This window comes from Panthera pardus, unplaced genomic scaffold (genome assembly GCF_024362965.1).
Source record: "Panthera pardus isolate Hobbes unplaced genomic scaffold, ASM2436296v1 HiC_scaffold_8, whole genome shotgun sequence".
Lineage (NCBI taxonomy): Eukaryota > Metazoa > Chordata > Mammalia > Carnivora > Felidae > Panthera > Panthera pardus.
The window spans coordinates 26,516,469-27,033,773 of NW_026527013.1; the positions used below are offsets into that span (position 1 = coordinate 26,516,469).

Sequence of the window (517,305 nt, forward strand, 5' to 3'; positions counted from 1 at the left end):
TTATTTTTGAGAGTGGGGAGGGGCAGAAAGAGGGAGAGAGAGAATCTCAAGCAGGCTCTGTGCCGACACAAACAGTGAGATCATGACCCGAAATCAAGAGGTGGATGCTTAACTGACTTAAGCCACCCAGGTGCCCCTGGGCTGCCTCTTATGATGGGCAGTTACTTATTTTTTCTTGGCCATAGTTTCCACATCTTGATTGTTTTGAGATTAAACTCAATGTTCTTTTAAGATTTGATAAATTCCATGTTTAAAAAGTTTCTTCATCAACCTTGGAGCTGACCCTGCTCTAAATGTTTTGGATGTGATTATTTTATTTTATTTTTTAAAGTTTTAAAATTTATTTTGACAAAGAGAGAGAGAGCACACGCACAGCAAGCTGGAGAGGGGCAGCGAGAGAGAGAGAGAGAGAGAGAGAGAGAGATCGGAATCCCAAGCAGGCTCTGTGCTGTCAGCATAGATGGGCCCAACTTGGGCCTTGAAGCAGTGCTCTAGGGAGGACTTGAACTCACAAACTGTGAGATCATAACCTGAGCTGAAATCAAGAGTCTGACACTTAATTGACTAAGCCACCCAGGTGCCCCATGATGTGATTATTTTAATTTGTTGCACCAAACTATTCAATTCTCTAGCTAAAATTTTTTTATTTTGAAAAATTTCAAACCCATATAAAACAATATAACGAATCCATATGTACTTAACACCCAGCTTTAACAATTATCATCTCATCTTTCCCTATTCTTTGTGTTTTAACTTTTATTTTGAAATAACTTTAAGCGTGCCTGGGTGGCTCAATTGGTTAAGCATCCAACACTTGATATCAGCTCAGGTCATGATCTCATGGTTGGTGAGTTTAAGCCCTGCATCAGGCTCTGTGCTGAAAGTGTGGAGTCTGCTTGGGATTCTGTCTTTTCCCTCTCAAAATAAATAAACTTACTTTTTTTTTTTTTTTAAAAAGAAATAACTTTAGACTTTCAGAAAGTTGCAAAAAAATAGTAGTTTCCATATAACTTCCCTCAGCCTCCTCCAGTGTTAAATCTTACATAACCATAGTGTAGTTATTGAACCCAATAAATTAACACTGATCCAATACTATTAACTAATCTTCAAAAGTTATTTGAGTGTATTGGAGGGTCCCCAAGATCAATCTCAGGTTCAATGCTTTGCAAGAAGGACTCTCAGAACTCAGGAAAACTTTTATACTCGTGGTTATGGCTTAGTACAGCAAAATGATACAGATTAAAATCAGCAAAGGAAAAAAAATATGTAAGGTAGAGTCCAGGAGGGACCAGACATGAGGTCCCAGTTATCCTCTCCCAGTGGTGTTGTAGGGATAGTTTTTAATTCTCCCTCCATGAGAGCACACATGAAATGCTGATAACCAGGGAAGCTCATGCCAGACTCAATGTCCATGGTTATGGGCATCGGTCACAGAGGAATGGAATGCTGGTTACTCAGTCACTTAGTTACTTAGTACCTCAGTTACTCAACCCCTAGCCCTCCAGAGGTCAGACTGACATAGCGTGGCCCCATGAATCACATTGTTAGTGTCAACTGCCTGGCAAGGCCCAAGGCCCTGGGTAGACAGAGACACTGTTCAGACAGGCCATTCCAAGAGCATAGAGCTTATCTCACGGGGGCTGTGAAGGGTCAGTCCCTTCTTTGGAATGTGCGGGGTTTGAAGTCCTGCTGAGCTAGCCATTTACTGTACATTGAGTTTTGCCACTTTTGCCACTAATGTTCTTTTTCTGGTTCAGGATCCAGTCCAAGATCTTTCATTGCCCTTAATTGTCTTATCTTCTCCAACTTGTACAGCTCCTCAATCTTTGTCTTTTATGACCTTGACATTTGATGAGTACTGGTCAGGTCTTTTCTTAGAATGTCCCTCAATTTGGACTGGGGTGTGAGAAGGTATGGGGTGACACCTCCCCAAAAAGGGGGGTACTGGGAGAAGCAACGGCACTTTGGTTAGCCAGCCACGAGGGAGGGATGGATGCTAGACACGCTTAGGGACTAAGAGAAATGAATGAGTGGAGACATGGCTCGAAGATCAGTGACAGATATGACCAAGTAAGCTAGCAGGGAAATGGAAGATGAAAATGAACTTTTATTTTTCATTTTATTTTATTTTATTTCATTTTATTTTATTTTATTTTATTTTTACCAATGGAATTTATTGTTATTTTTGTTATTTTCAGCAATATAAGTAGCTTTGATATTTTCTGACAAACAGATCACACTTCAAGTGTCTCCTTTTGATAAAGCTCTTCTGTATCTTTCTTTTTTTTTCTTTTTAATATAACTTATGGTCAAATTGGTTTACATACAACACCCAGTGCTCATCCCAACAAGTGCCCTCCTCCATGCCCATCACCCATTTTCCCCTCTCCCCCACCCTCCCATCAACCCTCAGTTTGTTCTCTGTATTTAAGAGTCTCCTATGGTTTGCCTCCTTCTCTGTTTGTAACTATTTTTTTCCCTTCCCTTCCCCCGTGGTCTTCTGAAGTTTCTCAAGATCCACATATGAGTGAAAACATATGGTATCTGTCTTTCTCTGACTGTCTTATTTCACTTAACATGATACCCTCCAGTTCCATCCATGAATACCTTCCAGTATTCCATTGTATATATAAACCACATCTTCTTTATCCATTCATCAGTTGATGGACAGAAAATGAACTTTTATTGAGTGCTGGCCATGTGCCTGCACTTGCCAAACATTTTTTAAAATTTTTATTTATTTATTTACTCATTCATACAGTCATTCATTCATTCATTTAGTAATCTCCGCACTCAATGTGGGGCTCAAACTCATGACTGTAAGATCAAGAGTCACATGCTCTATCGACTGAGGCAGCCAGGTGCCCCGTCAGACATCTTATATTTGTTAACCCAGTCCTGTCAGCGACCCAGGAGGCTGGCACTATTGGAACCCTTGTTTAACAGACAAGAAACTCAGAGATGTTAAATAACTTGTCCAAGGTCACCCATCTGGCAAGTGGCAGACATGGATCCCCCACGTGCCAATTTGAAGTCTGACTTTGTAGCTTGGACTCTTAACCAGTCATGCTGTGCCACCTGTCAAGATATCCTTAACGGGGAGAGTGAGAGAGAGGAAGAAGGAACTTCCATCCCTTGAAATGAGCCAGGCCCTGGGCTAGGCACTTTGTGTCTGGTCTCTCACATTTTAGGACCTGCCGGGCATACGGTCAATGCTCAATGCGTGTTTCTCTCTTTCCTGCTCCTTCACTGAACTTCTTGGGCCAAAGGCAGGCATGTGAGCCCCTGTATCCCATTGGCCACTGTCTTTTCTCTGAGCTGTGAGTGGGGTAGGCCTGGATTCTTGTTCCTGGGGCCCTGTCTGCCAGATTGGTGCGGGCTGGGCTACCTGCTGTCAGGGAAGGAGAAGGAGGAAGGCCACAGGGCCTCAGCATGCTTGCAGAATGTTTCTAGCGACAGATGGGAAAACTTGAACGTGGGTGCTTTGCAAAACATCCTCTGCAGCCTCCACCAGCAAATGCTGCCAAGATAAATGTGCAGACTCTGGTCAGGCAGACGTGGGTTCACATCTCGCTTCCACCACCCGCTGATTGTGCGCCTTTGGGAGGTGGTTTTGCCTCTCTAAATTGTGGGATTCTTCACCTGTAAAATGGAGTAATGACAGTCCTGGGGGATTAAATGAGAGAATTTATATGAAGTACTTATCCTACTCCCTGGCACAGACACTGAGTATTCAAGAAGTGTAGATACCATTACCTTTGTCACAGATGTGGAAAATGTGGTCCAGCAAGTTGTCCAGGCTTGTGACAAGTAGGGATTGTCACAGCTGGGGCTTGAATATGGGTCTGGGCACAGGATTAACCTTTTTTTTTTTTTTTTTTTTAATTTTTTTTAGTGTTTATTTTTGAAACAGAGAGACAGAGCATGTGTGGGGAAGGGCAGAGAGAGAGGGAGACACAGGATCTGAAGCAGGCTCCAGGCTCTGAGCTGTCAGCAGAGAGCCCGATGCGGGGCTTAAACCCACAGATCATGAGATCATCAGCTGAGCCAAAGTTGGACGCTTAACTGACTGAGCCACCCAGGTGCCCCAGGATTAACCTTCTTTACAGGGCAAGCCTGGGTCCATCCTGGGAGGGGGAGCCCTAGCTCGCTTGACTGTTGCTAGGCAGCCCAGGAGAGTTATCAGGGTCCTTCATTAGGAAATCCTGCTCATCTCTCTATGAGTCCTTTCTGAGAAGCAGGTGGGCACTCAGTGACCTTTCTGGGTAAATGCCCCCTAATCGTCAACTCAGATCATCATTTGACAGCTGAGATGAGGGCAAGTAGCCATTGGGAGGTACAGGCTTCTGTTCTTACAATGCCAGCAAAAGGGGCACTGTGAGGCAAGGTCCAGGTGGGAGCAGGGCAGCTGGGGGTTAATGGGTCTGGGGTCGGGTCAGGGACACTGAAATTGGCTACTCCTCAACCATTGGTCCGGTCCTGCAAGGGGGCAGGACTCCCATCACAATGGTAGGTTCTAGCATGTTGGTTGGCCACTGAGACCGGTTGGCTTTGGAGGTGGGGGCATGACATGTAGGCATTCCTCACCTCAGAACTCACATCAGTCTATGTTAGCCTGAGTCTGTTTTTATTTTATTTATTTTTGAGAGAGTGCAAGTTGGGGGGTGCACAGAGAGCGGGACAGAGGATCCAAAGTGGGCTCTGCTCTGATAGCAGAGAGCCCGATGTGGGGCTTGAACTCACGAACAGTGAGATCATAACCTGAGCTGAAGTCGGATGCTCAACCGACTGAACCACCCAGGGTCTGTTTTTATAGGTGGAGATCAGATCCCTCAAGTTCAGACAGAAAGTCTGAAAGTGAAGGTGAAAATAGGTCCTTGTATCTCATGGCAAAATGTCAGAATGGCATAGGGGCTCTTTCTAAGAGCAAAGTCTAGCTATATTGGAGAAAAGGCAGACTTTGCTGACAGACAGCTCTGTGGGAATCTCATCTTTCCCCAGGTATTGTTTTGTGACTTCTGGCAAGTCTTTTAATTTACCCTTTTAATTTACCTAAACCTTGGTTCGTTAGTCTGCAAAATAGAATGATACTGAATTGTCATGGGCGGTAACACTGCTGGCCTTCCATAAATGCAGATATCGTAACTGACACCCATTCACAACTTTTTTGTTCTAAGTTTATTTTTGAGAGAGAGAGAGAGAGAGAGCGTGTGTGTGGATGTGTGCATACCAGCAAGGAAGGGGCAGAGAGAGAGGGAGAGAGAGAGAATCCCAAGCAGGCTCTGCACTGTCAGCGCAGAGTTCGACATGGGGCTCAATCTCATGAACCGTGAGATCATGACCTGAGCCAAAGTCAAGAGTCGGACACTTAGCTGACTGAGCCACCCAGGCGTCCCAGCATTCACAATTTGGTTGGTACTGTACTGTAAAGGTACTGTAAAGGTAAGCACAGACAGGGTCCTGCCCTCATGGAGCTTAGAGTGAATATAATCTCAAGTGTGGTGAGGCTGCCCAGTGAAAACTCCTGGGTTCTTAGTGCTCCCCTGGAGTACATAATCAGGGAAGAATCAGGGAAGGAGAATCAGGGAAGGAGGGTCCCTTCACCTCCTGAGGTCTTCTGTCTGTCCCCCAGGTTCTGTATTTAGCACTGGTCTGCCACTGCAGAGGGCTCTTTCCAAACCCAGACTGGGACTTGTGATCTGGCGGGCGTGGGAGAGGGCGGCCTCCTGTGAGAATGGGTTTGCTGCTCTTGGGTCTCCATTTAGGGCAGGGTCTGATGTCAGAGCTACTGCAGCAGTGCTTTCCTTCTCCAGGGTCCCCAGGACTGGGTGATGGCCTGATCTCGGCCTTCAGGGATGATCTAACCCTCTGGAAGTCCTGTGGAAGTCCAGAAAGTCGTGTGTCCGGGCCACACAGCTCCAGTGTTGGTCTTGTAGGCACAAAGGCGAGTAAGGCCCAGGAGTACTGTCAAAAGCCCCAGAGGCCAAAGGAAAGCTTCTGGACTGAACTGACATCTCTGGGCCAGGGTCAAAACTGTGGAGGAAGGCGGCAGGCAGGTGATGGGGGGTGGGGTGCTGAACCTGGGAGGAGGCTGGATGTATCGCTGTGGGAGAAGGGGTTTCCCACTTATTCATTCATTCAACAAACCTTTATTGAGCACCTACTCTGTGCCCTATGCTCCATGCCCTATTTTTTAAAAAAAATGTTTATTTATTCTGAGAGAGGGAACACGAGCATGAGCAGGAGAGGGAGAGAGAGAATCTCAAGCAGGCTGTGCACAGTCAGTGCAGAGCCTGATGTGGGGCTTGAACTTAGGAACCGTGAGATCATGACCTGAGCTGAAATCAAGAGACGGATGCTTAATCCACTGAGCCACCCAGGAGCCCCACCCCATACCCTATTTGGCCACGGCCTTTTCTCAAAGCCATAAGTGGGATGGGGCTGGATTCTTGTCTGTGGGGCCCGTTCTGCCAGATTGTCACAGGCCGGGCCACCTTCTGTCAGGGAGAGAGGAGGAAGGATGGCCATTTGGGATGCAGCAGTAAACAAGACAGAAAAAATCTGTGTCCTCATGGAGCTGACGTTATTGCTAGGAGAGACACATAAGCTAAACAAGTAAAATATGTGTTTGATGGTGACAAATGGTGAGGAGGAAAACTCAGGCAGGGAAGGAAGGGATAGGAGGGGTGTAGGAGATGTTGAAATTCAAATGGGTTGACCAAGGAGGACCTCATTTAGAAAGAGCATTAAAAAAAAAAAAAAAAAAAAAAAAAAAAAGACCTGAAGACAGGGAGAAGACTGTATGACTCTCTGAGGAAAGAACACTCCTGGCTGGGGAACAGGAGGTGAAAAGGCACTGTGGTGGGGTGTGTGTGGTGGGTATGAGGAGGCCAGGCAGGCCGGGGCAACATGAGTGAGGTGGAGGGCAGAGGGAAGTAGGTCAGAGGTCACAAGGAGCTGGACAGGCAGGGCCTTCTAGATGGCAGGAGGAACTCTACTGAGGGCCAAGGGAGGGCTCTGTGCAGAGGCGTGGTAAGACCTGCCTTAGATTTTAGCAGGATCATTTTGGCTGCTCTCTCGAGACTAGGCTGTAGGGGAAGGGCAGAAGCAGGGAGACCAGTAAGGAGGAGGCCACTGCAGTAATCCAAACGTTTTGTTTCCCACCGTGCTCCTGGCACACAGCATACTTCCTGGCACAGAGCAGGCACTCAGCAAATCCTTACTGAATGATGTGTGAATTAATGATGCCCAAATGGTGCGTGGGCTATGTGGAGAAGATATAGAAAAACAGATCTCAGGCATTGATTGCTGCTGGAGATCCTAATCTAATTGGTTTCTAATGGGAAAGAGGAATCTGGATTTTCAGTACAGTCTGTTGGTAATGCTGGGCATCGGGGCTGGCCTTCTGTGTCAGGAATATTCTAGCTGCAAGTAACAGAGACTGACCAACAATGGCTCAAACCAAGAGTTTTCTTTTTATTTACAGTTATATTCTGGAGGAGGATGGCTGCTGGCATCGGCTTGGTCAAATGATAGGGTCAGTGTCTCTGACATTGTCTTGGCTTTTCTCTCATTGTAGCAAGATGGCTGTTGTGGCTCCAGGCATCACATCCTCAATCAAGGCAGGAAGAATGGAGGGGCGGGGAGGTGTTACCCATGTCTGCCTCTTTTATCAGAGAAACATAAGCTTTCCCAGAAGCTCCTGTAGACTTCCTCTTAAATTTCACTGGCGCACCTGGTCACATGTCACCCCCAGCTGCAAAGGAGGCTGGAACAGTGGGAATTGGGATTTACAACCTCTACAGTGGGAAGAAGCTAGGGAGAAGGGGTTGGGACTGACCACTGGGGAGTGGACGAGGGTGTCTGCCATGGCTCCGCCGGATGACGTGGTGCTCGAGGTCCTTCTACTTCCGGGACTTTGTCTCCATGCAGCACCTCTGGGGACCAGTGAGTGGTCTCTCAGTGGACCACTGAGAGAATCCAAGCATTATCCCCAGAGGGGCCTACTCCATCCTAGATGCTCTGTCTTTTCTTCATATGTCTGAACGGCACATAGACCACTGGTGGAGACTTCTTTGGGGAAAATGGTGGTCTTTATTTGGGGGTTTTGCTTTAGCATAGCTCTCACCTGGCAGGCATCTAAAATAGCATCACCATGTTCTCACTAAGACACTCACATTCAAGACCCTTTTAGAGCCCAGCTTACACACACGCAGACAGCATGTCTGTATTTACACTGGCCCTGGCACCCCACCCAGGAAGAAGGCTGCATCTTTGGTCATCCTTAAACTACTCAGGTAGGAGTAAGACCAGGATGACCCCTTTCCCCCCAAATGTCCCACTTTTGGTCCAAGAATGAAATAGCATTCCTGTGGCAGCTTTTTCTGGCAGTTTTGGGGGGGGGAGGTGAAAGGAAATGCTTTTTTAGCACTGCCCTAGCACCTTAAATGATGGGTCTGCAAAGCCAGAGGCAGGGAAAAGCAGGGCTGGTTTATTCTATAAATCTTTCAGAATGGGATAGAGGCAAAAGGTTAAAACATTTGGTCTCGTGTGGGGAGGGATTTTTAGGAAGAACGGGTGAGTTCACTGAGGGCGGTTTGGGTGGTAGAGACCACGTAGAGAGTGGGTGCAGAGGCTGGAAATGGGGACTCAAAGGAGCCAGTCTGTAAGGGTAGCAGTGGGGTCTTCAAACCACGGTTTGTATTTCCAGAAGCCCACTGGAAATCACTGTATATTTGCTCTCCATAGGCTTCAGGAAAAGGTAAAACAGAAACAATCTTTTTTTTTTTTTTTTTGGCCAGAATTACATCAAAACAATGTGGTAAGAAAATGCAGATTGGCAATTATATACATCTCCAGTGACGACAGTTATACCGACACAATTTGCTAGGCAAATGTCTTCCCAGGCCTGGGGTCCCTGGAATGGGGTGGGCAATAAGGAGCCCTTGGGGCTCCACAGTCAGGGTAGGGAACCCCCAGGGCAAAGGTTCATGGCAATTGGGGGGGCAGAGGTGGCTTCAGGGATGATGTTTCCAGTATTTACCAGCCCCTGGCTGCTCGAGCCTGCAGCCTAGGGGTCAGACCAGCAGCCTCGGAGCTTGTGAGACATGCAGAGTCCCAGCCCCCACCCCAGATCTACTGAGTCGGAAGCCGTATTGTAACAAGATCCCCAGTGATTTGTAGGCACAATAAAGTTTGAGAAGCACTGTTCTAGACTTCTGGGAGCAGGAAGGCTGCAGCCCTGGTTAGATGTGGTTACAAGGCCCAAGCAGGGAGGCTGCGGAGAGGAGAAAACAAAAGCATGGGTGTGGGGGAAGCTGGCAGACTCTAAGAAGCCGTCCTGGTTAGTACTCTTGCAACCTGGCATCACATGACCCCCAAGGCCACCTTGTGGGTTACCCTGCCCTTCATCACCGAGGACAGCTACCCTTGAACCATATTCCCCTCAGCTGGCTTTCAAGGCAGGTGTTCTGAGATGCTCTACTTAGCTGCCCCACACCTGGCTAGGACGTTTTCTGAGACCTGGGAGCTGGGCTGCCCAGAGAAGCAGGGCCCCATGGGGCCTGGGCAAAATGGAGGGATGGTCAGGCCAAAGAGGTGCCTGTCTCTTCTTATTCAATTCTGCCAGAAAGATCTCCCTAGAGCTCAGAAGCCCCTTCAAGGAGAAGTGCCTTGGGAAAGTTTCCCCCGCAGTAGCTTCCTCTTGGAGCAGAAGCAGTGAGTGCTGAGAAGGAAAAGCCTGGGTCCCAGCTTTTGGTGGGCGGGAAGGAGGGCCCAGGCTCTCTGGGGCATTTTTACAAGAGCAAGCATGAACATCGCAGAAGTCCCCAGGCTTGGGGCCAGGAATGCTAGATACAGAAGGGCTGGAGGAGGGTGTGGGGGCCAGGGGTGGGCGGCGCGGGCTGGAGTTTCAACAGCCTGCTCTACAGCGCTCTCTCTTCACTGGTCAGCGTGGCGATTCTCCGCAGGTTTTCCCTGACTTTGATAAATTCGGGGGCGTGTTCCTCTTCCTTTTCCGGTGGTTTTTCCAGCTGAAGGAGAGAAGAAGCAGACGTGTGAAGTGAGTGGGGCTAGGGGAATTTCTGTTCCCCAAAACCAGTGTTTGGGCCAAGGATCCTCTCTGGGGAAACAGAACCCGGGGATCAGTCTTGCCACCAGCCTAGTAGCTGGAGCGACAGAGCCTGAGACTGCATTCTCCCTGTGAAGCCCAGTGCAAACTGTTTGCCTCACCTGGGCCTCAGGATGCTCATCTCTAAAATGGGAATGCTACCTGGCTCACAGGCCGGTATGAGAGTGAAATCAGGATCCGGCATGCACTAGATTGGGCTGATCAAGAAACTGAGGTTCAGAGAAGGGAAGCCACTGGCTCAAAGCCACACAGCAAAGTGCATGGCAGAGTGAGGACTCAGGCCAGCGGTGGACTGCTGGTTTAGTCCTCATTTTGTTTCATCTCCTCCCTCTTGCCAGCGGTGGCCATATGCAGACGTCCTCCCTGGGCCAGGAGACAGTCTTGTAGGAGGCTTGGGCCAGGGCTGGGTGCTCCCCACCCACCTGGTTCAGCCTCTGCTGCCGTCTCAGCAACTCCTGCTCAAAGGGGCACTGCAGCCGCTTGGCTTCTAGCTCTTCCTTCTTCTTCTTGATGAGCTGGTTCCGCCTGCGGTGCTCCAGGACTCGCTGCAGCTCCGGCTTGCTGTCCACGCCCAGGCCTCTGGTGCGGAGCAGGGGACCTGTCAGGAGACCTCAACTCCACACGCCCCCTGCCCCCAACCAGTCTCAGGGTTGCACCCGCTAATGACACCAACCTATACCCTCCTGGCAGCCTGGGAGGTGGAACCATTCCTGGCCCATTATACAGAGATGGGAAATGAGGCTCCTAGAACTTAAGACACCTGTCCAAGTCACAGCCACAAAGGGGCTGAGCGATGAGCCCACAAAGGGGCACCCAGGCCTGTCTGACTGCAGAGACCAAGTTTTATATTATTTCTGGTTATGTTCTCAGGATAAGTGTTCTAGAGGTGGAATTGCTGGGTCAGACCCTTTTAAAAGATTTTTAAATCTTTTCCATCTGCCCGTTAGGAAAGGTTATTCAATTTGTACTCTGTCATCAGTGTCCGAGAGCATCTATCTCTCCCCACCATCACTATCCAGTCTTTTTGTATTTGAGAATCTGGTAGGCAAGAAATAATATCTGGTTTTCATTTGTGTGTCTCTGATTATTAGTTCTTTTGTGAACTAACTATACCTATATTTTGTTCATTTTACCCTTATGGATTTATAAGTAATATGTACATATTAATTTTTTATCTGTATTTATATTGCAGGTGTTTCCTTGATCTGTCTTTAGGCTTTTAAAAAATTGTGGTGGTGTTTGTTGACATTAAAAGGGATGACTCTAAGAAAAACATCTGGAGAAAATGCACAAGATATACTAAGGAGGAAAAAAAGAATCCACGGAGGATACACACAGCTGTAAATAGAATGAAAATCATAGCCCTAGCCAATCCCATAACAGGCCAGTAGAGGGAGCTGCAGAGACGCCGCTGCCTTCCTCCTGGTGCTAGTGAGCTGGGAGGTATTTCCCAGGCCGCCTCCGCGTTCCCTCAGTTACTGAGTCCTGGCCCTGCCACCTCGAGCCTGTCTGTTTCATTGCATCCCTGGCCTCCCTGCTCCACTCATGCCCCCTCTGTGGTTGTGACACCCCTGCTTGAGACCCTTTCCAGGTCAACACATCTCCTCTGACCAACCTCAAAATCTATGCTCCAAACACCCTGAGCTACTTGTGTTTCCTGTCTATTTGCACATGCCCTTCCCTTTCCTAGGAACAGACTTCCTTCCACTAGCAGATTCCCACCTCCTAGTCTGGCTGACTCCTGCCCACCCTTCAGGCTTTAGCTGAGGCATCCTCTCCTCTCTGGGGCCACCCTGGACCTCTCCTAGTTGCCTCCTCTGAGGTTCCGGGCCCATTTATGCCCCCCTCATACCACCTGGTTATGCATAAGGGCAGGACTGGGCTCTGGATGCAGTGTCTGGCACATAGTAGGTGCTCAGTAAATATAGGTGGAGGGCAGGCATGAAGTGGGTAGCTGGGAGGGAAAGCAGGGCTTTTGGGGATTACTGGGGACTAGAACTTCACGGTTTCTGCAGTGACTGTGGGGTACCCTCTGCCCTCCTCAGCCTCCAGGAGACCCAGCACTACCATTAGCCATGCCTTCCACAAGGGGCACCTCCTCAAGCCGCAGCAGGCCCACTGGGCTGAGGCAGCCGAGCTCCGTTCCTACCTTCTGTGGTTCATGAGCAGCTCTCGGTGCAGCTCCTGGTGGCTCCGGGATGCCTTCACAGGGTTCAGCAGCTTCTTGGGCTTGATGAGCTCTGGGTTCCACTCTCTGTACTCGGGCCGGGCCATCAGGCCCCCGATGTCTGCCCGCTCCCTCTGGATCTCCGAGTACATTGACGCTGTAGAGACAGGCAAGGGGGCTGGTCAGAAGGGGGTCCCCAGTCTCACGCATCCCCGTGGGGCACAGTTGGAGGGCAAAGGTTTCCATGCTAGATGGACTTCAGTCATCTGCTGCTATACCGTCACGGGCAGACTACCTGACCTTCTGAGCCTTGGTGTCCTCATTTTCAAGATGGAAATAATTGAACCTAGGCACAGGGTTGTTGGAAGGATTGGAGGTGATGTTTGCAAAGCGGGCTGTAGGGGTAAAATGATACTGGGTTACAAAATACAGGTTGACACATGCATATGTTTTTAGCCTGACTTTGTAGAAAACAATATCCTATAAAAAGAATTAGGAGTTTCTGTTTTTCAGGGAGCTTTTATCAGAAAAAGAAAAAATATTTAAAAAGAGCAGTATATATTTGTTAAATTTCGATAAAGGGTAGTGATCAAAAGAACACATCGCCCCTTATTGTCCAGTTTCCCTATTCCTACTTCCAAATTCTCTGTGGAAGTGTCCATCTGTGCACGTTCTCCAGATCAAAGAGGAGAGTATGAAATCCCAGGATGGCTGTGTCTCTAATTACAAAGTGATGGTTGTCACCTTCAATGCAGGTATCTGGTTTCTTGATGGCCTTACTTCTACCACAGCAGCTTAAAATTTGTCAGTTTACCTGAAATTCAGGCAGAGGGGCTCCCTCCTCTACAAGCTGGCTCTGTATCCTTGAAATGCCCAAAACCAAGCAAGCATGTGTGCATGTGTGTGCGTGTGTGTGCATGTGAGGGGGTGGGGGGACAGAGACAGAGACAGAGAGACAGAGAAATACTTCATAAGGAAAAGTCTCAACAGGGGGCACCTGGGTGGCTCAGTTGGTTAAGCGACCAACTCTTGGTTTCAGCTCAGGTCATTCATTACCTCACAGTTCATGAGTTTGAGCCTCTCATCGGGCTCTGTGCTGTTAGCACAGATCCCGCTTGGGATTCTCTCTCTCTTTCTCTCTCTGCCCCTCCCCGGCTTGTTATCCCCTCCACCACCAAATAAATAAACTTTAAAAAGCTTAAAAAAAAGTCTCAATGGGATGACACATCCTGGCATGGACATCAGCTTCTTGTAGTAATTAAAGTGAAAATTGAGGCATTGGCTCTGCTCCCTTCATGAATCCTGCTTTCCTGAGGTTGGGCCTCTACTATATGCCAAGCCCTAGTAGTGTCTGGTCTGGTACGTACTAGGTACTCAGTAAATATGTTGGTAATTGACAATTAAACTTTTGAGATTGTACAGATGAGGAAACTGAGTCTCAGAGACATTGGTCCTGGGGACCCAGTGCCTTAAGTCATGTGGTTTTCATGTGGCAATTAAGGGGAGTGTGTTCCCTCTTCACGCACAAGGCTCAGTCCCCTCTCTTGAGGACCACCATGTTGCTTAGGGATAGACCCTCAGTTCTCTCTCACTGTCCCTCCCACTGGGAAGTGGATGAAAGCCATTCTCTGGTGAGTGGGGTTTTATGGACAAACAGGAGTTCTCCAAGTGAATTAGATAGCGATGGTGGTTTGTGCATATTACCTACCTGGAAGTAGGTAATAGCTCAGTGGGGTTGGAAAATACAGGAGGAGGGGGTTTTATAGGGTGCAAATTGCAAGGCGACATGTCTGGGAACATAGGCATCAAAGGGGAAATTATGTTTTGCGAATGGTGGCTCGCCAGACACATGTTTGGCATTTCTATTATTACCCATTTCAGGGTGCTATTCAGAGGATTAAGTGAGACCACGTTTGTTAAGGTGCCGTGTAAACTGGAAAAAGTGTTAATTGTTACAAGATATTTTGGAAGTAGCCAGATGAAGTGTCAGAGCATAAAAACATATCTGCTAATTTTTTTTCTTGGATTCACATTCTCAGAACTGTTTCTAAAATGAGAATGCTAATTAATTCCCCTTCTTCTCTTTTTTTCATAAGGCTGTTTGTTTTCAGGTTATATCCTTCCCAACTCTTTGGTTTTTGAAAGTTGTGGTAGTATTGAAAGTTAGTTAAAAATAGATACTTGACAAAATAAACAGTTGGCTGTATTAACTCCCTCATCTTTTAAAAATGTGGATGTTTTCCTTTTTTTTTTTTAAGTAAACTCTGTGCCCAATGTGGGGCTTGAGCTCACGACCCCAAGATCAAGAATCGTATGCTGTACAGACTGAGCCAGCCAGACACCCCTAAAAGACGTGGATATTTTCTCAGTCTGTGAGTTTCAGTTGTCTGGGAGCTGATGCTTTAGAACACCTTGCTCCAGATTGCAATTTGAGGAATTTTTTCCCCTTCTGCTGCCACTCCTGTTCCCAAGTCCCACCAATCCTTTATCTGAGCGGTTTTCAGCTTTACTCTTTACTTCCTGTGTCCTCAGCTCTCAGCCTATACAGTAGGCTGTTATCACACCACACTGCTGTAGGTCCTTGACTATTCATCCTGCCTCTGTCCCTTTGTGTGCCAAGCCTTCCAGAACTCCACAATTTTCATCAGTCACACCATCTCTAAAATAACGAACTCTATTGTCTGTTACCAAAGCCATAAAGCAGGAAACAAATAAGTTGTATAACTTTAGGAAAGGAGAGGGCAAATTAATTTGCTTAAGATATCACTATTGACCCGGAATTCCCAAGTGGATTAACAGAAAAGCATTTGGAACCAATGAGAGCATTCAATAATGTGGCCAGATACAAAGTAAGTACACAAAACCAAGAGCTCCTGCATAACAGGAATGACCAGGGAGAAAGGACACAATAAAAGCATTCATTTATTCTACAATATATTTTGAGTTCCTACAATTTTCCAGGTATGGTGATAGACACTGGACACACAGAGGTGAACTAAGCAAACACCAGTTCCTGCTTTCCCAGAGTGGACATTCTATTAGGGAGGCACACAGTAAACACATACACAAACCAGTAAAAATAAATGATTGCAAATTGCCAGGAGCCCACTGAAGGAACCAGGGGGCCTGGATAGAGACGTACAGGAAAACCCATCTTCAGTCAGGTGCACAGGGAGGGTCTCTCTGAGGAGGTGACATTTAAGATCTGAGGGTTGAGAAGAAGGAGGGGGGCTGTTTGGGGCAGAGGGAACAGCATGTGTGACTCATGTACCTTGAACAAGCTTGGTCTGTTCGGGGAACAAAAAAGCATAGTGTGTATGGAGTGGTGTGAGTGAGCGACAGGGAGAGTGTTTGGTGTGAGGGTGGACGGGTGGGTTCAAGTCAGGGAAAGATCGCATCTCATTCGATTTTTGAAAAGGTCATTCTCTCTGGTGTCGGGGCGGGGGGAAACTGTCAGCAGGTTTTGGGAAATTTTTGTACGACTTTGGTTTATTTCACTTCCAACAGGCACTCTCTGCCTTTCCCTCCTGTTAAATTCCAGAGGAAAAACATCTTATTAGCTAGGCTGAGAATCTTCACCCCATAGGTCATCAGCCAGCCAATGGGCTGGCTGCCCCCGGCTAGGCCCTACCGCAACAGCAAGGCTCTTTTAGGTTGAGTCTTGCTTAGAAGAGGGGGTCCTGCATATTTTTATAGCCAGTCTTGCACCCAGGTCCAACCAGTGACCAGCCCTGGCTCCAGGCTTTTTTTTTTTTTTTTTTTTTAAGTGAAATCAGCATTTAGCTGTGGGGGATGGTGTCTTCCTGAGGCTAGAGTAGTGTGGTGGTTCAGGCAGGGGATCCTGAAGGATGTGGCTGGTTCTTCAGACGGGAATGCAGGCTGGGAAAACAGCTGCCTTTTCCAGTTAGTGTGCCCAGCTCCAGAAATGACACGTGTGAGATCTGTGGACACACGTGTGGGGGCCCTCCAGGGCTTAGAGAGCTGCTGGGATAGCCTGCCTGCCTTTTAGTTTAATTAAAAGAGGTACCCCGTGCAGAAGAGCTTCACATAGGTGCTGGAACAACAGAGGCTGCTTGACAAAGCCCAGATGCTAGGCCAAGAAAGTACTGGCCGCCCTGGGGGTCAGGTGGGCCTCCGGAGCAGAGGTGGGGGTCCAATCCCACGGCTGCTCTGGCCAGGTCTCTCAGGTAGCTGGGATCCTGAGAGATCAGAGACTTTCAGGGAAGTGGCCATGATGGGGCAGAGTGTTAGGTGGTCTCTGAAAAGACAGAGATGAATGCCCAAAGGAAGAGGAACAGGCTAATGGAGAAGAAAGTTAAATGGCTAGTGAATATCTTTCAGTGGTTGTCAAAGAAATGCAGAATGAAGCTTAGGTGTATGGACACTGAAGCGTTGTGGACCTGGATTTGGATGTTGGCTCTACCTCTTCTTAGCCTTGGACGAGTTTACCTCTCCTCTGCAGCAGGAGTCCACAAACTAAGCGTTTGGACCAAATTCAACCGCTGGAACACAGCCATGCCCACTCGATACTTACTGTCTATATGGCTGCTTTCTGCGACAAGAGCAGAGTCCAGAAGGTGCAACAGCTGCTCTTGTTTAGCACCCTTCTTCATGACGTTGTTGCAAGATAAATGAGGGGACACATGCATGGTGCTTGGCGAGTGCCTAGCACAGAGTTGAAGACTCAGTACGTGCTGCTTATCTGGGCAGCCAAATACAGCAAGGCAGGTTGTGCACTGTGTGACTCTAGGGCCTCACTCCTGTAAATTAAACTAGGAATGGAGCCCCCAGAATTGCACAGGGTGGCCATCCCATTAGTTGTTATCAACGATTACTACTAATAAATCCCAGTCCAAGTCTTGGATGGAGCTTTCTCATCCTCTTTAAAAACTGTACTGATTCAATCAGTGGCTCTTACCCCTGGCTGCATATGGGCATCACTAGAGGAAGTTATATAGATAGTGATGAAGTTTATATATATATATATATATATATATATATATATATATATATATAAACAATAAACTTAAATATATATATTTATTTTGTTTTATTTATTATATTATAATATATATAATATAAAAAATATTATATTTTTGTATTTATTATAAGTTTATTTATTTTGAAACAGAGAGAAGGGGGAGAGAGAATTCCAAGCAGGCCCCACGCTGTCAGTGCAGAGCCTGATGCAGGGCTCATCTCACAAACCGTGAGATCATGATCTGAGCCAAAAATCAAGAGTTGGACGCTTAACCAACTGAGCCACCCAGGCACCCTCATCAGGGGAAGTTTTAAAGATACCAATGCCTGGGGGCACCTGGGTGGCTTAGTTGGGTTAAACATCTGACTTCGGCTCAGGTCATGATCTCACAGTTTGTGAGTTCAAGCCCCGCATCGGGCTCTGTGCTATCATTTCAGAGCCTGGAGCCAGCTTCAGATTCTGTGTCTCCTTCTCTCTCTTCCCCTTCCCCACTCATGCTCTGTCTCTCTCTGTCTCCCCAAAAATGAATAAATGTTAAAAAAAAAAAGATACCAATGCGTGAGTTGCACCCCAGGGATTCCAATTTAATTGGCCTGGGAGGCAGCTTGGCCTGTGGTATTATAAAAAGCTCCCCAAGTGATTCCAGTAGTCAACCATCTTTGTAAACTGTGGAGTTAAAAAAAAAAAAAAATCAATGTTTGCTTTGGAGTGAATGATTTCAGCTGACTGACTGACCTGGTTATCAAGGGTAGGTCTGGTTAAGGTCATAGTTCTTAGCAGCTGTGTGACCTTGGATGGGTCTTTAAACTCGAGGACCCTCCTCCTCTGTAAAATCATGATGCTGTGAAGACTGGCTGAGCTGGGCAGGGGCAGATGCACCCAGTAGGTGACAGTTAAATTGAGTGTCTTGCATGACCACAAGATGGGCAAGTAATTCTTGCTTACTCCTCAGACTATGGGACTGACTTCATCCCTGGGGGCAGGGTGGAGCGGGTAGTAATAGGTCAGGGGAGAGATGGGGAGCTTCTCCCTGGTTCTTCCCTGGTTCTGCTGATAACCCAAGAGGTCCCACAGCTTTCCCCCAGGAGCTCTGTGGACACCAGCCCCACACCAGGCAAGGCTCAACTGGCATCACTCACTACTCCCAGGGTGAGCTCAGCAACCGCTGGGGCGTGCCTGGCTAACGTTAGCGTGGTGGCTTTGAAATCAAGCAATGGTGCCCACCCTGACCACGGAAGAGCAATGAGGAGAGACTGAAGGGAAGTGACAGCGATGGAGACTCAGTTCCTAGGTCATCCTGAGACCTGCAGCACACTAAACTGTTGAAGGCTTTAATGTCCTCTTCTTCTGCCTCTCTGCCCTGGTGGCTCTGGTTCTGTCTCTGATGGCATCAGTTATAACAAATGACATGTGAGCCACTAAAGCAGCATGGTTAAGGCAATGTTTTGGTGGAGACAGACTGGGTTTGAATCACGGAGGCTCCCCTTACTTGCTGTGTGACCTTGGGAAAATACCTTAACCTCTCTGAGCCTCTGTTCAGTGGGGGAGAATGGCAATACCTACTCGTGGGGCTGTTTGGAGGGTGAAGTGATGTCATGTGCATGATGTGGTTGGCCCACGTCTGGCAGAGGGATGCTCACAGAAGGCAAACTGTGGCTCTCCTTTCCTGAGGGGAGCTGTGATCAGCAAACATTTGGTGAGGGCTCATTCATCTGCATCTGGACCACATCATTGCCCCGGGAGGCAGTCAGCGGTACTGTGCTATTGTTCCCATTTTGTAGATAGGAAAACTGAGGCTGAAAGAGGCCAAGCTACTTGTCTCAAGATACACAGAATAAATGGCAAAGATGGGACCTTTAGACTCCAAATTCAGTGCTTTTTCTCCCATGCTCTTGTGTTGTCATCCAGGTACAAAGTGTCTTTCAGTTAACAAAGCAGGTTTACATCCCTTTTCCCTTTCTGGATACTCAAGAAACCCAATGAAGAGGCAGTGTGAGCCCACTTTATAGATGAGAAAATGGAGGCCTGCTAACTGGAGAACTCCTAGCCCAAATGGAATACAAACTTACTGGGGGAGCCCCAGCCCAGTCCTAGCAGCTTTGAGCTGGAGCCAGAATGCACAGGTCTGTCTGCCCAGGGGCTGGTCTTTGTTTAGGAGGGGACTAGGGGTGTTGGTCAGTCTTCACTCCTCCACCCGCCCTCCCCGCACTCTGGTTCCTCATTACCATTCAGAACACACCTGGGGCCTTCTTGGTTCAACATTTCAAGAGGTTTGAAGGACAGAGGAGAACTTTTTAAATAACCACTGGCAAAGGAGAAAGAGGCATTCAGTGAGAATGATAAGCCTGGCCACTAGATTTCCCAGCCCTTCTTGCTCTTTTCCCTCCCAAGAGGGAAAGTGCCCATTTGTATTTCACCAGTCAGCGACCAAAGAACAGTGTTTATGGGAGCCACCTCCAGATCCACCAGAAGCCTGTGGCCGATGCCTAGAATCAGAGCTACTTGTCCATTCGGATGCAATCTCCCCACCCCACGGGAAAATGGCTCAAAAGTCCTAAACATTTTGCCTTGGGTCCACTGTGACCTCCTAGTTTGTGAGAAGATCTGGGTGGGCATTCAGGGTTTTGAGTCAATTCCATAGTGGAGTCTAGAGCTGGCCATGGGAGGTCCTTAGCAAGGTTGGTGCAGTGTGTTATGCAAGGAAAAAGTATCAGCAGACCAGATATTCCTGCTAGCCCATCAGTGCACGACACCAGCCATTCCACTTGGAATACGCCTCCAGGGGGACGATCCGGCAGGTACTTACCATCAGCGGAGCTAAGAGTCACTCAGGATCCAAGCCACTGAAGACACAGGTACCCCGTGCTGCCTCACAGCAGCCGTGTGGGGCGGGGGGGACCAGCCAGGTTTGGCAGCATTTCCAAAAACTGATACTGTAGCCCCTGATTTCCAGCAATCTCAGACTTGCCTCTTTTGCAAAGTGCTAAAGCCAAGTTCCCCGGAAAGGCAGGCAGTTCACATGTTAACGTGCACCATGTGTCACATACCCTGCTAAGCCCCTCACAGCCATATCTCATAACATTCTCACCACAGACTGAGGAGGTGGGTACTATTGTTACCCCTTTTCATAGATGAAGAAATTGAGGCTGGGAGGGGCCATCTAATTTCCCCAAATCACACAGCCAGTAAACGAAGGAGCTAGAATCTAAGCCTAGAGTGTCTGATGCCAAGATGTGTCTTCTCTCACTTGTGCCCTGCAGCACTCTGGCCTTTTGTCTTTCAGTAATGAGGAGGATTAAAACCGCTCTACCAAGTGGTAGTGGACTTGGGTGGGGGACACAGGCCGGGACCCAAGCTCAGACAGCTCAGCTCCCCTGACAGGCTGCTCCACAGCTCTCCTTCCCTTGCACCTCCTCCCACAACTGCACCCAGCTCGACAGCCCGTGAAACAGAAGAGAGATGGTCTTACTTCTCAGTTGCGTCTTCAGGAAGGGACCTCGGGAGCAGTGTGGCTGGGTCCCTCGCTCCACTGGGAAGTCCCAGGCTAGCACGGAGGGCCGCCTCTGAAGGGCGGTTCTTAAACCCCTGGGGATCGCAGGCGACTGCAACGTGCCAACGAGAGTGAGGCAGCTTTGCATTCCTGTTTATTCTGGTATCAATAAAAAGGAACTGTTACTATAGTAACAGATATTTCACTTGGTGCGTGGCCACTTCCACAATGCGGAACACCGTGGCCAAGCCACACGCTCCGGAGGCACAAATAAATACCTATTTTGTCAGACTGCTGAGGAGTAAGGGACATGCCAAGCTTTGTCTGAGCTAGGCGGCTCTCAGAGAGGCATTTCCCTTGTTCCTGATGGGAGGGTCAGCAAGAATGCATTCCAGCACTTGGCCCCGGGAGGGAGGGAGGGAGGGCCAAGCTTCCTGCTGCAGTGGCCAGAGAGCACAGGCTCTGAGGTGTGAAGGGAGGGGGAGACTACACTGGGTCAGCTCGGGGTCTTTCACTGATGGGTCAGAATCTCCAGACGCGTCCTGTACTCCTTACTCTGAGCTCCATCTGAGCCTCAGAGAGGAGCAACAGGGCCACCGTGCACAGTTGCGAGTGTGTGGATAACGGACGTTGATGGGCTCTGGGCCGGAGCAGCCCCTTCTGTCAGCCCCGCTGGGCTCAGGCACCAGCCCTGTCGGCAGCCACTCAGTGGACCTCATTCATTTCTGTGTTTGTCAGATGTGGAGAATAGCCTGGTGGTTGGGAGATAAGGTAGTGAAATAACATTAGTGAAACCATGTAGTCAGCGCTCAGGAGACAGGACTTTTCCTGCAGAGATGGCTGGGCCCTATGTGACCCGAGGCCAGGGCCCCAGCATGTGGCATCATGCCTGGCCGAAGCTGTGCTCCGTAGATCCTGGCTCAGTGTGTGAACGTGGGAATGTTCTGCCCACCTAGAACACATGGAAATGCTGAAGGCTGCCCCGGGTGCATACAGATAATGGAAACATTCTCCTGATTTCAGAACTGGTGTTCACTTGAACATTTGGAAGTGTTTTCTAGTTTTATCATCATCCTTAGTCCCCTAGTGAGGAAGCTGGCACGTGCCAGTTAAACTCGGCTCTCTTCCCACATTTACCTCCTCGGGAAGGGTCTTGGTTGGCTGGAAGGCCATAAGGCCCAGGACGTACATCAACCACGGACAGGAACATTCAGAAGACAACCTGTGTCTTTTTTGGCCTATGTTAGTAATTTAACCGACATTTATTGAGTGCCTACTGTGTTCCTGGCAGTGTTCCAAGTGCTGGAGCTATGGTGTGAATGATATCCTAGGGCTTAGGTAACCTGCATTCACGGGTGTGGGGAGCCAGACAAAAAATAAGGAGACAAACAAGAAACCTTGACCTGTAATGAATGCCAGGCTGAAAGTAAGACTGGGTGAAGTGAAAGGGAGGGGCTGAGCTGGGGAAGGGTGGACACTGAGGAGGTGACCTTTTAGGGAGGCTGGGTGATGAGAAGGAGTCAGCAACATGATGTCTGTTCCCATACAAGAGCATTCCAGGGAGTGGGAAGAGCCAGTGGAAAGGCCCCAGGGTGGGAATGAACCCGATATGGTGGAGGAAGGCCGTTGGGGATGGAGTGTTGGCATGAGGGGGGACATGGGGCTGGACAGGGAGGCAGGGGGTGGGCCGTGCCTGGCCTGGGAGCCTTGAGCAAGCCGGCCATCCTGGAGCCTCTTCAACTTGGAGGGTCACCAATTCTTGGGTGTAAAACAATTTTCTAGAAACAACATGTGTTCCTTTTTGTTCCTTCTTCCTAAATTCTGCTTCTCTTGAAGTACTTTGAATGGTAGCCTCCCCCAGCTTCCCATCCTGCCTCGGCTTAATTTCACTAAATTCTGATGGGTGAAAGACTACCACTAAATTCTTGCCAAACCACTCTTGGCTGCCACATGGTGTTCTGCTGTGCAAAAGACTCTTCTGGGCATTTCCCAGGGCCCACAGTGGATTATTTGAACCAATCTCAGTGCCCTCTGACAGTGGGGAAATAGGAGGGATCCTGGGGAGCTGACAGCTTCTGTTTACCCCTTGGAGAAGACAGAACCCCCTCATCCAGCTTACTCCAGAGGAGCAGACTCTGAGAGTCCCCGTGCCAGTAATGACCTTCATCTCCACTTTCTTTCCCCTTTATTGGAAGACTCTGATGGCAGCCCCAGAGCAATAGAAAGCCAAGGAGAGCTGGGCAGGCATTGGCTGAGGTTGGGCACTATTTTCCCCAGGCCACTTTCCGCCATTCTTATACATCTTCCAGTAAAGCTCTTCTCACAATCCAGCCTGTGTAAAAACCCATCAGGCTCACCCACCAGACTGCCAGGCTGATGGCTGAGGTCTCACCTTATCCTTCTTAGTATTCCTGTCTTAGTACCAAGGTGCTCAATAACTATTGTTGACTTATAGATACCAAAGACATTGATACTTCTGAGTTTGTTGTAGTACGATCTTGATGTGTGTGTGTGTGTGTGTGTGTGTGTGTGTGTTACTGTTTATGAGATCAACAGCTACCATTTCCCAAGCCACACCCATCCGTAAGAAATGATGCTATACTGCATAACAGGATGCAGTCAATAGCATGTCTATTTATTGACTTAAAAAGATGTCTGGTACATGTTTGGCGAAAAATCAAACTTCAAAATCACATATAGAATGATTCTTCCCCTCCCTTTTTTTTTTTCAAGATAAAAAAGTTAGTATAGTACCTTTTAGTAGAGGACCAATCTGGAGGCATATATCCTGAACTGTTAAAAGTGGTCAGTTCTAGGGGCGCCAGGGTGGCTCAGTCGGTTAAGCGGCCGACTTTGGCTCAGGTCATGATCTCGCAGTCCGTGAGTTCGAGCCCCACGTCGGGCTCTGTGCTGACCACTCAGAGCCTGGAGCCTGTTTCAGATTCTGTGTCTCCCTCTCTCTGACCCTCCCCCGTTCATGCTCTGTCTCTTTCTGTCTCAAAAATAAATAAACGTTAAAAAAAAATTAAAAAAAAAAAGTGGTCAGTTCTAGATCAATGTATCTTAAATGTCATTACTAGCCATTATTTGTCAAATGCGTGTTAAAATGGAATCAAAATGGGCCACACTCCTGGATTGATGTATTAGAACCTATGAGAGAGGGGCCCACTAAAATCTGGATTTTTAACATGTCCCCCTGGGGATTTGTTTATAGCTGGGAGTTTGAGAACCATTATCCTACAGCATAATATTACAGGCCCTTCTCCTTTAGTCACAATATTTCTGTGATGTTTGTGGCTTAAAAACAAAACTAAACTTGGGGTGCCTGAGTGGCTCAGTCGGTTAAGCGCCTGCCTCTTGGCTGTGGCTCAGGTCATGATCTCACGGTTTGACAGCCGCACTAACAGCATGGAGCCTACTTGAGATTCTCTCTCTCTCGCCCTCTCTCTCTGCCCCTCCCCCTCTTGCTCTCTATCTCTCTCTCAAAATAAATAAAAATGAACTTAAAAATAAAAACAAAAACAAAGCAGGCATTGCATTTGCTATCAGAAAACAATAAAGATTAAAAATTTGAGAAAGAGCAACCTTTGCCAACCAACTATAGTTACGGTTCCCATCTGGTTCAATCATGTCCATTGCGCATATTGGAAAACAGAGGCCTTCTGGGCAAATGAGCCTTTTAGGAGTTTACTCCAGGTAATGCCCAAATTCAGTCCCACTTGCTGCCTCCTGCCTTGGTTGGTGGAGCTTTCCCTGGGGACCTTCCCATTCTCCCAAAAGGATGGACTCTGGAACGCCAGGGGCCTGGAGGTCAGAGTTCTTGCTTGGCCCCACTAGAGCTGAAGGGGGATCCCAGAGGTTGAACACACCCCTCCCACACTCCCTTCTTGTCCCTTTGAAGTTTGTCTTCTTGGGAACTTAGAGGAGCCAAAAGGAAGGGAGATGGTGAAGACCTGGAGAGGCAGTCAGGAGTGGGAGCTGGGGAATGTTCCTGCATCCATAGTGGGCTACGGCTGCAGCTTGCATTAAAAAAAAAAAGAAGAAGCCGCCTCCAAAAACATCTTTCATTTCATTTTTTCTCCCCTTTCTCCAAGCTCACAGGCGCCTGGAGCAGCTTATCTGGGCGCACAAACATCAGACAAGAAGTTCCCATGGCAACTCAAAACTTCCTCCTCGGCCCTGTATTCAGTCTAAATCTCCAGGGTCCCTTTTCAAGGCCTCAATGAGGTTTCTGAGAAGCCACCCACAAAACAACCTTAGGATCCAACCTCTTCCCCACCCCAACGCTCGGCTGAAAGGACACAGAGTGGGGGGAGAGACTGTATTGGCAGAAAAACTTGTCATGGGATCCACGGAGAGATTATAAAAGGAATGAGAGTTGCCTTTACAACAAGTTTAAACCAGGAAGAATTTACCCGGTGGAGGGATTTCAAGTGTGCAAACAGGAAAGCACCAGGGAGTGGGGAAAAACTAAGTTTTGTTTCAAAAAGCTGGCTCTCCACTCAGCTGCGGTTAGGCATGGCGAATCTGGTCTCTTAGCTGCAGAGGGGTCCTGGGGTGCCCCCCATCTCCATTTTCACTCACTTGTAGCCAGATAAAAGAAGGACAGCATATCTAGGGATGGGGAGAGGAGAGTGTGTGTGTGTGTGTGTGTGTGTGTGGAGAGAGAGGTCCTTGGGCAGATGATAGCTTGTCAAGCCAAGCAAACTTCTATGACTGCTGGTTTGGGGTTCCCAGATGTAGCAAATAAAAATGCAGTATGCTCAGTGAGATTTGAATTTCAGATAAGCAACGAATAAGGTTTTGTATAAGCATATCCATACAATCGTTGGATTATATTTACACTAAAATATTATTCATTGGGTATGTGAGGTTTAAATGTAACTGGGAATCCTGTATTTTAGTTTGCAACCCTGCCTGGCAGGCAGGGACGGAGGCTATGGCTGCCCTCTCTGGCTGCAGGGAAGAAGCACAGTGGCTGATGTCCATAGGCACCTGGAGTAGTGTCCCTCTGTCCCTGCTGCAGAGAGATGCCTCCCTTCCTGCTAGGAACCTGGCCTGAGCTCCAGGTAGGATGTAGGTAATGAACCTCAAGTGGGCCTTTACTACAGCACTGCGCAGCTTACCAGGTATGGCCAAGCGTGAGTTATTCCCCAAAGGTGACTCTTCCAGCTCAGTGGTTAAGAGCATGGGCTGTGGTGTCGATACAGACACTGTTCCTCGCTCTACTGTTGGGACAGCTAGGTGATCTTCAGCTTCTTGTTTCCTCATCTCTGATATGGGGCAGACAGTCTTGTGAGGAATAAAGGAGCTACAGCATGGGAGGCCCTTCACACTGACTGTCACAGAGTCTGGGCTCCAAAGTGGTAGCTGTTACTTTGATAATCCATTTAGAAGCAAAAAGATTTTGGGTGCCTGGGTGGCTCAGTTGGTTAAGTGTAGACTCTTGATTTTGGCTCAGGTCCTGATCTCATGGTTCAGTTCATGAGATGGAGTCCCACAATGGGTTTGCGCGGACGGCACAGAGCCTCCTTGGGATTCTCTCTCTCTCCCTCTCTCTCTGCTCCTCCCCCCTCCCAAATAAAGAAACATTAAAAAATAAAAACAAAAGGATTTTAATCCACGTGAAAAAAGTGGGATTGAAGACTAGAGTTGGCAGGGGTGCCTGGGTGGCTCAGTTGGTTAAGCGACCAATTTCAGTCATGATCTCATCGTTTGTGAGTTCAAGCCCCGCATCGGGCTCTGTGCTGACAGCTCAGAGCCTGGAGCCTGCTTCAGATTCTGTGTCTCCCTCTTTCTCCGCCCCTCCCCCACTCACACTCTGTCTCTGTCTCTCTCTCTAAAAATAAATAACCATCAAAAAATAAAAAAAAAGACTATAGTTGGTACAACCTCAGTGATGTAAAACAATGTAAGACAGGCACAAACTATGCATAGCAAAGATAGGAAGGAGACATCTCCAAATGTTATCAGTAGCTGCTTATGGTTAGTGGGATTGTGGATAAAACTTCCCCTTTGCTATTCTCAATTTCTCAAAATATTAATGGTGAACATGTATTACTTTACCATTAAAAATTATTTTAAATAATTTGTGATAAAAATTTTCTAAAAGCGTTATATTACTTGGTGCATAGGACTTGAGGCTACTGTAAACGAAGATGGCTACCATCTTGGGTTTGACTCTATGATCCCATCCGTGGGGACGTCTAAAGGAGGGGAGCTCTTCTTGCCTATCACTAAATGCTCCAGTTAGATCCTCACCCCAACTCTTACTTCTTACTTTTCCTTGTATGAGACAACCAGAGTAGTGCTTCTACAGGCACATGGCCCTGGGGTTGAATCTCAGCTCCACCCCTGATTGGCTGTGTGACTTCAGACAAGTCATGATATCTTCTGAGCCTAAGCTTCCTCACGTTTAAAACAGGAGTTAATACTATGTACCTCCCTGAGAGGAGGGACATATCTGTTGCATTTATGAGTACATCCCTGTGCCTTGCATAGGGCTGGTGCGTAATAGTGGTCAGTAAATATTGGTTGGAGGAATAAATGAATCAAGTTGACGAGATGACAGATATACAGCATTTGGCAAAGAGAGTGGCAATAACAAGTGGCCAACATCATTTGCTATCATTGTTACTAGTCTCAGGAGGTGTGCAAACTGTGGCATAGATGGGACTAGGTTCGCATGTGTTTTCTACCCCATAGTGGGACGGAAAAGTTCTCTTAGGACCATGGGCAAGCTGCTTAACCTCTTTGAGGCTCAGTCTCCTCATCTGTTAAATGGGGATGACAATCAGCAGTGACCTTATAGGGTTTATTAAGACGGAATGAGCCAGCAGTGTTTGGCACAAAATAAATGCTCCCTCCATGAGGCCCCAGTCCAAGGCCTTGCTCCCTCCCTGGCTTGTAGCTGTGTGTGGCTTGGGCAAGCATGTGGCCCCTGAAATGACTCTGATATGCCTGCTATTCTGAATAGGTTGCAGGTGAAAGATGCTGCTTTTGGAATGAGGCTAATGGCTGCGGCTCCAGGTTAGAGGGAACACAGGGTCTTCAGATTAGACAGCCCCTCCTCATCTTTGTGAGAAGACAGGAACTGGCTGGGAACCCTTAGGAGGAGTGCTCTGGTTTGCAATCAGATTGATCTCTTCACAGAGCTCCTCCCTTTCCGCCTGCCCCAGCTCAGCCAGATTTAAGACGCTCCCCCCAGGAAGGCGCCGCTAGTCCTGAAGTCTTGGCCAGTTCTTGCTTTTGGACTTAAGAGAACCGTTGTTTCAGTGTCCCCAGCAGTAGCTCCTCAGTGGGGAACTCCCGGGGGCGGAGCCAGGCTGAGTAAGAAAGGCAGTCAGTCCCAGAACGGACGTCGGGCTGGGGCAGAAGCTCCCGCCAACGGCTCGCCTCGCACCTTCGGCTCCAGGGGTCTGCGGGCAGCACTGCTGGGTGGGGGCGTGCTCCTTGCCCATGGCCCATCGTGGCTGTCCCGTGGGCCCGAGTCCCTTGACACTTTCTATTCCCGTACCCCCAGCTGGCAGGGACCACGTTCGGGCCCGATTTTCACCTTCCCTAAAACTCTTTCCAAGCACAAATCTGGAAGGAAACGCTCCGAACGCTCACTGCAGGCATTGCTTTTCTTTTTTCTACATCTGTGGTTTTCCAAATTATTTTTACCATGACCGTATACCACGTTTGTTTCATTTTCCTAAATAACAAAAATCTCTTATCGTCCTGGGCAGGAAAGTAGTATGTGCTTCTTGCAAATAAGTAAACAAAAAGACAAATAGGAGAAAGAGGAAAAAAACCCCAAAACAACCCAAAGCCTTGTCATCCAACGTTTATCCTTGAAAATAACCACCCGTGTGTTTCCTTCTACATGTTTTTCTCTTTATGCGCATATATAGAGAAAACCGCTTTCTCACCTTCCCCTCCCTTGGCTCTCTCCTGCCCTTCGCCCGCCAGCGGGATACCTCGCTGGACGTCACCAGCGGCTATGCCTCTGTGCTTCTTCATGCGGGGCGGCGGGCCACCCGGGTCTCACTCATTTTCCACTCTCCCACGCCTCCACACCCTTCACGAGCTTAAGAGACCCGCCAGGGGGTGGAACGTTGCGGGACTTAAACAGTTGGGAAAACGAGTGAGTGTGTATGGGCGGGCGCGCGCGCGTGCTCACACATAGGAATGAATCTACGCGTAGGTCCCCAAAGGGAAGAATGTGGGAGGGAATGAAGGACTGAAAGGAAAACAAAAGTAATTTAAACGAATGAAACAAGGGAGGAAGGCAGAGAAGTGAAGAAGGACGGAGGTGCCCGGCGGCGGGATGGCCAGGCTGGGCGCCCGACTGTCCTCGCTGAGTGCACGAGGTGGGGGCCGGGTGGCCTTGCCCTCACTTACCCGACCTGAGCAGCACGGCCCGGTAGAGCCCGGTGGCCTCGGCGGGGCCCCGTGCCCGCTCGCCCAGCCTCTGCGCCATGCGCCCGCGCGCCCGACTGCGGTGCCTGCACTGCGCGGCCGCAGCGCAGCGGCGGATACTACTTCGGGGGCCGGAGTGTCTCCGCGCCGGTGACGCGAACCGAGGCCCAAACCCAGCCGCGGATCGAGTTACCACGGCGGCCGCAGCGTCCGGCGAGGAGGCGCCGCCGAGGGAGGGACAGGGCTCTGGGGCAAGGGCAGGTATCCCGCGCGCGCAGTGGGCAGGGCGCGGGTCAGGGTCTGGGGCCCAAGGAGAGCCTATATCCTGATTTCTAGCCTTGGTCTCCCACTCAGGCTTCTCCATTTCCCTGGCCGCTGGCCTCCTGGAACACTACAAGCAGGTGTGCGTTTCTGAAGTGGCACCCTGGGATCACGTCCTAGCGCCACCAGTTTATAACTGTGTGACCCCACCATTTAATTACCTACCCTCGCAGAGCCACAGTTTTCTCACCTGTAAAATGGGAATAGCCACAGTACTTATCTCACAACGTTGTGAGATATGAGATTATACATCTACAGTATATGATTATATGTATTATATATAATCTTAGAACAGTGGCTGGCAAAGAAAAACACTATATACTGATTGATATATATATATATATATATATATATATATATATATATATACTTTTAAAATATATATACTGGCACTGGTGAGTGGCACTGAGAAGCAGGGGCCTTTACTGTAGGAGGAAGGTTGTGGTAGGGCTCCACAAGATTGATTTTCCCCAATTTGTACAATCCCTTTAACAGCCAGAGATGGGAGGACCAACCAAAGGAGTCCAAAAGTGGAGATTTGGAAGATATAAGAAACTGACAATTTTAATTATCTACTCTGTCTGGTGCTGTGCTAAGTTCCTTCTAAAATAAAAACTGTTTATTGTGTGCTTCATGTCCTCTTTCATTCTATCCTCACAACCCTGTGAATTAGGGTCTATTAGCCTTCCAAGTTTACAGATGAGGATACTGAGGCTCAGAGAGGTTAAGCAATTTATCTGGGATCACACAGTGTGGAGCTGGAACACAGACTCAGGTATTTTGACCCCAGACATGGGCCACCCTGCTCTACTACCCCTCTGTTATCTCATTTACTCTTCACAAAAGTACTGAAAGGTAGGTATTATCTCCAGTTTGGAGATGAAGACATTGGGGCTCTGGAAGGTGAGGTGGCTTGCTCGTGCTCACACAGCTAGTTGGAGGAACCAAGACTCAATCCAGTTCTCCACCTGCAAAACCAGTGCCCCTGAAATCTACAGACCCCTGGAGCTGTCCAGAGTACCAGATGGCCTCTGTTCAAAGCTGTGCCTGTGTGGGCCAGGGAATCTTGAGCTGGCTGTCGGAGCCTCTATCACATGGTACCGTCTCCCTGTGCCCCTGTGTCCTTTCTAGCCTTGGTGCCCCCTAGACCAGCTGCCAGCCAAGTGCTCTCTGGCCGGTCCTTTGCCACTTCCCAAGCCCAGCTTCTGTTGGGACTTGGAGATTTCTGTACTTCTCTGCTCCTTTGTCACCACATGGGGTCCCAAGGATCCAAGTGACGCACTTTGATCTTTGGGGACGTCACTGATTGGTCAGATTGGTCATATGCCTCATCCACAACCAACCACCATGAGTGCCAGGCACGATTACAGATATTTACTATTGACTATTCCATATCCATTCTTTAGAGGATGAAATTATATACAAGTTATTATTCATCTCCTTTAATCCACTCTTTGATCAAGTATGGTTATGCTCCTTTTAGAGATAAGAAAAATAAGTCTCAAGTGACTTGCCCACAATCACATAACTAGTTAGTAATGGAGCTGGAATTGGAACCCAGGGGATGACAAAACTTTGCTGTGGAGGGGAAGCAAAGACAGCCGTTGAATAAGGTGAGGATTCAGGAAAATTGTGATGAAGTAATGTGATTTTAAAGAGCAGAAAGAAGGATTAATTTTGGTTGTGCCCCTGAGGAATTCTAGGTGGGTCTGACTTACCTTGGCCATTTAGTCTCTGCTTCTCATTTTCATGATGAAATATGGCCTGAGGAGAGTATTCTTTCTGTGAACAGAAAGAAAGTAGGTAGAGGTGAGGACCCTCTCTTCCCTGGCAGGGGAGGAATGAAGTGATATTCACAGGGTTGCTGAGTTCCCACAGGAGGGACTGATCAAGGTTGAAGTCCTCTCCAGAGAAACAAATTACTATAGTCCTTGGAGTGTGTGTGTGCGTGTGCGTGTGCGAATGTGTGTGTGTCCACACACATGTTGAGGGACATTTATAAGACATGCTCTTTTAAAAAAGTTAACTTTTTGAAGAACAGCTATAGATTTAGGGAAAAACTGAGAAGATAGTATAGAGAGTTCCTTACATCATGCATCCAATCATTCTGTTAACATCTTATATGTATGTCGATGTACATGTATGTAGGGTGGCAGGTGTGTTACAATTATTGAGCTAATATCAATATATTATTATCAACTGAAGTCCATACATTATTCAGATTTCCTTAGTTTTTACCTAATGTCCTTTTTCTGTTCCAGGATCCTATCCAAGAAACCACGTTATATTGAGTTGTCATGTCTCCTTAGGCTCCTCTTGGCTCTAATAGCTTTTCAGACTTTCTTTGTTTTTGATGACCTTGACAGTTCTGAAGAGTACTGAGATCCATATTCTTTTATGTTGAAGTCTTATCCATGCTGTTGCCTCTACCTGAACTACCTTCTCCCTACCTTCCTGGCAAACACCTCTTCCTTCAAGGGCCAATTAAGACTTCAGGGTTTGGTCCTCAAGGTCAGTTCTTAGACATCTTCTCTTCTCTCTCTAAACTCTCATGACTTTTTTTTTTAATGTTTATTTATTTTTGAGAGAGAGAGAGACAAAGCATGAGTGGGAGAGGGGCAGAGAGAGAGGGAGACAGAATTCGAAGCAGGCTACAGGCTCTGAGCTGTCAGCACAGAGCCCGACATGGGGCTGGAACTCACAAACTGCGAGATCATGACCTGAGTCGAAGTCAGATGCTCAACCGACTGAGCCACCCAGGTGCCCTTAAACTCTCATGACTTTAAGAACAACTCTAAGCTGAAGATCCCCACATGCATATTTCCAAACCAGACTTTCACTCTGAGCTTAAACTTTGGCTAACACGCTGCTTAACGTATCCACTTGAAAGTCTAATAGGCCCTACTCACCATGGCCCAAACAGAACTGTTGATCACTCCAACTTCCAACATGTTCCTCCCCTGTCCCCCCTCTTGTCAAGTGACTCCACTCTGGCTCTGTGGCTCAGGCAGGATCCTGGGGGGTCCACTTTGCCCTGTCTTCCTACAAGTGCACAGTCCTCAGATCACCAAGGCATGATGAATCCACCTGCTGACATCTCTTCAATCCATCCAGTTCCAATGCCCCAATCCTACCCCAGGCACCACTGCCCTGAATGCCTACAGTAGCTTCTCTTCTTTCAAGCTGTTCACCACACAGATTCCAGGGCAAGCTTTTAAAATGTAACTCAGACTCCACTCCTGCCCTACTGAAAACCCTTTGGTGCCTTCCCTTTGCATTTCGGGACACACCTTCTTCTAGCCTATAAGGCCTTCTCAACCCAGACCCTCCCTGCCACCCTTTCAAATCCCAACAATCTGTTCCTTCAAAGGTTCAAGGGCTTGTGATGGTTCAGGTCCTGACACACAAAGGTCCTGACCTTGTGAAGCTGGCATTCTAGTGGGGGAGCTAGACAATAAGCATAATGAATAAGTAAAGTAGATAGAATGTTCCAAGGTGACGGATACTGTGGAAAAGAGAAATGAGAATAGGCGGGGAGAAGGTTAGTGGTAAGTGGGGGAGTAGGGGTAATAGGTGGCTGCCCAGAGGGTCTCATTGAGAAGGGGAGGTGTGAACACAAACTTGAAGGAAGTGGGGGAGTTAGCCAGACAGATATTTTGGGCAAGAGAGTTGCAGACGGAGGGAACAGCTGGAGCTAGGGTCCTGAGGCTGGAGTGTGCCAGAAGGTTCAGGGAAGAGCAGGGTGCCAGGGTGGCTGGAGTGGAGGGATGCAGGGGTGGTCACATGAGGGAAAGTCAGCGGAGAACGGGGGCCACCTTCCTCCACACCTCACACTCCAGCCACTGAGAATTCTGCTTGGGTTCCTGAAAGCCCTGCTGTTTCTCACCTCCTGCTTCTGCATAAGCCATTGCCTCCACCTGTGCACATTCCCCAGCTCTGCCCAGTTCCTCCTGCTTATCCATTAAATCTCAGCTGAAATGCCATTTCCCCAAGGAGGCCCCCTTCGATCATGTGCTCCAGTACCCCAGACTTCACTTATATGACTCCTCACCACTGAGTTATGATTGTTCGAGCCCCACTTCCTCCACCAGACTATACAAGACTTAAGGGGGAAGACCAGGTTCACAGCTGTCTCCCCAGGGCCTACTCCAGAGCTGGGCTTGGCTTGGATGTGGGATAATGATTTGTTGAAAGAATGAATGAAGTGAATGAATGAATGAATGAATGAGTGAGTGCATCCACACAGGGAGCTCTGGTCTGTATGGAGAAAGTGGGCAATTCCAGAGAGTAAGCCAGGACCAGAACCCAGGGAAGTCCTCTGCTGTCTGCTCAAGGATTATTCAGGGTGCACAGAAGGGGCTGGGGTCCTGATATTTCCCCAGGGTGCTCCCATTTTGAACTCTGCCACCCAGGAGGACATAAAAAAGGGAGGGTGTCTGGGATTTGGCCAAGCTTCTTTCGTGGTTTTTAACAAAGGGATTAAGAAAACAAGTAACTTCATCCATGGAAGAAAACTCCAGAGGGCTTGAAGGGGATCTGAGCTTCTTCCCACATCTTCCTACAGACCTGGGAAGTGGGGCTGGGGCCCAAGGGCAACCTTAGACTTACACAGCCAGGATTTTATCAGCAGAAGCTCTAAGACCTGGAGTTCAAAGAGTTGTCCCTTGCACACTCTCCAACCTCCCTTGCACGAAAGACTTGTTGGAAAATCAGGCCATCACGTGTCCAGTAACATGTGATGTGATCCAGGCAGATTCCTCTCTCCGTTCAATGACTAGAGTTCAGTGAGCAAGAAAACACTCCACTTGCATGCAACCCCTTGCAAAGGCAAAGCTGAATCGAAAAGCTGCTTGGATCTTTTGCTGATGCATTACTGGTAACTAAGAGTCTTTCCCAAGGACTGTGCTCATAAATACAGCCAGTTCTCATTTGCTCACACAATTTAGGGACTGGAAGATGCTGGCTTAGTTATAATTTTGGTTAGTGAACATCAACATACATGATTGCCAGAGGAAATACTATTGTGTATGGAATAACATACCCAACTGTGGCTGGGCAAACTCAGTGTGTTTGCATTTGTACTTCTCCTGACTTCTCCGTTATCCCCACCTGCTTCTTTTTCATGTCTCAATTGTTGAGAGAGTTTTTTGGGGTTGGTCCCTGGGGACGTTCAATGAGCCTATCCTCCAAAGTTTCCTCTTCTCCACTTTGCTCTGCTACTTTCCCTGAAGGCTGATTCCTCTATTTGAGAAGTGCCAAGGAGACTATGGACCCATCACACATCCTGCTTAGTGTTCCCCATAGGATACATGTACCAGGTAACACTTAAGTGACCTTGCTTTGTTTGTTAAAAATCGAAGTGTAGGGACTCCTGGATGGCCCCGTTGGTTAAGTGTCTGACTCTTGGTATTGGCTCAGGTTGTGATCTCGTAGTTCGTGGGTTCCAGCCCTGCACTGGGCTTTGCCAGCACAGAGACTGCTTGGGATTCTCTCTCCCTTCCCCTCTCTCTGCCCCATCCCTGATTTCTGTCTCAAAATAAATAAACAAACATTTTTAAATAAATTGAAGTATAGCACACATACATAAAATGCACTAATTTCAATTGTGTGGCTCAACAAAGTGTTACATATGTGTTCACCCACAGAGCCACTCCAAGATTGAGATATGAAACATTCCCTGCACTGTAGAAGACTCCCTTGTTCCCCTTCTCAGTCAATGCCCACCTTTTCCCAGAGTAAGCACTAATTCTGACCAATATCACCGTAGATTTCTCTTATTCTAGAACTTCATATGAATGGAACCATAAAATTTAGTCTTTGGGACCTGGCTTCTTTCACTTACCAGCATGCTTGAGATTCACTAATGTTGTTGCCTGTATCAACATCTCATCTGTGATGGACATTTGGGTGGTTTTCAGTTTAGGCTATGACTAATAAAGCTGCTCTGAACAACTTTCTATGACTTTTTGGGTAAACACAGTGCTTGTTTCTGTTGGGGAAATACCCAGCAGTGGAATGGCAGGTCATAAGATGGGTGAATGTTTACCTCTTGTAGATGCTGTCAACCGTGATTGTATCAGTTTCTGTGTTGTGCTTTTGACATCTTCACGACATAGATTTTTTTTTTTTAAACACCTTGAGATCACTTCTGTGCACAATCTTTGGGATCGATGGGGGAGCGGAAGGAGGTATCAACAAAATTGCATCTTAGATGAACATAGATGGACCTAAATTTTGCCTTTGGAAGAGATGAGGGTAGGACCTCAGAGTATTTGTCCTTGTAACCTGGAGTGTATCAGGTGTGTGTGTGTGTGTGTGTGTGTGTGTGTGTGTGTGCCTGTGGGCATCCTTTTTCATCCCCCCACTCCACACCATTAAACTCTAAACACCCTGAGAAACAGGAATGTGACTTATTCAGGAATATGTCTTCAGTGTCTAGCATACCCTGGCACATAGATAGGTGCTTAGTTAAAAAAAACAGTTTAATAATTGTTGCAAATATTTATTGAGCATGTCCTAGAGCTGAATGCTGTGATAAGACTTTACCAATATGGCTTCACTTAAGCCTCATAATAGTCCTCTGAGATTCGGTAAGAGTGGGGCTCTTGTTTTATGGATGAGGAAGGAAGCTGGGGCCTTTAGCAGCTAGGATACAAAGCTGGCAAGTGGCAGTTCTGCAGTTAGCCTGGAGGCAGTGTGAGTCTGTGGTCTTTGCCACACTCACAAACTGAATGTGTGTGTGCTTGCGTGTGTGTAATGGCAAGAGCCTGCACCTCATTGTGCAGAAGAGGAAACTGAGGTTCAGAGAGGTTAAGGAACCCTTCTGCATGGAGTCAGCTGGGCCTGCCTCCCTGCCACGCTTTTTTAAAAATATGTTTTTTAATGTTTAGTTATTTATTTTGAGAAAGAGAGAGTGCAAGCTGGGGAGGGGCAGAGAGAGAGAGGGAGAAAGAGAGAATCCCAAGCAGGCTCCACACTGTCAGTGCAGAGCCTGGTGTGGGCTCAAACTCACGAACCCTGAGATCATGACCTGAGCCAAAATCAAGAGTCGGATGCTTAACCGACTGAGCCACCCAGGCACCCCTGCCATGCTAACTCTTAAAGGTGGAATTTTTTTTAATGTTTATTTATTTTTGAGAGAGAGAGAGAGAGAGAGAGAATGAATGAGCAGGGAAGGGACAGAGAGAGAGGGAGACAGAATCTGAAGCAGGTTCCAGGCTCTGAGCTGTCAACACAGAGCCTGACGCAGGGCTCGAACTCATAAACCGCGAGATCATGACCTGAGCTGAAGTTGGAAGCTTAACCGACTGAGCCACCCAGGCGCCCCAAAGGTGGAATGTTCTTAACATGGACCTTTGGCTTCTGCCCCCGACTCCCATTCCCCACTCCTGAGCTCATGGCCACTGGTTGTCACAGGACCCTCTGTGAGCCTCTGCCTTAGTGCCTCACTCTCACAAAGTCACTGTGCTGTGTGAGGCAACACTGGCCTCCTCCTTGTCCTTCATCCCCAGGGACCAAGAGAATCAAACCTGGCAATCCTTCCTTTAAAGTGCTGGGCACTGCTTGGAGAGGGCCAAACCCTGGGACTCGCTCCTTTCCAGGGGTCCACTTACATCACACTGGTGTTGGGTTCTCAGCTGAGTGCGGTAACCAGGGCACTGTCTTCCATCAAAGGAAGCCTCCGTGGTTCCGGTCTCCAGGGTCTTCTCACTGCTCCATTCATTTCAACCCCTCAGGCCTCGGAGGCCTGGAACTCTGCCGCTCCCGGAACCCAAGCTAAGGCATTGGGCCAGGAGCACCCCCTCCCCAGCCGCCAGAAGAGCCTTCCTCTCCTGGCCTGAACTTGGTGGCTGGGCTGCTTAATTATCATTGAAAGCTCTTAATGTATTTAAACATTTGGAATAACCTAATTGCACATGAGTTTAAAAGTAGCATTTCTCCTTACTCCCCCTTCTCAAGCCCCATCTCACCCCTTCCCCAGAGTTATTACTGGTTTTGTTTTTTTTTTTTTTTTGATGCTGTGTGTGTCTGTTTTGGTCATTTTCCTGCAGATTGCTTTTTAAACTCTATCATATGTCTTCTAGATATTTCTATGTCAATACACATAGATCCTCTCGACTATTTTGATCCACTGCGGTGTATAATACAGGGTGATGCCTACAGTTGTTTGTTTGTTTGCTTGTTTTTCCCCAACAAATCCCTTTAGTTGGACATGTAAGTTGTTTCTAATTTATCACCATTACAAACAATTCTGCTCCAAACATCCATGTGTTTACCGCTCCATGCAGGGATGTGGGCGTTTCTCTAGGGCAGACACTGAAGTGTAAATGCCAGGCCAATGCTAAATTTTAGCAGGTGCTACCAAATCACCCTCCAGAATGGCTGTACCATTTCACACGCCCACCATCAGTGTCTCAGATTACTGGGTTGTCTACACCCTCACTAAGTCTGGGTGTTATGAATCTTTAAGTTTGTCTACTGAAAATGAGTCTATGATATTAGTGGTTACTGTTGTGGGAGGAGATAGTGGTTGAGAAGGGGCACGAGGGGGCTTTTGGGGTGCTATTGATGTTCTGTTTCTCGATCTCAGTAGCAGCTACACAGATATTTTAAATTTCTCAAAATTCATTGAGTGGTACACCTATGATGGGTTCACTTTTCTGTATGTATGTTATTCTTCAATAAAATGCTCAAACTGTTTCCTCCCTCCCCCAGTCTGATTGGTGACAAACAGCATCCCACAATCATTTTTTTGGAGGTTGTACCTTCTTTTGTTGGTACATGGGCCTTCTGGATCCCTTCTGGAATATTTTAGTTCTGGGTCTTAGAGAATGGTTTTTCTGACAGAAGAAAACCCCTTTAAGAAAGGGGAAAAGATACTTGACCCTCCCTGAGCACCAACCATATGTTTTAATACTCACAGCAGACTTTCAGGATAGATGCCATATACCCCAGGAGGCTGGGGCTCAGAGCAGTGAGGTGACATGCCCAAGGTCATGAAATTGTCTGACTGCAGAGTCCTACCCTCCTTGTTACCCTTTAAACTGCCTAGGTGACAGGCATTGGGCTAACCATACAACAGGCATGATCGCAAGTAATCCCTGCAACAGCCCAGTGAGGTATCTATATTGTCATCCCATTTTACAGATGAGAACACAGAGGCTCAGAAAGGTTAAATAACTTGCTCAGTTCATCCTGTTAGTAAGTGGAGGAGCGGGGTGAGCCCAGGTCTGCCTGGCTCTAATGCTGTGATAAGGAAGTTCTATCCAATAGAATGTTCTGAAATGATGGAAATGTTTGATATCTGTGCTGATGATATGGTATCCATGAACCACAACTGGCTATTTAGCACTTGAAATGTGGTTCATGCTTCTGTGGAATCGAAATTTTAGTCTTATTTAAATGTCATTAATTTAAGTAGCCTGTGTTGGACAGTGCAACTTTAGAGTCAGGTCAGGAGAAGGAGAAAAACTGTAGGGTGTAAGTGCAGATGACCAAGCAGCTGCCCTTGTGGGAAGCCAGCCAGCCCACCGGGAGGGACCCCCTCCTAGTGGTCCTCACAAAGCCCACACACAGCTACTTCTCTTTTCAGGCACCAGAATCATGCTCTGCAGCAAGGGCCAAAGCTTTGTAATCAGAAGTGGCTGTAACACAATGGAAAACAATGAAATCTTGCCATTTGCAACTACATGGATGGAACTGGAGGGTATTACGCTAAGTGAAATTAGTCAGAGAAAGACAAATATCATATGACTTCACTCATATGAGGACTTTAAGATACAAAACAGATGAACATAAGGGAAGCAAAAGTAATATAAAAACAGGAACGGGGACAAAACATAAGGGACTCTTAAATATAGAGAACAAACAGAGGATTGCTAGAGAGGTTGTGGGAAGGGGGATGGGCTAAATCGGTAAGGGGCTTAAAGAATCTACTCCTGAAATCATTGTTGCACCATGTGCTAACTAACTTGGATGTAAGTTATAAAAAAATAAATAAATTATAGAAAAAAAACCAGAAGTGGCCATAACAAACCTCTCAACCTAAGACTCCATTTCCTCATGTATTAGATGGCTATCAGAATAGGGCTAGTTTTAAGATTAAATGAGAGAATACATAGTGCCTGGCACATATGTGACATTCAATAAGCTATTTAACAGTTATGCTATTATCATAATTATTGATCACAGGCTCACTTGTAAGGTTTTTCATTATATAATGGTAAAGCATGGGGCGCCTGGGTGGCTCAGTCGGTTAAGCGTCTGACTTTGGCTCAGGTCATAATCTCATGGTTTTTGAGTTCCAGCCCCGCGTTGGGCTCTGTGCTGACAGCTCAGAACCTGGAGCCTGTTTCAGATTCTGTGTCTCCCCCTCTCTCTGCCCCTTCCCTGCTCATGTTCTGTCTCTCTGTCTCTCAATAATAGATAAACGATAAAAAAAATTAAAAAATAATGGTAAAGCATATTCATGCTAATAATTTAAATAATGCAGATGGGTATAAAGTGGGACCTAAAAATCCCCAAATACTTTAACCCCAAATCCCCCTCCCAGATGAAACCACTGTAAGCAGTTTCTTACGTGCCCATCCAGGAATTATTTCCACTTTCATAAACATCTAGAATAATTCTGATCTATCCTTTTGAAAAGTACAAAAGGGATCACATGAAATGCACTATTCCATTACTTGCTTTTTTTTATCACTTTATGATATCTCAAGGGCGTTTTTCCACACGTGTAATTCAGATTCACAGCATTATTTCACTGTCTGCACAATGTTTCCTGGTAAATGTCGTTCGTAACTTATTTTGCAGGTCCTTACTGATGGACATTTAGGCTGTTAGCATTTATTTTGCTATTGTGAGCAATATTTCAATAAGTACTTTACACATGTCTTTCTGTATATGGGTAAGTGCACCCACCAGAGGGAAAATTCTTACCAGTGGTATCCCTGGGTCAATGGTTGGGATATTTTCAACTATGATAGATCTTGGCATATGTAAAATCTCTTTTTAAACCTCTCAGGAGCACTGGTATTTAAAAGGAATGTTCTAGTAGTTTCTTCTGAAAAGATTCCTTAAGCCATGCTAATAATCACCCCTGGAATGTATTTGCTGGGTGGGTTTTGAATTTTGGAGAAATGTTTTCTTTAAGTAGATCTAGTTTGTATGGTCTCTGTGATGTAGGATCATGGACAAGGCAGGAGAGGGGACTTGGCCAGGGGGCACCCGGGAGGCAGGGAACTGGATCCCCACTAATCCCACCCCCATCCTCTGGCTGGCTGCTGGAGCCTGAGGGCAAAAACTCTGCCTTCCTGTGAGACCAATCCTATAGGAAGCAGGGCTTTGCTGCTTCTGAACTGACACTCTAGGGGAGCCACTGAGCCTGTGGGTCTGGTGGGGCAGGGGGAGGAGAGGAGACACCTGAAGGGCCTTGCCAAAGATTGGACAATGGTGATTCTCAGCAGGTGAAATCCAAACAGCCCACAAGTGTAAGAAAAGATACTTGGCCTCCCCAGAAACCAAAGAAATGCACACTTGGGGCAACAATGCAGTATTTTTCACCTATCAGATTGGCAAAAATTAAAAAAAAAAAATGATACCTAGTATTGGAGACTGTTGGGATACCTAGTGTGGGGAAACGGACACTGCTGCACTCCTGGAGGGAGTGTTGGTAGTACAGTCTTCCTGCAGGGAAATGTGCACATCCCAATATCTATACTTTTCCATTTCTAGAGATTTGTTTTCAGGAAGTAACTGAACATATGCACAAGGATATGTGCTCAAGGATTTACTTTAACCAGCATTATTTATTCATAATAGTAAAAAGATTGGCAATAGGGTGACTGTCTAGAGATAGGGGATTGATTAAACAGTGTTATCTCCATAAAAAGTAAAACAATCTTTGGCCAGAACTGATGCTACAGACTTGTGTTTACTAACATGGAAGATGCCCACTACCTCTATATGAAAATCAAGTGGAAAAAAAACAGGTTACAAAATAGTATTTGTAATTCCATTTTTCCTGGTAACAAAATTGGTTATATGTATATTATTACATATGCAGTATTATGCTATGGAGATAGCATATTAGATATACACATATGTTACACATATCAATTATATATATGTTTACATGTATAGATATGTGTGTAAATGTGTCTACATATGTACATTATGTGAATTTATGTAGGAAATGTTTAGAAGGATATGAATGAAAATGTCCCCAGTGATCATACTAAAAGGGTGGGAAATTTTATTCATTCATTCATTCACTCATTTTTGTCATTCTCTGCATTTCCTGAGGGGTTTATTCATTTTTTGGCAATGAGCTTGTATTGTTTTTATAATAGGAAAAATTATATGTTAATATTAACTTATTAATATTAATTAATCAGCAAAGTAAGATGATAAATTTGTCTCAACTGTGTTAGCCAGTCTAAGTGCAACTATCCTCTCATACCAAGACAGTCCACAACTCTTCTCCACTTTAGAATCCCTCTCTGATCCCAGGACTGTCTTTAATTACAATAATAATAATGAGGAAGAGGAGGATCATGATGTCCATTTATTGGGCACACACTGCATGCCAGACATTGGCTGGTACTTCACATGTATTCTTTCATTAGAGATATAGATACTCTCATGTCTTTGGATTTCCTAGGAGAGCCTGAAATGGGGACTTTGTGCAAGTGATTTATTGAGGGAGGGCTCTCCTAGGAGGTCTCCGTGAAGGAGTAAGGGAGGGAAGAGGATGGGGCAGGGTAAGTTCGGCAAAGATGGGGGTTCAGCTGAAGTCTAGTCTCAGTCTGACCCCACGAGGAGGTCTGGACTATATGTGGTACTACGTTGTCCTGCTTTGAGGCAAGAGGACTGGCCTTTTATCCCTCTACATTAGTTGGTCATTGGTTGTAGGGCAATGGGAAGGGATAACCAGGCAGAAGGGCTCAAGTTCCCAAATACCTCAGGGAGAGGCACCTTCCATCAGCCAATCGTTCTAAGAGTGCAGCTGTTAGCTGCCAACGCTCACAGTACCTGGCGGCTGGGTGTGCTGGACTACTACAGGGCACCTGGGTAGAGCACTGACCTACATATTATTATCCCCATTTTACAGATGGGGAAACAGACTCAGAGAGGTTGAATGACTTGCCCAAGGTTATTCAGTTGGTAAGAGATGGAGCCTGGTTTTGAACTCCGGTCCAAAGCTCTTGCTCTGAGCCCTGAAGCCAGACTGCTGGTAATTTCACTACCCCACCATGGGCCCCCTCCACTGGCTCTCCGTGCCTCACATTAGCGTCTCTGCCGATAAGCAGTTCCAACCTGGGCTTTTGAAGGAGGGAGCCACAAAAAGCCTTTGTGTTTCTGCAGAGGTCCTTGAAGGTTGTATGTTGGTGGAGCTGGTTGCTAGGAGACATTTCTCAAGAAAGTTTCCTTTGGAAAATGAGCTCAGGCTTTGCCCATAGCCTCACACTGTTATATCTGGGAGAGAGACATCTCAGCCTGTGTTTCCTCTATGGTATTAGCTGTGGATCCGATTCCTTCTCCAACTGGTTTTTCCAGGCCCCAGCTCAGAGTGTATCCTGGCTGAAAACGGCTCCTTGGCCAGACAAACTCAGAATCATGGAGAGAAAGAGCCCTTTGAGATGACCTGCCTGCCCTCCCCATTATGCAAATGGAGAAACTGAGGCACAGGGAGTTGAGGAGCTCACCTTGTGAGCTAGTGGCAGGGTCATGATTTGTGTCTGATTATGGCACGAGGCAGCCCCCCCGGTGTCTGAACCCTGTATGGTGAAGACAGCAGGAACTCTGTATGTGAGGACAGGGTGCATTTCTCTTCATTAATCCTTGGGTTTCAAAGCCTTCTGTGGACAAATGATTACTTTGCTCAAATGGAGATGAGCAGCTGGCATTAACTGGGCATCTACTCTGTGCCAAAGCCTAGAGTAAGTAAGTGCTTTAAGGTCTTTATCTGCTAAATCTGACCTCTAGACCACCTTGGGGTTCATTTCTACTGGCTGTTTTTTCCTTGACTAGAGATCATGTTTTCCTGTTTCTTTGCATGTCTAGAAAATTTTGATGGTATGCTGGATATTGTGTGTGTGTGTGTGATGTGTTATAGAGACTCTTGATTCTGTTTCCTATTGAAGTGTTAAGTTTTGTTTAAGTAGACAACACAATCACTAGCTGATCCTTTTGAAATCCCATGCCCTTCATTTTATACTTTATTAAGGGAGATTCATGCAAAGCTCGAGGTGTTTCCCAAGCCTCCCTAACTTGCAGGACTCAACTTTAAACTCTGGCCTCTGAGGATATTGAAGGATTTGGCTTTAGCTTTTGTTAGGGCAGGTCTAGAGGGGTCCTTACACTAGAGCATGGTCCTCACTGCGAGGGCACAGCCTTTCCGGTGTCTCAGCTCAAAGCCTGCAGTGAAGGTCTCTCCAATGTCTGCCAGCACTGCTTGACCGGCAGGATCTGTTTGCTCTCCACTCCCGTAACAGCTGGTCTCTGCTAAACCTTGGATGGTTTCATGCTGTGCACGCACAGCCCAGCCTTTGGGCAAGGACTTGTGGGGTGTGGGGGACCCCCACATAGACTTCTGGGGCCCTGCAGCTATGCAGCTCCTTCCTCTCCAGTCCTATGATTCCTTTTTTTTTTTTGTCTCAGTTGCCCAAACTCGAATCCCTGCCTCCTGAGCTCAGAGGGACTGTTGCATTCTGTTTAAGCTCCACTGCCCTGTGCCATGCCTGGGAGATTGTCCTAGGATGAGAGCCCAGGTGATGAGGGGCTCACCTTGTAAACCCCACTCCCTCAGAATCACAGTGTCTATCGTCCACTGCCTGCTCTCTGAAGACAACTGCCTCTGATTTTGAAGTGTTGTTTTTGGTGGGAGGGCTGGTCTGGCACCGGGTCCTTCATTATGGCTGGAAAAGGAAGTCTACCTCATAGCTGGACACTCTCTCTCTACATTTGTCTTGGAATGTTTACTAGGAGCCTGAGAAAAAGGGCTAATTAGCATCATTTAATAAGCAAGGAAATTGAGATTCAGAAGGGTGCAGTAACTTACCCCAATAGCAAAATAGGCCAAGTTACTGAAAAGAGTTTGCTAGGGGCACCTGGGTGGCTCAGTCTGTTAAGCAGCCGACTCTTGGTTTCGGCTCAGGCCATGATCTCAGTTTCGTGAGTTTGAGCCCCACATCAGGCTCTGTGCTGACAGTGCAGAGCCTGCTTTGTATTCTCTCTGTCTCCCTCTTTCTCTCTCTGCCCCTCCCCTACCCATGGTATCTCTGCTTCTCTCAAAATAAATAAATAAGCCTAAAAAAAAAGAGTTGGCTAGATTTCAGAGCCCATATTTTGTCCTTGTACTTTCAGTGGAAAAGATAAAATAAAAACTAAATTTCACAATTACCATCACCAAAACAGCAGCGCTTTCTGAGCCAGTTCACCTATTTTCCTATATCCCATCTCTCACCATGTACCTTTATTCCTGTTTCTGCCACTGGCCCCTGTTCTGGCTGTTGTCCCCTTTCACAGGGAGGATTCTAGTTGTCTCCTACGGGGCTTCCATTGTATTCTTCCTAGAACACTTTTGCTGTCTTACTCTCTTGCTCCACTGACTTCAGTGGCTCCCTATGACTCATGGCCCTTCCCAAAGTGTAGAATTGGGACCTGCACCTTAGGGAATGCTACACCTCACAGCTCTCCTCTTGGAGATTCACGGCTGGAAGTGTGAACATGAAGAGGCTCTGTAGGAAAGAAACCTGTTTAATTGGGCTTCACCCAGTCTGTTGATCCTGAAACCTTTAGCTCATCTAACCCCTATTAAAATCTTGTGGAACATATTAGAAAACTTTGGACCACAGAGTAAAGGCTAGTATTTTCTGTCTGCATTCCAGTCCTACATTTCAACCTACTCTTTCAATTTCATTTTCCGTGACTTCTTGTCACAAGTCACCCTCCCCCCGTACCTATTTCCCCCTCCAGTCTTCATACCCCTCTAGCTGTAAGAATGATATAAGCCTGCAGCTGCTGGGAGTTTCCCTGGAGGAGGACTGGTCCAGCAATGAGGTCAACCAGAGGAAAGTGGAACCATGAGGAAGAGAGGGACCAGGTCCATTTAAGACCCTGGATGCAGCCTTGCCTGAAGCCATTTCTCCTAGACTTTCAGTTATAAGAACTGATGAATTATTTTTCTTTCCCTCTTGACTCCAGACTCCTGCAACCAAAAGAGCAAACAACAGCCTGAGAATCTTATGCAGGGCTCTTTCCAGAACAGCTCCTTCCTCATGCCTTAAATAACAACAACTAACCTAAGAGCCAGGCACCTCACCTGTACCAAACCTGCAAGGTGATAAAAATATCCCCAATTTACAGATGAAGAAATTGGGGCTCAGGGAGGTTGAGCCACTTGCCCAAAGTCCCACAGCTGGCAGGTGGGAGAGCTGAGATTTGCTTCCTGCATCTGGAATGAACCACCTAGTCCACAGCATGCAAACCTGGCCTGGATTCTACCTCCCCAGACTCTCACGGAAGTGGCATGGGAGACACCTGGGCTTTCTGGAACGGGGCAAAGGCAAGGAAATCAGCAGTGAGACCTGGCCTCAGATCCCATTACGCCAGGGGAGATCACGTTTCCCCTGTTCTGGCGCCATGAGCAGGGCAGAGAAGCGGGCAGGCAGCCACTTCCCTGGTTATTCAAGTAGAAAATTACAGGTGCCCAAAATAGCCTGGGCATTCTTTTATTTATGAATAAGCAGCAACTCTGTGAAGCTGGAATGGGGGCTTATATGTATTTCTTTCCTTTGACCACCTTCCTGAGATCTGCAGAGATCCCTAGTTCTTTCGGGGGGCTCTCTCAGGAGTTGGGGGAGCTGGCAGGATTGGGGTGGAGGTGTTTTCAGGGTACGGTGATGAAAAAAGGAGAAATGAAGCCTCACCGTGCAGGGGCTGGGGATGCCCCAGTCCTGAGGCTTGAGTTCCCAGAGGGTGCAGGGGATGGGATAGCAGACCTAGGTCTGTCCCAGCTATCCTCATCTTGCTGTGTGGCCTTAGGCAAATGGCTTATCCCCTCTGGGCCTCTATATCTTCTTCTGTAAAATTGAATGAGTCCTAAATGCACAGAAAAGTGTATTTTCTTTTGAGCATAAAATTAATACTTGCTCATTGTAGACAATGTAGAAAGTGCAAAAAAAAAAAAAAAAAAAACACCAAAAAACAAAAAAAACCCAAACCAACACAACCCCACACAAAAATGACCATTATATCCCCCATTGTCTCTCCCTAATTAAGATAATCAGGATTAACCTTTGTTATATATCCTTCCAGTCTTTCTTTCCATGCATGCATTTAAAAAATGGTTGGTAGAGCACAATACCTGAGCCACTGTGCTCTGAAAATGGAACCCTCACTTATATTACAGTCAACAAATATTAGTCAACAGACATTGTTGAGCACCGTCCTTGGCCCTGGGTGGCTTGGAGACAGTTTTACTCCAACATCCCCTACATCCTCTTTCTGTTTGTCCAGCCCTCTGGCAACAACCCCAACCCTGGGTCCTCACTCAGAAGCACCTGAGGGGTTGGTGAGGCGGGAAAGTCATTTTGCAGGTCTCAGACGTGGATGTGGGGCCCAAGCTGGGGCCTACAACCTGCTGGTGCGGACATCTGTGACCTTGCCCTCCAGCAGGCCTGTGCACAGAAGGGCTGGCCTGGCCATGGCATCTGGACCTCTGACTGTCCTCCCTGCTGCCCTCTCCCGGGGCTGTGTGTTGACTAGTTGATATGTAAAGGGTGCCTGGCACATAGTGTACAATCAATAAGTCTCAGCTGCTGATAGGACTGTTACATCATTACTATTCCTAGTGGGGTCTAGGCAGCCTGAGGCCATTCCCTCTCAGAGACTCTGGTTGGTAATGAATCTGAGGAGACAGCTGAGTCACTTGCAGGATGGAAATAACAAGAGCATTAATGACGACCGCTTCCATTTATCGGGGCAGCACCTCGCTGAATCATTCCATTTGCTGCTTACAGCCACCTGAGTAAATGAGTGTCATCAGTGCCCACGCACAGGTGAGGAAACCGAGGCTCAGAGATTTCAGTTAACTCTCCCAAGGCCACACAGCTGGCAGGTGGCAAACAGGGACTTTATGCTAGATTTGTCCTGTGCAGGATCCCTGGTCCCTGAGGCTCAGCCTGTCGGGATGAGGAAAGCCTGGTCTCTGCCCCTGGGGCTCTCACCTGCTGGTGGCAGACGCCCTGATTTGGAACTTTAAGTTCCCTGTGTTTGCTGAGGGGTAGAGGGAGCTCCGGGGTCAGAGGGAGCTCTGGAGCCCAGCTCTGGCTGGGGGCTCCGGGGCCAGACGGCCTTCGTATAGATTCCTACTCCGACACCTTTGAGCTTTGTCACCTGCCTAACTTCTCCCCACCTCAGTTTCTCACCTGGAAAGTGTGGATAATCAAAGCATTGGCAGAGGCTGGAGCTGGATGACATGAACCTCTTAGCACAGGTGTGGGGCGTAGTAAGTGCTCAATAAATACAGCTGTTAATCACTTTCTCACTGATGTTATTCCCAGGGGACTTACTGAATTTCCAAAGGCCACCTTCCTTTGCACCAGAGTGGTGGGCAGGGCTGTGGCTGGTGTAGTTCAAGGAAACCCCAGCCTCCCGCCGGCACTTGGGGTTGGCTTCTTTGTGCCAGATGCTGCCCTCGGGCTGGGCTACTGCAGACACGAGCCCCAGTGTGAGAGGAGGTGGCAGGAAAGAGGGGTTCCTGCCCAAAGGCTCCCCTTCACTCACTCTACTTCCCCCTCCCAATCTGGAATCAGCAGAATTTTGACAGCCAGCTTTGCCCTCCAGAGATGGTGCTGTTCTGAGCTACGGCGCTGTAGCAGGGCCAGCCACGATCGTGATGTTTGCCCACCCTGGATGGCTCCTTCAGCCCGCAGGCACTCTTGATTTTCTGCAGTGCGTGTTTATAGGTGGGACCCTGACACGGGCTCAGCCCAGAGAGCCTTGACAACCTGACGGAGAAAAGCAGGGGAACTGCCGCTTCCGGGCTTGATTCCCGGGCTCTGGGTGGCCCACGCATGGCCCTGGGCGGTGATGTTCGGGCAAGTGTGTGGTTCAGACGGTGGGCTCTGAGGCGGCCTCCTGGGTCCGATCCCTAGGTTCACCACTGACCTACTGCGTGGCTTGGAAAGGCCCCTGACCTCTTTGAGCTGTTTCCTGTCTGTAAAATGGGGGTAACTGCAGCACCAACTTAATGGGGTTGTTGTGAGATGGTGCTGTGTAAAGTACTCGGATGGTGCCTACCACGTGATGATTAACTAAATGGGAAATGATTATTTCCTTGAAATGAAGTTGTTGGAAACCCTGTGGTCCGAGGTGCCAAACTGCTCTGCGTGAGAATGAAGAAATCCAGGAGACAAGTCACACTGTGTGGGTTGTGTTTCCTGCAGCAGTGATTCTCGACTCTGGAAACAACCTCCCATAAGGGTCTGATGGCCACGTTCCCCCTCGCTGGAAAGTCTGTCTGTCCTCACGTACACACAGCGTTTTCCACCCAACTTCATAGAAACCCACCTAGGAGCCTAAATGTGGAATTCATCCCAGGGAAAGGACATAGGATGTCTATCAGGGCGTGGAAGAATAAAAGAATAACTTAAATTCTCTCAAATCAAAGATTGTTCAAGCAGATCGTGGCATGTCTGTATCAGGGGAATACTATGTACCCATGAAGAAGGGATTGACATGAAAGGATGCCCTCCACCCCAGGGTTGAGTGCCCCAGGGCCATTACCTCCCTGTGAATGGGGGAGGGAGGAAACTGGGAGGAGGCCCTGCTCTCTGGAGACCATCTCTATCCAGCCCTCCCAAGGAGCTCAGCCTCCCATGACTGTCGAATCCTCGCTCTGGGGTTGTGGAGCCTTTGCTGGGCAGGTGGCAAAGGCAGGAAAGTTTAGCTCTTACAGCCGGTCTGAGGTCTACATGTCACGCCTGCCGCACACAGCTTGCTGGCTCGGCTCCTGCTGCGCTATGGCCCAGGGAGGCAGCCCGGAGGCTCCTGGCTGCAGCACATCAGGCTGGGGGCAGGCAGAGGGGTGCCCGCAGACCACGGTGCCAGTGGGCAGGACTGGACCCATGAAGTCACCCCAGGATGTCTCTCCCTATCTCCACTGTTAACCTGGCTGAGACTGATGAGACATCCTTGGAAAAACTGCCACTGGAACTTTCCACTAACCTGGCTCTGGAATGACAGGAGTTGGAGGAGAGGGAAGCCCATGGCCATTTCATGGCCAACTTCTTAGCTGACTGTCTGTGAGTCAGACGACACTCACAGAGAGATGTTTGTAGTGCACAGGTTAAAAATAATTCCAGTGCCTCCAGGCTATGGGATCTGGGAGTCCTGCTTAGAATTTTTTTGCACCGATATTTATGAGTGGATTGGACTGTGATTTTCTTTTCTTTAAGTGTCCTTGTTTAATTTTGATATCACAGTTATTTTATCATAGGGGCACCTGGCTGGCTTTCAGTAGAGCATGTGACTCTCGGTCTTGGGGTTGTGAGTTCGAGCCCCACGTTGGGTGTAGAGATTACTTAAAAATAAAATCTTTGAAAATAAAATGCAAAAAGTTATTTTATCATAAAAAAGGTGGGAAGTGTTCTCTCATTTTCTGCTGTTTAGAAGACAGAGTATAAAACCAAACTGATGAATTACTTTAAAGCTTAATAGAACACACCTATAAAAATGATGATCTGATGGTTTCTTTATGGGGAGATTAACCCATGGCTTAATTTCTTAAAGTGTTACTAACTACTCAGTTTGCTTATTTCTCCTTAAGCCAGTTGTTCAGCAATGTTTTCTAGATGTTTCTAGAGAGTTTAAAATTTTACAGGCGTAAAGTCAGCTGTATCATTTTCTGCCATCTTCTTCAAAGAACCAACTTTGAGCCATACTGATCTTTGTTATCACATATTTGTTTTCCAGTTCTTTAATTTCTGCTCTAATTTTTATTTTCCAGTTACTTCTGGAAACTACTAGAACTACTTCCTGTTACTAGTTTTTTAGATTGGTCTGCTGTTCTTTTACCAACTGCTTAACTTTGACATTTGGCTCATTAAATCTCAGCCTTCTTTTCTATCTGCTTTTAAGGTTATAAACTTCTCCTTAAATACTGGGTTATCTGTGTTTTGATATACAGTATCTTTATGACCACTGAGGTCTGAAGATTTTCTTGATCTCTTCGTTGATCAATCTAGAAGTGTTTCCTATCTTCCAAATATATTTTAGTTTCTTTTTTGTTTATTATTGTCCTTTAATTATGTTGTTGACCTATACCATGATGGGTAGGATACAGATGCTTTGGTATCCGGATTTGTTTTGTAACCTAGAATGTGGTCAACATTTGTAAATACTCCATGAGTGCTTGAAAACGTTTGGTAGGTTTCTAAATATATCTTTTAAATCAAATCTGCTTTATAAAAAAAAAAAAAGAAAGCAAAATCGTAATGAGACACTAGTATCTATCCATCAGGGTCACAAAAAATTAAAAAGCGTGAAAAGTAGAAAACATTGGCAAAGATGTGGGGTAGTTGAACACTGATACACTGCCTGTGGGCGTGTAGTTTGCTGTAACCGGTCTGCTTTATCTAGAAAAGGTGTGAAGGGCGGCAGCATAGGTGACCCCAAACTATGCCACTTTGGCATAAGGATTATTTTGAGCTAGAGACACTTGAAAAACAGCGGGTACAAGAAGGGTACTCTGCCCCCACCTCGTCTTCATGAAAGCAGGAGATAAGACTCCGGTGTCAAAGATGCCTTCCCTACACCAGGAGGAAAAAAACATTTTTATCACCAGAGACGGGATGGAGCAGAGAGAAATCTATACAAACAGATCTTGTTAAGATAACCCTTGTCTTCCTTTAATCTCTCCATATGTTTCAGTCACTTTCCCACAATTGCTATTTTTTGTTCAACTTGGTATAGAAGCACTTGGGTCTGTGTGCTTCTGGGGGCTTTGTTTTCCAATGCGGACTCTCATGAACCTGTGAAAATCTCTAAGCTTTTCTCCTATTAACCTGTCTTAGGTTGATTTAATTCTCAGTCCTAGCCAGATACCCTAAGAGGGTAGAGGTAAAATTTGCTCCCTCGGACTTAGTGATCCCACTTCTGGGTCCACAGCTGAGGGACACATGGGTCCCCTGAGACAGAGAGAGAAAATTCACAGCAACATTAGCGTAATGGCACTTGATCGCTTTGTGGAATACCAGTGCCAGTTCAAGTCCTGAACCTGTGGTTGGCAGAAACATCTCTATCGTTTTGAGATCTTGTTTTTTCTTCCTCGGCTCTGGGGCTGTTGGGGGTAGAGGGCTTCAGGGGTAGAGGATATTAGGACATCAGGAAGGGGGCTGTTGGTCTGTGGGGACATTTCCATGCTGGCATCTCAGTGTAGTCATTTGTAGATAGCATAATTTGAATTTCTGATTTGCTGGCAGCTAATGGTGAAGCCCTGTGAGGAAGGATGCCTCTTCCTAATTCCTGTCAGTCAGTCACTGTGGCATGTACTCTCTGTCTCCCTGAGCACACTGTGACTGCCTCAGGCCTGACGCAGCATCTGGCTCGGAGCGGATGCTCAGGAAATATTTATGGAATGAAGGAGTGAGTTCCCTCTATGACAGCTATGGATTCATTCATTTATTCACTCATTCACTCATACCTATCGTATGTCCGACCTGCACTAGGTACTGAGCCTCCAGAATGAGTGACAGGTAAGGTCCCTGCCCTCAGAAAGCTGACAGGCTGGTTGGGAAAGCCAGGTATGAAACAGTTAAAGAAATAACCAATGAAGGTGATTTCAGATGGTGGTAAGTTCTGCGGAGCTCCTACAAGACTGGAGACAAAGATGGGGGTACTTAGCTAGGACGGGGGGTGGGGGGCTGGGGAAGGCCTCTCTGAGCTGAGCCCTGCACAGTCCAGCCCTGGGGAGAGCCAGGGAAGAGTGCACCAGGAAGGAGGAACAGCAGAGGCAATGGCTCTGAGGTGGGGAAGAGCTTGGTGGGTCGGAGAAACACACAGAGTCAGTGTGGCTGGATTAGAGTGAGTGAGAGCCAGTGTCACAGGAGGCCACAGAGGGGGCCACATGGGGGTCACAGAGGGCCTGGTGGTTGTGGATTTCCATGTATCTGCTCTCCAAGGATTTTACCCAGGAGAAGGGAGGACTAGGCCTGGAATCAAAATGACATGTGGGAAGTCACCCCACTGGACAGGAGCTAAAGGGAACTGAGGCCCCAGGAGAGCTGCTGGCAGAGGATGGATGGGTTCCAGCTATGCTAGTGTATAACTTTAGATGCATAAGAAGAGTAGAGGTCCAGTGGGGTGAGGGTCACAGTTATGGGTTGAATTGTGTCCCCCCAAAGAGATATGTTGGAATCCTAGCCCCTGTACCTGTGGAGGTCACCTTAGTTAGAAGTAGGGTCTTTGAAGACGAAATCAAGTTAAAACGAGGTCATTAGGGTGGGCACTAAGCGAGTATGACCGGTGTCCTTATAAGTAGAGGAGACAAGACACAGACAGACAGGAGAATGCCACGTAATAGTGGCAGTGGCAGAGACTGGAGTGATGTATTTACAAGCCACAGAGCAACAAGGGTGGCTCGCAGCACCAGAACTAAGAGAAAGGCAAACAACAGATTCTCCCCTAGAGGCTTATGGGATCACAGTCCCTCCAACAGCTTGACTTCAGGCTTCTAGGCTCTGGAACAAATTTCTGTTGTTTTCAGCCACCTAATTTATGGCAGGTAGGTGGTCGGGGCGGCCCTAGGAAACAAGTATGTCCCTCCACGGTCCCCGGTTGTGACCACAGCGTCACCATGGGCCCTTCACAAACTGACTGCTTTGGGGCCTGCTGATGGCAGGATTCTCCATGAACATCTGCCACATCGTATACCCCAATATGACCCCGAAGTGTTCCCAAGAGTTCAGGTGCATAAGGAAAAACTCTTGGGTGGGTCCCCCACACAGCATCTCCATCTGGTTTCTGGCCGAGTTCTGTAGGTTCTGGGTATGACATCCCTTGTGGGACACCCCATGCCCTATCTGAAGCTTCCATGGGAGCAAGATGTCGCTAAGACCAAGCCAGGCTCTCCCGGCTTCCCTGGGGCACCTTGCTGTTTTCTTTGGTCTTGTCTTAGATTTTAGATGACAGAAGGAAAGTTCCAGCTCCTTGCCCTTTCCCTACCCTCCAGGCCCTGAGATCTGATCGCTCACTTAAACAAAGCCCCTCGTTCATGTCAGCTTAGGAGACACAATGTTCTGAAAGCAGATCCCTGGGGCCCAGGGAGGGAGCTGCCTTTTTGGATTCCTGCCTTCTCAAAAGCCGGCTTTTGATTTGGCCCCTCCTGCCCCACCTCCAAGCCCTTTCATGAAGGAAATTAAATTCTTCTGAACTTTAAGGTCGCTCTTCAACCCAGCTCCCAGTGGGACTGGAGCCACCACCAGCTAGTAACTCTACCCAGCAAGGTGAAGATTTACTCTGGCTTGAGCATCACGGTTTCATCCAGATACTTGAAAAACAAGTCAATGAGCTGTGGAGCCAGAGGCATCTGGGTTCAAGGCCTGGTTCTGGCCGTTAATGGCTGTGTGATCTTGAGCAGTGAGCTCAACCTCTCTGAGTCTGGGTTTTTACCTTGGTGAAGTGGGGACATACATATGTATGTGGCCGGGTTTGCAGTGAGGATTCTGTGGGAGTTCAATGACTGGAAAGCATTCATATTTTTACCTTCAAGTGATGCCCATTTTACAGATGAGAAGGAAGGAGGTCTGAGAGGCCTGGTGACCCCTGAGACTGCTGAAGCATGTGGAGTGGATTCAGTTCAGCTTATGGGTGTAGGCCAGGGTTGGCTGTGCTGTTCAAGGTCTCTGCAAACCTTTGGCTTCTGGAGCGTGTGGGAGGAGCCTAAGGCCATCTTGCATTACGATGACTTCCTCTGACCCCTTCAGGGCTGTGAAATGGGGGAGACAACCCAGGCCGGCCTGCAGAGAGGGGCTATTGCCATCGTGTACGTGGGGTCCTGGCACTGCATCCTTTGGGAGATGCATGTTCTCACCTCCTCGCTTCTCCCTGCCTCATTTTGCCCCCTAAAGCAGTGAGTTGCACAGCTACCAACCCTGCATTGACAAGGGAGGAGTGTGGAAGCCCAGAAAGGGAGACCATCTCGCCCAGGGTGGCTCAGGGCCTTGAGGTGAAGGTTTTTGCTTGCTGGTGGATGAAAATTGGATTAAGAGGATGTGAGTGATGTAAGGAAGGAATGAAAATAATGTCCTGCCCTCTACTGTCCTGGAAGGATTTGCCCCTCATGGTCTGAGCATGAGGTGAAGCCTGCCATCTTGGGTCCTTCTCCCTTTTTCCTGTCTGGAGGCATGAAAACACATGGGAGTGGAAAAGAGGCCCAGAGGGGCACTCAGAGGGTGTGGGGAGCAGAAGGGCAGAGGTTGGGGAGAACAGGCTTGGGGTCTGCTCATTCGGCTCCCAGCAGAGTTTCTCTTGGTGATTTTCATCACTTGTGTCTTTGTCTCTCTTTCTCCCTCTCTATCTCTCTTTCTCTTGCTTTGTTCTCAGCTGTTTTGAATACTTGAGCAAAATAAAGGAGAGAAAAAAAGAATATTCTGCTTGATCAAAGAGGCTGAGGAAGATCCATAGTTGGTTTTTGGGGGGAGGGTGTTACTATAAGGAAGTAGAGGGGTAGGTGGGGCAGTGGTGAGTTAGGGCCTCACTTGACCCAGGCCCATGGCAGGTCCCAACCCCAGAATCAGGGGTCAGGACACTGTGCTAGGCTCAGGAAGAGTGGCTGCAAACCAGAAGATTCTTTCAGTTCCTGGATGCACCATGCCTCTTATACCTCTAGGCCTTGGCAGGTCCTACTGTGTCCCTGGATGTCTCTCCTGGCTCCTAGACCTGCTTATCCCTTCTTCATTCTTTGGATCACAGCTTGGGCCTCTGGGAGCTTCCCTGGCCTCTTCTTGCTTTGTGGACCTCCTTCTGTGCCCCAGCTCCTCTGTGTTTCCCTTATCAGGGCACCTAGTACCTGCTCTGTCATCACCACTGACTTATTTCTCTCTTGCTGGGCTGTGCAGGGACGGGGCCAGAGTCTTGTTCACTGGTCTGTCTCTGGCGCCTGGGATCCTGGTACCCAGTGGTGCCCAGTCAGTGCTTGTTGGATGAATGGTGAAAAAAATGGTTGGATGAATGGTGAAAAAGCCCAATGAGGGATTTTGCATTAGGCCAGGAAGTTGTGCAGGTGGAAAATCTGTGTGTGTGTGTGGGGGGGGGGGGGCAGCTGGAGGCAAGGTGGTGAATGTGGGAATTTGGGTGAGAGTCTTAAAGCTCTTGGAAGGTAAGAAGGGGATGTGTGGGAGAAATTGAGGGACTCAATCTATGTCCTTCCTCCCAGCCCGAGTTCTGTGTGGATCCTTCCATGAATTTGGCCTTCAGCCCCACCATGGAGTTACCCCCATGCAGACCCAGCCACCATCTCTGTCTCTCTCTCTCTCTCTCTCTCTCTCTCTGTCTCCCTTCCTCAATCTGTTGGGTACTTATTATCTGCTAGGTGCTGGGGACACAACTGTGAGCCACAAAGTCAAACACAGTCTCCCTCCTTGGGGAAATCACAGAACTAAATCCGAGATTACAGCCTCGATCAGTGTGGTGGGGAGAGCGTGGGGAGCATAATGGGATTTGCCCTAGTCTGGGGAACTCAGGGGGAGTGGTGGTGCCATGGGGTGTCTGAGGGAGCTTTACCCCCTTCTAATCTCTCTGGCCCCTTCCCAGCACCGCTGGTGATCCTCCAGGCTTAGCGAAACCTGCAGCCTGTTCCTGAGGATACGGCTCTGAGACAGGCTTGCCCTGCCATCCTCGTCTTAGCCTCTAGCCCTGCATAGACATTAGAGATCCACTTGGGCCAGGCTTCCGAGGAGAAGTGTCAGCTGAGCTGGCATCGTCCTTTCTTTCTCCTTCAATGTCTTTCCCCCATAAGCTGGGCTTCCTGCCATAAGGATGGACAGGAGAAGTTTTAGTCTTGGAAGAGGTGATTGCAGGACTGTAGGTGATGGCACTGTGCAATCACAAAGCAGCATTCCTTCCTCTGGGCAGACCTAGTCAACACCTGGGTACCAGGATCTGCTGGTAGAGAGTGGGCTGGATTCCACCCCTGCTCACCCATCCACTCATTGCTTTTGTGCATTGCCCAGCCTGTGCATCTGTTCGAGGCAGCCCAGGGCATTCAGCTTCTGAATTCCATCTTGGCTTGGGGAAGCCAGGGGCAGAGGAGGAGGAAAGCCCCATAGGGAGGCCTCAGGGAACAGGAAAACTGCCCTTTCCCTGCCTCCAAAGGTCACTGTGCCTACTTTCAAATGCCCCTTTCAGTTGTTGCCAGTACATAGCCCTACAGCTCCCAGACCTGGCCCTCTGTCCTTGGGCTTTCCCAGGGAAGAAATTTTAGCTCCAACTTTTTCAAGCGTGCCAGGCGAGGCTATTCTGAGAGTAGAGGATGAGGTGGAGAGGACAGTTCACAGTGGAGGGGAGCACGGGGTGTTTACCGGTTTGCTCAGGCTGGGAAGGAAAACATTCAGGGGCTTTCAGATCCAGGGGGTGAACAGATGGAGTAAAAGGGGGAGCCTGGACCTGAATGACAAAGTCCAGGGTTTGGCAAGCTGCTCACAATGGCAGCATTTGTGCTAGTGCCTAATCCCAGAGCCCCCGGGAGTGTGCCCTGCATGCCCAGATGAAGCCCCAGCTCCCGTCAGGGAAGCGGTCAGAGGCGGTGGGCAGGGGTGGGGGGGGGCGCATGGCATGGCACGGGCAGCGGGCAGTGAGAGCCTTCTAACGAGGTCCTCCGGCCCCACTGAGCGGCGCCGGGGAGAGGAGCCATCCATCATCGGTGGGGATAATTGTTCAGGGAGCCAGTGGGGCCCGGCCAGATGTGCACCTTTCGGACTCCATAAGAACGAACACTCCCTTTCAGGCCATTTATCAAATTTAGCTGGATCTCTCCTCTTTTATTCCTTTTGTTTTAGTCAAGGAAATTTCCTTCTAATGAAGACGAATACAAAGCGACGAGTGACTTGGCAAATATCAACAGAGTCAGAATGTAGGATTCATTCAGTGAAAAATCTGGGTGGTGCTGAGTTTGGAGACAGGTCTTGCAGCATGCTGAGTGTTGAGGGCTTCAAGGGGTTCCACTGTGGGTCTGGGGGCACAGCCAGCCCCCTCTCTGCTGAAGCTCCACCTTCAGCTTCCAGAGCAAGGGTACCATTGTGTGCCACCGTTTCTGACACCGACTCTGTGCCAGGCACCTCTGCTCATCCTAGTGTGGAAGGGGAAATCATGATCCCATTTAGCAGATGAGGAGACTGAGGCTCGGAGAGGTTAAGCAGGTGGCCCTGACAGGGGTCCCAGGTGGGATTCGAACCCTGTTCTTCCTGCTCCAGAGCCCACCTTCACACACGCCAGCAGTGGGGTTCAGTGGTCAAGGCTCCTTAGACCGCCTGCTTCAAATCTCGACTCCACTGCTTACTGGCTGGGTGACCTCGAGCCTCTCATTTAATCTCTCTGTGCCTCTGATTGTTTGGGTAATGAACGTATCCACCTCAAAGAGCTGTGGGCATACTGAATGAGAGAATCTTTGCTGAAGCGCAATGCACATGGGCTGTTATGAGTAACGTTTTCTTTTTAGTATCAGGGTATCATTTAGTATCTGTATTTAGCATTGGGCGCTTTAAGGGTAGAAGTAGGATCATGCCTGGGGTGGTAGACTTGTGTGGGGACTGCCTGTAAGAGCCTGTGGGCCTGTGCCCTTCCTTGGGGGAGGGGCACTGGCTGCTGAGTGGAGGCTGAGGACAGAGTGCCCAGACCCCGGTCGTCTGGTGTCCGAGGGCCGTGAGAGTTGCTGTGAGGGCACGTATGCCTTTCCCTCCTTGGCCCAGCTCCCGGCACAGGTGCCCAGTTGATGGGTGTTTATGGGAAGCTGGGCTGGGAGCCAATGAAGATGTGACAGACAGTTATATACCAGGAGAGAGTGCACTAAGTGGGCAGGGGTCGTCTCCAAGGGGCGGCTTGGTCCTGCCCTGCATGGTGCTGGGGAAGGAGACCCGCTGCCTTCCTGTGTGCTTCTGGGGCTGGGCCTGGAGCTGCCAGGCCTTGTGGAAACGGTCTGACCCTGGCTGCATGGCCCTGGCAAGTCCTCCCGCTCTCTCAGCCTCAGTCTTCTAGCTGTACAATGGGGAGAGGATTGGAGCACATCACCAGGGGTTTTCCAGAGCTGTTATTTTATAACTGTGAGTAAGCCACCAGCGTGGGAGGGGTCTGAGAAGCCCCCAGGGACAGCAGGGTGACCTTTATAGGACAGGCCAGTGGGTGCTGGACATCATGTTCTGCATGGCTGGGCCTGTCATAGACATCCCACAGAGGCAGCTGGGCTGTTTGCCTCCAGAAATGGAGACAGAAGTAGGCATATGGGGGGTTTGGTGGGGTGATCCATGGTTGGGGGAGCCCCACAAAGGGCCTGGCCTGGGCATGCTCATAACCTATGCTCCAGGCCGGCTCTACCACTGACCAGCTGGGGGAAGTTATGTTTGCTCATGACTCAGTTTTTTCATCTGCTGTTGGGTGTGATATTAATGCCCTCATTGGCTCAAAGGGAGGACACAGGTGTGAGAGGATCAAACGCAGAGAAGAGAGAACGTTGACTGAGTACCTATTTTGTCCCAGGCATGATATCATTTAGGTTTTATGACAATGTGAGAAGGATTATTATCTTTAGTTTATCGAGGCAGAATCTAAGGCTCAGAGAAGTGTATTGTCTTGTCCAAGGTCATAGAGCACGTGGAGGAACTGACTGAGGTCTGTCCGACCCCAAAGCCCATGTTCCCAATCACTATGCTCTTGCTGCCTTCTCCCCGGGAGGCCTTTCCCTGCAGGGCTGGAGAAGGAGCTGGGCTCAGGGTAGGCATGGCTTTCAATGTGGGGGCTAGTCCTGGCTGACTGGTGGGGGAGTCCTGGGATGCTGTGCTGAGGGGGATTTTGAGGCCATCTACACTTAGTGGGAAAGGGTACTGGGATCCATTGGTGATGTCTGTCACAGGTGGGGGAAGAGAGGATGGCAATATGTGAGCTGTATTTGCCGTTGCTGCACGAGACCTTGTCGGGGTCTTTTCTAGGCCTGCTAAGCTATTCTCCAAGGTGACTCTCAGCACAGGTAAGATCTAGAGGCTGAGCTCATTCCCCCTTGGGAAAGGAGAGGAGCTGGAAGACTGTTCCTGAAAGAGGGGATGGGTGGGGCCAGGGCGCAAAGCGTGGCTGGGACGGCCGCTCTGGGCTGCTCAGATAATCTACCTGTCCTAACTGCGGGCTGGCTCGAGGGAACACTGCGGGAGGGAGAAGGGACAGCCACAGGACATCAACCTTGTAGGATAATGCTGCTGGGGTTGCTGAGGGGCGGCAGAAGCTCCCAGGTCTGACTGCTTCTGAAGCGAAGGAGGTGGGAAGCAGAGGCTGGCACTAGGAGGCCCCAGGGGGTTATCTAACCCAACACTCATTTTCCTGATGGGGAAGCTGAGGTCCAGAAAGACTTCCTCCATCAGGTCCATGATGTGTTTTAAGTTTGAAAAATGTGGCATGGGCTGGGTTGGCAGAAAATTTGGAGCCAAGCACAACCATGAGCTGTTTGAGGATTAGAGCCCCTGTTTACTGGGCCCTCTGGGTGTTAGGCAGTGTGCTAAGCACTTTATAGGTATCAGGTCATGGAACCTCCCAGGAAGTGGGGACTGGCCCTACTTTACAGGTGAGGAGCTGAGATCCAGAGGGGTTCAGCTCCTTGGCGCAGTGGGTAGATGGGGGAGCTGGGACTGGGCTGCCTGACCACACCATTGGGATCACTGTCCTGGACAACCTGGGCTGAAAGCATGCAGGAGAATCCCCAGGGAGCCCTGCCTCCCCTTCTCCTCCATCCAGGAGGTCTGGGCCGGCCCCAAGAAGGCTTGTGGAACAAGCCCCCTCACATGCCCCATCTCTAATGCAGACACAGGGGGTGTATCGACCACATTTTCAGAAACACGCATAGGCTTTGCTGTCTACAGATCCCCTACTGGGAGCTCAGATGTAGAAGGTGATGCATAATAATATGAAGAGAATTCTATAATAATATATAATAATAATAATAATAATAATATATAATACAATATAATAAATATATATGTATATATGTATAATTCATTTAATTCATTTAATATTTCACTGAGGTAGTGACTATTGTCCCCATGGGGAAGTGAGTTACAGAAAGCTTTGATACCTTGCCCACAGACACTCCCCTGGTGCATGCGGAGGGGTGGCCACAGAGCCTGTATGTAGGAAAGCAGAGAGGCATATGTATAAGACCAGAGAGCCCGTGAGATTGGGCAGCCCCAGGTCTGTTCCAGAGATGGAGAGATCAGATGGCTTTGTCTTAAGCCCCAGCCAGGTTTCTAGATGCAAATCTTGGCTGTGAGCTCAGGGAGGGATGCCAGGGGGCAGTGGCTGGGTGAGGCCCCCCAGAGCCGGTGGGTAGGTGGGTGAGGGCTCCCACTTGGTAAATGCAGTCTCCCTCCCCACATTCAGGGACCCAACAGGACCCTTGGGGGCTCTTACCTTCTTCCCCTGGACTGTTCCCATGGCACAAAGTAGGCACCAGGCCTGGGTGGGCCTCGGGGGCCAGGCTGGGGGTCCTCCCTGCTGATGTTGATCTCAGGAGCCGGGGCCCAAGGGGTTCCCCGGGCCAGGGCCCCCTGTCCTCTCGCGGCTCATTCTCCTCAGGCACAAAGGAGGCTTTCACAGCTGTTCCTAAGCCCAGAGCTCCTCAGGCAGGCTTAGAGTGATTGATCCTGTCAGAGGCGCACGGTGTCCGCATGTGGCCCACACGTCCTGTGGTCCCTGTAGCTCCTCACTTCCTGCACCCCTGCCTCTCTCAGAAAGGGAAACTGAGGCATCCAGGGTTGGGGGGAGAAGCAAAGCAGTCCTCTCACCATGCAGCCGGCAGCTTGGGTGCGGCGGGTGACCTCTGGCTGGCCTAGCAGGCAGGACTTGGCCTTCTTGCCAGGCCGGGCACCAATCCGCAGACAGGGCCCAGACAGTGGAGACTGTGTGGGACAGCTGGGGCATGGGGCTCAGGGCAGGCTTGTGTGGGCACATAAACCTCGGGCTGGACAGCCCCATTAATAAGACACTTGGGGGCAAGGGCTGTCCCAGAGCAGAGACTCTGAGAGCAGAGCACTTCATTCAACAGGACAGTTACCCAGGCGGGGAGGGTAGGGGGGAGGGCTGGTCTGGGCTCAGGCCAGGAAAATATCTGGAGGCTGGATTCCAGGCCCAAGGCCAAGTTCTCCAAGTTACCCCAGCAGTCACCCTCCTTCTCACTTGCTACCACCTTCCTTTTTATCACCAGCATGGGGTGAGGTTAAGGCCAGAATCACTTTGGGCTTCCGTCCTAGCTCGCTCTTCACAGTTGTGTGACCCAAGGGGGCATGATTTGGCCTCTGGGAACCTCAGTTTCTTCATCTGTGTGTGTGTGTGTGTGTTCCTATAATCACACTGCACAGTGTTGCTCTGAGGGCCAAAAGAGGTAGGTGTGTACAGCCAAAGCCATTGTTCTGTTAAAACAAATCAGATGATGTCATTCCCTGTTTTATCGTCTCCCACTTGACAGAAGAGGGACATCAACTGCCCCACCCCATGGGGCAGTAAGGATGAAATCTGGTGACTTGTGTAAAGCTCCGAGCAGAGGATGTGGACAATAACAATTCTCCAGAGAAGTTTGGTGCTGCTGTTATAATGCTGTTAATAACACTGATGATAAAATCACTGCCCATTGGCAAGTCCCAGGTAACCAGTTTGATTAAGCCTAACACCCTTTCTTAAGAGGTGGCTGGGCAGGGAAAATCTTGCCACCCTCACTTGGCTCTAGTATGGTGCCTCACTGGGAAGTGGTGATGATATATGACACAGATGATTTATGAAATGGTAGTTGGCAGTGAAGGCTCAAGGATTAGGCATTCTAGACCCAGCTTTGCCCACAGAATGAAATTCCTCGTGGCCTAAACTTCTGATCTATCAAGTTTTTCTTGCTTCTTGGAGATCATTTCCCATTCCCTTTTCTCCTTGACAATTCCTGGATCATACCACCTTTCTCCTCACCCCAGGACCTTTGCACTGGTTGTTCTCTCTGCCTGGAATGTTTCCCATCTCTCTTCCTCAACTCCATTTTTTAATCCTGCACAATTCTTTTCTTTTTATTCAACAGACTCAATTATCTCCTCCTCAGATAAGCCTTCCCTGACCCTCAATGCAAACTAGCTTCCTGGGTTCTCTGTTTATTATTTTTTCATTGTTCAGCTCCTGCACCTGAATGGCAGTTCCACAAAGCCTGGGACCTGGTCTGTCTTGTTTATTAGTTCACCTCCTGGGTCTAAGATAGAGCTTGGCACATTGAAGTCTCTCAATAAATATTGGAGGAGTGGGTGAATAAATGATGGAGGATGAAATGAAATAGTCTAAGTACGTAGAGTGCCCAACACAGTCCTGACTCATTGTAAGAATATTAGTACTGTCCCCTCTAGGCAAGCAAAAATGTGGCTTCTTCCTTTGCTCCTTCTTCTGGTCCAGCCCCTGCCTCAGCTGCCCCCCGTTCCTTTTCTCCCTGATTCAGTCATGGCTGGCATACCGCTTCTGATTTCCTGCAATACAGAGAGCATTCACGACATTGTAAAGGGCAGTGACTAAACTGGCCGTCAGCCAGAGCAGTAAAAATGCCGTAAGTCAGCCCTGAAGATCAAACTCCTTTGGCAGCCACCCCATAATTATCTACCAGCTTGGCTCTTGGTGGGATGGGAGGAGAGAAAAGGAATTTTACCCGCTTATTAATTTTTCCCCATCTGCTTGGAGTCCTGCTGAAATATGACTTATGAGCTGCACTAAAAGCTTGGTTGCCTGGAGGTCTTGATTGGCTGAAGGTCCGAAGCCTGGCTTCTGGCAAGATGAGGGTCTGAAATGCAACATTTGGACCTCATGCCATGGGCAGGAATGGGGGTGGTGGACCCAGAACCTAGCACAGGTCTTGGCACCAAGGAGTGCTTGGAATGCAGACACAGATGATTTATGAAAAGACGGTTGGTGTTGCAGAGTCAAGGACAGGGTCTAGACCTGGCTTTGCCTTGTCTCACTGTGTGGGCTGGGCACAGCTCGTAGCCTCTCTTTCTCCATGTGCAAAATAGGCTGCAAACATCTGTTCCTTCCTGAATCACAATCTTGTAGAGGGGAGCAAGGCTTACAAAATGTGGGACGGTTTTGAAAAGAGGAGTTGCATATCACTCAGACCGACTCCCTCATCGTCTCTCAAAGCAATGATGGTGGATTTTGAGAATGTTGACTCAGAGGTTCTGGGCAATTTTCAAAAGTCTTCAGAGGCATTCAGGAGGAGGAGGAGGAGGAAGGGGAAAAGGAGAAGGAGGAGGGGAGGGAGGAGGGAGAGAAAAACATTGTTCATCCCTGAGGAGTTTTAGGGCAAGTATTTCTGAAGGATTTGTTTCCTATAGTGACGTAGATGGACTGGGATTCCAATCCTTAATCGGAAGCTTTTTAGGTGTGTGACTTTGGACAAGTCCCTTGGCCTCTCTGAGCCTCATTTTCCTCATGTGTAAAAGGAGGTAACAATGGTCCCCACCACATAGGGCTGTGAGGATGAAATGAGGTAATTCATAGAAACCTCTCCACAGAGCCTACAGCAGCAATTCCTAAAGGGGTTGGGTGCTGCTCTTATGCTGCTATTAGTGTAATAGTAAATTGACTGCCCATTGGTAAATCCCAGGCATCCTATTAAGCGGAGCGCCTTTCGCCAAACTGGGTGGGCAGAGGTAACTTTGCTACTCTTCCCCTTTCTGTCTTGGTCTGCCACCTGCTGGTGAGGACTAGAATTACAGCTGCTGGAAAGCCCTCCCCCTTACCTCCCCTTACTTTCCCCCTCCTCAGTCTTGGGAGAGAGGAGTGGCGTCTAGGTGGCGAGAGGGTAAGGAGATATGAGCCCCAAATTCTGAGGCCACGAGAAGCTTGCAGAGATTCCTAAAGGCTTGTCCACCGCAATGATGAGAAAAATCAGTTCTCATGTCTTATCCGTTTTACTTCCCGAATAACTGCTACTGTTCCCCTTTGTTCCATCCCTCTGCATCTCCTGGTCCAGGCCACCTCTTGGGATGATACAGCAGCCTCTTCACCCTGGCCTCGCTTTCTCCACACGGCATCCAGGAGGAATTCTCAAAAACTGCAGATCTGGTCGTGTCATTCCCCAGCTTCAATCTCTCAGTGTGTCTGCACAGCCCCTGGACAAAGTCCTAGCCCCGTCCCCCAGCCCACAAGGCCCTTAAGGCTGTCACCCCTGCCTGCTCAGCCCTTGTTATTCATCTCTTCCCCTCCCAGGCCTCTCCAGCTTGCAGGCCTTGTTCATGCTGCTCCCTGGCCTGGCCTCCTTCTCCTCTTTGCCTGGGGAACTCCTGCAAACTCCCAAGGCTCAGTGTGGATGCTGCTTCCTCCAGGATACCTTCCTTGATCCCACAGTCTTTCCCAGCATAGTCCTTATCAAGTCATATTGTCTTTTTATCTGGGTTCCCCACGGGGACTCTGAGCAGGGACTGTGCCTGGTCTTCTTCACTGTGGTATCCCCTGTGCCTACCCAGTCCTTGATGCATAGTGGGTGAGTAATGACTGATTCAACTCTCTCCAGCCATTTTCTTGGACTCTCTGTCTTGCCCCAATCCTGAGCTGACCTGGAGGTCCCTGTAGTGGCCACAATGCCCTGGCAATGATGTTAAGAACCTCATGGGTGTTTGGCATTTTGTGATGCCCACCCCAGGGGACCCTAGGGGGGCTGGTTCTAGAATGCCATCTCCTTGGTGGGTTTTGGTGGTACGCCTGATGGTCATCTGGGCTCCCTTTCATCATTTGGAGGATGTGCCAGCAGAGACCTGCCCCTGGTTGAGGAGGAGGGGAGGCGGGAGGGGGCATGTCCCGTAGTCTCAGCCTCATATTCTCCAGTATGCAACAGCACATGCCCTTTATTCATGGAGACCTGACCCTGTGGGTGACAATTCCTACATGCTGGGTGTCTTGTCTCCTAGCCCAGGCCCAGGCTCAGTCCCATCCAGTTGGCCTTGGCCGCTGCCTCTCTTGGGATGGTTCCCCCAGAAGCCGACTTTGGGGTGAGGATTCTCATGCAGGTGATTTAAAATTTTTTTTAATGTTGATTTATTTTTGAGAGAGAGAGAGAGAGATAGAGAGACAGAGAGAGGCAGAGAGTGAGCAGGGAGAGGGCAGATAGAGAGGGAGACACAGAATCTGAAGCAGACTCCAGGCTCTGAGCTGTCAGCACAGAGCCTGATACGGGGCTCGAACTCAGGAGCATGAGATCATGACCTGAGCCAAAGTCGAATGCTTAACTGACTGAGCCACCCAGGCACCCTGCAGGTAATTTATTAAGGATGGGCTCCCGGGGGACACACGTAGGGGAGTGGAGGAGCAGGACAGGAAAGGGGAAACAACCAAGCAAAGGGACACTTTCAGGCCAAGTTCCAGCTCTGGTTCGATCCCATGGGGAGCCCTGGAGTGTAAATTGCACCTCATTGCTGTCCTGCTGCAAGACAGGGAGCTGGGCTTTCTGGTTCCCAGCCAGGCGGTCAGGAGCTGTGGACCATCCTGTAGTGATGTGAACTCCCACACTTGCTGGCCTCTCTTTTCTGCCCCAGTGAGCAGAGGAGGTATGAATAGCCTGAGGGCAGTTCTCCAAGAGGAGTGCAGACTGGTGGAGGGGACCTGGGTGGGGCACCAGCCATTCCAGTGTGCTGCCTTTCCAAGCTCCCCCTCTCCAGGAGACGCTGTCCCCAGTTCTCTGATTCATCTCATTGACGTTTTCTCAATCTTCTTTAAAGTGCTGTGCGAGACAGCTTTTAGAAGAGTACCACGAATCTTCTCTCACAACCAGGTGGCCATCCCATGTCCTTTTATTTTTTTATTTTTATTTTTTAAAGTTTATTTATTTTGAGAGAGAGAGAGAGAGAGAGAGAGAGAGGGAGAGAGAGAGAACACAAGCCAGAGAGGAACAGATTGAGAGGCAGAGAGAGAGAGGATCCCAAGCAGGCTCTGAGCTGCCAGCACAGAGCCTGATGCAGGGTCTGAACCCACGAACTGTGAGATTGTGACCTGAGCTGAAGTCAAGACTAGGCCCCTTAACCAACTGAACCACCCACGCACCTCCCATATCCTTTTAAAATAGGGACCACTGCCAAGAGCTCTGCCTAGCCCTGTTTCTGGCCATAGACTTACTTTAGAAGTCCTGGGGTGCCGGGGTGGCTCAGTCGGTTAAGCGTCCGACTTCGGCTCAGGTCATGATCTGGCGGTACATCAGTTCGAGCTCCATGTCGGGCTCTGTGCTGACAGCTCAGAGCCTGGAGCCTGTTTCAGATTCTGTGTCTCCCTCTCTCTGACCCTCCCCCATTCATGCTCTGTCTCTCTCTGTCTCAAAAATAAATAAACGTTAAAAAATTTTTTTTCAAAAAGTCCTTATTGTTTTTTTTAAATAAAAAAAATTTTTTTAATGTTTTTATTTATTTTTGAGACAGAGAGAGACAGAACATGAGCAGGGGAGGGGTAGAGAGAGAGGGAGACACAGAATCTGAAGCAGTTCCAGGCTCTGAGCTGTCAGCACAGAGCCCGATGCGGGGCTCGAACTCATGGACCGTGAGATCATGACCTGAGCCGAAGTCAGATGCTTAACCAACTAAGCCACCCAGGTGCCCCTGGTTTTTTAAATTTTGTAAAGTATTCTGTGAAGTGAGTCAGCTAAGCGAAGAGGAGTGGTGCGGTCAGGGTCCAGGGCCTGCAGAAAACCCGCATTCAGCTGGCCTCAGTCAGTCCTGGGGATGCGGAAGGAAGGGCGACTGGGTTCAGCGGGAGCCCTTTGTTAGCACTGACTGTCAGGTGTGAACAGAAGGCCCTGCCACGTGGAACAAAATGGGAGGAGTTGGAGCACATCCAAGCTGCCAGGCATTCTCCACCGGAAGAGTCAGTTGGTGGCGGTGGGGGGGGGGGGGGGGCACCTGGGTCGCTCAGTTGGCTGTGCATCTGGCTCTTGACTGTGGCTCAGGTCACGATCTCCAGGTTTGTGAGTTTGAGCCCTGCCTTGGGCTCTGTGCCGACAGCACAGAGCCTGCTTGGGATTCTCTCTCTCTGCCCCTCCACTGCTCATGCTCCCTCTCTCAACTAAACTTAGAAGAAAAAAAAGAGTTAGGTGGGGCCACCAGCAAACTCCCGCTTTAATCCCTGAAGAGTGATCTGCACTGGGAAAAATGGGGGAATGGGATTGTGTGGTGGGGGTGGGGGGAGCGGTGCCTGGCTGGGTCCCCTCTTCTGACTTCCTCAGCCAAGCCTGCTCAAAGTTGTCCTCTCAGGCTTTGAGCTCCGATCTTCACCCTACTGGGACTGCAGCCCAAGTCCCAGCTGCCATGGCTCCTGGCCGAAGGTTCCCACACTCTGTCCCCTCCACCCCAGGCTCTCTTGGCTCATTTGAAGCCCTGCTAACCCCAGGGCCCCCACCACTGGTTTACACAGGACTTGAGCTGCTGCTGGTCTGCTGCATAGGGTGTTCGCACCTCTCCGTAGGTTTTGCAGCCTCTCCAGTTCACGCTCCGGGAGCCAGGGTACCAGTGCTTTCTGCTCCCATGACCCCCGCCCAGGATCTGGTCTAGGCACTCCCTGCTTGGCCCTTCTCAGAGACCGAAGGCAGGGTCTTTGTACATGTCCCTTGGGCCTTACCACCTCAGGGGGCTCCAGTGGCTGGTATCAATGCCTCTGGGCTAAGGACTCTCTGCAGAGCCACAGATGGCCACTCTGTCCTCTGTAGGGCGGACAAAAAGTGCTCAGGAATTCGCATCAGCCCCAACACGAGCAGCACCCTCCCTAGCAGTGACTGACAGGACTGATGCAGACGCATCTCAACCTCGCCCTGGCTAAGAGATCTCTGGTGTGTGTATTCTACACGGATTCCTGGGGATCCTTGTGGGACTGAGCTCCACTTACCCACAGCTGTAGCAGAGCCGATAACACACCCTTTACTGGCTACCTTCCTCCCCTGTCTTACTTCCACACCCCCATTGGTGTTTTCTAAAATCACTTCCCAAATAAGTCTCAGGGGCTGCTTCCGCAGAACCACTCAGAAACAGCCAGAAGGTCTTTCCTGCAGCCTGCCTCTTCCTCCCAGTCTTCCTTAGGAACCCCCCCTCCCCCGCCCCTGCCCGCCCTGCTCCGGCTCTGGATTCTCCATCTCTCATTCAAGCAGCAGATCAAGGCAACATGCTCTGTGTCCGTCCTCTGGCTCTCTCTAGTCCTGTGGGTCTTACAGCTTAAGCTGAGAGCAAAGGATTCATTTACCCTTCAGCAAAATCTCTATGAAACCAACCTCCTTTCCAGCTGCCTAACCTGGTGCCCGAGGCTGTCATCGACCTGTCCCAGCTTGTGGGCCAAGCAAACCCGGCCTGGGCCAGTTTGATCTCAGGGAGAAACACTGCAATTCGGAAGGTCAGAACGTTCATTCAAAGTCAGCAAAAATAAAATTTAATTGTGCGCTGCAGGTATGGGCAGTCTGTCCTTCCTCGGGGGTGACAGCCAGCCTGTTCTCTCCAGAGCAGACGGGCTCTGGAAGGATCCCTGAGTCTGGCCACCTTGGGTGAGCCGCCTCAGCCCATGAGAGGGGTCTGCTTCCAAACAGGGGAGGTGCACAGTGCATGGGGATTCCCCCAGCACTTTCCACAGGCCTCTTGGCCCCCTTCTCGTCGCCGCAGCCAGCTCTGACTCCTAGAGTAGCCAGGAGCTTCTTTGGTCCACAGCTACCCTATGGTATCTTTCGGGGAACACAGCCTTCCAGCTCCAGCAGCTCTGGCCAGCCCTCGTACTTGTTTGTGTCTGGGTTGTTCTTTAAGAACTAGAGAGAGAGAGAGAGAGAGAGAAAGAGAGAGACGTGGCCCACAGGGGAGGCTGTTCAGAATTCACACCTGAATTTTCATTGTGCTTTTAAACCTCATGCCTTCACTCACTTTGTTCTGGCTTTGGCCTCATGGGGAGGTGGTGGTGTTGGATATAACTAGCCCATTTCATAGGAGGGGAAACTGAGGCTCAGAGGGACTACAACTTGCCCAAGGTTTTACAGAGGGGATCAGAGCTCAGTCATCCCTCAGTGCCTTGGGGGTGGGGGGCGGCAGGGAGCATCAAGCGTGGGAGGTGGGCTTGCCGAGCATTAGCTCCTCTGCCAAATTCTCTATCAGCCCCTCTAGGACACCCCCAGACAACCAGAACAATGAGAAGAAGCATCCTAGCAATTCGTGAACACTTGTCCTATGCCAGGCACAAAGTACCTTATGTTTTTATTCCTTATGGTAGCCCCAGGAAGGGCATACCATTATCATCCCATTCTATAGATGGGGAGCCTGAGGCACAGAGGCCCAAAGTAACTGCCTGTGGCCACTTAGTTGGTAAGTGGCAGAACCACTTTGTAATATTAATTAAAAGTAAATAGAATAAAATCAGTTAAGATTGTGTTTAAAGTGCCTGGGCTTAGTTTACGGAAGAAACGAATGTAAGTGGCAAAGTCTACCAGTGGGATAATCGTGGCTCACCCTAGGGAATAAAGTCATTCTAGATGCTGCTTCTCTAACGCCCAGCGCCCCGTGTGTGGGAACAAAGGACTAGGTGGTTTCGATCACACCGTGGCCTCCGATTCATTTCCGGGTGATGGGTCGACTTGCGTGCTTCTTCTTTGCTGTCTTGGCCCGGTTTTGATGGGTTTGGAAGCTGGGCTTTATGAAGAACCGCGCCTGTGGCCTGAAGCCTCTTCCCTGCCTCCCGCCCTGCCCCCTCCCTGCACCTCACACAGGGATGCGCTGGAGCCCCCGTCCCGATGTCTGTGGTCTTCACCCAGAGGCTATCAACAGAGGGCTCCCTCCTTTTCTCCTCCAGCACAAGCTACTTTGTACAGTCATTTTTAAAAAGTAATTTCTAACGACCTGAATTCATTCTCTTAGAAACTCACGCATACAAACAAGGCCAGCATTTTCTAGACAGGGCAAAAACCGTTGCAGCCCATTGTGGTCCCCCCCAACCTGGAGTTCAGCCTCCTGACGCTGTCCCTCCCTGCCACCCATGGCCCCTTCCCTGCAGGCTGCTGTGCCTCTTGTCTGATTGCTGCCTGGGCCTCCTCCCTGCCTTCTCCACACTTCTCCGTGCTCAGCCGGGGAGGCTGTGCTAAAAGCATCAGGACGGGAAATCTTTGTGGAGGCAGGCTGACCTGATGACAGCTGCATCTGCATCGCTGAGTAGCTCAGACCTGAGCAAGCTGGTTAAAACCTCTCCATGCCTCCGGATCCTGGACTGTGAGATGGGAGGATAATTGTACCTGCTTCATGTGGGAATCAAAGAAGGCGCTGCAGGTAGCTTGCTCAGCCGAGCCTGCACGGAGCAAGTGCTTGCTGAATGCTAGCTAGTCTTTCTTATATATCAATCTGTGCTTGTCGCTTTCCTGCTTAAGCCTTCCATGGCTCCCCACTGCCTTCGGGATAGAATTCACTCACCTCGCTAGACCTTTATGCCTGAATCATCGACTCTTAGCTGCCTTCTGGGCAGAACTGAATGTTGTCACCTCCAAAGATGGGGCTACTTCATGCCTGGGGAAGATCTGGCTAGTTCTCCCACATTTTGGAACTGCTCTGAGCTGGGGACGCACAGATGGGGGACAGGGAGAGCAGGTGCAGCATTTCCCTGCGGGTTCCCAATGCTGCCTTAACTCCCCTTTCCTCCTCTGAGCAATCCTGAGACTCCATTGCTGGGGGGCCTCCCAGACCCTGCTTGGGGACACCCCTGGGTAGTGACCGTAGAGCCACATGTCATGGACCCCTGCTGACCCCTCCCATATCAGGTGGGCTCTCCTGTGTCCTCCTCTTGATGCAAGTTTACTCTCTCCACAGGGAGCTTAGAAGGGGACAGCTCCTCTGGTCCAAACCTCTCTCTTCAGGTGGGGAGCCTGAGCCCTTGGGGGGAATAGGGGTGTGGCTTAGGTTTCCATTGGGACCAGAAGCTAGGCATCCCCCCTTCTCTGGGCTCCCCTCTCTGCCTGTCATGCAGGCTTCATCTCTACATTCCTTTCTCTTTTTTTCCATGTCTCTCTTGCCTTCATCCTTCTTTTCTCCTTTTCCTTCTCTTTTTTGGTACTTATCCGATAATTTATTATGACCCACCTCCTTGCAAAATAGTCAAGGCCACTTCCTGCTGGGGGATTACCCAGTCAGGCCACTCTGACCTCTAGGGGTCCCCACACCATTCTTCCAAGCCACCCCAGTCCTTGTCCATCTATCCCTGGCAACTTCCCCCCACCCCACCCACTTCACTGGGATGGGATGCGACCAGGAACCCACCTGCTCAAAGGGGCTTTTGTCCTTGAGGTCTTTGGCTCCTAAAAAGACCCAGCTATCTCTGAAGCCCAGCTGCTTTGCGTAAGAACTGCCCAGGCTGGAGAGGAGCTTCCTGGTCTCATCATTCAGTCTGCAGAGGAGCAGAGAACAAGGTGAGGTAGAGGGGTGGGGGAAGGGTCAGGTTCTCAGGCCCTTGGCCTACGAGCAGAGTTGTGTTCAGGAAGAACAGGGCTGAGTGGCAAGGACTTCTCTCAAGAAGCCACTTGGAGGGGGCTGGAGAGGTGTTAGTACAATTTTGCTTCTGTTTACAAATATACATGTTTATTTGGAAAATATGGAACATCACAGAGGAACTAAAAATTAGAGTCTCACCCCGCTTGACATAATCATAAAATTTTAATATATTTCCTTCATGTCTTTTTTTCCCCCAGGTACTGTGGGATCATACCAATGCTTTTACAAAGTGCTTCTTTTTTTCCTCTTAATGCTAAAAGGTGAGCATTCTTCCATATCCTTAAATTATTTTCTACATCATTTTTGATGCAATATATCCATATATATATATATATGTATATATATGTATATAATATGTCACCTACCAGCATGTGTCATAATTTCTATAACTAGTAGGTCTTTATTGGACAGGGACAGTGTGTCCAGTTTTTTACTGTTGTAACCAAGGCTGTGATGGGCCTCCTAGAACATGTACACTTGTCTGGTTATTTCCCTAGGAAAAGTTGCCAGAAGATAGAGCCAGCAGGAGAGTGGGAAAAGGCACTTAGGGCTTGGAAGCATTTGGTTTGCTATGGCCTGGCAGGTAGAGGTTCCCACTTACCTGGTTCCTGGGTCATCATAGGAAGCCACCAGCACGAGTGCGCCTTCTGGAATTTCTTTAAGGAATTTCACCAGCAGCTTCACTTCTGCGGGAGGAAGGAAAGGAGGGTGCTGGTCATTTAGGGGAAGTGGCCACTGGTCATTCTCATTCTCTGCTACTGCTCTGATGAACCAGGAGTGGCCAGCGGCAGGCTGACACTGAGCTCCGTCTGAAGCTCTGGGGCCGGTAGGAGGTGGCATCCGGGGTGGAGCTCTCTGCAGCCCTTGTCCAGGGGAGAGCAACGTGCACAGAGCAAGGGTAGCCTCATTCAGGTGGTTAAGCGTGGACATTGGAATTTGAAAATTCCACAGGCAATTCAGATGTGCAGCCATAAGTGAGAGACATTGCCCTAAGGGCCCTTGGGGACCTACACCCAAGGTATGGAGGTCTTTGGCCCCTAAGAAATCATCTCTCAACATCTCTGGGCTCTTTGCATACCCTCCACCACCTCCTTCTACACTAGTTAACCACCTAACTTGTCTGTCCTGACTTTAGAGGATAGACCCACTGGACCACAGGCAACTCGGGTCACTGAGAGAGAACATTAGTGTCCTACAGATCCCAGCTTACACCAAAGAGCAAGCTTCCCTTTGCATCTTGAACACCGCACTGCAGGTGCAAAATCTGTGCCTTTAACAGAGACAGGCCTAGCTGCAGCACGTTGGGGAGGGATCAGCACCCAGCTGGAGCTTATCTTTATGGCCATCTTTGCTGCATAAAAAGTGATAACTTATGGCAGCGATATAGGTTCCTTTTTAAGATTATTTAGGTTAAAAAAGTGAGCTGATTCAAAGGAAAATACTAACAATTCAGACGGTACCCTGGACATGGCATAAAGTATGCAAGGGGCTCTTGAATGGCTGAAGAAGTATGGACAAGACTGGCCTAGTGGGAAAATCAGGGCTGTATCTGTCACACAAGGGTGATCAGTAGCACTGCCCAGAGAATTTTTGTAAAGAGCAAATGTGATGATGACTCTGGGGCATACAGAAAGTGCACTATAATGGAACTGCAATTCTTAGCAGCATCTGTAACATAATTTTGGGGGGCCGGTGCAAAACGAAAATGTGGAGCCTTTTGGGGCACCAAGCTGGCTCAGTCGGTAGAGCATGTGACTCTTGATCTCTGGGTTGTGAGTTTGAGCCCTACGCTGGGCATAGAGATTACTGAAAAATAAAATCTTAAAAAAGACAAGGAGACTTTTGTTAAAAAAATATTAAGAATTTCAAGATGGCAAAACTAGAGCATCAAACCAAACCTGAATTCGCTCTAAGCACAGGGCCCTGTATGGCCACTCCACCCATAGGTCCATGCCCATGAAGACAAGCCAGTTCTTATATTCCCTGAGGATCCCTTGGACCTAGGGGAAGAATCAAGTCCTGAAAGCCAAGGTCAGCTGTCAACCAGCTCAGTAACACAGTGGTCTGTGTAGTCCATGACCACAACCTGTCCTCAAATGCTTCTGTTTTTGGGTCCCTGTCAGTCATGGTTACATTCAACTTGACAATAGGGCAATATAAAATTTAGTTTTTTTTTAAGTTATTTTTTCCCCCTTTTCATTCTGACAATGACCTCCTTGCTTCTGAGTCCTGTGGATGGAGTGAGGGAGAAGGGAAGGGAAGGGAGAACACTGAATGAGCCCCCCAGGTCCTTTCTCCAGCCAGGCAGGGCCCCTCCCACTGATTAGTGTGGGTTACCATTCAATCCCCATGTCAGTCTCATGAAGTGGACACTGTGTATTCCCTCCATTTTACAGATGACAGAACTGAAGTTCAAGAGGTGTCATTGCCTCACCCTGAAGTCTTTGACTCCAGAGACTGGACCTTGTCCATAAACCTGGCCCCCGGCTACCCTGAACACCTGGGGGGGTCCTGGACAGAGAACAAATGACATCCTCTGGCCCTCGGCCAATAGTCTACCCCACGTTCTTCTCACCCCTGTCTTAGCTCTGTCCCACACCAGGAGGGGACTTGCGTGCCTGCATGTGGACACCCCCAGTCTGCTGTTCGAAGCTCTGTCCACACCACCCTCCCCTCCAGAAACTGCCAGGCCCTGGCCAACCTTCAGTCCTAAAGGTGTATCTGTGGCTTCTGCCCAAGGGGGTCACACCTCGAAGACGTCTGCGTGGGCCCTGATGCAGGCTTCCAGTCGGCACCTCCTCTGGCCTTGCAGACCCTACCTGAGAGGTGGGACTCAGGTGGAGGATGGCCATCATAGGACCCATGGGATCCTCTGAAGCCCTGGGCACAGGACAGGGTGCCGGCTCGTGTCTCTAAGTGTGGTTACCTTGCAAACATTCGCAGCTGTGACTTCGGGCACCAGACTCCCATTTCAATGCCTCCTTTTTTTGCAAGGCCAAGAGGGCTTCCCACTTTCTTGCTGCCTGGCTTTGTCTCCTCTTGGGCTTGTGCAGTTAGGTGGGCACAGTAGGGGAGTGAGGCCCGAGCCTGGAGCTGGGCCCTGAGGTTGCAGGCACAGGGGAGGGTAGCCTAGCTGAGCTGGGCTCTGAGAAGGGGGGGTGAGCTCAGTTCACCTATCCTGATGAAAACCGGCTTTTGCAGGACCAGGACTCCTGCTGCCTGCAAGGGGCCGCTCAGCTGCTTTTCCAGTTCCTATTGAGGCTCCTGTGTCAGAGGGAGGGAGGTGGGTTGCCAGCTGGGCAGTGGGTGGCATAATGGGTCTGGGACTTATTCCACCATGTTTTGGAAGATATCGGGATTGTTGGGTGAGAGTCCTGCCCCCACCATGGCTTTGCCAGTCAGCCTGTGGGCGAGGAAGCTGCTGGTGGGAAATTTCAGCCCAGGTAGGTCAGTGTCCTATAAGGCAAGGAGGACAGTGGGGTGGCTACATGTACAGAGAGGTTCAGAAAGCATGCCTGTGCACAGAGAGAAGAAAAGATGTCTGTAGAAAGATGCAGAGAGCTTGGAGCCTCAGAGATATCCTTTCTGGACCTTGGGAGGCCTTGTCCTGTCCTTGGGCCCAGTGGAGACCCTGCAGCCTTAAAATATAATACTCTTCACCCAGCAGAGCAAACTAGGCCGTATGTCCTTGCCCTAAGCACTTCAGGGCACACATGCCTGGCCTCCACCTGCCAGCACCGGCATATCTTTGCCTGAAGGTCTTCTCCCACCTCCAGACCTTCCTTTGTGCCCTGGGGCAGGCCAGAAGTGTGGGAAGTGCCAAGGAATTAGGGGCGGGAGCACCCCAGCTCCCTTGCCCCTTGAGACCTCTCTGAGGCATGTGTTGGACACTGGCTCCTGAGTTCCAGTTGCCCGCAGCGTTCAGCTTGATGACACATCGCACTGGCTATCTTCCTTTCCCTGTCTCACTTCCCGCTGATATTTTCTGAGGTCACCTCCTTCCAAGTCAACCGCTGCCCTTGAATCCTTGTCTCAGGCTCTGCATCCAGGAGAGGAGTTTCAAAGACAGCAGGATGGCGTCCCACCCCCACCATGCTTCTTTCTGGTTGTTTCCTGCAGAAACCAGAGCCAAGCGTCTTAACACCCCATGGCTCTCTTGCCACAGGAAGCGGCTCAGCCCACCCTGTGACCTCAGTGCCAACAGAGAGGTGCCTACCTCCGGAGTACATGTCGAAGCATTTCTGTGTTAGCACCATTCCTGTGGTTCCTAGGGATGAGAGAGCAAAACTGTGATTTCCTGGAATGTGTCATCCTGCCTATCGTTTTGCAGAAAATGGTTACTCTTTAAGGTCTAAAAATAGAATAATAATGGAGTAAAATCAGGTCCTGTGGAAAGCATGCAGCGCTAAGTAGGTGCCCACTAACCTTTGGGCTGATCTGAGAGGTACAAGAACACAATGGTGGAGGATCTCTGGAATCGAACGGTATCCAGCTAATCTGGGTCTGTGTTTTGCCTTGCCACTTCCTAATGCACCACTTAGTATTTGGACCTCAATTTTTGCATCTGAAAAATGGGCTATGGGAACTAAGCAAGATGTACTTCAAATAGGTAGTAAACACAACAAGATAAATTTCAGCTGGAAAATAGTAATAAAAAGAACTACATCCGTCATCATTATTCCTACCTAAACAGGAAACCTGTAATTTGAGTCCTCCGACTCTAGAAGGCAAAGGGACTTGCCGTGGGCTGAACTGTACCCAGTGCTCGGAGTCTAGTAATCTGAATGGCGTTTGTGGGTTTTGCAAAGGGTCCAAGTCCTACAGAAAACCAGGTGTTCTGGGGAAGTCGCAGTTCTCACGCTCCGCCACTAGATGGGGGTGTTGCAGAGGGGATGGCAGATCTACGTTTTCACCCCTGGTCCCTTCCCCCTTGCGTTAGCTTGTGGATCCGGGAAGAGGGTGGGGACAGGGGCCTGGGTAGTGGAGGCTCTCCTGCTGGGTGGGGGAGCTCACAGTGCAGCCCTTACTGGACTCTCAGAGCCACTAGTGTAGGGTCCTTGGAAGGGGGGGAGGGGTCTATGTACACATGAAACTATGATCATGTGCGTTTGTGGATTTTTCTGGAATTAGGGGGAAAAGGTGCAGACTGAAGTTTCTTAAAGGAATCTCTGCTCCCTAAAAGGTTGAGAACTACCAATACTTACCGATCTTTTTGATGGCTTATTATACAGTTGAGACTGTGAAGCCCTGAGAGTGATTTGTTGGACTTCCCCGCAGCTGACATGCAGTAGGTGCTACATAGATGTTTGGAGAGGATTTTAGTCTAGGGAAGTAAGTAATTCAGCTGGGTGATTAAGACCTGGAGTCAGCCAGATCCGGGTTCAAATCTATTGGCTGTGTAACCTTGGGCAAGTTGCCTAACCTCTCTGAACTTCCATGTCTTACCTCCATACAGAGTCCATAGCTCCATTCTAGCATCGGGGTGAGGCTGAATGACATAGCACATAGTGAATGCTCTGTAACAGCTCTTGGTGTTACTGATGCCTGTGTTCATCTTTGGGCTTTGTGAGGGGAGGAGAGGGAGGCCCCAAGCTAAGCCTGTCTCATTGGACACTAGTCATAGAGGTTGTCTCCTGCAGTGGCCCATTTCAGGGAAGAGAGAACCAGCAGGTTTCAGCCAGATGGGCTGCAGCCAGGGCCAGTTCCTGCCCTTCCCACTGGGGTGAGGGGTGGGGGTGTGTGTGGAGATTAGGTGAAACAGGCCCTGTAGACTGAGACCCCTACAGTCATCTGCCGGCATGCCCTCCCTGTAGGAAGCGGCCGCCAAGGCAGTGAGTCAGGTCTTGCTCTCCTTCTCAAGACTGGAGGAGGCGTGCCCTGCTCGGCCTCCTGCCCCTCCCAGGCCCCGCTTTTCCTGGGCTGCCTTCTGACCTCCCACTCTGGGTGAGGCTCCATTTTTGCTTTAGGCTTTGACCTTTCCCCTGACTCAGCAGGATTTCTTGGCAGAAGGGGAATGTCTCCCTAGGAGTCCCATCCTACCCTGTCACTTCCTAAGTGTGTTCATGTGGTCATGACACACACAAGCTTGACCTTTTCCTTCCGGAGCATCTGCTGTGCCCTTTTTTCCACCTGCCCTGACCTTTGTCCCAGGAAGTAGCTCTTAGATTCAGGGAAATGGCCTGCGCTCTCCATCTAAGAGCCAGAGGCAGAGAGAGAGGAGGGTCTTGGCTGGGGCAGACCACCTGGTCCTTACTCCGCCCCTGTAAACCCACCCCTCCTGAAATGTGTCCCTGTTTCAGCCATGGCTAGAAGTTGGTCTTCCTGCTGGAGATGCAGGGTAGTAAGGCTGTGGGCCTTCCTCCAGGTCTCCTTGCCCCCAGCCTCCCTGCTCCAAGCTGGAAGGAAGTTTCTGGAATGCAGGGCTGGACCCTCATGCCCTCCTCAAAGCCTTTCTGAGGCTCCCTATTGACTTTAGCTTCAAGCTCACACTTCTTAGTAGAAGGCTTAGCCCTTCATCCTCTCGCCCTGCCTGCCTCCCCATCTGTACCTGTCATCCTGCCCGCTTCTCTGTGTAGCCAGGAAGACCCTGTGTGGCCCCCAAGCCCTCTTCCCCGCTTCTCCCTTCTCTGCTTCCTGTACAGTGTTGCCCCTGCCTCGAAGGAGCCTCCCCCACTTTTTCCCTGGTCAACCCCCACGATCCTTCAGGCCTCAGCTGACCAGCACCTCCCTCTGGAAGCCTCCCCTGACTACCCCCATCCCCAGCTGTATGTCCCAGTTCTCAGAGCTGTGCTTCCTCCTCCTTCATAGATGTTCACCACATTGTAGTGGTTGTCAACTCCATGGACAGGCCAGGACCTGTCCTTCTAGTTCATGGCTGACCCCTAGTGCTTCTGTACAGGGCCTGGCCCATAGTAGCTGCTGACAGTATTTGATGAATGAGTGAATGAAGGTGTGCAATCAGCTCATGATCTCACATTGTTGTTGGTTGTCCCTCAGGGTTTCATGTGTGTTGGCTTAGGCCGCATGGATGGGCCTTGAGGATGGGCTTATGTTTCATAGGAGAAGTGTATCTTCCTGGGATAGTTGCTCACGGTGGGGGCCTGGTCAAGACTCTGGTGGGTGGGACCAGGTCTTTTAGACCTTCTGTCCCATGGGCTTTCCCTCTGGAGCACTGCTGGATGGCCCCAGGTGTGTAGTAGGAGCTGAGCCAGTGTTGGTTGAATGAATGTGTAACTACCTCCCCCCGCCCCCGCCCCAGTCCTAAGAGCATGGAGGGGGCTGTCTGGGGGATAGGTCAGCAGCTCACCGTTCACCAGGGCAATATTCAGGCCTCTGCCCACGTTGTTTTTCACAGGACTCATGATCCTGACAAAGAAGAAGAGAAACAAAATACAACAGTTGGGCCCAAACGTGGAACGAACACTCTGCTTTTGTGACTCGGGAACTCCGAGAGGGCCCACATGGCACTCTGCAGAAGCATCAGGAAGCACACAGAATAATTTGGGCCATCTGTTTTCTCCTGGAAACAAGCGGTGGGCTGGATTCTCTGAGGAATTCTCATGGCATGTTTGGACCAGAACAGTCTGCTCAGAAAAGAGAGAAGGTCCCTGCCTGGGGCTCTGAGGTGTTGGAGGTGGGACCAGGCTACCTCCCCAAGCAGTGAAGCCTGGCTGCTGGGAAGAAGGCAGAACCCAGAACATTGCTGCTGTCCTGCAGCCAGGGATTGCTGCGTAGAGCCCAGCTGTGGCCCTACCTGCCCAGCATCCACACCCCAGTCCTCTGGCTCTCTTGGGAAAACTGTCCTGTACTCTCAGACCAGGTAGTTCTTGGGACTCAGTCTCCCAGGTCTGGACAAATAGAGCATACTGTGCCCCTGGTCACAGTGATTGAGCCTGGTATGGTCATGTGACCCAGGCCAGCCAATGAAACTCAGTCTTGGGCCTTTTGCAGGGATAATTTGGGTGGGAGAAAGCTGTCTTCCCAGTGGGGTGCCAGCCTGGGCTAATATGCCAGCCAACCAGTGGCCTCCCTCCTTTACATGAAGCAGCCCATTCTCATGTCCCAAAAACTGAATCTAACAGAGGAGAACAGAACTAAAGATGGTATGAAAGGGACCCTTGATGACGTGGTTTGAACCCCTGGATCCAGCTGGTCCTGAAGCCCGCTGTCTCTGGCCTTTTGTATATATGAACCACTAAGTTCTGTGTTTTGCCTGAGTTGGAGTTTGGTTCAGAAACCTGACTAAAACATCTGTGTCTGGCTTCTTTAGTAGGATAAACTTACCGTCCCCAGGGCCTTTACTACCTGGCTTGGATAATGGGTACACAGTATTTCTCTTGAACCTAAGTAGAAGTCTTGGCACCTGCTGCATCTGAACTTTGGTGCCTAGATCTTGACTTTGAACCTCCCCAGAGGCATCCCCCTTTATAGGAAGCCCAGCAGTCTGGGTATCACACAGACCTGAGTTCAAATCCTGACTTTACCACCAGTTAGCTGGGTAATGCTGTCTGTGCCTCAGTTTCCTCATCAATTATAGTCCCACCTCTGGGAGTGTTGGGGGATTGAATGAGATGAAGCCACAAAGCATCTCACAAGGTGCTGGCAGATGGAGATGCTGCTGGGACTATTGTTATTTGTGACTCATCCACCCAGAGTAAAAGGAAGCCAGTGGAAGGTATGGGCTGCTTTCAGGGCCTGCCCTCGCAGCTTCTGACTTTGTGAATGAATGCATGAGTGAATGGAAAGAAAAAAAAAAAACACAAGACACTTACACTTGGTTTTCGAAGCACATGGTAGGGCCCACGACGTTAGCAGCCCCGCTGCTGATTTTAAAGGCGAAGAACTCTTTTGGGCAGGGCTTAGCGAGGCCACACTTGGCCCTCATGACTGCTGTTGAAGGAACAGAACAACTTTAGCATTAGCAGCTCAGGAAGGGACCCAGGAGGAGGAGGGGGAGGGGCCCGGGATCAGGCGCAGGACTGAGCTCAGAGGCCTCCTCCCCAAGGAGCCTTTGCTGACGGCCCGAGTCTGGGGGATTTGCCCCTGTGTTCCCATGATGCCTCCAACAGTCCCCGTCAAAGACACAGGACACTGGTCGTGTGGTCTGACCACCCTAGAATTCATTTTCGGGGTTCCCATGGCAGCTCTAGCCCCAGCCCAGTGCCTGACTCAGCACACAGCACCCCCAGAACTAGTGTGGAGGAACGAGTGGTGGTTAATTACCACCCTGGTTATTACCAGGGTCGCTGTGATGAAGGGGTTCTCTTGAGAACCTCTCTCTAGGGCCACAGCAGCCTTTTGAGCTCCCAGAGGCCCCCTGTTGGCAACCTCCTGGGGGCCCCAGCATGGTGGGTAGGACGCCTCACCAGCCAGGTTCCCGAGTCTTCAACTTCCTTGCGTATCAACATCCTTATCTGTGAAATGGGAATAATAGGGTGCCTTTCCCACTGGGTTCTTGTGAGGAATAAGTGGGCACAGGTTGAGGCTCAAGACATATTGGGTAGTCTTCTTTTTTTGAAAAACTTTGTTTTAATTATTTACTGATTTTTGAGAGAGAGACAGAGAGAGAGAGAGACAGAGAGAGAGAGAGAGAGAGAATCCTAAGCAGGCTCTGTGCTGTGAGCATAGTCTGTGCAGAGCCTGATGTGGGGCTCGAAACCACGAACCATGAGATCATGACCTGAGCTGAGATCAAGGGTCAACCGCTTAACCGACTGAGCCACCCTGGCGCCCCTGGGTATTCTTCTTATCACTCATTTAGTGATCATACTGAACACCTACTATGGGCCAGGCCCTGGGATACAATAAGGAACAGGCAGGTGGTTCTGGTCCTCTCCCACTCCATGCTTAGAATCCACTGAGGATTCAGTATGTGGCACCTCTGATTATTGTGGCTGCCATTAAGACCTGTGCCTTCCCTGCGTGGGCCTCAGAGGGCAAACCCAGGGAGGGTGTGAAAGGCAGGAAACATATACAGGACCCCCAAACACAGCCGCTGAGCCACTCGGGCCTCAATCGACCCTTTGTGAGCTGGGACATCCGTCACCTGTGCTTTCAGCCTGGCAGGCTTTAATTTATATTAATGCCTTGTGTTTTTGTTTTTTTAATACCATCTGACAGGAAAATACCTTTAGGGAGGGCTGGGTAAACACGGACTTAGAGAAAGTTCACCTGCAAAAGGAAGGCGGTGATTGGGCAGCCCCTCTCCTTCAGCCCTGTGCCAGGCATCTAGCTGAGCTATGGCAGTGCCTGCTTGGAGCAAACCCACAGGCTTCCTAGGAGAAGCTGGCACATGCCGAAGGCTTGCTGCGTGCTGGGCACTGTGGCAAGCACTTTACATTGATTATCTTGTTAAATTGTGCCTATAACTCCTGTGCCTGGCATATAGTAGGCACTCAATAAATATTCACTGAATAAACCCATGGAGCATGTGGGCAAGGTGATTAGGGGCTCCAGGGCCCTTGGCAGCCTAGAGGGAGCCTTTATGTGTATCAGGGCAAAGGGCCCCTCCGGAGGAGACACAACCCACTGGCACAAGGCTTGGCAAGCCCATGACACCTCTAAGTAAGTAAATGTGCTCCTTCCTAGGAGAGAATGCCACCCAACCCAGGGTGCCCTGCTGCATTTCAGCTCACACGCCTAGTGGGCAGCCCTGGAGGTCTGAGTGCAATGCCTGTCCTAGGCTCCCTGCCCTGCCCCCCTGCCCCAACCCGGAGTTTCAACACACCCAGAGCTCAAACCAGGACGTTGTCCCCAGAGTGAGGGCCAGGGATGGAGACACCCACAAGGGGCTGTCCAGGCCTGTGACTCAGGACAGAGAGGGCTGGAGACGTGGACCCGACTCCCTTTCCCCACCTCCTGGAGGGGACCCTTCTCAAGAGGCCTAGTACCTGCCTGCGGGGCTGGCTGAGGATGAGGCGGGGGAGGGGTCCTCCTCTCCTATGAGTCTTGGGGCCCAACCTCTGGCCCCCGGGCCCCTCATGGGAAGGCCAGTTTACTCTTGAGACGAGAGGTTCTCACTTATGCTGGAGGGATTGTTCCAGGCCCCGGCCACCACCCTAGAGTGTGCCCAGAGCCTAATCAACTGCAGCTAAGTCTGATAAACCTGATGTCAACAGGCTGGCTTAAGCAGGCTTTTCTGGAATTGATTTTCTGACCATCCAGCCTTCACAGTCAAGCTACTGGATGAAAGGGATGATGTCCAGGGGTCTGAGCCACCGGGAGGCAGGGGATTTGCTCTCTGGGTTTGGGCTCGGAGGTTGCCCCCACCAGCCGCCTCAAACCCTGAGGCCCGAGCCCTCTGGGAACCCCTAGTGCTGTTGGTGAGGTCATGGAGCTCAGCCCTGGAAGGGGAGCAGTCAGGAACTGTGGGCTACTCTTCAGTAATCTGCGGGGCGACTTGCCAGAAGTCTCTCCCTTTACCTTTGCTGACTGTAAAATTAGGAGTTGGTTTAGATCAGGGTTGTCAAATAGCTTTTCTCTTTAATGTCAGTGGATCTGCTGTTAGAGGCTTAATGATAAAGCTGTAGAGGCTGCCTGTGGGCCTGGAGGGAGAGGGTGCTGGGATTGACCGGTCATGTCGACCAGGGGAGCGGGCAGGGCGGGAGGCAGCACGTGGGCCTGGATTTGCCATCCTCTAGCAGGTGACGCCTGAGCGTTTGGACCAAGGTGTCGTGACACTGTGTCTACTGCAGGATGTGACTCAGGAAGTTTCAGGTCAATGGAGTTGAGGGTGTGGGGCAAGTGGTTCGTGTTGGTCCATACGGTCTTTGCTCTCTGTAATCCCACAGTGCACCAGGGCTCTTCTGTCCTTCTCAGTCAAAATTCTGTTCCTGGAACTACGTCCCTCTTCAGTCACTACTATGTCGAGGTGCAAGAAGGTGGGCCTGGGGATGTTGCCTCTCGCAAGGAGGTGTTGAGACCGTGGGCTCTGGACCACCACATACAGCTGTGTTGCCTTGGCCAAGAGATTTCACTTCTGTGAGTTTCAGTTTGCCCATCTGTAAAATGGGGATGATTATACAGCACCCACACAAGGCTGTGGTGAGGATTGCAGGAGATGCTTGTAAAGCTCTGAACATGGGGTCTGGCACATAGTAGGCCTTCCATCATGGTACTATTATCATCATCATTACTGTCCTTACTCCCACCTTCTCTACTCTTCGGGAGCTTGGGTCCTGGCCAAAGCCCTGCTCAGATGTGTGCAGTGTCCCACATTTGGGGCCTCAGCCATGGGCTCCCCTGCAGCCCCACACATTCCTGCCTCTAGGCCTTTGCCATTCCCTCTTCTCTGATGCCTTCCATGACCCCATCTCATTGGAAGGGGGCAGCCCTCCTGGAGCCCAGAACACTTTGCCCCATCTCTCTTGGCATGTTTGGCACTTCTACCCCAACGGACAATCAACACCCACTTCTGTTTGCCCCTGGGGGCCTCTGTAGTGCCCGACATGGCCCCTTATACTTGGTAACAGGAACTGTGAGTCAAGCCTGGGGTCCCTGCATGATGATAATAAGCACAGCCCCCATCTTCTGGCCCAGGGGCCCAGTGGGGAGGCGGCTGTGCTCGGCCAGGTGCCATGACGGGGAGGCAATCCAGACTGCAGGGCGAGGGGACTGGGGAAGGGAGAGTTGAGCCATAGAGTTGAGAATCTATCAGTGGGCCACAAGGCTCGGGGGCTTCGGAAGGCAACATTGGGCCATGGGAGGAGAGAGCTGGGCAGACTCTGGACACAAAGATGTTTCCAGGACCTGCAGGGCCAGGAATAGCAGCCCTGGGACATCTCACCCTAAAGCAAAGGCAGGGTTGGGGTGATACTCACGGATCTCCTTGGTGACCAAACCTGCCGGAGAGAAGACAGATCTGGTTGGAGAGGAAGTGCTTTGGGTGCTCCCTGCTGGAGGCTGGGGTGTGGGGTGTGGGGCATGGCATTGGCCTGGCCAAGGGATCCTCCTCCCCTGCAGGATGTCCCGCCCTTTCAGGGAGCCCTTGCTCACTTGCCACTGCTACCCCTTTACACACACACACATACACACACACAGCACTTCCTACTCTAACAGAGCATGTTATTAAATGCATAAAATAAAATAGATTAGAAAGGAAACCAACTGTATATCAATACAGAAATAAAACATTAAAAAATAAATTTGTGCTGTGGTAATATATGTGCTTCTATATTAATGCATTAAATAATAAGGTGGGGTGTGTGCAGCCAGGCTAGGAACCCCTGAAGACAATGAATGTTGTCTTTCAGTGGCTGAACATTAATGGTTTTCGATGACCACTGTTCCCACTGGTGACATTTTCTGTCACCGTAAGCATTTCTCGAGACTCTGGATCACGTTAATGCACTTCTGTGTATTCTGTAATTAAGTCTGTTTGTCTCCCCAACTCAGACCATGAGTGGGGGCCACATGTTAGGTCCCTGGGACCTAACACGGAATAGTTGCTCCATGATTGTTGATTGGAGGTATTGATTTACCTCAGGTAGCTGAGTTCTGGGGTATCCTTTCTTTCTTTCCTTCTTTCTTTTTTCAAGTTTATTTTCTTTATTTTGAGAGAAAGAGAAAGGGAGAATCCCAAGCAGGCTCTGTGCTGTCAGCATGGAGACCGACAAAGGGCTCAATCTCACAACCGATGGTGACCTGAGCTGAAATCAAGAGTCGGAAACTTAACTGACTGAGCCACCCAGGTGCCCCTGGGGTTTCCTTTCAAACACTGTTCTCTTTCTCACCTCAGGCTTGGGCTGTCTCTTCTAGAGGACACACCTGATCTCCACTCCTGCTCTGAGCCTCCTGTACTGACCTGGGCCCATCCCTTCCCAGGCTGTCGGTACAGCCAAGTCAATCTGTATGAAAGCAGTGTCCGGGGACATGTTGGCCACCATGAATCTATATAAATCATCTTGACATGGGTGTGAGCCATGCTTGACAAGAAGTGTATGAGGTGAGGGATCTCGGAGACTCCTCTGTGGGATGACTGGCTTCTTACAGCTGTGAAGTTGTGAGCTAGTCTGGGCCACTAGAGGTTATTATGTTTGATTGTGTCAATGGAGGTGGTTCTCTGAATCCAAGGAGAACAAATGCAGAGGAATAGATAGCTGCCTTTTCTCTCCTTCCTTAAAAGAATTTGGACCTGTGAGACCACAGTTCCCATTCCTCCTGACATCTACAGGGAGCATTTGGGCAAGTTTCTTAAGAAAAGAAGGAGATGAGGAAACTTACACCACACCATGAGGTCATGTATGAGTCCACTCCACAACCAAATCTTGGATCACCTCATGGGGCATTTGTGCAGATTATATGAGATTATTCATGTAGGTAACTGGTATTACTTACTCATCCATCATCCCCCCCATCCATCATCCACTCATCTGTTATCCACCCGTCCATCCATCCATCCACCCATCTGTCATTCATTCATTACCCACCATCCATCACCTATCCATCCATCCATCCATCCATTCATTTTTCTTTCACTCATCAAATGTTTACTGAGTATCTGCTCTGCACCAGGTGCTAGAGAAATGGATGTACACAAGATAAAATCCTTGCCTTCAGGAAGCTGACACTCTAGGGGCTGGTGATAGGCAACGACCAAGTAGACAAGTAAATAAACACTGGTGAAGCTCTAAAGGAAACGGGCTGACATGAGAGGCAAAAGTAGGACAAGGGGGTGTGGCTGCAGCTGGGGTGTGCAGGAAAGGTCTCTCTGAGGAGGTCACATCTGAGCAGAGACCTGAAGTCTGAAAGGAGCTGGCTGCAGAGAGATGTGCAGAAAGAGTGTCCCGGGCAGAGGGAAAGCAGCTGCAGCTGGAAGCCACAATGCTCAGTTTTCTCCCTCTTGGCCTCCCTCTCTCCCTCCCTCCTTCCTTCCTTCTTTTCTTCCTCCCTCTGTCCTTCCTTCTCTTTCCTCTTTCTTCTTGGAATCACATTTCCAAAATGACCCCTTGATGTAGGTGCGTGTTTTGGCCAGGGCCTCGGAACACTTCCATGTTCCCCGTGGGCTCCAGCCTTCCCGACAGCCTCCACCCCCACAAAGGCTGGGATCCCAAAGGCAGCCCACACCATGCCATATCTGGTGGCCCATCTCCTGGGCCACCCACGGACAGAGGGAGGAATATATCCTTGGCCCCGTCCTGGTCCATAGGCCCTACCCCCCAGGAGTGGGCCCCACTCACTCAGCCAGCGGGGCAGACGGATAGTTTTCGCGTTTAAGCTGATGTAGCTGCGAATAAAGATCCATGTGGAGACCAGGGCAAAGACGAGGGCCAGAAAGCGAAGCACACCTGCAGAGCAAGGAAATGCTGCCATGAAGCCACATCACAAGGCCAGATAGCAAGATTCTTACCAAATCCCCACAGTGAGACCATGCCACGGGACCCCACTGAGGGACCCTGTGTTGTAGCTCCAGGTCAAGGCCCACACCTTGGACCGGTTCAGGGGACCACGTGGTGAGACCACGTGTGAATCCACGCAGTGATCAAGTGGTGAGATCACGCTACAAGATTACATGGCAATATTTCCCAAAGTGAAGCCACTGGGAGGAAAAGGTAGAAATGCACCTTCTGGGGCTCCGCTTAGCCATCCAGAGACAGAATCATTGAGGGTGAGGCCTGGAATCTGCACTTTGGAGGCTGGAGAGGTGTGTTGTGAAAGCAGGAGGCAACTTCTACTGCAGACAGCCCTAAGAGGCGAGCCTCCCGGCCGGACGTGGGAAGGCTGCGTCCAGGGCCCCAGGCGGCCGGTGCTGCTGTGTGATGTTGGGCGGACCTCAGGCTCTTTGGGTAGGAGTGCCTCAGTCAGAGTGAACATGGTTCAACACCCTTGCCTCTGAGCCTGCAGCTTGTCGGGAGGGATGTGACAGTTGTCCCTGGTAGGCAGCCTCCAGGGTGGCTTGGGGCCGGCCTCCCACACTTTCCATCACTCCCCCTGAAAGCCACCACAAATAACCACACAATGCTGTCTATAGAAATACACATGGCCTTGCTGCCACGGCTTCCCTGGCCTCGTGGCCAGATGGCTTCCGCATCAGTGGGGAGCAACCCCACGCACAGGACAGACCCCCACCGCCACCCCCCACCCCTCTGAACTCCGTGTCTTGTCTCTTCCCTTACTCTCCCATGAGGGTTAGAAGCAGGCTCCACTATGCCTCCCAGCTCAGGGACCCTAGTGGCCCTGCTGTCATCAGGCCACGTTTCTCTAGCTCCACCCCTGACCTCCATGTGGCCCTGAAGTCAACTCCGTGGTCTCATGCTGGTTTCTGGCTACTTGGGGGTAGGGGAGAAGACTCCCTGGATCCTGGGGGGCAGGGCTCAGGTCTGTGGGAGTCCCTCATCTTCTGGGGTGCAGTGTGACTGTAGGCACCCAGAATTCTCCCTGGGTATTATACAGTCATTTTGTTAGGGCACCAGGAGAACAGCTTTTACATACATTATTTCAGTTCATCCTCACAATAAACTTCTCTGTTACATACTATTGACTATCCCCATTTTACAGATGAGGAAACTGAGGCTCAGAGAGGTGGTCACTTGGCTGGTAAGTGACAACGGTGGGGTTTGAACCCAGGGAAGTAAGCTGGTCACTTGGCTGGTAAGTGACAATGGTAGGGTTTGAACCCAGGGAAGTAAGCTAACTCTAAAATTTGTGCTCTTCCCCACAGCTGTTTGGGAATATGGATGAATTGTGTCCATTTCTTACTTGGTGCCTCAGTTTCCCTATTTGTACAGAGTATAGCATGAGGGCGTGGATGAGAAGGCAAAGGCTACTCCTTGTGCCCAGCCCCGTGATGTGAGGATTCTAGAATAGCCCTCCTTGAGACAAATATTTTGTCCCTAATTTCCTACCAGGATCAGATATTTCCAAAACAGGGTCACTCCCTGTGATCCCAGCCAGATGGGGTCATCGTGCCAAGCTTCTCTGGTCCCTCAGCCTAGAGGCAGGAAGTCTCCTTTTCCCCTCTTCCAGGCTCCCCCTGGATGGGTTTCCTCCTGGAATTCTGGCCTGACCATTTGAGAGCACATATGGCCAAACAACCTGGGAGTCTAGGACTGCCTGCACTGCTGATCGAAAAATGATTCCCAAATCGATTTCAGACCTCAGCCTTGAGCCTAAGAATCCTTAGAGCCTGACCCTACCTGACACTCTCATCTTGTCCAGGTGAGGAGTGGCTTGGGGTCAGTGTTAGCCTGTGGAGAGAAGGAAATCAAATTGGAAACTGGCACCTGGGGTCTGAAAACAAATAAGGCTGACAATTAGGGACAGGTACCTCGAACAGAGGAGATCACAGACCTTTCGGTTTGGTTCCTCACCATCTGCCATCTGTTCCCTCTCTGCCTCCACCTCTCCTTCACTTTTGTCCCTAGAACTTTATTCAATTCAGCATGTCTTTTTTGGTGCAGACATTGGCCAGTGGAGGAAGGTGAAGTCTGCCAGCCACTGTCTCTTGGAGGGCTGGCTTATTCACTCATCCATCCATTCATCCTCCCTCCCTCCCTCCCTTCCTTCCTCCCTCCCTCCTTTCTTCCTCACTCCCTCCTTTCCTTCCTTCCTTCCTTCCTTCCTTCCTTCCTTCCTTCCTTCCTTCCTTCCCTCCAGCTAGCCAAGAGACATTGAACTTGAGCTAGCTAGCCCTAGTCAAACCAGCAGGAAGACAGAAGCTCGAGTGAGCTCGAGTGAGAGTACCAAAATGAAGAGTAATGAGGACTCTCCCATGACGGCTGAGTTTGCACAGGGCGCTATATATGCAATTGAATCCTCCTTGAATTCTCACACTCCCCCATTTTAAGGGTAGGTAGACCAAGGCTCGTTATGGTTAAGCCCAGGATTATTCAGCTTGTAAGGATCAGAGTCAGAATTTGGATGCAGGTCTCCACTGCCCAATCCCCACAGGGTCCCATTGCCAGTGCTTTTGTCTCAGGAGAATCGAAATTGGGGTTTCCTCCCTTCTTGAGCCCTGGGCAGGGGTAGGGTTGTCCTTGGCCCCTCCTCCTTTCCCCTGTGCCACCCCCCAAGTGCTGGGCAGTTACCAGTGATTTGGCAGCTTTGAAGACCCCCAGTAAGTCTCTAGAGACAGAATGGAGGGGAGGGCAGGGCTGGTGGTAACTGTTCCACGTCTGTGACCCGCTGCAGCCAGCTGGAGGGGCCCTGACCTCAAGGACTACTCCCACCACTCTTCCTGCCCCTCCCATCCCAGAATCTTCTTTATCCTAAGAATCTATCTCAACAGACGTGGTCTCCAAAGTCCAACTGTCAAGGACCCAGATAAGAGACAGGAGGCTTGAGGTCTGCCACTGAAGCAGTGGGCTGGGTCAGTCCTTGACATTTAAACAAGAGCAAGCTCCAGTGCAAATCTGCATTTCCTTCTGTTAAGCAAGTATAAAAAACGCTCCCCTCCCCCCACTCTGGCCCCGCCTTCCAGGTCCTTCCAGGTGAGAGAAGTGAGCCGTGCCTGACACCACCCACAGAGATTTTGTGGGACTTTAACTTCCTGAAATTCAAATTACCACCGCCCCCCTTTTTTTCCAGATACAAAAGCATGTTATGCTTTTGAATGTTCATAGGATGTGACCTACAGTGAACAGCGACTTACAGAGAGCCCAGGCCAGGGATGAGGCTGGCAGGACATTCTGTGGGATCCCCATATGTGGAGGCTCCAGGAGAGCTGGGGGCCCAGCCGGATGGAAGGAAGTATGAGGACAGGGTCAGATAGATGAGGTGGCACAGATGAACAGATACTGATATTCGCGGACAGCGAGTCAGAGAGCTTGGAGAGAGCAAGGACAAGGGGACAGGGAGACGGCAGAGATATAAAGAGAGAAAGAATGAGACAGGGACAGAGGACGAGAACAGATAAAGGGGCAGAGGTAAAGAGCAAATACTCACAACATGCACTTACCCAGATTCAAAGGGAGAAAGAGTGCCATTCAGAAAGACATAAGAAAGATAGGACAGAGGCTGGGGCACATACCTGGGCAGGGGGCTAGCTTCTCCCTGGCATGCCCATGCCAAGCAGGGTTCTGGCTTCAGGGTGGGGGTGGGGAGGGGCGGGGCAGCGACGGCTCTTCCAGCCGGACGTGTCCACTCTGCACCTGCAGGGCTCTCCAGTCTCCTGAGTCCCTGGCCGGCTCACCCTGGCAGCCCGTGGGTGCTCTGGAGACTCCAGCTCCAGAGTCGCGGGCTCCGGGACTAGACTGCTGGGGGCGGGGAGGGAGGAAGACCGGCCCTTGGGACAGGTACGCAGGGTGGGGCAAAAATTCCCTCTGTAGCCACCCAGACCCAAAAGTCTCTTTCCTACCTGTTCTTGCGAGATTTGTCTGTCACAACCTGTTATTCAGGTTACGTAGCTGTGGGGCAAAGGTGCAGGGAGAGAGGTCTTCCTGCCCTGCATAATGGCTTGAGGCCTAGGCATACATATGGTGGCTCCAGGGTGGTAGGTGGTCACAAGGTCAGCGGGGTGGGAGGGTGGAAAGTAGGGGATGGGGGAGGAGAGGTGCGGAGTGGGAGGGCAGAGCCCCTTTTTCACCCTCGAGGTCCTTGAGCCTCTCCCTTTGTCCTGCCCCTCCCCTTGAGCCCCTTTGGACTGGTTGTAGTTCTTTTGCATAAGCCCCAAGCATCGTTTTCTTTTCCAAGACAGGCCTTATCTCCTGTAGGTCTAGGGCAATGCTGAGCACGGAGGAGGTGCTCCGTGAATATTTTGGGACTGAATGAACTCCATTCTTGCCTAGTTCTGAAAGGTTAGGACAGTTAAAGTTCAGAGAGGACAAGTGACTTGTCTAAGGCCACACAGCCAATTGTGGATTTCCTTTCTGAAGCATTCTCTGAGCACACATGGCAAGGCAGGCTGTGCATTAGGCAGGGGTGTATGGCTACGAGCAAGACACACTCTGGAGTGTTCCTGGGCCTTTGCACCCCTAGTCCCTGTCTGTACACCGTTCCTCTGCCTCTTTGCCTGGAACACTCCTACTTATCCTCGGGTCTCAGTGTAGGAGTCACTTCCTCTGGGAAGCCTTCCTGGACCCTCCACATCAAGGTGAAATACCTACATGTGGTCCTGGAGGAGGGACACTTGTCATGGCACCTCACCCTGTCGTAAGGGGCTGGTCAGGGAGAGCACTGTGATTTCTTTGTGATTGGTTCAGAAGGGGGCATGTGACCCAAGCAAGACTAATTAGAGTTTTTCCTGGGACAGATGTGTGGAAACTGGGGAGAAAGAAGCTATTTTTTACCAGGTTACTCTAAGCTAGCCATCTGTGAGTCTGGGGCCACTGTAACACATCACCCCCTGCTGTGGGCAAGTCCCGCCAGAAGGTGTAAATGCCAGGGCTGAGTAGTGGGGCATACTTGAGAGAATCAGGGAGGAAAAAGTCTGTATTGTCAGGAAAGAGGATGGACTTTGGGTCCATTGGACACACCTGGGTTAGTCACTCAATACTTGTGTGCTTTGGGGCACATCTCTCTGGGCCCCAATTCGTCCTTTGTGAAATGAGGGTGATGCTATCTACGTGTCCCGAAAGGGGTGTCAGGCAGGGAGGCTGTCTGCCTACAAGGGTTTTGCTGGCCTGTTGGCCCCACTCGCCCTGATGCTTCCTCCTAGCACCCTCCTTGGCAGGATTCTATTCGGATGTTTACTTTTCCTACGAAACCAAAATGTCATCACAGCCAGCTTGTTTGTGACATTCCTTAATGGCCCTCTAGGAGCTGAGAAATCAGCTTCTTCCTGTTTCCTGGAGCCCTCTTTACTCAGGTGCCTTGGAGCTTAACCTTTGAGCTCTGTCCCAGAGCCCAGATGAACGGAGAAGGGGTTACTCTCTATCCAGTCTAGGAGGGTTGAGGAAAGTACCTTAATTGGAAAGCACTTATTTCAAGTGGGTATTTCCCCTGCTTAAACCTGGTCTATGGTCCCGAAAGCTCTCAGGATGAAGGCCAAAGTATCTCACATGGAGGCCTTGGATGATTTTAACCCTGGCACGAGATTAACCTTGCCAAGCTCATCATCTGCTGTCCCCACTTTGCTTTCTGCTCTAAACACTCAGAGCTGCCCTGAATGAGGCTCTCTCTCCCCCTCCAGCCTCACACATGCTGTTCTCTCTATGTGGACTGCTCTCCCCTGACTCATCCACTTGGGCAGCTTTTCCTTGTCCTCAGGTCCTTACCCAAGCAGCCCTTTGTCGTTGGAAAGACAGAACCTGGAAGCTGTTTCCTAGCTCATCCCAAGGACCCAGGCTCAGCCAACAGTCACTCCTGAATCAGCCCTGAGCCACAGGTAAAATGGAAAGAGCTCTGCAAACAGCGCTCTGCATTTTCCCTGGCTTGGGCGTTAGCCACGGGTTCAACTTCACTCTCTGATTTTCAGGTCATTTCCAAGGAGGCATGAACTTGAGGCCAGATACGGAGCTCGGAGAAATCAGATTGCAGTTAGCACCAACTGTTGCTTTATGGCTGCACTTTTATTTGCTTTAGCCCTTCAGGTTTTCCGGCACCTGCTGGCAATCAGGTTTCCTCCTCTCTGCCCGGAACCATACCTCAAATTGCTGCCCAAATTCTGGAGCAGGGAAAAACCCGTTTAGATACACCTGGGAGAAGAAATGGCGAACACATGGTGTGTGCGCGGCCTCTCATCCTCCTGTGACCGTGGAAGACATCAACAACCCATACTGATCTCGGCTTCGGAGTCTTTTCTACGTGCGGGGCACCTGGGCTGCTCAGCCGGTTAAGCGTCTGACTCTTAACTTTGGCTCAGGCCATGATCTCATGGGTTCATGAGATTGAGCCCCACATAGGGCTCTGAGCTGACAGCCTGCTTCTCCCTCTCCCTCTCCCTTCTGGCCCTCTCCCACTCACACATGGGTACACACTCTCTCTCCAAATAAACTTTTTTAAAAAAGAATCTTTTCAATGTACTGCTTTAAGCAGAAGCAATTTCCACTGCTGTCTTAGAGATTTACTGAAGAAGAAAACAGCAGACACTCGCCATTCTAGGAAATACTGTTAGTGTGATACCCCACCTGAGGGGTTTCTCTTGGCCCCCCTGGGTCAGGCTGGGAGAGTCAGGGAGTTAATTTCCCTAGGAGCAGCTCTCAGCTAGTATGGTTGAGAGTCTGAGGATCCTACCCTGGCTTTCTCATCCTAGGTATTTTTTTTTTATAAATCTTTTTTTAAGTTTACTTATTTACTTTTGAGAGAGAGAGAGAGAGAGAGAGAGAGAGAAAGCAGGGGAGGGGCAGAGAGAGAGGGAGTCAGAGAATCAATCCCAAGCAGGCTCTGTGCGGCCAACACAGAGCCCGATTCGGGGCTTGAACCATGAACTGTGAGACCATGACCTGAGCCAAAACCAAGAGTTGGAGGCTTAATCAACTGAGCCACCCAGGTGCCCCTAGGTGAGTACTATGGGTTGATTGTGTCCCCCGCAGATGTATATGTTGAGGTTCTACCCCTCAGGACCTCAGAATGTGACCTTATTTGGAAATGGGGTCATTGTAGATCTAATTAGTTACGGTGAGGTCAATAGGGTGGGCCCCTAATCCGATAGGACTGGAATTTTTCTTTTTTTTAATGTTTATATATTTTATCTTGAGAGAGAGAGAGAGAGAGAGAGTCCCAAACTGAAAGTGAGAAGCCCCACATGGGGCTCAGACTCATGAACAGTGAGATCATGACCTGAGCCTAAATTGAATCAGACGCTTTACCAACTGAGCCACCCAGATGCCCATGACTGGAATTTTTCTGAAAAGGAGAAATTTGGGTGCAGAGATCCACACAGAGAGAGTGCCGTGTGAAGACTGGAGTCACACTGCCATATGCTGTGGAACTACCAGGAGCTGGGAGACAGACTTGGACAGCTTCTTCCCAAGCATCTCCAGGGGCAGTGTGGCCCTGCCGACACCTCGGGGTCAGACTTCCAGGCTCCAGGACTGGGAGGCCCAATACACTTATGGCAGCCCAGGCTGTCTCAACAGGGGCCATATCCGAGGTGGCTCCCTGGCTGTCGCCCATAGTTCCACTAAAGAATGGGGCCTCAGTGGCCCATAGTAACCTGTTGGACACAACACCCTTTATGGGGTCCTTCCCTTCCCTGTCTCACCATCTGTCCCATCCCCTGCCAGTGCCACCTGGGAGCTCTCCCCAAATAAACTACTTTCCTTGAATCTTTTTCTTAGGGTCTACCTCTGAGGAAACCAACTCAAAATGGTGTAAGATGGACCTGTCCTTCCCTCCCCTTGGGCTTACCTGTGTGGGGCCTCCTGGCTCCCCACAGCACCACCCTTCTCCCCGCTTCTGACCACGGCTCTCCCAAAGACCTAGCCCCACCTGTGATGGGGTCTCTCTTCCTCCTCTTTCAGGCCCACCTGGGCCTTCTCACCTGGGAAGCCCCCTCACTTTCCCATCACCTCTGCCTGGGAGTGACAACCTGTGTCATCCTACCCCAAGGAGGGCGAGCCCTCATCCGGCCACCTCCACCTCTTCCTGGAAGCATGTTTTTCTGACTTTTCTTCTTGCCTTAACCCCAGCCCCGGGGGAGCCCCTCTGTCAGGAGAGAGGGGCCAGATTTTTCTCAGTGAGCTCTTGAGAGCCAAACTTGCTTGAGCTAATAATAAAAATAATAAACTATCAACAAAATAACACAACTAGCTACCATTTATTGAGTGCTTACTGTGCAGCTGGAATTAGGCTAAGAATTTTATGTATCTGTCTCGCCAAATCTCCATGGCAACCCTGTGAGTTGGACACTACTGTCTCTTCTTCTCAGCGGAGGAAGCTGAGGCCTGAAGGGGGTGGGTGATGTGCCCATGGTCTCCCAGCTGTGGTAGCAGAGGGGAGATCCACACCATCAGCTGCAGGCAGCAGATGGTGACAACACCGGCGTCTGGCAGGCCTCAGGCAGGCTCACACTCACCAAATCCCAACAAGGAAGGGAACTGGGTCCAACGGGGGTTCTGTGTGCCTGGGACTAAGGCTTGACTCAAGAAAAGGAGGTATTTTAACTGGAACCCAAAGGATAATTCTACACCAGGAGAGGGTCCTAACCTCAGGCCACTGAGGGCTCACATTTTCCTTCATGTGAGTAACTGAGTCTTTGGCGCAGGGAGGGCATGCACGAGCCTTTGTGCAGCCACTCTGACCTCCGTCCATGGCTGATCTAATGAAGCAAGCACAGCATTTTTCTGGCTAGTAACAGAGGGGGCTCAGACTGACTCCCACCAGTCGCCTGGGGCTGGCACATGAGATTTGTCATCCTTGGAGTGGGGACTTCTCAGTGGGGGGCAAGGGCCAGCCTGATTTGGAGCTGGGTCCTCTCCACAGCATGGGCCTTCTGGAGCCAGAGGAGACATACTGGATGTGACAGAAGCCTCTCTCTTCTCTCAGACAAGCCTGAGACAGCACACGGTCATGAGCTGAGCAGGTCTGAGGCTTCTGAGTCTGCTTGGTCAGGAGTTATTTGGGGATCTCTATGACATCTTTTTGTTTTTAAAAGCCAACTCAGTCATTCATCCTACATTTCCTGAGGCTCTCTTCTGTACCATCACAATGCTGGGGGGGCCTGGGACAGAGCAGAGAACCAATCAAGTTCTCGCCTTCTGGAAATGCACAGCACAGCTGGGAGGGACAAGTATGTGGATGGTTACAGTGCAGTGGGCTAGGTGCTCTGGTAGGTGTTTCTCCAGGGGACTTCCTGGCTAGGAGGCTATCAGAGAATGCTTCCTGGAGGAAGTGGCATCTAGGCAGATAGACTTCCCCTGGAAAGTGTTCCAGGCAGAGGGAGCAGCATGTGCAGAGGCTCAGAGGAGAGGTAGAACCTGATACTCTGATGGTAGAGACCAAAGTGAAGGGGGAAGGGGAATATTCATTAGAGCCTTAAGGATGAGACTAATGTAATGACCTTGGGCTTTGTTCTCAGGGTCATGAGGGGGCCATGGGAAGAATTAAACGGGGCCAGTGATAAATCCTCAGCTCAGTGTGGAGAAGGTAGCACCTCCTCCAAGAAGCCTTCCCTGACCCCTGGCTCCTGGCCTTTCAGTGGAGAATCCGCCATAAGGCACCTTGTCATGCTTCATGGTCAGCCTGATTTGGAGGCCATCTTCCTCTCTAGGCTGTGACTCTTGAGGGCCTTCCTCATCAGGTCCCCGGTGCTACAACCAAGGCATAGCAGTTGTGCAGTAAGTGTCATTAGAAGGAAGTGAGTGGCTTTCTGTTTGAGAAAGAAACTAGGGGAGAAACCATCCCAAACACACCAGAACTTGCTCCCTCCACCCAGCTGTCTTCGTCCTTTACCCCACACTCAACAGTGCTCTCCAAAGTGAACTCTGTCCAGAGGATGGGCTCAGACTTTGGAATCTGCGTAGCCTCTTCTGGCTAAATGCAAGCTCAGGCTATTTTCCTCGTCATCCTTGGAAATTCTGTGGAGTTTGTCTCCAAAGGCAGGGGGCGCTAATTACTCTTCCAGGGCTTCTTTCTGTTCGCCCATGGGGGCAGGATTCCTCACAAGGGACAAATTCCGCATGCTTGGGTGTGGGTGGTGGACGCTGCAGGGGGACAGGGGTCACAGGGCCTGAGGGAGACACTCAGCATGTAGACAAGAAGACTGAAGTCGAAGGACATGATGGAGTGGAAAAGAAGCAGAGACACGAAGATACTGAAAGTGACAGACATATTGACAGACACACATGTACTAGCATGTGGTCATTCGTGTGTGTGCACCCCCCCCCCCCAATGAGTCAGGTGCTTCTAAAAGTCCCACCTGGAACCAGGGGACATGTGTGGCCCTGCCCAGACCTGGTTGCCACTTGGCCTGAGTTTCCAGTCATCCCTGAAGGCTGTCCTGAATCCTGACCACGAGGTCCAGGCCTGGGAAAGGTAATCAAAGGAACCAGAGGCTGCCTTTCATCCTCTAAATGGTCCTTCTTGTAAGCCTCCGGTATTTATAGGCAATTATTGATCATGTCACCAATACGGACGGACAGAAACCACAAATAAATCTGTAAACAATAAGGACGGTGGCTTGAGTCATTTGTTCCAGTGACATTTATTTCAGAAGGAAATAAACCCATTGTTTCCATTATGGCCTGTTTTAATTTTATTTATTGATTTTGATGGTCTTCTCCAGCTCCGGCTGGTGCTAGAATTACTGGGCCATGCAAGGCTGCAAAGCAGGAGATGCGAGAAGGTGTGAGGACACACAGGAGGCCTCTTACTCCCCAAGTTCCTGGGATGTTTCCCAGAATAAGACAAAAACACATGTGCCGGCAGCTGCTCTGAGGTTTGTGTATTTTAACTAATTTAATCGTCAGCAGCTTAATGAGGAATTTGGGGAAACCGAGGCACAGAATCTCAGGTCACAGCTGGTAAGAGAGGAAGAAAAGGATCCCAGTGATGAGCTCAGGAGCCCTTTTGCATCACTTTGACTCCTCTAGACCAGGGTTCTGCAGTTTTCTGCAAAGGACCAGAGGAATTATTTTGGGCTTTCTGGGCCATATGTTCCCAGTCACAGCTACTGGACTCTGCCATTGTAGTGGGAAGGCAGCAGTAGGAGCAGTATGTAAATGAATGAACGTGGCTGTGTTCTAATAAAACTTTATTTATAAAAACGGGTGGCTGCTGGATTTGGCCATGGGCCTTAGACTGTTCGACCCTGATCTGGGTGTTGCACCCTCTTAGCCCAAGGGGGACACGAACCTGGAGCTCCTGAGCTTCAACCTGCCTGAGTTTGGCTCAACCATTAGTGGTGGAGAAGGAAGGTTTCTGTGGGATAAGAGACAGTTCCTACAATTCTGTTCCTCCTACCCAGCAGCCTGTGTCCTCCTCAAGAGTGGATCCACCAGCCCCCTGCTTGCTTAGGGCCCAGCCGCCTGTCCTTGGACTTTCCTCCAAATTCACCCGACTGGATTATTACCTAAGGTGCTTTGTTCAGTGCCCGGCACTCAGGAGGTACCCAGGAAATAGCAGCTCTAGCCATATTTGCACCTTCAGGTTTGCAGAGGCTTCATCTGGCCCCAGGGATTTCGAGTCTGTATAATATGGTAGTTGAATGCAGGCTTTGGAACCCCAACTGCGCTCTGTCATGGGCTGTGGATATAGTCCTCTCAGCTTTAGTTTCCTTATCTATATGTGGCCACCACAATCGCTAATTTAGTAAAAATTAAATTCAAGAATACACCCCAAGCACAGTACCTGCTATGGACCCTGATGGTTATTGAGCAAGTAGGCCCCCTTGCACTCTGCCTTGGGGATGCACCTGTGCCTCCATCCTTCCTCCCAAGGAGGCAGAAATCCCTCCAGAACGAGAGAATAGTGTGCTCTGGATAGGGAATGGGTTCCTCCAGGCCCTGATAGAGCAGCAGGAGAAAGGAGGAGGTCACCTGGCCAAACATGTAGCCCTTCCCCTTCTTCAAGGGCGTAGGGTAATCTCAGGTTGTGGGGCCCTTCCCTCCTCCTCAAGGGGGTGGGGTAATCTCAGGCTGTGGGGCATCTTTGGGTACGTTAGCCGGAGAGGACAGTTTGTGCCACCAGAATTTCTCTTTGCTGAGAGTCTGGCTGTATGTCATTGGAGAGAACTATTGTATTAGGCTGGGACTGTCTGGAGCATCTGGGTTCATCCCCTGAGCCATGGCAGGCTTGCTGGTGGCCTGTCTGAATCTCTTCAGCAGGTCAAGCATGACAAAACTCACCTCAGACCCAGTGGGCAATTCTAATTCTTTCCATGAGAGACAGCTGGGTCTTGGCCTGTTTGATTAATCAAGATGGTGGCCTCCACAATGAAGTCAATGGGGTTTTGGGAAGGCTTTGGGAGATAAATCTTCCCGAGAGATGTGTGGGATCCAGACATCTCTAAAGGAGAAATAATCTTAATAATAATCATAATAATGATTCTAATAAGTATTAATACTGTTAGTTGGCCAGTTTGGAGCCTGGTGTCCTTCCACTTATTCTCAACAATATTGTGAGGCAAATTCTTTTTTTTTTTAATGTTTATTTATTTTTTAGAGAGAGTGAGAGAGACAGAGTGTGAGTGGGGGAAGGGCAGAGAGAGAGGGAGACACAGAATCCAAAGCAGGCTCCAGGCTCTGAGGTGTCAGCACAGAGCTTGACATGGGGCTTGAACTCACGAACTGTGAGATCATGACCTGAGCCGAAGTTGGACGCTTAACCCACTGAGCCACCCAGGTGCCCTGTGAAGCAGATTCTTTTATTGACTTCATTTTTACCAGTGAGGGGCTTAGAGAGATTGAGTGATTTGCCCAAGGTTACCTGAGTGGAGCGACTGATGCAATATTGCCATCCATGACTTTACTAACTGTGATGAAATGAAGTAGGGGTGATTGGAGCTAGACTGTGGTGGATGCCTGCTGCTTTGGTCGTCTTTCCAGCATCCGTTTTCCCTTTATCTGGCGCTCACCCTGATTTTCCTTTGGGAATCAAACTCCTTTCCTCTGCTGTCTGCTGTGCAGTTGGCTAGGGCCGGCCCCATTCCTGGCTCTAAGTGTGGCCATGTGGCCCAAGCCTAACTCCATTTCATGGTCACAGAGATGGGCAGGCAACCCAGGCTGAGGAGATCAGAGCCCTCACAGGGCTTTTGACACACTTACCAGGAAAGAGGATCTGCCTTTCTGCTGGGATCACTGACTTGAGACGACTTAGAACTGGAGATATTGATGGGTATCTGCCACTGTGTGGGAGCACCTTGCCTGAGAACAAAGCCATATGGAGGAAAGGATCCCAGAGATAGAGTCAGAGTGCTGGGGATGTAACCGAGCCTCTAGATCCAGCCTTGCCTGAAGGCGGTATATCTCTGGACTTTTCCATATGTGAGCCAATATACATCCTTCATTTGTTGGGCTGGTTTGAGGGTTTTTGTTTTTGTTTGTTTTTGGTTTTTTTGTCACTTGTACCCAGAAGGGTACCACCTGATACACAAGGATTTTCTCATTTTCAGCCAAAGTTACAACCACAGACAGGTGAGGCAACTTGCCCAATGTAACACAGTCAGAAGAAAGGCAGAGCTGGGATTCAAACTCCAGAAGTGGTGCTCTTTCCACGACATCTACACCTTTGTCTCCCCGTGCTACGCCCTTGGGGAGCAGACCTTGACATTCCCACCTCTGTTTCCCAGGGCCTCCCAAAGCAAGGGATTGGCACCAAGCATAGCAAGTGTCTGCCCTTTCCACGAGGCCCACCCTGTGGGACACCAGGCCAGCCGGAGGCCGCCACCCCCCTGCGGGCTGGTTGCTGCCCAGCCAGTATTAGACAGGCTGGTCTCACGTGAGAAGGAGCTGCCCAACCCAAACACATGCTGGCAAAGCATGGCTTCCAGCATTCCCCACCTGAGGAGATAACCCTCAGCCTTGCAAGCTTCCAAATTCCTATTGGAGCCGTTGGGCAGGCTGTGTGTAGACATGGAGGTAAGCTCAGAGAGAGGGGCGTGAATGGTGACCGTGTGACAGAATCTGTGCCTCGTCACAGGAGACCGGCCCGTCTCATACTGGCGGGCCTCGCACGGCATCCAGTGGGCAGTGGCCAGCCTGAATGGCGAGCTGCCGGACGCACCAGGGCAGACAGACAGAAGGACAGACTAGGGCAAACACTGGGTAAAGCCAAACTCCTCCTCACAACTATGCTCAGCCTGGGCATGAGCACCGGGCCATCCTCACCTCCCTTTGCCAGCGCCTGCCCCCTCCCTGCAGGACTGCCCCTCCTCGCCCCTCCTCCCTCTCCTCCTTCTCTTAAATCCTGCCAAATGCTCACCTCCCCTGCCCTCCTGCTCTGGCTGGCATTCCTCAGCAAATTTATGCTCAGAGAAGTCTGTCCTGACTCCTACCTCCTTTATGGTACACGTCCAGAGCGTTTTGAAATGACTGTACAAATTGTTTTTTACCGGATGACTAGAGCCATACCTGTTTTTTAAAAATCCTGTCTTGTTAATCATCGTGTCCTTGTTTAACTGCCATGTAGGAAGTGCTCAGTTAATGCTCACTGAGTGAGCCTCCTGTACCGGCTCTGTTCCAGCCACGGACTTTGAATCCACCGAAGCAGAGAGGCAGTGGTACCTAGTGCCGGGGGCATACATTTTGCAGTGACATTGCTCAGGCGAGTTTTTGAGTCTTTCTGTGCCTTCGTTCCTCATCTGCAAAATGGGAGTGATAATGGTGCCTCCCTCACAGAGGTGATATGAAGATTAGATAAGCCCTAGATAGGACACAGAGCCTGGCACATAATAGATGCTCTTTTATGTGTTTTTGTGATTATTATCCTAGATGCCTAGACAGAGAACTACAGGGATTAATAGGGGATAGCCACACTTTCACTCCCATTTTACAGATAAGAAAACTGAGGTTTAGTGAAGGGAAGAGACTAGTCCAAAATTACACAGCTAGAAAATTTATCAAGACTACAATACCTTTGGGGCACCCAGGTGGCTCAGTTGGTTTTCAGTGTTCGACTCTTAATTTCGGCTCAGGTCAGGATCTCAGGGTCGAAAATGAGCCTTGTGTCGGGCTCTGTACTGAACATAAAACCTGCTTGAGATTCTCTCTCTCTCTCTCTCTCTCTCTCTTTCTCTCTCTCTCTCTGTCTCCCTCTGCCCATCTCCCCACTCGTGCACTCTCTGGTCTCTCAAAAAAAAAAAGATCACATACTTTGTTGTAAGTTTTCAGATCATTATTTTCAGAGAAAAATGAGATTTGGGGCCTTCTTTGTTCATTCCTCGAATACTGGTGTGAGTCATGGTTGATACTCAAATGTTTTTTGAATGAAGAGATGAACGAATGAATGAACGCCAAAGGGCTCCCGTGGTTGAGGAAAAAAGCCTGCGATGCAGATGATCAGATCCCTGGCTTCCATGTCTTGTCTGCACGTTCCTTATCTTCCGTCTGCCCTACTTCTATTTTCGTTTCTGTCAATAATGTGGAACCCAAAGTATAGCCCTTTCCAGGCTGGTGAACATACCTGAGGGTTCAAGGCTCCCACGTCCCTGCGTCAGTAGAGAAGATGAGATGTTCCAGCTGGTGCTTTGGGTCCTGGACCCCAGCCAGCCAACCCCCTGGGCCGGCAGCTGAGGGAGGCCAGCCTGCTGGTTCTTGGAGGGGCTGGGGCCTCCCAGGTGGTCTCTCTAGATCTAGCAGGCCCAAAGGTAGGGACAAAGTGGCTCATGGGCTCTTGGGTGGGCTCCCCCTGGTCCTGCCCTGGCCCTGCCCTCCTGTGAAGAAGCCTGTGAAGAAACCCTCCCTGCCCTGTTAAACAATCTTCCCCGGAAGGAGGAAATTAATCTAAGGGCTCACCGGGAGGAAATGAGTCCAAAGTCTTGCCTGGTTGAAGAGCCACTTGGAGCCCTGGCTTAGGCCTGCGTGTAAGTAGGTGTCTCTTCCCCACAGATATCTCCTGGCCTTGGCAGAGGAACTTCGGGTGGGGATTTGAGCAACTCAACCAGGAATGAAATACCACAGTCACTGTTTGAGAAAGCAACACAAAACACAGCATGGCACCACGGCCCAAAACAAACCCACCCCATGCTGGCACCCTTTCCAGGCCCTGAGGGTGACAAGGGGACAGTTCAGTGAGGCAGTGGAGTGCTGTCACCCGCTTTGAGGTTCTAGGCCAGGCTGAGCGCTGCTGGAGAAAGCAGGCGTGGGGAGGAGGCACACACCGTGGGCGGGGGAGGTAAAGGCTGCTGAGCCTGGATGATGGACGAGGGGCCTCCTCCACCAGGCGCAGGGAATGGTCTGCAGAAAAGATTCTGGATTTGGTTTGGGGCACAAGTTACAAGTTGAAGCCAGAGAAAGAAGGAGGGAGGGGAACAGAGAAGGGCCAACAGGTAGTAGAATTTCAGCACAACAGTGAGCGCAGCGTTAATCGTCTTTCTCTTTCCCTGGGACTCAGTGTCCCCCATTCCCCATCCCGCACCCCCAAGCTTCGCTACTAGTCATCATCCTCATCCCCAAGAACGTTTCCTCTTAGGGTGAGTTCTTTCCCGGCAGGCACCGCGTTCCACGTAGTCCCCTGGGGGTCTTCCTGTTTGCTGGCAGATGGTGTTACTCTAGTTGGTGGTTTCCACCCTGTTTCCGAGAGGATGTGCCGCCCTCTTGAAATGAATATCCAAGGACATGAGGTCAGATCGCTGGTCAGAGGATAAAGACACATGTCCAGGAGCTGCCACGAAGGAATGGTGGCGGTGGCTGCTGCGTGAGGCGGTTCTGGTGCCCAGCGGGTCCCGGGGGGAGCAAGTTGGGGTGCGCTTTCCTGCATCCCGACTGGTTTTAGGCCTGGCCTTCTGTCTGCTCCTGCCTTCTGTCTACTCCTCTCAGGAGAGTAGTTCTGGACAGTTCTGTGCATGGCTGGTGTCTTTTTATCCTTCAGGCCTGACCTTCCCTGTGGAGACCCTCTGCCTTGCCTCCCAAAGTAAACAAGTGAGTCATTGAATTAAAATTGTGGTAAGTTCAGTGAGGGAAACTGTAACAGCGAATAGTAAGGAGCAGGAGAATAGGAGAATGCCTCCCAGCAGGTGGTCAGGAGAGGCCTCTCTGAGGAGAGAACTGGGAGGCGCTGTCCTATATCCTAGGGCTGCTATGGAACCAACAACCACAAACGCAGTGTCTTTATTATCTTTCAGTCTGCTAGGTCACAAGGCTGATGGGTCTCACTGGGTTAAAATCCAGGTGTAGGAAGGACTGTGTTCCTTTTTAGAGGCTCCATAGAGATTTTGTTTCCCTGTCTTTTCCGGGTTCTGGAGGTGGCTTGCTTTCCTTGGCTCATGACCCCTTCCTCCAACTTCAAAGCCAGCAGTGTCTCATCAATGACGCTTCTTCCTTCTCTCTCTTCTGCTTTTCTCTTCCACTCTTAAGGATCCATGAAGACATTGGGCCCAGCCAGATACTCCAGGACCCTCTCCCTGTCTCAGGGTCTCCTGATTAGCAACCTTAATTCTATCTGCAACTTTAATTGCCTTTTGCCATATAACTAAGGGCACATGTTTGCAAGGCTCTGGGTTTTAGGACATAGGCATCTTCGAAGGCTGCTAACCTCAGGCGCAATCCTGTTTGAGTTTCTGTGTAGCACTTACAACAGCCTGAAATGATATTTCTTTTTTCTTTTTCTTTTTATTTAGAGAGAGCGTGAGCGGAGGAGAGGCAGAGAGAGAGCGGGACAGAGGATCCAAAGCAGAATCCATGCTGACAGGAGAGAGCATGATGTGGGGCTTTGAACTCATGGAGCCTGAGATTGTGACTGAAGTCGAAGTCAGACGACACACAACCCACTGAGCCACTCAGGTGCCCCTGAAATGATATTTCTTAAATATTTGTTCACTTGTCACCTGTCTTGCTTTACTGGAAAGTGAATCCCACTAGGGCTGGGGCCTTGGTGGTTCTGCTTACTAGAATAATGCCTGGTGCCCAGTACATGCTGAGTAAAGGTTTGCTGAATGAATGAATGAATGAGTGCCAGCTCATTTCTGCATCGGTGTCAATACAGACAGCCCCGGTCCACGGGCCAGAAGCTGTGACCCCTACTCTACTCAGAGCATCTGTGTGACCCTGGGCCTCCTCTCCCCTGCTTTGGGTCTCAGACATCCTTGCAAAAGCCTTGTGACGAAGAGAAGGCCCAGAGCAGTCTCCTCAAGGGCTTCACGTCTTGGAGGGGTTAATAACTTTCAGGAAATCATCCTTTCATTTTCCCTCCAATGGCAAACCCTCACTGAAGCAGCAGCCTGAGCAGGCCTCCCAGGGGACATTCTCTCCAGTGTTCACTCAGAGAGGAACCAGCCGGGTCTCAGCACTGGGGCTGGTTCCTGTGTGCACCAGGGACTCCCCCGCACGGTCCGCGGTGCGGGTGGAGAACATGGGCTCCGACTCATACAGGCCTGGGTGTTACCTGACTCTGCTCCTGACCTGCTGGGTCCCCTTGGCAGGTGCCCTCCCATTTTCAAGCCTTGGTTTCCTCTTCTATGAAGTGGGATAGTTCTTGTGTCACAGGATAGTTATGAGAATTTGTTTGAAAAACGTGGCCCATAGTGGATGCTCAGTGAACTCTGTGATTATAATTACTTCTTTGTGTAATATCATCTGTGAGGTGGACTTTCCTGAAAGAGCCAGGATGCCTTCTCTCTCTCTCACATGTCGACACTGGAGGATTGGGGATCAGTGTCAAAGTCTGGATTCAGGGTATGGGAAGGGGTCTTAAAAGCACAATTATTGTTGTATGGCAGTTGATTCACTTCCTTGGGGAGTGTTGGTGTGAAAGGCTGACCCAGTGACCAGGAGGGACCGGTCAGCATTCCTCCCATTGCTGACAGGTTCAGGGGACTGGCTCTGCCACCAGCACGTCCTCAGGGGAGCAGTTGTAACACAACAGCTTATTTCTTTTATCTAATTATAAAAATAATATGGTCCCATCATGGAAATTTTGGAAAACACCGAATAGTGTAAAGGAAAAAATATCAGGCAAGTGTAACCTCTCTTGGGAACGATGTCAATATTTTGCCCTTTTTCCTGCCCCTGATTGTTGGACGGAACTCTTCCTGTCCATCCGGTTTGGTGTCCTTCTTTTTTCACTTATCATTACAGCTGAGGTATTTCCCACGTTGCCAAAAACCCGTACACGGATTTCCTAACGACTATCGCCTGTTGCAGAGGGCTACCTTCATTTACCCTCCTCGGCTGCTGGGTGTTTGATATTTTCTGTGTGTGTGTGTGTGTTATAAATACACTGCAATGAATTTTTACAGGTATATCTTGTGACCTTTGTACACCTGTATTTCCTTTATTTTTTAAATGGGAACAATTAATTCTAGCCTTCCTATCCCACGAGGTTTTATGAGGCAAAAAGGGGAACATGGATATGAAGGGGCTTTCAAAACCATGGGGGAAAGGAGCTGTCCAGATAGAAGGCCAGGTTTTGAGCATTGTCTCTTCCAGCACTGTGTGTTCAAGGTGTGTGCATGCGTGCGTGAGTGTTCCTAAAAGGTAGGAGGATTAGACGAGTGTGGGTCTAGGGCTAATAGCCACAGAATCAGCATTTATGCGGCATTTCCTATCTGCATGGCACTCCATTAAGCAAGGTCCATGCATAATCCGAATTCATCCTGAACAGCCCTCAGAGGGAAGTCCTATCATTAGCTACAGCTTCTGATTGAGGAGCCTGAGGCATAGAAAGGTGAAGTAATTTGCCCCTGACAACACAGCGAGTGGGAAATTGGGGAGTGACACACACACACCACCCACCAGCACCTCCAAGAGCTTCGGGGGCTCCAGAACAGAAATGCAGGGCCCCCCAGCATTTCCCCAAATAAGGCGCTTTTTAAAAATGGAACATGGCCCTGTGTTCCTGGCAGACAGAGAAACTAATCTGAAGATTATTTCCCCAGAGCTGGGGTAGTTTCTGAATTAGAATGCTTTGTTCAGAGAGGAAAAGTCCAGAGGAGCAGAACCCACCCCTGGCATGTCTGAGATAAAACAGCAGAGCTGCGTCCCGGTGTGTGTGTCCAAGTGTGGGTCCCCATCATGTGAGTGCATGTGTCTTGGGTACCCATAAGCATGTGTGTGTGCGTGCACAGGGGTAGGCAGATGTGTGTGTTTGTGTAGGCTGTATTTAGCTTTCCGGGTGCCCAAAGACAAAAGAGTTGGTTTACTAATGAAATAAATGCTCACCGCACCAATTTTTCTAGTTCTGATCTTTGAGAAGAAACTGGACCAGGACCTAGGTTGGGATTTCTGTGTATTCCCTTCAGCATCAAATCACCAGCATGTTTTCACAGCAACCACAGGGCCTTGATAACAAAGGCAAGCCAGGTGTGTGTCGAAGCCAAGGGGGAAAGGCACAAACATTACTATGCCAAGTGGTGCCACCGGAAACTACAAATAATTTACAGTTTTCCGTAGCCTCGTTAATTGACCAAATCCAATGTAGCCACATGTGCCTTGTGCCTTGATCTGCTATGTAATAAAATCAGTGCCTTGGCATGAGAGGCTCAGCAAAGGACAGAATACTAATAGAGTTAGAGATTCTGTTTGCAAGCATTAATAATTCATTCCTTCATTCATTTCTTTTAGTGCTGCGGCAGTTCCTTTGAACAGCAGCAACAGCAACAAAGAACCATCCATGCCAGGACTGGTGTGGGCAGCTGGCACAGAAGCTCGTCGGCTTGGAGCCCTAGGCCTGGGCAGCCTGGCCAAACTGCATATCTCGGGTCTGTGGCTCTGCATTGGGGGGCGGGGAGGACAGCGGGATCAGGTTAGAAGTCTGACATGGCTCTACATCGGGGGTCACAGAGAGACATCCCTTTCTGGAGGCTGCTGGGGGAAATTTGCCTTTTTCCCTTTTCCAGTTTCTAGAGGCTACTTTCTTGGCTTTTGGCCCCTTCCTCCTTTTCGCATGTCTTTCTCCGACTCTCTCCTCCCCTCTCCCACTTAAAAAAAAAATGTTTATTTATTTTTGAATGAGAGATGGGGTGCCTGGGTGGGTCAGTCAGTTAAGCGTCTGACTTTGGCTTGGGTCATCATCGTCTGTGAGTTTGAGCCCCGTGTGGGCTCTGTGCTGACAGCTCAGAGCCTGGAGCCTGCTTGGGATTCTGTGTCTCCCCCTCTCTCCCCCCCTCCCCCACTCCCATTCTGTATCTCTCTCTCTCAAAAATAAATAAAGAAATTTATTTTTGAGAGAGAGCAGGGGAGGAGCAGAGAGAGAAGGGGACAGAGGATCAGAAGCAGGCTCCACCCTGACGACAGGCAGCCCAATGTGGGGCTCCAAAGCATGGAACCATGAGATCATGACCCCATCTGAAGTCAGTTGTTCACGTGACTGAGCCACCTCAGCACCCCTTATTTCTCCCCCTTTTAAGGACCCTGGTGATTAATTACACTGCCCAACCCCCCCCCCCCCCAGATAATCCAGGATACTTTCCCTATTTAAAAAATTTTTTTTAAATCTTTATTTCTGAGAGAGACAGAGTATGAGCAGGGGAGGAACAGAGAGAAAGACACAGAATCTGAAGCAGGCTCCAGGCTCTGAGCTGTCAGCACAGAGCCTGATGTGGGGCTTGAACTCACGGACCACGAGATCATGACCTGAGCTGAAGTCGGATGCTTAACCAACTGAGCCACCCAGGTTCCCCTAATTTCTCTATTGTAAGGTCAGCTGATTAGCAACCTTAATACCATCTGTAGCCCCAATCCCTCTTTGCCATGTATTCATAATATTTGAATTCATAATATTTGTATTCATAATATTTGAGGTGGAAAAACACTTCAAATGTTTTAGGAGTTAGAAAAGGCTCGCTCATGGTAAAATATTCGAAGCAGTGCAGAGGTGATAAAATGACCATTTAAAGGCCCACTTTTACCTACTCTTCAAGATGGATCTACTGTACACAATTTCTAAGGATCCTTCTGGAACATTCTATGCACACACAAGCATATATGTGTGTCTTCTTTGTTCTCTGTCTTTTTCTTTCTGTTTCTCTCTCTGTTACTCCTCTTTTTTGCCTGCTTATCCAGATGGTCATCCATCAATCCACTCACTCATCCACTCAGCTGGTATGAATTTTACTCTACACCACAGGTATAAGAATTGTCATATTTCTTTATTTTTCTAAATCAAGTTGAATTTCACTCCAAACCACTTGTCAGGGTGGTGAGAATTTCAGTATTAACCATAATTCAACTTTAGTACCAACCATAATTCTGGAGCTCCCTTCGTCATTCCTGGTTGCCAAAAAATAGGGGTGAGGAGGGGCTTAGTGATGTTGCAGAAACAGGATCTGGCATCTCCTTTTCTTTCCACATAGTCATAGATTTCTAAACAGTATTCTGCAAAGGATTTCAATTAAACACCATAAAGAAATAGACACATATAGTTGAAAGGCTGCAAGAAATTCAGCCAAGTACCAACAGTGCTGTCTCTCAGAAGTGGGATTACAGCAATTTTAATCTTCTTGGCCCATCTCTTCCCTCACCTCCTACATTTTCTATACCTAATAGATATTACTCTATAATCAGCACAATAAAGTTTATTATCAGTACCCTGTGTTGCCCCTCCACTGGCCTTTTCTTTCAGTTGAGTGTACCACTCCTCAAGACCATGGAATCCTCCTTAGGTGGGGTCCTCCTTGGGTGGGGGAGAAAGTTTAAAAAGCAGATAAATCCTTGCAATGCAAACTGGAGGCTGCCCTGATTTTTTAGGCTGTGGGGTGGGCTTGGGTGGAGCAGGGAGTCTGATGGCATATATGGCCACCTCATCACTTTTTTATTGGGGTTCACAGCTATTGTCCTTTCATTCCAGAGGCGAGGGCTCACCCCTCCCAGCTTCCAGGCAGCCATATTGGCTCAAACCTGCCCTTCTGCTCTGGCCTCTGCTTCTTCAGGGACCATGGAGGATGTGGGTGTGAGAAGTAAGAGAGATGATTCATTTTCAGAAATACCAAATAAAAACTTTGCTGTCTAGTTAATGATAGGCTTACAACCTATTGGAAGTATATATGAACCCTCCCCACAATGGAGTCCCAAACCCTTAGACACTTCACTCCCTGGTTCTTCTTCCCCTCCCCATTTAGCAGGCTTGTTTTCTCGGGCTTTGCGATGAGCATATGCCAAAGAATAAAGGGAGGAGGGACTGAAAGTCTCTGTGTCACCTCGGGGAATGTACGTTTGTTCCAATCAGACTACTTTTTGCCTTACATGGGAATAGGCACTGTCTGGGTCAGGCTTTAACCTGTGTAGTACTCAGCTAATGAGGAACCAGGGGAGGGACTTATGTGCTAGGAGATAAATTGTCTGCTATAACTGCCCTGAGTGTGCCTGTCCATCAGACACCTGCTCTTGCAAGAACGTTGATCCCTCCTTTGACTGCGTCAGTGGGCTTATTTCTCTCAGGGGAAGCACAAGTCCAGGGAGCCATGGCATGAGGAGGGTGACCTGGAGCTTCCCTCCCAGGTACTGGGCTCTGAGTGGGTGCATCCATCAGGATGTGGGCTGGTGGGTCTGGGGAAAGCAGACACTGAGCACATTTGGGAGTTTCTTCATTCTGATTGTCTCCAGCACCTTTGGAATGGGGAAGGGAAGGTGGTATGATCACCCCTTATGGCATTCATCCATTTAGCTGTTCACCCACAAATATTCAATGAGTACCTTCTCTAGACTAAACACCAGGCCTTGAGCGCAATGAAAAGCAAAAATATATCTACTTCCTGACACGGTCTGGATGCTGAAAGAGGGGCTCTGCCACTTGTTTCCTGCTGTCTTTCTTCTTCTTTGCTGTAATTCCCACCCCTAGAATATACTAGGAACTCCATAAAAATTTGTGAAAACAATGAAAAATTTGTTTCTTGTTAGCTGAAGGAGGCAATCTAATAGCAAAGAAATCTGAGAGCCAAATGAAATGGAAGAATTTTCTCCCCAGTTCTTATAGATGCCTCATCGTCATCATCATCATCATCATCATGGATATGGATGAGGCCTTATGTTCTCCATGTTTTCCTGTCATGTTCACATTTTGTCTTCACTAAGATAATGGTGGGGAAAAATCCAACCTCGCCCATCACTGTACTGTGCACATGGTCCATTTATATGGGTTCAAATCCTGGCAGGGTGAGCATGGTTGGACAGGTTACTCCCTTTCTCTGAGTCCTGGTGTCCTCCTCTATAAAATGAGGTTGATAAGGCAGATGTTCTCACTGGGTTGTCATGAGGATTAAATGAGATGATGCAGGTAAAAATCCACATGGAGCCTGGCTCAGAGCAGAATGCTTCCTCCCTGTCAACTGATGTCTTTCTTTGTGAACCCTGAACTACACTGACCTTCTTTGTAGGAGGTCCTGATGGATGCTGAGGACTTGCTGCCTCAGGGATGTGGCCCTATCTCCCAGGCCACGAAGAGTTCTGGAATTGGGACTCCGACAGGGAGCAGCAAAGGGAACTGACAGCTTCTAAATGCCTTTTTCTATTGAGCTGCAAGGAGATGCAATGTCGGGCCAGACAATGCCTAGGCTGGGGAGAGGGTGATGTGGGGAGCTGGTGTCTTACCTTAGTCTTTGAACTACACCCTTCCCAACCTAGTTGAGAACAGTGACCAGTGTCAGAAATCACCTCTCACACCCTTTTGGTTAGAGAGAGAAATCACTCCCTGCTACTGCCTCACATCTTCATTCACACTTTGACGATTGCTTTGAACTCACTGATAGTCATCTGTGTCTGTCTCCACCAGCTGATGTGCTGACAGAAATTCACAACCAGCTCTTCAGAAAAAAATGTAGACATATCTACACATACCTAGGTTTATTATATTGCATGATATAAAGGAAAATAAATACACATTTACTTTTTTTAAGTTTATTTCTTTTGAGAGAGAAAGAGAGAGAGAGAGAGAGCATGCATGTGGGGGGGATGGGCAGAGAGAGAGGGGGAAAGAGAGAATCCCAAACAGTTTCCGTACTGTCAGCACAGAACCAGATGTGGGGCTTGAACTCATGAACCATGAGATCATGACCTGAGCCAAGATCAGGAGTCAGATGCTTAACTGACTCAAACACACATTGATTATTACATAAGAACAACATATACAATGTTCTTTCTTATAAATTTCATATGGCCATTGACTCTCACAGAATGCCTTCATCCATTTTTGCCTACTCTTGTTTTAGCCAATTTATGGTTGCAATTCAGGCGTGATGTGACACAATTTGACTATGAGTATGTACTTGATCACTTTCTGATTCAGCAAAGAGGCTTTCATGTCATTGAATGAGCAAGTGTAGTTCTGTCATGAACTTTGATTGATATTTTCATTTATGTTAATAAGTAAGATGAAGGTAAGACACTAAAGACGTCTGTCAAAACTTCACTTGATTGTCAATGACATGAGTGAGTTTTTTGCTGAATTAGATAACAGTTTTTGAATGCTGTAAGAACATTTCTTTGATTTTTTGTTCAATTTAAATGCAATGGCTTCAGCACATGGCACACTTAATGTTTGCTGCATGGTTTTTTGTTGTTGTTATTATTTTTTTTTTGTTGTTGGGGGGTGCAGAGAGAGTGTGTGTGTGCATGAGCAGGGGAGAGGGGCAGAGGGACAGAGAGAGAATCCTAAGCAGGCTTCGTGCTCAGTGCAGAGCCCAATGTGGGGCTTGATCCCATGACCCTGGGATCATGACAGTTCAAATCTAGAGTCAGATGCTCAACTGACTAAGCCACCCAGGCCCTCTGTTTGCTGCGTTGTTAACATTTCTCCACCACTTTCTTAAGTGTAAATCAAGCTCAGATTTGTAGTGGTTGCCAATTTCTGTGGTGTAAATACACACACTATGGTCAGTTTGAAGCTGTCATTGTGAAATCATTAACTGTGGAGCTGGGAAGACACACACAGTAGCACACCGCTGTGTAACATTTCCACCATACATCTACAGTATCTGCCTACTGCTTCAAGAGCATAGATAGAAGTAAAGTGTAGAAAGATAATTAGGAACTGCTGAGTTTTGAGTATTACTGTTTTAAAATATAATTTATTTAATTCATAAGTTGAAATAATTTAACTTTTCATAATGGCTGTGTTCAACAATTGGGTCACAAGATTACTGGAAATTGAACAGTTGGCTCTTGTGAGCCAGGACAAACTGGCTCCAGCTCTCCATAATCTGAGTGACACTTCAAGCTGAGCAGGTCCTTGTCCGTCTCTGGCCACAGCACTTAGCCACTGTCTGCCACACTGGCAGATCTCTGTAAACATGAGCTGATAAAGGAGTGGCTCGCATTATCTGTCCACCTAGCCTGTAAGCTCCTGGAAAGAAAAACAATATTATCGTCACTTTGAATCCTCATTCCCCAACAAAGAGAATCATACATCAGGGATGTTGTGACCGATTTTACACCCTGAGGAGCACCTGAAATGCTTTGTCTGGGAGCAGAAATGACCCACCACAGGGCCCTCAAGCAGGGCATACAGAGGGTGGGTATTAATGAATCTCTAGTTACTATTTCCTGGGATTAGCTCATGTCACTGCCTGTGTTAGTTGTCTCTGCTAACAAATTACCACATACTCAGTGGCTTCAAAAAACAAATAGTTATTATCTCAAAGTTTCTGTGTGTTAGGAGTCTGGGCATGTTTTAACTGGGTCTTCTGCTCATGTTTTATAAGACTGTATTCAAGGTGCTATATGGGTTGCATTCTCATCTGAAGGCTCAGTTGGGAAAGAATCTACTTCCAAGCTTATTCGTGTTGTGGTATGCCTGATGTCACATATTTCCTTGAGGTTTTGTGACTAAAGGCCCCAGATGTTTGCTGGCTGTGGACTGGAGGCTGTCCTCAGGTCCTAGGGAATTCCCACAGTTCCTTGTTATGCAGGCTTCTTCACCACAGTACTTCATCAGGCCAGCAAGGAGAATCTCTTGCCTCAAGGAGAGTAAAGTCTGTTTTAAGGACATTCACTCAATTAAATTACACCCACTGAGATAAGCTATCTTCTGATTAAGTCAAACTGATTTAGGACCTTCAATCAGCAAAATCCCTTCATTTTTGCCATATTCTTTTGGCTAGAAGCAAATCATAGTTTCCATCCACACTGAGGGTAGGGATTATACAAGACATGAATACCAGGAGGTGGAGGTCACTGCAGGTCACCAAAGGCTCTGTCTGCTACACTGCTTCGTATCCCTGTCCCCAACCCTACCATGAGGGAGGACTTTAGCTCTTGAGAAGAGTCAGCCAGTAATCCCTGCATTTTCCTGCCTTAGAACATTTTACCTTTCCCTTGTTGAGGTGGTCAATCTATGTAATTGTGGTATTTAATGATAAATGTCTGATGTTGGACACATGGGAGGAACCAAGTGGTTTCCTTGGTGCTAAGTCTAGTAAACCCAAATACTTCTGTTCCTCTGAGACAGGTCTTGAGTGTTCTATGATGTCAGGAGGCCTCAGGGAAAGAAGAGATCATCAAAAACAAACACCTCAGGCTTAAGAATGAAGGTCACAGTGGCAACGAAACTCTTCCCTCTGATTGGGCTGTCATGATGAAGAGAGAAAATTGTGAAATAATGCAATGAGAGGGGTGGGCTCCATAACTTCACTGATATGTACTCCAATATCAGGAGGGGAGGAAACATCATTACCTTACTCCCACTGGGCCACTGGAGAGGGCTTATGGCATCAGTGAAATCATCCCTCTTTTGAGTTCCATTGGTTTGAATTTTTTTAAAAAAAATTTTAAACGTTTATTTATTATTGAGAGACAGAGAGACACAGAGCATGAGCAGGGGAAGGGTAGAGAGAGGGGAGACACAGAATCTGAAGTAGGCTCCAGGCTCTGAGCTGTCAGCACAGAGCCCAATGCAGGCTTTGAACTCACAAACTGCGAGATCATGACCTGAGCCGAAGTCGGTCGCCTAACCAACTGAGCCACCCAGGTGCCCCGGTTTGAATTTTTAATAGCAACATCCTCCAACATTAAGGAGGACAAGACCTTAAAAAGGCGGAGTTGGTATCACTCACAATTACTATAAAATTTGGGGGGGAGGGTTGCCACTTTATCCAATGTTTCTGCAGTAAATACTTATTGGTCCCCAATTCTATGCCAGGCTCCATGGGAGGCAACACTAACACGGCAGAAAACAAGGAGTTTCCAGTCCGGTAGAAAGTCAACTCCTCAAGGAGTTTCCAGTCTGGTAGAAAGTCAACAGAAGAATTATATAACAAGATAAAGTGTGAAAAGTGCTTTGAAGGAGACAACGTGAAAAAAAGAAAAATAATATAGGGAGTGCTGTTTTAGATGAAATGTTCTGGGGAGGTCTTTAAGAGAAGTGACTTTAAAGATGAGAGCTGAAGATGAGAAGACCCTAGTCATTCTAAATTTTTTTTTTTTAATTTTTTTTCTTAGGAGAGAGAGAGTGGGAGAGAGAACATGAGCAGGGAGGGGCATAGGGAGAGAGAGAGAATCTTAAACAGGCTCCACGTTCATTGTGGAGCCTGACGTGGGGCTCAAGCTCATGACTATGAGATCATGACTTGAGCTGAAATCAAGAGTCAGATGTTTAACTGACTAAAGTCATCCCCAGTCACTCTTAATGGGGGGAAGAACATTCTAGGAGGGACCGGAGTATGCAAAGTTCCAGACTGGCAAAGTTCTGAGCACAGTGATTAAGAAGGAAAGGAGTGCTAGGTGAGGGAGGAGGTGTCAGATAATGAAGGTGTATTTGGGAGACAGGATTGAGAGCATTTGGCGGATTGGAACCGGAGAACAAGAGGAAGGCATCTATCATGAATGGCTCTTGGATATTCCCATGAGAACTGAGTGGAGCCAGATACTGAGATGGCTTTCCAAACCCCACATTCCTGCAACCTTCCTTTGCTATAAACCGGTGGTGTGTTTGTTAACAGGTTCCCTGCTCCTTCCATGAGAAGCCCTGATTTGTAGCATTTGCTGATTTCTATGCTGTACATGCTCTCACCATGGCCAGCTTGGAGCTAGCAACCAGCTTGCAAGAATCGTATATTTGATTTTAGAGCTGGTAGGAGCCTGCTCCAGAACTCACAAGCCACTACTAGGTCACAGCACATCTTTCTCTAGGGAGCATTTCACGAGGTGGTGGCTTTGAGGCCTGCAAGAGCTCCTTCCCTTCTCTGTCACCTCTGTACCTGTTTCTGTATATTTTCTCACAGCCACCTGACGTGGCAGTCACAAAGGAAAAACACACCATCTCATTGCTGACCGCTCTCAGGGAGCTGTTCCATAGGTTTAACGACAATTGTCTAATTATGTCTTAGACGCTCGTTCCAGTAAAAGCTGATAGATAAATTAACACAATTAGTTGGTCTTTACAGAGCATTTAGGAAAACCCAGGCTGTCATAAGAAGCCCTAATGTAGAGAGTCTGTCTAGTTGAACCTGTTGTGAATGGAAAGAAGCAGGAAGGAATTGCAGCCTAGGAGTAAGCTGAGGTCAGCTCCTGAATCTGCCGAGCTCTGCTCCTTGAATTCCCTTGGACGCCCGGTGATCCTTTAACCTCAGCCTCAACATGTTCCAGGTCAGACCCATCAGCATCCTCCACAAATCAGTTTCTCTTCAGATTTACCCCTTCTGTTGAGCACCCCACCATCATCCTGGTGTCTAAAGCTCAAGATCTTGGAGGCAACTTTGACCCAGCTCTCTCTCTCTTGTCCCCGACATGGTTTCCACATTGTGGTATTTCTTGTGTCTATTTCTTTTCTTTTATTTATTTAAATTCAAATTAGTTAACCTAGAGTTTAATATCGTTTCAGGAGTAAAATTTAGTAATTCATCCTTCACATATAATACCCAGTGCTCATCCCTCGATGCCCGTCACCCATCTAGCCCATTCCCCCAGCCCATGTCCCCTCCAGCAACCCTCAATTTGTTCTCTGTGTTTAAGAGTCTCTTATGGTTTGCCTCCCTCTGGTTTTTATCTTATTTTTTCTTCCCTTCCCTTATGAGTGAAATCATATGCTATTTGTCTTTCTCTGACTGACTTACTTCACTTAGCAAAATACATTCTAGTTCCATCTCATGTCTGTGTCTTCGTTGTCAGGCTCATTGCCATTCTCAGAACTTGAAGTCTCCAATCTGTCACCGGGTCTATCCCCACTTCTAATCCATTCTCAGGACCACAGCAGCCCAGACTTCCTACATGGCCTGCAGGGCCCTGGGAGGCAGTCCCACCTCTCCAGCTTCAGCTCATGCCACTGGCTCCCATGCTCTTGCTGCAGCCGGAGGAAATATTCAGTTCCTCCAAGTTCCCTCGTTCTTGCCTTTGCACATTCTGTTGGCCCTGCATAGAACACCGTCTCCTATTGGATCAGTTAGGATATGAGGTGATAATAAATTAACCCCTAAATGTCAGTCACTTAACACACTGAAGTTGATGTCTCACTCCTGTGAGGTGCAGTGTGGGTTGGGTGGTCCTTTTCCCTCTGGAGGGTGGCTCCCAGGTCATCCCCAAAGAATAGAAGTTGGAGGAGGTGCTTATCTTTGTTTTGTTTTTTACTTATTTATTTTGAGAGAGTGGAGGAGGGGCAGAGAGAGAGGGAGAGAGAGAGAATCCCAAGCAGGCTCTATTCTGTTAGCACAGAGACCGACCTGGGGCTCGAACCTACGAAGTGTGAAATCATGACCTGAACTGAAATCAAGAGTTGGACACTCAACAGACTGAAACACCCAGGTGTCCCCCGAGGCACCCGTCTTTTAACTGGCTCAGCCTAGAAGTGTCACAGGTCACCTTCGCTCACCCTTTATTGACCAGAATTGGTCACAGCTCCAAGCTAATTGTAAGGGAGGCTGAGTAATGTAGAGGAACACATGGAGGCTTGGTGCCAAACCCTTCTCCTTTTCTGACCCGTTCTTCAGGTCATCGTGTCACTTTCTCTGGGAGGCCCTCCCTGACCACCCAGCACTGGGTCAAAGTTTCCTCCTATGTGTGCCCTATACACACCATTACCCTGGCACCTGTTCCCCTGAATGGTCCAGTCGGATGCCGATCCCTTGCTCGGTCGGCTGTGAGCTCTGCGTTGTAGGTACCTGGTCTGTTTCTTACTCGAGGCCACCTTCCTCCTGGTGCTCAACGCGGTGCCTGCCATACAGCAAGGGTCAGTGCCTGATCCTGGAGTGATTGACCAGTCCTTACCCCAGCAGCCAGGGCTTTCTAGGTTCTGACCTGGTCCATGCACTTCTCTCTGTGCCTCTCACCCAGCTGCTCTGGGTTTTAGGTCTTTCGTGTACAGTATGGTGCATAAGCCCTCAGGCTTTCTGACGGGCAGCTCTGAATCAGCCCTAGTATTTACTGGTTACGGGACCCTAGATAAATTACTCTACTGCTCTGTGCCTCAGTGTCCTCATCTGTCAAACGGATTTCATTATACCTATTTTGGTGAGGATTCAATAAAATATTGCTTTTAAAAGGCATGATCATTAGTACACAGTATGGCAAATGCCATACTTCACGGATTCTCAGATGCACATCTTTTTATTGCCTTTTAAAACCTATCTGAAATCGGATGCATTTTAACAGTGGTTGTTAGGAAGACACTGCGTCATTGTTCAGTTCTTGGCTTTTGCTCTTTCTTGGTGGTACATGAAATACTGGTGTGGCTTAGATTCCATGACACATGAGAGTTAATAATAAATCATTATTAACTATTATTTTTGCCTCCTAAAATGACCTCCACCACCGGTAAATTTTTACCAGTGGACATTTCTCTCATCCTTCCAATCCTTTGGATTAAAATGAGTGTGAAAATTTGAGAGGGTATCTTCTTCTCAGGACCCTCTAGTGGAGCAGGTGTTGTAAATTTTGCAATTAAGGTGTCTCCTCATCCAAGAGGACTCCCTGCTTCTCTCACAAGCAACTCTCTTCCTTTTGTATTCCTCACTGAGTAGCACTAACCAGAGTCCACCTTGGACTTTACACAAAATTAATCTACTAAAATTAGTCACACCTAATTTTTAAGCACTGACAATGTGCTATGTTCTATACAATGTCCTGAATCCCCACAAACTATGAGACAGGCATTATTTTTAAGATAAGAAAATTGAGGCACAGAGAGGTTTGGTAATGTACAAAAAGACACACAGCCAGTGAATGGAGGAGCATGCTTAACTGGGTTCTATCTTATGGGAGACTCCACTAAACAGCCTTTCATATGTGCCTGATTCATCTCTTCGTGGTCTATGGTCCACAGCACAGAGCACCAGGAACACCACACAGCAGGTACTCAAATTATCTTATTTGCTAGTGAGCAGCCGAGGTCATCTGGGCTTGGCATCTTACTACACTTAGTGTAAGACCTCAGGTCTCCCTCTTGCACCAAAAACTGTATTAGAGCCCTCTAACCTTTGCCCCAAAGAGAAACGTTCTTTTTTTTTTTTTTTTTTTTTACGGGGTTTGCCCTTCCCAAAGCCATCATTTGACCAGTGTTCCCACTGTTCCCTTTTGAATAACCCCCACCCACACCTAGTATGCAATCACTTTATGTCTTGCCGCTCCCATTCCGGGTAGCCCAGCAGACTCTCTGAGACAGCAGCTGGTGCTACTGTACTGGATGGCTGCCCAATAGCACGATAAAGGAAGAGCACGCTTACAGTTACCGAAACGCTTAAATGTACCATTCAGTCCCCTCCCCAACATATGGCAGGAGCTGCCTCTGAAAGCCGGATGGATACAGCTCCTAGGGTTGTTGGAGAGGCTTTTAAAAAATCTGTGGCCTCTTCTCATGCGTTTGTGAGCATAGAAAACCAGTCTTTGCCCATGAGCAGTGAGAAGGTGCTTACAAAACTGGGAGATGATGCCAGATTCTCTCCTCGGGGATCTAGTGGTGTTGGTACACTTATTAAAAAGTTGGCCTTCAGGCGAGCCTGGGTGGCTCAGTCGGTTAAGTGTCCAACTCTTGATTTCGGCTCAGGTCATCATCTCATAGTGTGTGAGTTTCAGCTCCGTGTCGGGCTCTGCATTGACGGTGCGGGAGTGCTTGGGATCCTCTCTCTTTCCCTCTCTCTTGGCTCCTTCCCCACTCATGCTCTCTCTCTCTCTGTCTCTCTCAAAATAAATAAAATAAACAAAAAAAATTAAAAATGGCCTCCAGCTGCAAGTCTAATGGGGACGCCTACATATCTTAAATGAAGCCCACTTCCCGGCAGGCCGCACAGACGAGGTCTCGGGGAAGAAGGGGAAACAAAGAGAATGAGCATTCACAAGTACCTTTGCCTTTCATGATGGCAGCAAGCTGGTATAGGAACTAAAGGCTGTGGTCTCAGGACTCTGTCAGGAGCCCTGGATGATCTGTTGCCCAAACAGGCTGTGGAACTGAACCTGTGCTTCCAATGGCCAAGGCTCTGGGCTCAGGCTGAGGCAACATTGTCACTTCCTTCCCTTACTATTCCTTCCTTTTCCTTATTTGCTCCTTGGTCTTCCTTGGCCATTTCTTCAGGAATTTTCTGTAGGGGAGAGGTAGCTATGGCAGGTCCAGGTCCCTTTGGAGCAGGTTGTGGGTTTAACTTTGCCTGAGGTTTCCCACTCCGGATGGAGCCTTATGATTACTTCATAATTTTAGGGCCCATGAGAGAATGTGTCTCTACTATGTTCCACTACTCTCTGGGTGTTGACGATTCCCAGGGTGTTCCATGGAAGGTGGATAAACTCTGGATAATACAAAGAAATTTCCTGATGTTGGTGGAGGATTGGGAGAGAATGAGATGGGCTCTGGGTCCTTCCAGACTCTGACTTTCTATTTATTCACTTGTTTCTTACCCCGTAAGATGGTGTTGCGTCCGACTATGACGGAGATGAGTGTTTCCTGCCTGTCTTTCCTGCTAAATTCACCTCTGACCACCCTGATCTGCCTTCTTTACATTTGACACTTTCTCCTTTTCCATCCAGGATGGGTTCTGTGTTTGCTTTCCCCGTTCTCAGAAATTTTGTCATATATACTGTCAAGAAAAGGTAAGGAGAGATTGCCAGAGAAGAAAGGGAGAAGGATGTAGCTGGAGAGGCTGAGCTGAAACATGATATAACGGGCTGGGATGTGGGTGAAGGAGGGAGAGAGGAAAAAAGTCCTTGAGGCTTGGTTGGTTGCGGGGGAGGGTAGAGGTATGGAGAGGTTGCCTGGAGAGGCTGCTGGCTGTGACAGACTCTGGGAGAAGAGGCATGAATACTTGGGGGTGATTAACTGGTGCCCCTCTCAGGTTTCTTGAGAAACACAAATAAAAAGATTTCTTTAAAAATTTTCTCTTACATGGGGCACCTGTGTGACTCAATTGGTTAAGCAGCTGACTTCAGCTCAGGTCATGATTTCCCGGTTTGTGAGTTTGAGCCCCACATTGGGCTCTGTGCTGACAGCTCAGAGCCTGGAGTCTGCTTTGGATTTGGTGTCTCCCTCTCTGCCCCTACCTTGCTCTCACTCTGACTCTCTCTGTCTCAAAAATAAATAGATGTTAAAAAAAATATATTTTAAAAATTTTCTCTTAGAAGCTGGACCATGCAGACTTGGGTCGGACTCTGCAGATGGGCAGGGGAGGTCCCTGCATAAACAAAGGTTACAAAAAAATTTCATTGCCTCTACTATGCCAGAGTCTGTGCTAGGCAGGTGCTGGGGAAGCAAATATAATAAGAAATGATCCATGCCCTGGAGAAATTTTTGGAATTCATTAATTCTAAGAAGCTATGCTTCCAAGATTCTAAAATTTTAGAATCCTGTTTTGCTGAAATTCTCCGAAATTCCCTCAAGGGGGCTGGGCAGTACATTTCTAGCACTTGAGGCAGGGAACAGAATTTCTGGGAGAAAGGATTGGTGTCCCCTCTTCCCTCTCTTAGGAAAATCCTGGGCTTTGCAGAGGTTCTGACACCAAAGCCCAGTTGCCTTTGGGATGATCCTTGTCTCCGACTCAGAGGATAACTTTTCCCAGGACAGAGAACCCCCTGTGGCTTACCCATTGCTCTGGCTCCATTTCTTGTCTTTGTCCTAGCCCTATCTTCCCTCTTGGCTGCTTCTCTATGCACACTTGGCCACCAACACACAATGCTTGAAATCCACTGCTTGGGCCAACCTTGACCTACATCCATAAAGAGCTGAGTAAACTCATTACCTTGAGTCCTATTTAGAGTCTCTGTTGAAGGATGATAGCTTTTAGCTTAACTAGAACCCCGGACCTTGATGAGAAATGTTGTTCAGAGAAAATATTGACTGAGGTTTTGTCCCTGTTAGACAAATTATGTGTATACAATTGGCCAACACTCACTTGTGAGTCTTAACCTTTCAGGGAGCAGCAAGAGTGCAGAGATCTCAGCAGATGGGCAGATGGAACCTGAATGAATGGGTGTGCCAACTGTCTCTTTTTTGCTCAACATTAATATCTTTCCATTTCCCTGAAGTTTCCACTCATCTGTCAATATTTTGGTTTATGTCACAAACATGTGTATACAACACTGTTCTGCTTTGGACTGTCATTTGCTAGAAGCAATGATCTTAGCCTCTGTAATTCTGTTGGTGATTAATAATAAGAATTAACAATAGCCATTCCTGATATCTGATTATCACTTTATGGGTAGCACAGCAATTTCACTTTGTATCACTCAACCTGACCCCTGTGAGGTGGGAGGTGGCATGGCCTGGTGGTTAGAAATATAAATTTTGGGGTCTGAGAGACCTGAGACCAAATCCCAGATTGACTATTGGCTAGCAGTGGGATCCAGAGCAAGTTGTTTAACGTCCTCACCAGCTTTTAGGTGTATTTAGTGTAACTGTATTTAGCCTGCTGCCTGGTGCATGGTTGAGGTTCACTGTGTAGGAACTTCCCAGGATCATTGTTTCTATTTTACAGGTGAAAGTGAAGTCAAAGGACTTGCCCAAAGTCAGACACTCCCAGTTCAGGGTTCTTTCCTCCCTGTGAGGCTACCTGACATCCCTCCTTGGAGACAGGCAGGCACCAGGGATGATTGAAACTCTGCTCAAGAGATGAGGTCAACACTCATCAGCGCTTTGAGGGGTTATCTTTTCACGCTCCCCAGTGAGATGAAATACAATGTCAGGTGATGCATAGATTTTGCCTTTCCAGGCCCTGGCCAGTGGTTTAGTTTATCCTCACCTCCTGCCAGCTGATCAAGGCCAGCCAGTGCTTACGGGGATCCCATTCCTTACACCATGATTGGGAGTGAGTTCTCTTGCTTCCTGTTCTGCTCCCTCTATCTCTGCCCACACCTACAAAGTGTAAACACTAAGAGCAAATGTTTGAGAGGATGCTTGTTCACAGACCTGGATGGTTTCAGGTAGCAGGAAGTTATCATTATTAAATATAGGTTTGTCATAATTTCCTTATATCAAACACATGTTTTATTGCTGTGTTTATTCTCTTCTTCACACACAGCCCACCTATAGCATAACTAGGGGCCATCCAGGTTTTCACAAGGGCTTAGCTTTCCGCCCTGGCTGCCAACTTGCACTTTTGCTCCCGGAACTGAAGCAGATTGAGACAGGAAGAAACCAATGATGTTTGAGCAAGGGTAGGTTTTCTTGAAGCTTTTTTTTTTTTTTTTTTACAGGCTGGACTCTTCTGAGGGGATGGGAGGCTTTAAAGGCCAGGTCTTCTGGCTGAAAGCAGTATGGGGAAACTTCCAGGCATGTTTGCCACTGGGTGGGAAAGTGCTGGTTGAGCCCTCATTCAGACCTACATGCGGTGAGGCCCCCAAATCAGGCTTCTATCTTGTCCAAAACACAGCTTAATCCAGGTGGCTTTTCACATGCCCAGTATGTTTTACACTGTACAAATGGGCTTCTGGAAAATATTTCCCTTCATCCAGAACTATTTTTAAAGAAAAATATTTTCATCTCTTTTTTTCTCCTTCATAAAACAAGACATAAATTGGAATTTAAATGCCTAAAGGAGATTTTAAAAACTACATGACCCTGCCCTCCAGAAAAATACCACTGTAAACCCACCAAACTGTGTCCCCTTATCTGGGCATTTATTCCACACATGCATGCTTGAAACAGAAACGGGCCAAGTTGAGAATTTTAACAAGCACAGTGCTCAGCCACATTCGGATATGTGCATGTGCCTGTGGGCTGATGCGCATGTTAGATGTGACCTTTTGGTGATGAGAGATGGGCATCATTTCTTTCAAAGCATGATTGGCATGTGCTCACTTAAAAGGATTCTACTGTTTGACCTTTGGCAAGGCCAAGGTCACGGCCAATGGGAAAGAGGAAGATGAAAGGGCCGAGAGGAAGGGAAGTTAGGAGAAGTACTTCCTGTCTCCATGAAGAATACCTGCCCCTCATCTGTTATGAAAATAAACTCCACTTAAGGAGCGTTAGCTGCCATGGTCAGGTGAGGCCCCAGAGGCTCCAGTGCTGTCTTCCACCTGCCCGGAATCACCAGGGCAGGGAGGAGTTATAAGTGCCCTGACAGCTGGAATACCTGTCCCTAGTGACTCAGGACAGTTCATTTAATGACCATCCAATGGGGTTTTATACTGCCCCAGGTTGGCCATGCTAGAGTATGAGTTCTCTCATCCAGCATAATGGAGATTTGCAGTGGGAGGTTAATCAGAACATCAGTTCAAGTGGGGAATTGGCTGGAGAGGTCAGAGAGCACCCTGAGAGCCGTAGAGAATGTTTGGAAAGCCATGGGCAGTCATCGCTGTGCACCCGAGGGTATGACTTAATGGAGTGGGCTGGGTAAGGTGGGTCAGTGACCAGAGTTTTCATGGTATTATTATCCTCATTTGACGGATGAGGAGACTGATGTTCAGAAAATGTAAATGGACGCTTAAGCTCAAACACCCCTGTCCATTTTAATTTAGCTCTTTTTCTTAGAACCATGTCTTCTCTTGTATGGTTCTTTCTATCCTTCCTTCCTTCCTTCCTTCCTTCCTTCCTTCCTTCCTCCCTCTTTCTTTTCCCTGAAATAGAGGAAGAAACACGTCATATATAAGTGCCTACAGTGTGCTTGGGAACTTTAGACATTACGTTTCTAATTCTCACATCAGTGCTAAATTTGGAACAACGTTATCTCCATTTGCCGGTGATGAAACAGAAAGAGACATTCTGTGACATGGCTGAGGTCCCACATTTAGTAAGTGTATTAATTTCCCAATTGCTGCTATAAAAAATTACCGTAGACTTGATGGCTTAAAACAACACAAATTTATGATCTTACAGTTATGTAGGTCAGAGGTAGAACACAGGTCTAAAGTGAAGGTTGGCAGGACTGCACTTCTTTCTGGAGGCTCTAGGGGAGAATCTGTTCCCTTGCTTTTCCCAGCATCTGGAGATCACCTGCATTCCTTGGTTCACGGTCTTCTTCCTTCATCTCCAAAGCCAGAAATGTGGCATCTGGCTGATCCCTTTCCCGGTCCTCATGTTTTTCTTTCTCTGACCACTGCTGGGAAAGGTTCTCTGCTTTTAAGGATTCACATGACTAGGTTTGGGCCCGCCCAGATAATCAGAGATAATCGCCAGCCTCCAAGTTCTTCACCTTAATCACATTTTCAACATCCCAGTTGCCATACAAAGTAACATGCTCACAGCTTGTGAGGAGCAGGATGTGGACATCTTTGGAAAGGTATTATTCTATCATCATAGTAAGAGAAGGAGTTGGGATTAGAATGGGTTTGGGGTGCCTGGGTGACTCAGTTGGTTAAGCATCTGACTCTTGATTTTGGCTCAGGTCATGATCTCATAGTTCTTGGGTTTGAGCCCGGTTGTTGTGCTCTGCACCGACAGCATGGAGCCTGCTTGGGATTCTCTCTCTCCGTCTCTGTCTCTTCCCCTCCCTCAATCATGCTCTCTCTCTAAAAGTAAATAAATAAACATTTTAAAAAAATGGGCTCTGTCCATGTTAAAATTTACTATACATCTTCAAACACTGTGGTATCAAAGGAGGGACACATAGATTAATTGAACATAATAGATTCTAAAAATAAGTTCACACAAGTATGGCCAACTCATGTTTGACAAAGGTACAAAATGGCAGGATAGTCTTTTTTATAAATGGTGTTGGTAAAATTAGGCTAAATAAATAAATAAATAAATGTTGACCTAAATCTCATGCCTTATACAAAAATTAATTCAAAATGGATCCTGGATCTAAATGTAAAGTGTAAAACTATAAAACTTTTAGAAGAACATCTTTGTGACCTAGGCTAAGGCAAAAAGATCTCAGACATGACACCAAAAGCAAAATCCATAAAAAAAAAAAGAATTTGAAAAATTGGACTTCATCAAAACTAAAAGCTTTGCTTCGTGAAAGTCCCTGGTAAAGAGATGTAAAGACAAGGAATAGGAAGAAATATTTGCAAGTCACATATCTGACAAAGGACTTATATCTTAGATGTATAGAGAAATCTCTAAACTCAAAAGTAAGGAAACAAATAATCCCATTATATATCTACAAAAGACTTGAACAAACATCTCACCAAATGGGGGTACAAATGTCAAATAGGCACATGAATATATGTTCAGCATCTCTTGCCATTAGTCAAATGCAAATTAAAACTATAACAAGATATTACAACACACCTGTTAGAAAGGCTAAAATAAAACAATACTGACAATACTAAGTGCTGACAAGGATGCAGAGAAAGTGGATCACTAACACATTCCTTGTGGGAATGAAAAATGGTACAGTCATGCTGGAAAACAATTTGGCTGTTTCTTATAAAAGTAAGTATATATTCACCATGCAACCCAGCAATTGCCTTGCTGTGTATTTATCCCAGGAAAATGAAAACATATATTTACACAAAAGCCTATACCCAAACGTTCATAGCAATGTATTTGTAATATCTGATAACTGGAAGTCACCCAAATATCCTTTAGCAGGTGAATGGGTACAAAATGGTGTTAAATCTGTACAACAGAATGTATTTAGCAATAAAAAGAAATGAAGTGTTGATACAGGCAACAAGTTGGATGGATCTCAAGGATATTATGCTGAGTGAAAAAAAGCCAACCACAGGAGTTATGTATGTTTACATTTATATAACACTCTTTTCTCATAGTTTTGCCATAAACTCTTTTGTCACACTTCTGCCATAATTTATATGACAAAATTTTAGTGATGGTTGCCAATGGGCTGGGAACGGTAGAGGGTGTGATTATAAAAGGAGAGCCTGAAAGGGTTTCTTGATGGTGACAAAACAGTTCTGAATCCTGATTGTGGTGGTGGTTGTGCAAAACTGTCCATGTGATAAAATGTCATAAGTCTATATACCAAAAAAAAGTGTATGTAAAAACAGATGGAATCCAAGTAATGGTTTAATAGTGCACCAATGTCAGTTTTTTTTGATGATGTGGCTATGTTAGATGTTATCAAATTATGTTAAGTATACATGGGAGCTCTGTACTGTTTTTACAATTTCTTGTGGATACTAAAGGTTTTTTTTTTTTTTAAAGTAAGCAAATAAATAAAACTAAACAGAACACCTTGAGTCTTCTCACTCCATGCCTGAGGTCCCTACCTGGCAGGTCACTACCTGGCAGTGATGATCGCATCCAATCTTCATTATTTGCCTTTACCATAAAATCTGAACAGAAAAAGAGAATAAATCAATATTTTGGCTGAAACAGTATTTTTCCCAGAAGGTTCCGTTGAACACTAATTCAGCAGCATTTCACGTTAGGCAAGAATAAACACTCTGTGTCCAAGCACATTTGGGAATTCCTGGGCTAACTAGGTTTCCTTAATGAAAGGCTGCTTTGTAGGACATGAGCATATGTTATGGATCTCCATGAGGGGGCTACAGAACACAGTGATTCTTTAACTTTTTGTCCATAGGACATACATATTTTTTTCCTCCTCTGGGAATCCCAAGAGCCTAGGGATCCATGCACTTGAGAAATAGTGAGCTAAAGCATTTGTCAGAGAAAAGAAAAGCAAGGAGCATGGCATCATTTTCACCATGGAGCCAGGCGTTTGGCTTCAGGCACTGGATTCTCTCAAGCCTTTTGCCATGTGGTGAGTATCATAACTTATAGGAGATGTGTTGGAAAGAAAGAGGGTCAATCCTCATTGTGTGAAGGGTCTGAGTTTTATTTTTTGATTTTCCACTTTGAGTAGAGACTTTGGAGAAAATTCTTCCTCTCTTTTCTCCACTCTTAGGGTTGGAGGTCCTATTCCCCATCTGACATTGGAACTGGATGGATGGAGAATGGCTAACAATCCATTCTGGAAGCCAAATGTGAGGAGATGGGTCTTTGGGCAAGTGGGATTGAGGGGAGGAAACAGATCTAGGAGGAGAATTTTCTGATGATTACAGGGTTGGCCATGTGGTGAAACCCTAAGTTTCTAAAGAGGCCTACTCATTAGGAATGAAACTTGGAGATGGAGAAGACACTTTGAGTAGACTGAAGAAGTCACTCCATATCTCTACATATCTGTGCACTCTTTCATATGGATTGTAACATATCTAGTATATTAGTTACCTCTTACTGCATAACACATCACCCTCAAACTTAGTAGTTTAAAACAACAATAAAATGACTATACTCATCATTGTGAAAATTGAACAATGTATAGAATTGTTGAATCACTGTGTTGTATACCTGAAATTAATATAGCATTGTATGTCAACTATATTTCAATAAGTTTTTAAAAATTGGTTAAAAAAACAGTAATAAAATTTATTACCTCATGTAGTGTTTGTTGATAAAAAATTTAGAAGTGACCTAAATGGTTCTAGGTCATGGTCCCTCATGATGCTATAGTCTTCTAAAGTTTTCTGGGGGGCTGGAGAATCTGATTCCAAGATGGCTTACTAGCATAGCTGACCTGTTCATGCTAGATGTTGGCAAGAAATCTCAGTTCCTCACCATGAGGACCTCTCATAAGGCTGCTTGAGTGTTCTTACATCATGACTTACATCTTCCAGAACAAGTGATCCAAGAGGGATCAAGGTGGAAGCTGCAATATCTTATGATGTAGTCTTGGATGTCACATGCCATCATTTCTGCATTACCCAATTATTTATACATATGAGCTCTATTTAGCTCTATTCAGTGTGAGAGGGATTACACATGGCATGAATTCCAGCATGAAAGAATCGCTGGGGACCATCTTGAAGGCTGGTTACAAAAACCCATAAAAGAAAGAAATTATTGAATGAACATCTTTAAATGGATGATAAGTGTTCTTGAATGGCTAAGTGCGTGACCATTTTTAGAGGTTGTACCTCTCTTCCAAAGAAGAAGCATAATTCTGGGGTCACAACTTCCCCATTCTTTCAACAGATATTTATTGAACACCTACTATCATCAGTAAGGAAACTAACATCAGTTTCCTTAGGGCCTTTGCAGGGGGAGCCTTGCTAGAGAAGCATGTCCTGGAAGCACAGTCAGCAAGCACATTGTCAGATAGATAAGCTCAGGCAGAAGTACTGTGTTGATTCATGACCAGATCAGCATATTTGCCATTCATCCTAATCATTCTTTTAAGTAGGGGCCTCAAAAAATTGCACCAGCATGAATAGCATATCTACCCTTTGTTTGTTTTTTGGATAATGACTTCATTTCACGTGCTTTGCTTAAACGGATTGCTCTCTTCTCCCTCCTCTCTCTCTCTGGTCATAATTCTTTCTGTTCCCATTTCAGGTGGAGACAGGTGCCCTCCAAACTACACTCCTCACATTTATCAAAGCTAAATGGCTTCCTGCTGCCTTCTCCCATCTTTTTAAAAGCAAGCTCCTCTTACCTTACTTACTCAGAGAGCCTAACCTGAGGAGGAAACTTGATTAACGCACAATTTATCTCTTCCCTCAGGTTATTTATGCCTTACTCAAAATTCTTCGTTGCCAGCAAGAAGCAGACTCTGGTCATCTCCAGCATAAAGGAATTTATTAGAAGGACATTAGAGTTCTCAGAATTGATAGGTGGCTTGAAAACCAACCTAGGAAATGAGAACCAAGGGCTTTCTGTAGGTCCAGGCAGCAGGGGCAACATGGTCAGTGTGCTGTTGTGGCCACTGTGATAAGGCACCTTCATTTGCTCTTCCTTTCCTTGCTTCATAGCTTTAAGGTTCAAAATTCTGGGAAATAATATCAATTTGGCTTGGCAAATGTCAGTGCTGGTCCCAGGCTCTAAGAATGGGAACAAGCAAGACTTGATCCACATTGTAAAAAAAAAAAAAAAAAAAAAAAAAAAAGGCATAGGTTTCTACAATTCACTAATTGAATTCACTAATTCTCTAAAAGGCTCTGGCTGATTTGTCACCATGCCATTCAAACTGAAGCTCTCCAGTGCTCAATAAGGAGTCAATTACTTCACAGTCCTTAGGATCCACCCAAGCCTTGTATTTTCCGTAAATGAGCCCTCCAAATTGGCAAACACTCTTGGGAAGTGTTTCAATTGGATATTCTGTTAATTTACCAATAATCATCTCCTAATGTCATTTATTACAGAAAATTAGATGAATGTAGCACGAGCAGAAAAATATTGATTGCTGCTCTCTGAATTTTTAATATGAATATTTGATTTATAAATTAATTCTTCATTTTATTAATTACAAGAGTGAGGCAGTTTCCCAACCCAAGCTATGATGCTGAGGATTATTGTGACTTTCTCATCAGCAATTTTAGGTAATGATTCATTAAAATGAATTTCTTTCCAGGTTTTGTGTCCTGCTCTTGCAAGGTGCCTCACACTTGCTTGGGTTTGTGGTTACCTTTTTATGGTCCTTCCCTAGCCATTTTTTCTCAATCTATTTGCCCATTCTGGCCAATTTTTTTCTGAGCGTTTTCCTCAGGGGGTTGGCCTGGTTGACCTCTACCATGCCCCAGGATCCTATAACCTCATTTAGAAAAGCATTTGGCTCTAGTTGGCTCAAAGGGTCTCTGAGTGTCCAAATGTCTTTCCCCAAAACCTAGCCACAGCAGGCATGTAGCAGGGGCACCATTACTTGTGGAATGACTGAAAGAATGAGCAAGTGAACAAATGCTTGCCGTTTTTTCAAGTATCTTCCACAGTGACTCTCCTGGTCCATGTTTTAAAACAAACCCCAGATATGGAGAAAATGCAGCCTTTTTGATTAGAATTTCAGGTTCTGGAGTCAGACAGAATCCTTTCTTTGCTATATACAAGCTATGTGATGCAAGGCAAATAAACTTACCTCTCTGATCCTGTTTCTTCATCAATAAAATGGGCATAATTAGATTCTCTATATCACTGGGTTTACCTTGTGGAGATCTTGTGCAGAGGACAGGACCAACCTCCCACAACCCAAAATTGGTTGAGATGTTGAGATTAATGATGTCACAGATGTACCAAAATGGTATGAAAATATTTATTGCATCATGAAATGGTCCACGGGAGGACTGGGCAGCTCCTAAATTGGTCTGAAAGTGGCTTGAAGGGCCAGTGCCTCTGGCTTTTCCTGTGGTCAGGGGATGGGACTAGAGTGAGTTTCCATACATGGGCAGGAGTTCTCATGGTTTAAATTTCCCTTCTGGACCAAGGGATGGAGTGTCTGAGCCCTACAGTGTAGGGCTCAGTATTTAATAAATGGATTATTAATGCAATGGTTGATTTAATCCTTTTAGAAACTTTTGCATCTACTATGTATTTTCCTCTTTATAACAGCCCAAGAAATTGAGAGACTGGGTCCAAAGTAGAAGTTGTACAAAGGTCAACAAATGGTAGCTGCTGACCTCACTATTGCTATTCCCATAATCTTCACCTGCCTTGCCATCATCACCATCACCATCACCATCACCATCACCATCACCATCACCATCACCATCATTACTATCACTATCACCATCACCATGGCCATTATTACCATCACTATCACCATCGCCATTACTATTGCCACCTCCACCATTACTCCACCAAATCTCCAGGCAGTAAGTACTATTGCCATCTCCATCCTTACCATCATTGTCGCTGTCATCACCATGGCCATCATTACCACTGCCATCACCATTGTTACCATCATCACTGCCATCACCATCATTACCAATGCCTCTGCCACAATCATCAACAGCATCATTGCCATTATCACAGTCTCCACCGGCATTGTCATCCCTATGGTCACAAGATTTCTCTTAGACTATCCACTTTCTTAGGTTGGAGACCTCTATTTTCTGCCTTGTTGTGGACCAAGTGACATTAGTTAAGAGTAACAAAAGCCATAGGGTCACCCAGCTTAAAAATAAGGACTTTCATCTCTCAAGGAGATATAAGTCTAAGAAGGGTGGTTCCCAGGGGCTCAATGACATCTTTAAAGACCCTGGTTCTTTTCTTCTTTCTGCTCTGTCATCCTCATTGCGTTTACTTGGTCCTTGGCTGGTTCATAAGATGAAGGACAGCAGATCAACATTCACACACAGAAATGTGCGTTTGGTAGAAAAGGGGACTGTTTCTTTCATTAGTTGTTTTGTTTGTTTGTTTTTTATTTATTTTTATCAGCAAGTAAAATCTTTTGCTCCTTTACTGATATCTAGTGGGTAGAGGTCAAACATGCAGCTAAATATTGTCCAATGGTAGGGCAGCCAGCCCACCACCACCTCCAACAAAGAATTATCTGCCACAAATGTTAGTAGTGTCAAAATTGAGAAATTCTGATCTAGATAATTAACTGAACAAATAAAACAGGCATGCCTTTCAACCCTATCTCACAGGGGATGTTTACTCTCCCTGTTTCTGTCTCTGTCTCTGCCTCTCTGTCTCTGTCTCTTTTACACAGTCTTTTTTTTTTATAGTGTCACTTTATAAGTGGAGAGAATTATGGCAGAGACTGAAGAGACGGCATTTTATTTCACTGTATCTCTGTCCTCTAACACCTCAGTGCTCACAGCCCGGGGCCTCTGGTGCCCCAGCATAAAATCTGTGAGATTTAAACGTATACTATGAGATGCCTTATAAAACATACAAAATATGATCTGACAAGGTCCTTTCCCAATGCCCTCTTCTGCACAAAATCTCCAGGCAGTAATTCAATTTCAGGGCCTTTCTCCTATTAAAATAGGTGTGTGACGTCACCCAAGCCCTGGACCAAAGAGCAATCTTACAGTTGGCACTGAGCATTTCCTTCTTTGGGTAATGGATTTTATTTTGCCAAAAATGAGCATTAAAGAGTTTCAAAGGAGACACCATTGTTTTTAGATGGTTTTGTTTGCGTTGGAAAATGTGAGACGTCACTGCATGATAACAGCCATTAAGTTCGGGTTTGTTCTGGGGTTAATGGATTACTATAACGCTGTGGGAAATTATTTTCCAATAAATGTTAAATTTCATTTTTTTCTGAGCCTCTCTCTTTGCCACATGTTCAGTGTTTTTTTCTTCTGTGTTAAAGATGTGCAAAGCCCCGAAAAAGGGGCTGATAAAACCTGCTGTTTTATCATTTCTGTCTCTCTCTTTTTTAAAAAAAATTTTTTTTTAATGTTTATTTATTTTTGAGACAGAGAGAGACAGAGCATGAACGGGGGAGGGTCAGAGAGAGAGGCAGACACAGAATCTGAAACAGGCTCCAGGCTCTGAGCAGTCAGCACAGAGCCCGATGCAGGGCTCGAACTCACGGACATGAGATCATGACCTGAGCCGAAGTCAGAGGCTTAACCGACCGAGCCACCCAGGCGCCCCCCTCTCTCTTTTTTTTAATATCCCACGTTAATTATTAGTTTGCCTTGGGGAAAAGGAATGGTACTAAGTATGTTTCCTCAACAGAAGAAGCTTGGTGAGCTTTGTGGATACTTATTTCTGTGGGGCTCACATGCATCGAACATTGGCTGTTTCCACAAAATTCCCAAGTTCATCCTGGTGGATTATGATCGTTTCAGTTACCAGTGTGATCCTTTTAAATTCATCCTTTATTACTGTGGTGGCAGAGAATAAATCTGTTAGGCTGACAGGACTGCTTCAGAAGGGCGTTCGGCACAGGTCTCTCTGTCACATTGCCAGCAGTTTCGGGGCGGTGGCTTAAAGTTTTCAAAATGGGTTTGAGGAAATACACAGCTTTCCACATGACTTCTTCCCCTTATCTGATTCTTCCTCCTGCTCTCTGAGGTGTAATCACCCACTGCTTCTGTTGAACAGCCGGAGGCCAAAAGGTCAGTTTTTAGGATGAAACAACCTGCATTCACTCTGTGAACGTTGATGGAGCACCCAGGACGCTCCAGTGCACAACCCAGAGACACCCTGAGGGTCCTGACCCCAAGAAGGTCACTGTCCATATTCTCCCAGAGTCTCTACACCTCAAACTCTCGCAAGCCCCAGGGTGCTGAGATAACACAAAGACTGGAGTCAGACTTGTGAGAATCCGAGCCAGATCTTTCCTAGTATCCAGCTTAACTGACAATTTAAGGACACAAGTTATTGCCAGGCACGGGGGAAGCCGGGAAAGGTCAGAACCCCCATGGAGTCCCCAGGCCTCCCTCTTGCCACAGTAGAATGCTCCCTCCTCCAGATGTAACAAATGAAGTCTCTGAGCAATGCCTGTGGGGACAATGCTTACATGAAAAAGCTATTTTGTTCGCGAAGCATTTCTATTTTACACTCCAGTGAGCACAAAGGTTACCTGACGTCTTCTGGGGGAGGTACACCCCATAAATCCAGGGATTTTGGATTTGTTTGCTGTAAGCACCCCAGATACCTCAGGTGCATCCCGCTGAAAGCACTCCATGGGGGAGGACTCTCTCCCAGTAAATACATCATCTGTGTTTTCCAGGTCAGTCACTGGCATGTTCATGAGGGGATTGCCTGGGTCACTTTCCTTGCTCTGCCAAGGCATTCTCTGAAGAGAGAGAGAACAGATTGCAGGCATTGTTCATGTGTCCTCCCAGGAGCCACGACTGACTAGCAGGGTCTGGTGCAGGTGCTTGGGGACGAGCTTGGGTGTGGCAGCAAATGTGTGGCTCTGCGCTCCTCTGAGCAAGCCTGTCCTGTGCATGCGAGGCCTTCGGAGCACAGCCAGTTGCTGAAGGTCTTTAACTCAGTTTGGCAGAGAGAAGAGACTCAAACCAGGGTCCCGGCGCTCCAAGGCTTTCCACCAGGGTTCTTGTGTATCCCACTGGATTAAAATTCAGACTCTGGAGTGAAAGCACCATGCACCCTCTACTCCTCACCAGCTACAGTCTTGCTCACCTTTCGAAATCCAGAAAGGTGAAGGACATTGCCAGTCTCTTTTCAGGGCTTATTCTGGGCCAGATGCTGGGCTCAGTGCTTTATGACTACAACCTAATCAAATACTCCTCGCTCTCCTATGGGGCGGGCCCCCTCATTATTCTCATTTTGCAGACAGAGAAACTGAGGCCCAGAGAAGGTTAAGCGACTTAGCCATGGCACATATCTTAAATGTGAAGAGAAGATAGTCAAAGCCGGACACACTCTTGACCGGGGCATTTCAACCACACACTGCGTTTGATTAGAGAGGATGTCTTTGCAAAAGTGGGTTCATCAAATTGCCATTTGTCATTTCCAGCCATTCTACCTCCCCACATTAAACAGTATGAGTTTCCAAGGAGCCCCTCTTCAGTTCCTATCCTGTGGAGTGTGAGTGGTTGTTAGAAGTAGAAAGCGAGGGCTTTCAAACAAGTTGAAGGAAAAAGTGCTGAAAGTCTAAGCAAAGAATTGAGAATGGGTTTTATGTGCCAGGACCCTGTGTTGTGGCAACACTTATTTGAGTTTGTTGACAAAGATCCAACGTTTGTCGGATGGCCATCAAAATGCATGGCGCCACTCCTTGGTCAGATCATATAGCAGTAACAGCAGCATAGGGAAAATAGAGCAAACTCTGGCCTCCAAACCTCTCAGGTCATCTGTGACCTGTCTTTACCTGCTTCTCTCCTCCTTAGGGCTCCTTTTCTCTACCTACTGGATGAGACAGCCTCTGAGCAGGCCAGCTCAGTCCTGCCAGCTCTGACCTGTATTTGGCCAGCCACTTCCTCCATGGAACTTCTGATAGAGTCTGAGCATATTGCAAACACAGATGTCTCACAAACATTATGGGTGGTGGCTCTTTTATCTTTTTGGATTCTTGATCCCACTTGGGAATCTAATCACATGGGAAACCACAGATCCTCTCCCTAGCAAAATCTACATATACCCAACATTTGGCACAATATCAGAAGATCCTTCCTCCAATGCCCATGGATCTTAGGCTAAAACCCCCAGTGTTAGGCAACAATATACTTGCAACTTGGAGACAGAAGCGCAGGAAACTGTGTTCAGAAATGTAATTCATGCATAGAACATGAACAGAGTTTCACAAAACTCCCCATTGTGGTAGGCAGTTATTGGATGGCTCCCAATGATCCTTGCTTCTTGGTACTCATGCTCTTGTGTGATCCCCTCTGCTTGAGTATGACCTGGTCTCAGTGGCTTGCTTCTGATGCATAGAATGTGGCAAGAGTGAAGGGATGCCACTTTGGAGATCAGGTTATAAAAAAACTCTGGCTTCACTCTTGCTCACTCTCTATGTGTGGCTCTCTCACTTGCTCTCTCTAATGGACACTGGCTGCCGTGCTGTGAGCTGCCCTGTGAAGACATGCATGTGGTCAAGAGCCAGCCAGAAGTCTGTGAAGAACTGAGGGTCTTCATCCAATGATTCACAAGGAATGAAATCCTGGCAACAATGATGTGAGTGAGCTTGGATCCGGATCCTCCCTCAGTCTAGTTGTAAGATGAGACTGAATTTGAAACTGTAGTTCCAGCTGGCACCTTGGTTGCAGCCTTATGGGACACCTTGAGGCAGAGGCCCTTAGCTAAGCTGTTTCTCGATTCCCAATCACAGGAATGCTTATTTTCTTAAGCTTCCAAGTTTTGGGGTAATTTGTTACACAGAAATAGGTAACAAGTACACTCACAGTCTAACTCCAGGTGCAAAATATGACACAAAAGCCCACGAAGCCTCTGAAAGGGACACTCGGGAGACTCGGTGCCTTTAAGAAGCATGAAAACAGCAGCCATGGGATCCCAGGCTGGGGAAAGTGAATGACCTTAACTCCATAGGACTCCTATGCCACCCAGCCACTGCCAACGCTAGGTTTCTCATGGTATCTGAGGCCTCCTGGCTTTGCCTTCTTGGGTTCTGGGTCTTTTTCACAGACAAACAAAATAGGGAAAGAAAGTTGATTGGCTCTCATCATAACGAATGATGAAGTGGTCATCAATTCATTTCTCCAGGGCAGATGTTCTGTTGCCACAGAGAAGGGGTGACCTTTGCTCAACCCACAGATAAGACATTATTTTTTTTGGCTCCCCAGTCGACGCATGGGAGTCATGTCACAAAAAGCCAAGAGGCTGTGGTCTGGACAAATGGCTCTGGGCAAACCGGCAGCTGTGATGAAGGGCAGGTCATCCAGAGGTTGGGCATGCCAAGCTAGTTAACCATCAGAGTGCAAATCATGCCAGCAGAGAGACATAACGTCAGCCACCATAAAGTAAGGAAACTACCAGCAAGGCTCATGCAGGATGGAGGTGGGCTGGAATGGGGAAGGCTTGCCTGAGGATGATAGCAACAGGTAGGCTAAAGAGGCTTAAGACTCCATTAATATTTAAAACTTTCTGGCCCTGGGGCATCATGCACTGATAGGAAGGAAGGCATTTTCCACCTCATTGTCTGGATGTCCTGTGAGTAGTAAGAAAGCCCAGTTGGAGGAAGACTAGTGAAGGAGGCGGAGACACTGGGTACCTCCCTCTAGTTTCCTCCAGGGTACCTGCATTTCACCAGGGGACTCTTCCGGTTAGGGAAAAAAAATTCAGATTGAAGGCAAATGAGCTGCAGAAGTTGTGCTCTATTCATCACTGTCTCTACTCTTGGTTCTAGAAATTACCATCCCTCAGAGTTGCCCGTGCCTCAACTAGGAAAAATGGGAGGATTACTTTGGAATTCTATTGTGCCCCGTGCAAAGAAACCTGACCACAATGCTTACCTCGATGGAACTGAGGTTCTGAACCTTTTTTTCAAGCCATGACCTTCTTTGGCAGTCAGGGGAGTCTTGTGGAAGAATATTTTTACATGCATTAAATAAATAAATGAATAAATAAATAAATAAATAAAATAAAACAAATGTAGGACTACAAAGGAAGCCAATTATTAAAATAGTTATCAAAATAATTTTAAAAATCCAAATTTGGGATATAGTGATAATATGTGCTTTTAAATTATGCATTAAATAACTAATAAACCACCAGGATTTCAAAATAGTGATAACTGTAAATGATAAATCAAAATAAGGTCAACAATTGTAACGTTAAATGAAAATGTCTGTGATTTTTATTCACAAAGTCACAGGCATTGTTGATACTCTTCTGGTCTGTTGCCCACACTCACAAGGGGTAGAAATGCAAAATGTTAGAGGTTTATAAAAAAAAGTGTAACTTTTCCCCTGCAAGTTTATGAGACTCTAAATGGTTTCTCACTATGATTTGGGATCTGTAGATTCAGAAAAAAAGATTTATTCTTCTGATGGGGAATACGTTTTGGGAGTGGCAGTCCAGGGCTGGTGCAGCTGCTCAAGGAAAAATCAAGGGTTCAGACTTCCGGCTTCTTGTTCTGATATCCTTAGTATGTGACTTTGGTCCTCATGGCTACAAAATGGATGTAGCACCTCCAGGCTTTGCTTCTGCATTTCAGTTAGGAAGAAGAGGGGAGAGGAAGAGGGAAAAGGTATGTGCCATCTGAGTCTGTTATCAGAAAAACAATAATTTTCTTGGAAACCCCTTTCTGTTTTCTTCAGTTGACACCTCCTTAGCCAGAACTGGTGACTTGGTCACCTCCAGCTACATGGGAATCTGGGGAGAGAGTATTCTAACTGGGTACAATGCTGCCCAAATGAGGGTGGTGTTAGCAAGGCTAAGGGGAGGGGACATTGGGTAGATTAACCAATGTTGGCTACAACTATTGTCTAATTTTTATTTATTTAATTAATTAATTAAATTATTTTTAATGTTTATTTATTTGAGAGAGAGAGAGAGAGAGAGAGAGAGAGCGCGCGCGCAAGTGGGGGAGGGGCAGAGAGAGAGAGGGAGACACAGAATCCAAAGCAGTCTCCAGGCTCTGAGCTGTCAGACATAGCCTGACACAGGGCTTGAACTCACAAACTGCCAGATCATGCATGACCTGAGCCGAAGTTAGAAGCATAACTGAATGAGCCACCCAGGTGTCCCTAATTTCTTTCTTTCTTTTTTTTTTTTTTAAAAGATGTGTTTCTTTCCTTTTTTTTTTTTTTTAAGTTTATTTACTTATTTTGAGAGAGAGAGAGTGAGAACGAGAGAGACAGTATGAGCAGGGTAGGAGCAGAGAAAGAAGGAGAGAGAATCCCAAGCAGGTTTTATGCTGTCATCATGGAGCTCGATGTGGGGCTTGATCCCACAATATGTGAGATCAAGACCTGAGCCAAAACCAAGAGTTGGATGCTTAACTGACTGAGCCACCCAGGCACCCCTGTTGTCTGATTTCTTGACAAGTTTTCTCCTCATAATCTTCTGATTTCCATCATTCCCATTTGGATTAGCTGTGGAGGGATTCAAGGTCAGCCTCATTCATTCATTTATTCATTCATACATTCATTCACTGCTTATTGAAGGTCCTGCTAGGCACTGAATCAACTATGTTGAACAAAACAGCCGTGATCTGGAGTTCTCATGGAGATGATAGAAAATGTAGTGGGATTAGAAATTCATGAATGGTGAAGAAACACAGCTTCTTTGTTTCCTATAACTTGTCCATCCTACCTCTTAACCTTCTCCTGCTGGGAAGAGACCAAGCTTAAAGGAGCCAGTTAATAATATCTCAGGTTCTTATGGTTTCAACGGTCTCTTTTCAGTTTAAATATCCAGTGTGTTCAAAGTTCACCTGCCTCCCTCAGTTGGTCCCACTCCAGAGCACATGGAAATAGCAGGGGGCCGCCATATGTCCCTGAAAATGGTGGGAGGCTTGGGAAGCCAGACCCCTGCCCTGATCCACCTTGCCATGTGCACCCCGTACACGCTCTGCTGCATCTAGTGCCTGTGAATTGGGGCAGATGATTCTGGACGAGAGCTGATCCCACCAGCGCAGTGAATGTGAAGTAGGCAAGGCCTCTGCCATCACCTGCCTAAGACACCTTCTCATCCTGGGGCCTTGGCTCCAAGGGCAAAGCTCCACCCCCGTCTCCCTATCTGTTCCCTTCGCCACTTCTCAGACGCCTGCACCTGTCTCATTTCTCCCTAAAGCTGGCAATATGGGAGTCCTCTGTCCCCTCCACCCGTCTGCTTGGTATGTGAAGAAAGATCATATTAGTTAGAAATATTGGTCTCTTCTACCTGCAGAGACAAGCTAGCAGGTCAGGTCAGTTTTTGCTTTCTCAGTAAGATGAATGTACTGACAGCCAGGATCTCGGGAGCAGGATTTAGGTGTGTGTGTGTGTGTGTGTGTGTGTGTGTGTGTGTGTGTTTAGATGTGTGTGTCCATGTGCATTGGTGGGAGGGGGTGGGGATGGGGATTAAAAGACATTCCTTTGTTATTTGCGGTCCAACATCCCTATTACCCAAAGAATTAATGTTTAGAAACTGAGTTTTTTTTATGGTTATGCTGGACCGGCACTATAGCTTCTAATAAAAATTTAATCAATCTATAAGCAAGGAGGCAGGGCAGTGTTTTGATTAATTCTCTGGTTAACCAAGGATTAATTTAAATTCCTGCTTTGTTCCAGAATTGTAATGCAAAATCCTTGTAAAGTGTTAGTGTCCTCCCTTTCTCTCTTCCTCTGTTGACAATTGCTAGTGTGGACTCTGAAGTCACCGCCCTGTAGGTGTACAGACGAAGAAAATGCCTCAGGGCCACAGCTTCCAGAAGGTCTTGGAAAAGCTGTTATTTTGACTCCTTGCTGGATTTAAACTCATTTTGCCATGTGCCCCTTTATCCTGAGTTAGGGTAACAAAATTATGTTCCCTGTGAGTCAAGTTCTAGTGCATCGGGGTCTTAGGAGGCTGTCAACTCTGCAGGGATGGGGGCAGTGTCTATCTCGTGTGCCAGCTTGCAGGGCCTGCCTGGCACACAATAGATGCTTTATGATATATCTAAATGAGCAAATGACTCTTGTTAGCCAACGGTTCACCCTGCAGGCATTAATATTCCCTCTGATCCTTCAGGCTACCCCCTGTGAAAGAGCTCTATCTGATAAAGTGGAATCTCACCTGGCTGGGGGTGCGATAAAGAATGCGTGTCATCCAGTTCTCTTTCCTCCATTGCATTCCTGGGAAACTTGTGTCTTCCCAGAAGAGCTGGAACTCAGCGCTTGGCTTCTCTCTCCCTGACGAACCAGCTTAGGCTCCCCCACGTTGTGTCCTCTGGATATGAGGATGTGAACCGCAGCCGTTACGACTGTGGGCTCTGGGACCAGACAGGGCCTGAAGTCCACGTCCTAGTAGAAAGACTGTCCCAGAACCTCCCCTTCCATCACTACATTCAAGTCGCTCTGGCCTTCTCCATGCCTTTGAACATGCCAAGCACTGTCTTGTCTCCAGGCCCTTTGCTAGTGGTTTTTCTACCCAGAAACCACTTCCCAGAGTGGCTCGCTCCTTAGCTTTCAAACCTCTGGTCAAATGTCTCCTTGGAGGGGCTTTCTTGCCAACACCAGTCTTATGAAAGGAGAAGACAGGATTCAGTAGGCAGACTGGGAAATATTAGGGCCTGAGGTCCTGGGGTGGGGAAAAACACCTATTTTGGAACAATGCTGGGAGTGTCTGACCACAGCAAACGCCCTCAGGCGTAAGGTTCCTCTTAAGAATGTAACAGACCCCACCTACTCCCCCTCAGGTTTCCCCTCAAGAATTTGACAAAAGACCTAAGTAGGGCCAGAAACCACCCTCAAACAATGGAAACAAGCCAATCAGGAGTAGACAACCCAGCACTTACAGCTATAAAGCTGATAAGGGCAGAACCTGAGAAGGAACTAGGGGGCAGGGGTGGGAGAGGGCTGACAAGAACCCTATAAAACAAGGACCCTTGCTTGTAGTCCTTGGGCAGGGCATTCACTTTCGAATGTCTCCTCTCTGTAAAGAGACCTTTCCTACTATTCTTTCTTTCTTATCTTATATTCTAATAAACTTCTGCCTGATGCTCATTTTGTGTCCACCTCTTTATTCTTCGAAGCAGTGAGACAACGAATCCCGGGTATTGTGGTAAAGAATCCTGAAACACTCTCAAGCAAGTCCTCCTTCCCTGCCAGTTCCCTTGCGACGGACTCCCTGCTTTATTTTCTTCTGGCACATTCCAGCCTGTGCGGTTGTCCATGTGTTTATGCAGATCCCCCACTGGAATGTCAGCGTTATGAGGACAGGGGCGTTAACTGCCTTGTTTTCTGTTGACCCCCACTGCTCAGAACAGGACCTGATACAATGTAGACAGTTGAGATCTATTTGTTGCAATGAACAGAGGAATGAATAAAGTCGTCTAAGCTTGCTCAGACTCGGTTTCCTCATCTATCAAATGGCTATAATATCTTCCAGGTTGTCATGAAGATTAGTTGAGATCATGCGTGGAAGTGATGGCCTTCATAGGAGCTCTTGATATAAGATGCTGAATTTGAAGTCTTCCTTGGCCACCGAATATGTTCTGGGCTCCAAGGATCAGTAAGGTAACTCCAGACCTTATTAATTAATAGCTCTGACTTTTAGCTCTGCTGTGTGGACAGGTAGAAGAAATATCCCTGCAAACAACGAAATTCCTTAAAGCAGAACACTGCCACCTGGCACATTATTGTTATTTCAAAGCTAGTGCTTTGAGGCGTTTGGGAGCAATCTCCTTGAAGGCATTCCTCTAGCTAAGGCATTAGAGCTCAGACTATAATTTCACTGTAAATGTGTCTTTCCTCTTTAAGCAGAGGGTCATTAAGTTTAATAGTGTCAAAGTGCTCTCTGTATTACATGCAACTTAATTAGCACACCCGGAATTATTAAACAGCCCGTTCACACTGAGAAATATATTTATACTTCTTTTTCCTTGGCTTATACCGATTTATCCGGCAGCACACCGTAAATGTAAATTACAAAGGAGTAATTATTTGCTCCTAAAAAGGAGGAAAGAAATTGAAATGTGGACGGGCACATGCTTGGCTGGATGGGGACTCAGGGGGCATGCGGTGGGAAGGAAAGCTTGGTGGGAATCTCATGTCTTCAAGAAAGGTTTCCTCAACTCCAAAACTGGGTTAGGTCTCCTAGTTGTGTCTTCTGGAACTCTTCTTCCTCAACACATGTATCCCATAGGTTTCTCTGTTTACCATCTGTCTCCCACTCTAGATAGGAGAGCAGAAGTGCAGCTGCTTCTTTATAAAGCAGATCTTTATTCAATACCTGCTCTGGGCCAGGGATTTTGTCATTGTGTGTATGTGGGTTGGGGACAGGGTTACAACGGTCATCAAAAACAGAGTTGCTGACTTTATGGAGTTTACAGCCGAGACGGGAAGATGGATATTAAATATAAAAAAAAATTACAACCACAATAAGGTATTTAGTGCTATGAGTGTCTATTTTGGAAGTTCGACCTAGTCAGGGAGCTCAGGAAAGTTTTTCACAAAGAAGCAATGTTTAAGCTGAGACCTCAAGGATGTGTGGGCATTAACAACCTGAAGAGGGGAGAGAGAAAGCAAAAGCAAAGGCCCTGAGGCAGAGGAATCCAGGGACAAGCAAGAGAAACCTAAAACAGGCCAATGTGGGCGTCAGTGGTCCAGATGAGTCTGGAGGTGGGGGTAGGGCTACACCACATAAGACTTTGAGGCTTGCTCTTCTGGAACATTTGCTCTCGTGGAACATTTGCTCCTTCCCTCTTGGGAAGGCCCAAGCCATGTGGAAAGGCCACACACAGACACTCCAGTCAATAGTCCAGTTAAAGCTCAGCCTTCACGTCACCCCAGTCCAGGCACCAGACCTCTGCATGAAGCTTCCAGATGATTCCAGTTGCCAGATGTCTAGTCACCTCTGCCCATTTTGGCCCTTCCAGCTGAGGCCCTAGACATCGTGAAGCTGAGGTAAACTATCCAGCTGATCCCTCTCTGAATTTCTGACCCTCACAATCCATGAGCATGCCATCATGGGGGTGGTTTTACACCATGTAGGCTTGGGTGGTTTGATATATAGCAGCAGGTAACCAGAACATGTGTCAAGGAGACAGGATGGGCAGTTTTGCCAAGGATAGCAGGTGGCAGGTACCATCACCTGTTCTACAGTCACCTGTTCTGCTTCCAGGACCTTCTTCTGCGGGTGATGGGGTGGAAGACCTGGGACGTGCCATCTTCAATGCAAGGGCTTGCCTCTTCTCTTTCAGGGAGGAGAGGGAATTGAGTGGACGGGTTACTCCCTCAGAGTTCTTTTTTTTTTTTTTTTACCGTTTTCCAGGTGTGAAAGTCACACGCTGGCTGTGATTATCTGCCTGAGTCCTTATTTAATTGTTATTTTGGGATCAGTTGTTTTTGAAAGATCCCCCAGCTGATACACATTGCTGGTGTTTTGCCAAGAGAGATAAACAGTCTCAGCTTGTACCGCAACTGGATTCAGTGTGAGCAAAATATAGCAGCTGTCTCCCAGCAGAGCCGGCTGCCCTGGAAATACCTGGGTGGCCTGATTCAAATTCACCTTTCAAATCTTTACCTTGTCAATTTTGGTAATGCACAGATGCTCTGGTCCTTCGGGACCGCCTAATCAGGTTTCTAACACCTCAAACAGTTGCACTCCCTGAAAAGTGTACTTATTCTATTCAACCAAAATGGAGACATAAAACCCAGTGCTGAGCAAATGTTCACTTCTGTGGTCTTTAAAGAATGTTATGAATTAAACTGAAAATTGAAATTACTCAGCACAATAATAAATGCTTACTGAGTGTTGTTATTTTGCACATCAGGTGGTAAAACTGTAACTGTGAATAAATTGCTCATAGTAAGATCCCCCCCCCCCCCCTTAATGTTGTAGTGGCAGATGGGCTAATAAATATGCAACACTTTGTACCGACATTTGCAATTTCAGAGGGGTAAAGGCTCCCCCTCCCCTTCCATACAAACAAAATGCACAATCATCCAATATTGTACTTTTTAATGGAAAAACTTAACTCATGTAATGTAAATAGCATTCCATTTTCAACAATTTTACTAGTTTAGCAACAGTTATAATGTGAAAGAACACATAAGCTGGTATTTATGTTCTTTCCTTGCAAGAGCATTTTCTTTCTGTATGGGACTTTGAATTCAGGGAGCATTCTTGTACCTTAACTGGCAGTTAAGGTGGGGCATCAGTAAATAAGCATTTATTATATGTCCCGTTTGCTTTTAGTTGACATGAGGCCATGTGAATGATGGTCAGGAGCAGGCTGCGGTGACAGGCAGGCCTCTGACCCTCCTTAGCTGGGTGACCTTGGGAAGATCCCGTTCCCTCTCTGGTCCTCAGTTTTTGCATCTGCCACTTGGACTCTAAGTTCACATTACCCCTTAGGGCTAGCATGAGGCTTAAATAATGCAGGTAGTCCCTGGCCCGTGGTCTCGCTCAATGACCGTTTGCTTTTATTATGATGGAGGTGGCTGAGAGAGGTAGAGTTAATAAAAACCTTTGTTCTGAGGAAGGATGACTACAGTTAAAAATATACTAGTGACGGGGAGCCTGGGTGGCTCAGTCAATTGAGCATCTGACCCTTGATTTCACTGCTCAAGTCATGATCCCAGGGTGGTGGGATTGAGCCCCATGTCAGGCTCCACACTGAGGGTCAGCCTGCTTAAGATTCTCTCTCTCCCTCTCCCTTTGCTTCTCTCCCTCACTTGTGCTCTTTCTCTCTCTCTCTAAAAAAAAAAAAAAAAAAAAAAAGCACACACACACACACACACAATTGTAGCAGGGGAGGTGCCAGGACTCTTAGAGGTCCAAATAATTGCTTTAAAGAGTCATCGCTTTCAGATGAAAACAAAGTCATCTATATTTTTATCACAGACATGGGGGGAGACTTTTCTTTCTAAAATGTGCTCAACTTCTTTTATTTGTAAGCAGGGCAGAGGAGTAACATTGCCTTAGCTGTTCTGGAGAGCTGGGCAGGGTGCCACTGTCTAGGGGCTCCGGTGGGGTTGATAATTTCAACACTGTTGTAGCCACCGGATTCACTAAGACACGTGACATCTTCAGAGAAATAATTGCATAGGGCAGATCGATGGGGTTTTTCCAGAGATGAGATTCTTGGCTCCAGCAGTGTATCGGTGAGAACCAGCTTATGCTGCAGAAACACACAACCCTCAACTCTAACTCAAAACAACAAAGGTTTATTTCTTGCCCATACTGCATGTTCTTGCAGGTGGCAGGGGGTCCTGCTTGTCACAGTCTCTCAGGGATCTAGGCTGACAGAATAATGCAGGTGTCCATGCTAGAAGGAAAAAAGACATCTGGAGGGCCTTTCAATGGAAAGCGAGAAAAATGCTCCACAGGATGGTGACCCGTCACTAGCACTCACAAGTTGTCTGTAAAAGAGATGACTTTGCTTCACCTAACCTCATTGGGGCTGGAAGTAGAAACCTACATGTTCTGGGAGGCAAAGAGCTGGAAATTTGGTGAGCAGCATTTATGGCAACCACAGTACACTCTCCTTCTCACGAGGTGTTTGGTCCCTACCTCATTCTGCAGTCAAAATGTCCTCACCCTCTCCCCAGGAGAGATGCTCCCCAAGTCCCTTCCTGTTGTGCTGTGCAGCTTAAATGGCAGGATCTTGGGATAATGGACCGAGGTCTCTATATCAGGTCTAGATATGGCTTCTGTTAATCCAGAGATCTATGAATTAAAAAGACAAGTTGCAGACAATAGCCAGAATGCAAAGGTGGAAGAAGGACAGAATAACTGCAATGGTGATGGAGGGGCCTCCTGTCCATGGCGATTCTGAATTTTGCTGGCAGATACCCCTGCCCTGGGTCTGGGGAATACTGCTGGATTTAGGGCTGGGTTCTGTGGCTTCCCAGTCCATCTGGATCCATCTTCTGGGTGTTTTTTCTTTACCTTTAATCTCCTAGGCCACATCTGAAGTCAGCTTTGGAGAACATGCCTCCTTGGGAGCCAATCAGCTTTCTCAGCCTGCTTCCTGCCTGAGGAAAATTGGAGCTCCAAAGGTGGTTTTAAATCTTGAACAGCTGTAAACATTTTTAGTCCAGATGCCTGGTTTCTCTGGCTATACAGCTCTCTCAGAAACTTAATTAGTTTCTTATCTATTTGATTCTGATCAGCTTCATGTGCCCATAGTTATACTCATAGATTTTTTTCAAGGCATGACTCTCTCTTGATTGGAACCTATTGGTCTTGACAAGGAAGCCATGCTCCCTCTCTTTCCCAGGGCCATTTTGATCTCCTCATTCCAGCAGCCAGGCCGATGGGGAAGCCAGCACTTTGAACATTGCAGTTGTCCAGGCAGAGGGGAAAAAGGCAAAGTGCAAAGAACGTTGCAAAGTTGTCCAGGCAAGTGGCAAAGTGTGCCCGTGCTTCATCTCCCACCTGGAAGTGGTGCGTAGCACTTCTGCTCACATTTTATTGGCTAAAGCAAGTCATGTAGCCATTCCTCCCTCCAAGAGGGCAGCAGAGTGCAGAGAGAGCTGGAATATTTGTGAACAGCCCACATGACCACACATTTTTGCATTTTGGTGAGCATGTAGCTGCATAACCAGAAAGTAAGAAGTGAGATTAAACTATAGAAGCCATTGATTATTCTGGTAAGTAGGCCAAGTCCAAAGTAGCATGTTTATGAAACACAGAGTACCAAGTACCTGTCTTGAAGGTTTTGCCTGGGAAAATATTTGTGACTGTCCCACTGAGGAGGTAGTTGAAAGAGGGTACAAGTCCTCATGATAGAAAAACAACTGGTTAGAAGGAGGGATTCTTGAAAATTGGTTGTTCCATGGAATTTATGTTAATCACTAAAGAATTTTGGTGTTTCTTTGTGTTATTCAAAACTTCTAGGTGGATTATAAAAACTTGTTCACATGGACTTGAGAGAAGATGTCGTCCCAGATATTTATTAGAGTTAATGAGGAAATTGGATATGACCATGTGATGAAACGAAAGAAAGACACAGACTCTTAATTTTTGCTGAATTAACAGAGAACTAAATCAGTAATTTGAAAAAGTTTTTAAATGTTTATTTTTGAGAGACAGAGAGAGAGAGAGAGTGTGAGCATGAGTGGGGGAGGGGCAGAGAAAGAGGGAGACACAGAATCTGAAGCAAGCAAGCTCCAGGCTCTGAACTGTCAGCACAGAGCCCAATGTAGGGCTTGAAACCACGAACCGTGAGATCATGACCTGAGTCGAAGTCGGACGCTTAACCGACTGAGCCACCCAGGCACCCCCTAAATCAGAAATTAAAAAAATTAATAAATGACAGTATTCCACTGATTTTAGACTTCTGATGGTAGAGGAAATTGCATGCCAGAGTTTTGATAAACACGTTGACTCTACACATTGTATTGGAGAGAACTGACATCGTTGTAATATTGAATTTTCCAATCCATGAACATGGAACATCCTTTCAATTATTTAGGTCTTTGTTGTATCTGACTTCAAAGATGACTCCTGCCTCCTGAGATTTATGCCCTTGTGTAGTGTCTACTCACATTGACTCAGAGTTAGTCTGTGTGACCAGTAGAGTATGGCAGGGATGATGGTGTGGGACATCAGAGGGTAGGTCATAAAAGACATAGTGGCTTTTACCTTGGCTTCTTGTATTATTTCTCTGGGGGAAGCCAACTATAATATTCCAAGGTCACCCAAGCAGCCATATGGAGAGGCTCATCAGCCTTCAGATGCCTGCAGCTTGAGATAAAATCTTGACTGCAAGTTCAGAAGAGCCCCTAAGCCAAAACTGTTCATTTAAGCCACTCTTGAATTCCTGACCTAGAGAAATTGTGAGAGAATGTTTAATCTTGTTTTAAGCAGCTAAGTTTTAGGGAAATTTGTTATGCATCAATAAATAACTAATGTGGTTTTTAAATTAGCACCAATAAATGTTTATCATTTTCTGTGTAGAGAACTTCCACATTTTTTATTAGATTTATTCTTAAGTATTTGATATTTTTTGATGTCTTATAAATAGTAATATATTTTTTATTTAGTTTTCCATTTTTTTGTGTCTGTTATTTAGGAAAACAATTGATTTTCATGTATTGGTTTTTGTATCCAACAATAGTAATTAATTCTCACAATTTTTAATAATTTATCTACAGATAAAATAAGACACTGTAAATAAATTTGTTAATTTTAGTAATTTATCTGTAGATTCTCTTGAGTTTTCTATGAATACAGATAATACAACAACAATGTCATCTGCAAATAACAACAGTGTTGTGTCTTCCTTCCTAACTCATACATCTATTATTTCTTTTTCTTGCCTATTGCACTGGTTCAGACTATCAGGACGATGTTGAATAGAAGTGGCAACAGTGGGCATTCTTATGACATTCTCAGTATCAAGGGGAGATCTTTCAATATTTCAGCACTGAGAGTTTTGCTATTCATTTCTGATACCACCTATCAGATAACGGAAGTTCTCTTCTATTCCTAGTTTCTAAGAGATTTTATCATGAATGAATGTTAAGTTGTAGCAAATGCATTTTTACACTGAAGTGATTGTACAATTTTTTCTTGTTAATACAGTGAATTAAATTGATTGATTTTTGAATGTTAAACCAAACTCACATTCCTCAAGTAAACCTGACTTCATCATGATGTTGCATTTATTCCTGTTTATATATTACTGAATAAATTTTTTTTGTTGCTAGGAGTTGAATGTTTATGTCTTCTCCAAATCCACACCTTGAAGCCCTAATCCCCAGTGTGATGATACTGAACGTGGGGCCTTTGGAAGTTCACGGAGGTAGAGCCCTCTTGCTGTGATTCGTGCCCTTATAAGGGGATGGAGAGATCAGTGGTCTTTCTCTACCAGGTGAAGATACAGAAAAAAGATGAGTGCCCACAGACCAGGAAGAGAGCTCTCAATAGACACTGAACCTGTCAGTGTCCTGATCTTAGCCTTCCTAGGTTCCAGAACTATGAGAAATAAATGCTTGTTGTTCAAGCCACTCATTCTATGATATTCTGGTATGGCAGCCTGAACTGAATAAGACAATTTTTTATTTTTTTTTATTTTTTAGGCTTTTCAGTTGTTCCCAATGGGAAGCTTGTTCTATACCAAACTAGTCAACCAGTATTGGAAATAAAATTCCCTGGAAGGTTTTGAGCAGATGAGTGACCCAATATGTCATATTTTTAAGGGCTCATTCTGGCCACCATGTTGAAAATAAATTGGTGGTGGGGTGCTGGGGCAATGGTTGAAGGAAGCAGAACAGTGAGAGAGAACATTTGTGTCGGTCCAGGGTGATAGAGGTGAGCATGGTGAGAAGTAGTTGGATTCTGGATGCGTTGGGGGTAAAGCCTGTGGGATTCCTGATAGTCTGAAAGTGGAGGGTGAGAGAAAGGGGAGAATCAAGGTTGCTTCCAGGTTTTCTGGTCTCGGCAACCAGAAAGATGGGTTTGTCATTGGTTGAGACAGAGGAGACTGTGGCAGGAGAAGGATTATGAATAGAGCTGGTTTGGTGAATTTTGAATGTTTACATTTGATATATTAACTCTTTTAATCTTCCCAAATGACAAATGCAATGTAATTGAGGTGTTCATAAAATAAAGTTTATTTTTTAAAAAGTATTTCACCACACACTACAAGTGAGGTGGTTCAGTAATACGAGTTCATTTTGAAGATGAAGGATGACCATTTTCTTTGCTGTAAATGTGTGTCTGACCCCACTCTGAGATGATCACCTTTGTGATCATGAAGCCCAGCTCAAATGGGATTTTCTGCTTTTGCTATGACAGGCCCTGAATATAGACTTTATTTGATTATTGACGTGTCAAAAAAGCCTTGTCAATCCTGTTCTGGAGAAGGAAGAGTTAGAGCCATTTTAGTATAATTTTTTTTCGTTTATTTGTTTTATTTTCAAGACAGACTGAGCAAGCGCAAGTGAGCAGGGAAAGGGCAGAGAGAGAGGGAGAGAGAGAGAGGATCCCAAGCAGGCTCTGCACTGCCAGCACAGTGCCCAACTTGGGGCTCGATCCCACCGGCTGTGAGATCCTGACCTGAAGCTTCACCGACTGAGCCACCCAGGCGCCCAGAGCCTTATTAGGGAACAACAAAACAAAACAAAAAACAAACCCCAAACCTGACTTTAGAAAAGAAAAGTTTCTGAAACTTTCCTTTCTTGGATGTGAGTGTATCCTGGGTCAGTTACAGTTTCATCATGACAGAAGCAGGGGAAGGTATAGGGCATATGAAGGAGCCGAGGTTGACTCCCCAGATCCCAGCTTGGTTCTTTTTATTAGTTGTGGAGCTGAAAGCTGAATCCTACAACACTGCATTTCCTGATATTTTCACTCCTTTGAACATGCGAGTTTAACTCAAGAGAAGAAATGCTTCGGGTCCTGTTAAACTTACACACTATCTGTTGTGTTATGAATTGAAGGGTGCATTTCAGAAAAAGTGGAGGACTGACTATAAATGATCTTTTAGTGCCAACTGAAAGGTGGTAGTGAGGGTGCCAGGTTACTATAGAAACACCAGGGGGATGAGACAAATTAGGCCTTGTGGAGAAGAAGCAGATTTTTGAAATGATACCCTGTATGCCTTGTCTGACATTTTCCTTCACAAAATGTGTAGATAATAGGAAGGAATGCTCCTAATATGCAAAAATATCAATAATCTTAAAATGTATTTAGATATAGATAGTAAATTTCTCAATGACTAGAAAAAAAAATTTTAACACCCCCCCCCTTTTTTTTTTTAATGTTTATCTTTGAGAGGGAGGGAGATACAGAACATGAGCAGGAGAGGGGCAGAGAGAGGGAGACACAGAATCTGAAGCATGCTCCAGGCTCCGAGCTGTCAGCACAGAACCTGATGGGGGGCTCAAACTCACGAACACTGAGATCATGACCTGAGCCGAAGTTGGATGCTTAACTGACTGAGCCATCAAAGTGCTCTTAACATAGACTCTTCTTTTTTTAAGTATAAAATTCAACAAATAAACAGAGAAAATATGTCTCAAGCTGCAGCCATAGTGATAGCACCTAATCAGGAAGCAAGGGGTCAGGATGAACAACTTCCTTCTATTCATAAGCATACAGATCCCAGCCACCATAAGAACCATTGCTGGTCTGTAATGTTGCCCACAGCCAAGTCATGGGATTTGATATCAGCCAGTCTGAGAGATCCTTGTGTACTAACTCTGGGGAGCTCTCGAACCTGTGTCTCAGTTTCCTAATTTGTAAAGTGGGCAAATGCCTATCTCAAAGAGTTGTCAAGAGCATTAAATGAGATGCTTGGGAACACAGTGAGAGCTCAATAAGTGGTTGTAGTGATGACAGCATAGATGGTGAGGACAATTGCCAAGGAAGTTATCTGCACCCCATGATAATGGAATTTCTGGGGCAGAATAAAGTACTGAGTAGGGTCATAGTCCAAAGCCTATCCTAATGAATCCTTAGATTAAATGAAAAAAAAAAAAGGGGGATAGTTTTCCCTTTGCTTTGTAATCTGATAGTATTTGTCAAATTTAAGTCAGTAGAAATGCCTTCAGAATACCATAAGAATGCATTTTAAAACCACAGAGTTTTTGCATATAAACCAGAAGCAGTACTTGTTATGATAAAGATGTAGATGTAGATGGTTATGGAGTGTGATCATGTGGCAGAGTGACACCAGAGCCTCAGGTGGTCTAGGATGAATCAAAGGATGCTTTAAATGCCCTTTATCCCTTCAGATGGATGAAGTTATAACTTCCAGAAAGCATTGTAAGAAATTTACCGTACCCACTGTTTTAGAGGCTGATGGATACTTTTATTTATTTATTTATTTATTTATTTATTTATTTATTTATTATTTTTTTTAACTTATAGCTCAGTATTTGGAAATAGGAATAAAACCTGATGGTGCTGGAATTAGCAGGAGAGTAAAGACAAGAGGAAAATGGCTTCTCTCGCTAATGGGTTTCTAACACCCAACATGGAATGAAAGCCTTGGTGAAAACAGCCACCAATGGTGGGGGGTGTGAATCTCCCTTTTCTTCTCCATGGTTGAAGGCAGCAAATGTCATCAGAAGGATGGGAAACTGGGTTTTGAAGAAGTTGATATTTCTTTGGTGGACTGTTCTGTGTCTATAATTTGTGATAAAGTTCTAGACAGAAATGTGGGGAGAGACATTTGTAGATGATGGCTGACTTTCCAAATAGCAATGAAAGGAAAAGCTGGAGTGAATATTTCTGTAATTTCTTCACATAATTCACTCAAATATTAGAAAAACTTCATTAATGTAGCCTAAGGAGAAGAATGCCAGACTGAAATTATATAAAATCTGGATTACAGACTCTATTTAAACAAATATAGTTTAATTAATTCAAATACTTTTCATATGTCTCAAGATACAAGATGTTTAATAGGTAAAATGAGAGAGTTAGAAAGACTGCTTGGAATAATCTATACCATGACGAGTAAAAGTAAAAGCCTTTAACATACAGGAGCTGCTTGGCTTGGAATTGATCATTTGTGAAATCTTTATTTTGAAAAGGAGCTGTTGATTTGGGAGGAGGAAGACTCCAGAAATTCATAGGAGAGTCAATTATTGCAACCATATGGGTCAGACCCAAGTTATTACAGATATTGAATAAATACAGGTTTGAAGACTTGCTGGAGTGTCTATTTTCCAATGACAGGTATGTACCTCAGGCATTAAATCTGTAATCAGTGTTGGGGTGTGTGGGTGGCTCAGTTGGTCAAGTGTCTGACCCTTGATTTTGGGTCAGGTCATGATCTCACAGTTGGTGGGATCCAGCCCTGTATCGCTCTCTGCACTGACAGCATGGAGCCTGCTTGGGATTCTCTCTCTCTCTTTCTCCCTCTCTGCCCCTGCCTCCCTCAAAATAAATAAATAAACCTAAAAAATCTGTAATGAGTGTCAGTGCTATTTCCCCCAATTCTTAGGAAATTAGTTTTCTTTATGGCTTATTGCATGAAGCTAATGCTCCTGTTCTTTCAGAGTACTGATAAAACATTTTTTTAAAATGTATTCTTGTAACAACATACAAAATTCTAGCTTACGTACATGAAAGTATATACGCACCATTCACACTGTCAGGAATAACACCATAGCCATGCATATCACCAGAGATCCAAATCTGAGAACCCGTTGTTCACCAGACCCAGGCATAAATAGTAATCACAACAGCAAATATTTACTGAGTGCTCACTTTGTATTAAGTGCTTTTTCATAGGTACTTTGTCTATCTATCTATCTATCTATCTATCTATTAAAGTTCATTTATTTATTTTGAGACAGAGAGTGCACGTATGTACATGAGCTGAGTAGAGGCAGAGAGAGAGAGAGAGAGAGACAGAGACAGAGACAGAGACAGAGAGAAGAGAAAGAGAATCCCAAGCAGACACTGGGCTCCCCTGACTTAGGGCTTGATCCCATGAACCATGAGGTAACCTGAGCCAAAATCAACAGTCAACACCTAACTGACTGAGCCATCACCTAGGTGCCCCTGAGGTACCTCATTTATTTGCCTCTTGTATGTCTCTATGTTTTCCCAATTGCTGGGGTCAAATTGTCCTTTAAGATTCCAAAAAAATTAAAAAAATTAAAAAATAAATAAAAAAAAAAACAACCCCCAAAACTAACCCATAGTTTCATCCGATTTACATTCTGCAAAGATCTTTGGGCAAAGGGTCTAGAGTCTTCCAAGTCCCATCTCTGACTTGATAGGAGGCGTTCTGGTTTCTTGACCCTCATCCCTTCCTCTTCTCTCCCTCTCTGTTCTGCACATATCACTCCATGATACAGCAATTTTCTTAATTCCTTCACAGCACAAAATACCTCCCATTCAAGGCTGTGTACACAAACAGACCTTACAAAAGATGTATGACTCTTAAGGGAGAGATATAAGCACATCTTTAAATTCCCAGGGCTTCTCCTGTAGTCTCATATTTAAAGATATGCCATATATATAGGAGAGTGGAAAACCACTGCTCTACATCTTTGCTCAGATTGGGAAAAATTTTCTATTTTTATATGAAAGAAAAATACATCTGACTCACTAGGAGCTACTATAAATGGAAAGACTCCAAAACTTCTTCACAGTATTTAACTTAATGATACCAATTCCTGAATGGTTTTGTGAACTGATGGATTGTAGTTATAAAATACACACTCAGACATACGCACACATGTAATTCAATAGCCTAAGACAGAGGCTCCAATCACACATAGTCACTCGACATTCTTCTTTTGATTTGGAAACTGGAACCCAGGTACATTCATTAACATAAGATATAATCTGAGCCAGGAAAGAGAATGAGGGGTTTAGCTTGAAATGTATACTAGTCAGAGTGAAGAAAGCAAAACAAAACAAGCTATATTTTCCATTCTAGGGGTCATCAACCACATGAGGCTAAAGCAAGTTGTTAGAAGATTATTGGATTGCCCACAGATGAAATCCATCAAGTGATGGTTAGTTTGTTGATTGAAACTGTTGAATGTCACTGACACCACATGCCCTTGGGAATCTTCAAACTGCTCATTCTGGCACCACAGGAAGTAAAGAGGAGAGGTAAAAACAAGAAATGAGAATGGGTTAGGCCAGAGGGTCTCAGCCTTGACTTCTCTGAAACACTGCCATGCCTGGGTCACAACCCAGGTCAAGGAGGTAGGAATCTCTGGGGCTGGACCCAGGCAGAGCATTTTTCCTACTCCCAAGATGATGTAATATGCAGATGGTTGAGTTTTCAGATAAGCCTGAAATCGTCAATTGGCCAAACATGGAAAGGGATCTCAGAAATTATGAGAATGCAGTCAGTGATACCCCTTTGAAATTAAGGCTGTAGACATTAACAGGGAGCTGCATATGCTGATCAGAGCAAATTGTAACCGGAATCTCTGGAATTCTTTTTTTGTTTATCTGGACAGTGAAGCATTGGTAGATCCTTACATTTAGCTAGCAAAAGAAGCCATGATTTTTTTTTTCTTAAGTCAAATTTATTTTGATAATGGCAGATGTTCTTGAAAAGTACCTGATCTAAAGGATTAAAACCTTTTGATATAAATGAATTCAAAGGGGTTATAAGTATATTGTGCAGACCTAGGTACCTAGATGAATTTTAGAAATATTTAGATATCAGAAGTCAAAGAAAAGACAAGAATTAGGGGTGAAAAGACATTCTGCTTACTAGAATTAGCCCACAAGAAGAGGCTATGAATTTCTTTTACCAGTCAAAAGGTTTTAAAAGAAAAGAAAAGCTCTTTTCAACTGACTTGGCTAAGAGGTTTGTAAGTTTCCAGGGTTTGAAATGTATGAAGCACTTTTGCATGTAGTAGGAAAACCAGAGGGCGAAATTTTGACTGATTTTAATTAAGATAATCTTGAGTTTAGGAAGCTGTAAAGCAAAACTGGAAATGGTTTAATCCCATCTCATGATTTATTTATAGATTATTAAAACTCCATCATTAATAGAAATTATATTTCAGAATGGCATATTATCAGAAATAAACAAAGAGTGATTTCCCTCCTGGACTTCTTAAGCCAGATATGCCTAGATGATTTGGCTTAGCTCAGTGATTAAGGTCTCAGGGGTACCCTCCCCACAACTACCATGCTTTTGCAAGTATCCTTTACAGCAAATAAAGATAATGTTTTCTGATGTAGAGACTAAAACATTGGCAATACTTATTACTATTAGGATCAAGTTTATATGCTTAAATCTTGCCAGGTTCAGCACTAACATTGACAATGATAAGTTGGGCTGATGAAAACCAATCAATACCATTTCCCACACTTCACTTCTGTAATGCCTCACAGAGTTACAGGTGATTAACTACAGAAGAATATGTCATCAGTAAAAATTAGTGTTATCTTGGCCAGTGTTTATTGGTTATTTAATTCTTATAAGTCAAATTATTTTGACTTAATGTGATTTTAAATTATATTAAAGCCACACAAACCAGAACCAAAATATTCATTAAGATGTAGAGCTCCAATATTCATGATGAATGGACTTTAACTTAGATTTATTCTTTGTCGTAAGTTAACTGTATTACCTATGGTTATAAGTTTGCATAATTTAAAACATGAGAAAGAAAATTTCTTCATCTTAGGTGACCAAAGTTTCTGACTTAAACAAAGTTCAGGCGTCAGCATACCTTGTTTTAGATAAAAAGTGTCAAGAATAATCCTATTGTGTGGGGTGCCTGAATGGCTCAGTTGGTTAAGTGTCTGACTCTGGCTCAGGTAATGATCTCACCGTTCGTGGGTTCAAGCCCCGTGTCTGTGCTGACAGCACAGAGCCTGCTTGGGGTTCTGTGTGTCTCTCTCTCTGCCTCTCCCCCACTCTCGCTCTGTCTCTCTCAAAAATAAATAAACATTAAGAAATTTTTAAAATAAAAAAAAAAATCCTATAGTGTGGTCAGGGATCTGTATGAAATATCGGCGCAAAACAGAAACAAAAAACAAAAAACCCACTGCTACCACCAAACAACACACACACACTCTACCAACCAACCCACCAACTCTGGGAGACACATTTCTGGGCGTTGTGTTGGAGGTCAGGGCTCACAGGCCTGGAGAGGTGGAGCGGTGGAGAGGTGATCTTCTGCAGCATTTCACAAAGGAGGTTCTGTGGGTAGATAAACCTCTTCAGATACTCTACCGCAAAAGGGTTCTGAGGACAAAGAAATTTGAGAAGTGCTACCTATTCCACTCCTTGGACATTCCCCCTGCATGTTAATTTATTAAAGCCATTGAGAACTTCTCCAGTTAAGACAAATGACCATTTCTGCTTCTTTAGCACTGGACAGTATTATCCAACAGTGTTTGACCATGGGCTTCTTCCTCAAGCCCATAAAGTTTATTAACATTGAATGGAATTTGTTTCTTGAAACACACTTTGGGAAATGCTGATCCTTGAAGTATAAAGGCTGTCAATGGAGGGAAGAAAGAATCTGCACAGAGCAAAAGAGACGAGACCAGAGAGCGCAAGCTTCGGTTGCCAGAGAGCACTAGGGCCCACTGTAAAGTCTGTGATGTCCATCTCACTCTGTCATTTGAATCCTCATCTTAATTCCCTCAGGGTGGAAATAGAATTGGGTTGGAAGTGAGGAGTCATAGATTCCATTCTCCCTTCTGCAACTGAGTGTCTCTGGATAATTAACTTCTCAATCTGAGTCTCACTTCTCTCCATCATAAAATCAGAGTTTAAAGAAATCATCTCGGGGGTATCTGGATGGCACAGTCTGTTAAGCGTCCAACTCTTGATTTTGGCTCAGGTCACCATCTTGCAGTTTCGTGAATTCGAGTCCCACGCTGGGATCTGCACTGACAGTGTGGAGTCAGCTTGGGAGTCTCTCTCTCTCTTTCTCTCTTTCTCTCTGTCCCTCTTCTCCTCTCCTGCTGTGCTCTCTCACTCTCTCTCAAAAAATAAAAAAAATAAACATTAAAAAAAATGAGGAAATAATCTTGATTGTTCTATCTAGGCCCAATTAATGATTCTACCTCAACTATTATAATGGGAGAAAAAGAGAAGATAGGATTTGCTTGGATTCTCTCCATGACCAACTTTTCTGGAGTGCAAAAGGAACCATGTATGAAATAAAAATCCTATAGTACAACCATATGTGGATAGATGATTCTTATTCCTTCTTATTCTGGGTGTTGTGATTGAAGGTTAAGAGTCACAGGACAACCTGGGCTAAAGCTAGTTTTAGTACTGTACTCACTGTCATTCAACAGTTTCCACCCCCATCTCCCCCCCAAAAAAACCAACCAGTCCAGAGACTTTCAGCAGCTCAATCTTTAATTAAAGCCAAAGGGCAAATTTAAAATTAGTTCTTTTAATTAATCGTCCTTCAGGTTGTACAATCTGTGATTGCACTATTCTTGGTTATTAAGCACAGTTTGCTCTTCAAAAAAAATCAAGATGTGATTGAAATGACTGATTTAAAATGAAGCTAATCTAAAAATATGGAGAAATACAACAGGGCAAATTATTATGCAAAAATGTTTATGCATTTTGCATATGCCAGTGTTTTCCTTTAATATAAAATAAAATAAAATTAATTGGAGAGAGAAGTTATCATCACCAGGGAAGCTAAATCATTGATCTGATGCCAGTTATTAGCTGACTGTTGTTTTTCCATAATTCTCATTACCTGGGCTCTGTAATTAAATAATAATTTAGAGACTGAAGACTTAAAGTCACTTGCAAGTTGCATCCCAAATTATATGAAACACTCTGAGTCAGTCCCCAAACTTATATCAAATTATCTTAGGATGTATTTTCATAGTGAATAAAACTGTTTTCTCAGGATCCCTTTGTAATAGTCATTTTCAGATATAATGCTCAGTACACATTTGATTAGAAAGGTAGAGATCAAGGTCTTGAAAATGGAAATTAATGGATTCCTCCCCATCGATACGTCTGCCATCAGGCAAAACTTCCGCCCTCTCTTCATGCTGGATCTGATCTTCTCAAGCATTATGACACATTAGACTTGCCAGGGGAGGCTTTAAAAATTTCCAAAGCCCAGGTTGCACTTGTGACCAATCAAATCAGACTCACTGGTGGTGTAACCTAGGCCTCAAAATTTTTATAAACTTCCCAGGAGATTCTAATGTGCAGCAAAATTTGATGACCAGTGAAGCAGTATAGTCCAGTCAGTGAATTTCCAAGTTAACTGGCTGTACCATTTTGGTTCAAAATAGGCAGCATGAAGCCCATCTGTTTTTATTTTTCAACTCTTCAACTTTTCTGGAGCATAAAAACCACCTCAACAGACATGAAGCTGCTCCTTTACAAAAGGACAAATAAAATGTGAAAATTGGATACTAACAGCTTGTGGTAGATACATTTTGGAGTGTCCACTTGGTTCATGAGAAACTCTTTAGCTGCCTTCCTCTCTCCATCCACACCAGAGGGTTCTGGTGGCCATTGGACCAAACAGGCAACTTTAATGACCAAGACTGGGATTTTTGAACTGAAACGCAGAGTTCATATTTCTTTGTGGATGGATGTATGTGCTGTGGAATGGCTGAATGTTCTGGAAGGTGAACAGTAGCTTAGAATTATGGGGAGAGAGAATTCGTTTTGCAAACAAGTCAGAGGCAATGCTTCTAGACTCCCAAAGTAGACATCTGTTGTTTTTGCTTGCTTGACATCCCTCTTCATTTTGTTAACAATGCCTTCTTCTTTAGGGGCCTCTCATTCCTATTCCATGTGGTCCTGGGGATAACTGACAAGACAAGCCTACTAGCCTCTTGCTCCTGGAGCAGAGACTCAGGGCAAAAAAAAGCTGCACTGCCATTTTTGTGACCATTGTTGGGAGAAATGGTTAGCTCCTACTATAGGATCCCTGGAGCTGCCCGGATTCCTGTGCCTCCTGGGGCCTGACCAACAAGTCTCTATATTCTGAGATCAAAGCTGCTTGCAATTTAAGAATCCCAACACAGATTTTTAGGTCGTAGCTCAAATCAATGTGGAGGTTTGTAGCATTCTGTTTTGGGGTTCATGAGGCACTCTTGCATCCTTAAGTATTGTTAGGTCATGGTGTTTCCGATATTTGTAACTACAAGTCTTAACTGGCACAGACCTTTAATTGACTCCATTTATGCGGATGGTCTTGAAACTGGCTAAAGTAGGATCAAGGCTCTCCAGGTTCTCCAATCTTCAAGGTCATAACCAAGATAGCCGAACTATTTTATCATCTTGTATGCTTTCTGAAGCCTCAGTTATTTGTTTGCATTTTGTAAGTATGAACATCTTGGAGAAAAATTCATAACAAAGGTATACTTTGTGAACAATAGGATTAAAAGCTTATCAAACAGAAACATGGTTTTAAATAATGTATGATCCTTTGAACAGGAGCCCGAATCTATTCCTGAATAAAGAGCTCTTATTTCCTCTATCAAGCGACATTAAATGAAATTATAGTACTGCCATTAAATCCAATTGTACACCAATAATTTTTCATTTCCAATGGTACTCTTCTTTATTAAAAAATCTTTATTAAATAACAAAATATTCCAGCTAATATAAGTACTTCCTTGTGCTTAGTATTAATATACTTGGCACACAATTCGAGGCCATCTCCTCAAATTCAGGAAGCACATGATTTTTGCCTTGTGGCGCAGTAAGTAAAGTTACAGTGATCGCTTCCTCCATTTCTCCAGGCCAAGTCACAGAAGCAGTGAGGTGTGTAGGGTGTTCAAATGGATGGCTTCTTAAATCTGGATCCATGGAGCTAGATTTGAGTATTATTAGAATTCAGAGATCATTGGTAAAAACATTTTTTAGAAAAAGCACAGCACAGAGCTAGGCAGCTTATGTGATTAACAATGTTGTGATCTTTGGCAAACTCTGGATGAACCTTTATGTGATCATAAAATCTGACCAGTGCACAGTGTTTCCTTTTCTAAGAGTCTAAGGGAAGGGTAAACATTATCTTGGAATATTCTGGTAAAAATGCAAGGTAAATAAAAGGAGGCAGTTTAAAAGACCATCATACTTTATTTTTAATACAAATAGGTAATAAAACAAAAGGTACCCAGATATCTTTCAAATAAGAATACATTTTCTGTGTATCAAGCCATCATTTACAGATTAACACTGCAAAAATTTTGAATTAATAACTCTTAATTTGTTTCCATAAGATTATAGGAGATTAAAAAAGAATTCTATGTAGGATGAGAACGAACAAACAAGAACCAATTCGAAGTCCTAAAATCTTGTCTCTGTATTAATTGCTTCGCTGACAAAAAGATCACACGCATCTACAACAAAAGCGTAGGCATCCTTAACGTCGAACGTTATTTACAGAATAACTTTATTTCTCTCAGTTACTTTGGATTCCATGGGCCTGCCAGGCTCTGTGGTGCCCACGCAGCGGAGTCACAAGTGCTCTCCTGCTCGCCAGGCAGGCTGGGGGATCTTGGCTCTGGAGGGAGGCCTCACACCAGCTCATAGTACTTCCCTGTCTGAGGATCAAAGTAACAGTTCAGACAGGGGTCATAGAGCAGAGTCAGCACTTCCTCGTCCTCTTCCACTTCCACGCTCGGATATTCTTCACCTATGGGGACGGGAACCACAGACACGTTAGCTGCCTGCATGGCCAGGAATTCCTGAACTGAAAGGGCAGAAGGGCCAGGAGGAGGGAACCTCCATCCCTCCCGGGAGATGCTCTTTCTGTGGGCAGAATGGCAAGGCCTGAGCCGTGGGGGAGCACCGCAGGCCTGTGGGCTCAGTACTGCAGCGTGAGACTCACCAGCTTCTCTGTGAAGGACAAGAAAAGTTGAGCGTGGAGAACTGGCGGGGAGGGAGACAAGAGAGCAGCAGGGCTGAGGGACTAAAGGGATCAGGGATATGGGTGGGAGTCAAGACTTGGGGGTGACAGTTCCAGACTTCATCATGGGCCAGAGCTGTGTGGATGCACCCTAAAAATGCTACCAAATAAGCCTGAGTTAAAATGATAATGTTGTTTAGTATGGAACACATATGGAAAATTGTCGGGTGATGAGTGATTTTATTAGTGGTAGGAAGGTCTTTCAAGTTTGCTGGTCACAAGGACATGGCTTCACGTTCGTCCCTTGTGACAGCCAATTAGACGGTTTGGAGGAACTCCTGTTCTTTATTATTATTTTTTAAATGTTTATTTTTGAGAAAGAGAGAGAGCACAAGTGGGAAAGTAGCAGAGAGAGGGGAGACAAAGGGTCCAAAGTGGGCTCTGCGCTGACAGCAATGAGCCCCACGTGGGGCTTGAATCCACGAACTGTGAAATCATGACCTGAACCAAAGCCAGACGCTCAACCGACTGAGCCACCCAGGTGCCCCACTGCTGCCTGTTAGTAGCAGGTTTGGTTGGTTTCCAACACATGGCATGGAATGAAAAAAAAAAGGCTGTTTTACTAAGATGCTTCCTGAGCACCTTATATGTGCCAGTGTTGTGCTAGGTACTTGTACACTTGATGCTATCACCAGCAAGTGAGTGCCCCCCGAGTGCTTCTGAAAACCACGTAATGAGAGCCCAGAAGTCGGAGGCAAGACCTCCCTGAGCTGGAGAGGATCCGAGCAGGCTCAGGGAGGAGAGGTGAGTAGGACAGCGCTCCTCTCTCTTCCTTAGCACAAGCTCCTCAGGACCAGAGAAAACCCAGTCTTTGGGCTGTGAGCTCACCAGGGTTAGTTTCAGAAGGGGCAGGGCTGGCATGTAATGGAGGCTCAGTCAATACTGGATGTTTTGGGAAAGGATGAATCCATGACTGTGAAAACAAAGTCTGTGCTAGTAAGTGTCACCGCCCAGAGTACGAGAAGGTGGTGGGACTCCATCTTTTGCAGCCAAAATCAGACCAAGCTGGTGCATGGATGCCGTCGGGGCAGTGACAAACTGGAGTTAAGTCCCAAGGAGCGGGGCCCGGGTGGTGGAGTGGGGGTTTGAGACTCTACGGCAGCCATCCGTCTGACCATCCAAAGACACATAAGATGATCGTCCCTGCATCAGGCACTGAACGAGGTGCTGGGGATGAGGCGGTCTAAGAAGCAGGCCCTGTTCTCACGGAGTGTGCATTGTCTTGGGCAAAACACGGAATCAGCCGACTCCTTACGCATATGGTGCCAGCAGTGGAGTAAAACGTGGAGCTACCTGGGAGGAATGAGGACCTCTGCCTTGCTTGCTAACATCTCAACTGGTGGAGCCCTCCATGGCCAAGAAAGCACTTGCCCATGCAGAAGCTCTGGATCCTGTGAAATAGAAGTTAATGTGTCCATCTGAAGGACAAGGGAAGCCGGGTCTGCAGAGTTCACCAGCTCATCCGAGGTCACTTGGTGAGTCAGAGGCAGAGTCAGGGGTGAACTGGGGCTTCCAGATTCTCAGTTCCATCTTCTTTCTGCCATATGGGCACCATGCTTTTGTTAAGAAGGTGATGTGGCCACATTCAATGGGGAGCTATTACATTATGGGCATTTAAACATGGAAGAGAGTAAAAAAATTGTAAATGTGTCCTCCATTTGAAAACCTCAGGTTTGGAAACAAAAGAAATTTCATCTCTCATATTTCAAAAATCACAAAGATAAGAGAGTCCATGTGGGAGGGCAGAGGCAAGATCTGGGCTTATTTCGTCTGGAAAAGACAAAGCCTGAGGTTACAGCAGCCTGTCTGGCTTCAAGTAGATAAAAGGTGGTAAGTGAGAGAGAAGTTAAGAAGATTCTGTGGGGTTCCAGAAGGAAACAAGAGGCTCAACGGGGGCAAGTTACTAGGAGCCAGATTTTGGCTCAGCACAAGGAAGAATTTTCCACACTGTAGAGCTGACCGGGAAGTGGAATGTGGATCCTGGAGAGGGTGAAGCAGGGACCGAGGCGGCCATTTGCGTGAGATTTTATTGTGCACAGGGTGGCACCAGATCCAATGATCCCTGTGGTGCCTTTGATGAGTTTCTGGGACTCTTTGCTATAGTGGCTTATGTCCTTGAAGTATGACAGCACTGTGCTAATGGCCACGTTAATGGTGGTAGCTGACCTGAGCGCCCTGCATGGTTTCTAATTAAGAACAGGAAATCAGAGAAGGCAGGCTGCTTTTCCTTTACTTTCTATTGTTACCTTAAGAGTGGTCCCCAGGGTCCTGCCTCCACCTTCTTTCTCCATCTAAGTAGGAGAGATTGGGAATGCTTTTCAAGTTTCTCATGGAAGACGACCCCCTTTAGGTCACTTCTGCACATCAAAAGGAGGATGGGCATGTCCTTTACCTTCAGATATTCAATCCATCATCCCTTTCTTGTTTGGGCTACTTCAGAGAACAGAACCAATGAGTAACTAATGTGTGCCTGCTATGTGATGACATCTATTCAGTCTGTACCATGTCAAGGTGTGGATGGGACATTCACACATGAAACAAAAGTAGCTACTGAAGATTAGTGATGGGGTAACTGGAAGTTGCAACTGCAGAGTGGCCAAGAGCACCAGGGGCCTTAGGATTGGCAGATGGGACGGATGGGAGATTTGCTGTTGACTGCCCAAATTGACTTTAGGGCACTCACAGGCTACTTTGCCTCACTGGATCCTCGTTCCCTCATTTATCAAATGGGAATAACAAGGCCTATTTCATAGGATTTTGTGGAAGGCTAAACTGGACACTAGATAATATGCATAGCCCAGGGCACATAGTAGTTGTTCAATAAATGATCATTATTATTACTGTTAGGGATAATGACAATATTGAAATAAATCATGAAGTATAGGCTGTACATTTTTTTAGTCAGTCAGAACAGGAACAATTGATAAAGGTTAAAGTCCTAAGAAAAGGCTTCATAGAGAGGGGCAGTATGACATTTGGATAATGGAGTCAGACAGACCTGGATCCAAATCCCATTTCTACCACTTCACAGCTGTGGGACACTCGGAAAATTCAGCACTTTGAGCCTTAGCTTTCCCCTACATAAGGACAGTAATACTGCCTGGGACAGTACCTAGGGGAACTAAGTAAGATACCCAGTTGCACTCCGCACACATAGTGAATACTCAATAAATGTTGTTACAACTGTCATCATGAAAAATGTAAGATACATGAGTTGGACACAAGAGGGGTATGCTCGCTTACATCTTATTTCCTACCCCCAAACTGCACCTGTTTGATTTTTTACTACCAAAAGAAAAAAAAAATAGTGGATTTGAACAAAACACAAAGCCCCCAACTAGTTTTACAAAGTACATTATAATAAATTCATCTTCAGATAAAAAGAGTTCTTACACCAAAAATCATGTATTTTTCAAAAAGTAAAACTAATTTTTCCATCCGGTGTAATGTTAAAACCACCTATCACTGAGGTAAATGATCATGAGTCAACATATCTCAGGGGTCTGCTGTCTGATGCTTTGTTTAGATTCCATCCACACACTGAGGGAAATTCTGACCTCCGGCACGTCATCTAATTGCTTAGCACACTCTGGGCTGGTACTTTCCAAAAAGATAAAATTTTAAGCTGGCGCTATTAAGTTAGAAAACTCAATACATTTTACGACCAGTCAGGAATCTTTCAAAGATGAAAATAACAGTTGTAATGGGCCATGGGTCTTTATCACCAACTGCAAAGGGACCGAGGTGGATCTAATTCATTAGTAGGGGTTTTGCTACATAATGCATCCAGACTGAAGCAATAACGGCTATATAAATGCATTCGTTCCAATACATATCACTGTAGAGCTGGAACCTCATGCGTCATGACCACGGGACTAAAGCGGGTTTTTGTGGTTTTTAGTACTAAAGCTTCAAATGGATGAATTTTAAAACTGTACCAACAATGACACTCGTGCAAAAATTGGGTGACATTATGTATAATTTTACATTGAAGTAAGTGCTTTAAACTTGCATAAAGGGTTTTGTTTTCATTATAACTTAATTTTCAAAGCCTCCAATTTACATCATTTTGAGCCATTGTAATCCCTACGTAATGGAATTATAATATCATTAAGCAATTACCACTATGATGTCAAGCAATGGGAAGTGTTTTGAAAGGTAATTATTGTGCATGGATATGGGGTAATTTTCAATTATATTCTTGGATGGTGCAGGGTTTGTTTTTCCCCCCAAATGCTAAATTGCTCTATTTAAAGACTGGCTACAGAAACTGTAAAAGGACAAATTAACAAATAAAACCATTCTCTGCTACCAGACTAAGAGCATCTGGACAGGGGTCCAAATTACATTTTTACTCTTCACCACATAATAAAGTCATTTCCAGTGAAGTAAAATTGCCTTTCAGATAATAATCTATTTACAAACTTCCAGCTTCATCCACTTTGAAATTGGTTAACAGCAATAACAGAAGAAAAACCAACGGAGCCAGACCAAATGCAGCAGTATTAGCTGCCCTCCCCTCTGTTAGATCAGCTCAGGCAAACAGTTCCTCCAATTCACCTTTTGAAAGTCTATTAACATAAATGCTTAATTATCTACATTTATTGCATTTTAACCACAGATAATAGAAAACCTATATGCACAGGCTAAGTCTTCAAGCTTGAAAACCAATGATGTGACATCAGTTTATGAGATTTAAAATCTCTGAATCAAGACACTGCACCTGATTTTCGATTTTCTGACGTTGCCATCCAGAATTTTTTTTAAAAAAAAAATGCATTTTCTCTCTTATAGATCTTGAGAACTGATTGACTGTATTTTTATGTGCATACCAATACACTATTGTTTAAACAATTCAATGGGGAGGGATCTCCATTCCAAACAGTCAGCCTTAGGATCAACGAAGATGACATTTTAGATAAGATCCTGCAGAGCACCAGGTACTTAGAAACTCTTCCACCAATGCCTCTCACAGTAGGGCTAAATTAACTGGTACTGAGAAAGTCGACAGTGAACTGCTGAATTTTGGTTTTCGGCAAAAATATGTCCTCAGATGGGAGAAAGATAAATGACTGACAATGGGATAAAAAGGACGAAAAGGGACTTTCTTAGAAAACTATATTGTTTCTTGGAAGGCAACTAACATGCTATGATTACAGTTCAGGTTTCATTGGGGAAATAAGTAGGTCAAGCCCTTTTGCAGAAACCAGTACCTACATTTTACATGGAAAATGCCTTTTGAAGCAACATGTTGGAGGGTTTGGTTGATTAACTGGGAATTACTGCAGTTTGGTTATTTACAGGTAGTCTCTACTTGTGAATGTGCAGTGACTCAATTGTGCTTGTATATCAAATCATGGAGTTAAACTTACACAGTGATACATCTTAAACTTACACAACGTTACATGTTAATTTTATCTCAATAAAGCTGGGAAAAAAACCTACAAAACCATTGTGCTGCTTGGAAATGTGCGGCTTACAACTCTGAATGCATTTTACTACACCCCCAGGGGGTCCCTAGCCAGACTATTGAGCTTTGAAGCCTACAGAGCTCACAGTGTCTCAATGGCCCGATTTCAGGCAAGGCAGCAACACTGCAGCTGGGGGAAAATGTATCCCAGTTCCAGCAAGGGAAGCTGAAGTCCTGGACCAGGACCCCATCTGGGATGCATCTGGGGAATAAGTAGGTAGGGATGGTTCTGGAATAATAGAGAGAGCTTCAGACACCAGCAATGTGTCTAGTATTCTACTATAGGGCTCACTTCTAGGACTCCAAAAAGAAGGCATATCTTTGTGCTAGTGAGGGTGTTGATCACCATTCTCCCACCCCCTCCCCCCAACCTCCTCTGTGCAGAAAAGACACCCCTGGGATCCTGATAGCTGCATAAGAGAAAATATCTCCCATCCCCAAGGTTAACCTGAGAACAAAAGGCAACTAACTACTTGCTTAACAGGGGAAGGGGTGGGGACTCTGGACTCAAGAATATCATAAATACTAATGAATTCATTATACAAGCTGAGCATTGAGGTGGGGATGCTATGGGTCTAAGGAGAGTACTGAAGAGAATACTATTTTGTCCAGAAAGCTTCAAGAAAGAGAACTTCCTACAGGTAAAAAATTGCAGTGGACATTTCAGTCGTATGGTTCTAACTGACCTAAAGGGAATTCTGCAGTCCTACAGCAGCATGGGGGTTCAGGGTGCAAATCGCCTGGTCAGACAGGCTTGGGTCAGAGTCCAACTCCACACTCAGTGGGTTTGTGACCTAGGCAGCGACCTTAATTCCACCTGAACAGGGTGAGACATAACAGAGCCCCACACCTGGGAATGTAGGGAGAAGTCATCGTGAGGTAACACAGGAAAACTCGACACTGGCAGGCACATTATTACTTTTACATTACCAATACTGCTTTTTGGGGGAAAGTCTCCTATGCACCTTAAATAAATCCTGAAGATACAAGGAAGATCCAAAGAGTAGACCAAATCATCCTTCTGTTTCCCATGATTCATACATTCACAACTCATCAAATATTTATGTAGCATTTACTGTGTCCTAGGTGCCAAGCCAAGCCCTTGGGGATACCAATGGTTGTTCCATGAAGCATAATGTCTGTATGATCACTAATAAAACAGATTTTAGAAGACTGCTTTTAGACTTGGAGTATTAGGTGAATGTCAAATAATTGTGCTGCAGGAAATAAGATTCTGGAAAGACTCCCTTGTTGGACCCAGAGCAGACGGCCAGATTCCCCTCTCTCTGGTTAGCTTCAGGGAACCATGAGGGTTTTCTAAATTCTTGACTAGTGATTTGGATATTATACCTATAAAATGAGCATCTGTTGCCTATTTATGTCTCATGGGGGATTAACCTGTGTTCATAAAGGAATATCCTATGTGGCCTTGCCATAAAAAAGGCACAAGAATGTTATTTTTATGAGATTCCGGCAACTCGAAAAGCACTTTTGAATGTCTTTCTTACTCAAAATCTATGTAAACGGCAGAAGAGGTTTTGCAAGCCTGACGAGAGAGGTCATTACTATTCTGTTTTGGAGCTGGTAAGCATGAATAATTTAAGGGTCATATCTGTAAAGGAACAAATGTCAAAAACAAATTGACAACTATTCTTCGAGCAAAGTCTGCTTTATTTTCCAAAGGTCAGTTTGGTAGTTCTCTTGAGTAAGTTCTGAAATCGTAACTTCCCATTTTTACATTTTACACGCACTCCAGGAAAACACATTTTTGGTTAAGTGTTAAGGGCTCGAGTGCCATGGTAATTGACATTCAGCAAGTGTGCCTCGGCCCGGGAGGAATTATGGAGAGCTGCCCATCTCTCCCTCCAGTCGACTGGTGCGGAATGCGATGCTGTTCCTGCCTGCTGGCTGGCTCTGCTGGGAGACGGGCTGTGTACTTTAAGGTGGCATTTATGCACTTGAGGTGTTCTATCTGAGCAGAAACTGTGGGTGTGACACAAACTTGTACCGAATAAAGGAGAGTCTCGGAGGCCAAATATAAGGCATGCGTGGAAATCAGTGCAGGGAGACCTCACCTGAAACGGAGTCAGGAAGCCCAGAAGGGGGGGTGCTCATCATAAGCTTTCTGTGGCAGCTGACACCGCATGCCTGGGCATAAAGAAGTTCACTTTACTGCCCCAGCAGAAGGAAGAAAGATTTTCTCCTTGACGAGCAAGAGTCTAGCCAAAGAGAAACCATTGCTACCCTGAACCCTTGCTTTAGACTTTTAGACTTGCAAAGACTTTCCTTCAAAGCAGCCTCTCCCAACTCCCTCCTTTTTCTCTACCAAGTATGGTTCCTCTCCTTTGTTCTCCAGGCTTGGCTATGCTTCGCCATAGCTTGTGTGTCCTGAATTGCCATGCCTCTGCTATTTCTAAATAAACTCATTTTGCTGGTAAAACACTTGCTCTTTTGTTTTTAAGGTTAAAACACGCACTTACTTTTGTGTGGCAACGTTTCCTAGGGCCATGTGTTAGTCAGGCCATCGTTCTCGCTGTTCATCTACAGTTATGCCTCTAGCTCTCTAGCTCTACAGATACATCTCAGCTTCTCCACTTGTGATGGAGCTGTGGGGGGTCAGCACATCACTTCCTGGCTCTAAACCCCAGTGTCCTTGTGTAAAAGATGGGCAATGACAGTAGCTACACCTCAGTAGGCTATTATGTGAATTAAAAGGCACTGGCAGGTGTGGGTCACAGGAAGGTGAAATAAATATTAGCTGTTATGACTTTCATACTAGACATCTGAAGATGGAAGATCGCCCTTCCCTGTAAGCCAGCCCCCAAAACCACCTTCACAGGTTCTGCAGAAAGGCATGGATGTGGAAGAAGCCTGGGTCCTAATCCTAGCTGGGGCTCTGAGTGGGCACTCGACCTTCCACAAGGTCAAACAGAGGTCGGTGGACTGCATCAGTGTTTTTAGCTGATTCATTGGAGCCCCAGGGCAGGGTTCTGGGTCCCTAACTGCCCCCTTTAGCCAGACCAATTCTGGTTTCATCTCTTTTATATGTTGGCATTTCATATGGAATTCATTTGAAAGAAAAGTTCTCACTGCCTCACAATAAAGTTTAAGAGCCACTGCATAAGGTGACCGTTTTTAGTTGCTCAAATGCATGGGTGTAGGTTCAATACTCCCACTGTTGAATTGTTAGAAATATACCTAAGATACTAAAAAATTGGAATGGGGGAAAACTGAAAGTAAGATTTCAATGGATGACTCATGTTTTCCCCCCAAGGTTGGTATAAAAAATGATGAGTTGAAGAACATTTCTCTCTCTCTTTTCTCCCCTTTCTCCCTTCCTGTCTTCCTACTAACAAACATATACAGAGTATCTAATAATCAACAGAAAATGTGTAGGGTACTTAGGATCCAGGAGTAAGCAAACTGACAAAGTCTCTGCTTTTAAAAACTCACAGGCTACGTAGCAAAAAAGACATTAAACAAGTAAACAAACCACGAATTACAAACTGTGAGAAGGGCACGAAGTAAATATAACAAGGTGAAGGGAGACTGACCTACTTAGATAAGATTGTCTAGAAGGGCCTTTAAGAAGGTGGGTGACAAGCCAACACCCAGGCCTGCCAGCTCAGCAATCGGGTGATCTTGTCTCTCAGTCAGCCCCTTAGTCCCTTAGATCTGGTCTCACAGCAACGTTGCCCCTGAGCCTCTACTCCCACTGGGAAAATGTGGCCACTTGTCATTTTTGACAAGCGTGGATGGGAGGGGTAGGCAGGTTCAGGGCTGAAACAGGGAACCAGAGGTCTGCTTTTTTTTTTTTTTTTTTTTTTTTCTTTTCTTCCCCTTTAAAGAACTTAGCTGGGGCACCTGGGTTATCAGCCCGTTAAGCGTCCAACTCTGATTTTGGCTCGGGTCATGAACTCAGAGTTTGTGAGTTCAAGCCCTGCATCAGGCTCTGCTCTGACAGTGTGGAGCCTGCTTGGGATTCTCTCTCTCTCTGCCCCTACCTTGTTAGTGCTGTCTTTCTCTCTAAAAATAAATAAATAAATTTTTAAAAAATTAAAAAAAAAAAAAAGAACTTAGCTACTTAGCCCTTGAGATGTTTTGTTTTTTCCTGTAAATGAGGAACTGTGAATAGAAAATTTCAATTCCTGATTTTATGTATATTATTTTTGAAGTAGGTAATCTAGGTACTTGGTTCAAAATTTAAAAAAAAAATTATAAAAACAGTGGTTGGGCTCTGGGGCTGGGCTGTTTGGACTCCAACCCCAGCTCTGCCAATGACTCATTGTGTGACCCTGGAACAAGGTATTCAAGAACTCTGTACCTCAGTTCTCTCAGCTGTAAAAGAGCAACAATTACACACGCACAAAAACAGTGCCTTCCTCACAGCGTTGCTGTGACAGCTAGATGTTACAACTTAGCACAGCATCTGGCAGATGGCCCTAAATTAATGCCATTATGCAACAGAAGCCCAGGAAGAAGCCTGGACTGCCCACAGCCATGTCTCACTTTTCCTTCCGATGTTACCAACTGGATACTCGAAACCCTTATTTTTCTCTGACTCTTTCTAAGAACGCTATCTTGGCATATTGATATGTTGTCTAAAACTAAGCCAATAACATGTAAAGATTAACCAAATAGGAAACACTAATTTTTGATGCTATTAATTAGCTACAAACCATTCAGGCATATCAGAAAAGGGGAAAGGGACAGCTGATAAAAACCTAGGCTGCCAGGCAGGAGGGGGGCCAGATCTGGTTAACACTGGCTGGAACATTTCTATAACCCTCTGAATTTAATTTGTTAATTTGCCCTCGATGGAAGTTCTCTTTACCTTCAACATGACTGAGCTCCTGTCTGTCAAAACGTCACTTTGCAATGGTGACTTTAAGACCTCCTTTCAGCTACTTATCACTAATATATATCTTGGGTGCCTTTGCTCAAGGACCATGCTCTCTGTTCCTGTGGTTTATTTAGGACACTTAACATAACATATTATTTGTTCTCTCATGGCAAGGTCTCCTTCTGACAGCTGAGATTCTGTTTTTCTGTCATAAGTAATTATAAATGTACATCTCTAAAAAGATTCCCAATTTGGGGGGCATAATTTATTTCAGACAGTAAATCATGGAGACATCTCCATCCCTTGGGCAGCCAAAATGTACACTTCAGATGTATGAGCTCTCACTCTGAATTCTCCATACCTGAAGAAAAATGGGATGCTCCCCTTTCTCCCTGGGGCAGTTAGGGGGAAAAATGTGGCACCTTTGCTGGAGCAGTTTATATTGGCTTCAGTTTCTTTATTATTATTATTATTATTATTATTATTTTTAACCTCAGATGTAGTGTTCCATCTTCAAAATTCAACTCTGAAAACCATCTCAGGGAGCCCCACTCTGAGGTTATTTGCCACTGCAGCTATGCACGTTAGACTTTCCCTACCCCTTCCATCTCAAGCCCTCTGTTCCCACCAAAGATTCTTTTCCCTTCCTCCTCTATGCACTCCTGACAATCATGTTCCCTGCTCACAACCAAAAACTAATGATTCATTTCTAGGACTCTGGCCAACAAAGGGAACCCAAGGCAAATCTTCACTCCTGCTTCCTTCCCATTCTTCCATTGCTACTTGTTAGAACTCTGTGCCAGCCTTATCTTTAAAGACAAGTAGCCCTGTATTAGTGAAAACATGTATCTAGTGATGTGGGAGTATCAGATCTGCTTTATAATAATATGAACAGCTAATATTTGGTAGGTGCTATTCTAAATGCTTCGTGTACAGTATGCCTTAGTGAATCTTCATGAAAAGCTTTCAGGTGGACATTATTATCAGTCTAATTTTACAAATGTGTTAACCAAGGGGTGCCTGGGTGGCTCAGTCGGTTGAGTGTCTGACTTCGGCTCAGATTGTGAACTCGCAGTTTGTGGGTTCGAGCCCTGCATTGGGCTCTCTGCTGTCAGGGCAGAGCCCACTTCAGATCCTCTGTCTCCTTCTCTCTGCCCTTCCCCTGCTTGCTCTCTCAAAAAATAAATAATTAAATTTAAAAAACAAACAAACAAATGCAGTAACCAAAAGTCATACATGTCACACAGCAGAAATTGGTAGAGCTGGAACCCAGATGAAGGTCAATTTGATACCAAAGGACTTATCATTCTATAAAATGAAAGCACAGGCTACCTCATTTTGGGGGTGCAAGCCTAAATGGTTAGCATTTAATAAAAACAGCGGCATCTCAAAGTGACTGATTTTCTCTATTTGTAGTTAACTATTTTAATTTTTTTATGTATAGCATTTTTCATATTCCTACCTTGAACACTAAAGCTTCCAGAAGAATCCAGATGCTGTTCTGTTGGCTGCTGACTAGGAGGAACAATCGGTGGGCTCAACATATTTAACCAGTCCCTAAAAAGAAAAGAAGAAAGTAAATAAACAACAGGTCTACAATTTCACATATAAGTTTCATCTTTCCCCTGGAGTTTTAATTTCCTGGGGCTTCCACAAAGAAACATTTTTTTCCTTCTTTCATATTTCAGAAGGACAAAATGTCTAGAAGTTAATATTCAGTTCTGTAATCGAGTAATATAATGTCAACCACTGAACTAACTAGTTGTTCCACATATACATCAACTAACGACAACTACTCCTCTTGAAAGATTATCATTGTGGCTCTCACACGGTACACAATCCCTCTCATGTAAGAAAGTTATTTCAGTGACTCAGAAGAAATGCGGCAAAGACAAAGCTCCTTATGACCCTAAGAAAGCCTGGCAAAGTCACATGTCACTCCATGACAACACTCCAAAAGAGAAGGAGGTCTTGGAGCGGTCAGAAACCAGCCACAATGGTGGGGTCCGCAGGCATTCACTAAGTGCCTTAGAGCAGCAGAGGGCAAAAGCAGGAACAGTGAGGGGAGCTGGGTCCCTGAGTGACCCGTTCCTTCAGTTCTCCCACTAAGAATGGGGGCAAAAACCACTCCGGAAAGCCCCTCCTACATTCCATCTTTCTGCCTCCAACTGCCAACCTCATTTCCCAACATTCTTTACTCCCCTTCCTCCTTCTTTCTTTCCCAGTCCTCCAGGTCCCCCTAGGAGGTAGCAGCATGCGTGTGATGCACGTGGGTGACCGCCAGAGGGTGCAAGTCAGTGTGTGTTCTACTTCAAGCCTCTCTCCTCTCTAAACTCGACACAGCTTCTTCAGGGGAAGGGAGCAGGAAGGGAATGTGAAGGATGTTCCAACGTGAGCTCTACTGCTTGCACTGATTTTATTTACCTTATTGTTCACCTTGCATCGGATGTTTTACCTTATTCTTCTCAAGAGGAGCATGTCCTCATGACTAAACAATGTCTTTCTAAATTTCTGTATTGCCTACTGTCTTTACCTACAATGGGAGACAGTCCCAACAGTAACTAAGAGCACTGGCTCTCCAGGCCAATCTCAGTTCCATGTTTCCTCACGTTGAGAACATGGCCAAGCCACTTAACATCATAAGCCTCTTTTCTAAAGAGGAGTAATAATAGTACCTTGGAGTTTTATGTTAGGATTAAATGAAAAAAAAAAAAAAAGGATGAAAAAATTTTGGCATGGATCTGGGTATAGAATCACATTCAATAAATTTCAGCTATGACCACCATTGTCTTTATTATTGATGAAAATCATAGCACGGCTTTACCTACAATGATAAATAAACCATGGTAGGAGGAATTGGATTTTGTTGGAATTAAACCCAAGGTGATAGAATGGTTACAAGTCTCTACAGGAGACGTTTTCCATGAAAGCCCTTTACTCTTCTAGTAAAAAAAGTATCTCAATGTAAAAATTACCCAATTCCTATTTGTAATATTTTAAGACACTTCTCACCTTAGCTATCACTAGATTATGGCTAGTGAAATAAGGTGAACACAGTGTATAATTGAATTTCATAATAACACATTAAGGACATCAGAAAGGATTTGTCACAGACTTCCAAGCTAATGGGACATTTTCTGATAAGCACCTTTTATTTAGTCCATTTCATTACAGTAGACCAAAAACTCCTACATTATGGAAAATTACAAGGTCACATACAAATTACCAGCTCCAGTGACCTCATTACTCAGTAAGAGTGTTGGAGAGCAAGGATGAACAACAACAAACAATAATGTTATCATGTGATGACATCCCCAGTGACAAATCAGAAGACATTCTGCACTGGCAACAGTAGCTCCTACTCATGGACCATGGACATGGGGAAAATGTAGATGAGGGTTGTGTGACTATTATAAAAGGCAAGACATTCACTTCTTAGGCAAGTTATTTGATTAGTATTTTTCCTTCTCAGAAGTAGCTATGAAAAGTACAGAGTTCTTCCTTGTGTGATTTTTTTGATTGTTTTAAAATAATTTCAGATTTACAGCTTTTCTGTAAGAAATACAAAGAATACTTCTTTGCAAGAAGAGTGTAAAGAACTCCAATATATCCTTCCTCCAGATTCCCCCATTTAAACACTTTATCAATTTGCTATCTATCTATCTATCTATCTATCTATCTATCTATCTATCTATCATTTCTCTATCTAAACAGGGTCTGGCAAACTATGGCCCATGGGCAAAGTCTGGCTTACTGCCTGTTTTCGTACAAGGCTATACAAAATAAGAATGGCCTTTACATTTTTAAGTGGTTGGGAAATTAAAACAGTATTGTTTCATGACATATGATCATTATATAAAACTCAATGTCAGTGTCTATAAATAAAATTTTATTCAAATAAAGCCATGTTTGCTTTTTATGTATTGTCTATGGCTGCTTTTGTGGTACAATGACAGAGGTTAAGTATTTGTTATTTGGCCCTCTACAGAAAAAGTCTGATGATCCCTGGTCTATAACTATAGGCTCATTTCTCCAACACTAACACAACACCACAGATTCATTCTCATCTCTCCTCTTGCCATAGTTGTAACTCTTTTTGATGGTGAGGTACATGGCTCCCATTATCCTCAATAAATTTACTTATTTTCTAAACTATAGGACATACCAAAAGTAGTTTCAGAATTGCTAGGCAAACAAAACAAAACAAAACCCCAAACCTACTCTCTAGAGTTCTCTATTTAGGTTTCTTTTTATCCCTTAGTCAAAATACTATGCTCTAAATTTACTTGGGTTAGTTCTTTTCCCCTTCCTTTTCAGCGTGGTTGTATTATTTGTTTTAAATATAGCTAGACTCATCCACTTGTGTTTGTACTACATTTTAGGCATTTTTTTCTCCATTAACTGGTTTTTATTATTTTTGTTGTTGTTGAGTATGTAAAATGTTAACAGTTCAAAGTCAAAATATGCAGAAAGTCATATTCAGGTAAGAGTTACATTTCCCCCATGCCTCCTAGACTGTTTCCACCCCTTCATCACTTCTATGCCATCCTCACTCACCCCTGTATAAGAAATCCATTTCATTAGTTCTGGTATCTGCTTTCTATGTATCTTTTTGCAAAAATATAAGCAGCTACACGTCTAATGCAGAAGGTAGCATATTATAATGACTCTTGAACTTTGATTTTTTCAACTTAAAATATAACCTGGAAATCACTGATTCCCAGCTCACAGAAAGCACCTCATTCTTTTTCACAGCTGTGTAGTACTCCACACATGACTATACCATCATGTATTTCATCACACTCTCCTATGTTTGGGCATGTTTTCAATATTTTGCAATTATTTCAATTAATGCTGCAGTGAATAACCCTGAGCTATCTATTTTTGTATACTTGGAGATATATCTTCAAGGTAAATTCCTAGAAGTAGAATTCCTGGGACAAAAGGTAAATGCATACTTGGTTTTGTTAGATATTGGCAAAAGCCCTCCACAAGAGCTGTACCACCTGTGTTCCCACCAGCAATGCAGGACAGTGCTAGTTTCTCTATAGCCATGTCACAACAGTATGTTGTCAAGTTTTTAATGCTTTCCAGTCTGAGAGATAAAAACTGATATATTAAAGTAGTTCTGATTTGTATTTGTTCTCAATATGAGCATTAGGAGTGGAGTTGACTGTCTTCATTTGCATAAGGCCATGTATGTAACATACAAATATATGCATATATGCATTTTATATCAATAATTTAGGTCTGTTCATTTCTTTGCCCCTTTTTCTATCAAGTAAGCCCTCACTTTGTCATGTGTCTTTGGTTACCCTGGTTTTTTATTTTTTTTTGCCATGCAAAAATTAAAAAAAAATCTTTCTGTAATCAAATATATTAATCTTTTCTTTTATTGCCTCTGTATTTTGAGTTATAGTATATGGTGTGAGTTTATTCTGGCATAAAGTGTATCTAGTTTTATATATATATTTTTTAATTTTTTTTTAATGTTTATTTATTTTTGAGACAGAGACAGAGCATGAACAGGGGAGGGTCAGAGAGAGAGGGAGACACAGAATCCGAAACAGGCTCCAGGCTCTGAGCGGTCAGCACAGAGCCCGATGCGGGGCTCAAACTCACGGACCGCGAGATCATGACCTGAGCCAAAGTCGGACGCTTAACTGACTGAGCCACCCAGGCGCCCCTAGTTTTATCTTTTAAAAAGGACTGCAGAATTTTCTTGACAAGTGATGTTATTTTAACTTAAGATTTAGAAGATTTTATACAATTAAGAAATTTTGATCAGAGCAATACACTTGTTTGGCTTTTTACTAAGTATGCATTTACAAAGTATATTTTCAAAAAAAAAGAAAGAGTTCTATGTTAACTATAAAATCAGGACTTTTCTTGCAGGACTTTTGAGAACTTTTAACACACTGAATCTCCCCAGAGGAGGACAGAGTATATACAGCACTGCCTACGTGCGTGCACCTGGAACATCTCTTCAGATCATGAGTCCATAGACCACACCTTGAGAAACGCCGCTTCAGGTTATACCATTTTCCCCATCCGGGTGCCATTGTTTTTGTTTGTTTTGTTTTATTTTCCTTTGTATATATTTAACAATTTCATTTTCTCAAGAGCATTTTTGGGTGGCTTGTTTTGTTTTTTTTTTTTAATTTTTTTTTTAATGTTTATTTATTTTTGAGACAGAGAGAGACAGAGCATGAATGGGGGAGGGTCAGAGAGAGGGAGACACAGAATCTGAAACGGGCTCCAGGCTCTGAGCTGTCAGCGCAGAGCCCGACGCGGGGCTTGAACCCACGGACCGAGAGATCATGACCTGAGCTGAAGTCGGCCGCTTAACCGACTGAGCCACCCAGGCACCCCTGGGTGGCTTGTTAATAAGCACAAGTACGTAGTCTAGCATCTGTATCTTATATGTTTATATTTTCATATGGAATATTTAATGCTAATCAACTTGACCCTTTATCAGCTTCTTTAAGCATGCCTTCCCCACAGGAAGCAGCAAACATCTGAGGAAGCGGGAGTTTTGCTGAGGCACACTCACAGAGTGCCTGCCCGGCTGGGGCAGGAGATCTGAAGGGGCTCCCTGGCCAGCTCTCACCCCAGCCCAGCTACTGCGCTCTCGCTCTCGAGTTGGCTCTTGCTCTTTGTTCCGCCACTTTCATACTCGCCTTGTCTTTTGCACTTGATACTCTTGTTGCTTTTCTGAGCTCTGATTATAACCCTTTTCTCCCAAGGACGGACTCTTGTTTTATGAAAGCCTCTAACTCCTTTGGTGGATGGATACCCTTTCCAGTCAGGCCTGCCCTCTGAACATGCTCGGGTGCTGCTGCGTCCTCTCCCCTCCTCTCCTGGGTTCAGGCAGCCCCCTCCCCCCCAACCCAGCCTCTCTTCCTGAAACTGGAGAGGAAGGACTTCCAGGCATGCTGAGCACTGTCACCGGAAGATGTTGTTTTACCTAAGAGTCAAGACAATGGATTCACATTAAATACCACATATAAAAATATAGTGCAGATGGAGAATAAATACCATCTCGTGCATTTTCACAATGGCCAGATTTACCTAATATTAAAATCTTGGCCAAAAAAGAATACTACACTGTTTTCCTCCCACTTGCATGCCAGATTTCTTCGAAGCACTGAACATTAAATGAATCAGATATTCTTACAACTGAGGATGCTGTCCTCAGTTAAGACAGACTATGGTTTCAGTGCCTTCATTTAAAAAGATTTTTTGGGGGGACGCCTGGGTGGCTCAGTCGGTTAAGCGTCTGACTTCGGCTCAGATCATGATCTTATGGCTCATGATTTCGAGCCCCGAGCCCTGTGTGGGCTCTGTGAGGACAGCTTAGAGCCTGAATCCTGCTTTGTATTCTGTGTCTCCCTCTCTCTCTGTTTCTCCCTCACTTGCACTCTGGCTCTCTGTCTCTCTCTCTCTCTCAAAAAAAAAAAAAAAAAAAAAACACAACAAGAACAATTTTACATACATTTATTTCATTAATGTGTTTCCTATAAATACATTATATGTGTACATATATATATATACATATATATATATATATATATACTTATATACAAATACATTATATGAAGCCAACAATTTAGCTTAATCATCTCTCTACATATTTGGTAACCATTTACTGAACTCCTGTGTGTCAGATCCTGGGGAATCAGAGAGCTCATAGTCTGACAGATGAAGCATTTTCGCCAGCAGAAAATGAACTACAACATGAGCTGTTCACAAAGGTTGCTGTGGGGCTGATCAGATCACCTGCTTGTTCCCTTCAAAGACGTCTCTTGTAATGAAACTTCTACAGTCTTGTATACACTGAAGTATTTATTGGGGGGAGGGGGTAATTACTTGAGAAATCTAAAAAAGATCTAAGAGATCCAGACACATTTTTCATCTAGCTTTTATTTACACCCTGAGCTACCTGCTGTCATAAAGCCCCGGGTCAGAGGAGCCAGCCAGTGAAATATTTATATGGGAGATCTTATAGCAGGAAGTTAGCAATTTGCAGCAACTTCTATCCAATACCTAATGATATTTATCATGTGGTGCCAGGTCATTTCTTATTCATTGAGGGAAATGTGGGTTTTAACAATCTTGTTATGGCCAGGGAGTAGACTGGGGACAAGCCTGGGAAATATCTTTCTCTGGGGAAATTCACAAATTTGTTTTAAAAGCCAGTGAATACTGTTTTCCCAGAAAAACATACATAAATACCAAATTTTACTTCCAATTTTAGGAGGTCATAGATCATCCAAAGCCCAGTCATGGACTTCTGGACTCCCAAGTTAGGTACCTCTACACCTTGCAATATCGTGGGGGTGGTGGTGTTTCTGGTGGTGTAATTTCCAAGGTTGGCAAAGTTTTTCTGTGAAGGGCCAGACAGAAAATACAGTGGGCTTTACAAGCCAAGAGGTCTCTGTTTCAACTACTCAACTCTCCTGCTGTAGTGTGAAAGTACACATAAACAGTAAGTAAATGAATGGGCATGGCTACATTTCAGTAAAACCTTACTTAGAAAATATCATGCCATGAGCATCATCTGGCCCGCCGGCTGTAGCTGAATGACCTCCGTGTTAGAGCAAGGAGCTGTGAGGTGAAACATTCTCAAGGCTCTAATGAAAATTCCTGTCGATTTTCCTACTACATGTGTTTGTAATCCGACTTTCTCACCAACTCTACTTCTACTACCAACGCCCATTGATGACTGTGCCTTATGCTCTCTGCAGCAAAGGCTTTTAATGGACCCCTCACTGCCATTCATTCTGGCTTCCCTTCTCTGTTGTCTACACTGGAGCCAAAATTCCTATCTGATTATGTCAATGTCTGGTTTAAAACCCCTCAGCATCACTGGGAGGATATTGTACTTGAAGGAAAAACCCGAATCTTTATGCTGGCCTTTGAGGCTTTGCATAAACGAGTCTCTATGTATTTTTTTCTAACCACATCTTGCATTATTCTCCCTCTCATACACTTAGTTCTAGCCATGCTGGTCTTCCCTCAATTTCTGGAATACGCCATGTTCCCTACTATCATGGGACCTTTGGCCAGGCTGTGCCCCCTTGTCTAGAGCACGCTCTCCTCCCCTGTTTTTACCTTTCCTTGGCCTGGTAAAGTCATACCCAAACTTGTGATTTTAGCTGAAGCATCACTCTCTCAGGAAGTCTTGTCCAACACACCCTCTCCAATCTAGCTGAGTTGCTTTGTTACTCCTTCTGATAGAGCCACTGTGATCTTCTCATTAAGAGCTCTTATCTCAGCTCATAATTACATTCTCATTTGTTTGATCATTTGATATATGTATTTTCCCCCAATTGCTTCTTACCAAGCAGGGTGCCTGGCACAGGGTAGGCACTTCCTCCATATTTATCAAGGGCATGACTATTGAAAGAGTCTCTTTGGCAGTTCAGAATACTGAGTGCCACTCATTGTTGAAAGTTTCCCTAACAATCGTTAATACTGTTGCAACACTCTCCATATTTTCACTCCATTTTGTTCCTTCTCCACCTTCCAGGAGCATGCTACTGGTTCTTCATCATGTGCTTGGCACACACAATTTGGGGCAAATCTGGAGACACACATCTTGTCTCTTTATAGCCATGACAGAAAAATTTAATTTTCTGCCTTAGAAAATAGAATGTTGGTTCAGATACATGTTTACTAGGATAAAAAAAAACAACAACTAAGAAAATATGTTTCTTTCTTTCTTCCTTTTCTTTCTTTCTTTTTTTTTTTTTTTGAAAGCTAAATAGCTTTTATCCATAGGATTTCTCTCCCACTTGAAGTAAGAAGATCAAATTATAAGTTGGGAACTCTTTCGTATATCTTTTAAGATGAACTGGAATAAGAATTAAGATGCTATTGTGTAATTCTGGTTCGTTTTCCACAAGAATATTCTAACCTCAGTGTTGGATTCTTAGTGTTTGAAGGTTGCCTTCTATAACATTCCCACAAAGCGATGATCTAATCTATACCTGGGTATCAGTAACTGTGTATGTACTTTAAAAAGACCATATTTCCTTTTCAAAAACTTTGACTGTTAAATGTTTTTTCTCATGTTGAGGCAAAATCTGTTTTCATCACCACCTATTTTTCCTTTCTTTCCCCTTGGCACTTTCAAGGAACAGTTGTAATCTCTCTTTAAGGCACAGTAGAAGAGAGCTAAGGGACTGTCCAGAACTCCTTCCCCTGCTCTCTGGAACAGCAGCCTGTAACCACATGGCCTCCTGGGAGTTATCATGTGAGCCTGCAACCTCAGTTGACTGGCCCATTATGTGGACACCTGACTTAAACTGGGCCAACTGTGTTTCCCTAGAACTTTTGAAACTGGATCTGAAAAGGAGAGACAGTCTCAAGTAAAGATGGATGCCAAAAGAAGCAGAACTCACATGTCATTGGTCACCATATTTCCTATCACACAGAGGAAGCTAGTCTCAAAAGAGAATGAGGAAGCTTAAAGTCTGGATTCTGGAATGAAACAGTGTTGGTACCATTGAATGAATATGGAACCTGGGGAGAAGAAACCAGTTTGGGCAATCCAGGATTTTGGTTTAGCACATGAGGAATCTGAGGTCTTGGTAGTTTCTCCAAGGGAAGATGTGCTGGAAATACTTAGGGATCCATTACTAGCCCTAACCTTGGATCTTGAATATGTTGGCATATCTCTAGTACCCACTGCACCATCTTAGTCAATGTTTCTAGAATCTCTCTTTTGTTCTTCCCCCACTCAATCCGGATTCCCACTAATCCAATCCAGAGTGAGTTTCTAAAAATTTGCTCTTAGGGAAAAATTCAAAATCACCACATTGGCCTAAAGCTTTACATAGTCTGGTCCTATCTCTACAGAGTATTTTTGTGCCTTCCCCTCACTCTCACCATCATGCTACCTCCAGGCTTCAGAAGGAGAGCCACATCCTTAATCTCTTTTCTCATAATTGCCTAGTGCTATAGAGTGAAGGTCTGTATCCCTCCAAAATTCTTATGTTGAAAACTAATCCCCACTGTGATGGTATCTGCAGGTGAGGCTTTGGGAAGTGCTTAGGTTGTGAGGGTGGAGCCCTCATTAATGAGATTAGAGCCCTTTTAGAAGTGATCCTAGAGAGAGCCTTTGCCCCTTCTGCCGTGGGAGAACACAGTGAGAATACCACTGTTTCTGAACCAAAAAACAAGCTGTGACCACATTATAAGCTCCATCAGGTCAGGCAATCATGTCTGTTTTCTTTACCTTGGGCCTGATGCGTAATAGATGCCCAACAAATGTTTGTTGAATGATTATATTGAAGTAAAAAAAACATGTTTGTTGAATGAAAACTTGTAGGAAGGACCGTCAGGGCTATAAGAGAAGGACCTCCAGGTGTGAGTGGGGAATGGAGGAGTTCTTGAGAAACACCTGATAGGGAGGTTAGAATGTGCTCTGAGAGTGGCAGGAACAACAGCACAGGCCAGGAAAGGCAGCTGGTTCAGAACAATATGGGAATTATTTTTCCCAGATCTTTCTTCTCCTCCCATCCTGAAAGTGCTCAGAAGATGTTTACATTATGGTGGGATTTGGAATAGGACTACGTTTCTTCCATAGCAAAAGCTGGGAAACACGTTGCATAAAGAAGGACTGTGTTTTCACCTCACATCAACCTATGTTTATTTGGCGACATGCAACAAACAGTCACACAAAGGGGAAATCATACTCTTTCTTCTTCTGGCCTCTGCAAAATCATCTTTCCTGCCCATGCTTGTGTCAGAAAATCCATAAAATGGGGAGAACCCAGCTCCCTCCAAGTGCTCAACACTCCAACAAATCACAAAAATCATTAATTCTTCTTCCTCTATTAAATATACTTTATAAGTTCTCTGTAGAATTGAATCTTTCCTGTTTGGCAGTATTTCCCCTCAGGCTAAAAAAATACTAATGATACAGCATCTTGGGACCATTTTACAGACACTGACTCATTAGATATGGCAGATAATTCAACTCTAGAGGCACAAATCCAGGCATCAGCCATCAAATTCAACTACAGTATGTGAACAGTGATAGTGATAGCCCATCTCCTTGAGACAACATGGAGAAAGGCTGAGCCCTTCTTTGCCTTCTTTATACTGTTACCAGCATAGTTGCTTTATGATTTCACATTGAATAGAGGTTTATTGAACCTCCGGACTGTCTCAGACTTTATGCCGGGTACTGAGGAGTAAGACATGATTCTGCCCTTGAGGAATTCAGTCCTGTGGAGACGGATTGTTAGACCAACATTTAGGAGAAGGTTTCAGGTAGGGGTTTCGGAAAAAGTGATGAAAGGGTTGTTCCTGAAGGATTAGGAGGAGGCAGCAAGACAGGGAAAAGATGGAAGGATATTCTAGAAAAAGCAGCATGTTCTATATCAGAAAGGTGTGGAGAGCTGGGAGCACCCCTACTAGTGTGAAATGATGGGCACCGGGCATACATATGTATGCACTAGATGATGGGACTGTAGTCAATTGCTGAAGAAGGCAGGGGTCTTAGGTGACAAACCGAAGTGGCAAAAGTTCTAAAGTTTCAGGAAACTCAGTGTGAGCTGGTAGGAGTGCAAACTGGTGAAAAATCTGGTAATATCAGTCAAAGTTACCTTTGGACCAAATAATTTCACTGCTGGGCATTTATTGTAAACACATACTTGCCCAAGCTCACAAAAAATATGTGCATGAGGATGTTTATCACAGCACTGTTTACAGTAACAAAAAGTTAGAAACTATCTAAATGTCCATCAGCAGAGAACTGGCTGAATAGATTATGGTACATTAAAACAATGAAATAACATCCGGCAGTTAATGAAGAATGTGTTCACCTGTATGTGCAAATTCAGAAAGATGTCCAAAATCTATTCAGTAAAAATCTAAAAAGCAAGTTATAGAGTCTTATCTCAGGTATGTTGAAAAAACATACAAATAAAACATGCAATTTCCTTGTAATAGGCACTGAAAGTTTCTGAAGGGTGCACAAGAAACTGTTAAGCATCAGCATACCTGGGAGTAGAAATGTGGGTTTGGGGGTGGGTGGAGTAAGACCTGTTTCTCACTTTCTATCTTTCTGCTCTGATTGAATTTTCTTCTACTTTCCTTTTTAAAGGCAGATTCTCTTTCTTCAGGAGCTATTAATTTGATGACATCTGTAAGAAAACTTTTCTGAAACACAGCTTCAAAGTATCTTTTAAAAAGCATTTCAAGTGATGAGTGCTAGGAGAGAAACAGGAGTCTAGGTTGGTCCCTCAACCAATAGGGGAGGAGAGAGGAAAACAGTGCGTTCCTCATGCCAACATGCACATCTGAGCTGATCCTAGCAGCCTTCCCCATTGGAAATACGAACTTCAATGATGAAAGCAGAACATTTTGGGTCTTTATAAATGTTGGTAATGTTCCTGGAAATTGTCAAGTTTTCATTTGCATAAACAACAGCTGCTTTATTTAATGCTATAGATATGACTAAAAAAAATAGGTGGTGGCTTTTTATTATTACTTTTTTTAACACATCATCCATGATCCTGATTATTAAAACAAAATTGTTCCTGGGCTGAGATCTGAACTGTCATGTCTGACAACTCAATGAGATAACCTGATAAAGAGTGGTTACAATCAGAAAGCTGGAGGATGCTGTGCAATAGGCCAGACTAAAAGCTCAGAGGGAACACACAGACTTTTTCATTTTAGAAGATGTATTCATGGAAATATGGAAAAAGAAGCTTAATATAATGTTTTAATCTGCTTTTCAAAGGATCCCTCCCTCCCTTCCTTTTTCCTCCCCCCTCCCTCCCTTCCTTCCTCCCTCCCTCCCTCCTTCCCTTCCTTCCTTCTTTCTTTTAGTTGCTGTAAGATTAAAGGTCTCAGTGTCATGGAAAACCAAGCTGACTCACTTATCCTTTACCTTTCACTGGAGGGGAATCATTTTGGGGTGAAAATTCTCAAGGAAGTCAGTTTATCTCCTCAAAACAGAAAAAACTAATCAAGCATTGTCTGATTAATTAGAGACACTTGAAAAAAATGCTATCAAGGCCTACAGCTGTAATCAATTCAATCAACATGCAGAGAGCCAATCTGGTTTTCTTGATTAACAAAGCTGAATGTTAAACAGAGAAGTGTGACATTGTAGTGCCATTAGCTAAGGCTACAAATTGTGCATTTTTCCTACATGTTCAAAGTCAGGTCAGGATAAAGTGAAAACTCTCTTATGATGAGGGTCATGGGCATGAACATTGCAATTCTCCCTCTTGATATTTCCATGTCAGAAGAATAAGTTTCATCTAAGTAGTAGAAATGGGTAGTAACTTCAGAAGGCTTCAGTGCAGACACACAAAAAAATCAAGTACTTGAAAAGATAATACAATAATAAAACAAAGACAAAAAAAGTGATGTGAGATTTCTCTCAGTTTAGTGTCACCCAAGTTGGTTATGGAATTCATCAGAAACAGACATGCCAGGCATAAAGAGATAAAATTTTTCTTACTACATTTTTAAGATGTGGATGTGAAATGCATCTATATAGTGGCTGATGAGTAAATTGGAAAATTCAATTTGCTTATTTTATTTGCATGAAGTCAATTTAAATGTCAAGATGTCTAACACAAGATTGGTTTATTAATGGTTTGTTTCTTGCTCTTTAAAATCAGTTATAACTATAAAGTGATGATTATATTTTGTGTAGTCGATCTTTGCAACACAGTCTGGAATTCTGTCTGTGAAAACAGCAATTCTCAATCTTTTGGAGATAAAAAATTCTCTCTCTCTCTCTTTTTTTTTTTTGTGCTTAGAATTTAGTAAGAGCACAAATAAATACTTGCTAACTAGTGTATTGCAATCAGATACATTTGTTGCATGTAATGTTACCAAAATAGTTTAATTATGGAAATATGGAAATAATTTACATAAAAAGTAAATTGAAAAGAATTCAAGGTAATACCAATATCATTCTCATTCACATGTTTTCTTGAAGAGAGGTGGAAAGAGTATGCATGGCATATAGAAGTCACTCCATAAATACTTCTGGAGGAAACTCCTGAAGAGTTCAAGCCTGCCCACTAGTAATGTATTGTAGTACCTGTGATTTTGGTTGGCCACTTTTCCTCTCCCTCTTCTGAGAATGTAGCTTTTCTTTCTTATGGGCAACCCACTTCATGTGGTTTGGGGGAGTGCTAAGACCTTCCTTTACTCTCAGTATGGGGGCAGACATGAAAACCAAGGTATGCCAGAGGCCACTCTCAGACTTTTGCTGGGTTTATGAACAGGGTCCTGACTCATGTCCACCAAAATGTATACATGCTAATGGGTATCTACTGAGTATATTTTCCGGACAGAAATTGAAAGGTAGAGGAAAACGATATGAAGCTGTGATATTTCTTTTTTTTTTTTTTAATGTTTATTTATTTTTGAGAGAGAGAGAGAGAGAGAGAGAGAGAGGGGAAGGGGCAAAGAGAGAGTGAGACACAGAATTGGAAGCAGGCTCCAGGCTCTGAGCTGTCAGCACAGAGCCCGATGCTGGGCTTGAACACGCAAGTGGGGAGACCATGACTTGAGCTGAAGTTGGACACTTAACCGACTGAGCCACCCAGGCGCCCCGAAGCTGTGACATTTCTTAACAGGTCCTTCCGAAACCTTACATTTCTATGGGAGACAAATACTGTTTTACCCAGCAGAAGGATGCACATAGAGTAAAGACTTCTCATTCAAAATAAACACATCTTTGGGGATGCAGGGCAAACAGCTGTCTCGTGAAACAACAGGTTTTATCTTCATCTTTGAAGAAACATTAAAAATAGATCTGAATGCCTGCTCTTGCCACTTTATGCTTTTGTTCCAAGTATTGAGAATAGAATGGTGACCAAGCCACAATCCCCACTCACAAGGAGCTTAGAGTCTAGAGGTGGATACAGGTAATAAATAAGTATACAGAGAAGTGGTGGGGTTCAGAATATACCATCCCAAAAGTGGCCAAAATGCCACTTTGACATAAGGATTATTTGGAGCTGAAGGCAATGATAAGAAGTAGACACAAGAAAAAGTCTTTGTCTCCCCTCTCTCTACCAGGAAGGGCTGGATGGTTTTTACTCACTGGAGACAACTCTAGACTCTTACCAGACACAACACAAGAGGAATCTACATAGCAAACCTTACTAACTTGCTCTTATCTTCCATTGGTTCCTACCATATATTCATCCTTCCACAATCTGCCACTTCTAGAAGCTCAAAGTCCCTTTCCTTTGTCTTACCACTTTTCTACAAAATAGACTTTTTTTTTAAGATGCTTTATGAGCCCAAGTTCTAACCATTCTTTTGAGTTACTCATCACTGAGAACTTCTGTGTGTATGCACTTTGCAGGTGTTAATAAGTCTCTGTTTTTCTTTTGTTGTCTTTTGCCACTCTAATTTTCAGGTGAGCCTGGAGAGGTAGAGGGAATAAGGTTTTCCTCCCCTACAGAAGGAATATTATTTCAGATAGCAAAAAGTATTCTACACATCTATAAGTAAAATTAGATTTAATAATTTTATTAATTAAAAATTAATTAAATAAAAGACTATTTGATGTTAACAGCTCTAGCACAAAGTAAAGGTGATAGGTCCTCATAAAAACTCCAACCTGTTTCATACAGACTGGTCCTAAACACACAGGGAGAATGGGAACCACAGGATGGCTGATTTGAGATCATCTCCCAGAGACGGATGTTTCTAATATAACGAGCCTCTCAGATGAACAAGATAAATTCATATTTAAACCATGTTTACTAAGAGACTCTTAAATACAGAGCACAAACTGAGGGTTGATAGGGGGTGGGGGAGAGAGGGGAAAATGGGTGATGGGCATTGAGGAGGGCACTTATTGGGATGAGCACTGGGTGTTGTATGTAAACCAATTTGACAATAAATTATATTAAAAAAATAAACCATGTTTACCTGTCACTATCACTGAGAATCCATAGATATTTTCAAGCTCCTACATGTGTAGAGAACTTTACAAGGAGTAATGGGGAGGAATGAATCAGAGAGAAGTCCATGACTTTATTTATTTATGCATTTTTGAGAGAGAGACAGAGAGAGAGTGAGCAAGCATGAGCGTGCACAAGTGAGCAGGGGAGGGGCAGAGAGAGAGGGAGAGAATCCCAAGCAGGCTCTATGCTGACAGCATAGAGCCTGATGTGGGGCTTGATCTCACAAACCATGAGATCATGACCTGAGCTGAAATCAAGAACCAGGTGCTGAACTGACTGAGCCACCAAGGCACCCCAGAAGTCCATGACTTTAGACTGACCACCTCAACTTCTAGGATCAATTTCCTAAAACCCAGGAAGGCTTGACTGGTCACAACATGGAATGCTAACATCTTCCTATGCTGTGTATCTGGATGAACAAGTGGCTAGGGGTGGGACTGTAGCAATAGCAATAACTACCTCCACTGCAGCAGAAAATACCTCAATAATCCAGCATGGAGCTGGACATTAGACACATATTTAGGGTACCAACATACCATAAAACTTAAGTTGCACAGTTTTTGATTTGAGCTTACATTTCCTTTTAGGCTTGCAATCTTTGGGTTAAAGTGTGCCTTTTTTCCTGCCTGGAATATGGGAATACTACCCAGGTTGTCCCAGGGATTAAATGAAGCAATAATAGCCTGTGGAAACTCTCCCCCCTTGGGGCCTGCTACAGAGATGGAGCCAGTAGGTGACAGATTTGGTAACAGTGTTAGTAGTTACTAGTGTCTGAAATTACAGAAAAACTTTCACTCTTAAGCAACTTTATACAACACCTTTTCTGGAGTTACAAGACAACTACATGTTAAATGTATTATAACTAAGTCATTAGCAAATCGAGAGCAGAAAACTTTGCAACCTTCTCTAACTTTAACTAGAGAACAATTACCTTAAAATCAGAATACAAAATAAAACCATCTAAACCATTTCTACGGAATGATGGGACTTAATGCTGCAGAGAGAGTAGGTGGAGTTTAATTTAATGCTCTAATTCAGCTCTCTGGGCTTTTGTAAGGAATACCTACAGGATATCATTTTCATCACTAAGTGTGTCAGATTATCAGATGCCATATTTATGTACTGATTTCCATTTTCCTTTCATAGTTTGGTTATTCTTTTATGTTTAGTAGTCAAATAAAACAATGATATGCTAAAAAGAAGCCTCTGTGAGGTGAATGACAGTTTAATTTTTCCCCAATGTTGGCTGGTTGCACAAGAAAAAAAGAACTGGGGAAAGTTGACAGGATCTTTAGTTGACTAGATTTATTTCCCAGAAGTTTCAGGGTGTGTTAATTGTAACATTTTGGTTAATGAAAAATATTGTGAAAGAATGCTGATAATGGGCGATAAATGGACTTTTGAACAAATACGATGGTAAAATGTTATTTTTAAAACATTGGGAGGTAATCATCAGAATTCTTTTGCTGCTTGGACCATTCTAGTGAGTAAACTGGGCTTGCCAGAAAGGACAATAGTTCTTTCGCATCCCCAAGCTACCATCATCATCATGATTGTTTATGGTGTTACTCCAGCTTCTATTTAATTTAAATATGGTCCTTGTTCTAAAGAAAACTTAACATGGTAAACTGCTAAAAAGGCAGGAAGATATAGAAACATTAAAGTACCAGAAAGAGCAAACTGACTATATTAGACTAAGAATTACACTAATGGTTCTTATCGATCAATTCTTTTATTTAAGTGAAATATACACATGGAAAAGTGCACAGATAATAAATGTACAACTCAATGAATGATCCCAAAGTGACTGTAATCACCACCTGGACCAAGAATAGAAGCTTCCCTCACTCCTTCTCCTGATCATTACACTTCCTGCTCCCCAAAGGTAGCCCAGATGGTAACTTCTAACACTACCAACTAGTTGGCCTATGTTTAAATCTTTTCTGAATGGAATCCAACATGTATTCTTTAGGTGTCTAGTTTCTTTCTCTGAATATTACATGTTTGTGAGAGTAAATAGTATTCCATTGTGTAAATATATTACAAATTACTTATGCCTTCTACTATCAAAGGGGATTGGGTTGTAAACAATTTGGAGCTATCATGAATGTGCTAATGTTGAGAGAAAAGACTTTTCCCTTCCAACTTTGGTCCGGGGGTTGAACTGCAAATGAACTGACAATAGCCAGGTGAGCAGGAAAAAAGACAAAGTTCATTTCCATGTGCACACGGGAGTTGCTCATAATAAATAACTCACTGAATAGCCAGAGATAAAAGTTTATATGCCAACTTACCAAAGGGGGTGGGTTTAATGGGCAAAGTATGGAAGGCTCTGTCTGGCTTTTTATGCTAATGGGAATGAGCAGTCAGTCTTCAAGGCAGCCGAATGGCAGCTGTATTTTCTGGAGGCTCGCTTTAGTGAGAGAAAGGGAGTAGAGATATGATTTCTTTCTGCATCCTCTGCTTTCACTGTAAAATAATCCTTATATCAACTCTATAGGTCTGAGTGGGTCCCCACAGTTTACATGTTTTTGGGTGCACATATGTATGCATTCTACTGGCCATACCCCTAGAAGGGTAACTTTTGGGGAAAAAGGTATGGTTATGTTCAGCTTATGTAGATGCTACCAAACAGTTTTCCCAAGTAGTTGTATCAATTTATTCCCTCACCAGCAGTGTGTGAGAGTTCTAGGTCCTCCAGATCCTCACCAAAATTATTGATATTCTGTATTTTAGCCATTGTGATAAGGTGTAGTAGAATCAGTGTTCTTTTAATTTGCATTTCTCTGATTTTTAAAATGGCTGTGTATACTTTCATGTTTACTGGTCATTTGGATACCTTCTTTTGTGAAATGTCTGTTCAAGCCTTTTGGCCGTTTTTGTTTTCTTTGGAGTGCCTCTTTTTTCTCACTGATTTGGGGTTCTTCATATATTCTAGACTTATATCTATCCTGGAACCTTTCCTGTGTTGCAAATATCTTCTTCCACTCTTGTGACATGACTTTTTACCTTGTTGAGTAGTGTTCTTTATTAAGTTCCTAATTTTAATATAGTCCAATTATCAATACTTTCCTTTATAGTTACTGAAATTTGAGACCTACCTTAAGACCATGAAGTTATTCTTTGAAATTGCTTTCTAGAATTTTACTGCTCAATATGGTAGTCACCAGTCACAAGTGGCTACACAGCACTTGAAATGGATCTAATCTGAATTGAGATGGGCAGTAAATAGAAAACACACACTGGATATCAAGTACTTAATATGACAAAAAGAATGTAAAGTAGCTCATTAATACAATGTTTTATCCTGATTACGGAGGGACCAACAACCAACCAGAATGACATAAAGACTCCTTTAAGTTGTAAACATTTGGGCAAATAGCACACACAAAGAAATCTCATCTGAACTTCCTTTATCTGACTAAAGCAGAGCTTTTCAAGAATCAGCTGCTGTTAATCCCCCTATTCTGGGGAAGTCTTCGGTCAGGGAGGTGACTGACCTTTAGCAACTGGACATTCCAAGAAATTGCATAAACAAGCCTTATCAGAACCTTCCATCCTTTCCCACTGAAGCCCCAACCCCTCCCTGACCCCATTTATTAAGCTGATGTATAAACCTTTACCCTTGGCTGTTTGGGGGTGTGGGGTGTCTCCTTATAGAATGCTTCCACATGCATGCATATAAAACTTTTCTCCAGTGAACAGGCTGTCAATAAATTCACAACCCTCACTTCCCACCAGTCACTCAAACCTAAGTTAGTAGAGAAAAAAGCCTTCCTCCCCCAAATGACATCTGAAATTATAGTATTTTGGATATACTGGGTTATAATGTAACCAAATTAATTTTACCTTTTAATTCTTAAATCTTCCTAGAAAACTTTAAACATGTGGCTCACATTCTATTTCAATTGGACAACAGTTCTAGTTGATGTTTTATTCCTCTAGATGTGATTCTTTTGCCTCTGGCAGGCAATGAGCTTAAGGTCAGAGGGCTATCGGCAATTAAGATGATTCAAAATAAATGTGTCTTGAGGCGTGTGGGTGGCTTAGTAGGTTAAGCCTCTGACTCTTGGTTTTGGCTCAGATAGTGTTCTCACAGTTAGTGAGATCCAGCCCTTCACTGGGCTCTGTGCTGACAACACAGGGCCTGCTTTGGATTCTTTCTCTCTTTCTGCCCCTGCCTCGCATGCGCTCTCGATCACGTTCAAAAATAAATAAACTTAAAAAAAAAATGTGTCTTGAATTCTCCACAAAGCTGGTCTATATCTGGTTAACTCATTTACCTGAAGTAAATCATTTACCTGAAGCACTCTGGGGTTTACTATGGCCCCTTCTCTTCAAAGATCCAGAAACTCCAAAGTTTTCCCCTTAAGCCGATGAGGCTGTTGGAGGCTATTCTTGGCTCCTCAGCCTCTCAGCTTCTGCTTTCTGAAGTGGAATTTGTCCTGAGAAAAGTGCAAGGGCAGGCAGGCTGCCTCTCCTGCTTCCCTTCTCTTCTGGAGCAAGGCCCCATAAATTCTCACTACCCTGGAAGCTCTCCAATGGCTTTAATCAGATGATTCTCATATTTTGTCTGGCATTTCTGGTTGTTCTCAGAGGGAAGTTCAGTGTGAAACAACCAAGTCTGCCATTGCCAGAGGCAGAACTCCTATTAATTAATTAAAAAGTATGTCATGCATGTTATTTAATGTTGTAGGATTTTAATCATGGTTGATGTGGAGAATTGAGTTCAGAGTTCTGAAGAAGGAACAGTCCTAATTTCACTTCAGTCAAGTAAGGTTTTACAGAAGAGCAGGGATGACTTTTAGAGTAGGAGATACAGCAAGGTGGTAGTTCCAGGGTTAGGGAGTGTCATGTAGGGCTGGGAATAGATTCTACTTGATAACCTCACTGACTAAATGAATAATAGAAATTCTAGCTCAAAGAAGACACATGGATTATAAATCTCATGCTAATTCTGATTGGTAGTATTGCCTGGAGTATGTTATAGATAAGGATTTTAAGTTTGTAGTGGTGCTCAGTGGGCAAGAGGATTGCAGTCCACTGGCAATGTCTACATTGGACAAAGGACAGGGGATAGCTGCACATGAGTGTGAATCATAATATTCCAGAAATCATATGCTATGATTGAATGATCATGCATCACAAGTATACTCTGGAACAGTTTGTAAATTAAAATAATTTAGATTCATTATGTAAAGTTTCTGAATATGCCACACCAAAATATGCAGCTTTGGCAAATTGATTGTTTTGAAGACACTTGAGAAACAGTAGATTCAGGAAGGGCTCCCTGACCTTCCCCTTTCTACCTAAGAAAAAGGGCATAAAATTTCCCAGGAGCAAGGTGCCCTTTCTAGTACAAGGTACAGTTCAATCACCAGACACACCAATGACAGGAATCTACAGAACAAACCTTATTAACACAACCCTCATCTTCCAGTAGTTTCCATTCAGCTATGACCTATCTAAGGTTATAATGAAGGTCATGCAGAAACAGCATGCTTTGCACATTTATGGAAAACACTGGGCCAAGAGAGAGAATGGTTTGGGTGACAGAACTGAGATTCAGAATGATCTTGATAGTCAAGAATATTGGTTCAGATACCAGTATTTATTCCACAGCTATCTACCAAGATCCATTTTGTGTCAGATCCTGGCACAATTTTTTTTTTTTTTTTTTGTAGAGTTCCTGCCCTTTAGAGCTTATAGTATGGAGGGTGAGACCAACATCAATCAGATAATCACACAGAAATGAATAAACACTGTGAAGTTAAATGGTGCTATGAGAACACATGAATAGGGACTTGGGGGTTCCCTATGGGAAGTGGTACTTGAGAGGAAATCTAATGGATGAATAGGTATTAACCAGGCAAGGTGGAAGGCAGGGTAGGGGAAAACATTCTAGGATGGAGCAGCAATGTGAAAAGGCCCCGAGGTAGGCAGGTTTGAGAAGAGGAAAGGAGGCCAATGTAGTTAAAGCACAGATCTCCAGAGGGGAAATGATGCAAAATAAGGTTGGCCCAGTAGGCATGCACCAAGTCACCTGACCTTGCAGACCACTGAAAGATTTTGGTCTTTATCCTATGACCAATGAGAAGCCATTGAAGGGTTTTAATAGGGGAGTGTCGGGGCGCCTGGGTGGCTCGGTCGGTTAAGCATCTGACTTCGGCTCAGGTCATGATCTCATGGTCCGTGGGTTCGGGCCCCGCGTCGGGCTGTGTGCTGACAGCTCAGAGCCTGGAGCCTGTTTCAGATCCTGTGTCTCCCTCTCTCTGTGACCCTCCCCCGTTCATGCTCTGTCTCTCTCTGTCTCAAAAATAAATAAACGTTAAAAAAAAAAAATTTAATAGGGGAGTGTCACAGTCAGATCTGTGTTTAGAAAAGGTTGCTCTGTAGGGAATGGGTATGGGTTGTGGTGAAAAAGCACATGTGAATATATAGAGATAACAATATATAGCTTATACATTATAAGGTTATAGCAATGGTCCAGGAGAAAGAGTGATAGGTGACCAAAAAGCCAAAGATAAGCCATTAGTGGGGTATGGATAGTAATAAAAAAATGAATGTGATTCGAGCCACACTGGTACATACTATGTCCTGGTCAAAGGTCTAACTGTAGTCTGAACTGTCATAGTAGCCTGTTCAATTTAGAGAATCCCAATCTGATAAACTCAAAGGTGTCCAAAGGAATATCAGGACTATATCAGGACTGGGAATGGCAAAGTAGACTTGAAGCTGGAGAAATGAGAGATTGAAGGAGAAAATGGAACATCCAAAAAGCAATATTCAGAATTCAAGGGGTATTATGTAAAAGTGTGATGACTCAAATTATTGTTCTGGAAAGAGAACTAGGACCCAGAGGGAGAAGCTATAGGGAACCCACGTCAGCTCAGTATAAGGGCTGGTTCAGTAATGGAAGGAGCTGCCTTATGCTGCACTGAGCCTGCCTCCCTGGTGAAGACGTGCAGAGGAAATTTTTGAAGAGACACTGGGTTAAATCATCCTTGTAATCTCTTCAAACTCTCTAGGATTCTCAGATTCTCTCAGAGTGTGAGCTTTTTTTTTGAAAATTTTACATTCCTAATATTCCTATCAACACCTCTACCATCACTATCATCCCTTTTTACCATTTAATGAAAACACACATACCAGGCCCTGTGCAGAACACTTTCACATACATTTCATTTAATCTTTATAATAACACTGTAAGGTAGGTAGTAAAATCCAACCCCTATTTTTTAGATAATTTAATCTAATTTCACAAGAAATTTCAGAAGTAATTTCAGAAGTAATTTCACAAGAATACAAATCTAGCATTTTTATTCCAGAGACGGTGCTTTTAACCAATGTGCCACATCACTTCCTAAAACCACTTATTCTACTATATGCCAATGAATCCCATACTGACCTCAACAATTTTAACCAATTCCTAAACCTTCAAATGTGAAAGTATATGAAGCACCATATTTCCTATGACAAAATATATTCAATGTCAAAGCTAGTAATTGTCAGATAGAATAAGGCTGTTATGCTTCGTAACAAATAACCCCCAAATCTCAGTGGCTTAAAAACAACAAAGGTTTGTTTCTTGCTCATGCCAAGTGTCCATAAGCAGATGAGCAGGGGAACTGTTTATCAAAGTCATTCAGCGACCAGGCTGACATGAATAACCACCATCTTGAATGTTGCTGGTAAGTGTCAGAGGGAAAAAGAACTCCTCAGGATCTTACACCTACAATCAAATATTCCAGCCAGGCAACCATATGGGCCATTTTGTCCACCATACATTGGTTAGAACTGTTTGGTTAGTTGGCTCCATTCCAAACCAAGTGGACTTGAAATACAGTCCAACAATGTGCTTGGCACTGGGAGATGGGGCAATAGCTGGCAAAGTGTGTTAGTCACTGATGCAGACAGTAAACACGCAAACTGCCTTTGTCTCATACATTTCAGAGTTTCTACCAAGAAGAATATTGACTATCTCTTTACATTGGCTTGATTACTTACTCCAGGTTGAGAGTATTAATATATTAGAAGAGGGGAAATGTACAAAACATGCCGAATTCTGGTAGAAGTCTTCACTGTATATGTAAAACATAATTCGAACCATAATCATGTCTGGGATTCAAGCCCTTGGCATGCCATGTTAGTATGCTCATTTTTGTACTTGGGTTAGATACAAGTGCTTAGGCAGAAAATATAATAGTTTATTTACTCTCTTACAAGTTTCACTGTACCTAACTATGTCAAGCCATCACTGGTGAACTGAGAGAAGATAAGAAGCAGTTCAAGCCTGACATTAGGTTTTGAATATTAAGATGTTAGAATAAAAATCATTTAAATGCATTATAGATATGTTATTCTGAAAATTCTTGGCCATACCGGTCCATCATTGTCATATTAACTAAACGTGTGCTCCTCAGGTCCCAATTTGATTTATATAAAAATGCAAATCTCTTAAAAATGTTTTGCTTTCTGGTAAATATCTATAATAATATAAAATAAAACAAATAACTCATCTTACTTTTTGCTATGACTCGGAGTACTCAATTTAAATCTGAACAACTTTTACCTGCTATCTGTAAGCCCTCTGTGATCTCAACTACAGAACTAAAAACCTGCAAAGAAAATATGAAGACAAATCAGTGGCATCTATGAAGCATTTCACTGGAAACGGTTGTTAAGGAGATAACAATTTCTTGTTGTAAGTGATTCAAATGCTCAAAGAAAAAAGTAAGAGTGGTGTTTGTGTACTTAAAAACATAATTAAAATTTGTATTACAAATGCTAGTTTAGGAAAGAACTGGTTTTAAAAGGCAATTTCCTGTAAGGTCATTGCCGTGATATTTCAGATGGTACCTTTTTTTTTTTTTTTTAAATTTTTTTTTTTAATAGATGGTACCTTTTTCTAATTTTGAAAGCTATATATTTTAATAGAGAATGGTCCAAAATGTTTTTAAGGTCAAACTGGAAATATGTTGATGATTTAAAAATGCAAGCAAAGTGCTTTATTATATTATACTACCAGTGTTATTGTAGTTTAAAAATATCATTAAATCAGCACAAACCCGCACTTATCATTTCCTGCACATTTTTCACACTGAGCTGCCTTCTGACTATGAGTAATCTGTTAATCTGCTCTTCGCCTCACAATCCGTCAAAGTGACAGATTCATTCCCTTCTCTAATACATAATATCTTCATTTACTGTATGCCTTGCTGCGACTTGCTTTTTTGCTAGCACTGAAATTTAGAAAATCACAAGCAAATTTAGAGCATGTCACATGGGTGGTTGTTCTTGTTTGTTTCCCATTTCTTCCATTACTCCAACAGGAGAAACTACAACTTTTCTGGACTCTTAATGGGAGTTAATAGTGTTTCCAAAATGAAGGCAATCTCAGGTTTCAATAAAAGTGTTAAAGAGGTCAGATGAGGGCAAATGGTAAACACAAGGTAAGTGTACCCTTCGCCACATGAAGACACTGACCATAGTGGAATTTTCTTCCAGTGCTAGTGGACAACAAATAGATTTTCACCTTTGAGCCTCACCCCTAGGCGTAAAAAAAAATATATATATCATTTACAAAAAAAAAAAAAAAAAAAAAAGAAACTGACATTCATTTAGTAGTTAAGGGATGAATTTCTCCCTGCAAAAGACAGGCCTTCATTAGCATAAACACCAGCATTTACTTGAAGGCCACATTGTGATTTTATTTAAGCTGAAACCTTCACTTTTTATCATGACGTTGACTGACCTCAGACCAGGCCAGATCTCAGGTTTCTTGCTCATTGCTATTTTGATAATACAAACGGTTCTGCTGTTTCAAAACTGTTCCCTATTAATTCAACAAAATAATGCTATGCTCCCCTTTTCCCTTGCTTTGGTTCAGTTGCTTATTACTCTATAAATTCTGCAAATAGAGTGACTTAAGGACTGAAAAATAGGCGAACATGTAAAATTCCAGCTAGTTTCATCTTTAAATAAGAGATAAAGTACATCCTCTACAAATCACCCTTCAGCTTCACTTGTTACTGATACAAGCATTCACACACTAAAACAAAGGTCACTACTGTTAATCTCAAAAGTCAAAAGCAAGGAAGATGTTTACAGCAAAATATGAGCAGTAGCCTTCTAATAGGTTCTGTTTCAGCACAGACATAATTTTTTTTCCATGCGTTTTCATCCAACACCCAACAGCACTTTCTTGTCCTGAGCACCAAATTGCATCTGATTTGTCTTAATGGATGGCAAGGGAGCGAAAGGCTTTTAAAAATCAATGGACAAGAAAGAGTCAATAGAACAATAATGTTAGTGTTAATTCAATCAAATCAGCTGAACATTGTTTGCCTTTTCTCCTTTAAGTCATTTTGAACGGGACGGACGTTTGACTCGTGGTATTTATCATACTGAGTGAGTTTTTATGTGGTAATGAACAGCAAAATATGAAGCTGTAAACTCGGGTAAACATAATATATTGTTAGAGTGAAAATGTGTGTGTTTTAACATTAATCAATTTCAAAGTGTAATGTTTTTCATTAACAAGTGAAACAAAATAATTACTGGGAAGAAATAGAACCCACTGCCAACAAAAACAGTTTGTGAGTAGGTGCAGGTTTGGAAGAGCTGTGACTTCTCCGTGACAGGCTAGGGGCTCACCCCCACACATAAAACATTCACACCCCGCCTCGAGGACATGCAGCGCTGGGGGGCCATGACTTCATGGAGGGCATGAGAAAATCGCCTCTCCAAGGCACTGTGGACATAGTAGGTGCACGTGAATGTTGCTGAAGGTCTGAACTGCGCATGCTTTCAGTCCTCTCCTACTGTAGTAGGGTTCCTTGTAAAATAACAAGGAGAGTATTCTGCACTGGGTTGCAAGATGAATGATGAGACAGTGAGTCTATGGATGTGACAGGCTATGGCCATTTAACCATAATTACGGTCTTCCATTTCTTCAGTTCATGTCATTACCCTGGACCTCAGCTTACAATCCCCTCCCTTCCCCCTTGGACAGAAGAGAGGTGAATGTTATAAACTGGAATTAGTACTTCGACTTTTTAAAGGTGCTCATTACTCTAGAAGGAAAAGCTGAATCTTTTAATTAAAAGTTGAAACGGTAACATGTTAGAATGGTAAATAATTGCTTTGGTAATTACCTTCTTTACATTGGACCCTGGGCCAAAGGTAATCTGAGTTCATCATCCGGATGGATAACAGTGACTGGGGAGGCCTGGGTGACCGAAGGAGTTCTTCATTCCGCTAGTTAAAAATGCTAAGAGTCTTCAGGGATCCATCACTTCAGGATTAATTTGGGGAGGTGAGGGGTAGAAGATGCAACCTGTTGTTCTAGACTCTTACGGAAATGGGTTTCTTGAGTTTGCAATTTTGGAAAATACGACAATTACTAAAATGCTGATGAGTATTTCCCCAGCCCTCATGACTTAAGATTCTCTCATGGAGTACAAGTGAACTCAGGTTGAAATGCCAAGTCCCGTGGGCCCAAGAGAGATCTGGTCTGAGAGCAGGCAGACATTTCAACTGAGAAACTGAAGAATGGGGTCGGCAGATGCCCAGGCAGGCAGGGCCAGAATGAGCAAGCAGAGCCAAGTGAAGAAAGAGAAGTATTGTTCAGATGTGCAGGGGTGCCAGCCAGTTAGGGCCTGGGACAGGGTGATGGGAGCAGGTATGCAGTCTGAGCTAACAGGCTCTGGTGGGATAATAATGGTCAGAGCCAGACTCAAAGTGGGCTGGGCATGTGCCAAGGGAGGAGGAAGGAGAAGTGATGGGGCAGTGGACCACCAGTTGCCCAGCTCTGTTAGTGAACTGCTGGAACCCAACGGGAAGGGTATCCCCGAAGTTGTGCCTAGGAGTGGCGCTAGGGGCAGAGAGGTCAAAGGCGAGAAGCAAGATGATTCTCAAGGGATTTGGCTTACTACCAGTGCCTTTAGCTGGACTGTTCTCCAGGGTAGGGCCACTCTGAGCTGGGCCTTTGCTGTAGACCAAGGAGGGCAGGGGCCCAGCTGGGTCTCTTTGTATCATGTGTTTTTTTTTTTTTTAATTTTTATTTATTTTTGAGAGAGAGAGAGATTGAGAGACAGCAAGAGTAGAGGAGGGGCAGAGAGAGATGGAGACACAGAATCTGAAGCAGACTCCAGGCTCTGAGCTGTCAGCACAGAGCCTGATGTGGGGCTTGAACTCACAAACCTGTGAGATCATGACCTGAGCCAAAGTCAGTTGCTCAACTGACTGAGCCACCCAGGTGCCCCTGTTTTTAAAGTCTGTTGTAAAGCTTCAACCAGTGGACTGAAAACCTCTTGGGGAGCAGGAAGGGCAGGAGTCCCTTGAATTTAAAAGGCACAAGCTCCATAAGCTCAAGTCCTCTCTCTGTCTGTTTCTCTATGTACCTTTTTGCTTCTTTTCTGCATACATGTCTAGATTCAGTTAGCCTGGTGAGGATTAGGCACGTCTTCTGCAGCAGGGGGCAACCCAAGCACACTTCTGGCAAGTGGCACCTGGCTTCACAAAATCTGTATTTGTGTAGGCAAATACAGATGAGCAATTTCCAATAAGAATACAGAAAAAAAACACAGGAGTTCAATTTCAGAAAACTGTCTCTGTTGAAAGGTTTAAAATGATACTTTATTGGAGACTTTAGATTGTGGCTATCTTCTAAGGGCTCATCTAAAACAATTTCATGAGATTTCATTTACTACATGTAGGAACAGGGCCAGGTCCCACTGGCCCTCAAGGGAGGAAAGTATGTAGGTGTTTCTTTCTGGGTTCCAGCTAGTAGTTCAATCCATGGTGAGGCAGCTGGTGTAGGGAGATGGGGAAATTCATTCTTGTGAGATTCAATACGTATTTCTTGAGCGTCTCCTCTGTGCTTGGCACTGTTTGATGAGCCAGGGATATAGTGAGCAGGAGAGATAAAGTCCCCAGACCCAAGCAGTTTACATTCCAGTGTATTCTGGAGGTGTGTGTGTGTGTGTGTGTGTGTGTGTGTGTGTGTGTAGACAACAGGCAAACAAGCAAGAAGATACCAGGTGGTGAGGAGCACTGTGGTAAAAACAAAAACAAAAAAGATGATGTCATGAGGCTGACAGGACAGGGGCTATTTTAGGTTGGCTGCTAAGGAAGGACCTCTCTGAGGTGATGGCATTTAGATGGAGCCCTGAATGACAGAAGGAAGATGCTATCTAGGGTCTTTTCTAGCGTAAGGGAACTCCAAGCAGAGGGGCCATCTCATGCAAATCTCTTCAAGTGGAAGCAAGCCTGGAGTGTCCAGGAAAAAGGGACATGGCCATGGTGTTTGATACACAGTGAACACGGTTCACAGGGGTATGAGACATGGTCTGGGTGGTGGGCACTGAGGGTGGGGAGCACGATCTGATCCTAAGGGCAGTGGGCAACGTTTGGGAGGTTTTGCATGAGGCCATGCTTGGCTCAAGTTTAGATGTGATGCCACTATTCTGGCTGCTGAGTGGGGACAGAGTGTAGGGGCTGAAGGAGCACAGAAAGCAGGTGGGAAGCCATGGCATTTGTCCAGGTAAGGGGTGAGGGCAATGGGGGCTGGGATTGCAGCAGTGGAGAGAGCGGCTGGGTCTGGTGTCGCTTCGGTGGAGGGATCACCAGGAAACCTGCTGGGGAAGGACATGGAGTGGGTCAGGGTGAGGAAGCAGGGAGCACTCTTGGTTTCTGCCTTGAGTAAAAGGGGGATGATGGTACATTTTCTGAGATGGGGAAGAAAAAAAAAAGATGTGTAGAGGGAGAGAAAACCAATGCTTGGATTCGAGGTATGTGCTAGAGATGCAAGTGGATATCTGTCAAGTTGGCAGCTTGGATAGATGAATCTGGAATTCACGGGAGGGTCAGGGCTGGACATATAACTTTCAGAGTCATTAGAATATGGAAGGCATTGGAAGCTATTATTAAATAGCTTGTATAAATAATACCTAGTATACCACATATTAAAGATTAGGGCCTTTCTAATGGTTATCAGTGTCTAGGGATCTCTGGTCAGCAGGGAGTGGAACACGCATGGAAATTAGATTTAAACTCTATCCAAACAAGAACCTCTCCTAAAAACACAGTGTTATTCCTGCTTATGAATAAAGTAATACCACTGTCATCCTATTTTCAGGAGAGGAAAGGGTAACTCTTGCCAAGATGTAGGGAAAAAATTTGACATTTAACTTGCCAGTCCGGCTGAACAGCACCAGGAGAGAGAACATGATGCCATCCTGCCCTCAGGGAATTTGGAGCTCCAACAGCAATGACGGTCAAGGAGCTTCAACCAGTCTGGGGGCTCTAAGGACCCAGAATCTCTGTCCTCAGATGAGCGGGTGTGAATTTCTGGGGATGGGGGTATGAAATGAGAGTCGCTGATACGGACAGGTTTTCTGAAGCTAACAAGAGTAAGGATGCAACTAAAAACTGGTGCCTTTGGTTTTATCCACGGATCCTTAAGATGTAATGCAAAAATGCAGATAACCGAAAACAACGGTTAACACAACTAGTTAGAGAAACTGCACAGCTAATCAGGAAATCCTTTGTTGTGCTTTGGTCTGAAGGAGGAACATTTGCTAAAAATCCGATTTACTTGTTTTAAAATGATTCAAACTTAATCATTTGAGGAGAAACATGGCATTCAAGTTCTGTATTTAATTTTATTTATTTATACATTTTCTCTCTTTTGTGTTGGTGGGGAAAAAAGGCTTAAGCAACAGAGCAGCATATCAGACGTGAGTCCTGACAACTGGAGAGAAAAGAAAAATGAAGCCACTGCGATCGGTCCTGAGTAGTACTTGTAGGTTACGATGACAGGCCAGCTTGCCTCAGTCAGGCTGGCTGAGCCAGCGTGAACTGCGGTCAGTGGTTATTAATCATTTGTCAAAGTCCGCAGGGCTTTATCATCTAATTATAGTTATAAGTATGTTTATATTACACAAACATGTGGCAAAGCTGCAAAGGATTCAAGCCTTAACACAATCGGCAGTGACATTTAAAAAAAAACAAAAACTACAGATAGGCGATAAATCATAAAGCAAACACTTCAGAAAACCATGCCATTCATTACTGTTTGGGCATTCAGGAATTATTTTCTAAACTGTTTATTTCTATAAACATTGAGAACCTTACAGAGCCTTTGACTACCTTCCCTCCTCCCCCTAATTTTCCAATGAGTTGTAAACATACCAAGTACAATCATCATTTGAAATGAAAGACTGGTTATCGACTCCATCCACATGAACAGACAACCAGAATATAATCACAGCTTATTTTATAAAACCCATTTCTGAACACAAATATCTCAAACTGTTCTGAAGAATCTACATAAACACATAAATGGATGTGCCTAAGGGACAGCTGTAAACCCCACAAACCAATAGATGGCATTTTACAATAAATGACTTAAGGTTGCAAACAGCATTCGTTTGGTAGCAGGTAAGTTTACATGCTAGGAAACATTTCTCAACATGAATGAACTGTGAAATTGTTTCCTCCTACCCAACACGCCTCTAAACTGTATTAGATTATGTTAGCTATGTCTGCACCTTGTCATAGAGGCTGTCACGGTCTCAAACGGCAGTGTGGGTGGACACTGGGGGCGAGGGCCCCAGAAGCTGAGATGCTGCCTTTAGGAAAATCTAGACACAAGGGGATAGGATGAGGTGAACCATGTGTATTTCAATTCCTAGACTGTGAATTTCTCAGGAAATGATTACCATTGTATCCCCACTCCATCCAATGTCAAGCATTGCCCTGTGAGTGCAAGTAGATTCTTATACTCTGAGGAAAACAATCTATGAATATATGTAGTGTTTTAGCTATTGGCATCCTAGAGTCAACTCTTCAAAACCCAAATTTGTCTGCTTTGTGGACTGCATGCTATCTTTAACCTTAATCAGAAGCACATAAAACTAAGAAGGTAGTTATGTTGCAGAGATAAGAATCTTCCCAGAGCAAAATGTAAATGAAAGATTTTGGAGATATTGATCATTCTGTTACATTAATTAAGCCAATTGGAAACTGACTCTCTAAATATACGTATGTGCGTGGGTATGGGAATGAGTGTGGGTACAAATCTTAGGTTCTTAGGTCTCTGGAGTAGTTGCAGATAGGTCACTGAAGCTGGTGTGGCCACTTCCCCTCCCACAGGGCACCCGCATGCTCTCTCGATGCACCTGCATCCATATATGTCCCCTTCCCCATCATGTTTGCATTACTCTGACCACAGCTGCACTTAATTCAGGAAATGAAGAGACTACTTGCCTCTTGTGTGTTGTTTAGAGCCTTTGCAGGCAGAACTTTCAATCTGGGATTCAGGTTAGATGCTTGTTTATCCAAGGGGCAGACTTGGAAACTTGTCTTTTCATTTCTTACATTTTTTTTTTCCATCTTCACTATCAGTATCATTTAAATTTAAAGTTTAATTTTAAAGTTTTGTGTTTAGGGTCTAGGTGTGAGATCTATTTGTAAGAAATGTAGCAAATACAAACCTTAAAAGAATCATAGTTTTCTATTTTAAGTTAAATTACATGTATTACAGGGGCGCCTGGGTGGCTTGGTCGGTTGAGCGTCCGACTTCGGCTCAGGTCATGATCTCACGGTCCGTGAGTTCGAGCCCCGCGTCGGGCTCTGTGCTGACAGCTCAGAGCCTGGAGCCTGCTTCAGATTCTGTGTCTCCCTCTCTCTCTGCCCCTCCCCTGTTCATGCTCTGTCTCTCTCTGTCTCAAAAATAAAAATAGGGGCGCCTGGGTGGCGCAGTCGGTTAAGCGTCCGACTTCAGCCAGGTCACGATCTCACGGTCCGTGAGTTCGAGCCCCGCATCAGGCTCTGGGCTGATGGCTCAGAGCCTGGAGCCTGTTTCAGATTCTGTGTCTCCCTCTCTCTCTGCCCCTCCCCCGTTCATGCTCTGTCTCTCTCTGTCCCAAAAATAAATAAACGTTGAAAAAAAAAATTAAAAAAATAAAAATAAACGTTAAAAAAAAAATTTAAAAAAATAAATTACATGTATTACAGGATTCAATTTATCCCATTTTTATATGATCATCTATGCTGACCTTATAATTTTATCATTGTCTTTATTTATGGTCCAATAATGTCTTTCTGCCAATTCTTCCAAGCTGATGGATTTATGGAGCCAAGTGCCAAACCATGTAATCTGCAAGTTTTTTGAACAACTAAACAATAATTTTCTAGAAAACTGTTGGATAACCTGCTGGCAAATGGGGTTGGCAGCATTTTACTTTTTGCTTTGGATTTTGGCTTTTTATTTTATTATGTAAAAATGTAAATTAATTTTCCCTAAATGAATGAACATTTAATTGGCTAAATAAAATATGCTGTATGTTAGGTTGGTGAATTTTCCTATATTATATCTTTGGGAATCAAATATTAAAAGAGATGTTTAAGGTTATATATTACTACATCTAAACACTAATTAATCCAACATTATGAGATGTATTTTCTATATAGGGCAGTGTCCCTCTGATGGTAGAACTGGGTTTCTTACATAAAGTCTATAATGAATCTCATCAAAGCCACAGAATCAGGAACCTGGAAGTGACCTAAGAGAGCATGTAACTCAAATCCTTTCTTTTAAATACGTGTTCATATTATTGGTGAGGTCTGAGTGGGTTGGGAGGCTTGTCTGAGATCATATGGTGGGTTAATAGCAGATTTAGGATGAGAGTTAGGTCCTCCTTCTCCTTTTATGGAAACAAAAGCCTCCACTTTCTAACACGCCTTAGTCTCACTTTTCATTTGTTCAGATTTATAAATTCTGACTACTTATAATTTGGATTGACATTGGATTTCCAGTTACCTTAAAAGTTTACTCATACACAGAAAAAATGTTTATGAGCTGAAGGATTGTAAGAGACACATTTTACATGTCAAGAGCCAACTGATTTTCAGAATGTTAAAACATCTTTTTATATACACTGAAATTACGACCTCAATTTTGAACTCTGTATTATATCTACTTATGATAGTGGCAATTCCCCCTACTAGATAACATGAGAGAATGACCAGATCATGTGTATAGATCAACAACACTGAGAAGTGATTACTAATGAAGAACATTTGCTCTGCCTATGTCATAATATTCTGGGCCCCATTAAAAGTCCTATGAACCATGTAGGTGGTCTCCTGTCAGTTTTACATGGCTTGGCTGGCTGTTCATTGCTGATTGGACCAACAGTGAATACTTGGCCCAAGCTAGGCCAATCACATTCTCTCTCCTGGAAAGTAGGAATTGTCAGGCTGGGCATGTACTTTGAACTGTACTTTGAACTGTAATACATAAACTCAAGAGCTGTCAGACAGCCCTATGTGACTGGAAACAGAGAAAGCTGGTGCTTTGAGACCAGAATGGAACAGACAGGAAGAAGCAAGCAGAGATGGAGTGAGGAAATGCCTGGCTGCCCTTGGGTTCCAGGAGACAGCCCTGTATTCTTACTTGAAAAATCCTCCCTTTCTCTGTCTTTGTCTGTCTCTCTTTTAATACTAGCTAAGTTGTTTTTGATATGTTCAACCAATGAGTCTTAATTCGGATACTCTGAAATAAACTTTACACTTTAGAGCCAGAGCTACTGTACTATCACTGGTGTTTTGGTCCATTCCATGGCGATGGGACCTCTTACAGTATAGGTGAGAGGGCTTGATAATGAGATTCGTTATAACAACCAAGATCCTGTGGGTAGAGCTCAAGATAGACTGACTTTCAATAAATCCCTAATATTTAACAAATAGTGATAAAGTGATGAGGATTTGTACTGATAATTTTTTTTTAGTTTAGAAAATCACTTAATACTACATATATTTCAAAACACAAATTCAGATTTGCTTGTCTTTAGTGAGCCTAAAATAATAGGTTTTGAGAAAGAGAGAGAGAGAGAGAGATATGTGCATGTGTGAGCATGAGCGGGGAAGAGGGGCAGAGAGAGAGAGAGGGAGACAGAGAGGATACCAAGTAGGCTCAACGATATCACCTCAGAATCTGCCGTGGGGCTTGATCCCACCAACCATGAGATCATGATGTAAGCGGAGCTCAAGAATTGGACGCTCAACCAAGGGAGATACCAGATGCCCCAATAATGAGGTTTTTCTATATTGACAAATGATGCATAATGTCAATGACATTTTTGAAATAATGAAATAGTTTTGAGATTATTAGCTTTTGAAATTTGAAAACAAGAGAATGGCCTTTGAACTGATATAAACTATCTTGATAAATTTAAAGGGACCAGATAATACAAAAAAATTCATGCCTAAAATGTACTAAACATTACATACCAATTAAAATCAAGTATCTATGCAAATAGAATAATATGAAATAAATTAACATTTAAAGAGAGTTCATTGTGTGCCGAAAACTGTGCTATGAATTTTTCATGTATTCATTCATATGATTATCCCAAAAGTATGGGGTAATTATTATGCCTGGGTGACCTTGAGTTAAATGGCTTGCTCAAAAATCTTACAGCTAGTAAAAGGCAGAGGTGTCACTTAAACCCAGGTAGATTGTTAACCATCATACCACATTCTCAATAACAAAAAGTAGATTGAACTTAGACTCCTAAGGAAAAGAAATTTGGAAGTTCTTTGGAAGTTTTGGAAAACAATTTTGGGAAAACAAGAAAAATGCACAATCTTTAAAAAACATTTTTTTAGTGTTTACTTATTTTTGAGAGAGACAGAGAGAGAGAGAGAGAGAGAGAGAGAGAGAGAGAACAAGCAGGGGAGGGGCAGAGAGAGAGGGAGACCCAGAATTTGAACCAGGCTCCAGGCTCTGACCTATCAGCACAGAGTCTGATGTGGGGCTTGAATCCATGAGCTGTGAGATCATGACCTGAGCTGAAGTCGGATGCCGAACCGACTGAGTCACACAGGCACCATGCACAATCTTTTAAATAATTTTTTTAAAGGACACTTAGCTTATTAATGATTCTTACCGGGGATTAGAAGGAGAAGGTGGATTCATTTCTTGCTGATAATGATGACCCTGGTTGACGGGCTGTAAAAGGAAAACGTTTGTGAGGTGCTAATCAGTGTTTGTTCTTTACATATACTTTCACATGCACTCTCAGTGCTGTCATTTTTTCCTGAGGGACGATCTGCAAGGAGGGGCTGTTTATTTTACAGAAGACTCAAAGGCTGTTTTGGGAGATCCAGCAAATAACACGGTGGTACACATGAGAAAAACACACGTCATTTTAATGGCCAGTCACTGCACTAGATCGCATCTATGGTGTAAAATTCACACGTGGAATCTTCCTCCCTGTGGAATTTTTACGCTGTTAACATTCATTGATATTTCCAGCTACAGTAAAATAGAAGATATTTCATGGAGCTCATGTTGCACAGCAAGTATCAGCAATAACTCAGAGACCCAGAGATAGGGAATATATATTTATATCTCAATGTTAGCAAGTTTGCAAGGATAGCCTGAATGTTCACTAATGGAATTACACAGGTAAATCTTAGGTCAAGGTGGTCATTTTCCCCAAGTGCATAATAAAACCTCAAGCACTAATCAGTAAAGTGGAAAAAAAACCCCAAAAAACAAAACGGTGCCAATACCTAAGAAAAATATGAAATCTCAACTTTTCCCTCCACAAGAAACATTTAAGTTACTATTTCAAAGCACCACTAAACTACCACATCCCCAAATAAGCCTTAAACTTTTGCCTCCAATGGAATTTGATGTTTTTCCTTGGTTCTATAAAGGGAGAGAATTCCACTATATCTCTTTTTAAACATCAGCTTGCAGTATTTTTCTCATGTGGTTAACAACCATGTAATTCTAATACAAAAATCATTTTTTAACATTCTCATTTTATTACAAGCTGGAATTTGGTATATATTTTTGAATTGCATTTAGAGGATTTCCATTACTTCCTTACCCAACAGCGTTGGTGTTAAGCCTTTTTCACCCATAATGTGGCCCCACAGGGCTGACTCCAACTGAGGGAAACAGTATGGCAATGGTGCCTGTACATACAGAGCACATATTCCTTATTTTCCACATACTTCTTATTTTAACGGGTCCTAAAATATTAAAGATGTGGGTCATGGGAATTCTTTGGAGTAAACTGTCTCCCTCTATAAATAATCTCTTGGAAGTGTTCCTTTAATTTAAATCAAACACCCTGTCTGATAATCACAGTCACTTAGCCTGACTCTCTGTGATGCACCATGAATTTAAATGCACTCAGATACTTTGGTAATTGAACCGATATCAATGCATCACCATCTCAGTAATAAGAAACAACAGCTGGGAAAACAGTGGAAGGAAAAACATGTCATAAGACATATTTGATCTCACTGGAGAAATAAGACTTCCAGCAATTTGCAAGTGAAATTTAGTTTTATGATTTAGGCTTTATTATTTCACAGCAGAGAAAGGAATTAGCAAGCAAAGGGCCTAACGGGTTCTCTAGAGCATCTCACATGGTTGCAGAAATACTCTTGATAATCTGTTCATTGGTATTCGTCCAGTATTTCAGCTGTACTCGGCCTCCAGTGAATGGGCCTCCCCTGATTCACTTCCAGAGGCCTTTCCATAACTCTCTAAGTACCACAGTGCTGATATTCAGCAAATTTCCATCTTCTCAATTTTATACCATTAATTCTATTTACACCTGTCTCCAACCCCCTTATTCCAAATGACTTACTCCACCCTCTGGAGAATAGAAACGGCTACAGAATCCTATCTTGTTTGTGACTTAGCTCTCACTTAAGACTACACAGACTGACCCTTTCCACATCTGCTCCTGTCTATATAAAAAAACTGATCCAGTGATACAAGGAGTGAAAAAGAACACAGTCAACAAAAGATTCCCATGAATAGTGGTTTCTTAGTGTTAGAAAACAAACAAGCAAAATAACCAGTGGAAATGTTTTGAAGTAGTAAAGATTGCTGATGGGAATGGACAGAAAGGTAAAGGAAAAAATTTCAGTTAAAATAATTGTAGGGTGATGGAACTCGGTCTGAATACCTGATTCCTTAATTTAACTTTTAGTATTGAAAGCGAATTACCAAGTTGTCACCCCTAGATATTTTATTCAATAACCAACTTCAATTTAGTGATGGCATATTATGGCAGAGCATTCTGACTTACACACATAACTGCTATTAACTGACTTCTACACCCCCAACGCTAGTGACTCCGTCTGGGAAGGAAGAACGTTTTATTTTGGGGTGGGTCCCAAAACCAGGTGGCCTCAATTTCCTTTCTCTGTACATGTCTCCCTATTGCATGATCAGACTCAGGGACTGGAAGGGATCATGGCAATGATGCAGCTAAAAAGCCCCTCCAAGATATTTCAATTCCCATAACTTTGCTTTGATGCTTTGAAAGGGCAGTGCTTTCACTAGCGTGAGGTCTTTTTGTTTTCCTAGATCCAAATCAGAATGAATGAGAACGTGCCTAATGGTTTCTAAAAGCTCTCTGAATGTGATGGGGTGGGGTTGGGGGAAGTGTGATGGGCTGTCTGAAGCCACATGTCTCCATCCACAAATGGAAATAGGTATGTTTCGATACATATGCAACAGTAAACCTATTTGCACTATTTCTAGGTAGGTAATATTCTATGAAAGCACAGGTTAAAAAAATAAAATTGGTTTTTTGGCTTTGGAATTCAGCCATATTCAGGCTATTAACACCATAAGAAGCAGCAAAAGAATAGCAACCAATACCTACCAATAACTATGACAATAAGAACAGCACTAGCTGATATTCACTGAGCACATACTCTGTTCCTTGCAGCAATTCTGTGAAACAGACAGGATTAATGACTATCCAAAAGAAGAGGAAATTCAGGCACTGGGTGTTCACCCAAGGTCATGCCAGCCAGGAAATAGTGGAGTGAGAATGTGAACCCAGTTTAGCACAGTTTACCCTTTTAACCATTAGGCTGTAGTGCTTACTCCAGCTCACAGGTTCACCTACAGTGGTGAATACCAAAGTTGTTGAAAACAAATATGACAAACTCAGTTCACCTTATGGCAGAAAAAAAAAAGTGGTCTGAGATATTTATCTGACGTCTAAGACTACTTCCTCACCGTAAATAAAACTCATGTGATTTCTTTCCTAATGAAATGTCACTTTATGTTTAAAATGAAAGAAAACAGGGATGCCTGGGTGGGTGGCTCAGTTGGCTAAGCGTCTGACTTAGGTCATGAACTCATGGTTCATGGGTTCGAGCTCCGCATCAGGCTCTGTGCTGATAGCTTGGAGCCTGGTGCCTGCTTCGGATTCTGTGTCTCCCTCTCTCTCTGCCCCTCCCCCTCCTCAAAAATAAAATAAGCATTAAAAAATAATAAAAAAATAAAATTAAAGACAATAAGTTTTGCCATATTGTTAAATTTGGGACAAACATAAGATATAATAGATAACACTCTGAGAACGAGGGCAGTTTATTTCACGGGGTGACTTTCATAGTCACTAAACACAGAACTCCTCACACATTTCAGTGTTACACTGACTCCAATATCAGTTTTCATATATCATTTCTATAGTGGTATAAGAACATCTGCTCATCAGATTTATCTGCAGCTTAGCACAACCAACTCCTTACCTTTTTTAGTTCAAGAGAATTAAAAGAAAACTCATTACACCCAAAGAGAATTGAGAAGTTAATGAATGTGTAGATCAGAACAAATTAAGAGCTATTAAGTATAAAGAACCTGAAATGCCAATATATTATATATTGGACACGTAGCAGCGAGCAATCATTACGTAAAACGCTGATATGCTGATGAGCAAAGAAATGGAACAGATCCTAGAAACGCAGGCCCTGGTCCTTTTGGTGGCGCTGTTGCTATGCACTAGTGTCAGGAAAACCCAAATTCCTAAAATTTGCCAGGAGCACAAGAAGCTTTGCTTCCCCATGATCAAGCTGCTAGAAATTCTGGGGTGAGGGAGAGAAGAGAAGGCTAAATAAAAGAACAGGAGATAAGATAATCCTGCCATGTTAAAAGGTAAAGACAATATTTTCATGTTGTTATGTAAAACCTATGAAAATGGCAAAAATGTTGCAAGGTTAATCAAGACCATAAATAACTTGTCTGAGAACCTCACCATATGCTTGTAATTTTATTAAGTGCATTTTGCCTGGTTTCTCCAAATAGTATGCTCTGCAATGTGCCATGTTGATGGATGCATGCGATGAGCGTTTTTTTTTTTTTTTTTTTTTTTTTTTAAACAAGCTGAGGAGAGTTATGTGCTTGATATTAGATTATGGGAATTCTTAACTTGAAGGAATGATGGCTTTAGGGTATCTGCCTACAGGGTAGCATGCACATGAGGAACGCTTTTCTTGAATCTAGGGTAAAGGCAGGACAGAGAAATAATGAAAGAGTGAAATAATAAAATAACGGAAGGGTTTATTTGTAAAGCTCTGAGGGGTAAGTCTGGATTTCAGTGGTTAAGCTCACATCCAAACAAGCATAGTAGAACCTCTACCTATCCTTAGAACCCTCAGCGGTCACAAAAAAGGGAAATGTCCTAGAAATCTTTTCTGATCACTCAGGTGGCCCTTTGAGGAGAATAACTTTGGGGGAGCAGCAGATAAGAGCTGTGCGTGTACTCTGCTAGGCACTGGGCATGTGCATTCCCCATACCCATTCAGTTCTCACCACGCCAATAAAACGAAGCCCTTTTACTACTCCTAAGTTTACAGGCGATCGTGCCAGTAAATGGAAGAGCTGAGATCTGAGCTCAGGTTGGCTGATGCAGGGTCTACATTCTTTTGGCAAGAAGCTGCTACCATTAATAGCTACTCTTTTTCCTTAAAAAGAAACCATACACATACCCACCTACCCATGACACGGTTTTATGCTATTGTCAATCAAAAGCCCTCACCAAAATAAAATTCATTTAAGAATCCATCATAAGCAACTCCTAACTCCCTTCCTAAGGCTTCCCAGAGCCAAGTTTTTAAATAAATCTCATGAGAGCTACTCCTAACGGAAACCCTCCAAAATTGATTACTTGTAGCCTGGTTTCCACAGAAGTTGTAAAGTATTGTTTTAATTGAATTTGGTTCTAAGTTAGAAACTTTGAAAAATTTGTCTGTCAAAGGCCAATGGATTTCTCAGTAGGCTTGATTTATTTAGCAAAAGATGCCTACAAAAGCCAATTTGCTATGAGAAATATGGTTACATTTAATTACACTTTTAAATGACTAATTTATTATGTCTAAACACCTTTTAAACAGTACATATTACTCTGAACTGTACAGATGCTGAGAAAAGCTGAGGAATCAAAACTGGTAGTAAACACAATAGATTTTGCTAAAGACTCTTCATTTTACTTTGCATAGGCTTTTGGGTTTCAGACTGCAGTGTGTGAAGTAGTTACGTAAAGATGCTAAATTGAATGTGACCTGCTTAAATCTCCTTTTTAAACCATTGGTCATCAAGCCCTGAGAGATTTCTTTCCTTTGTGTATTTAATATCCATTTATCAAACTTGAATGTAAAATATTACCTGCATTGGTCAGGGTTTATTTAAGCAAAGCCAAGTTGATGTTTATTTTGGAATTTTGATGAAAATTATGCTATTGTAGAGTAAAAAAAGAGAACCTTTTAATACTTCTGGTTTATTCATTCAATCTGTGACCAACAACCAGTGATTGAAGGTGACCTCATGCCAGGCACTGGACTCAGCACGGTCCTGCCTTCTGAGAACTCACAACCAGGCCTGGGGCACACTGCTAACAATGGTTCCCTGATGTGGTAAATGCTAACACTGAGCCTGAAGATAATGGGAACCCACAGAAGGAAGCAAATAATTCTGTGCAGGGTGGTTGAGGGTCAAAGAGGGTTTCATGAAGCAGTAATGTTTGAGTTGGGCCTTGGAAGACAAGGGATGCTCCAGGTAGAGGAGAGGGGTGGAGGGTCTCCAGGCAGAGGGAAAAGCATGATGAGCAATGACACAATTGACACGATCTGGACAAGGGCATCGCATGATCTGTGCAAGCTGCACAGTGTAGCCAAAGTATGGGGGAGTTCTGTGTGTCTGCTGGGTAGGGGTTGGTAGTGATGGTGGGATAAGCAAAGAGTTCTGTTTAAGGTGATGGAGAAACAAAGAGATTATCCTGTTAAAGGAGAGACTCCACCCTCACGTCCATAGATGAAATTCTGTTCCTTTCCAGAACTCGGAATTCCTTTCCCCCTCTTTCCACATGGTGAGCGTGCACTCATTCTTCAACTCTGGCTTAACTGTAGTCTTCTCTGTGAAACAGGTAGAATTAATTGTTCCCTCTGATGTGGGTCTCTCTTCTGTATCTATTATAGAACTCTTTATTCTCTTATCACTACTGCCCCGACTTACGGGTAGCTGTTTACTCTCTACCTCCCTCCAACCCAGTGAACATCTCAAGGCTGGGTCAAGCCTTATTTGTATCCCCAGCACAGTTCACAGCATACTGTACCACTCAAAAACAAAAGCCAAAGCAAAAAACAAATATGTGGAATGAATTAATGTGGGACAGATAAGCTAGGTTGAGGTGAGAGTATAAGAGCACTCTAGCTGGTCTTAAGGGCTGCTTCAAGTTAACACACTCCTTACTTGCTGCCTGAAGGCCCCTGATCTGTAACAGAACTAACATACTTTCTTTGAGATTTGCAGACCACTGGTCTTGAGGAGTGAAGGACCAGAACTTTCCCAGACCACAGAGGCCAGCAAGTCTGTCTGAAGTCACCTTGGCTTTCCGATTAGCCCAGCAAATTTTGGCAAAATGTTTTTCTTTTTCAGGTCACACAAAAGATTTTACTGACCTCCCTCTGTGTAGCTGTAGAACTTGCCCTCCTTTGTGGAAAGAACAGTGCTTCTTTGCATCATGAAACAAGAACTGGACCCCCTCACACAACCCCTGAGCCCTGAGAGAATGTCTGTAGCTGGCACCATCGAGTCTGCGTGTGATCAACAGATGTTACTGGCCACCGCACTCACTCTGCTGATTAACTGCCCTAAACTCCTTTAAAAACTCCTGGGCCATGCAGAAACCTTGGAGTTGCCCTTTGGCCAAGGGTCTGCCTGCTGGCCTCCTGAATAAAGCTCAAACTCCTTTCCTTTCCTTTTTTTTTTTTTTTTTAAGTAGGCTTTCACGTCCAATGCAGGGCCCAACATGGGCTCAACGTGGGGCTCAAAGACTTGAGCTGAGATCAAGAGTCAAATGCTTAACCAGCTGAGCCACCCAGGTGCCCCTACCCTTTCCAATCCAAACTCATCTCTCGAGTAATGATCTTTCAGGTGATGGGCAGGTGAACTTGGGTTCGGGAACAAGAGTGTAATGGAGATATTCCTGTCTGTTAGTAGCAGAAAGGAAGGTCTCTTACAATGAGGCCTTGAGAAGCTACAGCAGGCTTTAGAGCTAAGTCTGAAGAGACAATCAGGTATGAGGTACAAGGATGTGTGCAGAGTGTGTTCTGGAAGTTATAACTTGGACCAAAAGTGTGGAACGAAAGCTGAGGAACAGTGAGAGATGAGCCCAGGGAGTGGGGCAGGTCTCAGATCATGGGGGGTCTTGTATTTTGCCTAAACAAAGAGGCAATGGGAAGCTAGGAAAGGCTTTATGCAGGGAAGAGATAAGATTAGATCTGGGCTTTAGGAAGATCACTAGTGTGAATAATAAAGATAATAATGACAACTAACCTTAATTTACCAAATGCTTATTATGCCTCAGATACAGTGCCAAGTGCTTTACAAGGTCACAGCTTGGATTTGAACCCTGGCAATTTGTTCTCAGAGCAGAGGCTCCTCACCATCAGGCTGTGGTGCCTGGCCTGGAGGCAGAGAGGTAGCCAGGAGACTATGGAAGGAATGTGGATGAAAATAAAGTGCCAAAGCTATGGTGTTAGGTAGTGAGGGGATTTGGAAATGAAGGGGTGGGAGAAGTGGAGGTGTCCTCCACATTTCTGGTTTGAGTGCCAGTGTGGATGGTGGCACCACTGAGATACACAAAAAGCAGGAGACCATCATGATCAAATTATGAGTTTGTTCTTCTTTTTCACCCTCCCTGTACAACTTCTAAAGGGAAAGGCATGAGCTCTCAGACCACAATGGTTCTTGCAAATTGCTCTATTTAAACTCTGTATGAACAACAAGATGCAGTGTTCATTAAGAAATGCAATTTTCCATTTGGTGATAGTTCCAATATTGAAATAGGCTGAATTTGATGCAATAATAAACATATCTTATGAATACCAAAGGTAGGCTTTTCAATTATTTTCTCTGTCTAAAAAATAGACTGTTTTCAATTTCTCATTTGGTCAAATGGAGGGGTTATTAAGTTCATTACCAACGATGTTATTTTTGGCCACGCACTTTCAGAGCGGAGCAGTTGTTGTGCATGAGGACTTCAGTCCTTGCCAGAACAGGACAGGGATGAGAACACCGTATCCAGGGCAACCAAGAGCTCAGCCTTTTCAGTCCATAAATAATCATTCCTCAGTTTGCCCTTTGTAATGCTGGTCTCCAAGTTACTTCACTACAGAAAGAGCTTGTTTAGGGGGCCACTGCTCTTTTTCTTACTTTCCATTTAAATGACTGCTAAGGATTATTTTATAAGAAAGGCCATATTTCAATTCCATTCTAAATTATATTGGCAAAAGTCTGCAACTTCTTTTTTTTTTTAAGTTTATTTATTTATTTTGAGAGAGAAAGAGAGACAGAGCATGTGTGCATGCAAGTGCACACACAAGTTGGGGAGGGGCAGAGAGAGAGGGAGAGAGAGAATCCCAAGCAGGCTCCATGCTGTCAGCACAGAGCCTGACGAGGGGCTTGATCCCACGAACTGTGAGATCATGACCTGAGCTGAGATTAAGAGTTGGACATTTAACCGACTGAGCCACCTAGGAGCCCCTGCAACTTATTCTTATGTTCTTAGCTCTGGCTCCAAGGATACTCTGAGTAACCAGCACACAGGGATATTTTTCTTTGGTGTGGGGAGGGGGGGCGGCGGGGGGGGAGGGGTAGATACTTTGGCACCAAGGCTGCTGGAGGAGTTATACAGGCCTGATCATTCAGTTTAATGAAAATATAACTAAGGCAAGAGAAGCCTGCCCCCACGTCTTGTTAGAGCCAATCTGAATTCGTCCTCCATGAACACTTGTTAAGTACTCTCCAGAGCAAAAATCTCACCTTCTGCTGGATGTAGCACTTATTTGGCAAATTAAGTCCCACATTGAGAAGTCACTTTATCATGGTGGTTAGAAGCTCAGACTCAGGAGTCCTGCCAAGCTAAGGCTGAATCATTTCACTCAAGAGTGTCAATTTTCCCATCTGGAAATGGGAACTCAACAGCATTTACCACACAGGACAGCAGTAAGGAATGGATTAGATAACACATGTAAGGCCTAGTGCCAGAGCATCTGAGATTTCTAAGACCTACAAAGATGCTGGAGACTTGGGAAAAAAAATTTCTTGGAAGGAAAATCGCAAAATTAATGAATATTTAATTCAATACTTAAAACATATGTTATCCACTGTCAACTACACTTGAACTCAACCTTTATATAATTTTATATAAATATAAATCAGTTACTCAGTTTTATATTCCCTTTCAAAAACTGTATAGTAAAAAAGTTGTATTTATTGTTGGATCACAGTGTATTTTAATGTTTGATCTGATGTTGAATGTGACCTTATATGTAAATATAAGTAAACTACAAGTAAATTTCCTTGGGCCAATGGAGGTCTTAAAATGTCTCTAGGTACTTAAAGAAATGGTAGCTCTAATTACCACTATTATAATAATACTGATTTTATTATTCTGCCTTATGGCGTTTTTAAAGCTGTATAGGACTGTTCTGTCAGTGCTTCTGCTTTGTCCTTCCAATTCAGCCTTAAGATCCTTGAGGACAGTATCGGGGAAAATGGACTGAGTCAAAACACTGGGTTCTTCTCTGGTTCCACCACTCACCAGGTGTGGAAGCTTGGACCCAGGATAGGTTAGTTTCTTCACCTGAAGAATAGGAAGGCCCTGACCTGATCCAGTTTCTTGGCTGGCCTATAGTGAGGATGGTGGGCCATGTTTAAAAGGGCTTTAACTGTATAAACGTACGGGAAAATACAAGCTGCTGAAGCATCTGCAATGCCTACCATGGCTCTTAGACACAGGGAGGAGTAAACATCCTTCTTTTTCATTTACTTAATAAACATTCATTTAACAAATATCGACCCTCTTCTGTGTGCCAGGGCTTGTGCTAGGAGCTGGGGATACAGTGAGATACCCAGAATTAACAGTAAAATTACTCTTTTTTGCTTTCAATGTATGTTTGTATATATCACCATACAATTACCTGAAGGTAAGACAATTTAAGAAAAGACAGACCTAAAATGGGCTCTGAATATTTTTCTTTTTTTTTTTTTAACAATTTTTATTTTTAAGTATTCTCTACATCTGACCTGGGGCTTGAACTTACAACCTCGAGATCGAGAATGGCATGTTCTACTGACTGAGTCAGCCAGGCGCTCCTGAATGGGCTCTAAATATTTCTCATGGGGAGTGTTCTCATGCTGGCCCTAGTTTTCCCAGGCAAGGCTGGGCTTTGTTAGAAAGAAACTTACTTGCCATTAAGGCAATAAACAAAGATGCAAATCCCTAGACTCACAGGTGGCAGGCAGGAGTTCCAGGTGGTTGTGTCGTCACTGCTGGTGCTAATGCTGACATTACAGTTGTCCACCTGGGAAGCACTCAGGCCATAGGAAGCCCCCATATCCTCCAGTTCTTCATTCTGTTGCCGCCGCAGGCTGGCCAGCATTTGCAACTCAGATTCACTCATCTGGCTGGGCTGATAGTTCCTCCAGTCATATTCCTGACCAAGAGAGAAGAAAGGACAGAGCAAAGGGTTACTTGGCTATTCTTAATTTATTCACTACCAACAGATGTTACTCTACAGCCTTAATCCCTTTCAAGGGCTCTCCACTGACTGATGCCCTGACCCTTAAAGTGCCCTTATACAATGCCTACCCCACCTGCCTCACTTTGTTTGCTCCCAGCATCAGCCACACTGTCTTTCATTAAAGTCCTCAAGAGCATCAAACTCATGTCTGCCTTAGTGCCTATGCACATGCTAGCCTGTGGCCCCACGTACTGGCTAACTCCTAGGTGCCCTTTGGGTCCCAAATTGTGTCATCTTCCAGGGAAGCCTTTTAGGACAAACACAAACTGGGTCAGCCCCTCCACAGTAAGTGCTCTCATGGAATCATAAGGTGCTCATTTTTTGGCATTTATCACAATTGCAGTTATGCAATCATTTATGGGATTCACAGGTGGTCTACAGGCTCTACAAAGGCAAACACCATTGCCTTACACTCATTGTATTTCTCATGTCTGGTGCTTGACCAGTGTTTGACTACAAAAAAATTCAAAAAGTTTTTTTTAAAAAGAAAAATCACTTTCCAGGTGAAGATCCAGTTTACAAGAATACTGATGAATTTCATCACTGTAAACATTATGACCAAATACATTCAACTTTCAGTAAGATTGAGAATGACTGATGCTAATAAAAGCCATCAAATAAAATATAATCTTAAGATGGGAACAAGTAAGTTCTGAAAGCCATAAAGACCTCATAGCTATAACAAACACACTGAACTGGACTTTACTATATATATACATATATATAATACTATATATATATAATACAGATTACATGCAATCTGTCCGGTATATTTCTCCCCAAGAATACTACTACAAATCTTTAGAGGCTAATGGGAATATTCTTTCAATGTACAGGGAAGAAACTGTCATACGGAATTTTCAAAAACCTTTCTTTCTCTGTGGTCTAAAACCAAGTTTGATGGCAAAGGTTAATTTTAACATCGCTAAAATGTTAGCATCACTTGTGAGTACTGATTTACATCCGGGACTGCCATATAACCTAAAAACAATCTTGGAATTTTCTTGCCCATCTGCAAACACTGCTTGTACTCAAAAAGGTTTCATGATACACTAGAATTTTTTAGATACTCAAACCTCTATACTTACTTTCTCGGAGGACTCTTTGAGACAGCTACTGCCTTCTCTTCTTTTCTGCCTCATAGGGATGTAAAAAATTAAGGAAATATAATTTAAAAAATTCTTGTGTTTCTATGACATTAAAAAGTTTTAAATAAAGTACTGTCATTATCATAACTAGGGGATTATGAAAGCTTGTGATCTAATAATGTGATGTAGACATTTTCTGGAAAGTTGCTAGTGGAAACTCATTTAAATTTTTATAATTTGTGGCTGCAGCAGCCTGGCACCCTGAGAGACCATGCAATCTCTAACAGGAGATTCCATGAGTATTTAATAGGTTTTGAGAGTTCTTGAGACAAAACAGGTATCACAAGAAGAAAAAAATTTATACTCTAATGAGTATCTAATGAGTGTTTTTTCTAATGAAAAATACTAAAACAAAAGAGAAACAGAAATAAATGTAGAAGAAATAGTTGGGGGAACAATAAACATAAGAAAAGATGCTCAGCATCACTGTCATTAGAGAAATACAAATCAGCACCACAATGAAACACCATTCATACCCATTAGGGCTGTCATTATACACAGTTGGACAGTAACAAGTGTTGGTGAGGATGCAAAGAAATTGGAATCCTCACGAGTTGCCGGTGGGAATGTAAAATGATGCCACCACTTTGGAAAACAGTTAGGTGGTTCCTCAAAATGTTAAACATGGGCCACATGGCCCAGTAATTCACTCCTGGGCACATACGCAAGAGAAATGAAAACAGATGTTCATACAAAAACTTGAACACCAGTGTTCACAGCAGCACTATTCATAATAGCCAAAAAGTGGAAACAACCAAATGTCCATCACCTGATGAGTAGAATTTTGCTTACCCACACAATGGAATGTAATTTACCCATGAAGGGTCATGAAATACTGACATGTGCTACAACATGGATGAAACTTGAAAATATTCTGCTAAGTGAAAGAAACCGCAGACAAAAGGTCACAGATTGTATGATTCCATTTGTATGAGATGTTCAGAACAGGCCTATCCATAGAGACAGAAAGCAGATGGGCTGTTGCCCAGGGCTGAGAGGGCTGGAATGGGGAGCGACTGCCAATGGGTATGCAGTGTCTTTTGTGGGGGATGCAAATGTTCTGAAATTACATGGTTACAGAATCTCGCGAATATGCTAAAAACTGAACTGTACTCTTTAGGAGGCTGACTTTTATGGTATATGAATTATATCTCAATAAAAACAAGGTAGTTCAGTACTCAGATGTGAAAACTAGACTCACAGCTTGACTGTGGGCTCAACAGTGAACATTGCGACTTGCTGTGCTTTGCTTCAGTTTTTCTGTCAAAAAAAAAGGAAAAAAAAGAAAAAAGGAAAACAAAAACGGAATGAAAGATTCTAATGTGTCACCTAAGCATGTTATGTGGCTTGTCATTGCTAACACATACTTTTACAGTGAGAAAGGAAATTCTGTTTTCGTCTTTCTTGAGAAAGCTTTAATATGTACTCAGTGTGATTAATTCATCCATTCCTTTTATTTATTTAATCCACAAACCTGTACTGCGCCTCAGGTACAACCATAGGTGTTAGGGCAGAAAACCAAGAGACAATGGGCAGTGGTTAAGCCTGACAGATCTGAGTCTGGGCCCTTAGTTCCATTGATTAACAGCTTGATGTGACTGGGCAAATTACCTAACCTCTCCTTTCCTCAGTTTCTTCATCTGTAAAATGGATACCTCATGCATACCTCATATATACCTCATGTATACTTCATGTGATTTTCAGTGGGCTGAATGAAGTAATGTATGTAAAATGCTTAACGTAGTATCTGACAAACAGCTACACTAAGGGCCCCCAAACTTAGGCTTTGTACCTCTATGAAAAAATGTTTGAGTATGTACCTTCTCATATATGATTATTTATAAATTAAACAATGTGTGTGTGTGTATATATATATATATATATATATGTAGTTTTTTAAAGAGATAGGAGTTTATTGAATATACCACAGGGAGTGGTGGGCAGGACAGCATAGGAGAGACTGCCACATGTATAGCTATATTAAACTAGTATGCATAGTATAAAACATATATAAAACGGTGGAGCTTAACAAAAATGGAAATAGCTCAAAAATTTTCTCCTTCAATGATCCCAATGGATCATTTTTGGTGTACATCTTGGGTGAGTACCTCCTTCTTGAGGACCGCAGAGTTGGCAATCAATACATACGCTTCCTGTTATTACTGTTCTTTCCTCTCCCCCCTCCACCCAGTGGGAGTTCATCTATTCTGTACTATGCCAGGAGCTGGGAGTATAAAGAAAATAAGACACACCTCTGTCCTCATGGAGCTCATAGATGAGAAACGGGAGACATAACAGGCATTATAAATCAGGGTATTATATGTACTGGGATCAATACTACAACAGAGATATGACTAAGATGCTTGAGGAATGCAGTACAGCAATGACTAACTGCCCAGCAGAATTGGAAGACACCTCACAGGGGTCCAAGGTGACACTGGATAGTAATTAAATTTGTTGACAAAGGGAATGAGTGGCCTTCAGAGGGAGTGAGCTCTCTCTACCACCGGAAGTACTAAAGCAGAGGCTGGGGAAATGACACCTGCTGGGAATATTGCAGTAATCTGCAGTGGTGGAAACGGACCAATTGATTCATTCATTCATTTACTCTACAAATACTGAGACCCTATTGTGGGCCAGGAACTGTTGATGCTATGCACTCTGAATTTCCATGATTTTATTTCATACAATAGTAAAACGTGTTCTGACAACACCCTGGAAGAGGCAGCCAAAGATGAGCAAAGAAGTGACGTTCTCCAGGGTCATGAATAGAGCAACTGGTGGCAGAGACAGGTAATTAACTTAGTCTCCTGATACATTCTTGATTTGTAATCTCTTAAACCATTTCAAAATTATCAGAAAGGCTGAATCATTTATTCATATATATATATATATTTTTTTTTTTTTTGAAAGAAGTCTTGCAATAAAGTCTTCACATGAAAGGGGACTCAAGCACAAGACACTATCTAACTAAATTATACAACGCTTGAGAGGCAAGTGCCTTATCTAATTCTATCTCTGAAAGGCTCAAGATGTTATGTATAACCCAATTTTGCCTCAAAATATCCTTGGAGGAAAGAAGGGGGACATTGATATATCAGTCAGATTTGTTTCAGGAAGGAGGTAATGGGCTCAAGGCTATATACAATTCTGCTGTGCTCAGATTCCCAGGCAAGTCTTTCCCTCGTGAAGCCATTCAAGCCACTCATTTTCATTGATCTTCCTTCAGACATTTCTAGAAGCCTAACACAGTGAAGCCACAAAGACAAATGAGATGTGGCCCCTTAGAATCTAGTAAGGAAATCAAGAGCTAGAAAAAAATGAACATAAAATAAGGTAGCATACACCTGAATGTAGTATTAATCAGAGTCTTAATCATGATTAAAAGGAAAATTGATAATTCCAGCAAAATAATAAAACACAACAAACAAAAATAACCTTATAACTTGATGCCCTTCACCTAATCTCTCTTCTCAAGCTAGTAAGGCAGAAGAGCTTAATTGATCAAACACGTGCCTATAGAATGTTGTGAGCCTCAGATAAGAGCTCGTTTTACTGAACTGTTCTAAGTTCTAAGGCTAAGTTCACAATGGTGGTGTAGAGCCAAAATGAGACACGGCCCTGGGTTAATAAGATCAGGTGAAGAAACTCATTCCATTCTATATGGATGGGAGAGTAATAAAATTGGGAGAAAATTGGGCCGTTATTCTCATTCTGGAACTGATAAAACCTCCAAGACTCTTTTTCTGAATCAGGTTTGCATTGTAACAGTGCCTGAACCCACAGCATACGGAACATCATGTTGTAAAAAAATCTTAATGAAAGGTCTACCAAACTATTCCTGGCTCTTTGTATTCTTTTAAGCTACACCAAGATACAAAAACTACTACTACAAAGGGACGGTGCCTGTTAGAGCAGAATATAATGTGAAAGGCAATGTGAGGAAAGGAGTTACACCAAACAGTCTGGCATTTCAGAAAAGAGAGAAGTCACTTCTTGTAGGATTGGTCAAGCTTCATGGAGGAGATGGTCTCTAAGCTGGACCTCGAAGGATAAGAAGGGTGATACGGCAGCATATTCTAACCATCAGGCAGGAAAACATACGGCAAATTAGAAGTATCGAGCTTATGTTCATAAAAAGCATTAAATACACTAGAAATACTTAGACATACTGTTTCAGAAATGAAATCGGAAATCGAGTTCCAAAAGAACAAGGATGGAAATGCCTAGAATTTAATCTAAACCTTTTATGACCAAATGGCTTCCACTGCCATACCCAAGTTTATTAAAAGTCTATGATTCTAGGGGCGCCTGGGTGGCTCAGTCGGTTAAGCATCCGACTTCGGCTCAGGTCATGATCTCGTGGTCCGTGAGTTTGAGCCCCGCATTGGGCTCTGTGCTGACAGCTCAGAGCCTGGAGCCTGTTTCAAATTCTGTGTCTCCCTCTCTCTCTGACCCTCCCCCGTTCATGCTGTCTGTCCCTGTCTCAAAAATAAATAAACGTTAAAAAAATTAAAAAAAAAGTCTATGATTCTATCAAAGGACGTATTCTTAATTGGATTATATGATATCTCTATTATTTAGTCATTATTATTATTTTTAAAGTTTATTTATTTTTGACAGGGAGAGAGAGAGAGAGAGAGAGAGAGAGAGCTAGGGAGGGGCAGAGAGAGAGGGAGACACAGAATCCGAAGCAGGCTCCAAGCTCCGAGCTGTCAGCACAGAGCCTGACGCGGGGCTTGAACTCACGAGCCATGAGATCATGACCTGGGCTGAAGTCGGACGCTTAACCAACTGAGCCACCCAGGTGCCCCATCTATTTTTTATTTTTAAGGAACTGTCATACCATTTTCTTACTAAAGAAAACAAAAACACTAATTTGAAATTTTTTAATGTTTATTTATCAAAAATACTAATTGGAAAAGATATATGCACCCCTACATTTACTGTAGCATTATTTACAATAGTCAAATTATGGAAGCAGCCCAAGTGTCCACTGAAAGACAAATGGATAAAGAAGATGTGATACACACACACACACACACACACATAGACATACACACAGGAATATTAGCCATAAAAAAGAATGAAATCTTGCAACAACATGGATGGACCTAGAGAGCATTATGCTAAGTGAAATAAGTCAGACAGAGAAAGACAAATACCATTTGATTTCACTCATGTGGAATCTAAAAGAGAAAACAAAGGAACAAACGAGCAAATAGGGAGAAGAAACTGATGGTTACCAGAGGGGAGGTGAGTGGGGGATGGGTGAAATAGGTGATGGGAGTTAAGAGGTATTGACTTCCAGTCATAAAATAAGTAAGTCATGGAGATGAAAGGTACAACCTAGGGAATATGGTCAATAATATTATAATAACGTTTTATGGTGACTACGTTTGCCATGGTGAACATTGAATAATGTATAGAACTGTCAAATCTCTATCATACACCTGTAACTAATGTGTTGTATGTCAACCATATGTCAATAATGAATTTAGAAAAAAGAAAGAAAAAAGGCATATTCTCAGTAGCTCTAATCAAAAGAATGGATAAATAAGTGGTATGATAGTGGCACAGTAGGACACTATATAACAATGAAATAAGTGATACACTGAATCTCACAAAAAAAATGCTAAGAAACCAGGCACAAGAGGATGGAGACTGGTAAAACCAGTATGGGGTTTGGAGGAAAATCTGAAGGGATAGTGGCAGAAAGGGATAGTGACAAGGAGGGAGGGGCTCCTGGTGTGTTGGCATTGTGCTGTTTCTTGATCTGGATGGTGGTCACGTGGATTTTGTTCAGTTGGTGGAAATTCATCAAAGTAGGTACTTAGGATATATGTACTTCTCCATGACCAAAGCTGGCAAAGAAGTCCAAGATTCAAAAAAGATTTCCTAGGAAGTAATTAGTTGTTAATCACTCGCACTTTATTCTGCACTGTCTTAGCAGGGGCAAAAAAAAAAAAAAAAAAGAAAAAAGGAAAAAAAAGGCATTTTGTAAATGCTGAAGAGTCAGTATCACTGGTAGGTTCAAATGTGTATTATTAAGAGTTTTGAAGTTATCACTAGAAAGTTTTGGAACCCAACATAATAGCAAGAAAAGTAGTAGAAATCCATTTTCCAAAGCTAATTTTAAAGTTTATTTTTTTCTTTTCTTTTCTTTTCTTTTTTTTTAACGTTTATTTATTTTTGGGACAGAGAGAGACAGAGCATGAACGGGGGAGGGGCAGAGAGAGAGGAAGACACAGAATCGGAAGCAGGCTCCAGGCTCTGAGCCATCAGCCCAGAGCCTGATGCGGGGCTCGAACTCACGAACCGTGAGATCGTAACCTGAGCCGAAGTCAGACGCTCAACCGACTGAGCCACCCAGGCACCCCGCTAATTTCAAAGTTTAATTGGCATTTTATTATGAAGATTAATCTCCTCTCTATTGCTATTGGCAGACAGTGTTTAATGTCTACATTGATGTTTTAAATAATAGCTGATGGTAAATTAGTGTTCAGGCATCTGTTCACCAACTAGCACCCCCTGAAGACTGGTTTCAAAGTCCTGAGCATGTATCCCACACAAGAGTTTGCCCTGATTCACTGGGGATGCAGACCCACTAAAGATAAGAATGAAGGGAAGACAGAAGCCTCAGAGATGAGCTGCAAGTGACACATACGTGAGCAAATAGCTCTTTCACAATATATGGTAGCTTTTGGCATATGTCTTCACCATGCAAAGGGGTAAATCAAAATGTAAACAGCAGGCCACGGTGCAACTTGAAAAACTTTGCTAAATCGAAGGGATGACCTATCAACTGAACACAGCAGACATCAGAAGGCGGGCTATTTAAAAGAAACAACTCAGAATCTAGACCGTGTTTTGTCAATGGCATTCATGTTGACCTAGGCTTAACCAGACCCAATGCCACCTCTGCAATGTCTGTCACAAATATTTTGGCTTGTAACCTGGAGACACTTCAAAACCCCTGACTCAATTTGTACTTCATCATCTATGCATACTAACCCCTTAGGAATGTCTCAGGTAGAGAATTCTCAGGTAATTTAAATGCAATAGTGGCAAAAGTCTTTGCAAAGAGGTTGCTTTGTATGTCATAACATATAGCTCTCTTTGGCGGGGCAGGGGTGGGGTGGGTAGAGGGCATGAAAGTATTTTTTTAATTGTTTTTTTAAGTTTATTTATTTATTTTGAGAGAGACAGAAAGCAGGGAAGAGGCAGAGAAAGAGACGGATAGAGAGAGAATATCCCAAGCAGCCTGTGCACTATCAGAGCGGAGCCCAATGTGGGGCTCGAACTCATGAACCGTGAGATCACAACCTGAGTAGCAACTAAGAGTTGGTCGCTCAACTGACTGAGCTGCCCAATCACCCTGCACCAAAGTATTTTTTTAAAATGATGCTTACATCGATGGGCTAAATTTGTATAGAATACCCTTTTATTCCACGACTTCCACACAATATACTTCTATCCATTTTGCCTTGGAAGTCAGCCTGCTAATTTTCAGAAAGAATTCTCGGACAATCATAGCTGAACTCTAATAACCTTAAAGGAAGTTGATAAACAATTTCTAATTTTCTAGCACCTATCTACTGAGTTCAAGGTACTTCTTGAGTTTAACAATCAACTATAGACTAGAAGGCAGTTAGTAAAGCTAAATGGAACACGTTTTATTTTTTTATTTTTATTTTTAACGTTTATTTATTTTTGAGACAGAGAGAGACACAGCATGAACGGGGGAGGGGCAGAGAGAGAGGGAAACACAGAATCGGAAGCAGGCTCCAGGCTCTGAGCCATCAGCCCAGAGCCCGACACGGGGCTCGAACTCGCGGACCGCGAGATTGTGACCTGAGCTGAAGTCGGACGCTTAACCGACTGAGCCACCCAGGAGCCCCAGGAACACGTTTTATATTATATTCAAGGATATGCCATCTGTAAGGCAACTGTAGCCTTGTACATGGGCTAAGCACAGTAGTCATTCAATACACGGTAGTTTAAGATATTATTTAAAGAACCAGGAGGAAAACAATTACTGAGCCTGCTTATAGAAACGAAAATAGCAAAGCCAACCGATGTTTCTAGAGTGGGAAGATGATAACTTTAAGTTCAGATGTCAGTTTGGCTATACTGTAGTAATGACAGATACACCAACATCTGTGCATGCTTCTGCATATTAAAATACTGTAAAGCTTAAAGTCCCAATGGAAGTTAAGTTGCCACGTGATCACAGAATTTTTCTAGTGGCCTTTTTCTGGGGGTGGTGGTGCAGTGTAGTGGAAGGTGAGCCAGCTTTTCTGGCCAAAGTTCTAGGGTTTGATACTCTGCTTTGTCACCTACTAGATGTGAACTAGCTAAAACCTCTCTGCTTCCTGTTCTCTCAAATAGGAATAAGCCCTCTTGTGAGGGTGGGAGATGAAGACTGGACAGGAAGTGTGGGGCACCTTGTAGAGGGCTTGGCACACAGCAAATACGTACCCCAAAACCTTAAAGTCGCAAACAAGGTTCTTGAATCAAAGACCTTGAGCTCAATGTGTCTAGGAAATACTGTCAGCCTGAGGCTTCTTCCATAAAACCGGGAAATGGCAAGCAATGACTTGCTCCTTTAAAATTAGGAAAACTAAGCCATCAAAGAAGATAGATTTCTTCAATAAACATTTGACTAGTAAGATGCTAACCTTAGCATTAGAATATTAGAGAACAGACAGTAAAAAGTTACAGTGTGTTGGCTAAACAACTAATGTGTTTTCATCGATTCATACTTCTGATAGTCTCTTAATTTTTGCCCAGTCTTTCTATCTACCATTTCTGAAATTCCTGAGAATCTGAAACTGCTCCTCTTAACCGAAGTAACTGGCACATTGTTTGCATACCTAGCTGTTTAGAAATGGAGATACTAAAATGTCCTACTTCTTTTTGCAATCTCATATCATCACCCAAATTTTGGTCCACATTTCCATTTTTAACTATTTAAACACACTTCTACTCTAGACCGTTTTGTCCACAATTAAATTGGACATGAGATGCAAAGAGTTTGTTTACTCAAAAGAACAAACTACTCTGTAGCATCACAAGTATTTGGACTGAAAAAGATACTCAAAAATTAAGACAGAGGGCTAGGAGCAAGTTCCACCTGGGAAACCTCGATGCTTAATGCAAATCCTTTTGCTAGTGGCACCAATGTTATTTAAGCACCACATTCTGTAGCTTCAGTGATACCCCCTGCAGTGCATTGACAGATAAACTGAGATAATGACTCTTTTTTCAGAGGCAAGGAGAGAGAGTATAGTTTGGACAAAACAGGAAAACACACTCTTCTCCAAAGGCTATTAATTGGTAGGAGTGTCCAATGTAATGAATGAAGTGTTCTCACCATGGCTAACACTATGGTTTATAAAACTGCTGTTAGTCCTGTCCAAGTTAAACACTCCATCAACCACGAAGCTGCACATCTATAATTCAGCTCTGGGAACAAGGCAGGCGCACAGAGGGTACTCTCTGGGGAATGACCGGAAAGACATCAGGTTCTGCTTCTAAATATTTTTCTCTCTTTGTTGAACATTGAGAAAACACCAACATGTTACCTGGCAGAAGTGACCCATTAATTCATTCTTATGTTAGCACTTGATTCAACTATTAACAGAGGACAAGAAGCACATATAGCTATCACTTATTGAATAGTACCAATAATTAGTTTTTGGAATTCTACTGAATTTGAAAAAGTTTGTTTTAGAATGCCAGGCACACTGGTTTACATTTCTAACTACTCAGAAATAGGTACAAGAAAGCATATTTGTGGATTTTGGACTAAGTGTTCTACATGTACTATCTCATTTAATACTCATGATGACCCTATGGAATAAGTATTATTATTTTCTCCAAGTAGATAGATGAGATAACTGAGGTTCAAGGAGGTTAAGAAATGTGTCCAAGGCCACATAAGTTAAAAGAAGCAAAGCCAGAATTAAAATCCTGGTCTGTCTGATTTGAGCTGGGTGCTCTGAGGCATAGTGTCTACTGCTCTTGACTCTCAGAAGAATGAAAATGTAGATTGACATGCATAGAATTCTCTTTGGGGAAGGCCCTGAGGGTGGCAAAGATGAAGGCTGTCTATCAGGTGGCCCAGGAAAGCATGAGGCCAGTGGGCACCTGTAGTGGAAGCCTTGGAAGGAGGGAGAGTCACCGGGTGAACTTGCATAGTTGGGCCAGGATGATGGACATAATTACAACACGCAGAGCAACCTGACCCCAAAACAGGTGTTTTGCAACAATGGAATATTGTTGTAACCGAAGAAAGTCAGAGGTCAGAAAGACATTTATGAATTCTTTAAACAATGGGGTATTGTTGGAAAGACAGCTGCAAATGGCATACTTGAGTGGCAAATTCAAAGAGACAGATGGCTTCCCTTTGAACAAAGAGTATTATTATATACACTAGAAAATGCAGAACTTCATGTAATGGAACAGTGGCTTGAAAGCTCTAAAAATTTACAAAATCATTTTCCTCTAAGTTTATAGAGTACAAATTGCAAAGGACAGTAAACTTCTATTTAAAAAAAAAAAAAATGGGCTCAAGTTCATCAGGGAGGCAGTGAAAGTAATCCCTTTTCATTATCCAAAGGAAATGGCTTGGCAATTCAAAAAAATTATACCATGGCTTTTAAAAGTGTCCTTCCACAATTCAGTTTTGATTTTTTAAAAATGAAAATGTGAAAATTAAACTAAAAAATTATATGAGATTCATTTTACTTTTTCCTTATAAAAAGCCATGTTTTTTTTTTTTTCTAAACAGAATACCTGAATTTTTTTTTTAAATTTTTTAACGCTTATTTATTTTTGAGACAGAGAGAGACAGAGCATGAACAGGGGAGGGGCAGAGAGAGAGGGAGACAGAGAATCTGAAACAGGCTTCAGGCTCTGAGCTGTCAGCACACAGCCTGACGCGGGGCTCGAACTCACGGACCGTGAGATCATGACCTGAGCCGAAGTTGGACGCTTAACTGACCAAGCCACCCAGGCGCCCCAAGAATACCTGAATTTTTAATTGGTAGCATATTTTGTCTTGTGACAATAACCATTCTTCAATAAGCTCAAACTTTTTCTGGAAACACAAAGCCTGTTATATACGTCTTTTTTGTTTGTTTGTTTAAAGATGCACATAATGACATTTACAGGTTTAAAATGTTTCATTCAAAACTGTTTGAATGCAGTTATACATGTGGAAAAGTTTAATTACCAGCTATCTGCATGGTTGCGATATTACCCAGAGGGCTGTACTTGTTTCTTAATTAAAAATATTTGAACTTAATAATAGGGAACTCTATTTAAATATGAATAAAACATTGCAAGGAAGAAGTTTACCAAGTAGTTAGCAAATCAATTTCAGTAAGCGTTCCTTAAGAATTACTAGTCCTCTGTCGTATCAGGGGATGTACCTCCGTTTGTAAGAACCTTTAATTTTCCCTTGTCATAGAGTCACCTCTCGTTGGCACTTTGGGAGATCAGATTTTCGATGGGGTGTCCACTTAGAATTCTTGATTGCAGTACCTTGATGGCTAAGTGGATAACTCAGGTCTCCTTGCAGTCTTCCAGAGCCCAGTAAATTACATGACCATCCTCCTGGTCATTCAGGACACAAACCTGAGAATCATCCTTGATTCTGCCTGTTTCCTCCTCCCTTTGGCCCCCCCCCCCCCATTATGCCAGGAATCTGCCATTTTCTTCCTCTCCACTCTGATCTATCAGACTAATGCCTCAACTGTTTTCCCTGCTTCTATTCCTGCCTTGTTGCATCCATCTTGACACTGTGAAATGGAAGTTTTTGAATGTACATGTCATCGCCTTGCTTCAAACCCTACAAAGACTTGCCATTGCATTTGGAATAAAGGCCACCTTCCTCACCATGGCCTTCCTGACCTTACATCATTTGAGTCCTATGTACCTCTCTGCCCTCATCCTCTACTACCTTCCCCTTGCCCTTATGTCCCAGCTTTCTGACCTCCACTATTTCTCATAGATGTCCATTTCGGGAGCTTTGCACCTACTGTTCCTGATATCTGAAACATTATTCCTAGGTTCTCTGCATGGCTAGCTTCATCTTAAACTTTAAATCTCAGCTCAACTGTCACCTACTTTGTCAGGTAGTATATAAAGTATCCACCATTCTGGCCAATGCTGTTCTCTATTACATCACCTTGTTTTAGTCTTCCTGCACCTTTATCATAGCGTATGATGACTTTGAGTATTTTGCCTTCATGTCTTCATTGTCTGTGTTTCCCAACAGATACAAGCCCCCTGTCTGTTTTGGTTGGTGTATCTCTGGCACCTGGGGGAACACCTGCCCTGACAGGTGCTCAACAAAAGAGATGATGCTGTCACTTATCCAGAAGTAGAACCAGAACAGCTATAATTCATCACCTAGAAGTCCTTTATGTTAGAAACCCAGCCTAGGTGGTAGAAACCACCATCCATGTCAGCACTCTAAATTTATGGACTACAATGCTAGCCACCAAAGCGAAATTTCATACCTGCATTCATATAAGATTAGATGGACTTCTAGCCCCAGGATAATTGTCAAACTTTCTCTTGCATCAAATACATTTCCTCTGAGTCATACCAGTAGAATCCTCCTAGGTCTGACTGAGCTTATCATATCTCTGTTAGAATTCACTACTAGGAAACACTAGTTGAAGTATTAAATCTTAAATATCTTGAAGGAAAGCTTTTCATTCAAATGAAATCCATTTGTGGGGGCAATTAGGAAAGAAAGAAATAAAAGACATCCAGATTGGAAAGGCAGTAGAACTATTTCTATTTGCAATGACATGATCTTGTATATAGAAAATCCTAAGGAATTCATAAAAACACTATTAGAACTAATTAACATTCAGCAAGGTTGCAAGATATAAAAAAATCAATATAAAAATAAACTGCATTTCTATGAACACTAGCAATGAACAAATAAAAAATAAAATTAAGGAAATAATTTTATTCACAACAGCATCAAAAAATTTACTTAGGAATAAATTTAACAAAAGAAGTGCAGGACCTGTGTGCTGAAAATTATAAAACATTGCTGAAAGAAATTAAAGAAACAAACAGAAAGATATCCATGGATTGGAAGGCTTAATATTGTTAAGATGTTAAGATATTCCCCAAATCGATTTAAAGATTCAATGCAATCCTAGTTGCCTTTTTTTTTTTTCAGAAATTGACAAGTTGATCCTCAAATTCCTATGGAAATGCAAAAAGAATCCAGAAAACAAAGCACAAAGTTGAAGGGGTCACACTTCCTGATTTCAAAGGCCTACTATAAAACTAGGAATCAAGACAGTGTGGTACTGCATAGAGACAGACATATAGATAAACAGAATAGAACTGAGAAGTCGGAAATAAACTTTTACATGCACGGTCAACTGATTTTCAAAAAGGGTGACAGACAATTCAATGGGAAAAGACAGTCTTTCAACTGACAGTGCTGGCACAAGTGAATATTCACAGGCAAAAAAATGTAGTTGAGGGGCACCTGGGTGGCGCAGTCGGTTAAGCGTCCGACTTCAGCCAGGTCACGATCTCGCGCTCCGTGAGTTCGAGTCCCGTGTCAAGCTCTGGGCTGATGGCTCGGAGCCTGGAGCCTGTTTCGGATTCTGTGTCTCCCTCTCTCTCTGCCCCTCCCCCGTTCATGCTCTGTCTCTCTCTGTCCCAAAAATAAATAAAAAACGTTGAAAAAAAAAAAAATGTAGTTGAACCTCTATTCCCACTGTAGACAGAAATCAGCCAGAACTGGATCATAGCACAAAATTTAAGAGTTAAACTATAAAATTCTGGGGTGCCTGAATGGCTCAGTCTGTTAAGCGTCAACTTTAGCTCAGGTCATGATCTTGCAGTTCGGGAGTTCGAGCCCCACTCTGGCCTCTGTACTGACAGCTCAGAGCCTGGAGCCTGCTTTGGATTCTGTGTGTTTCTTTCTCTCTGCCCCTCCTCTGCTCATGCTCTGTCTCTCTCTGTCTCTCAAAAAGAAATAAAACATAAAAGAAAAAAAAATTTTAAAAAGAGTTAAACTATAAAATTCTTAGAAGAAAACATAGGAATAAACTCTGTGACCTCGGATCAGGCAACCATTCTTAGATATGACACAAAAGCATAAGCAACAGAAGAAATAAATAAACTAGACTTCACCAAAATGAAAAAACTTCTATTGCTTCAAAAGATAGCCAAAGAAATGAAAAGACAAGTTACAGAATGGGAGAGTATACTTGCGTATCATGTATCTAAGAAACTGTATCCAAACTCTTAGACCTGGATACTACAAAGACAAATAATTCAATGAAAAAATAGGCCAAAGGTCTGAATAGGTGTTTTTCCAAAGGAGATATACAAATGGGCTGATACGTGTACAAAAAGATGCTCAACAGCTTTAGTCATTAGGGAAAAGCAAACCCAAACCACAAGGAGATGCCACTTTACACACTAGGATGGCTGAAATGAAAAAGGCAGACGAGTGTTGACTGAGATGTGGAGAAATCCCCCAACCTCGCTTTGCTGGTGGGAATGTAATACGGTGCAGCTGCTTAGGGAAACAGTTTGGCAGTTTCTCAAAAGTTAAATGTAAAGTTCCATATGACCTGGCAATTCCACTCCTAGGTATACACCCAGGAGGACTGAAAACATATGTCCACACAAAAATGTGCATATGAATGTTCATAGCAGCATCTTTCATTATAGCCAAAGAGTGGAAACAACCAACTATCAACTGATAGATGAATAAGCAAATATGGCACACCCACATAATGGATTATTATTCAGGCATAAAAAGAATGGAAAGCTACAACATAGAAAGAACTTGAGAACATCATGCTAAATCAAAGAAGTCAGACACAAAAGGGCACACTGTGTCTGATTTCCTTTATAGGAAATGTCCAGAACAGGCAAATCCATAGAGACAGGAAATAAATTAATGGTTTCTGGGAGTTTGGGGGAAGCAGGCAATGGGGAATGACTATTAATGGGAACAGAGTTTCTTTTGGGGTGATAATAGTGATCTAGGATTAGTGGTCATGGTTGCATAACTCTGTGAATGCACTAAAAAAGCTGAATTTTGTATTGTGTGAAGTAAATATTAGTGAATTATTAAAACAAAAGTCACCACCATGGTTTTCTGGGACCTGGGGAAAAAAATCCTTTCGCAGAGTTAGCAACACACAGCACTCTTGAGGAAACTTGTTTTCACAGATTCTTAGCTGCAGCTATTAAGTGGAGAGAACGTCGGGTATTAGCACCCTTTCACTATGACCATGAATTTCCTTTTTAAAGGAAGAACATTGGAAGAACACTCCACTCCCATCGTAAATTCACCCTGAAATGGGGCAAGGTGCCTATGCCTTCAATAATTTTACACCCTATTAAATTGAGGTTACCACATTCACAAATGCGAGCCGCAGATTGCAGTGATCATGTGGGTTGTAGAGATCACATTTTATTAACCTGAATTTTGACACGGAGGTCAAACCTCTCTGCACAAATGGTAAGCAGTGCCTTTGTGCCTTGATCCCCTCAACAAAAGATGAAGCTCCTTCCCTCTTTGATCCTCTTGAAGGGAGTACTCTGTCAGTCTCCTTAGCTGTAAAATGGAATAATAAAAAATGGAATGCTGTACAGAGGGCTCCCATGCAGAAGGGACATGTGTCAGGTTTGTGCTTTGTAATTGGCAGTGAGCAGCTGTGAGAAGGGTCTCTTGAGACAACCGAAATGGTGTCTGCATACTGGTTTTTCCTAAAAGCCTCTTAAATTAGCAGGATGGGTAAGGAAAGTGCCTTACTCTCTCTCCAACCTTTCATTATTCCCTGGTATTATCTTAGAGCGCTATTTTTCAGACAGTGGACTTGGGTGAGTGGCCAGCTACTTAAAGTCCATTTGTGCCTCCAGTTCCCAAGGTGCTTTTTGTGCTCTGGTTTTATTTCCACAGAAAGATGGAAAGATAAAAAATAAACAATCTTTTGGCTATATTACGATGACAGATTTTACCTAGTAGAAGGGTGGTGGCAAAAAGATTAGGGGAAAATGGACTGGAAGACTTCTTCAAGACTTGCTTTGGCTCTGGTTTTTGGCAGCCCAGCCAAGTGGAGCACCATTGTAGAATAAATCTGTCAGGTTAGTTTATTAGCTGTATTCCACTTGTTAGCACACCAAAGAAAAAAAATTACAGTTAGTAGAACATTTGTTTTGGAACTATTTTCAAAAAAAAAAAAAAAATGAGAAACATGCAAAAATAATCCTGACAACTTTTATCCTAAACCACCATACAACAAATCCATTTTCATTATGTTAGGTGATTTACTACTTTCTTGTGTGCATGCATGCACACATGCATCAAATGTGGGAAATAAGAGGAATGCACATTCCGGTTTTATCTGGATCTTTCTTGAGGAGTGGCCACCATTTAGAGAAGAGTCAGCATGTATTTATGTGGCCCAGAGTGGTGGACACAGGCAGCATTTCTGGACTCAGCTTCAAGTTCTAACTCGTCAACTAACTAGCTGCTGCCCTTGAACACAGTGCATAACCATTCTGAACTTCGGTTTCTTCATCTGGAAAACGAGGATGAAGGTCTTCACCTCTCTGGTCATTGTGAGGATTAAATACTTCAGGAAAAAGGGGCTGGCATGGTCAATGCTAAGAAATATTAGCTGTTTCTATTTTGTTAATGATGATGTACGTGTGTGTTCCTTGTGTGAGTGAATAGTCCACCCTAAATTGCTTAGAACATAATTGAGCCAAAGCTTTACAGTATAACACATACAGAATACTTAGGATATGACAAATAGAGTAAACCTTTAATGTTTAAAAAAAGTGAAATACTGGGGTGCTTGGGTGGCTCGGTGGGTTAAGCATCTGGCTCTTGACTTCAGTTCAGGTCATGATCTTACGGTCCAAGGGTTCAAGCCGCACATCGGGTTCTGCCTGGCTGTGCAGAGCCTGCTTGGGATTTTCTCTGCCTCTCCCCTGCTTGTGTGCTCTATGTCTCTCAAAATAAAGAAATAACCTTAAAAAGATGGAATATAAGTTCATTTGTTCTGCAGAGCTTCATTTGTTCTCTGGTTTCTAAGTGCAGCTCTGGGGGGGTTGAAGGAAGAAAAGTACTAACATAGGAAGGAAGAAAATCAATCTGATGGACATGAATATAGCCACCAAACTAGCCTAGGGATTTCTTCAATGACACTACTCTATGGTTAACCTTCACTCATGCCATTTATTATTTGGGGGAACTGCTGCAAAGAGACCAGAAAGTGAATAGAATAATGATGTTTTTATGGCTCCTAATGTAGATTGTTATCGAAAATCTGTCAATTTTACTGGCAAGCCTTTGGCTCAAAAAATAAGATCTTCGTTTGTAATTTGCAGGCAGTGATAACTAAAATTATGAGAAGTAACTGGGAAATAAAAAAATAACTATGATGATAATTATCTTTCTCATTAAAAACAAGAGGCATTCTATTATCACTGGGATGTGCAATATACTCTTTTAACAGCTGCTGCTACTGAGCTACAACACATCCGAATACGAAGGCAAATACATTACTGATCACCCAAATGATGAAAAATAGGTACTGCTGAAAATGTGTGCAAAATGGAACAGAACAGAAACACAGCAGGATGTGCTGCCGGCCTCTGCAGACCAGAGCGAAACCACTTACAGCTACTTCAGGAATCGGTCTCAGCTTTTCTCCCGAGATTTCCTTTAGGGACGTTTTGTTTATTGAAGTTGGTACTTGATGGGGTGGTAGGTCCTTTGCTTTGATAACAGCATCTGGAGTTTTCTGAGAGGATTCACTTCTTCTGGGGGGAGAACGGCATGGTGTAGGCACCAAACTCGTTTGAAAGTCTTTTCTATCTATCTGCTTCGCCAAGGAATTCTGGCTTTCTGATGCTCTTGCTTCTGCGTAGACACTTTTTAGAGGTCCTGTATCTGTCCGCCTTGTAGCCGTCCCCCGCGTGCTCTCTACTGTTAACTGAGTTAACCCTGAAGGGCTAGTTGTTGGGCCCAAGGAACCCTGGATACTGTAGTTACCCTACGTAGGGGAACAAAGTGAAACTATTTTGAGCCAAAATTTATGGTGAAGAAGCTAGTGAGAACAGTTTTTAATAAGTTCACTTATTCTCTGAACAAAAGCAAAAGTATAGCTATCCTATTTTATTCTGCAATAAAAATATAAGTAACTAAAAACAGCAATGCAATGCAAATAGGTATAAATCGTTTGCTAAGATACCCTGCTAGATGGTATCTGGTCTTGATAAGGCATATAGGAAGTAGTCACCAAAATTATAGGCGTTTCAAGAAAGCATGTGAAAGAAGAGGATCCATAGGAAGTTACTTTAGAATTATATACTTTGACTTTCTAATAAGCTAAGTCCATGGGAAGAGAAAGAGCTAGAACTAATTTAGCTTATTTAGGCAGGGAAATGTTACTCTAAAAACAAATTGGCCTATCAAAGTACCTTTTTCTTATACTATTGTAGAGAAGTTTTATTCTTCAAGAGCAACAGGTAATAAACATGTTTTGTGAAATATTTTTCTTACATGAAAATTTCAATTATAGCTATTTTTTTTCCATAAGACATGAGCATCATTAAATACAATTATTTGGAAAGCTAAAAAGGAAAGCAACATGAAATTTACAAGTATGTAGTTCTGGGGTTATCCCTGGGAAAGCAAAAATTAAAAATTTTAAATCTGAGAAAGGACGAACTGCAAACATAAAATCAATGGCTGTGAAAATAAATAATGGAAATGAGAAATTCAGGGCTATTTCATTTGGTAGATTTTTCTGCTATAAAATAAGAAATTTAAAAACAAACTAGTGCAGGGGCACCTGGGTGGTTCAGTCGGTTAAGTGTCCGACTTACGCTCAGGTCATGATCTCACTGTTCATGGGTTCGAGCCTCGAGTCAGGCTCTGTGCTGACAGCTCAGAGCCTGGAGCCTGCTTTGTATTCTGTGTCTACTCTCCCCCCCATCCCTGTTCACGCTCTGTCTCTCTCTCTCAAAAGTGAATAAACTTAAAATAATTTTTTTTAAAAACAAACTAGTGCAATCATTGCTTATACGTGCCATGGTAGATTTTTCCAATTTGTCTTATTTATTTAAGTATTTAAATTATGTAGGGGCACCTGGGTGGCTCAGTCGGTTAAGCCTCTGACTCTTGATTTTGGTTCAGGTCATGATCTCATGGTTTGTGGGTTCACCACATCGGGCTCTGAGCTGTGCAGCCTGCTTGGGATTCTGTCTCCCTCTCTCTCTGTCCCTTCCCCACTCACTATCTATCTCTCAAAATAAATAAAAGTAAACTTTAAATATGTGAATATGCAATAAATAGATATTAAACATGTAAATATGTAATAAAAGGATATTAAAATGATAAACTGAGGACAGAAAAAAAATCAATAAAAGCAGAGTACATTTTAAAGACATTATGTGATGTCTTAGAATATGTATCTTACATTCAGTTTCAGTAAGCTATTCCCTACTCTTCCATTTGTAGCCACAAAGAACCAAACATCTAGTTATTCCCCAAATTTGGTATTTTTTAATCTTTTTTTTTTGTTTTTAATTTATATATATATATATATATAGAGAGAGAGAGCTTAAGCAGGGGAGGGGCAGAGGGACAGAGAGAGAGAAGTGTGGATCCCAACCCTGGGATCATGACCTGAGCCAAAATCAAGAGTCTCACACTCAACCATCTGAGCCACCCAGGTGACCCTGGAACAGATTTTAATTCAGTCTCGCTGCTAGATAGTGCTAACTCTTCTCTAACTTAAAAAAAAAACAAACAACAGGGGCACCTGAGTGGCTCAGTCGGTTGAGCGTCTGACTTTGGCTCAGGTCATGATCTCACAGTTGGTGGGTTTGAGCCCCTTGTTGGGCTCTGTGCTGATAGCTTAGAGCCTGGAGCCTGCTTTGGATTCTGTGTCTCCCTCTTTCTGCCCCTCCCCCACTCACACTCTGTCTCTTAAAAATGAATAAATGTTAAAAAAATTAAAAAAAACAAAAAAAACAACTCTTGTTTAATTTTCTATAATTGTTATATACAATTGGCAGTGGGATTTCTTTGAACAAAAGACCCTCTACTAATTCATTTCCATCATATTTCAATAATAAAAACATGTACCATCTATTTAAAACAGATTGGCCTTAAAAATAGGTTGGTTAAGCACAGAAGGTATAATTATGCATCTTTGGGCCACAATCTTTGGATCACTCTGGGATTCCATTTTGTATATGACATGGGCAGAAGTTAGGAGCTTTTGCAATAAAATATTTATTAAGCTCCTTCTATGAGGAAGGCATTTTCTAGGCACCATATAAGATACACAGGTAAGAACATGGGCACTGACCTCGGGAGGCACAAAGTCTTAAAGGCAAAAAAAGCATAAAGCAGAGAGATAGATACCTACAAAAGTAATAATTTCATAAGGTAGAAGGCAGTAAATATCATTCCAAAAGTTTCAGATGTACTATTATGAGAATTTAGAGGGATGCATCAAAAGTTAGATGTTTGCTACATCATTTTAAAAACACTTTAAAAATAAAATTATTATAAGAAGTCTATTTTTTGCACCTGTGGGTGGGTCAGAGTACAGCCTTTTCTTCCCCCCCAGTAGTTTACTCAGGTGTAAAATTATTTCTTTTTGCTTGGCATGAGTGGTGATTACATACACAGAAATACTGATGAGCTGTGTATGGACATTCATCTCACATTTTTCCTAAGATATGCCCTGGTTGGGAGATGGGCCGAGGAGGACAGATTTAGCTGTATTCCCTGGTGAGCATTCTCCTGGTTGTACTGTATTTCCACGGTATTGTTTCTATGCTATTTTAAATATATGGAATAGATAAATAACTGGAGAATCTGGGCAGAGTGAAAAAGGCTTGCTTACTTTGGCTGCCCCAGAACCAATTCTGGTTTACCCCAGATTCTGAAAGGGAATTAGGATAAACGAGAAAGGGAAGAGATATAGGAGAATAATACTTTGATTTAAATTGGGTCGGCTTCTCTTTTAGGGAGGAAATAAATAGAGAATAAAACCTAGTAATGTATTTTCTAGGAGTGGTACACTGGCAAAGCCCTATTCCTTTCTTTAGCAACACTTTGATTTACTAAAATAGATGATATACATATAGATGATATTTATTGATTTCGTAAATGTTAATACCTTTGGGCTCGACATGCTGTTTGATTAATTTTTTCTTATATAACATATGCATTTGTTATATGCATTAGAAGTTAGCTTACTATGACCTGATTGAAAAACAACCACTCTTTCCCCTTTGGTTTATCACTCAGCTACTGAAAACCTGTACAGCAATTGAATATAATTTGTCAGAGTGGTAAAGAAATTGTCATGCCATTTTCACATTCCAATCATCTGTTCATCTGTTTCTCAGAAGAACAAATACAAAATGCTTTTGATTTAACTTAATATATTTTTTTTAAAAGTCCCAAATCTCTTGAACCGTTTGTCTTCTGGGCTCAGAGGCATTTGTTTGTTAAATATTCAATCACGCCCCAGTGCTGGGAACATCAATAGAGTTTGCCTGATTAACTGTAGCACAGCATATGTACGCCGAAGATGAGAATGATTTCCCCAAGGACCAGCACTTCCTCTGCTGAACTATGTTTCTTAAAAGGACATGCAGATGGGCATTTGGACAATAATTTCTGGACGCACAGAATGGATTGTTCTTGCTGAGCTGTAATTTTAAAAAGATAATTTTAATGACTCTTGAGGGCCACCTACTTGGAGCAGATGGGACCCAGGCTCTTTGTATCAAAACTTTAATGTTGAGTGAGTCAGGATGGAACTCTGTTTTAGCCTTTGTGAAAGTGGATAATCATATTTATTTATATTTCAATTGATTTTTTAATTCAGCCCACCGTGAAAAAACACCTTCTATAACATTTTTAAAAGTTCTATAAAAAAACATGTCTGCAATATTCCAAACACACCTTTGATGGCAGTTCTGAATTTGTAATTGAGGTGGAGTCAGCAGGAGTTTTTACTTTTGTCCAATGTTTTAGTGACTAAATGTATGAACTGACAGCATCTTTTAGTTGGGACATTAGCGCTAGCAGCCAATAGAGATGATATAGGTATATACTTCCATTGTCACCTAAAGAGCACAATTATTTACATAGATACAGTTAAAGACATGAGTCATAACAGAGTGAGGAAAATAATTTCTTCTTGGGGCACCTGGCTGGCTCAGTGGGAGGAGCATGTGACTCTTGGTCTCAGGGTCATGAGTTCGAGCCACACGCATGCAGAGATTACTTAAAACTAAAATCTTGGGGCACCTGAATGGCTCAGTTAGTTAAGTGTCCAACTCTTGATTTCTGCGCAGGTCAAGTTCCCACAGTTCGTGGGATGGAGCCCCATGTCAGGCTTTGCTCTGACAGCATGGAGCCTCCTTGGGATTCTCTCTCTCCTCTGTCTCTGCTGCTCTCTCTCTCTCTCTCTCTCTCTCAAAATAAATAAATAAATAAAGATTTTAAAAAATCTTAAGGGGCACCTGGGTGGCTCAATTGGTTGAGTGTCCCACTCTTGGGTTTCGGCTTAGGTTGTGATCCCAAGGCTGTGGAATTGAGACCCTCATTAGGCTCCATGCTGAGTGTGGAGCCTGCCTGCAATCCTCTCTCTCTCTTTCTCTCTGTCCCCTCCCCCTCGCTCTTTCTCTCCTCTGCCCCTCATCCCCACTCGTGCTCTCTCTCTCTCTCTCAAATAAAAATAAATAAAATCTTAAAAAAAGATTATTATCTTCTTTGATGATAATAAGATTGACCACTCAAATGTATCTTAAAGGTCTTCACTAACAACCATCCCCAAGAAGTATTTTTACTTCCACCTCTTGAATTTTACAGGAAACTATTAAAGTAATACAGTTCTCTCTGGGTGGCAAAGATAACTGATAGTGGTAACTTATAATGCATTTTACTAACTAGTTTATAAGGAAGTAAAACGAAAAGAAGATGTAAGTGTTTCTAACAGGTAATTAATCTGCAACATGCTTGATATTAAAAGGGGTTGGGGAAATTATTTTTGTAAATATCTTTACCTATAGCCAATGATGCTTCACAGACAAATCATAGCAGAAGTTAGAAGGACTCTATGGGATGGGCAAACACCATCATGTGAATATTTGGGGAAAATGATGAGACTCCTTTGTTTAAGACAGAAACATATTTTTCTATAAGTTAAGACTTCATGCTCTTTTAGCTGATAACAATTTAAAGATTTCTTGTGGAAACTCTATCCACAATCAAATATTTACCTGCAAGATGTTTATCTTTTAGCAAAAGTGGCATAATGATATTCTAAGCAGACGAGAGTTTTATAATGTTTTTACTTGCCTACAAAAATGAAGAACCAAGTCACAAGAACCAAGGGACCTGTGACTTCTGCAGAGAAGAAGAGAGCTTCAAAAGATAATAATAAAGACATATAGGGGCTCCTGGGTGGCTCAGTCAGGTAAGCGTCTGACTTCAGCTCCGGTCATGATTTCTCTGTTCATGAGTTTGAGCCCTGCATAGGGCTCTGTGCTGACAGCTCAGAGCTTGGAGCCTGCTTTGGATTCTGTGTCTCCCTCTCTCTCTCTGGCCCCCACCACCCCCTGCTTGTGCTCTGTCTCTCTGTCTCTCAGTCTCTCAAAGGTGAATAAATGTTAAAAAAAAATTCTAAAGATAATAGTAAAGACATATAGATGTGAACAGCCTTAAAAAATTTCTCATGCAAATTAAGTATTAAATTTGCCTGGTAGGTTTACAGAATATGTTATGTTGTAATTCATAATATACAGGAATAAAAATGCAAGGCCATATATTCAAAATAGAGGCCTTCCATTTTTTCCCCAACACATACATTGACATTTAAAAGTTTTTAAAGGCTACACAGAATTATAAGCAGCCTCAAATGGAGTAAATATTCTTTCTATTTTGTGTATGTATGTGTGTGTGAGAAAGTAATTCAAATTCATTAGTTAAGTGCACAGGGGTGAATGTTTTGTAGACGAACTCAGAAATCTAAACTATCAGGAAAAAAATAGAACGAAACAGCTTAACTGCTGAGTGTTAACAAAAAAGTACCTTGAAAGCAAAAATAATGGGAAAGCTGACAGGGAGGACTAAAAGGGTCCTTTTATGCCGTTGTTGGTGAATTTGTTCTCTGCAGCCCTCTATGGAGTTAGATGGGGAGAAGATCTGGAAGCTTCCGCTAATTTGAATTCTCTAAGTAGTCAGTCTACATAATTCATATCCAACTATGGATAATTTTTTGGTTTAATGTTCCAATTTGGATTGTGATACAGGACAAATTACCTGGCCTTGCAAGTATCTACTTTAGTGTGTGATACACAGCCAGAGTTTTGGGGAAAAAAATGATGGTATTTCCAAATGAAAAATTAAGTTAGGGGAGTAATAAAATATTAATATAAAGCTAACTATCTCAAGTTGTAAACCAGGCGTATACTCAAAGCCACGTTGGGAATAATGGCATAAAATACAATGTAGAGATGATAACAGTAACAGGCTTTTTTTCCTTTCAGATGCTGCAATAGTGTGAAAGGAGCTTTCAAGGATAATTCACTTTACATGGTAGTCTTGATTTTATAGCTATATATTTCCATAGTGTGCTTTTCAAATAAGAAGTACAAACTCAAAATTAATTGAGTATCAGAAATATTAGTATACATGGCTGCCTAGGGAATAAAATATATAGTACAGCAAAGAGAAGAGCATATGCAAAAAAAGAAAACTTATAATTTTGAGGCTCTCACACTAATGAAGATCTCAGATGTGAATTAATGAATAGGCACTTAAATTACAAAATCAATATATCACTGAAAGCTTATTTTAATTAGCTTTTACTATTGTATGTGTACTTTCCCTCTAGCTATCATAATAACACGATTTGATTTTGCTTAGTTTACATACTACTGAATATACCTAATTTCCCTTTAAAAATACTCAATGGTCTACCATCAAATAAAGTCTTTTAACTACAAGTTACAAACCTAAAGCATAGTAAGTAAGTAATTATACTCATTTTTCCACCGTTATTTATAACATAACATTGTTTTCCTTAAGTATAATTATGTTACTCTAAGGATATAACGTTCTCAAATAATTCAACTAATATAGTAAGGATGACTAAACTAACCGAACTGATTTTTCTTCGAAGACTATATGTAAATAAACATTTGAAATATGTAATCCAATTTCCCATTGACTTACACAATTAATAAATGGGAGAAGTAATCCTACAGAAAAAGAAATGACCAAAAAAGCCCCAAACAAAACAATTTGATAAAGAAGGGATCATCACAAATTCTAGAACTCATTTAAATACAACCCGACATTTTTGTTGGTCATGTTTTCTATTTTAGTTTGTGTCTTGTTCTTGCCTCTAACAACAAACCCTAAAGCCTGTATATGACAAGGCTTCTGCCCTTCTCTCTGGCTGCCACTGTTAGCAGGCTCCCACTAAAGGTGGGCCAGGACCAGTGTTAGCAATGAGATGGTCCGAGTATAGGCTCTAGCCGTATGCTACTGGTCATTTTGATGGTCATGGCACAGGGGTGACCAGATAGCTTTGCCTCGCAGAGCTTGGGTAATGCATGATACACTTATTTTCGATTTTGTATAGTTGGTAATTAGCATATGTCTGCATAATAAACAATGAAAAATGTAAGGAGTAGCTAATAGCAAAAGAAAGCACATAAAGTGATAACAAGTTAAAATATTCAGAACTAGTATTCATTTTCCCATGAAGCTCTATTGCTTCTTGTCAAGACTTTTCCTTCATACAGACAGAAGAGGTAAGTTCCTCATGTCGTGATATTTAAAGGGCAGTTTCCCATAAAACTTCTCTCAAAGTTTTCCAGGGAAGGAACTAATAATTCCCACCTGCCATGAAATTTCCACCATTACAGGAATTCTTTTGGTTTAGGTAAGAAAGATGGTGCTGTGCACATGGGAAAAGGATGGGCTATCGTGTTAATGAAATGATATTAATTAACTTATCAGACTAGCCAATTAAGACTGCAGAAGAATTGACAGCTGGGATGGAGGAGATACTAGATGCTGACGGCAAATCTCTATTTTATAATTTTTATACCTTAACGTTATTCAGGGTGAAAGGGACAAAGACGTCCTGAGCACAATTTGATACGCTGGCATCAAATATAGTATTTATGCAAAAAGGGATTTATAGTAGGTTTGTTTGGTATGACTAATAGTTTCACCACACTCAGAAGCACATATTATAGAAAAAGGATTCCCCCATGCACTTTGCTATGGAAACTCATTAAAAGTTGCAAAACACCATAGTTACTGCCTGAATACTCTCATCACATTCTCAACTGGCTCTGAAGGTAGGAGCTCTGAACCTAACCTGCATGCTACTGTCCGAATGGGGATCCTTGAGTTATAACTTGAAAAAAAATTTTTTTTGTAAGCATACACAAAATTTTTTTCTAATTATTATTATATAAGCATTATATTACATATAATCTAATATATTTATATTTATAAATATATTTATTATATAATTTATTAGATATAATAATTATTATATAACTTTAATATAGAAATGATTTGTATAATTTCTCTAAACCGTAACTTGACTGTAATCTGCTTTTAAGATAATTATTTTTCACAGAAAATATGAATGCCTATCATTAGAGCACAAAACTAAAGGAACTTCACAAATAAATTCATTTTATATGGGGAAAAAGAGTTACTGGATTAAGTTTTAAGCAAATGTTTCAGAACTACTTTCCATTTGGTCTATAACGAGTTGTTTTTTTTTAAACTTTATGTGAATTTACCAATTTGTAAGATATGTTTGTATTCTAAATAACCGCAAACAGAAAACCCTGGGTAAGGCAAGTCCCAGCACTAATCCATGATTCATTATCTAGACTTTAATTGGCACAACTCTTGAAATTCTGGGACCATATGGAAAATAATGAGTCCTAATAGGTCTAAGGTGGAGAGATGGCAGGGGAGTAAGGAAGCCAGAAAACTGTCAATTCAGAATGCTTGGCCACTGCAGCACAATTCCCCCAGAGAGCCAGAACAACGTGTTCTCAATGTCTTACTGGTCTCGCCATCATACAACTAAACTGCGTGTTACTTCTCATTCTGTGAGGCAAAAATTAAAGCGAAAAAACAAAAACAACCCCAAAACTGGTTTCCATAATTAAAAATGAAATTGGCTGACTGCTAATAAAAAAGGCAGCAATTTAGAGTTACCATAACAACCTGAGGCAACTGTTGACTGACACTGCAATCTGCTGCATTTTTATAAATAGCAGTTGATTTCTCCTCTTTCATTTCAACTGGTTTTAGCGCTCATTGGAGCTAATGCAACAACTGCGTTTTAAAACGACTGCACTTATCAAGCAGTGTTACCTCTTCGCTGCTGTCACTGCCATAAAAATCATCCTCCGATTCAGTGTCTCTCCTTGTCACACTGGTATCCTCTTTTAGATCCAAAATAAATGGGCACCCCTCTGGGGACAGAGTTTGAGTTTTTCCATGAGGTGCTGATCGCGGTCTTGATGAAAAAGTGAAAATGTTCTTTGGAACAGCCTGGGTTTCCTCTGCCAGTTGGTCACGTTCACTTTCCTTGCTGGCTTCTAGCCACAGGTGTGAAGCGTGGCGGGAGTCCTCATCTAGAAGGAGAGACTGTCTGCTGGACGCCGAATGGGAAATGTGATCATTTTCAGGAAATATCCACTCATCTGACATTTGAAAAAGATGACAAAAATTAGAGGAGTGTTCCAGAAGTGTTATATTAGGCAGGTGGTTAGTTCAAAATTTCTTGTGTTGAAACAGGGATTTATTAAATAATGCAGAAGTCAAGGAATGCAATCTATCCACATCCTGTAACCTGCTAAACATTTAACCCCATAGATCAGAGCCTACAGCTATGGGCAACTCATTTGCACTTTCTCTCCATCTGAGTTGAAGTACCGGCCGGGAAATTTATAAGTCTGAAATAATTATCACCTGTCTTGCAGCAAGCTCTTTATAGCACAGCCTCATCAATTTGATATTCCAGGGGGGAGGAAATCTTCCAAATTTAAAAGCGTTTGAGTAACTAATATCTTCTTTTACCTGTAGGAGGGCAGGGCATTTAACAAGTTTCTTTAAATAAAATACCTGGGCATTGTTCAGATTATAAATCATGGAGGAGAGGAAACCATGAAGAGGTTAACAGGCTTTTCTTTTCCCTTTCACTGACTGAAGCGGGGGCAATTCATAGACTAAACTGAATAGACTTTTCAAGTAATAGTAAATCCACAGAAATACTTGTTAATGTGACTGGTGATTTCTGCTGGTGAAAAAGTTCTTTATGTTTAACTATAGGAGGGAATGTTTTCATACAAAAATCTTTTTGCACAACATTGTTTTTGTTAAAAATACTGAATACTACACCACTGAGATACATTTATATCAAAACTTTAAAAAATCTTTTAAAAAGTAGAGTTGATGTACAATGTCACATTAGTTTCAGGTGTATAACATAGTTTAATCTTTTTTGTAACACTGAGGTAGATTTTTATAGCTATGATCCAGGCAAATTGGAACAAATATTTACAATGAATATCATTAAAAGCATGCTTATTTTCTTTAACATGATGGCAGGAAAAAGTCACATTTTCTCAACTTAGTCTATTTTCCTTAAAATTTACTTTTTTCCCTCCTACATTATGTCAATGGTGAAAATCTTACAAAAATCTGCGTTCAGCAGAACCAAAATGTGGACATGGTCATTTTATCCTGACTCTGGAATCTGGCTACATTTATCTTCACAAGGAAAGTAACCAAGATTTGCTGACTTGAAACTCTAAAGCCTACATCAGGAAACCAACAAAGAAAAGACCTTTAATAAAAATAACATTAATGGCACAAATGAAATTGTATTCAGCATAATGTATTCACTGGTTGTGTAACTTAGCACTATCATTATAAAACATAACTTGCCTATAGAAAGAGTAACAAATGTACATTTCTTAGGGAACTCCTACAAGGGACAAGGCTTTCACATTTTCTGTAGGTAAATGGCCAACAGCAGGCTGAATCTATGTCATCAGACCACATTCACAGGGGATGTGGAGACTCCTGGGTCAGTGTGCCGTGAGCAGGTGAAATAAACAGATTCACTGGGCTGTCCTCTTTGGGACAGCAAAGTCTTTCGCGTGGTGCTAAGAACATAGCACATGCTTTGTAAACTCTGTAGATGCTTTATTAATAAGTAAATGTTGAAAAAGATTTAAAAAAAACCTAATGTGTTGCATTACATACATGGATCCGTAAAGAAAATTGGAGGAAAAGATACTGGGAATCTTCATTATGTAATTAAACAACGTGCATGACCTATTGCCAAACATATTATTAACTGTCAAAAAGTCAAAGTCAAAGGAGTGTTTTTACACCAAACGGACTCTAATTATCTCACCGCCACATGCTTTTTTGGAATTTGTAGTTTTACCTCAAAGTATTTCCATATCAATTGTAATGAATAATTTGGTGTGTTTTCTTAGGAAAATATGTAAATTACTGTGTAATCACAATATTGCAGCAAACAAGATAAATGCAAGAATGATCACCTAAACATCTAATTAGTTTTTCTACACAGTCAGATTTATGCTAGAGACACTAATTGCGCCTAACATTTTAATGAAGGTTTCAACATTGCATAAATAAGACTGACAAACTACAAACAATTTTCATTTATTTTCCCTTTTCCCTTGCTCAGAACAATTCGCCTTTGTAAAAGTACCACACACCTGCTAGGCAAGATATGTTGATGGGCTCAATGTGCTAGACTCCAACCATCTCCATTATAAAGAGGATGGGGGACTTGTAACAATAGGTAATCTTTGGGGATGGTGATGATGTCATGTTAAAACTTTGGAGTTTCAAACTTTCCTTCTGATGCATTGAAACTTGAACATAAAAATACCCTTTCATCCCTCAAAGTCTGACATGCAAGTGGGGTTAAAAGGAGATTTATGAAAAATGATAGATTTTTAGCAAGCGACTGAATCACAACTTTTCAAAATGACTGGGTTTGAAATGTTCGACATACTTAGATTTTATTCATTATTAACGATTCTGGGGTGCCAACCTGCTTGATCAGGAGACTGTGGTGCTGGAGAGCTTGGGTTCATCTCTGCTTTCTGTTGGGACACACTGTTGAGGGGTGTTGTCGCTTTATCTTCATTCCTGTTATTTCCTGAAGAACAGCCTTTATTGGAATAAATATTTTCCACTATGTTATTTTTGATTTTTTAAAAAAGTTATTTTCAAAGAACACTATTAACATGGGGTACTTTTCTACATGACTATTGAAAAGCACATCAGAGGTGACAATACAGATTATATGCAGTTTTTTTTTTCTTTTCCACTAGAATGTTTTAAAGATGAACTCAGCTGCATTTTTGTAGCGGTTCATCTTTAAACTCCTTGATATTTGCATGGGGGACATTTTAGATTTAAGTTTTACAATATGCAATAAAAGGAATTCCAAAACCCGTATCATTTTTAAAAGGTCTATATTTTCCCCTTTGGTTCCACATAAAATGGAGTGTGTTTACTTTAAATTACAACTCTTGCTGAAACAGACTCTTTTAAACCAAGCTCTTTCCTTCAGCATCTTAAGAAAATGGACACAATTAATTTTTCTATCATTTTATAAAAATAACACAAATCCTAACAAGTTGAATTTCAGCGTATCCAAGAACCCTACATTTTTGAGAAATTATGGTAGCAGATGAGTACAAGACATACTCTGGGCTTGACTCAGGGTAACTACTGCATGTGCAGACAAATCTATCCTTGCATTACCTCAAATCCAGTATTCAAAGGGATAACTATAATAGCCATCTAAATTTATCTAATGCTTTACTGGTTGCAAACAGTTGAAATTTTAACCTACATTATATCAGATGGCATAGAGTCAAAAGGGAGAGACAGTAAATGCAAAAAAAGATGAATATGCATATCTGAAAAGGGCTCAATTTAAAAAGAAGAGATATAAATGAAACATGAAAAATTACGAGTTAAGTTCAATTTTAGGAAAGTCTGCAGGAAGAAACCTCCCCTATCAAATTTGGGCCGTTTCTAAAAAACAGTAATTTAAGCTTATTCAGCCTTTGAGAGTAGAAAGTAGGAAGTCCTTTATTTCTGCGGTACTGTCTATTTAATCCAGCAAATCTCCGTTAGGGCTCTAGAGCAATTCTTTTGCAGAAAATTTGATTTCCATAATCCCTGTAGAAAAGATATTTATATTTTAAATGAATTGGTTCGTAATCCTTTGAAACTTACAACCTGCAGAGAGAGATTCCATTGTTCTGAATAATATACAGATATAAGATAGTATTGAATTAGGGTCGTACCTCGGTGTGCCTCTGTCCTTTCTCTGTTGGTGCTTTTTAATCGTAATCTTCTCCTGTTATTATTCTTATCTGCTGATGGTTCTTGAGGGGGATGTGGGTGCATAACATGCAGATCAGCTGGTATGTTTTCATATCAAAGAACAAAAAGCCAGAACAGAAAGTAGTATATGGTTTGAAATAACTCAGTAAATATAATTAGAGCCATAATGAGAATGTTCTCGTATCATTTTGACATCATGCAAAGCTATATCAAAAGCATAACTTATTCCTTCATGGAAAATAGGTATTTATTCCTACTCCAATATTAGGATCATATGAGGCTTTCAAAATTACTAACACATTTTATTCTTGTAACATAACCTTACAGAGAGCTATAGGTAATTTGGTTAATGTTAATCACACAACACGCTGTATTAAAAAACATAAAAAATGGAACTGATAGCTAATACAGAAAAATAATTTCTTCCTTTAAAAGAAGAGGTAGATAAATTTCTAAAGAACCATGGAGAACTGAGATTAAACCTGAAAAATAATTCTTAAGTGTAATTTAATTATGTAATAGTAATAATAATAATACTCATAGTAGCACTTAATAATAACTGAATGTTTAATTTCTTGGCACAATATGGTGTATTTGACTGATTTTTCTTCTTGAATCCTCACAAAGACCATGTGAGGCAATCATTACTACTATAGTGCCAGCAGTAATTTTATCCCCATTTTATAGATGAGGAAACTGAGGCCCACAAGGTTTGGGAAATTTGATTAAGGTCTCACAAATGGTGGTAGAGTTGGGACTAAATATCTGTGTTATTCATTTCTTTATCTCAGTTTTGTATTGCATGGGAAATATAGTCTGTAATAATGATCATTAATCTCTAAAGCAAATAAAATGAACACAAGTGCCCCTCTTTTCAACTCTCACAAAAGTCAGACATGCAAGAATGGAAAAACTGACAGTGAGTGGTAAGCCTTTGGTGCTGGTCTCAATCCTTTCCAATGATTACAAATTTCAAATCACTTTGCCTCTTTGTTAGCCATGAACCTTCAATCTATAAAATGGGACAAAAATCTCCTCTTCACCAACAGGGTTCTTTTTATATCAACAAGAGAAAATAAAAAGCACTTTATAAATGGAAGAGATTAGTTAAAAGATATAATTAAGAAAACTTAAAATGCAGGTGGAGTTCTCAAAATATAGTGACAGTAGAATGCTATATTATTTCCTTGCCAATCATCATAAAATAAAAACACAGGGTACTGTGGCAATTTGAAATAGTGGAATAAAGAGAATAATAGGTTCTAGATGATAATATATGTATAAATTTGAAACATACTTCAAAATCCGCCATCTTTTTCATTTTTATTTATTTAATTATTTTTTTTCCATATTTTTCATTTTTAAATGATAATTCTCTGGATGTAAGATCTAGTCAAGAATATAACTTCGAATTTATCTTCACAAGAACATTTCTAACTGTTTTCCCCTAGCTATCAAAACTTATGCCTGGTGGCTCAGTAAGTTAAGCGTCTGACTTCAGCTCAGGTCATGATCTCATGGCTTGTGAGTTCGAGCCTCGCATTGGGCTCTGTGCTGACAGCTCAGAGCCTGGAGCCTGCTTTGGATTCTGTGTCTCCCTTTCTCTCTGCTCCTCCCTAGCCTGCACTCTCTCTCTCTCTCTCAGAAATAGATACACATAAAAAAAATTAAAAACAAACTTATGCACGATTCTTACCATGAATAGGTACGGTCTGCTTTATTTGGCGAATATTTTCTTTATCTCTTTGCTCCTCCGACTCAGGTATCAGTGAGGCTGACATTTCTGCACTGCTAACACAGTTCTCTGCCATAGACTGTTGGCATGATCGGTTATTTCTGGACCCAATGGATCTTATTGTCTATAAGGAAAAGGAATTATCTGCACATTTTTAAATATGGGAATTGCATTTATTTCCTGTAGAATATACACAGATTAATAATATTTGGGCAACTAAAATGTGAGGAAAAAAAACTAGAGGAAATGAATAGATTAGAAAGTTGGTGGAGAGGAAAATTATAGTAGAAAATTGGAAAGGAATGGAAGGAGAAATATAACATGAGATAAAACAGAAGTCAAGCGCGTCTTCTAGACACAAGTTAAAATGTGCTTATTTGATACATTCCATCTTTAGTAGGTAGGCGGTGAGTTGAAAATTTCTGTATATGTCTGAAATTCGGAGGAAATTAAAAATAAAAATATAACATTTGAGAATCTGGTTGTTGTAAGGTGTCTGGTGATGATCCAATTCCTTTTTGAAGGAGAGACCATAAAATGTGCTCACATATATTTGTCTTTAAGTTTTGTGAACACAGTTAATGAAAAGAATACTCAGAAATGTTAATTGTGTTGATATGGCAAAAATAAAACAGTTTTGAGGTTTTTTTAAAAATCCAGAATTTGTTCCAAATTTATTCAAGCCTTCTGCTTTTGGCATGTAGTCTGTCTCCTTCTTCCCCAACCCCCAACCCCTGCACTGGGGAAAAAACCCTTCCCTTCCCATGCCTCTCACGCTTAGATGAGCTCTTCAAATCTTGCTCCTACCTCACTGGATATCCTCATGTTATTTCTTCTGCCAGAGAGTGGAGGTGGTCCAAGTACTCTGGATCCAAAGGCGATATGACAAACATCGTGATTTTTACTGGTACGCACACTGCCTGTTCCCTTGTTAATGAACTGATCTGTTTTGTTTAAGGAAGGCAATAATAGTCCATTAATGGATATAATGACTAGTACCATGTTGCAATGTTTCTGAAAATACAATCCAGGTGTCACATGATCCAAATTCCACTACAGGGCACTTATAAAAAATGCAGATGCTGAAGCCTAACATCAGATCTACCAGATCTGTAGAATTAGCATCTTAGGGAGGGGAGGCAGAAATCTATAATTTTAACAAGCTCTCCCAAATAGTTCTTATGCTCACAGTCATTTGAGAACCACTGCCACAAATATTTTGCCTCAAAAAAAGAGAGGAGGAGGGAGAGAAAAGAAAGAACAGTTACTAAAAAATACATCCTAGTAAGAAAGTAGTTTAAATAAAACGAAGTCAAGTGAACAAATATTTGATTGAGCACTCTCTTGAGCACATACTAGAGGTTATCAGGGACACAAAATAGATAAGATATACTGCTTGCCCTCGAGGAGTCTGGAGGGAGGTGATAGTACAACAGGTAACCGTAACATAAAGCAGACCAGTGGGAATGAAGAATAAGTGACCTCTTATACCTCAAATAATTAAAATTAGAATTACCCTACAATCCAGTAATCACACTACTGGGTATTTACCCCCCAAATACCAATACATTAATTCAAGGGATACCTGCACCCCTATGTTTATTGCAGCATTATTTACATTAGCCAAACTATGGAACTATGGAAGCAGCCCAAGTGTCCACTGATAGATGAATGGATAAAGAAGATGTGAATTATGTATATATATATATATATATATATATATATATATGTGTGTGTGTGTGTGTGTGTGTGTGTGTGTATACACACATATATATATACACACATATATATATATATATACATATATATACACACATATATACACACACACACACATATATATATATATACACACTAAGTTACTAAATATTTAGTGTTAAAAAAGAATGAAATCTTGCCCTTTGCAACGACATAGATGGAGCTACAGAGTATTATACTAAACAAAATAAGCCAATTAGAGAAAGACACATACCATATGATTGCACTCATATGTGGAATTTAAGAAACAAAACAAATAAGAAAAGGGGTCAGTAAAAAAGAGAGGGACAACCAAGAAACAGATTATTAATGACAGAGAACAAACTGATGATTACCAGAGGGGAGGTGGGTGGGGGAAGGGTGAAATAGGGGATGGGGATTAAGGAGTGCACCTCTCACGATTAAAAAAAAAGAAAAAGAGTAAGTGACTTCTTGAATGGACCTTGAATGACATAAGATTTCAAGAATGAAAGATGTGGGGTGCCCTAGACAGAAAAAAGTGTCTGAATAAACACAAGGAAGAGTGAACTGGTAGGGTATCCTTGGGGAATGAAATTACCAGTTTAGCTGGAAGGATGAGTTTGGGTCACAATGAACAGAGCCTTAAAATGCTAAGAGCCAATTTTAAATTTGGTTAGGCAACAGGGTATCATTGAAAGTTTTGTGGGAGAAAGAGAACAAATTGGTTTCACCTCCAGGATAGGGCAGATGTGATTACCAACCCTTGCTGTCTTTCCCTTCTGGGCATACAGCTACATTACATTTTGAGCCTTCTCTGCAGTTATATGGGTCATGTGACTGAGTTCTGGTTAATGAGACCATAAGAAGTGAAACGTGAGAAGTGTAAACTAATTCCTGGCCTCTAAAACCCCCTGCATAATCCCCAGTAATCTCTCTGCCCTCATCTCTTGACAAGATGAAGAAGATCCAAGGGAGGACTTTAAGGCTCCGAGAAGAATCATTGCATAAAAGGAGCCTTGGTCTCTGAATGACCACATGGAAGGCTGCTGGAGGAACTCCTGAATAGATGAGGCTGTGGGGCTCTTTGTGACTGTAGGTAGGCTTCCCGGACTAAAAGAGCAGGTGAGGGTGATGGTCCTTAAATCAAAAAACTGCCTGCAAGCTAGAAAGTCTTCTGCTCTGCTCACTTGCAAGACAGAACCAACTTGAATATTATGATGTCGGCTCCAAGTAAGTCCACGTTTGTCCCACAGTCCTGGATATACATGAGCTATTGGCCACTTTCTGTCTGATCTATTCCTTGAAAAAATTCCTATAGTTAGCTGGGTGGTCTCTTTAGCCTCTGCTGTAGAGCTATGATTTTACATGTGCTAGAGTTAAAAACCACTCCCCTGAGAAGGCATGAGAAAAGGCACAAAAATTAGTGAAAGCATGCCACGCTTGGGAAGCTCCAAGTGTTTATTTAGATCTGAGTGGAAGCAACATGTGTGGAAAGATGCGTGTTCTGGGTCTGGTTTTGTGTCTGCAACAGATGAAGCTGAAGGGTTGGGCAAGGGTCAGATTGCTGACATGATATGAGAGAATGTTTGCTGGACAGAAGACTAAAATGGCTGGCAAAGTGGTGAGCAGCTGTACTGTTTCAGTATTCTTCAAATTCTTGAAGCCCTGTTTGGTAGAAGAGAGATTCCATTTGTCCAAAGGGCAAGAACATAACTAATGAGAAGAATTTACTTCAAGGTTTTACTCCAACATAAGGAGCATCTTTCTTTAATTAAGCATGTCTGGTCATGGTGGTGGAGAATTTTCTGTCATTTTGAAGGTGTCCAAGCAGAAGTGTGGGAAGCATTCTGGCTGTTCTGAGGCAGATTCAGATACCAGATGACTTCCTACTTTCCATTTCTACTTTCCATTTCTAGCCTAGTCCTCTCTTCAGAGCTCTACTCCTTGTCTCCAGTGGCCTTCTTGCTCAATTCCTTTTCCACGTCTCCAAGATGCTTCCAACAGAAAACTTGGTCTAGAGTACGGCACTACAATCCATTGAGTTTGAACAGTTAGGATCTGGGTATCATTCTTGACTCCTCCCTCCACCTTCTCCACAGCCAATCCATGTCCACTTCTCTGTACTGCCTCTGCCAACACTGCAATCCAGGCGATCATCATCCCTCTCCTGGATGATTGCAAAGCCTCTAAGTGACCTACCATGTCTGTTCTGGCTCCCTGTCCCATGCCCTCTCCAAAATGCAGCCAGAGTGGTCTTATGATGGAGGCACTCCTTTCCCTCAAAACTTTTCAATGGCTTCCCTGCTGCTCTTAGGATTAAGAAGAAAGCCCTTAACAGTAGCTGCAAAAACCTACATGTTCTTGCTTCACTTCATACCTTTCACTCTCATTTTCTGCTCTCTCAAAAGACTGGCCTCCTCAGCTCTTCCTGCCTACCAGACCATTTGTGCATGCTGTTCCCCATGGCTAGAAGGCTCTTCCAGTACAGGTATTCCCATAACCTTTCCCTCACATTAATTTAAGTCAAAATTGCCCTTTTACATGTGTTTGTGGGATTCTCTGATAATATATGCTTCAGTAGATATAAACTCAGTAGCTCACTTCTTCACCCCTGAATTGCTAGTCTGGTGCCTGACATGGAGTTATAGATACTTGCTGAGCAAAATGAATAAATCATTAAATGTAATGAATCAAAGGGATGTTGGATTAAATGACTAAATATTTCTTTTTTTTTTTTTAACTTATTTTTGAGAGAGAGAGAGAGACAGAGAGAGCACAGACAGAGAGAGAAGGACAGAAGATCCAAAGTGGGCTCTGCACTGACAGCAGCAAGCCTGATGCAGGGCTTGAACCCACGAACCATGAGATGATGACTTGAGCTGAAGTCAGACGCTCAACCACCCAGGTGCCCCAATGACTAAATATTTTTAACTTTGGCTAGAATTTCAGTTTTCATTTTAAGAAAAATCTGTCTGTGAACTGAGGATGAAGACTGGATAGGACTGGACAACTGCCAGGATATGGGGGATGAGAAGGATCAACAATGACCAACACACATTGATAATTAAATGAGTGGTATGGCTTTCAACAGTAGTAATGCTATGGCACTACAATCAGATGCCTACTCAGATTACATGTGAAATTTTCTAGTGTTAGCAAATAGATTATTGGTTGTATGTACATCTGTGTTTTAAAAGTCATTATAAATATCCATTTGGAGTTAACAAAACCCTGTTAGCCTCTCAGGACCAATAACAGAAAGAAATGACACTCAAATCCCAGGCCAATTGGAAAAATTTGTTATAGAATCTATCATCGTTTGTACCTTTTGTGACCAAGTAGAACAAATCCTGGACTTTTGATTTTGTTCTCAAATGTGGATTTTCCCCAGAAAGAGCCACTGAGAGTCCTGAATGTCATGGGAGTTGGCTTGGGCCTACATGGAAATTTTCAGTAATCAGAATAGGAGAATTTTTTTTTTTTTTTTTTGGAACTTCCAGTCATGGGAACCATTAGGAATGGGCATATTTTTTGCATATCTTTCTGTTCAAACATCTTATGGGGCAATTTCCTTAATGTTTTTTCTTACTCTTCATATATATGTTCCCCCCAATTAATTTAAGCTCCTTTGAATAGAAAGGCCATTTATTTGGTACTGTATGTATCCCCACCTGTGGAGCCCAGTACAGTACATGGTAGACAATGGATAAATCTCACCACAATTATAAATAGCATTCAAGATTAAAAGGAAGATTTTTTTAGGGGAGGGCATATTTAAAAGGTCATACTGATATAGTTCCAGCTTTAATTCAACAAAATGTACATATTAACTAGTTTGTAGGTATTTAAAAAAATTCCTAAATACCTTGAATTTTTTAGAGGAATATCTTGCTTAGCAGTAGATATCCAGTGACCATTAAAGGTATACCTAAACCTCATATGATACAATTTTCTAAATCACAGAAAGTTAGATATGATCCTCATCTATAGGGTTTCTTTAAAAAGTAATCTATCACTACGCATTTAAATTTAAGTCTATTTTCTAAAATTTACAAATGCTAGTGCATGTTTTTCACAAACCAAAGTATATCAATACTCTCCCATTAGGTTATCTCCTTAGTTAATAGACTCAACTTTTTGGTACAATTAACATATATACATTCTTAAAGCCTGTTTCATTTTAGTAATTCTATTTATAATCATTGTCATGATTCTCTCTGTAAATATGTATCATGCTATTTATCTACTGTAAGAGAATCCTAATTAAAACCTACAAGGGAAAGTAACTTAGACTTTGGTTTCTAAAATAAAAAGTAAAAGGGACAAAGTTTCTATAATGAGAAAAATCTTAATAAAAGAACACTACAAGCAGAAACCCATGCCTTTTGAATTCTAAAGGGAGCTCTTTTAAGAATGATATCAATATGCACAATATAAGGTTAAAAATCACGATTAGATTAAAGTCATGCTCTAGGCGTTTCATTTTCTTGAGTTTGTGGAAAATGAACTTGGTGTAGGTCAGAGATGTTACCATTAATTATTTTGCTATTTTATGAGGGGTACATGCCTTTGTAGTTAGAATATAAAACCTGAGGGTCTACTCTCTAATTGTCTCTTAGAAAAATAAACATTCATTTTTGTCTCAAGATACAATGTTCTAATTATAATAGTCATTTAAGTTTGCAGGGTTTTCAAAGCTTAACCAGAAAAACTTGCTGAATTTTCAACTTTAATCATTGAAGGGTCACGCTCAAGACTTACATCTATTATCTAGCAATCAAATCAGAATTAAACTTGCTACCAGAATCCAGACCTTGAATTGGATTAATTTTTATTTTATTATATGTGCACTGTTATAAAGAATGTCAAAAATACAAAAAGGGCTGTTCTGTGGAGCAATATTATTTTAGACAAGGTGCTTAACCTTTCTAAGCCTCACTTTCTTTCATTAAGATTGAGATAATGACAGTGCTTAAGTTATGGTGCTTTTGTTAGATTGTATGAAACAATGCGTGTAACATGCCAAATACTGTGCTTAGTAGGGACTAAATGGTTAGTAAATATGCTATTAATATATTACATCTTGAATAGCATTTAACACTTTACAAAGTCCGTTCATAATCATTTATTTATTCCTTCATTCACCTATCCTTTCAGTAATGATTAGGCATCTGCCCTGGCCAGCCGCTCTAGGCACAGAGAAAGGGAATAAGATGAACACATACCTCCTTCAAGGAGCCCACAGTCTCATGGGGGAGACAGATATTACAGCAAGTCATTCATAAATAACTACATGATTACCAGTGTGATAAGAGGTGTGCAGGAAAAGTTCAGAAGGTTATTAAGTGTATTTAACAGAGGGCTGGTATCTAGTATTGGGGTTAGCGGGGAGAGACATTCAACTTGGAATCTAAAAGATGACGGATATGATACGTACATAGCCTCTGTGCAATTTCCAATCACTTGTGATATTATCCTATGTCCTCCGTAGATGAAGAAATGGAGGCTCATGATGTTCAGAGATCTGTCCACACAGAGCAGGGGCTCAGAACTCCAGTGTCCCAAGGCTTACCACACACGATGCTGCCCTCAGTGGGCCACGAGGGCATTGCAGGGGATTCTTCCCATGTCCGCTATTTATTTTCTGTGCAGTTTTGTGAAGACATCTGATGAAACACTTATTTTGCTATCTGAAAAGTGGGTCTGTTAATGCCTGTATAGGTAAGTACCAGAACTTTAAGGACATGATAGTTAATGTATGTGGTGAAGACAAATGGGGTTTATGAGGTATCAAATATAGAATATAATACTGTAATATCCTTTTTCAGAGGAAAGAAAGTAGGGTGTGGGGAGAAGGACAAATGGAAACGGAAGTGGGTTCAATGCCAGGCAGGTAACACATATGTGAAAGGCAGGCACTTACAGAATGTGAGGTGGGGGAAGTGTGGCTAATTTGAGAGTGCACATCCTATGCAGAAAATTTTATTTCAAAACTCTTTTAGACCAGCTGGGAGGACTGGCAGTCTGTAAACTCTGGAAGCATGATGAAAAGACAGGTAGGTAGGTGAGTGACTAAAGCAGGGAAGGCCTTAGGTGATGAAAATCACTCTTCAATTTTTGCAAATAATTAATACCAGAATTTAGCCATATCTCATTAATAAAAAATTTAAGACATTTTTTGAAAGGCAATAAAACACATTAAAAACTAAAATTAGAATAGCTCTTTCTCCACTAAACTTGTGTATGACCTTAGACAATGTCATCTGTGTGTAAAGTTAGGCTATGGCAACAAGATAAAAAGCAATAAAGCACAAGATATTACTTTTCTTCACAAACTCTTAATTTATTAAAAAGCTATCAATGGCCTAGTTTTTGGTGTTTACTATTAATGAGTAAAGGAACATTTTCAGGGAAGCCATTTTATCATCTCAGGAAAACTTTCCATTTTGAATAAAGAATGGAGCTTATACATAACACAGGCCTTAGTACATAATTTCCATCATTTGGTTTTGGAACTAGGACAGTTTCCTATAATATGAGAGAAGGCTCCCCAGAAATTGCTTAATGGGAGTGAGTAATTAAGAATGCACCTCTAAAACAGACTGCCTGGTCAATCCTAGGTCTACCACTCACTAATTACTTTATCTCTGTGAGCCTCAGTTTCCTTATCTTCAAAATGGTGATTCTGATGGTTTCTACACAAAAAGGTGTATCAGAGGATTAAATGGGATAAATGATGTGTGATGGCTAATTTTATGTATCTATCACCTTGACTGGGCCACAGGGTGCCCAGATTAACTATGACTCTGAGAGTGACTGTGAGGGCAAGTTTGGATGAAATTAACATTTGAATTGGTAAATTCCACCCCAAGCCCCATGGTAGGTGGGCATCATCACCCAATCCATGGAGGGGCTGAATAAAACAAAAAAGTGGAGGAAGGGAGAATTTGATCTCTCTGCCTGACTCCTTAAGAAGTCTGCAGCTGCCCTCCGACTGGCACTTTCACTATCAGGTCTCCTGGTTCTCAGGCATTTGGGTTTGGACAGGAACTATATCATCGGCTCTTCTGGGTCTCCAGCTTGATGACTGCAGATCTTGAGACTTCTCAGTCTCTAAAACTGCGTGACCCAATTCCTTATGATAGGTCTCTCTCTCTTTATTCTAAAACCTAATGGTGGAAGTTATCTATCAAAGCCTGTATTATATGTAAGTTGTATATATGTGTGTGTTCTATTTCTCTGGAGAAACCTGACTAATACACTATGTAAAAGATATAGCAAAAACTCACTAAATATTAGTGGTGATGATGATGATGATTTGCTGCTTAATACACTCACCTGCTCAAATTATATGGCTAGCATCACTCATTGATCACTTAATTCACAAATATCTATTCAGTTCCTGTAAGTGTTAAAGACTGAGCTAGGTGCTAGGGATACTAGGACCCCTGCAGTTTTGAAGCTCACATTCCAGTTGGGGACACAACAATAAGCAAACAATTAAGTAAACAAAAAGATACCAGGTAAGGATAAGTGCTGTGATGGAAACGAAAGCAGAGTGATGTTACAGAGAGGATGAGGACCTTGATGATTACAGTCCCAGGTTCACCACTATGTGAACTATGTGTAAAAATGTATGTGAGCATAATTCATACTAATACAGTATAGGTTAAAATACATATTTCCCTATTATATCATAAAGAAATTTAATATTTAACTATATACTTAAAAGATTTTATTTTGTCACTACTTTTGGATTTACTTCCCAATATATATCTTAAATCAAAATACTGACATTAAATAAAGAAATATATTTTAATTTTATAGCAATTCTCTGGGTTTTTCAAAAGACAGAAAAGCATATAGAAGAAACTAAAAATGTCTCATAATTGCTCTAACATAATACATCTAGTAATATCACAAATCATGAATTAAGAAAGTTAAAATTCTCTAAAGGGAGGAAGACATGAGAAGTAAAAGTCTTATCTTCCTGCCCCTTGCCTCTACTAGTCCTCGTTCTTAAAGGTCATTGTAAATTTTTTTGTATTTCCTTAAAAAAATGTATGCATATACCAGCATTCCTAGGTAGCTATCTTATTTACTTAAGTCAGTGGGCTCATACAGAAATAGCATCCTATGTTTCCATGCTTCACTGACACAGCTTTGAGACCTTTCCAGACCATCATAAGCAGATCAGGTCATCTGTATAGCTGTATCCATAATATCTTATTGTCTGGGTATTTAATCAACTCCCTACTATGCACAGGTTTTTATTATAACCCATGCTGTAATAGACATCTAAAGGAGAAATGGAAAGGTTGGAACAAGTCAGTCCTGCAAAAGTAGCACAATTATCAAATGGATTAGATGTGTTTTTCACATTTAATATTGTAGTAATATTTATATATCAAAGTTTCATCAATATTTGGTGGAAATATCACAGAAAAATTAAAATTCACTCTACGTATGATTTGTGATATTTCTGCTGTTAACGAATTTCACAGATACTGATCAATACCCAGACTAAATTCCTTTCATGCTTAAAAATTTTTAATGAAGGAATATGACCAGTTATGCCTTATTTTTGCTAAAGATGGGGAAAAATATATATAAGTCAAATGTAAGAGACAGTGGAGTTTACTCTTATTTATCAGACATTGGATCCAGAAATTGTGACATCTCTTTAAACCAATAATCTTAAGACAAGGCTTTACTGAAAGTGTGAGTTTAAAAAATTGTTTTGTTTTTTCCTGGAGTCAGGATTCAAATCCTTCTTCTTTTAGGTTCTACTTTACAGTGAATTTTGTTACCTGATTTGAATTTTGCTTTCATAATGTGAAACCCAAAGAAGAAATTCTAATAAGGATCTCACCAGTGCCAACTATAGTTAGATGATTATTTCAGGGTTGTGCTAAATGCATTAACTTACCTATGTGCAACTGTGCTGTGAGATAGAGATGCCAGTCTCTTCTTATTTAAAAAAGGAGTAGAAGCCCACTAAGACCTCTGCTGTGGAAAGGAGGGTACTTGGGAAAACTGCATTCTAATTTTTAAGCAAATTACTAGTTTTGATTTGTGCTTAGTGGACCATTGCATCTTGTCATTAGTAGCTGAATGCTCAACTTCAATAACCAGACAGATTCTCTGGTTCAATTAAACTGGGGTCCCATTAATGAAAATAAGATCATTAAAGACCCCACAATTCTCTGCAGGCTAACAGTCATTAGCTAATGTGCACTGGGAACTGACAAAGTGAACAGAGCAGAAGTGTGGGAACGTTGGCTTTTGGGAAACACAATTATCTTATTAATTTTATTAGTGCTCTTGATCAAGTTATGTGACATTCAGCAAAACGCACTCTAAAATGGAAGCTTCAAGGTTTCCTCTTTTGCTCAAGGGAACATACTAGAAAGCATCCATAGGAAGCAACTACTTCTTTCTGTGGCAGCTTCACTGGGCTCTCAGTGTGTGCATTTATAATAAAAAACACAATTGGCATGAGTACTGTACAGTCAATTATAAGAGCACACAGTAATTTTCTCATGCAATTCAAAATCTCATCATGGGGAATCCATTTTTCAGACAGACACAAAAACAAATAGTTAAAATGAAGAAATATCTTCTGGCTTTTCCAAGATTAGAAAGTCTGCCCTTGGGCATTATTCATTAGCTGCACCTTTCAAATAAAATATCTTATACAGAGAAGAATAATTCTAATTATATTCATTTATAGTAAGTTTCAAAGCCCACAAATGACAAAATTAGCAACTGCAAAGTATTTGTAGAAAGAGAACCACAAAGTTCAATATACAGTAGCCTCCTCCCATCCCCAGATGATACGTTCCAAGACCACCAATGGATGCTTGAAACTATGAATAATGCCAAACCACATATATACTGTTTTTTCCTATACATACATACCTCTGATAAAGTTTAATTTATAAATTGGGCACAGTAAGAGATTAACAACAATAACTGATAATAAAATAGAACAATTATAACAATATACTGTAATAAAAGTTACATGAATATGTTTTCTCTCAAAATATCTTATTGTGCTGTACTCACCACTCTTATGATGATGTGAGATGATAAAATTTCTACATGATGAGATGAAGTGAGATGGATGATGTAGGCGTGTGACCTAGAGTTAGGCTACTACTGGCTTTCTGAGGATACATCACAAGGACGTGAACCACAGTTGACCACAGGTAACTGAAACCTCAGATAAAGGGAGACTACTCTATTTTCAAGTAATCTTAGCTGCCTTGCATGTGCAATGGGATTTACGTTAAGAGGAACAATCATAACCCTTATGGTTATAAAGGAATAGAAATTGGGATTCACAGGGCAGGAGAAGTTTGCTATTAGATGATGATTATTAATTTTCTGTATACATGACTCAAGTTGACTATTACTATCAATTGAGATCCCATTCATGGAATTTGCAAAATATATACTAATATCCTCTTCTACAAGTTAGGATCAAATACGGCCTACGAAAAAGTTTCTGTTTAATTATAAGATTGAGTTAATGATGCAATTGACATTTACTCAAATTCCTCTTTAATCTCAGGCATTACATGTGTCCTTGAACTTTAAATTTAAAAAAGATACTAAAAAAATCTGGATATAGACTTGCATTTTCATTTAAAGACATAATTAATTCTTAAAACATTAAGCCAGAGAGATAAAAGAAAAACGAGTATTCACAATTGCTCTTATATTTGATAGGCTTTACAGCTTAGTCATTACTGTTACTGAAAGCATTCACAGCCTATCAGATACAGATAGAATGTTTGGTTATCAAAAAAAAAAAAAAACAAACAAACACTGTAACTCATTTCATTCTGTGGTGAATCTTCCATTAAGATTGATTTGTGACCTGAGGTGTTTACAGCAGCTGTCTGGTTAGTGAGATCTTTTTCATCCATTTATGTTTCTGTCTATCCCTGCCCCCCTTAAAGATAGTACCTATAAAAATACACAATTTCTCACAACCTGTGCCCTGTGCTACCAAAATGCCTTGCCTAAAGTTGGCAATTATGGAAGCAGGTGATAGGAACATGGGGGTTTATTACGTCTTCACTCCACTTTTCTGGAAGTTTGGAAATTTCATAATAAAGCGTTTAGGAATATAGTGTCTATTTACACATAGTCCCCTGACAAGGTTTAAACTGAAAAAGTTACAACATAGGTCCCAATTCTCTAGGAATATACAATTTAGGACATGTAATGCTGATGATGATCGACATACAGAAAATATACCAATAATAAATAAATCCAGGATAAATAGAGAGTGAAACAGTCCATTTCTGTAACTCCTTCATTTCATCATGCTAGCTCCTTTCTCTGGATTCTACTTTGACCTCTCTCAAACTTTGACTCTGCTCTTTTCCCCATCTGTTCCCTGGGAATCAACAAGTCCCGCCTGTGTTTCTCCTGTAGCATCACTCAGGGTCATCACTGACATTATTTGCTCAGATGGCTGTAAAGACATCTGAGTTGTATTTCTTAATCTCTGGTTTTACCTGACTTAAAGATTCATCTTGAATCTTGATGTCAAATTCATCTTCCTAAAAGGGGCATTACTGTGTCTCTCCTTTAGGACAGTAGGAGGAGAATACTCTTCAGGTATTCTTCTGACCCAGCCATTCAGCCTTCGGAGGCCATTCTTCATACTTACTAATCCCTCAGAAAACTCACCCATGTATTTTGCTATCTCCTTGTCTTTGCTTAGTCGTCTGCACCATCTTACACTTCCATAAGTCTTATATTTATTTATAATAAAAATTTATGCAAGTATTGATTGAATACTTTCAGGACCTACTTCTTTCTCTGTAAGTGCCTTATTATGACCATCATTTCACTTTCCTCAGGATTACTTCCATGTGAGTGTCAGCTGAGCCACAGCTTTGTTTGGATGTGTGATCCAGTGGTTCTCAACCCAGGCTACACATCAGAATCACTGAAAGCATTTAAATATCCATCCAAGGCGAATTAAGTCAGAATCTCTGGAGATGAATCACAGACATTAGGAAAAAATAATTTTTTTTTTTTACATAAGTTATTTTTACAATGTCCCAGATGATTCTAACAAACAGGAAGATGAGAACCACTCAGCTGAAGAATATTAGGTTTCTTTTTTTTTTAATTTTTAATGCATTTTTTTTTTTTTTACCTTAGAGAGAGAGAGAGACAGAGAGAGACAGAGAGAGAGAGAGACAGAGCACGAGCAGGGGAAGGGCAGAGAAAGAGAGGGAGACACAGAATCGGAAGCAGGCTCCAGGCTCTGAGCTGTCAGCACAGAGCCCGACCTGGGGCTCAAACCCACAAACCGTGAGATCATGACCTGAGCTGAAGTTGGATTCAGCCGTTTTAGGCCAAGAAACAGCAATCCCCAAATATGAACGTGTACAAGCCCACAGAGAGTGGTCAGAAAGTCACACATGGGGTATGAGACATGAAACTCTAGAGGAGGTTGGGCTAGGGGAGGTTGGCTTTGTGTGAGTTCCCAAGGGGTGTTTCATTTTGTCTTCTAAAATGGTGGGAAAGGGCATTAAAGGTCTTTAATCAAAGAGCAACAGGATCACATTTCTTTCTTTTTTTTTTTTTTATTTTTTTTTACATTTATTTTTGAGAGACAGAGCACAAGTGGGGGAGGGGCAGAGAGAGAGGGATATCCAGAATCCGAAGCAGGCTCCAGGCTCTGAGCTGTCAGTGCAGAGCCCAATGCGGGGCTTGAGCCCACAAACCGCGAGATCACGATTTGAGCCGAAGTTGGACGCTCAACCGACTGAGCCAGCCAGGCGCCCCAGGATCACATTTCTATTTCTACAGTCAGAAAGATAATTCTGACAGCAATGTGGAGATTAACTGGGAGGCTAGGGCCACGGTGGGGACCAGATCAATGAAAGTAGCAACAGGATAGAGTTGTAGTCAGATTGTTTAGGAGGGATAATTGGCTGGGCTTGGAAGCATACAGGAAAAGGAGAGGAATAACCAAGGATGTTTTGATTTGGTATGTAAAAACCGAGAAAGTATTTTAGTTGCTAAAGAGAAGTTTACAATGATTTATCACAGACACGGGTCGATGCTGGAGTGACAGTATTTAACTTCAAGCTATAAAGCATCATTGCAGTGCGGTTTTTTTCCGTTTTGTTTTTTTGTTTACTTATTTTTTTGGTCTTACAAATAAATATGCTTATAATTTAGGTGTCTGAGTGCATACCTGATTCTGCTGAATTCAGGGGATGACCTCCAAATTTTATTTCGGTTTGGCGGAGCTTAGTCATGTTTAGCAGCTGTGTGACTTGTGGAACATCTGTTGTCAGCTGGCAGCTTCGAGGAATAATGTCTGTAGGTTCATTGGTTGGAAAGGGAACCCCATATCCAGCTGAAAACAGAGGCAAACATTCATTTCCCAAATGTAAGTCATTTTTGCCAAATGGACATACCTTATAAATGAAACCAATTAAAGTAAAATATTTTTAGAGTATAACTCTGAACGAGTTACATGACCTTACATCCTCGGCTTTCTCATCTGTATATGAGTGTTGTAATTGCACTGCTTCCCTTCTAGGACTGTATGAAATATTAAATGAGACAAGGTGTATAACATACACAGCAGGTTCGGAGACTTGTGCAATAAATGAGAGCAATCACTGAATATATTTTACACTTATGTTTCAATACTAGAAATGTGACTCAAGAAACGATCTAGTTAGGGGCGCTCTGATGCAGATTTCTGGGAGTATGCTGGCTCATTCATATGAGATCAGTACACGCAATGACATAATTGAATAAGTACCTAGAGCCCCTATATGAATAAGGCAATTTTTTAAACTTTTTTATACTGAAATAATTTTAGATCTATGAAAGTTACAAAAATAGTAGAGTTTCTAATACTCTTTACCCAGCTTCCCCTAATGTTAACATCTTACCTTTTAATACTTTCAAAGAAAGAACAGTTTGTTATTATTAAAATAGTATTTTTATTACTGTAATTTGTATTTCTAATGAGATTTGATATCATTCATATATGCTTATGTGGATATGCAAATTTTCAGTTTAGTAAATCTTCTGTTCATGTTCTTAACTCATTTAGGTATGAGAATATTATTTTCTTATTTATTTGTACGTAGGACCTCTTTTATGGCAGAGATATTAAGTCTCATCATATGTAGCAAGCAGGAATTATAAATTGGTATTAGCATTCCAAAAGTAATTTTACTATATGTATAAAAGGCTTTAAAAATGTACATGCCATTTTACTGAGTAGTTTTACTTTACAAATCTATTCTAAAGTAAAAGAACATCAGAAACCCAGATGAAGATCTATATAAATAGGTGTTTATAATTTCTGAAAAATAAACAACTTGAATTACCAGTAAAAAGCCACAAGAAATTCTATTTATGAAGATGGCTTAATGATAGGGGAAAGACTTGTGATAGGAGGTTAAATGAAAATAATATATATAAAACTCTAACTCTACTGTAGAAAATCAATAAATAAAATGTGTGAATGGCAAAAAGGCTAAAATGAAATATACCAAAGTGTAAAATAACTTTTGATGGTTTAGCTTAAGTGTAGCTTTTATTTTCTTCTACATGAAAATGTCTATAGGTATTTAATTATTATAAGTAAAATTTCTAATTTTAGAATTTGGTGGAAAAAAATTGTGCATGTATATGTGAATGTAAGTAATAAGAAAAATTCAACCAAGCATCCCTTGAAAAACATCTTATGTAAGTATAAACTCTAACCACATTTATAAAGGCAAATGATGTTAGGTTTATATGCACCCAAGTCGTGGCAGTTTCCTAATTAGATCCTCATGTTCTAATCTTGAAAAGGAAATGAATCATTTAACTAAAAACTTAAATACCCATCAACAATGTAATGTAATGTAATGTAATGTAATGTAATGTAATGTAATGTAATGTAATGTAATGTAATGGTTTCTAAGTGTCCTAAGCTCCAGTCATTAAAGATGCAGTAGATTTACAAATCTTACTTTTCAGGTGTTCTTTGTTGGTCCATTTCTTATTTGTCATTGACATTTAGAAAATCAATATAAAGTAGTTGAGTAAATAAACTCTCGAGATAGAAAACATTTGGAAAAGTAAATAAACTAACTCCAGATGTATATCTGACATATCATTCCAAACTCCTCTGAGGTAGAAAAAGGTAATTTCCACAACAATGCTAATATTGATAAACTAAGATTTTATATTAAAAGAAGTAGAGAAGGCTAAAAGGCCCTGAAATAAAATGCTGCATTCTCAGTCACATAATGACAAGTCATGGAAACTTGAGCTTGTAGGGACTGCATGGATGGTATAGGGAACAATGCCGCACAAAGTTTGAAATGTATCTCAAACAAAATCTGAGTTTCCAACTAACGAGAAATAAGCAGCTAACCCCTGGGAATCAAAATTCGAAGGCAGAGACTATTACAAAACTCCAGCCTGAATTTTACAGGAATGTGGTTGACATGCAAATCAGATTTCACAGTAAAATGCTGTGTCATCTCTCCTTTCTATGTACCTACTCTCCCTTTGCACCCATGATTGTCTCACTATTTATTAGATTGTTCATCGAGGGAAACTGTGGGCAGTATAAAACCTGAAATAAAAGGCAAAATCAAAGAAAAACTATTGGTTTATTATTTTAAAATAAAGACTATTAATAAGCCCATTTACCAACTACTGGCTCTCAAACTTTGTGGAGGAATACATGGAAAGGACCTTTAGTCTCATTTTTGTGAAACCAAACTATGAAAGAGCTTCACAACCTGGGAGTTGGATGTTCTGATAGACTGGAGTGGAAGTTAACTCGGCTCCCCACCACCCAGCTCACCAATAAATACCCCTTCTCCATGCCCAATTTCTAGGTCACTTATTTTTTTTAGCATTCATGGCTTAATTAAAAAATAAGAATTCTAAAGGCAGCATAGATCCTACATACAAATTAAATAGCGCTAAACTGTGAGTACATAGAGGGCATGGTCTGCCTTCATTCATTCATTTACTCGTTTTATCATTTAGCAAATACTTATTGAGCCTCTCCTATGTGCCAGGAGCTTATCTAATGGCTGGGAATCTAGCCAGAGTGACCCTGTCCCTGGTCTTCTTGGAAACTCACATCTAGTAGGGAATATGTAATAAATTATACTATAAATAACAATTTAATTGTATTTTGTTAAATGCTCTGAAAGAAAAGTTCCAGGTGTTATGAAAGAGGTAATGGGTCTCAGGGAAAGTCTTTTATAATAAGGAGACATTTAAGCTGAATCATGTAAGATAAGCAGAAAGTGGCCAGCTGAAGTAGATGGAGTGATCATTCAGGTGGAGGGAACACAGCATTTGAAGACTCTGAAGGCAGAAGGGCTGTAGTGCATTCTAGGAACTGAAAGAAAGACAATTCTGCCAAAGGATTCTTAGTGTGGGAGAGAGACCAATGAGAGAATCCCGATGGTGTATCACCATCTGGCTCAAAGGGGATGCTCAGTAAACGGTCATGATGAAAGCCCCTTAAAACAGCTGACCTAGATTACAAACAGCTGCCAAGTCCTCCACTTTTCATCTTTGGTTTTTCTTTGCTCGGCTATATCCTGAGAAGTATGCCATGCACACATTCTTTCGATACCCCATCTTTCTCCCCAGATGGCAGATAACAAATCAAGCTGGTAATCAGACACTAAGGGACCAGGGACTATCTGCATTGTTCTTCCAGACAAGTTGTATCTTCTGTAACAGACTGTGTATGGAAACATGCAGACTGCTTGATTAACGTTGGAAAATGACACAAATTTTAAAGTACTTTTGCTAACAAATCTGAAAGAAAACAATGTTGGCTGGAGGGGTCAGCTCAAAACGGCAAAATGGTACATGAAGGAGAAGACTATGAGAAAACTTACAGATCTGCTCATGCAGCATCAAAACACAACCAGATGGTGGGTTTTTTGCTGTCTTTTGCTCCCAGTATGAGTTAGAATGTTTGAGTGATTCTGTAGCCCTGTTCGGCTTTCTTTGGCCATAATGCCATCATAAAATGAATCATTCTATAGGCATTGAATACCATTGATGAGGCTCTTAGCTAGCTTTAAAAATTAGTCATCAATTTTAATATATGTATAAAGCTCTTTGTGCATTAAAAATCATCACCCCCATTTTATTGGGGGGGAATGTCTTATAAAATAGTGACATTTACTTAATATTTTAATGTTTATTTATTTTGGGTGGGGGAGGATCAGAGAGAGAGGGAGAGAGAATCCCAAGCAAGCTCCAGGATGTCAGTGCAGAGCCTGATGCAGGGCTTGATCCCACCAACTGTGGGATCATGACCTGAGCTGAAATCAAGAGTCAGATGCTTAACTGACTGAACCACCCAGGTATCCCTAAAGTAGTTAAATTTATAGATGTATCAGTTTCTGAGTTCTCCTAATTCATATAATTTAAATAAAGATTAATTTCTTAATAGTTCAGTGGTCTCAAGACTCAACCATATTCATCTTATTTATCTGAGAACAGCCTGTAGTACCTAGCACAGTGATTTTATATATAATCTCACCTCTGAAACACCAGTGGGAGCCAAGTAGAAACTACAAAAGTCTCTAACTGACAAAATATTTGTCTTAAGTTTGTTTGGGCTGCTATAGAACAGAACACCATAGACTGGGCGTTTTAGAAACAGCAGAAATTTATTTCTCACAATTCTGGAGTCTGGGGAGTCCAAGATCAAGATACCAGCAGATTTGGCATCTGATCTGGGCCCTGTTCCTATTCCTGGTTCAGAGACTGTTGTTTCCCTACTCTTACCTCACATGGCAGAAGAGGCAAGGGAGCTCTCTGGGTCTCTTTTATAAGGGCACTAATCCTATTCATGAGGGCTCATGACCTAAACACTTCCCAAGGCCCCCACCTTAAAACACCATCACATTGGGGATTAAGTGTCAACATATGAATTTTAGGGGGACACAAACATTTAGTCCTTAACCATATTGCTACAAAGTCTGTTTAATTTTTATTTGTTCATTCACTCATTTGCCATGTAACTGTCAGATTTTCTCTGGGCATGGCAGAGGTTTGAATCCTGCCCTTATGGAGCTCACTGTATAATGCAGAAAGATATTAAGAAACAGTATAATATAGTGGTTAAAAGCACAGCTCTGAATCAAGGCATCCTGGGTTCACATTCTAGTTCTATCACCTATTAGCTGTGTGACTTTGGCGTGCTAGTTTACCTTGCTGTGCCCTGGTCTCCTTATCTGTAAAACATGGATTAAAAAAATAATGCTAAACTTATAGGGTTATTGTGATGATTAAGTAAGTTAGTGTATATAAGGGCCTAAGAACAATGCTTGGTACATATAGAAGTGTTTATTTTCAATAACAAAGACTTATGTCAACCATTTCATTACAATGGACACAAAACCACCATGTCTTAGCATGTGGTTTTTATAATAAAAGGTCTTGATGTTTAAAGGGGTAAATAAGCCTTAAGTACACCAGACACTTGGCTATCCTGAAATGAATCATGCCCTTAGTTTTTTTGAAAATGTTTTGTTGATGGGAAATACACATTAATATAAAATTAAGCATTTTAATGTGAACAGTTTATTGGCACACAGTCCATTTACAATGTTGTACAACCACCACCTTTATATATATAGTTCCAAAAACACATTTTCATCATTGCAAAGTAAAATTCTTTACCCATTAGCCAGTTTCTATCCATTCCCTCCAACCCCCATCCCTGGCAACCATTCTATATGGATTTATCTATTCCAGACATTTCATATAAGCAGAATCATACAATACTTTTTGTCTGTGTGTATGATACATACCATGTTTTGTTTATCCATTCATCTGCTGATGAACATTTGGGCTGTTTCTGCGTTTTGGTCATTGTGAATAACAGTGCAGTGACTATGCATGTACATGTATCTGTTTTCCATTCTTTTGGGTATATACATAGGAGTGGCACTGCAGGGTCATATGGTAATTCTGTGTTTAACATTTTTAGGAACTGCCAAACTGTCTTCCATAGTAGGTGGATTCCAATTTCTCCACATCCTTGTCAACAGCTGTTTTCCATTAAAAATAAAAATTATAGCCATCCTAGTGAGTGTGAAGTAGTATCTCATTGTGGTTTTGATTTACATTTCCCTAATGACTAAAGATGTTAAGCATTTTTTCATGTTTGTCAACTATTTATATATCTTCTTTGGAGAAATACTACAGTAGCTAAGTCCTTTGACTATTTGTTAATTGGTTGTGTGCATTTATTATTGAGTTGTAAGAGTCCTGTTAGATATATGATTTGTTAATATATTCTCCCATCCTCTAGGTTGTCTTTTTAATTTCTTAATAATGTCTTTTGATACACAAAAGTTTTAAAATTTTAATGTCCAATTTATCTATTTTTAAAATTTTGTTGCTGTGCTTTAGGGCCAGTCATATCTAGGGATCCATTGCCAAATCTAAGGTCATAAAGATTAAGTTCTATTTTTTTCCTAAGAGTCTTATTTAGCTCTTAAATTTAGGTCATTGATCCGTTTGAGTTAATTTTTATATATGGTGTGAGGTAGGGGTCTATCCTCATTCTTTTGCATGTGGATATCTAACTGTCCCAGAACCATTTGTTGAAAAGTCTCTTCTTTCCTAATTGAATGTTCTTGGCACTCCCATAAAGAAATCAGATGTATGGGTTCATTTCTGGACTCAATTCTATCCCATTAGTCTATACGTCCATTCTAAATATACCAAACTGTTTTGATTGCTGCAATTCTTGAGGCAAGTTTTGAAATTGGGAAGTGTGAATCCTCCAACTTTGTTCTTTTTCAATATTGTTTTTGGCTATTTGGGTCCCCTTGCAATTCCATATGAATTTGAGGATTGGCTTTTTCATTTCTGCAAAGAGGTCACTGAAATCTTAAGAGAGATTGCATTGAATCTCTAGATCTCTTTGGGTAATACCAGCATCTTAACAATATTGTCTTCCAATCCATGAACATAAGATGTCTTTCCATTTATTTAGGTATTCTCTAACTTCCTTTAGGAATGTTTTGTAGTTTTCAGTGAACAAGACTTTCATTTTCTTGGTAAAATTTATTCCTATGTATTTAATTATTTGGGATGAATATATAAATGAAATTGTTATCCTTAGAGTTTTTGAGATATGGAGTCCTATTAGAAATAATATATAAAATACCTACTTATATAATTGATATTTTTAAAAAAATATTTATTTATTTTTTGGGGGGGGGATGTGCACACATGAGCTGGGGAGAGGCAGAGAGCAAGGCAGAGAGAGAATCCTAAGCATGCTCCACGTTGTCAGTGCAGAGCCTGATGTGGGGCTTGATCTCATGAACTGTGAGATCATGACCTGAGCCAAAATCAAGAACAAGAGTCAGAAGCTTAAATGATTGAGCCACCCAGGCACCCTTAACCTTTCATTTTGAGAGAGAGAGAGAGAGAGAGAGAGAGCGAGCACATGTGAGCAGGGGAGAGAATCTCAAGCAGGCTCCACACCTAGCATGGAGCCTGATGTGGGGCTTTATCCCACAACTCTGGGATCACGACCTGAGGTGAAATCATGAGTTGGGTGCTCAACCGACTGAGCCACCCAGTGTCCCTACAATTGATATTTTAATCAGAATAGTTCTGTGTCTTGATATATAGATATTCATAACCCATTTTTGTGGGATCTACCATTGGCTAGGCACCTCTGCTATACTGAGCTCTTACGCCTTTTCTTGCCCTGGGGTGGTTTACTAGGCAAGGGCAATCTGAGTTCAATTCCACTGCAGGAAGGAGTGGGCATGCAGCCTTAAACTGATGAAATCTGATAGGATGTGCACTCACCTGACCTGGAGATAGAGAGGCAGAGAAACTCTCAACAGTGTTAATTATTAAAAACACTAAACCATTCCAGTTACTGAGGAAGGCAAACTCGTATACTGTTGAGGAAGGAACAGTCAGAGGCCTGGCCTAGAGTTCACCTTCCTGACCTCAGCACAACATACCTCATTTCCATGGGCCTTATTTTCCTCCTCTGTGTAATTAAGACATTGGATTAGATGATCTCTAAGGCCCTTCCCTGCTCAATGAGTCCATTATGGCAAGATGTCAGTATTTCTAGTTTTTTCTCTGGCCTTTGAAGGGATAATTTTCTTCACATTGCTTGACATTCAATAAAGGCTTATTGAATAGAGACAGTGACTGAATGAATAATTGAACAAACAATTAGCCAACCTTTACTACATTAATTCATCAGACATGTATGACAGATTACCAACACCAGGCCATGTGCTAGAGATAAAAATATGGAGACTTAACCTATGCCCTCAAGGGGCTCTCAGTCTGAAATTATACTTTTAATTATTCTATTCTTGCATTTCTCAACACAGAACACATGCCCAAGTGCTGATATCTGATTTTATTTTTTAAGTTTATTTATTTATTTTGAGAGTGAGCACATGCAAGTGAGGGAGAGGCAGAGAGAGAAGGGAGAGAGAATCACAAGCAGGCTCCATGCTGTCAGTGCAGAGCCCCATGCAGGGCTTCATCTCACAAACCGTGAGATCATGACCTGAGCCAAAATTGAGAGTCAGAGGTTAAAGCAACTGAGCCACCCAGGCACTCCACTGTGATATTTTAGAAAGAACACTGAACTGGGTGTCAGAAGACCCATAAAGTCATCAGTGACAGAGTCTAAGTCCATGCCTAGTGGATAATCACTTGTTCTTTCCTCTCTCTTTTCTCTCCTCTTGTTCTTCTCTTACCTATGTGTGTGTGTGTGTGTGTGTGTGTGTGTGTGTGTGTGTGTGTATATTTTTTTTTAATGCAGAATGATACAAGTTAATCAATAATTCAGTCATGCAAATGCTTAAAAATGCCAGTCCATGTCCCCTTGGGAACCATAAAAGTCATAAATTCATTTGAACCAGCATGCTTTACTACTTGTTCAGCATAAGCCATTCCTCCGGGCAAGTGAAAAACTGGTTAATTTCTTGTTTTAGGGTTCTAGTAATTCACTTTCTATTATATTGCACTGTGTAAACAGAGAACAGCAATGGAATCAGGCAACATTGCCTAGCATGGGTGAGTTTAAGAGGTTCTAGAGTGAAATGCAGCAGTTTAAATAAGCCAAGGACAACAAAGTACTGAGTTTAAGTAACATTTAATACAATATCTTTAAATAAAATCTCAGAATGGAATGTAAGAAGCAGGAAAAAGAGTTTCCTAAGATGAAAGTCTCAATACTATGACTAACAGATCTGTCTTTGAAGGAGAAAATCAACCCTCCCACTACTTTCAGTATGAAAGACAAAGGGACATCTATAACTTATCGAATACAAACATGTTTAACATGGCCAGTCACCAAATCCTGACATTCTTATTCCATGACATGTCTTGCCTTTTTTTTTTTTTTTAAGGAGGCTCCAGCCCAGTGTGGGGCCTGAACTCATGACCCAAGATCAAGACCTGAGCTGAGACCAAGAGTCAGATGCTCAACTGACTGGGCCACCCAGGCACCCTCCCCCTGCCCCCAGCTTTCTAAAATTTCCCCTCCCTTCCACCCTCCCAAGAAGGGCAGTATACTGTAGTAATTAGGAGTATATACTCGAGTCCTAACGACAGGCTTCAAAACCTGCCTTTACTGCTTAACAGTTGTGTGACACTGGGCACATTATCTGACTTCTCTGTGCCTAAGTTTCCCTATCTATAAAATGGGGATAATAGTAACATCCACTTCATAGAGTTGTTACGAGCATTAAATTAAGTTCATATATAAAGTGTTTAGAACACCTACTGCTCCTATTAGCACCATAATCATCACTGCTATCACTTCTGCTGCCAACCTCCTTGGGCAGGGACACTCATTTTGCCCCATACTGTTATCCTTTCTCCTCTTTTATCAAATGTCTTCATAAGTATTCTTGTACTGTTTATGTTTCTAGTGTCTAAAATTACACAGTGAACTTTCAGGGAAGGAAATTTGCTCTACCTCTTTATGTCACACAAAACATGCAGCCTAGTAATAGAATATTATATTAAATCATTACTCCCACCCCTGCCACGTACCATACTGAACTCCCTGTTCCTTGAACACATCAGATATATTCATGATACCCTGCCTTTATGCACATACACTCTTTCTTCTTTTAGAAATGCTTTCTTTTCTTGTTATCCATTTTCATTACCTGGGAAATTATTATTTTTCCTTCAGGATATATTTTGGAAATTTATTTCTCTAGGTGAGTATAGACCAAACACTGCTCTATGGATAGATACTGACCCATGAAGTCATTTTCACTGGTCTGTGGTGAAAATGTCAGCCTTTATTCTGAAATTAACACCTTTCTAATGTGTGTGTGTGTGTGTGTGTGTGTGTGTGTGTGTGTGTGTATGTGTGTGTGTGTGTGTTTAAATGTCTTTTCAATTAATGAAATGATCAGAATAATTGTAGTTTTCCTTTTTTTGTTTGTTTTAATGCTCTGATTTGCCAAATTCAAAAGTTGGCAACCTTATGTCAGTCAATTTTTTCTTAACTTGGTAGGTCTGTGAAATCAAAGTGCCTCTCCAGGTGGCTTTCTCAAATAAGAGGTAAGTGCTCCAGACTCTCCTCCCACTGCTTGTTAAGCCCATTAGTTAAGTTTCTTCCAGGTATAACAATCTACATGTACATGTAAATCTTCCTGAGAGATCCCACGCTCCTCAAAGCAGAGGCTGTGTCAACCCAGTGCCTGATTATAGGAGGCAGATAAATGTTTAGCATCTACACAATGAATCATAGTTTTTATCTTGTCACATACATTTTTATATTTTATTGGATCTTCACAATAAATAATTATTATAATAATTAATGAGGAAACAATGCTCAGAGATGTTCAGAACTCACACAAAGCACAAAGTTGGTACATGATCACAGCAATGGACTGTGGGACCATTAACCTGTATCTTTGGCCTCTACAATACCAATTTAACTTCTCCAAGATGTACTTGGTTTACACACCTTATGCTTTCAGTCGGAATGTAATAGTATTTTGCTTAACCAAGGAACAATTATTATCCTCACTTCACTGATGCAGAACCTGAAGCATAGAGATTGGGTGAGCACTTGTACAAGGTTAAGTCCTGGCAGCTAAGTGAGGAATATGGGGTTATATTCCACAGCACCCTGAACCACAGCATGCCTCCCCAAGTCTATTTGGAACATCTGAGGCAATCTGAGATGCCACATTCATAAGGCTTTTTTTCAGTCCTTCTGAAAAACTAAAAGAAATCACGTCAATGTTTGTTCTTGGAATTTTTTACAGATTACCCATTCATTTTAAAAACTGATTATAAAACAAAATATGTGTATATTGTTCAAAAATACAAATGGTACTACAAGATTATGAGACAAAGTCATCATTCCCTGACTGCTGCCCTCCCCCCTCACTCATCCCCCAGGCTCGCAATGCAGAGGCAACTATTCTCAAGCCTCAGCAATAGCTTCTATCTTTTGGTACTTATTTGTTTATAAACAGTAGCCTCATATTGGCATTTCTGCACTTATGCTTTAGATAATATCTCTGACTTCCTATTTTGGAAAAAAAAAGATTTAGCACTGTTAAACTACCATACCACCTTCCTTCCCTCCCCACATCTTTCAAATAGGATTTTTCATAATTTTTGGATAACTTATTATTTAGTATGGTACATTATTAAGATTATGTACAAAAAGTGTGCCAATAGGCAACTATTTTTAAGGCAAAAATCTAAAAGGTGGACAACACCAAATGCAGGCAAGGCAAGAGTTACTCTCGTTCATTTCTGATGGGAATCCAAAATGGTGTAGCCACTTTGGAAGACAGTTTGACAGTTTCTTAAAAACTAAACTTACTCTTACCCTATGAACTGGCAGTCATCCTCCTTGATATTTACCCAAATGGGTTGAAAATTTATTTTCATACAAAAACTTGCACAAGAATATAGCAGCTTCATTAACAATTGCCAAATTTTGGAAGCAACCAAGATGTCCTTCGGTAGGTTAATGGAAAAACAAACTGGTAATACAGACAAGAGAATATTATTCAGCATCAAAATGATATGAACTATCAACCCATGAAAAGACATGGAGGAACTTTTAAAAAAAATGTTTATTTTTGAGAAAGAGAGAATGAACGAGCAGGAACGGGGGAGGGGCAGAGAGAGAGAGGAAGACAGGGGATATGAAGCAGGCTCTGCACTGACAGCAGAGAGCTTGATGTGGGCTTGAATCCACAAACTGCAAGATTATAACCTGAGCCAAAGTCAGATGCTCAACTGATTGAGCCACCGAGGCACCCCTGGAGGTTAAAAGGCATATTACTAAGTGAAAGAAATCAGTCCAAAAAGGCTATATGTTGCATGATTCCAACTATGTAACATTCTGGTGAAGGCAAAACTATGAAGACAATAAAAAGACCAATGGTTGCCAGGAATTAATAGGGAGGGAGGAATGAATGGGTAGAACCTAGAAAACAAGGGCAGTGAAACTATTCTGTATGATAGTATATTGTTAGATACATGTTATTATTCATTTGTGAAAACCCACTGAGTATACAACACTAAGAGGGAATGCTAATGTAAACTATGGACTTTGGGTGATAATAAAGTGTTTATGTAAGTTCATTAATTTTGGCAAATGTACCACTCTGGTATGAGTGGCTATAGCTGTGGAGACTGTGCATATGCGGTGGTAACGAGGACATAGAAATTCTTTGCAATTTGCATTCAATTTTGCTGTGAACCTAAAACTGCCCTTAAAAATAAAATGTTTTTTTTTTTTTTAAAAAGCTGTACACATTTGAGCCATGTAATATGCTATGATTACATTTCCTTTCTTGTACAACTTTTTGTTTTCCTTAGGGTTGATCACTGTTTTATTTTGTGATAGATTTTTGTACACACCCCACATTAATTCTTCCCAAACTCCCTATTAGCACTATAAAATCAAATCAACTTTACTTTCCATGTTCAAACACATCATATTGTATCAGATATATTCTTTTCCTAGAGACTTTCCTCTTGAAAGCCTCCATTTTCCTGCTGAAATCTGGACTGTTTTCTAGATGTGCTGAACAAATATCATCCTTTGAATTCCTTTAACCATAATTCTGAAAATTCTCTTTGCTTTTCTCTGAAATCTTGTTTCTTGGATCCCACATACTCCTTTTTCTTGATCTACTCCTTATATTTTGTGGAGAATATCTTCCAGATCTTTTCTGACAAAGGATTTAAATAAATATAAATTTTTGAGACCTTGCATGTCAGCAAACACCTTTATTTTGCACTCAATTAATTGCTAGACTGGATGTGTGTAAAATTCTAAGTTGAAAGTAATTTTTCCTTATATTTTGAAGGTATGGTTTCAAGGTCTTCTACCATCTAATGTTGTTGTATGAAGTCAGACATTATTCTTATTCCTACTCCTTTGTATGCAACTTCAGTTAAAAAAAAATTCTGGAAGCTTTAATAATCTTTTCTTTTTTTCCCTCCTATTCTGAAATTACACAATGGTGACTCTTTTCTTCTTTTTTTTCTTTTTCTGTTTTTGATGAGCTATGTCAATCTGAAAACACCTGACCTTTAATTTTGGGAAATCTTCCTATATATCATCCCTCCTGTTTCCTCTAGTCTCTCATTTAGAATCCTATCATTCTGTTGATGAGACGGTCTCTTGGACTAACTTCTAATATTCTTTTTTTTTAAAAAAAAATTTTTTTTAACGTTTATTTATTTTGGGGACAGAGAGAGACAGAGCATGAACGGGGGAGGGGCAGAGAGAGAGGGAAACACAGAATCGGAAGCAGGCTCCAGGCTCTGAGCCATCAGCCCAGAGCCCGACGCGGGGCTTGAACTCACGAACTGCGAGATCGTGACCTGAGCCGAAGTCGGACGCTCAACCGACTGAGCCACCCAGGCGCCCCACTTCTAATATTCTTAACATTTGGATCTTATTTTCAGTCTTTCGGGCTTCTTAAAAAATTTTTTTTTATTCTAAATCTCTGAAGAAAGACAATACAATACAATCTCAAAACAGCTATATAGTTTCTGTGTCAAAATATCCAGTATACACTCAAAACTTACTAGACATATTAGGATACAAGAACAAGAGAAAAACAGACAACAAAAACAGACCCACAGGACAGACAGACATTGGAATTGTGAGCCATGCCTTTTAAAATAACTTTGCTTAATATATTTGAGAAATTAAATAATGAGATGGAGAATTTCAGCTAAGGAATGGAAACTATAAAAAAGAATCTAATGGAAATTCTAGAAACAAAAAGTATAATAACTGAAATTAAGAATGCCAAAGTATGTGTTCATTTATCTCCTTGACAAATATCTAAAGAAATGCCTATCTAGAAGCTCCAAGAGAAATGTAGAATGATTCTAGCAGCACTATTCAAAATGCCTAATATGGACAAATAAGTTGTGGTACATTCACACGATGCCATACTATGTACAGTAATTAAATTAGCAATATAGGTGAATCTCACAAACACATTTTACACAAACACATTAAAATACATGTTAAAGAATGTATATTTGGAAAGAATATATACTATATGATTCCATTTAAATAAACTTCAAAAATAGGTAAAATTAATTTAAATTGTTAGAAGTCAGGAGAGTGTGACCTCTCAAAAGAGAGAGGGACATGACTGGGAGGGGATTATGAGCAGGAATTCTAGGATGTTTGTAATATTCTATTTCTTGATCTGGATGATGGTTACAGAAATGTGTTCCCTTTGTGGTAAGGAATATGATTTATAGATGTTTTTAAATTATATTAAAGGCTTATAAGATAATAAACTTCAATAAAATACAACAAGAACAAATAACTCCTATTTTATAGATGCAGTGTTTTCTTAACTTTGAGAAAAGCATGTATCTATTTCCTATTTTATCTATTTCCTTCTTTCTGTTAGTTCTTGTGTCTATCTAACATGTATCCAATGTACCTGAGTAGAAAAGTTCTCTGGATCAGTTTCTCCAGAGAAGAAATATCCTATTGTTTGCTTATTTGGAGTTAGAAAGGGAATCTGGGATCCGTTAGCAGCCCATATGGAATTTTAGCCAATTTCCTTGTTTTTAGCCACACTCTTTTATTTCCTGCCTTTGGCAGGGGGCTGCCAATTCTAGAGCCCCTCTGAGCTTCTACATTATGAATCTCATTGGTGAATCTCTCTGTAAACCCACTAGTTTCAGCTTCCTCTGCTCTTCTAAGTCAGTTGTCATTCCTCAATCTTACAAAATTTATGAACACACTTTGTCTGTTGTTAGCTACTCTTCCATAATTTTCATCCTGGTGGGTTTATTACCATTTTTAGTCCTATAATTTTAGTGGGGTTTGAGGAAGGATCAGAGATAAAAACATGTATTTAATATGCCATATTTTGATTTACTCTTTTCCTTACATTTATTTAAAAATATTAATCAGGTTATGATTTACCTCCTATGATCTGATGTAGAATGCACATACATTTCTATAAATTTTGAGGTTTCTTATTAGCTGGGTGCTATTTTTTTAAAAATGAAGTCTTTTGCTTTCTTGTATAGCCTTTTTAAAAAAAATCTTTAACGTTTATTTTTTGAGAGACAGCATGAGCTGGGGAGGAGACAGAGAAAGAGGAGGTCACAGATTCTGAAGCAGGCTTCAGGCTCTGAACTGTCAGCACAGAGCCCGATGTGGGGCTCAAACTCATGAACCATGAGATCATGACCTGAGCCGAAGTTGGATGCTTAACCGACTGAGCCACCCAGGTGCCCCTCTTGTATAGCCTTTAAATGGTACATAAGATGAGTGGCTGGACTTCCTGCCTTGTAATCTCTCTGGGAGCTGTTAATGCACTGCTGTGTTTTGTTATCAAATGAAATTTATAGGCACAGTTTCCTGTTCCACAGAGTGAACCACACAAGGATTTCTCAGACACTCATCCAGACAGAGCACAAGTCTAAAGTCTACTTTATACAAACTTCTAAGAAATCACCTTTGCCATCTTATGTGCTGCTCTGTTTCCTGGGCTTCTAGAAAAATTGATTTTGTTAAAAATAATCCCAGACAAAAATCAAAAGGAAGCATCAGTATTCTCTCAATACTTTCAGTTGTTTAAGACTATCTTAGGAGAGTTTGTGCCATCTTATAAATTCTGGACAGTTCAGTTATCTGCAGAATATATTTATTAATCATATAATTAATCAATGTGTATATTTCCAATCTTTCTGCAAATAATATGAGGAATAACTCAATCATTTTTCTATTTTAACATGATTATTGGAAAATTAATATATAAATGTAATTTCTCCCAAATGAGTTCATGAAATAACCACAGAATAATGAGATAGTATACGTTGGACAATAGCAGAGCTTTATGAATGTTGACATCTTTTGAACACCCTTGTTAATTTGGTGATTTTACTACATCAATGAGTCCTATCTCCTTAGTTGGAAATCAGAAATTTGCTTTGTCAGCCTCCCTTGCAGCATGTGACCTAGCCTCTACAAGTCAGACAGTACAGTCAGACCTACAGAGTCTTTGCCCAGTTACAGTAGCTATTGGGGGTCTTCCTTGGAGCAGTCCTGTGGTGGGAGCTGCGTTTGTTTTTGGCTGTAGCCTCTAAGCCTGATTTTCTGGACATCCTTGAGATTCTATGAACTGGCTAATTTCCTTAAATAAATTCTTTTTTCTGTTTCAACTACCTAGACAGGACTCCATCGCTTGCAACTAAGAACCTCGACGGATTCGCATGGTAAGTGCTATCATAAACAAACAAGAAAAATAACCACAAAAATAAAAAAGATATCTTTGTGACATTCAGCTATACTTAAACACATGATTCAGAGTAAAGAATGACATATGCTACAACATGGATGAATCATGAGGTCTTAGGCTAAGTGAAATAAGCCAACTATAGAGAGACAAATACTGTATGATTTTACTTACATAAGGCAACTAAAATAATTAAATTCATGGAATCAGAGTAGAATGGTGGTTACCAGCAGTTGAGGAGGGGGGAAATGGGAGTTACTAATCGATGGGTTTTGGTCAAGATGAATACGCTCTAGAGATCTGCTATACAGCATTGCACCTGTAGTCAACAATAACATGTTATACACCTAAAAATTTATGAAGAGGACAGATCTCATGTTAAGTGTTTATTCCACAATAACATAGAAAAACCATTTCCATGTACTCATACTATCCAAAGGTGTGTCTAATTTTTAAAAACACAATGGAGGCTTTAAAAATCTTGGTAGCAATTTGAACATACCGTCTTTCTCAGCAGTGTCTTGAGGCTTGCATTTTAAAGTAAAGATCTTCCGTAGCTTACAGTTAGCAGAGACAATAATTCCATCCAATGACTGGAAAACTGCTCCCTTGAATATTTCACTGGTAAATGCTACCAAGTCTATACATAGATTGCACCACTAAAATAAAGGAAAGAAGGGTAAGTACTTTTCAATAATCACATAGGTGAACAAGCCATCTATATGTGGGTAGTCCAGAGAGTGGAGGCAATTATCTGGATCAACTTGCCCCAAAACAACTTTCCCCCTTAAGCAAATCTCTACTTTGGCTTCAGTTTTCTTAAAAATTGCATTGATTCTTCCAAAGAAGTCATTGTAATCTAAACTATACATTGGTCATCTGACTGTAGAGTTCTCATTACAAGGCAAGATTTTGACAACTTTGGGAAATAACTCTGGATCTGTAGGCAGTATGCTAGTGGGAAGCTAATTGCAGGTGCGTTAGACCACTTAAATCTTGAAAATCAGGGATAAGTAGCCAATTGTTCCTTCAAGGGGACTAATTTGATCATAATTAGCCACTTATATTTGTTAAAAAAAATCATGGATGAAATTGGAAGCCGGGTTTAAATTGTGGCCGGTGCTGTCTACTTATAACCAATTAACCTATTGTACAGAAATAGATTCTTCTAAAGAATTTGTAATTATGCCTGGTATTTGTCAGTTTTTAAAGTACTCTTTGCAGGGACTAATTTCTGCCCATTAAACAATTAGACTCCTCAATACTTCATCAAATGAATTCTCTAAATGGTCTGACTGAATTAAAGAAAAGGAGAAAATAATCATTTAGTGAGAAATTAAGACATATTGAAGATTGCAGGACAACAGGAAAAAGAATTTTTGAAATTAAAAGCACAGTAGTATTTAAAGTTGTCTGTACTTCTTTTAAAATATCAGTTTACATAAGGTTCATCTTATTAATCCGTCAAAATTGAAAGTTATATTTATTTATAAAAGAGACAACGATGCTATTTATAAAGGCATATTCTATTCAGGAATGTTGATTTTATTATGAAGGAAAACCTGAGGTTTTTCCACAGGAGAAAAGTAAGACAGATTGCAGCAAGTTACTGATTAAATACAGGAAGTATTAATCATAGGTATCTCAAGAGTAGAATTATATTCCCAGGCAATGGGGATGCTCTTGTTTTTTGGGTGAAAAGAAGTCTGGTGGAATAAGAGGTGGGAAGGAGGGCTGACTGTGATGTGGTAATGAGACTCGCTTGACCTGCAGGGTGGTGAGCTCCGGGGAGGTGTGGGAGGTAATGTTGGATGGGCCAGCAAGCCAGGTTCTGGAGGGGCAGAAAGATCAGGAGAACCTTGGACTCCAGAGGGTAAGGTGTCATTGCAGCTCTTGAAGGAGAATGTGACAAGAATGGAGTAATGGGAATTCTAGAGTATCCTTGATGCAGGAATATTTGGGGGTGGGAGGAAGGCTGAGGTAGAGTGGAGACAGACTGAGGCACAGGAAGACTAGTCAGTCAGTCAGTCAGTCAGTCACTTAAGCATGACATGAGGAGGGTCTTGTAGAGGGCTAGTATTGGGGGTGGGATATAAGGGACAAGTCCAGTAGGCATGCCATGGAATAAATGAAACATCAGGGTTTGGTAAAATCCAGGTTATAGGGGATGGTGCTACTGGGGTTTCCAGCTATCCAGTAATAATTATTAACATTATTAACATCACCATTGTTGTTACGTGGTTCTTATTCTTAAAAGACTTAAGATTATGTACCAATTGCAATCATTCAGCTAGTCTGTCCCAACAGTAACTGTATTCATCCATTCCTCCTCACAGGTGCTTAGCACAGGTGCTAAGAGAAGTCACTGGGTGTGACTCTGACATACAGAAATGAATAAGAGAGTCCTTCCAGTCTGGGAAGGGAGGCAGACATGTGGCATCTGGTATGAACCGTTATTGCAGAGGGGGCTCAATGTGGGAGGATGGGAAAGCTCGGGTAAGGCTTCGTTTTAAAATATTTTAAATGTTTATCTATTTTTGAGAGAGAGAGAGAGAGAGAGAGAGAGAGAGAGAGAGAGAGAGCGAGCATGAGTGGGGAAAGGGCAGAGATAGAGGGAAACACAGAATCTGAAGCAGGCTCCAGGCTCTGAGCTGTCAGCACAGAGCCTGATGTGGGGCTTGAACTCACAGACTGCAAAATCATGAGCCAAGACGAAGTCGGACGCTTAACTAACTGAGCCACCCAGGTGCCCCAGGAAAGACTTCTTAAAAAAAAATTTAAAAAATGCCATGATATTATATGTAAATATAAGCCCAAACATAGCAAATTTTATACAAAATGTAGTTCTTGTCATTTCTCCACTCTTCTAATCATACTGTCATCTCTTAACTGTTTCTTCTCTCTGTATTTTTAAATAATACCTTTTGATTTATCAATTTTAGACATTATGTACTGTTTTCCTGTTATGGTAGATAAGACTTGTAGTTCACTTAACACTCTACTTCCTCTACTTCATCTTCCATAGGTAATTATCTCTCCTTTCTTTTTTTCTTTTTCCTCAAAATTAATATTCTGTGTTTTCCTTTTTGTGACTATGTAAATATTGTACACAACTAAGCCAAGTGATGCTCTATGATTACCTTTCTTCATGCAACTTCTTTGTAATTCTAGGGTTAATGATTGCTTTTAAAATTATCTGCTTTATTGCATTTGAATCCAAGTTTTCCTATATCTAGGAAAGGAAAGGCTTGGAGGTGACATTTGAGTTTGGTTTTGAACAAGGAATAATAGTTTCCAGGTCCAAGGTGACATGGGAACATGCTGGTCATTTCCTCTCAGGGCCCTGCCCTTTATTCCCTACTTCTGTGAACCCTCCTACTGGCTGCACCTGTATACCCCATCAGACTCCATCAGCTTGGCTTGGGAATTGGTGTCCACTTTCTTCAAAAACTCTGAGTCCCAGGAAACCAGGCCCTTACCCATAACACACTTTTCTTATCCATCATAGTCAAGCTGCTTTTATTTCTTCTGCCTGGATTCATGCATCATAGAAAGTACTCAACAAATAATGATCTGCATGTGTATGTGCATGATGTAGGAAGACATACATATACATACATGCCAACACACATACTTTCAATCTTTCATTTTATTTTTCTAAGGTTTTATTTTAATTCCAGTTGGTTAACATACAGTGTTACATTAGTTTTAGGTGTACAATATGATGATTCAACACTTCCATACATCACCCGGTGCTCGTCACAAGTGCACTTTTTAATCCCCATCACCTATTTCACCCATCTGGTAACCATCAGTTTGCTCTCTATAGTTAAGAGTCTGTTTCTTGGTTTGCTCTTTTCTTCCTCTTTGTTTCTTAAATTTCACATATGAGTGAAATCATATGGTATTTGTCTTTATCTGACTTAATTTTGTTTAGTATTATACTCTTTAGCTCCATCCCAAGTCACTGCAAATGGTAAGATTTCATTCCTTTTTTATGGCTGAGTAATATTCCATCACACACACACACACACACACACACACACACACACACACACACACACGCACACACACCACTTTTTCTTTATCCACTCATCAGTCAATGGACACTTGGGCTGTTTCCATAATTTGAGTATTGTAGATGATGCTACTTTAAACACTGGGGTGCATATATTCCTTTAAATTACTTTGAAGTATTTTTGTATTCTTTGGGTAAATACCTACTAGTGCAATTTCTGGATTGTATGGTAGTTCTATTTTTTAACTTTTTGAAGACTTTCATACTGTTTTCCAGAGTGGCTGCACCAGTTTGTATTCCCACCAACAGTGCAAGAGCATTCTCCTTTCTTCACATCCTTGCTAATATCTGTTGTTTCTTGTGTTGTTGATTTTAGCCATTCGGACGGGTGTGAGGTGATATCTTATTGTAGTTTTGATTTGCCATTTCCCTGATGATAAGTGATGCTGAACATCGTTTCATGTGTCTGTTGGCTATCTGTCTGTTTTCTTTGGAAAAATGTCTATTCATGTCTTTTGCCCATGTTTTGTAACTTGGATTGTTTGGTTTGGGGTGTTGAGTTGTATAGTTTCTTTATATTTTGGTATTAACCCTTCATCAAATATCATTTCCAAATATCTTCTCCCATTCTGTAGGTTGCCCTCTAGTTTTGTTGATTGTGCAGACCTTTTAATTTTGATGTAGTCCCAATAGTTTATTATTGCTTTTGTTTCCCTTGCCTCAGGAGATATACCTAGAAAGAAGTTGCTATGGCTGATGTCAAAGAATTTATTGCCTCTATTCTCTTCTAGGATTTGTATGGTTTCAGGTCTCACATTTAGGTCTTTAATCCATTTTGAATTTATTTTTGTGTTTAGTGTAAGAAAGTCCAATTTCATTCTTTTGTATGTTGCTGTGCAGTTTTCCTAACACCATTTGTTGAAAAGACAGTCTTTTTCCTATTGGATTTTCTTTCCTGCTTTGTCAAAGATTAATTAACCATATAACTGCTGGTTCATTTCTGGGTTTTCTATTCTGTTCCATTGATCTATGTGTCTTGTTGTGTGCCAGTACCATACTGTTTTGATTACTACAGCTTTGTAATATAACTTGAAGTACAGATTTGGGATGCCTCCAGCTTTGCTTTTCAAGATTGCTTTGACTATTGGGATATTTTGTGGTTCTATACAAATTTTAATATTCTTTGTTCTAGTTCTGTGAAAAATGCTGTTGGTATTTTGATATGGATTGTATTAAGTGTGTAGATTGCTTTGGGTAGTATAGACATTTTAACAATATTTGTTCTTCCAATCCATGAACATAGAACATCTTTCCATTTCTTTGTGTCATCTTCATTTCTTTCATCGGTGTTTTATAGTTTTCTGAGTACATACAGGTCTTTCATCTCTTTGGTAGGTTTATTCCTAGGTATCTTATTGTTTTTGGTACAATGAGATTGATTCCTTAATTTTTCTTTCTGCTGCTTCATTATTGGTAAATAGAAATTCAATGGATTTTATATGTTGGTATTGTATCCTGCAACTTTATTGAATTCACTTATCAGTTCTAGCAGTTTTTTGGTGAGGTCCTTTGAGTTTTCTAAATATATAGTATCATGTCATCTGCAAATAGTGAAATTTCTACTTCTTCCTTGGTGATCTGGGTATCTTTTATTTCTTTTTGTTGTCTGACTGCTGTGGCTAAGACTTCCAGTACTATGTTGAATAAAAGTGATGAGGGTGGACATTCCTGTTTTGTTCCTGTCTGGAGAGGAAGAGCTCTCAACTCTTCCCCATTTAGGATGATATTAGCTGTGGGTTTTCCATATATGACCTTTATTATGGTGAGATATGTTCCCTCTAAACCTACTTTGTTGAGGATTTTTATCATGAATGGATGTTGTACTTTGTCAAATGTTTTGTTTACATCTTTTGAAATGATTATATGGTTCTTACCCTCTCTTTTATTTATGTGATATATCACATTAATTGATTTGCAAATATTGAAACACCTTTCAACCCAGGAATAAGTCCCACTTGATTGTGATAAATGATTTAAAAAATTTTTTTTAATGTTTATTTACTTTTGGGAGACAGAGAGAGAGAGTGGGGGAGGGGCAGAGAGAGAGAGAGGGAGACACAGAATCTGAAGCAGGCTCCAGGCTCTGAGCTGTCAGCACAGAGCCCGACGCAGGACTCAAACTCATGGGCTGTGTGATCATGACCTGAGACGAAGTCTGACACAACTGACTGAGCCACCCAGGCGCCCGGAATGATTTTTTTAAATGTATTGTTGGATTCGGGTTGCTAGTATTTTATAGAGGACTTTTTGTATCTATGTCTACCAGAGATAATGGCCTGTAGTTCTCTTTTTTTGTGTGGTGTCTTTATCTAGTTTTGGTATCAGATTAATGCTGACCTCATAGAATGAATTTGAAAGCTGTCTGGGGGGCCCTGGGTGGCTCAGTCTGACTTCAGCTCAGGTCATGATCTCACAGTTCGTGAGTTCAAGCCCCACATCAGGCTCTGTGCTGACAGCTCAGAGCTGTCAGGGCCTGGAGCCTGCTTCAGATTCTGTGTCTCCCTCTCTCTCTTTGTCCCTCTCCTGCTTGCACTCGATCTCTCTCAAAAATAAATAAACATTAAAAAATAAAAAAAAAAGAAAGCTGTCTGTCCTTCCTTTTCTACTTTTTAAAATGTTTGGTAGAATTCACCTGTGAAGCCATATGGTCCTGGACTTTTGTTTTTTGGGGAGTTTTTTGATTACTGATTCAATTTCTTTGCTGGTTATTGGTCTCTTCAAGTTTTCTATTTCTTCCTGTTCTAGTTTTGGTAGTTTATATGTTTCTAGGAATTAATCCATGTCTTCCAGGTTGTCCAATTTGTTGGCATATATTCTTTCATAATATTCTTTTATGATTGTATTTCTGTGGTTTTGGTTGTTATTTCTCTCCTGTCATTTGTGATTTATTTGGATCCTTTCTCTTGTAGTTTTTTCTGGCTAGAGGTTATCAATTTTATTGACTTTTTCCAAAGAACCAGCTCCTGGTTTCATTAATCTGTTTTATTGTTTTTGTTTGTTTGTTTCTGTATCATTTGTCTCTTCTCTAATCTTTATTATTTCCTTCCTTCTGCTGGCTTTATGCTTTGTTTGTTGTTCTTTCTCTAGCTCCTTTAGGTGTAAGTTTAGGTTGTTTGAGATTTTTCTTGCTTCTTCAGATAAGCCTATATTGCTGTATACTTTCCTCTTAGGACCATTTTTGCTGCATCCCAGAGGTTTTGGACTGTTGTGTTTTCATTTTCATTTGTTTCCATGTACTCTTTTATTTCTTCTTTTATTTCCTGTTTTACCCACTCATTGTTTAGTAAAATGTTATTTAACCTCCATGTATTTGTGGTCTTTCCAGATTTTTTCTTGCGGCTGACTTCTAGTTTCACAGTGTTGTAGTTAGGGTAAAAATGTGCATGGTATGATTTCAATCTTATTTGTTGAGGCCTGTTTTGTGGCCTGATACATGATCCGTTTTGGAGAATGTTTTGTGTGCGCTTGAAAAGAATGTGTATTCTGCTGTTTTAGGATGGAGTGTTCTGATTATATCTGTTAAGTCCATCTGGTACAGTGTGCAATTCAAAGCCATGGTTCCCTTGTTGATTTTCTATTTAGGTGATCTGCCCATTGAAGTAAACGGGGTGTTAAAGTCCCCTATTATTGTATTGTTATAATGAGTTCCTTTATGTTTGTTGTTAATTGTTTTATATATTTGGGTGCTCTCATGTTGGTACATAAATATTTGTAATTGTGAGATCTTCTTGTTGGGTTGTCCCTTTTACTATGATATAGTGCCCTTCTTTATCTCATTATAGTCTTTGTTTTAAAGTCCAGTTGTCCAATATAAGTATTATTCCTCCAGCTTTCTTTTGACATCCATTTGTGTGATAAATGTTTCTCTATCTCCCTAATTTTTTTAAAATTTAAATTCAAGTTAGTTAACGTACAGTGTAGTCTTGGCATGAGGAGTAGAACCAGTGATTCATCTCATACATATGACATCCAGTGCTCATACCAACAAGTGCTCTCCTTAATGCCCATCACCAATTTAACCCACCCCCCACCCACCTCCCCTCCAGCAGCCCTCAGTTTGTTCTCTGTATTTAAGAGCCTTATGATTTCCCTGTCTCTGTTTTTATCTTATTTTTCCTTCCCTTTTGCTATGTTCATCTGCTGAGTTTCTCAAATCCCACATATGAGTGAAATCATATATATTTCTCTGACTGACATATCTTACTTAGCATAATACCCTCTAGTTCCATCCACATTGTTGCAAATGGCAAGATTTCATTCTTTTTCATCACCAAGTAGTATTCCATTGTATGTATATACCACATCTTCTTTATCATTCATCAGTTGATGGGCATTTAGGCTCTTTCAATAATTTGACTATTGCTGACAGCAGCACTATCAACATCCCCCTCACTTTCAATGTGCAGGTGTCTTTAGGTCTAAAATGAGTCTCCTGTAGGCACTGTATTGGTGGATATGGTTTGTATCCATTCTGGCACCCTATGTCTTTTGACTGGAGTGTTAGTCCATTTACAGAGTATTACTGGTAGATATGTGTTTAGTACCATTTTATTATTATTTTGTTTCTGGAGATTTTCTCTGATCCTTTCTTGACTTTCTCTCTTTCATGTTTTGATGATTTTCTTTAGTGATATATTTGGGTTTCTTTTTCTTTATTTTTTGCATGTTTATTTATTAGTGGCTTTTGATATATGGTTACCATTAGGTTTGTATATAACTGCTTCCTCATATAGCAGTCTATACTAAGTTGATGGTCATTTAGGTATGAATCCATTCTTTTCTCCTCTCCTCCCCAAACTTTAGGTATATGTTATTATATTTTATTCTCCCCTTTTGAATTCCTTACTTAGTTTTTACAGAAATATTCACTTTCATTATTTTTGTGTTTTCTACCATCATACTATCCTTTTTCGTCTCTTCTTTCTAGTCAAAGAGTCCTCTTTAATAGTTCTAGCAGGACTCGCTTGGTAGTCACAAACTCCTTTAGTTTATATTTTCCTGGGAAACTCTCTCTCTCCTATTCTGAATGAGAACCTTGCTGGATAGAGCATTTTGACCACAAATTTTTCTCATTAAGCACTTTGAATACATCATGACACTCCCTTCTGGCTTGCAAAGTTTCTGTAGAAAAATTTCTGCTTGACTTATGGGTTTTCCCTGGTAAGTTAATGACTTTTCTTGCATTGCTCATTTTAAGATTTTTTTCTTTATCGTTATATTTTGCAAGTTCAATTACAATATGTCATGGTGTGGGTCTGCTTTTGTTGATTTTGAGGAGAGTTCTCTGTGCCTCCTGGATAAGGCAAGTTTTCAGATATTATTTCTTCAAATAAACTTTCTGTCGCCCTTTCTTGCTCTTCTTCTTCTGGGACTCCTATAAATATGAATGTTATTACATTTGATGGAGTCACTGTAAGTGACTAAGTCCACCTAAGTCTACTCTTGTTTTGTGTAATTCTTTTTTATCTTTATTATTCAGCTTGATAACTTATCATTACTCTGTCTTCTACATCACTAATTTGCTCCTCTGCTTCTTCCATCCTGCTATTCCTTTCATCAAGTGTGTTTCTCATTTCTTTTTCTGAATCCTTTACCTCTAAGTTATTCCTTGTCTCTATGTTAAGGGTCACATTCGTGCCTTCCACTCTTTTCTCAAGTCCAGTAACTATCCTTATGGTCACTGTTTGAAATTCTCTGTCAAGCATGTTATTTGTCCATTTCACTTAGATCTCTGGCCGTAGCCTTGTCTTATTCTTTCACTTGGGATAAATTTTTAGTCTCATTTAGTCTGCTTCTCTATGTCTGTTTCTGTGTGTTACGAAAGTCAGTTTTGTCTTCTGAACTTGAAAGTAGTGACTTTATAAAGAGGTCCTGGGGCACCCTGTAGTGCCCTGTTCCCCTAAACCTGGCACTTCAGGAGAGCATCCTGTATGTGTTGCTTATACCCTGCTGCTATGTTTGAGCCACTTTTCCTTTCAGTGCAATTATCCACACTGACTCTCTGCCTTTTGTGGGCTGTGCTTACTCTCTGTGGTGTGAGTGGGACCCAGGCATGGCAGATTTGAGAGGGTGTGCCTGCCGGGGAATTTGGGAGTGGGGTGGCAGTATCAGCAAAGTCTGCACTGGGGCACTCCAAAATGCTGTAGTGGTGGGGGCCGCATTCTGAAGCTGCCAGGGGTGCGAGACTAGGCATGGTGAGCAAAGATGACTGGACAGGGTGGGCCCTGCACACAAAGGGTGGCTGGGGTTCATGATTGGGTGTGGTGCAGTGTCTAGGCCAGCGTGGTGACTGCACGTGGTGTGCAGTGGTGGTGGGTGGGGTGCACTGTGTGGCTTTCACAAAATTTGTCCTGAGCTGAGGGCTGAAGCCAGCAGGCTTGGAGTCGGCTAGTTCTCAACAGAACCTGTGGGCATGGCACACTGCCAGTGGGTCAGGCAGCAAGTATCTGTGCAGCTCCACTTCTCAAAGGTGGCTCTGTACTTATGCTAGGAGATGGGGGAGGAAAATGGCATCTGCGAGTTCCCTTGCTTTCAGAGAAGTCCCCCAGCACGCTCTGGAATCAGTATGTGCAGATCTGTCTCCCATTTGCCCCCATGGTTGTGCAAACTACTGTTTTTTTTTGTTGCCTTTCCATGCAGACTGCTGTCTCTTTCAGGGTGGAGGCCCAGCTATTACTCACCCTCCTGGCTTGCCCACCACTGAGTCAGCTGACTTTTAAAGCCCTAGGTACCACTGGTCTTATAAACTCATGGAATTCAGCCCCTCTGGTTTTTTTTTAACGTTTATTCATTTTTTGATGGGGTGTGAGTAGGGGAGGGGCAGAGAGAGAGCAAGACGCAGAATCTGAAGCATGTTCTAGGCTCTGAGCTGTCAGCACAGAGTCTGATGCAGGGCTCAAACTCACAAACTGTGAGATTGTGACCTGAGCCAAAGTTGTCCACTTAGCCACTTAACTGCTTAACTGACTGAACCATCCAGGTGCTCCCCCCTTTTAAAGTGAACTCTACACCCAATGTGGTGTTTGAACTCATAACCCTAAGATCAAGAGTCATATGCTCTACCAGCTGAGCCAGCCAGGTACCTCAGGCCCTCTGGTTTTTAAAGCCAAATGTTATGGGGATTAGTCTTCGCTGTGTGAGCCCCCTGGTGCAAGGGTCCATTTATCTGCCCTCTTTGCACGCAGCTCCCTCCCTCCTGCAGGCAGCCTCCCTCTGCCTTTCTGCCCTTTCTAAACTTTTGGTTGCAGCTTCTTCTCTATATTTAGTTGAGGAATTTGTTCCTCCAGTCTTCAGATTACCCTCCGGTTTGTTGACTTGGATGTGGACGATACCTAGTCGAAATGTGGGATGGGGTGAGCTCAGGGTCCTCCTACTCCACCATCTTCCCAAGCTCTCCCTCAAGCAAAATCCTCAAACTCTCATTTTATAATCACTCAACTAACCCCATAAATGTGTGGGAACTGATAATTAGTGCATTCATCTCTTAGAGGTACAGATGGGAGTAGCTCCTGAGAAAGATGGGAATAACTTTCATAAGTCTCCACTGGCTAGAGGAAATAGAAATTACTGTTTTTTAGCTGGTATCTGTAAAGGTTCCACTTTTCATAAGCTTCAACAAATAACTCATTATTCATATAAACACTGTGATAGGCTTTTGGGAGTTTCAGAAGAGTATGAACTCTCTACTACCAATATGTGGCTTATCTGATTTATAGTTGATCTTTTTTTCTTTAAATTAAAAAAAAAATTTTTTTTTGAGAGACAAAGTGCAAGCAGGGGAGGGGCAGAGAGAGAGGGAGACACAGAATCCTAACCAAGAGCTGGGCTCCAAGCTGTCAGCACAGAGCTTGATGTGGGGCTCAAACCCACGAACCGTGAGATCATGACCTGAGCTGAAGTTGGATGCTCAACCAACTGAGCAACCCAGGCACCCCAATAGTTAATCTTTATAAAAGATTATTTTCTTTATTCTTGGTGATCAACCAGTCTTAAAATCCCTTTTTTGACATTTTTCTTGACCTCTAATCACTTTCTTCCTATGTGTAACTCTAGTCTAGCAAAGAATTCTTGATTTACAATATTCCTAATTATGGGCTTAAAAATTATGTACCAGAAAGACAGCAATCTGACAGAGAAAAGACAGTTTTGCTTAGTTTGTTGCTTCAATTAGTAAGAGAGTTTATACTATTTAGCTCCAGCATGGAATTCTGCATAAAGGAATTGGCTGGCAAACGGCAAAAGAATGATTCAAAGCATGAATTTCTAGGTTTTACAGATTCATGTTTTGGCCCTATGGCTTTATTATATACTGGTGTAAGGCCAGTAGACTGTGTGAACACACACACACACACACACACACACACACACACACACCGGTCAAATGCATGCAATAACAAGTTCTTGGTCGTCCAGCACTTTCTGATTTTCCTTGCCATTACTGCAGGAAAGATGTGAAGATAATCGGATTCATTTTGCCAGTGTAGAAAGAGCCTGAGTCACTGCGCACAGCTCTAGCTAGTGGTGCCTTTCTAAAAGGAAACAACAAATAAGAAACCACAATTTCATAGCCTAGCAATCCTAAAGTACATCTCTTCTCTCAATTTTAGAACCTCATTCTGTTTTTGTGTTCCTAAAATGATAACAAGGAATGGGGTTTAAAGACATTTATTCTTGTGCCCTTTAAAATAATATTTCACATGTTAGCTTTAATATCTCCGTAGAAAATCTGCTTACAATGGCCATATTCATCTCAATCACCATCATATTGTTTATTAAATGGTGTAAGCAGAAATCAAAATAGCAGTTTTATATCTGAATGGTCAAGAGAAGCAATTACCTATTACTACTATATAAAAAACAGTTTCCTGAGGAAAAGCAAATCTTGACAAGTCCTTACGCAGAGACAGGGAAGTTAAGGAGAAGTTGGGGCTGTTGGTGCTGCAGCTCCTGGTTGAACCACAGAAAAGCAAGCTCCTTATAACGTATCTTCATGATGCCTATTTAGCAGTTGACCCCCACCTCCCATTCTTAATCTGCATTGAGCACACAGTCTCTTCCTGAAATAGCAGCCCATCTTTCTCCTGCTAATTCTCAAGTCATCTTTCACTGTGCCCTCTGAAATCCTTACTATTGAAAAGTACTTACATCCTCTGTATTTTTCTTAGGGTCCTGCAATACCCTACTTTAACTGAAACCTGGCTTTTCTCTAAGATATTAGCTTTCAACTCTGGAGTTGAAGCTCACTTATGGAGTTCACATGGGCTTCTACAACCTCTGATTTTGAGGCCATGGGGCTAGGTCGCATTGGGAGAGGGCTTAAACTTCCTATTGGGAACCCCATCTTCTTTAAGTCTGAGGCATTGCATTCACAGGTTCTTCTACCCTTTTAAATTCACTGATCTTCAGTTCAGTCCCTGGTCACTCCCACTTCTGCAGACACACTGTTGCCAGCCCACATACACATTCCCGAAAAATGCTGGGACCAGATTCACCTTACCTTCTATAGTACTGTCCAATACCCTGAGTCCCTTAACCTCCTTTCCCTCAAAAGCTTCTTCACCTCTTCACTCAGTAATCCACTCAGATGGCCACATCCTGAGATTTAACTTCATTTCTCTGAAACACTTAACTTTTAAAATTTGGAATTAGAAATTACTTTCTATTATCTAATTATAATATTCTGTTCTTTAACCTGTCTGGAAATTCCCTCCAGTTAAACCCTCCTGGCAACTCCTTTTAAATACATTCCTCCTAGGGATGCAAGAGTGTGGGCTCTGGAGCTTATCTGCCTGGGTTTGGATTCCACCTCCACCATTTACCAGTTAGATAATCTTCACAGTTACTTAACCTCTCTGTGCCTTGCTTTCCTCATTTGTAAAATGATGGTAATTATAATACATCTCTCAGAGTTGTTAGGATTAAATGTTTGAATACATGTAAGCACTTATAATAGCGCCTAACATATATATGCTTAACATATGTTAACCATACAATCTTTTTGACTTTCATACCACAAAATACACAGACTTTAAGGGAACAGTTTGATGATTCTGACCATTCATTCACCTGCATACCATCAAGTTATAAAGCATTTCAGTCACTCCAGAAAGATCTTTTGTGCTGCTTCCCTGTCAATCTCAAACTCACCCCTCTCAAGGGCAACCACTAATTTCTTTCACCTTAGATTAGTTTTGTCTATTACTTTATATACATGGAATCATAGTAAATGGCTTCTTTCACTGGGCTTAATACTTGAGGTTCATCAACGTTGTTGCATGTATTAGTAATCCATTCTTGTTTTGCAGAGTAGTACCCCATTCTGTGAATATACCACAATTTAACTGTTCAATCTTCTGTTGTGGGACATATGGGTTATTTCAAGATTTTGGCTTTTATAAATAAAGCTATTGTAAAATTCCCATACAAGTAGTTTTGTGTCCACATACTTACATTTCCATGGGTATACACCAAGGAGTGGAATTGTTGGATCAATGGGTAAATGTTTAACTTTATCAGAAACTTCCAAAGATATTTCCAAAGTGGTTATGCTGGAAATTCTCCATCTATGCTGGAAATGTAGGACAATTGCTTTATACCTCACAAGTATTTCGTATTTCCTGTGTCTTTTATTTTAGCCATTCTAGTGGGTGAAGTAATGTAACTGTGTTTTTCATTCGAATTCCCCTGAAGCTGGAGCTCCCTGGAGCTCTTCACATGTTTATTTGATTGCATAATCTTTGTGAAGAGCTTGTTCAATTGTTTTTGCCTTAAAAATGTCATTTTTTAAATTACACAGTTGTAGAATATATTCTGGATATGTCTTTTGCCAGATATATGTATTAGGAATATTTTCTCCCAGCTGTGGCTTGCATATTCATTTTCTTAAGAATGTCTTTTTGATGAGTGGTTTTAAATTTTGTTGAAGCCCATTTTTGTCAATTTATTCTTTATTAGGGTTAATGTTTTCTGGGTTCTACGAAATCTCCTAAAAGTGTTTATATTTTTAGCATTTAAATTTAGATCTATGATTTATCTTAGTTTTCGTGAATGGTGTGAAGTATGGGTTGCGGTTCATTTTCTTTTCCCCATATGGATGCTCAGAAGTTCTAGTTCTGAAAAAAGATGCTCCTATCTCTATTAAATTGCTCTCGTGTTTGGTTGAGTATCAACTGACTATATGTGTGTCTATTTCTAAACCTTTAGTGGTACCTATGCCAATAACACATTGGCCTGATTACTGTAGCTTTATACCATGTCTTGAAATCATGAGGTACAATTTTTACATTTTGAAAATTGTTTTGTAACTTAAGACCTTTGAATTCCCATATATATTTTAGAATTTGTTAATAAATTTTGCAAAAACTATTAAAAAAAATTTAAAAAGCCTTGGGCGCCTGGGTGGCTCAATCAGTTAAGTATTCAATTCTTGGTTTCGGCTCAGGTCATGATCTCATGGTTTTGTGAATTCGAGCCCGACGTTGGGCTCTGTGATGGCAGTGCAGAGTCTGCTTGGGATTTTCTGTCTCACTCTCTCTTTGCCCCCTCCCCCACTCGTGCTGTCTCTGTCTCTCTCAAAATAAATAAAAATAAACTTAAAAAAAAAAAGAAGCCTGCTGGATTCTGATTGGGATTAGATTGGATATACATTCTTTGGATCCATAAACAACATGTCTCCACTTATTTAGGTCTTCTTCAGTTTCTGTCAGCAACATTTTATACTTTTCAGTGTAGAGGTCTAGCATATATTTTATTAAATGTATTCCTGAATATTATGTATTTTTGATGCTATTGTAAATATTTTCAAAATTAAAAATTAAAAATAGAATTGTTGAATAACCATATTGTATACCTAAAATGAATATAACTGTTTATGTGAAGTATACTGGAATTAAAATTAAAAACTTAATAAAAATATTTAAAATAAAAATTTTTTTAATTTCAACTGCTTACTGCTATAAACAACTTATATAGAAGTATATAGAAATACAATTGACTTTGGTTCTATCTATGCTATGTTCTGTGACCCTATAAAACTCACTTAATCTAGTAGGTTTTGTTTAGTTTTTGTGGATTGCTTAGAACTGTCTAATTAGAGGATTATATTGTCTGCAAAGAGAGAAAGTTTTACTTCTTTTTTTATGATCTGTATGTGTTTTATTTCTCTTTATTATCTTACTGCACTTGCTGGGACCTCCAATACAATGCTGAATAGAAGTAGAGTACATAACCTTGCTTTGTTCCCTGTCTTAGGGGATAAATAGTCACTTTTTCACCACTAAGTATCATTCAGTTGTAGATTTTTTTTAATGGGAACCCTTTATCAGGTTGAAAAAGCTTCCTTCTATTCCTAGTTTGATGTAAGTTTTAATCATAAATGGCTAATGAATTTTTGTTAAGAGATTTTTCTACATTTATTGAGATGATCTTATGATTTTTTTCTCCATTATTCTGTTAATGTGATCACTTACACTGATTTTCAAATATAAGACCAACCTTGAATACTTGATGTTAAGGATTCATATATTTATGTTCATGAGTGATACTGATTTATAGTTCTCTTTTGGGGATTTTAATGTCTTTGCTGGTTTTGGTATCAGAATTATGCTGAACTCATTTTATTCAATGATTTGGGAAATGTTCATTCTCCTTTATTATCTGAAAGAGTGTTTAAAATTGGTATTATTTTTTTTCTTAAATGTTTGGTAGAATTATACGTAAAGCCTGGATGTCGATTTCTGGACCTGTATTTTCTTTGCAGGAATGTTAATTACAAATTCAATTCCTATAAATAAATATATGGCTATTTTAAATTTTAATTTCCTTTAGTATCCGTTTTAGTAAATTGTCTTTGACAGAAATTTCCCACTTCATCTAAATTGTCAAATTTAATGGCAAAATATTGTTCATAATATTCCTTTATTTTCCCTTTTCCCTTTCATTCTTGATATTGGTAATGTGTGTACTTTTTTTCTTGATTAATATAGCTAACAGCTTATCACTTATTATATCTTTTCAAAGAACAAACTTTTGGTTTTATTTTCTCCACTGTCCATTTTTTTTATGTCATTGATATATTCTCTTGATTATTTAATTCTGCATATTTTAGATGCTTCAGATGCAGGGAAATCTGAGAGAGGAATGTTGAAATCTTCATCTAAAATTGTGTATTTATGTTTCTCTCTTTGTATCTGTTACTTTTAGGTTTGCTATATCTTCTACATGAGATGACTCACTCATCATTATGGAATATGCTTCTTTAAATAATATTCATTTTCCTGCAGTCTACTTTATCTGATATTAACATAGTCACTCTAGCTTTTTTAGAGTTAGTGCTTGCATGGTATAACCTTTTTCTTTTTAAAATTTTCACCTGTGTCTTTAGATTTAATATACCTTTCTTATAAACATTATACTATGGTATCTTGCTTTTTAATTAATCTACAATCTCTGTCTTTTAGTCAGAGAGTTTAGTCCATTTCCATTTAATGTAATTATTCCAATGTTTTTGAGTTTAGGACTACCATCTTGCTATTTGTTTTCAATCTGTCCCATCTGTTCTTTGTTTAGTTCTTTCCTATATTCTTTAGGATTGAATACATTTTTAGTGTCCCATTAATCAATTGGCTGATTGGTTATACTCCCCCCCTTTAAAAAAATTTTTTTTTTATTAAAAATTTTTTTTTTAACGTTTATTTATTTTTGAGACAGAGAGAGACAGAGCATGAACAGGGGAGGGGCAGAGAGAGAGGGAGACACAGAATCTGAAACAGGCTCCCGGCTCCGAGCTGTCAGCACAGAGCCCGACGCGGGGCTCGAACTCATGGACCGTGAGATCATGACCTGAGCCGAAGTCGGACGCTTAACCGACCAAGCCACCCAGGGGCCCCTCCTCCCCTTTTTTTTAATGATTGCACTACAATTTAAAATATGAATCTTTAACTTATCACACTCTAACTTTGGGTAATAATAGAATATCTCATGCTAAGAGCCTAAAAAAACATGTACTAATATCTCTACCATTCTTTTTGTTAATGTCATATATTTCATGTATTTTTCTTCTATACCATTATTATTTTTGCTTTCAACAAATACTTTTAAAGAAATTATGATATGAATAAAGAATCTTTTAGATTCATCTACATATTTAACATTACTGGCACTCTGCTCTCATTTACACCCACATTTCTACCTGGTACATATTTTTTTCAGACTGAAGAACTTCCTTTAATATTTTTGTAGAGCAAGTTTGCTGGCAATAAATTCACCTTTTCAGTCTGAAAATGTTTTTATTTTGCTCCAACTTTTGAAGGATAGTTTCACCAAATAAAGAATTCTAGGTTGACAGGTTTAAAAAAATTTTTCCCCAGCATCATTCCATTATCTTCTTATTCTCATTGCTTCAGATGGGAAGCTGTGATATATTTTATCATTGTTCTCTGGTGTATAATGTATTTTTTCCTCTGGATGTTTTTTAAGATTTTCTCTTTATCATTGATCTTTAGAAATTTATGACATACCAAGGGCATGGTTTTAGGGTTGTTTCTTTTTGTTTGTTTTTTAAGTTATGATACACCATGGTGTGCTGTGGTGTGGTTTTTGAGTGATCTTTAACTCGGTTTGTTGAGCTTACTGGATCTGTGGGTATATTTTTCAAATTTTGAAAAATTTTAACCATCATGTCTATAAATTTTCTTGTGCTCAATCTCCTTGCTTTCCTTCTACTACTATGATTATACACATATTAGACTGGCTGATACTGTTTCATAAGCCATTTGGACAGTACTCATCTCTTTTTGGGCTTTTTTCCTCCTCCCTGTGCTTTTGTTTGAATAGTTTCTATATTTCTGACTTCAATTTTATTGATATTCCACAGTGTTTAACTTGGTGTTAAGTCTAGTGAGTCTCAGTGCCATTTTCTCCATTTTTTCACTGATTTTACTTCTTAAGTCTCTTTCTTATCTGTCCTCCTCATCTACTTCTTTGCTACTGCTCTAATTCAGGCTTATACATCTCACCTACACTTCTGCATTGCCTCTTAACTGGTCACTCAGCCTCTAGCTTTTCCCATTCTGATATCATAGTTATTTTCTAGAATACAGATCATACTACAAAACTCCTCCATGTTAAATATTTTTTAAATTTCTAATGGGCTAAAATTCAAACTTCTCAACATGGCTTTCAATCCCCTTTATGGTTTCATCTAGCTTTTCTTTCTAGCACTGTAATTATGTACATTTGAATCAGTTAGTGGATCAAATGTGACATAAACTTTCATTATTTTTGTTTTTGTGTATTCACAATTTGTCACAAACACCCTATAACATCCCCCAACTTGGCTAGATATATCTTATATTTTCCTTTAATAGCATTTGGTTCCTAAGATTAGCTTGGTGTTCACCAGAGCCCATTATCATTCATTGTTCACGTGTTACATTGCCTCCTCTGCCATAGTATAATCTCTTGATGAGAAAGACTCTGTGTCATTTACCTTTGGATTCCTAACATTTGGCACAGACCTAGACCTGAGCAAGGACTCAATAAATATTTGCCAACTGAAATGAACTATAAATTCAGAAGTTTATTATGACACTATATTCATAAGTCGATAAACATGGATTTATGTCAAGAGAAAATAAAATAATAACTATATCAACCAACATTAACTGAGCGCTTACTATGGGCTTGGCACTATTCTAGGTAATAATTGTTTTGATCTAACAACTCCTCTAGGAAGCAGGTTCTCTTATGTCACCACGTAACTGATGAGAAAATGAAGCACAGAGAGATTAACTGACTTGGTCAAGGGCTCACAGACAGGAGTGACAACCAGAATTTGAATCCCTACAAACTAGCTGTAGAGACCACACTTCAACTCTAACAATATTGTGCCTATTCATGTAATTTATGAGGCAATCATCTGTTTTCCAGAACAAACATTTTTATGTAGTTGTTCCTACTTCACATAACCATTCAGGGCCAGCAAAAGAAGGCATGGGACTGCTCTTCTTTCCCCAAATTTCTTCAACATCCATATTAAACTGACAGGTGAGTAGAGTGAGAAAAACAGGTATTTTTAAATGATATTCTCAAAAAGGAAATGAAAACATTTACAAACCTTCAAATAAGCACCAGAAGGTTATAAACATTCTCTAGTATCTTAACTGTATATCTAAATGATCTTGTGTCTAAGTAAACCTGCTTCCTCTATTTCCTTCTCATTCAGTGACACTCAAGAAATTAAATACTGTTAAAAACCAAAAACTTCTATATCACTAGCTTTAAGGGAAAAATGATCTTTGAAGGGAAGTTTTAAAAACATTATACCACATTTTCAGTTTGTAATAAAAGCCATAACATAATCCAACAGAGTTGTGGTTAAAGAAAGTACAACTTCTAAAGAGTTGTCATTTAAATGACAAACATTGGGTATTTGAGTGGCAAAAGGTTACTAAAAGATTTTGGCATTATAATTTATCATACCACTTCCTTATAGCTCCAATGAATGATTCATGCTCAATGATATTTCATACCTGAACTTCCTATTCAGATACAATTAGATATACTATACATTAATATATACTTTGATGGCAAGACATTGATGTTCATCTGATACCATCACCAACTAACTAAAATTATATTGAAAAAGAAGATTGATTTCAGTGAGTCTTGACTAAGTGGCTATCTCCATTGTTTAATCTGATGGTTATTAATTTTTCAAATTGCCTTACCATTGAAAACCTAAGTTAAGGAAGAGGAGGGAAGATGGCGGTGTAGGAGGACGCTGGGCTCACCGCGCGTCCTGCCGATCACTTAGATTCCACCTACACCTGCCTAAATAACCCAGAAAACCGCCAGAGGATTAACAGAACGGAGTCTCCGGAGCCAAGCGTAGACGAGAGGCCCACGGAAGAGGGTAGGAAGGGCGGCGAGGCAGTGTGCGCTCCACGGACTGGCGGGAGGGAGCCGGGGCGGAGGGGCAGCTCGCCGGCCAAGCAGAGTCCCCGAGTCTGGCAGGCAAAAGCAGAGGGGCCTGACGGACTGTGTTCCGACAGCAAGCGCGACTTAGCGACTTAGCGTCTGGGAGGTCATAAGTTAACAGCTCTGCTCAGAAAGCGGGAAGGCTGGAGGACAAAGGGAGGGAGAGCTGCTGAGCCCCAGGACGACAGAGCTCAGTTTGGTGGGGAACAAAGGTGCTCGCCAGCGCCATCTCCCCCGCCCATCCCCCAGCCAAAATCCCAAAGAGAACCAGTTCCTGCCAGGGAACTTGCTCGCTCTGCGCAAACACCCAACTCTGTGCTTCTGCGGAGCCAAACCTCTGGCAGCAGATCTGACTCCCTCCCGCTGCCACAGGGCCCCTCCTGAAGTGGATCACCTAAGGAGAAGCGAGCTAAGCCTGCCCCTCCTGCCCCCGTGCACCTTGCCTACCCACCCCAGCTAATACGCCAGATCCCCAGCACCACAAGCCTGGCAGTGTGCAAGTAGCCCAGACGGGCCACGCCACCCCACAGTGAATCCCGCCCCTAGGAGAAGGGAAGAGAAGGCACACACCAGTCTGACTGTGGCCCCAGCGGTGGGCTGGGGGCAGACATCAGGTCGGACTGCGGCCCCGCCCACCAACTCCAGTTATACACCACAGCACAGGGGAAGTGCCCTGCAGGTCCTCACCACTCCAGGGACTATCCAAAATGACCAAACGGAAGAATTCCCCTCAGAAGAATCTCCAGGAAATAACAACAGCTAATGAACTGATCAAAAAGGATTTAAATAATATAACAGAAAGTGAATTTAGAATAATAGTCATAAAATTAATCGCTGGGCTTGAAAACAGTATAGAGGACAGCAGAGAATCTCTTGCCACAAAGATCAAGGGACTAAGGAACAGTCACGAGGAACTGAAAAGCGCTTTAAACGAAATGCAAAACAAAATGGAAACGACGATGGCTCGGATTGAAGAGGCAGAGGAGAGAATAGGTGAACTAGAAGATAAAGTTATGGAAAAAGAGGAAGCTGAGAGAAAGAGAGATAAAAAAATCCAGGAGTATGAGGGAAAAATTAGAGAACTAAGTGATACACTAAAAAGAAATAATATACGCATAATTGGTATCCCAGAGGAGGAAGAGAGAGGGAAAGGTGCTGAAGGGGTACTTGAAGAAATTATAGCTGAGAACTTCCCTGGACTGGGGAGGGAAAAAGGCATTGAAATCCAAGAGGCACAGAGAACTCCCTTCAGACGTAACTTGAATCGATCTTCTGCACGACATATCATAGTGAAACTGGCAAAATACAAGGATAAAGAGAAAATTCTGAAAGCAGCAAGGGATAAACGCGCCCTCACATATAAAGGGAGACCTATAAGACTCGTGACTGATCTCTCTTTTGAAACTTGGCAGGCCAGAAAGGATTGGCACGATATCTTCAGTGTGCTAAACAGAAAAAATATGCAGCCGAGAATCCTTTATCCAGCAAGTCTGTCATTTAGAATAGAAGGAGAGATAAAGGTCTTCCCAAACAAACAAAAACTGAAGGAATTTGTCACCACTAAACCAGCCCTACAAGAGATCCTAAGGGGGACCCTGTGAGACAAAGTACCAGAGACATCACTACAAGCATAAAACATACAGACATCACAATGACTCTAAACCCGTATCTTTCTATAATAACACTGAATGTAAATGGATTAAATGCGCCAACCAAAAGACATAGGGTATCAGAATGGATAAAAAAACAAGACCCATCTATTTGCTGTCTACAAGAGACTCATTTTAGATCTGAGGACACCTTTAGATTGAGAGTGAGGGGATGGAGAACTATTTATCATGCTCCTGGAAGCCAAGAGAAAGCTGGAGTAGCCATACTTATATCAGACAAACTAGACTTTAAATTAAAGGCTGTAACAAGAGATGAAGAAGGGCATTATATAATAATTACAGGGTCTATCCATCAGGAAGAGCTAACAATTATAAATGTCTATGTGCCAAATACCATTGCCCCCAAATATATAAAACAATTACTCATAAACATAAGCAACCTTATTGATAAGAATGTGGTCATTGCAGGGGACTTTAACACTCCACTTACAGAAATGGATAGATCATCTAGACACACGGTCAATAAAGAAACAAGGGCCCTGAATGATACACTGGATCAGATGGACTTGACAGATATATTTAAAACTCTGCATCCCAAAGCAACAGAATATACTTTCTTCTCGAGTGCACATGGAACATTCTCCAAGATAGATCATATACTGGGTCACAAAACAGCCCTTCATAAGTTTGCAAGAATTGAAATTATACCATGCATACTTTCAGACCACAATGCTATGAAGCTTGAAATCAACCACAGGAAAAATCTGGAAAACCTCCAAAAGCATGGAGGTTAAAGAACACCTTACTAACAAATGAGTGGGTCAACCAGGCAATTAGAGAAGAAATTAAAAAATATATGGAAACAAATGAAAATGAAAATACAACAATCCAAACGCTTTGGGATGCAGCGAAGGCAGTCCTGAGAGGAAAATACATTGCAATCCAGGCCTATCTCAAGAAACAAGAAAAATCCCAAATACAAAATCTAACAGCACACCTAAAGGAAATAGAAGCAGAACAGCAAAGGCAGCCTAAACCCAGCAGAAGAAGAGAAATCATAAAGATCAGAGCAGAAATAAACAATATAGAATCTAAAAAAACTGTAGAGCAGATTAACGAAACCAAGAGTTGGTTTTTTGAAAAAATAAACAAAATTGACAAACCTCTAGCCAGGCTTCTCAAAAAGAAAAGGGAGATGACCCAAATAGATAAAATCATGAATGAAAATGGAATTATTACAACCAATCCCTCAGAGATACAAACAATTATCAGGGAATACTATGAAAAATTATATGCCAACAAATTGGACTACCTGGAAGAAATGGACAAATTCCTAAACACCCACACTCTTCCAAAACACAATCAGGAGGAAATAGAAAGCTTGAACAGACCCATAACCAGCGAAGAAATTGAATCGGTTATCAAAAATCTCCCAACAAATAAGAGTCCAGGACCAGATGGCTTCCCAGGGGAGTTCTACCAGACGTTTAAAGCAGAGATAATACCTATCCTTCTCAAGCTATTCCAAGAAATAGAAAGGGAAGGAAAACTTCCAGACTCATTCTATGAAGCCAGTATTACTTTGATTCCTAAACCAAACAGAGAGACCCAGTAAAAAAAGAGAACTACAGGCCAATATCCCTGATGAATATGGATGCAAAAATGCTCAATAAGATACTAGAAATCGAATTCAACAGCATATAAAAAGAATTATTCACCATGATCAAGTGGGATTCATTCCTGGGATGCAGGGCTGGTTCAACATTCGCAAATCAATCAACGTGATACATCACATTAACAAAAAAAAAGAGAAGAACCATATGATCCTGTCAATCAATGCAGAAAAGGCCTTTGACAAAATCCAGCACCCTTTCTTAATAAAAACCCTTGAGAAAGTCGGGATAGAAGGAACATACTTAAAGATCATAAAAGCCATTTATGAAAAGCCCACAGCTAACATCATCCTCAACGGGGAAAAACTGAGAGCTTTTTCCCTGAGATCAGGAACACGACAGGGATGCCCACTCTCACCGCTGTTGTTTAACATAGTGCTGGAAGTTCTAGCTTCAGCAATCAGACAACAAAAGGAAATCAAAGGCATCAAAATTGGCAAAGATGGAAGTCAAGCTTTAGCTTTTTGCAGATGACATGATATTATACATGGAAAATCCGATAGACTCCACCAAAAGTCTGCTAGAACTGATACATGAATTCAGCAAAGTTGCAGGATACAAAATCAATGTGCAGAAATCAGTTGCATTCTTATACACTAACAATGAAGCAACAGAAAGACAAATAAAGAAACTGATCCCATTCACAATTGCACCAAGAAGCATAAAATACCTAGGAATAAATCTAACCAAAGATGTAAAAGATCTGTATGCTGAAAACTATAGAAAGCTTATGAAGGTAATTGAAGAAGATATAAAGAAATGGAAAGACATTCCCTGCTCATGGATTGGAAGAATAAATATTGTCAAAATGTCAATACTACCCAAAGCTATCTACACATTCAATGCAATCCCAATCAAAATTGCACCAGCATTCTTCTCGAAACTAGAACAAGCAATCCTAAAATTCATATGGAACCACAAAAGGCCCCGAATAGCCAAAGTAATTTTGAAGAAGAAGACCAAAGCAGGAGGCATCACAATCCCAGACTTTAGCCTCTGCTACAAAGCTGTCATCATCAAGACAGCATGGTATTGGCACAAAAACAGACACATAGACCAATGGAATAGAATAGAAACCCCAGAACTAGACCCACAAAGGTATGGCCAACTCATCTTTGACAAAGCAGGAAAGAACATCCAATGGAAAAAAGACAGTCTCTTTAACAAATGGTGCTGGGAGAACTGGACAGCAACATGCAGAAGGTTGAAACTAGACCACTTTCTCACACCATTCACAAAAATAAACTCAAAATGGATAAAGGACCTGAATGTGACACAGGAAACCATCAAAACCTTAGAGGAGAAAGCAGGAAAAGACCTCTCTGACCTCAGCCGTAGCAATCTCTTACTCGACACATCCCCAAAGGCAAGGGAATTAAAAGCAAAAGTGAATTACTGGGACCTTATGAAGATAAAAAGCTTCTGCACAGCAAAGGAAACAACCAACAAAACTAAAAGGCAACCAACGGAATGGGAAAAGATATTTGCAAATGACATATCGGACAAAGGGCTAGTATCCAAAATCTATAAAGAGCTCACCAAACTCCACACCCGAAAAACAAATAACCCAGTGAAGAAATGGGCAGAAAACATGAATAGACACTTCTCTAAAGAAGACATCCGGATGGCCAACAGGCACATGAAAAGATGTTCAACGTCGCTCCTTATCAGGGAAATACAAATCAAAACCACACTCAGATATCACCTCACGCCAGTCAGAGTGGCCAAAATGAACAAATCAGGAGACTATAGATGCTGGAGAGGATGTGGGGAAACGGGAACCCTCTTGCACTGTTGGTGGGAATGCAAATTGGTGCAGCCGCTCTGGAAAGCAGTGTGGAGGTTCCTCAGAAAATTAAAAATAGACCTACCCTATGACCCAGCAATAGCACTGCTAGGAATTTATCCAAGGGATACAGGAGTACTGATGCATAGGGGCACTGGTACCCCAATGTTTATAGCAGCACTCTCAACAATAGCCAAATTATGGAAAGAGCCTAAATGTCCATCAACTGATGAATGGATAAAGAAATTGTGGTTTATATACACAATGGAGTACTATGTGGCAATGAGAAAAAATGAAATACGGCCTTTTATAGCAACGTGGATGGAACTGGAGAGTGTGATGCTAAGTGAAATAAGCCATACAGAGAAAGACAGATACCATATGGTTTCACTCTTATGTGGATCCTGAGAAACGTAACAGAAACCCATGGGGGAGGGGAAGGAAAAAAAAAAAAAGAGGTTAGAGTGGGAGAGAGCCAAAGCATAAGAGACTGTTAAAAACTGAGAACAAACTGAGGGTTGATGGGGGGTGGGAGGGAGGGCAGGGTGGGTGATGGGTATTGAGGAGGGCACCTTTTGGGATGAGCACTGGGTGTTGTATGGAAACCAATTTGACAGTAAATTTCATATATTAAATAAATAAATAAATAAATAAATAAATAAATAAATAAATAAACATAAAAAAAAAAGAAAACCTAAGTTAAAAGAAGAAATTGTTGTAATTTAAATGTTAAAGTGAATCACTCATAATTAAGAATAACATGAAAAATAAAATTTTTTATTTGAAAGGTTGAACATTTAATGGTAACTGGAATAGTAAGTGGCCTATACATAAATATTCATATTGGTGTGGCTATAAGAATATTTATTTGCTGCCTTTGGCTATGTAAAGGTTTTAGCTAAAGAACCAAGCAAAGCGGACTATTTAGCAATTACCCTCTAAATTGAGGTTGCAAACTGTATGCTCAGAGGGCCTATGCAGATAACCCAAATGTATGAAGCAGGAAGGGTCTGAGTGCACCTGCATTCTTTATGAGTGGCGAGGACTAAACTTCACACAGAGCTCAAAGTTCTTTTAAAAGTGTGCAGTTGCCACTCGGCTTCAGCTGACTGCTCACTGCACAACAGACAATATTGACAATTTCTGATTTATAAATGTTAGCTAAAGAGCTTTAAAAATACTGCGCTTCAAAGTTTACCACCAAAGTATCTACAGTTCCTAAGAAAGTAGATGTGAAGAAAGTTTTGGCAAAAAGCAGAGAACTAGAGCAACACCACACCAACACCAAGGAGGATCCTAGCAATGGCATTCTGAATGGGTGGTGCTCGCTCTCATCTTACTTCTTGCTATAGAAGGTTCCCCTAAAACATGGCTCAGCTTTAATTCGATAAGGGCCCAATGGGGATAGACTGCATTAACAGTGGAAATGAAAGACACTCTGCTGCTGTAGCATCTCTTGGATTGAGGGGAAAGGAGTATAAGTTTTAGAACTGAATTTTAAAATATCTGTTTGAATAGTACAGAATACTTCTGGGATTATCAAGCACATTTAGAAAGGTACATGACAAACTCATTTATTTTCTCTCCCATGTCAGGAGACACAGTAAGATTTGCCAATTTGGTTGAACAAATATTTATGGAGCACTTACTACATGCCATGTACTTATAGGGACTAGGGATAAAAGTCAATTAAGACAAGCTTATAGTCTAAAGGCGGGGAGATACATAAGCAAATATGATTTAGGTGCAGACTGAAGAAGGGTTATGAAGATCATGAATTTGTGAATGGCAATGGTGAACTATACCCCAAATATCTGAACCACAGAGGGGATATCATGGAGGGCTTCCTGGAAGATATAGCAACTAAAGACCAAACTGAAGCTATAATCCTTATCTATGACTTAAGACTGTGCCAGGCACTGTTCTAAAAGCCTCATGTTTATATACTTGTGTAAATCTCCACAACAATCTTAATAGGATGTATATCTCATATTATCTGCATTTTATAGATGAGGAAAATGAACAGAAACTTGCACAGGGTCACATAACTAGTAACTGTCAGAATTCAGATACCATGCTCTTAACTTCTATATATTACTTATGGGTTTGTATTTAACAAAATATAAAATAATTAGAATACATTACAAGCAGTTATGACTTGGTGATTTCACTGGGATGGGGAATGCTATAGAAAAAAATGTCTTATCTTTGCTTATTGCTTAGGACTATCTCAAATGTAAGTGAACAATTCCTTCCAGATTCAACCAGAACACTATAGAAAAAATATTTTATCTTCGCTTATTGCTTAGAACTATCTCAAATATAAGTGAACAATTCTTTCTAGATTCAACCACATTGAGGAAAAACTTCTAGATATGTTACAAATATTATGACTGCTTTGCCTTTTAAAATTTAGCATGAGCTTAAACTTACCTAAAATAGCGACCAATTTGCTTTCTTCATACCAGGATTTTTTAAAAACTACATGTAACTATTCTCCACTGAGTCATCTAACTGGAGAGTGGGAAGATGAGGTAGATGAATCAAAGAACACTGCCCCACAGGACCTATTACTCATATTACTATTTATTTTTTAGTTTCGGCAGTACACTTCTTATATCATTAGATACCTGGTGCTGCTAGCACAAATTCATGTGACTTATTTGTTAAATAAGAAATATTGGTCAATCAAGTTCACTTGCGATGTTATCAAGGTTCACTTGTAAAGAAAGATAGTATTTGATTTTCAAATACTGTATTCCTACAAATAACACTGTGTGTGTGTGTGTGTGTGTGTGTGTGCGTGTGTGTGTATTATAGCCATGTACAGAATGATCAGTTAAAATTTAAGAAAATATCTAGGACTTCAGTTAATTAACTGACAAAGGGGACTGACCCACAAAGCAAGGTAAAGACAGATTTGATTCATTTAACTGCACACAGAAAAGTGTATTGGTCTCACATACAATTTAACTCTTGGAAACCACATAACATTGAACTCTAAAAAATCTTAGATGAATAAGGAAATCATACTTAAACATAGAAGGGTGAATGCAATTTTATATTATTATAAATGAATTATGCACCACTAATTGCCCTGTTACAGACTTCAACTCTATTACATATACAGTGATTTTTACATTGCCTTCTTACATTTGCATGTTGTTAGAGGACTTTTATTTCTACTCAAAGAACTCCCTTTAGCATTTATTGTAAGACAGGTTTAGTGGTAATGAATTCCATCAGCTTTTGTTTGTCTGGGAAAGTCTTTATCCCTCCATTGTTTCTGAAAGACAGCTTTGCTAGGTATCGTATTCTTGGTTGATTTTAAGTTTTTTTTTTTAATATTTATCAATATCTCTTTTATATTTATCATATTCTCTTCTGGCCTGAAAGGCTTCTGTTGAAAAATCTCCCCATAGTTTTATGGGAATTCCTTTGTATGTAACTTCTCTCTTTTCTCTTGTTGCTTTTAAAATTCTTTCTTTGACTCAACATGTAATTGTAATATGTCTGTAATATGTCTGTGTAGTCTTATTTGGGGTCCTTTGGGCCTCTTGGATCTGGATATCTATTTCTCTCCCCAGGTTTGGGAAGTTTTGAGCCATTACTGATTTAAATACACTTTCTATCCTTTTCTCTTTCTCTTCTTCTTCTGGAATTCCCATAATGTGAATATTGGGAATATTCCCATAATGTAAATTTTCCTTATGTCTCATAATTCTCATAGGGTTTTTTCACTCTTTGTCATTTCATTTCACTTTTTACTCCCCTGACTGGATAATTTTAATTGCCTTGTCCTCCAGGTCACTCATTCTTTTTTCTGCATGGTTGAATCGCTTTTGAAGCTCTCTATTGAATTCTTCAGTTCAACTTCCTATATTTTTCAGCTCTAGCATTTCTATTAGTTTATTTTTGATGTTTTCTATTCCTTTGTCAAAAATCCTGTGCTGTGTGTAGTTTGTTTTCCTAAGTTCATTGAGTTGTCTGTCTGTATGTTCTTGTAGGTCACCAAATTTCTTTAAGAAGATTATTCTGGGGGCGTCTGAGTGGCTCAGTCGGTTGGGCGTCCGACTTCAGCTCAGGTCATGATCTCACGGTTTGTGGGTTCGAGCACTGCATCGGGCTCTGTGCTGACCGTGCAGAGCCTGGAGCCTGTTTCGGATTCTGTGTCTCCCTCTCTCTCTGCCCCACCCCTGTTCACACTCTGTCTCTGTCTCAAGAATAAATAAACATTAAAAAAAAAGAAGATTATTCTGAATTCTTTGTCTGACACATCACAGATCTCCATTTGTTTAGAATCAGTTATTAGAGCTTTATTAGTTTCCAGGTGTCATATTCACCTGACTTTTCATGATCCTTCCTTATACTGGCGTCCATACATTTGAGTAAGTGGTAAAAGGTTTCTTCTAAAATAAATGTATTTAAGATCCCCAAAGGTGAGTTATTTAAAGGAAAGTATTAATCACAGGTTGTACACAAACATGGTAAAGTCATGAGAGTAGTACTAAAATAACTGAAGTTTGAGAAAGACTAGTCAAGTCATATCAGGCTCAAATTTCTTGGCCTGTAACCTACAGTTTACATCTCCATACATTATTTCTGCTTTATGTCTTAGAGGTTACACAATAGGCATAAAATCTCCCAACCTATATCTGACTGTTATATTACAGGACTGCTGTTTCCTTAAGGCTATTTTTTGAAAATCTGGCCACAATGATTAATCATTCTTTGTTCTCCAAATGTGTACCAATTTCCAGCCTTCAAGCTTCTGTTCATGCTGTTCCTTCTGCTTGGAATGCTCACTTCCCTTCTCTAGCTGTTGAATTCTTACAGTCCTTCAAAGGCCCAACTAACTGTAATCTTCTTCATGCAGCCTTTCCTCATCCTGCAGTTAGATGGGCTTCTTTCCCTTTGATGATACCAGTAGAACTTCTCTCTTCACTGAGCTCCCTATCAGTTTTGGTAATATTCCAGATGCTCAAATAATTATATTCTCCCACCTAGTGGATTTTAAGCTCTTTCATGGGAGGGAAAGGAAGAGTATGCATTTTATTCATTTTTATATACTTAACAAAGTACCTTATACACAGAGTAGGCCCATAATTAGTATTTGCTGAATTTAAATTTAATATTTTAAGCAACATTCATGTGACACTTACAATTTTGCGCTTGATCATGAAAAGTGGGATTTTTGCATGGAGAGGAGTTGAGGACAGTTCCTTATGGACCGTTGATAAATACAATCTTCTTTTAATGTTCCCTAAATCAGTAATTCTGAAAAAAGAAAGAAGAGAGAAAGATTTTCATCAATATAATAACCACCGCTTTGGATAATCATCAAAATGATATAGTTTATCATATAGGCCCTTTCCAATAGGGAGATCAAACACAGAATTTAAGAACTGCCTTTTTTTTTCCTTTCAAGGAGTAATAAAGTTTCTTCCTTAAATTCAAAGTGCTCACAAGCCTGAATGTATAAATTCACTTAATATGCTAATTTATTTCAGTACTCTACACTAGATTTCCACAGTCTTCTAGCCTATGAAAAAATTCAATCTGTATGAACTGAGAAACTGCTAGCTTTTAATAACCATTGCTTGTTCCAGCCCCTTAAGCTTGTGTTATCTTGGGACATACTGTCACCTACTAAATAGGAAAACATTATGGGTTTCTTTCCCTAGAAACGCACCTGTCATTTTATATAGGCTCTTAGTCTGCTTAGAGACAGACACAAAACACTGACTGTCGGTTTCACTTCCTAAGCACATATCTTCAAACCAGAATTATAATACACAAGTTTATTGCTCACTATTCAGGTCAAGCCGCTGTGATACCAAGGACACTGAATTTGAACATCTTTAATAGATTTAGACCACAGCCATGATCACAAAGATTAGGTTTGCTTCAAATTGATAGAGGCTCATTTTTATGTTCTGCTTCCTTTAGGTCTCAGAGGCAACAGGAGGCTTAAAATCTCCAAACCTGTCTCAGGCTGCTATATGGTAGAGTTGATGCTTATTAAAGACTGTCTTTTTACCGGAGAATAGTGATGTTTCTACCATTTTTAGCAACTTTATCTACATGTACAAACTGCTAATTTTCTACAATTAGTAATCCCCCAAGCTGACAACATTTCATTCAAATGAACGACTATTAATATTTACAGTGTAATTAAATATTTTAAGTCAACATAGCCTTTTATTTTTTAAAAGATGTTTATTTATTTCACTTGATCTTAGCCAAAAGGCTGAGAAGCGGTAAGATGTTTATTTATTTATTTGGAAAGAGAGAGAGAGTGTGCATGCAAGTGGGGGGGGGCAGAGAGAGAGAGAGAGAGAGAGAGAGAGAGAGAGAATCCCAAGCAGGCTCTGTGCTATCAGCGCAGAGTGCAATATAGGGCTTGATCTTACAAATTGTGAGATCATGACCTGAGAGCCAAAATCAAGAGTCAGATGCTTACCCAACTGAGCCACTCAGGTGCTCCAACATGGCCTTTTCTATAGCTTTTCCTTATCTCCCTTCCTACTTTTCTAATCTCATTATTTCTTCCCTCTAAAACACATATTCTTCTGTAGAAAAACTATCAGTGAACAATGTTAAGAATAAATACAGTAAAAATTAGATGAGATGAATTCAGAGTATGCCCCACCTAAAAATTATACCCTACCTGCACTAAACAATACTATAAATTTATTTAAAAAGCAATAAAGCCTTTCAATCCATAGTCAGAGGTAAGGTTAAAATGCAAAAGTGTTAAGCTTACTGCAGTTTTATATTTAGATGTATAAGTAAATATAGTATAATATTTGCCCCAAGGCAGTGTCTTCAAAGTGAGATGAGCATACGGGGAGGTGGGGTGGTTAGAGCTATCTTTCATCCCATCCTTTACAAATGTTATTTTTGTGCACATTTCCAAATAAATGTGTTTTTGAAATAAATAAATGTACCTACGTGGTTAGTGTGCTCAAACATTTTACCAATAGGATCAAATATGTTTGGAAAGCATTGTCATGTTATTAGGTGTCTTGTGTAAGAAGCTCTGATTAGAGAAATAGAAGGAAAACCATATTGGGATTCTGGAAAAGGAGAGGGAAGAAAAAGTTCCCTCACATCATACAAAAAGTTTGGTTGCACCAACCAAAACTCAGTTGAGCACAATCTTATTAAAGCTCTGCTTTGCTTATAGAGAAAAGACTATGTCATTTTTATTTGAATTGGTAAGGATCAAACTCCAGAAGAATGTTTGAGCAGACTACCATTTTATCAACATATAGAACTACAGGAACATTCATTCATTCACATATTTAAGAAAAAGCTCACTGAACCAGACAGTATCCTGGGAGTACACTGGGGAATATGATGGTGAGAAAAGCAAGGTAAAAAAGGAGAAAGAGAAAAAATAAATGCCAGTTCTTCTAAATGCAATGAAGAAAACAAAGAAGAGACGGAATTAGAAAACATCAAGAAATGATCTACTTTATAATAAAGCCAGCAGGGTTAGGTAGGACCTAGCAGGTAAAAAGAGGGCATAAAGTAGAAAGGGCAGCCTAGAGCCAAATCATGCAGGGTCTTTAGCCAAGGTAAAGGGTTTTATAAATTTACTGTTCACACTGGGAGAGTCAACATTCCACCTTGCATGATGAATGGATATCATAAAGACAAATAATTATAGTCTCTTTGATTTCTTTATTTTATATGTATAACTGAAATGAGGATTTTAGAGTACAATCTCATGTGCTTTGATAAATGTTTACACTGATATAATCACCACTCCAAACAAAATATAGAACATTTCCATCACCTTAGAAAGTTCTCTCTTGGCCCCCTCTCATCAATCATCACTCCTGATTTCTAACATCATGTCTAAGTTTTGTCTGTTCTCAAAATTCTTATAAATGAAATGGTGTAGCATATACTCTTCTGTGACTGGCTTCTTTTCACTTAACATGACATTTTTGAGATTTATCCATGTTGTAACATGCACCAATGGTTCATTTCTTTAATTGCTGAGGCTTGTATGGCTATGCAATTTATCTATCCATTCTCTTGTTGATGGATACTTATTTCCGGTATAGGTTTTTCATAAATAAGACCTGTCTGAATATGCCTGTGAGTTTTTTTGAGAACAAGTATTTTCATTCTCTTGATAACTAGGAATGGGATTACTGGGTAGTTGAGGAATAAATATGTATAATTTTATAGATTCTATAGATATTTTATAGGTTTCTCATAAATAAGACCTGTCTGAATATGCCTGTAGAGTCTTTTTGTGAACAAGTATTTTTATTCTCTTGATAACTAGGAATGGGATTACTGGGTAGTTGGGGAATAAGTATGTACAATTTTATAAAAATAATTCTCCAAAGTACCAACTTTTGGTACTAGCAGACTTTAATGTTAGCCAATTCTGGTTGGTATGAACAAATATCATTGCGATTTTATTTGCATTTGTCTTATGAATAATGACACTGACTACTTTTTTTTTTTTTAATAAGCTTTACGCCCAACATGGGACTCAAACTCACAACCCTGAGATCAAGAGTCGCTCACTTCAATGACCAAGCCAGCCAGGTACTCTCACCTTGACCACTTTTACATGTGTTTACTGGTATGTCTTGTGTAATGTCTGTTAAGTCATTTGCTCAACTTTATTGGGTTGTTTTCTTATAATTATTTATATATTTTGGATATTTGTCCTTTGTCATATATATGCATTGTGAATACTTTCTTGCCTATTATAATGGTATCTTTTGTTAACCTTTTATTTGGAAATAATTTCTCACACAAAAGTATCAATAGTACACAGAAACTCATATACACATTATCTATATTAGCTTATTGCTTAATGATACCTTTTGATTAGAAGTTTTTAATTTCATGAAGTCCAGCTTATCATTATTTACAGTCGTACTTTCTATTTCCTAAAAAATCCCTGCCTAGCCCAAAGTTGCAAAGAAGATACTTTTCTACGCTTTCTTCTAGATCTTTATAGTTTTAGTTTTTCATTCTATGATCCATCCAATATTAATTTCAGTATATTATGTGAGGTAGTGGGTGTGGTTCTTTCTGTATGTTTATCAAGTTGTCCCAGCACTATTTGTTAAAGATTCTCCTTTTCCAAATTGAAATGCCATGGTACTTTGCTGAAAATCAATTGTATATGTGTGAGTGTGGATCTATTTCTGGGCTTTCTATGGATCCATTTGTTTCATTTATCCATTCTTCCGCCAATGTCACACTGTCTTGATCACTCTGGATTTGTAGTAAGTCTTGAAAGTAGATGAAGAAACTCTTCAACTTTTTGTTTGTTTTTTTGTTTTTTTGTTTTTTGAGGTTCATTAGGCCCTTGCTTTTCCAGATAGATTTTAGGATCCACTTATCATTTTCTATAAAAAAAAGTTGTTAAGAGTTTTGGATTGTGTTGAATCTATAAGATCAATCTGGGGAGAACAATATTGAGTTACCCAATCCACTTACATGGTATTTATTATGTATTTGTTTAGGCCTTGTTTAATTTCTTTCACAATATTTTACAGCTTTAATTTTAGAAGTCTTGTGCAGCTTTTGTTAAATTTATTCCTAAGTATTTTGTTTTTTGATGTGATTGAAGATAATTGCTACTAGTATATAAAAATTTCATCGATTTTTGTATATAATTATTTCTGTGACCTTGCTTAATTCACACATTACTTTTAGTAGTTGTTTTGTAGATTCCTGAGGATTTTATACATAAACAATCATGTCTTCAGTGAATAAAGACTTTATTTCTGTTTTTTTCAATATTTTTATTTTTTATTTTTTTCTTGCATTACTGCACTGGTTAGCACCTCCAGCATATACTAAATTGAAATAATGAGAGCAGAAAACCTTGCCTTGTTCCTAATCATAAGGGAAAAATGTTCACTATGGTTCCATTACATATCATGTTAGATGTAAGTTCCCTTTAACATATTGAGGATCTTGTCTTTTCTATTTCTAGTTTTTTTAAAGGTTTTTTTTTTTTAATTCATGAAAGGGTATGGAATTCTGTCCAATGCTTTTTCTGCATTGAGATAGTCCTGTTGTGTTTCTCCTTTATTCTGTCCATATTTTGAATTATACTGATTGACTTCCAAATGTGAAACCAACCTTGTATTCTTGGTATAAATTTCAATTATGCTAGTATTTTGTTGAAGAATTTTACACCTGTGTTCATGAGGTACATTGGTTTGTATTTTCTCATGATATTTATATCAGGTTTTGACAACAGAGTTAAGCTAATCCCATAAAGTGATTTGGGAAGAGTTTCCTCCTCTTCTATTGTCTGAAAATTTATTTAAAATGGTGCTAGTTTATTTATTTTTATTTTTAAATGTTTATTTATCTATTTTGAGGAGGGTAGGGGCACAGAGAGAGGAAGAGAGAGAATCCCAAGCAGGTTCCATGCTGTCAGTGCAGAGCCAGATGCAGAGCTCCATCTCACCAACTGTGAGATCATGACCTGAGCTGAAATCCGGAGTCGGATGCTTAATCAAATGAGCCACCCAGGTGCCCTAAAATGGTGCTAGTTTAAATGTTAATAGAATTAATGTAAGTCTAAAGCTTTCTTTGTGGGAAGATTTTGGTTATATATTCAATTTAACAGAGTATGAGGCTATTCAGATTTCTAATTTTTGTTGTTTCAGTTTTAATACATTGGGATTTTATTGCCTTAAAGTTGTTCATATTATTCCCTTTATTATCACTTAACATTAGTAGGATCTGTAGTGGTATCCTGTCTCTCATTCTTGACATTGGTAATTTGTGACTTCTCTCTTTTTATTATTCAATCCCTCTATGGTTTATTAAGTTTAACTTTTTAAAGAAACAACTCTTGGCTTTGTAGAATTTCTCTACAAATTCTTTGTTTTCAATTTTATTGATTCTTGGTTCTATGTTTATTTCTTTCCTTCTACTTATTTTAGGTTTAATTTGTTCTGTTTTTCCCCCTTCACTTCTTCGGGTGGAAAGTTAGATAATTAATTTTAAACCTCTCTCTTTTCTCATACAAACGTTTAAAACTTATAAAGCTTTCCTCTAAGCATTATGTTAGCTGTCTCCCACAAATTCTGATATGTTGTACTGTAATTTTCATTCAGTTTGAAATATTTTCTAATTTCCCAAATGATTTCTTCTTTGAATCTTGGGTTACTCAGATGTGTGCTATTTAATTTCCAAATAGTACAGTCTTTCCTATATATTGCATTGCTATTGATTTTTAATTTAATTCCATTGTGGTCAGAAAACATACTTTGTTAAGTTTCCTTTTAAAAAAAATGTAATAAGACATTGTTTGATTCAGAATATGACTGATGGATGGTCTACATGCACTTGCATTTCTTATTTTTTTTATTTTAAAACTTTAAAACATTAAAAACTACTTTCCCCAAGTCTACTCAGTACTGATCCATTTATCTATAGGCCATTATTTCATATTTCTGGGCAAGTCTGGCACCCAGATCACAATTTTCTTCTGCCACCATTCTGGGTAACTTTATCTACACAAGAGAGCAAAATTTAATTTAAACTTAAACCTTTTCCACCATGACAATCAACACATCTATTCCATTTTAGCACCTTATACAGATAGCCCTACTTTGTAGCCCATCATCACTAGGAATTGTTCAACTTCAAGGTCTCCATTTCAAATTTTCTTCCTGATTTCATTAATTCATTCTACTAGCATTCAGTCAATGCCTTAACAGCACAACACAAGGCACCAGAGATATGGAAGTAGCTAAGTTGCAGAAATCATTCTCCAGTGTGGAAGGAAAAATAAACATTCTTCAGTAGCTGTTTTAGCACATTTCATAGACGTTATCTTATTAGGTCTCACAAAAATCCTTCACTAAAGGCAGTATATTCATTCTCCATTTTGTAGATAGGGAAATTAGACTCCATAAACTAAGGAAGCTACTAGTGTATGGAAATACAGCTAGGTAAGTAGCAGAATGTTAAAATTGCCTCTTTAAAATCCACCACGATTTCTGTGATATGACTGTATGGTCACTACCATAATAGCCTGAAGCTCTTTCATTCATTCATGCTCAGTGGCCACTATTTGCCACATGCTGTGCTGGCAGTGACAAGGCTGCCTTGGTGCCGTCCTCACAGAACCACAGCCAAACACTTTCAATACAATACTTGTTCATCTGATAAAAACCACATACCCTTTTGCTTCTCCCCTTATCACTCTTTTAAAACCATTTCCTGCTCAAGTCTGGCTTCCAGTCTGGATCCAATTTTCTAATAGGTCACAAACATGTGTCTTAAACTATGACTCCAGTTAAAGCCTCCTGAAAGGATGATCCAAAGCTAGAAAGATGAGTGTAGTAATCCACTAGAATGTGGTAATTCATCTAAAGAAAAAATATTTACCAAATTTCAGAAGGTCTTTGTGCTTGGCACACAATCAGAACAAGTGACTTAGACTTCAGTTCTTGATGTATGCATTCCTCAAAGAAAAGGTAGTGATATTATTATTAAATATCTATTAGGGGTGTCTGGGTGGCTCAGTTGGTTAAGTGTCCAACTCGATCTCAGCTCAGGTCATGATCTCACAGGTCCTGAGACTGAGCCCTGCATCGGGCTCTGTGCTGACAGTGCAGAGCCTGCTTGGGATTCTCTCTCTCCCTCTCTCTCTGCCCCTGCCCTATTTGTGCATGTTCTCTCTTTCCCTAAAAAAAAAAACAAAAAAAAAAAAACTTAAAAAATAAATATCTATTATGTATTGAACATTTCTTTATGCCAACACTGTATTAAGTATTCTAGATGCATTATCTCACAATGCTCTCATAAACCCCACAAGATGTCTATTAGTATTATCTCTACTTAACAGATGAGGAAACTGAAGCTTTAGTTCTCAGACATCTAGCAGAATGCAGATTTAAACTCAGATCTAATTGATCCTAGTACTTACTACATTCTTAACAAGATGCTGATCTTCTTTTGGGCAGACAGTGCCTATAAAAACATCCATAGTAGAAGAATCTTTGCTCCTGGGAACAAAATATTTAGCATCTGGTAACTAAGACTGTTTGGCTGGACAGAACCCATGTTTGCCTTTGTAAGTATGTGTGTGCATGTGCACACACATTCCATTCACAAATTCTTCTTTTAAAAATTTGTAAAAAAACAGAAACAAAGACAACACCCCTCTGATTCAGGAACTATTATCTTGCAATTAAAAGCTCGTAGGTTAATCTGACTTTCTTAATTTTCATGTTCTTGGAGGTCACTTCACCGTGCCACCATAGGCTTCATATACTTACAGTCCTCTCAGTTATTAGTGAGGAACCCTGTGAATCACTGATTCTGCCCTGTTTTGAACATCTGGACTTCACTGTTCCAATTAGCTGTCAGGCTGAGGAAAGGACACAGGTGCAAGTAGTTTATTGGAGAGCTGATTCCATGAAACAGGAATGAAGGAAGAGGGAGAGTAAGACAATAAAAGAGGAAAAGCCAAGATAAGAATGCGCTGTCAACAATACTGCTATAGACCACAGGGGCTGCATCCCACCAGGATGTCCAGGACCATGGAAACATGTACAGAGCATCTCCCAGAAGTGTCCACTTGAAGAGAGGAGGTGGGAGCATATATTCTCTACCTTCCAACTCCCCGCAATGGTTAAGGGTTGCCTTGGGGGGCCTAACCTCCCTAGTATTTTCAGGCTATGCCTATCTGTGGGTGGAGTAGTAGGTTCCCACAACATCAAACAAAGTCCTGGATGGCACTTTATATGGGAAGCTATCCAAGCAAGCTTGCTCCAAACCACCCACTGCAGCTGCAGCTGATATCGGACGTGGACCCAGAGGACGTGACATGGAACACTGGAGTGGGCTGCCACAATGACAATACCAGCATGCTTTCTACTTAAACATACTCTCCCTCCTGTTGTTTTTTGGTGCCTTTGCTTATGCGTTTCCCTTGAAAGCCCCTTCTCTGATTATGCCAGCTGAAATTATATTCATCCATCATAGTTTGGGTTGTAATGCTACCTCCTCCCTGAAAACACCTCAGACTCCAAATTAAAAATAATTACATCTTTTTTTTTTTTTTTTTTTTTTTACTCACCACAGCATGTTTTTCAACCTCTATTACTGAATTTCTTTCATTCCCTCTTGGTGTTCTAGGTCAGTAACTACAGTCCACTTTATGGGCCATAATCTGATGCAAATATGCAAATCTTTTCCTTTGTTTTCATGGGTGAATAACATGCAGTTCCATAAATTTCAGTTTTATCACTTCTAGTAACATTCTAATTGAGTTTAAAAGGGTTACTAGCATTTGGTACTCCCAAGCCCATTTTAGAGTTTCAAGCAGTCTCTCATTCTAAACTCCGCAAAGAAGTATGACTGCCCTGAAAGGTTTGGTGATTTGTAAGAGTTCCCAGTACACACATGTACAAACACAACAGAGGTGGGATTTCTGCAGTTTGGGGAAAGGACAATTCATTATCAATTTATCATCAGTGTTGTCTTAATAGTAGTTTCTGAGTACTGCTTTTTTTTTTTTTTTAGTGATCAATTGTTATTATTCTAGACTACTCATTATCAACAAGTATGGAAATAAGCTGTAATGGTTAAGAGCATTAATTTCAAAGCCATACTTTCTGTGTTCAAATTCTGGCTTCACCATTTCTTAGCTGTGTGACAGCGGGTATGTTACTTAACCTTTTGTACCTCAGTTTCTTTATTAATAAAACGTGGAAAACCATAGTACTCATAAGACTGTTGTGAGGACTGCATATGTAAGCGAATATAAGAAAAATGCTCAGAATAGTGCCTGGCACACAGAAAATTCTAACTAAGTACTAACCATCGTCAACTTGGGTGGTTGTGGATTGTTTAGTGAATGCTATGTATTTTTAGCCTTTCATTTTCTACTAACTAAAATATTTATTAAGAAAGAAAGGCCCCCTGGGCTGTAAGGCTCCCTAAGAACCATACAGTGGATACACAGCCCAACTTTGTCCTTGTAGAGGTCAGGTCTTTGGTTTGCACAATAGTTCTCCATCAGACCTAGCCATTACAGCTCTGATCTCTGGAAGAATTTCTAAATGCTCACGTGCCCAGTTTAGGACAGAGGTATTAGGACTAAGCCACTCATATGGTGATGAGAACTTATTCTACTGTCTTTGCAAAAATAAATATGCAAACCTTCCCTATCTCATAATCAAGAATACTTGGTTTTGGAGGGAAAACAAAATCATGTGCTAAGCTTAAATGGTTCTGAAAGCAAGCTGAATTGCTACTTTAAAAAAATTAAAATTAGTCATTCATGAGAGAGAGAATATAAATGCATATGTGTGAACTACTTAAAAGCTTCATTATGCTCATGTGCTCATGTGCTTTTTTGGGGACAATTTAGTTGCTGTAAGGAAGGCTGCTTGTAAAACAGCTCTTCAGTTGTAATGCAGGCTTGATTTTCACCATCTCAAACCTCCTGTGACCTAACAAAGCAGAAAAAGACAAGCAACAGTGGCATTGCTCCTCTTACACTTAAAGATATATATATTTTTAAAAACCCATATATGAGTTAATACATTTTTATATCTGTAAGTGAGCATTCATAGCTAAGGGTCAGCAATGTAATAGAAAAAGTAATGAGACCATGTTGAGAAAAAATGGGGTAGTCAACAGGAAAATCAACCTCATTTATTATAATATTCTAGTGATCAGCAGGTGTATAACTCTTTCAGCTATGGTCATTAACGACATTCATTCCAAACTTAACATCTACATTTGCAAACCATTTGAAAGTAAAATTACTTTCCAATTCAGTTTCCAATTTGCTTTTATATCTTCATCTTTGATTGACAATTTTTTTTAACAATGGCAACCTCAGTGAGTATTTGAGTAAATGGTAGCAACCATCCAATAGTGTAGATAAACTCATCCATTTAGATTACCTATTCACTTTTCTTCCGTATATACAATCATTTACAACCACTGAATGTTCACTTCAGTTTAAACTTGCAAAACTGATGTCAGGCTTCTGGTGATTAGATTCATTTATTAGAATTATTTGTTCTTAAAGCCAAAGTGGTATTTATTTTTTTTATCATGACCTAAAAATGACCAAATTTGAATGCACACCTTCAGTGATGCCATCAAATAACTCCAGGTATAATTGCAAGAAAATAGTGAGTTTGCAAAATGGTACATTTAAATGTGTGCAATGATGTTTAGGTATATAGTTAACATGGCTGTGTACTGAAATTTAAAGTCATGTAGAAGACGCATAAGATACATTCATTCCTATGCTTCATGATCACCACAGGGAATTTTATTCCATTAATCTTTCCCAGATCCTTTCTACTGAAGTTTAATTCATTGAGGATTCTTTTGTCCTTTATAAAGAAGAATAGGAATTCTGAACCTAAGATGCTTTCATATGTTTAGTAAAACACATGGAGCCCTCTTTTTATAATGAGCATTCATTACAAGGCATATTTCACAGGTATGACTTTAATAAGTGGTACTCTTTGAATTTTTCTCTGAATATAATTTGATCCCCTCTTAAAAAGCAGCTTTATTGAGGCATAATTTACATGCCACAAAATTCACCATTTTTAGGTGCATCTTAATGGCTTAGTTAGGTAAGTGTCCAACTCTTGATTTCAGCTCAGGACATGATCTCACAGTTCATGGGATTGAGCCCCACACTGGGCTCTGTGCTGTCAGAATGGAACCTGCTTGGGATTCTCTCTTTCTGTCTCTCTGCCCCTCCCCTGTGTGCATGCTGTCTCTCTTTCTCTCTCTCTCAAAATAAAAAAATAAACTTAAAAAAAAATTCACTACATTTTTAGTATATTTAAGGAGTTATGCAACTATGACCAGAATTCAGTTATTGAACATTCCCATCATCCAAATAGATCCTGCATACCTGTCTACAGTCAGTTCCACTCTCATCCCCACCATCAGGCTATCCTGAATCTGGTTTGGGTCTGGAAACTTGTCTTCTCTAGATATTTCATATAAATGGAATACAGAATATAAATTTTTTTGCATCTCACATCTTTCACTTAGCACAATGTTTTTGACATGCATCCATACTGTAGCTTGTATCATTACTTTTTATTGCAGAGTAGTATTATAACATATGGATATGCCACATTTTGCTTATCCATTCACCAACGGAATTGACAGAATTGTAGTTTGTCTCCAGCTTTGGCCAATCTAAATAATGATACTAAGAACATTCATGTTCAACTCTGGGTGTAGTCATGTTTTCACATTTCATAGGCTAACACCCAGGAAGACAGCTATTGTGCTGGGTATGGGGTGGTATCTCACTGTGGTTTTATTTTTTTAATTTTCTTAAGTTTTTATTTAAATTCCAGTATAATTAACCTACAGTGTAATATTAGCTTCAGCTGTACAATACAGTGATTCAACATTTGCACACAACACCCCACACTCATCAGAACAAGTGCCCTCCTTAATTCCCATTATCTATTTAACCCATCCCCAACCCATCTCCTCTCTGGAAACCATCAGTTCTCTATAGTTAAGAAAAAGTTAAAAATAGAACTACCCTATGATCCAGCAATTGCACTACTAGGTATTTACCCAAAGAATACAAAAATGCTAATTCAAAGGGATACATGCACCCGAATGTTTATAGCAGCATTATCTACAATATTCAAATTATGGAAACAGTCATTGTGGTTTTAATTCGCATTTCCCTAATGACAAATGATGTTGAGAATATTATCATGTGCTTTTTAGCCATTTATCTATTTACTTTTATGAAATGTCTATCCAAATCTTTTACTAAGTTTTAAATTGGGTGATATATTTTCTTACTATTAAATAGTAAGAGTTCTTTTCATATTCTGGATACAAGAATGTTATCATATATATGATTTGCAAATATTTTCACCATTCTGAGGCTGTCTTCATTTACTTAAAGGTGCCTTTAAATGCAAAACTTATATTTTTTTATAAAGTCCAATTTATTATTTTTTATTTTTGTTTTGTTGACATATCTACAAATGCTTTGCCTAACCCAGGGTCATGAAGATTTCCTACTGTTTTCTTTCAGAAGTTTTATATTTTTAACTCTTATATTTAGGTCTACAATCCATTTTGAGCTAATTTCTGTATATGGTGTGAGGTAAGGTTCTAATTTTTTTGCATATGGATATCCAAATGGCCCAGCATCATTTGCTGAAAAGACTATTTTTTTACCTACTGAATTGCTTTAGCAACGTTGTAAAAAAAATCAACTTATCATAAATGTAAGGTTTTATTTCTGTATGCTACTTCATTTATCTATCTTCTTCATGCCAGTACCATACTGCCTTCATTACTGTAGCTTTATACTAAATTTTGAAAGTAGTAAAGATAAGTCCTCCACCTTTGTTCTTCTTTTGCAAAACTGTTCTATTACGAATCTTTGAATTCCCATATAAATTTTATGATCAGTTCATCAAATGCTGGAAACATTATGGTAAGTGAAAGAAGCTAAACACAAAAGACTACATACTGTATGGTTCCACTTATATGAAATGTTCAAAATAAGCAAATCTCTAGATGGAAAGAAAGGGCTGGGAGTCGCAGGAGGCGGGGAGTAACTACTCATGGATGCAGGTACTTTGTGGGTGATGAAGCATTCTAAAATTACGCAGTGGTGATGGTTGTACAACTCTATGAAATATACTAAAAACCACTAAATCATACATTTTAAGGGGAGAATTTTATGGTATGTGGATTACATCTCCACTAAAAAAAAAGCTGTTATGAGTTCAATCACTTATTGGTGATGGGACTTTGGATAATGGGAAATATAGCAGAAAGATACAGAAAAGAGTAAGCATCACCTTTGTTGGTGATGCCCTTGTGCTTTTGGAAAACATTCATTCGATGACCCACAGTCATTGCTGTAGGTTCAACTGTGTTCCCCGGAAAAATATGTCCAAGTCTTAATCCCTGGTACCTATGAATGTGACCTTATTTGGAAAATGGGGTCTTTGCAGAAATAATTGAATTAAGATAAAGTCATGCTAGGTTAAAGTGGGCTGTAATCCAATGATTGGTGTCCTTATAAGAAGATGGAAATTCAGACATACACACACAGAGGGTACCATGTGACTACAGAGCCAGAAACTTGAGTGATGCATCTATAAGCCAAGAAATGCCAAAGATTGCTGGCAACTGCCAGAAAAGCTGGCAGAGAGGGGCATGGTAGATTCTCATTAAGTGTTTCAGAGGGAACTAACCCTGCTGACACCTTGATCTGGGACTTTTAGCTTCCAGAACTGTGAGATAATACTGTTGTTTCAAGCCACCTAGTTTGTGGTGATTTATTATGGCAGCCCTAGGAAACTAACACAGTAATATTTACATCTTTATTATTAAAGACAAAGGGTTTCAGGAACTAGAGTCAACCTCTTGGGAGTTTCAATTCCTTCATCTATAAATTGGGGATAGTGCTCGCTTCGGCAGCACATATGCTAAAATATAAATTGGGGATAATAACATCTGTCTATTCATCATGCTGAAAAATAAAGAACAAATAAATAAATAAATACAATTAAAATTAAAAAAATTATAAACATGAAAATGAGAACACTGCTACCTGTGAGAAAAAAAGGGAAATTTGTTTACACAGCCATCAAGTGCTAGATACTATTCTATTTGTTGGGATAGGTGGTGTGCACAGATGTTTGCTTTATTAATATTTTATGATATATTTCTTGGGCATATGAGTGATAGTCAAACCCTTTCTGTACTATCCCCAGAAAATCAATGTAAAAAAATAGTTCCTTTTAATGTCCTACTCTCTTGTCTTTTTTGGCTATATTAATAAATAAATACAATAAAATACAAAATTATAAAAAAGAAACTGTGAAGCACTTTGTAAATATAGGATATTACTCCTCCAGATGTATGTTTCTAATTGATTTGTCAGCTCTAATTTATTGGGTTTTCTCTTTCCTTTTCTTCAAGATCATCTGTTTTCAAGCAACATTCACCTTCCTTAGAAAAGCTACAGCCTGGATGCTAGAATTCTCTAACATAAAAGTGAGATGTCAAACCATGGAACTCTCATACCACTCACTCTCCTAACCCTACCTCCCAGCACCCCCACTTGAAAAACACACTTTGTCATAAATTGTCAATGAACTCACGTTTATTTTAGGAAATACAACACCAATGCACTGCAACCTTTTGTTTATACATAGGGTTAGGGGACTGCTTGTTCCATAACTGACTATTGTGTTGCACTGAATAGTATCATTATAAATGATCACGTTTTGAAGACCACCATAAAGAAGATATTTGGCACTAAAAGTACGTTTTTCACAAATTGTAAATCAGGATGCTCAATTATCAATATAAAATACTACATAAACTCTGATTATTAGGGGTTTCTGAGTATTTAGAGTCTTGAAAAAACTTTTTAAAACTTTTGCCCTCAGTGAAAATTTGGCAGAATCCAACAAGGGCGGGGGGAATCTGTTAAATGTCCTTGAACACCTCCAGATTTTCCCTCCCTCTTCATCTCTGCTTTCCTGATTGTATCACTATAGCTGTAGAAGATTATGAACCTTTAGGTAATGCATACATTCTTTTACTCACATGAAAATCTCACGTGTCTTAAATGGAGAAGATTTTACAAGTACGTAAAGATACACTTATATGGAAGTTCATTACAACATGGAGAGAAAAACAAATAGAGAAATTTTAGATAAATATGTTATGCTATACCCAGGCAATAATACATATAGCAGCTACTAAAAAGAATGAGACAGATTAATATGTAGTAACATGGAAAGATTCCCAAGATAAATAAAAGTAGGTAGGCCCACTGTCACCATACCAAACCAATTTCTATAAAGTATAAATGGTAGATTCTCTTTGTGGAAAAAAGAATTATAATACCACACACACGCAGAGTTCATCTCTGCAGGCACTCACAAAAACAGTTACCTTTAGAGAATGATTTCAAAGATTCTTAACTTAGGTATGGATTGCTTTTATTATATAATTTCTAAATGGAAGAGCTTTAGCCCATATGGACAAAGCAATGATTAGTAGTTTACTATCTGAAATAAAATAAATAATCTACGCAGACAACGATATATAAAAAAGAAGGTTTAAAAAAACTCTTTACTTCTCGGGACCTCAAAAAAGATATGCAACATTTCACAGGTACCACAAGGGAATTGTAGCTAGGGTTTTGCTGCTAGGCCCATACTCATGTGGGGAATCAATAGACCATCCTTCGAGGTAAGAGCACAACAATTTACTTATAGTGGTTTATCGAGTGCTTAGTTCAATACGAGTGGACATTTTGTCAATAACATTCTAATGGATGCTATGGATGACAGTTCAGTGCTATAATATACAAGCTGGAAGGCCATATAATAAAATCTATAGGTCCCTGGAGTCAGAGGATGATCATTTGTAGAGGAACTAAAGAAAAACACCAAGAAATGTCTCACTGTAGAGCCTAATAATTGTTTTGAAGTAAAAAGCAAATAGATTTGGTTATTATGGATTGCATTAGTGGTAACACATTGGTGCCATTTTTATACATTCTTTTATCTTAAAATATTTTAGTAAATGAAAGGTGAAATTAGAAAGCTTTCCTTCATTTGAATTAGGCTGGAAGCTTATCAATGTAAACACATTTCCCAATTAAGTTAGACAACACATAGAATTCATCACCTGAATCCTGTTGGTTAGAAATAAGAGCTTGAGATGAGCAGCAAATTAACTTGTTCAATTCCATAGTCAATTCACAAGTTTCCAGCACAAGGCTAATGTGGTCACATGAGCTATATCTGTACCAATTTTCAAAGCAAGGAAGTGTTCCCAGAAGGCACAAAACTACTGCTCGTTTAAAAAGTATATCCAATTAGATATCAAGATAATTTTATGGGGAGAAGATAATACCTGTCATTTTCACATTTGATTTCTGAAGCATTCACTATTCCCTTTTTCTTTTCCCTAAAGCTAGATTTATGTATTATTCAATATTCTGGGAGGAATTAAAATGTGCATTCAAATAGTTCCTATAGACTTATATCTGGGAGCTTCTGGGTTCTCTTCTCTCTCTCTCTCTCTCAAACATTCTTTTCCTTGGGGACTATTTTCCACTCCCCCCTCTGATTTTAAATGTTTTCTGTATGTTGACAATTCAATCTACATCCCTAGCCCTGATTCATTCCTTGAACTCCAAACTGCTTACTTCAAACCTTTCCTGGATATTCCACAGACATTGCAAATGAAACCCATCAAGAGGAAAACCAACAAAAAGACTCTTAACTATAGAGAACAAACTGATGGTTACCAGAGGGGAGATGGGTGGGGGATGGGTGAGATAGGTGATGGGAATTAAGGAGTACACTTGTGATGAGCACAGGGCGATGTATGGAAGTGAATCACTATATTGTACATCTGAAACTAATAACACTGTATGTTAACTGGAATTTAAATAACTTTAAAAAAAGACCCCAATTCCCATCCTCACTACTCCCAGCAGGGCTCAAATCAGAAACCTAAGGGATTTCCTCTCTTCAAGTCTATCAGTTCTATGTTGAATCTACTCATTTCTCTAACTCTTATACTGTCACTCTGGTCCAAGCACTATATGTCTTGCCTGCACAGCCTTCCAGCTGGTCTCCCTGCTTCTATTTTTATCCTCCTTTCCCTAGTCAAGACTCTCAAGTGCATCCAGAGTGACCATCTTACATGGGGATCTATTAGCCTGTCTTATGTCAGTAACTTCACGCTGCTCTGAGAACAAAATCTATGTTCCTAGCTCACAAGGTCTATAAATTATCCTGCCTCACTTACCAGGTCTCATTCTCTATAATCAGGAACCTCAAAGGAAAAAAAAAATCACTCTACATGGGTTAAATGAATGCCATGAAATATCTCCTCACAGAGGTATGGGCAGGGTTGAGGGAATGAGGGATGGTTAGACACTGAAAGGTAACAACAGAGGGCAGCCATAACCATTCCTAGGTGTATAAGGGCAAGAGGAGGACTGGAGACAGAGCAACTGGATCTTCGTAGGAGGGGTCCTGCAGAAGGAAAGGGAAGAAGTACCCTGACTTCTCTCTTCCTGTCTTCTGATCTCCTGATGATACTTCCCACTGACTGAAAAGGCCTGAGATTGAGGGAGTCGGGTGATTAATACAATGTGATGTGGGGGAACAGAAGGCATGTGCTGCCCTGGATACAGAGCACATGAGAGAAGACAGTCCGTGGATCTGGAGGGGTGGAAGGAGATAAAGCAGCATGCATGCCAACCTCATTTGTGCCACTGTACAGCTTCACACCTGGTATACTCTTGTGACAGGAATTTGCACAGGGCTTTTCTTTCTGTGGCTACCTTTTTCCTTCCAGAGCTGGTTTTTCATCCTCCTTCAAGTCTTAATTTAAATATCCTTATTGCCCTACCTAAGAACAGGTACCACCTTGGTTAATCCTTTGCCTGTTTCCTTCAGAGTACTTACCAGATTTGTAGTTATGTACTTGCTTTTCTCTGCCTTCTCCTTCAGAATATGAGGGCAGCGGCAATGTGACTAGCAGATGCCTGCCATACAGTAGGTGCTCAGTAAATATTAGCTGTATTAATGTTGGCCAAATTAGATAACAAAATCATAAGGCTGTGTCTAGAGACAATGGACTTACAGAAACATCTGCATGACTTCTAAACTGAGGTTGCATTTGGGAAAACCCACTTAATCTTTATTTTTCTGTAATGCATGGTTTTAGCTTTTAAAAAAATCTTAATGCAAAGTAAAAATCTACATTAATAGATGTTCCATTCCTTGTTTACTTAAAAGGAGAGTGTCTATTATGGCACCAAGGGTCTAAAAGAATAACTGAATCATTTAAAGGCAAGGTTTATGCTCATTTCTTTTACTGCTGTTTCTATAGCAATAGCATAAAATTACCTGTTTTGGTCTGTGATGCTCTTGGTACTAGAGTATTAGTCATTTCAACACCTTTTTCATTTTAATTGAAATAAGGTAACAAAAGAACAGGGAGTAGCTTTGAATGTGGCAACACTTGGCTGTAGCTAACATTTTTTAGATATAAGAAGATGGCAGGTGCAAAGCATAATCCACAGTGGTGACAACTCTTCCACATGATCATATGTTTAAACATCTACGTGCTTCTCTCACCTCCTCTGAAAGAGGAGCATCAGCTGGTTCTAAATTTCCAAGCATTTTAACCTACAAATGACAAGGGCCTATTTGATTTTGCAGAAAGTCTATAAAAAGCAACCTTTGGTTTCACTAATACACCACATTATTTTTAAAGACAACTGCATTTATTTTTTATTATTATTTTTAAATTTTTTAACATTTATTTTTTATTTTTGAGAGACAGAGCATGAGCAGGGGAGGGGCAGAGATCAGGAGACACAGACTCTGAAGCAGGCTCCAGGCTCTGAGGTGTCAGCACAGAGCCCAATGCAGGGCTCAAACCCATGAACTGTGAGATCATGACCTGAGCCGAAGTCGGATGCTTAACCTGAGCCACCCAGGCGCCCCAAGGCAACTGTATTTATAATGGGCACTCTCCACTTAGGATTCATTCAACAAGGTGCACCTCAACATCTAAGTAGTTAACAGATGAAAAGTGGTTAAGAGTGTTGGCAGGGGAAGGAAAGCCAGGAAACACCTGATTCTGGAAGGAGGCGAATGGGGGAGTCAAAACACACAAGGAAAGGGAGGAGGATCAAGGAAAACCGGAAGGTAAAAGTGGTTGTGAAAGAATGTTGCCGACACATGGGTCACTGCTTGCAGGCCTAACGACACCGTCACCCTTCCCGAAGGAGGGAGAGCAGCAGCACTGGCAGAGGAGAGCTGTGTGTGTTATAAGGGCCATTACTGTCATCACCTGGCATCTCCAAAGGGCAACTGGAGTGAGCACAGGCCATGGGAGCAGGCCAGGTTAGCTTTAAATCCTGGTCACTATCTGTGAAACTTGAACAAGTAATTGTCAGAGCATTCATTTCATCTGTAAAATGGGGCTAATAATACCTCACTTGCAAGGTTCTTGTGAAAACAGGAGGCTAGCCCTTTTTATGCCATCTGTTGCTATGCCCAACCCCTGCTGGTACTTAAATTGGACCAAAATACCTGAATTAGTCTTTCTCAGCTAGAAATGCTCATGTTGCATGTATGAAGACCTACAATCAGAATTAAAAGAGGTGAAATAGTTGAAGCAAATGTTTTTCATAAGCAGCAGTAATCAGGAAGTATGGAGTAACTTCTAAAAGATGACAGCAGCCATCTTGGCAAGCACTAGCGTAAGTCCTGACTGTGGCCAGGAACCTACATCGTGCTTGGGGCTGGGATACTGGCCCTGTGGGGATCCCGTGTGTCACAAACAGTGACTATATGGCAAGACTGTGGGGATGTAAAAAAATCTGGACATTGATTATTCCCTCGTAAAAGTTTTATAGCTTTTCTGTCAGATATTTGGGGTGGTAAAGGCATGGCCGTGGATGTTACTAGAGGATGTCCTTCCTGGAGTTACTGCAGCCCAAGAGGAGAGGGTCTGGAAACTGGTGAGAGAGCACCAAGGCCTGCAAGGCCCTTCGTTCTGGCCTAGAGTAGGGAGAGACCAGCAGAACACAGAAAACAGAGGGACACAAGGCAGATTCACAAGGACCCCTACGGCCACCTTCCTACCCTTCAGGTTTTCACGATCCTCATACCATCTCTGACTCCCCCACTCTTTCGCATTCTAATATTGTCCCAACCCTGACCTTCACACTCCCATCTTCTTTCTGAGCTTCAGAAGCCAAAGGCTTTTTTCCCTATTCCTGATTTGTCAGGTTGCAAATCTCAACTAAAAGCAATCTAACTGCCTCATAGTTGACAGCTCCCCAGCTGACAGAATGTTAAGAAAAATCGTTAACTGAAACAAGGCAACATGGGGGAGATATTTCTGAACTTGGGACTTCCTGGCACTTCTAATGCAGGGGTTCCCATGACCACATTTTGAGAAACATGGCTGACTTCACTGGAAAAGCACTCCTTGGGCTTTCAATTCTTTTCAATCCCTACCTCTTTTTGGCTACCTTCTGAAATATCCACTCTATTCCTAGGTCCTAATGCATTCTTGCTATATTATTTAAGCCTAACCTTAACCGGGGTTCTTTATTATTCTGCTCATGGTGGTGAGGCTATGATTTGTCAGATGCCTTATGCCAGGGCTCAAGCTTTAGAAGTTACTACCCAATGAGGTCCCAAAGGGCTTGCTTCTTTGGAGCCAGAGGCAGGACTGGATGGTATGAACCTTCAAATAAGGAGAATTATAAAACTTGCAATTCAAGTGAAGGCAGTGTGGGAGAAGAGAACAGGCTTTTCGGACTATCTAAACACAAATCGTGGTTCTTCCATTTATTAGCTATAGCGCTTTGGGCAAATTAGGGCTCTCTCTTCTCAATGTCCTCACCTTAGGACATCTTAGGACATCTTAGGAACAAAAGTAGGCTCTATCTACCTTGTAGAATTGCTATGGGGATCAGATGTGATAATGTATGGAAAATGCTTAGCATAGTCTAAATAAGGCATATCTGTGCTTTATGTGTTAACTGTGAATTGACTAAGTTTTGCTCATATTCCAGATCTTTAAGGTTATAACAAAGCATTTCTCCAAGCGTTTGAGCAAAATCAAAGCTTCTGAGAAATGAGCCACTCTTGATCATCCACCTTTGTACAAAAAGAGGATGGCTCTTGGTATGACAAGAATACAATCTGGGTTCTGAATGTCTATAAGAGAATGTCAACTCAGTCTGGTATCTACAGTACATTGATCTCACCTGAAGCACCAGCACTGAATGTCAGCACTTATGCACGTGTCAAAAAATTCGGCTATGAACTGACTGAATCTAGCACTTGCCAAAGGCTTGCTTGAGATGTCCGATGTTCCGAACCATATTATATTTCCCCCGCTAAAGAAATGCCTTCACAAAGTTGAGATTTAATGTTTCGTCCTCAGGGTTTTTTTTTTTTCCTTTTTTTTTTTTTTTTTATGGAGAATCAATATAAGAAAAATCCATTTGAAGAAAACTTTATGTCTTTTGCAGAAATCACATCCCGGATGGCAAATAGGTTTCATCTTACGTGCCAACATCAAATGACTGGTAGTGACTGGAGTGCTCTGTTAAGAAGGATTGCAAGGTTGCCATGATCGATTAGCATGGTCTGCCGGGGACACCAGCGAGGAGCTGTGGTGCCTCTGTGATACATCTACCCACGTTCCCACTGCCACAGCTGAGGGCACGGCTCACTGTGCAACATGCTGTACCTTGTAGGAGCACCTCCTCACTGTACACGTCCCAAAGGCTGCTCACCACTGAGTCTTTGCACTGTGAATCCCTCTGTCAAGCTGCCCTCCTCCTACAATCAAGTAGCCCTCAGAACTTGAAGAAAAGGTTACCTAAAAGTTTCTGAAGTGGACTCACAAAGGGTAAGATTTGAAGACAGGATGCTTCTCAAATCAAGGTCTTAGGGAGCAAGGCAAGGAAATCTAGTGGAGGCTAGACACTATGAATGAAACTTAAGCCTGATTAGTGGTTATTAAGAACACACAGATGAAAGAAGAGGGTTTGAACAGAAGAAGGAGAGTCAGTAGGAGGGAAAAAACACATTTGGAGAAAAATGTTCTGACCATGGGCCATTAGGGCAATGATGGTATTTCAGACAGCTCAAAATGACAAATCATTGCAGTGTGTTTTAAAGAATTCTTTACCAGAACCATTTTAGTGATATTAAATTGTTTAAGTGGCCATCTGTGGAACAGTGCAGCAACCGGGTGGGTTTATGGACCAGTCTGGAACATCCATTAAAATAGCTGCACGTGCTGCATGAAAGCTGTTTGTGACTTTCCTTTGCCAATCACAAATATGGTTAATTCCACCTTGGTAGTCATTTTAATTTTCTATAGGTTACTTAAATCAGAAGGAATGTGGGTGCACTAAATTGTTTCCAATTTAATAAAGAATCTATTTTTTAAAAGCACAAAAACCACATTCAATTTTAGTTACCAGTTTTAGAACTTACGGTTCAGTTTTAAATCTTTTCTATTTGAAAGATTTACACAACAAAATCAGAGCAAAACGTCATAATGGATAAACATAAAAGAGACTGTCTATTCTTATTCTACTCAAAAATTTGCTTACTGGAAATAAGAAATCAAATATTTTATTGTCTAAGCCTAGTAACAATCACCACAACACACTAAAATAGAAGTTATTGCTTATAAATGTCAAGAATGATAGTAATAATAATAAACACTTATACAGGGCTTACTCTGTGCCAGCTGCTGTTCTGAGTTCTTTACATTACATTGTAATCTTCAAACAAACCCATGGGGTGTGTCTTATTCTTTCCACTCTATAGATGAAGAAACTGAGACACAGGGACAGTAAGCAACTTGCCTAAGATCACGTGGCTAGTGAGTGTGCGAACCAGGTTTCAACTCTAGGCAGTCTGGTTCTAGCATCTGTCCTCTAAACCACTACAACGTACAACCCCCTCATCTTTGGTCCAGAAATCCCATTTAACCCCTGTGTAAGGCATGATAGGAGGGGTGGGCTCGGGCTATTTTTGAGCTTCATGCCTCTCAGTGTTCCTTTAGTCCCCATGATTACTGTTTAAAGAAAAGGAAAGGATGGTTACGAATTTGGTTGGCAGGAAAGGAAGAATCCAGTTGGCAGGAAAAGCTGGTGACAGGATTCCATCTTGTTTATTAAAATCAGATCTTTTCTACTCACTTACGTGAAAAGCCCAAAAGAACTTCTCCTGCACTCAACCATCAATAATTGCTACTGGCTTCCTATTTCTTCAATTTATGGTGACACCGTATTTGTCAGACATCCCTGAGCGATCACTGGTTTTTGAACTGTGAACTAGCTTAGTGATGAGAGCACAGCTTCTGAATTAGTTTCTGATAAATTTCACCAGAGGGGATGGGAATAATTATCACCCTTTGCCCCACCGCCCTCAAACCACATGTCGACCAACAGAAAATGCAGGGTGCGGAATCGTCACACTGTGAAGATAGATGTAGCCTAATGACATGGAAAGAGATGCCAAATCGTTTTCAACTTTAGAGGGGCCAGCCTTGCAAGATTTAATTAGCTTACAGTTGAGAAGTAATTTGAAGCTTCAAATTATAGTTATTTAGAGACTCTTGAATTGCTCATCCTTTCACTTTATAAAACTACAATATGAGGCAGACTTCCATGGAAAAAATGATTAGAATAATAATAATAAAAAAAATCCCTACCGAGAGGCAATAAAAGGAGTGGGAAGAATCAAGCTTGGGAGCCAGGCAGCCCTGGGTTACAGCCCCACAGGTGCAATGCTGGGCTATTCATGAGCTTCTCTGAGACTGTGTTCTCATCTATAAATTATCATTTGTCTTATGATGTTGTGTGAGCTACAGGGATTTGGTAAAATGCCTGCCATATGTTAACGTTCAATAAATTTTGGTGTACTTAACACTGTTCCTGTTCTCAGTTTATACTAACTCTGAAATCTTCTCTGAGTCTCCATTTCTGAAATCCACTGCTCCTTCCTCTTCACCTCTCCTCATGCTTTCGGAAATCCATCATCACTGGCCTCACTGCGACAGCCTCTTAATTTGGCTCACACCTTCTAGTTTTCCTCTCAGCATCTTAACACATCTGTAGAAAGACAACCACCAGTGTTATCTTCCTAATTTACATACACAATGAACCGCTTGCTACAGAATAAAATCTGAAAACCTGTGCCTACTTCTCTGCCTTCATCTGCCATCATTCTTCACTCACTCCTATTTCTCTAGCCAAACCAAAATACCAGTGGGATCCCCTGTACATGTGTCTGCTTTGGGGCCTTTCACTTGTTCTACAGCAACTTTTGGAAACATCATCCACTCTATCAAGTATCTAACTCTAACAGGCAAAGAGGGGACCTAGAGATTACTTGCAGACTCCACAGAAATTACACACACTTCTGTAAGAATTTCTCCTACCATTCTATATTATATTTGTACTATATCATTCTCTTTGATAGACTATGAACTCCCTAAAGAAAAACACTGTATCTTTTAAAAAAAAGTTAAAAGTTTGTATTGTATTTTAATATGTATATTATCGAACAACTTTGAGATCCCATATCTGTAACAATGACCTTCCACAAATCTCTAGTTTGGCACAAAGAGACTCCAAATATGAAAAACGTTTCCACAGGACCATGTATCGAACAGAAGGGAAACACATTCATATCCACTGCCTGGACATCAGTGCTGCAGGTCAGCAGGGGCCTTGGTCCTTGAAGGAGGGTGAGGCTGCCATTGGGGCAGCAGCCATCTTGTTCTCCTGGCTCAGGGAGCTTTTCTTAGTTCACCAAAGACCTGGGTTGAGCTGTCTGCTTGTGCAGCACTGACTGAAGAACTGGTGGTGGAGAGTGCCACCTGGCCTGTCCCTTAATGAGGGGGACTTGGCAGGAAGGGGGGCAGGGGGATGAGGGCCTGAGAAGGATCCCTTTTCCAGGGGTTGGAAGAAGTGGAGGCAGTTTGCCCATGACAGGGGGTATTTGTGCCTTGAAATGAGGAATGATCACTTGCTAGCCAAAGACTTGGTATCTCCAAGCCTTCCAGTTGCCTTTTCCTCCTTTCCAGGTAGTCAATGAGCAGGCTCAAGTCATTCCCATACACTTTCCCTCAGTCAACAGGAAGAGAAGGTGCTGAATGCCTAAGGGACCGAGGAGCTGGTAAGGCGCCTGCAGTGCAATTCCAGCATGTTCCTGCTGCTCCCGTTCAGAGAAAAATCTCCTGTATTCTTTAGCCACAGCACAGGGCATCTTCCAGGAGCATGTGACAATGTACTAGGGACAAGAAAAAGCTTTTGATACACTCATGAAGCATAATTACGGTGCAAGAGGAATGCAAAATGGGGACCCATCATCTTTAACTTCCTGGAGTGCTCGTGTAAGACTTGATTCAGAGGAGAGGTGCATCATTTCCACCATAAGGCCGTGATCCTGCAACCAACGACCTAGGATGGTTATGTGTTATTCCCTCTGTTCACTGTTGATAGAAACAATAACACAATTGATCTGAAGGCCTCTCTTGATCATGTTCTCTTTGAACCACTTGATTAAAAGTACTGGGAAGGCCCTTCTTTCTGAGTGTCCCTGCCACTGACATCACCAGAATGGACTGGTATCACTCATGGTTGTCTTTGTTCCTTTCTGAATACTCAGCCACATTCTACAGTAATTCTTTAATGCTTAGCATGTCTTTACCCTCCTTTAAGCAGCCCTCTTGGGGAAAATAAGAAATCAGCAGAATAGGTTTATATGGCCTGCTGCTTTTAGCTACTGAAGATCTTCCATATTGTCCCCTGTGAAGCCTGGCTGATGAAGACATCTTAAGTCCTGAGATCACACAGCTGGTAAGCAGCACAGTACTGATCAGCTGCAAAAACTCTATCTGTGGAAGAGTAACAAAACCCACATGTAAAGATCAGCCTGCTAGGACTCCCCAAAAGTATCAAGACATTGTATATTCTCTATCTTTGTACCTCCAGGATCTAGAACAGTGTGTCTACAATCTTATATAGTACATGTTGAATAGATATTAAATGAGAGAACCTCTAAACAGCTTTCCTCAATTAGTTCACTCTCATCTTTCAGTTGGCCTATCAATCATTAGCCATTATTACGTTTCTATATTTTTGGTTAATGATTATTCTTCCTTTATTAGAAAGTAAAGGATTCTATCAGTAATGTGGATTGAGCTAATGAATATTTTCTGCCTGCTACAAACACATAAGTTTGAAAAAAATGAAGTTTAAATGATAAGAGTATGTTGTTGATGAGGTATTAAATGAAGAGGAAATACAAGCCATAGCTGACCAGCAATCAGTTGATGTCAAAGTGTGTGGGGAGCAGGGGGAGGAGAGGAAAGGAGATCTGTCCTAAATAAATACAAGGATCAGATCCTAATATGTGTGTGTATGCATATAAAATTATGGGCAGAGGTCCCAGGACTGTAACACCTATGTGGGGACAGTAGATGTGGCCTTGGGCTTACCTAAGATGAGAAACTAGACCCGAGATTTCTGCATAAAACCAGACCCTGAAATGACTGTCCCTCTCCATGACACAGGTGAGACACTCTTTCACTGCTTCAGGCAAAAAAAAAGCTGGTCTCTAGCCAGGCTCCAGGGTTGAGGAAAAGTCTACTATGAGAAATCAAAACCCCAAACTAAAGCCATGTATGTGAATTTAGTCTGAGTTTAAACTACCCTTATGGCAAGGAAATTCCAAGCTTAAGAAAGACATTTAAAAACTGGTCCTATCTCGGTGAAAAAGCTGGAAGCCAAAAGCCTTGAGGTAGACAGAAGAGAATGCAAAGCTTTTCCAGAGGTAAAAACACACCTCAATGAGGACAAACACACTTTCCAAAGTCACTTACCAATGTAAGGAAGGAGGGAGGGAGAGTCAGCAGATGTAAGAAACAGAAGGAACAGCTTCTTTAGAAAACTATTAGAGCTATTAGGGCAATCGGAAAACCACTATAAAATAAGTATTATTTAAAACCACAATAAAATAGGATATCATAAACAATAGATTTGAAAAAATACCAAAACTTTTAAAAAGTTTATTTCATTGAAAAAAAAAAAAAGGACTGGGAAAACAACATATTAGCTATAGCTAAGGAATAGTGATCTGAGGAAATTACCCCAAATGGAGAGATACAAGAAGAAACGATGAGATGGGAGGGCTGCAAATGAAGTAAAAGGTATCTAAGGTGCTTGCTTTGTAAGGGGATGGGCTAGTGACTTTCAACATTGTTAAGGTCAATATACAGGTTACAAATTTATAAATGTAAAGGTTATAATCCCCAAAAGAATACAAATGGAACCTACAACTTCCAAACTAGCTAAGGTTAAACAAGTACTACATACAAAAACTTGATTTGGATCTAAATGTATAGCCTTAAATTACTCATTAAAAAAGTGAGATTAAGCTTAATAAGTTAAACATTCAACTCAAGAAATCAGGAAAATAATATATTCACAAAGTAGAAAGAAGGTAAAAATTAAGAGAATAACTAAAATAGAACCTTTAGAGTATCAACTAAAGCAAAAATCGGATTCTTTGAAGAGACTAATAGAAAACTTCTGGAAAAATTGGTTAAGAAAAGTACATATTAGAAATAAAAATATAATATTAACATTGTACAGATATGGTAGAGAAAAAACTACATATATATTCCTCTATATCTCTCTCTATAAAAAACTCATACAACTTTTATAGCCCTCTTATATTAAATTTAAAACAAAGTGACACTTTTCTAGAATGGAAATCTTAAAATTGACTCAAGAAAAAAATAGGAAAGCTAAAAATACCTATAACCATTAAACAACTTGTACTGAAGTTCAAAAATCCATACACCAAAAAGCACCAGGTCCAGATATTTTAAAGACAAGTTCTAATCAAACATTTAAAGAACTCAATACATACTGAGATGAGAAAAAAGAGTAAAAGCTCCCCAACTTAATTTATCAAATTTGACCTTATATAAGAATGGAAACAAAAGAATTATAAATTAGTCTAATTAATGGACATATATTTAGAATTCCTAAAAAAATAGAAAATGTATAGCAATGTATAGCAATATCTAGCAATATCTAGCAACGTATAGAACGTCTAAGATGATCAACAGGGGTTATCTCAAGAATGGAAAAATATTTCCACATGAGAATATCTGTGATGAAATCCATGACATTATCAGATTAAGATGAAAAACATGATCAATTCGACAGAGAGAGAAAAAACAGCATTCAATAAAATTCAATACTCATTACTGATAACAAGCCTTAGCAAACTAGGAAAATAAACACATTAATCTGTGATTGAGTTTTATTTTAAAGCTTGTATCAGTCAGGATGGGTTAGGTTATAATAATAAATAACCCTTAAATCTCAGAAGCTTAATGTAAAAGCAAAAGATCATATTTTGTTCATGCAAGTCCCATGGAATACCAAGATGTTCCATTTAACTCTAGTAACTCAAGTACCTAGGATGCTATGTTCTTCCCTAACCACCAGGGCACTGAGATGGGAACATGGTGACTGGCACACTAATTTCTTTTCTTTTCAAAATTTTTTTAGTGTTTATTTTTGAGAGAGACAGCGCACAAGCGGGCATGGGCAGAGAGACAGAGGGAGACACAGAATCTGAAGCAGGTTCCAGGCTCTGACCTGTCAGCACAGAGCCCAATGCGGGGCTTGAACTCATGAACTGTGAGATCATGAGCTGAGCTGAAGTCAGACGCTTAACCGACTGAGCCACCCAGGCACTCCTGGCACACTAATTCCTAAAGCTTCTTCCTAAAGTGACCATGTCACTTCTGTTCATCTTTACTGGTAAAACAAGTCATAGGTCCAACCTAATAAAAGGGTAAGGGTGAGAAAGTGAAATTCTACCATATATCCGGAAGGAAAACCATAATATTCGGAAACAATCCCAATGACTATCTGGGTTATATATTTGAAATATACATAAATATTTGCTCTTCATCCTTGATTCCTGACACAGAGCTCCTAAAACCCTTGGAACTTCCTGACAGAAGTGATAGATTTTTTTTTTTTTAATCCCATAACACACTTTCAACCTTACCTTAGTCTATGCTAATAAGGTGGCTCTTGGTGGGTCCCTAGATACTCCAAAATAGGGGTTGGTTGCCAGAGAAACCAATCATGTGATTAAAAGGTTGAAATGTTCAACCACCAACAGCCAACGATTAATCAAATGTGCCTACTTAATTAGGAACTCTCATGTAACCCCTAAATAATGGGGTTAAGAGATCAGGGTTGGTAAAGACATCAAGGTGCTGGGAGGGTATGGGCTCTGGAAGCTCAGCACCCCTTTATCCGATACCTTGACATATGCAGCTCTCCTTGGTGGTTCCTGAGTTGTATGTTTCACAATAAAACAGTTGTAGTAACTCTAACGCTTTCTGTCATGAGTTCTGAGTCATTTTAGCAATTATTGAACTTGAGTGTTAAGGAAACCTCCGGGGGTGGGGAGGTGTCTCTGACTATTGGTCAGAATTATGAGTAGCCAGGGTGCTCTATTGCAATGAGTGTCCGAAGTGTGGGAGGTCTCAAGGGACTGAGCCTTTAACCCGTGGGGTCTAACACTAACTGGGAGCTTGTGTCAGAACTGAATTTAACCACTGAGCACCCAGCGGTGTTGGAAGAATCTGAGGCTGTCACATACAGCCCACCACACCCCCCCCCCCCCACAAAAAACCCCACAAATTAAAAGCATGGCAGATGATTATTATATATACCAGAGTTGAGAACTATTGCATTCAATTATTAACTATTGTATTTCTGTACTTTCATTTGATCCTGAAAGGAAAATATCATTGTACAATATTTACTTTTCAGTTTCCTTTCCTTTCTTTCTCTAAATGGTTATTTATCATTTAAAAAACACTTGCTGGGGTGCCTGGGTAGCTTAGTCAGTTAAGCCATCCAACTTTGGCTCAGGTGGGGATCTTGCAGTTTATGAGTTCAAGTCCTGCATCCCCCATTGGGCTCTGTGCTGACAGCTCAGAGCCTGGAGCCTGCTTCAGATTCTGTGTCTCCCTCTCTTTCTGCCCCTCCCTAGCTTGTGCTCTCTCAAAAAATAAACATTAAAAAAAATAAAAATAAAACATTTCCCATTTTTGTAAGATATTATTATTCTGCAAATGGAAGCCTGAAGAAAAAACAATAATTTGCCAAGAACATCAATGCCCATGGTTCCAAATGTTATTTTGACATCTTCTGCCAGAAGCTGTCGTAAACTTTTCAGACAGAAGACATTCCTAAAATATTTACATTCTGTGCTTTTTTTTTAAAAACCATTTTTTCCAACTTAGATACCAGGAGATGACATTAATACATCACATTTTAAAAAGACTCAATATAAAATTAGCAATAAACTGCACAAGTAAAGGAAAATCATAGATGAAAGGTCAGTGAACATTTTAAAGTCTTTCATCACTCAAATCAATAAAAAATTGAAATTTGTATCATGTTTATTTATTTTTTTATTATGAAATTTATGGTCAAATTGGTTTCCATACAACACATTTTTTCCTTTTATAGATTTACTGTTACTAAAATTGAGACTAGTTAAAAAAATCTAGCTGATGATGTAGAAGACACACAGAATCCAGGTCACTCAATTGTAATTGGCTCTAGATCTGCAATACTAACAGTAGCACATCTTATGAAAAGAAGGCAAGTATATAGAATTAAGACAGCAAGGAAGCCAAAGCACTGAGTAAGAACATGCTGTTTTTAGAATTTTTGCTAATGATGATTACATTTTAAATTCTTCCTAGAGTTTCACTAGATACAGCATTACTCATATCCTGTCTTTAAGAGGTATTCAGTATTACTGAAGTATGGAAAGAGGACACTGTAAGTAGTTCATGACCAAAGTTTTCAAGATTCATTAATGAATTTTTCTAGACATTTCTCACTCAAGGAAGATAAAATTTTGTAACAGAAATCTGTTACATGACAAATCTTTAAATATTAACTTAAAAACAAAAAAGCAATGTTTGACTTGCACACTACTTTCAATAAAATTAGCCAGAACTTAGTTTTCACTTCACAAGAAGATGATCACTTTTCAACAATGGAAGTAAATTCATTTCCATAATTTACATGAAATTTTCAAATAGCAGTAGGATTTTGGAGCCAAGAAAAAATTTAATTAATGCTTACCATATATGGCTTCATTGGGGTAAGGATAAGAAATGAACAATTCATTGATTCATTTTTAGCAAAGCACAGGGAAAGGCATGAGATATAGCAGAAATGGAAAGAATTACGACCTCTGAGAAAGGTGTTCGTCAGGAGTTTCAAAACTAGCTAATCATGTGGATAATGTATAAAAAATTACAGTAAATGAAAGTAATTTGTATCGAGAAAAACTCTCAGTGGAATTAAATGCCTGAGAGGTGCCTGCAGTGAGCTGATGGATAGCATGTAATAAAGTCAGGAGCAAATGAAATGCATTTTGTGCTCTGACAATGCCTTGGGAACTCTGAACTGCAGCCCTAATCAACCCTCAGAGAGGTCCTGGGAGGATGTGGTAGCTGATGAAGAAATTAGCAACTCCAAAGAGGCAGAAAGACTGACACAGTAAATCAAAGCAGAAATGACCGTTTTTCGCGGGCAGTCATTTCTGTATTCTTCCACTACAGGTTATAAATAGCTGGAGAAAAGACATAGTATCTACCACTACCGATGAGCTCATTGCAATGTCCGGTCCTAGGTACTGCACATCAGCTTCCCAGCTGCCAGAATGCTCTTCCCAGCCCTCCACAGGGCTTGCCCATTACTGTCCTTTGGGTCTCTATTCAAATATTACTTCCTGAGGGGTGCTTATCCTGACTACTTTTCCTAAAGCAGACCTTTTTGTGTGCCTTCTCATTATTCTGTATTTACACCATAAACATCTACTTTTTTATTTTATTTTTGAAAACACGGTTTTCTTTCCTGCCTCTAATGTAATATAAACTTCAGGAGGGCAGGGATTTTATCTGCCTTGATCACTGAAAATATTCTCAGCACCTCGAATCACTCTTGACACATAGTGGGCACTAATACATATTAAATAAATGAATAGCAAAAACACTAAAAATATGTTTTCTAGATACACAATCACAAGTGAATGAATGAATAAAGTCTCTTTGCAAAGGAAGGCATTTATAATATTTTCTATACCTTTTGGTCTATACTGTATAAAGTCTGATTGTGTCCTACATCCTCAACAATTTATAGACATTCCCTAAGAAACAAATACTCATCAGTTCCCCCAGAAGAAATAGCAACAGTTACTTTACAAAAGCTAAGAGCTTGCTGCTGTTGGCAGCAGCATATAACTAATGCAGAAATATTAATGATATTTCATTATGGATAGCATCTGCTTTAGGCTGCACAGCACCAAGCATGCCAACTTAAATGTTGTGGAGGCTGAGTAAAATAGTTCCAGCTAAGGAAGTGACAATGACATCTTCGTGACTAAGAAAACAGATATACCCATCTCCAGCCAGACTTCTTCAGCAGTGACCTCTGATAGAAGCTCAGTGACAAACTGCTTACTTCCTAGGAACCCCAGGATGTCCTCTAAGGGCTGAATATGAAAAGGCAAGTTCAATAAATATTCACTGAATATTAAATATTCTTTAATGTTTAATTTTTTTTAATGTTTATCTATTTTGAGAAGGAGAGAGACAGAGTACAAGCAGGGGAGGAGTGGAGAGAGAGGGAGACGCAGAACTGGAAGCAGGCTACAGACTCTGAGCTGTCAGCACAGAGCCCTACACGAGACTCGAGCCCATGAACTGCAAGATCATGACTGGAGCCAAAGTCAGACGCATAATCGACCGAGCCACCCAGGCACCCCAAATGCTTAAATCATTCATTCATTTTTAAAAAAAATTTTTGTTTTAATGTTTATTCATTTTTGAGAGAGACAGCGTGTGAGTGAGGGAGGGAGAGAGAGAGGCAGACACAGAATCCAAAGCAGGCACTGGGCTCTGAGCTGTCAGCACAGAGCCTGATGCGGGGCTCGAACCCACAAAGTGTGAGATCATGACCTGAGCCGAAGTCGGGTGCTTAACCGACTGAGCCATCCAGGTGCCCCTCATTCATTCATTTTAAATGAATAAATTACACTCTCCCAGAATAATATCCTTGGCTTAGATTACTTACTTTCATAAAAGTAAATTAGGTTTCAACACAATTATTCTAGACAAGTTGGCAAAATATAGAAATTTCAAGTAGGTTCAAAATTCAGCTTGGTTGACTTAGTAACATCACTGCTGTTAAACAGTAACATCACTGTTGCTTAGTAAGCAAACTAAGTTATCGAGTTTTAAAGGAAGTCACATAATGCTTGTTGCAACCCTGTGAAATGGGTTAGCAGGGCTATCTCCGTTTCACCAATAAGGAACCTGAGGCACAGAGAAGTTAAATGATGTGCCTGGAGTCTCATGCCCAGCAAACGGCAAAGCCAGGATTCAGACTCAGACAGTCTGGTTCTGGATGTGTGCTGTTAATCACTAATCTAACCAGTGTTATTCCCAGGTGCTTGCCTGCAAGCATATTGTTACCAGTCCATGACCAGTGAAGTACCGAAACTGAGAGTAAGTATTCAGAAACTTACATAGCAATCTGACACTGTTATGACACCCCAGTATGTGATCACTGGACTCCTCTTGTTGGACAGGGTACAGACCAGGTTAGGAGTTGTCAAAGGCATGTGAATGGCATGTGGCCCTAACTATGCACCAGTAATATGTTGGTATTAGATGAACAGGAAATTCAACAACAACAACAATGAAACACCTCTACTTTAAATAGTTTGAGAAGCCCTCTTCAATGTTGACCTCATTTGAATTCTCAGATTATCCCATCTCAGATGGAAAAGAATACTGGGGATATCACTTTTTGCCTGCCTCCATCAGACAACAAAGAACGATTCACTCAAATTTGCATTTACAAATTTAGTATGTATTTTAAAGACGACATTATATAAAAGCATTTCAATCTGAAATATATGAATAATCTGTGCCCTTTAAAATATAATGCTTTATATTTTATATTTTATATTTATATTTATATTTTATATTTTTTATATTTATATTTATATTTATATTTTATATTTTATATTTATATTTATATTTTAAAATATAATGCTTAGTCATTTAAGGTATATAAGAAAATACCTACAAAAACACCCATCTAGAACTTTAAGCTTTCAGTTCTACTCTCAAAAAGAAAGCCTTCATAAAATGCTAAATACAATAAAAAATACTTAACTTACAATTTTTTTTAATGAGACACACACCACTTACCCTACAAAATCAGTTTTTCAGAATCTAATTCCTTTTTTCAGATTTAAGATAATTTGGAAAGTGATTTAAATCAGATCAGAAACCATAAGGAATGAAACTTAAGGCAGTAATTTTCCATTTGATTGAGGAAATCAAAATATGTCTAAAATAATACAGTGATATTGAATATATCTACCTTCATGGAGGAAAAAATGATACATTGATACATAGTGATTATCAACATAAATGACACATATACCTTAAAAGACTTTTTTCCCTTTTAATGGAACTCTTCCTAAAATGTCGTAAAACTTCTTTGTAAAAGTGCATTCTAGACATGATTCGGAAAACTTTTGCTAAGGCTTTTAAGCTCTGAAACAGAGACCCAATATGTTGTGATTAACTGAGATATGGTAAACTGTTTTCTCTCAATTCTGGCCTTAGAATACTGCTAGGCTCCCAAATATCTTGTCCAGGGTACCCTCCTGGTGAATTTTTTTTTATGTTTATTTTTTATTTTTGAGGGAGAGAGAGCACAAGCGGGGCAGGTGCAGAGACAGAGGGGGACAGAGGATCCAGAGTGAGCTCTGTGCTGACAGCAGAGAGCATGATGCGGGGATCAAACTCAGGAACCGAACCGTGAGATCGTGACCTTGAGCCAAAGTTGGATGCTCAATCTACTGAGCCGCCCAGGTGCCCAGCAAATTTCTAAGGGGACACTTGCACTTGCCTCCACCATTTTTTCCTACGTTTTCATTTTCAAAATCTGTCTTCCTAGGTAACTACAGAGAGAAAAGAACTATAGCGAAGAAATGCACACACAGACACACGCCACCCTCACACTGGCTTTGAGTCTCTGAGCTTACTTTACACACAATTCCAAATCAGTGGAATCTGCCTTTTCTTAAAGCATGCAGAGCTCTCCCGGGTCACAGGCCTTATTCTGCCTGCTTCTGAGATTCATTACAGATGGCTGAGGCTGGGAGCTAGATGGCTGGAGAAGTGGGGCATTACTTGATCTTCTATCATTCTGATAAGAATTCTATGAGGCAGAGAGAAGGCATATGCCATTATCCTCATTTTTTTTTAAATGGAGAAACTGCAACATACAAAGAAAGTTAAGTAACTTGCCCAAGGCACCAAGCAAATTAGTGTCAGAGAATTCAGCTCTTTAAAACCCCTGCTCTTCTCATCAGATAACAATACTGCCTTTCCTCTCCTCCAGTACTTCTCACACATATTTTATTCAAGTTCGATATATATCTAAATTGTACTTTGTGTATATGCACTTCCAGACACCTCAACCAAATCATCAAATTGTAATTTCCTATTATGTTTTCTTTGAAATGTCAGCTTTTGAAATGATACCCATAAATCTTTCAAACATGAAATTAGTAGGAAGAGGAGAGAAAGGATGATTGGAAGCAAAAAATAAGAACAGTTTCGATGACTTTGCTTGGGTAAAGAACCGAAAGATTAAAAAAAAAAAAAAAAGACGAAAAAAAAAAAAAAGCCCGGGGTGGGGAAGAAGGTTCTTTTTGATGGAGTGGTTTGCCTCTTTGCCTCTTTCTGCAGTAGGTGGAGCTATGGTACTATTCTTTAGGGTTACAGGAAGACTATCAGTGAAAAATAATCCAATTCGTTCCTAGGATAGCCATTTTCTTTTGCATTTTCAAATAGTACTTTTCTGTTTTTGAACATTTTTCCTCCATGCCCTGAGACTTCAGGCTGCTCTGCCTACATCCCTCTCTTTTCTGGAATGACAGAGAGTTACCATCTTCACTGCATATCCTTATGATGTCGTTTTTAAAAGGAGGATATTGGGAGATAGGGTTGCACAAAGCAGCCTGCTTCCCGCCCCTCCTCTCCCCGCCCCCCCCCCCCCCCCCCCCCGTTCCATCACTCAAAAGGTTTCCTCTATAATCTATCAAATCTATTTTTTAGCTCAGAAACAGAATGCTCCTGCAGCTGAAAATCTGCCAGAACCACCACTGGCACATGTCTTAAATTTTCACATATAACCCCTCATAAAAATACACTACTTATAAAAATTAAAAAGAGAATAAAACAGATCTAATTAAAAAATAAGGAATTAAAATCTAAAACTAGACTAAGTTTTAGCCCAGCAAGAAAATAATTCATCCTTAAGAAAGTATATAGGAATCAACAAAGTACCAAAAAAGTGGCCTTTAGGGGCCATGTGTCTGATACTACTATGATGGTTAATTTTATGGATCAACTTGACTGGGGCACAGGATGCCCAGATATCTGGTTAAACATTATTCTGGGTGTGTCTGTGAGGGTGTTTTTGGATGAGATAAACATTTGAATTGGCAGACAGAGTAAAGCTGAGAGCCCTCCCCAGTGTGGGTGGTCTCATGAAATTTATTGGAGGCCTGAGTTGAAGAAAGTGCAGAGGAAGGGAGAATTCATTCTCTCTGCCTGACTGATTTAGAGCTGGGACACTCCTCGTCTTCTGCCTTTGGACTTGGACTTTGGACTTGACTTTGGACTTTGGACTCTGGACTTGGACTTGAAGTTAGACGAGGACTGGAGCTTACTCTGTGTCCTGGCTCTCAGGCCTTTGAATTCAGATTGGAACTTTACCATGGGCTCTCCAGGGTCTCCAGCTTGACAACTGCAGATCATGGGACTTCTCAGCCTCCATAACTATATGAGCTAATTCCTTTTTTTTTTTTTTTTTCTTCTGAGAGAGAGAGAGAGAGAGAGGCACAAGTGAGCAAGGGGCAGAGAGGGGACAGGGAGAACCCCAGGAGGGGCAGAAAGGGAGAGAAAGATAGAGAAGTGGGGCTCACCCAAAGTGGGGCTCATGCTCACCCAATGTGGGACTCGAACTCATGAACTGTGAGATCATGATCTGAGCCAAAGTCAGATGCTTAGTGACTAAGCCACCCAGGTGCCTGCTAACTCCTTATAATAAATCTCTTCATATATATAACATATACATAATACAAATATACCTATCCATCTCTCTATATAAATTGATTTTGATTCTCTGGAGAACCTAGACTAATACGGTTATGAATTTCATGTTAAGTTGAAATAGTGTTGACATAATATTAATTCCTTTCTAGGTAACAACACCATACTTGTTTTTTCTGGTAAACAAGAGGCACAGTTTCTAAACTTATTTACATAAATAAATCTCACCTGTAAAAACTCTGCTCGTGTTTTTACACTTGACTCTGTGAATAAATGCTACAATGATGACAAAGGAAAAGGAAGGTGTCTCTATGTCTTCCCGCTCTCTGAAAAAGCAAGTTCTAGTCTTCACATGATGACCTACATGTCTATCTTTATCCTCTCACTACTAGAAAAATACAACTTTTACCAAAAACAATGGCTGCTATTTTTCCGTAACTCTGAAGATATTGAGACTATAAATAGGTATAAGGGAGCGTCAAATCTACAAAATTCACTGAGTAGGAAATTTATTTACTTACCTTAGGAAGTAGGTAAATAGAGAAGTAAATAGAGAGTCTTTTTACAGGTTCGGGGAAATAATTAAACAAAGTTACCGAATGCCTACCACATCCTCGGCCAGGGAAACCAGAGGTGTGGTCTGTGGGCCATTTGGTACTGTCTACATGGAAGACACACAGCCAGAGCCAGAATACAAATTGGCTTTACCACCAAGCACACAATTTTTCCCTAATAAGAGTTACTCACAGAAGAAAGGAGGGTATTGATTTACACTGTGGCACTGTGGCACAAGTTCCTTACCTCACTGTGGATGGTCATTTTGAGTATCATTGTTCTAGGCAATTCTAGGTATTTTCATATATGTTATTTTGTTACTTATAATACCTAACACTTCTGGAATTCTTATTATGTGCCCAACACTTGCACTAACATTCAACCCTCACAATAACCCTGTGAAATGAGTACTATTATCCCCAACCTATGGGTGAGAAAACTGGTGCCCAAACTTTTTACAGACAGTAAATAGTAAGCTGGGATATAAATGGGGCAGTGTGGGCTCTAGAGCACACTCCTACCACTTCACGATACTGACGCTCTTTGAATCTGAATCCTCATTTCAGTTATGCAGACACGAACTGTCTCCATTTTAGAGCTGAGAGACAAAGCTCCTAGGCTGTGTGCTGCCCAAAGAAGGGCTGTACCTAGTTCATCCCTGCAGGTTCTCTCTGGCAGCCTCTAATGATGTCCCCACGCCTGTAGGCATTGTGCGGAAATGCAGAAGGGTCATGAAACATGGTGTCTACTCTCATGATGCTCATATCCTCATGGAGAAAATACGATCAGTAACTGAACCAAGTATGAGGTGGAAAGGCTTTCCTGCCCTGGGCTCAGAAGAGTGAATGTGAGGACCCACAAGTTCTTTTCAGGACATGTTCCACACCCTAAGCCTTGAAGGTGGACAGGTCTAACCTTGCAGAATTGCAAATGCCCACATTATTTGACAATCTGCCCACCAACGAGATACAGAAAGAGGGACAAATAGGTACCTTTCTCACTAACAATGTCTAGATGGACTTCCTGTGGGGTCTGGCTTCTGCCTTGGGGAAAGGTATGGGAGGCCCAGCAAGAAACTGGACAAATACAATCCTGCACAAAGTAAGGTCAGGGTGGTATATAAATTCAGCTCTTGAAATATATGATTGAGAGAATCCGGGCTCTCTGAGCAGATGTGACCCATCTAGCAGAAGTTCTAAGGGGCGCACTCATTCATCTAACAGAAGTTCTAAGCGGCACACTCAGTGGGTGTTCCACAGAATTGACCTTTATGTTGTTTGAGTAAAGGAACCAAGGACACTAACTCAAATTTGAAGGTCATTATAACGAGTCTTTGAACTTTGGCAGCTGTGTGTCTCTGGGTGGGCAGCTGTCTAAGGGCAAGTCCTTCAAGGTCACAGCAGAGTATGGGGGTGGTAGAGAATGCTAGCAGCAGTGAAACAGGATCATAAAGTTAGGGAGACTCTTCCCAATATGTGTCTACTGGAATAGTAGAAGGTTAGGAGCAAAGATTTTGAAGTCTGGTAGGCCTGGTTTAAATGCCCACTCTGTCTCTTTCAAACAGTGTGACTGTGAACAATTTACCTATCCTCTGTAAACCTCAGTTTATTCATTTGAAAAATGGGAATAATAATATCAATATTGAGATGTAAACTATAAGAACATGTAAGATGAGGGGCACCTGGTGGCTCAGTAGGTTAAGCATCAGACTCTTGATTTTGGCTTAGGTCATGATCTCACAGTTGTAAGATCAAGCCCCGTGTTGTGGAGCCTGCTTAAGATTCTCTCTCCCCCCTTTCCTTCTGTGCCTCCCCTCCAACCCATGTGAGCATACTCTCTCTCTCCTTCTCCCTCTGTCTCTCTCTCCAAAAAAGATATATGTAAGATGCTTAGAGTAGAAACCTGGCACAAGAATTAACAAAAAAACAATGACATTTAATAAGTCCTTATTGTATGTCAGGCACCCTTCTAAGCTCTAACACCCATTTACTTATTCATACTCCACAATAGACCTATGAGGCAGCATGGTGCACTGCATTATTATGGACACATATCCCCTACTCTGTTCACTGTGAAAAAATACATCCCTACCCCGATGACTCTAGGGTCAGCCGTGTGATAGCCTTTGCCAATGGCTATCACAGATGTGACCCATCTAGCAGCAGTTTTAAGAGGCACCCAGAGGCTCCATCACAATACTGAACTTGATGGCGGCATGACAGCCTGCACCCTGGAATGAAAAAGACAGGTAGAGTAGAGCTGCAGCACACCTGTAGCCTACATGTGCACTGAGCAAGAAATGAATGTGTGTTGTCACAGGCCATGGAGAATTGGGGATCATTCAGTACTTTTAATATCCTCATTTGCAGCTGATAAAATTGAGGCACAAAGTGGTTAATTCACACAAACTCACACAGCAGGTGCGCAGTCCAATTCTAAACCACCACTCACTGCCTCTGATCTGGTTACCATCACCATCACTGATGAGGACTCAGACACCAGGGGAGGTTTGTTAACAGCCAGACGTGGGAGGGAGAGCTTACTGATGGCTAAAGGTGGAGCACAAAGCAGACCAGAAGTGCTGGTGTGTGTCTCATGGAGAGAAGCAAGATCTGTATGTAGAAGAAGAGTGGACGCCAGTGTGAACACAGAATTTGGAAGAGGTGAACAAGATCAGCGGAATGTATGCTTTATGTGGTGGAAAATTAGAACCATTGAAGTTTGGGGGACCAGAGAAAAAGCCACAGACTAATAGGCAGCCGAACAGTCTTAAAAAACATGAACGAGAGACTGAGTAAGGAGGCTACTCCAGGCTTGAGACAGGGACCTAGAATAAGGTGGGAGCATCAACAGTATCAACAGAGGGGACCAGACAGAAGATGGTTAGTGACTATTTGGAGGTACAAGAGTCACATTTCCACTTACAGTTCTTAAGCAGGAAGAGGGAGGAAATGACAGATGGATTCTAAAGTACCAAGTCTGGGGGAATTGCATAATGATGGTACCCAAGCCTGGAAGGTATAGACCTTGCATATTTCTACAGACCCTTGGCCCTCTGATTTTTCTCACTGGATTGTTCCCAGGAAAGGACCACGCTGTGGCCAGTCACTAGAGCTAACTCAGAAGAGGTTTTAACAGGTCTTATCAGAGCTCTGGGTTTTGTACCTAATGGTATTTATTATTTGCAACACCACAAAATCCAGTCTCTGTAATTTAATTTATAGAACTGTAATTTAATTTAAATTACACCTCTGAAATTTAATATAGAACTACCACGTCTGAATTTTCCTTCTTCGCCCTTTTTCACTGTATGCTACTTATTGCCGCACTGTTGTCCATTTGCAGGAGTTCCCTGCAATGACCGGGAAGGGGGTGTAGACAAAGCTACGGGGTGTAGATAAAGGCATGAGGAGAAGAAGAAATGTTTCAGCTTTGAAATGCCAATCAAGATTTTTAGCAGCCTAATTGGGAGTCAGAGAAACAGAGCCATGATAATGGTAAAGACACCGATGCTGGTGTTAATTTTTGCAGGAGAGGAAACAATGACCTGATGGTAAGATCTAGAAATAAATCATTATCAAGGTAGACAGGGAGGGACCGTGATACCTGACAGATCTGAGAATGCTGATGGAGGAAACTGGAAACATATCAGGGCCTGTCAGTTCACGAGACAGCCAGGACTCAGGGAGAGTCCAGGAAGATGTGAGAGGTGTGTGGGGGGAGGTGCAGACCAACAGAAATGGAGACACAAGAACAGATGGCAAACTGGAGGGCGTGCTCTGAAGAACAGAGCAGAATGCTGTGTCCCTACAAAAAGGAAGGCCCATTTGGGGAGCTTCTGGAACAGAGCTCGTGGGACACCATCTGGGGTGGGGCTTAGGTGAATAACATACAGAAAATACCATGTTTTGAACTAAAACTGAGGGCACTGAGGAGATACTCAGCCAGGAAAGGATGTCACCCATGGAGAGAGGTAAACCGGATGATGTGAACCTGATGGGGAAAAATGGAGAAATCTGGACTTAAATTAGAGGATGAAAGGGAAGAATTCATCTATTAATTCTAAAAGGCTTAAACAATTAACTGTTACTGAAACTAGGATGCAGATTGGAATCAAATAAGAGAAAGAGTCATTTTTAAAAAATGTTTATTTATTTATTTTGAGAGACAGGGGAGAAAGAGCATGCACACATGAGAGAGAGCAGGGGAGGGGCAGAGGGAGAGGGAGACAGAGAATCCTAAGCAGGCTCTGTTCTAACAGCAAATGGACGCAGGGCCTGACCCCTTGAACCGTGAGATCATGACCTGGGCCGGTATCAAGAGTCGGTCGCTTAACTGACCGTGCCACCCAGGTGCCCCAAAATAGTCAATTCAAAGGCCTGAAGCTTGCTGAATGGAAACACAAGAAAAGGAAGGAGAAGACCTAGAATCTAAATCAATGTTAAAATAACTAACACAGCACGGTAAGTTACACTTATCTCGACACTTTACATCTGAAGTCTCTTTGGTAGCACAGTAAAAACAGAGCCTTGTATACTGCCTCTCTGTGACAGTGTGGATCAACAAGAAGACACAATGCAAGAAAACAAAGGGGGTAGTAACCCTGATGATTGTGGGTTTGGCCTTTGAAGAAGAAAGTCTTCCTCAAATCTCTCAAAAGCAGAGAACCAGCCAGGCACCACCTCCAATGCAGGGTGGTCTTAGGGAGGAAGGGGGAGCTCCTGAGGTTACTATCTGATCTCATAGGAGTTAGAGGCTCCCCAAGCCCGCTGCCAAAGAGTGTAGCTGGAGGGAAAGGACAGAAAGGTGACCTGTGCTAAAGACAGGATTCTAAAACCGAGAACTCTCTAAATAGAAAGGTGAACTACTAAACAAGGCTATAACTTTTGGCATTTTAAAACACCCACAGGATACTGAAATGCCATGTGATTGGCCACTATCTTAACCATTGCCTAGGAGACAGAACAATGCAATTAAAAGCATATGGACTGTGAGAGCTTGAAATAACTGAGTTGGGGTCCCACTTCTTAGCCTGCTGAGACGCCTTGGGAAAGATAGTCTTAGAACCTCAGTTCCGTCATCTACAAAAGGCAACTAGTAATGGCCTTTTATTCCAGAGTATTTGAGATGATGCTACCAGGAGTACCTGTCATACTTATGTGCTAAATAAACATTAGCTCCCTTCCTAAGGGATATGTGGTCCAAACCCAGGGGTCACACCTCCAATTTCTAAAATCATTGGGAAAAATGAATGTTTCTTAACAATGTATTTTATATCCATGAGTAAATGGTGTTACGGGAGAAAAGCTAGTGTAAGTATTTTTAAATGGGAAATCATTCACTCAACAAATTTTGTTGAGCAACTAAAATGTGCTAGGCACTATATATGGTTAATTAAAATCTTATTCAAAAATTGAAAAAAAATCTACTTAATTTATGTATTAAGAACTATCATTGATGATGCTATAGTTTTGATTATAAGAAATACTGAAGTGTATCCTGGACACCTTAAGGGGAAAGAAAAACAATACAAGCTACTGAATTTTACATTCTATTATTCCTACTCTCAACCATAAGTCTGATATACTTGGGATGGTCTCTAGGTGTAGTGAGGGATGCCAGATCAATGTCCTTGGGCTTATCAATTGGGATTGGTTCTTTTTTTCTTCATCTTTCTCCCTTAGCCAAGTGGCTGATACTTAAAGTTTATATGAAAAGGAGAGTACTAGGAATCTTCTTTTAATAGGAACTAACATTTGTACAGCTTAAAAAGCACTTTCTTTTTATCATCAAACTTAATCCTCACATATTAAGTAGGCATTTTCTCCTTTTCCATATAAAAAAGCCGGAGCTCCTAGAAAATTAAATCACTTGCCCAAGGTCTTGGTTAATGGCAAAGCTGTAAGATATCCAGGATTCCTGACTGAAAATTCTGTGTTCTTTTCCTGTGGTTATATGATGAATCAAAAGACCTCTTTTGTAAGCATTTCAAGAGTTTGGAGGGGGTGGGAAATGCAGTGACTATCCATGCTAAAAATGCACTACAGAAGGGAGGTGGAAAAAAACGGAAAGGTTTTAGGAATTATGAAATGCTATATATAAGATTCTTGGTCATCTGAAGCAAGATACTCATTTTATGCATTATAATAACCTAGTTTCTTATTTCTCTCTGTTTTTCAAGACAACAGCTAGAATGAGTGGGTGTAGGGCAAGCAGATGTTACAGTTCTATGGAAATTCCGAATAGGAGAGAAGGGAATGAAGACTTGCTGCCCAGACCTATTAGCCAGAAACTTGTTGGTGTTTATGTGGAATTTACAGGTGTTATATAACCTAATCTATTCAAGGCATTCAGACACAGAGTTAATACTTGGAAAGCTAGATGCATTTCAGAATAGTGAGCTATTGGCTGCTTTCACAGTACTATATTTATAGTACTATTCTTTACCTTTCTAAACCAAAAGTCACATATATGCCAAAGCAACACATATGTATCTCCATAAAAGATCCACATTAAAAATATCAGAGACACAGTGTTGGCAATGGTAATAAGTCTAGACACAGACAGATGAAACCTCATTTTGATGGGACAAGTCTGAAAACATCTGTTTCTATTTTCCAGACATGATATGAAAACGGAGCAGTCAATATATCTAAGTCGCAGACTATGCCTGATGATGGTAAAAACTGGTCAATCCTAATTTTGCCACTGTGGAACATTACAGGATAGGTGTGAAACTAACTTGAAGGAAGAAAGCAGAGGATCCTGTACTTCAAATATACAATAGGATGAAGATTTTTTGACTTCACTTGCATTGCCCCCAATTACTAATGGCTTTTTCAAAATTGGTTTTTGCTTAAACTAAATACAGGGGAAGTTCTCTTAACAGACCCACTGGACTGATATTTTTTTGTGAAAACATCTGTTGGAAAAGGCAGACTCATATGTAGTCTTTCAACCCCCTGTCAGCTGTGCAAGAATGGGCCTTTAGCCTGGAATACTTTCTTATCAAGAAATAAAGAAAGTCCTCACAGCCTGTGCTGGATGTATAACCTTGCGCGGGAATACCTTTCCTTGTTTCAGACTCAGTGTGTGCTCTTTGTTTTGCTTAAATGTGTGGCACCTGGCCATATGGCACCTGGCCAACTCCCCTAACTCTGTCTGTCCCCTTCAGCTGAAGGATAGGGTCCTTGAGCTATAGCACAGGAGGGGTGTGTCTAGGTCAACTGCCCCTGTGGGGTAGCTACCCAGACAAGCCCAGCCAACATCAGTCAACTCCAACCCACCCCCTAGATGCATGAGAAATAATACGTAATACTTTTCAGCCACTGAATCTTGGAGTGGTTTGTTATGCAAAAAAAGCTAACTGATGAGAAGTCATCTTATACATCACTGTGTTGTGTGGTAAACACCACACTCTATTGGGAGACTGTAACATACTTAACATGTACTATGTATGAAGTTTGCTCTCATATAATTTTAAAATTTTGCTCTTATGTGATTTTTATATAAATTAAATTTAGTATTTGTGTTCAGTCATTTTATATCACTTTACCCAGTATAGATGAACTCATCTGATATAAAATGCTGGTAACATCATGTTTATGTGCCTGCACTCTGTCCCCACGCAGGCAGTAACTGTCATAGATCTATCATTAGCTCTTATTGTCATAAAACTTTCAATATATTAATGTAAATGAATGTTTTCATAATCTGATTCTTTTTTTTAACGTTTATTTTTCAGAAAGAGAGAGAGAGAGAGAGAGAGAGAGAGAGAGAGAGAGAGAGAGAGGAGAGACAGAGAGAGAGGGAGACACAGAATCCAAAGCAGGCTCCAGGCTCTGAGTTGTCAGCACAGAGCCCAACGTGGGGCTTGAACTGAAGTTGGACGCTCAACTGACTGAGCCACCCAGGCACCCTTTTGTCATTTGATGCTTAATTTTCTTGTGGTCAACAGAGACTACACTATTTGTAAACTAATCAAATTTAATTGATTATTCTCATTTCTAGATTTGATGAAGCTTAAAAGACAATATGAACTAGTAAACCTTATTTGCAAAATACCCTAGGCATCCTGAAATAGTTAAAACAAATGTGGCTTTCAGTGAAAAGAACCTCTTGTTTTCCTTATAAAGCTGAAACTATTTCCTTCCACATGTAATGACTACAATAAGAATATACCTTTTGATAATCTGGGGATGTAGAGGAAAGGAAATGATACACAAGATACAGTGTTATTCGTCAATGAAAAGTATTTAAAACCAACGGCCAGTGGCCGTTCTTATTTTGAGCTGGGAAAAAGGAAGATGAAGAATTGGCTGTGGATGGGGATAAGCTTGTACCAGGTACATGTAGGCAGTGATGGATCAGAATGCTGATATGCATCCCCCACCCCCCTACAAAGCAAGACTCTGACTGTCTGCCAACATTTTCCCATAGGTCTTCACCAAGGGCTGGGGGCAGTATAGTAAATGTAGAGGGTGGAACTAGTGAGTGAAGGGAAATTCATCTAACACGCTCTGGGATTTCAGCTCCTGGAAGCTAGGGGTGACCAGGAGAGCTGAGGGAGAACTTTGCAAGGAATTCTTGGCCTTCACAGAGTGTACAAGGTAGCCTTCCTCAGTAGGCTTGGGTCAGGTAGCGGGGGCGCTGGGGGACATCTTCCAAGGCACAGAAAGCCAGGGGCAGGACTGAAAACAAAGAGCACTCTCTAGGGACCCAAAGACTTGGCATCTAGGCTATAAAGGAGAGGGAGATCTCTTACAGCTTGGAAAGCCATGTGTCTATAAATCTCTTAAATCTTGCCAGTGGTCAGAGCTCAAGCTCTGTTGAAGGGAAAAGATCTAATCTTGCTCTCAAAAGATTAGTAACAAACTGAATCACACAGAAGCTTTCAAGCTTTAAAGCCCTGCCCCAGCCCGACCATGGACTGACTCAGCCCTTGCCTCCTCCACTGGCCTAAGAGGAAAGGGTATGTTCTTTTTGGAGATGAATGTTATTTACTTCAGAATTTACTGTGCTTTGCATGCAATGTGTGGTATGTAATTCAAAAATTAAAAACACACAGAGAAGCAAGAAAGTCATCGTTCAATAAAAGCAGATGCACAGATGACTCAGACAGATGATTATTTGTTACAAAACTGATGAATACTCTAATACTGGCAGCATTTCCTTCACAGAGATACATTAACAAACAGGTACATAATCCTAGCACCCAAAGAGAGGTGCAGAAAGTCTTTTTTTTTAATTTTTTTGTTCTAAAGACATAAAAAAATTCTTAGGATTTACTCCATTCCAGATCCTGACTTAGATACTGAAGCGGCAAAACAACGTATAGTCTCTTCCTGGAACTTACATACAGTCTCCTGGGAAAGACAGACCTTAAGTAAACGTAAACCAAACTAATAAATGCAATAATATAAGCATAAAAAGAATGGTATGGAAGGCACAGGAGATGAAAGGAGAAGAGTCCGGAAAGCTTCCAAGCAAAAGACGTTTGAAGTCAAGTTTTTTAGGATGAGTGGGATTTCACAGATGGAGACAAGAGACAGGGCACCCAAGAGGAAGGATAAGGAAGGATGTGAAAGAATGGTAAGTATGGTATAGTTTCGGGAGCCCACCAGCAGTCCAGTGGTTTTAAACAGCACAGGGATGAGGGAATATGTTGGGAGGAAGGAGATGTGATTGGGCAAGACAGTTGGAGCCAGAATGGAAAAGCCTTTAGTAGCACAACAAAGACTACGGAGAGCTTTTAAGCAGGGAAATAATAAAATCAGATTTACATTTGTGACAAATATTTCTAGGACTTGTGACACTACATTATTATTGTTTATAAATTAGCCTCTGCCTATGAGCACTTGAAGGGTAAGAAAAGATGATAGGAATTGATCAAAGATGAAACAAAATAAGATTTGAGAGATGACATTAAGAAAATTCCCTGAGCTTTATGCTGAAATTGTGATCTTTATTACTAAAATGATTACACAATACCATTTTTACATTTATCAATCATGAAATTTATTAGTAGGGCAATCCTGGTTCAATTTGTTTTCATACAGGGACATAAGTTAAAGCTTAGTTTTAAAATTTCAAAGTAGACTATGTTTTAAAAGACACAAGTATCATTTCAGGAAGAGTTAGTTAATTCAGAAAGAGAAGTATATCACTTAGGGATGTGTTAGGCTACAGATATTGCAGAAAAACAGTGGCTTAACCAAAAATGAGGTTTATTTATTCACTCAAATCTAACGACTGGCAGTTCAGGACAGGGTAGTGGCTCAATAATGCCATCAGGGACCCAGCTTTTTTCTGCACTTTCCCCTGTGCCATCCTCACACACAGCTTTTGCATTCATACTCTCAAGAAGGCTGTTGACTTCCATGCATTGTATTCACACTTGGAGCAGAAAACAAGGCAAGAGCAAAGTGCCAGAGGACACAGGGCTAAAGGAACAAGTTAGTGCAGTTATGCTAAGTGAAATAAGTCATACAGAGAAAGACAGATACCGTATGTTTTCACTCCTATGTGGATCCTGAGAATCTTAACAGAAGACCATGGGGGAGGGGAATGAAAAAAAAAAAGGTTAGAGAGGGAGGGAGCCAAAACATAAGAGACTCTTAAAAACTGAGAACAGGGGCTCCTGGGTGGCTCAGTCGGTTAAGCGTCCGACTTCAGCTCAGGTCACGATCTCGCGGTCCGTGAGTTCGAGCCCCGCGTCGGGCTCTGGGCTGATGGCTCAGAGCCTGGAGCCTGTTTCCGATTCTGTGTCTCCCTCTCTCTCTGCCCCTCCCCCGTTCATGCTCTGTCTCTCTCTGTTCCAAAAATAAATAAACATTAAAAAAAAAAAACTGAGAACTGAGGGTTTATGGGGGGTGTGAGGGAGTTCAGGTTGGATGAGGAGTATTGAGGGGGGCATCTGTTGGGATGAGCACTGGGTGTTGTATGGAAACCAATTTGACAATAAATTTCATATCAAAAAAAAATAAAAATAAATAAATAAATAAAAATAAAAAGCTTTCCTGGGAGTACTGCCAAGCGAAATTCAACTTGTATTTCATTGGCCTGAAGTAGGTCATGTGGCCATCTCTAGCTACATGGGAGTGTTGGAAGGTGCGTCTGCTTAGCTGGGTTCACTGCCATCCCGACCAAAATTTCTGCTAAAATTTCTGCTAAAGGAAGAAGAGAAAAATGGATTTGGGTAAGCAGTGAGCAGTGTTTGCCACAGAACATAACATAAAACTTCACCCAGCTTTTCCGTTAGGTTGCAATAGTTTGCAATCCAACTGTCAAGAGACCCATGTCCAACGCCCTGCATGCCTATGAGGGAGGCATATAATTTTCTCTTTTGTAAGCAGTTCATGTTTGCTATTAATGTAGGCTACTTGAAAGGATGTTCCCAGAATACTTTGATTTGAAGAATAAACTTAAAACAGAGACAGCAATTTTTGAAGTTTACCTAAATTCATTACATACGAAGGGCTTGTTGAAGTCACTACAGATGACTGGCAATTTTATCTTTTGTGTACACCAATACTGGTGAAAGTATGCCCACTTGTTACACATCCAAGTAGCAGAAAAACAAACACCTGCACATGTTCAATATTCTAGATGCTTACCAGGAAGGCTAGGATAAGCCAGCTGCTACTTTCCTTCCTGCCCAAATATTTTCCAAATATTAAGCTATTTTTGTTATTGCAAAGAGGTAACAAAATTCACAGAACTAAGCTTTTAACAATTGGCTACTATATTTATGGCAGATGGCTACATTTACAATTATTAACAGTCTTGCTACTGTTTGAATATAAAAAACCAAAAAAGCTACATAAATTACATGCTCAGTTGCCTTTTTTCTAATTTAACTTAAGGGAACAGGAATTAATTTGATCTATTTTAAATATTTGCCAACAGGATGAGTTCAATGACGTATGGAAGGATAACACTGAATTCACTGTCTTTCTACCTCTTGCCACTAAACAATATATCAGCTTGCTTTTCTACTGAAATTGCATAAAATAGATAGGACAGCTAATTTAAACAGTTGTTTGCACATTCAATATTTATAACCCGAATCTTGCATGACTGACTGGAAGCAGTGAGTTAGAAGGTTTAGCTCAGCTGCTGCCTGGAGTGATGGATGGCCTCGAAGAATTTCTTGTTCACTGACCAGATCAATCACATAACAGAATAAAATAAATAAATAAATAAATAAATAAATAAATAAATAAATAAGATCAGCCTTAAACTAGATTCCCAACATTTCCATCTGTATGCAAAACTGTTGCAGGAAGAAATGTATCATAAAACATTATGTGAAGCTACTTAAAAATAATAAAAATCCACCAGAGATGCTGTAGAATGCAAATAAAAAAGACAGGGTGACAGAACGATAGCTTATGTTTTAACTGAATATTAACTGAGACTTTATTATATCTATAATCCAAAAGTGTTGTCAATTTATAGTAATATTTTGACTGAGCTCAGACTCATAAGTAAAAGGGTTTACAAATCATTGAAATTCAAGGCTGCAATTTGGGGGGCAGTATTTGAGTTGAATGTTATTGAATTGAACTAAAATGTGGTGTTGTGGCCATTACTATATACTGCTGTTTTTAATTATTCCAGTGGCCATTCTAAAACATGAGTCTGTTAAATAAGGAGTGAGCAGACATCTGAGGTCTCAAATTAGAGCAACCCATCCGTTAATGTGCATTAATGGGGGAAAGTGGTAGTGCTGTGTGCAGGCCATGGCTAGTAAGACCCTCCTCAGAGCATGCTACAACTGGTTTCACTGGTTTGTGGGAGTCCCTTGGGAGCATCTCTTTCCAGCTCCTCATTCAGTGATGTCAGGTTGGCATCTTGAAAGCAGCCAGTGGGAACGTTTACCCCACAGAAATTAGCAAATGTTCAATATCAGGGCTCCTCAATACCCTACTCCCTCTGCAGAGCTCATTGGTACACATGTGCCAGCACATAGCAGTGTAAGTTGCTCCTCAGGTCCGGGTCGGGCGTGGGCTAGGAGGCTGAGGGGACCCAGAGCTGAAAAGCTTGGATCCTGCTGAACAGGTGCAGGAGGGGGCAGTCCCAGACCCCGGATAATCCTGAAGTTACCCTGGGTGTCTAAGGATGTCTGGAGGTCGCAAGAAGGACAACAGCAATGGCATCTGCCACTTTCTGTGGCCCGCAGGCATTCATCTATTCTCTTCTTGAGCGAGTTTACCCCTCCAAGCAGAAGTCAGAGGAGGAAGAGTAATAAAATGGGGAGAATTACAAGAAATGAGAAGGAGAAGGAAGAAGGAAAAAGAAAATGAGAAAAACAATGAAAAAGGAAAAAGTAGAAGGCAAAGGGCAAGAATAAAAAAGGTGGAGAGGAAAGAGAAGGCAAAGGAAAGAAAGACAAGGCAAGGAGAAAGAAGGATTTAGAAGAGAAAGAAGAAATAAAATGAGGGTAAGAGAGAAAAGAAGAAAGAGGAGAAGGGAGGGAGTCATAGAAAGAGCAGGGATGTGGAGAAAGAACAGGGGCTTTCAGACTTCTGCACACACAGGCAGAAAAAGGTCCAGAAATGCTAGATGCATGGGTGGGCCCTTGGGTCTAAACTGAAGAGACAGACTCTAGAGCTGAAGACAGAACCTTTCTGCAGCTCAAGTCTCTTTTCCTCTTTAGTGGCCAGAGCTTAGGGTTCTCTTTTGAGCCAATGGGTGAGGAAAATTTGGCTATATTTCTGATAGTCAAGCAGAACCAGGGAACAGATGCTGGCAAGATGACAGAGCCCGGGTTCCAGCCACCTCATGGGTTTCCAGAATTCCCCACGGTGGTGGTTTTCAGACATCAAGGGCATCAAGCATCACCTAGAGGGACTTGTTAAAACACGGATTGCTGGTTTCTCCCTCAGTACTTCAGGAGTGGAGCCTAAGAATTTGCAGTCCAAATCCCCAGGCTGCTGATGCTGCTGGTGTAAAACATGAACTTAGTAAAATAAAACATATCCTGGAAATGATTACAACCCACACCTTAAGATCTTATTAACGAGCATCTTAGGAAGAATTCAAGTGAGAGAAATACAGGCTTATAATGAGGGGCAGAAGTCCTGAGAGGGAAGAAAGGCATCACAGATCAATTATTCCTGCTTACAATTATGACTTCAACTGGCTGTGGCATTTATAAATGTTTCTCTAGTAGCCAACTCTGGAGTCTCTGACTCCCTCCCTGAAATCTCCATACCCTCAGGGCTAGGTCTTCTGAAATCATTTTTATACCAATGAGCACAACTGAACTGAACAGAAGTGAATGCCTGACCCCAACTAACACAATCATATTCACTCTCTAGGTATTTTGAAATTGCCTGGTAGGACTGGAAACGAAGCAGAAACACAGAACAGCTGAGCCAGAGGAGTGAGAGGGAGTGCTTAAGGCTTTCTAATGCTGGCTTCCACACCCAGCTTCATCAGTATCCTTGGGCTTCTGTGACACTCCAACATGCCTGCGTTTGATGCCCCTACTGTGCTTTAATTCACTGAAGCTGGTTTGGTTAACCGAAATAAGTCAAACGAATCTAGCCTCTCTCCGAAACTATGGAGCTCATGACCCTTTGACACATTGGACATACCTTGCTGATTCTGGTATTTTCACCTTTGTTAGTAGCCTCTGCCAGGGTGCTACCACAACGCTGGTGAGGGAACAAACAAACAAACCCTTATGCCCATTTCTTTCTGTGCTGGAAAAGTTTTATGCACACATCCTCCTTACCATCTTTAAAATATCAGGTAAAACAGTTATTTCTATTTGTTACTGAGAATATCAGTTAGGACTCTATGTCAAAAGTTAACAGAAAACCCAATTCAAGCTAGTTCACTTAATAAATGAAATTTATTAGCTCACATAATTGGAAACCACAGAAGTAGGACAGGCTTCAGGGGTGACTGACTTAACAGCTCAAAACAGTCATCAATGACCCAATTTCTCTCTCTTTCTCTCCTCTGCCACCTGAGTCAGCTTTATCCTCATGGTCACATGACAGTTGCCAGATGCAAATGATGCTCCAGTCCAGCAACCTAAACAAGAGCCCTAAAGTTCACTCTGATTGGGCTAGAGTAGGTCAGACTCCCACTCCTAAAAGAATAAATGTGGCTAAGTGGATGGAATGTACTAACTGACCTATCAATCAAAGTCCACACCAGGGGCTGGCTATGTTGTCATCACTTTTACTAGAAATACAAAGACTGCCATTAGGCAGGAGGAGATATCCAAACAAAACACAGAAAATTTTAGGAAGAGAAAAATGTGGCAAAGTATGCTAGGCAGAGAGCCAACAAGTGTCTACCACACTTGTTTCTTATATGTGTAACTGGAAAATAACTTAAAAATTCACTTCATTTTGTAACCATTATAAATAATAACTGATACAGACAAGAATCATCATGCTAAACTAGTAAAGGAAACCTTGATGAGGACCAAGATATTTACACACTATCATGGCATATCCCCATAAATGACTTAATAATTTAAAGAGAAAAGTCGTAATTTAACCATGAGGAAACCTCGAAGACATCACTTTAACCAAGGGATCAAAGTTACCACCACCTAAAATGGAATGAACCAACATCATATGCCTCTTGGTAAAATGCACTGAGAAGGATACAACACCTCTTTCATAGTATTTCTAAAGTCAAAAATGTAGAACTTGAATCTAATAAGGAAAACATCAGAAAAACATGATGAAAGGGCATTCTACAAAATAACTAGCCTGAACTTTTCAGAAAAGTCATTGATGTGAAAGACACAGAAGAGCTGAGGAACCATTTCAAATTGATGGAGACTGAAGACAAAGAAAACTAAATGAAATGTATAATCCTAGACTAAAAACATAATTGCTACAAAGGACAGTAGGTCTATACCATGAGTAATAATACTGCATCAATGCTGAATACCCTGATTTTGAAAATTATACTGTGGTTGTGTAAGTGAATGTCTTTGTTATTAGTAGGTACACACTCAAGTATTTAGTAAAGGAGTAGAAGGTCTGCAATTCACTCCCAGGTAGTTTAGGGAAAATGTGTATGTACACACACACACACACACACACACACACACACACGTGCGTATACACAGTGAAAGTAAAAGCAAATGCGGTAAAATGTTAATTGGTGAATTTGGATAAAAGTAGTTCTTTGTACCATGTTTGCAATTAATTATTTCAAAATAAAAGTTTAAAATATTTAAAAATTATTTTAAAGGGTTTTTTTAAAATGTTTATTTATTTTTGAAGGAAAGAGAGACAGACTGTGAGTGGGGGAGGGGTAGAGAGAGAGGGAGACAAGAGAATCCAAAATGGGCTATCAGCGCAGAGCCCGACATGGGCCTCGAACTCACAAACCACGAGATCATGACCTGAGCCGAAGTCAGTCGCTCAACTGAATGAACCACCCAGGCGCCCCAAAATAATTAAAAATTATTTTCGACTGCATGCCCCTACAATTTTTCTCAAAGCATGAGGTACTATTGCTTTGCACTGTGTATCACTTAAGTTTCATAAGGTCAAAAGAGCTGACAGTAAATCATAATTTTCTTTTAACTTATTTATTAGAAACTCAGCTGGTAAAGGATGGTATGTCTTGGCCAAAACCTGTTGTTTCCTTTTCTTCTGGGCACAGAGCCAGACCCTACTTCCCAGCTTCCAATGCTGTTATGGGTGGTAGAGGAGTTCTGGCCAGAGGAATGTGACCTCAAATATCTCCCCATGTGATTCTCTAAACTCTCTCTTCTGTACCTGCTATCCAGATACAGAAGATCCAGTAGAGGACTCCAAGGTCCTAGATGGAAGATGGAAGGAGTGTAGGTCCCTCAATGATTGTGTGTGATCAGAGCCCCTACCTGGCCTGAACTGAATTACAGCAAGAACAGAAAACAAACTTTAATGTGTTACATTACTGAGATTAGTGGGTTATCTGTTATAGCAGTTAGCCTACCTGACTAATAAAGTCACTTGAGTTATAAAATAGATTAATAGGAAGGCAATGCTCCAGGAAAATGCACTGAGAATATCATGTGCTTGCTTTCAGAATATACTTTAGAAGAGCAGTTCTCAAAGTGTGTTTAAGGGACTCTTGGTTCTCAAAGAGCAGTTTGGGGATCCCAGTCTCCAAGACCCTTTCAGGGGCTCTGTGATGTCAAAACTATTTTTGGAACAATACTAAGACATTCTTTGTCCTTTTCATTCTCTTATGAGTACACAATGGAGTTTGCCAGAGGTGAAATGACATATTATCCCATAAGAGACTGAATACAGAATCAGGTATGAGAATACACCTGTCTTCTAGTTAGCCAGACATTAAAGAGATTTACCGAAGTGTAAAATAATGCCACTCTGTGTTCCTTTTCTTGTTTGCTTTAGAAAATATAGATATTCTATGCTGGTTATTCAGAGTTACTTATGCTAACATGTAATAGGGTTATTATTTCTAAATAATATACATCTTTCAAATTTACTTTTAATTTCTAATACACTAAGTACTGACAAATATAACCCACATAAATGAAAACTCTTTGGAGTCTTCAATAATTTTTAAGTGTGTAAAGGGGTCCTGTGACCAAAAAGTGTAAAAAAAAAAAACACAGTTTCACAACAAATAGGAGTACATACAAAAGTCACAACATTTTAAATAAAATAAATCCATATTGTTAAAATATAAAGGATGGTATAGTGATAGTCTCCCGTTGACCTTTATTAACTGAAAAGCATAGTGTCTAGGACACAGTAGGTGCTAAATAGATAATTGTTAAATTAGTACATTGTACAATGGTGAGGATATCCGTATTTAAGAGTGTTATGATAACTGGATGGGACAATACACATATGTGTTTGTGTATATTATCAGTGTTCACAATTACTTACTATCACTTTTATGTAAGATGTTTATATATCCCCAACCCAGACTTTAAGCTTGGCTGTATGACTTGAGTCGGCCAATGGATATAAATATAAGTAACATGTCCCACACATATCTGAGAAGCTTTAAATTCATTGGTGTGGTTTTGCTCAGACTCTTGCTCTTCTGCCCTTGCCTCATGAAGAGCATGTCCCACACAGGGGCTGTTTGTTCAGTGCAGGTTCTAGAATGAGAAGACACAGCCTAGATATGTAGTTGACCTAGAGCTAAAGCATAGCTACAGCTCACCTGAAGCTCTCAGGTCATGTGAGACAGAAATATATATAAAAAACCTGTTGTAAGGCACCTTAGCAAACTTGGCAAATACAGTATGAAATGAGCTTAACATAATGTAGATGTTCAACAAACCTAACCAATCTACTCAGTGCTTAATCAGCTAAAGAAGCACTAAAAAAAATGGTGCTTAGTCCTTGAGTGAGTGCACAAAGCAGAGCCTACCCTGATTAACTAAGACATTTTATACAGGATTCCACATACATGAAGTACATGACATAGGACAGGAATAACATCAAAGTAGATCTCACTCTAAGTGGCAACTGGGTTGCTCAGTCAGTTAAGCGCCTGACTCTTGGTTTTGGCTCAGGTCATGATCTCACAGTTCATGAGTTTGAGCCTTGTGTGGGGTCTGCGCTCACATCAGTGGAGCCTGCTTGGGATTTCTCTCTCCTTCTCTCTCTGCCCCTCCCCAGCTTGCTCTCTTTCTCTCAAAAAATAAACATATTTTTTAAAAAAAGTAGATCTCACTCCAATAAAAAATTCTGGCTACTATGTACCCCTAAATACCACCCACTAGAGGGGCTCAGGAATCTGTAGAGCTCATGGGCAGCTAACTGAGAAAGAAAGAGGTTCTGAGGTAACTGAAAAATGTTTACACTCAGAAGGGAGTACAAGTGGGTCTATCAGCCCATCTGCCTGCCCTCCCCATACCCTCTTCTCAGGGTATCTGTTTTCTGAAGCTGCAACCAAAGACGGCTGGCTTAAGGCCAATGATTGGCCAATAACTGATTCTGATTATTCTTTCAGATCTATGCATTGTAAGATACACCTACTGAATCTGGTCAGACAGTGATGGGTATTGGAGTTGTAGGGTCACAGAGGGACTTACTGGTAGGCATATTTGCCCACATTCACAATGACAAACAGAGGAAGGTGGTCTGTGAGACGAAACAGAACAGAGAAGACTCACAGGATAAGAAATGAGAGAGAAAGAGAGAGGAAAAGAGAGAGAAATTAATGACAACCATCACCTCCTAAGAGGCCTGTATCAAGTTGTACATTTGGGTTCTTATAAGCTCTCCATGTTCTAATACTTATCCTTCTACCAGACATAATTTAAATTGATTAATGTCCTTAACAACCAAACAATCCTTAAAAGTAGGTTTGTTTTTTTGTTTTTTTTTTTTTGAATTTTGCTAATCCTGACCCCAACACAGAATTAATTATTTCTGGTGGTTTTTAGAGGACAGGGATTGGGGAGGAACAGAAATTCAGATTACGGTAACAGAATTAACTTTCCACAACTGGTAGTCCAAAGTACTTGCGCAAGTAACTTCACTCTCAAGGTGTCAAAAACCATGATTATAAAATCATACTACATCTTTCCCTTTTTCCAACGCAAGCACTAAAAAGCAGCAAAGATGTCAAGCAAAGATGCTAGAGAGTCAGGAGTTCTGGATTTAGTGTTGGCTTTGCCTCTAAGAAACTTTGTGTCTTGAAAAATGTCACATCCCTTTTCTGAGTCTCAGGGTTTTTTCTGTAAAACATAGGGGTTAGATATGATTTATAGATCCCCTACAATAATAGAGAACTGAACTTCTAAAATGTTTTAAAAGTTTATGCTAACACATCAATTTCTAAAATATAGTGAATGTGTACATTTTATTACAAATCACTATGTTTATGGTATAGCAGTAATCACATATGTTTTAAATAATTTATTTTCCAAGTTGTAAATCAATGGCACTTAATCTCAGAACAAAGCGGATGGTAATACCTATGTATAGCAAACAGAACAGCTGTACCTATTTACTGCTAACAAATGTAACCAACCTCCAACCATCCTGAGGATTTCATATCATTGTCATTGTTTCAATTTATTATAATAGCTTTTAAAATATGAAAAAGATATAAAATGTAAGATCACTAATGTGTTCTAATAAAAAAGTGCTGACTACTTGGTTTTAATTAAAGTTCTCTTGGAGTTCTGTTATGGGCTTACAATCAGAATTTTTATCAAAAAGCCAAATGTGATGCTCCTTAGCTTTAATCCAGCCTTGAGAACATTTACTTACATATACTCCTACCCACATAACCATTTTGAGAAAACTCAAGGGTACTTATTTCTCCTTACGTAAGTTCTCCTGACTCTCTTTATTCTTCAAAATAGTTACTATCCTGCCAGCAGAGGTGTAGCTAGAAGAAATGTACTTTATACTTGGCAGGGCAAATAAAAGGTTAAATTAAGGCTCAGTTAGTAGTTTTCCAGGCATTAAGGGCTGAGAAGAGGAAAGCTGGACACTTTCTTAATCCCATTCACCTCCTTCTCACTCTAATTCTTATTTCTTTTTCTATCTTTTTCTAATCTAAGAACCACTTTGACAGTATATTAACACATTTCAGCATAATACAATATAAACTAGAATTACTGAGGACTCACCATGCACACAGAATTCTTCTAAGTGCTGTGAGTGACCACAGTGATGAATAAGTTGTCCTTATCCTCAAAGTAATCATATACACAAGTATGGGAACACTGAGAATGGAGAGACTGACTGCAACCAGAGAACTCGGAGAGGATTCATGGAGAATACATATTTGAGTTTGGCCTTCACCTAGGGTTTCAAAGGTGAAGAGACAGGATTAGGTTGGATGGAAACTTAAGCCAAAGGCATAAGAGAGTGTTTGGTGTTCAGCAACCAGGGTGTCTATGGCAAGGGGAAGGGAGTGGAGCGAGTCATGGAGGGAGAGGGGCATCAGGTCAGATCCAAAAAGACCATGGGTGCCCAGTGACCACCAACTCGGTAGGGCCTTTGGATGAAGAAGCTTGGGCTGTGGCAAATTTGATGGTCATGGATCTAGGCTGCCTATGACCAAAGGTTAAAACTTAAAGTTCAAATGTTGATCATTAAAAAAATAAAAGCAAATGTTAAGAGTTCCCAGCAACAGAGGACTTTAATGTAGTTGCAATTTGCAATGTCAGCTTACTTTAACTATGCAGTACTACTCAATTTTAAAGAGAAGGTCGAACCACGTATCAGTGGATTTCAATCTTTTGAGGGAGAAATGGCATCCTCTGCTCGTATAAAACATATAAACATTATCAACCCAACATGTACATAAGATTGAAAAAAAGAGAGAATAGGACTTAGAAATTCAAAGTTCAGGGCTCCTGGCTGGCTCAGTCGGAGGAAGCATACAACTCTTGATCTCGGGTTCATGAGCTCGAGCCCCAGATGGGGGGTAGAGAATAAATACATAAAACTTAAAGAAAAAAAGAAAGAGGGTTACCTGGGTGGTTCAGTTGGTTAAGCATCTGACTCTTGATCTTGGCTCGGGTCATGATCTCACAGTTCGTGAGTTGAGCCCCACATCAGGCTCTGTGCTGACAGCACGGAGCCTGCCTGGAATTCTGTCTCTCCCTCTCTCTACCTCTCCCCCCCACCCCATGCATGCGTTCTGTATCTCTCAAAATAAATAAACTTAAAAAAAAAAAAAAGAAAGAAATTCGAAGTTCAAAGATAGCTCCATTGGGATCCAAATACACTAGCCCCTGAAAATCTCATGGTCTAGTTAGGGTATGGAGTTGGTTGCAGAGATACATAAATAATAAGACCATTATGTGATAAACACTATAATAGATTTATGTGTAAGTGCTATTGTAAGATACATTCATGATTTATTATACATATTTCATTCCATTAAAGTTATTTCTGTGAATCCAAATAAAGATGCCAAAGTATTTGCGCATCCAGGTAAGAAATTCTACAATTTATGGGGGGAAAATTACAAAAATCAGGAATTCTAGAGATACCAGCCCTCCCCATTGAGGGTTTCTCCTTGTATTTATTACTGGACGACTTAATCAAAGCCAAATGACTTCATAAAGTTTCATGACATATTTTAATTGCTAACAAGGAATTTTGCTTCCACATTAAGAAGTTCTAGAATGCTCCATTAATAAAAATTCCTTTATTATTATAAGTTTTATAATAGGGACCATATAAGTCCCATAACATACATATTATATTGTATTTTGTAGATGCTTAAGATGATTTTATTTTGAATAACTGAAATTACTAAGTGCCAGACTAAAAATAAAATGCAGTGATAGGGAAGGAGAAACAAACTAGATGAATTATTTCTCCTGACAATAAAAAGTAAGCTATGTATCAATGACATTGAAGAAATCGATCTTTCCAACTCTGCCATATCAAAGAAGGAAGAGCATCTGGAAGATATGTGATTTGCTATGAGTAGTCTTTAATCATCCCTGCTAGTGAAGGAGAACACGGGCACTGGTAAATAGCAAAGGCCTAAATCTTATACCTTAAGTGCTGGAAATTTATATGCTTTGTTTTTCCCAGGGCCTGTTTCTTCACAGATGAACCTTCTTCTCTATCTGTGATTCCACGCTTGGCCCGGTCACCTGTAAGTCCCTTCAAACCAACGCTCTGAAGCCGGGAGTTCCTACAGTTGTCTTCTAAATAAATTGCTAACACCCATACTCAATGGGTGGGAGTCACGTCTCTTCATGTTTATGCTGATCACTTTCTTCCAGATAGAGAACTGGCATGAGTCACTAGTCAAGCAGACTTCGATCAAAGAAAAGCTACTTTTCCATCTCTCGTCAGGGATGAGTACCATGAAGATTTCACAGGAAAACAGACATGCCCAACTTGTCTCAAAATGTTTTAGAAGGACAATCTAAAAATTAAATATCCCTGCACTCTTATTTAGAGACATAAAAAATTGTAAATTATGCAGTTACCGTTTGACATTATCCAACTCAATCCTCATAATTACTCCATAAATAGGTATAAATATCATCCCCATTGTACAGATGAGGCTGTGACACACAGAGGACTCAGCAACTTGCCCAGGGTCTTCAAGCTAACACACGGCAAAGCCAGTGACTCCCAAACCTGCAAGATGACTCAGGACAGGACTCTGACTTATGCCCTGATGGTGTTTGGGGCAATAATTTATCTGCACAGTGCTTTAACAAATGCATGGCCTCTTATTATGATTTGACAGAGTAAGGACACTTCCAAATATTTCCATACATGCAATTTTTCCTTTGCTAGTATTGTGTTTTAGCTTTCAGCATATATCTAGGTTAGCTAAAGAGTACTGCCAAGGTAATTTAGAGAAGTAAAATGAACTGAACTAAGAACCAGAAAGAAAAGATTGCTCAAAAGACATTTAAGAGATTAAAGAATAGAGTATCTGATTTGTACACCTACCACGTGTTACCTAAAACTTCTACACAAAACCTATTTTAAAGCATGCAAATTTAACATATTATGAAAGTCAGTATGCAAAACATCTTAAAGTGCTCTCTTTACGAATGCATGTAACAAAATATACTGATTATGCAAGCACATTTAATTGGACATAATTAAAATAATGAGATTTAAATACTGATGATTTTAAAAAGAAAAAAATAGAAGTCAGAATTAGCCATGAGATACATTCAAAATGTTAATCAAACTCGCAATGTCATGACCACTTTAGTACACCATATTTCTAGTTTAAAAAAGAGCAACTCCTGGCCATTTTTGCCTGGTTCTAAACACACAGTTTAGACATGTATTCACTAAGTGATATAAAGGATTTTATTGGATAATACAATACTTGGTCCTTGGATAACATCATTTTTACAAATAACTTAAAAGCTACACAGCAACCACTATTTTCTTTAAAGGAAGGTGCCAAAATGACCAAAAACATAAAGTAAATTTTCCACGAGAAGCGTTGTGCTTGGTTAAATGGACACAATCTCAAAAGCTCTCACCAATGTCATTCTGATGTAAAGACATGAAATTTAGCTGTTCTTTCGACTCTGGTGGCTTTAAACTGTCTGAAGAAGACTAATAACGTGTGAAAAGAACAGGTCTGCAGCTGTGAAGCCATATTCCTTTTACTTGGTATACAGTTTCAAAGGAGTCTACTGTCTCCAATGCTCCTGAAGAAGAGGCATTAGGAGCAAAATTCAATAGAGTCGAAGGACCTGAAACTTCTATTAAACTTCTTTTCTGACCTCTTTGTCTGGCTCACTAGCAACAAAATAGGAAAGGTGATGTAGGGGAAACTTTCATAAAATTACCTTAAGGCTAAAGCTTTGTTTTGTAGGATGGGTATGTTTCAGTTTTCCATTTTTACAGAAATGGAAAGCTTTAAGATCCACATGGACCTAAACCTCCTAAAATTTCTTAGAAAAAGCCCCAACATCTCTGATTAACTCTGACAATTACAATAAAATTAAGAAGTTTACATTACCATACACTGAAGAGCAAACTGAGATGGAATTTAAGAGCCTGACCCAAAGGCATATAACCAGGGGATAGAGCAAAAAGATAAAAGAAGAATTCTGGAATGAGCATCACAAATCCTAGATCAAATTCTAGGTTAAAATCATTAAATTCTATTCAGATAGAGTTTCAAATTCAGAATATTGCAATGTGGAGATCACAACAAATCAGTTCAAATTTGAAAGGACTAGGGGCCCTTTCAGAAGTCTCTCTTTTTTAAGAATTTACCTTGTGAGATTCCACATGAAAGTAGTACTCCAAATAGCCAAAGGCTCAAAATGTGAACCCTTCTGGCAATATTTCCCAGGACCTATACAGGCTAAGCATCCCAGCCTCCAAAGAGCACATGATACCCACCACCAGCTTCATAGTGTTTTCATCCCACATCCTGAAAAAGCCCTGGTTGAGATGAGTGAAAATGAGAAAAATAATGTCAGTTCACTAGAGGCATTAACAATATAAAATGTCTCTCAGAATTCATCGAGATAATGACAAAATCAGGAGAAAGGAATTAATGCATCTCAACACTATTCAGTATAATGAATGCAATTCCTGTCAAAAAATGTAATATTCCAAAATCATTTAGTGTGATTGGCAGCATCAAATATAGCAAAATGGATTTCTATTTCAAGATGCAGTTGGTTCTCTTCCAAGAGCTCAGGTTCATAGTGTTCCTCCAGCATACCAGATGTCTGCCCCCAGGTTCTGAAACACCTAACAACCCACACAGGGGAACCACTGGCTTCCCACTGCCATGTACGGAAGAGATCACAAAAGGAAAGAATTCTTAAAAATCTGCTGTTTATTAAATCATTTAACTTCAGGTCAAATAGTGAGCTAGAGATGCACTAAAATACTTTGGAAATGAAAACCGCAACTAATGCTAAGAAATATGCAAGTCAAAATGAAGAGTTTATTTTTAAAAAGGGAGGGAATTTTATTTTGTGGGTTGACACCAACAGAGAAGAGAGAATTCCGTTATTTTATCGCTAAATACACTATGCGTTAGTACAGTAAACACTCCCTTTGCTCTATACCCAAAATGTAATATGCTTAGATAACTCTGGTCAGGTTATGCAGCTCTGAAGAAACAGGATCCTCTCAGAACGGCAGACTTTTCCTTCCCCAAACTCTAATGCTAACACTGTATTACGGGAAGCCCCTAAAGAAGGTGTAGAAGTCTTACCCCTTTCGTCTCATATAGGATTCAAATAAAATATCCCTACTACATATGTATGCATGTATAGTTAGATAGAAAAATAATGGTATTTTCAAGTATGGCAGCATGGCATAGTGGTGTAGGGCACATATTTAAACACATTCCACATTTAAACTCCAAGTGTGAATTCTAGCTCTAAGAGTTAGTAGGTCTATGACCTATGGCAAATTCATGAACCATCCTGGACTTCACTTTCCTCAAAACAGAGGCAATAACAGAGGCTCGTTCTGAGGATTCTTTCAGCTAAAACAAAGTGTTTGGACAATGTCTGGTATATAGCAAGTACTTAATAAATGTAAGCCATTATTATTTTATGTTAATTTTCTCATTTAATTCTTATGACACACCAGTGTAGTAGGTATTATTACTCTCATCCCATGGGTGAGGAGAGTTAAGTAATTTGCCCAAAGTCACACAGAGATAAAACAGGACTGGATCTGTCCAGGTCCAAGCCTACGCTCTTACTTCTACCTAGTACTTCACATGTTACCTACAAGTCTCGCTGTTATGTCATCATAACATTTATCAAGGTGTATTTCAATTGCCTTTTAACTGATCTCTCACCCTCAGAATAAACTCTGTGAGGACAGAGACTGGGTCCTGTTCATTTCAATCCATTTGTCCCCAGTGCCCACTCATCCACCTTTCAGAGCTTTTGTGCCAGGCATTGTTAGGTCCTGGCATATCCAGATGAGTAGAACACACAGGGTCCCTGTCCTCATGGAACTCAAAATCTACCCCAAAAGACAGATAATCAAGTAAGTACAGAATTACAAACTGGTATTGTTACAAAGAAGGAAAAGAATGGGGTGCTAGAAAAGAGCAGAAAAGATGAAATTCATTTAGTGGGGTGAAATCCAAGAAGACCTTTCTGAAGAAGGGGCACATAAATTGAAATGAGAAGACTGAGAAGGAGTCAGCAAGGCGAAGAAATGGGGATATGAACCACTTGTGTGTAGAAGCCTAAGAAAAGACTTCACCTGGCAAAGCCAGTATGGCTGGAAATGAGCCAGTTTGGTGGACAAATGTGAGCGCAGGGCAGACAGGGACGAGATGAGAAGGGAAAGGTGAGAGACCAGAGCACACAGGACTATCAAGAACTTGAGAGCTGATTCTCAGTACAATGGGAATTCCGGGTGGTTTTTAGAAAGCACACTCTATTTTTTTTTTCAATATATGAAATTTATTGTCAAATTGCTTTCCATACAACACCCAGTGCTCATCCCAAAAGTAGAAAGCACACTCTAGCTGCAATGTGGAGATTAAAATGAAAAAAGATAGGAGAAGAATCTGGTATATCCACTGGGATGCTCAACAGCAGATGAGGGGTGGCATGATGGCAGTTTGGGACTAGGAGGGTAGAAGCGAGAGTTGGAAAGTGTACAGGTTTGACGTAAATCGCGCCCCCCCTCCAAACCCACCACTCCATGCAAAACACACTGCATGACAGGAATAGGAATTCGGTGACGTGTGGACTGACTGAATGAGTGGTTCCTCAAGCAGAGCCGCTGCTGGTTCTAAGGCATCCACTATCCCACAGATGCGTGACCTCCCCCTGAGCAGTACAATCATCTAGTGGATGTGAGAGACATGGGAAGATGCTGAAGAAATGATGATTGCATTCATAATCCAGCTGGCAAGACTCCACTTACAAAAACCTCTTGATGTGTAAACGTGTCTTTGTGAAACAAAATGCCTCTCCCATTCTGACAACAGAAAATTTCAGAAGCCAGATATCTTTCTGCTATATGGCTTTCCAAGCTTGTTAGAGAAATGTATTATTTAAAATAGCCTGGAGCTATGCTGCTAGAAACACCGTAAAACACGAAGGGCGCTGAAAAAAGTCCTTTCATTTAAGAAAAAAAAATGCTGTAGTTACAAAGACAATCTCAACTCGTTATTCTACCTTCTTTCTTGTAAAAATATGGTCTCTGTCATTACTTCCTAAAATGGCAAAATATTTTGATTATCTATTAGCAACAAATTCAAATGCAGAGTTAATACATTTCCTTATAATCTGATAAATTCACAAGATCAGGACACAGAATGTCTTCCCCATATTATTTGATAATTTTGACCTTTGTCCATAAGACATTTATTTTGCTAAAACTATAACTAAAGCCATTTGAAGGGCACCTGGGTGACTCAGTTAAGTGTCGGCTCAGGACATGATCTCACAGTTCATGAGTTCAAGCCCCACATCAGGCTCTCTGCTATCAGTGCAGAGCCTGCTTCAGATCCTCTACCTGCCTCTCTCTATGCCCCTCTTCCATGCGCGAGCATGCATGCATGCTTCTCTCTCAAAAATAAACTTAAAAAAAAACAAAAAACAAAAAACTAAAGCCATTTGAAAAATCCAAATACTTGTTTGTCCATGTGGGTATGAGAACAAAACAATCTATGACTACAGTCAAATGAACTCAAAGTCTAATAATTAATTCCACCAAATGTTTCCCTACCCTTACATCAGCCGAGAGCATTCATTAATAATAGGGTAACAGAGGCGCCAGGGTGGCTCGGTCAGTTGGGTGTCTGACTTCGGCTCATGTAATTCACGGTTCGTGAGTTTGAGCCCCGTGTCGGGTCCTGTGCTGACAGCTCAGAGCCTGGAACCTGCTTCAGTATCTGCCCCACCCCACCTGTGCTCTCTCTGTATCTCAAAAATAAACATTAAAAAAATTTTGAAAAAAAATAACAGGGTAACAAAGTGATAGGCTATTCACATCAGCTGCTCTCTTGCTGTGACTTAAGTTAAACCTAACATACTTGTCAATTTCTCAATAATTGAAGCTTTAGTTATTATCAACTTAGTTAAAACAGTGTATTGCCTAGGGCTAAAACAGTATATTGCCTACGCTAGGATGATAAGCTCAAGTATTTGAGGACACAAATAAAGCTTAATTTTGCATAGAAAAAGAATGCTCATCAGCAGAAGATTCTGCTCCAAGGTCAAGCCAAGAGTCTTACACAGCTTTGATCAGAAGACCAACCACCAGTGCCTCCACTGCTGCTTCCTAAGAATCTAAAAGCACCGGTGGTAGAGATCAGAAGAAAAAAAGGCACTGCACTGGATTTCTATATAAGAAACTTAACAAGCTTAAAAATAAAATATAGTTTGCCTCCTTCCATTTGGTAGGAAACCACTTTCCCTTACACTGGAAATAAAGCTTTATATGGTACTCTGTACCTTTAGAATGCCTTTAGAGAGTCTTGAAAATGCTTTTTCTGCAGAACCAGGGAAAGATACATAAGAGCATCAAATAATTTTTTGGTCCTGTTACTATAAGAACTATTTTAAAGAATTATGGTAATCATGGCAGAGGACAATAGAAAATCTTAGATATTTACTGAGGTTTAAAGTTGAATAAAACGAAGGCAAAAAATTGTTCCATCTGTCCTTTGTCTTTCAAGAAAACAAGACTGTATATTATTACCTAAAATTCATATTTTTCCAACATATGCACAAATCACTAATAATGTACTTCGCATAAACAAAGAGAAAAGAATAACCTGAAATTTATGTTATTCTCATTTTATTAAGAAAGCTCTTCTTTCCTCTGCGCTTGCACCAGTATAACTAGTACAAAATTACCTTCATTAGTAGGAAAAGTTATTTATTCCGGCAGGGAAAATAAAAGACTAAGCTTAGGTACTGGACAGCTATTAATTACAAAGAGAAATGAGAAAATACCATACCTTAAGTCTAAAGTTTTAACAAATGTGCAAATTTGTTAGTGAAATTGTAAGGAATATTCCATGCTATATGAGTACATAAATCAATGCATTATTTCCATTCTCACAATCATCTCAGACCACAGACAGCTCAAGTGAATTAAAGTTGTATATTCTCATTTTTCCTAAAACAATCTGTTCATAGCAAGGCTACTTAAAACAAATATATTCCAGAGCACGGGTAGCTCAGTCGGTTAAACACCTGACTCTTGATTTTGGATCAGGTCATGATCTCACGGTTCCTGAGATCAAGCCCCATGTTGGGCACTGCACTGACAGCATGGAACCTGCTTGGGACTCCCTCCCCAACCCCTCTCTACCCCTCCCCAGCTCTCTATCTCCCTCTCTTTCTCTCAAAAATAAACAAACATTTTTTAAAAATAATAAAGTAAAATATATTCCAAGCCATTCATATATCAACACTGAGGGCCAATATTTCTAGACTAAATAACTATTTTTTTTTTAAGTTTATGTATTTATTTTGAGAGAGAGACAGAGAGCGCGTGCGTGCACATGCAGGAGGGGCAGAGAGAGAAGGGGAGAGAGAGAGAGAATCCCAAGCAGGGTCCGAACTATCAGTGCAGAGACCAACGTGGGGCTCAAACTCACAAACCATGAGATCATGACCTAAGCCAAAATCAAGAGTCAAGATCAAGATGCTCAACTTAATGTGGCTTGAGCCACATTAAGTAAATAACTTTAAAATGAGGTATTTCAATCCATTGTAATCCAAACATAGTTTTCAATAGCATAAAGTACAAAGTTATCCCTCATTTGAACCAAAAGTTCAAACTTATAAATTATTTTTTTCTTCATGTTATAGGTTGTTTATTGTCAAATCCATAGTCCTTTGATATTTTCTTAAACAGATGAAATTTGCTTTTTTCCCCTTGGGAAATGACAGACTATAGAGATAGCTGAGAAATACGATTAAATTAGTTTAATTATTTCATGTCGGCTTGGTAAGTCACTGCTCTTTAATGCAAAAACTGCCACTTGTAATTAATGACTGTCCATACTGGTTCAATTGATCAAATGTCTAATACACATAAAACATTGAAAGAAGTTCTGTATATCTTACAGCAATTCAGTGGAGAAGTCTTGTCCCAAGGGTATGTAAATCTGAAGTACAAGAAACCTCTGGATCAGTCCAACTAGAATGAGAGAGGAAAAATATACATTAATATGTCCCAACCATTTATATGTGCATATAAACACACACAACCACACACATTCAACAATCTGAAGCTTTTAACGTTTCAGTAATACAGACCTGTAATAACACTACCCAGGAGTTACAGCCTCATTATAAAAGCAAAAAAGTTGACGAAAATCAAACGAAACTCTAACAACAAATGTTGCCTTTTAAAGTCCCATCTGTAGGGTGAAATTTTTATGAAAAATTAAAAAATAGTAATTTTTTATTTACTATTTTTATTAGGTTGCAAGAGAACGTACACAGAGGACTGCATTCAACAGAAACATATAAAATTAAACTACAGATTCCCATCAAGGCAGCCATAAAAGCGTGTGGCAATTATTTTTATCCACTGACAGTTTTAACTGTACTAAACAACTTAATAAAAAACAATAGATCAAGAAAAACAATTCTAATTATGACAAGTACAACTGAAGGTTTGATGAGCCATATCTAGTTCATATGGTTTTAAATGTGTCTACAGTGAGATGGATGGAGGAACGTAGTTTCATTTATAATACCTTTTGTTAATTTAACATACTTTTAATTAATTCAAAGCTCACAAACTGCAAACTGCTTTTATTCTCCATCACCAGCTTCATCTGAATTAAAAATATATGAAGAAAAGCCAACCCCTACAGCACTTTTGACAGCTGAAGTGTACAACTGTTTGAAAAACCAATTGATTTTATATTACCTCTTCAGACCTACTCACTTAATTCCTTTTCTCTTAGGTTTTGAACCTTTGCTTGATCTCTCAATTACGATGCTCCTAATGGATGTTTTAGAATCACTTCCTCCTAAAACATCCCTTTTAGGAACTTTTTTCCTCATGTGGGACTTTGTTAGGAAATGGAAATATTTTCACTTATCTGTGAACCTGTCCTACAAATCTAATAGTATAGGGCAATGCTTGAAGAGGCAACTGGTCTAAGATGCACATTATTTTCTATTTATTCTGACTTAGGAGGCTTAACAAATTTAAGTATTTTAAAGCAACAATACATGCTTGGAAGTCTATATATACCTTTTTGTTTAGAAGTTCCTTCAGTGAACTGTTTTGCAACATTCCTGAACAACTTAGAGTTTCTACATTTTCCCTGAAATTTAGTTTCTAAAAAACAAACATATTAGGTCAAGTCTGCTTACTACTTTTTAAATCAGACATACAAGGATAACTTTTACTTATAATGTCAAGCTTATAAACTGCTCCAGAGAGCCATCCATAGACTAGCAATACAATGGCATTAGGGAGTAACAGGCTCTGACCTTTGAAAATTCTCTAGGAACAGGATATTACTAAATTTATGGAAAAAGTCAGCGAGGCAACCTGAGTTCTGGACTACAAAACCAATGTGAGACACCAAAAACGAGGCCAACTTGAATAAACCATCATTAATTAATCTCTCTCTTGCATCTTCCACTGATTTTTCTATTGCACAATGGCCTCTGTATGTAGAGCTGAGAGAGCACCTGGATAAATGAAATCAGTCTTCACAAAGGTCCCTAAGTTGTGTCCCACATCTCACTGAATCAGCACTGTTCTCTTCAAACACAAGGAGCTCCACATATAGGGCATTTTCCTATGAACATTTTTAGATCTGAAAGACACTTGCTCTTAAAAAAAGAAAGCTTTGTAATTCTACTTTCTCACATATAGAAGCCCTAGTTTCCAAAAGGCTTCACTTCTAAGATTAAAAGAAGTATGACAACACCATATGGTGATGATCTGACAAAGTAAAAAGTACTTTAATAACATTTGACATATACTGATCCTGTGTGTCAGAAATGCTAAATAAACTCCCTAGTAATTTTTTTTTTCCAGTGGCCTACTAAATTTAAACTGACTCTTCATGTCTACCTTATATTGAAAATCACTCTAACTAATGCTGAATGTGAACTACTAGTAGTCCAAAAATGCCTGAGTTTATAAAAATTCATAAAAATCTAGTTTTTTACTGAAATACACAGGTTTCTGCAGTTTTCTAATCTGTTTTCTGCTGAAATTAATTACCTCTATTTTTAAGGGCTCAGGTCCTTTTTTCCTTTGAATATTTTCAAATGCATTTAACTGGTAAAACACCATTCATTTTTTAAATTTTTTTAATGTTTATTTATTTTTGACAGAGAGAGAGAGAGAGAGAGACAGAGCATGAGTGGGGGAGGGGCAGAGAGAGAGGGAGACACAGAATCCGAAGCAGGCTCCAGGCCTCGAGCCATCAGCATGCAGCCTGATGTGGGGCTTGAACTCACAGACTGCGAGATCATGACCTGAGCCGAAGTTGGGTGCTCAACCAACTGAGCCACCCAGGTGCCCCAGTATACCATTCGTTTTTTAAGCAGTGGGTTTTAGAGCTGTTCCCTCACAGCCAGTAACAGTTAGATGCCCAACACATACCTCACGAGTGTTTGTTTTACCGTCCAAGAGTTTGGGACTAGAACACCGCAAGGTAATCCTTTCCATATGCCCTGCTAAGTCACAGCTGAAGTTATTTCCTGGTTCCCAGCGTAGTCCCAGCACAAAGAGCCTGCTAAAGTCCACTCTCCTACTTCAACCCAGAAGATGGTAAACAGCTATGCCTCTGTTACTGGGCATTCCATATTCCTCGGGCAAATCAGAAAACCTTTCTGGGCTCTTTCACTTTCGTGTGTAAAACTGGGCTAATAAATTAGATCTGTACCTCAGGATTATCTGTATGGATTAAATTAGATCTATCATTCAATAAAGATTTATTAAGCATCTACTACATGCCAGACTCGATGTGGACATTTTTGTAGTGACTAAGACAGCCACGGTCTCTGCTCTCTTGGAACTTCTATTCTAGTTCCAGGAAGAAGACCAGGGTGAAATGAAAGCATATAATCCTGGGTTGTTGGAGGAAAGAGGATGATGAGTGAAGGTTCTCTGGCAGAAATAACATTGGAATTCAGCTAAAAAGAATAAGCAGGGGTTGAGTGGGCAAGGCAGATGAAGGAACACATATTACAGGGAGAGGGAATACTCTATCATGTGATGAAAGAAACCATGGTATAATGGATGGATTGAAAGACCTAAAGGGCTGGTAGGAGAGTCAGAAAGGGAAAAGCAGCAGGAGGTAATTCTGGCAAATAGCTAGGATCTCAATCTTTCAGGACCATGAAGGCCATCCAAAGGATACAGGTCATCCCAAAATCAATGGGAAGCCACTCATCCATTCATTAATTTACCCCACAAAGATTTACTGAATGTCTACTATGTGTTGGGCACTATTGTAGGTGAACAAAACACACTGAATTTCTGTGCTGGGGGGTGTTTGCTTTTTGGCAATGGTGAGAAAAACAATTGGAAAAAAAAAAAACAACCCTAAGAAACAAACAGCATGTTAAATGGTGAAAGTACTATGGGAAAAAGTAGAGAAAGGTAAAAGGGATCAACAGTGTGTGGAAGGGGTATAAATTACAGGGCAGATGGGTCTCGCACTGAGAAGATGACTTTTTTTTTTAATGTTTTTTTTTTGAGAGAGAGAGAGCGCACGCACACACACATGCGCGTGCACATGAATGGGGGAGAGGCACACAGAGAGAGGGAGACACAGAATCTGAAGCAGGCTCCAGGCTCTGAGCTGTCAGCACAGAGCCCAATGTGGGGCTCGGACTCAAATGGTGAGATCATGACCTGAGCCCAAGTTGGACGCTTAACTGACTGAGCCCCCCCAGGAGCTTGGAGAAGATGATGTTTTAATAAAGGCCTAAAGGAGGGGAAAGGGTGAGCCATGCAGCTATTTGGCAAAAGAAAGCTCTAGGCAGAGGATTACCAGCTTATGCATAGGTGCTAAGGTGACAGGGCAGCAGGCTATGTTTTAAAACAGCAGGGAGACCTGTATGGTTGCAGCAGAGTTAACAACAGAAAGAGTAATTGGAGGTAAGGTCAGAGAGCTAAGAGGGTACCAAATACTGCAAGGTCCTACAGTCTTTGGTTTTTAACCAAGAGAGATGGGGCATTTTCAGGAGAGGAGAGCCTTATAGTTCAAAGTACTGCTCTAGCTGTGAAACTGACAACAAACTGTAGGGAGGAAAGTAAAAAAATATAGGGAGACCAATGAGAAGACAGTTGCATGAGACACATTCCAAGCATGAAGTAATGGTAGCATTGGCGGGGACAAGAAGTAGTAGACTCTAAAACTAAGTTAAAGATAGAACCAACAAGATCTTCCTGATGGAAGGAATGAAGAAAAGAAAAATTGGACTGACATAAGTTTTTTTGAGCCACTGAAAAGACAAGTTGCTAACAACTGAGATGTGGCTGTCTACAGCAGTACGAGTAATTTCTAGGGTTAAGCAGTCCAAGTAGAAATGTCATACTAGCAACTGAAACTACAAGTCTGGAGTTTGAGAGGGAAGTCTAATTTGGAAATAAACGTAAGCTGGAGTAAGACAGAGATGGCATTTAAAACCATGAGACTAGCACCGATAACCAAGGGAGGAAATGCAGAAAGAGGGTAAAGGGTCAGGTCCACAGGCACTGCAACATTAAGCTGGGTTGAGGAGAAGAGGAAGAACCATGAAAGGAAACTAAAAAGGAAGACCAGTGAAGTAGAAAGGGAACTAGGAGGATGGGCATCCTGGAAGATGAATGAAGAAAAGGGTGTCAACTTCATCAAATGGTGTTGATATGTTAAGCAAGATGAGGGCTGAGAATGAGCCACTGGATTCAGGAATAGAGAGATCACTAGTGACCTTGACAAGAGCATTCTCAGTAGAGTGGTGAGGTCAAGGCCACTGAAGGGTTTTAAACAGAGGAAGTCATAATGACATTTATTTTAGAAAGAATACCAAAATGGGAGTTGGGGGGAAGCCTGGGGGGAAACCTCATAAAGATGACCTCATCCTCCAGAGCAGCTGAAACTCCGATAAACACAAGGCTTCAGGGATGCTGATCCCAAAAGACACACCATCGGATCCAGATGCCACTGGCAAAGAAAACAGTAATTTCAAACAAAAGCCTTAAACAGAAAGTCCTAGGACAGACCATCCAAATGATAAGTCCTGGGACAGACCATCCACATGTCCGCATGTGACAGAGCTGCTTCTCATAGGGGCAGCTCCATAGCGTGATCCAGGATGAAGAGTAGCATGGAATTATTTATTTAGTTAATCATTTACTTAAGTCTGGTTAGGAAGGCGAACTGGCTATAATCAGATATTATGACCCAAATTGTTACAGTTTCTTAATGTGGACTATTTAACAAACTTAACAAGCACCAACTATATATGATATGCTAAGTCAGGTATACGAAGAGATGGTGCAAGATTCGTGCACTGGAGAAGTGTATAATCTGATCATTAATATCACATTTCCCTTTATTTGATAAGATGTTAAGTAAAAAACAAGCAAAACTCTGGCATTCAGAGATGCTCAAATAAAATTCAGAAATATCATTACTTAAAATGAAAAGTTAGGGGCGTCTGGGTGGCTCGGTCAGTTAAGAGTCCAACTCTTGATTTCGGCTCAGGTTATGACCTTATGGTCATGAGATTGAGTCCCACTTTGGGCTCCGCATTGGGCGTGGAGCTTAAGATTCTCTCTCTCCCTCTTCCTCTGTCCCTCCTCTGCTACCACTCTCTCACATGTGCTTTCTCTCAAAAAAATGAAAATAATGAAAAGTTAAACATACTTACTTTCATCATTAAATTTTTTTCCTAAGTACCTAATATAGTAGGAAACACATACGGGGTACCTAATGTCAAGTTTGCATAAATAAAGTGGATGTTTACTCTTAAAATAGGAGTATACAAATGTAACTGAATTAAATTTAGAAATGTTAATTGAAAGCTAATTCTCCATTCAAGACACACCATTTAAGTTTAACAACAGCTTCACTTAGAAGGTCATTTTATACTAGTAAAAATAGCTATAAAGTTCTGTTATCAAAAATTACAAATAATTAATCTTAAAGGCATTAGTACAAGGCAGACTCTGTAAACTGTTCCATTTGTTATAGTACCACACATGCTACAGAAGAGCCAGATTAATTTTTAATTGCAGGGCATTGTACAAGAAATACATTAAAAGAGTCTTCTGTTTCTTCCAATTAAAACTATCATTTTTCCTTTTAAAAAGCAATTATAACACGTTAAATTTGTTTTATTTCTAAAAAAAAAAAAACTTACATAAATGTAGGTAAAGGGAGCTTGTCTTTAGTCACTGAGCCTCTGGTAGAGGAGAAATCTTTCTCAGATCCAACTGAGAAAGGTTACCAGAAGTGATTTGATTTTATTGATAACATGATTATGTGCATAGATGCTAAGGGCATTACACAGAAGTATAGGCCAACAAGAGACCTTGGTTTAGAACAAAGTCATGTTCCCGCAAATCAGATATATCCATCTCACAAAGTCAATGTCCTTAAAAAAGAGATGGACCATGTCTCCTGTAGTAAGAATAACCTACAGTTTCAGGCATATTTCTCTGGCTCACCTTACTTAGTTCACCTCATTTATAAGCATATACATTTTTGAGGAAATAATTAAAAAACAAACTCTACTGTTTAAAAAAAACAGGAACAATGAGGAAATCATAATTTTAAAATGGTAGCAAATTAATTAAAATTATTTCAAAAAGATTATCCCTTCTCTTTCAGGTTCTGTTTCTTATTTTAGAAAGAAACACTGGCAAACCATTTTAAAATTAATCACCTTCCATCTATAATTTCTATGATTTGGTTTATGTGTTAGAAATCTAAAATATACATGCAGTAGCTTGAAGTGGTAGCTAAAGCAGAGCCTGTGAAAGTTTGCGAAGCTAAATCAAAAGGAGAAAATCCAGTACCAAGAACAGATCTTTTCATAACTTTTTTCTTTTTTTTTGAGAGAGAGAGTGCAAGTAGGGGAGAAGGGAAGAGGGAGAGAAGAGAGAATCATAAGCAGGCTCCGTGCTCAGTGTGGAGCCAGACAGGGGCACTTGATCCCATGACCCTGGGATTAAGACCTAAGCCAAAATCAACAGCTGGACATTCAACTGACTGGGCCATCCAAGTGCCCCTCAATCAATGTTCTTAATTGATAAAGGAACAGATAAGTAAATGATTAACATAAAAAAATAACTGGCTGCTTATACTTAATAAACCACCTGAAATCTATAGTTAATAAATACATAGCATAAAGTTGATGAAAATCTGATTAATCATTTTGAAAAACTATATTTCTTACATTGCCATCAGTTTACTCAAACCCCAATTTGATAGGTGATAGAGTCCTGAATTTTAACCTTGGTTCTGCCAATAACTGGACTTCTGATCGTAAATTCAGGTGATCTCTCAAGGTTCCTTTTGCTTTAAAATGCTGATCCGAATTTCCAATGTAAGAATTGAAAATCTACTCTTTGGGCTTTTGTTGAAACACATTTATATCTAAACATATTAAATATTAATATTCCTAATGGTATTACAAGTTGATGTGTCATTAAGTAATGCCTTCTATAGTTTCTTACACAACTTTTTCTCATTAATTCATTCCTATCATTTAGAACTCCTGGGTTTATTTCAAAGCTTACCCTTAACTCTCTGATTTCTTGGTGAGGAGCCAGCCTCAGTGTGTTCATTGCAAAAGAACCACTGTCAGGATTAAGAGAGTTAATAAATGTGAAATGCTAGGGAAATCATAGGCACATACTAATTACTCAATAACTATCAGTACTATGATAATCAATGGCTATCAAATCTTCTAAATCTTCTTAAAAATACTTCCAGATTTCAAACTAACATTGAAACAGAATGTATGTATTTATATAATATTTATATATATTCAATACACATTATATAAAGCCTGGCAAAGGTTACTTCCTAAATTAAAAACAAGCCTATCACTTTAAGTAAACAGATGGCAGTAAAAATCAAACTAATGCCTGTGTAGTAGACCTAAAAGTATAACTTTAAGAATCAAATGTTAAGCTCTAATATTAAAAATCTTACTTACGGATTTGCTTATTCTCCTTTGGTAACTGGATTTTGTTTGTTTGGCTGCTGCCTTCCAGGACAAACACAAAGCTTTTAGCTTCTTTATCAAACTCCTGTAGAACAAAAATATAAATAATGGTATTTGGCTTCTATTATAAAATTGGAGCTGCAAACCCACAGAAAAAAAAGTCCCAGAGTCAAATGACTTAAAAGCAGGCTCAGGCCTTGATGATACTTTCACCCTGAAATGTGCTGGGAACTGGACTACAGAAGCCACACTATGTCACTTGACAAATCCTCTTGTATCAAGAAACTCTTCCTCCCAAACTGTAAGAAGTTCCCCAGTTTCAGGGATTCCCGCTACTAATTTAGTTTCCAGAGCTTAGTTACTCTTCCTCTCACTTTATTTATGTACTTCTAATGGCACAGGCTGAACATCACTCTGTGTTACAGTACAAAAAAATCATCTACGGGTGCCTGGGTGGCTCAGTCGGTTGAGTGTCAGATTTCAGCTCAGGTCACCATCTTGTGTTTCATGAGTTTGAACCCCGTGTCAGGCTCTGTGCTGACAGCTCAGAGCCTGGAGCCTGCTTTAGATTCTGTGTCTCCCTCTCTCTCTCTGCTCCTCACCCACTTGTGCTGTCTCTCAAAAATAAATAAACATTAAAAAAAATCATCTAACCTAAACTGTATCCAGTCCATAAGTTCCTTGGTGCCTGGCCATGGCTCATACAGAATTAATTATTGCCTTATTTTACTAGTGCCCTAATGTGAAGTTCTATGTATCACCTACTTAAAATCAGTACAAAGTAAAGTGTTAACAATTAAGGTAACTTAAAAAAAATCTAATGTAGGAGAAACATAAACAAAACAAAACCTGAAAATAAAAAGCCTCCTTATATGTGACAGTCCAATTTACATGACTTAAAGTGGGAATAGAAATTTTTTTCTATTTTTTTGAAGCAAATTCGAAATCTGAGTATAAATACCTGTTATAATACTTCACAGATCCTACCAATCTTCCATTCTGTATGTGTTAAGAAATGCATTGTAACTAATGGCTGCTAAGAATTAAATAACATTAAAATAAATCTGTACTGTATCCATCACAATAGCATCTCTCACGTATTTGAAATGAACACACATAGACTGAGTGTATTATTTATTTCATCTATACACAAGTTAGGCATATACTTAAAACCTTTCAACAGCTTACCCAAATCATCAACACAGTCCATAACCCGCCACGTGGTCTGGTCGCTGCCCGGTTTTTCAAACCTCAATCTTTCTCTCTCTCTCTCTCTCTTTTTCAATCCTGGCCTTAGTGGCCTTCTTGCAATCTCTTAAAAATTCTAAGCTCTCTCCTGCACAAGGAGTTGGTATGTGCTTTTCCCTTTACTTGAAACACTCTTCTCTCTACCAGCCTCACACAGTATATAGTTAGCTCTCAGAGATCCAATGTCATTTCCTTGGGGAAGCCTTTCCTACACTCCCTGCTCTATACCATCAGAGCATCTTTTAACTCTCATTCACAGTTCAGAGCTGTAGGATTTTAAGCAAGTTGCTTACTCTCTCTATGGCCTCAGTTTTAGCATCCAGAAAATTGGCATAAAGTACCTATCTCACAAGACTACCGTATAGATACATATAACATGCTTAATGCTGGACTTGGCAAACAGTAAGCACTCAGTTAACAGTAGCTTTAAAGAGTTTTCCATAGAACAAGGCCCACAGAAAGATATTCTTCTCTTTAGTTGTATAGGAGAGAAGAGAAAGAGAAAAGGATAAGGATGGATATAGGTTTTTAGATCTGGTGGCAGCAAGCTGAGATAGTTTCTATCTGATGGCATCAGTTTGCCCTGTGAAATGGGGTGTGAGGTCTTCTGGTGAGTCATTGAAGAGGGCCTGTCCTGGTTATAGGTTCGGAAGTAGGGGGTAGGGAGAATCGGTGGTTGAAACCCTGAAGATAATGAAGAAATAATCATTTTACGGGCACCTGCGTGGCTCAGTTGGTTGAGCATCCGACTTCGGCTCAGGTCATGGATCTCGGGGTCTGTGGGTTCGAGCCCTGCATCAGACTCTGTGCTGACAACTAAGAGCCTGGAGCCTGCTTCAGATTCTGTGTCTCCCTCTCTCTCTGCCCTTCCCCTGCTTGTGCTCTGTCTCTTTCTCAAAAATAAATACACATTAAACATAATAATAATCATCATTGTAAAGACTAAGAGAACATAAAAAGAGAACTTTCCAGGCTGTTCACGTTGAATTTATAGTATTATTAACCTAAGAGGCTATAGATATTTTCTCCAAAGTTATTGAGGAGCCCCAAAACCAGCTAAGAAAAGATAAATGACTGGGGATTTCAAGACGGTTGGCCTTCGTTAGGCAAGCACTATGAAAGAACAAAAAGCAAGGGCATTCAAGGTTTTGCCCAGGAAGTGACTGAAATTACAGACTATGGATTTTGGGCTAGAGAGGAAAGGAAGTGAAAACAGAGAACGTACAAGCCTAAATAAAACTAAGCACAGGGGAAGTAGAAAGGCCAGTGGCCTAAAGGTCTCAATTAGATTGAAGAACAAATACAGTGAGTAACTGAGCAAACAGCCTTAAGAACTGAAGCTCGGGGGCAGAGGGGCATGTCTCAATGTCTTACTGATTTCAGAGGCCCTGCAGTTTGCAGTGATAAGGTCCAGGGCGTGACAGTGGCAGTGGGGGCTGACACAGAGCCCAAGAGGTTGTTAAGTGAAGAAATCAAGAAATTGGGAAGCACAAGGTTTGGAGAGATTTTCCTCACAAACACTGAAGTCACCTGAAACAGCAACAGGACTTGGCTTACAGTGAAGGGTTATGAGCCCTGTGCCAAAGCCTTAAAGGACTGAGGAGTGGTTTCTGGGAGAGCTGCAGCCAACAGCATCATGAATGAACCAGTAAATACAGTTCTGAAACCTTATCAAGTCCCTTTTGTTATAACCTTCATTCTCATTTCATTCCAGGATTTAGGTGGCTCTAGCTTCCAGCACTTACTTTCCAAATCACAGAGGGACTGCCAAGGATCTTCCATTTTGCTCCAGGATTTTTGCCCTGAGCACTAAAGATTTCAACAAATGCACCTCCCTAGAAAACAAAAACATTAAACATGTTTAAATTATAGTGAGACAGTGCTAAGGAGGAAATAACACCCACCACAGAGTCTATAACCGCTGTTCCAGGCATCTGTCTGTTGAGTAGATCTGGGAAGAAACATTACCCCTGTTATAACGCCTACATTATACCCTGAATGTACTTAAGCCACAACCATTCTGATTTGGGTCACCTTGGAGAAATGGTTTAAGGAATTTTTTTTCAAAGCACAATATACATTAAATTATGTTATACAAACCCTACAGTCTCTCAGTGTGGGGTTCCTTTACATGCCATGTATAAATCATGCTTACAAAACATTCTAGTCATGTCTGACTAAAGGGTTTAAACTCAACTCTAGAGTCAGGCTAATAAATTCTGATAAATTATCTGTGGCTACAAGCTTTTCAGTCATACTGACCAGAGCTCCAACACTAGCTTTGGCATTTATTAGATGTCCAACCTTGAGAGCTATTTAACTTCTTGATTCTCCATCTGTAAAATGGGTTGTTGGATTACACAAGATACTAAATAGACCATCAAGCACAATACCTTGTACATAGCAAGGGCTCAATAGTGTCAGCAATAATTATTCAAAAAAAGGGCGAATTCAATATAAAAAAGCTTGGGAAAGAGTGAGGGATGGGAGACAACTCTTATTCTGAGCATTCCTAGATCTTTGCAGATATTTAATATAATTTGGAAATCTATAAAATCTGTACAAGAAAAATAGAGAATCATTTCTACAGACATGTGTTCCCTATTGTAAACCTGAGAATATGGAGGGCCATGCTTATGTAAAAATACTGAACACACAACTGAATATCCATAAGCTTTAATTATCAAAGAAAAGAATTAAGATGATTATCTCTGAGGAAGAGTTAATTGCAAGAAATTGAGAATCTGAAATGAAGACTAAATATGCTTTTCTTTTATAGTCTGTTTTAATTATAAGCAGCAGATGAGCAAATCTGTCTGATTTTTGTAAAGAATTTCCAGCTTTTAATTATTCCCAATAATATAAAGATATTTTGGCTTCTTAGTTTTAACACCGTCACATTAAGACACTTAATTTCTTACTTAGCCAGTATTATGTGCAAACTATGTGTAGGAACTAATTACTATAAATTACTATAACTTCTGGAATTAGGTCATATATCAAAAAAAATTTTAAATCTGAGGCAGTTTTTCCCCCCCTTTTTAAAGAAAACTCCTTGTACCTCGAAAAATACTCCTCCCCTCTTCCTTCCTTCTGCTTTCTCTGATTTTACAAGTTTCCCACAGTGGGCATATGCTTTTTTATAGCAATATATTTTACTTATATTACGTGAGATACCAGTGTGTATCAATAGTGAGAGGCACTTGGTAAAACTCAAGATTTATGGGCCCTGCCCTTTAGATTCCGGTCTAGGAGGTCTGGTTGGGGGTTTAAGATCTGCATTTTAATAAGTCACGGGCAATCCATACAGCTTGAAAAGAACTTGAGCTGACGACTAACAAAAGCCAAATCACATGCCAAACCTTGGCTGCCTTCTTCTTTTTTCTTTTGGAGTGAAGACCACACTCATCCAGTACTTCCTCCGCACCCAGAAAAAGACCCAGTTATGGGGGAATGGGGAGGGAGCTTTGTCCTCACCCCGAATGCGAACTACCTCACCCTAGAGGAAAATACTATACACAGGTTGGAGAGTCGTTTCGGGTTACCTGGTACTCATTTTTGAACATTCCCGCAGGGGGCCCGGGGCTTGGGGGGCACGGAGTTCAGGGCGTCCAGGGAGTGGCGTGACCCGCGGGTAAGGGAAGGGCTTCGTGCGTGGCCCCGACTCTTCTCAGCCCCTGGTCAGCTCCTCGTCGAGCCCCTGCCCCGCACCATCGCGACCCCCGCCTCAGGGGTGCCCAGGCATGAGATGGCGCAGCTGCCTGGGCGGGCTCCGGGCGGCCCCCTGGGGCGTGATTGTGTGCGTAACCTACGAAACGGGGAGCCCAACCACGAAGCCACCGAAAACCGCCCGCTCGCCCGGGAGAGACGGGCGCGCTCCCGCCGCTGCCCCGCCCCCGAATTCGATCGGAAAAGGGAGGGGCCGAGCGGCGCCAGCTACGGGGCCGCACCCATTGGCTCCCACGAGGCGCCTGCGCGTTGAGCTCTGTGGGCTTCTTGCCTATGGGCAAGTGAGACTACGCCGCCGTGACGTCGACGTTGCCCTGGCAACCTAGGGACACTCTTGGAGTTGTTGGACCGCCCAAGCCGTGACTTGCGCTCTGTAAGGTCGTGACCTGTGTGTGCGGAAAAAGCCTAAAATGAGCCTGGTTTAAGAGCTACCACAGGTGCTGGACTCTTCTAGAAAACCTGTCGCGTCGGTTTGGTCTCCTTTATAACACCGTTAACTGGTAGGTTGCTGAAGGAAAGAGGCATGGAATTGTGGAACCCTCACATGGCCTTTGGTTCGAAGGTTCCCAAACTTGGTCTCATTGAGGCAGTTACAGGGACTGCTAGCCCCTTTCATTGTTTCAGAAGGCCCAAGGAAGTAGGAGTATTTTACTCAAAATCACTGCACATGTTTTTGCTCAAAATAATAGCTACATACAGTATTGAGTCAGGCACTTTCCTAAGTTTATTCAGTTATTTCATTTAGTTTCTAGGTCAGAACCACTCTTATAAGGTTGTTATTATTATCAGTCTTTGACTCAGAAAGGTAAAATAGCTTGCCCAAGATCACATGGCCAATAAGTGATGGAGCTGATTTGGTGCTCTTGTCTAATGTTGTACTCAAGGCTGAGTTAGCTCCTGGTATAGTGTTATTAATAACCAGGTACCACTCATGGAGCGCCTACTACAGGCCAAGTGCTTCACAGGTCTACAACTGTGTGACGTTAAGGATTAGTGTTCTTTCAGTTGAGAATATTTCATTTCAGCATTGATTAGGAATTTACTCAAGGACATGATGTTACTTTTTAGTTATGACTAAGCCTGATACTCTAATTCACCGAAAAGTCTTAACTATTTGTGTCCCCTACAGTATGCCACCCACTGTGAATCATGCACAGCATGAGAAAATGAATGCTGTCTGGACCTGCTCCTTATCAAGTCTAAGAAAACTGATAAGGAACAAACTTATTTCAACACACTAAGTCTAACACTAGGTGTGTACACAGGCAGAGGTGAGGCTGCCACATAATGTTGCAGTAAAAATATCTAGAATCCAGAATCCCTGATTCCTAGAGCTCAAACCTAGTTCAATAAGTCTTTGGTTAGATTCTGTGCTGGACGCATTGGGAATTACGGCCAAAAGACATTGTCTCTTGTCTTAATAAGACTTGTTATCTACTGGGGACATTTATTCACTTATCAGATAATTCCTATGGTTGTAATATATGCTAGACACTACGCCAAGAACTAGGTATAGAGGAAAGGCCCCATCTCTATGGAGCTTACACATTCAAGGGGATGAGACACAATAAACATGTGAGTAAATAAATAATTACAACTTGTGATAAATCCCACGAATCTGGTGATAGGGAGTAACATTGGAAGGGCGTATTAGTTTCCTGTGACAGTTATAACAAGTTGCCAAAAACTGGGTGCTTAAAACAAGACCAAAAATGAAGGTGTCAATAGGGCAGCACTCTCTTTGGAAGCTTTAGAGGACAATCTGCTCCTTGCTTCTTCCAGCGTCTTGTGGATTTTAGCATTCCTTGACTTGTGACTGCATCTCTCCGGTCTCTGCCTCCATGGTCACAATGAATACCTTTTCTTTTTTTGTGTGTATATCTTCTCTCAGTATCTCTTACAAGGACTATTATGATGACATCTAGGACTCACTTGGATAATTCAGGTTTATCTCTTTATTGCATGATCCTTAACTTAGTCACATCTGCAAGACCTGTTTTCCAGATAAGGAAACATTCACACCTTCCAAGGGGTAGATGTGGGCATCTTGGGGGTTGAGAGGAGGTCCAATTTTTTGGCCTGACACAAACGGTGACTTTCACTATAATACAAAGAAGTTTTAGATAAGTGCCTTAAGAGAAGCAAAAAGTCAGTGTGAGTACAGGGGGAATCCAGGAGACATCTTAAGGCTTTTAACAATCTACCTGGGTCACTGAAAAGCATGTTGTAACAACAAAGCTGAAGAGGAACTCACAACTTTATCCTGTGTTATTTTCTTTCTCTCCTTATCATTATCTGTATTTATTTGTTTATATGTTTATCATCTGTCTTAAGTTATTAGAAGGTAAATTTGATGAGGGCAAGGATTTTTTTCTATGTTCATCATTATATCTCATCTTCTAGAGTAGTGCTTGGCACATAATAAGTGTTTTGTAAACACATATTTATTGATTGAATTAAAGGAACCTTGTCCTTTCAAATTCACCATGTCCAAAATAAAACTTCTCCAGACCTGGGCCTTTTCCATGCTTCCCACTCTCACTAATACCACAGTGCCTCCTGTATCCTCTCTTCCTGTGGCATAGCAGCCTCCAAGATGGCCTCCACTGATCCACATCTTCTGGTATGTTTGTGCTTTGTGTAATCTCCCCTGGGAAGTGTACTGGACCTAGCGACTCACTCTAATGAATATAGTATGGTGCTGTTAGGTCATTTCCAAGAGTAGGTTACAAAAAGATATGATTTCCTTCTTGCTCAGCTGCTTTTACTCCCTTGCTCTTGTTCTTCTCCCTACTTCTGTCCTTATACAAAGAAATCAAGTTTCTATATTGTGAGTACCCCTGGAGAGGTCCATGTTGCAGGGAACTGATGTCTCCAGCCAAAAGTCAGTGAAGACTTTAGGCCTGTCAGCAGTCACATGAGTTAGGTTTAGAAGTGAATCCTTCCCTGGTCAAGGCTTGAGGTAAATGCATCCCTGGTCAGTGCTTTCACTGCAGCCTTATGACTAAGCCAGAGTCAGAGGCATCCAGCTAAGTCATATCCTAATTTTTGACCCACAGAAATTATGAGGTACTTATTGTACACTAAATTTTAGGGTAATTTTTTTACATAGCAATAGATAAATAATACACTCCCATACCAATCCATCACCTAAACCTATTTATCTATCTTTCGTCCATTGTAGTCTCTACTCGGATTTACCTATGATTTGCTCTTCCCTGAACTACTATGATAGCCTCCTAATTCACACACCATGTTGGCTTCCCTTCAAACCCATCTGCACATTGCAGAGTCATATTTATAACACACAAATCCAGTCATATCAGTCTCTTGCTTCTAACCCTTTTGTGACTATAAACCTGTCTTCCTTTCCAGGTTCAATATATACAATATGCAGCCCCCTTCATTTCAGTTTCTTTTAGTTCTTCATGTTCAACATGTGTGCTTCCACTGTAGGGTGCTGATATGTTCTTTTGAATAGATTACTTTTGCTCCCTTTTTTCTTTGGTTAAGGCCTACTTCTGTCAACACAGAGTTTAGATCAGGGGTTCCTTTCTCAGGGACACCTTCTCTGATTTCCCTGACTTGATCAGATCCCCCTATTTATAAGTTCTCATAACATCTTAGTACTTAGCATTACTGAAATAATTGAAATTTTGTTGTGTTTATAATATTGGCCATCTCTTTTAGACTGTCGATTTCAAGAGAGCAGGGACCATACCTGTTTTGTTTACCCTTGCATTCCTAGGGCCTAGTATACTAGCTCAACCTTGTACCTGGTATAACAAAACATTAGTTCCCCTGGATGAGTGAATGAGGGAGGGAGGAGATGAAGGATGAATATAATCTTAAAAGACAGGCATAGCCTTTGGTGTAGAGAAAACAAGAAGAAAGCAGTTGAAAATATGTTAAAGTAAATGGGTGAATTAATAATCTCAGTTTATTGATGGAAAAGCTAGTTATGGAGGTGATTAATCATAGTGCATCAGTAAGTCTCTTTACTCAGGTGTTTTTTTGTTATTTTATCACTGGTTTATTCAATTTAAGGCTAGAAGAAACCAGTATCATCTACTTCAATCTCCCTATCTCCTTGAGAGAAAGTAATTGTCCACTGTCCAGTTGCCCAGGGATTGTCATTGGATCACTTCCTGACCCTCCTAACTCCAACAAGTTCAGGAGATTTATAATTGGACTTTGATTAGCAAATAAGGGATAGGGCCTGCCAGGCAATAGGCATTTCAAAGACTGCCTGACTCAGATCAAAGTTGTTTTGTCTATGGTGAAATCTACCCTTACCAGTGATAGTGGGGTCTATAAAGCAAAATTAGAGTGTGTACTACTTTAACAATATGAACTCAAAATGAGAGCTAGGAAGAGACCCAATTTCACAATATCAGATGTTCTTGTTTGATCTGGATGAATGCAAGCCCATGACTAAACTCTTGGATTTGGCTATGACTTTAAGAATGGCTACCAAAATTCAGCCCTGACACCAAAAACAAAAAAATAAACTAAAACAAACTTGGCTTAAGCCAAGTTATTTATGTACATTATACAGTGAAACATTTTCTCTAATTTCTACAGTTTTTAAAGAAGTCAATACTTTTTGTAATTGTGCTAAATTGATAAACTTAATTTGACAACCTTAAGAATTAGGCACTATACAAGCTTTAAAGTGTTTGTCTTTGTTATACAAAGAAAGCAATTTGGTGGTGTATTCATGTTATTAAAGGATATTGGATGACATTTAAAATGGAATAGACTACTGTTTTTGAGGGTGGTGGAATCTTTGTCAATGTAGTCCTTCAAGTTAGATGCTATGATTATCAATTTGACAAGAAATAGTATTCTTTCGAACTAAGAATATACAGTATTTACTACAATATAGTTGTAGCTTATATTTTGTTTGCAGTTCATAATCAAATTATTTGGCATAATGGGAAGGAAAAGGTACTGGTTTGATGGTCAAAGTTTGTTTTGCTGCACAATAATCTAGAAATATTTACTACTTGAAGAGTTATTTTATTCTGTTTCCACATTATGGAATAACCTTATGAATAACAATAATGCCAAGTTGATAGAATAATTTAAAAACTGTGACTATTTTATAGTTAAAGTAAGTTGAGAAAAATTAGTGATACCTGAGTCATCCATCTGACTTTTGATTTGAGAGTAGTGATGTCTTCTTTTTTCAAGAAGGTGGGATGTAGGGAACTATTTTGAGGGTTTTACTGTTGATAGATTTTTTTCCCCCTCTCTGGTTGATTAGGTTCTAATGACACTTTCCTGCCTATACCTTCAGATGACAAAATACTTCAAAATTCATGTATTAACTTGAAATTTCCCAAACTAGCTACTACCTGATGATTTTCTCAGGGGGAAAAAAAAACTATTCCAGTAGTTGAATATTTGGGTATAAATACTTCTCTAAGATAGTTTTATAGAATAAGCACTTAGGTTTGGAAAAATGAATATAGTTGTAAAATGCATCTTTGAAAAGATTAAATGAAGTGAGCTGATATTTTTTTTCTTTTGTTTTAATTATTTATTTTTAAATTTACATCCAAGTTAGTTAGCATATAGTGTAACAATGATTTCAGGAGTAGATTCCTTAATACCCCTTACCCATTTAGCCTATGTTCCCTCCCACAACCCCTCCAGCAACCCTCAGTTTGTTCTCTATATTTAAGAGTTTTTTATGTTTTGTCCCCCTCCCTATTTTTATATTATTTTATATTATTTATATTATATTTATATTTATATTATTTTTGCTCCCCTTCCCTTATGTTCATCTGTTTTGTATCTTAAAGTCCTCACATGAGTGAAGTCATATGATATTTGTCTTTCTCTAATTTCGCTTAGCATAATGCCCTCTAGTTCCAGCCACGTAGTTGCAAAGGCAAGATTTCATTCTTTTTGATTGCCGAGTAATACTCCATTGTATATATATACCACTTCTTCTTTATCCATTCTTCCATCGATGGACATTTGGGCTCTTTCCATACTTTGGCTATTGTTGACAGCACTGCTATAAACATTGGGGTACATGTGCCCCTTCAAAACAGCACACCTGTATCCCTTGGATAAATACCTAGTAGTGCAGTTGCTGGATCGTAGGGTAGTTCTATTTTTAATTTTTTGAGGAACCTCCATACTGTTTTCCAGAGTGGCTGCATCAGTTTGCATTCCCACCAGCAGTGCAGAAGAGATCCTCTTTCTTCGCATCCTCGCCAACATCTGTTGTTGCCTGAGTTGTTAGTGTTAGCCATTCTGACAGGTGTGAGGGGGTATCTCATTGTGGTTTTGATTTGTATTTCCTTGATGATGAGTGATGTGGAGCATTTTTTCATGTGTCGCTTGGCCATCTGGATGTCTTCTTTGGAGAAGTGTCTATTCATGTCTTTTGTCCATTTCTTCACTGGATTATTTGTTTTTTGGGTGTTGAGTTTGGTAAGTTCTCTATAGATTTTGGATACTAACCCTTTATCTGATATGTTGTTTGCAAGTATCTTCTCCCATTCTGTCAGTTGCGTTTTAGTTTTGCTGATAGTTTCCTTCGCTGTGCAGAAGCTTTTTATTTTGAGGTCCCAATAGATCATTTTTGCTTTTGTTTCCCTTGCCTCCAGAGACGTGTTGAGTAAGAAATTGCTGCGACTGATATCAAAGAGGTTTTTGCCTTCTTTCTCCTTGAGGATTTTGATGGCTTCCTGTCTTACATTTAGGTCTTTCATCCATTTTGAGTTTATTTTTGTGTATGGTGTAAGAAAGTGTTCCAGGTTCATTTTTCTTCATGTTGCTGTCCAGTTTTCCCAGCACCGTTGCTGAAGAGACTGTCTTTAATCCATTGTATATTCTTTCCTGCTTTGTCAAAGATTAGTTGGCCATACATTTGTGGATCTATTTCTGGGTTCTCTATTCTGTTCCATTGATCTGAGTGTCTGTTTTTGTGCCAGTACCATACTGTCTTGATGATTACAGCTGTGTAATACATCTTGAAGTCCAGGATTGTGATGCCTCCAGCTTTGGTTTTCTTTTTCAAGATTGCTTGGGTATTCAGGGTCTTTTCTGGTTCCATACAAATTTTAGGATTGTTAGTTCTAGCTCTGTGAAGGATGCTGGTGTTATTTTGATAGGGATTGCATTGAATATCTAGATTGCTTTGGGTTGTATTGACATTTTAACAATATTTTTTCTTCCAATCCAGGAGCATGGAATATTTTTCCATTTTTTTGTGTCTTTTTCAATTTCTTTCATAAGCTTTCTATAGTTTTCAGTGTATAGATTTTTCACCCTTTTGGTTAGCTTTATCCCTAGGTATTTTATGGTTTTTGGTGCAATTGTAAATGGGATCAATTCTTTGATTTCTCTTTCTGTTGCTTCATTATTGGTGTATAGGAATGCAGCCAATTTCTGTGCATTGACTTTATATCCTGCAACTTTGCTGAATTCATGGATCAGTTTTAGCAGTTTTTTGGTGGAATCTTTAGGGTTTTCATATAGAATATCATGTCATCTGCCAAGAGTGAAAGTTTGACCAAAGTGAGCTGATATTTAATACCAGTTTGTCTTTAAATATATAAATACTCTTTTGTTGTCAGCAAAAGTTGTTAGATCTCAGTAGCAAGTTTTTTCTTATATAACCTAAATATATAACCTATGTAACCTAAATATATATATTATAAATATAATAATATATAATATAACTAATATATTATATAATTATATTATATAAATATATTATATATATTATAAATATAATATATGTATTTCTTAGGTAACCTAAAGATATAACCTATATAACTGGCTAACCTAAAGCCAGTTAGTGTTGACTCATGCTAAGAAGGCTATATAGAAAACAGGATATGCACATGCAAAAAAAAAAGAAAAAATGAGGTTGGACCCTTATCTTATGCTACATAAAAAACAAACAAACAACAACAACAAAAAACCTCAAAATGGATCAAAGACGTAAAGATAAAACTTAAAAACTATAAAACTATGTTTTAGAAGAAAACATAGAGGAAGAGCTTCATGTCACTGGATTTGACAGTGATTTCTTGGATATGACATAAAAGCATAGGCAACAAATCTAAAAAAAGACAAATGAGACAACATTAAAATTTAAAACTTAACGTGCATCAAAGGACACAATCAGCAGAGTGAAAAGGCAGTCTGTGAAATGAGAAGAAACATTTGCAAATCATATATCTGATAATGTGTATATTTAGAATATACAAAGAACTTCTACAACTCTACAACAACAACAAAGTCACTTGATTAAAAAACGGGCAAAGGTCTTGAAAATATATTACAAACAGCCAATAATTACATGAGAAGTTGTTCAACATTACAAATCATCAAGGAATTGCAATTCAGGGGCTCCCGGGTGGCTTAGTCGGTTAAGTGTCCGACTTTGGCTACGGTCATGATCTCGCAGTTTGTGGTTTTGAACTCCAAGTCGGGCCCTCTGCTCACAACTTGGGGCCTGGAACTGCTTTGGATTCTGTGTCTCCCTCTCTCTCTGCCCCTCCCATGCTCATGCTCTGTCTGTCTCTCTCTCTCTCTCTCTCAAAAAATTTTAAAAAAATTTAAAAAAAAGGAATTGCAATTCAGAATCTTAATGAATTATCACCTCACACCCATGAGGACGGCTCATATCCAAAACATGTAAAATTATAAGTGTTGATGAAGATGTGGAAAAATTAGAACTTGTGCAGTGTTGGTGGCAATGTGAAATGGTGCAGCAGCTATGGAAAATAGTATGTCAGTTCCTCAAGTAATTAATATAGAGTTATATGATTCACTTCTGAGTATGTATTCAAAGAAAATGAAAGCAGGTCTTGAAAAGAGGTATTTGTACACCTATGTTCTTAATAGCATTAATCACAACATTTAAAAGTGGAAGCAACCCAAGTGTCCATGGATGGATGAATGGATAAATAAAATGTGATATACACAATCAATGGAGTATTATTCAGCCTTAAAAAGGAAGGAAATTTTAACACACACCACAACATGGATGAACCTTGAGGACATTATGCTAAGTGAAATAAGCAAATTACACAAACATACACACACATACAAACATACTATATGATTCCACCTATAAAGTATATAGAGCAGAAAAAAATCATAGAATCAGAAAGTAAAATGATGGTTGCCAGGGAATGGGTGGAGCAGGGAGAAGTGAGAAGTTGTTTTTTAATGGGTGTAGAGTTTAAGTTTCACACGATGAAAAAATTCTGGAGATTGATTGCACGACAGTGTAAATATACTTAATAATACTGAACTATACACATAAAAATGTTTAAGATGGCAGGGCGCCTGGGTGGCTCAGTCAGTTTAGCATCTGACTTGGCTCAGGTCATGATCTTGCGGTCTGTGGGTTTGAGCCCTATGTCAGGCTCTGTGCTGAAAGCTTGGAACCTGGAACCTGCTTTGGATTCTGTGTTTCCCTCTCTCTCTCTCTCTGCGCCTCCCCTGCTCATGCTCTCTCTCTCTCTGTCTCTGTCTCACAAAAATAAATAAAAAATGTTAGAAAAAAAATTAAAATGTTTAAGATGGCAAATTTTATGGGTTTTTTTAACCATAATTTTCAAAAATTTTATGGGGGGAAGGGAACTAATTAGGAAAAAAAGATCTAAAAAAGGCTCTTAGAAACAGCTTGAGAAACACTGTTACTAATAATTATATGTGTGTGTGTGTATGTGTGTGTGTGTACGTGTATGCATGTATGTGTATGCCCAGGCATGTCCATTTTAGCGGAACTATTTAAAGTTGGAGTGCTTTACTACTAAATACATAGCATAATAGCATGTATCTCCTAAGAATGAGGATAATCTCCTACATACCATTTTATACCATAACACTACATATATATATTACCTCAGTATCATTATCACATTCAAGAAATTTAATATTGAACAATAATATATTTTGATATTTCACATTTCTCCAGTTCTCCTAATGTTTTTTTTTTTCCACACAGGGTCAATCAAGGATCATACTTCAAATTTGGTTGTAATTTTAGTCTCCTTTATTTAGAACAATTGGGTCTTTCAAGATGTTGGCATTTTGGATAGTTCACACCAGTTGTTTTGTAGAATGTCCTTCAATATGGGTTTGTCTCATTGTTTTCTATGACTAAATTAGACACTTAGGACAAAAAATCACTACATAAGTGATATAATGCATCCCTTTTGGAGAGAAATAATACCAGTTTGTCTCATTATTGTGATGTTGAGACTATTTGGTTAATTAAAGTGGTGAGTAGATTTTTCTATTAATATTTTTTATTTGTTTCTAATAAAAGGCATATATGCTTAGTTCAGAAAACTTGAAAAATGCAAAAGAAAAGAAAATCACTATAATTTCACTACACAGAAATAAACATTGTTATTGTTTTGTGCATGTCCTTAAGCAGTCTTCTATTGTTCATAATATAGTTAGTTATTCCAACTTTTATCTATTTAAAATTTTTGCTTTTATAAATAGCCCAGTAGTGAACATCACTGTCCCCTTCAAATCTTTGTTCTAATTTTTAAAAATTATTTCTGTAGGATTTCTAAAATGTCAGTTGTTTGATTAAAAGGTATTAACTTTTTCACTTTTGCTATTATATTCTCTGATTTTTATTTGGGTATATAGTACTCAAAAATTCCTCATCGAATGTAAACACTTCTGTTTCAACAGAATAAACAAATTAGTGTAAGAACCAGGTAGAGACTGGCTGTCTGCATTCTGTGCAACTAGTAGAAAAAGTCTTAACTGGCTTAACCCAGTCTATGGTAAGGTTTTTCTGAAGTCCTATATCCACAGGTGATCCAATCAGCTGAGGACAGGGCAAAGCAGGTATAGGACATAAGCAGCACTGTTAGGAAGCAGATTTTCTGAAGGAATGATGTAATAGGAAGAGATATTTGTCATTTCTAGTATGTTTAGTTTAACACTTGCTTTAAAGAAAAAAGTCTTTCTCAATGTGTTTGTTTTTGTATTTGGCACATAACATTCATTAAAAGTATCATTTCCTCCATGGTTTCCACCACAGGTCAAAATAATTCCCGATCTGTGATTAACTCCACTCCATTCTCTGTTATGTGGTATTGTACTCTTTCTAATACACAAATATGCTCTTGTCCCTCCACTGCTTAAATGCCCTTTAGTGATTTCTTACCGCTGTTAAGACAAAGGCCTTGCTTGGTAGTTGAGTGGATGTGAGAGATAAGGAAAAGGGGAGATTAAAGGATCCTGTCAGTTTATTGCTCAGATAACTGGGTGAATGGTGAGGTCATTCATGAGGAAGATCAGATTATAAGTTAAATTTAGATGGAATAAATTTGAGGTACCTGTGGGACATGCAATTTGAGCTATTGAATAGGTGGTTGGGTAAATTGTTCTAAAATCCAGGATGGAGATTAATTAGGGCTAGAGATACAGAATCAGGAGTTACCAAATTCAGGTGGTAAGTAAAGACTCTGAGATAGTGGAGTAGAAAAACCAGACAGACTAGAGTAAGAAGAAAAGAAAGCTTGGGCAGAAATGACATGTGAGAGTTGGATAAAGGATCAAAAGGGAGCAGTCAAAAAAGTAGGAGAAAGACCATATATATTTGGTGACTCCTGTGCCAGTGGTGTAAAGGTCTTTCAAGAAAGGGATAGGACAGCAAATGCCTATGCTTCTGAGATTTCAAATAAGACTTGAAAAGTAACCTGGGAATCAGCAGTGACCTCTGCAAGATTACTTTTGTTAGAGCCTTTCACTTAGAAGCCAGACTCCAGTAGACTGAGGAGTGATTGGCAAGTAAGAAAGTGGTGACAGCAAGTGAAGACAACGCTCAAGAAGTTTGGTTGTGAAAGGCAGTAGAGAAACTTTAATAGCTAGCACTAGGGAGTTTACAGATTTTTTAATTATTATTTGTTCCCATTGGGAGAGACTTGGATTTTGAAGATTCAGAGGAGAGAGAGAATCATGTGGAGATCCCTGAAAAGGAATCTAGAAAATCCCTAAAAAAAAGTCTAGGATGTAGACTCTTACTACATTTTCCTGGATTATTTGAAATTTAATTTTATATTCTTGAATAAAATTTTAGTATGCAGGCTCTTTTGAAGGCTACAATTATAATGTACCTTTCCACCAGTAGGAACAAAAGCAAAATAATTTTTTTGTGTGTGAGCACGTTAAATTAATGTGATTTAATTGAGTATTAAAGACCTGTTATACAGACTACTGATGGCTTTTTTTGTTCAAGTATTATGAATAGAAATGTGTATGTGGTGATCTTTAAATAAATGTTCTACCATAGTTCTGTAAAACTATATGGGAATTTACAATTGGAGGCAAAAATAAAGAGCCAAGTGCAAAAACTTACAAAGCGTCAAAATTATGCAAGAAGCTAATCTGAATATCAAAGGACAGAGGATATAATTTATTTGTTATTATAAATTCTGTCTGGAAACTTCTTTTTCATACTATGTCAAAAACCCTTAAACATTCACAGTTTAAAATAGTCTATTTGCTGCTTTATAAAAAAGATTATGAATTTACTTTTAAAATAATTTTGTCACTGTTAACATTGGAGATAAAATTGCATCAGTACACTTTCATGAAGATGGTTTTACTTAGGAACCAGATCATAATGTTAAAAATAAGCAAAAAACAGGTTATGGTATCCAAAATTTTGGATCTTGAAGATGTTTGAACTGATTTGGTGATCATGTTATTATTCTGCTATTATATTGCTATCTTGTATAATAGAAATTTTGCTTTATTTGAGTACATTTCCCAAAACAGAAGTTAATAATTTGCACATTTGTTCTTTCAGCACTCTTTGTGTTTAAAGTGATTGAATGCTAAACTGAAACTGGCTCACACAATAAATAGTTGATTATTGGTTCATGTAACTTAGCTGTCCAGAGTAGATCCAGCTGTATCCCGAGCTCCAAAAGCATTGCCAGATTCTTTCTCTATATTCTTTTCTCTAGTTTAGCTTAATCCCCTAGGCAAACTCACAAAATTGCTGCAGATTTCTCAATCTCATTTCCTTATTTCTAAGTGGAGCATTTTGAGCCAAAGTCCTTACATTCACCTTAATCTGAATTGACTGAGATCAAATGCCTATCTCTACCAACCACAGTGGTCAGATAAATGTACATCCACATTGGCTTAAGACTGGGTTGTATCTATTTTTTAAAAATAGATATTACTTTATTTTATTTATTTTTAAAATATTTATTTATATTTTGAAAGAGAGAGAACACATATGTGTAAGCAGGGGAGAGGCAGAGAGAAAGGGAGACAGAGGATCCAAAGGGGGCTCTGTGCAGACAGCAGAGAGCTGAATGCAGGGCTCAAACACACAAACTGTGAGACCATGATCTGAGCTGAAGTTGTATGCTCAACCCATTGAGTCACCCAGGCACTCCTAAATATAAATTTTATACTTTAGAAAAGCTATAGATTTATAGAAAAATCAAATATATAGTATAGAGAATTCCCATATACCCCACATTCACCTTCCCCAATTACATCTTACATTAGTAACAATAAAGCAATATTGATACAATATTTTTAAATTAATAAATTTTTAAATTTACAACCAAGTTAGCATATAGTCCAACAATGATTTCAGGAGTAGATTCCAGTGATTCATTCCCTATGTATAACCCCCAGTGCTCATCCCAAGTGTCTTCCTTAATGCCCCTTACCAATTAAGCCCATCCCCCCTCCCACAACCCCTCCAGCAACCCTGTTTGTTCTCTATATTTAAGAGTTTTTTATGTTTTGTCCCCCTCCCTGTTTTTATATTATATTATTTATATTATATTTATATTTATATTATTTTTGCTCCCCTTCCCTTATGTTCATCTGTTTTGTATCTGAAAGTCCTCCTATGAATGAAGTCATACGATATTTGTCTTTCTCTGACTAATTTCGCTTAGCATAATGCCCTCTAGTTCCAGCCACGTAGTTGCAGAGGCAAAATTTCATTCTTTTTGATAGCCGGGTAATACTCCATTACATGCGCGAGCGCGCGCGTGTGTGTATACATACACACACATATAGATGTGTGTGTATATATACATACACACACATATATATGTATATATACCATGTCTTCTTTATCCATTCATCCATTGGTGGACATTTGAGCCCTTTCCATACTTTGACTGTTGTTGATAGTGCTGCTATAAACATTGGGGTGCACGTATCCTTTTGACACAGCATACCTGTATCCCTTGGATAAATACCTAGTATTGACTTCTTCCTTGCTGGTTCAGATGCCTTTTATTCCTTTGTGTTGTCTGATTGCTGCGGCTAAGACTTTCAATATTATGTTGAATAACAATGGCAAGAGTGGAAATCCCTGTTGTGTTCCAGACTTTAGGGGAAAGCTTTCAGTTTTTTCCTGTTGAGGACGATATTAGCAGTGGGTCTTTCATATATGACTTTCATGATCTTGAGGTATGATCCTTCTATCCCTACTTTCTTGAGGGTTTTTCTCAAGAAAGGATGCTGTATTTTGTCAAATGTTTTCTCTGCATCTGTTGAGAGGATCATGTGCTTCTTGTCCTTTTTTAAAATTTTTGATGTGATGTATCACATTGATTGTTTTGCAGATATTGGACCAGCTCTGCATCCCACTTGGTTGTGGTGAATAATTCTTTTAACGTATTGTTGGATCTACTTGGCTAGTGTCTTGTTGAGGATTTTTGCCTCCATGTTCATCAGGGAAATTGGTCTGCAGTTCTTTTTAGTGAGGTCTTTGGTTTTGGAATCAAGGTAATGCTGGCTTCATAGAATGAATTTGGAAGTTTTCCTTCCATTTCTATATATTTTGGAACAGCTGCAAGAGAATAGGTGTTAACTCTTCTTTAAACATTTGTTAGAATTCCCCTGGAAAGCCATCTGGCCCTGGACTCTTGTTTTTTGGCAGATTTTTGATTACTAATTCGATTCCTTTACTGGTTATGGGTCTGTTAAAATTTTCTATTTCTTCTTGTTTCAGTTTTGGTAGTTTATATTTCTAGGAATTTGTCCATTTCTTCCAGATTGCCCATTTTATTGTCATATAATTGCTCGTAATATTCTCCTATTATTGTTTGTATTTCTGCTATGTTGGTGGTAATCTCTCCTCTTTCATTCTTGATTTTATTTATTTGGGTCCTTCCTTCTTTTTGATCAAACTGGCTAGTGGTTTATCAATTTTGTTAATTCTTTCAAAGAACGAGCTCCTGGTTTCATTGATCTGTTCTACTGTTTTTTGTTTTTGTTTTTTGGTTTTGATAGCATTGATTTCTGTTCTATTCCTTATTATTTCCTGTCTTCTGCTGTTTTTGGGTTTTATATGCTATTCTTTCCAGCTCTTTAAGGTGTAAGGTTAAGTTGTGTATCTGAGACATTTCTTCCTTCTTTAGGAAGGCGTGGATTGTATATACTTTCCTCTTATGACCACTTTTGCTGCATCCCAGAGGTTTTGGGCTTGGGTGCTATAATTTTCCTTGACTTCCATGTACTTTTAATTTCCTCTTTAAATTCTTGGTTACACCATACATTCTTTAGTAGGATGTTCTTTAGTCTCCAAGTATTTGGTACCTTTCCAAATTTTTTCTTGGGGTTGATTTTGAGTTTCATAGTGTTGTGGTCTGAAAATATGCACAGTATGATCTCGATCTTTTTGTAGTTGTTGAGGGCTGATTTTTGTCCCAGTGTGTGATCTATTCTGGAGAATGTTCCATGTGCACTTGAGAAGAATGTGTATTCTGCTGCTTTAGGATGAAATGTTCTGAATATATCTGTTAAGTCCATCTGGGCCAGTGTGTAATTCAAAGCTGTTGTTTCCTTGTTGATAATCTGATTAGATGATCTGTCCATTGTTGTAAGTGGGATGTTGAAGTCCCCTGCTATTATGGTATTATTATCAATGAGTTTCTTTATGTTTGTGATTAATTTATTTATATATTTGGGTGTTTCACGTTTGGAACATAAGTGTTTACAATTGTTAGATCTTCTTGTTTATAGACCCCTTAATTATGACATAATGCCCTTCTTCATCTCTTGTTACCGTCTTTATTTTAAAATCTAGATTGTCTGAAGTAAGTATAGCTATTCTGGCTTTCTTTTGATGACCATTAGTATGATAGATGGTTCTCCATCCCCTTACTTTCAATCTGAAGGTGTCTTTATGTCTCAATTGGGTCTTTTGTAAACAGCATATAGATGGATCTTGTTTTCTTATCCATTCTGTTACCCTATGTCTTTTGATTGGAGCATTTAGTCTACTGATGTTTAGAGTGAGTAATGAAAGATCTGAATTAATTGCCATTATGTTGCCTGTAGAGTTGGATTTTCTGGTGGTGTTCTCTGGTCCTCTCTAGTCTTTGTTGCTTTTGGTCTTTTTTTTCTTTTTTCATCTTTTCTCTCCTTAGAGAGTCCCCCTTATAATTTCTTGCAGGGCTGATTTAGTGGTCATAAACTCCTTTAGTTTTTGTTTGGGAAACTTTTAATCTCTCCTGTTTTGAATGACAGCCTTGCTGGATAAATAATTCTTGGCTGCATATATTTCTGATTCAGCATATTGAATATACCCTGCCACCCCTTCCTGGCCTGCCAAGTTTCTGTGGATAGGTCTGTCGTGAACCTGATATGTCTTACCTTGTGGATTAAGGACTTTTTTTTTCCTTGTTGCTTTCATGATTCTTTCCTACATTCTTTTCCTGAGTACCACTTACAGTTTGTCACCATTACTGTTGATGTCTGAATTTTTGGTACAGATCTTTATTCACCAGGAAAAGATGTTTTTTTCAAGGTAAGAAAAGGTGTTAGGGGTTAAGAGGGTTCCACATGAAGTTGACTGAATCCAAAAGTGCTCTAATTTAAAAAATGTACACAAATATCCTCTCTCCCCTCCCCCCATCCCCAGATTAATTCCACTAGTATTGTTGGGTTGGGATAGTTTGGCTATTTGCCATATCTATTACCAATTTCCTGTTACTGTTTTGGATGCTGTTACTGGCCTAATGCATTGTATATTCTTTCCTTATGCTGGATCCTCTTCTAGAACATCCCCTCCTAAAATCTAACTTTTGTTAAGACCCCCAATTCTCTATCAGTTAGGTATATCTCAACCTCAATAGTGGATAGAGTTTAAATATTTTCTCCTGGAAGGCTTTGGCCTTAGTGCAAATCACAAGATGCAAAAGGGTACACATATCTTTATAATTTATTCTGCCCCAGTACACACAAACATCTAATCCTAATCCAAATAGACACATGTGGAGAGGGATGTTGTCTAACTCCACTGACAAAAAACATCTGGGTTCCAACTCTACTCAGGTTCCCTCTTACTAGGGGGATTTCCTTCTTCATATTACCCTTTCTCATTCCATAGGGGCCCAATGTGTTGTTTAGCATATTCATTGGAATTAAGCTATGAGTATATAGTTGATAATATTAAGAGAAAGGTTTGTCTCCTAAAAGGACCAATATGAAGGACTTCTACCTCCCTTCTGTTAACACAGGGAAGGAGCCTGCCATGACCACCAAGATGGAGGTACTGGTAGAATTTAGAATGAGCTACTCATTCTACTTAAGCTACTCTTCTAGAATGAAGCTTCAGGGAGTTCAGAGGGGTTGAAAAGGACACAACAAAGGTAATAAGAAGGCAAAAGGCAGTAGAAAGGAATCCATGATGCTCATCTTACATGGTCTTCTGACATCTAATGTCTTGTTTGTGATAAGTTAAATAGAAAAGATGTTTCTTTCTGTTCATAGACTTCCATGAAGTGCTTATAGTGCATCAATAATGCATATGTACACATATATACAATATCATAGTTCTTAAATATACCTTAATCAATTGAAAAGTCCTTGAAGCACAGTAAAGTTTAAAGCAAACATAGAAGATAAAGGTTCCTTCACTGATAATTTGGTTATGACAACCTTTCTTGAAAAGACTAGGAAGTCTTACAAACTTTTTGTGAAAGCATTTTTAAAATGGTCTTCAGGTATATCTAAAGTATATACTAGCCATATTTATTACACAACACTTATGATTGTGTAAATTTGCTACTCTTCCTTAATATAAAAATTCTACTAATTAACCAAATTTAACCAGAGATTTTGGACCTGGTTACATTTTATTACTATGACCATTGTCCTAACAAAATCCCTAGTATAATCCCCAGGAGAAGCAAGTTACTTTAATGCACTAATCATAGAACCCTGTGCCTTTTTCCCCCGTCCCCACACTGTTTGAATAACCTTCAGTTTTAAAACTTACTGCTCACTTTGACCATGAAAACTCCTTCGCTGCATTTCCTTCTGTGTAGTTAGAAGTATTTCTCAAGGACAAGTTATTTATTCATTCAGAAGTAGATAGTTGAGAGCTACTAAGTGCCAGACACTGTGTTAGATATGGAGTATAACTGTCAACAAGGCAGTTTACCTCTGCTCTTCTCTGTAATCAAAAGAAGCTAAAATTAACTGAGAACTTAATGTGTGTCAAGCCCTGTTCTAAGTACTTTGCGTGTATTCTTTCTGATAATTCTCACAACCATCCTAAGAGGTAATTTTGATTTAATCCCTATTTTACAAATACACAGTGTGGGGGTGGAGAGGATAAACAACTTGCTCAAAGTAATACAGTGAAGGGTAAGCCCATGCTAAGCTACCTATACTGTTACAGGTAAAATTCTGAAAAATTCTGTTCTGAAAAATACCAAAAACTAATACAAATTAGTTTTTCCTGGAGGATGTGAAATCTCTTGTAGAATGGATGAAATTTGTAAATGTGAATATAAGCATGGGGCTGAGACTGTAAAAAGATATACCATTTACACATAATATGCAAAGTATTGAAATATATTTATTCAAAACAAAATCATAGTCTATTTTGACTACTGCTGTCATCAATTGGCTTTATTTTGTATATCTAAAATTACAAAGCAGCATTATTTAAGAGATATTCTATCATCCAGATCTGAAGAAGTTTGAGTGATACCATGCTGTATTTTCGGGGGTGCATGGTAGGAAATGCACAGCACCGGTAACATCCTTCGCTGCTATCTTTGGTCTTTCCCCAATCCTATGCTTTCTCTGTTGGCCTGACAGGTTGCTAAAGATAATCTTTTGAATGGGTAATCATGGATAATGCACTTAGCTAAATTTAAATTAATTAGAGCTATATTTAGATAATAAAATGGTTCTATTGAAAATAGGACTCATTTCTACAGAACAAAAATTTAATCTTTGTGTAATATTGCTTAGGGAATCTGGCACGCTCCTAATATGGAATTAGAATTAAGTTACTTAATACTTATTGAATTGTTTTAGCTTTTTAGTTTTCTCTCCCCACTTCTTTGTCCCATTTGTTTATCTCCTTGGTTGGCTTGTTTGGGATTTTTCCAATCCTTATATTTTTCACAATATTACTTCTAATTCCTTTAAGCTAAAATATAAATGCTAAATAGAAAAATATAATTCTGCAAAGGGACTTTAGCAGCTTTGTTTTCTGTTTATTTACTTGTTTAGGAAATTGTTCTGTAGTTTGCCAGAAAGCAATCCTGTTTATAAATAGTAGAATCACTGTTGGAATTATGATTTTCTTTAAAACTGTAACATATAATCTTAGGTGAAAATTTTAATATGTACTGTCATAAATAATGTTAATATAATAAAATATGAAATTTACACATTTTAATTTTATTTCAGGTTGGAATATACCAATAAATATGCTGTTACTGCTCAAACAAACCACTTCCTTGTGTTGCCATCTTCAATCAAAATGTAGACTGCTATAGGTAACTCATCTCCTCTTTTTATTTCCAATAGTTGAACTTAGCTGCAACATGCTGAAAACTGAATGGCTCTAATTTAGAAGATTCATGGTGTATAAAAAATATTCAATGTATGAAATTAAGAATCATTTCCATGTAACCATGTAGGAAACCCCCTGGGTGCATTTTGGCTCTTTGTTTGTAACAAATCATTTTAATTTGAGAACACTTATGTAAATATGAATAAGTATAGTATAAAAGTCTTGTGTGTTATAATACAAATTTTAACTCTCTAAGTGTATTGGAAACTTCAAGTTTTCTAGTTTAATTTTGAGATAATAGCATCATTTATTCAGATGTTAGAGCCTTATAAATTTTTTAAGTAGGAAAGATGATACAAATTTATGTGGATTTAGATTGGCAGATAAAGGTTGTATCAGGCCTTGTCTCTCTCTCTCTCTTTTTAAATTTATTTTATTTTTTTATTAAAATTTTTTAAATGCTTATTTATTTTGAGAGAGAGAGAGACAGAGCACGAGCAGGGGAGGGGCTGAGAGAGAGAGGGAAACACAGAATCCAAAGCAGGCTGCAGGCTGTGAGCTGTCAGCACAGAGCCTGACATGGGGCTTGAACTCATGAATCATGAGATCATGACCTGAGCTGAAGTTGGATGCTCAACAGACTGAGCCATCCAGGCACCCCAGTTTTTTTTTTGTTGTTGTTGTTGTTTGTTTTTTGTTTTTAAGAGAGCGTGCACATGCACCTGTGCACATGTGCATGTGTGTGTGTGAGAGCAAGTGAGTGAAGGAGGCGCAGGGGGAGAGGAAGAGAGAATCTTAAGTAGGCTCTACACCCAGTGTGGAGCCCATTGTGGGGCTCTATCTCACAACCATGAGATCATGACCTGAGCCAAAATCAAAAGTCAAACAGTTAACCCACTGAGCCGCCCAAGCACCCCCCAGGCCTTTTAAAACAAGTATTTTAAAATAATTTTTTAGAACTTGAAATTAAGTGTAAGAAAACAAGTTTTCCTTTGTATATTATGGCCTCCTTAGACGTACTTAAAAAATCAAAAGTTCTGAAATAATTGTAAAATAGTCATCGTTTTCATTAACGGAGGCTATGCTGCCATAACAAAATAATCCCCAAATCTCAGAAGCTTAAAACAACAAAGTTTGTTTCCTGGTCTTTTAACTCATCTTGTATTGGTCAGCTGTAACTCAGTTTGATGTTGTCTTCATTCTGGAACCTATGCTGAGAGAGCAGCCTCTACCTGGAACATTGCCAGTCTCATGGTAAAAGAAAATGCAGAATGTATTGGAATCATACAATGGCTCTTGAAGCTTCTGCTTGGAAGTGGCATATCTGGCTTCTCCCATTTTATCGGTCTAAGGAAATCATATGCAAAGCATGATGTCATGAAGAAGCGCCAAATATTTTGAACAATAATAAAATATAATTCACCATACTCGACCTTCTTGGTCACAAATATTCATTTCCTTCCCTTTTGCATGTAAAATATACTCATTCTGTATCCAAGGTAGACAACTCAATAGTCTCATCCAATTGTACTATCAGACTCAAAATTCAGGATATTATGATAGTTTCTCTATAAAGCATGGATGTGATTCCTTTTCAGGGACAATGAAATATATTTTTATTTAAGCCAGTGTGATTGATGTTTCTCTTACATGCAGCAGAAAACATTACAATTTATAAAAATCTAGTATCATAGTTGTCTGAAATAAATAGAATACTGACAAAGCAGTTTCTTCAAGTTGGACTACAACTGCATCAGACTGATTCTTAAGATACTCTAAAATGGAAACTGCCTCTGAAATTCTTTTCAAGTATTATTTTAAATATGAAAAGACAACTTAAAAACTTTAACTACCAGAAACAAATGGATATACTATTACCATTATGGCATCATAACTTGATGTTTTATTATTTAAGACTCATGATATTGGTTCTAATGATGCAAAGATCATTCAATAGGGAAACAATAATCTTTGGAGCAGATGGCTCTGGGGCTACTGGATATCCACATGCTAAAGAATAAAATTGTATTTCTCTTTCACCCCATATTCAAAAATTAACTCACAGTGGGTCAAAGACCTAAATGTAATGGTTAAAACCATAAAACTTTTAGAAGAAATCATATGTATCAATCATCAGGACCTTGGACTAAGAAATGATTGGTTAGATACATCACCAAAAGTACAAGCCACACACACACAAAAGATAATTAGATCATCAAATTGAAAAAAAAAAAAAAACTGCTTAAAAGGACATACTCAAGAAAATGAAAAATTGAAAGACTGGGAGAAAATATTTATAAAATATTTATATGATAAAAGACTTGTATCCAGATTATAAAACGCGGTTGCTAATCAATAATAAAAAGACACATAACCCAATTTAAAAGTGAGCAAAGGCTCTGAATAAACATTTCTCCAAATAAGATATGTAAAAACTAATATGCATATGAAAATATGTTCAACATCCTTAGCCACTGGATAAAAATTAAACCCATGATGATATACCAGTTCACACCTACTAAAATGGCTGTAATTTAAAAAAGAAAAATGTTGGTGAGGATGTGGAGAAATTGCAATCCTCATACACAGATGGCAGAAATGTAAAATGGTGCAGCTACTTTGAAAAACAGTTTGGCAGTTCCTCTAGAGATTAAATGTAGAGTTACCATATGACCTAGATTTTCTACTTATAGGTATATTCCCAAGAGAAATGAGAGTATATATCTACACAAAAACTTGTATGTGAAGGTTCATAGTAGTATTATTTATAATACTCAAAAAGTGGAAACCATGCGATATGGATATATACTACAACATGGATGAACTTTAAAAACATGCTAAGTGAAAGAAGCCAGACACAAAAGACCACATATTGTATGATTCCATTTATATTAAATAGACAAGTATATAGAGACAAATATTAGTGATTGCCAGAGGCTGAGGATAAGGGGAAATGAGGAATGTCTGCTAATGGGCACAGTGTTTCTTTTGGGGGTGATGAAAGTATTCTGGAATTAGATAGTGATGATGATTGTGCAACTCTATGAATATACTGAAACCTTTGGATTATACATTTTAAAAGGATAGTTTTTATGGTGTGTGAATTATATACCTATAAAACAAAAGATTCAAAGCTATGTGTACCAGCTGAAAAAAAATTCAATTGTATTTCTATACAACGATAAATCAGAAAATGGAAAATATTATTCTATTCAATATATCAACAAAAAGAATTAAATACTTTTGGAATAAGTTTAATAAAAGAAATACAAGACTATTACACTGAAAATTTAAAAACTTTATTGAGAACAAAGAAGATCTAAATCAATGGAAAGACGTTCCGTATTCATAGATTGGAAGGTTCAATATGTTTAAGGTGAAAATTTTCCACTACTTGAGCATAGATTCAATGTAATCCCTGTCAGAATTTTTGGTGCCTTTTTGTATAAGTTGACAAGCAGATTCTAAAATTTATAGGAAATGCAAAACATCTACAATAGCCAAAACCGTTTTGAAAATTGGAGGACTGTCACTTTTCAATTTCAGAACTTACTATAAATATAGTTATCAGGACAGTGTGGCACTGACATAAGGGTAAACATATAGATGAATGGAGCACAATTGAGAGTCCAGAAATAAATGTGTATATTCATAGCCAATTGGTTTTTGAGAAATATGCTGAGGACATTCATCGGGGAAAGTATAATCTTTTCAACAAATGAATTTGGGACAATTGGATACCTACATGCAAAGACATGAACTTATACTCTCATTTCACACCATACATAAAAATAATAGTCTTAAATGTAAGCTAAAACAATAAAACTTTTAGAATAAAACATAGTAGGAAATCTTTGAGACCTTGGGTTAGGCAAGGAGTTCTTAGCTATTTCTTTGCACAGCCTATAAAAGAAATAAATTAATACATTGAACATCAAAATCCAAAACTTTTGCATTTCAAAAGTCACCATTAAGAAAATGAAAAAATTGGGACACCTAGTTGGTTCAGTCAGTTAAGCAAGCAACCAGCTCTTGATTTTGGCTCTGATCATGATCTGATGGCTATGGGATTGAGCCCACATCCGGTTCTGCACTGAATGTGGAGCCTGCTTGGGATTCTCTCTCTCCTTCTCTCTCTCTGCCTCCCAACCCCCGCTCATGCCCTCTCTCAAAATAAATAATAAATAAACTTAAAAAAAAAAGAAAATGAAAAAATAATAGACTGAGGAAACACATATCTGATAAAGGTCTTGCACCTTCCAAGAACCCTTAAAACTCAGTAATAATACAAACAGCTCAATAAAAAAAAAATGAGTTAAAGATATGAAAGACATTTTACCAAAAAATATATAGAAATGACTATTGAACATGTGAAAAGATGCTCAATAGCATTATTTATTAGGGAAATGGAAATTAAAACCACAATGAGACACTATTTCACACCCACTACACTGGCTATAATAACTAAGAAAACAAATGTTTGTGAGGATGTAGAGAAATGGGAACACTTATACATTGCTGGTGGGCATGTAAAATTTTGTAGCCACTTTTGAAAATAGTTTGAAAGTTTTTCAAAAAGTTAAAACTACCAGATAAACCAGCGGATCAGCTCCTGGGTATCTACTGAAGAGAAATGAAAACATAAGCCCACACCAAAACTTGCATGTGAATGTTCATAATAGCATTATTTATAATAGCCAAGAACTGGAAACAACTCAATTGTCCATTCACTATATTATATCCATGTAATTGAAATTATTCAGCAATAAAAATAACGTAGTACTTACACAGTCTACATTATAGATAAACTTCAGAAAGAATGCAAAGTGAAGGGAACACATATTGTGTGATTGTGAACACATATTGTATGATCCTATTTATAGGATATGTCTAGGGAAAGCAAATTCATAGAGATAGAAAGTAGATTAGTGATTTCCTGTGTCTAGGAGTAGGAATCTGGATTTAGCATAAATGGGTTTGAGGGATCTTATTGGGGGGATCCAGTTGTTCTAAAAATTATTAATGGTGAAGATTGCACCACTCAGTAAATTTGCCAAAAATCACTTGAAAAGGGTGAATTTTGTGAGATAGATAGATATATATATATATATATATATATATATATATATATATATATATATATAGTGGTAAAGTTGTCTTTTTTTTTTTTTTTTTTTTTTTTTGTTAATAATCACATGGTAATGTGCCAAAACACAGCAAGGGGATGAGGACAGAACAATTAAAAATGAAAGGGATCTTGGGTTTTGCTGCCAATTTAAAAGGATCACAACAGTGAGATGAAACCAAAATGATTTAAAATAATTTCTCTTTTGGTGCTTTCATTTCTGTCTTTGGTAGTCAGATTCAATGGTGACCATGGAACCTCTGTCATTTAGGAACCACACATATGCACAGAGTCTGATGCTGTCTGAAGATCTTGAAAAATGAAAGTCACAGCAAAACAAACAAACAAACAAAAACTACCAAAATACTCCAAAAGTTCCACTAGGTGCTACCATTTTCTAAGTCTTTTTAGGTCTTCATTTTGTCAATTACTTTATAATTCATATAGTTTCATGTAGTTGTTGTCTCCTCTAAATTTTCTCTAAAGTTACTTTCCAGGACCCAGATACTGTTTGACAGTGAAGATTTGTGTTTTCTCTGAATTTCTGAATTGAAATATTTTAATCTAAAGTAGCTTATGGAGATAATCATTTTAAAAACAAAGCATTGTACTTCTGGAGAGAATATTAATTTGGATGGTTTATTAAATGATTTATAATACTTAATATTCCTATTTAGTTCCTCTGAGATATAGTTGGTCTTATTTACTCATTCATGGACCTACGCATTGATTCAGCAAATATCTATTAAGTACTTATTCATACCTAGTGCTAGGCTAGATGCTGGGATTATACCAGTTAACTCCACATGAGGAAAGAAAAAAAATAAACAAAGAAACAGTAATTTCACAAGATAGGATATCATACAAGAAAGAGTGGTCAAGGAACTTGATGTAGACGGTTCTATAGGTAGTCTCCTCTGGGGAGTTAGTAGGTGAGCTAAGATCTGAATGATAAGAACAAACACCCAATCACGTGAGGATTTGTGAAAAGAGCATTTTAGGTCACAAGACTATGAAAGACCTCTAGGGGTAATTGTGCCTGGACTGTTTCTGAGAATATAGAAGCCAATGTAGTTGGAATGTGATGATGCGGGAGTCGTATTTCATAGGTCATAATAAATAGTATGCATTTTGGTCTAATTGCAACAGAAAGGCACTGTAAAGTTTTTAAGCATGGCAGTAACATAATCTGATTTATATTTCAGATAGGTCAGTTAGGCTGCTCAATGGAAACTGGAATGGAGAGGGAGATTGAATGCAAAGTTAAAGCAAAAAGACGAAAGCCTTTTGCAACAGTCAGGAAAAGAGAAGGTAGTATCTTGGACCATGATAATAGCAATAAAGATGGAAAAAGATGAGTAGATTTGATATTTTTCTTTAAAAGTTAGAGTTAATAATACTTCTTAATGGGTTAAAGGGATGAGGAGATAATATAAATCAAAGAGGACTTTTAAGTATTTGATGCCAAGAACTGGGAGGATGGTGGTTTCATTTACTAAGATGGGGAAGATTGGAGGAGAAACAAATTTGGTAAGGAAAATACAAGTTTTTCCTATTTTGAAAAGGTTGAATTTGTGATCCTATTCATCAGCCCAGTAGAATATCAAGTAGGCAGTTATATATTTAATCTGGAGCTCAAAAGACAGATCATATGATTGGACACATGTATCTGGGGGTTACTGCATAGAGATGTCATTTAAATCTTTAATTTCCTTTTTGTAAGGGTTATTAATTTATTTGGGGGAGGGAGAGGCAAAGAGAGAGGGGGAGAGAGAGAGAGAGAGAGAGAGAGAGAGAGAGAGAGAGAGAGAAACCCCAAGTAGGTTCCATGCTGTCTGCACAGAGCCTGACATAGGGCTCGATCTCACTAATGGTGAGATCGTGGATTGAGACGAAATCAAGAGTTGAATGCTAAACCAATTGAGCCACCCAGGCTCCCCAAAATGTCTCCATTTTTAGAGAGAAACTGACAATCCAGCTTTTGAGGTGATATCTCACATTTTAAATATATCGGCTGGGGAGCGTGCGTTCAAGACAGAAGCGTAGGAAGATCCTGAGCTCACCTGCTCCCCTGGATACACCACCCACAACTACGTTTGAGACAATTATCACCAAAGGAGGCCTGAAAACTGGATAAACAGAGTCTACACAAGGGACAGCACCAAGATGGGCAAGACAGGCAGAGACATGGTCTCACTAAGGGAAAAAACCACACCCCAGGCATGGCGCTCTGTGGTCTGGAGGGATATCAAAAGGACACACTTTTCCCTGAGTTAGATTTGAGCTCCATATCAGGCACTCCAACCCTTAGATCCTGCACAAGAGAAATAAACTCCTAAAACATCTGGCTTTGAGAAGCAACAGAGAGGGGCGCCTGGGTGGCTCAGTCAGTTAAACATCTGATTCTTGGTTTTGGCTCAGGTCATGATCTCACAGTTCATGAGATAGAGCCCTACTTTGGGCTCTGCACTGACAGTATGGAGGCTGCATGGGATATTCTCTCTCTCTCACTCTCCAAGTAAATAAATAAACTTAAAAAAAAAAAGAAAAGCAACAGAGAGTATGTCCAGGAAAACTATAGAACTATACAGATAAGAAAACCCACTCATAAAGGTGCAATATACAGACTCACTCAACTTAGAAACCAGCACAAAAACACCAGATTAAAAAAACCAAAGACCAGTGGTAAAGGAAACCCACTTATTAATCTTGGCATGCCAACAGGCTGGCAGCTGGGCCTCTGGGAACTGAGACACTAGTGGCAGCCACATTTGCCAGCTCATTCTGCTGTGCTGATCCCAGTGCTGTTGAACACCATTTTGAATCTACCCTCTAGACTACTATGTCAGGGAATGTGCCCCACTGAGAACCTGCCCAACCATATGTCTTGTCAGGCCTTGCAGCTGACAGAACAGTAACCCTGCCCACCAGCACATCCGTGGCAGTCATGGCCAAGACTCACAGCAGACTCAGTGAAAGCCAGCCCTACACACCAACATGCCCACAGCAGTTACAGCTCTGCCACAACAGGAGGGTGAACACAGCCCACACAGGGAACAGCCCTGAAGTGCCTGACTCTGATAGCCAGTAGTGATTGTGTTTCTGGGCCCCACAGGACATCACCTACATAAGATCACTCCTTCAACACTGGGAAAACTAAAAAATATAAAAGACTGGGAAAACTACCTAAAACAGAAACAAGCACAGAAAGTAGGCAAAATGAGACTGAGGAATATGTTCCAAATGAGAGAACAAGACAAAATCTCAGAAAAAGAACTAAATGAAATAGAAGAGTAATCTACCCAATAATAAGTTAAAAGTAATGATCATAAATATGCTTACCAAACTTGGGAGAATGTATGAACACAGAACTATAACAGAGATAGAAAATATAAGAAAGTATCAATCAGAACTGAAGAATAAAAAACAGAAATGAAATATACAGTACAGGGAATAAATAGCAGATTTATTTTTCAGTGAACTGGAAAACAGGCTAGTGGAAAGCACCCAAACTGAATTGCAAAAAGAAAGGCTTTTTTAACAACGAGGATAGTTTAAATGACCTCTGGGACAACATCAGTCACACTAATAGGGGTCCTGGAAGGAGAAGAGAGAGACAAAGGGGCAGGAGGAAACTTATTTGAAGAAATAATAGCTGAAAACTTCCCTAATCTGGAAACGGATATCCAGTCCCAGAATTAACACAGTCTCAAACAAGAACTCATAGAGATCCATACCAAGACACATTACAATGAAAATGTCAAAAATTAAAGATAAGGACTCTTCAAAACAGCAAGAGAAAAGCAACCAGAGAAAAGTTACCTGTGAAAAAAAAGTTACCTGTGAAACTGTCAGCTGATTTTTCAGGAGAAACTTTGCAGGCCAAAAGGGAGTGGCATGGTATATTCAAAGTGCTGAAAAGAAAAAACTTACAGTCAAGGATAGTCTACCCAGCAAGGTTATCATTCAGAATTGAAGGGGAGATAAAGATTTCCATGTGGTGTTGGGAAAACTGGGAAGCTACATGCAAAAGAATGAAACTGGACCATTTTTTTTTTACCATATACAAAAATAAACCAAAATGGATTGAAGACTTAACTATAAAACCTAAAATCATAAAACTCCTACAAGAAAACATAGGCAGTAGTTCTTTGAGATGGGTCTTAGTGACATTATTTTGGATCTGTGACCAAAGACAACAAAAGCAAATATAAACGGAGTTACATCAAACTAAAAATGCTTTTGCATATCGAAGGAAACCATCAACAAAATGAAAAGGCAACTTAGTGAATGCGGGAAGATATCCAAAAACGATCTATCTGATAGGGGTTAACATCCACAATATATAAAGAACTCTTAAAACTCAATTTAAAGATATCTTATTTAAAAATGGGCAGAAGAATTAAATAGGCATTCTTCACAGAAGACATAGAGGGCCAACAGACACATGAAAAGGGGCTCAACACAGTTAGCCATCAGGGAAATGCAAATTAAAACCACCATGAGTTATCACTTAACAACTATCAGAATGGCTAGTTTGCGAAAGAGAAGAAAGAACAAGTGTTGATGAAGATGTAGAAAAAAGGGAACCCTTGTTCACTGTTGGTGGGAATATAAGTTGGAGCAGCCACTATGTAAATCAGTATGGAATTTCCTCAAAAAATTAAAAATAAAACCAACATATGACCCAGCAATTCCACTTGTAGGTATTTATCCAGTGAAAGTGAAAACACCAGTCCAAAAAAATATACACATCCCTATGTTTATTGCAGCATTATTTCCAATAGCCATGAAATGGAAGCAACTTAAATGTCCATTGATAGATGAATGGATAAAGAATATACGGTGTGTGTTTGTGTGTTTGTGTGTATGTGTGATGACTGCCAGAGGGGATGGGATGAGGGAGGTGGACAAAATAGGTGAATGAGATTAAGAGGTGCCATCTTCCAGCTATAGTATAAATAAGATGTGGGGATGTACTATACAGCCTAGGGATTATAGTCAATAATATTGTAACAACTTTCTATGGTGACAGATGGTAACTAGACTTGTGATGACTATTTTGTAATATATATAAATATCAAATCAGTATGTTATACACCTGAAGCTAATATAATATTTTGTCAATTATTTTTCAAAAAATGTTGACAAGTTATTCAAAATTTAAATAACATAATGTTGGTGAAACCAAAGTGTTATGAATTTTGCCATAAAGATCATAGCATGGAAAGCTCATGGAAAGGGCTGTCAAAGACTTGAGTTCTTGTCTTACTTTAACCTAACCAGGTACTTTAACTTTCCTGGCCTTAATTTTTCAATTATTGAAAGTACACTTCTATGACACAGTGTCAAGCATGATAATTAGAACTTTATGAAATACTAGCAGTGATCAAGTCCTGTGGATCTGAAGTGTAAATGCTAGATTGAGCCATATGAAATTACTGATAATTGGCCATTTTGGATCTACAAAAACATTAGTTTCATGTTATTCAACCTAATAGTTTTGTTTCACTTGAGTCTGAAAGCATGATGAACCAGGCATTGCTGTGCTGAGACATACTAGAATCTGAGGGAACAAAAAAAAGTGTTCTCCTACATTTTATAGCAAGGTCAGGAATTTGGCCAGAAAGCCGTAGGCAGAGGACAAGAGCATTAATGGAGACAGAATAATGATTTGCCTTTTATTCCGCTGTAGCAGCAGCTAATTTGATCTGACTGAGCTCTTGTTTCTAGGTTTCTCACTTAGGTATTCATTCTCCAGACAGGCCTCCAGGTGGCTCATACCTGAGTCCATTTAGGAATCTGATTTGGATCTGAATCATTTATATGTATGAAGATTATAAGCCTTCATTGTTTGTAAAATAATAATACTTTTAAATAAACAGCTCAAGTTCAAAGTGAAAAGAAATGAATATCAACATGTGTACATTCATTTTTACCCAGAACAGTTAACTGAGTTTAGCATTAACCAAGCATAAAACATAGCTATGCACCAACTCTTTCAGTCTGAGTTCAACATCTCATGCATACCAGGTATAGGGTACTTAACAATAATTACCTTACTAGTTTAAAGTGGGCCTTACAGTAATCCACATTGTAATTTTTTTCCTACTCCCTGAGGCAATTAATTTTAAACTATAGCTAAGGCATGCAATCCAGATGTACATTGATCTCAGGCTGGGTTACTTGGTGTCAAATTCAGTTCCTTTGTTCATAAGGAACATGAGAGCTCTACACCATTTGTGTCAATATAGTACTTTGTGCTTAAACATGTAGTATATATATATTGAGAAAATATGTAGAATCACCTCATATACATAAGGATATTTTAGTTCAAGAAATGCAATAGGTGTCCAATACAGAATGGTTGAATGAATAAACATGTGTTGAATATTTACCGTATGCTTGATACTGTGATATCAAAATATAAAAAACCCTGCTCTGCCAGGAAAGTATGAGAATATCGGAGTATGGGAATGACATTGGTAGGGCAGCAGTGGCAGTGGCAGTCTTTCATTCTTTCAGTTTCGCAGAGTGGTCCTTTATGCTAGAATCTTAGTCTTAAGTCTAGTCCTCCTGGTCCTAGTCACTGTCCTCCTAGCAGTTCTGTGAGCTTCCACAAATCTCTTTAATGACCTGCTTCTCATTAATTGGCTAAAGTTGGTCTCCGTTGCTTGCAACTAAAAGCCTTGTGTGATTCAAGGGAGAACCCCCAGTGCAAGCAAGATGTCCTTTTTATAGATAGGATATTTTTGCAATGAACCTGAGGGGACTGACTATGCTTAAGGAGTAAAACAGGATGAAGATTTTTGAAATAACTGGGCACAAAAGTTTTTTCCCTAAGGTTTTTAAAAAGGAAACGAGATCACTTCTACAGTGTACCTAGTGTGGCAATAAAGTCCACCAGGCTTGTTGTCAAGGGAAACATTTAGTGGGTGGGCAAGCCAACATTTATTCACTTCACTAGCATCATTATATGAAATTTGAAAAATAATGGTCCTAATTCATCAACTACTTAAAATTTTTTTAACAGTTATTCATTTTTGAGAGACAGAGAGAGATAAAGCGTGCATGGGGGAGGGCCAGAGAGGGAGGGAGATGGAATCTGAAGCAGGCTCCAGGTTCTGAGTTGTCAGCAGAGTCAAACGTGGGGCTCAAACTCACAAACCAGGAGATCATGACCTGCGCGGAAGTCAGACGCTTAACTGACTGAGCCACCCAGGTGCCCCAGCTATTTCAACTACTTTTAAATTAAGTTCACCTATTTGCTATGATACTGAAGTTCATAACACCTTAGGCAGATTTAGAGAGATTTCAGTGAAATGGTTTAAGATAAAAAATCTCCATGAATTGATTACAACAGGAGTTTATTTGTAAAATTCGTTTGCATGGCATAATTCATTCCTCAACTTTGCCAGATAAATTTGCTGTTGCTGTAGTTGCTAGATATCTGATTCATTCATTTTGGTATAAACTCAGTAGTAAAATTTTGCTTATAACCATATATAAACTTTCCATGGATAATCAGTTTATCTAATGGAGAAGAAGCTGATACTGACTTCATTGAAACAGTTTACTTTTTTTACATGTAAAGAAAAAAATGAACATTTGTTAACACAAAATTATTTGTAAAGGTATAATTTATTTAAACAATAATTTCTTTATAGTATTGTCCTATAGGTATGGTTTCAAAATGTTTATGTTTTGGGGAGTGTGGGTGGCTCAGTTGGTTAAGTAAGTGTCAGACTCTTAATTTTGGCTCAGGTCATGATCTCACAGTTTGTGAGTTTGAGCCCCACATTGACAGTGTGGAACCTGCTTGGGACTTTCTCTCCTCTCTCTGCCCCTCTTGCACTCTCTCAGAATAAATAAATAAGCTTAAAAAAATGTTTATGCTTTAAAGCATCCGCTAAAAATGTTAATGTCCAAAGTGAATCTTCAGAGATGTAAAAATTCCATTATCTCTTTGTTAATAAATATTCAGCATTGATAGGATATCAGATCTGGCTGACTGCTTGTCAAGAATGTTGTAGAAAAAAATGTAATCATTGGATGATAGGACCATTGAATTAAACACATGACTTTGAGATTCCTTCAAATCTTGAAATTCTATGAGCATCTATGATATACAGTAAGAAGTAACAAATTAAGACTCATAGTTTAACAAATACTTTTTATATCTGTGTAATTTTAATTCCATCTCAAATTTTAAAAGCTGGATAAAATTTTAGTAATATAGCTATTCTTTATAGAAATTGCCTTTATTAAAATAATAGAATTAAATGAATTGAGACTTCCAGAAAATTATCTAGTCCATTACAAGTTCCTAGTTAAATATAAAACGTTGTAATTTTAAACAAAAACAGTATTTTCAACACTCACCTTTAAATTTTTGGTTTTATTTAAATTCTTTTATGTATAATTTATATCATATGTAATATTTAATAGTGTATATATTATATATAAATGTTTTATGCATATATAGATATAATGTATGTTTGTCATATGTACACACATTATATAAATAATGTATATATTTATGTATACTATTACATATAGTATATATATTATATGTACATACACAGATATATATATATGTATGCACATACACATATATATTTGTATATATTATATATATAAATGTTCTATCTCCAAAACATCTCTTAAATCCATTTCTCCCCAGCTTTTTTGTAACATTTCCTAATTCAAGTAACTATCATGTTGTACCTGGGCTGCTGCCATAGCCTTCTCCTGCTGTCCCTGCTTCCACTTTTGCGCCCCCTCCAGGCAGCCAGAATGAACTTTTGAAACTGTCAATCATATATGTAATTCTTCTCCTTAAAATCCCTCTGTGGCTTCCCTCTGCCCTTAGTATATAATCCTAGTTCCATAAAATGTCCAACAAAGCCCTCCAAGCTGTCACATGTGCCTACATCTTCAATTTCATCTCTATCCTTAGTCTCTTTTATTCTCTCAGCATTTTTTCTGTTTACAGGAATATAGAATTATAATTTACATGCCACACAACCCTCCTAAGTTGTAAATTCAATAGTTTTTAATATAGCCAGAGAATTGTACAACCTTCATGACAATCAATTTTAGAACATTTTTGTCACTCCAGAAGAAAACCCAGTACCCCATAGCAGTTATCCTCAATTTACCGCCAACACTCTTAGCCCTAGGCAATACTAATCAACTTTCTCTCAAGTTTTGCCTATTGTGGATATTTTATTAAGTGACATCAAACAATGATTTTTATGACTGACTTCTTTCACTTAAGATGTTTTCAAGGTGCATCCATGTTGTAGTGTGTATCAGTACTACATTTTTTTTTATTATAGGATAATGCTCCATTGTGTAGATGTATCACATGTTATGTATTCATTCATCAGTTGATGGATATTTGAATTGTCTCCATTTTTTGTCTATTGTGAATAGTGCTGCTATGAACATTCATGTACAAGGTTTAAGTGGGCATATGTTTTTATTTACCTTCGATATATACCTAGGAGTAGGATTGCTGGGTCATATAGTAACTCTATGGTTGCAGTAGTCCTCCCTTGTCCATGGGGCATGGATATGTTCCAAGACTTCTAGCGGATGCCTGAAACCACAGATAGTGGTGAACTTTATATATAGTATGTTTTTTCCTTTACATACTTATCTGTGATAAAGCATAATTTATAAATTAGGCACAGTAAGGGATTAACAATAACTAATAATAGAATAGAACAAATATAACAACATACTGTAATAAAAGCTATGTGACTGGTCACTCTCTCAGAATATCTTGTACTGTTCTCACCTTTCTTCTTGTGATGATGAGAGATGATAAATGCCTATGTGGTAAGATGAAGTGAGGTGAATGACATAAGCATTGTGATGTAACATTAGGCTACTGTTGACCTTCTGATGCTTTGTCAGGAGGATCATCTGTTTCTGGACTGCAGCTGACCATAGATAAGTGGAACTGTGGGAAGCAAAACTGTGGACAAGTGGGGGGACTACTGTAATCTTGAGGAACTGCCAGATTGTTTTCCAAAGCAACTGTGCCGTTTTATATTCCTACCAGCTGTGGATGAGGGTTCCAGTTTCTCCACATTCTTGCCAATACTTGTTACCATTTGTCCTTTTTAGTATGGCCATCCTAATGGGAAATGTTATCTGCTTTCTAGCCATTTTTATATCTTCTTAGGAGAAATATCATTTCAGAACTTTTGCCCATTTAAAAAATTTGGGTTGTATTTTTCCTTAATGAATGGTGAGAGTTATTTATATATTCTAGATAGAAGTTTCTTATCAGATGAATGATTTACAAACATTTTTCCCCATTCAATGGATTGTATTTTTCCTTTCTTGATAATGTCCTTTGAATAACAAATGTTCATAATTTTGATGAAAACCAATTTATTTTTTTCTTTTGTGGCTTGTGTCTTTGGTCTCATATCTAAGAAACCATTGCTCAACCCAAGATCATGAACATTTAAACCTATGTTTTCTTCTAAGAGTTTCGTTTTTAAGCTCTTACAATTAGGTCTTTGATCCGTATTTAGTTAATATTTGTATATAGTATGAGGAAGGGACCCAACTTCACTCTTTTGCATGTGGTAATCCAGTTATCCCAGCACCATTGTTGAAAAGGCTATTCTTTCCCTATTTGGTGGTCTTGGCACCATAGTCAAAAATCAGTTGATCATAGATATATGGTTTATTGCTGGGCTCTCAAATCTGTTCTATTAATCTATAAGTCTATTTTTATATCAGTACCACACTCTGGATTACTGTGGCTTTGTAGTAAGTTTTGAAATTGAGAAGGTATGCATCATCCTACTTTGTTCTTTTTTTAAAGATTGTTTTGGATATTCTAATTTTCTTGCATTTCAATATAAATTATAAGATCAACTTGTCAATTTCTGCAAAAAAGGCATCTAATATTTTAATAGGAATTGTCTTGAATTTGTTCATCACTCTGGGGTATATTTCCATTTTATTTTATTTAAAAAAATTTTTTTAAGTTTATTTTTGAGACAGAGAGAGATAGAGCACGAGTGGGGAGAGACAGAGAGAGAGGGAGACACAGAATCTGAGGAAGGCTCCAGGCTCTGCGCTGTCAGCACAGAGCCAGATGCAGGGCTCAAACTCATGGACCGCAAAATCATGACCTGAACTGAAGTTGGACGCTCAACCGACTGAGCCACCCACGTGCCCCTATTTCCATTTTAATAATACTACATCTTCAATAATATATTCTAATATGGGATGTCTTTTCATTTATTTAGATCTTCTTTAATTACTTTTGATGATATTTTGTAGATTTTAGTGTGTAAGTTTTAGACTTGTTTGGTAAATTTATTCCTAAATATTTTCTTTTGATGCTTTGTAAATGAATGTTTTATTAATTTTATTAATTAATTTTCAAATTGTTCATTGCAAGTGGGTAGAAAGAAACTGGTTTTTGTATATTGATCTTATATCTTGCAACTTTCCTGTATCCATTTATTAGCTCTAAGTCTTTTTGTGGACACCTTAGGATTTTCTATGTACATGATCATGTCATCTGCAAACAGAGATGGTTTTATTTATTTCTTTTCAATCTGGATGTCTTTTATCCTTTTTCTTGCCTAAGAACATGTGTTGGATAAAAGTGGTGAGAGCTGACATTCTTGTCTTCCTCCTGATCATGCAGCGAAAATTTTTCAGTGTTTCACGATTAAGTGTTATGTTAGATGTGGATATTTATCTATAGTTTTTTTTTGCACTAACACACAGAGTGTTTAGAACTTGACAAACTTTCCTGCCTCAAGGCCTTTGCCATCCTGGTTTTTTCATGTTTGGCTTCTTCTCATCCTTCAATTTTCAAAACAGGCTTTCCTCAGCTAAGATGAACTACCTCCTCAAGTTATTTTTCTTTAGAAGGGCATCCTGTTTCCTTTATAGCACCTACTCCAGTCTGTAGTTATTTTTATATTTATTTGCTTTTAATTATCTGGCTCTTTATCTATATTCCATGAAGATAGGGACAGTTTCCATCTTGCTTGCAGTTGTGTGTCTGGTGCCCAGAACAATAAGTACTCCCTATATTCTGTTGAATGAATGAGTGAATAAATAAGCATTCACAATATACCCATGTGTCTTTGAAGTCATGTGATAGATTTGAACAAACATGGGTGCACCTACCCACTTAAAGACTATCTCCCACTTAAGAGTAGCCACTTCAGAAACTACTGAGTTGTTTCATGATGATACCATTTTTCAAAAATGTTTCTAGAATCCTTTTGTTTCTTAAATTCCACATATGAGTGAAATTTTTTGGAATTAGCTTCACATTTTCTTTGTATCATATCATTTTTTAAGAAAAAATGTGAATTGTATAAACTGAAATCTGTATCTGCACTATTAGGCATGTAAATGCATGATGATATGACAAGGCAATGGATTTGTCACCATTAGCATGTAAGAGAACAGTCATGTTTCTTTTACACTAACATGTTTGGAAACTCATTTTATGGTTCTGGAGTTAATACACTTAGGTATGTCAAAAAAAGAAAGCCTGCAGGTAGCTCTTGTCTGAGATTCACATCATAGATTGTTTTTCACACCTGGATGGCTTGGTTGGTTAAGCCTCCAACTCTTGACTTGAACTCAGGTCATGATCTCACAGTTCGTGAGTTCGAGCCCTGTGTCGGGCTCTGTGCTGACAGTGCAGAGCCTGCATGGGATTCTCTCTCTCCCTCTCTCTCTGCCCCTCTCCCTCTCATGCTCTCTCTCTCTCTCAAAACAAACAAACAAACAAACAAACAAACAAACAAACAAAAAGAAAGCCTGCAGGTAGCTCTTGTCTGAGTTTCACATCATAGATTGCTTTTCACTCAGTCTGTAAATATGCCAAATGGGCTTTTAAGTGAGACCTCTGATCCTATCCTGACTCTGATACTATGTCTCTAAGACCCTGATAAGTTATTTAACATATCCAAGCTGTAGATTCTCTCCTGTAAAATCATTCAATTTACTGGACTTCTAGGAGTTAGGTGAGATAATGATATTGCAAATGCTCACCCTAGTGCTAGGTATATAGTAGGCTCTTAATAAATGACAGCTGCTATAATTAGTATAATCACTTATTTAGCTCAGGCCCCCATCTTACCACTAAGGAAACTCACTCAGTTGTTTGCCAAGAATAAGGTCAGATGTTAAAAAACTGACACTCAAAACTGATTTACTGGCTCAGTCCACTTCTTTCCAATTCAACATGCAGAACTAACAAGAAACAAGTGTTGGCAAGGATATGGAGAAAAAAGAACATTTTTGCACTGTTGGTGGGAATGTGCAGCTACTGTGGAAAACAGTATAGAGTTAAATGTTTGAAATAGAACTACTCTCTGATTCAGTAATTGCACTACTGGGTATTTACCCCAAACCCACAAAAACACTAATTCAGAGGGATACATGCACCCCTATGCTTATTTGCAGCATTTTTTATAATAGCCAAATTATGGAACCCTCCCTCCCAGTGTCCATAGACAGATGAATGGATTAAGAAGATGTGGTATATATAGACAATGGAATATTATTTAGCCATAAAAAGAATGAAATCTTGCCATTGGTAACAAATGGAGCTAGAGGGTATAATGCTAAGTGAAATAAGTCAGAGAAAGACAAATACCACATGATTTCACTCATACATGGAATGTAAGAAACAAAAGAAGTGAGCTTAGGAAAAAACAAAAAAAGAAAGAGAAGTCAAAAAAGAGACTCTTAACTATTGAGAACAAACTGGATGGTTACCAGAAGGGAAGTGGGCGAGGGGATGGGTGAAATAGGTGATGGGGATTAAGGAGTGCACTTGCAGTGAGCACTGGGTGATGTAAGGAATTTTGAATCACTATATTGTACCCCTGAAGCTAGCATAACATTATGTGTTAACTCTACTGGAATTAAAATAAAATTAAAAAGACATGCAGAACTAGCCTCAGCTTGCAGAGCTTAACAGCTGGGGGAGCAAACTCATTTCATGGCTAGAAGTCAGCCAGGAAAGAATGTGGCATGTATACTTTCCTAATGAAAAGTAAACAGAAGGACCTTTTTACTCCTTTGGCTGCAAATCAGAATCCTTTTGTGCAAATTGAATTCATTTTCTTATTGCTTCAGGATAAAATAGATTCCATTACCATTTTCCATCACTGTTTCCCTGTTTTCCTTGCTCTGAGTGTATCCCATCTCTTAGAATTAGAATGGGGGACTTTAGTTGATCACAATAGCCATTGAAAAGTCATAGGGGAAAGAAAGAAAAATAACCTTCACTGATGCAAAAGAAGAAGTAAAACAAATAACCACCAGGTAACAATAACATTTTACTTTGAAAAATTTCTGTAAGATTAGAATAGAAAGTCCTTGTGACCATATATATGTCTATATACAATATGTATTGTATGTGTATGGCTCTTAATTTATTTCAGCTGGCCTTCAGGAAAAATTAAATTTGATAGGAAGGATTAGGTTGAAAACAATTTGAGGGAAATTTGAAGTTTTTAACATTTAAATACATTCTATTAGGTACTTTTTACAACTATTGATTATATAATTTATTAATAGAATCTGGCCTGAGAGAAATGACTTTATAAAACAGAAAAGCAAGAAAGGTATGATTTTTACTTCTTTCTTTATGATCATTCTGCTTTAGGCTGAGTTAAAGTTGTGCCACTTACGCTTTAAACAAAGATGAGGTAGTGAGGGTAGAAATCCAGCCCAGTTCCCCACCAGTTTCCCAAGTCTTCCATGGGGCACCTTTTCTTTATACAAGGGCTCCCTCTTTTCACTAGTCACATGCCCAAGGAACTGCATCTTTCCTTAAGAGATACCTCTAACTTGTCCGAAGACCCTGCAGAGACTAGAATAGCTCTGATAGAGGCATTATAGCCATACTAAAAAATGGCATGGTAGCATAATCTGAAATTAGCTTATAGGGAAAAATCTATTTTGTAAGAATGAACAAACACTCCAACTCTTGCACACATAAGTTCGTAACAGAAAATTAACCCCGTGTGAAAACTTCCTAAGTTCAATCACTAGTTAGTTTACTTCATGCATGCCTGCATCTATTCATTCAATACATATAATAAAATAATACTGTCTCTGCTGATCTAATAGATAAGGAATTTCAGAGAGAGTTCCACAGTGAAGGAAATTTAACCCCATTGCTATTACATGCTATCACTGTGCATATGCATATTATTGTGATTACCCATTAATTTATAACACTGCACATTCAGTGTGCATTGTTGAAAACTTGCTTAGTGCTTTCTGAATATGTGCTAAGGAAAAGCTAGCATTTTATGCAACCATATGATTAGCCCCTGGCCCCACCGTTTTCTATTTACCCTTTAAAGAAAATCCCTGCTGAGCTTTTGCTACTCTAGCTATTGTTGAGGTCTCTGGGTGGGTCCTTTTGGGTGGCTGCCTGAGCTCATTAGGCCTCCACACCTAGCTCAGGCAGCATTAGCCAGCAGATTTATCTTAATATAAACAATGTTACTGGATGTGCTGTGTTGTATTACTTTTCTTGAGTCTTTACCTCTGTATGAGTTCTCTTTTTATTTCTATTTATGCCACAATGAAAGCTTTTCAGTGAGCAACCAAATTTTTTCAAGATCAGAGCTCTGAGTTCCATGGGTGCCCTTTTTGAAATCACAGGGGTTAGTGCTTTATGTATTAATCATGTCCAGCTCTTATTTCACAGATTAATTAATCTATCCAGCCAAAACATTACAAACAACTCAAGCTTCCTTTTCTTCCTTTTACTTAAAGATGTGTTTTGGACAGTGTTGAGAAAGACTTCCGCCTTAGTGAGAAGAGGGTGAGACTGACGTGGGGCTAGTTGTTTGGTGTGGAAGTTGTTACTGGTTGATCAGTCAGCTTCTCTAATTCTTAGTGCTTGACGGAGTTACTGATGAAGGTTGTCAAAGTACGTTCTTTGAAGGTTGCTTCACAGTACTTCTTTTGCCTTTTCCTGATAACTATATCCCCAGTTTTCTTTCAGCCCATGGGGTAGTGTTGTTTCAATGCCACTTGGGTTAAGCATGTACCTAGGTCTGAGTCAATTAGCATATCATATTTCCTGGTTAAAATGATTTGTTTAGAGGTCAGGTGATCAGATTGGAGCCAGTGAGACACAGTGAATACTCGGTTGGGTGGGAATGCTGGTGGGGGGGCGGGGCAAGAAGTCTTTTTTCTACTAGACATGAATGAAGAAAGATGTATCTTTAGGACCTCTAAGAAGTCACTTGAGACCACTGTGGGACAGATTTGGATGGTTTTGTGCCCCTGGGTCCAACCAAGCCTATAAAGTCAGATATACCCTTGGATTTTTCAGTAATGTGAGCAATTCTCATTTTGCTTAATCTAGTCTGGGGTGGAATAAACAACTTGTATAGGGTTATGGGTATGAGGAAGTATGTGAGTTGAGGTCATATTTGCTGACACTGGGGCATCATTAAGATAGTTTGGAAATCCCTCTCGGTTTCCCTAGATCTTAAGACTCTACCCCTTCAAGAAGAATTTGAGAGTTTCAACAGCTACTCTTGAGCTAACTTTCATTCCACTCTACCCTAGTCCCAAGCTTGGCCAACCCTGTCTCTGTTGCAGCTACAAGGAATGTGGAAGAAACCTCAGGATCATCACTCCATCATAGTTCTTCCTTATGAACAGAACTCAGAGTCCACACTCTTGGAATCATCATTAGTGTCTGAGGCGACTTTAAAAAGGACATGAAATGTGAAATAAAACTATGTCACTTCATTTGTGTATTAGCAGGTCTCAACCTGGAATTGAGTGGGGTTCCTAAAGAAGTAGGATGAGGAATATGTTCAGTGTCAAGTTTTCAGATTATGAGATAATTTCATTTTCTTACTTTGAGTCTGACTTCTTAAAATTGATAAGTGAAAGAAGAAATTCAGGAGATAAAATGTTTACATATTTCTGAAAATGCCAGCAAATTTTTAAAATGTTTTTATTTATTTTTGAGAGAGAGAGAGAGAGAGCATGCACGCATGTGCTGAGGTGCAGAGAGAGAGAGGGGGACAGAGTTTTCAGAGGGGACTCTGCACTGACAGCAATGAGCCCAATGTGGGGCTCAAACTCACAAACCATGAGATCATGACCTGAGCCAAAGTTGGGTGCTTAACTGACTGAGCCACCCAGACAGCCTTGTCAGCAAATGTTTTTGATAATATTTGAACACGTATATGGAAGACTGAGGAGTATTTCTTTAGTTAGATGTTCTCATAATATTTAAAATATAGTTATTTTGGTATATTCAGTTTGTGAAAATTTGTTACTCCTTATACTTAAGACACATAAATATAGTCAACTTGTCTTGATAAAGAAGCAAACACAATACAACAGAGCAAAGATAGTCTTTTTAACAACTGGATAATCACATGCAAAAAGGTAAATCCAGACACATACCTTACACCCCTCACAAAAATTAGCTCAAACTGGAGAACATTCCTGAATATAAGACCCCTAGAAGAAAACATAGAAGAAACGTTTGATGGCTTTGTACTTTTTAGACTTGATAAGCTGGACTTCATTAAAATTTTAAGTCCGCTCTACAAAAGACACTGTCAAGAGAATGAGAAAACAGGACCCAGACTGGAAAAATTACTTTCAAAAGATTCATCTGATAAAGGACTGTTATCCATAATATAAAAGGAATTTTTAAAACTCAACAATAAGAAAACAAACACCTGATTAACAAATGAGCCAAAGACCTTGACAAAGACCTCATTAAAGAAGATATACAAATAGCAGATAAGCATATGAAAATATGGCCCACATCATATGCCCTCAGCAAAACGCAGACTAAAACAGCAATGAGATACTACTACCTACCACCTGTCAGAGTGGTCAGAATCCAGAACACTGACCATACCAAATGCTGGAGAGGATATGGAGCAACAGGAACTCTCATTCACTGTTGGTGGGAATACAGAATGGTATAGCTACTTTCAAAGACAGTTTGGTAATTTCTCACAAAACTAAATATACTCTTACCATATAATCCTGTACTCCTATTCCTTGCTATTTTTTCCAGAGGGGTTGGAAACATGTCCATGTAAAAACCTGCAAATGCATGTTTATAGAAACTTTATTCATAATTGTCAAAATTTAGAAGTAACCAAGATGTCCTTCAGTAGCTGAATGGATAAAATGTGGTACATCCAGATAATGGGATATTATTCAGTGCTAAAAATAAATGAGCTATGAAGCCATGGAAAGATATGGAGGAACCATAACTGCATATTACTGAGAGAAGCCAATCTGAAAAAGCTACATACTATGTGATTCCAACTATATGACATTTTAGAAAAGACAAAACTATGGAGTCAGTAAAAAGGTCAGTGGTTTCGAGTTAAAGGTAGGGAGATGGAGTGCAGAGTATTTCTAGGGCAATGAAAATATTCTGTAGGATACTATAATGATGGATACATGTCATTATACATTTGTCCAAATCTATGGAATGTTCACTCACTAAGAGTGAACCCTAATGTAAACTATGGGCTTTGGGTGATAATAATATGTCAATGTAGGTTCATCAGTTGCAACAAATGTACCATTCTTGTGGGGGATGTTAATGGCAAAGAGGTCTATGCATGTGGGGGGGGGGGCAGGGAGAATATGGGAAATCTCTTTACTTTCTTCTCAATATTTCTGTGAAAATAAAACTGCTCTAAAAATAAAATCTATTTAAAAAATTAAAAAAAAGATATGTGTACTCTCTCTATATATATTTCAATAAAAATATTTTTTCAAATCCTAGTTACTATAGTGTCAAAACTGAATAAAAGTATCTGAATTTTTTTTATCAATAGAATTCATTTAAAAGGTAGATATTATATGTTCCCTAACCCAGTAAATTATATGGCCTAGTGTATGTATTAAATTTGGCTGAAATTTTGAGTTGTGTGAGAACACTACATTCATTTCAGTTAGAGAAAATTCCTAGGGAAACCTGAATGTGATAGTTCATCAAAGTATCTGTTATTAGTTAGGAACCACCTAAAATAAGCCTACAAGTCCCCCATCTGTTCAAATTCTTCATTTCCTCTTGTTTCCAGTGTATGATTTTTTTTTATTACTGAAAAAAAAAAGTTTGTTTGTTTTTAATGTCTTTTAGGACAATTTCTGTGTGCCTTTCCAGGTTTCCACTGTAACTCTTCTGTACTGCATACAACACTTTTCTAGGATTTTATTTGGCCCAGTCATTTTTGCTGTGTGCTTTTGAGTGGATCAGTTTATTTATTCATGATGCTGATTCCCACTTAATTCTCTGAGAGTAGGACTGACATTACACATAAAGCACTTTAAGCTTCTCAGAAGTTAAGCACTGAAAAAATGATAATGTTGTTTTATTGCAGTTGTTTATTGTTTATAAAAGCATTCAGATATTGTTCATCTTAGAAAATGTCTTTTTTCATTTTCTAACCTATTGGACATTATTAACTGAATTTTCAGATCTGGTTCCTAGAACACATTTATCATTGTTTCATCTACCTGTCTGTCTATATGTGTCTACCTAACCTATCATCTATCTTTCATTTATCTATTATCATTATATTTTAATTCTAGTTGTATTTGTTAGACTGATCTATTAAGTGGAACCCTTTTGAAAATTTGGGAGTTCTTATTTTTTTCTTTCTGGAATTTTGTGATGAATATGAATGCAGAGTTGAGTTGTTTTGCTGGTTGTGATGGGCGGTGTTTACTCTGTATGCCTTGGTGAGTCTCCTTTGTTGCATTGCTCTGTTTGCAGCTGTGACTTTGCCGTGGTTGTGGGCTGGTACTTACACACGATAGATAAACTGTAGGTTGGATTAAAAGACAGCTAAGGCTATAGTGGAAGAGTCCACCTGTGAGTACTTTAAACCCTTTTCCTTCCCATCTTTTTGATCCATGTTTTTCCTTAATCTTAAACTTAAAGTAGTGTATGTTATTGATTTTTCCAATTAGTACAGTGAATAGTATTTATCAGTGTTTCATTTTACATATTTTTATTCACATTTTCTGAATTATTCCTAAATGAGATCATTTATGTAAAAGTATCAGTTACTAGCTTGAACTCTTGACAGGCACTGAACAAACATTAGTTTTGATTTTTAAAAATTCCTTTCCTTGTTAATTTTTTTGCTAGTTTGACCTAATGTTTAGAGCACTTTGTAGAAAAACTCTCCCCTTGATAAGAGGCAGTCAAAGGTGAGGAAAGCTGCAAATATGAGCAGGGAACTTGATCATTCACTAGGTTCCAGATATGCCATTGTTACTATGCAAAACAACTTGGGATTGTGGCATTCCTCAAATCACTTATAAAACTTTGTTCATGGGGGCTGCAAACTTTGAAACTGGAAATATCATGGATTTGCCATGGATAATGGAAGGGAGCTGATTGATATTGATAGATTTCAAGGATGATGGCCTTTCTCATCAGGACCAGTGGTCCATATAATACTTGGACCAAATAATTACCCAATGCAGTGAATACTTTTCAATTCTTCTTTGACCTCCAGACATAGCAATAGCGTCTAGTCAAATAAACATTGTGTTCTAATGCAGAGTTGATAAGCTGGCCTCTATTTTTCACTCCATTAATGATGTCTCAAAACATTCCTTCATCTTTCTGTAAAACCTCCTGCTCCAGTGAGCCTCATGCCATCCATCTTCCACACTCATTATATCCCCTATCTTTTATTAGATAATACAGTGGTCTCCTTGCTACCCATTCTTCTTCATTAAAGCTTTTCTTTTAAATTTTTTATTTTAAATGAATTCCTATTTACAAGAGTTCTAAAGAAGTATACAGAATTCCCATATACCCTTCAGCCCACTTCCCTAATGTTAGCCTCTTATCGAAACAAGGAAATTAGCATTGGTTCAACATTATCAACTAAATGACAGGCTTTAATTGGATTTCACCAGTTTTTACACATGTCCTCTGTTTCAAGATCCAGTCCAGTGCCACGTTGCTCTTGGTTGTTATGTCTCTTTAGGCTTCTCCAATCTATCTTTCCTTGTTTTATAGCCTTTCCTTATTTTTCATGACTTTGACACTTTTGAAGATTACTGACTAGATGTTTTTAGAATGTCCCTCAATTTGTCCCTCATTGTGACATGTTTTCAATTGATTAGACTGGGGTTAGGATTTGGAGGAAGACTGCTGCAGAAGTTAAGTATCCTTCCCATCACATCATATTAGGGGGTGCATGATGTCAATATGACTTAGGACTGGTGCTATAAACCTTGATCCCTTGGTTAAAGTAGTGTCTCCCAGGTTTCTCCACTGTAAAGTTAATCATTTTTTTTCGCCTTTTCAGACTCTTGGGTTAGACAGGAGTCACTAAATCTAGCTCACACATAAGGGGAGGAGAATTAAGCTCCACTTCCTAGAGGGAGAAATATTGAAAAATGTTTAGATATATGTTAAAATCACCACAGTAATTAATAAATATATTGGGAAGATAGTTCAAGGCTATGTGAATATCCTGTTTATCCTTAATGTTTGGTGGCTACTTTTAGCATTCATCTGTGGATCTTGCCTAAAACAAATATTTCTGTGGTAATTTTCAATTTTCCTCATTCCTTCTACATTTAGAATTTAGAATTATTCTGTATGGAAAATTTGTCACTTCCCCCCTATTTATTTATTTAATCACTTATTTATATCAGTATAATTCATGGTTGTTTATTTTATTTTTATGCTATAATCCAAACCAATTGTTTTATTGCTCAAAAAGCTTTGGCCATTGGAAATTTTTAAGATTGTTTTGCATGACCTTCCTCTACCCTTCTTAATTGTTTTTTTTTAATTTTTTAAGTACTTCAATTTTGGTATTTATCACAGCTTTTCTATTTATTAATTAAAGACAATCTGTTCATTGTTTTTTGTTGCAATTTGTACCATTGTTCTGAGTGGCTTCCATGCCTATGTGAACAACTTATCCAACAACTTACCCAACTTAAACAACATCTCATTTCTGTGACTTTATCAACTCTCATGATCTTTATCTCCACTCAACTTCAACCACGTACAACAGTTCCCATGCCCTGATTCTTCCTATTACCTGGAATTGCTCTACTTTAGCAATATTAATTTTCAACATCTAATTTTCCACGTCTCTCAATCTCTTCCCCCAACAATTATTCTTTCTTCTCATAGAAACCTCAAATCTCTTCATTTCTCTTTTTCCCCAGTCCATAAACTATAAACTTCACAGCCCATGAGCCAGTCCTTCAACCAGTTGCTGGCAAAACCCAAGAACCTTGTTATGCTTTTGGTTGAGTTTGGCAAGCCTTCTAGGTATATAGAATTCGCTCTCTCCCACTCTGCACTCTGCTTAAAGCTGTCACTCTACAGCTTTTTACTCCCACCTCTTCTCAGCTGATGAGCTCATTTCTTGCTGCACAAAGACAATAGAAATCATCAGAGAGAACACCCCCAACTCCAGGCAACAAACTTATTATCTTACCTATCCTACTTTTATATTTCTCTCCTTTCCTTTTGTTCCTCCCATGAAGGATATAGATCTCTTCCTATTTAAGGCTAATTCCTTCCATGTGGGCTCTGAGTCCCAGTCTTTCCCTCCTTTATAACTCTCTCAGTTTCTTGATTTTTTTTTCTCATTCATATCGTTAAATTCTTCCTTTCTCTTGCTGACTCCTTTACTTGACTATGTAAACAAAGCAAAATGAAATAAAAGCCTTCCCTCCCTCAAGCCCACGTTGCCCTCCCAGTACATCCGTATCTTTATTTGCATCTGGATAGGCACACTCTTTGAGAATTGTCTACTTACCTGACTCTACATCTTAGTCCACCACAATTCAACTATTGTCCTCCTGCACCATTCCACTCTACTGTTCTTACCGAATGCCAATGGCCCCATATAATTCAATCCAACAGATTTTTATCAGTCTTCATATTAGTTGATCGTCCTTGTTGATCATTCTTTCCTCCTCAAAATTCTTCTTTTTATTTTGCTTCAGTGGCATCTTTATTTTTTACTCCAACCATTCTGGCCATTCTTCTTTTGTTACCTATCCTTTGAGATTACCCCTTCATACACCAGCACACTCTTGGAGAGGGGGATTTGTTCTCTCCAAAGCCCTTAATTACTCTCCCCATGGCTTAAAAATCTGTGTTTCCAGCCTAAAAGTCTCATAAGCCTGAGCTCTGGATGTCTACCTGATTCCTAGATACCACCACTTGTATGTTCCTTAGGTACTTTTCTATTCACATCCCAAATTAAGCTCTACATTTTTCTCCTCATTCTGTAACTCTCTTTTTTCCCTCTCTTGGGGAGTGGTACCACTATTTCTTTGGAGCTAAAACCAGAAATCTGGGAGTCTTCCTTGACTTTATTATTTCTCTTGCTTCCAGAAGTAATTTTTTGTTTTTTATTTTTTTTATTATGCCAAGAATACTCTTACCTGCCCTTTACATTCTTTCAAGTCTCTCAAATCATCCCCCTTACATGCCTTCTTTGACCACCTCTCTACCTCCAGGCCCCTCCTTTGTATTTTATGGTACCCCTACATCTGGTTAAAGTTAGCATACAAATGCTTTGTTTACTTTCCTGTAACTCCAATAAGTAGGGCAGAATAAATGAATTCTTTTGATTTTTTATTAACCATAACTACTTTTTACTGCTCTTCATTTAAATCTTTTTCTAGGCAAAAAGTGATATAAAGGAGATTTCATTTCAGAAAATCATTTTAGAGACATTCCCCATGGAAACGTCATTACAAATGGTAGTTGGGTTCTTAGACAATCCAATATCCTAATTCATAATGTAGCCGAAATTATTTTATAATTCCCCTTTGAATTTTCCCATATATTATCATTGCTCTGGAAAATCCCATATTTTCCTTCCTTCCCCTTCCCTATTACCTATCATTTCTTTTTCTTCTGTAGCATCTCATTCACATAATGGGTTAAATAGCTTTTTATGAGTTTTATGAGATCTCTTTGCTACACTGATTGCTTGCAAAATGGCAAGTTGCAGTTCTTAGCAAGAAGAGAATATGTTGGCAAAGATAATGTTCATGCCCCTAGTTGAATCCACATCAATTGATTATTCCTTTGTTTATGGAAAAATGGAATGGCTAGAGGTTATGACTGCCACAAAGCCTGGGACTCACTATCTATCAATTACTGAAATGGGATTGCAATTTCTCCATACACATTTTCTCTAGATCATTGCTAAGGCAGTCGATGGCCACCAAGGATAAAAGTAGTAATGGCCTGGCTGTATGCCAGGTTAGCCATTTATATGTATAAATGTTGGTTGTTCAGGTTTACAAAACTTGGAGAAGTACACACGCATACATACATGCACACATACACTTTAACCATTAAAAACAATCTTGTGATCTAGTATTTCTGCTTGGGCTATCAGTGTAGAAGAAAAACCTGCTATAAAGCAAAATCTCTTCTGCCTTGAGGTTGTGACTTCTTGATGAGAATCACTCAACTGAAATCCCCAAAACTGAATTTCCAATTTACTTATACCTGAGTGGTTAATGTTCACATTTCACTCAGATGTTGGACTCAGCCCAAGAGTATACTTGGACTGGGCTCCTATTAGCAAAAATTTCTAGAACTGTGGATGATATTTGTTGCATTGTCCTTCACCTGGTTAACCCGCCTGATGCTTTTGCTGAAACAGCGAATTTCTCAGGCTGCCAGGTACCATGGTTATCTGTCTCCTCATGTTGATTTCTGGCAGTCAACAGGCATGCTGCTGTGCCTCTTAATGTCCTTGTGCAGAAGCAAGGTCTTGGTTGCAGCTGGTCCAACATGAAGCTTGTATGTATTAGTCTGTCATGTACCCACAACTACTTTGTGGCTCTACTCACCTAGACCTAATTGCCTAAGATAAATTATTCAGTACACATTCTTGATGTATTTTTTCAGTCATCTTTATGTTATGAAGAGTTTATGTTCAAAAGGAATCACCTGGACTTCATATTTTGGTGGTTGTAGCTTACGTGTTAGAGGTACACTCACTAAGTTGTGTCAATACTAATTGTATACCTAAGCATAGCCTGTTGATCATGAAGTGGAGTGTGCTAAGAGAAATTGTGGTCTGGTCCTTCACCTTTTTGTGGGAATAGTATTTGATCTAATGATTATAATTTGTTAGCCAGTTAGTGTATACTGAACATGTGAAATGCTTAAAGCATAGCCCTAAGCATTTTCAAGAGGTTCAATACTCTGTCTTTGATTTAGTCACTTAAAACACATACTCATAAAATGGTCCTAAAACAATCTCTGGGTGATGGTTCATTAAGTACAAGCCTATAAATTTTATCTACAGTCAGTGCTTAGGTTAGAGTCAAGGAGTGATCAGAGTAAGGGAAAGTACATTCACTCAACACATTCTAGAAAAGATTTATTGAGTGCTTACTTTGTATCAGGCACTGTGCTAGGCTAGATATTAGGGATACCAAGATAAATCCATTCACTTGCCTCAGGATCTTAAGAGGAAGACAGCATGTGAAAAGGACATGGGCAAACTGCTAGAGGAACAAAAAGAAAACTCTGAGGGGTGAAGCTTTCAGAGGTATGTAGAGAATTCGTAAAACTGTGAATCTGCAGTTCTACATAGAGCTACTGCTTGTAATATTTAGTTCCTAGTTACCTTGGCTAGAAATGACATATCATGCCACACTTTGTCCCAAGCCCTCTGTCAACAAACCGGCCATTTGGAATTCAGTAAAGTGATAAAGCTGAACTTTGCAAACTTTATGTTAGACTTTAAATTACCGAAAGGCATAAGGAGGAACTTAGAAGTTCACTTTGTTTAACCAAGTGGGTCCATGTATTGAACAAATATTTGGGTGTGTGGTGAAGTAGCACAGGCACAGCCAAGTGGGATGGGATGATATTGGGAGACAGAAACACACTGCTAACACAAGAAGATTCTTCAGGACTTTTTGCAGTATTCAGATCCTTGTCCATGGTTTGTCTCACTATGTCATGCCTATCTTCAGGTAGTATTGTCCTGAAATGCATAGACCACTGTGGTCTAGCAGAAATATAATGTGAGATTCATATATTTTAAATTTCCTAGTAGTTACATTAAAAAAGTTAAAAATAAAGAGGCAAAATTAAGTTTAGCCTGAAATGCATAGACCACTGTGGTCTAGCAGAAATATAATGTGAGATTCATATATTTTAAATTTCCTAGTAGTTACATTAAAAAAGTTAAAAATAAAGAGGCAAAATTAAGTTTAGCAATATATTTTATTTAACCTAATACATCCAAAATAGTATTTCAACATGTAGTCAATATAAAAATTTAGGACTTTTCTCATACTTCAAGAACTCAATAGCCACATTTGGCTAGTGGCTACCATATTGTATAGTGCACCTCTAGGCTGATACATACTGTTTTTTTAAGAGTCTCCATAGAGGATGATTCTTCAACCTTTTTTGGGATCCCATTCCAATGTTAATTGATGCTGGGAAAATGCTCTTAAATGTAGCACAGATTCCTTATGCCAACATTTGGCTGTCTCTTCTCATCTCATGCAGTTATCATGGAATATTTACTGAACTTCTGTATACTAGATTACATGTTAGGTGTTGGGATATAATAGCAAGTGCCACTACTGTGGTTCCGGCTTTTAGGAGGCGTACAGGGTATAATGTAGAAGAGAAATAGTAAATAAATAAATGTGTAATTATGGCATGTGTTGTAGTGGAAAAGGTCAGAGAACACCTATGAGGACTTGTAACTGAAGAGTCTCTCCTAGTCTGGAGGGACTGGGAGACTTCCCTTCAGGGAATGGCCTTGATCTGAAATCATAATGATGCCTACAGAGGGGGGCTCTGAGACAAAAAGGCATTTGGCATCTTGAAGGATCAAACAGGAAAATGGTGTGGCTCAAGTGGAAAGAGTAAAGGCAAAAGTGGTTCCTAATGAGGTTGGGGAGTTAGGCAGAGGCCAGAACACATGTGGCCTTTAGGCCTCATTAAGGACCAGAATTCTTCTAAAAGCAAGAAGAGGCCACTGTATGTTTTTAAGGAATAGAAGGACATTACTGGATTTGTGTCTTAGAATATCCTCTGCTGTAAACTGGAGAATGGAGCTGAAGGAAAACAGATGAATGTGGAGTAACATTTCAGGAAACTTAAAAAAAAACCCTGTTTTATTTGTTTTGAGAGAGAGAACGTGTGTGTGTGTGTGTGCGTGCGTGCACTTGCACACCCATGAGCAAGCAGGGGAGGGGCAGAGAGAGAGGGAGAGAGAGAATCTCAGTCAGGCTCCATGCTGTCAGTGCAGAGCTGGATGCGGGGCTCGATCTCATGAACGTGTGAGATGATGACTGAACCAAAATCAAGAGTTGGACATTTAACCAACTGAGCCACCCAGATGCTGCAAGAAACTATTTTATAACCCGAGTAAGAGGATTAGGGCAGTGGCTACCTAAAGCGTTAAACTGACAACTTTGAGACATATTAATAGTTAGGGCTCGATGATGCATTGAATAGTGGGGGAAGGTGGCACTGAGTACCGGGAAGAGGAGTGTCCGGACTGATTCTTTGCTTTTCTGACCTGTTGAAATAAATTGGTCCTTTTGAGCTCTCTCAGCTTTCCTCTAGCATGCTGAAAACTTTAGGGTGAAGTATCCATCATCTAAAACAGAAAATATAGTGTTAATTTGCCTGTCATCTTTCTTTTTTGCTTGAATCAGAAATTTGTAATTTGTAATGTAATGTTAGTGTAACATAAAGAAAAAAATTAATAGTGAGCTTCTGTCCATATCTCTTATGCTTTTACTTACTGAGTAATCACAGGGTGAATCACTTAACAAATTTACTGCCTTTAACATTGTTGTCTTTTTTCTTATACATTATATAATCTTTGCATTGACACATAATATTATTGCCATATGATTGTCATGATTAGCCATTAATGACAGACTTTGCAGAGGAAGGCTAAAGGGAAACAATAAAGGAAATAATTCATCTGATCTCAAAGTTTCCTAAACCAATTAAGAAACCACAACAATAAGCTTTAATTAATTTTTTACAACTCTTTTGTACAGATTTGTAATCATTCTTAGCTAATCATTAAAAGATTACATTTTGCATTGCTATCTTTTTTTAACATTAGTTATTAAATAGTTCATTTATTTCCTATTCCAAGTCTACTCTGACATAAAAAATTCAAACTGTTAAATAATGCAAAAGAGTTGGGCTTTGACAATAATGTTCATTCATTCATGGGATAATTATTTAGCTCCTAGATACTTAACAGGACAGATAACCCTTGAGGAGTTTAAAATATAGCAGTAGAGGTGTAGATGAATAAATACATAAATAAATATATAATTTAATACAGTAGTGATACGTGCTATTTATAAAAGGGAAAGAGATACAGAGCTTAGAACACCAATGAGGGCTATGTAGATATGGTGATGAGGGAAGAACTTTCAGTAAGGGAAACGTGAACAGTGTGCCCTGAAAGTAGTAGGGAGTATGAACTGAGTAAATATCTGAGGTAAGACCCTTTGAGGCACAGGGAAGCAAGTACAAAGATTCTGAAGTGGTCATGTGCACCTTCCAAGAACATTGGTAAAGAAGCCCATGATGCTGAACTGCTATGAGGAAGGGAGCAAAAGAGGAAACAAGGTCGAAGAGATGATGAGGGGCCATATTATGAAAAGTGTTAAGGTCAAATAAAGATTTTGGATTTTATTTAAGTACAAAAGGAGCCATTGGAGGGCTTTGAACAGAGGGCAAATTTGAATTTAAATGTAGGGTATATGATAAAAAGGCAAATCAGGCATGATTCTTAGGTTTTTGGCCTGGGAATTGGATACAACGTGATGCCATTTATTGAGGTGGGGAAAACTAGGGAGGAATGGATTTAGAGGAGAAATCAAAATAGTTCAGTTTGGAGCGTGTTAAACTTGAAATGCCTCTGAGAAATTCTGGTGGCTGGAAATATGCATATGAAACTAATACCTAGAATTTAAAGTAGCTGTTGAAATTCTTGTCCATGGATCCCAGGAGGTTTATTCTGCAGCCACTACTGTTTGTATTTATCTCCCCTCTTTGTCTAATTTTTACTCCTGCCTTAGACCTTATGGAGGGGCAGAGGACATTCTTCCTCTTGGAGAAGGATAGTAGTTCCTATGTGGATGATGATAGTGGTATAGAGTGGGAATAGTTATTCAGTTATAGGCATTTGTTGAAACCTTGCTGTGTGCAAAATCATAATAGGGAGCAAAAGCAAACAGAGTCTTTGTCTTCGCTGAGCTTAAAATCTGGTGCATAGTAGGGCATAGTGGCTTAGATAAGGCCTTAATCAGGTAATCACAAAAGCAAACATAACATTGTAATGATATCATGTAATGGAACAGAGATGCATGTTGCTGGAGTGTATAACAGGAGGAGTTATGTCTTGATATGGAGGTCAAGGAATGCTTTCTGTTGGTGTTATCATGAGTAGTTATGTGAAAGGTGAGTAGGAGTTAACTAGGCAAAGAATGGTCCAGGGAGAGGGAACAGCATATGCAATAGTCCTGTGGCAGGAGGGACTATGGTACATATTCATATGTAAAGAAGACTAGACTATGGCAGGAGCACAGAGAGTGAGGGATAGCATTGTACAAGATGAAGGTGGAGATTCACACAGCAAACAGTTAATGGCTTGTAGGCCTCATGGTTTGAGAAAAATCATTGTGGTTACAGTGTAGAGAATGGATTGAGGCTGAGGGATGGAGGAAAAGGACACAGAGAAAGGATTAGGGAGACCATGGATCTCAGCAAGGAGGCTTCTGTAGTAGTCTAGGTGAGAGATGAGGGTGGTTTGGATAGGGTGGCATAGAACTAGGGTAAGGTCAACTTCCCAGGGGGAGCTGAGGAAGTGGGGAGCTGAAGCTCAGTCTCAAATAGAGGCACCAATGCTAAGAAATAGTACAGCAGGGTGATTAAAACTTTGGGCTTTGGAATCAGATATAACACAGATTTGAGACATAACTCTTCTACTTACTGCTGTGTGACTTCACACAGACTTCTTTAAATTGGGGCTAATAGTACCTATACCACAAATTATTGTAGGGATTAAATCAGACTATATGATAAAATGCTAAGCCAGTACTCAATAATTACAGTATTGTCACTTGATGGAATTTAGAAGTCACCTCTAGAAAGAGGTGTCAGGGGAAAAAACAGGTTTTTTTTCTATATTTGTTGGAAATCTTTAGAGAAAACCATCTACAAATCTACAAATTTACAGGTTTACTGAGCATCCATTTTCAGCAATCACTTGCAAGAATAATAGGAATTGGTTATTGATTATAGTTTTGATTTTGAGTTAGGCTTTCAAAGGAAATGGTCCTGAGATAGGCTTTTATAGAAAATGGGCCCTATGTAAAAATATTGACATATAATAAAATTTGTGATCTTAACATCTGTGATCAATGTGATTAAAAATTTGTCCATCTTTATTTGATATAATATAAAAAGCAAAACAAAAACAAAGTGTGGAAAAGAGTCCCTTTAGACTCAATTACATGCCATCATTTTCTAAACTTCATTATTTACTTACTATTAAAGGCTTATGAGTTAATTAATGTCCTGTGAATCACAAATCAATTATTTCACAATGAAGCATAAAATTAGTTTAAAGAGATTCATATATAGGCATGACATGGTGTATTGGCTTCTCTTCAGAAGTGGATCAAATAAAAATATGTGACAAGAAAAAAATGTAGATGACATGTTAGGTGGTGGGTAACTAATTGTGCTTTCAGCATCGGAGCAAAAAAAAGGCATGACCAGAATTCTAAAAAGCATGCCTTTGCATTTTTGTTTAAAACTTATAATGGCTTAATAAACATAAAATACTCTCCAAATGTGATTCAATTCAAGGACATCTTTATTTTACACACCTAAATGAGATAATATATGTTAAGTGCCCAGCCCAGGGACTGGCATATAGTATTTATAGAATAATGTTCTTCCTTTTCCTTCCCCTAAAGAAGGTGCCTCTGCAGTTATTTAATTGCAAATTTTACTAAAAGCACCTTTCTTTTCTTTTAGTAGCATTATGCTCCTTTCTGAAATTATATGTGTAATACATGCTTATTGCAGATAACTTGGAAAACACAGAAAACAACAACAAAAAGGTCATCTGTGATCATGCCCTAGAGAGAACTACTTTTGATATTAAGGTATATTTTATTTTAATACACTTTTTCTAGAATATTCATTTGGAATTCATAACCTTGGCTTTAAACAGCTTGTTTCATAGAGTACATGATAAGGAGATTTAGCCAGCTAGGGTCTATGTTGTTATTTTTGAAGAACAGAACAGATCCTAATTGCCAAATTGCCAAGCTGTGCAGATATTTTTCACTTGTTCAAATCTTTTAAAAATAAACCTCATTTTAAGAAATAGGTTTAGATTTACAGAAAAATGGCAAAGATATTACAGAGCGTTCCCATGTACCCTGAGCCCAGTTTCCCCTATTATTAACATCTTGCAGAAGTGTGGTATGTGTGTTACAATTAATGAACTAATGTTGAATGCTATTAATAACTAAAGCTCAGACTTTATTCAGATTCCCTTAGTTTTTACCTAATGTCCTTTCTCAGTTTGAGAATCTCATCTAGAATACTACATTGCATTTAGTTGTCATGTCTCCTTAAGTTCCTCTGGACTGGGAAAGTTTCTTAGATTTTCCTTGTTTTTAATGACCTTGAGAGTTTTAATGAGTACTGGTCATATATTATTTGGAATGCTGCATGGGATATTTGTTTATTCTCTCATATGTATGTATATATGTATGTATACATGACTTACATATGTATTTATCATTTATCTAAGTCAGTATGGACTCATGGATATTTGGTTTATACTTTGGGCTATAATCCAATACTTCCTTATTTTGTTGCTCAAATTATTATAGCTTTGGCCATTGTGATCTCTTGCAATTGACTACTGTGTTTTTTTGACATACACTTTTTATTGGAGTCCTTTTTTTTTTTTTTTTTTTTTTTTGTTTGTTTGAGTACTTTCTTACATTTTGGCACTAATAAGATGCCCTAGATTCATTTTGGAAATTTCCTGTCCCTGTCCCAATCTGTCTATAATTAAAATTAAAATCAGTAGGGTCTAGAATCAGATGACCTTATTTCAAATCCTGGCTTAGCCATTTGCCAGCTATGTGATCTAGAACTGTTTTACCTTTTGGGAGATGAGCAGGGCCCACTTTCCTCATCTATCTGAACTTTTTTAGGGCAGGGATGTTTTTTGTCTTTTTTTTCCTTTGCTGATACTTAGTACCTATACTTGTGTCTGGGATATAGTGGTATTCAATAAAGAAATATTTGTTGAGTGAATATAAATTCAGGTAAGCAAGAAATATAAATGGCTTTGTTTTCCTATTTTGTTCTGAAATGTATATTTAATTTATTATTTTCAATATAATTTCATTATTATCAAAGTAATATATGCTTAACGATGAAATGGTACCTCAAGATTTTTTAAAAATGTTTATTTATTTATTTTGAGAGAGAGAGAGCATGAGTGGGGGACAGAAGCAGAGAGAGAGGGGAGAGAGAGGATCCCAAGCTGGCTCCACGCCATCAGTGCGGGAATCCTAGGCAGGGCTTGATCCCAGGAACCATGAGATCGTGACCTGAGCTGAAATCAAGAGTTGGCCACTTAACTGACTGAGCCACCTAGACTGTTCAAGATTTTAAACAAAATAATCATCTTCTAACTCATTCCCTGAGGCAACTACTTTTTAGTTTCCTTAGCTGATTGTTTTGATACCTGTCTCCTTATGTCTAAATTTTATTTTATTTTATTTGTTTTTTGTTTGTTTGTTTATTTTAGAGAGAGAGAGCATGCCCGTGCAAGGGAGAGGGGCAGAGGGAGAGAAAGAATCTCAAGTAGGCTCCATGCTCAGCCCAGAGCCTGATGCCAGGCTCAACCCCACAAACCCGGGAACATGACCTAAGCCAAAAGCAGGAGTCGGGCACTCAACTGACTGAGCTACTCAGACACTCCTACTTATGTCTAAATAACATGTTTTTATTGTTGCTTCTTGATTTATAAATTTTATGCATTGTCTATTCACTTCCAGCTGGGGAGGATGAGGATCTAGCACCACACACTATCTTCTTGTCTTCCCATTCTGCTTTCAACATAAACCAGAGACCATTAGGAACACAGATGAAAGCAAGTTAAATTTATTATTTTCTGCAACAAAGAAGACCCTACATCATGGAGAGCAAAGGTGAGTTTCAAAGGGAGTCTTAAGGGGTGTTACAAAATTTGCGGTGGTCTTAGCAGGGATTGGTCAGACTTTGTAAATTAAGGGGCAGGTGGAACATTAGTGGTTTTAGAAAACATGAGACTATGTGGAGTTACCCTTGCCTCAGTTTATTTGTGGCCTTATGTGTAGGAGTCTGAATAAACTGGTGCTAATTGTGAGAGTCTATAAAGAATATCATAGTTTGGTTTGGTACAGTTCTGTGAATCAGTGCACATTTTATAAAATATAATTTATGAGTTAATTCTCAATTTCTGTCTAACATCCTAGTTTCCAGAAGAGTTGCTTTTCAATTTATCACTCTCAATAGAGTTATATCAAAACTGTGGTCAAATTAATATTTGGTGCTTACATTTCTACAACTTTTTTGGAAGTGGAGCCACATAGTATACTTTTTTTCCTTTCCCTTTTCTCACTTTACTCTCTTATATGTAGACATTTACAGGTCAGGCATTATTAGTGGAGCAGGCTCAAAATAGGTCTTACAACCTGGTCTGTAAACTTGCAGAAGTACCTGCTCTCTGTTTTTTAATTTGTTTCACACTGTGTGAAAGTTTGAATGAAATAAATCCAGCAATATTCCTGAAATTGCATACTTTTCCCTTTAGACAATATCAAACAGTCAGAAGTCCTGCTAGGCTAATAGCTGGTCATGTGATCAATTTTGGAATCAATATAACAGGTATCTTTATTTTTATTGGTTGCTAGTCTTATTATTTAGTTGCAAGTGTTCCTTTTATATTCTTGATACAGGAGTTTTGTCAGGTATTTGGATATTTTCTTATTTTTTATTTTGAATATTTTCTCTTAGTTTGTGGCTATCAATTTCATTTTTTTAATGTTTACTTTTGAGAGAGAGACACAGCGTGAGCAGGGGAGAGGCAGGGAGAGAGGGAGACACAGAATCTGAAGCAGGCTCAAGGCTCTGAGCTCTCAGCACAGAGCCCGACACAGGGCTCGAACTCAGGAGCTGTGAGATCATGACCTGAACTGAAGTCAGACACTTAACTGACTGAGCCACCCAAGCACCCTCGTTTCATTTTTTTAATTTGCTTTCCAAATCTTTTTTAAAATTTTAGTCCAGTATAGTTAACATACAGTGTTACATTAGTTTCAGGTATACAATATAGTGGTCCAACAATTCCATACATTACTCAGTGCTCATCCTAAGTGTGCTCTTCATCCCCTTCACCTATTTCACCCATCCCTCCACCCACCTCCCCTCTGGTAACCATCCGTTTGTTCTCTGTAGTTAACAATGTGGATGGAGCTTGAGAGTGTTATGCTAAGTGAAATAAGTCAGAGAAAGACCAATACTATATAATTTCACTCATATGTGGAATTTAAGACACAAAACAAACAATCGTAGGGGAAAAAAAGAGAGGAAAACCAAGAAACAGACTTTTAACTACAGGGAACAAATTGATGATACACACACACACACACACACACACACACACACACATACACACACACACACATACACACATCTTCTATATCCATTCATCTATTGATGATACTTGGGCTGCTTCCATAATTTGGCTATGGTAAGTAATGCTGCAGTAAACATAGAGGTGCAAATATCTTTTCTAATTAATGTTTTATATTCTTTGGGTAAATACCCAGTAGTAGTGGAATTTCTGGATCATATGGTAGTTCTATTTTTAATTTTTTGGAAAACTTCATGCTATTTTCTACAGTAGCTGCGTCAGTTTGCATTCCCACCAACAGTGCAAGAATGATCCTTTTTATCCATATCCTTGCCAACACTTGTTTCTTATGCTTTTTATTTTAGCCATTCTGACAGGTATGAGGCATCTCATTGTGGTTTTGATTTTTGCAATTCCCTGATGATGAGTCATGTTGAGCATCCGTTAATGTGTCTTTTGGCCATCTGTATGTGTTCTTTGGAGAAAGTCTCTTCATGTCTTCTGCCCATGTTTTAATTGGATAATTTTATTTTTTTGGTGTTGAGTTGTATAAGTTCTTTATATATTATAGATACCCTTTATCAGATATGTCATTTGCATATATCTTCTCCCATTCATTAGGTTATCTTTTAGCTTTGTTGATTATTTCCTTCAATGTGCAACAGATTTTTTTTTTTTTTGATGTAGTGTCAATAGTTTGTTTTTATTTTGTTTCCATTGCCTCAGGAGACATATCTAGAAAAATGTTGCTATGGCTGATGTCACATAAATTATTGCCGTGCTCTTTTCTGGGATTTTAATGGTTTCAGTTCCTACATTTAGGTCCTAAATCAATTTTGAGTTTATTTTTGTGTGTGGTGTAACAAAGTGGTCCAGTTTGTTTCTTCCTCTCTCCCTCCCACCGCCTTCTCATTCTTTCTTTTTCTCTTTCTTTCTTTCTTTCTAAATATCTTTCTTTCTTTCTCTTTCCTCCCTCCCTCCCTTCCTCTCTTTCCATCTCTTTTTCTTCCTTCCTTTCTCTTTCTCTCTCTCTTTCTCCCTTTCTTTCTTTCTTTCTTTCTTTCTTTTGTTCTTTATTTGTCTCTTTGTTTCTTTGTTTCTTTCTTTGCTTCTTTGTTTCTTTCTTTCTTTGTTTCTTTCTTTCTTTCTTTCTTTCTTTCTTTCTTTCTTTCTTTCTTTCTTTCTTTCTGTAGCTGTCCAGTTTTCCCAACACTATTTGTTGAAGAGACTGTCTTTTTCCCATTGCATATTTTTACCTCCTTTTATGAAGATTAATTGACCAAATAATTGTGGGTTTGTTTCTGGGCTCCCTATTCTATTCCATTGATCTACGTGTTTGTTCTTGTGCCAGTACAGTGTTGTTTTGATTACTACAGCTTTGTAGCATACCTTGAAATCTGGGATTATGATATTTCCAGTTTTGTTTTTCAAGATTGCTTTGGCTGTTTGAGGTCTTTTGTTGTTCCATGCAAATTTTAAGATTGTTTATTCTAGTTCTGGGGAAAATGCTGTTGGTACTTTGATAGGGATTGCATTAATTTAGCAGATTGCTTGAGTAGTATAGACACTTCATGAACATTTGTTCTTCTACTTCATGAACATAGAGTATTTGTCCATTTGTTTGTGTTTTCTTCAGTTTCTTTCAACAATATTTTATAGTTTCAGAGTTTAGGTCTTTCACCTCCTTGGTTAAGTACATTCCTAGGTATTTTATTACTTTTGGTGCAGTTGTAAATGGGATTGTTTTCTTAATTTCCTTCTGCTGCTTCATTATTGGTATATAGAAATACAATTAATTTCTGGGGCTGCCTGGGTGGCTCGGTTGCTTAAGCATCTGATTTCAGCTCAAGTCATGATCTCAAGATTCGTGAGTTCAAGCCCTGCACTGGGGTCTGCACTGACAGTGTGGAGCCTGCCTGGGATTGTCTCTTTTTCCTTCTCCCTCTGCCCCTCCCCTCCCTCTCTGTCAAAATAAATATATAAACTTAAAAGAAAAGAAATACAATGGATTTCTGCATATTAATTTTGTATCCTGTGACCTTACTGAATTCATTTATCAATACTAATAGTTTTTGGGTGGAGTCTTTAGGGTTTTCTATATATAGTATCATGTCATCTCCAAATAGTGAAAGTTTTACTTCTTTTTACCAATTTGGATGCCTTCTAAACCTAGATTTGTTGAGGCTTCTTTTTTTTTTTTATCATGAATGGATGTTGTACTTTGTCAAATGATTTTTCTGCATCTATTGGAATGATCATATAGTTCTTACCCTTTCTCTTACTGATGTGATTTATCATGATTGATTTATAAATATTGAGCTACTCTTGCATCCTGGAAATAAATCTCACTCAATCGTAAATGATTTTTTTAATGTATTGTTGGATTCAATTTGCTAATATTTTGTTGAGGATTTTTGCATCTATATTCAACAGAGATATTGGCTTGTAGTTCTCTCTCTCTCTTTTTTTTTTTTTTTTGGAAGTGTCTTTATCTGGTTTTGGTATCATGGTAATGCTGGCCTCATAGAATAAATTTGGAAGCTTCTTTCTTCTGTTTTTGATATAGTTTGAAGAGTAGGTATTCTTCTTTGTATATTTGGTAGAATTCACCTGTGAAGCTGTGTGGTCCTGGACTTTTGTTTGTTGGGAGTTTTTTGATTACTAATTCAATTTCTTTGCTGGTAATTCATCTGTTCAAAATTTCTATTTCTTCCTGATTCAGTTTTGGGATATGTTTCTAGGAATTTAACCATTTCTTCTAGGTTGTCCAATTTGTTGGCATATAATTTTTCATAATATTCTCTTATGATCCTTTGTATTTCTGTGGTGTTGGTTGTTATTTCTCATCTTTCATTTCTGATTTTGTTTGAGTCTTATCTCTCTTTTTCTCTTTTTGATGAGTCTGGCTAAAGGTTTATAAATTTTGTTAATCTTTGCAAAGAACCATCCCTGGTTTCATTGACCTGTTCTATTGTTTTTTAGTTTTTATTTTGTTTATTTCTGCTTTAATCTGTATTATTTCCTTCATTCTACTGGTTTGGGGTGTTGCTTGCTCTTCTTTTTCTAGCTTCTCTAGTTGTAAAGTTAGGTTGTTTATTTGAGATTTTTCTTGCTTCTTGGGGCAGGCCTGTATCACTATAAACTTCCCTCTTAGAACCACTTTTGCTGTGTCCCAAAGATTTTGGACCGTTGTGTTTTCATTTTCATTTGTCTCCACATATTTTTTGATTTCCTCTTTGATATCTTGGTTGACCCATTTATTGCTTGGTAGCATGTTTTAGCCTCTATGTATTTGTCTTATGTCCAGATTTTTCTTGTGGTTGATTTCTAGTTTCATAGCATTGTGGTCAGAAAAAATGCATGCTATGCCTTCGATCTTTTTGAATTTGTTGCAACTTGTTTTGTAGCCTAATATGTGATCCATTCTGGAGAATGTTCCATGTACACTTGAAAAGAATGTGTTTTCTGCTGTTTTAGAATGGAATGTTTTGAATATATCTGTTAGATTCATCTGATCCAGTATGGCATTCAAAGCCACTGTTTCCTTGTTGATTTTCTTTTTAGATGACCTATCCATTGTTGTAAGTGGGGTGTTAAAGTCCCCTATTACTATTGTATTATAATCGATTACTTCTTTTAGTTTGTTATTAGCTGCTTTAAGTATTTGGGTGGTTCCATATTGGGTGTATATGTACAATTGTTATATCTTCTTTTTGGATTGTTTCCGTTATGCTTATATAGTGTCCTTCTGTGTCTCTTGTTAGAGTCTTTGTTTTAAAGTCTATTTTGTTTGATATAAATAAGGATATCCTGGATTTCTTTTCACATTTATAAATGCCTTTCCATCCCTTCACTTTCAGTCTATATGTGTCTTTAGGTCTGAAAAGCGTCTCTTTTAACCTGCATATATATGGCTTTTACTTTTTGTTCATTCTGTCACCTGTCATTTTATTCTTTTTAGGTAATATTCTTTTTTTCTGCTTTTTAATTTTTGTTTTTAAAATTTACATCCAAATTACTTAGCGTATAGTGCAACAATGATTTCTGGAGTAGATTCCTAGTGCCCCTTACCCGTTTAGCCCATCCCCCCTCCCACAACCCCTCCAGCAATCCTCAGTTTGTTCTCCATATTTAAGAGTCTCTTCTGTTTTTAAAATTTTTTTTTTCAACGTTTTTTATTTATTTTTGGGACAGAGAGAGACAGAGCATGAACGGGGGAGGGGCAGAGAGAGAGGGAGACACAGAATCGGAAACAGGCTCCAGGCTCCGAGCCGTCAGCCCAGAGCCCGACGCGGGGCTCGAACTCACGGACCGTGAGATCGTGACCTGGCTGAAGTCGGACGCTTAACCGACTGCGCCACCCAGGCGCCCCGAGTCTCTTCTGTTTTGTTTCCCTCCCTGTTTTTATATTATTTTTGTTTCCCTTCCCTTATGTTCATCTCTTTTGTCTCTTAAAGTCCTCATATGAGTGAAGTCATATGATTTTTGTCTTTCTCTGACTGACTAATTTCACTTAGCATAATACCCTCCAGTTCCATCCACGTAGTTGCAAATGGCAAGATTTCATTCTTTTTGATTGCCGAGTAATACTCCATTGTACATATATATATATATATACCACTTCTTCTTTATCCATTCATCCATCGATGGACATTTGGGCTCTTTCCATACTTTGGCTATTGTTGATAGTGCTGCTATAAACATTGTGGAGCATGTGTCCCTTCGAAACAGCACACCTGTATCCTGTGGATAAATGCCTAGTAGTGCAATTGGTGGGTTGTAGGGTAGTTCTATTTTTAGTTTTTTGAGGAACCTCCATACTGTTTTCCAAAGTGGCTGCACCAGCTTGCATTGCCACCAACAATGCAAAAGAGATCCTCTTTCTCCGCATCCTCACCAACATCTGTTGTTGCCTGAGTTGTTAATGTTAGCCATTCTGACAGGTGTAAGGTGGTATCTCAATGTAGTTTTGATTTCTATTTCCTTGATAATGAGTGATGTGGAGCATTTTTTCATGTGTCAGTTGGCCATCTGGGTGTCTTCCTTGGGGAAGTGTCTATTCATGTCTTTTGCCCATTTCTTCACTGGATTATTTGTTTTTTGGGTGTTGAATTTTTGGGTGTTGAGATAGATTTTGGATACTAACCCTTTATCTGATATGTCATTTGCAAATATCTTCTCCCATTCTGTCAGTTGTCTTTTAGTTTTGCTGATTGTTTCCTTCGCTCTGTAGAGCTTTTTATTTTGATGAGGTCTCAGTAGTTCATTTTTGCTTTTGTTTCCCTTGCCTCTGGAGATGCATTGAGTAAGAAGTTGCTACGGGCAAGATCATAGAGGTTTTTGCCTGCTTTCTTCTTGAGGATTTTGATGGTTTCCTGTCTTACATTGAGATCTTTCATCCATTTTGAGTTTATTTTTGTGTATGGTGTAAGAAAGTGGTCCAGGTTCATTCTTCTGCATGTCACTGTCCAGTTTTCCCAGCACCACCTGCTGAAGAGACTGTCTTTATTCCATTGTATATTCTTTCCTGCTTTGTCAAAGATTAGTTGGCCATATGTTTGTGGGTCCATTTCTGGGTTCTCTATTCTGTTCCATTGATCGGAGTGTCTGTGCTTGTGCCAGTACCCTACTGTTTTGATGATTACAGCTTTGTAGTATAACTTGAAGTCCAGGATTGTGATGCCTCCTGCTTTGGTTTTCTTTTTCAAGATTGCTTTGGCTATTCGGGGTCTTTTCTGGTTCCATACAAATTTTAGGATTGTTTGTTCTAGCTCTGTGAAGAATGCTAGTGTTACTTTGATAGGGATTGCATTGAATATCTAGATTGCTTTGGGTAGTATGGGCATTTTAACAATATTTCTTCTTCCCATCCAGAAGCATGAAATATTTTCCCATTTTTTTGTGTCTTCTTCAATTTCTTTCATAAGCTTTCTATAGTTTTCAGTGTATAGATTTTTCGCCTCTTTGGTTAGATCTATTCCTAGGTATTTTATAATTTTTTGTGCAACTGTAAATGGGATCGATTCCTTGATTTCTTTTTCTGTCACTTCATTGTTGGTGTATAGGAACGCAACCGATTTCTGTGCATTGATTTTATATCCTGCAACTTTGCTGAATTCATGAATCAGTTCTAGCAGTTTCTTGGTAGAATCTTTAGGGTTTTCCATATAGAGTATCATATCATCTGCGAAGAGTGAAAGTTTTTCCTCCTCCTGTCCAATTTGGATGCCTTTTATTTCTTTGTGTTGTCTGATTGCAGAGGCTAATACTTCCAATACTGTGTTGAATAACAGTGGCGAGAGTGGACATCCCTTCTTGTTCCTGACCTTAGGGGGAACGCTCTCAGTTTTTCCCCATTGAGGACGATATTAGCGTTGGGTCATTCATATATGGCTTTTATGATCTCGAGGTATGATCCTTCTATCCCTACTTTCTTGAGGGTTTTTATCAAGAAAGGATGCTGTATTTTGTCAAATGCTTTCTCTGCATCTGTTGAGAGGATCATATGGTTCTTGTCCTTTCTTTTATTGATGTGATGAATCTCATTAATTGTTTTGCGGATATTGAAGCAGCCCTGCATCCCAGGTATAAATCCCACTTGGTCGCAGTGAATAATTTTTTTAATGAATTGTTGGATCTGGTTGGCTAATATCTTGTTGAGGATTTTTGCACCCATGTTCATCAGGGAAATTGGTCTATAGTTCTTTTTTAGGGGGGTCTCTGGTTTTGGAATCAAGGTACTGCTGGCTTCATAGAAAGAGTTTGGAAGTTTTCCTTCCATTTCTATTTTTTGGAACAGCTTCAAGAGAATAGGTGTTAACTCTTCCTTAAATGTTTGGTAGAATTCCCCTGGAAAGCTATCTGGCCCTGGACTCTTGTTTTTTGGGGAGAATTTTGATTACTAATTTGGTTTCTTTACTGGTTATGGGTGTCACCCTGTCTTTGATTGGAGTGTTTAGTCCATTTACATTTTGTTACATGTGTTTTGGTTGTTTTGTTGGCTTTCTTTAGTAATGTACTCAGATTCCTTTCTCTTTACTTTTTGCACATATATTACTGTTTTTTTTATTTGTGGATTTTTATTAGGTTTATATGTAACATCTCTGCATACAGCAGTGCATTTTAAATTGATAGTTACTTAAATTTGAACTCATTCTTTACTCCTCTGCCCTCCATGTTTTAGGTATATGGTGAAATATTTTATATACTTTTATTTTGTGAATCCCTTGACTGATTTTTATAGATATATACCCTTATTCTGCTTTTGTACTTCCTACTTTTCTTAATCCCCCTACTTATTGTCTTTCCTTTCCACTCAGAGTCCTCTTTAACATTTCTTCTATGGCTTGTTTAGTGGTCATGAATTACTTTTGTTTGTCTGGGAAACTCTTTATCTTTCCTTCTATTCTGAATAGTAGCCTTGCTGGATAGAGTATTCTTGGCTGCATGTTTTTTCTGTTTAGCAGCTTGAATATATCATACCCCTCCCTTCTTGCCTTCAAAGTTTCTGCTGAAAAATCTACTGATAGCCTTTTGGGGTTTCCCTTGTATGTAATCGTTTTCTTTTCTCTTGCTGCTTTTAACATTCTCTCTTTATCACTACTTTTTGCCATTTTCATTACTGTGTATCTTGGTGTATATCTGTTTGGATTGATTTGATTGGGAGCTTTCTGTGGCTCTTGGATTTGGATTTCTATTTCCTTCCCCTGATTCAAGAAGTTTTTAGGGGCGCCTTGGTGGCTCAGTCAGTTAACTATCTGACATCGGCACAGGTCATGATCTCATGGTTCATGGGTTTCAGCCCTGTACTGCTCTGTACAAGCTCTGTACTGACAGCTCACAGCCTGGAGCCTGCTTTGGATTCTGTCTCCCTCTCTCTGTGCCTCTCCCCCACTTGTACTTTTTTTCTCTCTTTCTCTCTCAAAAATAAACATAAAAAATTAAAGTTTCTAGCTATAATTTCTTCAAGTAAAAGTTTTACCTTCTTTTCTCTTTTTTCTTCTTCTGGGACTCCTATAATGTGAATGTTATTACACTTGATGGTATCACTGTGTTCCTTAAGTCTATTATCATTTTTATTATTATTTATTTATTTATTTATTTATTTATTATTTTATCATTATTATTTTTTCTCCCATGTTCAGCTTGATTGCTTTACATTACTCTATTATCCAGGTCACTGATCTGTTCTGTTTTCTCTAGTCTACTATTTATTACATTTAGTATATTTTTAATGAATTCTTCATCTCTGATTGGTTCTTTTTTATGTTTTCTATCTCCTTTTTAAGGGTCTCACTGAAGTACCCCACTCTTTTCTCAAGTCAAATGAGTATCTTTATGATCATTACTTTAAATTCTCCCTCAGGAATATTACTTATCTCCACTTCATGTAGGTCTCTTGCTGTGATTTTGTCCTATTCTTTCATTTGGGACATATTCCTTTGTCTCCTCACTTTGTTTAACTCTTGGTTTCTCTTTCTATGTCTTAAGAAAGTCATCTATGTCTCTTGCTGTTGGAAGTAGTGGCTTCATGAAGAAGAGGTCCTGTAGTGCCCTGGAGTGCAATGTTCTCTGTTCACTAATACCTGGTGTTTTAGGGGTATCTTCTGTGTGTGTTGTATATACCCTGCTGCTGTGGCTGGTCCACTTTGTCTTCGGTCCAGTCATCTGCAATGGCTCTCTGCCTGCTATGGGCAGGGTTTGGTCCTTTTGTTAGTAGGCCCATCTGGGATGGCTTTGAGCTTGAGTTGAGTCAGACTGGGTGTTTGCCATAGGTGCAGTAGTACTGAACTGTTTTGTCTTCTGACATATTTTCATTGTTGGGTGGGCCCTGTATTCAGAGCAGATGTCTACTGCAGCCCACTTTTGTGGCTACAGACAGTCTGGTGTGTATGTTTATCTTCCCCTCTCCCCAGGATAGGAGTCCCTTTGGAGTGGTACTGGCCCCTGTCAAGACTGTGTGCACACCACCAGCTTGTGGCACTACTTTGGATGGGCTCAAGCCAAGAGAATATTGGAGGGGGTGGATCTGTAGAAGTGCACACAGTTTCACTTTCTTAAGTGTGTGTTTTGAAGACTGGAAGATTTTACTTTTATAAAGTCTAATTCATCATTTTTTTCTTTTGTGATTACAGACTTTTTGTGTTTACTTTATGAAATCTCTTCTGATACAAAAATCACAAAGTTTTTCACTTTTTTCTTCTTAAAACTTTATAGTTTTAATTTTTAAATTTGGGGGAATGCTCATTTGGGGCTTATTTTTTGTGTATGGTCAGAAGTGGGGGTTGAGGCTCATCTTTCTTTTTTTCCTATACAGATATCCAATTCTAGCTCCATTTATTGAAAGAATTGTAATTTAACCATTGAATTATGTTGGCACTTTTGTCAGCAATCTGTAGATCAGGTATGTGTGGGTCAGTTTGTGGACTATTTTATGCCATTAATTTATGTCTATGTTTATGCCATATTACACTGTCTTTATTACTATAACTTTATAATAAGTCTTGAAATCAAATAGTGTAAGGCTTCCAGATTTGATTTTATAAAATATTTTTCATTATTTGAGATCTTAGTATTTCCATATAATTTTTAAGACCTTTTTTTAAAGACTTTGTTGTTTTAGAGCAGTTTTAAGTTCACAACAATATTGAGCAGAAGGTACACAAATTTCCTATATTCTCCCTGCCTCAACATGTACTAAGCCTTCTGCATTAACAACATCCCCAGAGTGGTACATTTATTATACTTGGTGAGCTTATAATGATACATCATAATACATATATTGATACATATAAAGTCCATAGCTTACCTTAAGGTTCACTCTTAGTGATGTACATTCCATGTATTTGGACAAATGTATAATGGCATGAATTCATCATTCTAGTATCATACAGGATATTTTCACAGTTCTAAAAATCTATGCTCCACCTATTCATCTCTCCCCCTAGTCCCCAGTTCTTGGCAACCGCTGATCTTTCTACTGTCCCTATGGTTTTGTTTTTTCCAGAATGTCATATAGTTTTGTAGTGTGTAGCCTTTTCAGATTAGAATCATACAATATGTAGCATTTTTAGATTCACTTCTTTCATTTAGTAATATGCATTTAAGGTTTCTCCATATCTTTTCATGGCTTTATATGTAATTTTTTTTAGCAAGGAATAATATTCTATTATCTGAATGTTCCACAGTTTATCAATTCCTTTACTGAAGGAAATCTTAGTTGCTTCTAGGTTTTGACAATTATGAGTAAAGCAGCTATAAACATCTGTGGGCAGGTTTTTTTGTGTGGACATAAATTTTCAACACCTTTGGGTAATTAACAAAGAGTGTGAGTGCTAGGTTGTATAGTAAGAGTATATTTAATTTTTTGAGAAATCAGCAATGTGTCTTCTAAAATGGCTATACCATTTTGCATTCTCACCAGCAATGAATAAAAATTTCTGTTACTGTTTCCTCTCTGATTTTATCCTGTGAAAAAAATTGTGGAGAATGGATATAATTTCATCCTTAAATGCTTGATAGGTATCACCAGTGAGCCCATTTGGGTTGTGCTTTTGGTTTGGGAAGGTTATTAATAATTGACTCAATATCTTTAATAGGTATAGCCTTATTCAGATTATCTATTTCTTCTTGTTTGACTTTTGGGCACATTGTGTCTTTTAAGTAATTGGTCCATTTCATCTGGGTTATTAAATTTGTGTGAATAGCATAGTATTTCTTTCTTATTCTTTTAATCTCCATAGGATCTGTAATTACATCTCCTTTTTTATTTTTTTTTTAAATTATATTACAATTTTTTAATGTTTATTTATTTTTGAGAGAGATAGAGAGAGGAGAGAGAATGAGAGTGGGGGGAAGGGCAGAGAGAGAGGAAGACACAGAATTCAAAGCTGTGTCTCAGAGCAGCCGTGACACAGCTGAGCTGTCAGCACAGAACCCCATGTGGGGCTTGAACCCACTAACTGCAAGATCATGACATGAGCCGAAATTGTACACTTAACTGACTGAGCCACCCAGGTGCCCCTGATTTCTGACATTAGTGATTTGTGTCCTCCTTTTTTCTTAGTCTGTGTAAAAATTTATTGATTTTATTGTTTTCAAAGAACGAGCCTTTAGCTTCATTGATTTTCTGTATTGAATTCTTGTTTTTAATTACATTGATGTAGGATCTAATTCTTACTGTTTCTTTTCTTGTGCTTACATTGGATTTAATTTGCTCTTCCCTTTCTAGTTTCCTAATGTGGAAACTTAGATTATTAATTTTAGATCTTTCTTGTTTTCTAATACAGGCATTCCATGCTATAAAACTCTAATCACTGCTTTTGCTGCACCCTACAAATTTTGAGGACTTGTATTTTTTTTTGCATTTAGTTCAAAATATTTTAAAATTTCTCTTGAGATTTATTCTTTGATTTATGTGTTGTTTAGAAGTATGTTGTTTCATATTCATGTATTTGGGGATTTTCTAGCTATCTTTTTGTTACTGCTCACATAAATTTTTAAATTAGTTTTCTCAATTTCTTTTAAAAGTCTGCTGGGATTTTGATTGTGATTAGGTTTCAATCTATAGATCAGTTTGGGGAAAATTGACACCTAAAATAAAATTGAGTCTCTCAGTGTGTGAACATGGCACATCTCTCCATTTTCTCAAGTTTTCTGTTATTTCCTACAAAAAAGTTTATAGTTTTCAATGTGCAGGTCTTACATATGTTTTGTTAATTTTACTGTTTAATATTTTATGGTTTTTAGTGTTTTTCTTATTGGTATTGTTTTAAATTTTAAAATTGTCTTAAATTTTACTTTCTAATTATGCATTAATATTCTGACCCACCTTTCTCACTGAGTATAAGAAAAGTCATTTCAACTGAATATCTGTACCAAAAATCTTTACAGTTATTACAAGAAAAAACAGTATAGTGAGCAGAATAACATTTCTATAGGTAAGAAGGCAATATTTGGGACATATTTATATTAAAAATTAATCATTATCTGAAATTCAAATTTAACTGAGCATCCTATAGTTTATCTGGCAGCCGTAAGCACACTATTATTTTACATTGTGTTGAGATATTAACCAAGGTACCTAGACAAGAGAAAATAATTAAAAGCATATGAATTTGAAAGAAGAAAAATGATCTTTATTTAAAATGATATTATTTTATATCTGGAAAGCCCAAAATGTTAGTGGGAAAACTAACACAAGTTAATAAGAGAATTTAGTGAAGTAGTAGGTTACAAAATCAAAATTAAAAAACAATAACTTTATTATGTAGAGAAAGAAGCCATTTAGAAGATGTAATAGAAGGGAATATACCACTTATTATATCCAAAATAAAATATCTAGGCATAAAAATGAGAAGAAATATCTAAAACATTTAATGAAGAAAACTATAAAAATAGTCCTGAAAGACCCAAAAATTACCTCAAACATGTGGAAAGTTTTACCATATACTTGGATAGAAAGAGGAAACATCATAAAGATGTCAAGTTAATTTATAAATTTAATAGAATTCCAATAAACTACTATCAAGCTTTTTTCCCTTGGGGGATAATCCCCTGGGATTATAAAGTTCATTTAAATGGATAGTCAAATCACTGGAAACGGAGAGCAATAGGGATAAAATAGGCCTACTTGATATTAAAACATAATTAAAACAGTGTGATCATGGTACCCGAATACACAGAGAGAACAATAGAAAACCCACAAGTAAACTTAACAGCATATGGCAACACTATAGGTTGCACTTTTAGTAAGTGGTATTGAGATAAACTGGGTAACCATGGTAAGTATATGAAATCGAATATATTCCTAATACTGAATATTATGATAAATTTCAAGTGGTTTAGAGATTTAAATATTAAAATAAAAGAAATCATATGAGTAGTAGGAGACATATAAGTAAAATCCTCATGAAATCCAAAAGGGAGAAGATTGTTTAATCTGATAAAAGACTTTTGCATGGCAAAAACAAAACAAAAGGAATATTTTTACCATATATAAAAAGACAAAGGACAATTTTTTTAAATTGCAACTTTTATCACAGATCTAGTATTAATATGTAAATAGCACCTGATATGGAAAAGAAAAAGACCAGCAAATCTATAGAAAAATGGGTTAGTAATTTGAGTAGTCAATTCAAGAAAAGTACTGTAAATGGTCCTTAACTATGAAAATGATGCTTAACTTCATTTCTCATTTACAACAAGAGAAAAATGCAAGTTAAAACAGCCTAAAACAAAATTCTGATCTACCATATTGGCAAAAGTTCCAAAGTTTAACAACCTATACTATTGGCAAAGCTATGGGCAAATGAATGTTGTTATATATTGCTGATAGAAATAAAAATAATACAATAATTTGAAGGGGAGTTTGTCAACATCTAGCAAAATTATGTATGTATACTTTGATCCAACAATCTAACTTATAGAGCTCTAGAAGGTATAGTAACAAAATGCAGTACAGTAGTAAAAATATGTAAAGCATAAGGAAAAAGCTCTTCATTTCAGCATTATTCATGATAGCAAAAGAAATTTCCAAATGTTCATCAGTAGATCACTTGTAGGCACTGCACAATAAATTATCATGCAGCTGTAAAAGGTAATGAGTATTATCTTCTGCAGAGGATCTCCAGCATGTGTAGTGTAAATGAGAAAAGTAAGGTGCAGAAAAAGTGTGCATTGTATGTTACTATTTTTATTTATTTATTTATTTATTTATTTATTCATTTATCTATTTATTTATTTTAACGTTTATTTATTTTTGAGAGAGAGAGAAAGAGAGTGGGGGAGAGGTAGTGAGAGGGGGACAGAGGATCCAGAGCTGGCTCTTTACTGACAGCAGCAAGCCCAATGTGGGGCTCGAACTCGAATTCATGAGATTGTGACCTGAGCCGAAGTTGGATGCTCAAACAACTGAGCCACCCAGGTGCCCCTGTATGTTACTGTTTTTTTTAAGGGGAGGATATAGGAATATACATATGTTTGTGTATGTTTGTGTATATGTATATATTTGTATATATACACACATATATGTTTTGTATATATTGTATATATATTGCGTATATTTGTATATATATTTTGTATATATATGTGTGTATATATGTATATATTTTTAATAGAAGGATAAAAAATATTGATTATTCTTTGGGAGAAAAAGTAAACAATATGAAGGAGACAGAGATAGAAGCTAGACTTCTATGATCATACTTTGATTTACAGATTTGAGTTTGTATCATTGTAAATATTTTATATAATTATAAACAAAATGAGATTAAAAATGATCCTAAAAACCAGAAGCAAAATAAAACAAATGTCTAAATGTATGGAGGTGGTGCAAAACCACAAAGAAGAGAATTATTTCAATTATATGTATATGTTGTAGATAATTAAATTAAAGTTGACTGTATATTCCTAGCGGAGTGTATTTAAAACAAAAAACAGAAAATACAAAATAATCTTTTTGGTAAACATTGTTATTGGTGATGTAGGCATTTTTCTGAGACTAGAGAGTCTGTATTGTAGAATAAAGTTAATGGGATATAATAAATAATGGGATGTTGAGGCTGGGATATTTTGTATAGAAGGAAGGAGATACAGATTAAAGACTTATGAGATTAATAAAAGTCTTGTAGCCCTGAATTTGAATTGGAAGTATCAATATGAACATGTGCTCTATACCATTATTTAAAAAAAAAAAACAAAACATTTTATAGCCCTTTTCACTAAAATGACCTGAAAAACAGTCATGAACCCAGAGCAATGAATACCTTTAGAATTCTGATTGTGGTCTCTACATCTTATTCCCACTGAAATAAACTAGAACTTGATGCAGAAATGGCAGATTGCAGAATCTTGGGCAGAAAATTTATGGGATAAGACTGAAACATCTTGTCATATCAAAAAGTAAGATAAATGCCAAAGACAACTAGTGTAGTGACAGAAGGATGTAGGACTTATCTTGAACAGAATCTTTTTGGACAAAATATGGAATACCTTCAACATCACTAGGAAAATAATTGCAGTGATTTGAAGCACATCAAATAGGTTTAAATCTATGAGTTTATAGTGATAAAAAGAAATTACTGGTCACTTTTGGAGAATTCTAGGTAATCAACTCGTTATTCCAAAACAATGGCTAATAAAGGAAAAGTATCAAATATTTACTCTTATTTTCCCATTCAAATTGTATCCCTGAGTAAATATTTGATGAGGGGAAATGTGTACTTATAAGAGTATTCCAGCTAGTAAATGAAGAAGGAAGAATTAGAGTATCACTGTTTTTCAGTCCTAATAAATTAATGGATTTCAGCAGTGATCATCATTAGTTGCTGACATCCTATATAAAAAAAATCAATCAGGTATTATGCACCTCCTAATGGAAGTACATGACATCGCTTATGAACTAGCTTTGCTAATAAATCAAAAAGCCTCTAGATCTAACAAACAATCTACAGGAGATATTAGAAGCAGAGGAACGTTTGAATTACACCATGGGGATGCAATCAGCAAAATTTATACTGTGGGATACTCCACAAGGGAATTAAAAAAACATTTCTTGAGCAAATAAATATAAAGGAAAAAAAGAGAGAGATAAGTACATATCAATCAATTACAATACATTGACTTTATTAGAATCCTGATTCTAACATAAAAAACTGTAGGGAAAAGTGGGGAGAAAATGAAAGTGATCCAGACAGAAAGAGACACACATTTATAGACATTGGACACTTACACAAATTTCAATATTGCCTAAATATTTGATAATATTAAGTAATTATTATAGACTGGAAGCAAGACACCCTAGTAGCAACAAGCATATCTAGTGTCCAGATCATGGTTTCTAAATATCATTCTTTACTCAAAAAAATGGCTGATTCAGGTTTGGTACAGGGAAAATATAAAAAAGTCTAGCACTAAAAGACAAGAAATTTCAAAGACTAAGAGTACATTTCAAAAAGAACACAGAAGCTGTTGGGAATTAGGCAAAGGTCATCAACAGAGGCTATAACTATTGGGTTAAAGGTTGTTGGGGAATAGAATATTCATGCCATAGTGAAGTACCTTCACAGAGATCAACTTCTAATTACAAAAAGGAGAAGTGTACCTTCAGCAAGTGATCAAATTTATTATTACCTGTAGAGGTACTGCTACCAATGACAATAATATTGCAACCTGATAATGATGCAATAAGAAGTACATATTACTTTCCTAGTATTCTTGGGAAGAAAAGTTATGACTAAATCTAATAGTGAGAAAATAATCAGACAACTTCATAATATGATGGCCTGGACCCTTCATAAAAAATCAATGTCATGAAAAACACAATAAAAAAGCTGTTCCAAATTAAAAGAGACCAAAGACACAAAACAAGCAAATGTAGTGTGTGAAACTTAATTTGGATTCTGCATGTGGGAAAAGGTGCTATAGCAGACAAATGGAGGCTTCTGGGATTATTTAAATGAGGGCAGCATTTTAGATGAGATTATTGAGTTACTATCAATTTTCTAGGTATGATAATGGTGTTGTGGTTATATAGGAAAATATCTGTACTCTTAGGAGATTCCTACTGGAGTATTTAGGGGCGAAGTGTTGGCAACGTACTTTCAAATGGTTTGTAAAACATACACACAGATGTGTATATGTATTGAGGAGAATAAAAAATGTGGCAAGGTATTAAAACTGCTGAAACTTGGTGAAGGTATACAAGTGTTTATAGTAATTTGGATTTGTCTTTTTTATATAGATTTGAACATTTTTCTATTAAAAATTTGAAAAAATTAAAAACAAATTATTACTTATGTATTTTAAGAATTGTATGTTTGCTTAAAGCTTATTAAGATGCATTATTTTAAAATCTTTTAATATAAGGCCAAGTACTTCTCTTTAAGTAAGGCATAGCTATTTGCAGTTCTGAATCTATCTTGCTTAAGTCACAACATTATTATAAGAATGCCCATTTTCAGTTACTGTGAAACTAAGTAAAGTCAATTGCAAAGCAATGAGACAAAACTCTTCTGAATTTCTTTTATTTTTTCCTTTAGTATTTTACCTTGATCTCTTCTACAATACACTTTTATTTGAATCTTTCCAAGGCATTTAGCCTGGTTTTTGTAGAAGCAACCCTTTCTTCTCACATTTATATTTCATTAATTTACATGATATGTAATTAAATGTTATAAGTAAAACAACAACTATAACTGATATTAGCAAGTTTGGGGACAAATACACTTAACTCTTGGTAAATATACAACTCAAGTTGGTGGGAATTGAAAAAGTACATGGACGTACAAAAGAATAGCCTACCAGTTATAAGGTTATAGTGTGCTGTAGTATCAGCTGGGATATTTCACAATGACGCTGTAGATCGTTGGTTAATCTGGTAAACTGCTTGAGTGGAGATTGGTTAGAGAGGGTGTACTGTAGTGAAACACTCACCAGGCCTGTGCTGCAAATGGGATTCAATATTGGTCACACATGGTTAAGCTCTGTCCATAGTCATTGTCTGGTGACATTCGTTTATCTATAATCTCTTCTGACTAGATTACTGTCAAGGCCCTTCCCTCAGTCAAACTAAATAAAATGGCTTCAGACTTTGTTACGGTCCCAAAGGAGCACAGTTAGGTCACTTTTCTTTCCTTTTATCCTGTAACCCACACTTATCCCCAATAATGTGAAGCTATTCAGTTAGAAATTATGTTACTCAGGTTATGTTTCAGTGTCAGCTGGGAGTGTCACATAGAACCATGGGTGTTAGACTTGGTAGTAGAGGTACTTATTGATTGTTTCTGAGGCAATGCCAATGAAGTTCTGAGTCTAAAGCAGAACGGAAGGTTACAGCTCCCACCCTGAAGTTCCCCAAGAGGTGAAGCTCATTGTGAAGGGAGTGTTGATTTTCCTACTTCACCATCCCTTCCGAGAGGAAGAGGAGAAAGTTCTCCTGCTTTGTGAGCCCTGAGAACACTATCGTCAGAAAGATGAGTGTCTCTTTCTTGTAAGTGGCGTGCTAGACAGCTGCATTGGGTATCTGTCTCTGTTCATTGAATTCGCTGCTCAGTTCTCTGAGGAGGCAAGGAAGAGAAAACTGTTGAGGAAAGCTTTCAGCAGATTTGTAAGAGCCAGCATTTCTTGCCTCTAGAGCTCAGAGCATTTAACTGCTACTCTTCCCCTTGGGGGCCCTTTTCAGGTTCTGGCTTTTTCAGGCGAAGCAAGAGACCCTGATTATTTCACTTTCAATCAATTCTGAAGCCTCAAAGACCAAAATTGTCTCTTCAGATCCACTCAGATGCCAAAGAGAGGTGTGGAAAAGAAATTGCTGCCCATCTACCAGCAGCTGTAGACCTCTAAGCCACCTCTTGCTTTCATTTTCTGTGTGGTCGTCAGGAATTGTTAACACTCAAATAAGTAAAAATAAAATGTTTCAACCAATACCTTGAGAATACAGAAAAAGCTATAGACACTGTGGCAGGATTTACTACTATTCATTGACCAGTTCACTTTGCCCTATACAAGGGAGAATTATACAGGACTTGTCTTTGGCCAGTGAAATGTAGTGGAAGTATTTAATTTCCAGTTCTTGAATCTCCACTTCTTTCTTCTCCAAAGTGTTGAAAATAACATCATCATGAAACCTTTGTAAATAAACCACCCAAACTTCATCTAAATGTATTATCCATTTAGACATACCTCAATTTGCTTATTATTATTTTTTTCAGAAAAAAAATATAAATGGAATTTTAAAAAGATTCATATGTCCAAAGAAAGTCTTAGGGAATTCTTTTGTGTGTCAAATATGTCAGTATGTTTTTTTTTTACATTTTCATACCTTGACTGTGTAAAGTCAAAGTACATCACATATTCTTCTTTTCTTAGCTACTTTTGTAGATTTTTGTAGATTTGTTTTCTAGATGTTGTGTTATTTCACTCATCAAACAAATGCTTACTAAACACCTGTAACATTCAACATGTTGTGCCAAGTCCTGGGTGTACATGTTTTGTTTTTTTTTTTTTTTTTAACGTTTATTTATTTTTGAGACAGAGAGAGAGACACAGCATGAACGGGGGAGGGGCAGAGAGAGAGAGGGAGACACAGAATCGGAAGCAAGCTCCAGGCTCTGAGCCATCAGCCCAGAGCCCGACGGGGGGCTCGAACTCACGGACCGCGAGATCATGACCTGAGTTGAAGTCGGACGCTTAACCGACTGAGCCACTCAGGCGCCCCTGGGTGTACATGTTTATGTGTAACTGTAGTTGTACCTGAGTATTGTGTGTTAGTTTTGCTGTTATGGACTGAATTGTCGCCCTGCAGGATTCATATGTTGAAGCCCTAACCTTTGATGTGACTGTATTTGGAAGGACTTTTAGGAGGTAATTAAGGTTAAATGAGGTCATAAGGATAGGGTGGTAGCCTTATAAAAAGACAAAGAGATCTCTCTCCATCTCTCATGTTCTCTACATGCACATACTGAGGAAAGGTCATGTGAGCACACAGTGAGAAGGCAGCAGGCCAGGAAGTCTGCAAGCTTGGAAGAAGGTTTTCATCATATCCCAACCATGCTTGCACCCTGATCTTGAACTTGCAACCTCCAGAACTGTGAGGAAATAAAGTTCTATTGTTTAAGCCACCTAATCTATGGTGTTTTCTTATGACAGCCTTAGCTCACTGAAACATTTGCCATATCCAGAATTTTGTAACTAGAATATCTGTGAACCTTATAAGAAATAAATCAAGGGCAACAGAATAACATAGAACTGTACTTTGTACGGCTAACTATAAACTTACGAAATTTGTAATACTAAGCTATTAAAGGGAGAAAACTAAAAGTCTAAAGAAAAGACAGATAAATTCGTGAAAGTCAGATTCATATTGACATAGTAAGGGAAACCAAGATTCTAAACTTGAGAAGGACAAAATAGGGAAAAACAAATCAGTCATTTTTTTACCAAACAAGTGCTCAGGCATGTCCTTAGACAATATAGCTCATGGTGTGGTTTCAAACTACCTGCATCAGAATTATGTGGGTGTGCCTATTGGATATCCAGATCTCAGGACCATGCTGAAGTCATGTTCAGTTTCTCTTAGGTGAAGTCTCAGAATCTTCATTTTAAACAAGTTCTCTAAGTGATCTTTAGGCACACTGAAGTCTGAGATACCCTGTTCAGGCATTGTTGGGCAGCATAAAAAATGTTAGTCTTTGTCCCCACACTGAGATGCCTACAGATACATGAAATAATGGAGGAATCAAGGTGGTTGTGATCAAGTACTCAACTTTATGATACAGAGTATAAACCTATAGTATTTGTAGAAGAAGAGAACAACAGAGAACAGGAAGTAGCTACTAGAGATCTGTTTCCAGCACCCTGAGAACTTAAGAGGGAGCAATGGGACAGCACACTGGGGGAATCAAGGAGGCCTCAGAAAGGAAGGAACATGCCATCATCTGGAGAATAAATAAGCTTTCTCCCTTCAACACTTTTTAGAAAAAGACAATAACGGAATAAAACACAGTTTTTATTTCACAAGGACAGAGAGCACAGAGAGGAGATAGGAGTAGATGAAACAAACATTTTTGGAAGACAGAAAGCAGATGAAGAGTGATTAGACTAGAAGTATGCCAGTGGCTCCTGGACAGCCCCTGGAGTCTCAGCTCTTGGAAGCATCAAGTACTGCAGAGAGTGGGGGAGAGAGATGTGTAAGGATAGAGAGGGAACATAAGTGGTTGGACCCTGGCAGGAGCAACAGGCTGATTCTCTGGAGGATGCAAACTGGAGGAGGCTTGCCATCAGCATTAAGCAGAGTGAGTGAAGCACAAGGCAAGGACTGCAACAGGGGTTGAGTCAACTTACTGAACAATGAGACTCTCAGTACCTCCTCCCCACTCTGATCTCAGAAATCTGACGGCCAGATGTCTTCCCTCAGGTCCTTCTCAAATCCAAAAATGGATGCTAAAAATTAGTGTAGCAATGCCTTCAGAATGTTAAGAGTATGTGCCCAGTTTCTTAATCAATTAAGAGATTTATCAAGTAGGATAAATGGTAGAATGAAGATATTTTCAGATATAAGAGTACTGAAAACATTTACCTTCTTAAGAAGTAACTGGAGGGTGCTCTTTAACAAAAACAAGGGAACAAACCAAGAAAGGAAATTCGGTATGCATCCCTACAGTGAGACTTAGAGTACAGCTGGCATAGACTGAAACAGACAGGCTGAGGCAAAGGGGACGAAGAGAAAACATTTGAACTCAGGTCTTCTGAGGTTTTGAATCTTAGGAGCATTCAATATCCTGTAAAGAGTCTGCTAGCAGTGTAGTATCCTTCCATTTTCCTTTTACTTTGCTTGGCCCTATGTGAAATAGATGTTTTTATACTTACCTTCTCATCCTTGTTTCTAGTTTCCATTTTTGGAAAAGATCTAAGAAGCATACCTTTCTTTTAGAAATGATATAATCAAACATTATCAGTGATTGAGGTAATTAGTGTAGTTTTCATATCACCATTTGAGTCATGTAACCTTAACTAAAAAGTGAAGAAACCAACATTAATATGCAAAATCTAGGAGATTTTATGTTACCTTTTATTTATAGATATTTTAGGAGTTTACTACAATATTCTCCAGATTGTTCACTAACTTAGTAAATTGGAAGGACTGATTTTCCATTTTTATGGGAAAAAAACCAATAACCACCATTTACAGCAAAGAATTTGCACTAGGCAATGCCTTAAAATAATTTTGAAATGTATTTATTTACATCTCAAATATGACTTCTTTCTAAAATGTTCAAAGTCTGATTTCCACAGCTGCAATTAAATGACTTTTTAGGATAATGTTTCATTTGGCTGTATTATGTTAATAATCAGCTAGATGATGTATATCTTTTCCATCTTTATGTAACCATGAATTATTCAGAAGTGTTCTCTTGCAAATGCAGAGTAGAGGAATTCAGTTCCTTTTCCCCCAAAAGGGTCAGACATGCTTTAGTTTAGAAGGGAGAGAGAGAAAAAAAGTAGATTCTTTCTTTTTCTTTTTAATCCTTTAAGATTTATCGAAGTGAACAGCAGGAATTTATTTAAATATACAATAATGAGAAAATGCTCACGTAAACTATAATACATCTACTTGACAAAATGATGCAACTCTCAAAAACTAATGGTTGGAAAGACAACATAGCTGTATGGAAAGATGTTTGTATAAAAAATAAGTGAACAAAAACATGATATAAAAATGAATGCACAATGGAATTTCAATTAAAAATAGTCACCAGAAAAAATTCTAGAAGAAAATACAATAAAATAGTAATGACAGTCATATTACTATGGTAGGAATATAGGTGATATTTTTCTTCTCTATGTTTTCCAATTTTTTTAATGTTATATTATTTTTATAATGAGAAAAAACAAGCAAACCAGCACACCCTTATTTAATTACTAGTGTTTTTGATAAACCGGGTTGTATGCTGAGGATATAACAATGAAAAGATATGCTTAGTGATATATAAAATATATCAAGTTTTCCCTGGTGATACTAAAATGTATACATTTAATATAAATTTCATTGAGATCTTATTAAGGAGAAATGTCATTAATTAAATACTCAGTAGGTGCTTTTCATGTGTACCTTGTCCAGTCCACTCAACAATCATATGAAGAAGATGATTCTCTTTTTATGGACAGGAAGTATGTCTCAGAGAAACTATGCAACTTGTTTGAAGTGGTATAGTTAATAATAAGAAATTGAGTCTGGCCCGATTGGAAGTCTATTCTTAGTCATTTAACAATAACTTATTAAGTACTGACTATGTACCAGAAATTGTTTTAGATTAAGGATTTTGAAATGAACACAGCAAAGACCCTGCCCTCATGGACCTTACATTCTAGTGTGAGAAGATATAAACACAAATGAGTGGCAGGAGTTGTATTAGAAGCTGAAAAGTGCTTTAGAGACAAATAAGGCAGATAAAGGGGCTAAGGAGGCAGAGTAGAGAGGGGTTGCAATTTTGAATAGGTTGATCAGGAAAGGCCTGACTGAGAAAGCAGTGTTTGAACAGAAGCCTGAAGGAGTTGAAGGAAGGATCCCAACTCTGCAGAAGAGCATTTCAGGCAGAGGAGACAGTTAAGTATAATGGGCTTGAGATGAAAGCATGCCTAGAGGAACAGGAAGGACACCAGCGTGACTATAGCTATGGAACAGTGAGTGGAGTGGAACAAAATGAGATAAAGGAAGATAGTAGGGAGCCAGAGACTTTGAACTTTGTAGGGCATTATCAAGACAGGAAACCACTGGAGGGTTTTAAGCAGAGGAGTTGCTTTATTTGACTTAGTTTTCAAAGGATCATTGCAGCTGCCATGTGCAGAAAAGTCTGTAGGGGGATCAGAGTTGAGGCAGGAGACCCTTTGGAGGCTACTGCAGTGAGAGATGATCGTCACTTGTGCCAGAATAGGAGTGGGGGGCTGTCAAGAACTGTCAGGGCCTGAGATTTTATCCTACTGCTTATCTGCAAGCTATCAAGTTAGCCAATTTCTTGCATGCTGGCAGAAAATATGAGTTTTATGGATCAGAGACAAAGGACTTTATTTCTCATGACATAGTAGTCAGCCCGTGCTTCATATTTGTTTCATCTCTTTTGTCCACCCTGTCTCATGGGGGGATATAGAGTGGCTCAAGTGGACACTGTATACAGTGGGTTTGTGTTACGGCTGAGGGACCCTAAGTTTAGGAAATCCTAATCTTTTATAATGGACAAAAAGCAAACTTGCCTAACCTCTGCTCTCTTTATTAATATTGACAAAAACAAATGTGCCCTCTGTTCCAGAGGGAATACTATCTTCCAAGGCTTTTTGATATCCAAACCTCCTTGGAAATATAGTCTAGAACAAGAGCTACCAGGGCCTTCCCTTGTAAAATAAGCAAAAATGTTAAAAAAAAAAACATGGAGAATTGTCTCCCAACAAGGATGTAGTATGAAGTGGCTGTGTTCTAGAGGTATTTTTTAGTTAGAGCCCATATCAGATGTAAGAGAAAGAGACTCCAGAATGACACTATGGTTTTTGCCAGGCACTATACTAGATGCTGGGGATATGGTGGCCAATGAGACATTCCAGGTCTTGGCCACCATGGGGCTTACCTTCCCATAAGAAAGAGAGAGACCCAAAACAGGTATGCATGCCAAATAAGTGTAATGATTGACCTACTTTATATATAGTTTCTGGAAATTTCAGCTGTGCAAAAATATGTAGTTTTATTGAAACCAGATAAAGTTACAAGCAAGAAAAAAAGGAAGAGGTAGATTAGACCCCATAGATGAAGTCAAGTGTGCTTGCTCTTAGAATTAATTTTATCCTTTTCATCTTTTTTTTTTTTTAAGAAATAGAATTTCCTTGAGTTTGTATTTTCTTGCAGTGGACACATTTAGAATCATTAGTAACCTAGACTTGCTTAATTTGGAAGACAAACATTGAAATTTTAAAAGATTTCTATTTTAGGAACAAAATTATTTTACTTTGCTTGCTTTATAGACATACATTTGGAGGTTGACTGTAATGAGCTATTGTCATTGATGGAAAAGCCATCCATCATCAATTTTATTTCTTAGTGGTTAGTTGTCTGTGTCTACCAATTAGAATAGATGCTTGAGGCAGAGATTGTTTTGTCTGTGGATATATTCTCAGTTCTTAGAATATAGCCTGGCTAATAACGTGTTTATAAGTATTTTTTAATGAATGAATGAATGATACACATATTATTTTGTATTCTGCTTGTAATAAATTCCTTCCTTTAGTATTTGTTTCATTTGCAGAATCTTTGATGTCTGCTTTCTATCACTTTTTTTTGTACCATAACCATTCTTTAAGTATTGGACAGTTAGATGTTTCCTAAATGTTTGCAATGATACAAAATACTGAAGTAATGTTTTATGCATATTCACTTTCAGATTTCTTTGGAATTATCTCTCTCTTTTTTAAGTGTTTATTTATTTTGAGAGAGAGAGAGAGAGAGAGAGAGCGAGCAAGTGCACAAGAGCAGGGGGCAGGCAGAGAGAGAGAGAGAGAGAGAGAGAGAGAGAGAGAGAGAGAATCCCAAGTGGGCTCAGTGCCATTAGTGGAGTGCCTGACATGGGGCTTGATCTCACACACTGTGAGAACATAACCTGAGCCAAAATCAAGAGGTGGTCACCAAACCCCTGAGCCACCCAAGCACTCCTTGAATTACCTCTTTAGTAGAAATTTGAAGGAGTGGGTCAAAGGTACTAAAATCATCTTTTGCTCCCTCTGTCCCTCTATGTTGTGTTTTCCCAAACAGTATAAACAGGTTTCAGTGGATGAAGGTTTATGTTTGATCTCAAACTAGAATTCATTAACAATTAATTGTTATGTTTTTTAAGCACATTGTGTGTGTGTGTAAGAAGAGTATCAAGTATGTTTTCATTAGCATTTATTTGATGTTTCCTGATGTATACATCTTCATGTTCATTTATTAGTATTTTTTTAAGTCTAGTGTGAGCTGTCTGTTAATGTACTTTGTTCAGTAGATCTGCTTGTTGAATTATCCACTTCATAAGTTCTAGACAGAATTATGACATTTTGGTTTTTAGCACAGCTTCACATAAAGTTCTGGTCAGGCTCAGAGGGGGAAAGGTGAGAGGGAGGGGGCTCTTTGGAGCTCATATCCAGGCCTTGGGGAGCCTCATGAGGAGGGCCTTCTGGAACCACCATTGATGACAGATATCCCTCTCTCAACAGATATCTATTGTGCTTGCTGCTATGTAAGTGGAAAAATAAATATCTAATTACACTGTGTTAGAAGTATGGCAAAAATAGGGTGCAGTAAGAGACAATAATGAGGAAGGGTTGAGTGTCTGGAAACTCTACTCACATCAGGAGTGCGTTTTTGAGGAAGTGGCATTTTACCTTAAACCTGAAGGAAAAGAAATCCACAAGGTATCTAGGATGTCATATATCTGGCAGAAGCACAGTGTAAAATGCCATTACTACAGCCTGCAGGATAAACCCGTTGGGCTGAGCCATAACATCCTGTGGGTCAGGAAGTTGCTTTCATCTTGGTATCATTCAAGATGACTGTGCCAAGCCAGATGGATGAAAGAATGATATTGCTCAAGTTCCTTGCATGCCTGACCACTTAGTGGGATATAGCAAATACCTGTGTTTGTTTGAGGATCAAATAATAAGAGAATCACTGCGTGTCATTTCTCCTGTTCTTTCCATATGATTGAAATAGTTACAATAATTAGAATTCGGAAGAGCCCACTCTCTCCTGATTTTATGAATCATGCTGAAAGAGCAGCTAACACAGCATAATACACAATACAGTCATAATGCAGTCTGCATAAAAGCAATCTCAAGTCACATAAATGCTGTATAAAAAGTCCCTGTCTCTACACAAGGTCTTCTACAGTATGTAGGGACAATGAAAATCAGTATCTGATAGCTGACTTCATCTGGCTTTCTAACTTGGATTACTACTTTCATCATTTTGTCTTACCCATTTAAGCTTATTCTTAATAAATGGACAATTGGGGCCAAGTTTCTTTTAGAGGTAAGAAGGGTTTGAAGCCATCTTGCTGTTACTGTTAATTTAAATAATCCTCAAAAGTCCACATTACATTAGAGAATACTGCCATGTGTAAAATAGATTTTATTTTCTGAACATTTAGCAGTTTATTTTACAATCTGCATGTAACCCTCTATTACACTCTGTAATGTCTGAGGAGGTATGCATGTACAGTCCATTGCCAGAAAAAATACAATCTTACTAGTAGCTGACTGCAAGCATTCTGAGAGTCCAGAGTATGATGCCAAATTTTTAATTCTGTTCTCATTATGCTCTTTTAGCCTGACTCTAGGCCCCTTTTCTCCCTAGTGATCTCCCCCTTCCTCCCTTCTTTTACTCCTCTACCCTCCCCATTGGTCAGAGCTGGGGAAACCAGTGTTCCTGGGTCTATTCTGGAAGGTGATGAGGAATCAGAGTTGGTGGCACCTCACTGCCCTCCGTGGGATTTGGCTTAAACTTTTCAGATTCCTTGGGATGGAATCTGTTATATAAAACCAGCCTCTCTGGTGTTAAGAGCACAGCCCTCATAGCACAACTCTGATGTAACTGTGTCAAAAAAACAAACAAACAAAAACCAAAACAACAAAAAAACCAAAAAAACAACCTCCCTTCACCAAGAGGGAGGCTAAGTAGGAAAGAAAGGGTGCAGGGGACAGAGAACCTGAGTCTGTCACAAGTGGTCTACCAGAGTTCTTTGAAGTCCATTTATTCCATGGTAAACCTCTCACAGCCACTTCCCCAGAAACACATCTTTACTAAAAAAAATGCTTTCTAGGTTCCCAGAAAGTAATCACAGTTCCAACACAGCAAAGAAATTTAGTGAGGCAAGGACAATCAAGTTATCTGCACATTCAATAAAAATGGCTTGGGCACTTGTCTTTTCTAAGTTTTTTTTTTTTTTTTGTAATGTATATAAAAGAAATTAAGTTAACAATGACACATAGTTTTACTTAATAGATGGGAAGAAAACCAATTTATTTTTAGAAGCTGCTATTTGTTAGTCTGAAAGGTCCATTTAAAATTATAGTTGCACTGATAACAACACTGTTAACTTAATAGCAAAAATAACTACAACATAAGGTTTCAGGCCCTGTCCCACTCTCCAGGAGCTCTCTCTCCACACCCTTGCAGTGGGGTTCTCAGGAACTCATTCTCATACAAAGGGCAAACCAGACACTGAGCTGAATTCAAGCTTTCATTCTTCCAAGTGCGATCCATCATTGAAAAATGTGTCAGTGACACTGTTCAAAGCTTAACATCTTGCTGCATTCAAACTTAACTTTTGCAAAATAAAAGTGGCTTGTCTAAATTGTCTAAATATGTATTCATGAAAGCCTAATTATCTAGATTTTTTTTCTGAAAATGGAATTTTAAAGTTATACCATGGCTAAGAATTTGTACCCATTTCTCTTGATGTGATTGATGTTTTTCAAAGACACAGCCAATGAGGCTTTATAGCAAGCTTTACTTTAGGAAGTGAATAACTTTTTCTTTTGTAAACTATATAAAAAAGGTGCTACATGTTATGTACCAAGAAAGGTAGTTGTTTTTCCCCCAAAGTGCCAAAAAATCTCTTTCATCTCCTGGCGTGCTCTCAAGCTCATTACTGCTTCAATATTTGAACTTGTCACCTCTCCAAACTCATCTAGTTGCATTTCATCATCTTTTGACAAATCTTAAGGTTTGCTAAAGCTCCTTTGGATTTCTATAAAAGCTCATTCTTTGAGATTCAGAAAGCTTCTTTAAATCTAATTTTCTTAGCATATTTTTATAAAACAAACCAATAAAAGGATGACCACACTTTAAATAGAATATCTGTCCATATTTCAATGTTTGTTAAAACATTTTGTTCACTTCCAACTTTCTATTAGAACTTCTTTTTTTTTTCCTCTGCCCCTAAGTCTGTGAGGAGATGCTAATCTTCCTTAACATCTCGTAAGAAACAAAGAGCAGAAGACCCTGGGGAGCCAGCATTTCCAGTACTGGATACTATTGAGAAACCCAGTTAGGCCCAGAACTCTTCAACTCCATGAATCGGCAACTCTACCACCACCTTCTTTTCTTTTCTTTTCTTTGCCCACCTTTGGAGAATTTCTTCCCTTCAAACATTCTCTTTCATGTAACGTTTAGGTTTTCTGAATACAGTCCTGTGAATTACTGTCGCTGTTCTTGTACCTTGAAGGCGTAAAGAAAGACTGGCTTTAAATGTGTCTGTTCAAGTGTTCCCAAGCTGGAACCCAGGCTGACTAGGCCCAGTAAATATTGCTAGAACAGAGTCCAATGTATTCTGCAGAGCCAACAGGCAACATTTCATGTTCAAAGGAACATTGTTGGGCTCATGCCTTTCTGTGGAGGAGCCAGAGCTTTTCCCTCTGAGCCTACCTGCTACATAGCTAGAGCAATCCCCTGGCGAGAGGCAGCCTTCATTTGCTTAACACTGGCTCCCTTCCGTATCATTTGTTTGAATAGATTAGAAGAGCACTCCTCTCTGTACCAGCTCATCTCTCAATTTAAAAAATTTTTTTAATGTTTATTTATTTTTGAGAAAGAGAGACAGAGTGCAAGCTGGAGAGGGGCAGAGAGAGAGGGACACACAGAATCCAAAGCAGGCTTCAGGCTCTGAGCTGTCAGCACAGAGTCTGATGCAGGGCTCGAACCCACAGACCTTGAGATCCATGACCTGAGCTGAAGTCTGACTCTTAACCAACTAAGCCACCCAGGCGCCCCATCTCATCTCTCAATTTAGATAGAAGAATATCCGTCTCAAAGCCTTTGGCCTCTTTCAAAGATGTACCTCTGTGGTTTGGATGCTGTTTTGAAGGTACGACAGGGTCAGCTGGGAAAACCAAGGACCCACAATAGGTTCCATTCTCAAATGGCCACTAAAGTGAAACACCTTAGGATCCCTCGGTGAGAACAAAGAGGTCCCTGAATTCAAAGAAGTGTTTCCAGAGGAAATGAAAACATTTTTAATGAAATGACAACATTTTAGTCTTTATATACAGCAATTGAGTAAGTGTTCCTTCTGTGGGAGGTCTCCCTCTCTGAGCAGGGGTAAGGGATAGGGAACCACTCCAAACACCTGGGGAAAACTTATTAACACTTTGGAGAAGTCACCAAAGAATGATAAATACTGCCTTGCTCACGAAGATTTTCACTTCCCCTCCTAAACATCTCCAACGCCTTCTCTGATTTGTCACATAAACATCTGCTCTGGCAAACATCATAATTTCTCTCCACAGAAGCAGACTTTGATAAAACAAAAAACAAAGGATTAGAAAAGAGAAGCAGAGTGCTACACATTTCTTTAAAATTCATTTCTTGATTCTCATTAGGCTTTCTCTGACTTGGAGCCTTTAAACATAAAATGCTTGTTTTGTATATCTGGTCATATTCCTTTATAGAGTTTCTATGCTTTCTGAGCCTTTTCTAATGTTTATTTATTTATTTTTGAGACAGAGATAGATAGAGAGCAAGCAGGGGAGGGGCAGAGAGAGAGGGAGACAGAATCCCAAGCAGGCTCCATGCCATCAGCACAGAGCCTGATGTGGAGCTTGAACCCACGAACCATGAGATCATGACCTGAGCCGAAACCAACAGTTGGATGCTTAACCAACTGAGCCACCCAAGCGCCCCTTTCTGAGCCTTTTCTAAATGAATTGAAAAGAAACAGAAAACATGGCCACTACTTTTCCCATACTAACTGTAGGTGGAAGATACACCTGAAATGGCTTGAAACTCAGCAAACCAATACAATATACTGACTCCCCTATATCATCTAGGTAGATGGAGCTCTTGGGTAGCCTGAAGGCTCCCAAATTTGAAGAGCTTCATGGTATGCATTAAGGTCCTTAACAAGTGCTCCCTCTCCCACTCCCTGTGACCCACACTCCATCAGAGTTTCAGATGCCACAAAGCCCCTGAGCCCTCAGGCTAGGTTCAGATCCCATGGTATGCCCTTTACTTTGATGTTACAGGGATGATTTTGGTGGGCAGTGAAGCTGCCCTACTTTGTGGTTTGTGATGGTAGTTCAAAGTTGATTTGAAGCATGTTGAGTAATCAGCTAGAATAACTGGTAACAAGACATGTGATTCTATAAATTTGGATACTGCTACATAATTTGGTAATCTTTTTGGATATTATTAATATTGCTTTTAAGGGTTTATGTTACTAGTATTATTTTTAAAAATCCCCTTTGTTTCTCACATTACAAATATAATATGGACTTGTGGTTAAGAAAGCACATGATACAGCTATGTGTGTGTGTGCGTGTGTGCTTTATATGAAAGTTGAACAACTCCTTCATTCCCCTCACAGCCTGAAATGACTCCTTCCACAACTTTCTCCTCCAAACAAATATATCCAAGCATATAAGCATATTTATTGCTTGTTATTGAAATAAAATCATGCTGTATGCAAGTTGTTTCTTTTACTTAATATCATAGATAGCCTTGCAAGTCACTAGTTATGGTTCTAATATTATCTAACTTCTTTATGCATTTATAAACACATGTATTTTAATTTTCACTAAGTAAGGTAATAACACTTCCTGTAGGATATCACCTTTCATTTTAATTTCTATTATTATTATTATTAACATTTAAACTTTCACTTTTATAATGCTTTACAGATCACAAACTCCTCTCACATGCACCATCTTATTTATTCCTAACCACTTTGTGAGGTGGCAATTAACTCTATTTTAGTTGATCAGGAAGCTTAGAGAAATTGGTGTCTTCCTTTCATCACAAAGCTAATAAAGGTAGAGTCAAGATTCAGACTTGTCTTACTCACTCATGGTTTAGAGAGCACTTAATCTTCTGATAATATTTGAAAATGTTTGTGGAAAGGTAGGAAAATCTCTATTGAATGACATTTTTAATCCCCTTCACCATATCAAAACATTGTCAATATCATTTTTTTATTTGACTTATAAGCTTCTAGCAATACAACCATCACCTTATCTACTGTATCAGTTTGTTCTGCTATGCCTGCATAGAGACTAGTCAATTTTATGAGAATTTTTTTGCCTTGGTTCTTAAAATAGTTTCTTAACTATTAAACTGAAGCATTGTTCCATTTAAAATGTATTTCCGCATCCCATTATTTGCTCCTAAACTCATTTTATCTACATTTTCTCTGGACTGAGCTCAATTTGCTGTACATTAGTCCCAAAGCCTGAATGATTCATCTGAATCTAAGTACATTATTTCTCATTGTATCTTGCTTTTCACAATTTAACTTAGCCTGTACACTTGCTTTCTATGCATCCTCCAAATTAGTAGCAGAAAAAAACTTTTCAAGATGAAAACAAAGCTTGCCCTTGGCCTTATGGGAACATAAATATTGGTCTGAGAAATGGCTTGGTTACTGTTCTGATATATCTCAAGAGGCACTTCCCTTTTCCTATTTTATTTGTTAATGACAACATAAAAATGATTAATTATAATGCTAAGTTTTAAGTATCCAACCATGGAGATCCAGCCCACAATGAAAATAGGAACTTTCAGGCAAAGATGTTGGTAATTAATAAAAAAGCACATACTTACATAGTGTAGGGTAACGTAGAAACAGAATGGGCTGTGGAGATGGAAAGATACAGGTTGGAATTCTTGCTGTAATACTGCTCACTCTTTGACTTTGGAGAGGTTCATTAGTCTCTCTAAGTCTATGTTTCTTCAATTGGAAAGTAGGGATAACACTCAGAGCCTCCTTGGGTGCTTTAACTGAGAGGATACGCCATTGCCATTGCAATGTTTGGCATTTAGGAAATCTTCGGTATGTCAAAGTTTAACCACATGTAATTGTTGATTTTCAACTGCTTTGTTGAACTCTATGCCATATATCCCTTTTTATCTTGCCCCGGCTATACTTAACACCTCATAGACTTATATACCTAATATGACTAAATAGCTAAAAAGTAAATTTAACGTTTTTGGTTGGGTTCTTCTGTGTTTCTATTAGTTATTTTCCTCTTTGTCATTTTTCCTGACAATATAACAAACTCATGTTTCATATCTTGAAGACACATTTTTGGTACAAGTCTTTTATTATTATTATTTTAATGTTTATTTAGTCTTGAGAGAGAGAGACAGAGACAGAGAGTGAACAGGGGAGGGGCAGAGAGAGAGAGAGAGAGAGAGAGAATCTGAGGCAGGCTCCACACTGTCAGTATAGAGCCTGACACTCTATACTGCAAGATCATGACCTGAGCCAAAGTTAGACATTCAACCTATTGAGCCACCCATGTGCCCTGGTACAAGAGTCTTCTTAAAGATATTTTAATTTTTTCTAAAAATTTTACAACTAATTATTTATAAAATTAGTAATAATAGTTACAATATTTTTTTTAAGGATTTGTCTATTTATTTAAGCAATCTCTATACCCAACATGGGGCTCGAACTCACGAACACAAGATCAAGAGCCACTCGCTCTTCCAACTGAATCAGCCATGTATCCCAGTAATAGTTACATTATTAATGTACATATTAGTACTCTGAACGAGTTAAAATATCCCCCTCCTTATAACCTTATTCAAGTATGGATTCAAACTTTGATACTATGACTTATGGCTTCTTTGCACAATTTATTATGCACATACATTCAGATTTTATGATATTCAGTTAGCAAAATAAGGTCACATAGTGTCAAAACAATTTTTGAGTCTTTCACTTTCTTAAATACTTTGAATCTGGGTGCAGGGAATTAGTGTTTAGTAAGTATTTCTTTTGGCTTTAAACTGGAATTAAGTGATTAGTTTTGTTTGGTCACATTTGAGGATAGTGGTAGAGTATTTGAGACTGAATAACTTTTGGTTACCTACTAGAATACCATTTCTGAGGATAGAGGACTGTAATTCTTTTGTTAAGTAGTTTACAGCCATTTATTTGTTTGTAATGGACCATGTAGATAGAGGTAAACAAGACAGATATCCTAGCCTTGAATGAACTAAGATTCTAGCTGGAAAGAAACAGAAATCAGCATATAATTAACATAAATGAGAATTTCAGACACTGAAAGTGTCATATGAGGATAATATAGGGTAAGATGATGTGAAGGGAAGGCTTCTTTTTAAATTGAAATCTGAATGACATGGAAGGTGACATGTGCTGATCCAAGAAAGAGTGGTCCAATCAGAAGAAAAAAACTGTACAATGCTCTGAAGTGGGAACAAGATAGTGGGCTTGGGGTTCAGGTGAATGTACAAATGGCTTTTATCAAAGGCAAAAATATGAGTGAGAACTATACATCTGGAAGCCATTGGCATCCATGTGGAAAGTTAAGAAACGAGAAAATACATTTGGATATTGTCTTCTTTTAGTTTCCACATACTCAAGGTTAATGTATTCTTGTTCAGCATTCCAACTGGAACATCAACTGGGATTCTATTTTTCTAAACTAAGGGAGATTGTACAAGCGCTCTGGAAGAAAAATGTTGCCTTTTCCTAAAGGGGAAGACTAGTGTGCTTACAGATGTGACAACGATTTCTATGCCATATATCCCTTTCATTTTAATTAAGTGCGACTGGAAATTAAAGGCTTGAGTTTCAGGATTGATTCAGAGCTTAGACCTGTCACTTCAGTCAGGCTGCATTTTGTCCCACTACCAAGCAGGGCACTCTACCTAGAATTAAAGGTACAGGAGAAAAATCCCTGAGATTGTTCAATCTCTCTGTTTCCTTGTCTATGTTGGCATAAAATCATCAAATTTTGGTATGGGCATTTCTGAAAATGAAGGCAGAAATAGTGAAAACAGAACTTTAAGCTATGTTTTAAAAGTTCGTGCTCCTCCCCTAATAAAGGACATGTGTTTTAAACTAGGTTAATGCTTTTTCTGGATCTCCAATTATAGTACATCTTCATTTTAGGCATGAATAGCTTACATTTTCATTTCCTGAATTATCTGAGCTGAAAAAAATCATCAGAGTTATGCAGTTCAACCAGATTCTCAAATCTTTTTAAAGAAACTTTCCCCCAATAGAGAAAATAAATCAGAAGGATTTAGGGTCTGCATGAATATTGTTATTAGCAAACCTTGTAATATGTCAAATTTTGAATATAAAGAATTTATTACAAGTAGTAATTATCTCTCTAGATTCCTTGAGCAGAGAGAAAGTTTTAACACCAACACTGAATGTAAACTAATAACACCCTTACCTACACTCTATTTTCTGCCCACCCAGGAGAAACAAATCATCTGTGAAAAAAATTAATAGCCTTCCTACTGTAATGCATCAAAGCATTATGATCCCATTTTCTACTCTGGACTTTCTCAACATTAGAACTTCTTAGCAAGGCAGTAGAATAATTGGCATTAGCAGCTATTGAAATTAGTATTAGATACTGTAGTCAACTGTTGTTTATTCTGGGCCAGGACATTTGGTATTCCCAAAGAAATCTAGTTGGCCAAATATATTTTCCTCAGAATTCATAAAAAAAAGGAAGAATCCAAAATAGTAACAAATTATGTGGTTACCTAAAATCAACCTATCTATGATTTTCTGATGCACAAGAATTTTCTTGCTGCACAGAACACGGAGCAGGCTTTTACTAGGAAGTTGGGAGTCTGATGTGAAGAAGCTGAACCATATTTTGTTTTGCAGTGCTAACTGGCAATCACTGAGGATCACAGATTCCTATTTCTGAAGGCAGGGATGTGGAAATGAATCTGTGATAATTTATCATCAGAAACATGAGAAATGACTAAGTATCATGCAAAATATTTAGACCTGGTAGATAGAGTTTGGAGGGGAAATTTTTAAATTTATTGTGAAGTTGATTTAATTTTATTTTAAAACCAATCAAAACAGTATAAAGAGGTAAAGTGGAAAGTCTCATTTCTACCTTCTCCCATCCATCCTGTTTCCCCTCTTCTCCCCAAGCCAAGAAACTGTACTTATTTCCCACATATTTATCCTCCCAGAGTTTCTTTATGCAAATTCAAGCAAATGTGGCTATGTATTTGTATTCCCCTCTCTTACTGCTGTGAAATAGTTTATGACTGGGACAGTTATAATATATATGCTTATGAGATATGTGTATGTGCCATGCCATCAATGTATCTTCAGTTCTCACAACAATCATGAAGTAGGTAGTATTTTCTCCACTTTACATATGAAGAAACTGAAGTTCAAGGGAGCTAAAACATGCCCCACATTCACACATTGTTGGTACTAGGGTTCAAAACCCTCCCTTTTGCACTGTTTGTATAACTTCAGCAGTTTAGCCCTTCTGTGTAGAACTATCAGGACAGAATCCTGCTGCTCTTAAACAACACATTCCATTATTGTTGCATTCAAAGAAACTCATGGGAAGTTTAATTTTTTTAATTTTAAAAACAAAACCTCTTTTTTTATAATATTGTTTTTATAAATAAGAGAGTGAAACTCATGTTAAATCCAGCTATTTAGATAAAAATCACTGTTAACATTTTGATGTCTCTCCTAAACTGTTTTGTGTGTAACTTGATATCCTATCTTGCAGCATTTTGGGGGGAATTATGGATTGGCATAAACTGATCATTCTCAACACACTCATGCACACTGTTAGTTCCCTATGTAGTTACTCGGGAATCCAGAATGTTATTGGTAGTTGAGTGGCCACAATGGGCAGGATCAATATAGCATACTTTGGCGTGATTTTTCTCCTGGTTCCAAGTACCTTAGTGGGATGCATAGATGCCAATAATAATGTCTCTACACAGTAGAGGAAAGAAATGAAAAATTTTTTTTCACTGTGTACAGCCCACAATGCCATTCCAAAATAACTTACCCTAATAGCCTACATGCTTCCACTTAGGCAAATGTCTACAGACATGTCAATTCTTGATGCACAGTGTGAGCTTACAAGTATATGTTTCATGTTTCAAGTATATGTTTATGGCATTTCACATACTCAGATAATGTCATCCTATAGTCATAAACAGTTTCTTTTTGATACACATTCACACTCATCACATTTTGGCCAATGAAAGCCCTTTGAATTGAGCTAGCTCCTTGTCAATACCACCAGGAAGTTTTGAAAGTATCTTGTTTTCTTTCCTCTAGATGTGCCAGCCCCACTTTGAGTTCCCCCATTTCAGAATCAGAATCAGATTCTAGAAATTAAATTTCGGCACTAGGACTACACATTATACTGTTTCATATTATTCAAGGGTTAGAGAATGATGACAAAGACCTATAAGACTTTAGTGATAGAATATTTACTTTTTTCAAAATATTAATGAATTTATGTTGCTATGTCCATTTTAACATTTATTTATATTACTTAAAATGATGGTTGATTAATAGATAGTTCATGTGAATTTTTTCTATAATTTTGAGCTACAGTTTTTCTTTGTTCACTAGCTCTGATATTCCATGATATATATATTGTCTTACTAAACTGTGTATTGAAATTTCTATGTTACTCCCAAATTTGTAGTTTCAATTTCTTTCTTTCTGTCTCAGCATTAACATTCAGAAATTTAATGTACAGGTCTCAGTTGTTTCTTATGTCAGGCATTACTGGAACACAAAATGCCTAAAAAGGAAAATAAGGCCAACTTCTTTTCAAGGGGAATACTAAAGAAATAAAGTTATGGGCCAAAGGGCAAAACTATAGAGACAGTAAAAAGATCAGTGGTTGCCAGTGGTTCAGGAGGAGGGAGGAAAGAAAGGATGAATAAGTGGAACAGAGTGTTTTAGGGCCATGAAACTATTCTGTATGATACTGGAATGGTGGATACATATCATTATACATTTATCAAAACTCATAGAGTATATAACATATATGCATTTTAGTTAACAATATATCATTGCTGGCTCATCAACTGTAGAAGTGTACCGCACTAATTGAAGATGTTAGCAAGAGGGGAAACTGTGGAGAGGGAGACTTGTGGAGAGAGGATATATGTGAGAACTCTGTACTTTCTGCTCAAATTTTCTATAAACCTAAAGCTGAAAACCAATGTCTATTAATTAACAAAAAGTTGTAGGCCTTCAATATTTGAAAGACAAGAGACACTTAGATTCTTAGACACTTAGATAAACTTTCAAACTATTATTAGATAATAGAAATAATGGGGTCATTTAAGACAAATAGAGTCGTTTGGGGTCTTTAACCTATATTTATCTTTAAAAAATTTTTATTTATTATGAAAGTGTAATGACATACAATTTATATTAGTTTCAGGTGTACAACATAGTGATTTAACAATTCTATGCATTACTCAGTGCCCGCCTTATATGTGGAATCTAAAAATCAAAACAAACAAAAACCAAATAGACTCTTTTTTTTTTTTTTTTTTAATTTTTTTTTTCAACGTTTATTTATTTTTGGGACAGAGAGAGACAGAGCATGAACGGGGGAGGGGCAGAGAGAGAGGGAGACACAGAATCTGAAACAGGCTCCAGGCTCTGAGCCATCAGCCCAGAGCCTGATGCGGGGCTCGAACTCACGGACCGTGAGATCGTGACCTGGCTGAAGTCGGACGCTTAACCGACTGCGCCACCCAGGCGCCCCCCAAATAGACTCTTAAATACAGAGAACAAAGTGGTGGTTGCCAGAGGGGAGGGGGGTGGGGGATGGGAAAATAGATGAAGGGGATTAAGAGTTACAGATTTCTAGTTATAAAATAAATAAGTCATGGAGATGAAAAGTACAGCACAGGGAATAATATTGTATATTTACTTTTTAAACCCCATTATTTTTCTGAGCCCTGTTCTTACTACCTTGTCTGTCTAAGTCATAAGTGTTGAACTCCAATTTCTTTATGGCCTTTGAATGACTACCACTCTTCTTTACCTTAGGAATATATTAGTTTGCATATTAATATATACTTAAATATACAAATAAAATAAAGAAATAAAATATGGTAGATGCTCATTATATGCACCTATGGGGCAGTCATACACATAACTTACATGAATTGATCTTAAAAATATAGTCCAGAGTGGAGTGCCTGGGTGGCTCAGTCAGTTGAGCATCCAACTTCAACTCAGGTCTGATCTCACTGTTGGTGAGTTTGAGCCCTGCCTCAGGCTCTGTGCTGACAGCTCAGAGCCTGGACCCTGCTTCAGTTTCTGTGTCTCCCTCTCTCTGATCCTCCCCCACTTGCACTCTGTGTCTCTCACTCTCAAAAATAAATATTAAATTTTTTTAAAATACAGTCCTGAGTAAAAAGATTAGAAACAGAATGAGATTTGTGTGAATTTAAAATACGTATTTAAAAAGCAACAATATACATTTTATAAGAATACGTGTACATTTTAAATATATCAGAAATAGTTGCTTATGAGAATGGGGGATGGGGATAAAAGGGAATAAGTTAATAAAAAAGAGAAGGGTCTTGCTTGGACCAATAAAAAATTTATTATCCAACAAATATGAGTAGTTTTTGATAGAAGTCATTGTTCAAAAATCCACTGATGTCACACTTTCCTCAGTGACCCAGTGGTCTCCTGCCTTAGACTCATCAGTTTACATCCAGGACATACTTAGCTTACATTCCCTCCTTCAGATTCTAAGTACTCCTTGGGACTCTGACTGTGGTGATTTGGATTTTTGTCCTATTCCCACTCTTAACCCAATCTGCAACATTCCAGTTATAGATTGGCAGGAACACACACACACACACACACACACACACACACACACACACACACACCATCCATTCCAGATGTAAGTAGAGAAAGTGGGATGACCACAGACATCTCAGCAAGGCTTGTTCATGGCCCCTAACTGCCAATCTATGTATAGTTCGGTCCTTGTAGACTGGGGCACATTTTTGCTATATAATATTTCTCTTTTTCTCAAAGCTGACATCACTTTTTCAGAAAAACTTGCACTTGTATTTAAGGGAATGTTGATAAGCATTATGCTGTCCCTTGTCTTGAATCACATAGTGTTAACAGGCTACATTCTCATCTGTGGTGAGAACATAGTCATAGACCAGGTGACTCTAAACAGGAGTTTTGCTTCCAGCTGCTTGTGCTCTGGAAAGCCTGCTTCCTTGCACATCATTGCTTTAATTTCCTTTTCCTGACAACTAGTGATTTCTGCAAGCTGCACTGTAAGATGATCAAGTTGGGCCATTCAGTTGTGGGAGATTTTTTTTTTAAGTTTATTTATTTATTTATCTTTGAGAGACACAGAGACAGTGTGAGCAGAGGAGGTGCAGAGAGAGAGGGAGAGAGAAAGAATCCCAAGCAGGTTCCACACTGTCAGCATAGAGCCTGATGTGGGGCTCGAACTCCTGAAACCATGAGATCATGACCTGAGCTGAAACCAAGAGTTGGACGCTTAATGGACTCAGCCATCCAGGCGCCCCCAGTTGTGGGAAATTATAATGTCAATATCCTGAGATCTTTCCTCTTGACCTGCTCAAATTCTTCAGAGGAGACCCTTTCAATTTCCTGCCTAAAAAGTGAAGTTCTAGTTGTCAATTTTCTGGAAACTAAATGGGTGAGAGGTTGGAGGTCTTAATGTACAGTATGTATACATTCAGTGAATTGTTCTCTTTTCACTATCATACACTATCACATTCTCAACTGTGCCTGGTGTCCCCTTATTTAAAAACCCCATCTGGCACCTGGGTGGCTCAGTTGGGTAAATACCCGACTTCGGCTCAGGTCACGATCTCGCAGTCTGTGAGTTTGAGCCCTGCATCGGTCTCTGTGCTGATAGTTCAGAGCCTGGAGCCTGCTTTGGATTCTGTGTCTCCCTCTCTCTCTGCACATCCCCCACTCATGCTCTGTCTCTGTCTTTCAAAAATAAAAAATAAAAATGTTAAAAATAAATAAATAAATAAACAAACATTAAAAACCAAAACCGTTTTAACCTCTCTGAAAAATAAAAAGCCAGCTACCTATGTTTTGCCGGGGTAGAAGAGGGGTTCTTGGTATCTGACTGCTCTTTCATTTCTTTTGTGAATTTTCTATTTGGTTGTTTTTCTCTTGTAAACTTATAAGATCATTTGTCTACTTACTTTATTTAAAATATCTTTTGTCCATTTACTTTAGGACTATCACTTGTCTATTTGCTTTATAGTATCTTTTGCCATCCAAATGTTTTAAATTTTTATACAGTTAAACATATGTATCTATATATCTATCTACCTCTATATATCTTTCATATTAGTTAATGTTAAGTTTCCTCTCTTGGTTAAGAAGGTCTCCTCTACTCTATTTCACGTGTCATCTCCCCAATTTTCTTCCAAGTTTAATATTTCTTTATATTTTACGTTTCAATCTTTATCTATCTGTAATGCATTTTTTAGTAATGTGATACAGAGACATTATTTTCTTCCATATGAATAGCCAATTGTGCCAAATATATTTCTATAAATAAACCATTTCCACTTATTAAATTAAAAATAGTACTTTGCCATATGTTTTATTCATAAAAATAGTGGGATACTATTTATTAATTATCAATTCCCTTCACTGAGCTATTTGTTCCTGTGAAAATACCATATTCATTTGACCACTGTGAAAAGGCAAGAGCCTATGGATGTCCAGAAAAAACAAGTCATATGTGAAGGATCCCAAATTAGGACCATGACTAGCCCTGGTCACTAGAAGGCATTGAGGCACCGCCTTTGAAAGTATGAAAGAAAATGTTTCCAATCTAGAAATTTTGTAGTAGAGAAACTATCAATCAAGTATGGTGGTCCAATGAAGGTGGTTTTAAGCATAGAAGATTCCAAAATGTTTACCTCATGCACTGTTTCTTAGGAAGCTATTGTATTCTATCCTTTCTTAGGAAGCAAAAAATCGGAGGAAACCAAGAAAGAGGAAGAAAAGGGATATCAGAAACAGAAGATGCACTGAGCTGAGAGGGTAAGAAAGTCGCCAGGATAATGTTGAAGGGACATCCAAGGATGAGTGTGGCACATCAGGCAGAGCTGAACACCACTATGATTGGTACAGGTCAGAAGGTTCCAAGAGATCAGGAGGAGGAAACTGATAGAAACTGACGTGTCTGTGTTGAGAGGAGATTTATAAAACTGACACAGAGTTAAGGCTTGAATAAGTGATACATGTGTAGAACATTAAGTAAATGATTAAGCAGTAACATAATTATTTGCTCCAGAGAAAACAAAAAGATGTGTAGAAAAGCAGTATAGTTCATTTCATAGTTCATCTTTGGATGATATTTACATAGTCGTAGTATCAAAACCCATGGTCTTTGTTTGATCTTCCCTGTATACGTGTAATAATGGTGAGGAGATGGACAAGGGTGTGAGTGTGTGGTAGGAGCAGGAGGAGGAAAGGTGCTATTACTTTTATGTAATACGAACATGTTATTTAGAGATATAGAGGCAAATTCCAAAATAATTAATTACTTGAAAGAGAAGCAAGGGTTGCCTTTGGAAGGAGAAGAATTGGGAGAGAGTAGATCAGGGAACGGCTGTTTTTCATAAATAAACCCTTGTAATGTGGATTCCTTAAACTAAGACTCAAGCACAACTCATAAAAATAGCAACTAAAAATAAAAATAATGTTTAAATGAAAAAATAAACAAAGTGATTTTCAGGTTAAAATCTCCCAGGTACATTTTGTCCTATTTCAAGTGAATTATTATTATTATTATTATTATTATTGGGGTTTTTTTTGAGAGAGGGAGGGTGCAAGAGAGGGGCATGGAGAGAGGGAGAGAGAGAGAGAAGCAGGCTTCATTTGAAGCAGGGCTAGAGCTCACCCAAAGTAGGGGTTGAGCTCATCCATTGTGGGGCTCGAATTCATGAACCGTGAGATCATGACCTGAGCCAAAGTCAGATGCTTAATCAACTGAGCCACCCAGGCGCCCCATAAGTGCAAGATTATTTTGGTAACATTTCAAAAATGTATTAAAAACTAGCATGGGGGCACCTGGGTGTCTCAATTGGTTGAGTGATTTTGGCTCAGGTCATGACCTCATGATTTGTGAGATCAAGCCCTGCGACGGGCTCTGCGCTGAGAGCATGGAGCTTGCTTGGGATTCTGTGTCTCCTTTTCTCTCTGCCCCTCCCCTACTCTCTCTCTCTCTCTCTCTCTCTCTCTCTCAAAATAAATAAATAAACATTAAAAAAACCTATCATGAATTTAAGTGGCTCCACCTTTCCTTAATACCAATGCAGTTTCAAAATTTAGAGCAAGTTCTTCCCAGATTGTGTGTACACTTCCTCCCACGGCAGTAGGGTGAGAATGTATATGTCTTGAGAAATGTAAAAGGAAGGCAAAGGTCCCAACTTGAGAGGCGATTCAGGGTTCAGAAAAGTAGTTCTTCACTTTGGGTTTATTTTTAATTGGTGGAAAAAAATATAAGAAGCATACCTGCTCTATTTCTGTTCTTGTTCCATTCTGGCCTCAAGCACAAGTGCTAAAAATCAATGAGCTCTTCTAAATTTCCAGTGCCAGTGTTCAGATTCAAGACATTAATAAGTTCAAGTCAGTTTGGGGGAAAGCAGCTCAACTTTGATTCAGACTTCTGTCTTGGGAAGATTGGTTTCTTGCTTCTTATCTTCTCACATCTTTTCTAAAGGTATTTTCTTTCTCTCTCATACACGCCTGCGATTAGTTTATATCAAAGCCTTTTTCTCTTCTTTCAAAATGATCTGTTCCGTGAACTATTTCAGGGGCGAAGGACCACCTACTATTTTACAATGTCCCATTAAATGGATCTCTGTGTCATCTTTATGCATCCCTGTGGACTTTTAAATCCAAAGCCCTTCAACAATAATGTTTTTGTTCCCTATTCTCTGGATGCCTCTTAACCATTTGAAGGCAATGTTACAGAGATATGAAGGGATAGTACTAATTTATGTAATTCAGAGTTGAGAGGTATAATCCTGACATATGAAGGGGTAAAATTTGACTTAGGTAAATGTGTATGACTTAGGTAAATACTTTAACATCTGAGGGATTACAGTGTAATTTGCTTTCACATTTTGTTGATATATTACACATTTTCTATCAGTTATCAGATATGCTACAAGGCTCTAGATAGTTTTGGACATGCTTATTGATGCTCTTATGATTTAGTTCTCCCCACCCCCACCGTCATGTGTGTGGCCAAGTTTTTAAAATATATAATATGTCACATACCCATAGAGAAATAATTAGGGCCCATGCAATTCAGACACTTCTCTTTAATGGTAACTGTTGTTTGTTGAATATATTTGAATCCCCATTCTGATAAATATATACAATTAAATATACAAGTGGGTTCTGATATTGTTGATGAATTCTTCCTTATTAAGGTAACTGGTGATAACCCTAACAACTATGGCTAAGTGAATGTTGTGTTACAGTATATTCTGTTCTGGTCTGTTCTTGCCTCCAGACCCTTATAGCTGAATACTGTTATGTGTTCATGCACTTATTCAAATTATGGCCATTATGTCCCGGGATTTTTTGTCAATTAATGTCTATGTAAAGTATTGTTCTTCTTAGGGGTGTGCTGCAGGTTGCCCTATGGATCACTAAAGCTCTATGTCCTTTCTTGAGCACCGAGTTTATATACTTATTGTTTTGGTACTGTACCCTCTCTGTAGGACCAGCATGCTTGAATGTTATGTCCTCTTTACCATGCGGCCATTGGAGAGATTGAACACTGCTTTTGTGGGAAGAGTCTTTTCCTACTGGGTCTTGTCCTAAAACTCATCTGTTTTTCACTCAAGCCTGAGAACTTCCTGTGAGTCAATATTAGCTCAGGTTGATACTGTTTAATCACTTAGTAGTTTTGGAGGGGAGAGGGTTATGCATACACACACGTGTTTGTGTAAAGGTATAAATGTGTGTGTATATATATATGTATCTATACATATATTACATTTATATGTAAAATCATGAAAATTCAGGCTATTTTATTAGGTGCCGATAAGAATGGGTCTTCCAGTCCTGTATTCAGTTTCCATGGCAAGGACTTCAGAGGAATTTTTTGAGAGAATATGACCTTTATTTTCTCAGTTTTATGTCTCAAAATGGGCAGAGCTCAGGATGTTCTTAGCTTTTTCATAGTTCCCTGGTATGAAGCTGTTATCTATTGATTTTAAATGAAATATTTTTGAGTTTTTTATTTACATATTTGCATATTTTATATTTGAATTAATAACTTTTATAATGGGGAATATATGATAAACTTATGCTTTCAACTTACCTGGGGTTTTATATTTAAAGTATGTTTCTTCCAAACAGTAAAGTGTAGGGTCTTGCTTTTTTTTTTTTTTTTTTATGTTTACCTTTTTATTTATTATTTATTTATTTATTTATTTTTTCAATATATGAAGTTTATTGTCAAATTGGTTTCCATACAACACCCAGTGCTCATCCCAAAAGGTGCCCTCCTCAATATCTATCACCCACCCTCCCCTCCCTCCCACCCCCCAGGTCTTGCTTTTTAAAATCCAGTCTGACCAGGGAGCCTGGGTGGCTCAGTCAGTTGAGTGTGTGACTCTTGATTTTGGCTCAGGTCATGATCCCAGAGTCATGGGATTGAGCCTCACACTGGGCTCTGTGCTGAGCTGAGTGTGGAGCCTGCTTAAGATTCTCTCTCTCTGTCTCTCTCTCTCTCTCTCTCTCTCTCTCTCTCTCTTTCTCCCTCTGCCCTTCCCCTCCCCCCCACACACACACTCTGTTTCTAAAAAAAAAAAGGTCTGACCATCTTTGCCTTTCACATGGAGTGCTTAGTCCACTTAAAGTTAATGTAATTGTTTATATGGTTGGGTTTTAGTCTATCATCTTGGTATTTGATTCTATTTGTCCTACCTGTTCCTTATTTTTCTATGTCTCCTTTCTTGCTCCTTTTGGGTGAATCACTATATTTAGTATTTCTTTTTATTTCCTCTATTGACTTTTTAATCTATACCTCTGTGTATTTTTAGTGGTTTCTCTAGAGATTATACAGTTTAAAGATAAATCCTTTATATTTAAAGGGCATGAACAATGTAAGATCCTCACGTCAGTACAGTTTAATTCTTGCCCCCACCAGCTTTTCCACTTGGTTCTTGAGTGTAGTTTCTATCTCTGCTAAAATTCTTCATTCTGTTCATACATGTTGTCCAACTTTTATACTGGTTTCTTTGATGTATTAATCATAATTATTTTAAAATCTCTGTTGTATAAATACAAATATATAAACTCTCTCCAGATTTGCTTCTATTACTTATTTTCTCTTTTTTGATCATGGGTCACATATTTCCTGCTCCTTCACATATATTATGATTTTTTTATTTTTAAATGTTTATTTTTGATAGAGTGTGAGCAGGGGAGGGGCAGAGAGACAGGGAGACACAGTATCAGAAGTAGGCTCCAGGCTCCGAGCTGTCAGCACAGAACCCGACGCAGGCTTCGAATTCATGGACCACGAGATCATGACCTGAGCTGAAGTCAGAAGCTCAACCGACTGAGCCACCCAGTCACCCCTGATTTTTTATTTTATGCCAGGCATTGTATTTAAAAGGATATTATAAATAATATTTACCACCATGAAAGTGACGTTGCTTCTTCTGTCAGGCTGTTAGTATGAGGGACTATATCAATCTGATCTGTAGTGGAGCTGGATCTGGGCTTTGTCCCACATTTAGTTATCTGCAGTCATCACTGGCTTCAGATGTTTTCATGGTAGGGTCAAGACATGTTCTCTGTGGAGTTTGATGATACTCTCTAGAGGTCCCAGTTGCCAGCTTTAAATGTCACAGGGAGCCCTCTTTGCTCTCCAGTCTTTCTCCCAGCTTTCTACAACCCTTTTCACCTTGCTGTCCAGTTGCCCCCGGAGGACTGCTGTGGTACCCTCTGTTAAGGTCCCAGAGTAGCTTGGAGGGATTTCTTTTGGGATTAAAAAAATATGCTTTTAGATATTTATCTACTTATTTCAAAAATCAATTGATAGGAAATTCACAATCTATAAATTAACTATTTTAAAGTGAACAATTCAATGGCAGTACATTCACAATGCTGTGCAAACACCACCTAGTTCCAAAATATTTTCATTGCCCCTAAATAAAGCCTCTTATCTATTAAGCAGCTTCTCTCTATTAGTATGTCTGCCTAGCCTCTGCCAACCACCAATATGCATTCTGTCTCTTTGTATTTGTATTCTGTCTCTTTGTATTTCATGTCAATGGAATCATATACAATTAATCCCTGAACAACATGGGGGTTTGGGATGCTGACTCCCTCCATAGTCAAAAATCCATGTATTACTTTGGTTCTGCCAATACATAACTACTAATAGCCTACTGTTGACCAGAAACCTTACTGTTGACATAAACATTTAACACATATTTTGTTTGTTATATGTATTAGATACTGTATTCTTACAATAAAGCAAGCTAGAGAAAAGAAAATGTTATTAAGAAACTTATAAGGAAGGGAAAATACACTTATAATTACTATATTTATTGAAAAAAAATACACATATAAGTGGACCCATGACATTCAAACTCATGATTATGTTTTTGTTTTGCTTTAAATTTATTAAGTTTTGAGAGAGATAGAGACAGAGAGCAAGCAGGGGAGGGGCAGAGAGAGAGGGAGACACAGTATCCCAGACAGGCTCCAGGCTCTGAGCCGTCAGCACAGAGCCCAGCATGGGGCTTGAACCCACAAACTGTGAGACCATGACCTGAGCTGAAGTTGAACGCTTAACTCACTGAGCCACCCAGGTGTCCTAAACCAATGTTTTTCAAAGATTAAATGTAATATGTGAACTGTGTCTGGCTTCCTTCACTTAGCATAATGTTTTAGAGGTTTCCTTTGGTATTCTGTCCTCTCAACTTTTGGCATCCACTACCTTTACTTGGTGAAGATCTCGAGTGACTTCTCTTCATTCTCCTATCTTACCACCAGTATTCAGTGAGCCATTGCTGGTACTTGTATTTGGTGAAGTTTCTGTTATCTCTCCTGACCTACATCCAGTCTCAACACTCAATTAAACCCCATGGGAAAGAATTGACAAGTTGGAGAAAACTTCCTTGTGATTAGGGTTCCTCAAGATCAAACTTGTCACACCAATCTTCAAGGAGCTGATAAAAGTTTAGCTACTTCACTCTATCACTGGCAGATTTATGTTTTTCTTGATATTTTGCCAAGAAGTGAAGAAACTATGAATCTGTTTTCTCCTGGATGGGTTTATCACTTCCAGAATTTAGTTTTTTGTGTGAGTTTCTTTGCATCTTCAGCAATCCTTGGTGGGAATACTTGCCTTGGTCCTGATCTTAGAGGAAAAGCTTTCAGTTTTTCACATTGAGTATGATGTTTGCTGTGGCTTTTTCACATATGGCTTTTATTATATTGAGGTAGTTTCTTCCAAGTCCTAGTTGTTTGAGTATTTTTTATCATGAAAGTTTGTTGAATTTTGTCAAATTCCTTATCTGCATCAATCGAGATAGTCATGTGTTTTTTCCCTCCATTCTGCTAATATGGCACATTGCATTGATCAATTTTAATATGTTGAACACTTCTAGGAATAGATCCCACTTGATCATGGTATATGATCCTTTTGATATACTACTGCATTAATGTGCTAGTATTGTGTTGAGGATTTTTACATCAATATTCATAAAGAATATTGGTCTGTGGTTTTCTTTTCTAATAGTGTCTTTGTCTGGCTTTGGTATCAGGGCAATGCTCACTTCATAGAATGAGTAAGGAAGTGTTCCTTCCTCTGCAGTTTTTAAGAAAAGTTTGTGAAGAATTAGTGTTAATTCTTTAAATGTTTGTAGAACTCACCAGTGAATCCATCAACTCCAGGACTTTTCTTTACTAGAAACTTTTTTATACTACTGATTTATTCCCCTTACCAATTACAGATGTATTCAGGTTTCCTATTTCTCTGTGATTCAGTTTTTGTAGGTTTTGTGTTTCTAGGAATTTGTCCATTTTATTTACCTTATTTAATTTGTTGGAATATAATTTACTGTAGTACTCTCTTAAATTCTTTTTATTTCTGTTGAATAAGTAGTAATGTCCTCACTTCCATTTCTGATTTTAGTAATTTGAGTCTTTTCTCACTTATCTTCTGTCTCATTGTTCTGTCCATTATTGAGAGTGGAATGCTGAAGTCTCCAACCATTATTGTAGAACTGTTTTCTCCCTTCAATTCTGTCAGTTTTTATTTCCTTCATTTTGATAGTCTGTTATTAGGTACACAAATATTTATAGTTGTATCTTCTTGCTTTATTGAACCTTTTGCTAATATGTAATATCCTTTTTTTGTATCTTATAAGCTGTTTTTTTAAATTTAAAGTCTATATTGTCTGATATTAGTATCGTTAGCCTACTCTCTTTTGGTTACTATTTGCATGGAATATCTTTTTCCATCTTTTCACTTTCAACCTGTTTGTATCTTTGGATCTACAGTTATTGTCTTGTACAGAATCTGGTTGGATCATAGTTTTTGTTTGTTCACCCTGCCCCCATTCTGCCAATCTCTGCTTTTTAATTGGAGAATTTAATCCATTTACATTTAAAGTAATTACTAATACAGAGGAACTTGTGCCATTTTGCTATTTGTCTTCTATATGCTTTGTAGAATTTTTGTCCTCATTGTCTGAATTACTATCTTCTTTCACATTTAGTTGTTTTTTTTTTTTTTTGTAGTGAGATATTTAAATTTTCTTCTCATTCTTTTATGTATATTCCATGACTATTTTCTTTGTACTTACCATGGGGATTACACTTAAAATCCTAAAAATTTAACTCTATAATATGAATTTCTACAAATGTAACTTCCATAATATGCAAAAGCTCTGCTCATTTGTGGCCCTTTCTTTATCCCTTTTAGTTATTGATGTCACCAAATCACATCTTTAAATATTGTATGTCTAAAATGTAAACAATAATTGTTTTTAAAAAATTCATTAGTCTCTAAATTATTTTAAAAAAAACAAACCTTAATAAATATCAAGTTATAAACCAAAATTACAATAATAATAGCTTTTAGATTAATGTTTTAAAAGTGTCTTTAAATCATGTAGAAAACAAAAAGTGAGTTACAATCTGTGTTTACAATAATACGAGCTTTGGTAATTTCCCATGTATTTACCTTTACTGGGATCTTTATTTATTCATACAGTTTTTTGTTACTGTCTAGTATTTTTTCACTTTAGCCTCCAGGACTCCCTTTAGTGTTGCTTGCAAGGCAGGTGGAGTGGTAACACATTCCTTCAGCTTTTGTTTATCTAGAAATGTCTTGATTTCTCCTTCATGGTTGAAGGCCACTTTTGCTAGATATAGGATTCTTGGTTGTCAGTTTTTTTCTTTTAGTGTCTTGAATATTTCAGCCCATTGCCTCTGGCCTCCTAAATTTCTGATGAAAAATCTCTGATAATTTTATTGAAGATCTCCTATATGTGGGGAGTTTCTTAAATTCTTCTTGCTCTTAAGATTATCTTTGTGTTTAGACATTTTGATTATGATGTGTCTTTCTGAGGATCTCTTTGAATTCATCATACTTGGAATTTGTTGAGCTTTTTTTGTTGTTTATATTCGTATCTTTAATCAAATTTAGGAAGTTTTTGACCACTAATCTCTCTCTCCCTTTCTCTTGTCTTCTCCTTCTGGGCCTACAATTTGCATGTTGGTCTGCTGAACGGTGTCTCATAAATCCTACAAGCTCTCTTCATTTTTATTCCATATTTTTTCTTTCTGTTTCTCAGACTTGATTATTTTCATTTCCCCACATTCAAGTTCACAGATTCTTTCTTTTGCTTGCTGATATCTGCCTTTGGATCACTTTAGTAAATTTTTGATTTCAGTAATTGTACTTTTCAGCTCTAGAATTTCTTTTTGGTTTCTTTCTAGGTTTTCCTATATATTATTGATATTTTCATTTTGTTGCTAGATCATTTTATTGACTTCCTTAACAACTGCCTTTAGTGCTTTGATTATCTTTAAGACAGTTGTTCAAAGTCTTTGTCTAGCAGGCCCACCACCTGGTCTCTCTCAGAGATAGTTGGTTTACTTTTTATTGATTTACTTTTTCCTTTTAATGGTCCACACTTCCCTGTTTCTTTGTATGCCTTGTGATTTTGTTGTTGTTGTTGAAAACCGGACATTTGAATTTAATAATGTGGCAATGATGGTAATCAGATTCTCCCCCTTCCTCAGGGTTTGCTATTTCTGTTTTGTTTTGTTTTTTTGTAGGCTGTCTCTGTGCCAGAGATCACCTTAAGGTGTAAATTTAGGGTTTTCTCTGGTCTTTTCTGAGCCTGCACTTTTCCTTGAGCTTGAATGATGATTTTCCAATTTATCCGGTATATGCAGTTGTTTTTTTAATGTCCTGGTATTTAATGTTTGACTCTCAGAAAGGGAAAAATGAAGGGAGATAAAAGGCACTGGCTTTTTAAATCCCCTTGGAAGTTGCTTTATTCTGGAGGAAAGGAACTTGCAACCATGAGGAGGAAGTTCAACAATGGCTGCCTGCCTTTGTGTCTGTGCCTCTGTGATCATAAGCAGATATCAGTGATCAGAACATAGATCCCTTTTATTTGGAGGACAGGGTCCTTGTTGTCTACCCTACTTCCATAGGTTATTTGCAAGCTGTTCTAGGACCATGCACATGGCTGCCTGCCACAGAGTTGGTGAGTAGGGAATGGATGGATAGCTGCTGCTGAGCTAAGAGCTAAAATAAATTAAAATTAACTAATTTACTGTCCAAGACTTCCTCTGGAAGTTGAAAACCCAATAGACTCTAGAGTTCCAAAATTGCTGTATCAGATAGATTCTGCCAGCACAACTATTGTCTAGGTGGGAAGGCCGATTCTTGATGCTTCCTGCTCCATCAGCTTCCCATAATCCTTTGTTTATATATTGTATTTTATATATAAAAATACAAGACTGTGATGTAGGTTATGAATATAATTATGCAATAAACTTTTATGATAAACTTAGTGACCAGAACATTATCAATTCCTTTGAGGATGCTTGAATGACCTGAATTCTATCCTTTGTTTCCTCATCAAGAGTTAACTACCTGCCTACATTTTGTATTTGTAATTCCTTTACTTTTCAAATAATTTTCCACATAACTATGCATCACTATAAAATGTATTCCTCAGGTTTACCTGCTTTTGAGCTTAATTGTTTACCCCTACTGAAAACAGTAAAATTGGATCTTTACCTCAGATCATACACCAAAACCAATCTCTTCACTCTTCAACTCAACAATCTGACTTCTGCTCTAACCATTTTATGAAGACTGATCTTGATATAATCTCCATTGACCTCCATTTTGTCAAATCCAGTGGCCATTTTCCTCTCATTATTCCTACTCAGCTCTCAGCACTATTTGTTGTAGTGAATGTTTCTTTTCTTCAGAGTAGTCTTCCCTTTTGGCTTCTGTGATACTGCACTCTTCTGGTCTCTCTTCTTCCTTCATGGCCTTTTCTGCTCAGTCTTCTTCCGTGGCATTTCCTATCTAATTTCTAGAGTTCATCAGTGCTCAATCCTAGTTTCCCTCTATTATATCTTTATGCTGTTTGTTAAAAAAAATTATTTCATTTTAGAGAGAGAGAGAAAGAGAGAGAGAGAGAGAGAGAGCATGAATAGTGGAAGGGGCACAGAGAGAGAGAGAGACAGCGAGAGAGTGAGAGTGAGAGAGAGAATCTTAAGCAGGCTCCAAGCTCAGAGTAGAGCTCGATGTGGGGTATGATTCTACAACCCTGGGACAATGACCTGAGCCAAAATTGACAGTTGGATGCTCAACCAACTGAGCCACCCAGACATTTCTCTTTATGCTCTTTCTTTAGGTAATCTTATCCATGCCCATGGATTTACAGATCACTACTGACTAATGACTTCCAAATTTATATTTTGAACCTAGTGTTCACCTTGGACCTCAAAACTCATACATAAATTTGTATATACTTCTGCTTGGTATAAACTTGGTATCTCACACGAACTTCAGAATTAACATGACTTGAACTGAACTCATAAATTTTTGTGAAACTCCTTGTCTTCCAGTCTTACCCATCAATAATCAACTTAGTTGTTTATTTCAGAAACCTAGCAGTTATATTTTATTCTGTGTACTTTCACTCACTATACCCAATTCATACAATTTCCCCACATTCAGTATTCAAAATATATCTTAAATTTTTCTGCTTTTCACCATCTCTACTACCAGCAACTTGGTCCAGATTATCAACATCTATTGCCTGGCCTACTACATCAGCCTCCTAATTTATTTTCCTGCTCTATACTTGTTACCCTTTAATATATTCTTTACAAATCAGCCACAAAAGTCTTTCTCTGAACATAAATCTAACCATGATACTTCCCCACTTAATACAGCTGTTACAATTAAAATAAAATCCATACTCCTCATCATGGCAAATGTGGTCCTGCATGCCTTTTGCTTACCTCTCCATTTTCTTCTTGAGTCATGTTCTCCTTTGCTCACCATGTTTCAGAAATTTTTGCCTCTTTTCTGTTCCTAGAAGAAATGAATCTTTTTCTCATCTCAGAGCCTGCCCATATGTTGTTCCCTGTGATTGCAATCCTTTCCTCAATATCTTCAAATGGTTAGTACCTTCTTATTCTTTAAATCTCACTTAAATATAGCTTTCTCAGATAGACTTTCCCTGATCATTCCATTCAAGGAGCCTCTTCTCCCTATTTACTTTAAATGCCACTCCAAAAAACCTCTTCCCAATGTTATGCTCTGTATTAGTTTCTGTGGATGTTACAACAAATTACCACAAACTAGGCAGCTTAAGGCAGAAATGTATTCTTTCATGGTTCTGGAGACCAGAATTCCAAAATCAAGGTGTTGGCATGGCTGAACTCTTTGTGGAGATTCTAGAGACTCATTGTCTCTTCCAGCTTTTGGTTGCTGTCGACATTCCTTGACTTGTGGTCACATCACTCCAAAGTCTGCCTCCATAGTCATATTACCTATTCTCTTCTGTGTTGCTTTTCTCCTATAAAAATACTTTTGAATACCTTAGGGCCCATTAAGACAATCTAAGGTAATTTCAACTCAAAATCCTTTAATTATGTCTGTAAATATCCTTTTTCCAAATAAGGTAACATTTAAAAGTTTTAGGCTTTAGGATTTGATATTTTGGGATGGTCTTTATTCATCCTACTACATGCTCTGTCATGATTTTCTGATGATCAGATTCAGAATACCTTTTTTAAATAAAATAAATTTTATAATTATTTTTTATGTATACATTTATTATTAGTTTCCCTTAGACCAGCACTATCCAGTAGAAATATAATGAGAGCCACATATATAATTTAAAGTTTTCTAGTATCCATATAAAAAGGTGAAAAGAAACACATGAAATTAACTTGAATATATATTTTATTTAACTCAGTACATCCAAAATATTATCATTTCAACATGAATCAATATCAAAATTATTACTGAATATATATTATTCTGACTAATTTTGAAATTATTACTGAATCTATATTATTATATATACAGATGTATATTTACTCATTGAATGAATAGTTATTATATGAGTAAAAAGACAAGCAAAATGTCATGCCAAGCTATATCACAATTTTCTTAACATATATATATATATATATTTTTTTTTTTTTTTTTTTTTTTTTTTTTGCAGAGTCACATTTATCTGAACTGTGAGTAGAAAGTTAAGTATTAGTGATTATGAAATTTCTCTATGTGTTTCTAAACCAACTCACATTTGTGCATTATTTGTCTGGATAACAAATTTTACAAGTTTGCATTCTTTAAATATTTTATTTAAATTTTAGGGGCATTTGTAAATGTTTAATATTCTGGGATTTGGTGAAATGGATCTTAATACATATTTATTATAATAATTTTCTTAGTTATGGTGAATTCTATTAACCAAAATTGCTGTGGAATTCATCCTCTTAAATATTTATTGTCACATAATATTTTAGATTTGAGCAGTGGGGAAATAATACTGTAGCTCATTGAGAAATTAGAATAGTAATGAAATTCAATCTATAATAGTTTATACATCATTTTGAACTGACTAATGTTAGGAAAGGCATGCATATTCTATTAAAATATTAAAAGTTATTGAGGGCAAATTTTTATTTAATATTAAAATAAAAAACCTCTTTAATCACTGGGAAGAATCCTCAGAAGTGGAAAGAAAAACTCTACATCAACTTAAACATTTCAGGACAACCAATTTCACTAATTTAAAACAACTTCCAGAGCTAAAGATCCAAGCAAATGAGCCATTTTCTTTAAAAATTCTGACTCATCTTGGGAGCATTAAAATTAATAGAACTTATGATCTTGAGTTCTACTCATTTGTGAATGTGTTTTCAGTAAGTACACATAATTGGGGTTGGGATCTGACAGTCCCTTATATATATAACCACCATGAATATACATAGAGTTTTATACCATTAATATTTCAAGGGGTTTGATTCATGATTTTATAAAATGAACACACCCATGAAATGAACTAATGGAGAAAACAAATCTTATTGTAGACCAGTGGGATGCTCTATACCTATAAAACATTGGGATTAAAAGTTCTAAGACAATATTTTAGCCCAAAGCCCTAATCCTTTCTATAGAATTCTGGGGCAGAGAAGACGATAGAGGGAGTACAGTGAAGGGAAGGTGGGTGGGGTCAGGGAAGTGTAATCACATTTTGCAAGGATCTCATGGATGAGTGGGTCAGTGCTTTATTTTCAGGAGGCAAATTTTTTAGCATTGGTTATCACCAGATTTTTCTCTAGGCATTGTTGTTTTGTTTTCCATCATAGTTTACTTTTCCCAGTCCTTGTCTACTCTACTTTCTGACACTTTCCTCCTGGAGGCTCAGATTCTGAGCTCGTTCTAATGAAGGTAGGAGAAATATTCTACACTTTAGCCATACCAGTCAGTGGTGTCTGAATTTAGTTGTGCTTCCACAAAATTGTTTGTTATGTCCAGAAGGAGCTTGAAGGGTTGAATAAACTCATACAACTTGGTATGTCATCATTAGTTGCCCTACTTAGTACTCTGGTTCCCCATTGGGACTCTGATACTCTGTCTTTGACAGGCTCCTATTCCTTGAGGTAGATATAATATTTTAATTAAAAGACAAGCATCATTAACAAAAATCTTAAACTTGTTTCTCCATGATTTAACTATGCTTGTCTTTAAATTTTTTTAAAATATTTATTTTTGAGAGAGACAGAAAGAGTGCACCTGCGTGAACCAGGGAGGGGCAGAGAGAGAGGGAGACTGAGCATCTGAAGCAGGCTCTGTACTGAAGCAGAGGGCCTGATGCAGGGCTTGAATTCATGAACTGTGAGATCATGACCTGAGCCAAAATTGGACGCTTAACCGAATGGACCACCCAGGCACCCTGTAACTTTATGGTTTTTATATTTAGTAGTTTATGAAAGTCATATCTAATAACTTTCAAGTGTTGACATCAAAGGGTGAAAAGTAGTGACTGCTTTAAGAATTATATAAATTTCTGAGTAATAAGGTCAAAAGGTGAAAATTTAACAGATGTCATAGATTTTGAAGTTAATATAATATATAGGCACATTTATCAGAATTAAGTGTGTTTATGAAGAATTTTACTAAAAGAATTTTAGGTATTTTCAGTTTTTACTTATGTAATGAAAGATTTAAAAGTTTTAAGAACCCATATGGTTCTGGTTGCCCAGAACCATAGGGGCACCTGGGTGGCTCGGTTAAGAGTCCGACTTCAGCTCAGATCATGATCTCACAGTTGGTGAGTTCGAGTCCCTGCGTTGGGCTCTGTGCTGACAGTTCAGAGCCTGGAACCTGCATCGGATTCTGTGTTTCATTCTCTCTCTGACCCTCCCCCACTTGTGCTCTGTCTCTGTTTCTCAAAAATAAATAAATGTAAAAAAAAAATTTGAAGTTTTGAGAACTGTATAATGCTTAACCCTGAGAACTTCTGAGAATATGCAAAAGAAATGCTAATGTAACATCAAATACATCAAAAATTGAAAATGAAAGTCCATCACGCTGAAGAAAATAATTTATAAAGAAACAAAAATGTCTGAAAATGAAAGAGAAAAACTCCATAGGACTAAAGAAATAGAAAAACACATATAAATGCTCATAAGCTATAATCATGTAGAAAAGCATAATTCAGTAAATTTGTGTTAAAATGAGATTTTATTATATATTATATAATTATAATGTTTATTATATTACATATATACACATAGTACATACTATGATATATATTATAATATGTACCTTATTATAATATAATAAATGTGGGAGCCCTAAAGCAAACTCAGATCATTGTTGCATATTACATTTACCTGGATACATATATACCTTTATATTCAGAAGAACATAGTTTCTCATAGCTTTAGCTGTTTCAGTTGCATATAGTACCATTCACAATTCTTAGGGACAGATTTTTGACTGTCTGTTTTTACCTTTAAAACCCATGAGTGTGAAAAATTCAAAAGTTTGATTATTTGACTTAGATACTGTATCTAACAAGAGTTAGGTATTTAATTATCCTAACAATAAACTTATGAATATGTAAGTAAAATATATTCATATTTTATTAATAATTATTACAATCTGTAAGAATAATGAATTTCCATAAATTTCATCAACTTTTTGATTTCAAGATATGAGTGCTTTATAATTGTGAAACTCATGGAATCCAGTCAAAATTTTGTATCATGTCCTTTTCCATTACTTCATCTAAGCTCTTTTACAATATTAGACCTCCTTGGAAGATGACATCTGCAGGAAGTAGTTTAAATTAACCAGAGTTCTTTGGGCACTGTTCATTGGACTATTGACTGCTCTAGATTTGGACTAACCCAACAACTGGATCGGTATTATTAGCTCT

General features: G+C 40.6%; 3 protein-coding genes and 3 long non-coding RNA genes across 28 annotated transcripts; 2 read left to right on the plus strand and 4 right to left on the minus strand.

Moving 5' to 3' along the window:
• Window positions 1-7,456: 7,456 nt before the first annotated feature.
• On the minus strand, window positions 7,457-61,577 carry FAM107A (family with sequence similarity 107 member A). 3 transcript variants are annotated; one of them, XM_019469921.2, is made up of 5 exons: window positions 61,160-61,577; window positions 31,210-31,273; window positions 12,279-12,453; window positions 10,552-10,708; window positions 7,457-10,031 (listed from the first exon to the last, which is right to left on the minus strand). In XM_019469921.2, exons 1-5 carry the CDS (start codon window positions 61,181-61,183, stop codon window positions 9,924-9,926), a joined length of 528 nt encoding a protein of 175 aa, XP_019325466.1. In that variant the 5' UTR covers window positions 61,184-61,577; the 3' UTR covers window positions 7,457-9,923. The 3 variants fall into 3 exon arrangements, with proteins under 3 accessions (XP_019325466.1, XP_019325463.1, XP_019325464.1); XM_019469918.2 differs by lacking the exons at window positions 31,210-31,273; window positions 61,160-61,577 and adding an exon at window positions 29,153-29,278; XM_019469919.2 differs by lacking the exons at window positions 31,210-31,273; window positions 61,160-61,577 and adding an exon at window positions 20,747-20,909.
• Window positions 61,578-69,133: 7,556 nt separating this feature from the next.
• Window positions 69,134-103,478, minus strand: FAM3D (FAM3 metabolism regulating signaling molecule D). Of its 9 annotated transcripts, none has more exons than XM_053897913.1 (11): window positions 103,174-103,478; window positions 100,818-100,916; window positions 89,373-89,423; window positions 87,417-87,524; window positions 85,059-85,079; window positions 81,012-81,126; window positions 79,547-79,605; window positions 76,457-76,507; window positions 72,842-72,926; window positions 72,010-72,136; window positions 69,134-69,527 (listed from the first exon to the last, which is right to left on the minus strand). In XM_053897913.1, exons 3-11 carry the CDS (start codon window positions 89,383-89,385, stop codon window positions 69,438-69,440), a joined length of 669 nt encoding a protein of 222 aa, XP_053753888.1. In that variant the 5' UTR covers window positions 89,386-89,423; window positions 100,818-100,916; window positions 103,174-103,478; the 3' UTR covers window positions 69,134-69,437. The 9 variants fall into 9 exon arrangements, with proteins under 9 accessions (XP_053753888.1, XP_053753884.1, XP_019325457.2 ...); XM_053897909.1 differs by having other exon boundaries at window positions 81,012-81,129; window positions 103,174-103,477; XM_019469912.2 differs by lacking the exon at window positions 100,818-100,916 and having other exon boundaries at window positions 81,012-81,129; window positions 103,174-103,477.
• Window positions 91,356-94,373, plus strand: LOC109279082 (uncharacterized). The gene is made up of 3 exons (XR_002086009.2): window positions 91,356-91,469; window positions 93,365-93,499; window positions 93,590-94,373. It is a non-coding gene; the product is annotated as an uncharacterized LOC109279082 (long non-coding RNA).
• Window positions 103,479-162,194: 58,716 nt separating the features above from the next.
• Window positions 162,195-400,444, minus strand: CFAP20DC (CFAP20 domain containing). Of its 13 annotated transcripts, none has more exons than XM_053896820.1 (18): window positions 400,078-400,417; window positions 398,278-398,367; window positions 395,276-395,369; window positions 387,206-387,278; window positions 318,453-318,567; window positions 287,669-287,825; window positions 270,579-270,743; window positions 256,436-256,572; window positions 255,590-255,752; window positions 253,854-253,970; window positions 252,584-252,691; window positions 249,859-250,190; window positions 240,086-240,460; window positions 222,330-222,374; window positions 220,951-221,154; window positions 210,282-210,343; window positions 174,822-174,916; window positions 162,195-162,773 (listed from the first exon to the last, which is right to left on the minus strand). In XM_053896820.1, exons 1-18 carry the CDS (start codon window positions 400,096-400,098, stop codon window positions 162,655-162,657), a joined length of 2,472 nt encoding a protein of 823 aa, XP_053752795.1. In that variant the 5' UTR covers window positions 400,099-400,417; the 3' UTR covers window positions 162,195-162,654. The 13 variants fall into 13 exon arrangements, 12 of the variants coding, with proteins under 12 accessions (XP_053752795.1, XP_053752794.1, XP_053752802.1 ...); XM_053896819.1 differs by having other exon boundaries at window positions 252,584-252,703; XM_053896827.1 differs by lacking the exon at window positions 240,086-240,460 and having other exon boundaries at window positions 252,584-252,703; window positions 400,078-400,422.
• Window positions 400,382-459,228, plus strand: LOC109279077 (uncharacterized). The gene is made up of 5 exons (XR_002086007.2): window positions 400,382-400,761; window positions 419,969-420,057; window positions 456,356-456,435; window positions 458,356-458,508; window positions 459,153-459,228. It is a non-coding gene; the product is annotated as an uncharacterized LOC109279077 (long non-coding RNA).
• LOC128775490 (uncharacterized) lies at window positions 421,118-426,562 on the minus strand. Its single transcript, XR_008420167.1, has 2 exons — window positions 425,963-426,562; window positions 421,118-421,421 (listed from the first exon to the last, which is right to left on the minus strand). It is a non-coding gene; the product is annotated as an uncharacterized LOC128775490 (long non-coding RNA).
• Window positions 459,229-517,305: the final 58,077 nt, after the last annotated feature.

Coding starts and splice junctions, on each gene's coding strand:
- FAM107A (XM_019469921.2), bottom strand. CDS start 61,183: ATGGGAACAGTCCAGGGGAAGAAG. Junction 12,454..31,209: donor GCAGAGACTAAATGGCCAAG/GTAAGTCAGACC, acceptor CTGTCTCTACAG/CGTCAATGTACTCGGAGATC. Junction 10,709..12,278: donor CTGCTCATGAACCACAGAAG/GTAGGAACGGAG, acceptor GCTCCGCACCAG/AGGCCTGGGCGTGGACAGCA.
- FAM3D (XM_019469912.2), bottom strand. Junction 81,130..85,058: donor TTTGGTCACCAAGGAGATCC/GTGAGTATCACC, acceptor TTCCTTCAACAG/CAGTCATGAGGGCCAAGTGT. Junction 72,137..72,841: donor TATGATGACCCAGGAACCAG/GTAAGTGGGAAC, acceptor GCTCCTCTGCAG/ACTGAATGATGAGACCAGGA.
- CFAP20DC (XM_053896819.1), bottom strand. CDS start 400,098: ATGTTCAAAAATGAGTACCAG. Junction 255,753..256,435: donor ACATGAGGATATCCAGTGAG/GTAGGAGCAAGA, acceptor TTTTCCTTATAG/ACAATAAGATCCATTGGGTC. Junction 221,155..222,329: donor TCAAAGAGTCCTCCGAGAAA/GTAAGTATAGAG, acceptor TCTCTTGGTCAG/GAATATGACTGGAGGAACTA.